This window comes from Eretmochelys imbricata, chromosome 6 (assembly GCF_965152235.1).
Source record: "Eretmochelys imbricata isolate rEreImb1 chromosome 6, rEreImb1.hap1, whole genome shotgun sequence".
NCBI classification, from domain to species: domain Eukaryota; kingdom Metazoa; phylum Chordata; order Testudines; family Cheloniidae; genus Eretmochelys; species Eretmochelys imbricata.
The window spans coordinates 47,862,871-48,439,586 of NC_135577.1; the positions used below are offsets into that span (position 1 = coordinate 47,862,871).

General features: G+C 41.1%; 2 protein-coding genes across 3 annotated transcripts; one reads left to right on the forward strand and one right to left on the reverse strand.

Moving 5' to 3' along the window:
• Positions 1-49,606: 49,606 nt before the first annotated feature.
• Positions 49,607-54,425, forward strand: DBX1 (developing brain homeobox 1). Its single transcript, XM_077820335.1, has 4 exons — positions 49,607-49,976; positions 50,580-50,681; positions 52,729-52,931; positions 54,048-54,425. Exons 1-4 carry the CDS (start codon positions 49,607-49,609, stop codon positions 54,423-54,425), a joined length of 1,053 nt encoding a protein of 350 aa, XP_077676461.1.
• A 33,335-nt stretch (positions 54,426-87,760) lies between these two features.
• NAV2 (neuron navigator 2) lies at positions 87,761-432,542 on the reverse strand. Of its 2 annotated transcripts, XM_077820143.1 has the most exons (39): positions 432,285-432,542; positions 317,748-317,865; positions 307,542-307,594; positions 278,382-278,454; positions 270,328-270,595; positions 263,543-263,700; positions 226,060-227,167; positions 222,302-222,414; positions 217,953-218,061; positions 215,738-216,127; positions 191,907-192,029; positions 151,522-151,660; positions 145,056-145,347; positions 143,238-143,940; positions 137,845-138,312; positions 137,043-137,108; positions 135,446-135,490; positions 131,666-131,826; positions 127,459-127,647; positions 125,133-125,185; positions 123,527-123,550; positions 123,329-123,403; positions 113,237-113,320; positions 112,292-112,403; positions 111,444-111,589; positions 109,320-109,328; positions 108,757-108,929; positions 105,213-105,366; positions 103,675-103,834; positions 103,084-103,184; positions 100,745-100,840; positions 100,171-100,339; positions 97,507-97,742; positions 96,338-96,492; positions 95,732-95,803; positions 95,271-95,467; positions 94,714-94,832; positions 89,091-89,294; positions 87,761-87,886 (listed from the first exon to the last, which is right to left on the reverse strand). In XM_077820143.1, the coding sequence occupies exons 1-39, from the start codon at positions 432,540-432,542 to the stop codon at positions 87,761-87,763; spliced, it is 7,299 nt and encodes a 2,432-aa protein (XP_077676269.1). The 2 variants fall into 2 exon arrangements, with proteins under 2 accessions (XP_077676269.1, XP_077676270.1); XM_077820144.1 differs by lacking the exon at positions 109,320-109,328.
• Between the last annotated feature and the right edge of the window lie 144,174 nt (positions 432,543-576,716).

Consider the following 576,716-nt stretch of genomic DNA (forward strand, 5'->3'; position numbering starts at 1 on the left):
TCTAAAGAAGTGGTATATTCTCTTTATAGTACCTGTACATTACAGAAACAAAAGACAGATGCAGCAAATGTATACATGATGAATGTATTAACTACCTGTAACATTTTATTCTTCATAACATACACATTTATAGCTTGGCAACATTATTATGAATAAAATAATAAATTGTCTGAATAGTTTATCTAGATTTTTTGAATAATGTTCTTTCACCACACTGCTAAAAATACTAAGAAGGAGCAAACAGTTAATAATTCAAAGACCGACAGGTAAATGTCTGTAGACTCTAAAAATTGCCATATAATTCAGTAACTCAGACTCATTTTAGAAGACCTAATATGACATGCATCTGACTCTGCTTTCATTTATGCCACTTTTACGCTGATACTCCTGATGAACACTAATCAGTAGAGAATCAGGTCCTTTTGTTCTAGTCTCAACTCTAGCAAAAAATGTTTTGGGACTGCTGTCTACCAGGGGACTTAGTAGCAGCCTCCTTCTTGCAAGCTAGTAGCCTGTGTGAGTGCCTCAGAAAAGCCATAGGCCAATCCTGCAGTCTTTACCCAGACAAAATTGTCACTTCAGTCAGTGGTATAAAGACTACAGGATTGAGCCCATAACTTATTAACTAAATGCTAAACCTAACACTATGACAAATCGTTTAATCCATAAAGTTGGTGGGTTATGGCATGTGAATGTAATCAGGTAGCACCTGCTAAATCAGCTAAAGGCAGGAACGACATTTATACAAATTTCCCTACCATACGAATGACATTGTTTATACAATTTTTTCTATTTGACATTCATAGCTGAGAATATGAAACCAATAGTTAGCAAAAGTACAACAATAGCAAGCTCTAAATAACGGTTTCTGAAGATCCTAATTTGTTTGGGGCCAGACTGTGGCCCCTTATGCCCCTGCTCCAGGTATTCGCTTGATGGCTAGAAGCGCAGCAGGGGAAGCAGGCTCCACAGAGGCCACTATGTCTTTCCCCTTACCCCTCATCTCTACCCCCTTCTATAGATTGCCAGGAGGGGAGTGAATGAACTAGAGACTTGTCTCCACCTCACCCAACATGCCAGCCAGTGTATCTACACCAGGGAACATACACGGCACCTGGTATAGACCCAGTGCAGTTTACTACCTCCCCAGACCAGAGGGGGATCCAGGAGGGAGACTGTGAATGTGTCACCATCATCACTGTGTCTGAGATCAACAACATTAAAGCAGGTACTTTATGGGCTTTCATTTTGACACAAGTCACACTCTTCCTCCCAGGCTGCTCCAGGTGCAGTGCAACAACATATTGCCCCTTTCTCTGGGCTCTTGGCATATACAGGGCTCAGATATGGGTATCTTGTTTCAAAAGATCAATCTTTTATGGGAAGGGACTATCAAATTCTTCCTACATAATGTTATATCACTATTTGTTTTTTCATATTGCTGAATTGCTGAAATCATTTTAAAAAGCAATACCGGAAAACATTGCCACCTAGAAATGCGTAGAGCCAAATTCTCAGCTGGTGTAAATCAGCATAGCTCCACTGAAATCAACAGAGCGATGACAATTTAGAACAGCTGAGGATCTAGCCCCTGGTGTGCTTTCTGAATTCCCAGAGGCTTATAAAATTGTATTAAATTTGCATTTCATCCTGTTAACACACATGAAAACTAGATAGAATGTCAGAATGCAAGCCAGCACCATGGCATTTAGAAAAAAGTTTATTAATATTATGTCAGTTTGTTTCTAAAGTTTAAGTAGCAATAATAAATAAAGCACAAGGAAATCTTGCTGTTGAACAAAGGACACTCCATATTTTGGCTGCCTTTTCACGCTTTCCCCATTCTTCTAGTGAAAACTTAAGCCATGAAATTTCTTTTTTGTTAACGCAAAGACATGGTAATGTCAAGCATTCATGACCATAAGCATGGAAAATTGATGAAATTACAGTGTGTTCAGGGAAATAATATGGTGATGAGAAAGAATCTTTTCTTGTGTCAGCATCCTGGTGGCAGCTTTTTAAACAGGTGAACATTTTCCCCCTCTGTGCAAAACATCTCTTGGTATGAATATGCCAAATAGATGCCTATGGAGAAAGGTCAAGGGGAAATAATCACCCAAATAATTAAGATATTTAGAAGCCATTTATTAAGTTTGTGTTTTTCACATGTCCTGTCATTGAGTGGTATGGTTGAGATATAGCTTTAAACTTGACATATGATGAATATAATATTTTTAAACCATTAATGTTCTTGGAATTGTGCAAATATAAAAGAAGATTCAATCCCTGCCCTCCATAAGTCAAAACTGCACCCTTAATATAAAATATAATATAATATAGTATATATCCATACACACATACACATTTGTAAACGGTAATGTAGTAATATATGCATTTAGGCCGAAATTCACACCCATTCAGCAGGCCAGTTCAAGGTCTATGTGACACTTTGGATTCACCTAAACCCTGCTTTGAGGGTTATGTAGGCCTGTAGTTGTGCGTAAGCCTTGTTCTGGCCTAATGCACAGGGGTAAATTTCATCTGTGTTTTGAACACCCTCATATGGTAGATCTAATGACTGTCCATTGTAGAACAAGAAATTGCCTATCCACAAGCCTTAATAGGAAACTGAATGTGTTTGTTGGCAGAGATGTAAAATGATAATAAAACACATGGGACTGTCACCAGCACACTTGTGTGCAAAGGTGTGGTGTGCAATAAAATGGGAATACTAGAGGTTTCTAAGCAGCAGAGCCAGAAGGAGAGGAAGTTTCTAAAAACTACATTAATACAAAACCACTTTTGGTTGGATGTATTCCTGGAGGTTTCATCACATGACATCATCTTTAATTAAAGATTAATCTTTAATTCCTGGAGACTCCAGGATAATCCCGTAGGGTTGGCAACCCTAAGATTTATGCAAAAAATCCTGCAATCCCCACCATGGCAAAACTCCCCTAGACTATAGTTCGCCCGGTATTGAGGGGTAAGAGACAATCCCTGCCCCAAAGAATTTACCATTTTGTGCAAAGAATAATGGTAACTTGTTTAGGCTATAGAAGCTGGAAATGAGACCTACCAAACTCATCTCATATAGGGTCCACCAAACATCAATCAAATGGGAACCGTTTTTACTCCCTGCTTAGCTGTGCAGGATTCACACTGTTGATCCACAGGTGAAAGGCTCTATTGCTTCTTAGCAATTGCCTGGGACATCCAGCCCTCCAGAAGTGCCTTCAACAATGAAGCTTGCTTTCTGGAAAGAGGTGCTGATTACAGTCAATTCTCTTCTTTGGACAACCAGGGACTTCCACTCTGAACACAGGCAAAATTTCCTCCAGGTTACTTTCAGACTCACTCTCTGCAATAAAATGCCACATTTAAAGGGACAGCTCCCAGAAATCAGTTATGGCTGTGAGACATGGACATTCAAACGATCAATAATAAACAAACAGCAATCCTTTAAATGACAGTTTTATATAAGAATTCTGAAAATTTCATGGATGGACCATTTAACCAATGGAAAAGGTATTGGAAATGATTGGAACGCTGAACACTAGTCAGAGATCTTAGAAAAAGAAAGGTTCAATTTTCAGGGAACATTTTAAGAGGTTCAGCAGGTGATGCATGTTTATGGGCATTGGAAAGAAAAGTTGAGACAGAAGAACACAAAGCAGAAAAAGATGATCTTGGATGGATGATGTGGTATCCTGGGAGGATCAAAAGGACTATTCATCTATAAAGAGATTAACAGAGTATCATACAGAGTGGGCTATCATGGTTGCAAACCTCCAGTAATGGAAATGCCACAGAAGAAGAAGGAGGACTGCCAAGCAAATATTTGCCTTTCAGTTTCATTTTCCATCTGCTTCTGTGGGAACTGCTTCCCATCAGTTCTCCAAATGGCTATTATATTCTTATTTAACATTTGTGTTACAGTAGCACCTAAAACATCAGGTTGGACCTATTGTGCTAGGCACTGTACAAACATTCTTATTTCTTAGCCCTGGTCTACACTACGGGTTTTAGCCACGTAAGGTCAATTTTAAGATGACTGTGTCTACACAATCAACCGCGTTCCATCGATCTAAAGGGCTCTTAAAATCGATTTCTAGTACTCCTCCCCAGCGAGGGGAGTAGCGCTAAAATTGACCTTGCTGGGTCGAATATGGGGTAGTACAGACACAATTCGACAGTATTGGCCTCCGGGAGCTATCCCAGAGTGCTCCAATGTGACTGCTCTGGATAGCACTTTCAATTCCGATGCACTAGCCAGGTACACAGTAAAAGCCCCGGGAAATTTTGAATTTCATTTCCTGTTTGATCAGCATGGTGTGATCAGCAGCACAGGTGACCATGCAGTCCCCTCAGAATCACAAACAAGGTCCAGCATGGACCAAAAGGGAGACACTGAATCTGATTGCTGTATCTGGAGACGAATCTGTGCAGGCCAAACTCCGAACTACTCTTAGCCCAGTTCTGCACATACTTCAGGATAATGCGTGAGGTGTTTACAATGCTCACAACAGTAGAGGTGAGGTGAGCAGGCTCCATGCTTGTCGTGGTATGGTATCTGCATGGGTAGCCCAGGAAAAAAGGCATGAAACAATTGTCTGCCATTGCTTTCACGGAGGGTGGGAAGGGTGACTGATGACATGTACCCAAAACCACCCGTGACAATGTTTTTGCCCCATCAGGCATTGGGAGCTTAACCCAGAATTTCAATAAGCAGCGGAGACTGCGAGAACTGTGGGATAGCTACCCACAGAGCACCACTCCGTAAGTCGATGCTAGCCAAGGTATTGAGGACACATGCCGCCGACTTAATGTGCTTAGTGGGGACATACACAATCGAGTGTATAAAATCGATTTCTAAGAATTTACTTCTATTAATTGACCTAATTTAGTAGTGTAGACATACCCTTAGATTGCAAAGGCACCTTGGGACAGGAACTGCATCTTATTCAGTGATACACCTCAAAAAATCATCAACTGTTGAATTAGCAGCAAATAGATTAAATATGTTCTTTGTTTTAATTTTTCATAGAAGCAATTGCTGTAATTACCACGTGATATTACACAATCACTGTACTGGCAACCCAAGCATTCGAAAAATCCATGAGGGAGGCTCCAAAACGTCATGAGGCTGACTAAAAAATAATTCGAGTTTTAAAAAAATAAGATATTTAAGTTGTTTTTATTTGCCTTGTAATTTCTAAGCTTTAAGGATACACCTCAAGTCAAGTTGTCAAGCTTTTCTTCACAATCATGAGGTTTGAAACTTACTGCTTTTAAAAAATGAACACTAAACTCATATATTCACATGACACCAGGAGCTGGGTCTTTAAGAAAAACACCACATATGAGACTTGGGATAAAATTGTGAGAGGTGGCAATATCACACTTGCGAACAGGTGCAGATGATCGGGCCCATTGGGTCTGATTCTACACTGTCTTTACACTTGGGCAATGTGGGTGCACTCCCTTTAAAGAGCTACACAAGGTTTGAGATGGGGGAGAAGTAGGCCACATAGGAAGAATTTGATTCCTCCCTCCAAACATACAAGAAGCCAAACACTAAGCCAATAGTTCTTGCCAATGACAGTCATAATTTATGCTTTAGCCTGCCTCCTCCCTTTAGAGCATATTGCAGAGGTTCTCAAACTGGGGGTTGGGACCCCCCAGGGGATCATGAGGTTATTGAGGGGGTTCACGAGCTGTCAGCTTCCATCCAAAACCCCACTTTGCCTCCAGCATTTATAATGGTGTTAAATATATAAAAAAGTGTTTTTAATTCATAAGGGGGGGTCACACTCAGAGGTTTGCTATGTGAAAGGGGTCACCAGTACAAAAGTTTGAGAATCACTGACATATTGGCTTTGTCTGTAATCATGCTCATGTTGCCCTCTTGTGGCTGATCTGTCAAAAGGACACAGGATGTACCACCAGTTTAAGGAAGTCTCCTTCAGCTCAAGTGATTAAAGATTGTATTTTTTGGAACTAAAGAACCAGCATTCTGGTTCTGAAGCTTCTGATGTATGTGTGGTTTCCTCTAGTAAGTTCCTATTGTCTGAAGAACAGGGAGAGGACAGCTCCTATCAATATCTTTATTCACCTAACCTTAAAGCTATAAGAGCATTAATGATTTAAAACCCCAAAGTGTACGCATTTACCCCTCTAATCACAGGAGCTTACGTTGTTTTAAACATCTTTTGGAGGATAACACATTTATTGTTACTACAGTAGTACCTAGAAGCCTCCACTGGGATTGATGCTCCATTCTGCTATTCATTGTGAGGTCCTATACATACACACAGTCAAGAGCAGTCATTGCTCCACAAAGCTTATGATCTAAATAGACAAAGCAAAGAAAGGGTGGAGAGTGGAAGAAGCAATGGGCAGGAGAAAAAGTATTTAAGTTGTAATCACAATTACACAAAGATTATATGTATGAAATATTACACATATTTGTCAATAACCATGAATAAAAAAGATATAACTCCTCCAAAAGATGTTTAGTAATTTAAGGCACTGAGGATTTGATAAGAAACAAGATTTAAGGGGTGGTCAAGGGGTGAATTAGAGAAGCTGTGCATAGATGTGACTCAACTGTCCTTCATTGCAAAGCCATATTTAACCCAATACACTCTGGAGTAAGATTTTTAAGATGAGAACTGTGGAACCATGAACAGAAGGTGTCAAAATAAATGTCGTAAGAAAATATATTTCATCCTCTCATCACTAAATACAAACTGGTTGTTAACTAACTGCCTTTGTTAGATGAAAGTCAGGGAGCAGAATTCTTTTGACTTCCCAAATACAGACATCTATTGACTGCATTAAAGAGCAGCTCTGCTAAATCGTACCACGCATGAGTACGACTCTGACATACATTCTATCCTGCAGAGTAAAGTGGTACATACATACATAAACCAATACAATACAGAGTGTCCCATATTTGCAGCCTGATCCGATGCCCAATAACTCAATAGAAAAGCTACTATTGACTTTAATGGCAATTGGTTTGAGCCTAATGTCCTCAGCAGATTGAGAGTCTCATAGCTAGAGGATTCCTTGTGAACCCACCTCTAACCATTTTCCGGTATGCCTCGTGGGGATTTGGTATCTCACCCCCATCTTAATACACAGGCACACACGCAAACCATAAACCTGACATTGTAAAATACTGTACATTAACATACTCAACATTTTGTTGTTTTATTCCCCTACTATGTTTCAATGGGAGGAATTAAGGGCTTCTCCCAGTGATTTCAGTGATATCAGACCCAAACCACCAAAATCCTAAACATTTATCAACCAAATCCTACTCTCAGCTATATCAGTGTAAGCTCATTGACTCAGATTTTCCTTTTATATACCAGTGAATGTCCACTGAAGTAAATTGAATTATTCCATGTTATCCTAGTGTAAACAAGAACAAAATCTGGCTTGTGGTTCTTTGTGGTGAGAGGAAGGATGGCCTATGGTAAGGCACTGACCTAGGACACAGGAGAGTTGGGTTCCATTTCTGGTTTTACCTGTATGGCCTGGAACAAGTCACTTAGTCTCCCCGTGCCTCAGTCTTCAACTGTAAAATGCAGATAATTCCCTATCTTACAGGGATATTGTGAGGGTGTACATTTTAATGTATGTAAAATATTCAGATACGACAATAATGAGTTCCACAGAACAGCCTATAAAAATCAGTGAAATAAATGGAATTCCACTCACATAAGAGCAAGCGGAAATTGATGCTACATGTTTAACAAAAAAGACTTGTGGAATTTCATTTGAAGGGTTTTAGTTATCATTATTTAAAATCGCACAGGACAGTGACCTTGCATGCCAGTGTAACTCGGAAAGATGGGGAAGTCCATAAGACGGTGGAATGGCTATTGAAAGAACAATAGGCTCTCTGTTTGCTTCAGGGGTTCGTTATTATAGGGAAAGTAGTAAAATAATATTACAAAATCAGAAACTAAACAGAAAGCTCCCCAATCCAGTCCTGTAGCCCTGAGTATATTTTAAAAGACATTCTTCCTCCACGGTCTCACAAGCATCCATGCTTTAGCCTTTCCCCTGAGCACCTGTGTAACGGGAGGAGGAAGATATGCTGGGATTATCACCTTGCTCACCAACAACCAGACAATGCTCCTGCACACTGTCACACCTACCAAGAGAAAATATGGCTAAGAAAACGGAACTAAAACTGTGCACATGCTCATTTATACACAGAACAAAGAGTGCCCTGAGATTATTGCTAAACCCAGTACTGCAATTTATATCTATCAAAACACTAGGTAAAGAGCATTTATATTTTGCTTCCATCTATATGTAATTCTGGGAAGAGAAAGGCAGGTTTGTTGGAACAGTTCCCTCTTCTAGAGCCCCTTTTAACAGCCAAGCAGGCATAGCCCAATATTGTCCATAGGCTCATATAAACACTATTTGTTTTGGAGAAGCCATCATCTTTCACAATTACACTCACAAAAATGATCTAGCAAAATATAGCTAGAAGCCAGCTAACTAGAGAGAGGCTCCAATGCTGAAGAGAGTTTGGTGTTTTCTGCAGGAGGGTAGAGGAAGATTCAGAACTGGAACTGTGCAAACTCTTCCAACTTTGTTTCAAAAGCAGTGTGAGAACTGGATCCCCCTGGTTTGCAGGCCCTGAAGTTCTAAAACATTCAAAGCTTGAACAAACTCATTGTCCTTGTCAGGGCTTGTCAGGTCTGTTCCCCTTTACATGGGTTCACTGGAAATGGAAGTAGGATTGACCTCACCTCTGATGCAACAACAGCACCCTGATCTCAGGGAAACAACTTTCCCCTTGCAATACTGAGCTATTACTATGTGAGTAAATAGGAGTCTTTCCCAGGGAAGGCTGAATGAAAGTTGAGTATGGCTTTCAGGATTTGGCCTTCAAAAATTCAGTATATTTTGATAACATTCCTAATACAGTGGATCATCCAAAAACACCACAGAGATTGTCAATCAGTGGTTAGAGAGAAAATATGCATTTCAAGGGTAGGTTTAAAGGAAAGTAACCCTGGGACTAAGGTTCCAGATACATGAGTCAACAGAAGAAAGAAGAAAACCCTAAACTGTGGATTGTCTTGCACTGCACAGACAACTGTATAGTATAAGTTCATGAAATTCGCTCCCTCCCTCAATGTGGAGGAAGATATGCACAGCTCTCCTTCACCTCCCCCCCATTATGAATTACACAAACTGGTTATAGAACAAAAAAAAACAAGTTTATTAACTACAAAAGGAAAGGTAGATTTTAAGTGATTATAAGAGATAGCAAACAGATAAAAGCAGTTTACTGGGCAAATAAAACAAACACGCACACTAAGCTAAAGAAACACACTAAAGAAACGGGCTACAAATAGTAATTCTTTACCCTAAATGTTGTTTTCAGCAGGCTGCAGAATTTCTTTGTGGATATACAGCTCTTGCTAGCAGTTTAAAACTTGAGATATATCCTTCACAGGCCAGACACCATTCCCAGCCTGGATTCAGCACTCCCCACTCCCTTCCCCTTTGTCTTTGTTTCTTAGATGTTTCCAGCAGTCATCCTGGGTGGGGAATTCAGTGACGAACAAACCTAGATTAACTCACTCCCCAGCCTTAAATAGGATTTGCATATGGTGGGAATCCTTTGTTTCCCAGTTTGACCCCCACCCCATGGAAAAATACTAGCAGTTCAAGATGGTGTTCAGAACCAAGTGACATGATCACATGGCCCTGCAGTGTCAAAGCAGCATCCAGGAAACTTCTCAGGAAGGAGGGATATTAGCATCTTCAAAGTTCTATTGTTCTCCCTAATGGCCCATCCAGGCTGATTGCATTCTGTCTGGTGAGTGTTCCAAAGGTCCAAACAGAGTTGCAATTGTTACATAGTTCAAAGTCCTAACTTTGGATACAAGAAATGATACATGCAGATAAATAGGATAATCACATTCAGTAAATCATAACCTTCCCAATGATATCTCAAATGACCCATCTAGCACAAAACATATCTTAGTTATGCCATATTCAGATCATAAGCATATCTCTATGAAGAATATTGGGCATAGTGCCACAGCATGACCCAGGTAATTATAAACCTGTCAGTCTGACATCAATCCCAGGCAAGATAATGGAGCAGCTGATACAGGTCTCGATTAACAAAGAGTTAAAGAAGGGTAATGTAATTAATGCCAACCCACATGGGTTTATGGAAAATAGATCCCATCAGGCTAATTTGATATCATTTTTGATGAGCGTACAAGTGTTGTTGATAAAGGTAATAGTGTTCACGTAGTAAACAGACTTCTGTAAAGCCTTTGACTTGGTGCTGAATGACATTTTGATTAAAAAACTAGACCAATACAAAATTAACATGGCATACATTAAGTGAATTAAAAACTGGCTAACTGATAGATCTCAAAATGTAATTGTAAATGGGGAATCATCACTGAGCAGGTATGTTTCTACTGGGGTCCCTCAAGGACAGGTTCTTAGCTCTACATTATTTATCAATGATCTGGAAGAAAACATAAAATCACTGATAAAAATTTGCAAATGACACCAAAATTTAGGGAATGGTAAATAATAAAGAGGACAATTCTGGTGCCCACAATTCAAGAAGGATGTTGATAAATTGGAGAGAGTTCAGAGAAGAGCCACAAGAATGATTAAAGGATTAGACAACATGCCTTATGCTAATGACTCTAGGAGCTTAATCTATTTATTTTAACAAAGAGAAGGTTAATGAGTGACTTGGTCCCAGTCTATAAGTACCTATATGGGGAACTAATGGGCTCTTCAGTCTAACAGACAAAAAGGTATAGTATGATCCAATGACTGGAAGTTGAAGCTAGACAAATTCTGAATGGAAATAAGGCATAAACTTTTAACAGTGAGGACAATTAACTGCTGGAACAATTTACTGGAGGGTTGTGATGGATTCTTCATCACTGTCAATTTTTAAATCAAGATAGGATGTTTTTCTAAAAGATATGCACTAAGAATTATTTTGGGGAAGATCTATTGCCTGTTTTATACAAGAAATTGGATTAGATTATTACAATGGTCCCTTATGAGCCTGGAATTTGTGACTCTATGACTTTACACAGTTCAAGCCTGTTTATTCAGGTCATCATCAAATACTATTTAAGGGAGCACTATCCAAATGTCACAAAACCATTACCATTCCTTAATTTGCATTTGGAAGTTTCCGACCTGCTATCATAATTAAAGGAACTTAATTCTGAAAGAGGGCTCTGCATAAATGGTATTTTGGGATTCCATATTTATCATTTGAACGATTTCATCTCTAATGTGCCTTCTAACTTCTAGCCCTAGCCAGCCATATAAACTGAGCTTGAAACTTGAAAACCAGTTGGGTCCTTTTCATCTCATGTATCAACATAAATGGTTTTGCAGGTCAAATTTTGCTCTTATTGACACCGGTGCAGTCTCAATGGCTTCAGATTATGCCACCAATGAAAGCAGTGCAAATTGGTTTGCTTCAGTGGGTTTGCACGGATGTAAATGAATGGACTACAGAGAACAATTCTGTTGATGCACAAAATAGTAGAACAAGAATAGTCAGCTCACTCTCACTTAGCAATGTTGGCTCTGCAGAGCTAACAAGAGTAAGAAACAACAGCACTTATTTTTGTTGCTAGAGCAGATAAAAGCCCAAAAAAACCCAAAACCCACCACACTCAGGGAACAGATTTATTGAATAAAAAGATATTACTGCAATTTGGGCTCTATCCAATGAGGTTCTAATCATACTCAAATCCCATTGATTTTAAGAGGAGCTTTGAGGTCTCAGCACCTCTGAAAATCAAGTCCAAATTCTCACTGGTGTTAAGATGCCTAATTCAATTGGGGCACACAGACCACTGCAAATCAGTATACACATGTGATAAGGCCCAGATCCTCAAAGGTATTTAGGCCCTGGGAATTAGGTGCCTAAATACTTTGAGGACCTGGGCTTTAGGCCAATATTTTCAGATGTGTTCAATTAATTTCCTGGGGTTTGTGCTTTGTGTGCCCCAGCTGCGTCAGGGACCTAAAAAACATTGGGAGCAAGAGGCCTGAATTTCTTTGAGGATCTGGACCTAAGTGACTATATCAGCATCACAGCAGAAGCCTGTGGAAGAGCTGGGGTTTTATATTGTATTCAGATCTCCTGAGTTCCCGCTCCTGAGCTTCCCGCACAGGACCACTCTCCCTCCTCTCATCCCCTCTACAATTCTGATGACCCACTAAACTGGTGTGAAATTGGATAGTTTTAATTTACAAATGATGGAGCAAAAGTTTTTATTGTTTTGAGGATATTTTCTCTCTCACATGAACGTGCCCACACACACACACTTTTCTATGGACATTGAGTAAAACTCAGTTGAGCCCACATACATTTGCATGGCTTTGGCCCATGTTCACTCAAAATCAAACACAATTTCACTGTATTTTTTTGATCCTGGTCCAAGATCTTGTAGCCTAATGTAAATGGAGGAAAGTTTTGCTGGTTTAAGGATTTCCTATGAAATTTTTGCACGTTTGTTCCAGGCCTTTAGTTAGCTGATCTGTTATTCAGATTTTTTATTTCGACTCGGACCCCAACCTGACTTACAGGCTGAACATCAAATGAATTAGCAATATAAATATAGTCACATTTCACACTGCAACTGTGGCTACTGCTTTTCTTTCGCCCCCTTTGCCATACTCAGTCCTTTGCCTTACTCAGCACAAATGTTGGATCATAAACAACCCCAAGTTGCAACTTTCAGTTCCACATTTTGAACCTTACAAAATTCAGGACTGTCTGAGCTGGAGATTTGGTTGAGGCTTATCTTTAGTTAAAAGTAGTAACAGACAGAGCAGATGGCTGTCCGAAGTGACCTTAATCATGATCAGATGTATTGGAGATATTAGTGCCATTTCTTGTCCTGGGCTCCATGTGTAGGAGCAATGGAAGGAATGGGTGGGGGTTAGACCAGGTCTACACTTAAAAGTTATATCAGCAAAGCTACATCAGTCAAGGGTGGGGTGGGGTGAGAAAAAAAAATACATCCCTGAGTGACATAGGTATGCTGACCTAGCCCCCCGCATAGATGCAGTTATGTCAATTGAAGAATGCTTCTGATGATGTACTGTCACTTGGGGAGGTGGTATTCCTTCATCAATGGAAGAACCTCTTCTGCCAGTGTAGGCTGCTTCCACACTACAGTGATTTAGCTATGCCAGTATAGTCTCTGTATTGTAGACATATCCTTAGTCTGGGTTACTTTTTTTTTTTTTAAATCACCTCCAACTTTAACTGGTTCACTATGATTCTTCTCCCCCTCTTTTCCCAGTGTCCTTCCTCCTTTTCTTCACAGTCCTTCCTGTGTCTTTCTAATGTGCTAGTCCATGATCACATGGGTGTCATTCAGATGGAGACAACATGATGCCGGTAGCTTCACTTACCTTTGCTTCTTTGTCCCATAATTTATACTTACCACAAAAATAAAACAAGCAAATGATATATATGTGTATTGCACAGTGTTGGCAAACCCCATCTTTTGTCAGTTTTACAAACAAAGGCAAGTATTCTTTATTTTTTGCATTTTTTAAACTGACAAAGAGGTGGATTTTGCCAATATTGTGCAATACACAAATCTTTTCACATCACTCTAGCTGACTGGCAGCTCTGAGTCTTTTGCAATACTACTTTGCCTTAAAAATTCAAGTCCCATCTGTTGTGTTTGCAATAGAGATATCATAGGACTTTTGGTAAGAGTAGTGGTTTTCCCTAGTATCCTTGGTTACAATTTCCCCACAGTTGTGGAGCATGATGTGGGTGTGCTCCATCCTAGGGTCAGCTGCATTTCCATGTTGTTATATGTATATATTTGAGGCAAGTGCTTTGGGATCAAAGATGCTTTGCAAATGTTTCACTACATTTGCATTATTTTTATCTAAATACTAAGATCTTTTCCAAATTGTGGAATCCATTTCCTTGAAATCTCACACTTGTATGGGTTCTTTCAGTCCTAAATTTCCCAAACTCCTTTTTCAGAGACAAAATTGATTTTATTACATAAGTGATGTAAAATATCTTCCCATGTGCATTTAATTGAAATGGAATAGACAAATTCAACTTTTTGCCCTCTCTAACAGAAATCATTTCATTTTGACCACCTGATGGGCCCTTGGGGTTAATTAGAAAATCCCCATCAAGAGCTCAGAGGCCAATATCAGCTGTCAAAATCCCACATTCCCCCTCTTTCAAGTGCAAAACAACCTGTGTCTGAAGATGTGCCAGAGAATAAAAGGGCACACCACCACCACTGTGGGCTCTGACTTAGACCTATTCATGGCCTTGCTACTATGAATACAGCAAAATCTCAAATGAAAGTTTTAATCTCCCCACTGCATTCAGCCCAAAGAGAAAAGGGCTTCCCTTTTAACAATTTCCCCCTTAAATCTTTTGTGTTGCTATGCTCCTGAAAAAGCAGAGATTTTGCTCTGACCCAGCAAGGGCTTTTTTACCATAGAAAGCACAGCACCTAAACCCTTTGTGCTGAAATAAGAGTAAAGGTCTGCTCAGACCAAAAGTAACTAATGTGAAAGGGCTTTGGAGGGTCTAAATACAAACTGAACAAGATCAGAGCTAAAAACGCAGGCATCTGATCTCAGCAACTTTTCCTTTCTGCTCTCTGCTGCTGCCAACTGTCTCTGGAGGTGCCCACTAAATACTAAAATGATGGGCGCATTAGAAATGCTTAGATAGCATGATGCTAGAAGTTACAGATAGAAAGCATTCATTAGATCATCAAGTCCATATCCATGGCAATGCTGTACAGAGATCAAACAGCAGATATTTATCAGACACATATATTTAGATATGTGCTATTAAAATTGTTGCAGTGTTGCCTTTGCTACTAAGTATCTTTCCCCTGGTATTTCCTTTACTTAGCAAAGGAACTCACTTAACTTAACATAGGAAATTCTGTACTATACAGACAAATGGTACATCTTGTGATCTCAGTAGTAAGGTGCACAGGCATTTGTAAAGATGCTAATGAAGAAGGTAGGGGCAGGCAGTTAGAGGGAGTGAGTTAGTATTAAAACATACACATCCACTACATGAATCTTTAGAAGTGCTGCCCGGTCTTTTTGATGGCTATTTCACTGCAAAACGCAGCTTCTCTCACAATCTCATTTAGAACAGCATGTCACTTTCCAAGTGCTCCCAACCCTCTGAAAGTACCATTCCAAGTCACCTTTTGTGCCCAGTCCCTCTTACTGATATGAAGGAGGCATGATTTTATGACTGAGAATGAGTCTTTCCCCTTGCCAAGACAGTGCTCACCCCCCTTCAAGTGATTATTGTTTTGTTTTTTTCCCCTCAGAGCAGTAACACCTACATTGTATGGGGGAAGACAGAGAGCATTCATACCCTTCAGAAAGCCATTCACTTAAAGGCAGCTGGAGAGGCTAAGTGTTCAGCTTGCCCTCTTCACTCTTGGATGAGTTTTGTGCAAAGCCAGGGCTTGGAGGCCTTTCCTTCACAGATCCAAGCAATTAATGAGAGAATGATGGAAAAAGGAAAGAAAAATGTCTCAGTGTTTTGTCTGCCTTCACAATGTGTCCATTTTTGTTTGTAATTAAATTATACCACTAAGGTCCCCCATGATAACAGGAAAACACCTATCTTTTGAGGATTTTTAAAAGGGCACAATGTTTATTTACATTTAATATTTGTGTGAGTTTTATATTATATATGAAAGTGCTAGTAAGTTTTTGGAAGTAGCACCTACTACTAATCCAACAGCAACTGGAATTAATACTGCTGGCAAGATGCTTAGTCAAACAAGACTTTATTGGTGTTTTAATTTAGTATTGCCCTAGTTCTGACAGGCCAGTCAATCGGTTCTTTTCAAAGGATGTTTTTGTGGAGCGGAGAGAGTTCAAAAGGTCCTAACGGAATGTTAATGACCTTTCTGCCGTAAGATTTGTGTGATACTGACCAGGATCAAATTCCAAAGAACCAGTGTGGCTGTTCACTTCTTAAAGTCTATGAGAGAGAGAGAGAGAGAGAGATGAACTAACACCCCTCACAGCTTCACTCATCTTTCTGTCTCCTCTTCATTTTAATGGTTCTTCCTTGTGATATCATTAGACTATTCAGTATTGCATAGACCACTTTTTATTATCCAGTTTTAATTTTATCTTCCATTTCAGTTAACAACATCATAGAAGAATATGTATTTTATATTGCGGCATCAGTGCTGGATTACCAAAATTATTGATTTTAAAAAACAAACAAACAAGCACTAAAATTAATGTACTGAATACTGTCACCAACACTAACTTTAAGATAACATTGCATAACTGTTTTTAGTGCTTTGTTTTAGAACAAGAGAAGGTGATTATGTTAGACACGGAGATACCTCAGTGATAAACCTGGTATAAATACTCTGATCAGATAAAATAGATGTTTGCACTAAATTACGATCAAGCTCTAGTCATCTTCTGCCGGGAAGCAAGGACAAATGCTTTTTGCTAGGAATAATCACTCTAAATTAATTTTTCATGATTTAAGAACACACAACACATTTGACTTGATGGCCAGCCAAGTGTGGACAGGATCAACCTCCTCGCTGCCCAACTGTGTAGTGGGTTTATGTCCCAGAGGGCAGTGAGCAGGGACCAATCCCTGTGTTCAGGGCAGTGCAAGGGATGTAATTATGATTCATAGATTCATAGATGCATAGATATTTAGGTCAGAAGGGACCATTATGATCATCTAGTCTGACCTCCTGCACAACGTAGGCCACAGAATTTTGTTTGTCCCCTGCATGGGAAGAGCAAAGGAGGACAGGCTCTTTGTTTTCTCACCCCCGAACCTTTGTGCAACCTTCTTATTAGCATTGAATTTGGCAATATGATTTTATATCATATTTTCATCTTCTCTCTCTAGAATATCCTGAGATTATTAGTCAACTAGAAAAAAAAGGAAAGGATATTCACTGGAATAGCTTCAATATACAATTTTTTTCAATGTATTATTTTCAATAGAGAAAAATGTTTTGAAAGCTATGCAAGTATGCATTATGAATCCATTTGGCTCAGTCTCCTGTCTGACTTCAACCAGTTTCCTAGTCAAACAACACAGATTAATTGTTAACTTAAAAAAAAAAAAGCCAAAACTGTAAAGTTTGTGCTTACTCTTAGGCTGTGGCTGGACTAGGACATAAAAAGTGCAAGGTTGGAACATGTTAGCTAACACACTAAGGTTTGAAAAGTCTAGCATCCTGAGGGCCGTTTCACATGTGCAAAAAACGGTAAAGTTAAAGCCTCGGCTCCCACAATTCTCCCATTCTCATGACATTGCCACCTTCACCAGCTCCATCTAAATCCCACCACCACCTGGAATATGGGATTGCAGGGGTCCCCTCCTCCCATGGGTCCTTTTCCTTCCCTACCTCATTTCTTCTTTCCTCTCCTTTTACCTTCTAATAAGAGTCTGACTTAGCCACATGTCTACAATAGCACAAAAGTGTATTTTAAAACACATTAGCTAACACATGTTAAAATCCTACTGTAGACAAGGTAGTTGTAGTTTTAACACATGTTGGTTTGAGGATTTTGAGATAAACCCTCCAAGCAGCCTAGGCTTTACCTCACATGCTAAAATTACAACTTGTCCTGTCTATGCTAGGATTTTAACACATTAGCTACCATATGTTAAACACCCCTTTCTTTCTAGTGAGGATCTGTGTACACTAGAGCTTTTCAATCAAATTCATGGCTTGCCAAGGATTTTGGCCTCTCAATTTAATGATAACCCATTATAATTGCAGGTTTTGCCAGCTAGTTTGCATATTTAGTGAATATGATGGAAGAAGCAATTCTGCTATGAGGATTAGCGGATAAAGAGCTTCAAAAGAAGTGAACACCATTCTGTGCTATAGTTATAAATGGTGACCCTCAGCTCTTATAGACCAGCTAACTGCACAAAACAAAGTGTCAGCTGCTTATGTGGGACTCATCCCTGAATCCATAGCTGTAGCATCCACACATGAGGAAGCACTACACCTAGCCTGGAAAGGGAAGGCCAGGATTGAGCAGGGGAGGGAGGTCGAGGAGGGGGAATGTGAATCATTTCCCCTAGAAACTTGTGGGGATTCCACAGAAACATTATTATACCTTGGATGGACCGCTTTGAGGGGAACCTTCCCATTTGCCTCCAGTCCTGTTATCCTCTTATTATAACTGGGCCTAAAAATTTACCATACTTGTGAGCTCCAAGTGAGTAAAAGTTCATAAAACTTCACAATAACCTATAATTTTTTTTTATTAATGGGAAAAAACGTACAAAAGAGAAACAGGAAGACTGAATTAGTCAAAACAAATAGGTCTACCATCATAATTTAAGTACTGTGTTGGGAACATTTCTGGTCTTTTACTGCTTTTGTTTACCAGGCATCAATTCATCAAAATTGATGTGTCAGAAATTAAGCCTAATTCAAAATAAATCCCCTTTTCGGGTCCTTAAATAGAGACTTTGATGGGGAAAAGCTGGATACCGCAATGCTGGAGGACTGAAAGACAAGAGATGAGGAGACAGCTTCACCATCATGACTGCCACCTCCGCTGTCTCCTGGGAACCCAGACCCACTTCTTCCTAATCCTGAGATGTGTCCTGACTGGACCAGGCCAGAAAGAAGAAGCCAGATGACATTGCGACCTCCACCAGCTCCAGCTAAATCCCATCCACCACCTGGTATGTGAGACTTCATGGGTTTCCCCATGTGTCCTTTTCCTTCTCTGTCTTATATCTTCTGTTTCCTCTCTCTCTCTCTCTCCCTTCTATCTAATAAGAGTATGGCTTAGCCAGCCAAGATTGTACATTTTGCAATGCTGCTGTAAGCCTGACTAGAAAGAGGCAGATAAAAGCAATGCTCTAAACAGCCCAATGTTGGTACAAGTTCACCAGGTATCGGAGCGGCTGATAAGACCGTATGCTGTGTTTTTTGCAGCAGTGAGGTTACAAGTGAAAGTCAACACCCAAGACAGCAGCTGCATTTTGTGTCTTTGCTGTTCTTTTCTCTCCTTTTTTGTATAGTTTTGTTTTGTTTTTTTAGGAAATGGGATTGGACTTTAACAACAACAGCAGCAATGACAGCTCCAGCCCACTTCATCTAACATCTTCTCTTTTTCCCAAATAAGACCATTATTACCATCTAAGACACTGTTAAACAAGGGCCTTTTTCCATCTAAAACTCTCTCCAGCTAAAGGGAAAGGGCATAAGGGATGCTGAAATGTTAATATTTTGTATTTAAAATGCTTTAACTGCTTTTTCTTTTCTGCATCTTGAATAAAAGGGTTCAAAGGATTTTTTTTAATGGTGCATTTGCCGTGGTACTAAGCAGGCTGAGGTCTCTGTACACTGAGCCCCAAACCTTGTTTAACCCTGTTTATTGATGGACAGTAACTGGGTTGTGTTAATGCCATTGGGCCCATATAGTCCATCTAAAATTAATATAACACCTCTTATTCACCACCCAGCTTTTCCTATGGAAGGGCAAAATCTGACCTAGAGTATGTTTTGTTCATTCCAAACACAATACAATGAGTTTATTTATATATCCAGTTTGGGTTAGGAAAGACAGAGAGAGAGAGAGAGAGAACCCTAAGGCCTTGTCTGTCCTAGAGGATGGCACCAGCATAGCTGCACCAATGCAAAGGCCTAGTGTAGGTGTGCTGCACTGGTGTAGACTACAACTGGCATCAATGCCAATTCCTTTGCTTTGAAACTTAGTTGAATGATTGATGATACATGCTCTCCGAGGTAAGCTGCACTGGTGAAGACAGCTTACCAGTGGTGCAGCTATGGTTGTCTGGGATGGAAAACAGAAAATAAGGTGATGAGTTTGGAAAGCTTATTAACCACACAATAGCATGTTGTTTCTTGGATCACTAGATTGTCCCCTCAGCCATTCTTTCTGAAGGAAGGCAGGGAAAATGTGAGAACAACCATGCCAGCTTTGTATCTTGGCCCTATCAGAGCCACACAAGATGGTGAAGGGAAGGCTATGGATCAGTCTTCATCCATGAAAAATAATGGCCTTAAATTGCAGTAAGGGTGATTTAGGTTAGACATTAGGAAAAACTTCCTGGCAGGGTAGTTAAGCACTGGAATAAATTGCCTAGGGAGGTTGTGGTTGTCACTGGAGGTTTTTAAGCACAGGATAGACAAACACCTGTCAGGGAGGATCTTGGTCCTGCCTCCATGCAGGGGACTGGAGTAGATGGCCTATCGAGGTCCCTTCCAGTTTGACATTTCTAGGATTTGGAAAAGGCATGGAGAGAGGATTACAGTGCAGTTTACAAGTAGTAACACTAATGATGCAAACAGGAGACATTTTATCCACTCAGAGCTCCCATATTATATGTTCCTTTGTGAACCCCAGCTTGAAATTGCTGGCAAAATTCCCAATTGGTGTGAATGAAGCAGAACCAGGCCCTTAAATTATAGATTTTTTTTTAAATATGACTGTTTTTCTAGTTGCCACATTGTTAATTTTGAATGGTTATTTTTCTAATTTGGACATTTTTGGTGCATGTGGAATATTTTACATCAAATTACATCAAGGAAACAGTACAAACTCCAGCATCTTCCAAAAAGATTCTCTGCCAAAGTCAAATTCTTTCCTGGAAATTGTAAGCTTCTCATTTTGTCATCTGATACCATGGTGATGAGTACAATATAAAAATGACATATCTAAACACATAGTTTGACAGGCAGTGCTGGGACATTTTCCTGTTTGTAAAATGGCTTATGTTTCCATGTGAACATTGCTGAGTGAGCAGGCACCCTGTCTTAGGAATGGTTTAATTTATACGCCCTGAGATTGAGGTCATATCGATATCATGCATGATCTCTATCAGCTTTACAGATTCCTTAACCTGAGAACGTTCAAGCTCATTGAGATCTATTCATACTTGGCAGATTGATATAGTAACTGACAATTCACTGCCATCCAAGTGTTTCTGAGAGCACAAAGCTCACATAAATATTGTTGAGCATATCCCATTGTGGAATAGTTGGTTATTTACTTCTGCCATTCAACTTTCTACAGCTCTCTGTGGAAGATCATTTCTTTCAGTGTCATATATCTGACTTACCCAGCAGACATGGCAAGCTTCTTGTTCCCTTTTTACCAGTAATGAACTGTGCTGGAAATGTCAAACACAGATTTGTTCATCCCCAACTAACAAAAAATGTGGAACCAAATAGAACATAAAAGAAGGGTTGATGGAGACCAGAAGCAGCCAGAGCTCAAACCCAGCTTTATAAATGTTACTGAAATAAGTTGCAGCATACTCAGTAAGGCTTCTGCATGTAAAAAAATAAATAAATAAAAGAGTCCCAGAAAGGCATATGGAAGCCTACCTGATTCTTCTTCCCTTTCTGCCTCAGAGGAATGGGCTGCCTGCTTACCCAATCTAAGCCCTTCCTGAAGATATCAGTGAATGAGCAGAATTATATGGAATGTAAACAGGATTTTCACGCAACTTTACTTCAAGGCCATTTTAGAATTGTCCAGCTGGCCTCCAGATTTGGGTTAACCACACTTCTCTTACTGTCATCCTCCATTGCTGGCAACTAGATGAACATCTGGGGCAGAAAAAAAAAAGTCACCAGAACCAAAAGGATTGGGGAGGTGAGGGCCAGTATGAAAAGTTACTCATCCCTCAAATCAAACCTGAGCCAAACATTTTTGAAAATTCAGAGTTTGCTTGAGGCACCCAAACAACATTACATCTTCGTTATGTGGGTCTTTTCAGAGGAATCCATCTAGCCACAAGCCCAATTCAGAAGGCATCTGCACACTTCCCCATACCTGCATCTGAGTGTTGATTGCTTTCTTTTTGGCCTGTTTTGCCGATATGCCGATTAGAACAGACCTTACGATCTCCCAAAACTACCGTTGTGCTGCCTTGCTGCAGTCAGGAAAGAAGTGCTTTCACACATCTCACATTTGCTGGCCTTCATCTGTCTGTGCAGCACAGACTTAGCTGAAAAAACCAGTGGGACTGGCTTTCCTTATATCAACAAGAAATATCAGGACAAACCTCAATTGTCTACCTTGCAATGGACTTCCGGAGTTAGGCTTAAGGTAAACAGGCATTAAACAAACTTGCCACTTGAGCATCATTCATACACCAGCCCCTTACTAGCACTTATTATTTTGATTCAAAGTATTACTACAATCTTGTGAGAGATTGTGTGGACGAGAAAGACGTTTTTTTCCTTCTACCCTTCCCTTCTTTACCATGATGACATTAAAAGCAAAATATCAGCTATTATCTGATTAACACGATTGCAACAGAACCTAACCCTGAGATTAACTCCAAGTAGTAAAACCCTGACAAATAGTTTCTTTAATTTTTATATAGCACAAAATGAAATCTGTGTTAGAAAAATCAGATTGGTTGATGATTCGATCTTTGTTTACTTGTAAAGTGTAAAAGAAAAAGGCATCCATTCAGACAGTGCTGGTTAAGAAAAATATTATAACAAGATGATTTTTTTTTAAACACATCAATGGTGCCTTTTGTATGAAGGCCTCAAAGCTCTTTTCAAACTTATTTCAGTCTCAGTACAAACCCATGGAGTTAATAAGTATATGGACAGTATGGCCACATTTGATAGATGAGACAGCTGAAAGTTAGAGAAGTGAAGCAACTTTTACATAAGTTCACTGAGCAAATCAGAGCCAGGAATAGAACCAGGAGTCCAGATGCCTGGTACTGTGTTCCATCCACTAGGCAATACTTCTTCCTGCTGTGTTCTAGCAAACAAGAACCAAGACCTTGTATTTGTACAGAAAAACTACTTGTGGCTAACACAAATAGGTCTGCTATCTAAGTCAGACAAGCACTGAGCTCCTATTTCATCTGGCTTCAACCTCCATCAAACAAAACAACCACACCTACATCAATCATTTGGTGTAAAAGAGATGGAGTAATTGGACTAGAATGTAGTCACAGAATTGAGGTCTTGTCTTCTGTTTGGAAAGCAGATGTCTTGGCTTTGCCTTGGTCTTGTTTATTCTTGATAAATACCAAAGCAAAGCAGCAGGGTCACTATTATCCTGTGACAACGTTCTGCTAATTAGGCATGTCATTTGCTTGTATGGCCTAACCTTCTGCAGGTCCCAAGCATTTCCCCCTCCGCAAGAATTTAACTACACAAATACCGCAAATGTAGGTGCTTTTTGATCACTACTCGGAAGAGTTTATTTTGTAGTTTCAAATTATCTATCAATAGCCACCTTAAAAAAACAACAACAACAAACAGTTGTGCTGTCAGCTGGGCATGAATGTAAAAGATCTGACATCATTTTTCTACAAGAATAGGGGCTCTCGGCCAAGATTTTCTCGTCTCCAGCTGCTACGTGGTGACTGTCATGATCTCCCCAGAGCTGGCTGCAACTAGAGGTGAAGCAGTGTGTATGTTTTGTACAGTGCTTTGGGAAAGGTGCTACCACCAGGTAAATATTTTTGCATTAAAATTAATTGGGTCAAAATCTGCTCTCAGTTACACACATGCAATCTCCCTGATGTCAAGTTTTCTGAAGGTGGCCCATTAACTATGAATGAGCAGAAGTTGGAAAGCAGGCACCAGGCTTAAAGGAGAAAGAACACACTTCCTCCTGAGGAATAAATCCAGTAGAATGAGATCCTCAATTACTGTACATTAGTAAAGTTTCACTGAAGACAGAGCTATGCCTATCAACACCAGCAGAGACTCTGGCCCCCTGTTGCAATCACAGGAAATACGTGGAAGTACCCAGCAACAAATAGTGAGGTACAAGTCCCAGTGAAACTGGAGCTTAGAAACACTGAAATAGATGAGGAGGCAGAAAGCTGAGGAGGGGAAGTATTACCTACAGGTGATCTGCAAAGGGAAAAAAATGTGCTTTCTGTGGCACAAAGGATGTCTGAAAGGTTCCTACAATCTTTTTTTTAATCTTAAACATCAGGAACATCACATTAGATCAGCTGTGGTATTGCTTGATGTCTCATTGGGGACCTCAGAGATGCCCATACCGAGATTTCTCAGCCCTTAAATGAAGGGAAGGGTTTGCATTAGCAAAACCAACAGAAGTCAAAGAATTTTAAACCGTCTCTATAAAAATTACTTTATCAGTCCATGGATGCTCTCTGATGGTGTAAAAGAGCCACAGAGCAGTCTGAAGTGCCCCCCACAGGGAATTCCCACACACCACAATGCCCTTCAGTCCCACCACCTACCAGGGAAAGGGGAAACATTGCAGAGAGCCAGACACCTCAATCCCTTCCAGCTTCATCACTTAACAGGACTTCAGTGCACAGTTAACTAGATGATCAGTGCCCAAGTGTTTACAGCCACAGTGCCATGCTCTACCTGAGTAACTGTGTCCCTTCTGGTGCTGCACTCACTCATGTGTGTTGCTAGAACTTCTTGGGGTATCTCCAGGATTTTTTATGCCACTGCAAGTTGAGCTGCTCTCAGAGGCTTTCCCAGTGAATTGTGTGAAAACTTGCCTGTCCTTCTGAGCACACAAGAGGAACTGTGGAAAGTTACTGGAGGACTATCAGCATTCAAGTGATTGAACCTAAGGCATTATTGTAAAGCGGGTGGATTACCAGCCAGAGCAAGGCTTCACTGTTATGTCTTCACTACAGAGTTAACCTGGCCTCTTAAATTAACTGTTTCCCTTAACCCCACTTCTGGCCACACATAAAACCCTCTCATGCAAGTTTGGTGGTGCTTTCAATTCTGGCCCATCCTGAGGTACAGGCTAGAGCAGTGATATTCAAACTGTGGGTCCTGAGCTCTTTGCAGCACATGATGTTAAAACGCTGTGTGATTATTAACCAGTCTGAGTTATTAAACAATCAGGATGTTTTTACTACGTTATTAACCAATTAAGATATCAATTTTCACTAAGTTATTAACTTATTTACTGTGAGAATAATATAGGCTCCTGACCACAGAGATCTGAGTATCACCGGGCTTAGAGCTTGCGTAAGCTTTCACTCAGACTGATAACCTCAGACTATAAACACTTGCATTCACACCAGTGAAGTGCAGGCTAAATCCCATGGCAATATAGCACCAGTGAAGATACAATAACTTAGGTAGGACTTTGCAGTGTGGCTGCTCACACCTGGACACCAATCACACAGTCTAGCTCTCCAGTGAGCACATACCCTGTGTGACTTACCCAAGTTCACACAAGATGTCTGTGGCTGAAAAGGGACTTGAGCCTGGGTATCCCAAGGCCCAGGCCTGTATCCTAACCACAAGACCATCCATCTTCCCTCACCTTGGTGATGTACAAGGATTTCACAAACAAACATCTGCCTATCTAGCATGCCTCAATAGACACATGCTTGAGTCCACCCCCAAAATTCTTGAGGGAAGATTTGTATTTTGCGCTTTACTACGACCTCATCCTACTCCCATGGAAGTCACTAGCAAAATTCCCTTTGACTTCGGTGAGAACAGGATTTGGTTCTTAGTTTTCCAGAGAACATCTGGGTTGTCCCTAATGCTACCATTTCTTGTGATTTTTAATCTGATGCCTCTCATCTAAATGGATTCCAGTGTACTTCATAAATGTGCTAGGTGTACATATTTGTATATTATTACTTTGCCCAACTGTGAAATACTGCTTCACCCCAGAAGTGGCTGCAACTGCTTTAATAATGCACAGCTACACTACATAACGCTTTAAGACAGGAAGTGAAGAAGCACACTGTTTCCAATTAAAAATACAGGGGAGATTTAGGTAGGGAGAATGTAATGTAAAGTTAATGCCTTTACCCTTGTGAAAGGTACCAGGGTTATTTTGGTTTGTTTTTGTTTAATGATCTCCAGTGACTTAATGATCTCCAGTGACAAGGGCCTCAGATTTAGGTCTCATCTGAAAGATCAATGTGAGAATGGTGCGACAGATAGATTAGGACTTACATTTTCAGTCATCTTGACTTTGCTTGGCCATGTTTCATCCACATCCATTCTGGCCAGACAGGCTGTAAAAAAAAAAAAAAAAAACCTCTCTCTCCTACAAGTTCCATTTCTCTATTGGAGGTGCTGCTACCCTCAGTGCATTTTCCAGTGTTTCTGGGACATGCGTGTGGCTGGCAGAGTCCTGCTTAGCAAGCAAGAGAAGACAGAGCATCCTCTTTTTCTTTATAACAAACTTCTCCATTTAAATACATGTGAATCCAAATTGAGTTTGGCTCTCGTGGTTCATCATGTCACCAGAAAACCTAGATGGAATTCAATATTTATTCTGCATACTTGGGCATTCCTTAGACTGCAGGTGAACTGAACGTTGTAACAGCAACAATATCATACCCCACATCTCTTACCATGGGAAGTAAAATTATTTAAACCAAATGCAGGCAAATAAATTTAAAAAAAAAACAAAAACAGACAGATAGTACATAATGTTCCTTCAGGAAAGCGTTAAACTTCTTGTGTGAACAAATCCAGCCCCTGAGTTTAGCACGTCGGGGTCTTGCGGGGGAGGAGGGGGCCGAGATGGCTTCAGGAGACCTATTGAGGTGCTTTTGCTTCCCTGACTTCTCATACACTGTTCTTTCAAATAAATTTAAAGCTTTTCTTGTCCAAATCCCTGCAAAAGTAACCACACTGCAGTGTTTCTACTATTATGCAAATAAATTAATCAGCCAATGCTCGAGTGAGAATTAATTTATATTTGAATCAAATGAGGCCTAGACTCTTTATAACTGAACCCCAGGCCAAGGCCTAGGCTAGGTAGCAACCTCATATTATTAATTTGACGAAATGTGAACTGACATAAATACCATGGCTAACTTTCAATCCGATTACTCCGTTACCTCACATCAATGCTCTCCCAGCCATCAGACTCTGGCGTCCCTCCTTTCACCAGCCCTGCTAACAACTGACAACTCCTCCCTGATAAACAAGCACCCACGCTGCCACCTCATACCCCCATCTTAACCCATCATCCCTGCTCAATGGGCCCTATTCGACAAGGTACTTTATTTTGTTTGTAGGAATCAAGGACTAAACAGTTCAAAAATACTGTTTTGCTGGGGCTGCAATTCAAAGCTGCCCTTTCAGAGCGACTGAGCACTTGAGTCATTAACAATAAATACCCCAAATACATGAGTATGTATGTGTGTGTATATATGAGAGAGAGAGAGAATTTAAAACAATCACCAAGGTCTATTTTCTTTTGTACGCTGATTAAAAAAAAAAAAAAAAGTAAAACAATGTTTTAGGCTACTATGACCAAAGGTCAACGTAAACTGAACCCACATTTTACACAGCACCCTCATACTAAACTCATGTTGACAACCACTTAATTCTTTCTATTGCACTTCACAGGAACTTGTTTTTTAAAAAGATCTCTTCTCCCCCCACCCCCTTTAAAACTGTAGGCATTTAAAATGTTTGTCTAAACAATCCGCCAGGTGTGAGGAAAGCAGGCAGCTCTGTCAGGGAACCTACACTTTGTAATTAGATTAGCAGAAAGAATTGAAAAGCTCTGATCCAAACATTTCCCCCTTCTATATTGTTTATTGTGCATAATTGATAACTAAGCTTCTCAAGCCATGGTTAAATTCTACTTAAAAATTTGAGCCCTGAGCACCATGGAATTTAAATGAAGAAGGAAAATAAAACAATGCTCCCATTACTTCGAAAGCTATAATTGCTTGGCTATCCCATTTAGACAAGGCATTATTTGAAAATATGAATCATAACACAAGCTGCGTGGTTGCACAAGCTGCACAAGACCTGCTGGAAACATAAACACTAGATATGTAACTCTTTTATGTCTGCATTAAAATATACCTCACAATAGACTGGCACAGCACTTCTAAAAACCAGTCCCTCTATTGTGACTAAGAACACCTGTAAGTATTATACAGGGTGTTAGAGATCAGTGTAACCCAAACTTCGCAATGTGCCTATTTCTCCTCATTTTTTCTGCTCCTGATATGGGAACCACTTCTGCTGTACGTGAACACAAACAAGGAGATTCGAGTTGCTTAATGTTTCTGTTGATTTTGGATCTGAGCCCATACATGAATGACACACACATGTAATTCCTAATTTAAAGTTTGGCTTATGGAATGCAGCATCTCTATTGCAGGGTGAGGGTCTTTTGGAGGCAGTAGGTAAATATATATATGCATAATTCAATTCACATGCTGCTGAATTATGTGCTCTTTTGGGCAGTGACTGAGTCTTCTTCTGTATGTGTGTGCACAGATAATGTCTAGCACATTGTGAATGCTGCCAGAGTACAAGTGTATGATAATAACAAACAGTCTGCATAGTAGCAAAGGTGTGTTGTTTAGTGGCTGGAACAAAAGAATGGCTCTGCACTGATTCACTCTGTCTGGACAAGTGGTTTAGTTTCCAAGTCTGCTCTCACTGAAATCGATGCCAAAACCCCGCATTAGCTTCAGTGAGGCAGAATTTGGCCCTTAACTGTAGCCCACATCATCCCCCAATAGAATCAGAGGAAGCCCTCCTTAAATTTCTACAGGGGAAAAGGGGCTGAGTTGCCCCCACAAGAGTGTCCCCCTCCACCCTGGCTGATCACTTATGACCTTTGCTGGTGCTGCCTGGAGCGTCTCAGGAGTCAGTGGGGCCAGGAGTAGTGGAAGACCACCCTCTGTAGTACCATCTCCCGCTCTGCACCCACCTTTCCTTTCACAAGTATCTCTAGGTGAGAGGCAATACATTTAATAGCTGTATTATCTCACTCTGGATCCCTAGCATGGCTGCTACTGAGCTGGGGAAACTCCCTACAAGAGGAACAGAGTAACAGCTGTGTTAGCCTGTATTCGCAAAAAGAAAAGGAGTACTTGTGGCACCTTAGAGACTAACCAATTTATTTGAGCATAAACTTTCATGAGCTACAGCTCACTTCATCGGATGCATACTGTGGAAAGTACAGAAGATCTTTTTATACACACAAACCATGAAAAAATGGGTGTTTACCACTACAAAAGGTTTTCTCTCCCCCCACCCCACTCTCCTGCTGATCTAAAGTGATCACTCTCCTTACAATGTGTATGATAATCAAGTTGGGCCTTCTCCCCGCCCCACACACACACAAACCCACTCTCCTGTTGGTAATAGCTTATCTAAAGTGTTCACTCTCCTTACAATGTGTATGATAATCAAGGTGGGCCATTTCCAGCACAAATCCAGGGTTTAACAAGAATGTCTGGGGGGGGAGGGTAGGAAAAAACAAGGGAAAATAGGTTACCTTGCATAATGACTTAGCCACTCCCACTCTCTATTCAAGCCTAAGGTAATAGTATCCAATTTGCAAATGAATTCCAATTCAACAGTCTCTCGCTGGAGTCTGGTTTTGAAGTTTTTCTGTTGTAATATCGCAACTTTCATGTCTCTAATCGCGTGACCAGAGAGATTGAAGTGTTCTCCGTCTGATTTATGAATGTTATAATTCTTGACATCTGATTTGTGTCCATTTATTCTTTTACGTAGAGACTGTCCAGTTTGACCAATGTACATGGCAGAGGGGCATTGCTGGCACATGATGGCATATATCACATTGGTGGATGTGCAGGTGAACGAGCCTCTGATAGTGTGGCTGATGTGATTAGGCCCTGTGATGGTGTCCCCTGAATAGATATGTGGGCACAGCTGGCAACAGGCTTTGTTGCAAGGATAGGTTCCTGGGTTAGTGGTTCTGTTGTGTGGTATGTGGTTGCTGGTGAGTATTTGCTTCATCTTGGGGGGCTGTCTGTAGGCGAGGACGGGCCTGTCTCCCAAGATTTGTGAGAGTGTTGGGTTTGTGCTGGAAATGGCCCACCTTGATTATCATACACATTGTAAGGAGAGAGTGATCACTTTAAATAAGCTATTACCAACAGGAGAGTGGGTTTGTGGAGGGGGGAGAAGAGAGGGGTGGGGAGAAAACCTGGATTTGTGCTGGAAATGGCCCAACTTGATTATCATACACATTGTAAGGAGAGAGTGATCACTTTAGATAAGCTATTACCAGCAGGAGAATGAGGTGGGGGGAGAGAAAACTTTTTGTAGTGGTAAACACCCATTTTTTCATGGTTTGTGTGTATAAAAAGATCTTCTGTACTTTCCACAGTATGCATCCGATGAAGTGAGCTGTAGCTCATGAAAGCTTATGCTCAAATAAATTGGTTAGTCTCTAAGGTGCCACAAGTACTCCTTTTCTTTTTTACAAGGGGAACCTTGGTTTTCTTCCTTCACAGGTTTTTCCACAGGATGGAGCAATCTAGCTTTTAGCTTTCCCTCCCCTCCCGCCATAAATAGGGTGTAATATTTTCATACCTCACAGGGATGCTGCAAAGCTTAATCAGTTGTTTGTGAAGTGCTTTTGAGATCCTGGGATAAGAAGTGCTACAGTATGTAAGTGCAGATCATTCTTACCCAGTCATTTGCAGAAATTTTCATTTTGGTGCAAGCCTGGTGATTGATTGAGAATGCATCGCTAGCAAAGATAAGATTCCTCCCAAGGTTTGTACAAATGTTTTAAACATGGCTCAGTAATAGTGAGGCTGCCTCTCAGCTTGATCCAGTTATCAGATACACACACTCCCCTTGGACTGGATTTCAATCCCAGTTACACCAGTTTGATCTGGAGTCACTCCAGTTTTACTGAAATTAGACTCTCGTCCCTTGTGTATGAATTAATTTTACTGGAAGACTTGCACCCTTGTTCCAGCTCCTTTACTTTTGGTAAAAGGGCCAGAGCAGCGTGAAGAAGTTCTATAAACTCCAGATCCTTCTGATGGAGAATTCCCCTGGATGCAGGAATTGAGGAAGACAGTCACAGGCTGTTTTCCAAAGACCCCCCAAACAAGTCCCAGAGGTGTACTGGGAGCAGGGTGTGAGTTTGAGTCAGGGCAGGGCCACAGCACATGGCACTGTGGAGATTCTGAGCAGCAGTGGGGACAGACTGCTGTAATTTAGGCAGCCCTGGAGTACGGTCTAATTTTATGCTAGGGAGCTACTTCAGCTCTTGGAGCGGCCTAAAACTGGGAGGATGTAAAGGTGGCTTAAAGCTACTTTAACCTCTGCTTCCCTCTGGACTGCTAGTTCTTTGCTGTCTATCTAGGCAGCTCAGAATCTCATTCCATGTGTCTAATTGCAATTGGCATTTCTGAATCTCTTCCCCACAGCCATCTTGATGTTAAAAGGTGACATGTTTGGATAACCAGGTCCCACACTACTTCAATAGTGATTTTTGCTACTGAAATATCATAGAAACATAGAACTGGAAGGGACCTTGAGAGATCATTTGGTCCAGTCCCAAAAAAGCCCTTAAGGAAAATCGCATAAATATTGATAACTTTAAGACAGTCAAGGACAGACCTGAATGGAGAGCAACAATCAATAATGGTTGTAAACACTTTAAGACAGATCAAAAAACAGATTGAAAAAAAGAACCAAGCACTATGCCAAGTCTTCAGCGTGATCTACACATTCCTATGTAACATCCATTTGCAATGTTGTGCCTCACAGATCAGACTATACAGCCACAAGAGAATACACAAAGTCATTGTTGCATATGAGGGAGAGCCAATTATTATTGGAAAAAAAATTTTTTTTAAAAGGTCAATTTTCAAATTGATTTGCTGATTCATAAGGCAAATGGTTTATAATCCTTTAGGCCATGGCCACAAACTGTATCACTTTTACAAGACTAGTGACCAGAAGCAAGTAGCGCAGAAATGTAAGGTAGAATCCTCAGCTGTGTAAAGCTCACTCTCCATGTAGCTGAGGGGGATGGAGGGAAAAAATGGCAGTAAAGCCATCTTTACAACTGTCTGAATCCTGGGGGCTGTATTCACTTGTGCTGTCTAGATTGATTCCTTAGGAACCATTCTGCCATCTGGAGATTAGTGAAGTGCATCATGCTCTGGCTCTTCCTCCTCCAGCTCCCATCACATGCACTTCCCAGTACAGAACCCCCCATCCTATAACTACTCAGACCCCATGTCAAGGTTCCTCCCCGACTCTGAACTCTAGGGTACAGATGTGGGGACCTGCATGAAAAAACCTCCTAAGCTTATCTTTACCAGCTTAGGTCAAAACTTCCCCAAGGTACAAAATATTCCACCCGTTGTCCTTGGACTGGCCGCTACCACCACCAAACTAATACTGGTTACTGGGGAAGAGCTGTTTGGACGCGTCTTTCCCCCCAAAATACTTCCCAAAACCCTGCACCCCACTTCCTGGACAAGGTTTGGTAAAAAGCCTCACCAATTTGCCTAGGTGACTACAGACCCAGACCCTTGGATCTTAAGAACAATGCACAATCCTCCCAACACTTGCACCCCCCCTTTCCTGGGAAATGTTGGATAAAAAGCCTCACCAGTTTGCATAGGTGACCACAAACCCAAACCCTTGGATCTGAGAACAATGAAAAAGCATTCAGTTTTTTTACAAGAAGACTTTTAATAAAAAATAGAAGTAAATAGAAATAAAGAAATCCCCCCTGTAAAATCAGGATGGTAGATATCTTACAGGGTAATTAGATTCAAAAACATAGAGAACCCCTCTAGGCAAAACCTTAAGTTACAAAAAAGATACACAGACAGAAATAGTTATTCTATTCAGCACAATTCTTTTCTCAGCCATTTAAAGAAATCATAATCTAACACATACCTAGCTAGATTACTTACTAAAAGTTCTAAGACTCCATTCCTGGTCTATCCCTGGCAAAGACCAGCATAAGACAGACACAGACCCTTTGTTTCTCTCCCTCCTCCCAGCTTTTGAAAGTATCTTGTCTCCTCATTGGTCATTTTGCTCAGGTGCCAGCGAGGTTACCTTTAGCTTCTTAACCCTTTACAGGTGAGAGGAGCTTTCCCCTGGCCAGGAGGGATTTCAAAGGGGTTTACCCTTCCCTTTATATTTATGACACCCCACATGTCCCCTGCACTGGGATGGAGTCGGGATGAGCTGCCTGGCTTTACGTCAGCCCAGGATTCCCTCACATCAAGGAAATCCTCATTATCTCCTTTAAGACTGCACCTGCCACTCTGGCAACTCAAAGGAACTTTTCTAGGAGCAAAAGATCTGACTAACTTAGAAAGATCTTTTCCATTTTGAAATGCAATTTATAGGACACATAAGTAGCTACCAGATTTCACAGAAACCATGTGCCCCGTTCCCTTCAGATTCGTTATGGAAACACTTCTGAAATGGACAAGCCATGAAGCAAAGGGTTGCCTAGTGGTCACTACTAGCAATCAGAGGACAGATCTGGGTTCATTTCCTTTCTCTGTCACTGACTCATTGTATGACTGTCATTTAACTTCTCTGTGTCTCCATCTGTACAACAGAGCTAATAATTATCGATTTTTGTAAAGCATTTTGTGGTCGTCGGATGAAAAACCATGGATAAAAATGCACAACAGTAGCAGTATTCTATGAAGTTTTATACCATACTTATTGTATCCTGTGACCTGTTTACTTCAGTCAGTTTGATCATTCCGGTCCCATTTCACATTTAACGTTTTAGCAGCTTGTATTGGTTTTGCTACTGGCACATTCTCATATATTTATATCAGGTGCATTTCTGCCATGAAGCCTGCCTGTCCTTATCAACATCAAGTTCTGTTGTTCTTAGATGTTATCTAAAACATGATTTATTACCAGAACTGCCAGAAATCTACCGTTCATACAAAAATAGAAATATGAAATAAGAAGCCACCGTAGTGGCATAGTTTGGGTTAAGATAATCCCTGTTGCAAAACAGTTATTTCTAAGTGCAAGAATGATCTAGGCCACAGAAAGTGATCAGTACTCGTGAAATATACAAGGGTTGGGGGATTGGTTGGTGGCTTTATTGGAGGAGTTTTAGTTAACAGATAAAACTTACATTTACTGAAATGTAAGTTATCTGTATCTAACAGAGAACAAAAAAGAAAAAAAACAAGCCTCAGAATTCAAGCAATGACCAGCACTGGAAGTGCTCAAATACCACAAGAGAGACTATTCTTGCAGTAGTTCTAGCTTATTCTGAAGCAGGAAGTATCAGAAATCTTAAAGAAAGCCAGTTCCAGACCGAAGAGGTTCTCCTAGTTCAGACACTGTAACCATCCAAATTTTTGGATGGTTTCCTAAACCAAACCCAAACCCCATTATTTTTATTTGTATTACCATAGAGCCTAGGAGACCTTGTCATGGACCAGGGCCCCATTATGCTAGATTTTCTCTTTGGTATCAAAATACCTACAACAAAGTGCTGGGCATGGACAAGTACACTCAGATTATTTTAGAACTTGACCTTGATCCATTGAAATCAAGAAGATTTTTGCCAGTGTCTTCAGTGTGAGCATTATCACGCCCTTAATGACCAAGCAGGGGTCTCAGGCTGTAGACATGGGAAGATTTGCATTCTTTACTAGAATATTATACAGTTTTCAACCTTCTCCTCTGTTCTTGGGAATTCCCATTTCTTGTTTCAGGAGTTTTCTTGCTCTTCATCTTGACTGTATAGGAGACAATCCCCTTATCTTCAATCAACCATGGGGATAGACAGTCAAAATGATGGAGCATGATGTGGTTTCCTATTCTTCTACATGTGACCTCAGCAATTTGGAAGCATAGTCATTTGGTAAAGAGGCACTTTCTATACACTGGATCAGCTCCACTGAGACAGAGAGGTGAACATAGCTGAACTGCTCAGTAATAGCGACCATAATGTAATTAAATTTAACATGCGTGTAGGGGAGTAAATACAAAAAGAAACCCACCACAGTCACATTTAACTTCAAAAAGTGGAACTACACAAAAATGAGGATGCTTGGTACATGGAAATTAAAAGGAATGGTCACAAAAGTTGAATGTGAAACTACATGGAAACTTTTTTAAAAAACACCAGCTATATGGTATACCCTAAATTTAAAAAAAACAACAACAACAAAACCCACACACAACAGTAAGAGAATCAAAAAAACGCCACCATGGCTAAACAACAAAGTAAAAAAGGAGGTAAGAGGCAAACAGGCATCCTTTAAAAATTGGAAGTCAAATCCTATTGAGGAACATAGAAAGGAGCATAAACTCTGTCAACTCAAGTGTAAAGTATAATTAGGCAGGCGCAAAAAGAATTGAATGAGCAACTAGCAAAAGACAAAATGTTGCTTTTCATTTTTGTGAAGTACATCAGAAGAGGAAGCCTGCCAAACAATCAGTGTGGCCCTGGACGATTAAGGTGCTAAAGAAGCACTCAAGGAAAATAAGGCCATTGGGAGAAGCTGAATGAATTTTTTGCAGCAGCCTTCACCACAGAGAATGTGAGGGAGATTCCCCACACTTGAGCCATTCTTTTTAGGTGACAAATCTGAGGCACTATCACAGATTGAGGTGTCAGAGTATATTTTGAGCAAATTAATACATTAAACAATAATAAGCCACCAGGACCAGATGGTATTCATACAAGCGTTACGAAGGAACTCAGATATGAAACTGCAGAACTACTAACTGTGCTACATAAGCAGCCTTTGTACTGGAGGGTACCTAATGTAACACCAATTTTTTTTTTTAAAGGCTCCAGAAGCGATCCTGGCAATTACAGGTCAGTAAACCTAACTTCAATACTAGGGATATTGGTTGAAACTGTAGTAAAGAACAGAATTATCAGACACACAGATTAACACAATCTGTTGAGGCAAAGTCAACACAGCTTTTGTAAAGAGAAATCATGCCTCACCAATCTATTAGAATTCTTTGAGCGGGAACAACAAATATGTGGACTAGGGTGACTGAGTAGATATAGTGTACTTGGACTTTCAGAAAGCCTTTCATGAGGCCCTACACCAAAGACTCTTAAGCAATGTAAGCAGTAAGAGGGAAGGTCCTCTCATGGATCAGAAACTGGTTAAAAGATAGGAAACAGGGTAGGAATAAATGATCAGTTTCAAGGTGGAGAGAGGTAAATATCAGGGTTCTCTCTCTGTCTTCCCCAATGATCTGTAAGGGGTGTTCAACATATTCATAAATAATCTAGAAAAAGGGGGTGAGGGATAGCTCAGTGGTTTGAGTGTTGGCCTGCTAAACCCAGAGTTGTGAGTTCAATCCTTGAGGGGACCATTTAGGGATCTGGGGCAAAAATTGGGGATTGGTCCTGCTTTGAGCAGGGGATTGGACTAGATGACCTTCTGAGGTCCCTTCCAACCATGATATTCTATGATTCTATGATCTATGAACAGTGCGGTAATGAAGTTTGCAGATGATACAAAATTACTCAAGATAGTTAAGTCCAAAGCTGACTGTGAAGAGTTAAAAAGGGATCTCATTAAACTGGGCAACAAAATAGTAGGTGAAATTTAATGTTGATAAATGCAAACTAATGCACATAGGAAAAAATAATCCCAACTATACATACAAAATGATGGGGTCTAAATTAGCTGTTTCCAAGCTCTCTTTCTTGAATGGTGTCATTGTGGAGAGTTCTCTGAAACCACCTGCTCAATGTGCAGTGGCAGTCAAAAAAGATAACAGAACATTAGGAACCATTAGGAAAGGGATAGATAATAAGACAGAAAATATCATAATGCCACTATATAAACCTATGTTATGCCCACACCTTGAAAATGATGCACAGTTATGGTTGCCCCATCTCAAAAAAGATTTTAGATTGGACAACATTCAAAGAAGGGCAAGAAAAATTATTAGGAGCTTCCATCTGAGAAGATATTATAAAGATTGGGACTCTTTAGTATAGAAAAGCAATGACTAAGGGAGAGGGATATGATAGAGGGCTATAAAAATCATGAATGGTATGGCAAAAGTGAGTCGGGAAATGTTATTTATCCCTTCACAACACAAAAAACAGGCATCACCCAATGAAATTAATAGGCAGCAGGTTTAAACCAAACATAAGGAATTACTTCTTCACACAACTCAGTGTCAACCTGTGGAACTTGTTGCCAGGTGATGTGAAGGTAAAAAGTATAACTGGGTTCAAAAAAGGAATTACCGGTAGATAAATTCATGGAGGATAGATCCATCAACAGCTACTAGCCAGGATGGTCAGAGACAACCCATACTCTGGGTGTCCCTGAACATGACTGCCAAAAGCCAGGACTGGATGACAGCGGATGGATCATTCCCTGCATTGCCCTGTTCTGTTCATTCCCTCTGAAGCATCTGGCACTAGCCTCTGTCAGAAGACAGGATACTGTACTACATGGACTATTGGTCTGACCTAGCATGGTCATTCTTATGTTCTTATTCTGATCTCAGTTTCTTCCCTTATATTGGAGTGAATTAACTCTACTGAAGTAACTGAGATCAGAATCTGAATAATGGGAAAAATTATACTTGTAACCAAAGCAAGGCCTAGAAGAACAAGATCCCACATTCCCTAATGTAAATACCTGCAAATTGAAGCTGTCCCTGCTTCTCTTTTGAGTTCTGTTCTGAAGATAATGTATCCTAAACAAAGTTGCTCTCAGGTGCAAAAAGGTTTCTAAAAGCCATTACATCAAATAACTCCAACTCAATAGGTTTCAGCTTGGGAAATCTGAAGAGGCATCCCGCTATGGAGGAATCTAAAGGCATTCACTCCCCACAATGCACAGTTATTTATGCACAGTTTCAGTGTTGTAAATTCCTTTCTCCTGCGAAGCACCTCAGACAGAAACAGAAATACAGTGCTGTGATTCTTTTATTTCCGATCATGCCCATATTTTCACTTTTCAGAGATGACTGTGAAGACACTAGGAAAAAAAGCATAACCACAGTGTCCCACTATCTCACACACACACAGATTTTAGCTTTGGTTGGGTTTGGAGAGTTGTGGGTTCACGCAGCTCGAAGGATCCGACCAAAATTCTGCTCCGATTCTCCAAATCCTGGCACTGGGGAACAATGCATCATAAGCTTCAAATCCTCATCTTCAATCAGATCATCCGGATAAATGATTTCCTGGTGTGCTAGTTAATGTTCTCTTAATGTGTTACTTAGCCTACGATGTTAAACAGTTAATGCCTTCAAAAACAGAGAGAGGTTCCTTATATTGAGGTGAGCTATGTCTACACTGACCATTTAAAGCGCAAAAAAATTCTTTTTGCCGTAAAACCGCGGGAGCATCTACGTTTGTTAATGACAGGTTTCAGAGTAACAGCTGTGTTAGTCTGTATTCGCAAAAAGAAAAGGAGTACTTGTGGCACCTTAGAGACTAACCAGTTTATTTGAGCATGAGCATGTATCTGATGAAGTGAGCTGTAGCTCACGAAAGCTCATGCTCAAATAAACTGGTTAGTCTCTAAGGTGCCACAAGTACTCCTTTTCTTTTTACATTTGTTAATGACTTTTTGCAGTAAAACTCAGAAGTTTCACCGCAAAAAGAAAACCACTTTCACAAGAGGCACACACAGTTCTTTCCGCTGTTCTTTTTGAGCTGTTGTGAAAGTGAAGACACGTTCTAACTGTATAATCACCTTTTGGCCTCCGGAGGATATCCCACAGTTCCAAAAGTGACCACTCTGGCCAGCATCTCCACTGCTGTGACACCAGGTAAAGGGATGTCCACCCCTCCCCCTGTAAACCCTGGGAAGTTTGAAACTCCATTTCCTGTTGCAAGTACTCATCTGCCCAGATGACCATGGCTGCTCCATGTAGCAAACAATCCCCTGCTTGGAGCAATGCTGAGCTACTGGACCTGATCAGCGTTTGGGGAAAGGAGGCTGTGCAGTGCCAGCTGCATTCCAGCCGTAGGATTTTCAATACCTACAAGCAGATTGCACGCAGCTTACAGGAGAAGGGGCATAACAGGGACACACTGCAGTGAAGGTGAAGGAGCTGAGGAACGCATACCACAAAGCGAAGGAGGTAAACCGTCAGTCTGGTGTTGCACCTCAAAGTGAGTTGGATGCAATCCTAAGTGGTGACCCCATCTCCATTGCAAAGAGTCCAGTGGATACCTCTTCACGTCCGGAGGCGGTGGATAGTGGCCCTAGCCAGGAGGAGGAGTCATAGATGAAGAGGAGGTGGCTGAGGAAGCTGTGGAACCCGTTGCTGCAAGCACTCAGGACCCCTTCTCTGCTCTGGAGGTGTCCAGCCAGTGTGAGCGGCCACTATCTGCTGAGGCAGAGGCAGGAGAGCAGAGCTCTGGTATGTTGCTTTGCTTTATCAATGCATAAAGCAGGTTGAGGGCACAGAAAAGTACTAAGGTGGCTGTGTTTGTGCGCTGGGTGCCCTCCCTTCATGCTAGCCCTTTTCAGAATGGGTGTTTGCAATAAACCGTCTAACCCTGCGTTCCCTCACCATTGCTGGGTTCTTGTGCACCATGGATGCTTGACTTTTGTCACCAAGACAGTGATTTCTTACCAGTGGTGTATTGCAATGTACACACACAGTGATTCCTGTAAGTATGTTTCACAGCAATGTGTTGCTTTTGTCTCCCCAGAAAAGACTGTGGAAGACCCACCCCCACACAACACTGAAGCAGACAGTCTGTGACATATAAGAAAGTGGCCAAGATGCACTGTGGCAGACATGTTTCCTGAGGTAATTCAGCACTCCCAAGCGGAGACGTATTATAAAAATAAATGGAGAGAAACCATGACAAAGTGGAAAGAGGGAGAGAACCAAGACCAAAAAGAGAATAATGCTTTCCATAGGGAAGCTACGGAAAGGCTAATCAATGTTCTGGAGCGTCAGACAGACATGTTGCATTCTCTCATTATGCTGCAGAGTGCCCTGATTTGTGTCCGCCCCCCATTGCGGCAAGTGCAGAATTCTTTCCGAGGCACTCCCCAAACTCCCACTGCACATTCTTTTAGGCTCGCTGCAAATTTTTCCATTCCTCGACAATCCACACCCACACATAGCTTGTCAAACAACAGCTGGAGGTATACGGAGTTGGGAGGTATACGGGTGTTCTCTGTTTTTAAAATAAAAGGACACATTTTTCAAAAAGAAGCAAGTTTTATTTGTGTGTTCACGTATCTGTACATGTCATCACAGCTACAAGTCAACTAGCACTTCATCTTCACTGAAATTACACACAGAACCACCATGTAGCACAGCACATGCTGTTAACACTTCCTTTCCCAAGCACAGCAGCAAAGTTTAATGATTTTCATTTGCAAACTTTTCCCTCAAGGCATCCTGGATCCTAACTGCCACACGTTGTGCCCCCCTAATAGCCCTGGTATCTGGGTGCTGAAACTCAGCAGCCAGGCATTCGGCCTCCACACTCCATGTATGAATAAACCTTTCGCCCTTTCTCTCACGAATGGCATGTAAAGTACAGCATGCTGCAATAACCATTGGAATATTTTCCTCACATTTCCAGTCTACTGTACAAACATCTCCAGTGTGCTTTCAAACAGCCAAAAGCACATTCGACAGCCATTCTGCACCTACTCAGCCTGTTGTTGAAATGTTCCTTACTCACATCCAGGTTTTCAGTGTATGGCTTCATGAGACATAGCATCAATGGGTAAGCTGGGTCTCCCAGGATCACAATGGGCATTTCTACTTTTCCGACGGTGATCCGCTTGTCTGGAAAGAAAGTCCCCGCTTGCAGCTTTCTGTACAGGCCAGTGTTTTTAAAGATATGTCCATCATGCACCTTTCCAGACCATCCAGCATTAAGAACAGTGAAACGCCCACGGTGATCCACTAGTGCCTGCAACACCATGGAGAAGTACCCCTTATGACTTATGTACTCTGTGCCAAGGTGGGCCAGGGCAACAATAAGGATGCGTGTACCATCTATCGCCCCACTACAGATAGGGAAGCCCATTTCTGCAAAGCCATCCAAAATGTCATGCACATTACCAAGAGTCACAGTCTTGCATAGTAGGACACGATTAATGGCCTTGCACACTTGAGTTACTACGGCACTAACGGTCAATCTCCCCACTCCAAACTGGCTCGCAACTGACCAGTAGCTGTCTGGAGTCGCCAGCTTCCACAATGTGATTGCCACACGCTTCTCTACAGTGATTGCAGCTCTCAGTCTGGTGTCCTGGAGACGCAGGGCTGGGGAAAGCTCTCCCCACTGTATTTTCCACTGCATGCATCGGATGAAGTGAGCTGTAGCTCACGAAAACTTATGCTCAGATACATTTGTTAGTCTCTAAGGTGCCACAAGTACTCCTGTTCTTTTTGCAGTTCCATGAAGGTGGCTCTTCGCATCCGAAAGTTTTGAAGCCACTGGTCGTCATCCCAGACATGCATAACGATATGATCCCACCATTCTGAGCTAGTTTCCCTAGCCCCAAAACACCGTTCCACAGTGCACAGCTCCTCAGTTAATGCCAAAAGCAATCGCATGTTGCCTATTTCAATTTCAGGCAGCTCATCAGGCATCTCTGACTGCAGCTCTCTTTGCAAGTTGAAGAACAGCTGCACTGCCAAGCGCGAAGTGCAAATGACAGCTAGCAGAGTAGTGGAGAGCAGTGCAGGATCCATTCCTGCTTGTGGATGTGGCGGGGAAAGCAGCCAAACAGCAGGGGGGTTGAAAAAAGCCGCCAAAGAAACAAGGAAGTAAAGGGGCTGCTGGGACATGAAGCAGTGCACCACGGGGCACTGAGCAGGGGACTCAAAATGCCTTCCGCTCGCCCGCCCCCCCCTTCCCACAAAAGGCCTATGGAGAGCGCTGCAGTACGGATAGCTGCCCTACAGCCCTGCTCTCATCGGCCATGGAAGTGCAGCTAGTGTGAACACTCTGACCCCTGAGGAATTGAGTGAGTACACAAACCAGCGCTTGGCTTTCACCGGTTCCCCCCTAGCACCGGTGAAACTTACGGCGCAATAACACTGCAAGTGTGGACATACCGGTAGTCTCTATCTTGCTTATGTCACATCCTGAAGCTGCCAGAGCTTTTCTTATAGCGGAGTTAAGATGGCTGCCAGCTACCCACGTGTAGAAAGATAACTATGTTTGAGTTACCAACTTGAAACTGAACCATTGAACTTCGTCTCAACATATTCTGTTTCCTCATCTTAAATTGGCCAGTGGTAATGCCTCTGACAGTGTAACCGCTGAACTCCAATTGATTTCTTTTTCTCTGGGCTTATTAAGATACAAAGAGAAGGGAGCTAAGAAAATTTCAGCATCCGAGAGGTTTAAAAAAAAAAAGGCAAAGTTTCTTGCAAGTGAAAAGTTACTCTATGGTTGAATTTCTTATTTTTCTCCCCTTGAAAACCTTTGGTAGTTGCTGGGAAAGATGTAGTGGGTTAAAAGTGGTAATTGACCATCTCCCGCCCAATCAAGACTTTCATGGACTTCTCAGTACTGTGCTTTTGGTGGGGAGAGGGTACGTTTTGAAGAAGATATCCCGATTCCCAGAACACCCAGTGCCACTCCACATTGATCCCAGCTGTACAACACCTCCGCCGAAATTAATGGTTGTACGCCAAGAATGATTTCGTGCTAAACACTTCTTCTCAGTGTGGAACAAAGCACTTCCCGATGGTATCGCTTTCCGGTTAAGAGCAGAGGATCTAATATACAGGTAAAGCCCGTTCATACATAGCCTATGGGTACACTCTACCATCTGCGCCCTGAAAGCCCCCTAAACGAGAGCTGATTTAACCACTGACTCACACAGTGTATGTGTGTTTCCTACAGCTAAAGGAGCAAATAAAACCCCTCCTTTGGCTTCTCTTCAGCCACCTTCCTGATCATCCACTAGCCCCAGCAGAATTACTTTCAGATGCCAAGGCTCTTTCCTCTTGGGCTGAAGACAAGTGTTTCAAACGAACTAGTGTTCTCAGCAATAGATAGAGCTCTCTTCTGCCGCTCCCCCTCCCCTCCAGCTACTGAATTTGGTAGTCCACTAACTAGCCATCCTTACTCGCCCTTTTCTGCTCACTCAGGTTTACGTCCCAAAGAAGGGAAATACTGGCTGGTATTAGTTGTAAAGGTCAAAGTCAAGGCTTCTGGAAGGGTCATGGTCTCACTTTTCTTTTTTCCTTTGGCAAGATGGGGGATGGAGGGGCGTGGGGGGCGGGGGTGTTTTAAGAAGTTTTAAGAAGACAGTCCCACTCTGGGTTAAAAGTGGCTGGTTCTGCCCTCCTTCCCATCTGCCAGGCTCTGCTTTCCATGTGCTCCTCCAGCAGCCCATGGGTTGAGATCAGCCTCTGGTCCCATTACAGGAACCATCTAAAGCGTGTAGAGGGAGACAGACAATGAACAGACTTCATCTGATCATTCCCGGGGCAAAAGTGGTCTATTTTCTAGACCGAAAGCACTCCCTCCACCCCCCGTCCCTTTGCTACCCTGAGCTCTGTCGCTAACCTCACCTTAGTCCACCTCTTTACCAAGGTAAATTAAGGACGGAAAAGCAACAGCTCGGCTTTGAGGCCGGCCGTGGCTTGAGACTGGAACTGAACTGCTGAAGGGGAACAAACGGGGCATCATCACTTCATATTTCTCACTTGATAACTGACCACATTTAGGAGTCCAAAGGAGGAGACACCCCAGGGTCGGGTGCCCTGGGTCACTCAGGGCCCCCTCACATCCTGGTCATCCCAACCTTTGCACTAGCGCCAGAGTTGCTGCTTGAAAATAAATGCCTTAAACGAAGGTGAAAGTTCATTACCCTGAGTCCCCAGGCTCTTTGCAGAGGAACCGAGGGAAACAGTCATTCCCCAGTTCTGAGCCTTTGCAGTCAGGACCAATACCCTCTCAATAAACCATCTGCAAAGGGACCTTTTTCTTTTGCGATGTAACCTGGCGAGTGGGGACGAAAACGTGGCTTTGGGGAACGAGACAGCCTTCTTCCTCAGGAAAAGTCCTGGTACTTTACTGGCAAACTATATCCCCCGCCCTAGAGATTGCAGCAGTGTGTCTGGAGAAGGGCTTTACAAGAAACTTGCCAGAAATGCAACTAACGGGCTGTGGGTTTGTTTGGGGGAGTTTTATCAGGGGAGGGGAGGGGAAGAGGAGGAATCCGATTTGTGAGAAAGGTTGGGGTCAAGTTTTTGTTTGTTTTTAGAAACTCCCTTAGGAAGATAAAATAAAATTTCACACACAAGCGTTAAACCCAGCAACAATCATCACCAAAAAAATTTAAAAACAAAAAACAAAAAACCACCACTAAAAAAAAAACAAACAAAAAAACGAGCATGAAGCTTTTTGCAGACCATCACTTTGCTCACTCTGCTTCTATTCTGTCCCTTCGCCCACTCTTTGCATGTATTGTCTATTTAGATTGTAAACTCTTGGGGCAGAAATCTTGACTCTTGTAGAATGGCTAGCAAGTTTACAGCCTCCAGGATTACTGGAATACAAATAATTAGCAATTCCTAAATTCCTGTGTCGTTTCAGCCGTAGATCCCACAATAAAATAAATGATAAAACAATAATAAGGCAAAGAGGAAAATCCCATATAGCAATTTGCAATCCTCCGAAATATTTCCCCTTTTATTGTTTTTTTAAATAAATAAACAAAACGAAGGAGAAAAGAGCAGAAAGACTGGAACACACTAGATAAAAAAAATTAAAGGGACAGGTGAGGAAAACAGATGAAAACGACAAAATAATCAAAAGTTGAAAGAAAAGCAAATTAAACAGGGTTGGAATGCATTAGTAAAGCGCAAGCAAGACATAAAGACAAAACTAAAGTTAATTACTTTTGACATGATCAGATCATATGGTTCCATTACAGATTGTGTGCACTCTGGGCCGGCTAGAATGAATGGTGGGTTAGAAGAAAGTAGCTCTCCCCTCTAGGTTTCTCTGCCAAGTCTGGGTTGTGCGCTCTATCCAAGATCCCCTCTTTCTTTACGCGGGGAGGGGGGGAACACAGTTAACCACCTGTCAGGGCTGAGGACACAATAAGGCAGCCCCCAAAAGAGCTTTTCATGCATGCGTAATATATTTGTTCAGCTATTCACTTAATGAAGCTGATAAATGTGATGCAAAACAATAGTCAAGTTAATCTATTTAGTAAAATGTTTTGAGACTTTCAAGCGATGTTAAGGAGGGCAGTGTGTTCGGAGACATTTTCATTTCAATACGCTCCTCTCTCCCCTCTTGGGGTGGGGGGAGGGTTCAGGCAACCTATGTGAATATAATTTCTTATAAATGTGTCTTTAATGGGTTTAATTCACCCTTGCCAGCTGTTTTTTAGCTATTTTGTAAGAGCAAAACAAACGTGCCAGGCTTGGAAAGCTAATTAAAATTAGTTTCGGTCACTGGGGCCAAGCTATATTTCCTGCAAACCATCTGCTTGATTGGCACAATAGAAGGATTTTCAAGAAAAGAGGGATCTAGAAAAGCTTTGAACGAACCAACAGTTACTGTTCCTTGTGTTGAATTCTAAAGGTGAACGCCTTAGGTGTCTTAATACAGCTTCGCACCAACAGCCCTGCATTTAAGCTCTCAACGAGGTGGATAAGCATCATTAAAAAGCTTGGAAACGCATTAAACTCGAGGGATAGAGCATCCACCTTCCCCTCCCCCAGGAAAAATAAAAGCCACATATATCTTTACTCTATAGATTTTCAGAACAACGAGTCAAAGTGGCCGTAGTATACAGAGCCCTTCCGCTCTCTGAATCCGCAGCAGGGAGGCTCCCGACAAACTGCTACCTGGCTCCCAGCTGCACTTGAGCGCTTTACAAAGAGCTTCAGGAGTTTATGTGCTTGCAAAAAAGTGTTTAGCAAATAAAGACCAATATATAGAATGGAGCAAACTGATGACTACCAGTCTGTCTCCTTTGATCGCTGCACATGTCAAATAGTGCATTAAAGTTGGTGATGGTTTATAAAGATATTCCACGATCATTTTCCTTTGTGATAGTTTACAGCTGAATATTAAGTTAAAGCGTTTGGGTTTGGGTCTGATTTTTTCTGCTTAATTAAAACAAATCAGAACTTTTCATTTGTTTATTATCTTGAAATTGTTCTACAAGCCCAAGGCGGGTACAAGACACAGTAACTGTATGAGTGAGACAGACGCAACCTCTAAAATACTGCTGGGCTCTCCATTTTCATGAAGAGACTTGCCCGCGATCCGTTCTGAAATTGATTCATGTTTCTGATTTGCAAGCTGAGCAGCTGTGCAAATATCTTGGCGGGCAATGCCAGTTGAGTAAAACGTTGCAGAGCTTTAAACAAAACCCTACCCCATCTCTCTTTTACAGGGACCTACAAAATCAACCAATCGATTATGAGGTTCTGTAGCATCAAATCCCTGGTTTTTAAAAGTTATTTCCTGCCTTTCGTTTCAGGCGTCGCTTATCCTTCTTCCAAAATGATTGAGACCTTGTAAATAGGACCGGCACGGAGTGACATTGTACAAATGATACTAAACGGGAGGAGATGATCTAACTGACACAAACAAAATTCTGTATATTAGGTGAAGCAGTGCGAAGTTCTGGTTCTCCCGGACAATTCCGTGCAGATTACCAGCAGGCTGGGAGTGAGACACACACAGACTTCAAAGTTTTTCCTCTCGATTATTTTTTTTTAAACTAAGAGGGGGCGACAAAGAACGTGAGTGACTTTTAAGAAATAAATTTGAAGATAACGACATTAAAATGAATGGCAGGAAGCACAAAACCACATGAGCATAGGTCAAACGGCATTAGTCACAGGTTTTATCTCCAGACATTAGAATTCCCTTCTCTTAAACGATCACTGCCTTTGAAAAGAAACTTCCAAAGGAGATCACTTAAAATAAGATCCTTTCGTCCGATTTCTTGGTTTCTTATGGTCTATCTTCCCTTTCAATAGATGTCTAGTCCCTTTTGCCTTGGTGCTTAAGGAATTCTTTATGAGTGTGCTAAGACATATCACAAGGAACTGGGTCCACGTGTGCCACAGCGTGCGTTTGACCCATCCTTCCAGAAGATGTCAGCCCCTTTTTTAAAAGCCAGAGAAATTAGCAGCAGTTGGTCTATAGTGAGGGAAAATGCCCCCGATGTATATGTAAAGAAAGGAGTAAATCTCAGTGGAACATAATGACTGTAAAAACTATAAAAAAGAAAAAGGAGGACTTGTGGCACCTGAGAGACTAAGGAATTTATCTGAGCATAAGCTTTCGTGAGCTACAGCTCACTGCATCCAATGAGGTGAGCTGTAGCTCACGAAAGCTTATGCTCAAATGAATTGGTTTGTCTCTATGGTGCCACAAGTCCTCCTTTTCTTTTTGCGGATACAGACTAACACCGCTACTACTCTGAAACCTATAAAAACTGTGTGTTCTCAGATCCGCCTGGGTTGCTCTTCTAGACACTCAAGTTCTGCTGGGAAATGCCGCGTTTGGGGGTGGGAAGTGGGGAGAATTCATTATTTATTGTTTGCAGCGTTCTATTCGATTGTTTTATTTGTTACTGTTCCACTTGCCTGAAAATAACACCTTGAGAGCAGCCAGGCATACAGCATGGTCTCGCCTTATCCGTAGGGAAATGCTATGGTAAGAAAAGTAAATGCAGAAAACAGAGCAGGATATGGTACCGGCCGACCAAGCCTCCCCACTGTGACTTGGAGTAGTGCATAAAACTATGCCAGTTCCCAAGTGCAGGTGTTTTGGAACTGGGCTTCATTTGAGCTTAGTTTGGTTCCTTTGTAGGTCTTGCTGGGTTCTTTCTTTCTTCCTTCCTTCTGCAAAACATTAACACTAATTTAAAAAATCGCAGAGTTCTTAAACTGTTCCTGAAGATCTTCTGAATCACCATATACTCTTACAAAGCGATAGGTTGTTGGAGCCTTGGAAATCGCATTGGGAAAACTTGTCAGCATCATATAGTTTCGATGGCCAATTCCGTCCTCTCTAATAAATAACTGTTTGATTTGAATTAAGGGAGAAGTTTAACAGACTTTCTTTCTTCCCTAATGTGATATAAATCGCAGATGCACTTTTATTGAATGGTTAAAGCATCGACATGGAGATAATCAACACAAAACACCCAGACAAAAACCATCGAGAGAAATAAAGCTGGTTAATAAGATTTTTGAGAAAGCTTTGTGTTAAAAAGTAAAAAGAGAAAACAGCTGAAGGTGACAGTTAGTTCATGGTTAATAGGATAAAGGCTGCATGGCTGAGGCTGCACACTTCTGCTTGCAAAGGTTCAGCAACACCAAAGAACTGAATAGGGTGCTTTTAAAACATTTAACACATCTGTTATATTATTTAACAGAGAAATCAGGTAAAGCCACTTTTCAATAGCCTCTTTCAGCAACCTACCCCAAAGAAAATCAACTACAATTTCATATATTTCCATATTCGCCATTAAAAGGGCTATCTGAAAGTCACTTTTTAAACTATTCCTTTAAAATATTATTTGTTGCCAGAGAAAAGTGGTGGGCTCTCTGTTTTGGAAGACATCATTAAATATACTTTCAGAGACTCAGATAAAAAAAGCTATTGAATATGAATTTTGGGGGACTTGAGAAGGATTCAAGCTATATTTTTAAAACTGCTGTTGACAAAAAAAATGGCACAAACTCAAAGGATACTTATGTTAGTAATATGGGTAAAGACTTCGGAATGTTTCACTCGCCTTCACTTTCAAATGATGTTTATTTCTACTATTTACAAAAAATAGATTGGATAAACCCTACCAGCCGATTTAAAATGTCAATTGTTTGTTTGTTGTGTTACTAGAGTTTTATAGGTCTTTTCTATTTTTAATGTTCATATTTCCGCAGTTCCTTATGAACTAAAAAAGTAAAATAACTATTACATTTAGTTTTATTTGCAAACCTGTTTGAACACAAAATTACTTATCCAATCATCGGCATAGTAACAAAAACAGATGTAATCCTTCAAATCAGTTCATATTCCAAATGTTTGTAGACTTGATTTCGTGGACAGAAAAGATTGTCTTACATTCGTACAGTATACTTTCAAACTTCACTGCACAGGATAGCACAGAAGACATTTTCAGAAAAAATCAGATCCAATATCAGGATCTTTTCATCAGCAGAGTTTAATTTTATGTTCACTAATTTGTATCTTCCTTTATTCAAAAATGGTGCTTTTTTGACAGCCTGTAGATAAGTTTGTATGAATATTTATTGATTTATTTCCTAAACTCGGCAGGGGAGCGGCAAATAAATTTAGTGCTTTCTTTAAATAATTCTTTTTCTATGAGGCAAGATGTCATTTGAAACTTTTAAATAGGCATTTAATTAGCTTGTGTGTGTTGCTTCTGAACAAAACCCTGCTGGGAGCTTTTGGAGAAATGTATTCCAAAGAGGCGGTCAATATGCAAAATTGATGACTACACTTTCTTTGTTGCAAGGCCATTGTGCATTGCTTGTTTATGAAGTCTAATCCAATCATAAATTGCACCCCTGGACCAATCAGAAAGCCCAGAGCTCTCGATGAATGAAGCTCAAGTGGAGAACTTTGTTGAACCCCTTTGTTCGAGCTGTCACTTTTGAAAGAGCTTTAGCAGGGCTGACCACTATAAAACCCATCATCCAGGAGGAAGGGCAAAGAGAACCCTGCCAGACTTATTAGTTGGATCTTTACTAAAGAGGTTTGGAAAGCAGGGGGGAAAAAAAAAACAAGCCAGGTTCCTTGGACCCTGAAAAGTATTTGCTCAGCCTCTGCGATGATGTTCCCAAGTCTCATAGCTCCTCCGGCTGTGTACCCGAGTCTCCTGCGGCCAACTCCTACTTTAACTTTGCCTCAATCTCTGCAGTCAGCCTTTTCTAGCCATTCTAGCTTCTTGGTGGAAGATTTGATCAGGATCAGCAGGCCTGCCAGTTACCTGCCTAGGAACGGCCCTCCGCCTAGCATGTCCCCTCCAGCCTCCGGAACCAACACAGCCAGGACAGACACGGTGACATCAGAGCTCGTCAGCTGCAACACCTCTAGCGCTAGGAGGGTCTGTTCCCCGCAGACTCCAGTCTCATCCAATAACGATTCCACTTTCCTGAAGTTTGGAGTCAACGCCATCCTCTCGTCCACTCCTAGAGCTGGTAAGCGGCCAACTTTTAGCGCCTCAATTTAGTGTTTCAGGGGGATTAGCGGGAGCTTATTCCTGTGCACTGTTTTCCAGTCTTGGGGGGAAGAGGGGGGAAGAGTTTCTTCCTATACATCACTGCCAGTGTTGAAGAAATGATCATCATCTGAGTGTTTGAGGAAAGGGGGGGAGGGAGGGAGAGACCTGCAATCCAGAGGCAGAGACCTTCTGCAGAGCATTGGTTGAAGAGTGATGGGAGGCCCTGGCTCTCCGTTCGTTCTGCCGCATTGCATCTTGAATCTTTGCAGAAATGATGAGGATCCCTCTAAATTTTGGAGAGCAGAGTGGTTTGTCGAGTCTGATAAACGATGCCAAAGTGCCTAATCTCTGCCTCGTTAGTATCCGTTCCCTGGGAAAAAGAAAACACACTCCCGGGAACAAGGTTATTTTTTAAACTATAACCAGGCAGATTAATTTGATCCGTCTGCATCTGCTTTAGGGAAGAAATATTGTATTGAGCTGCTACTTTATCATCTCCACTGCTCTCTTCCTGCTACTGGTGGAATCCTGTGAACGGTAAATATCCTTTTTTATTTGCTTTTATTTTTATTTTTGCCAGAAACCTCCCCTGCGTTGCTTCCGAGTGTCCCTCCAAAGACATTCTCCTTTCCATACTTTGAAGGATCCTTCCAGCCTTTTATCAGATCTTCTTATTTCCCAGGTAGGTCTTAAAGCCCCTCCTCTTCCCTCTCCTGACTCCTATCTCATCGCTCTCCTCCACTCCCATCCCCCTTACTTGTTCCAGGCATATCCCAGTAATATTTCTCCGTCCACCCTTGGGGGTTATGCTCTAGTTCAGAGGTTGGACGGAAAACAACATTCAAGAATCCGTCGCGCCAATTTGATGCCCTATTTAGCACAAGCAGTGACTGCTTGACATTTCGTACCAATTCCCCCCTGATCTACAAATTAGCCGGAATTGTCATGGTCCAAATTTGAGGCGGTTCCCTTCTCACAGAGAAGCTGCTGGCATCCTCTTCATGGCTGCGGTTTTCCCACAGAGTCAGTGCACTCTGCCGGTGATCCCCAACAAAAGTTTCAGCACCATGACCAATTTGGTCAGCTCCCTCTGGGCAGCCACACACAGACCTAGCGCTGACTTTACCATGCTGCTGATAGACATTTACCAGCCATGGGCTAATTTCCCATTAAGGGTCATTCAGTGTTCCAGTATTTTCACAAGACCACATGGAGCGTTCCCTTGTTTGGGGTATTCGGTGTGGCAAAAAAGCCACATACATACCCAAACCCCTGTCCGTTCGAAAATTTACAAATACGACCTGGGCAGGTAAACAAAACAAATCAAGACTACGATGAAAAGTCCATTAACCTTTTCATTGCCTACTTTGTGTCTTCAGTGTCATATTATTACTAAATATTATCCCCTTCTCTCAATAATAGTGAGATTGAAATGCAAATCTTATCCCCTTACAACCAGAGAGTATATTCATCATTTCGTTCTTGAGTCTCCAATTTCATATATTTATATATATTAACCAATAATGGCTATTCAAATGTAATGACATTTACACGAATTAAGAAAAATAAAAATCAAGAAGGCTCGGGGTATTGAGATCCGAGTCCTATAGCTGCAAAGAGTCAGGATTTGGGGCAACAATTAAAAAAATCTAATTAGACAAACAAGCTATTAATATTTTTTTTAAAAAAGAGGAAGAAAATAATCCAAGCTCTTCCATTCATGCTCCTGATAATGGAATTTGCTTCTTTTCTCCAGCATGTGAATGGCCTAACAAAAACAACTTGAGCTTTATAAATAGCTTTTCATGTCCATTTAATGAAAATGATTTGGGGAAGAGAAGACTGTGTCATCAGTATTCTCCCAAGGAGCTTGGCATGCAGTTGTGTTTAGTTTGAAAGTGTAAATCTCTTTTGTTCCAATAATATATGGCTTTAGCTGCTTGTCCTCAGTCTTTTTCTGTTAGTTCATTACTACACAATTACCATTCACGCTTCATTAGAATCTCTGTCTCTCTTTGGGATTTTTTTAAAGGCGAAACTGTGCCCTTTTTATCATACCAATACCATTGGGAACCAGTCAATGTGCTAATTAGCTGTTACTTTTCATGTCTTCGGATTGAATTCTTCAAGTTTTGTAAGGGGGGAGGGAAGATTAATATAAAAAAGATGAATACTGATTGATCAAAACTGCATCTAAAGAGGACTTTTTTGTTCAAACCAGAGAAGTCCCTCATTTTCATCTCAAGAATAATAAAGTGCCTGAAATGATAAAAGCTTCTGAAAAATCAAATACTTTGGGGGGGGGGCGGAAATCTTTATTATACCTCTATCTTAGTTGGTACGCCTCGCTTTGCCTTTTCAAGCTGCAAACCTTTGAAACACATAACAAAACAGCCCACTATTGATACATTTTACACGTTTCAGTTGATGTATCTAATCCTAGTTCTCACTTGTTGAAAGGGACAGTTATTTAAGCGGAAAGTTCCTTTCATTGCTTCAGGTTTATAGGTGCTGGTCCATTCAGTGGGATGTGTGTACAGAGTGAAAGGGGGGGGGGGCGGAAGAGTGAAAAAGACAGAAAGAAAGTTGAAAAAGAGAAGAAAAAACTGGAGAAAGTGCAAAGAAGTTAAAGGAAAGAAGGGGGGAGAAGCGAAGAAGTAGAAAGCGGGGGAAAGCGTGCTGTTTCTTGGCTAGCTCAGCTTAGTCTCTGCTCTTGTCTCTTTCCCCAGCGTCCTCCTCGGTGGTGCCTATCCCTGGCACTTTCTCCTGGCCCCTGGCTGCTAGAGGGAAGCCCCGCAGAGGGATGCTTCGCAGGGCAGTCTTCTCGGACGTGCAACGCAAAGCTCTGGAGAAAATGTTTCAGAAGCAGAAGTACATCAGCAAACCAGACAGGAAAAAGCTGGCAGCCAAACTGGGGCTCAAAGACTCGCAGGTAATTAAGAGCCCCCGGGTGTGCGCGCTTGCGTGGGGGGGGGGCGGCATTCATCCTGGGCGAGCTGGCATGGGGGCCCAAGGACCAGCCATGTGATCAGCATCACGCCCTCCAAGGGGAGAGCCTTTCGCAGGCCACTGGCGGGGATGTCTGTCACTGGCCCATTGGGACCAATCCTGCTAGCTGCTGGGCGCCACCTTAAGGGCACTTAGCACACGACTGTCCATCAGGATACACAGCTTGTCCTTGTGGACTCAGCAACTGTTGGTGGAGCCCCTAGAGAGACACACGGAGGGAGAAGAAATGTGGACCCCCCTGGGTGGGGAGTTACAGAGCGTACACAAAGAGGGATCGCCTCGCTAGCTGGGATGGGGTTTCCTTTCCCTATCCTTCCTCCCCTTCCCACGTGTCATCGCTTCGCCACCTTTATCCTCTCGAGCCTGGTGCACGCACACCGATGGAGCCTAGACAAGAGGCGGAAAGGGACAAGAGCCTTACTCCAAAGATCTTACAATTTAGGACCCGATCTTGCCAGCTCCTGGGCGCTCTCCGCTCCCACAGACCTCAGCAGGGCTGGCTGGGGCCCAGCGTCCTGCGGGGTGATAACACGAGGCGCTCCCCGCATCCAGCCTGCGCTCGGGCTAGCGCTGGACAGGGGAGAAGAGATCAAAGGCAGGGCGGATGAAGTAACTGCTAAGGCTGGAGTGGGAGGAGGCAGCGGCCTGGCAGGTGGAGCAGGGAGATCCGAAGGCTGTTCCAGATGGGGTGGGGGGGGGCATTCAAAGACAAGCAGAGAGCCCAGAGTGGGAGAAAGCGAAAGGGAGAGCAAGCCGAGGCATCGCTATCGGGAGTCAACAGAGCTGGGCTGCCCATCTACAGTCGGCTAGTGCCCACTGCGCGCTGGGCACCGTCCACACCCTCCCCCGAGGCTTCAGTGCCTGCCCTGGGGAGCTGATAGGAAATGAGAGTAGATCAGACTCCCCCTGGGCCGCGGCAAGCTCTCAGCAGCTGCGCATGGGAGCCGTGGTAGCCGCTGTAAGTCACGCGTGCCCCGCCGCCTACGCTACAATTCTCCGTAACCGGAGCCCGGGGCTTTGTGAATCCCTTTCCGTCCAGGTGAAGATCTGGTTCCAGAACAGAAGGATGAAGTGGAGGAACTCCAAAGAGAGAGAGCTCCTCTCCTCCGGGGGCTGCAGGGAACAAACCTTACCCACCAAGTTCAACCCTCACCCAGACCTCAGCGACGTGGGCAAGAAATGTTCAGAGGAGGAGGAGGAGGAGGAAGAAGTGTCCCCTCTGTGCCCAGCCAGCCCTCGGCACACCCTGGCCTACCACCAGTCCCCACAGCACCTACACTTGAGGGACAGACTGGACTCCCAGATGCCCCCCTCTCCATCCCACTCCAGCAGCCCCAGCAAACCTTCAGACTTCTCAGACTCGGAGGAAGAGGATGATGAGGGGGAAGAGGAAGAGGAGGAGATCACAGTCTCTTAGATCTCCTGCCTGCCCCCACCGCAACAGGGGACTTTGCAAAGATGTAAATCAAATAGAAATATAGACGTGCTATAAAATTGAAGAGGTGGTGTCCCTCCTGAATGTCTACATCGTTCTCACATGCAGGTTATTTACGGCATAGCCAGGTCTGTCTACACTTACACTCCTTTCCTTGTCTATTTGCTCCGCTTATCAGGCCTTGTATACATAGCATCCATTCCTCTCTCTCTTTGTATGTATGTTTAGCAACCCAACTTGTATGATGTTGCATTTTCCCTATTCAAGCCACAGACAAGATAATTGGAACACCCTATTTTGGAAGGCATGCTTGGTATATAGCAAGGGGGAAGTAATAAAATGGAGCGGGGACTGTGGTTTCTAGACACAATCATGGTAAACGCTGTAATCCTTTTATTAGATTTCAAGAGAACTCCTTGCTATTATTAAGTTATGGAAATGATGGAAGCTGTATGGTCTGATCCTGGAACCCTTGTTTTCATGAGTAGTCCTTACACATGTGAGTAATCCCTGTGGAACTATTCATGGACCAGACCCCCTCCTCTTAATCACTCCAAGTAGGTCAGTGGGACACATTTGGAGTATGTTGTTACTTAATTCAGAGAACCTAGACCCTCATAAGCAAGAACTAACTGGCATGAACAAGGGTTTCAAAACTGGGATCTATGTGTTTATATTTTAATTGGTGCAGCAATTAAAGCACTCTCTAAACCACTTTTGGTCCACACATCTGTGATCAATTTCTACATTGCTTCTAGAATAGGTTAAATGTGGATGGAGGATAATGGATATGCCTCTTTGATTTTTGACTGAACTTTGCTGTCTTTGCACAGCTTTTATGAACTGTACACTATTTTGTACACTTACGTTGTATGGATGTTTTATACCAAGGTTATTGTGAATGAGTATAAAGATGGACTGATAAGATTTCTCTCATTTTTTTCCCATGGTTTTTAAACTAAAAAAGTAGCTGTTTAACTGTGTAACTTATAAAAAAACACTTATTTTGTATTTTATGTGTACAGATTTTAAATATGTATATATAATAAATGGAATGAATGCCAAATAAAAAGTAGATTTCTGTGGTTGATCATGTCAGTCTGTTGTTTACAGGCTGCTGTAAAATTGTGTCTGGGAACAAAGGAATGTGTGAACAACAGGAGAATATCAGGACTGGAGATTATAGAACACCCATATCAGCACCTTAATTTAAAACTGCTACATTTCAATTGTGTTACTAAATGGATTTTAAAGGGTATGGGACCTGTCCTGAAACCCTTATTCCTAGGAGTAGCCCCTATCATCACAAATAATCTAACTACAGTGCCATGCATAAGCAAGAGTTTGCATCTTCTATACTAGTTGCCTCAATTATGATTCCTCTTTCCTCCAACTCCAACCCTCACCCAAACCAACATCAGAGGGCAAACCCTAGACCCCATGGGCCAGTCCTACATGGTGCTGAGCACCCTTAACTCCTGGACTGGGTCCCATATGGTCAGAATGTTTGCATGGGGAGGGAGGGAAAAAGAGAAGCTCCAGGTTTACAACAAGTTGTTATTCAAAATGTGAGAACACCACATCAAGTCTGTGACCCTTTTAGTAACTCAGTCTGGAACAAGCAGACAATTTAGAAGCTTTAAGCCCCATCCTGCCTACACAACTGTGTGGAGGGCTTACAACACAATGTTACCAGGGTCTGGCTCCAAGCTAGTAATACCACACCATCCTCAGATCAGTAATCCCAGCAGAGTTGGGGTAGGGCCTGTGCCTTTTATGTTTTATTTATAATTTTAACTGTTTCAACTTCATATTTGGGACTCAATGTTCCACTAAAGAGGAAGACTGAGGTCCATGATAACCATTCACAAGTATTTAAAACACCAAGAGCACAATACTTCTACCATTAAATCCAACAGCAAAACTCCCATTGACTCCAAAGAGAGCAGGATTAGGTTCCAAGAAAGGAGAATAATCTTTAGGATTTACAATTAGGAGTAAAGCAATAAAATTAAGCAAGGGAACAATTAGGCTGAATATCAGGAATGATGGGGAAATCCCTAACAACTGTGGAATAATCTCTTCGAGGAAATTATGGGAGCCCCATTGCTTGAGATATTTAAAATTGGAATGGAGATTATACTGCATGGATTAGCTCTGAATTGATTGTAGGGATGAATTAGATGACCTAATAGGTCTTTTTCATCCCTAATTTCTAGGATTCACTCACTGAGTAATTGTAAAGCTGATCTACAAAGAAAAAGGCATTGACAATTGCCGAAGCACTTATTTGGCATTGGGTGAAGGCTCTTTATTGGTATGTGCTTAAATCCTAAAAACACAGTTACACCCTATACATTGTCTCCTTTCTATTCCAATATTATCATTTTGTCAACAACTAAATTTGGGTCAGGATTAATTGGTGACCTGTCCACTGACAAGGAAAGAAAGTCTCTGAGAGCATTCTCTTTCCTTAGTCTCATCCTCTGATAATTTATTTAAATTAATGTTTTCTGACCAAAACTTATGACATAAGAGGACCATAATCATGGCCAAGAGTTTTAAGTAACTAGTGATTTTGGGTGTCCAACCAGAGATGCCTTAAAGGAGCCTGGTTTTCCTTAAAGTGTTCACATCCTCTGAAAATCAGGCCCCATTAAGGTGTCTAAAGCTGGGCAGCCAAAAATGGAGGTGCCCAAAAACACTAATTATTTTTAAAACTCTTGACTCAAGGCCCCTCTGAACAGGATGGTTGAAAATTAAGAATTGTACATTAACAGGAGTTTGTGTTTCATTTGAGTGTAGTATGAGTGGGAGAGGGTTTCTCCCTTTTTGGGGGAGCAGCTGGAAGAGACAAATTAGTCTAGGGTCAGTATACAATATCCCCCTCCTCTTCTGCTCCCTCCCTATTATCTGTGGGTACATTACATTATCTCCACTGAGCACAGTTGAACAGTTCAATTCATGTAACATAAAATGGACTTTCGTCAAGATTTCATCATATATCATTAATGAGATTAATTTGGATAGAGTTTTTTTAAAAAAAACACAAAATGCGTAATTAACCTTTGGAACTGATTGCTACGAGATCATATTAAAGTCAAAAGCTCAGTAGGCTTCTAAAAAGGATTAGGGATGAAATCCTGGCCTTATTAAAGTCAATGGCAAGCTCCCATGGACTTCAATGGGGCCAAGATTTCACCCTAGGTATATGTATAATGAGACCATCTGCAGTTACTTTAGTTATCATATGAACATGTGTTTAAAAAAAAATGAACTACAAACACTCATCAAGAAGTCAAGCTGTAACTGACAGGGATTAAGAAAAGACTTGTTGTATGGGCAGATTATTCCATTATTGTGCATTAAGAGGTTTCTTGCACCACTTTCAAAGAAAGGATCCCAGGCTAGATGGACCATTAGTCTGATCCAGTTTGGTGATACCCACAATACCACAAAGGGTGAAATAGGGTGACCAGATAACAAGTGTGAAAAATTGGGATGGGGGTGGAGGTGAGGGGTAATAGGCACCTATGTAAGACAGACTGCCCAAATATTGGGGCTATCCTTATAAAATCGGGACATCTGGTCACCCTACCAGCAAGAGACCCATACAGTACATCTGTCCTTGTGCTGGATTTCTGCAATGGGGCAAATTTCACCCAGATTCTTGTTTGCACAGACATAATGAGTGGGATTTCCAAAAGCACCTGACTTCAGAGCACAAGGCTCATTGAGTTTGCAGATCTTCATTGTTGCTCAACAGTATCTTACCACTAAACCAAGGTATTTTTCACTGCTTGAAATTAATTCAGACTTACAAGGTTTTGGTCTTTAAAAAGACCAGGGGTGGGTAAACTTTTTGGCCTGAGGGTCGCATCTGGGTATGGAAATCGTATGGCAGGCCATGAATGCCCGGTGAGGGAGGGGGACTCTATGGGGTGTAGCATGGTGGGGGGGCTCTATAAGGGATGTTACCGAGGTGGGGGGAGAGGGGTCTCATGGGGTGTGGTACTGTCCATGGGCTCTACAGGGGCAGTCCAGGGGACTCCTAAGGGCCCTGCTGGCAGTGACACCAGGGCGGCCATACCAGGCACCGCCATGGCACCCTAGCTGGGATGGGTGCGGCCCCTGGGTGGTTTCGCGGCTCTCGAGGGTGGGGCCATAGGAGTCTGGAAGGGGATTGGGCGTGCTGCTGCATGGGGGTAGGGGAGGGACTGCTGCATAGGGGTAGGCTTCCGATCCCAGAAACAGTGTGATGAAGTCATGCCTGCGCAGTGAGACTCTGCGTGCCGGAAGATGGTGCTCATCAAGGGAATTGTGAGTCAGGGCTGGGGAGTGCCAGGCAGGTGGGATGGGGCAAGCCCCTGACTCTACTCCCTGGTGGGAGCACCAAGCAGAGCAGGGCAAGCCCCCAACTCCACTCCCCAGCAGAAGCTCAAGGGCCAGATACAAACTATTTGATGGGCCGGAAGCAGCCCACGGGCCACAGTTTGCCCACCCCTGGGTTAGACAGATATTAAGGGTAATGACCAACTAGCTGAACACTAATTCAGACTAAGGCCAGATGAATATTGCAGTAATTTTTCGGTGCACAGTTGCTTGAATTTTTAGATTAATTTCATAAGAATTGTAATATGAATTGCTCATGGGGACAACAGAGCAGTTTCCTGGGGATGAGGGGAATGGTTTGATTTCCTCTTTCCCTATCCCAGCAGTCTTTGACAGAAATTAGCCACCCGACTTCACCCAGCTCCACTGTATCAGTGAAAGTCAAATAGGTGCATTGTTATAATTTCTGCTAAAATATTCAGCCGTGAAGATGATACCATTAATACTTAAATACTTAATTACTATTATTAATTAATACTTAAATACTTAATACTTAAAATGGGCATCAGACAGCCTTCTGCGATTAATGGAAGTTTTGCCATTGACCTCAGTGGAGCCAAGGTTTAACCTTTGCTTTGTAAGTCTCATCCAAATACATAGGGTATTACACAAAGATATTATTATTCACTTGCTACTTTAACAGGAAGCTGTGAAGGCAGATCAAAATATGTAATATATTAACTATATTTTTTGTGAATAAATGTATAACCTGGATCTCTACTGCACTGCCATATAGTATATGGTTTTTAAAACCAACCCAACTCCTCTTGGTGTTAATCAGAAGTGCAGGTCATTTTTTCTGTCAGATTATACACAAAATGGGCAAATGATTTCACTCCACTGAGACTGTTCTTATGTAAAATTTCTCTTGTCTATATTCTTTATTATTGTTCCTTGATCTTTTACCTACTTTGTGCTAGAAGAGAGGCAACTCTCTGGTATCAACTCTTTTGCATTCAAAAACAAAGAGGGGGAAAGAATCAGCAATTAGCTTTAATTAAAAGAAAACCACACTAGGGTGCAGATCACATGTGAAAGTTCAATGTGTATCTAATGATTTAAAAAAAAAAAAACAAGAAAGATGCATTCAAAGATTATTCCACAGATGACTTTTTTGCTTGGATCAGTGTTTGCACTCTCTGCTTAAATACCACCCTTGGCATTGAATCATGAATATTCATCTGAATCTGCTTTAAAAATGAACTTGAAAAAAATCAAACCAAATGCTAATGTTTTGCAAAGAAAGTTCAATCTAGATACTCAAAGAGTTAAATATCTTCACCTGAATGGGAGTTCAAGAGGTCTGAGGATTAATGTTCAAAGATGCTGATCCTATAGGACCTTAGTACCTAACTTAGCAAGACTACTTCAGAAGATCTGGGATTATGACCGGGGATATATCACTATACCAAGTTCTAAGCCTTGTAATTGAAAGCAAGGTCTCTTAATCTACCCTAATATGATAAACATCCAATGTAACAAAATGTATGCATGAGGAGTCCAGACATGGAGAATGAAACAGCAGCCAAGAAGGCTGCCTGAAGAAGAGCTCTGTGGGCCTGAAAGCTTTACCCTCTCACTAAACAGAAGTTGGACCAATAAAAGATATTACCTCACCTACCTGGGCTCACTTACTCTAGAGATTATTCATATATGCAAGTAAAACAGCACGTTAGCATCAGCCTCTGAGCCAGCACACTTAGCAGCAATTATTTTTGTTTCTAAAGATGAAGATGAAAATAGTAATCACCACAGCATGTCATTCATTTAGAAAGCTCTGTCCTTCTTTGTGACAGAAGAATGATTGTGAGTGAAGCACAATCCAAGAGGATTAGTCGTACTTGGAAAAGTCGCTTAACCACTCTGGGCTTCAGTTTACACATCTGCAAAATGTATATACAACTTACATGCCTTACCTCACAACAGTTTCAAAAAGTTTAACTAATACTTGTAAATGAATTTGAGATGTTTGTATTCCTTTGCATTTCTATAGAACCTTTCATCCAAAGATGCCATCTATTGAGAATCTTCCCATTCATTAAGTTTAACAACAAAAATTACAAAATATAAACCACTTGTCCTCATAAATGTAATTTCTATAAGTGCTGTTTATTATGCTGGAACTGGTTGTGACAATATAGTTAGGTAGAGGTTTAACAGGAATTTTACACTTTTTATTTCATAAAAAAATAGTAAAAATGGCAAAAATGGAAGAGCATCTGAATTTTGACTAATATTTGAAATTTTCATGGTGGTTTGATGACAAATGGGTCAATACAGAAAAAAATAACATTTCCAAAAATCATCACTTTCTGATATTTTTCAGGTTCCAAAGTAGCAGCCATGTTAGTCTGTATCCACAAAAAGAAAAGGAGGACTGGTGGCACCTTAGAGACTAACCAATCACCAAATTGTCTCACCTTTTTTCAATGCTTTTGCAAAACAAGGCATGAAACATGCTGGGCTCTGGTCTTTGCTCCACATGTGGCAAGTAATGCAATATCGGTTACTTATAGGCAGTGTTTGTCTGTCTCAAGACTGGCCACTTTTTCTTCTTAACTAAAAAGAAATGGGGCTAGACAAACCCACTGTATTCAGAAGTGATGATGTAACTTCTGCTGGGAAAACCTCTGGAGGGGGAGAGGGGTGAGAGATGTGTGCGCATGAAAGAAGGGGGGGAGATGATAATTATGTAGCGGTAGTATCTGAAACACCATATCATTGGGGCTTAGAGAGACAACCAGCCAGTTCTGCTGGGGAGACCGTCCAATTGATTTAAATCCACTAGTTAACCAAGCACATAACCCAGTGACAAAGCTCCCTGAAAAATATCTGTGACTGCAATTTGGGGAAATAATTGTCTCATGTCATTGTAGAGAAATACCTGGTCTGAATTTGGCTAGAATCATTGGCCTAAATTTTCAAACCTAAGTGCTTAATGCTAAGAGCCTAAATCTTTATTTTGATACATAAATGTGAGTGACCAGATTTTCAGAAGTGCTGACCACCCGCAAACCTGAGCAAAACCAATGGAAGCAGCAGGTGTTCAGCAGCTGTGAAACTGTTGTTGTCCTGTCTCAAACAGTGTTAAAATGAAAAAGGGGATTGTTGAGCATATCTAGAGAGTGTGTATCTTTCATTTCCACTAAGAAGCCCTCATTTTGCAGGGTGCAAAATGGAAACTTGCCTATCAAGATCCTCACATGAAGAATCCAAAATGTCCATCTTTATCTGTTCTGCGGCTGTAATCAAGATGTAATCCCTATGTCTGGTTTTGTTCGTAGGTCTCTTAGAAATACAATAGTGAAAAGTTGCTTCTCTGAACAATGACCACCCCAAAATGTGCTTGTCTGAAATGGGATGCTTTCTCCTGAATTATAATGAATACACCAAAAAGTCCACTTACCTCATTTCCATGAATTAATTCCAAAGAGAGGCTATGTGGTCCAGTGGGTTACTCACAATAGAAACATGAGGCTGGTAGAAGTGGAATGTTTGATTTCCTTTGATTTTTTTGCTAAGAAACATCTAGCTTTAAATATTGTACATTGGCTTGCGCCAAAAAAGTTATTAGTCTCTGATCCAGCCAACATAATTAAGAATCCTGACTCCACTCCAAATCTATATTTGCATTCATTAGTTCAAAATCCTAACTAGACAGAAGTGAAATAAGGAATAATTGATGGTCCCTGGAATTTGAAATCTAGATAAAGCTTATCAGGTAGGGTATGCTGGTTATAGACTAAAAGACTTACAACAACATAATTGACTGAACAACTTGATGCCTCCCTAAGAACTGATCCACTACAAACTTTTCTTCTTCCCTTCATATGTGACTTTACTGACTGAGGTCCCTGAGACTTCATTAGGAACTTCCATACATTCTGAATTGAATCTTAACATCTTCCTCATATGTTGCTGTGCCACCCATTCAATGCCTCAAAGTGACCTTTCAGCCTTCAGACTTTGAACCTACAGTTTGAAAATGGCACTAGGTCTTTCATTTACCATATTCCCCCTAAAGTAGATAGGTGAAGGAGTATTTAGGACCCACTAGATCACACTCACTACATGTTCTACAAACTCATCTCTTTCCCTTACATGCATCTACTAAGAGCTTATCTAGGTCAGGGAAATTCACATTGGTGTATGCCCCTAATGTAGACACGCTGCCTTGATGCAAAATGAGGCCTCCGATGATGTGACTTATCCAGTGCCATGGGTCTACTCTGGGGGTTTGCACCCACCAAACTCATCCCCTATAGAGGCTATCGAACATCCATTCAAGGACAATACATTTTAATTTCTACTGAGCAGGGCAGGATTCAAACCAGTGACCTGCAGATAACAGGTTCCATAGCTCACTAAGGTATGGTCACACTACAAGTGCTACAGCTACAGAGCTGCAGCTATGCTGCTGTAGCAGAAAAGGGGTGCAGTCATTCTCTGGGCATCAGAGAGAGAAAGGAGGAAATCCACGGGGAGTTTTAGAACCAAGATCCTTAGAACCAAGACATATACCGACCACCACCACCACCCTCAGGTGTCAGAGCCAACGGTATAGGCACGTAGTAAATGTTTGTAAACGGAAAACGAGATGTGGTAAATGTGGGAGAGGGCATTCCTACCAAAATTGTATTGAAGGAGTGGAGTTCAAATGTCATAACGGCAATGGTAAATACAGTTCAGCATATGGAGGGTTTACAGTGACAGGCTAAGGAGATACAAAAGGCAAAAGTTGTTAATATATCTTATGCAGAAGATGTAAAGAGGCTGTCAAAATATCAAGAGGAGAAAATCAGCACAGGGAAAGGGGAACTGTAGACATAGCCTTACTCTATTAAAATATGATAAATACTGTGAAAGGAAAAGGCGATTATATACCATCAGAGAAAAAAGAAAAGTTTATTGCATTTATGACATCAGTGATAAATTGCATATTTAGAATAGTGGAAAAAAATCAGAAAAAAATGAAAATTATAGCAAGCAGAAATATACTTGCATGTTAGCAATCTGTCAATAGGCCACATTGAATGAGGTTAATGGTGAAATATGACTAGAATGGGTATCAATCTCTTGCTGGAATGTCCACAATCTGATAGCACATGGTTAAGATCTAAAAGAAAATATCCTGGAAATGAAAACGAAACCAGATATCATATGTATCAAGGAAACATGGTAGGTTAAACAGCTTGCTTTTAAAATTTTTAAAAAGTGGTATGCCACAAAGAAGTGTTATCAACCCAACCTTGTTTAATGTGATGAAAAATGATCACCCAAATCAAATAAGAGCTATGGTAGATGTCACTCTATTCATAGATGATTGTGCTCTGTGGGTTTGGAGCAAGCATTTGAGGTGGCAGAAAAGAGAATCAATAAAGCATTATGAGACATGACTGGGGAAATGCATGGGGTTTCAAGTTTTCTACTGCCAAAGCCAAAGAACTGAAACAAAAGGTACAAAGTAATGTAAACTGTATCTTTATGGGGAACAAATGGACATATTAAAAAGTTTCAAATTCCTAGGGGTAATAGTGGATACTAAATTACTTTGGAAAGATCATATAAACCATGTTATGGGTAAATGTATACGAAAGATTAGCCTGTTTGTCTTGGTGGGACTAATTGCGGGTGAATAGCTAGTGGTGGTACACAGAGCCTTAACCAGAGCAGTTGTTAACTATGGCTGCCAAGTTTTTGAGTGAGCCTCAAAATCAGAACTTAAAAAATTAGGATTAATACAAGCCCAGGCACTATGAATTGCAGGCAGTGCCTATATGTACCCTACAGATAGTTTCTGATGAAATGCCAGTTACACTACAAATGAAACTGCTGGACCTCACTTTCTGGGCCAAAGTTAATGGGAACTATAAGATAAAGATACCAAACAAATGCATGAGGATTGTTGGGAATCCAATAGATAGGAGGACTATTGCATCCAGTGTTAGAACTGCATGTGCCATTTGAGTTAAAATGTGGCTGCAGAAGTAGAAACTCAAGGAAAAGCAAAACAATGTCAAACTTTTAGTCAGAGAAATTAATGAATGGAAAGTCACATGTCCAGACATGGATTTAGATGTATTTTATAAACTTTAGGGGAAAAAATAGACAGTAGATATTAAAAATGAAGTGTGTCAGTACATGATGAAAAGTGGACTTGGTCCCCCCCCCCATATATAAAGATATGTCCAAATCAGAAAAATCAGGAAGACTAGGGACAGCATATTGTGTACCAAAATCGGAATTAGTACATCTAAAAGAATATCCCATTGCATAGCTGTGATGACCTCTGAACTAGTAGCAATTATGCTAGCTTTAAATGGGGTCTGGAATGTACGCTCAGCAATAGCTGTCATTTTTTTGAATTCCATCTCAGGCCATATGGCCATAAATATGGTGTCTTGTATGTAGAAGTGACATAATCAATGAAATTATATTTCTAATAACAGAATTAGTACAGCTACAGATACACGTAGCAGTAGCTTGGATCCTAGCACAGGACCAACAGGGAACAAAATTGCAGACAAAGCAGCTGAAAACGTGATAAGAAATGGAAAGACTGACATAGAAATACCCTTGAGTAAACAGGAATTGGATTAATGAAAAAAAGAGGAAGGAGACTTTTTGAATTTTGCCCTAGAGTTGAGGATGACAACACATTTCAGGGCCTGGACAGGAAAAAAACAAGTTATTTTGTTTAGCGTACAAACTGGCCATTGTGGCTTAAACGAAAATCTTTTTCAAATAAAGAGACACAAAGATGGACTATGCGCACCTTGTGTGGTGAAAGAAACAACTGATCACCTTTACTGGTATATACAGGCTTTGATAAAGAAGGGGGAAAACTTTCTAAGGAATTCAAATGTCTTAAGGCAACAAAAGTTACATTATATTATTTAGTAAAAATAGTGTGTGGGGGGGGAGAATATAGGGCAGTATTTAAAGAGTATTGTTACTGTACCTAAAGGACCTAAGGAAATACTGTAGCTGTTTATCTGACTGACCAAAATCAAGTCCTAACTAGTAGAGAATTGTAGAGGCTCTAAGTAAATAGAACAAATCGACTTGACAATGGGATCACATGTGCCGTTGTCAAACAGGAGTAAGAGACAAAGCAGGAATTCTCTCCACAAAGAGATTTAATCCTGGGAAAGGTCTCCATCACTAGCATTTTATCTCTTTCTGATTCTAATGAATATTGATGAATCATCAATAGCTAAGAAATAAAGAAATCCTCCTCAGCAGTTGTTGGTGTCTTCCCGGTTAACCTGTATCATTTACTTAGGGGTAAGTGAACCCACCTCTGGCAGCCATTCCAAATAAAGGGCCCTTGGAGGGGGAAAGGATAATGAGAGACTGAAGGAAAGCTGTTCCACAAGAAGACACCTTCAGCTGTACATCTCCATATCCCTTCTACTGAATCACACACAAGAGCACAGCCCTGAAGGGTTTTTACCCACAGTACACACAGCAGAGGCAAAACTCATACTTCCAATGCGAATGGCTATGCTAGGGCATGTCTAAACTGCAGATGGGAGTGTGCATCTCAGCCCAGACAGACAAACGTGCTCTAGGTCTCTTCACGCTAGCACTGTGGACATTGCAGAACGGGCTAGCTGCCCAAGTACACGCCTGCCCCATCCCCTGGGTCCAAGCTCCGGGGGCTAGCCCAAGCGACTGCCTCAGCTGCAACAGCCACACTGTTATTTTTAGTGCATTAGCTCAAGCAGAGCTGGCCTGTGTCTGTCTACTCAGACTGGAAGACATGCTTCCAGCTGCAGTGTAGACATACCACCAGTGACAGCAATGGTGGATTTAGAGTTAGTGGGGGCCCTGTGCTCAGCTTCATTTTTGGGGAGCATTCTCTCTTATCTCCTCCCCACACACACACCCTGTTTTTCCATTCCTTTTTTCTCCATTCTCCTCCTGAGGCTCAGGGCTGGGGATGCAGGGTCTGGGAGGGACTTAGGGTGCAGGAGGAGACTCAGGATGTGGGTGCAGGGTCTGGGCAGGAGTTAGGGACTTAGGGTGCAGGAGGGGGTACAGGGCTGGGGCAGGCAGGGGGTGCAGAACATTTACCTCAGGCAGCTCCTGTTTGGTGCAGGTGGTTTTGCGCAGCACGGCACCGCCCCGATGGCTGTGATTCTGGGAGCTGTACCTGCCCCCCAGCAGGGCCGCCCAGAACACAGAGGCTGCAGGGCCCTGGGCTAAGGGGACCCCAGGCTGCAGCTCTAACGCCCCTTTCGGAATGCGGCCCTCAACCTGTGAACATGGGCAGAGGACTCAGGAGGAGCAGGGGCGGCCACGCAGCCAGAAAGAAACGGTGGTTTTCCCCTCGGCCGCCCTGTGGTCCTCCTGAGTCCTATGCCCGCTCCCGCCACCCCCGCTTCCCGCCTGCTCCCCTGAGGCTGCAGGTGAGCCTCCCTCCCTGCTCTCTGCTGCCCCCGCAGTGCAGCCCCGGCTGGTGCTGAGCTGCCTGAGTGCCCACCCCTGGGGCCCCCTGCTGTTGGGAAGCCTCGTGCCAGGGCACCCTGTGTTTATTGGTAAATCCGCCCCTGAGTGACAGTCCTCAGCTTCACACTGGCCTGCAAAGCCTCAAGGTTCTGCAGGATTGTGTCTAGTAAACTGGTTCATTGGCTTTGTCTAGTTTGAATAAAATCATCTCTATCAGAGTACTGTATCAATGGCAGACATCCTTGCTCAGCCTGTCGGTGTGGAGAAAGTGCCATTGTTATTAAAGTAATAAGGAACAGGAGACAGTAATATAAAATGGGAGAGAGGCCATTTTCCCTACCTGATCCAGGCCTGCTATAGTCTAGGATAAGACTAACTTTGCAACCTGTGTCTAATCAAATATACACTGTTCAGAGCAGGGCAAAATCCTCTCATCGGACAGAGTCACCCATCACTGCCTGTGACTCTCTGTCCACACACATACCAACAGGTATTTTTTCTCCCATTCCCTTGGATTTGGGTGTTATAAATCTGGTAGTAACAAATAGCCCTTTCCTTTACTCTCTGCTTGCTATACTCAGACTACGACAGGGCTTTTCCCCGTGGTATACCTGTGCCTCTCAAGGCTAACAGCAAAACAGACTACATGTATGAATGTAGCTGATGGGATAATCCACATTCCAGGTGACTGTGGTGGCATAACACCTTTTAGGAAACACATAACATGTCCCCACATGCTCCTTTAACCTATAACACCTAGAATGCATCTTCCCATTAATTCTTTTGTACCACTAACAGCTGAGGCTCATGCAATCAAGTAATCACTCAAACTTCAGGCAGGATAGAATACCACACGCACACACACAAAAATTTGGACAAGGGCGGCGGGGAGACATGACCAAATTAGTATTGCCTAGCTCTAACACCGCCAAAAGAAAATCCCTCTCCGCATCACTCAAAAGGTTATATGGATGTATATGAAACAGAGACTCGCAGGATGGGCCTCAGCTCCAACTCGGCTTAAATAAAAGAACCCTTAGCCCCCATAAAACACACACATGGAAAAAAATACATGGCCATCGGCATCACACAGTTGTACATGATGCAGCACTGCATGACAGTCGTGCAGGACTCAGTAACATGGAACCATAACAATACTAATAGCCTTAAACCAAATCAACCCTATAGGCATTAAGGCCCCCTCACAGCTCCTTCAGAGGTCACAGATATAACTACAGTCACACAGATCACAATACACAAAATGTCATATTTAGGATGGGGAATTGTAATTTAAATGTAGCTCCCTTAGACCTAGTGCTCAACAAAGGGTAACAGTCCCCCTTGCCGTTGGGCTCCTTGGGGTGTGTTTACACAACTATTCTAGAATAATTATTCTGCACCAGCTATTTTAGTACATTTCCAAGCATGCACAAGCCCTTAGAGGTGAGGCGTTTCAAGCGCCAATGCTTGTTCCTTCATGGTGAAAGGACACTGGAACAAAAAGGCCCATTGCTTACCTCAAACAAGAAGGAAGTTCTGTGGCTATGCCAGAGCCTGATACAAGCTGAGTTTGTGTTAGGGGTATGGTAGGGCTGGGAATTCTGGTTAGGCCTTCCCTTAGAAGAGAGGAAGGGCTTCTTGATTTGCTCTTTATATAGGGGAGACACAGCTAGAGACATTAGCCATCCCATGTTGCCCCTGGCCTGAAGCTTTCTAGTCCTGATGAGGAAATTTTAAAGTGCTGGGCCTTATAAATGCTTGGTCCTCTGATACAGAGCTCAGATTGCTAGTTACTGTCAATTCTGAGAGAGGAAGGGAGACTGTGGTTTCAGTGTCACACCATGTTTTGTTTTGATACCTAATGTCAATATTTGTATAAGCCTAAACTCTGGAACAAGGCAATCCTTTGTCTAACGCACAGGTGCAAACTAGGGCCCATGTTAAAACATTTAACCACTTGTCTAAGGGACACCACAGCTGGGATTGCTGTTATGTGTTAGTTATTCTATCTCAGCAGAAGGAATGGTGTTGACTTGAAACTCTTTTGTGGGGAAGATGTTGAACCTTGGGCAGCAAATTCCCTTTTCCCCTTTGACAGGAGGCAGGAGAAGAGAAGATCAGTCTGAAGGGGGGATGTTTTTGTTAAATATTTCACACTTGGTCTTGTTACCAGTGTTAATGTACACCACCATCATTAGGCTTCAGAGTTAACACTCAGCCCAACCAAATGAAGCTGCTCATACTTTCTCAGATCTATTATTTTGCTCTGTCTGTTGGCAGGCAGTATTACATCTGCTCACAGAAGCAGACATTCACACTGACAGGGGCTGGAGATGTACACTTTTTAAATGAAACCATAAACTAATTGGAAGGGTGGAAAAACCAAAGCACTTTAAGTCCTGGGAGACGAGATGGTTCAATTTCTGTGCCTGACACAACCTTCATCTCATCCAATGTTGGATGATGGGTTTAAAAGCAAAAAATAAAAAAAAATCCCCTTTTGCAGGGAGGTCAAAATGACACCCCCTTTTCCAGATTCTGTGGAATGTGGGGCCTCACTGCTGTAAATACCTCCTGTGGGCACAGGAGTGTTGGGAAGGATCATCTTATTGGCTACTGATCTGTGGGCTACACTGACCCAGGGAAGTGAACATTGCACCCCGTCCCCTGAGCCCATTAGTTGTATAGGTCATTGAGTGTGGGCTATGCTGCCATGTGGGTTTCTAGTGGTAGAGGGGAGTTTGAAAGTGCATCTGAGATGTGCAGGAGCTCTGCTGCTGGAGACTGCCTGGGGCTATGCTGAATTTCTTACCCTCCAACCACAGTGGTTTTGCCTCTGCAGTTGAATCAGCTGGAACTGGTGATTGCTTTTTGAGGGAATTTAAAGCTTGTATGCTGCCTTTGGTTTGTGCACTGCACCTTTAATGTCTATGGACCCAGGGCCATCCTTAACCATTCTGGGGCCCTATGCAGCCACACTGTGGGGGGCCCCAGGCCTCCACGGGGTGGGGGCTGGCTTGGGGGGCAGGGGAGAACCGCCCCCCAGCAGTCACCGGTGGCACGCCGAGTTGCTGCACTTCCCACCATTAGTGAGTGCAGGCTCGACCCTGGAGTAGTCCTCAGGGGAGTGGGGGCAGGGCTGGGGCAGAGCAGGGTGGGGGCTTTGGGGAAGGGGTGGAGTGGGGGTGGGGCTGGGGCAGAGTAGGGGTGGGGGCCATGGGGAAGAGGAGGGGCGGTGGCAGAGCAAGGGATGGAGCAACATGCAGCTGCCTAGAGAACCAGGAAATTTGGTGCCCCAAATTTTCTGGTGTCCTACGCAGCTGCATACTTTGTGTATGGGTAGAGATGGCCCTGTATGGCCATGTCTACACTGGTAGATTTCTGCATTGTAATTCCCATGGTGTACACACTGCCAAGCCACGCAGTGAGCAGAAACTGCCCAGTTGCAGTGCTGTAAAAAACCCCACCCCAATGAGAGGTGTACAGCTTTCTGCTCGGGGGGGTCCAGCACCACGATGCCAGTGTAGACACCCTGGTCAATTAAAGTGTCTGGGAGGTGTCCCACAATGCCTGTTCTCGCCTCTCTGGTCATTGGTTTGAACTCTACTGCCCTGCCCTCAGCTGACCAGCAGTCATCCCCACCCCTTAAATTCCTTGGGAATTTTGAAAGTCCCCTTCCTGTTTGCTCGGTGATGTGTGCAGTGATCTCAGCACATCTTTCCAGGAGATCCCCCACTTGGAGCAATGCCGAGCTGCTGGGCCTCATCAGTATTTGGGGAGAGGAAGCTGTCCAGTCCCAGCTGCACTACAGCCATAGGAATTATGATACCTACGGACAGATTTCATGATGCATGACAGAAAGGGGCCATGACCAAGACACATTGCAGTGTAAGGTCAAAGTGAAGGAGCTGCAGAACGCCTACCACAAGGTGCGGGAGGCAAACAGCTACTCCGGTTCTGCGCCCATGAGCTGCACATTCTACAAAGAGCTGGATGCGATACTCGGTGGCAACTTCACCTTCACTGCAAAGGTCACTGTGCATACTTCAGTGGCTCACCTGCCAGTTGAGAGTGGACCAAGCCAGGAGGAGGAAATCTTGAATGAGGATGTGGAGTTCGATGGGGACCCAAAGGCAGAGGACGACTTGGAAATCAGAGATGCATGCAGCCAGGAGCTCTTCTCTACCCCAGAGGAAGCTAGGCAGTCACAGCTGTCGGAGCTTGGTGAAGCGCAAACAGGAGAGGAGGCCGCTGGTAAGTGGCTTTGATTTTGGGAATCGCTGAAGTGAGTTGTTGGGGCCAGGAGGGTTGCAGAAAGCAGGCTTGTGTCTGTATGATGCAGGTACCACCACATGCCTAGTCTAAGCGGTGGAACAGGGTGTTCATTGACTCCCTCAGTTCACAGGAATCTGCATCAGAGATCTCCAGGAAATGCTCATGGAGATACTGGGCAATCTGCTGCCGCAGGTTATTTGACAGAGCTGCTTTGTTTCTTTCCCCATTAAGGGTAATTTTCCCATGCCACTCTGTTGTCACGGGGTGGGGTGGGGTGGGACCATTGCCGCACATAGGCGAGCCGCATAAGGGCCAGGGTGGAAGCCGCAGTCTTGAGAAGACCCTCCCTTGATTTCCTGCTCACCTTCAGCCATGAGATATCTTCCATAATGAACACAGGCTGTGGAAAATGTGGGGACAGTAATGATTATAAGACCCCCTCTACAGTGCTGGCTCTCCCCAAGAACCACGTGCCCAATGTACAGTACGGTCCTGGAACACTGATTTCTCCTGCAGTTACTCACCATTTTGGGGGTCTTGTGGATCATGTGTGCTTGCCTGGGGTCAGCCAGTTAGCGACAGGTATGTGAATAGTGGCTGTGTTTTAAATCACTGAATCAGTGGTCTGTGTGTTGCAGATGATACTGCTTCTGTAAAATGTTGCATTTTGGCTTCACAGATGTGACCTGGGGAGCCCAGCCTCCCTCTTTGTTATCACCAGCTGAATGGCTGCGCAGAATTAGAAAGCAGCCACAAGAACTAAAGGGGACTTTCTGCACGAGGTTATGATGCACTCCGCAGCCGGAAAACAAGAATTGAAGGAGTGGCAGGACACCGAGAAGAGGGACCGAAAGGAGAATGTGGCGCGCCAGAACGAAGCCACGGAGCAGCTCTTACACATTATGGAGCGCCAAGCAAACATGCTCCAGGAGCCACTAACACTGCAAACCGAGCAGCTCCGCACCCGCCCTCCCCGGCAGCTGCTGTCGCAAAACTCTTTCCCATGCGCCCCCCAGACACTGCCAACACACCTCTTATCAACCTCCTGGCTCCAGTCTGTACTCGCTGCATTCAACTCCTGCCCCGTCACAGTCCAGCCTTGCGGACTCCCAGTACCCACTGCACTCAACACCCGTCCCTCTGCAGTTTAGCCCTGCTGAAGTACAGTACCTGCTGCACTGTACTCCAAAGGAGAGGCTGGATATGATACCTGGACATACACAAATCTTTAACCATCCTGGGACCCCACCTACTGCTGGGACCCTCCCTTCCCCCTTCCCCCTCAGTGGTAATGTGTTTTTTGTTTGTCTCTCTCCTCCAGCTGTTGTTTTCTAATAAAATAATTGTTTTGGTTTGAAAGCAATCTTTATTCCTTTAATTGAAAGCAAACAGAACCCTGCAAAGCAACAGGTACTTTTCTTAAACCTTCATAGTGCATCATCTGCACCAATCTCAATCACCTAGCATTACAAGCATTGCGCTCCCGAGCACAGCAACAAATATTCGCGGCTTTCAGCTTTAAATTGCTGCCTCAAGGCATCCCTGATCCTTATGGCCCCATGCTGCGCCCCATTAATAGCCCTGGTCTCTGGCTGTTCAAACTCAGCATCCAGGCACTGAGCCTCAGCAGTCCAGCCCTGTGTGAAACTTTCACCCTTCCCTTCACAAATATTATGGAAGGTACAGCACACAGCTATAAGCATAGGAATAGTGTTATCAGGCATGTCCAGCTTCCCATATAGACAGTGCCAGGGGGCCTTTAAATGGACAAAAGCACACTCAACAGTCATTCTGCACTTTCTCAATCTGTTGTTGAACTGCTCCTTGCTGCTGTCAAGGTGCCCCATGTATGACTTCATAAGCCATGGTATTAAGGGGTAAGCAGGGTCTCCCAATATCACAATGGGCATTTTGACTTCCCCTACAGTGATCTTCTGGTCCGGGAAGAAAGTTCCTGCTTGCAGCTTCCTGAACAGGCCAGTGTTCTGAAAGATGCGTGCATCGTGCACCTTTCCGGACCAGCCTGCGTTAATGTCTGTGAAATGCTCTCCACAACTGCCTGGAGAACCATTGAGAAATACCCCTTCTGATTAATGTACTCGGTAGCTAGGTGGTCTGGTGCCAGAACTGGAATACGCTTGCTATCTATCGCCCCTCCACAGTTAGGGAAGCCCATTTGTGCAAAGCCATCCACAATGTCAGGTACTTTGCCAACAGTCACAGCAGGATGTGATTAATGGCCCTGCACACTTCCATCAACACGACTCCAATGGTCGACTTTCCCACTCCGAACTGGTTAGCGACCAATCGGTAGCAGTCTGGAGTAGACAGGTTCCACGGTGCAATCACCACAGACTTCTCCGATAGCAGGGCAGCTCTCATTCTCATGTTCTTGTGCCACAGGGCTGGGGCGAGCTCCTCACACAGTCCCATGAATGTGGCTTTCCTCATCCAAAGTTCTGCAGCCACTGCTCATCATCCCAAACGTGCATGACGATGGGATCCCACCACTCAGTGCTTATTTCCTGAGCCCCAAAGTGGCAGTCCACTGTGGTCAGCACCTCCGTGAATGCCACAAGCAAACTTGTGTTGTAGCTGCAATGCATGGCGAGATCAATGTCGAACTCCTCTTGCCTTTGTAGTTTAAGGAATAACTCCACTGCCACTCGTGACGTGTTAGTGAGAGTGAGCAGCATATTGGTCAACAGTGCGGGATCCATTCCTGGAGACTGAAGAGACAGAGCAGAGCGTGCAGTACACAAACTGTTGAAAGATGGTGCCAAATGCGGATGGAAGCCCAGGGATTGGTGGGATGTGAAGCAATGCACCACGGGGCATTGGGACAGGACCCAGGATGCCTCATGACACCCTCCGCCTTCCCACAATCCTTAGCGGCAGAAGAGGAAGAGATGCTCTGTAGGATAGCTGCCCAGAGTGCACCGCTCCGAATACTGCTGCAAGCGGCGCAAGTGTGAACGTGCTATTGCGCAGGCAGCTGACAGTGTGAACACACAACAGCGGTTTCCCTTCAGCGCTCTCTGAGTGGCGCTGTAACTGTCAGCGCTGTAACTCTGCCAGTGTAGACATACCCTAAAACTCTGCCTCTCTGCAGAGACAGTGAAGCAAAGTGGGTGAGGTAATAGCTTATATTGGACCAACTTCTGTTGGTAAGAGAGACAAACTTTCGAGCTACGCAGGGCTGAGACCTGAAGAAGAGCTCTGTGTGGCGCGAAAGCTTGTCTTTCTCAGCAGTAGAAGTTGGTCCAATAAAATATATTACCTCACCCACCTTGTCTCTGTAAGTTCCTGAGACCAACACAGCCAGAACTATGCTGCATGGAGAAACAGTGGTCATTTTGTTCAGAGAGTTTTTGCAGCCTGTAAGAGTGGCGCTAAACCCAAGGGGAGTGATTTTCCTCTGCCTTGCACTTGTGCAAAGTAGGTGTAAAATGCTACTACAGGAGTAACTGAGTTGAGAACTCTGATGTGGTAGCATTTTGCACAGGTGTAAAATAGTTTTCTATTGTTCTTTTCACTGCAGTTTGCCTTTGTTTAAAGTGAGTCTGCTAGACTGACAAGACATGTCTGTCTATGCAAACCTAACACTCAACACTTCTCCATTCCAGTGACCTTACATAAAAGCCAGAGTTTACTCAGCATAGTACAGAAACCAGAAAAAATAGTACACAGTGGGCCAGATCCTCAGCTGATGTAACTCAGCATAGCTTGTCTAAAGTCAGGGGACTGACATTGCTTTACACCAGAGCGAGAATCTGGCCCAAAGTGTTTAGGAGAATATAAATACTTATAAAAATCACAGTTAACCAGGTATAAAGGCTGAATTAACCATAGAGCTGTTGTTATGGATACTAGTACCTTGCATTTAATTAGTACAATGATCTCAGTGTGCTTTACAAATGATAGTCCTCATTGAAAGGTAGCTGGTATTATCCCCATTTTATAGGTGAGGCACAGAGCAAGGAAAGGTCTAAAGTCAGTTCCCCAGGTCACAATGAATCAGTGGTAGAACTAAAATCCTTGACTCCCAAGTTCCTGCATCTGCAAAATATGAAATAATGAATACCTAATCTTTGCTATGGATTTTGGCTTGTATGTCTTTGTTCTATCAAATTTTAATGAAAAACATATGCTCCTGCAAATTGTTGCCAAAGCAAAATATTTTCTCACCAAACAGAAAAAGTAAAATCTGCACCATCTCTGCTTTGCATGTGAAGCCATTTCATAGTCAGTGTCATTAGCAGATGTTAATGGCAATCTCAGAAATACATCCTCTTTTCTAACCTTGTCTTGCTTACATTTGGAATTGAGGGCTTCAGACAGAGATTTGGATTCAATTATTTTGTCTTTGCTGCCATCTGGTGGCAATGTTTTGGTAATTAACTGAAGGCATCCCTCCCTCACACTGAATGAAAAAAGACATTCTTTTGCAACAACAGTGGTTGTACCATTATTTGATTTCCCCCTCTGTCCCACCCACTTCCAAGGCATGCAGGGCTCCTGGAATAGTATGTTTGGTACATCAAACAAAAAAAAAAGAGCATTATTTTTACTGGTATTACAGTAGCGCCTACAAACCTGAACTAAGATCAGGGCCATATTGTGCGAGGCACTGTACAGACACATCAGCCTGGAGTTAGGTACCTAAATACCTTTCAAGTTCTCATACTAAGAGACAGTGCCTATCCAATGAACTTACAATCTAAGGCCCTCATCCTGGAAAAAAGTATGTGTGTGTACACGCTCCAAGTAGTCCCATTTACTCCAATGCATAAGTCTTTGCAGGATCAGAGCCCAAGTAGACAATACAATCAAAGTGGAGAAAGGAAGTAGTATTAGCCCCAGTTTACAGCCAGAGAACTGAGGTGAAGAGAGATTGTGATTCTTCTCTACAGGCAAAGATCTTGATGGGATGGAGTGCAAGACGGTTAATACTATGTATTATATACATAGTACTGTACTATACAAAGATTAACACCATTAACTAAGGGTTATACAGGGAAAAAGTGCTCAGCTAGACATAATGGCAAGGTTGCTGTCACATGAGCTGATTAATATAATGGGCATTGGCTAAGGTCAGTGCTGGTAAGTTCACTAAAGGCTGGTGTCTCCAGGAGAAGATCGGAGTCAAGGGCCTTGTGTCACTGCCTGCTCCGAGTCCTGCTCTGCTCCATTTCTCTTTGCGGGGGCCACAGGCCAAAAGAATTTCAATAACAGATACCAAGGTGTGAATGGTGTGAAGTCCTTGGGCTCAGGTCTGGCCTCAGCTACACAGGCACAACTGTCATTTATCTCAAAGCACTCTGGGCCTGATGCCGCTGTGTTACCCCGTGTAACGCCACTCTAAGTTCACTGAAGTCATGGAGTTGCAGACATTTAAACCCCGACTGGAGCGTCAGAGACAATGACCTCAATAGGAGCTACGCCTATCAGGGTAGAGAAAAACTGAGCCCTTTGTGTTAAAAACATTGAAGGCTCCCCTTACAGAATTGTACTGTGAGTACAATAAAACACACGGCACAGCACTGAGCATCACACTGATGTCCATAATGCAATATGTTCAGTTAGCAGGATGCATACGTAAACACACACGCTTCAGCTAATAAACCACAGCTGTTAACACCATATGCACAAAAGCATGTTTGTCACACCAGCATGAAACAGTGGGGCTTTACAGATAGCAGTAAGAGGAACAGTGGTGCCTGCTTTCACACCAGCCAGTCTGGTCCCCAGGCCTGTAGTTCTGTTCCACACACTTCAAAAACAGCACACTTCATCTGAAAGAGAAAAAAAAAATAGCCACTGTTGATTAACATCTCCTAGCAGGAACATTTTTTTAGAATGTGTAATCTTAAAAAAGAATAGCCTCTGATGAGCGAAAGCATCTCACTACCAATGGCCAAGATCACCAGACTTGACTAGCAAATGTCTGTGGCTTACTTGAGATCCCTTTAAGGAGCCTGATCTTCAGAAAGTGCTGAGCTCCCACCCTCTGAGAACCAGGCCCCTTTGAGAAATCTCCTGATAGGTCCTCAAAATCACAAGCCACTTGTGAAAGCCTTGGCCAAGAGTTGCAGGAGATCAGGTCAGGCTTTCAACAACCATAAAAAAAATGAGAGCATGTTCCTAATGCTGGGAAATGTATCTGTTCTGCTCCGCCCCCAAATGGTAGGGAGAACAGTATCATTACAGTAAGAGCTCTGGTGGGTGAGCAAGCACCTCCCCAGTGCAGTGTGTTTGCTGCAATCCCAGGTGCACTAGCTGTGCTGTTCCTGCCTTGGTGGTTTCCTTCTTGACAGCAGGCAGGGTGTTCAAATATGCCAGAGACACAGTGCCATAAAATGAAACTCGGGTGGGGGTGCTAGCTGGGAGCTGAAAGCAGGGGAGAAACTTTGCCAGCAGCTTTGATTGGCGTGGGACAGAAAGACCCCCAGAGCACTGCCACAAGCTCTGGCTGTTTTTCTTAGCTCCCTTCCTCCTCATACCTGAAACAGCTTTGCTGAGAGGAGGAGGAGCTGGAGCTGCAAGGGGAGGAGTTGAGCCTCTCTTCAGTGCAGTGCATTTGGCTGCCCCGCTTGGCTCCCTCTGATGGTGTGTGGGTTGGTGGGGGAAGGAAGGAGGCAGAGAGAGAGCTGAACTGGCTTCAGAAAGTAGTCTCCCGCCTGGCCAGCAAAGGGAAAGTACGGGCCTAGTGGCAGTAAGCTGCTTCTTCCCTCCCCAATGGACCCACTGTGTGTATTGAGAGCTGATGCCTTAGGGTATGTCTTCACTACCCACCGGATCAGTGGGCAGCGATCGATCCAGCGGGGATCAATTTATTGCATCTAGTCGCATGAATCGACCCCCGAGTGCTCTCCCGTCAATTCCCGTACTCCAGCTCGGTGAGTGGTGCAGGCAGAGTCGACAGGGGCGCGGCAGCAGTCGACTCACTGCAGTGAAGACACCACGATAAGTCGATCTAAGTACGTCGACTTCAGCTACGTTATTCACATAGCTGAAGTTGTGTAACTTAGATCGATTTCCCCCTCCCCCACTAGTGTAGACCAGGTCTTAGACAGTTCTCTCTTTTGCTCCCCTCCAAGGAGGGCTGAAAGTTGGGAGAGAAACACAGTGATGCTCCCCACAAACTGAAAGATGGGGGGGGTGGGGGATGTTTCCCCTCCACCCTTCATGCCCAGGTAAATAACACCCATGTAGAGAGGTTGATGTAGGAGTCATCAAGATAGAGGTGGTAATAAATGGTGGGTGAGGCTGTCTACAGAGAGCGAAGAGGATGGGACTAAGGTAGGAAACCTGGAAGCTACCAGCAGGAAGGAGCTGGAAGAGAGAGGCATTGTAGACTGTTGGAAGCAGAAGGAAGGAGGGAGACAGAGCAGCAGCTAAAGAGAACGTGGGGGTGAAGGGAAGATGTTTTGAGGATGCTACATGTAGACTTAGGAGAAAGGGTTCCAAAAAGAGTGGGGCTGAAGGTAAGGGTGAGGGCCGGGTGAGAAAGAAAGAAAAGGTTCGTGGTGCTGAGCACTTTGGTCCCAATCCCCCAAAGCACTCTTTGCAGGATTAGAGCCAGAGCGCTTAGCACCTTCCAGTACCATGCCCCAAATTTGCGTGTCCCGGAATCAAAACAGTCTGCAGAACAGGAAAAAAACAGCTGGCTAAAAAGAACCTTTTAGAAATAAAGTTGCTCCCGCCTCAGGAAAACACTGCCACAAACTGAAACACTCTGTTACTGGCTGCTCAGTGCTGGACCCGGACTAAAAGGAGATTAGTCCGTAAAAGGAAGCTTACTGGAACTGGTGAGGTTTTGTCTGTATTCAGTTTTATTAGACATAGACATGTGGGTTTTATTTTATTTTGCTTGGTAATTCACTTTGTTCTGTCTGTTACTACCTGGAACCACTTAAATCCTACTTTCTGTATTTAATAAAATCACTTTTTACTTATTAATTAACCCAGAGTATGTATTAATCCAAGGCAAACAGCTGTGCATATCTCTCTGCCAGTGTATAGAGGGCGAACAATTTATGAATTTATAAACTTTATACAGGGTAAAACGGATTTATTTGGGGTTTGGACCCCACTGGGAGTTGGGCATCTGAGTGTTAAAGACAGGAACACTTCTGTAAGCTGCTCTCAATTGAGCCTACAGCTGTTAGGGGACGTGGTTCAGACCTGGGTCTAGGTTTGCAGCAGGCTAGCGGGTCTGGCTCAAACCAGGCAGGGCGCTGAAGTCCTAAGCTGACTGGGCAGAAGTAGCACATCAGGTGGCAGCTCCCAGGGGGTTTCTGTGATCCAACCTATTGCACAATTCTCCCCTCTGCTTGATGTGGGGAAGAGACCTGAACTTAGGTCTCCCACGTTACAGAAGAGCCATTGCCACTAGGCTATGCGATAGTCTGCTACAGAGTTTTCCAAGGCCTGGTCTACACTAGAACTTGTTAAGCCAACTTGTTTTGCATGTGTCTGCATCTAAACTTGTCTGCTGCCACATAAGCACCATTTCATTGATGCAATTACAGCACCTCCCGGAATGATACAAGCCAAAATTGACCTACTTCTGGCAATGTGGAGCTAGTGTAGACAATGCATTACCTTTGTCGACCTTACCAGTCATCCAGCAGCTAGCTTGCAACAGTGGTCACTCTGGTCACAGTTTTTAACTTCACCGTTTGGGGGAGGCACTAATACTGGACACCTGACCCCCTCCCCACCCATGCCTTAAAAAAACACAGCATGGTTTTGAAATGCCTTTTCCTGGTTGTCCGCTTTGGTTAGCACACATATTAACCCACTTGTGCACTTCCATCCCTGCTGGCTCAGTGCAGACAGAGAGCTACACCTGATGCGCTCTTGCCTGGAGCAGAGGCCTGGAGCTCCTCGGCTTGGATGGGCAGGCGGGTGAGGGGAGAAGAGACAGTACAAGCCCAGCTAAGGAGCAGCCAAAAGAATAGAGCCATCTAAGTGCAGATTGTGCAGGGGATGTGCTAAGCCTGGGGCACAATAGGGGTGAGAATCCATCGCCGGTGACAGTGACAGAACTTCAGCAGGCAGATCATAAGGGCAGCAACTAATCTGTGGCTGCCCAGCACACCTGCTGCTTCTACAATGACCTGCATGCCACACTTGGCAGGGACTCCACCAGCACCCTCAATGTGACTGGGGACACTTTGGGTGTGGAAGCCCCTGCAGTACACAGTAAGGAGGAAGGAGACCTAAACCACAGGGCAAGCCAGGAGCTATTTCAAACTCTGCCAGAGTCAAGCCTGTCCCACCAGCTGCACACAGATGAGCCTGCTGATGAAGGAAAGGGCATGCAGGTAAGTGTACGGATGCATTATTTCTTATGAGCATGTTTGTTTCCCTTTTCAGTGCCCTTCTTCCCTATTTAAAAATTGCCCGCCCCCTTCCCTCCCATCTCTACCGGTGAGAGATGGCAGCAACTTTTGATGCCTCAATTTACTTTTAAACCAGCACTGGGCATACAATTCTACCCTTTGGCATGTATAGCAAGCAACTACTACATGGGCAAAAATAAATTCAAACAGTTGATGGTAGCAGTCCAAATTACACCATCTACATCAGCTCACTGCCCTGTGCTCTGACAGAGGTAGAAGAACGAGATAGCCGTGGTGTTTGCTTTGCCTTTCTTTGGCTTGTTGCGGGTGGCGGGCTGGGGACATGAGTCTCCCTATGTGGTGTTTAATTTCTTGAACATCCACGCTGAGGCTCTCATGGAAATACTGTGCCAACCTCTCCTGAATGTTTCTAGGGATGACGCCAGCATTTCTTCCCCCACCATAGTACCAATTTCCATACCACTCTCTGAAGGGTTTCACTGGCACCAGTGCAGTAAGCAGGCTGGCAGCCCTAGGGTGGCTTCGGGATGCCAGTAGCAGCTGTGTTCTCTGGGCATTTGCCATCCTTAGGCTCGAGATATCAGCCAAAATCACCACTGGCTGTGAAAATATTGGCACCATGCACTGCCATTTCCCTGTACTCAAATCCAGGGCTGCCCAGCATATAAAACTCCCATGCAATAGTCCTGACTCAGCATGGCTTGAGCTACAGAGTGGCGCTGTAATGAGAGGCTAAAATGACAATTAGCATTTTTTTATTAAAGATCATGATGGGACTGATGTAAGGCAGGTTTGAGCCTTAGCATCACTCCCTTTCTGTTATGATTGTAAATCTAACACTTTAGTTGTTGCTCTGCTCATCTGCCTCTGGCATGGTGGCCTTGAGCGGCATACCCTCTGCATCTGCTGAATGCCTGACATTGTCTAGATGAAGAAAGAAGCGGCCCAAGGAGGGTTTGGGCTGTGAGCTTCGCCAGTCTTCTACTGCTCCTGACCGTGACCTCAGGGACTGGAGGTGCTGAAGGGCTGAGAGCAGGACGAAGGATTAGGTCTGGAGTGATTGGCTGCTGGAGTAGAGGCAAAGGGACAGCGAAGTGCATTATGGCTTTGCTCAGGCAACAAACACAGATGACCATTATTGAGGCCAAAGACCCTGTCCACAACAGCCTTCCCATTCCATGGAAAACTCCATGGTCACTGCTCCCCATACTCCCCAGCATAACAGGTGGCATCATGGCATGAATGCCGGGGAGAACCATGATTACACCTGCACCACTGACCTGTGATAGCTGCAGGCTCAGCCAGCACACACAGTGCACTACTTGTGTTTAAACATGAATGAACCGTTGTAATGTGGATTTTTTTATTTGTAAGCATGTATACTTATTGTTGTAATTGGTTTTTATAAGGATAGGGCACACTCTTACAGTGCTGCTAAAATGTTTTTAACGTGTTGATTTGCACTTTATCTTTGTTTCCTGTTTGTTTGCACACAAAGTTTTAGTTTTTGAAACTCAGTGTATATTCATTAGTTTGCACCAAGCAGCCATGCCACATTACAAAAGTCCTATCTGGCCTTATCGCCCACCCATATTTAAGGTCTACCTGCATGAAGGCACACAAGTTCCCAACAGTACTACACTACTCTAGCTTACAGTTAAAATGGTCTTTTACGGCTCCACGGTTGGCTCTTCTAATAGCCTTTGTGCCTGACTGTTCGAAGTCAAAAGACAGCTGGTCCACCTCACCCCTCCACTCTGCTGGTAGCCTTTCCCCCCTTCACCTCACAGGTACTCTGGAGTACACAACAGGCAGCAGTACTAATAGGAATGTTTGCCTTGCTGAGAGCCAAGTAGTAATTAAACATCACCAGTGAGCTCTGAGATTACCAACGGGACGTTCATCAGGGAGCTTGCACCTACTCAGCTGGTAATTGAATCTTTCCTGGGCTCTGTCAGGGTGGTCAGTGTACGGTTTCATGAACCAGGGGAACAAGGTTCCTCCGGAATCGCTATCATTTCAACATCACCAGTGAGAATGCCGTGGTCGGGGAAAGATGGGGTGGTGCCAGAGTAAGGATGTTTGCCCCATCTAGCCTGACCACAGTTCGGGAACCCCATTGCTTCAGATCCAGCTACTACTTCCTGCGCAGCAGGATACACTTGGTGGCCTTGCACACTTGGATGCCAATGGCCCCCACTGTGGATTTTTCCAATTCCCCACTGGCCAACAGCAACGAGCCTGTGCAAGGTTCCATAGTATGCTCACCACTCGCTGTTACGCTGTCCATGCTGCTCTAATTCTGGTGTGTCTGGGCTGGGGCGAGCTTGGCCCACAGGTGCAGGAATGTGGGCTTTTGCATTCAAAAGTTCTGCAACCAATGTTTGTCATCCCAAAGCTGCATTACATTGCCACCCAACAGTCTGTGCTCATTTCTCAGGCCCAGAAGCTCCTATTCACAGCTGTGGAGCTGCTGTGTGAAGGCCAGCAACCCCGTGACACTTTTGTTCACTGTGTCCATCATCCGTGAGCAGCTCATCTTCCTCCTTGCACACTTGTTTGTAGTTGTACACACTGAAGTTCCAAAAAGGGGCATGTAGGAATTTTAAAAGAGGTCTGAACATTTATGGGATGGGAAGAGTGAGATTGTGGGAATTTGACTCCTCTTTCCCAGCAATTCCTGGATGACTTCTTGGTGTCCCTCAGTGCACTGTGAAAACGTTCCACGAAGCATGGCGCTGGATGGGGACGTGAGGAACACTGGTGTACCTACCCTATTTTCTATTGACACAAGCAGTTGTGGTGAGGACACACAGTGCCGACACGAGCACCCACGTGCCTGAGCAATATACAAAAGTTGGCAGCTCTAAGCTGATGTAACTTATGTTGACCCGACTGTAGTACAGACGCAGCTTCGGTCTTTCCTGTTCAATTTTTTATAAATAAAGTCAATGGAGCAGGGACTTGAACCTCTTACATCCTAGGTGAGTGGCCTAACCACCGTTCTATAGAGCTATTTCCTTGCTAGGTCCCTGGCACCGTGAATAGTCCTTGGGCCATGGTACAGTTTTTTGGAAAATTTCCCTTTGTAGACAAGCTCTTATGAAGCGTGTCATCTTACTATACTCTCAGAGAAATGGACTAAAAACTTCGTTTCCACTGCCTTGTTCTGTGGACACAGGGTCTTCAGTCTAGAGGGCTGTCAAGCCAGCATTCTTTCACAAGCACTAAAAATAAAAGTATTTTAAAGAACTAAAAAGCCCAAATGCCAGTATACTAAACAGATACACTTGACAAACATGGCACAAAATTGCAGCAAAACCACAAATATGAATAAATAAGTATCAATTTTATTGAATCATGAATAATTTAAGACTGGTACAATCATCAGCTTTATTTTCCATGACACTCGGGGCGGGGGCCATGATCTCAAACAGACCATTTGCAAATTCCAATCCTAAATGACAACTGAAAATTAAATAGGGAGGGGAACAGATGGCAAACATCATACCGTACACAAAATACTCAATTCCTAGTTTTCTCTTTAAAAATGGCTAGAAAAAATTCATCAAAATGCAGCACTTTTAATCAAATATTTACATTTCTATGTTACAGTGAAAAAATGTACATCTTATAGAACATATTTCATAAACTGTTCCACTGGAAACGACTAGATCAAAACAGCAACCTTCCATTTAATATCCACAAAGACTTTTCTTTTTCCTTGAAAGAATTGCCACATTTAGACAAGATTCAATACACATAATATCGAAGTTAAGCATCAACAATGAAATAGTTTTTTCTTCCAAAATGTACAAAAAAAAAAAGCTAGCCAAACGCACCCTCAGCTAAAACTGTCTCCATGTCTCAGTTATGGCCTGTACAATTCTTGGCAGTTCTGAAGGAAAAGAAATGGTTTAAGCTTCCAATTTATAACTCAACATGAATGTTGCATAGAATCTTGTATTTTTTTTTTTTTTAAACAAGCCAACTTTGTAGAAAAAAGGCAAAAAAATTGGAAGCATTTTGGACAAAGCCTTAAAAGAAGAACAAATTCATTAAAAAAAAAAGTTTTACTAAGCTATACTGAAATCATGATGAAGATAAGAAATGTGCATAACAGGTAACCCTGCTTCCCGAAGTTTCAGAAAGGACACTGAGTTTTGTGAAGATTAAAATGACTAACTTACTCAAAATCGCCTCTTTTACATTACCCCAAATGGTCGTCAATCAGAGAATAGCAGATGGATAGAGCCCCTTTCCTGCATCTGAGCACAGGATTCACAACAAAATATAATCTGACAATTTCAAATGTATTTGTAGGATTCAGTTAAAAGTTTGCTGAGAAATGCTGTGATGTTAATTCATCTTAGGCCTCTATCCCACAAACAGATCCACACAGGCACAAGGGCCTACTTGCATGGATTCAGTCTCAGGTTCAGGCATTCAGTCTCTACCCAGATTCACAGTAGTAGCTGGTAAAGTCAGTGCTGGGAAGCAGAATTGTCGGATTGCTGAGAAATGAATCATTGACTCCTCAGCACGCTCTGCATGTGATTCCATATGAGTGTAGCCCACTTTACAGTAAGAAGATCTGGTTTAATAAGGTTGATTGAGTAACCCTTTGCCTTTCATTTAAATGACATAATCTAAACTAGAATTCAGTAAGGTTAAAAGCAGTGACACCAGCTCAGGGGATTTTCTACTCGCCATCAATAAAATATTTTACTTACTCTTTTACAATTTCTTTTCTTTAAAAGATCATCAAGACTTAAAAGCTGTAATGGGAGCAGATTCACGACCAGCTCTCATTGGACAAAGACAAAAAAGTAACTACAGTCATGTCACAGATAGTAGAAAGTCATGAGGGATAATAAAACTATCCATTCAGACTGAGTCACAGAAGCATGAGCTTGCATCTGTTATATTATTTTAAACCCAGAAGGATTAACCAGCTCTTACAAAAAGTGTTTGTACTAAGTTTTCTACCTGTACACTGAAAAAACAGCAATCGCTTTTCTGTAGTTTAGAAGTGATGGCATTTTTCATCATAGAAAAGCTTTTATTTTTTTTCTTGCATTGAACAAACAGCTGTCCAATGACCTAGTAGCTGCAGATTGATATGAACCTGAAAAGTTCTCTCATTTCCCTCCTTTTGTCACGGTCACATTTAAACAAAATCTAATATTTCACACAAACAATATTCACAGCAATTTGTTATTATATTCCAAGAGATGACTTCTTTAGCCCTGTTTGTTCACTTACATAAACCCCCCAGTATACAGCACTAATGTAACGAATACAGTTAGTACAAAATAAGTAAGGCATCACTTTAAAATTCAGCACCGAAATAGAGCCGGAAAGGCTTGTACAGATCAGTGTTGAGGACTGTGGTTCTTGCTGAGTACAGCCTGAGACAGCTGATGTGTGGTGGTTTTAGTGAAAGTATTTGCTCCCAAGGAAAGGAAAGTGCAATTCTTAGTGAGGTGTTCTTACTCCCCAACCAAAGTACAAGCCTTAATACTGAAACTGTATTGTGTGCGTGTGGAGAGGAGGAGGAGAAATAGAGAACCAGGTTCACAGCTCAGCCATAACCCATGAGCAACTTTTAAACCTTAAAGAGATAGTACCCCCCTTTTTAAGACCTGGATAAGACAGTTTCGATGAACTGCAAAAATACAACTTTCTGCTATTTAAAAACCAAACGACTAAATGATTTTACCAGAGTAGCAGCGGACTGCCTGCAGAGCTGAGCTTTAATGAACCCCTTTTGCAGTTGTAATGGTCAGAGAGAGAAATCCCTGACAAAAAAGTCTAGAAAACAGCTATAAAATTCTAATACAAATGGTAAAAACTGAAGGCCTGACTATACCCTAACTGGGTGAAATTCACCCCTATCCATAGGGCGAACAGACAACCTATGCACCAGTGAAGTTCCACTTAAGCTATGGCATTTAAATGGGGCATAGGCCCTCTGCAGAGGAGTGAATTTTGCTCACTTACACCAGTGTAAATCAGGAGTAACTCTACTACAGTTAATGGAGTTTTACTGGTGTAAGTAAGAGGAGAATCAAGCCCTGAATATCAAAGGGGTACTTGGTCTTTAAAATTCTGTACGATAGTTTGTTACACAGTGTTTGAAAAAACCCTGATTTGTTTAGACTGTACATATATTTCTATTTATATATCTGTAAATCTCTATAAACACATGGTGAAATAGAGAAAAGCAAGCCAAGGTCTCAGACTGGCAAGGAGAGCAGCTTTTTTTATTTTATTTTAATATTTATTTTAAATTTCCCTGTCTTGCAGCTTTGCCTTTTATGGACCATTATTAGCAAGGCAAGCAATATATTATAGCACCAGAACTATCCGCAGCTGAGGTTAGTCTGCAAAGCTGATTAGTAGAAATCCAGCCCTCACCCAAATGTGTTTGGTCAGAAGCAACATAGGCGATAAACATCCCTCCCCTCTCCTTCTGGACAGTACATAGCACAATGCTGTTTGTTTCAAAGCTGTGAAGTGTTTTGTTTTTTTAAATGTCTTCAGTATCTTAGGCATGAGGGCTTACAGTAACTAAACAGAACAAAACAAAGACATAGTGCAGTTCTTATAATTGTAAAAAGAAAAACAGTACAAAAGTTGTTTGGGTTACCTGCACCCACATTCAAGACTGACTCAAATAAAGTGTCTTGTTCTTGCAGCTCTAATACTGAGACATCTGCCCAGTCCAGTACAGTAACAAGTTATCTTCATTAGTTTGTGATAAAGATTCTTTTAAGTAGGAGAGGGACAGTGGGAAACCGCCTGTTTTCTGTCTGCTGAAGATCACAACGTCGACTCCAAGGATGAGTCAAGGATGTCATCATGATGGCTGTTGCTATTGGAGTCGCTGTCGTAACTCTGGGGGCTCGAATAGTTGGCTGCCTCTTGCAGTCTCATTAGCATGTTCATCTAAGAAAGCACGGAAAAGGGTTAAGGGTTATTTGTCTGCTGAGACGAGAGAATCTTAATACTATAGAACAGTCAGATTTGCACTCACATCACTCATGTGAAACCAGGGCAAGAGAAGAGGGGAATATTTATTTTGGATACTAAATGTAAAACAATTCGCACAGCACAGTTGTTATTACACCTCTCCTATGAGGGACAAACTGAGATGCAGAGCGGCTAAATGACTTGCTATAGGTCACACACGGAGTCAGTGGAAGAGCTATGAAGATTCCACATCTCCTTATTCCCAGCCTCTTGCACTAACCAGTCTTAATATGTATTAACTAGAATTCTGTAGTTCTACAAACAGGTCAGAAAAAGAGATCTATTAAATTAGACAACGGATAATAACATCTCTGTGAATGTGTGCATACAATAATGGAAATGTAAGGTGATTCTTCAATATACCCAACTTATTTTGGAGGTGTACATGATTCCAAACAATAGTTTAAGAATAGCTGTAACATAAGCAATTATTGCAATAACTGTTTTCACCAGGAAGAAAGCTGCATGAACTAGTGTTACCATCACGCTCATATTAAAATGTGCATTAACAAGCAAATCCAAAGCTTAAACTATTGTATATATTGTGTACAATGTTTAAAATCTTGGTTTCCATACACTTGCATGGTATTTGCTGATTAATAAATGAGACACCAATTATGTAAGCTTCAATTTTCACATAGCAACTGAACCAGAAAAATAGCTCAATATCATAGTGACACAGCTATCCCATGGTCCTGGCCGGGCAGGTTAGGTCAAGAATTTCCACGCCATTATACAAATGTGTTCCATTAAATCATGCATTTGCATACTTTATATATACACAAACACCAGAAACAGGCAAAAGGCATCTAGTTTATTGTGCAAAGCTTTACATGAGGTGGACAAAGTTTCCTTCATATTTTTATAGCCATTTTAGCTACACTCTCACAACGAGGAGATCTGAGTATTCTCCTTCACTGTATCTGACAAAATTACATCTGACACACCGGTCTCCTGTGGCAGTGCATTCCACAGGCTGACTCTACTCTGTGGCAGGAAATATTTCCTTGTAATTCTAGAACATTTAACTTATTGTCACTTATTCTTTCATTCCTATTTATTTTTGCCCCCTAGCAAGTATATCCTAATTAGCTCTGGAGCTTTAGCTGGAAGAACTCACCAAAGGATCTCCTTCAGCATCACTCGGGGGAACTTGTTTGCTAGTTGAACCTTCCCGTGGCATTGAGTACCCATCAAATCCAACATCTTCAGGCCGCAGTTGCAGCAAGGGAGGCCACTCGTGGTGCTGTGGGGTGGCTGCCCAGGGATACGTGTCCATTACCCATTTGGCAGGATCCTCCCAGGGAGCTCTCCTTCCATACAACTAGAAAACAAGAGCAAATACATCTCTTAACATATGTCTGTAATATAATGGGTTCTACTACTTTAGTCCGTGCTTGTCTCATCAAAGTGAGCTCTTGTGTCATGGTTATCTCAATGTGGAGAACACTCTGAATGAAGGCTGGCCAAACAGGGTGTGATTTTCATCCTTATTACTCTGACTGTGAAGTTCTAGCTATGTAATGGTAACTGACTCAGAGGAGGCTGGCCATCTCCTTTGAGAGCACAAACCCTCTTAATCTGCCACCAACTGGGGAGAAAGGGAACCTGAGAACAAATAACCTTGCTTCAGAAGTTGAGTGCACCATCTCTCTGTTCCTATTTCTTTTGGACTAAATAAGCAAAATACAAAATCCAAGTCACTAGTGTACACATCCTATCTGCAGTAGGATACCAAATATTTGCTTTCAAAGTCATCAGGAAGTTGCAGTATGTTGCTAGAACATATAAGTATAACTGCTCGATGCCTTTAATCAGAAACTATGGCAACGAATGCCAAAGAAATACTTTTTGAAGTCAATGGACTTTTGGACTTTCTCTGTGCTCACGTGTGAGAGTGCCAGCAGAATCTGGCTCTGTATGATCAGCCTCGAAACACACACACCTCCAGAAAGGTGTTTTGATTTGAACAGAATGGTCAGGAAAACACAGCCAGTTATATAATTTGTTTTATTTTTAATTTATTTTTAAATAAACACTGCTCTTTGATCTATTCAGATCACTTAGTTTTCATTAGATGAAAACTCACTATTGAGCCACATGGGTTTCAAAAGCAGACGCCAAATGAAAAGAGATCTTCAAGTTTTCACTTCTGCTATAGGGTACTCTAGGCTGACTGCCCTTCAGGAACTGGATTTCAGTAGCTGCTCTTTGTCACTTGAGCTCAAAGGATTCAGGCTCCTCTTTATAGTGTACAGTGAACAGTGAAGCAATAAGACACAGTAGGAGGTCATGGATGTATTATAAGAACATCTGAATGCCTTTAATCCATGCGGTATAACTCAGTGCTAACCATCACCCCAAATCCCTTTATTGACATTAAGAATACTTTTTATGATGAAGACAAATGTGTTTCCACACATGGAGATACTGGTATTTTAGAAAGCTGAAAAGCAACTGAGCTGTGAGATTCTTTCCCAATTAATCCCTCATTTTAGATTATTCTCCAGACATCTGAACAAAGCCTCAACCCAAGAATGTTTACAATATAGAATGCAAAAGTCAGCCACAAAAAGGATATTTAGCCATGAACCCATTCTCCCTTACGCTCTTAGAAAGCTCAATTGAAGCTGAATTCCTGAAGTCCTGGCTCCTATACCCTCAGTCAGCATTCTCTCTCTCAGAATCTGTCCCCACTCAACACTGAGTTTTTAGATGTATTTTTCCAGAAAATAATTACAGTCTTGAACAGATTTCCTCACAACCAATTAAGACATAAATAAAATAAAATAAAATAAAATAAAATAAAATAGCATTTTGAGATGAATCTGTTGATTTTCATATCATAGTCCAGAAAGTAGCAATGATCAACAACCCCATATATTAAGCGCTCATAGGTAGAACTGGAGAGGAATGAATGAGGACAAAGACAGTTCCACACACTAACTTCAGTGCAGTGAATTCTGATTTACACTGAGATAAGTGAGGAGAAAAATCAAGACCACAGATTTTCCATTCATTTCTGGACAAACATACTCCTCTGACAATTTTGGAAACTAAAGACTTAAAAATATCTGAATGAGAAAGCCACTTCGTAACTGTCACGAAAGCTGTTCAATGACCAAACAGCTCCTTTTCCTTTAGCAGAAGTGGTGGGGATAAAGGGATTTGCCAACTCTTTCAGAGTTCAAGAATAGCTCAGTTTCCTCCAACTTCCCCCCACTTATCGATCATAGAGACTGCTATCCTTACTGGCCAAGTAGGGCTAGTTAGGGAAAACTCTGAAGCCTATCGGTGCTATTTCTTATACTGGCTATTACTGTCGATGGTACTGGTAGCAACAACTCCTCCCCTCCTAGTCCAGCATGTTATCTCCAGAACAATCCAAAAAGAATGGTCCCAACAAGTAGCCTGGTTAGAGAATCAAATCTAGTTCTCCTGGATGGCGATGGGGAGTGTTGGCACCAAATATGCACCAAGACAACTATGTTTGAATGCCACTAACTATGCGGAAGAAACAGTACAATGATTAAAATGAGCTTCCAATGAAACAAACATGCTACAGAGATTAATGAACTTAAAGGGAACATCATCAGAGAAATGTTTTCTCAAATTTTTGCTCATGTTTGTGATGTTGAATTACATCAGGAAGATTAATAGCCAAAGGTCCAGTTCTATTACTGATCCTGCAGACTGAAGACACATCACAAAAATAAACTACTCATGGAGTAAGGCACTACTCAGTCTGAGTAAGGGTAGCAGAATGATGCCCTGAATAAATACAGAAGGAAACACAACATAAACTCCACAGCAACATCAAATAACAGGAGACTTTGTTACAAAGATACATATATAGCAAACAGACTAATTCCTTCTTGGAAGATTCTGATTCCATCAAATTATATGAGACAAGTGGATTATTCCAATGGAGCCACCAAAGAGATTAAAGTTTATGTGCAATGGTGGTGTGTATAAATATATATTTATATATATATATAAATAAATATATGGCAGCAAAGTGCAGATTCAGAAATTATGCAATGATTAATTGCTTTAGATGTTAACATTTATTCCATTCTGAAATTATGCCCAAGTGATCAAATGAGTTGGCACAGTTGTCCAGTAGGTGGTGCCAGCCAGTCTTAAACCCACCTTTCCCTTCCCAAAAAGAAAATATTCTTCATAATCATTTAGTTAGGTTTCAATGTAAGTTGTGGTAAACTGAGTCTACTATTTAAATCTGTTCCCCCAACATATGGAGCATTCATCACAGCTGCTAAACTGCTAAGAAGTGGAGAGATTTGTAAACTCTACATAAAGCTCCTGGGAATTGAAAAAGACAAATGTTTCCATTAATTCCTAGTCCAGCTCTGAAAAATCATTATATAGTAAGTGCATTTCCTATTTAAGTAACTACCATATCTCCAGTGTGCTACCAAACCAGTGTATTAATAGTATTACTCTATGATCTGAAAGCAGCTGCTTTAAATGAAACAGGCAGAAGGCTGGAGGCAGTAAAGATGAGGGCATGTGCAAAACTGAATGATTTTAAGACAACACAAAGTGTTAGAAGGAGGGTAGGATGTGAAATTAGGATATGAGACTGGCTGCAAAAAAAAGGATTACAATAGTAGGGATGCTCAGAAGACAGAGATGATAAGATGACAAAGAAAATAATTCAAACACAACCAAAGTCAGGCAGACCTAGAGGCTGATCACCAACTAGATGGTGGGACATTGTATGCAAGGACATAACCAGGCTGGGCTTAATGGAGAAACAAGCCATAGATAGGAATGAATGGCAATGCTGTACTGCTCCCTGTGTCTGTGAATATGCTTTGGGATGAAAAGAAGAAAAACAAATCTCCAGCAAACTCAAGACAGGAACTAACATTTTCTTCCTGCAACCTTTGCAGATGCTCACTTTGCAAAGAAATTAGGAATGTTCCCCCTGTGCATATTAGAAGGTGGCGGTACCTAGCTAACATTCACAAGTGCCAAAGATAAAGCATAAAAGAATGTACCAGACTGGCAGGAAGCAGGCATTCTGGGACCTCCTATTTGCTTTAGCTATGGCCTATAACAATAACAGGAGGGAGAGAGAGATCTCACATTTTCACATCCCTGCTTTAGGGAACAGAGCCAAAAATCAAGATTCAGCAAGTCCATGGGAACAGTCGCTAAAAGGATCCACTTGGCCCACATGCCCTTCACCCATAATGCGTCTTTAAATGGCAATGAAAAATAAAGTATTCATTCAGTCCATGTCCAGCCCCATAAATCATAGTGCCTGGACTGAAATCAGGACTCCACTGTTCTTTTCAGATAGTGGTTCCATGTAACAAGATGTGTTCACAAAGGAGCATTCTCCACCCCGCATTCCTCAAATGTATTCTGAAATGGCCACAGCTGGAGAGGGACCACACCCACATGCTGGAGATCACTTGCCAGGATCATCTGGGATTCTCTTTTAATCATTTTTCTGCCACTGCAGAGGCTGTGGGCACTGGTGTACCTTGGTCCTTATAGCACATAATAGTCTAGTCTCCTGTAGGCTGTAATACTTTGTTCCTAGATGTAGGATCTTGGTGTACCAGAACACATGTTCAAATGAGCTCACCTTATCAAGCAATCCTGATCAGAGATATGAACATGGAAAACCTAAGGTTGCCATCCCTCCTGGTTTTAATGTGACTGTGCTGATTTTTAGTTTGAAAGTTGGGAGTGGCGGGGGAAGAGTACAGGGCCACTGACATATCCTAAAAATTTCCTCAGCCAGCATAACATCTATAAGTTGTTCCATGAAATTTAAATGCAAGGACTTTGATTATTTTTAATAAAAAGCTTGTTCTGTGGAACAATCACTGTCACTCACACACCCGTAAGACTTTACTACCATTAATTAGATAAATGCCATGACATCCATGTGAGGCAGGTATTTTATTATACCAACTTTGTGGATAGGGAATTGAAATACAAAGAGATCAAGTGCTTTTCCCAAGGCCACACAGCAAGTCAGTAGCAATCTTGAACTGAACATGTATCTCCTGACTCCAAACCCCCTGCTCTAGCCAGAGACATGCTGGCTCCGATAAAAACTAAAAGTGTCAGTACTATCCCAGCTTTCTAAAACTGATAGAGAACCTGAATTTTTAATCAAACGCTAAGTGCAGGCAGTTCAATAACTGCTAAAATTAGAGTTAATGAAGGTTGCTTTACAGACCCCGTAGGCACTACAAAGAAATTCAATCAATATTTCATCACCTGTAGTGAGAAAAAAATAGACAAAGTGCTTGAGAGAACGATCCTAACACTCGCTCAATGAATCTCTCCAAATGCTGCGTGGTTTCTCTGCTGACAGATAGCTAAAGGTTGTGAGTTCGTTGGCCATTGTAAACATATTGCAAATTCACATTTAGTTTTAAGAAGGAAAATTAGAGATAATACTGTAATGAATGCTTTCAAGTATGGCATTTTAGATGTGGGGTAACATTTTCAAAAGTGCTTAGAAAACCTAGGAGCCTAAGTCCCATTTTCAAAATGGTTTAGGCACTCAGAAACCTAATTGTCATTGAAACTCAAAAGGGATTTAAGTTCCTAATGCCTAAATCATTTCTGAAAATTTTATCCTTTAAGTTTCAAGTTGTTTCTCGAGGAAAGTGTTAATGTGGTTTGATTGCATCCAGTATCTCCTTACTATTTAGATGGAAACAGTATTTGGGTTTCACATCTGACTTCCTCACCTGTAGTCCTTCTCTGACTGCCTCCAAAAGATATGGGATAATAGAGTAGTTCCACAAGTCAGTAAACCAGACCCTAGAACCATCCACGTCTATTGGACAAGAGAGGAAGAGTCGTGGACCTAGAAGGGAAAATTAAAGTCACACCATGAACATGGGTTGCAGCAGTCAATTCAAAAGCAATATCAAACAACAACTCTAAGTTCTTTGGAGACTGTAACTTAAGAGCTGAGAAGAAATGTACAAATGTCAGCATCTGCTCTTTTTAAGATAATGTGAAAGTCCCTGAATTACCTTGATACTGTAATGCATTCAAGAAGGAACCAATTACAGAATTCACAATCAGAATTTTAAAATCTTCCTTTATGTCTACAACTTATTTATTATGAACCCTTGGTACAGTTTTGCTTGATAGTATGGTCAGTCTAAAAATGTGGCTTTTATAAATCATTTCCCCGCAATGGCTCTTTAATTCCAGTGGAGTATGCGGAACTGGAATATATCCTCTCAGGAACACCAGAGAATGCTTTGGTGCTAGAACGTGAATTCTCAGTTCTCACCAATAGTAACATCAGAGGAACTGTGAGCCTCCAAGAACTTGTTGAGATGCTGCCAGACCTTGGGAATCCAGTCAATGATTTTAACCAGTTCTGCATTTCTCATCCTGCCACTGATTTCTGTTTCAATTAATTTTCGTCTCAGGAAACGACCAAGAAAGCCCTTGACTGGCTCAGTGTGGTTAGCACATAGCACCCATCTAAAGCAGAAGAAGAGAAGAGTCAGAGATTTACCTGTTACTCTAGAGAGTAGTAATATGACTACTGGACTGCTGGGATGATTTAGTCGGTGTTGGACTAGATGACCTCCTGCGGTCTCTTCCAACCCTAATCTTCTATGATTTTATGACAGGTTAGATCCGGAATGGGTTTTGTTCATCCTATCTAACTGATATTCTCTTAAGATTCTCAGCTAACCAGTATAACCATAACCATCAGGTAATTTTGCAACTTACATACAGTACCTGAAATTGTGGTGTAGTTGAAGGTTAGGTGTTGAGGATGTGGCCTGGTTCATTGTGCCAATAATGTAAGGACTATGAGAAAACATTGAACAAATCAGTATTTGTAAACTCATTTCTAGGCAATAATTAAAACACATTTAATAAGTAACTTCAAATTAAGACCTCTACAACCTTAATATTCAGCTAGGTTTACTCTAGCCCCTACTCTGCCAGTGCAGTTTATCTGCAGGTACAAATAATTACACTCACATTTTTGTGCCTGCAATGAATTGTGGGTGCAAAACTAACACCTCAAAATATAGAGGCCTTCACTGAAAACTGGGTTATTAATATTTCAAGGGCTATTGTGTGTGATGAATACAATTTACCCAAATACTTTACTACATTTTTATTACATATATACACACACACACACACAATTTTTTTTTAACAGTCCTATGCAACTAGACTCTGCTGACGGAATCAGTTCTAGTCATCTCCGATCATAGTATCAAAAATAATCTGATAAATGTTGTCTAGAATTCATTTTATTGATCAGGGTTTAAGTCTGACTCTGTGGAAGGATCTCTTTCAGGGGTTTGATGTGTGGGTCTAATATCCCATTACCATTTATGGTACTTGCAGTTCAGAAGCCCATTGAAGATCTCGCCGAGGGAGCTAACATGATGCAAATTGTCCAGAATGACGACAAGAGGCATATCCACAGCATTATTTTCGCTATTACATTGGTCAGCAAGGTTAGACAAGTATTGGCGCAGTTCCTGCAAAGCATATGCAGAAAAGGAAGCTGGTTTTCATATTATTCCTTGGATACCCAGTTAACAGAGAAAAAAAATTTGCTATTTGGCTGTTGGATTCAATCCTAGAAATGCTCCTGATAACAAATATAATATAGCTTGCTTTGCTTTAGTCACAAGAGGTCATATTGTTCCAAGTGGAGTAATCATATGACTTCTACTTTTAACTTTTGTTTTAATCCAAATACTTTCGGGTGTTACAGACTCAAAGATGTACCAGGAGTCCTGTTTGGGAAGCCTATTTGGGAATTCCAAGGGGCAATGGTCTGCCTTTTTGCTAAAGCACCTTGTGCTACACTGTTCTAGCCATGCTGCCCAGAGCTCTGAGATGTTTTAAGAACTTCCTCATATCTCAGTATATTGGGTAAGCAGGTGAGAAAGTTGCAGAAGGAGCAGTGCACCTTAGCTGCCTATGCTTGCCATGTTTGATCACGTTCTTGCCATTGTGTTAATCTCTAACTACAAATGAGCCCGGCCATGATGCTCATTTGCGGAGGCAGAAGTTAGATGGCTTGGACGGTGGCATGAAAGAAGGAGGAGTTCAGTGCCACTGCCAAACATTTGGGTGAGATTGCTCTCATCATCTCTAACATGTGCATTAAACAGGATGCCCCAAACTATAACAGTTGCTAGTGACCACACTTTCCAGCACTTTGCTCCAAAGAACTCCCTACTCCACCTGAGGCCAGCACATACATAGCTTGGCAGGACAGCTTTGTTTTCTTACCTACAAACCTACAAACCAGAGGTATACACAGAAAAACGCTGCTGCTATTATATGTAGCCACATAGCTACTCGAGCTTTTAGGTTAATACAATGTAGAGGTGAATTATATTGTTACCTTTTTTTTCAAAGCGCCCACTAGTTCCCACTAAGGTTTGACATCACAGTAGCCTACCGATATTTACTTAAAGTTTAACAGCTGAGTCTGGCACATAGTAGTAGTGTTTCTATAAAGATACCTTCCATTTCCTCACCTTACTGGACTTATGATCCACGTTGAAGGTTGCAATAACTCCATCAGCCAGCTCTCTTCCCTCTTTAAGTACCATAAACTCAGACAGACGATTTGCTAGGTACGTTTTACCAGTGCCACTTGGCCCAGACAAGATAATCCGTCTATGTTCCATTAAGAGAGAGACATACCGCTGCAGTATAGGCTTTGGAATCAGCGACTCAAACACCAGACAGTCCAAACTGTTCTCACAGATGCCTGCATTTAGAAAATCATCGTCATTCAGGGGATCCACACTTTGCTAAAGTTGCTAAAAAAAAATTTTTTTTTAGCGCGTTTTTAAACTTCTCTCTCAGTAGCAAAAATATCATTTCCCATTGAGGAAAATGTATGTATTTCAACTGCCAAGGTTAGACTAAATTAGAGCTAAAGGGTAAAAGAAAGCACTGATCTAAAATAGAAAATGTGATTGTGTGTGACCCTGTGGCCAATTATACCAGGAAACAATCCAAAAGCTTCACTCAGAAGTTGCAGACTCCACCCACACCAATCATAAGCAGAACCTTCCTGACCCCAGATGAAGACTCCTTTTTACACTATATTATCTCTCATGGCAGAGAAGAGTCATGAATCAGTTATTTATATTGAATGCAAAGTGTCTTTACCGGGACCTCTCGAGCTCCCAGACTAGCCAACACAGGCTACGCTGTCTAAGTCCTGCCCTGGACAAATGGTCATAGATATAATTACTGGTTAAATTATATGCCCATGAGCCATCTCCATTCTTTGGATTTCCTCCACCAGGGAGCAGTGAAAGTTTATCTTGTCTATCAAGAACTGCTGGGTAAAGCCTGGCTTCCAGTTCTATTGTAGACAAATCTATTCACAGGCCATTTCACTGTCAAGTACAGTCACAGAAATAGATACATTTACCCAGAATTTAGCCATTTATTTTTGCTCTGCAAAACAAAACAAACCTATCTATCATCAAGTCCCCCTGCCTTCACCAAACATCCAAACCATTTGCAATTAAACTCCTTCTGTGTAGTATGATAGACACAGCTTCAGGCATAAAAATTTCCATACAGGAGCATTTGTGCAATGTCAGCAGTCACTTTAGGCAGAACTGGCTCAGGGCAAGCACACAAAGCTTAAAAATAAACTGAAGGAAGGGAATGTTAGCACATCAACGGCTGACAGAATCATTAGCACCTGACTGATTACTTACAAAATCAAACATTTCTATGCACAGCTCTATATCTGGAAGGCATAATGAATTACTGGCTTCCCACAAATTGATTAAAATAGAATTTTTAAAATAAAAACAGAAGTATATCATAAATGAGTCTACAAAGCACAAGTAAAGCTATTACAAGCTGAATATATAACTTATTTAGTATGACAAGTTCTCAAGCAACATTTTCATTCTTCTAAAATCCCCACAGTACAACTTGAATGTCTTGGTTCTTGGATAAACCTGAATAAATTGAAATGTTTCAGTATTTTTGTGATTATGTTTTTCCTCCTTTACAGCTAACATTAACACTAAGGGCTTGTCTATTCTGTGGGATGATATGCTTCACGGGCATGTGATTTCTAAAGTGCACCAATGTGTAAAACACAAAACTTCTTTATCAAATATGGTGGATTTTGTGTAGTTATGAGGTGAGAGAAGAAGCACACTGTTCCCTTAAAGTTTTGCATTTAATGCCACAGTGGAAAAAATGCATTTTTGTTGCACATATTAACAGTTTACTTTTGGATAAACACAATGAAAATGTGGTTCTCTTGCTTTCCTACAATAGCTTAAGTCAGTAGTCCTTTGCATGTAGTGTTTCAAACAGTACTATGTTCAAGCGTACTTCAGAACTTTTAGTGCACACCAGCGCTAAATTACAGAGGTGAGGCTGTGGTGGTAACTTAATGGTACTGCTGCTGTGTAGGGCCATGAAAGAAAAACTGATTTCATTCCTGCTCCCTCTTTTTCATAACAGCAAGCCTGTTCAGTCCTTTATATGGTAGGAAGAGAACATTTTCTGTTGCTCAACAGCACCTCTGGTTGATTAAATGAGCAGCACTGTCAGTCAATAAAGGAACTCCCATACGGTCCACCTCAGCTGGAAGGAAGTTGATTATAGCACAGATCTGAAGACAGGGAGGGGACAGAATGAGTTGCCAAAAGAAATATGACAGATTCCCCCTCCCCCACAAGCAAGTTAAAGAAAGAAGGAAGGAAAGAACAAACGCAACAGAGTTCAAACCATGAATCCTGGGATCTTTTCTTGGTTTTACCTGTAACCCAGTGAGGGACCTTTATTGAAGTCGATGGGCCCTGTGGGAGAATGGTGCTAATCAACAGGAGTAAGGGTATCAGAGTCTGGCCCAAGGTGCATTCCAAATCCAGGATGAAATCTGCTACAAGTGCAATTATTATTACTACTATTACAAGACTAAGAAGATACAGTGATACTGAATTTGGGTACAGGCCCAATGTCCTAAAACTCTTCAGCCTCTACTGCTTACATTAACAAATGTCACTAAAGAAGTAAGGTACAGGTGGGCTAAAGCGAGAGACAGGGAAAAAGAAATGTAATAAAACTTTTCCGATTCTCCGGGCTTCCTAAAACCATAGGCGTTATCAGATATAATTACTGAGAACTACAATGGCAGTATCAAGTATAATTACCTTTGATAGTAACTGAGATGGTGTTGTTTTCGCCAACCAGATAGCCACAGGGCAGCAGCTCAGGTGTCTCGGCACTATTTGTGCGTTTGATTTCTCCAATGTTGTATCCCAAAACACTGTCTGAATTCAGTCCTAGCTGACTCACTGGATCCACATGAATGATATATTCCTGGGGTGAAAAAATAACTTCTAAAATCTACTTGCCCTGAAGATTCTATGTCACAGTAACACCACACACCACCACCACTTATGTAATGTAGTGCTATACAAACGTTATCTAATTAATCCTCACAGCATCCCTGTGAAGTAGGATGGTAACTGTTATCTCTACTTTACAAACAGGAAGTTGAGGTAGAAAGAGGTTAATTGAATTGCCCAAAGTCACACAGCATGTCTCTCTGAGCCAAGATTAGAATTCAGTGCTCCCTGGAGCCAAGTTCACATTCAGACCAATATGCAAATCTGAGCCTCCATGGAGGTCCACAAGGTATTGTAGTTAGATGTACTGCTAACTATGAAAACATTTATTACTTAGTGGGAAGATTCAAATACACAGTAAATTGTCACTGTTTACCTTAAATAACCGTCTAACAACCCCGTCCAGTACATCCCATTTTGTCTTGCCACTGACTCCAATGCAGCCAATGAGGAAGAGGCGGGGCCTGGAATCCTAATGCATACAAACGTATTAATTTAAGTGAAAAGAAAGCTAATGATGTGAGACTGTCCAAAATAAATGGATTTGTTTAAAATCCCGGTTTGTCTCTACCACAGCTGGTCTCTACTTTATACCAACATATGGTAAATTTTGAAAACCATACAAAGATCCTCTCTCTATTCTACTGAATAGTCATTGCATTGTTAAATGCACAATTAAAATAATGGTTATTAATGTAGAGGGCACTTAAAATTCAATCCACCAGAAGTTTTAAATATCAGAAAATAGAGCTTAGCAAGAAGAAGAAAATTATAGCCATTATAATCAGAAACTGAGATTGTGGTACCACATTTATTTTCTCAATAACTTCCAGATCAAATATGCTTAATTTGCAAGTGAAAAAAGTTTTCCCCTCTCCATTTCGGAAAACTCCACCAGGGACCTGAAAATCAAGTTAGATTTTTTGTATCTCTTGGCAATAAACATTATACTAAGAGAATTTAGCTGATAATTTTGTTCATGATTGTCTAAGGGAAAACAGAAAGAACAGAAGCCAAAAACATTTTTTGCAACAACTGCATGGGATCTGCACTGCTAACAGAATTAAAAATAGTTGTTGTCATTAAAGACAACAGATATTATACTATGGGTCTTGGAGTCATAAGGATACCATTTCTATTTAATTACTTTTCTGACCACGAACACAGGTCTAGTCAAATAGAATTAAACAAATAATTTTTATAGTTAATTTGCTTATACAAATTGGATTCATTTCTCCACAGAATTTATTCAAGTACATTTGGCATGTAATGGAAAGCAGATCTGAGTGACACAAATTATTCCTCAAATAGGTGTTTATTAAGGAACAACTACACAATGACTTGGTTTGATTGGTGCTCTGTAAATGCAATTTAGCAGATTTACACAAGCACCACAAGTTTATTAAACGGACTGCAAGGCACAATAATTGAAATGTGTTTGTTGTTTAATCAGTTTAAAATTAACCAGGTGTGTTTGGAGGTCAGGGGATAAGGGTGTTTAAGCCTGGAATAGTTTCAAAATGTGACCCTGATTTAAATTTAGACAGTTTGGGCTGGAATGACAAACTTTGGGTCTCCGCAGACTGGATCCATTAGTTTTGCTGCGAAGCAGGCCACTCTTAATCATAGAATCATAGAATATCAGGGTCGGAAGGGACCTCAGGAGGTCATCTAGTCCAACCCCCTGCTCAAAGCAGGACCAATCCCCAATTAAAACATCCCAGCCAGGGCTTTGTCAAGCCTGACCTTAAAAACTTCTAAGGAAGGAGATTCTACCACCTCCCTAGGTAACGCATTCCAGTGTTTCACCACCCTCCTCGTGAAAAAATTTTTCCTAATATCCAACCTAAACCTCCCCCACTGCAACTTGAGACCATTACTCCTTGTCCTGTCCTCTTCTACCACTGAGAATCGTCTAGAACCATCCTCTCTGGAACCACCTCTCAGGTAGTTGAAAGCAGCTATCAAATCCCCCCTCATTCTTCTCTTCTGCAGACTAAACAATCCCAGTTCCCTCAGCCTCTCCTCATAAGTCATGTGTTCCAGACCCCTAATCATTTTTGTTGCCCTTCGCTGGACTCTCTCCAATTTTTCCACATCCTTCTTGTAGTGTGGGGCCCAAAACTGGACACAGTACTCCAGATGAGGCCTCACCAATGTCGAATAGAGGGGGACGATCACGTCCCTCGATCTGCTCGCTATGCCCCTACTTATACATCCCAAAATGCCATTGGCCTTCTTGGCAACAAGGGCACACTGCTGACTCATATCCAGCTTCTTGTCCACTGTCACCCCTAGGTCCTTTTCCGCAGAACTGCTGCCTAGCCATTCGGTCCCTAGTCTGTAGCGGTGCATTGGGTTCTTCCGTCCTAAGTGCAGGACCCTGCACTTATCCTTATTGAACCTCATCAGATTTCTTTTGGCTCAGTCCTCCAATTTGTCTAGGTCCCTCTGTATCCTATCCCTGCCCTCCAGCGTATCTACCACTCCTCCCAGTTTAGTATCATCTTTTTACTGCCTATCTCAACAGAATGATTTGAATGCTAAATTAGTATGAGAACTGGAGAACTACTAAAATAATTTTAAAATGTTTGCCAAAAAAAATGCAAAACAGATTCCAAGGAGTAAAGACATGAGTTCAGGATCAAGACTCAACCCTGTTACATTTCAAAGCTGAGGACAGGGTGTACAGGCCTAATATAGAATGAAACTCACCTCCTTCCATTTAATTTCATCCTGAAAGTTAACAACTATTTTAACATGCCTGCCTCCTTCCTTCCGGGCACAGCCATCACCGGGGTCATCTAACAGCATGTCTATGAATGGCAAATATCAACAGTCTCTTAGTTTTACAATGATAACAATGAAGAGCCTTACACCAATATTTTTGTTACACTGGGACAGGACACAGCTTAGTCCTCACATGCATAGAGGCATAACATGAGAATATTGTTACTGACATCCCTGCCAAATCTGCAGATGATTCTCAAAAAGGAAAAGTCACAGAAAATTACCACTGTCAGTTACCCCATATTTTCCTTCCTACAAAATATCATGTTGGCAAATGTACACAATTAAATGGCTCTGAACATGATTCTGTGTAGCTGAGGTCATAATTGGAAAGCTAGATTTTAGGGTGCAGCAGAACGATGACGACATTCTAATAGAAGGGTTTATCCCAGTGGCTGACACATATCCACACCATAACCATTAATAATCCTTACTCTTTTGTTTCTCATGGCTAACCAAAGTGAACGTTCCAACTACAGGATAAAACTTGCCCATTGCCTTTCACCGGATGCTCACCGAGGCTGGTAGACTCTGTGAGGCTCAGGCTGTGCTGAGACAGACCCATGGACTGTCTTGGCGAGGATGAAATGGAAACTTGAGACTGAGCCCTGCTACAGCTGCCGTGGTTTTCAGACTTCAACCGGTCATTTTCTGCTTTTAACTTCTCAATCTCGCTCTTGAAAAGAAAAGTGAGTAGACAAGAGGCACATGCTACCTCAATTCATTTATGAGTGGCTGCAAGTATACATTTCAAAAAACTACCTAAAATATCTAAAGAATAAATGCCAGGTGTTTAATAAGATGCACTTTTCAAAATCCCTTTGAAAAACCTGCATATTAAGAAATCTAAGGGGCACACACTTTGTAGTGACTGTAGGCCAAGTGCATGCGAACACCAGGGGCTCCTTGGGTTCCTCCCTTCTATCCCACAAGCTCCTGGTGCACAATTCTCCCATCCACCTATATTTCTGGGATTCCTTGAAATCTCTCTCCCTGCGAAGGATTATGTGTGCCTCGCCGTTTCCCCTCCTTTCATTCCTGGGTTCCCCATTCTCTCTTTTCAAGGCAGAGGCTCAGTGTATGTCCCAATTCCCCCATCCACCTGTACCAAGGTTCTTCAATATCCCCTTCCTGCCAGAGGTTCTCGTACCCCCTTTCACTCTATTGCAATTCTCCCGCATGCTGGGGGCTTTGTGTACACCCCTATATCCCCCCATGCTAGAGGCTCTGTCTGCATTCACCCCTCTACCATACCAGGATCCTGCAATCTCCCCCACACCAGGGATTCTGTGTGTCCCATTTCCCATTTCCCCCTACACCAGGGGCTGTGTGCCCCCCCCCCCATTCTAGGGGTCCTCCCCCTACTCCTCCCTCCAATTCCAGGGGTCCCAAAACCTCCTCACCATGTCAGGGTCTGTGTACATGTTCCCATTTTCCCTTGTCCCCTCCATTTCTCTCTAGCCCTACCACCCTAGTTGGCCAAGCTTGCAGAGGCCTTAAACTCAACTTAGAAATACTGTCCCTCATCTCCTTTTTTTGAAGTTTCAGTGTTCCCCCAAATCAACAGCATTCTGGCCACTGATGTCTAGAATATTCTCTGAAATGTTTGAATTGATTGGATGCAGCATTCAAACATTATTGTGTTACATACAGGCAGAAAGATAAATGCTGTTAAGTGTAGGGCTTTTAAAAGTTTGTCCAATGAAAATCCTTAACATTCTGATAAGAGTTTCCCAAGGCACACTACAAGTCACTTCACCACCCCCACTGACATGCAGTAACCCCTGGGTAGAGCATGGCAACTGTCTAAGTGACCACTGGTGGTGGATGAAGTGATTTCTTTAGATAAGTAGCTGTAAAATTGAAAGTGTAATGCCAGAGGCCTGGGTTGCCATGTCTACATTGGTGAGAAGAGCCCTGGGACCTTCAATCGCCATGAGGCATCACTGGACCTTGATTTTATACATCCTCTGAAATTATGTAGTGTGGTGGACTGTTAGTCCTTAACAGATAAAAGCAAATTTTAATTTTGGGGGGTTTTGTTCCATTCCTACCTGCATCCTGTTCATAGCCTCCCGAAGCTGGTCTAGCTGGTGGGCAGAGCTAAGGGCCTCCAGACGAATATCAGTCAGTTTCATCTCTTTGTCTCTCAGCTCGTTCCGTAACTGCATGACTGTTTCAGCTTCGCTGTCAGTACATTCAGAAATACTGGGAAAGGTTGTAAAACAGTCACTTAACCAGAGAGCTTGGGAGCATGACTTTCAAATGCTGTTTCAGAGTATTTAATTAATAACGCAAAAACAATTTTCCCTGATTCAGCAAGATGTGCTTGCTGGACAAAAATCCATTGCTGCTTACAGCACCAATGATGACATAGATAAAGTTCTATGTAGAAGTTTTTGCCCCACTTTTTCCTCAATTCTAAAATACTGATATAAAATTCTTGCAAAATTTCACCCCATTTTCTCTCTAGTTATCTATGTCTGGTTTATTATTCCTTGAGATTTTTCTCATCTAATTATCTGATATTAACATTAAATCTCCTCAGATGTTGCCCTTTTCTCCAATTCTTGAATACTGATTGATATAAAATCCTTGCAAATTTTGCTAATTTTCTCTCTAATTATCATATACGGATATAAAATACACTCAAATTTTACCGCTTTATATGTATCAACTATGGCTATAAAATCCCTCAAACTTTTCCCACTTTCCTCTAATTTATGACAATGGATCTCATATTTGTACCCTTTTCTTTTTAATCGTTGAACACTAATATCAAGTTTCAGATTTTACCATTTCTCATGTAATTACCAAGTACTGATTTGAAAAAATCCTCTCAGGTTTGGAGGCGTTCCCCATGTATTTTAAATGCTGGCCCCCCCTCTTTTGGAGTGAGCCTGTTGCCCTGAGTCATTCTCCACTGGAGGTACCGGGGGGTTAAATTCCCTCCCCCAGCTTCCCCTAATCAGGCCCATGGGCCCATCCAGCCCAGTATCTGTTGACCTTTATGTTGATAAACTGGAGAGGGTTCACAAGAATCATTCAAGGATTAGAAAACATGCCTTACAGTGAGACTCAAAAAGCTCAACCTATTTAGCTTAAGAAAGAGGTTAAGGGGGATGACTTGATTACAGTTTATAAATACCTATACAGAAAACAAATATTTAATAATGGACCCTTCAGTCTAGCAGAGAAAAGTATAAACAACCCAATGGCCGGAAGTGGAAGCTAGACAAATTCAGACTGGAAATATGGCATAAATTTTTAGCAGTGAAAGTAATCAACCATTGGAACAATTTACCAGGTGTCGTGGTGGATTCTGCATCACTGACTATTTTAAAATCAAGATTAAATTTATTTTTTAAAAGAGATGTGCTAGAAATTATTTTGGGGAAGTTGTATGGCCTGTGTTACACAGGAGGTCAGACTAGATGATCTAATGGTCCCTTCTGGCCTTGGAATCTATGACTATGAACCTATGACTCTGAAACATCAGAAACTAGCTTTACGAGCACAGGAATTATGCTTTGAGGGTAATAAAATTTGTACATGAAACGAAATTCTGGCCATTACCTATCCTTGGACAACATTAGTATTTCTTTCAAAGTAGTCATCATGCGGGAAATCTTTTAAATGCAAAAAATCCAAATAAATTAAGGAAGTACAGAGAGTAGCAGCAGTCACTTGGAGATTGATGAGTTTACAGAAAGATTTAAAGCTCAACAGGTGTGCACAGCTGGGCTTCCCTGAATGATTCTGGAGGGCTTTGGAACCCTACCTATTCAGACATGATAAATTCCTTCTTGCTTTAAACCACTCATGCTTAAAAGTTTATTTTAATGGCATTTTTGTTGTTCTCCCCCAAAACTCTGGGTGAACAGCCTTTCAGCACATACATTTTCTGGAAGATTGCCCTGCTGCCTCTTCATTCTGCTGGCCCCTCTCTTTCTCTGCCTGAGCCTTGTACTCAGTGTAAAGCGATTAAGCAGATTGAAGCTGATGTTCAGGTGCAGGAGTTTGTACATAGGAAGATCAGCACCAGAGCTGTATGCTTTCAGGGAGGTTTCAGTTTAAAATGTCTCTGCCTAAATCCCTAAGTAAATGAGCAAAGTTTTCCCTCCCATCAGAAAACAAATAAACCAAAACATGCACACCTCACTCATACTGGTGCCCTGCTTGAAGCCCTCCCCACAGATGAAGTATTTGACCTTTCCTCAATTCATCTCCAGCCCATTGGCTCTCCAGCTACTTGTCAAGACTAGCCATATTCACAGAGTATTTTGATTGATGACAGATATAATCAATTTCAACATTAAAAGCTGGCTTCAAGCTTTGACTATTCCATAGTATTATGGGCTGAGGTTGCTTGAAAGTGATGATATTGCAATTAAGAAGTAGAAGAACTGTGACCTTTACATGTGGTGGGGGGATTATTTCATGCTAGCTGCATCTTATTGCCATTGTTCTCTTGAATCATACCTCCTTACATAGAAACAAATGATGGGAAACTTGAAGTTTGGATACTATTCAAATGTATTTGATCTGAAATCAATATGAGACAGGATCTCTTACAATATTTTCAATGCTTCCTGATTTCAGCTAGGTGGCATCTCTATTTCTACTGATCCAAATCAAAGTGAAGAAGTTACTGATGTACTATAATTATAAAACAGCTTCATAAGGTTCTCTCAGCACTTTATAAACATTAATTTATCCTCAAAACACCTCTCTGAGGGAGGTACCATTAACCTCATTTTACAAATTGTCAAACTGAAGCAGAGAGAGATTATGTGGTTTGCCCAAGGTCACATAGGGAGTCAAATGACAGAGTGGAGAATTGGGCTTTTGGCATAAATGTTTGAAACAATTCTTATCGTTACTTGAACTAGTTCAACCACTTTGAAATTAAACACTTCTCTGACGTTTATAGTAACATGTGTTGTCTTTACTTAAAAGAAAATATGAAACCCCAGATGCCAACCTGTGCTGGAACAGCTGATAGCACAAGGAGAAGTTTCAATTAGTTCTGCAGTCCAAGATCACTTTGGTTACAACTACTTCCCTTACATGGTGAAAATATTGAACTATTCTTTAGAAGAGAGTTGATGTCTTTTGGCTTCACAGAGTATTATGGTTAAGATGCAGGATTGGGACTCGATATATGTTCCCAGCTCTGCCACAGACTTCCTGTGACTCCCCTGGCAAGTCATCTAATCTCTCCGTATTCCTGCTGTAAAACAGGGATAATAATACTACTACTTCCTTTCTTCCACCTTTGGTTTATCTTATTTACTTAGACTGTGAAATCTTCAGGGCAGACATTAGGTGAAATCTTGGCTTCATTGAAGTCAGTGGGAAAACACTGAGTTCGGAATTTCAACCAGAACTGTGTTTTGTGTGTATGTATGTCAAAATGGGGCTCCGATCTCATCTTGGGGTAATATCACTAAATAATATATGGCACTCCTCATTCCATTAGCTAATCCAGTCCTATTTCTCTGTCAATGCAGGACTGCTCCTTACAGTACATTTCCTGCGGTTACATTTCCAAACCACTCATTTTAAAAGATTTTAAAAAATAAAAATGCCACTTACAGAGAATTGGAATGAGAAGCTCTGAGCAACGGGGTAGAAACAGTTGAGCCGTTGTGTGGTAGCTTTGGTGATGAAGGTAAAGAAGAATCAGTCATCTCCTCAATATCTGAATGAGAAGATGCTGACTTGGGGGATTTCTTTTTACCAAATGCTTGCTTGAAGGAGCTGCGTAACTGAAACAACAAAACCATAACCGTAGAGACATCATAAAGAATGCAGCTAAGCAAAAAATTAGGTCACAAAGTACAAACTATAGCATGCAAACCTTTCCAACAAAATGGCAACAAATACTTCACATTAATCTTAGCCATTTTATAAGATTAATAAGGGAATCTAGAATAAGCTCTTGAAAGGGCTGGATGTTGATGCCTCCTGTTTTTAGGGTGTCTCCCTCACAACGAATACTGAATTCCATTTAGCACAAGAAACTTTGTAACAATGTTATTACAACTTGCAGTTATAAAGCAACATGGCTCAGACAAGGTTATTGATGCTGATGGGGTTAGTCATGTAAATGGATGGATTAGCTTTGTATTTTATAGTTTAAAGTAGGTCTTCCTTACCTCATTGACCTGCCAGAGGAAGCGCAAGCAAAAGGGAAGGGGAAAGGAAAAAAGACAAGTTTTAACAGAGAAAGCCAGTGACGGGGAAAGCTTTGGATTTCTCAGACAAACATGACCAATAAACAACAAACACACCAGAAATAATTTTAAACAGGAATCAGAGTACATGGAACTATATTATCTAAAAATGGGACCTTCAAACACATGGTCATTTCACATCACATGAGGGATGGCACACAGATCTGAATCTCAATACTGCCTGAATCTTATTTTCTCCATGGCTAGTAATCTCTTAACTGAGTTGCTGAGGCACTGGTACATCGTGTCTTCCTTCAAGGGATAAATATTTCATCAGGTTAAAATATTCAGCCTTCTCTACCTATCTGCAACTTGTAAGTCTTTTGAATGGGACTCCCACTTACAAAATGACTGAAAAATCAAGCATGATGATGACTAAACTGGTGGATCCCTGTGATCTCAGTTCATTACAAAAGTGTAACTCACATGTTTTATAGGTGAATAAGATTTTTTTAAATTGCACTAAGTTTTCAGTGGCAACATGTCTCTGAAGTACTTTTATTTTAGCCTGAAGGTAATGTTTCACTATGTAATTAGACGTTCTGAGTTTAGAAAAGATCTCACAAATATTTGTGAAATAAGCATTCTACATTCACTGGGTGCAACTTATATCCAGTTTATAAATAAAGAGTTAATTTTATATCCATTCTTCGTTCTGCTATAATGTGGTCCTTTGATGAAATCAAGATGCTATTTCCTCTGTTTACCCGAACTGCACTAAGACCCTATATATTCATCTTTTTCACAATAAATAAATGTCCCCTAATCCACACTAAGAATAGTGGAATGACAAATGAGATATATAGCTTGGTGCTAGAATGAAATCTTCTAGACCATGGAAACATAAAACAACTAATAAAATAGGACTGAAAAGATATGATGAGGTATTGATCATGACTGAGGAATTACTGATCATATAGGATTAATCTAGCTGATGTGAAAAAGACTCATTAACTGTTTACAAGGAGGAGAGAAAATAAAGTCCATCTTGCCAGCAGAGTACCCCAACAAGTAACACACAAGACAGTACTGTGAGGATTTGGAGAAGCTACTGCTTTCATTGAATCCAAGGTTTTGGACAATGCGGGGAGGGGAGAGAAAGTGTTATGATTAAAATATAGAAGTGAAACCATTGGGATAGAAAAGATACATTAAAATGAGAGTCTGTTCAAGTAAAATGTTGCAGTCTCATGGCACAAAGGGAGTTTCATACATAACCGTAACAGGATCACTGATAATTTCAGAATAAATGTTCACAAGAGCAAACTATAACATTTTGTAGCAACATATTTATAATTTCAGTGTGCTAAGGATCCAGGAACATTTACATTGAGTGGGAAGGAGGGTGTGGACTGCTTTACTGACTATATTACAAGAACTAAGTATTTTAGTCCAAACTAAAATAAAGCTAAAGTTACTACAGCAGCAATGGTCTAATTAAAAATGGAGTTTAATACTGTGTACCTTTCCTCCAGTGCATGGTACCTTGTATAGAACGCATGATGAGCAAATAAAGAGAAGTGGAAAGTGAAAAATGATTATTTTGAAACCTTTTGGAAGAAACTTCTATCACAAGAGAATTTTAAAAATGGATTTATTTGATTTAAAAATTTCATTCAGAACACAGCCCAAGTTAAAATGGAATGAATGGACTCAGAAGAGGAAAGCAATATGAGCTAAGAGGCTTAATCTTCCTTCATTGTGAATTTGTTTCATTTACTTGGATTTTTCTCTAATGTTTTACACTAATAGACTAGGCAATGTATGTCTCTTAGCCAGGATTAGTCTTTGAGAGCTATTGCAACTACAGGTTTTATGACTGGCCTTTTGGCTAGTGAACGTAAAATTCTTGGCTAGTGAACGTAGAGGGCCAGCACAAACATAGGCATCACTTAAGATTCACTTAGGTCTTCAAAATAGGGCTTAGGTGTAATTTAAGTGGTCCATAGTCCTTGTGTTGACCTGATGCACAAGGGAGAATTTCAACCTGGATGTTCATAGGACAATTTTATATCCGTTTCACACAGTCTCCTGAAGCACACTCACCCAGTTTTTTCTCTTCTTCTTCTTTGAATCACTCTCTACGTTGCTTCCCACACTGGAGTGACTAGTAGCACTGTTAATACTAGAGACACTATCTGAAGAGTGTTGCCTTCTGATTCGCAGGTCTGCAGGTTGGGCAGTCCCAGTACCTGAATGTTAACAGCGATATAGTCAAATTTACTGGAGACATTTCAATATCTCCACTGGTCACTCATCCTGGCAAAAATGCTTTAGGAATTAAGTGCATTTAGAATCACTTGCACAAAATGATGGCATTGCATAGTTCACAGCAATATTCCTTGTTTCTCTTGGCACAATTAATATTTCACATATGAGCCTGCAAACCTTTCCTCATGCAAATAGTCTCAATTTAAGTCAGTGAGACAAGTAATGTGAAGGAGACTTTGCAGGATCAGGCCCTTGCTTTGCACTGGAAATTAATTTTTTTTTTTTAAAGAATCAGGTAATTACTTAGAGATTTCACAGTATCCACAACTCTCAGAAGGAGGATTCTATTCCTTTATTGTGCTGCTGTGAGAATTCTGAAATGCTTACAGTGAATTTGAGCAATACAGCAACTACAGATAGCAAAGTTTTATTAAACTGTTTATTAGACAGCACAGGAGGGTCTGATAACAGTTTATTTAAATAGAAGGTACCAACAAAAATCATAGGGCTCTACTGAGATATAAATGTATACATCTCCATGTTACATCAAAGCAGAAGCAAATACAGTTGATGATATATACAAAGCCAGTCTCTGGGCAAGGTAAATTGCATCAGATATTACCAAGAGGACAAATGTCTCAGGAGTGCTACACTTCTGTTAAAAGTAGAGTTTGCCTCTTTACCTTTGCAAGTGAGTTCAGGTGTGTTAATTACTCCATTAATGGCAGCTTGGGCAGCAGCGTTCTGCTTTTTCAGTAGTTCAATGGTTCTCCTTAACTCATTCAGTTCGGAATCCTGAAATGAAAAAGAAACCAATGAGATGTCCATACATTTAGATTCCATGTAACTGTTCCCAGGCAGCCTTCTTTCAATCTGGGTTTAAGTACTTGGTGAATGGTCTGGGGTGCATGAGAAATGTGCTGAGGGTTGGTGTATACTGCACGATTGACTGGACCTTGAAAGCACTACTTTTTAGGGGTTCAGATATTGTCATTCCACAATGTGGAGAAATTATTGTGCATTAAAGTAGCACTAAACATTGGTGATTGTACATAGTGCAGTAATTTTTAATAGTGGTTTTACTGGATGTATGCATGTATGTGTTGGGAAGAAGACAAACTGTAATAAAAAGCAATAATTAGCCTCTCTTTTGTTCCAAGCAACTTACAGTCATTATCTAATCAGTCCTCAAAACACCCCTGTGAGGTAAGCAAGCAGAAAGGTTGTGATCTGCCCAAGGCTCCAAAGGGACTCACAGTGTCAGAGCTGAAATAGAACTTAGGAAAGATCCAGGTTCCCATTCTTGTGCTGTTATCCCACCAATCACATGCACATTTCTATTTTAAAATACAAATGAAAGGATTATCCTCTTTCACAAGACCATAAGAATGGCCATACTGGGTCAGATCAATGGTCCATCTAGCTCAGTATCCTGTCTTTGGACAGTGGCCAGCTCCAGATGCTTCCAAGTGAATGAATGGAACAGGGCAACTTACCGAGTTTGTAAGACAGGTTTCATAAAAACACCACTACTGTGAATTAATTTTTAAAAATCACTTGGTTCTCCTCCCCACTGGGATGTGTGCATCTACATGTACGCATACAGAACAAATGTTTCTCAAACTTGCCTTTTGTTCTGCTGTCATAGTCAGACTCTGTAGTCGAATGGTCATGTTTCCAAGGCTCTGCTCAAATGCTGCCACAAGGTGAGCCTGAAAATTAAATGACATTGTAGAATGAATACTGTTCTCTCCACCAAATAAAAGAGTGTGCTTATCTAAGTATTTAAAAAACGTTGTATGGCGTCTTCCAGTGTTTGTTAACTAGATACCACAAAGAGAAATAGAGAGGTTAGAGTAGGCTTGGCAAAATAAGAACACCTCTTGCCAAATCTGTTTACAACCAAAACTTCTAGGAGTGCCTTATGTGTGGGAGAGTCAGCAATGCCAGAAGGTAAAAATTTTGAAAATCCTCAAGCTTTGAGACATAAACCAACCTCTGATTACTGGAGGTTAGCAGGAACCCTTCCTGGGGTGCAGATTATCCCACAATTGCCAACTGCAGTGTTTCTTCCTCCGGAGCAGTTGATACTGATCATTGCTGGAGACAGGATACTAAACTAGAAGGATTATTAGACTGATCTGGCATGGCAGTACTTAGGTTTCCTAAAGACATATTGCTTACAGGAAAGACATTCTTTACAGTTCTCCCTGATTAATATTCTACATCAATTTTTCACTATGAGATCAGTGGACGGAGCAGGAATCTCAAACGGACAGATAGATCAGCAAATAATTGCAATCTGTTCTGGACTGGAGCTTTTATTTATTCTGAAAAGAAAATACAAAGAGGATAACAGAGTGAGAACTGTTCTAGAGTAAATGGGAATAAAATGCCTTTGAGAAACACTGAGTCTCATAATAGGTTCAGTCCATTTTATGTATTTTTCATAGTAGTTTAAAGCTGTTTGGATTTCATTCTAACTGGGAAACTTTTGTTCTGCTGCTTTGTTCAGCTGGAAGGAACTATTAGACCCAGTGTTGGAAATCTGAGAGACAACATCATTTAATTTTTTTGTTAGGAACATTTCAGGGACTAAATTTTGTCCTTTGAGTATTAAGGAATAATACAAAAGCATTGTATTGTACCACCACAATCTCTATATAGATTAATAATTTTCAGTACCTTTGCACTTCTTATCAGAAAACTTCAAAGCATTTTACAAACGGTAACCCTCATCCCAGGTAGTTAAGTATTACTATAGCCATTTCTCAGATGAGGAAACTGAGGCATAAAGAGGTTAAATGGTTTGTTCCAAGCCATAAAGCAAGTTTGTGACAGAGTGGGGAAGAGAACCCAGAAACCTTGACCCCCGCTATCCCATTAGATGACAACATCTTGCTTTATTCATGAATTCTTTTACAAAAAGATAAAGACGCCATGGTGGCCATGATATGGTGAATTATTTTTGTTTATGGGTGGAAAAGGGAGAGTGAAAGATTAAAATAGGAGGAATAAGAGGGGTGTGAGTATATGTGCAGAGGGAAATAATCTCCAGGTCTCTGTCAATGACGTGGAAGTGCCCCCTATTATTTAAACAATGGGATTAAATAATAAAGAAGTGGTTACATAAAAACTGTACATAACTGCAATGATGGAGCTCTAAAGGGCATATGATAATGCTCTGAAGGTGTAAACACCAATGCTGTCTCTATGAAATATCCCAAACTATATGTATTAATTCCGTGTCAGGTAAAATCAGAAACAGTAGCATCTTCCCTTTACTGAATTGCCATTAAAAATCAGCTGGGAAATCAGCCAGTAGAGTGATTCAAAAATACTAGATACTCCTCAAAACATTTTAAATACTTCAGTTTCAAGATTTTAAAATAAGACCAAAATTTGCAGGTTTCACATAAAGCAACAGTTTGCAACGATGATATAACTTGATTTTAGTACGGCTTTTGACACACGATATTCTCATATGCAAGCTAGGGAAAGGTGGTTTAGATTAAATTACTATAAAGTAGGTGCAGAACTGGTTGACAAACCATATTCAAATATTTGAAGAGTAGTTATCAATGGTTTACTATCAAATTGGGAGGATGTACCCAGTAGGGTCCTGCAGGTATCTGTCCTGGGTCTGGTACAACTCAATATTTTCATTAGTGACTTGGATAATGCAGTGGAGAGTCTGCATATAAAATGTGAAGATGACAGCAAGATGGGAGGGGTTGCTAGCACTTTGGAGGATGGGATTAGAATTCAAAATGACTGTGACAAATTGGAGAATTGGTCTGAAATAAATGAGATGAAATTCAATAAAGACAAGTGAAAACTATCACACTTAGGAAGGAAAAAATCAAATGCACAACTACAAAATGGGGAATAACTGGCTAAGCGGTAGTACTGCAGAAAAGGATCTGGGGGTTACAGTGGAATGAGAGTCAATAATATGATGCAGTTGCAAAAAAGACTAATACCACTGAGATATATTAGCAGGAGGATCATATGCAATACACGGGTCTGATAGTCTATCCATGTGTTCATCCTTTTTACAAAACTATAATAGATTTTGTATGCATTGCAAGGTATCATTTGAAAACTCAAATCTGCTGAACAGTATTGTCCTGGTAAAATATGTGTGGCAACATTGTACGTAGAGTAATAAAATTCTACTGTAGAAGACATGTTCCAAGTCTGAGGAAACAACTTCAAACCAGTTCCCCAGAGACAAAAGACAAACTGATGTCTCAGCCAGGTCTCAACACAATCATATGGACTATCACCTGACTAAGCGGTCGTTCTTTGGTAGGAAGAAAGGTGTGAGCGAGATATTTACATCTTGGCAATGGAACACCTGGGGGTTCCCTTGTAAACAGACTGGCTGTTGCTTGAACCCCAGCTGGAGATGATTCTCAAAGTGGAGGAAAAAGATATAAAAGTGAGCAACACCTCTCTCCCCTTATCTCTACTCACATCATCGTCAACATTTGAAAAAGAATAAAAGCATGACTGAACTGGGCGAGGAGTCTTGACTGGGGAGGAATCCAGCCAGACTGCTATAAACATACGGTGAGAGAAACCTTTTTGCTTTGAATTCGCTTAGCTTGATACATTAAGTATTAGTTATTTCTTTGTAACCAATTCTGACGTTTATGCCTCATTGCTTGTAATCACTTAAAATCTATCTTTCTGTAGTTAATAAACTTGTTTTATTGTTTTATCTACGCAAATGTGTTGGGATTGAAGTCTTTAGGAAGTTTCATTTGAGATAACAAGGTTTGTGCATATCATTTTCTATTAATGAATATAAGCTTATATAAGCTTGTATTGTCTAGGAAGGTACTGGGCAGTACAAGAGACGCACTTCTCAGGGAAAGTCTGGAACTTGGAATTTGCTGGTGTCATTCTTCAATATAATTCAAGAGTGGCTAGCTAACAGCACTCATATGACTCAGCTAGGAGTCATTTACATGCTAGAGGCTGTGTGTGTGTGTGTGCGTGAGTGTGTGTGTGAGAGACAGCAAGAGAGCGCGCGAGCGCAGGCCAGGAGTGGCTGCTCTCACAGCAAAGCAGTGTAAAAGGCAGTGTAAAAGGCACCCCAGGTTGGAGAATTGAAGGGACACAGCTGTCTATCAATCCAGATTATACCTGGGAATGTCACAATGGTAGGTAATAGTTCCACGTTACTCAGCTCTGGTGAGACCTCAGCTAAAGTATGGTTTCCAGTTTTGGGCCCTACACTTTAAGAAAGATGTTGACAAACTGGTGTGTGTCCAAAGAAGGGCAACAAAAATAAGATTTAGAAAACATGATGTAGGGGGAAGGGTTAAAAAAATTGGATATGTTTAGTCCTGAGAAGACTGAGGGGAGACCCGAAAACAGTCTTCAAATATGTTAAAGGCTGTTATTAAGAGCAACGGTGAAGGTAGGACAAGAAATAAGGAGCTTAAACTGCAGCAACAGAGATTTAGATTAGGTATTAGGAAAAACTTTCTAACTCTAAAACTAGTTAAATACTGGAATAGGCTTCCAAGGAAGGTAGTGGAATCCTCGTCAATGGAGGATTTTAAAAACAGGTTAGACAAACACCTGTCAGTGATGCATTAGGTATATATGATCCTGCCTCAGCACAGGGTAGATGACCTGTCAAGGTCTCTTGCAGACCTACATTTCTAGGATTCTGTGCCATGTTTTTCATAAATATTAAGTGCATAGATACAATAGTGACAATTACATGCTTTTGAAGGGGGAAGGCAATGATTGAGTTTGCTGGCAAAAGCTAGTGACCGCACATACAGCTGCTGCTGCCTTCTGCTTTACCAGCCATTATCTTCAAAAATTGTTAAAATATAGTTAGAGTTTCAATTTCTAAGACACAACAAAATTCCAAATGCATTTTTCACAGCTGCTTTTAAGTCAAGCTGCAAAAATGCTATCACAGATTGATGTGCTAATCTTACCTTAAAAGAAATACTCACCAAAGAGAGAGAGAGAGCGCTTTTGTCAAATTAATTATTTATTAATCTATTTATAAACTAACAGTGTAGGGGTTTGAAAAAACCTCTTAACCCAGAGAGGCTTGCAGACACTCAGCAAAGTAACAGGGCACTGTTGAATTTTACAAGCAAATAGTCTAAAGCAAAAGTCCATTACCAGGATTTTTCCATTTCTTACCAAGTCATCATTCTAACTATGTATAATATTAAAATAATTGTACAGAGCTTAATATTTTAGATCTCTATTAATATTTTACTAGAAAAATCTATGAAGTTAAATAAAAAACAATACATGGCTAAGTAACTAATTAACCAACTCACAGAAATGCTTAGTAACAATTATTAAACCTGAGTTGGATAATTATCCTCTCCTTAGATAGGATAGTCAATAATTCATCTGCAGAATTCATAATATAAGTGTCTTAAGAAAGCAAGATTGAACCTCACTAGCCTGCAGCTTGATTTTGGTAACAGAGGCTGAGATTGTTTTCCTACTGCCAAATAGGAAGAATATTGCCAGTCAGTTTAGGTCCAACGTGCCTTTTTTGCATAAAAGGATAATGGTTGAGGCCAGCCAGTGTGAAGGAGCTGCCAATTTACTAGAGAATTGCAGAGCTCACATTTTGCATTCAGCTAAAGAGTTCTTTAGAAAAGTTTAAGGCTGATGGAGATGCCATCGAAAGAAGGACCAGAAAAGCCATTGACTAAATATCATTCCAGATGTTCAGACCAGTTTTTCTTCATGTTTTCCTATTTTCATGGAATGCAACATTAAAAATATAGTTCAGCCTTGAAAATAAAATAACTGATGCTAATAGAAAAAGATGCAACATCCTTCAAATTTCTTCATTTTCAGGTCTTCATGCATGGGTCCATATGAAGTTCAATTGTTTTTCCCCTTCATTACTATTGACATCCACTATCATTTTGAAATGCGTATTTTCAGCTTCGAAAAGCAAGCAAGTAGAAGTGCAAAATCCTCTACTGTACAAATAAGGAATGAACTTTGAACAGTTTTCCTCAACTTTCTGTTAGAGGTATTCATGTAGCTAAAATAATTTTACTACTACTGTTTAAAGTTGCTGTAAATTTGCTAAATTGACTTGGAAACGTTTGCTATTCGATTAAATAATAATTCTGTAATATTCTGACTTTCTTGCACATCCACCAAGAAAACAAAGATTGGAGCTCAGTTTGCCTTGAGATCAGAGAGGTGCTGTGGTCCCTGAACTTAGATGGCTACAATGCAAATATGTGAATCTCCCCAATGTTTTGTACTGGAAATATAGGGTTTGAGAGCAGAGATAAGCCAGTATGAAGAGAACTGAACAGATACCAACATGTGGGTAATTGGAAGTTCTGTATTTCTGTAGAGTTTTTGCAGTTGTCTAGATGACACTTTTATAGACTCATAAATGCAAGTGCTGTTACAATGTATATAGATAGAATACTCAATGTACTATCACCACAGGAAATAATTATCTAGGATATTTTAAATGACTGGTGATCAGTGTGATAACCAACCTCCTTTAACAGCAAAGGAAATCCTGCTGCTCTAGAGTCATACATGATAATATTTGTTGTTAGTAGTCTGTTCGATGACTGCAACATATTATAATATAATAATATTATATATGGAGAAGAACGTGTATTTTCAGAAGTTGTACAAGTCTAAACTATAGGGACGGTGGGGTGGGGAGGACAAAAGTGCTAGCAGGAAGACTACAGCTGCTTTAAATTAGGGAAGACATGAAGGTTATCAGCCATATATCTGCAACTTGTAAATTCAACATTCACTTCCTATCTACCCCAGTTTTTTATGAAAGGGGAGTTTTCATCTCTTTGTCCAGATGATGTCTGGAGTTGGCAGCTGTAATCACTGAAAACCTATTCTCTGAGAGATACTTGTCCAGTCTCATTGCTTGAAGCTAAATGAAAAGAAATATTTCTGTTATACACTTCTACCCAGGAGTCTTCACAATGATACATAATCCACCTCGTTATAAATTGAAGGAGTTAGGTCTCACAGGATGGAGTTTCCATCTTAAATCAGTTTTAATTCTAACTCTGAACTGTGCAGGAGGCTTTTATTTTTAATAAATTGCAGTATTTAGCCCAAGGAAAGCAAAATCCTGAAATCTTAACGCTTTGCTCATTGTCCATTTTTCAGGACCCACTTCCTTTAATAACATGACATTTTCTTTTTAAATCTCTTTCTTGCCATACCCTACCCTACTTCTATACTATGTGTTATTTTTTGAGTTTCTGATTCAAACTTCCCTGAACTTAGGTGGTGTTCAGATCTATTTTTTTTTATTGGGGTCATTATAATGACAGGGGCCAGAGTAATGAAGTTTGGAATTTTAGACCTGTATCTGAATGGCCCCAAAGTTCTGATTTGAGCCTTCCTCTGATTCTTTTCATTAAAAAAACAAAACATCAGTGAGCAGTAGCAACAGAATATACCATCTATAACACACTAAATATTCTCACAATCTGCAAGAAAAAATAATCACATTTACTACACAGTCTCCATCCAGAAGAGAGAGACTGGAATAGTAAGAATTAACTTGATGAGACAGGAGAATCATTCTCCCAGTGCCATGCCAGAATAAGCAGAGTGTGAATTTAAAGTGGATTAACAATTCCCAATATAGTCCATCTGTGGATGTTCTTACTCTGGAATAAGAGTGCTTTATAACAAATTATCTTAATTTACTTAGATTAAGCTAATTTGGAATAAGGCACTCTTATTCCAGAATAAGTGTGTTCATGCAAAAAGTTAATCCTGAATATATCCCTGTGTAGACAAACCCTTAATATACATAATATTGAATACGTACTTGCCCACCCTTTGCCACGACAATTGATGATAATCAAAATAAACTAATGATATTTTATTCTCAGATCAAAAATAATTATATACACTGAGCAAGTACAAATTGTATATATATATTTTAAATCTGTCCACTAGAGAAAAGGTCATTCTCTCCTCTATGTATATACAGAATTGTAAAACCTTTCATGTAGCCATTCCAGACTGTTCTTCATCAACACATAGCAGACTTATCCCAAATAACTGTTCTCACACTCACAATGAAAACAAACATGAATAGTACAATAACATGAGGATATATGTGGCTGTCACTCCCCTCAGACCCTAAGAAAATAAACATGGCTGAGACTGTGAGAAAAATGGCTGAAAATAAAACAAGTTAAATACCCACTACATGTGCTGGAAAACTAAAATGTTTATTTTAAAAACACTGGACTGAATAATTTCTTTTGGGGTTGGGGGGGGGAGATGCTGTGTTCAGTAACAATGAGGAATATCATTTAAAATCTTTGAGAAAGTGAAAAAAATACCGTGAATGGGACTGCATGGGTCAAGGGATAAGTAAAGGGATACAGAGCCTTTCCATTTTCAGTTGCCCTTTTGAAACCATTTAAAGTGACCACAAGTTGTTACTATCTAGTAATTGTTCAGTGAGTAAGGTTGCCAAACCCTCCAGGATTGTCCTGGAGTCTCCAGGAATTAAATGTTAATCTTTAATTAAAGATTATGTCATGTGATGTAACCTCCAGGAATATGTCCAACCGAAACTGGCAACCCTATCAGTGGGCTATAGGAAATAGGTTGGTGGGCTTTGGTTTACTTTTTAGTGAGAGCAAGCCCTTTCCACAATATTATCACCGCAACAAACATCCATAATGGTAGTCTCAGCCAAGTGGCCATAGGAAATAAAGTACCCTGTTGCAGAAAGAGGTGGTCCACCCCAGGTTCAGGCTGGGGCACACTGGCAGGACAGTCTGGAGAAGGTTGTTCTGCCAGTGACCCAGCTGCACCTGTTTTGTGGATATACAAGGGACTTCAGTGCTCAGGGCTGTCAGGGCCTTAGCACATTACAGCAGTGCTAAATTCACTCTGGAGAAAATGAAATGGAAAAAAGAAATGTTGCTAATTTTATAAAAAGCAAATGGAGTGTCAACATGGAGGACAATCTGTTCAGACAATGGTACCCTTAGTACCAGGAAGAAATATTTTGAGGCTAGAAGTTTCTGGAAAGAGCAGTTCCTCCTCTTTGAAGGAGGAATAGCGGCAGGGATGCTGAATGGCTTCTTAATATAGACAAAGAAGGGAAGTAATTGCTGCCCTGGAGAGAACATTTCTTCTCTACAGTCTGAAGAGGTTACTCTTCCAAATCAGTAGGCAGAGCAGCCCCCTGAGTGCAAAATATAGCCTAACTTACATGAACAGTTGTGTAATTTGTTGTAAGGAGCAGAAACTAGAGTAATTCAAGAATAGTCTGTCAGCAAAAAAACAAACTTAAGAAAACTCTGTAAAAGAATTGGCCTACATTTAAGAAAGCAAAGCCCACTTTTCTGTAGACATTGCACATTAAGATGAGTTAAAAAAGATATTAGATACAAATGAGGTGGTTCAAATGAAATCATTTAATCTAGTCAGGTATTTGCATCTGCAGGGCAAAGTTAACAACTTTCATTTTTGGGTTTGTTTTGTTTTTTGCTCCTGGAATGTGGCAAAGTACTAAATGTAGCCTTAATTTTCTTTCCTTAACCTATATGTTAACCATTCAGCTGCCTTCCTGTTTCTATTTTTCAAGTTGTTTGAAGAAGTATGATGCCTGCAGCCAGAAGATTAGATTAAATCATGTATGGCCAACACACTGACATACATTAGCTCTAGTTCTGATTTCTACTTTGTGAAGGATAGTATCACTTAGGCCAAACTCATTCTTCATGTTGGTGTATTTGCTATTACCACCCATTCAAGAGGGAATGGCCGCGATTTCCTCTTTGGTCACTGTAAATTCTCACATCTACCCAGTCCCATAATCCTGGAATACAAATATGAAATGATTTTTAAATGGTCCCTAGTCATTTTTGTCTTATTTGCATTGGAATCACTTATTTCTCCAGTGAGCTTCAGGGTTTTTTTTAACCAGGATTTCAGCCACCTGTGATTACACAGTGTTGATTCAATGGGGATTAAAACCCTAATGTATCCTTGGTTTTCAGTCCTTTGTCCCAAACAGCGCGCAAAGATAGTTATTTCATGGCAGTGAATATTCCTCAAAGCAACCAAGTGAAAACACAGCATACTCTGACTGATTTGAATCAGATGCATTATGCTTCTTAGACCCTGCCATAAACTGGCTCTCAGGGCACCTTTTGTGTGTCAGTTTTGCCTACCCTTGCCATCAACCCACACTGTTGCATGGTTTGTATGCTATGGGAAAACATAATGCATTTAAATCAGGTTTCCCATTTCTCACTGGCACCCACTGTAATTCTCATGTCTCTTATGACCCCTTTGACACATGTATGTGAATGTAAGACCCACTTTTATGAAGAGGACTGAGTCTTCAAAGAATCTCTTTCAGCATTAACTAAACCTATGTACCTGCATGTTGTACATATACAAAAGGAACAGTCAAATCAGTATAACTGTATTTAATGTTTTTTTTAAAAAAATGATCAATTGAACACTAGGATAGAAGGCTTTTTCTTTTCAGAATGACATAAAATATATATATTTATTTTTAACACAAATGTGTGACCTGAATTGCTTATTACAGACTAGTGATCTTTTTGCTAATTAGGAAAGCTGGGATGGTGATTTGTGCACTATATAATTTAGGGTTTGTGCACTACATAATTTATCTATCAGCCTCCATTTTTCTGAATTGTACTCACATTGGCAGTCAACTGAGTTGTTAGAGCTGACACCTTCTCCTGGGATGCATCCAACTCCCTTCGTAGCTTGCGAATCTAAATATTGTATTTAAAAGATTAGTTTATTGTACTGTAATCTACAGAATTAGAGGAGTAAAACACTCATGCGAAGTGTCTAGATTGAAAGTTTATGTTTATAAAACCCATATTGCTCCTTACCTCTGACTGGCATTTTTCTTCAGGCTACAACAAAAAAAATCAGGAAAAAAACATATGAGGAACTTACAATAGTTCATTACTAGCATATGTCAAATTTTTTACAAGTAAAATTCAAAATAGGAGTTCTTATTTATTACTTATTGATTCAGCATACATAGGTGTTCGCAGGCAACTTTATTCACATTAATAATTCCACTGAGTACCACCATTAAAAACTTTGACATTATATCAATCTAAATCCATTATCTTAGTTCTGTATTTCTGAACATGTTTGGCTCTGTTTAGATGGAAATTAAATTTACTAGCAGTAATTCTGATACTCCAAAACTTTTAATATCCTAATTCCCCCCAAAGCCTATTCTATTCAGTGGTTAGAATAATACACTTTAAATAATCTTACATTTATATGCACCATTCATTGTGACCATAATTACTTTTGGAGGAGAAGGTGGAGGGCTTATTCACATAGTGAGCACTTACTTATGTAGTGGTATTGTTTTCAATGGGATTAATTATATGAATAAATGTTCATCAATTTGAGTAGGGGCTCTACAATCTAGTCATTTGTGAATTTTAATTTCATGTAATTGGATTACAGTCTAAGGTGATGTAGCTGTAGTTCCCTTTTTTATTTTTTAAACCAAAGGTAACAGGTTCTCTGTTTTAGGGCCCGATCCTACAACTCTTTCATGCAGCTAGTATCACTGACTTGAAAGGAACTACTTGCTTGAATAAAAACTGCAGGACCATGCCCTTAAAGATAACGTTATTAAGTATAGGTTTGTTTCAAATATGGATGCATGGTAGTTGTGTGGTTGTATCATACTTTCATACCAATTTGTAAGGTGATCCTCTATTAATACAATGACCGGATTCCACTGTTGTCCACTGTTTTTAAAAGACTGGAGTGTCAGTTCAGATATATTTTCCTTTAGTAACCTTTAATGTTACATATTCTGAAGCAAGATGCTTTTGTAAAAGTATTAGAAGAAAATAATATAATACACTTTCTAAAAAACACTATAATTATATTATTTGTCCCAAAATACCATTAAATCTTCTTTCAATGTCAGATTATTAAGAGACTATGCAATTAAGATTTTTAATACAAAAATTCTTGGCAAAATGAGAAGTAATGGCTCCTTTGCGATCATTAAATCCATTGCATTAAGACCTACTTAGAGAATTCTTAATTAGCAGATCACTAAACTATCAGACTGAAATGGCTTTATCTATTGAATCAATGTGGGTGGTGTTGGCAAAAAAGACCAGGACTATCCATTACGTCCTTTCTATCAAGACTTCCTTAGAATGGTTGTGGATTGCTGATTTAAGAGACTAACTCCTGCTTCTGGGCCATTAGGGTCTATCAGGCTAACATGAATATTGTGATAAACATCCATTAACACCTTTTTGGGAACATAAAAATAAATACCTTATGTTTACATGCAAAGAGCCATCCTCTTTACACAGAAAAAGCAATTAGCGCACTTGGTCCAATCAATTAATTTGTTTTACTAAAAAAAGTTATACAACTGCAAAATAATATTTAATACTACATTTCTCAGCAGGCTCCTGCTGAATGTTTACATTTCACGACACTCACCGTTGAATAAATAGATGATGTACTGGACACCAAGGAGAGAGAGGATCCATGCACTAAAGGAAAGATAAAATAAACAAATTGCATATCTGTTTGCAATACAGTAGGCACATAGTGGAATCATATACAGAGCATTCACTGCAGATTTTACACCTACTGAGAGCATATTTTCATAAGAATGCGAACAAAATTGCATCATCCATCATAAACTTTTTATTGTAAAACAAATCTTTGCAGATGTAAAGTTTGCAGATGTAAGTTGAAATTGCTACACAAAGGAAAGAGTTATATAAAATGCCTTCACACAGGAAAAAATCATTTGGCTCCTATAACTCAAATAATTTTTCATATAAAACAACAACATCCAATCCATTAGGCCTTCTGAGCGAGTGACTTGAAGCCAGTGGGAGATTATCAACTGTATCTGAGGAGAGAATTTGACCCCAGGATGGCCCTACTAAAAAAAGAATTCCATTTCAAATAGGCAGCAGCTATTCAGCACCTATGGGATAACACATTTTAACATGTTGACTGAGAACATATGTGCACTGGCTGTATTTCAATCTTCAGACTAAAGACCTCACAGAAAGCACAATCAGGCCCTTTCGAACCCACTCATTGCTTCTTCCTAACGCATAATTTGCACTGAAGCTGATGTATTTTTTGCCTGAGGAAGAATTTAGTAAGGAATGTTGAATGGGAATATCATTAGGACCTTAATTCTCCTTCTACACGTCTCATTCAGGTTAACAGACATAGTCCATACTGAGACACCCAAAGATTGGGACAAAAAGTAATAATAGAAACAAAATACAAGATTAGTGGCCAAATGCAGCTTGGTTACATGATTGTACTGTGGAATAATTAACCAGTATCATTGGAGTAACCCCACTATAAATCCAGAGTAGAATCTGATCCTAAGTAAAACCTACCAACCTACCAGTCTTTATCAACCCTTAAGAGTAAAATCGTGACCCCACTAAAAAAAAACCTCTCATTGTCTTCCATGGAGCCAGAATTTCACCATTAGGGATTGTGTGTGTGTCACCTCAGTGGCCTAATAATGTTGTCCTCTCCCACAGCAAAGCCTGTAGGCAGAAAGGGCAACCAGCCCAGGAAATAATTTATTTTGTAAAGGTTTTCAGAGGCTGTTTCCTTCAAGAGGGAAGGGCTTTGAGGATGCAGGGATGGTAGTGGGCAGATACCAAAGGACCTCTGCATGAACATAAACTCCATGCTACCACATCCCCACAGTAGCAACATAATGTATCCTGAAAAATGAAATTTAACCATAGAAAATGCCTAGAATTTAACTGTAACCTCTTAAAAGATTAACATGCTTGCATTTCAAGAAATTGCAATACTAATAGTAAGTTTTTCTCTTCCAACCTGTATATTAAGTTCCATCACTTTTGGTCCAATATGAATCTTGTTATGGCAAAATATTTTGCATAGTTCAATCTGCATGCATTCAATTTTTTCTTATACTCCTAAAAATTTTACACTTCTAATTACATACTTGTCATAAATCTTCTGTATCATAGTTCTGAATGTTAATATGAAATAAAGTAAACACATAACTAGTTGACACTGAAAGGTAGGTTTGTGGAAAGGGGAGAAAAAAGAAAATCATATTAGCCTATCTTTGATTTAGCTGTTTAAACTGAAACTCAAAATGTACCCAGAAGAAAAAACCATGTTTGAAATTCTTCCATTAAAATAGGCTATTATTTTGCCTCCACCAATCCCTCTAGTTAAATTTCCATCTTACACACGAGCTGGACAATATACCCATGTCTACAGAAATCAGCAAAGTTCTTAGTATCTGCTTAAGCAACAAGGAGTCTGGTGGCACCTTAAAGACTAACAGATTTATTTGGGCATAAGCTTTCGTGGGTAAAACAGCACTTGTGTTTTACCCACGAAAGCTTATGCCCAAATAAATCTGTTAGTCTTTAAGGTGCCACCAGACTCCTTGTTGTTTTTGTGGACACAGACTAACACGGCTACCCCCTGATACTTAGTAACTGCTTGTCTTTCTCTTCTTCTTACATTTTATGAGCTTGATCCAAAACTCAGTGAAATCAATGAGAGTCTTTCCATTAATGGTAAGGGGCTTTGGATACTGCCTTACATTCTTTTTCTCCTTCATTTTCAAAACTGGTACAACAAAATAACTTGACACTTAACAACATTCAATTTTAAATAATTTAATTGGTAGGATTATGGGCCTGATCCTATTCCTGTTTAAGTCAATGAAGCTTTTTCCATTGACTTCAGTGTAAATGGTTTCCAGTCCATTAGCAGTGCCTTCACAAGCTTGATTTACCTTCTTCAAAGCCATCACGGAATGACCCAGAGCGGCTCATAGTTCTACTCTTCTCATCTAGTGACATTGAGCTATTCCGGAAGCGCGTGTCACTGTAAGGATCATAAGGACCATCTGCATTGGAAAGGCTGTGCGTCCGTAGCATGGTTGGATTTGACAAGCTCATCTGGACCGCAGTAGTAGGGCTTGCTGAAAAGTAAGGAATATATAGTAGAACAGGAAATTCACATACCTATTTCTTGTGCAGTTACCGAAAAAAGACTGTTTTCTTATAATCAGATATAAATTTCTGCCTGCATATCTTCTTGGCTTAATTTCCTTCCTGCAATGCAGTGGATTCATACAAGAGCTATATAAACTAAGTTAAAAATAAAAAGGTCAGCTTCGGCACAGGCCTTTGAGTCTTTATGTTTACACTGGAAGTTCAGTCAAGTCAATATCACCACACAGGCAGGAACTAATTAATTCTAAATTCATTTGGAATAGTTCTCTCTCCAACTGGAGTAAAGAGCCCAAACTAATTTAAATGATCTTTTGCAGCGGTTCTCAAACTGGGGGTTGGGACGCCAAAGGGGGCCCCCTTTGAATTGGGTCACCAGGGCTGGCTTAGACTTGCTGGGGCCCAGGGCTGAATCCTGAGCTCCACTGCCCAGGGTTGAAGCCAAAGCCCTAGGGCGTCAGCCCTGAGTTGCAGGAATCAAGTTGCAGGTCCCCTGCCTAGGGCTGAAGCAGTAGGGCTTGGGCTTCAGTCTCCCCTTCTGGGGTCGTGAAGTAAGTTGTGTTGTCAGAAGGGGGTGGCGATGCAACGAAGTTGAGAACCCCTGATCTTTTTCATAAACAGCATAATCTGTGAAGTATTTGCTTCAAAGCCCTCAGAAAGACTGACATTCTCATGTGGATATAAGAGTAGCTACAAATTCAAAGAACTTTAGTTTCATAATAGTACTGCACTTTTCAACTGGTGTTTTCCAGAAAGGGATCTCAGTAAGTTACAACTGAGTGACATACATACTTGCATGCATACAGAACACATAGATCAAGGGTTTTATACAAATATTACCCCTGCCTCAAATATCCTGTGAGGACCAATGTTGTTTAGAATATGTAAGTTCTACATCCAGGACCACCTTTTTTCTGGATTTTGTGTGCGCGCGCATGCGCTAAATTATGTCTGGTTTTTATTATTATTCAGTCATTTTGCAGAGAAAAAAATTTGATAACATTCGCCAAACTTGCCACTCAGCAGTCTGATGTTCCATGAGGTTTGTTACTATTCACCTGTTCCTCTGACTGAGAAACAGTTGGTTAGGAGTCAAGTTGAAGATTGGACTGCTGAGTCCTAGCTCTCCCTGGTCTCTCGATTTCATATCTGGTATTATGTTCTCTTGGTATCTTGGGCTCATTTATCATCGGAGATATGGTTCATATTTCTCTTAAAAAAGGTCAGTTTCTTTTTTCTTTGAAAAAAGCTATAATTACACCTGTGTCCAAAAGGGTTTGGCCCTGCATGTCAGCACTTGCTACTGAAGTCAGTGGAAGTTTACTTCCCTTGCAGTGCATCTCTTGAGCCCAAAATGTCCTGACGGATAAAGCCCAAATCAATCACCTTCCTTGTCTATTGAGGATAAAGTTAACTATCATTTTGCTGGCTGAATTGCTGAAAAGCATCTCATAAACCATCATTGGGCTTGATTTGAAAGCAATACGTTGCAGCTTTTATGGCTAGCACACTAAACTAGCTGTATTCATTTTCCTCAAAGCAGTTCCTGGAACCTTGAAGAAATAATTGATTTACAACATCTTAATGAACTTCATTTCTGGTAGCTGCATTACTTATGAAATATGGTCATATAGTTGATCTTCATGTAAATTCCAAAGTAGCTAAAAGCCCCAACATTTTTACTTTGTGAGCCTGCAAAGACTGTCATATGGTTTTGCTTGACTCGTGATATAATTCCATGCACCTGATGCAGCTTGTTTGCTGTGAACACTTTAGGAAGTTACCCCCCCCTCTCTATTTATCTTGAATTTTGTTTTAGATGTTGATTTGACAAAAACTATTTTTGACTGGTTTATAGCTTGTTTCTTTCAGTGCATTCAAATTGTTGCTAGGACAGTTTTGCTTGAGCTCAAAATTGCACTGGAAATAAGTGACCAAGCAAATTTCTACAAATCACATAGTACACAAACTGTTCCATAAATACTAGGATGCAGATAGCTCACAGGTATAGGTTTAACTTTTGGGTTTTTTTGTGGGTTTTTTTTTCATATTTTGCTTTATCTTTCTAGCATACAGATTTTTAAAAATTAACACAAAAACTAAAAACTTAACTACGGATTATTGGAGATACAACCTTTGTTTAGAGTACATTAAGTATACATATGTCACCTCATAGGATTTATGTTTTCCACATCAAAATAAACTGCAAAGGTAACTAAGAAATATTTTAAACTGGTGCACCAGACATCAGATGTGTTTGTGATAACAGGATTTCTACAGACAACTGCCCACACACCACACTGAAAGCTTAACTCGTACAATAAATGGATACTTACACAGAAAAATAAACTGTTTTAAATAGTGTCAGGTAAGAGTTCCAGCAACAGTCCGTGCCTACAAAAACCAGTAACTGAGCAACCCTGACAATAAAAACTCTCATATGTTGTGTATATATATATATATATATATATCTTTAAAGACAATAAAATGTTATACATAATATATTTGTTTCTGATATAAAATATTTTGAAACCCCTCTGATTCAGATGTTCCAGCTTGAGTGCCTAAGTACTGATTTATGTATCTAAACTGGGCCCTAAATGAACAGGGAATTACTGTGCAGTTGCTTTTAAGTTGAAAGCAAGTCTATTACTGGATAGAATTTCAAGACTATGAGAACTTTAAATTACTTTGTTTCATATGCTAGTACATTTAATTAAAGCTAGCAGAATTTTATAGCTTCTTCTAAGCAACTTTAACATTTCTTCCATTTAAAAATGTATTTATTTTAATCCAAGTTACCAAATGAAGGGATGGTAAACTTTCCAACTTAAAATTCCACTGGCTTGTCTGTGATTGTGTTGGATAAAGCTTTGTCTGGTTTCATAATAAGCTGACTGAAAGTCTATACAATGATAAAAGATACTCAAATACTTAGATGATCGCATTTTTTAATGTGCCTGGAGTTTAAAGATGAAGTAGATCTAAGCATGTAGGGAAGTTTAGGTGAATAGCTTATGTAGGGCATTTGATTATACGCACAGCACCATTCTGAATAGGGTCAATTCAGATGTACCACTTTTGATCACACCACAGAACAGTGCTGACTGGTCAGCACCCAAAGGCCTATCTTATCACAGTCAAGATAAATATTTCCTGAATTGAAGCTAGATGGTAGCATGCTGTACCCAGAGCTAGGTAGGGCATTTGGGCCTGTGAGAAGAAATGTACATTGTTAAATTCACTACTTTCAAAATAAACAATATGTGTAACAGGGTGCACTCACCTCTTAAGCACTTCTTGCTCCTGCTTCAGTGGCTCAGCTCTTCAGCTGGCTCACAGTCAAAACGAAACCCTTCCAGGTGAGCAAAAAGTCCAACAAAACCTGTATATCTGCCCTGTCCGGTTCTGGGCAGCACCAGCTCTGGGCCCTTTAAATTCAGCCTTTCACCTGGGGTTCCCAATGAGCCTTGTCACCTTCTCAGGGTTTACACAACTTTAGTGGTGGCCAGTGGGGGAACCCAGGCTGGCCCACTATTCCGGGTTCCAACCCAGGAACCCTATAAACAACAGCCATGTACCTCTTACTGCAATACTCTGCTATTTCCCTGTGCCTCTTCCCACCTAGCTTCTTATCTTCACCCCAGACCTCAGGGTTAAAGTTCTCAGGTCCTGTCTTTCCCAGTTTAAGCAAATACAGCCAGAACCACACACTGGTTTCCCTCAAGCTGCTTTGACCAAAGAGGAGCACCCTTCCATGCCCCTCTGGTCCCAGCCAGGAACTGATCGGCTAAGGCCCTGCAACTCCTTTTATCTGAGTCTGCTGGGCTCTGACTGGCTGCTTCCATGAGGCCTCTCTAGGCAGCTTCACTGTTCCTTTCTTGAGGTGGGATGAAGTAGGACTGCGGGGCCTCCTGCAGGGAGCTGCAAAGGCCAGGCACACCCTGTCACATTATGTTACACTGATCATAACGCTTAATTACTCACCAAGCTGGGAGAAATTAAATCTAGTTCCAGAGGGTGATGTTATACTGGAGCCAGATGAAAATGGAGAATTGACAGCAGTGTCCTGAAGGCCTCCTGCCGAATGTGAACGTAGCCATTCTTTTGCATCCTCTTGACTACGAAGTTGGGATGAAGGGGTGTACCTGCAAAACCAGAAATTATTTCAAAACTTATCTTAAGACGTACTTGGAAGAAATATTATTTGGGAAAAAAATCTTCAGATAAAATTTAAGGACTAAGTGATATAAAAGATATATAATTCTGAATTAAGGCTCTTATCCCAACCCCAACTCATTCCACTGGAGTTCAAAAAGTGCATCTTTTTACTATGGATTCTGCAATGGGTAAGTACAAGGGAAGGAGCCTTAAGAGCTGATTTGGCAAACACATGTATGCTTACAGTCAAGCACATAAGTCAGTGTTTGCAGAATCAGTGACTTTACTTTGGAATTTCTTTGCTTGTTTTAGTTTATACCACAATTTTATCACTATTTTAACAGCTCAGTTCATCTTTGAAGTCCCTTGGCATGGCTCTTTGGCATACTATAATCAGATTCAGATCAATGGAGCCGCTAAAAGGTAGACCTTTAAACCATGTGTATTGCAATGATTCATATTAGGAGACATTAATACATAGGCCCCTGGAAATATATCACATTTGTTCAGAATTCGTAGTATTACATCATTATGAAGGAGACTGTGTTTACCCTTCTCTTCAGGCCAAGGACCGGGTTTAATCCTGGCTACACTGAAGTCAATAACAAAACTCTCAATGATATTAATCGGGCCAGGGTTTCTCCCCTGTTCTTATACCTGTGTTAGAAGTAACTAGTCCACTGTAAGTGCTATACAACTAATAATAATAATAATGAGAGATGTGAAATGATACAGATGTCACTTTGAAATACCGTATGAGAAGTATTTGCTTATTGTGACAAAGTTCCTCCTCTACCTTGGTGGGTTCTGCGCTTTTTGGAGGATTTGCTCACCTCAGAGTTTCATGGCAGCCCTCAGTTTGGCTGCTTCTGCTAGAGACTCAAACCTGCTGTTCAGTCAGTTAACCTCATCACTGGCCAGCATGGGGAAAATGGAGAACAATCTCCACAGTCTCTGTTGTCCCACATAGTGGGTCGGGAACAAGCCAGATCCCTTTCCAAATTAGACCTTCCCTTCTGGTGTTGCTCACAAACCAGGTCAACTCCTCCTGTGTGTGATCAGGAGTTGGGGAAGATGGGGGGAACCCGGGCCCGCCCTCTATACCGGGTTCCAGCCCAGGGCCCTGTGGATAGCAGCTGTCTACGTCTCCTGTAATGGCTGTGTAACAGCTACCACTACAACTCCCTGGGCTACTTCCCCATGGCCTCCCCCTAGCACCTTCTTTATCCTCACCACAGGATCTTCCTCCTGAAGCCTGATCATGCTTGTACTCCTCAGTCCTCCAGCAGCATGCCTTCTAACACCCTGCTCCTCGCACACACTCCACTAACTGATGGGAGGTCCTTTTTTAAACCAGGTGTCCTGATTAGCCTGCCTGCCATAATTGATTCTAGTATGTTCTTAATTGGCTCCAGGTGTCTTAATTAGCTTGCCTGTCTTAATTGGTTCTAGCAGGTTCCTGATTGCTCTAGCGCAGACCCTGCTCTGATCACTCAGGGAACAGAAAACTATTCATCCAGTGGCCAGTATATTTGCCTTCTACCAGACTCCTGTATCCTGGTCAACCTCCTCCTGGCCTTGGCTAAAGTGGCCATCTATAAAACCAGGGTGAGGAGGTTGGCCGATGGAGTCTCCTGCGACTGCGGGGCCTATTTCCGATCCTCTGTCCGTTCACGCCTCCGGGCAGAGTTCCTCTGGGCGGCGTCCACTGACTCCCTTGACGCTTTTGAGGAGCAGTGGGCGCTGTCCGGGGTTCTCTGCTCAGTGTCCCCATCCGGTTCCCTTCGTTTGACCCTTTGACCGCACTCCCGTCCCTGTTTTTCATTAGTTGTCCCCCGTAATTATTTGGCTTCCCAGGTCCTGTGGATCTGCCCCTTAGGCTGGGGGGGGATCCTTTAGCAGTGGGCGAGCCTCACCCGCCCACTTCCTGGATCCCAATAAGACCAGACTCCTGTACCCCACTGCTCTGGGTCTGTCACATAATATATAGATAGAATGTCATAAAATGTGCCAAACAGGTACAGATGACAACTGACAAGATACTTTCAACTTTTTTTTAAAAGCCAAAATGGCCAAACCTACATGAGGTCTAATTGCTTGTAAATAATAGCTATATTTGTTTTTACTCAAAGAGTATAACTTTTGTCCAAAAATAGCCCTAATGTTATTGTCCCTTTTATCTTAAAAATAGCACCCAATTAAGCTCAATGGAATTTTACTTATGGGTTTCTGTATCTCTGCTAAGATATGTCATCTGGTCTTAGAAAGTAAATATTTATGGGGAATTAATCTCTTTATAAAGAGGATTGGCTTCAAATTAAAAAAAATCAGTCAAACATAACTCATATTAATTTGGAGTTCTATTTAACATCTAATTTAGGCATACAGGTGATCAGATTGCATTAAATATAGTAAAATATTGTTTGCCAATTAAGAACAATGAACATTGTAAGAACTTGGCCAAGAGAGTTTTTTAAAAGTACATTCTTTTCTTATGCCTTAGCCTCAATCCTATAGTTATAGTCACTGATTTCGGACTACTTGCATCTTTAAAGTTATGCACATGCATACATCTTTGCAGGACTGGGGCCTTTAATAGTCACTTTATTTTAACACCTATTTAAAATTAAAATAATACAAAATTAATACCTACCTCTTCAGCCCTCAAATGTTTCAATCTTAAAAGATAGTGTTTATTAACTAGATGCGCATTTGACAGCCATAGACACATTTTACACAAAAATTTCATTCTGTGAAATGCTTTTAGCACCCAGCTCAGTGTGATAAAGCTGACACAAAGAACAATGTGTTTATAGTGCAGAATAAATTGCAGCTGCAATTTGAAGCCATTGGTTCAGTGAACCTAAAAGCAGCATAAAGCAAGTCTAAAGTTTAAATGTTTTAAACTGGCCAGATATTTTCCATGAAGTCTGTAACATCGACTTAAAGCATTTAATTTGTAGCCTTAAAGTTAATAATTTCACTAAAATTGCTTCTGTTTACTAAGGGAGGAAAAATGTTTCTCAGTGCTTTTTTTCTAGATTTCAATACTCCCTACATATCAATGGTGTTTCAGGAACAGACATTTACCAAATGTTTGTCAGGTTGTATTTTTTTCTATCATGCCAAAAATTGTCTCTCTAGAGATCCATTAAAAGTGTATTCTGAAGCAAACACACTTTTAAAATGCTTTTTTTCAATTTCATCCTAAGAAGTTCATTAAGATGTTGTAAATCAATTTTTTCTTAAATAAATCTTCAAGGTTCCAGGAACTGCATTGTGAAAATGGATACACCTAGTTTAGTGCACTAGCCATAAAAGCTGCAAATTATTGCTTTCAAATCAAGCCCAATGATGGTTTATGAGATGCTATTCAGCAATTCAGCCAGCAAAAGCCACAGTTCCTGCTCAAGCAGTGAAGCCACTGGATGAAGAAAAGAAACATGTTGGAAAAGGGCCTTCTTTGAGGTGTTTAAAAAGAAAGAAAGAAAGACTGCTGCCACCCCCTGCAAAAGCAGAGACCACCACGAACAGCCACAACAGAAACACAAAGCAAAGCTCCAAAACCACAACAAAAGCTGTTATACTATGTGGAAACACCAATACCTGAATCCCTTCTTAGGCAAAGTGTTCCTATCAAGATGTGGGTCGCTGTAGAAAAGTTAAAAGAAAAGAACTTCAGAGAAGAACAAAAGGGGAGGATTAAAAATCAGGACGAGGAGAAAAGTATTAACATCTGCATCACATTTTCAGAGGAAAAAGTGATGCACCCTATCTAAGTAAACATGCAACAACAAAAAAAAAAGCCTCCTAGGCATGTGTGGATCGTGTTATACATGCATTTGGTATCATGCTAATGAATTTCATCTGCTCACAATGGTGGCCTTGCTATTTCTCCTTTACATAGTGAACAAAAATGGCTCTTTAAAAAATAAAAGACCATGCTTCAAATGAATGCTTAAAAATATATATTTAAGCAGGTGTGCAGCCACCTACTTGTGAATACTGATAATATCTCAAAGTCAAAAGATGCCTTCATACCATTTCCTTCTGCCTTCATCACAGAGCAAATGCAATCAATTACGGTCACTTAGGCCATGTCTATGCAAACAGCACTGCAGCGGCCCAGCGGTAGTGATAAAGCTGCACCATTGCAACACGTGTGGTGAAAACACTCTGTGCTGATGGGAGAGGGCATAAAAAAGCCAACCTCTGCGAGCAGCAGAATCTATGTCAGCGGGAGAAGCTCTCCTGCCGACATAGCGCTGTGCACACCAGCACTTATGCCGACCTAATTTACGTTGCTCAGAGGGGTGGTTTATACGTAAGTTATGTCCGCATAAGCTGTAGTGTAGACACAGCCTTAGTTGCAATGTAAATATAGTGGCTGCTTTTTCAAATGGGCACAGAGTTTTCAGTGTTTCTGTATTTCAACTTAAATTCCATCTTCAGAGTGAAATCAATCTATTAGCATTTGCAAAAAGCAAATATTTAAAGTGTTGTATTTTCACTTAACTGGCAAATGGACAACTGGCTTTTCATTTTATGAGGAGGGTTTGTTTTTAACTGAAATAAATACCCTGTTTAAATACATTAATTTACTGTCAAGCCCTCTAGCTAATATCATTGTCAGTTCCTAGATGTAGGAGTGGCCATATCATAGCTGAGTGCAAAAGCAAGCTGGAGTCATTAACTTCATGTCCACCATCTCTCACCTTCCTGCATTCATTGTTACAAGAAAGGACACACACACAAGCCTGCAAGACACCTACGAATCAAACTGGAATAAAGGACTTACAACACTGAGTGTACTGAACAACACTTGAACTTCATGACAAAGGTGAAAAGCCTGAAACGCAGTGAAAAAAGCAGCATGCCATAGGAATGCTGAAATGCTAGTGAGAGTTCATCATGGTAGATATGAATTGCAGGATTTTAAAATTGCCTTTGTCAAAGAAACAAAAGAAACCAAACAAAAAAACCCAACAAAAACCCCACGAACTACATCTGTCAACTCTGTATGCCACCCCCAGATTTAATTAAGTCGACTCTCACTGGCATGTCTGTGTCACAATTTACATCTGAACAACAAACACAGCAGAGGTCTCAACTGAGCCCATCTCTCACAAGACACTTTGCTTTATAAATGTGGGCAACAAAACCCAGAGCCTTTGTGCATTCTACTGCCTTGAGACAGCATTACCTGTCCTGTCTCCTGGGTAAAGTATTTCTGCAGAATTTGGGACTAGCACCAGGGGAAGAGAGAGGGCTAGAAGAACAAGTCCAATGAGACAGAAAACAAGAGAAGGAATATTAGCATGAAAAATGGAGAGAAAGGGGAAGGAGTTAAAACAAAAAACTGTTAGAACATTTTTTTTTAGTAGTTGTTTTCTGTTACAAAGATGCAACAAAGTTTTAGTAATAAAGTCATACAATAAGGTAAGGCTAAATTCCAAGGTTTCAGACACTGCCTTCTACAGACAGTGCACTCTTGTTTGCTCTGAAAGAAATTTTCTGTTCTACTTCAGTTCATATACCAGACTAATCACCACTGTATCCAAGCACTTATTGTCCAGACCCTAATTGTGTGAAATATTATTAAAACAAACTCATTAATTTTAACCAGAAATACTTGGCTTCTCAAGACAAGATTAAAATGCTGGTATTGTACACCACTACTAGATCAGCTGATACAGAAAGATAAGAAGATATGTGAAATTCAAATAGGAGGTAGCACTGAGTAATTAAAAATGTCCCACAGCAGTGGCAAGTGCAAATGAAAGACTCTTCTGAACCCATCCCCACATCTAATGTAATTCAGAACTGAATTCCTTGGTTGAAATGGCTATTTTTGTATGTTGTGGTAGTATCATTCAATATTTACCTTGTAGGAATGGCAATCTGAATTGTAATCATGAAATGTTAGTTACAGTTGTCACATCACTGATTTTTAAGATATGAACATATACTACTTATTAATGGAGTCTAAATTTAAACCTACTCACCTCTCAGACAAAGTTGTCTTAACACTGTTGGTTCTGACAAAGGGAGTCAAAGAATCATCTTTAGAAGCTGCGATCAAGCCACTGGATGAGTTATGGCTCAGCCCACCTCCACTGCTGAGAGAGATATCAATGGATTCACAGCTGGTGTGAAGACTGCTGACAGACTGGTATCCAATGCCATCCTTGCTAACAGCGGAAGAGCTACTTGCGTTGGTACCCCAAGTTAAACTGTTGGAGGGAGCTGAATGGGCCGAACTGGGACTAGAGGCTAATGGAGACTGGTTCATGTCTGTGTTTTTACTGTAAAGAGGACTGCTGCCCCCACTGCTCAGTATACCGCTGCCAGAAGGAGAATCAAGGTTACCCGGCTGGTTCAAGGTAGCATGAGGATTGGAGATCACCACTGAATTTTTCATATTTTCAGCTGTTGTGATTGGAACTTGTTTACTTGGTTTTCCACCAAAAAGTCTGTGAAAAAAGTTCAGAGAATGTAACAAAAACTTCATGAAATGGAATGTAAAATGACTAAACGATACTTTATACATATATTATTTGTCCTTAGACACCTGAAAAACTATTACTGGAAAATTACATATTCAATTATAATGAGACCTCAGATGTTACATCTATAGGAAATGGTACAATGGTAACTATGATAATAGACTGAAAACCGGTGCTTCAGAAAAAGAATTTTTTGTTGCTAGCTAAATTGAAAAGAGAGAGAAAGATAGGCTCTGCTTTAAAGAAATTTCCTGCCTGTAAATTGTCTTTCTTAGATTCATATCGACAACCATGAATTGATGGGCTTCCTTTTCCCTTCCTTGCCATTAATAAAACCCAAAGAAAATTATTATGCCAATTTCAGACACATCTTAACTTTTCCTTCTATGAAACTTCAAACATAACTTCCTCAGAACTAAAATATATTAGCCATTTTATCTTCTGTTTCCTGAAGGAAATGGATTTTACCTGTGATAATACTGAATTGATGACTTTAAAGCATGGAATATTAGACTGGCCTTTGTTCAGATCAATAAATACAGATTACTCAAATCATATTTTGAAAGATAACACAGATTTCTGAGGAAAAGATTTTGACTTTTGCATTAATCACCGAGCGGCCCATACAAAAGTAAGTATCTGAAGAACTCCCCTACGAAAGTCAATGACACCTAGAAGGGAAAGTCTGATAATTTACCCCTAAAAACACTGCCCTGTCTAAATCATGCAAATAGCCTCTATTACCTTCAGAAGAGCTATTGGAGGAAAGTTTCAAAAGCACCTGAACTATTCAAGATATCCATTTTCAAAGGGCCTTAAGCACTTTGGAACCCGAGTCTCATTGAAAGTCAGTGGCACTTAGACTTCTAAGTGCCTACATCACTTTTGAAAATTGGATATATGCTCTTAAATCACTTAAGTGCTTTTGAAAATGTCACCCACTCAGAGCTGTGGTTGGGAGATTTCAAACAGCACTCTGCTAGGAACATAACAATATACCATCTTCTATTATCCCTAAACAACTTCCTTAAGGGAGTCCTAGATTTCTTCTTAGGAGCAAATATGATCACTACATAGTGGTGATTTAACAGAGGAGATCCCTGCAATTTATATAGCAAGCCCTGCTTCTAGAATGTACTATGAGGGTGTTTATCTCTTAATTTAGCTTAATTTGGTCTTAGTTTGCTGAGCGTACTTACAACAAGCATGCCATCAGACCAAGAAGGTGAAGAATGTCTTTGAGTAATGGAGATTTTTGAGGTCAAACTAATGCTAACTTTTCTCTGAACTTGGAGGCAATACCACAAAAGAAACTAGATAAGGAGGGAGATAAGGATATTTTCATAGTGCTACCGTAGTACAATGACAAATTCCTTTCTTCAAAACAGATTGTCACCACCTAGAATATAGTCAATATGTACGACTCCCAGCCCCACTGGGATGATCTTGTCGTATGGATAATGTCTCCTGGCATACTGATTCCCAAAACCTAATTAAATGAGGTAATTAAATAAATAAAAAAGAGTCGTGGAGCTGGACATCCAAGGAGGATGGGGTCTGAAGAATCTACCTTTTGAATGCAGAACCAGCCCAACTCAGCAAGTTGGCAGTGTCAGTCTAAAGGTTAACCTTGGAAGGAGACATCCTACAGACAATGAGAATATTTTTCCGCCTCTCCGAGTTTTGACAAGAAACAGGCATAACTAAGCTGACTATTGGGTTGTGTCCTTAGGGATGCATCAAGAGAAGAGTGAACACTAAGGCTCACAAACAAGTGGCATAAAAACATGCATTGTCTTCTATGTAATATAAATTGTTTTCACATGACAGAAAGTGATAGATGAGATATGCTTGAACAATTAAGACAGTGCTAGACTTTCATAAAATAATTTAATTATGGAATTTTACCCTTCACATGCGTGTAGAAAATATATTTGCTTTCAGATTCAAGGGGGGTAGTATTTAACATACAGAAGTAGCAGTCTTTACTGCTGTCTTTTTATAGTTATAGATGCTTATTTGCATGTCAAATCAGCATGGAATATTAATTAAACACAAAGAGTGCAACAACATTCTCAATATTACACAATGACAGAGCTAGTGCCCAGCAATACACACACTAGGCAAATTCCACTACAAGCGATTTAGCTCTGCCAGGGACACATTTATTTACATAGTCTGGTGACAACTGAAACACGAAATAGCTAACCGAGAAAGTGAAGGTTTAGACTGAACCTTAACCTCCTCCACAAAAATCTCTCTAAGACACTGACGTTCTCTCAGTGTCTATTCTTAAAAGTTGCATGTAGTTCAAACGTTATACCAACGACGGGTCTAGCAAAATGGTTTTCTGGTCATCAACAGAAATGTACGATTGACTTTGATTATTAATATATTTGAGGCAAGCAACATGGACATTTTTCATTTGCAGTATAATATCAGAACAACAAACAATCTTCTAGTTTTTTGTTTTAAAATAGTAATTGCTAGAAATTAATTTTTCAACAAGACATAACTTTTCTAACGATGTCCAGAAATAGGAGAATCACTAAACTACACAGGTCATGCTGAATTATACTTGCACAGGCTTTTCAAAGATGGCCATTCATTTCAAAAGAAATGAAGTATTCCTTCTGTGCCTAGCTGGAACCCAAACCACCATTACAGGAGTTACGCTTAAGTTGGCAAGTTGAACAGAATGTGACATCCTCACTTCATTTGAAGTAGGATGATGTCAGTGTCCTTGTACAGAGATGAAATTATGATGTCAAGACAACAATGAAATCCAGAACACTGCAACTCAAAAGAGACTATGTTACTTACGATGTCAAATTAAAGCGGAAAATAATGTTAATGCATACCTTTGCTACAGTCAAGACATTGATGCAAATGCTGCAGAAAAGCAAGGAAATTAACTCCCACTCACCCAAGTACTTGTGTTAAAAATAATGGGGAAGGGAAGGGAATATATAAGGTCAGAAAAAGCTAGGAAATAAATCATTACATGAAAGAAGATTTTTGTAAAAAATAAGAAAATTCAATGCGGCTGACATAGTACCTTTAATTAAGCTGTTCTGTACCTACATACTCGGGCACCTAAGGTAAAGAGTCTCCCCACGCAGGACAACGTTACATGTAACCGAGTGAGATACTGTATTGGGCCAAGTAAGTGAACAAATGTAAATATACTGGGTCACATTACATTCTCACACTAATGCAAATCTGGAGTAACTCCATTGACTTCAATGTGTAAATCTGGCCAAACTTTGGACTGGTTCGCTGTGTTCCTGCACAATGTGTAAGTACAATGGGGTGGAATTAGGGTGACCAGATCACAAGAGTGAAATATCAGGACACATTGGGTGAACGGGGTGGGGGGTGGGGGTGGGGGTGGGGGTGGGAGTGGAGAAGAGACAGACACAGGTGCACAGCCCCGACTGGAGCCAGAGGCACACTGGTCCACCGGGCCTTGTGCTACCAGCGTGCCCCTTCCTGTTGGGGGTGGGCCCATGCTGCGCCACACAGCTCCCCTGCCCAGCGCCCCCTGGATCCACTATGCCCAGAGCCCCCGCTACAACCCTTCCACCACAAATGCACAGTTCTGTGTGCACACACACTCCGCCCAGCGCTCCCCTGCCCACAGCCCCACCATAGTGCCCAGCACCCCACACAGAACCCCCCACTCGCTAGTTTCCCAATACACACAGATTTCCCCTCCCTCCCTCCCAGTGCCCTTCCCCACAGCCCCACCACCAGAACTACACAATGCCCCACACAGACCCCCACTGCCCTGACACACACACATCTCCCCCCCTTCCCAACACCCCAAAACACACAAACCTCCCCCACTGCCCAGTGCCTTCCACACCCTCACAGTCCAGCACCCCCCCACACCTCCCAGACACTCACCTTCACACCCTGCCCTCTTCTCTCGCCGTACTCACCAGCCCTGCTGGGAGGTCTCTGGCTCCTAGGGTGAGAGCAGCGAGGGAGGGGGTCTCCACTCTCCACGTGCTGTGCCTGCCACAAGTGCGAGCTCCGTGGCTCCCACTGGCTGGGAAAAGCGCCAATGGGTGCTGCCGGAGCTGTGGAGTGGGGCTTGCAGGCGCTGGCAGCACGCAGAGAGCCCCTTGCCCCCCGTCCCTCTCTGACCCTAAGAGCCAGAGGGACCTGCCAGGGGGCGAGGTGGGGAGCCTCAGCAGTGCTTACCTGGGGCAGCTTCCGTCCCGGGAAGCATCCGGCAGGCAGGTCCCTCTGGCTCCTAGTGTGGTGGGTCGGGTGGGGTGGGCGGGGGGCTCTCTGCCCGCTCCTGGCGCCTGCAAGCCCCGCTCCTGCAGCATGTTGCGCTCCTGCCGGCAGGCGGGCACCGGGAGCTGCCCCAGGAAGCGGTAAGCAGTGGTGCGGCGGCTGCGGTCTGGACAGTCCCGATATTGGAACAAAGGGCGTTCTGACCAATGTAAGGTCGGGACGCGGGACAAGTCCCCTAAAATCGGGACTGCCCCGATAAAATCGGGACATCTGGTCACCCTAGGTGGAATTAGTAGTTCTACAGGAGCCTATAACCTTGCTGTTGTGGGTTTATATTTCAGCCTTTATAATGTTTTCAAGTACTAACTTTATTCTGAATTAGCCACAACTGTGATCATTTTGGGGAGGGCTTAACAATCAATTTCAAATGTTTAAGTCTGCTACTGTCCTGTAATGCAATAAATATTTACAATATTACTAGTGCACATATTTACTAGCTGTGAAATTGAATTTCAGTACAAAGACCTCAGCCTAGCACACACATTAGTAAGAGCCCACAAAACTTAGCCAGTCCCTAGCCTGAACAGCCACAATTGTATAACTACAGTTAATGTACTTCCACAATGAACAAATTTTGTGCCTACCTGCGCAAAGTGGGGGAGGCCACGTCAGGGTACTTGGCTCCTTGCTGGTGAGTGCTTTGAGCTCCACTGGAAGTAGTCTGTGATGCAGGGTTCACTTTAACAGAATTACACGAAGCCACACTTTCGTTGTCAGACGATATCCCTTTCTCTTTATCTGTTTGGTTGACCAGACCTGGCAGAGAGCTTCCAAGGGATACCTTAGCTGGCTCTCTCATTTTTGGGACAGGCAACCCAGCTGACTTGCTGCTTATGTTGGAGTCTATGCTACTGGTACTAGATCTATTACCAGCTCCACTTCTGCTACTGGATTTACTGGGTCTGGGTAAACTACGATACTGAAGATTAGTGCGGGAACTAAGTGCTAAGTAGCCATCGTCCTGGTTTTGTGAGCCATCAACACTAGTTTTCCGACCAGTGGACCGACCAATGAGTCCAGATGATTTGGGGATTTTGCCCAGTGTGGCTGATCTGCTGGTGATAGTTGCGCCACTGGCAGTAATCATAGTCATGCCTCCAGCTGACCCACTCTGTTTCTTAAATCCAAATGTATTTGTATTAGCAGCAGCTGTTCTAGAGTTACTTGCCGGAGGCTTTTTGGATTCATCACCACTGCTGCGTCCTGCATCTGATGGAGAACGTTTAACATGTCCAGCTTTAGGAGAAAGTCTACCTTTTTCTGATACCTTGGCATCATCAGTTTTCCCTAAAAAACAGAAAAAGAAGTCTAATACTTAAATTGAAAATGCTAAGCAAATGGTAAACATCAAAGCATCATGAGATACAAAAATATGCAATTATGATCCAGTTTGTATTAAACTGCACTACTGAGAGTTATATATGCAGGCTTGCCAGGAGAGAGTATCTGGTGTGTTTGCCCTTGAGAATACAAAAAACAGTGAACAGATTGTTAAATAATAGTGACAGATAAATAAGATGTGTTTTTCCTTCATGACTACCATTAGTTGGATCCCTTTTTGTCAACAATAGCAACAACAAATAAGCTTCAGAAAAAAAGTGTATATAACTGGTGAAGGAGAGTATCTGGTGTGTTTGCCCTTGAGAATACAAAAAACAGTGAACAGATTGTTAAATAATAGTGACAGATAAATAAGATGTGTTTTTCCTTCATGACTACCATTAGTTGGATCCCTTTTTGTCAAACAATAGCAACAATAAATAAGCTTCAGAAAAAAAGTGTATATAACTGGTGAAGGCCACATTTTCAAAACAGACCTTGAAATTTCCATTCACAATAGGGTATACAACCGAGTGTGAGTAAAAGCGTAATTCATCTATTTGCATGCACAAATATTATTAATGCTCTTGCACAAATTTGCATGTACTAAGAGCTCTGATGAAGTCCATCTGAAAATTTGCTTTAACATAAATTAAGATGCAGTTGCTATGTTATCATTGAAAAAGCTTCTTTCACACAACTATCCTTAGCCACGTAAAGTCTAGATTCTGAGTTACTCTTAATCCAGGACTATGAAAATGGAGTTCCACTAATTACCATTACAAGAAACCAGAATATTGAACTGCGAACACTGTGTCCAATGAACAATCTAATTTAAGGGACATTCAAAACAGGCGAACAATACTCAAAGCATTTTAGTATAATAAGTATAATTTAAAATTCACTTTGAGCCATAAAACAGAAACACAGAGATTTAGTATATTGTATACACACACACACACACAATCTACGATTAAACATAGAACTAGTTAAAGTTCAGCTCCTGCCACAGGAAAGCAGTTAAGCACTTCATTTCTCCAATGTAAACTGTTGGCCTGCCTGTGTGTTAAATTTTTCCTCACCTGTTCCAGGTGTCTTCAGTGAGCCTGAGGTGGTTGAAGGTTTAGTTCTCGGTGTAGTAATGCCAATCTGAGCTGACATGCCCCGTCTCCAGGAACCAGTCTGTGAAATGACAGTGTTCTTCCTACCAGAAGTGCTTTTATCAGATTCATCAGACACATCGGAAGGATTTCGCCTCCATTTAGATCCAGACTCCATCTTTATGCCACTATCTGATCCTCCATCAGATTTCTTGACTTCATCACTGGACCACAGGGAATTCCGCTCGACCTGCAAATGCTTTTCTGCATCAGTCTAAGGGAAACAATAAATCATATCAGAATCTCCATTGTAAATGTCTTTTTGAAATCCCTCCTTTTTTTAGGGTTCAAAATCTAGAACCACCAAGCTGATTTAAAAATTCACTAATAATTTTTTATTACACTTAGACATTTTACTTTTGTTTGTTTGTTGAGCCTGCTTTTTGCCAGCGAAAACCCAAGATAAATGAATTCTACTAGCTGTGTTTGCTTTCTGATACACTGGGGAACAATCACTAAAAAGCCAAAACCAAAAACGAACCAACTATCCAACACACACCAAACACCTGATTAATAAACAATAAGGAAAATACTCAGTTCATTGCCATTTACCTCCTCCTTGAATTTTATATGAACCTTTTCACTGCAATGCATAAAAATCATTTTAAACACGTGCAGCTAGCTTTTCTTTGTTCTTGCTGTTTTCCTATCTCTCGTCTGGCAATTTGATCTCAAGAGCACAATGAGGTGGCTTTTGGCATAGACTGAAAGATGTGGAATGCTGTTAGTTTTAATCTAACCCATTAGAAAGACACCCAAGAACTGGAGAGAAATAAAACCCCATTATACCACTTTCAAACACATTAAAAACTGACTTAAATCCACAAAGCAAGTCAGTTCACAGTTTGCACTGAAAGTCCATCTCTTACTTTTTTATATTTTGCCAATCCTACTGCACATACCGTTTATAAAGTCAGATGCTTTATGGAGAATTTTGCAACTACCACACTCAAGGAAGGAATTTCCCTCTGACCAAACCACAGCCGAACTCCAGACAACCCTATCAATATCCCATTGTATTATCCTATATATTCCCAACCCCATACTCCTTTTCCTTTCCCTTTCCCATTACGAATGATTACTAAGAGATACATCTATTAAAACTTCTCTTACTGAATTAGGTTTCCCCTGCCAAACTTATTTTGTGATAAACAGTTGGAAGTTTGTAATATCACAACCAACTATAGAAGCTGACCACCACCCACACCTCGGAGAATGTGAACTCCAAGCAATAACTAAGGTTATTCTCTAATCACAGCACCTTCATGGAAGCAACTGTAAATCCACACTGGCTTGTGTCTCACTGAACTGAGTTGTGCAGGAGGAGGCTAACTAAGGCCTGTTTCTGCAACATGCTGAAAAGTGCTTTCATCCCATCGGCCTCAGGGGAGGTGATGGTGGTGAGAACCTTGTATTAGGCTTTCAAGCACTTAGAAAGATCTGGTCTTAACTACCCCAAGAGCTTTTTAAAAAAACACCGTCAGATACCTGGGTAATCAGCAAAGTGGCAAAAGGAAATACAGAAAAAAGTACATGACAATTTAACATGCTCTCTGGAAGATATTAGATTTTATTTTGAAACCTCCCATCGCCCTGAATCTATCTATGGTTTTATAATTTATTTTCTTTTATCATTATGTCACATCCCTAAGATTACATGAGTGAAGGGAAGAAACCTTAACCAGCTAATGAGACTCTTAGAACTTTATGACTACAATAGCAAACCCAGAGATTTGCTCAGTTTAAAAAGGTTCCATTTAAAGGTTCAGTTACCTTCCTTTCCAAATAATGGGGTCTTGATTTTAGATAAGTCTTCTTGACTCATCTGATAATTTACTGCTGCTGTTACCCTTGTGAAGGAACTGCTTTTTCTTGTGAACTATTTTAGTATTTAATCTACTGCCAGCAAAACTTCCAAGCTATTTTATTCATTCTCTCTCCCAATTCTTGTTGCAGTCTGAGTCCTTTTCATATATCTCCTAATTCTTACTTCCCATTGTTGTGGGAAGGGACGACCTCCATGAATTTTCTACATAAATTTAAACTTTTACCACATTTATAGTCTGTTTTTCAGAGGTGCTGAATTCTCACAGCTCCCACTGGCTTCAGTTGAAGTTGTGGGTGCTCAGTACATCTAAATATCAGTTCCTTAGTCTTGTATTTAGCACAATTAGATTTGTTTCTGTTTTCCCTTTCTTGTTTCTTTTGTTCAGATAATACTGCATATGCATTACTGACTACATCTACAGAGACTATCATGTGAGGGCCCTCCCCCTTTGGTATGTTGTATTGTTGGTCTGGGCTCCCAGTTTCACATACAGGAGCTCCACGATCTCTCTTTAATTATCTGAAATCCAAACCCTGCACTCCCTTAAACAGATGTTGTAAGACCACAACTATCTTAAAAGCTATGAACCTGTGACACGGGGACCAAAGCAGTAGGACCCCTGAGAACAGGTACGCCACATCCCTGTGTGCTGTGAAGATCTCTGTGCCAGGTCTTTGTGGCTCACCACATAGAAGAAGGCAAATATGGACAGGCAAAGACCATAATACATGAGTCTAAGCAAAGAATACAAGAGAGGGAGGAGCACAGTGGCCAATACATAACACTCCACTTTCATAGGCTGCAGCATTAATTCTGAGTCCACTCCCAAACTAAACATGATTCCCACAGTCAAAGCCCATTAACTTGCTCTATGTTGGTGAGATTAGGATTTGGCTTTTAAGAGATGAAATAAAGTCTTTTGTGAACAACAATTTGCATTTAACAGCACCTTTCATTTTAGGACAGCAGAACACTTTACAGAAATTCTTTAAAGAATTTAAATATTTTTGTGAGATAGTCTTATAATTCTCTCACACAGGCATTATAAAATGGGTAAACTGAGCAAGGAGCAGTTAAATTAGGTTACAGCAAGTAAATGGCAGAATTACAAATATAACCCATGTATCCTGGTGTGACCCAAGAAGCCATTAATACTAACAGGGAAGTGGGTTACAAGAACTCATTCTAGTTGACCAAAGAATGTCATGGGAGGTCTCAAATGAAAGCTCATGTTACACTGGTCACCAATATCATTGCCAAATGTATGTACAGATGTACTGAAAATATGTTCTTAAGAGTCTGTACCAAGGTATAGCCACCAGCAAAGGGGAAAAATCAGGTTTTCCTCCAGACAGGAGCTAAGAAATGTGTATCTTTCTGTTGGGATGTATATTAAGCATTGTAAGGTAACAAAATGGATGTCTATTTACATACAAAGTCAAATGTTAATGAAGAGAGATGAAATCAACAGGCAAGGAGCACACAAGAAAAAACAAGCCATGGGAGGTTATCCTGTATATGAGTGAAGACAAAGACGATCCTGCACCTAGGGAAGTAAACTGACATCACGTTTGCATTCATGAAAACAGGAGCTTCGCCAACCTTGGTTGAAAACACCAAAGATAACTTTGGGTGAGATAAACTTCTTTACTCAGTAACTTTACTTGTTACTTAAGTTTAGCCTCTAGAAAGCGTGTAATGATCTTGTTTAGATATATCCATTTGTTTCCAATATCCTTATTCACTATCACCTGAATCTCTAGTCTTTGATAATAAATTTATTCTTGTTTTCACTATAACTATATGTCAGTGCTCTAGTATTAAGCAAGAGCTGGTCCTAAGTGGCATGATACAAGCAGGTGTGTATACTGTTCCTTTAGGAACAGCGGACCTGGTATTTCTGTGGATAAGGGTCTGGACACTACAGGGAATACTTGGAGATGGCTCGGGGATTGGTGTGTGCCATTCACTAATCTGCAAAGAGGGAGCAGGGCCTGCGGGGGGTCTAGAAGGTAGTACTTATGTTGCCAGAGGTGAGTGGCTTCAGGGAGATGACTCACAGCAGGCACAGACAAGGCTGCCTGATGCTTAAGGACTGGTGCTGGTGAGGTGCCCAACAACCCTGGGCATCCCTGGGGAGCATTCCTACTCCAATCACTGGATTGTACTGCCTGTGCAAGTTTTGGGCCCTATTCTTCTACCATATGCTTGCATTCCCTTGGATGCTAGAATGGTTGTGGGAGAAAGGGAAGTAAGTTTGGTAGTACTATTCGATTGTGATCTCTTAGAAATACTTCCTAGAATCTGACCCACTAAAAGGCATGAGTCAAACTCAGTCACCTATTACAGACTAATATTTAGTCAATTGCCTTTATTTTCCTCGCTGTATTCTAATGTTCAGACATTTCTAATTTAACAATTGTGGGGGAACCCATAGTTTGCCTGTGTAACTGCTTTTGTAACATGCTTGAAGAAGTGCTTCAATGACCGTAACTCCTCTCTCCAATTCAGTGGAGGACTTGCATTAGCCATTTCAAACACACATGAAATCGCTGACACAACCAGAGGCTCACTCTACAAATCTTTCATGTTGGCTCAGATACGCACCTCATGGCCAGGTAACAAAGAGTCATACACTCTTGCAACACAGTACTTTAGGCAGTGCAACCCTTCACAGCAACTACACTTCTACATTAAAACAGCCATTAAATAAAGATTCAGATCCCAGTCCAACCTGCCCCCTCCCCCCTTAAAAAAATTGTAACCATATAGGGGTCCCTTTGCAACGCCACATGTGATATCAAATTAAGACACCTTGTGTCCCATTTGTGATAACAGAGACACCTTGGCTTCCTAAACTGTTTTAGAAAGAACAAAAATGGGTTTACAGTCCTGAACTTTTTATGAGAAAATTAGTATCAAAATGAAAAGAAAACCATTTATGTTATTGCACCCCTTAGTGATGACAATCTATTTTATGAATCCACTAGATATGTGGCGTCTGAGCACTAAGAGTTGTATGCATGATGCTTATGGATATGAAATTTACGGTCTTATGAAATATTGCCAAAAGTAGAAAGCCTGCAATAATGTGCAGCCCAGGAAGCTTAAGATAATACAATTCCTTAGCCAATGTGTGTTTACATTTCCGCTGAAAGTGTAATAAACTCTAAACTCTGGCAGTAACTTAGTTAAACTCTGTTCTTTAATAAATGGTATGGTATACTTTCTAGTGCTAAAGAAAAATCACATCTGTTACTTATAATGTTGTATGTACAGTGGGTCTATTAAAAAAATCAACACTTAATTGTCACCACACTGTGGTAACAGAGGTGTCGCAAATTTCACGTACAGAGAAAGACGGTGGTATCTTCCATACACCAGTGTGGTAACTGGTGATAAGCACTAATGATAACCATTGTACTGGGGTGTTTGCAGAGAGAATAATTACTAACTACCTTAGTGACCTATGGCCTGATTTACAAAGGTGCTGAACTCCTTCCGTAGCTTGATCCCGGCTGAAGTTGTTTAGGCCACTAGTGTTAATATTTTTCATTAAAATAAAGACTAAAAAGCAGGTAAGGTCCCACAGCACTTTACCAACTCTAAGCCTGTTCTCAATAGGTGCTGAGCACCTACAACCCTCAGTGAAATCAATGGGAGTTGTGGGTGCTCAGCCTTTCTGAACATCATACATACAGCATCACTTTTAGTGTGGAGGGCAGCAGCCAAAGTAGCACATAGCACAATTCAGAGCAGATGTGGGAAATAATATATCTGCCCTCTTTTAAAGCAGAAAAATATTATAATCGCTATGCAAACTCCTCCTAAAGTGACCTTCTTATAAGCGAATATCAGAAATCCTTATCTGATCATTATGTTTACATCAAGTACTCTCCAGAAAACATACTTGTTATGCACACATGGCACAATGTATTTTGATGCAAGGGAGCATGAAGGGTACTGTTGAAAAGATATAAAGGAGTCAAAGAGAAAAGGAACACTGAAAGATCAGACTTGCCTTCCAAAGTAGCAAGTCTGTAAAAAAAAACCAAAAAAACAACTGGGAAGTAAAATAATATTTTGAGAGGTTAAAAAAATGTACAGAAAAAAGTGATCAATTCTGCCACTCTTAATTTTTCTGAGTAGCAAGTAGCCCCACTGATTTCAGTGGGACCAGCTGTGCAGGTACGGTACTACTCAACATCAGTAAAGGGGGCAGGATTGAGCCCTTAAGGTTGAAAGTGCTGAGAGTAAAATATTAAACATTGATCAAGACAAATTCTGACAGCAGGAGTTTGTTATTTTATTTCTGGTCAGGTTTTCAACAATTTCAGAGTGAGTTGCTGAAAGGCTGTAAAGGAGCCAAATATCACAGTCTAGGGTTACTATTATAAGAAATATGCTGATGCATTTCATTCTTCATTTCAAGAAAACCCTGAACTGTTGAAAGGATGAAGTAATAGACAGGCTCATTCACTTTAAGGGACTGTAGCTGTTGCTTAGAGAAAATAACTCCACCAGTGCTGCTGTATGTCTAGAAGCAAACAGAAATTTTACCTGTGCATCTATGTTTTTACGGGAAGAGGCAGGTGTGTTGGCATAGGAGCTGATGGAGGAGCTGGTGTTAATGTCATCGGTGCTGAGGTTATCTATGGTGTCACTGATCCCACTGCTGACAGAGCTGCTGTCATCCCAGCTGTGGAAAGAACACATGCTTTATACCCAAGCAAGACAATACTAGAGCTGTTGAGGAATCAAAAGACATACAAGTGATAAAACAAAGTCTCAAGATGACAAATATTATTGATACAGATATATCCAAAATGCAACTTTTGACCGGTATCAGGCTGTGCTTCTTGGTGACCTACTTTCTATTGGATATCTTATTCAATACTATAGATCATCATTTTATGATCACCTATTCTGTATTAGCAACAACATCCTGCCACCAGGATCCTGGCTCAGCCCCAAGTTCGTATAGCAAAAAAAAGTTTAAACTAAACATCACTCCCTACCTCCTCAGTCCCAGAAGAGGAGAAGTGGTAGGCTTAAGAAGATACCTCTTGACAGATGAAGCAGGATTTTACCGACTCATCAGCAGGTACAGGAGCTCAAATTCAGTGGTGAAATTAATTTTTGAGCAAACTTCTGGACTCTGTCTTACTAACGGAACCTGGATAACAAACTATCATATTCCATCCCCAGCACCACCATCATCAGCACCTAGTTATATTGTGTGGTTGCCAAAGAGGACAAAGGGACAGAAATTTATTTAGAAATAGCCAGCTGGTTGTAGTTTTTAAAGCTTTAATCAAAGAATGCATTTGTTGTTTAACTAATGCATAACCCTGCTGACACTTACATTAATACTCCTGCCAGTTCGGTAAGGCAATAGGTTATTATTTAGGACTAGCTTTTCCAGCACGTTAGCTGCAGCTTTTTCCATCAAATATGAAAGACACAACTGGAAGTTTAGCACAAAAAATAACCACATATTTAAATCAATTGGAAGGTCACAACAGACAAAAGAAAAAAAATTCTAACATCAAGACAGACACTTCACCTTTAACGTGCACTTACAGTAAACTGCTGAAGTAAAGATTTACGAACTAGTATACAATGGCTTCTTTTCTAAGGATAATAAAACCCCATTTGAATAACTGTCCTACTGGCAACTCTCCAAAGATGCCTTTGGAGCCCTTGCAGCCTACTGATAAATACACATTTCAGAAAATGTAGAAACAAATATTTCATAGACAAAGTGTTAGCTGTAAAGAAGCCCAGGTATCTATGGCAGTGCTTCTCCAGCTATATTAGAATATGGTCCACAGATTTAGAGAAATCCAATCCCCTACTTTTCTTACAACATTTCCTGTCTGCTTTCATGGTCCTGTATTCCCTAAGATCAATGAGGGTTGCTGGACCATTGTTTAGAAATCACTCACAAACGGATACACAGGATACACAATGTATGTTTGTTTCTTTCTTTGTTTTTAATTGTATGATTATACATAAACCCAAAGACCAATGGGTTGTAGAGGTTAGAGTTGAGGAATGGGAGCCAGATTTTCATGTATTATATTCTCAGATCTGCCAATACCCTTTCGCAACCACTTCCATCATGTGCTTCACGTTCCCTATTTGTGTTTACAAAGATACCTACTCTAATGTGTTGCATGAAGTTTAAAAGAATGTCTTTTTAAAGTGATTTTTGCTCAGAGTATATAAAAGCAACATTTAAAATTACAAGAAAAAGGATTTGCAAACTCGGGCTGACTTGTCTACATGGGCACATTAAAAGTTCATCCAAATTAACTGAAGATATGCATTTAGAGTGAATTCGTTAAACCACAATAAATCCCTGTATGGAACCTCTCATTCAGAATTAAAGTGGCCTTAATTTTGGTTTAGTTTAATTGCTAAATTCACACTTCTTGTTAATTCAGATCAATTTTCCTGAGGGTCCCCATGCAGACAAGCCCCGCGTTTTGCAAACTCCACACATAATTTGAGAAGTTTGCAAGACCCTGAATCTTAAGTTCAAAAGGAAAACAGAAGTTCACATATTTGGTGTTACTATTGTTTAGAAGAAAAAGATTTTTTTCCCTCTAGGACTAGTTTAATCTGATTATATTTTGAAGGAGGAGCACTTAGTAATAGAAAAACAAAGATATAAGCTTTTTTAAATTAAATCTAAGAATCCTTGGAATATAACAAAATAAGCAAAAAGACCCGACAACAAGAGTTTTGTTGCAATTGCTGTTTTCTAGTATTCCTTGTAATATACCACAGCTCATTATGTATGACCACACAGCATTCTCGTACTCCAATAGGCCCTGATTCACAAGACACTTAAGCATGTACCTAATTTTAAACACCTGAGTAGCCCTATTGACATCAGTCAGTTCCCTTGACTTCAGTTAGCCTGTTTACATGCTTACTGTGAGGCATGTGGTTGCTGAATTGGAGACATAAGGCCTACAAATAAAGTCAGAAACATGCATGTGACTGTACTAGCTGTTGTGGCTTTAAACAGAGACTGCAAAGTGTTTGAGTTTAAATATTTGATCTACCTTAAATTTGTGGTACTAAGATGGAGAAGGTTAATCATTTAAACTTTATGTATTAAAAAATATACTACTTCATTACCAAATTAAAAAACAAAACAAAACAAAAAACCAGAATTGCAACATGTGGGGCCCAGAGCTAGAATATCTTGCATTTTGTCTGCTAATAGCTAAATTACACTATTCTTGGAGCAATGCTGATGACATCAGTAAATGATATTGATGCACAAGCAAAACTATTTTGACAGGATAAGATGCGACATAAGCTAAAATCAGCCAGGTCAATTTCAGCTTTACTCCAAAGTACTTCAGAGTGGGGGGAAATCAGTCTTCAACAAAAAGGGAAAGAATTAGATGGGCAGGAAAAAGAAACCTTGTACCATTTAAAAGACAGTTTTTTAAAAAAGGCTATACAAGCAATTACTTCGCACCGTACCTTCAAGCAAGACAGATCCTTGACTTTATTTTAATACAGGGGCTCTCAAACGGGGGTTGGGACCCCTCAGGGGGTTGTGAGGTTATTACAGGGGGATCGTGAGCTGTCAGCCTCCACCCCAAACCCTGCTTTGCCTCCAGCATTTATAATGGTGTTAAATATATAAACAAGTGCTTTTAATTTATAAGGGGGGTTGCACTCAGAGGCTTGTTATGTGAAAGGGGTCACCAGTACAATAGCTTGAGAACCACTGTTTTAATATAACTGTTGTACTCTGGACTCTGTAGATAAGATCATCATGGAAGTAGTTTTATCTGTTACTTGGCTAAATCTTTCAAAAATAAAATCTGTACAACATACATCTCAGTACAAACAGTAGGAGAATTCATTTGATCCAATTAAAATACATGCATATTTTAACCTCTTTCTTCAATCCAGCATATGTAAAGTTATTCATCCAGTATTCTAAAGAAATAATAATATGGTGAGTAGTACACATTATAATATATCCTACATTTTGCATTAAATATGTTATATAATATATCCTATCATATACACAGGGTCATAAAAAACGTAGAGCTCTAAAAAAGTATCAGTTGAATCACTGTGTACACCCCCCTGCAAAGGCAGGGTGTAGTCTCCTCATAGAGGACCTAATCAGTTACCAAACTGATAAATGTCCATTTCACATTGTTTCTTTAAAAGATGCCCAAAACCCACATAAATTAGTTCACATTATTACCTTGCGTCCGTGTCTTGATGGTTAAAGTCAAAAGAGAGGAAGCAGAAAGGGAAATCTAACAGCCCTCACAACTACAACATTCCTGGCTCTCTGAGCCATGATAACTTCTTTGTAATTTAGCTGGTGCAATTAATAATTTCTGATGTCAGCAAAAGTCAACTCAGCCATAACGCAAAGCTGGAGCCTTTGGGCTTTCCTTCATCCATTTGATCAATCAACTGAAACTCTACTTGGGTTACTCAAAATTACATGAATTCTTAGAAGTATATTTATTTCAACCTCTTGCTCCATGTGCATGGAAGTAGTACAACGATGTTCTCAAAGGATATCAGCACAATTGAAAACGTCAGATTGTAAATGCGATCAAGATATAGTCTGAGATTTCAGATATTGTAACATCTGAAGAGATAAGAGACATCCAAAGGGTGTAACAAGACCCTTGAGAGGCTTGGAGCTCTCAGAACTCTCAAGAGACACAGGGCCATCAAGTTTAAGGGACCACTAGATCATCTAGTCTGACCTCCTGTACATCACAGGCCACCAACACCATCCAACATACTTGTATTAATTTAGATGGAGTAAATGGGCCAAAGATGTTAACATAACACCCACACACGAAACCCAATAACTGAAATAAGAAAAAAAGCACTACAAACCACAGAAGACTAGATTATTATGTGCCATGGGCAGAGAATAGGAAGGACTGACTTGCACCAGTGCTCAAGGACCCCGCAATGACAGGAAAATAATTAATGAGATAAATCCAGATAATCCTGGTAAATGATCCACACCCACGCGCTGCAGAGGAAGGCAAAATATGCCCACTGTCACTGCCAAACTGACCTGGGGGAAAATTCTTTCCGAACCCCATACGTGGAGATCAGTTAGACTCTGAACCATTGAATCAATGGGAGTTTGGGTGCTAAGTTATCGGTCCGGATCAGGACTACACCATGCACTGAGGAACAGACTCTATTATACCACTAATAATTATTTTTGGCTGATGTTATATTTGAACATAATCTGTTTTCTGATGCTCTGAATTGAAAATAAAGTTTAACAATGAAAGCTGGGATATGTAAGAACCTGAATAGCCTAGTATCAACATATCAACTTGAATATTTTCATGTCTACTTTTGAAGTACGGGGGATGGCTCCTGTCTGGCATCCAATTGTCAGCCTAATGCTCTCATACCTTACCCTGTTCCACTGTGTGGCTCAGCACTTCATATACAAGAAGCTGACCCAAATGATGAATTAATTAAGGGTCCTTGGGTTTTCACCCTCCCACAGTTACTGTTTCTCTCACCCACATACACTGCTGCTCCTTCGAAAGCTGCCTTCATGCTCTCTGCCAGCACAGGAATACCATCTCTTCCATAGCAGCAATTGCTCCTAAGAGGTGCTTTAGAGCAGTGGTTCTCAACCAGGGGTCCGGAGTCCCTAGGGGGTTGTGAGCAGGTTTCAGGGGGTCCGCCAAGCAGGGCCAGGGTTAGACTCATTGGGGCCCAGGTCAGAAAGCTGAAGCCCCACCAAATGAGGCTGAGCCCTGTGCCCTGAGCAACTTAGCTTCGCGGGGGGCGCTGTAGTATGGGGTCCCAGGCAATAGCCCTGCTTGCTACTCCCTAATGTCGGCCCTGGCTTTTATATGCGGCAAGTCAGTTGTTGTGGCACAGGTAGGCCGTGGAGTTTTTATAGCATGTTGGGGAGGGCCTCAGAAAGAAAAAAGTTGAGGGCCCCTGCTTTGGAGCAGTGGTTTTCAAACTTTTTTTCTGGCAACCCAGTTGAAGAAAATTGTTGATGTCCGCGATCCAAAGGAGCTGGAAATGCGGGGTTTGGGGTGTGGGAGGGACTCAGGGCTGGGGCAGAGGGTTGGGTCGGGAATGAGGGGTTCAGAGTGTGGGAGGAGGCTCTGGGAAGTGGGTGGGGGTACAGGAGGGGGTCAGAGCTCTGGGGTGGGGCCGGGGATGAGAGGTTTGGGGTGCAAGAGGAGGCTCCAGGTTTGGGGGGCTGGCTCAAGGCTGTGGCAGTGGGTTGGGGTGCAGGAGGGGATCAGGGCTCTGGGCTGGGGGTGCAGGATCTGGGGTGGGGCCGGGGATGAGGGGTTTGCAGTGTGGGAAGGGTTCCAGGTTTGGAGGGGCTCAGGACTGGGGCAGGGAATTGCGGTGTGGGGTTGGGGCGTGGGCTTACCTCTGGCAGCTCCCGGTCAGCAGTGCAGCGGGAATGCAGAGTCAGGGTTCCTGCCTATCCTGGCACTGTGGACCATGCTGCGCCCTGGAAGCGGCCAGCAGCAGGTCCAGCTACTAGGTGGAGGTCCAGCTAAGCAGTTCCGTGCAGCTCTCACCCGTAGGCACTGTCCCCCCAGCTCCCATTGGCCAGGTTCTGCCCAATGGGAGTGTAGAGCTGGTGCTTGGGGTGGGGGCAGCGATCCAGGCCCTTCCTGTTCTGCGTCGTGACCCACGGTTTGAAAACCACCGCTTTAGAGTAGTGTGGGATGCACTCTCTCCCTTCCCCCACTCTTCTCACTCCAAAGTGACTAAGAACATTAGTAGTTAAGCACTGGAATAAATTACCTGGGGAGGTTGTGGAATCTCTGTCAGTTTAAAAATGGGTTAGACAAATACCAGTCAGGGACGGTCTATATATTAGTTAGTCCTGCCTCAGTGAAGGGGACTGGACTAGACAACCTATCAAGGTCCTTTCCAATCCTACACTTCTATAATTCTAAGATTATTCCTGCGGGTTTCCCACATAAATCACTAGGCTAACTACTCAAAGCAGCTTTTTGGTTTGCAGTCAGGACTGCAAACCCATTTAATGGTTAGGTTCCAGCTTGTTGCAGTTGTATGTTTTTTAAAACAATCTATCAGCATATTCCCATTTAACAATATTCTTGTCCATAGAGTTGTCTGCTTTTGTCTATTTGGAAGGTGCATAAGTATCACCACACAATCCTCAGGACAACCTATCACCACAGACGTCATTCATATTAGCATATTATAAATATGCTACTATGAAGAGGGGGGAGGGATAGCTCAGTGGTTTGAGCATTGGCCTGCTAAACCCAGGGTTGTGAGTTTAATCCTTGAGAGAGCCATTTATGGATCTGGGGCAAAAATTGGGGATTGGTCCTGTTTTGAGCAGGGGGTTGGACTAGATGACCTCCTGAGGTCCCTTCCTACCCTGATATTCTATGATGATCAATTAAATCATTACTAACTAGTGCCATTGTCAAAGTTTGAACTTTGCCCTTATGCTGATGTGTGTATTTTATAACTTCTCTCTGGAGCTTCAAAATCAAAAACAAAATTAGAATGAACAGCTCAAAAGGATCGTTTGTCAAAAAGGGGAAGCAGAGCCTTGGGGCATCTACAGTATTTCAGCTGGAAACATGGCAATTACCCTTTTCCACTTAAAGCTTTAACTGTTTATTTGCTGATTGAGAAAGAAAAACTTCATAGTACAAAATTAAAAAACAAACAAATAAAAACTTTAAAACTCATCAAATCTTCCAAGAAGAAAGCCTCATAATAAAGCAATACTTAAATTTCCATTAAAAAGAAAAGGAATACTTGTGGCACCTTAAAGACTAACAAATTCGTTAGTCTCTGAGGTGCCACAAGTACTCCTTTTCTTTTTGCGGATACAGATTAACATGGTTGCTACTCTGAAACATTAAATTTCCATTGTTTCCTTTGGGATCCACCATGAAACTGACATGATTGTATCCGGAATTCAAGAAAACATATAAAATCACTTGCATGCTTTCCCCCCAAAAATGTTTTATTATCAGTATGCCAAATAAATGTTTGCAAAAGAGTGGATGAAGAAAGCATCTATTTGAAAAAGCAACCGTGAATTTAATGAAAATATTTTATGTGCATATGAATCATCTACAATATTCTTCAGTAAGTCCCCTTTGTCACAATTCTGTATGTTTACCTAAATTTTACAATGAAACAGTTCAGAGCCAACCAAATTTGGAGTTTAGAGACACCAATGTTACATTGGAACAGTTCTGAAAAGTGAGAATGCCAAAACATTTAGAAAAAGCAAACCATGAAGGATCTGACCATCATATAGCAAGTTTCCAGCTGGTCTTGTTGAGACAGAATCTAATCCTTTTAATGACATCCCATATCACGCTGTATAGTTAGACTTTCAGAAATCTTGCCAAAGCTGCTCAAACCATTTTAGTTTTTAGGGAACACTCAGTTTTTATTCAATAAAACATTCCATTTCATTAAATTTTATTTAACATTCATTTTAACTAAGATATGATTTCAGGCATATTTTTGAAGGCTATATTAGAAAAAGAATAGTAATCAGCAGGCGATAATATTTAGTCCAGCAAAAGACATTTATAAGATTTATAAAAGTTATAGGTGCCCTCTTCATATTTACTCTGCCCCCTTTCTTAGTCCCTAATCAAAATTCTTCTATCAGCAGTGACATAGTATTCTCTCTCTCTTTCCTGCTCTTTTAAAACTTGAACAAGACCAGCCACTGACAGACTTTCTGTGTGCACAATCAAGCACACACCAAATAGGGGATTTTTATCCCATCCGAGCTTGTCCCATGGAATGAAGATTCTCAGAAAGAAAAAAAAACCACTATGTCAGTTTCTACAGAAACTAATAATCTCTCCTTGAAAAGCAGAAATTTAAAGTGTGATATCATCATGCTTTACCTGACCATATTTTGAGTCAAAGAATCATCAGCTAGTCACTATATATAACCACTAAGCACTGCAGCCAGACTGCTGTATTAAGTTGCAAACATTTGACTGGTGGAACTTGTTTTTTGGCCATTGTTCAACACAATTGTGCCTGTGAACCTACACTGCCTCAAGGGGTTGGAGATAAATCAGTTAGTGCGTCTGACCCAAATGTAGGATTAGCCCTAACCCACAGCAAAGTGAAAAGAATCCTGTAAAAAGTTTTTAGTCAGCTATTAACTCTTGTTTGCTGGAGTTGCACTTCATCATTCATATTTTGTAGATCTTCTTATATAAGTAATTGCACAGTCCCCTTTACTGTAGTTTCTGAGCACCTATGAAGTGTATATATAAGGGACTGATCCTGAAATTAGAGCACAGGAAGGGGTCCCTGAGCCTCTGAATCTGCCTGCATAGTCAATTGCAGGATCAGGGCCTTAATTTAGCCAACAGTAGAATGCCTAGGGTCTGGATCTCACCCCAGGTTCTTGCAACTCCATTGACTCCCCTGGACTTACTCCTGATTTACCCTATTGGAAGTTGGCAGGAGAATCAGAACTCTTGTACCATTGCTGAGATCAAGGTTAAGCTCTACTGTTAGTGATAATAATCCCTATAAAAATGTTGTACTGTACTTTTGTTTTAGTAACAGATAAGTCCTTTGTTTTCCGAACAGTAAAAGCAACAAATCAAGGCTGCAAATCAATCAAGCTTATTTACACCCGAATGCGCACACATATATGTATGCTCACACACATACAAACCGAAGAGATAAACTCTGATTCAGTGTACAGTTTGTGTAAATGGGTGGTGAACTGAGGAAACCCACAGAGCTGAAAGAGGTGGCTTTGTGGGCTGTAGTGGCCCCTGCAATTGTTGCGTTCCCTAAGCCACTGCACAAACTCTCTGCATTCTTCCCCTTTATAACTGATCTGTAGTATTTTTACTGTATTCAGGCTCTTCCACATCCAAAGAGAGAGTGCAGGATTTTCCCCATGGACATATATGGCAGTTCTGCATGTGGATCACAATTGGGATTTGCCCTTTCTTTTTTCATTAAATGTTCTCCACCTCTCTCCAACTGGAAGAAATCAACAGTGTGAACACTCACAGCTAAACATGCAGAGCACATCTACATTGACTGGAGCAGAGAGGCTGGGCTAAGAAACATGCTCCAGGATGACTGATCAGAGCAATTCCCACCGTGCTGAGAATTACCTGAGCAGAACGTCAGACTATTTGTGAATTTCAGAATCTCTGGGTCTTTCTGTAGTTGTCCATCGATTTTGCCCCTGGCAAAGATTTTACACTTCTCCAGATCCAAAAGCTGACTCCTCCAGGATCACAGTGCCCTCTTACATTGTACTAGGACATTAGCTCAATAATGTCTCAAAGAAGAGAGTCATTGAAATACCAACAGCATTTCCTGACACAATGCCTTCTGAATACCTAGATCTTCTCTGGTCGTCTCCCATCCAAGTACGAGCTCCGGACCTTATTTAGCCCGTCAAATCTTATAGGATCACATCAGAAGGAGATACAGTTGTGGAAATTCTGCTTCACAGATCAAGCAATGATTGTACATTTGAGATCCACATTTCGGATACAATATAAAAATATTGTCCATAATGCAAAGGCATATGGAATAAGACTTAGTGAGCTGGATTCTTATAGTTTTGATGTAAATCAACCATTAAAATGTGGTAAGAAAGGTATGAACTACAGTAAAGAAACGAAAATATCCTGAAATGCAACAAGTATTCAGATTCCACAGTGATAAAAACTTAGATGGATAGAATAGCCAGCATAGTGGGAAAAGCTCTGAGCATTATCATCCCACGTTGGTGTTTCTGCTTATGCTTAAATAGGACAACCTATATGCACATGTGTGGCAAATGGCATGAACTCACTGACAAGGCCATCGCAAAAGATGGATGGACATTCCATACACTCACATAACTCAAACCTACCTGTAAGTGGCATAATAGAATGCAACCTCTTCTTTCCCTGTCACCCCGTTTTTCCTCTCCTGCCTTTATGCAGTATTGCAATGACAGCACAGGGGGCATGGATCAACATTCATGTCGCACTGCCCGTCAGTACCTGGGCTAGGGAAGCTAATAATCCAACCAATGGACCAAATTTGGTGATGAATCCTGGTCACATGCCACCTGAGTTAGTTGCACATATGTTGAGAAGAATGACAGCATTATACAAAAGTTCTCCAATCTCTTCAGGTCTGCCCATTGCTATACGCCTCAACCAGGATTCAGCATAGGAAACTGCAGAGAGACAGTGCAGAACTCCTGTGTGCCAAGAACTGAAGTAACTGCCAATCACTGAAGCTCTCCTTCATTATTTATAATGGACCATAAAAGTGCTTTATAAAATAATTAAGGTACAGCTCCTGCCCCAAACTGCATACAGTCAAACACAGCTTTTTCACATTTGGAACATACAATGCTGATGAAAGGCAGCTGAACACACAGACACAGGGATAATGTATGCACGCTTGCACTGTACTCCCACAGTAAAAAGAGGGCAGAGACTAAATTTGGCCTTGCTAAAACATTAGAATTTGCCAACATATGTTCTGAATAAAATCAAACTTGGAAATAAAAGTAGTTAATTTGATCACTGGGAGCAGGACTGTCCCCAAAGAAGCCAATCACTGAAGAAAGAATGACTTACCATGGCACAATTTAAAAGAACAAACACACACACAAACACACAATCAATCAATAGAATCCATTTTACTACTTAATTACACAGACACACTGTGCTGAAGATGTCAGTATCAGCTCAGTAAGCAGCTGGTTTTCTGGTGGAACTGCAACATTTTAAGTAGCATCAATAAGTCTTAGGCTTGTTTCAAAGAAATTGCAAATGTAAAGGATCTTACTCTTTAACTCAGAGAAGTACTTCCATGGAAGCCAGTGACACTTTGCACATGAGTAAGAACTACATGCATGAAAAAAAGACTGCAGATCAAACCTTAAAATGTCAAAGAGCAGACTGCACTCACAATGGCGTGACAACAGCCCCAAAAGCTATTGTTACACAGTGCCTACAGTGAGAGCACTCACTCTTGTAAAAGCAGGTTCCTACTTTTGCACAAAAAGCAACCTGACAGTGCAAGAATATTACAAAGCCCCTAACATAGCTTCCTGAGAGGGATGAAAGGTCTGTAACTCTAATGGGAAAGATACTGATTTCTAAACCGAGTTACTTATAATGAAATAATTTAACAACAATTTAACAACAACTTCATGGTAACAGTTAGTCAATAAATATATTTGTAACTGGCTGAGGCATAGATGAAAAAAATATACTAACAATCTGTCAATTCTTGAATATTAAATTCCCTGTTATTTTATGAAAATATACCTAAACAATAAAATCCTGATTTAATTTATTGTTCTGCACTTAAAATGGAATACAGAGTGAAGTGAGAAAGAAACAAAGTTCTAAGATTTACTGCATAATTCATCGCATATTCTGCTTCCAATGTTGCTCCCAGTGTAAAAACTGACTCCGTTTAAACAAAGTTCTTACACAGAGTTCGTGCTTTTGAAAGTATAGAAAACTTCCTACCTTGTAATACTCCTAGGCCAAAGCATTTCTCCACTTTGCTGCCCATGACGAGTTCCAGAGAAAGGGCTTAGATTGATTTTACACGTTGATACCTTCATCAGGCTACCATTAAAAACTCTGCTAAAGAAACCAGCTTTCAATTTAAATATATGAAGAGATATTTTAAGAAGCTGAGCAAGGTTGTTTTTCAGCAGAGCACTCAACAGTTAGCAGCTCTTAAAGACACTAAAAGTAAGGGCTAGTTAGAAGGTGATCATCAAACTTCCCTGGAAAGAAATCTGATCCCTCAACTAAATTAACCTCTGAAGTGCTGAAGGAGTGAGAGGTCAAGACTTTCTGCTGGTACTAGGTCATCTGTGAAAAGTTGTAATGTGGTGGCAGTGAAGGGGCCAGTTTATGCAGACCTTTAGATCAGATATCATAAGGTACAGAGTAAAAGCCCAAGTCAGAATACCTGTAACTTTGTATTTTCTACTAGCTAGGCAGCATAGTTTGATCACAACTGCAACCCCTTAATCTGAAAAACACATTTCCTAATCTATTTTGATTTAAATAATGTTGAAAAATTAGACTAACGTTTTTCCTTTTTAACATTTTCACAGAAGACTCTGATAACACTGTAGGATCAAGACAACGCCTATTCGTGCGTGTAACTCAATACAGAGAGGACAAGAAAGACAATAATAGTAACACAAAGTTACACAGAACAGCTAAGGGCTTGATCCAAAGCCCAGTGAAGTAAGTGAAAAGACTCCCTTTGGCTGCATTGAGTGTTGGTTAGATCAGACCATAAGTGTACAATTTGGAGGCTTTCCAGTTTTTGTTGCTGTTTGAAATAACTCACATGGACATGATATGTTAATAAATGCTATCTGTTCTGGATCTACGCAACACAGCAAGTTATGAGGAATGATTAACTTGGTAATTTTTCTAAGGGTAATCAATGCCTGTATAATTAATGTGGTTCAGGACATACAATAAATAAAGTCCATTACGGTACAGCATATTTTCCAAGGAGTTCAAGCTCTCACCAGGAAAGAACATCACACTTGTGAAGTGTGTTCAGTTTTTGGGGAGAGAACTTCCCTTGAAAAATGGGGAGCCTGGGAGGAACTATTGGTGGGGCTGGTAGAACTGCCTATTATTAAGGTTGCCTGACACTTCACATTATAAGTTTCTGTTTTCAGTTGCTTATAAACTCTGCCAAACTTTTAACTGTTTGAGCTGAAATTTTCTATGTTGTATTTCTGCCTCAGATTGAACTTTTTGGGAAATTTCAGCAAAATGATGTAGTCATTTCAGAAAACAAGGCTGGGAAAAATACATTGTTTTGCCCATGTTAAAAAATTCTTGATACTGTGATGGAGGTGGACTGTGGCTGGGACTTGGAGGGATGAGACTGGAAATGTTTGGGCAAGGAGACTGGGACTGGATTAGTAGGGAGATTGGGGAGCTGGGGTAAAGGCAAGCTAGGACTGGTTGGGTGAGGACACTGGGATTGGTAACTGATGGGGAGTGGAGCCTGGAAGTGGTTGGGCCAGGAGATTGGGGCTGGAGCCGGAGAGGGAAACACGGAACAGACTGGGAGTAAGAATCAGTGGGCAGGGACAGGGAAATGGGGGCAGTGAGGAGGGAAAGAGATCTGACAAGGAGCTGGTGGGTAGGGGGAGAACTGAGATCTGCTAGGCAAAAAGACTGGGACTATGAGCCAAGGAAGACTGAGATGGGATGGGGAGACTGGGAGTCATAGAGGGAAGAGAGAGATTGGATGAGAAACCAGGAGGGGGGAACTTGAACTGACTGAACAAGTAGACTTGAGCTGGGGGCAACTAAGTCTGAAAAAATATTATGTGATTGAGCAATTAAATACTGAATCATAATACATAAAGGGGTGAATCAAGGTTGAACCCATAATGATGTTCTTTTAACATAGTTTTTTGTGTTGTATAAAAATGACATTTCCTGTAGTTTACACTGTTACTGCCCACCATCAAGCTCACTGACTCTCAGCTTTATAGGAACAGACACACTCATTCATTTTTGCAAGACAACTTATTCATCAGGCTAAAAACTAGTGTTAGATTTCTAATCTATCTAGGTTAGATCTCAAATATTCAGGTTACTGATGAGAGAGTGTGTTGTGGAAGCAAGATGGGCAGACTTTCACATGAAGGGGTCAGGGAGAGGCAATACTGGCTGTATCCTTAGTTTCATCTCTAGAAAAACACCAATCATTCATCTAAAAGCCAAAGAGAACAGAAGGAAAGAACAGAAGTCAGAAGAAGTCTACCATAGTGGAGTATTAACCCTTTAGAGACTAGATATTCTACAGCATATAAATATATATCTTTTTTGCATTATGACACCTTTTTGGTTGAAAGGTTTAAAATGCAAATGTTCAAAAGGTTCTAAAATACAGGCTCTAGGAGATAAATTCTCCTGCCAAAACCTCCAAATAAGTGAGTCAAAGCCCAAACTTCCCTTTCTATTCTGGAGCCTATATTTTAGTGGGTACCATGTTACTATAGTAACACAGAAGACTGGTTATTTAGAGGATGGCGGATGTGACAATTTGCTATTTAGAACAAATACAAATAATCAAAGAAACTCGGAAAAGCATCATTTAACATAAACGTTTGTGTTTTAGCAAGAAAAGAGAGGCTGTTAATGTAATTTCTTTCTGCAGCTAGACCATTATCTGTATTAAACTAGATTAGTGATGAATAAAAGATAGGAGCACCACTCTTATGCTTTTTAATGTGTCTCCAACTTGGAGCATAGTCACCCACTCTTTCACTGCATATTTGTATAATGACAAGGCTAGAAGCCTCATTAGCTTGTTGAGTGTTACGTGGGAGAGATATTAATGTAGTTGCAGCACGTAGTACTTTAAACAAAATATGCATTATCCAGAACCCATAAAAAGAGAGAAGACAATGATGTGCTATTCATACCCTGCTCCTGCCTCTGTTGATGCCGGTGGTAGCAGTCCTTGATGAACAATTTGTGTGTCATCTATTAGTTTGATCATACAAAAGTTATTATGCTGGATAACCAATCTGAAATAGCTCATTTTTCTTTTATAAGCTATAATACAATAACATTAATTTCTAGTTACCTGCCTACATAGGAAAGCCCTATGGGATTTTATAGAAAATTAGAGCATTTCTTTAGGTTTTCAGATCCATCCCATACAATTTTGTATTAAATTTTATCCCTGCTACAGCATTTTACACGATAGCTTAAAAAAAACCCTATCTGTCTATTAAATTCAATGGGCCCGATTCTCCACCCACAACACCAGTTTTACACTGACATGTCATCACTGGAGCCCCTCTGTCATAGAACTGTTATAACAGAGTACAGAAAGAGTCCTTAAACACTTTTAAAGTAATTCCTATTGAATTTATATAAAGCACTTTGAAATTCTTTAAGACTTTTCTTTTTAATCAGAGTAGTAAAGGAAGGATTAGATTCCATTTTATTTTGAAAACCTATGTACCAGGACTGAATCAAACATGATTTTTCTAATAGTGATCAAAGCACTTAAAATGGGGATTTAGAATGGAAGTCCTGACACAACCTTTATCAGAGTGTTACAACTATATAATACGCTATGATGTATTCTTAGTGTAATTACCACGGGAACAACAACGATGTCAGTCTGCTATTCAATACCCACACCGCATTTTAAAAAGTCTATGCTCAGGGGAAATAATGGAGTTCTGCATGACATAGTGTTGTTCCTTTCAGTGTCAAATCAAATCTGAAACTACAGCCAAGCAAATAAAAAGAACAACAATATGGCATCCGATCTGCTAATTCTCTAAATCCAAATTAAAGCAAGATCATAGTTTTAAGGAATGATGCCATTCACCATACCCAAAGCTGCAGCCTCAGTCTTTATTTCCTTAATAATTCCTATTTTGTAACCATGAAGTGAGAGGGATTTTGCAGCATACGCCCATGGTACTGAAGATGCACAGAGGGACATTTCAGGACTGGTTTTACACTTAGTAATAATCATAGTTTAAAGTGTCAGGAAGTTTAGGAGATTAGTGTGTTATGAAAGCAGTTTATGAAGGTGTTTTTGTTAGAACTTTCAAATAGCAATCTGGTGAGATAAGCTACGAGCAGCTTTACATTAAGCTCTGTTACAGCAGTTAAAGTTCGAGAGAGAAGTAAAGAGACCCCAGATATTAATTTACCTAAAGAGCAGCTGCTTAGAAAACACTGCAATGTGTCATACATACCTAGGGTAATAAAATCACAGAACGATAAAAGAGCAACCAGTTTCGGGGCACATTTTCTTCTTTATGCATGTGTGTAACTTCCATTAACATTAATTGGAGTTATGTCCATGCATTGAAAGGAGATAAAACAGTATGTGACTTAATACATGCGTATAAAAAGTAAATCTTTGTTTTACGTCTCTTTTGAAAAGTGCCAGATTCTAAGACTACAATTATATGATCACATTCTATTCAAGTGAGGTTAAAAATGCATAAGCCTATCCCATTTCAAACCCTGCCTTAGAGAGCAATGTAACACTTGAAAATTGATTTTTATTTTGTTATACCACTTCCCTCTACATTTTTCTCCAATTATTCAAGTTGTACCACTTAGAGTAGGGTTTGAGGATTACAGTGGAAGTAAAAAGCATGGCAGGATCCCACAATGCATTTAAAAGAGACTGCAAAGACACCCTTGTTATGGATTGTTACTGTATGCCATTTAGTGTGTGCAGTGTAGTTTTAGCTGTGTCAGTTCCAGGATAGTAGAGAGACAAGGTGGGTGAGGTAATCTCTTTTGTTGGACCCACTCTGTTGGTGAGAGAGGCAAGTTTTCGAGCCACATCGAGCTCATCTTCAGGGCTGGGAAAGATACTCCAAGGATCACAGCATCCTCTTTTTTGTCCTAGGACAAAAGTTTGTCTCACCAACAAAAGTCGGTTCAATGAAAGATATTACCTCACCTACCTCGTGTCTCTAATTTAGTGTCTGCAGTATTTCATCTCAGAAGAGCTGCATTTCAGAATTTGGTAGAGTGATCTCTTTTAATAATCCACATATCAATTTGTTAATTTTTTAAAAGGATGTTAAGCATCAGAGGGGTAGCCGTGTTAGGCTGGACCTGTAAAAGCAGCAAAGGCATCTGACGAAGTGGGTATTCACCCATGAAAGCTTATGCTCCAATACATCTGTTAGTCTATAAGGTGCCACAGGACTCTTTGCTGCTTTTAAAAGGATGTTGACACCCCTTCGGATGAGAGATGTTTTAAATATTTACAACACACAAAATATTCTGAGGAGACTTGCATGTACTCCTATTGCTCTTCTGTACTTTCCCTCTGTTAATCTAGTAGAATTTAGAACAAAAATCAATTTTTAAAAGTAAAGTAAAAATTATTATTAATAATTTTTCAGTGCTGTCACTGTGCTCGTATTTATTATATGAGAAAAATAAATGTAGCAAGGTTTCTGTACCTATTACGACGATTGTTGATCAGATTAAAAATGGTACAGTATTTCTGCACTTATCAATAGGAAATAAACTATCCATTTAACTAATGAAATAAGCATATTTTAAATTTACTCTTTCCTATCCTCATTTACTATTTTAGAATGTGTGAAACAGAAGCAAATTTCAAACCAGAAACTGAAATGGTAAATAAGACTGCCTGATCCTCTGCTCTTCACTGAAGTAAAGCAGGAGTCAAATCAGTGGAATCACACCACCATAAAGTTGGTGTAAGTGACAGGAGAATCAGACCAGATATTTCTAATGAAATCTGAGGTGAAGCAGAACCAGCGTGGTTCCACTGTACAAGAATGGGGGAGAAGATATAGAGAGCACATTTGCTGTGGTCTTGCAGTGGTTGCCATGAGAGCTTCTTGCATGTGTTCAGGTAAAGGAGCTTGGGAGCCAGGTGGGGTACATCTAAGCAATAACGATCCTCTGTTTCTTTCACACACCACTGGATGGAAGGGGCACTAGAGCCACAGAACCTATTCACGGTACAGGTTATAGATTGGGGGCAGGATTCTTCCTGCTTTGGCCCTGTAGAGTTCTCTGGCAACCAATCCATTGATTTAGGCTGCATACTGGCTTGCTATGAGGATTTAATATAATTAAAGATTAACAAAATAATGTAGGGGCTCTGTTCTGAATATTGTAAACTTTACACTTGCAGAAAATAAAAAAGAGTCACTGATACGTTGTAGTACGCTGATGCACATATGACATGTAGGAACTGGCCAGGCATGTCTTTAGGGAAAGATTTCAAATGTAGCAAGAAAGGTACAAAGCCTCCAGCAATGTGATCTATTTCACAATATGTCATGTAAGAACCACTCAAACTCTAAATCCCTTAGTCCTATTTTATCAGATTTCTTGGAGATGCTTCCACTAAAGCAGCAAACATATACCATTGTCAATGGTGCTATCCAATGCTTTCAAGCAAGAAGCGGAGTATGTTCTCTTAAAGGCACAATGAAGATCTATTGTAAATTCTCAAAGACAGGATTTTTGGTGTGTAAGAGCCCTGAATGTTGGGATTTCTATAGCAAAGGAGTCCTGTAGTGAAACCCTGGTCCTGTTTTAAGTCAACAGCAAAACTCCCATTGACTTCAAGGGACCAGGATTTCAGACAGACAAATCATGTATGTTTGGAATAAGATCAGGTGCTTTGACAATGCCTTAGGGGGATACTGTAAGAGACATTCAGTCTCTAAATCCTGGGAATTTCCTTTTACTAATCAAACTGTTTGTTCAAGACAACAAATAACTCCAGCAATAGGACATATATACCTGATGGAGAAGAAAAGCCTGCTTGTGCGGAGTATGTGGGAGAAATTGGTTAACGTCACTTTATCTTTACTTAAAGGTTGACCCTGCAATGCTGCCGAAGTTGGTGTCACTTAAGTGCTGGGTACACATTCACTGATGCACTTTTCAAATGAACAAGGGTGGCAGAATCTGGTCTCATGTGTAAATGGTTACTTTCTGTACGGAATGAGGAAAGGGGAAGGCAGGAAAGGTCTTATCCAAACTAAAGCAGTTGAGCAAACATGTAATTTTCACTTATTCCTGTAGTTTAACTTAAGTAAACCCCAGGTGACCACTGAATCCAATGATACTGCTTACACAAATCAAGGGAATAAGATTTGTCCGAAAGTCTTAAACATTATCAAATGTCAAGCACCTTGAGGCAGGGACCTTGTCTGCTTATATATACACAGCTAGACACTTTGTGTGTGTGTGTGTGTGTGCGCGTGCATGCAGGTGTATAAAGTGTCTTGCATGTATATGGCATATAAATAAAAATAATATTAAATGTCACTTAAATAAAACAATAAATAATAAGAAGAAGAATTGTGAAAGACAAATGGTCACTTAGGAAATAGAGTCTACATAAAAAGGCCAAAAATTTTAATAATCCCCTCAAATGTAAACAATCGATCCAAGAAAGGAGAAAAAGAATTAAATCGGTATAGAATCATAGAATATTAGGTTTGGAAGAGACCTCAGGAGGTCATCTAGTCCAATCCGGACCAACACCTGCTAAATCATCCTAGCCAGGGCTTTGTCAAGCCGGGCCTTAAAAACCTCTAAGGATGGAGTTTCCACCACCTCCCTAGGTAACCCATTCCAGTGCTTCACCACCCTCCTAGTGAAATAGTGTTTCTCAATATCCAACCTAGACCTCCCCAACTGTAACTTGAGACCATTGCTTCTTGTTCTGTCAACTGCCACCACTGAGAACAGCCTCGCTCCATCCTCTGAGGAACCCCCTTTCAGGTAGTTGAAGGCTGCTATTAAATCTCCCCCTCACTCTTCTCTTCTGTATACTAAATAACCCCAGTTCACTCAGCCTCTCCTTGTAAGTCATGTGCTCCAGTCCCCTAATCATTTTCATTGCCCTCTGCTGGACTCTCTCCAATTTGTCCACATCCCTTCTGTAGTGGGGGGACCAAAACTGGGCGCAATACTCCAGGTGTGGCCTCACCAGTGCCGAACAGAGGGGAATAATCACTTCCCTCAATCTGCTGGCAATGCTCCTACTAATATAGCTCAATATGCTGTTGGCCTTCTTGGCAACAAGGGCACACTGCTGACTCATATCCAGCTTCTCATCCACTGTAATCCACGGGTCCTTTTCTGCAGAACTGTTGCTTAGCCAGTCGGTCCCCAGCCTATAGCGGTGCATGGGATTCTTCCTTTCTAAGTGCAGGACTCTGCACTTGTCCTTGTTGAACCTAATCAGGATTTCTTTTGGCCCAATCCTCCAATTTGTCTAGGTCACTTTGGACCCTATCCCTACCTCCAGCGTATCTACCTCTCCCCCCAGCTTAGTGTCATCTGCAAACTTGCTGAGGGTGCAATTAATCCCATCAGCCAGATCATTAATAAAGATGTTGAACAAAACTGGCCCCAGGACCGACCCCTGGGGCACTCTGCTTGATACTGGCTGCCAGCTAGACATGGAGCCATTGATCACTTACCCATTGAGCCCGACAATCTATCCACCTTTCTATCCACCTTATAGTCCATTCATCCAATCCATACTTTAACTTGCTGGCAAGAATTCTGTGGGAGACCATACCAAAAGCTTTGCTAAAGTCAAGATATATCACATCCACCACTTTCCCCATACAGTGCCAGTTATCTCATCATAGAAGGTAATCAGGTTGGTCAGGCATGACTTGCCCTTGGTGAATCCATGTTGACTGTTCCTGATCACCCTCCTCTCCTCCCAGTGCTTCAAAATGGATTCCTTGAGGACCTGCTCCATAATATTGTCAGGGACTGAAGTGAGGCTGATCCTTCTGTAGTTCCTCGGGTTCTCTTTCTTCCCTTTTTAAAATATGGGCACTATATTTGCTCATATCATTCACCTTGTTTTTTTAGTACAGTTTTCTACTTTCCTTCTTCCAAATCATACAAGTTAATTTGTCTTTCCAAAAGATACGCTCTTTTTTTTTTACCAGTATCTCATAGCTGTAAAGAATATATCATTGTGAATGATAGATTTCAATTTAAGTTTCCTTGACTAAAGAGAAACATTCTATTCTTCTGGTTTAAACTGCTGAACAGAACATTATTTTATTTCTCTAATGCTATGAGATATCCTTGTCTTCAGCAGCTTTTAAGATTTTAGCTTGATTCCCGAAATACAAAAGGGTTATAAAAACAGTGAAATTTGAAGTGTTATTCTCTTATCAGGAGTCTGAAGAAAGGATTTGGGATGGATATGGTAGCTTATCTGTATATATGATTTATAAGCTTGTTTTCAGTTTCCGGGACTAGTAATATAATTTCTGTATCAGTAAATGACAGAAGCAAAATATACAAATAAGGTTATAAAAATCCAGAAGTCTAGTAGTAATGCTCTGCATTGCCAGGGAGGGGAAGATAAATTTGAATCCTAGTCTCTTGCTGCATAAACAGTTAGGAGCTGCAGGACAATGTCAAGAGGATACATTCAGCCAATCTGACATACCTAACCGCTAGGGAATACTTAGGTGCTGAAGCTGTCAATAAATAGCACTATCTGAGTCAGTGCTACATCAGTGCTGCTTGAAGCGTGCTGTGCTCTTGAATATGCCATCTTTCACATGAGATACAAAAGGCCTTAACCATTGGTGGTCATTAAAAACGTCATGGCACTTTTCGTATGAGCAGAGGTGCTAACTATGTCCTGATTAAATCCTAGCTCAGATACTGTCATAATTACAATCTGCCCACTTAAATTCCACCTGCCTTTTCAATCAGACCCTTCTCTGTTTTTCGTACTTGGGTAGCATTCTTGTTAACAAGCTAATGCATTGCACCACAGAGGTAACCTCAATTAATAAAGTATAAGTATTAAATCAAGCTAACATCAAATAAGACTGATGTTGAATGTTTTGGATTTTAACTGTTTAGCAAAGGGCTCTATATCCCAGTGGAAATCCTCCTTCTCAGGCAGTCTAGACACCGCAAAACAAAAGATTTTTTTCCCAAAAATGTATTATGGTGAAAGGACACACACACAAACTTTCATCCTTTAACACAATTGATCTCCATATACAAATCCACAACCACATACATTTCAAAAACTCATCTGTGTTCTGTAAACAAAACAAAATAATCCATTTTACCTGCACAGGAGATGAATGAGCTGGAGTGTGCATCTGAGCCAAAAGCAGGTTTCTTCTTCAGATTATCTTGTAAAATCTTTTCATCAAGAATTTTCGCATCCTTTCCCTTGTGGATTGTTTCTCTCTCTCTCTCTCTCACTGTTACCTGCCTATCAAATCTACTCTCTTTCCATTTCCAAGTTCTTGAGCAGAATATTAATGAAACTAAGTCAAGATTTCAGATTCCTTTCTTTTCTCACCCATACCATTTTCACTCATGTCTCGGCAAGAACAGCCTGGAGTTTCCTTTCAATCTACAATTTTCCACAATAAAAAGAATTTATTCAAAATCTGATATGTATTATCTGCCTACAAACACTGACTTTAACTGGTGAACGCATTTAAACAAAAGCCTTTTCTAATTCTGCATTGTAATGTCTGACCTTTAGTAACGAACATGGACTCGACGTTCCTGTCCTTTTTGAGTTATAAACTCTTAATGAATCAATAAGAGAACTCTAAGCTCTCCAAATAAAGCTTAGAATTTAAAATAATATTTGAAAAGTGTGACTGATCAGACATATGCCATAAGTGAAGCTCCTTTATTATCCCATAAACATCTGGTGTAAATCGGCACTTCCACATATGAACTCCTGACTGTTACAAAGAGAACTAGTCTGTAATAATGCTCCCAGTCAAGGCCTTCAGATCATTTGAGGATATTAATGGCCCTTTCTCATCATAGTACTGCAGTGAAACTGTTTAGGTAGCTAACATATCAGCTTCAAGGAGTTTGACTGGAAGAAACCTCAGCCTGTAGAAGTGTAATGATCAAAAGGCTAACATTTTCAACTTTTATGGTCAGTAAGATGAAAACGTATGTTCCAGCACTTACTCATGACTATCCACGTAGGGGGCAAACTCACTCCCCTTCTCTGCAGGTGCAGACGGCCTCCAGGGGCAGAACTGGCTGTGTTTCATTCTGCAAAGGATGATTGGGTGATTTTGCACTGATGTTGTACACTTCCTTTGCAGCATGGCACTTAGTTCTGTGGTAACTGCCTGTACAGCAGCACATGAGCTGGGTTCAAAGATCCACAGATATGTGAATCTTGCCAACTTCCCTCCCTTCACAGACAATAATAATTCACTAGGATCTGTGGGGTGTACTGCAGCCTATGGATGCAATTGTGACCACCACTTCTTGGCCTAGGGGTAAGGCGTGAAGACACCTTCCCACAGACTGTGCAATGCAGCGGAGGCCTGGGCAAATCCTGTTCACTCCTTTCACTCATGGGTGAAGACTACCACAGATACAGTGGACCAGTGCCATTCCACTGCAGAAGGAAGCAGGATTTGGGGAGCTAAGAATCAGCAACAGGAACTGCAAAGTCTAATTGTGATGCGAGTGGGTTGGCATAACAATGGTCTTCACTTAAGTTCCTACCCATGTATTGAGTGCTCAGCTACTACAGTGATTGGCACAGTCTAAAAACCCATATACAACAAAACTGGGATGTGTGGGCTGAAGCAAGGATAGAGATTTTGCAGCTACTTGGATCATCCATGAGCTATTCCCTCCAGGCAGTTCACTGAGGAAGACTAGCTCAAGATTGCATTTGTGGCTATGGAGTAGCTTCACTAGTGCTTCATATCCTCAAAAGTAGAGGCTGTCCTCTTTCATTCTTCCTGAGGCTCTCTCCAGTACACAGCTTCATTACTCTGGCTGTACACTTCCTCCTTAGCAATGATTAACAATGTGGACTTTTTTTCCCAGAAGAGAGCACTGTTTTAAAAAACGGAGATACCATCATGCAATCAACAGGTTAAACAACTCTTCAGTTATTTTATGGAGAACATATATTGCAAAGGAATGTGTAGACAAAAAGGACAAGGTAGTATCTGGCAAGCTATTGTATTTAACAACTTTATTTTCTCTGTAACAGAATTACTTTGGAGATTCTGATTTTTTACAGAATTACTTACCCCAAATCTCTGTGCCCTGGAGGGTTATAATCGTTACCCGATACCTGAAAAGCTAATCTGATAATGAGTTGTAAATTATATTCTTTCAGTTGCCTATAAAGTAAATATTTCCATTATATACCTTATGAACTATGTTAAATATTTAGTCTGGAGTGCCAGATGACAAATCTCAGATCTTTCCCCAAGATACTGTTTTTTTAAAAAAATTCCTTATAATCATTCTTTCCTCTGACTAATGAGCTGCAGAACTGAGGCTCAGAAAGCAGAGGTCAGTGGAGTCAAAATACTATAGTCAGGGTAACCTATACTCCCAAACACTGATAAATATTTAGACACCCAAGCTGATGTGAAAGTCACCCATGCTATTCTCAAACAAGGAAAGAACACTGTAGAGGAGATCTGTGTGCAAGTTTCTGCTAATAACCTATATCTATTCAATCAATTAATTAATTAATGGAGCACCAAATCAGTTTTCAGGCAAGCAGGAAAATCAGGCCAGGTACTTTCAATCTATGGGCCAATTCCTACTTGGCTTACTCAGTGAAGTTAACGCTACTGCTTGCGTGAGAAAGGTGAGCAGGAATTGGCCTTCAATAAGACACAATAAAATGAAAAATGATTTCCATAAGATTTCATAAGATTTCCATAAGATGCAACAGAAGGCAGAGGGAGATAACAAAACTAGGAGAAAAGGAAGCTGCTCGTGGCAGAGATCTATTACTAGGTATTACATTAATTTATTATATTTCAGATTCAGGCTTTCATGGCTGTTTTAATTATTTTTGGTTTTGTATAATCTTTTAAATTGTTTTAGTTTCATTATAATTAGGTGCAACAGTGGAAGCAGTCAGTACCAGAGGTGAGATGTGTCATGGTCTTGTTCCATAAACTTTTGTGATGTACTTTTTTTTTTGTCATCAATGGGCTCCTGTCTGACAATGCTAGAATCCATACATTACCTGTGCTTTCACAAACTAAAAATATGCAATAATCATGAATATCTGGTGCTATTTTATAAATAAAAATGCTAAAGCAAGAACATTGGTAAGGAGAAAGACTAGCAGCAACATTGGTTATGTGCACAGTCTAATTAATATACCTATAATCTGAAGGCAAACCACGTTACTGAACACACTGGCCATTAACATAACAAGTGCTTTTTATTTACTGAGATGCAACTCAATCAGACATCCTACAGAGGTCTAACCTCCTTTCCTTAAATAAAAGATGGTGCTTTTTCTTTTCCTACTCATTCTTTTCTTGATGATTAACTGCACAGAACACTGGGAGCCTCCCTTCAGTGCCTTTGTTTAAAGTGAGAATCTTGTGTATTTAATTGCCCTGAAGCATCTGATCCTGTTCAATGCCCAGTGGACTCACTCCCATGGTACAGTATCCCACACCACCATTAAACTGCAGACTGCTTAAAAGTAACTCATTCAGATAATATATGCGCGATTGCCTAGATTATATTTCTCTCTTTATTTCCAAACTGATATAAAGATACAAACAGTTGCATTTTTTCTTTAACATAATAAAATAATCACATTAATAACAACAATAAGAGCTCAGCTATGCAAGATCATAAACCCTTTAAGTCCTGCTACCCTTCTCATCTAAGATTGTACCCCAATAAACGTAATCATTTAATTACTCCAACAATGAATTTCTGCAGATAAATTCATTTTATTAACTAGTTTTGAACAAAGCTCTCTTTTTGGCTCAGTTTTGTTAGCCATCTGCTTCCAGAAATATTCCATATCATGGATTTCTTGGGTGATGTCTCTGCCCTCCACATTTTGCAGAAGACTGAGGTCCTGTCTGTTCTGCAAGATGCTTAAAGATTCTGTTGCATTTTCATAAGAGTCGAGGTTTGCTCAGCTGTCTCTTATCCAATATTTCCCTCTCCTGTCTCACCCCTGTTGAGCTTTGGGCATGTTTGTTGTCTGTGGATACGTCTAGAGATAGCTAGCTATAATGCAGCAGTGAAGAAATTGTTGTATTAGAGGCAAGGCTGGTTACGCTGTTATTAAGATTTACCAACGCTACCCATTATAAGACCATGTTGTTAGTTGCTTATAACTTCGTCAAACATTAACAGTTTGGTCTGAAATTTTCCCTCCCAGATGTTTGCCTTAGGCTGAACTTTTTTTGGAGGGGGCGGGAAATCAGACCCCAGAGTCTCAAGTTCAGCACACAGAAATGAGGAACACATAATTAGTGTCATCCTGTGAAAAGTCTGGATGAAGTGACTTGCCAAGCATCACACAGGAACTCTGTGGCAGAGGCAGGTATAGAACCCAGTTCTCCAGAGCAGCATTCAACTTTCTTAACCATGAGACCCTCATTTCTCTCCCTGCAATCCCCTGCCTTATTCACTATAGACCTTCCAACTTCTGCAACAAATGAAGCAGGGGTCTAACAAACTAGAGACCCCTTCACTACACAACCCTGATTCATCCCTAAAGCAGGTCCATTCTGTGCAATGAATGTTAGGCAGGGGACCTGTGGAAAAGTATATATGATCACATAATTAAAGACTGTATCATAATGCACACGTACAAGGGAGCCAAGTTAAGGCTGTCATAGGAGCCGAATTAAGGTTGACCTTTGTTCTGGCATCTCCTTACTCTGGAGTGCTCAACTTTGCAACCTTAGCTTTTCTTGGGTAATATGTATATAGGGCCAACTTCAGCCCTACATGGGTATTTTTAAATAGGAGACTGGAAACTTTAGGAGCCTGTTTCCCAGTTACACTAAGGCCCCTTTACACTACATGGGACTTAATGTAGTAATTTACCCCCACTTTAAGGTCCTCACACTGTCAAAGCCTTTTGTCCCCTCTTGCCCTTCAAAGGGGTTTGGAAATAAACCCCCCAGAACATGGGGGCCTAGGGTTGCCAGGTGTTCGGTTTTTGACTGGAAGTCCAACAGTTAAGAGTCCAGTTGGTCATCCGCAGTACCTGGCTCCGCACAGCTCCCAGGAAACTGCCAGCATCTCCCTCTGGCTCCAAGGCGGAGGGGCAGCCACAGGGGCTCTGTGCACTGTCCCTGCCCCGAGAGCCGGCTCCTCAGCTCCCATTGACTGGGAACCATGGCCAATGGGAGCTGTGGGGGCGGCGCCTGCAGACAGTGGCAGTGCGCGGAGCCACCTGACAGCGCCTCTGCCTAGGAGCCAGAGGGAGATATTGCCACTTCTGGGAACTGCCTGAGGTGAGTGCTGCCCGGAGCCCTCACCCTCAACCTCCTCCCATGCCCCAACCCCGAGTCCCCTCCCATACCCAAACTCGCTCCTACAGCCTGCACCCCCTCTCGCACCCCAACCACCTACCCCAACCCTGAGACCCCTCCTGCACTCTGAACCCCTCTGCCCCTGCCTGGAGCTTCCTCCTGCACCCCTAACCCCTCATCCCCAGCCCCACCCTAGAGCCCGCACCCCTAGCCAGAGCCTGCACCCCCTCTTACACCCCAAACTCCTGCCCCAGCCTGGTGAAAATGAGTGAGTGAGCGAGGGTAGGGGAGAGTGAGTGACAGAGGGTGGGGGTATGGAATGGGCAGGCCTCAGAGAAGGGATGGGGCAAGAGCATGGCCTCAGGGAAGTTGGTGGAGGAAGGGTGTTCAGTTTTCTGCAACTAGAAAGTTGGCAACCCTATGGAGGCTCTGTATCTCCACAGTGCTTTCTCTTTTCTCTGTTCTATCTGAAAAGTAGCAGAACACAGCCACACTACTGATACTAACTGCAATGGATTAAGAAGTGAGATTTCATGCTGTGGTTGGGGAACTGTCATAAATGAATGCCAACAAAGCCAACATTAACTCAGTAAATCGCTGCAGGATTACAGTGGTTGGTCAATGTGTTGGAGAGTAAACATCTGTTCAGCCCTCTCCCCGCTTTCTACCCATGGAGACCCATCTTTGTGGTCACTGGAAAAGGGGGAAGTGGTCTGGAATCCTTTAGAAGGAAAGGTGCTTCAGAATTAAACTGTTTCCTATGAAATTTAAAAGCAATTTTCATAGACAGTTCCACTGCTGTTAGGTCTTGTCAAGGGCGTTATACAGCATACTGAGATCATTCCAGACACCAACACATGGGTGCAAGCTCTGATTTCTTGCAGCCTATTTTTAGACATCTTCTACACAAGCTCACTAGACAGATGAATGTGTCAACAGATCTATGTTACTATAGTTGCAACTGATTGATAATATTTTACACGTCAACACTGCCAAGGGATTCCACCAGCTATTGGAGAAGTTCTGGCATGAAGTGAACTGCATAAAGGACTACAAAAGGATGTGCATCATCTTCAGATCAATCAAAAATAATGGAAGATGGCACCGTACTAAATTATTTCAGGTAGTACCCGTTTATCTATTCCACTGGGTGGTTTAATGGATAATTATCCACCTTGCATTGTACTCAGGAATTGTGCTCACGACTAGCAAAATACTTTAACCTGTCAAATGCAAAGTAATGTGTTTTAATAATAGCTTCATATTAATATTGAACTCCCTGGAGTTAGATCTGGAAAACATGTCCTAGGTCATCCAGTCCACCTTCCTGTCAATGTGCAATTCTTCTGTAATGTTTTGCCCAGTTCAGATTTAAAAATTCCAAGGACTAGATCTGCCACCTCTCCCACTTTAAGAGACTATTTCACAGTTCATTACGTGTCAGGGAGTTTTCCCTTATGTTCAGTGTAAATGTTCCCTGCCTTAATCTGATTCCATTACTCCTATGTGAAACAACACTAAATTATGATGTGCTAGTATCCTTTAAATATCTGTCGACAGCTATGTCCTCCCTCCCACCTTCCCACCCATCCTTGCTTAGCCCAGTAATAAGTTATAAATTATGTTTGGCTCTCTTAATTGCAATCCTTCCTATAATGTGATCATTTCTGAAAATGCATGCAATGCCACAAATGTTCTTTACCCTTTATAGCGGCAGGTCAATTCCCAGCATGAAGTGGGTCTCTATCCCAAAAGGCTAAAATCTATAGATCCAATCAGTGACTGATATTAGTCCACAAGAGAACAAAATATACAAAGTGGGGTATGACCATTAAATTCAAACATCTGTTTAACAGAGAAGGTTTGAATAACTTCATGAAAGTAGAGGCAGAGGGATCTTAGCAATTGCTAGGGGGGGCTAGTGCTCAAATCAGGCTGCAGAGACAACGGTGTGGAGATGGAAGGAAAATGGGACAGTGAAGCAGCCAGCTTGGATAGAATGGAGGTAGTAGTAGTGATGTGGGAGGGGATGAAAGAGTTGTTTTAAGCAACCAGGGCAGGGCCAGGGAGAGAGGATGGATGACACATGGTAAGATTCATGGGAAAGAAAAGTTTAGGACCCTCATGTTGAACTGACTGTAAACAATGCAGAAGCAGACCATGTAGCATGGTAAAGAACAGAAATGGGGCAGGGAGTGGGGGAGAGGGAAAAATCAAGGAACAGTCAGCAGTTATTGGAGAAACTCAACTAAGAGGAGCTCTGAGCTACAGAGAAGATATCAGAGTTCACTGTCTAAATTTTGGGGCTATGGGCAAAACCCAACGCTCCTCCACAATAGTAAAGAATGCCGACTATTACAGTTTGCCACTAATCCTAAGGCACCACTATGTAGCTAGTGATATTAAAAAAAAACACAGCAAAACTTAGAGCTGGCACATTAGGTGTCATGAGATATCACATACGGGTAATCTAAAAAACCAGCAATTGTATACCTATTGTAGTCAGACACAGAACAGTACGATGCTCACCGCTACTCCAATTTGAAGACAGGAGTAGTATCTGAACTTCACCCAGCATGAGGATGTTAATATCTATTTGTTTGTGATGGTTACTCATTTATGATTTTCCCTCCTCCTTTTCCTCTCCTTTTTCTATGTTTTCATCTCTGACTATTCTACAAAAAATATACAGTCCTGATCCCTCATTCCTTACACATCCAAAACAGCTTTTCAACTTCAGATTTGAGTGCACATGGAATCTAGTATTGGGCCTGCATTTTATTATCTCTGAAAATAAAAAACTTAACAAAAAACAAGTGAAACCCAGAACTGTTTAAATGCAAATCAGATAGCACCTACCAAGTATCAATAGTTCCAAACAAATGCAAAGCACAGCCGGGAATGTTACTATGAACATTCCTGGTTGCAAATTTCATGACAAGAATAAATCACTTATGCTAGAACATGAATTGCGGGGAGTGTGGGGGGAGATATCCGTTTGGAAAATTCAAAGGAATTTCTCATTTCCTCTAAAAACAGACTGATTAATTAGTTGATGCAAATGAAAAGTAAACTCAAACTACAGAATAATTAGTGAAGATGCAATTTAAAGTTAAAATTAGATTAAGAAGATAAAAAATTACTTGAGGCAGATGAGAGCGTGCAGCAACACAGCAGTATCAGCTGAATTGAGCCCTTGTCAGTTAAGGACTGAAAAGTTAAGCAGCTAAAATTCTTTAAACTCAGACCTGGGGCTTTGCTCAGATACTATTCAAAGGTTAGAGTTCCAATGTCCAGTGTGACCCTCTGGCTACTTATTGACCATTCATACCCTGATATACTTGAGTGTGGCCTCCCACAATGAGAGAGTTCCCTGAAGCTCTTTGGGGTTTATACCCGTTTTACAATAATATAACTCCATTTACTTCAAAGGAGTTATCCTCAAGTTACACAGCTGTAAGCTAAATCAGAATCAAGTGCTTTATTTTTTACTGAAAAACTGAATAGAATAAGCTGCTACTAATAAAAAATAAGTTACACGGTCTTACAGCAGCTGCCTTGACAACGATTTTCCAGTATATAGTGTGCAATTAATTATAATTGTCTAATGTATACTTCTTGTTGTGGTTGTTTGTGAAATATGTAAATATACAGGGATTGACTTCACTGGTATATAACCCTTATAGTTTCTCTTGGACATTTAGTGTCCTAATTCCTAAGACAATTCTTATTCACTGAATTGAAGCAAGCAAGTTTTGGTGTAAATCTACTAAAAATTGAGCAAGTCTGCTGAAGACAACTCAAGATAAGGAGATAAAAGAGCCAAAAGAAGCACAGCAAGGAAGATGAGAGACAAGCTTATCATGGGTATGGACTGCCTGTTTTTTTATATAACCTCCAAAGCAGTAAAATTATTGCAGAAGTAAAATCACTGTGTAAAATGCTAATCTCCTGGCTATGGAGATTAAATCTGTTTATTAACAAATCACATGGAATCACATACAAACTGAAGATATCTGCGGTATACAAGCACATATAATTGTCATCCCATACTAGTGTAATATACAACTGTGGACAATTCCACTGAAAGGCCTAATGCACTGTCCAAGTGAGGTAAATTAGAAACCATAATGGTACATTTTCCAAGTGCTGGATGGGCTTCATGCCATGCCGCTCCCATTGATTATCAACAGGAGTCACATGGGTCATTATATCACAGTAAGTGAAATGAGCTGGCAGTCTTTATCCATTTTCTAATGGAAAGGTGTCCCCATTGCAAAAAAAAAACACCAACTAAATGGCTTTCTTGGTCACCTCAGCAGGGAAGCCAATCATTGAATGGGCATGGAAACTACATTACTTCCTCACCCCTAGACATTTTTCTAGGTCAGCAGTGGCACATATTTGCAGAACAGCGTGGGAAAGCTTGCACCACTATCACCCAAGTTATACCTGACAATGGCTAAAGTCTTCAGTCTCCTGGAGCCTTTCTTGAGCACTGAGGCTTTTTGGTTTTGGTTTTTTTTTTTAAGTAAAAAGTCCTTTGCACTGTGTAACGTCCAACTACCAAAAATACAACACAGGCCATAGGAGTTGTGATTGTAGTGTTCACCTTTTTAAAAATGATTCATTTCAGACTGCACACAGAACGAAAAAGAACCCACCCTCAGCCCCAACTCGCTTTACATTTGCTCAATAGCCACACCAAAACCTTCAAGCTGGTCAAGTAGTACAAACATCTGAATCTGCTTTTGGAGTTTGAAAACTGTCATTAGTTTTATCTATCCAATCTCCAAATCCTAAACTCAGAGGTTACTAGAGTAGGTCAATCTTGAGACTATGTTGACATTGTTGCTATTAGACATGAAAAACTAAATAACAGGGTCTGCACTGTGTCAGCGAACATTGCACATTCTTTGGTTTGTCATGCAAAGCACGAAGTCCCTGATACAGTTTAAAATGGCCTTTGTGTCAGCAAAACTTGTTTACTCGTGGAATACAAGCTTAATGCCCAAAGCATTTTTAAAAGAAATTGCATGTAACAGAGAAGGCAATGCTAGTTCCAGGCAATGGCACTGGAAATACAAAATATCACTGGCTTCACATAGCCTCTAAATTGCATATACATCACTGTAGTTACATACACATACATGTGCTTACACACAAAGAAAAACACTTTAGGAAAATTTAGGCCCACGTGTAGGAAAATAAGATTAGTCATACTGGATCAGACTAGTGGTTAACATGGTTTTATAGTCTGCTTCCACTGGAAGCAAATACCCAATACTTTGAAAAAGTGAGATGTCCCTCCTAATGTACACAGGTAAGATCTGTGGTGTTTTACACCCACTTTCATAAGTGTAAAATGAAAACACCAAGTATAAGGCAATGGAGAATCAGGCCCAAAAGTGCTATCCATGAGGGTGGACTGCATAGACCAGGAGTAAAGAAAGGTATAATTCTCAGGGGTGCAGATCCACTCCATGTCTTTAGTATCTACCTCTGTGATGAAGCCAGTTCACGTGAGTTTTAAACTATGGAGACCAATCTAGCCTGGAAAGACTAGCCTGGAAAGAGGTGAGCATCTGGAGAGAGCATCTGGCAGGAGTAGCTTGTTAAACTGCTGAGTACTGTAGCTCTGCAGTGGCAGAAAGGAGAGGAGTTGTTCTCTAGTATCATCTGTGCCCAGGAGACTCCTGAACCAGATACGGGTGAGGGAAGAAGAACAACTTGCTAATTATCTGCTTGTCCTGTTTGGATGAGGTCTGTGCTTGTGCCCAGGACTTTAACCAGTATCTATTTTTGTTTGTTTTGTCCATTTGATCTAGGCACAAGGAAGCTGCCCTGTGTTTATTTTCTCATTTGGACCTATGGCCAAGGGTGCCTACCCTATGACTGTCCTATTTTCCTTGGACTGAGAGGAGAATGTCTTTTCTTCTGTCAGGGCCTGTTACCCCAAAGCCCCCAGAGCTGGCATCTACTCTTTTGCCTTCTGCTTTTATTTGTTGTTTAATATAGTAATTGTATTATTTAGCCCCAAGAAGCATTTTGGTTTACAGCTTGTAAAAAAGATACTATACAAAATAAAGGTTTCAGAGTAGCAGCCGGGTTAGTCTGTATCTGCAAAAAGAAAAGGAGGACTTGTGGCGCCTTAGAGACTAACAAATTTATTTGAGCAGTCTCTAAGGCGCCACAAGTCCTCCTTTTCTTTATACAAAATCAAGGTATATTGTATTGTTACAACTTGAAATTCTAATCAGCTGATCTTTGTTACAAAATTCCAAGGCCAAAAGCTTCAAAGAAACTTGTTTCTTTGTTGCTGTGGTATCTGATTTTTCAAGATAAACATGGTATCTTTCAAAGGCTGAGGGATGATTATCGACATGCACCAAAGTACATCTTACATCTTTGGAGTGGCGTTTCTTCTTGAGCTTACTGATAAAATCCAAGCAGACTATGAGGCTGAGTGGTAGATCTGGTGGGATTGAACATTTGAGTAATCCTTTGGTTTCACTATTAAGCAACTGTATATATAGTTATATCATATAGTTTGCCTGACTTAGTGCACAGATGTTAATATATATTTATTCTTTGATGGATTTGAAATCCCTTTCACTATTTTTTGTGAAAATATGTTTTACCTACTATATTGGATACCTGTCTGAAGGTATCCTGCTCCACATTGCTGTCCCACAACCAAATGCACTTGCAATTTTTAGGGCTTTAAGCAGGTGAAGGGTTGTGGGTAGGAAAGTGGAATCCAGGAGGTAAATGACAACTTTGTAATGGCAACAACTGTAGTATCTTAACTCCTATGGCTGCTACTACTAGCTGGAAGAGCAGCTGCACTTTTGCTGTGGGATGAAGTCTCTGGTTAACTCAGATCTCTCCAGTCTAACAAAAATTAGGAAATGCTGATGTGAACTACAAGACTTTGGATGCAATTTCACAATTTCAGATAAGAAAGGCACTGAAACAGCCTGCCTCTGAGCAAAAGGGATTAACATGTGAGCACATGGAGAAGCCATTGAAGGGGAGAGAGACTGTCACGAGTATTCTAGAGTTAAAAATATACTGAAATAGTTTTCTTACACATTAACCTTGAAAGCTGTTCTGTATCTGCTTGTGCACTCAGACTCTAAGAATCAAGGTGCTGACAACCTAAAGGTTAAAATGTAACAAGTCATGCTTTAACATTTTAGGATAAAGCCTGTCTTAAATTCCAGACACGTTTTCAATAGGTGTTTTGCACTTCAGTAACAGACAGCAATATAATGCTGCCCTTCTTAAAGTAGCATAATTATATAAAACTGAATCCAAGATGAAAGGAGTATGACTGTTGTGGTGCATAACAGGGTTTTTTGATTCACCATTGCTCTGAAAATAATTCATCACCCTGTTTGCCGCGATCTACAGAGACACCTTACTGTAACAATAAGTGTACTATTTCAGTTCATTGTGGTATGCAGTGTAGCTGTAGAGATGTCATTCCCAGGATATTACAGAGACAAGGTAGATGAGGTAGTATCTTTTATTAGAACAACTTCTGTTGATGAAAGAGACCAGTTTCTAGCAGCACAGAGCTCTTCTGTGGCTCAAAAGCTTGTCTCTCTCACCAACAGAAGTTGTTCCAATAAAAGATATTTCCTCACACACCTTGTCTCTCTTATTTTAGCTAAGGAAGATACCATGACAGTTTCCACTAAAATGCTGCTATTTACAAGTAATTAACAGTATGGGACTTGTGGTGGAATTGTGTTGATTGCAAATGGTAAATGACAACATTTTCATGATGAACATTTTCAATAGTACAGTTTAAAGCCAATTTAATAAAGGTCACAACCTACCATCAATTCACATGCAGTTCCATGGGATGAATAATGACAGGACATAGTGCCTTAGAGTCTAAACAGTACTGGGGCTACAGTAAGCTATTTGCAATCTATAACTTGCTGTCGGGGTCAGTGGGCTGGCAATTATGTTATTTTCTTCCTCTGCACTCCACAGTCATAGACATCTATTCCTTGGTTATGGCTGTCTGAATTCCACTACTTGCCCTGTCCTCTGCCACTGTCTTTTGACATTGTCAAAAGGTCTCTAGTTTTTCATTCTGTTGTGTGCGTCAATTAGCTCAAATCTTTATCTTGCAACAATTTTTGTTAATTATTTGTGTTACCCCAGCACCTAGGAGCCCTAGTTATGGACCAGGACCCCATTGTGAAAGGCACTGTAAAAATACAGAACCAGTGACATCTATAGTTTTAATCACTGATACCTACAGGTGGTTGCAAATTTGAAGTTTCTATTTCAAGTTTTACTATGGAGTTGGAGCAGATGGGGAAAAGTCCCTAGGCTTAATTCCCCTCTTACACTGCTGTAAATTAGGATTAACTCCATGGAAGTAGATAATGTTACACAGGTATAAGTGAGAGGAATTAAGATGGTATTAGTGAAACAAAATTAATGTTGCTGAATTATACACATTTATCCAAAAGATTCCCTAGTGGTGACTGCATTAAAAATATTGGGTTTCTCTCCATTGACCGACTTTCATATTAACATCACTACATTTGTGGTTTGTATTTCTCTGATTTTATTCTGCTCTGGTTCAGTTTAACTCTCAATTCCTGTATTTTACAGTGTATCTCCTCTCTTAGGTCCATTCCCATGTCTATAATCATCATAAGATTATCTGAGACTCTTGTCTATGCTGTGAAATGCTATTGAGTTGCAGGAAATAGTTACATCATGGCACACTTCTGTGACATAGTTAAACTCAATCTGCTCCCACAGTACCGCAGAAATGTAGTTTCAATAATTGTGTTCCTGGACTGTGCTACAACCTTGGCCATTGCAAACGTGAAGCATGATTCAAAAACACAGTTAAAACACAGTTTGGTCCCATTTATCCTGGAAGATTGAACCACTTTTTAGACTGCAGCCCACAACACAGTAGCTTTTATTGTGTAGTGGAGGGGATGTAATTTAAATTGAGGTGAAATTTCTCTCCCCAGCAGAGCTGAAAGGACGCATTCAAGAGGACAAGGTGTGAAGAACCTTGGAAGGGTCCAAGAATCCCTTTAGCTGTTTTACTTTTCATATTAAAATATTTCTAATTTTTCCAATCTCAATCTAAAGTATAAAAGTGAAATAATCCAAGTAAATCATACTCAAAAATAGTTTCATAAGCACTCGTTCATTAAGGCTTTAAAAAAAGACAGATTTATTGATATTTGCTTATCATATTTAATAGTAGCTTTAAAGTTATTCTCGATAAAGTCACATTCACTAATATAGTCTTCTGAGCTATTCGGGAAGATACAGTAATTTAGCTAGATGTCGGTCTCAAATTATCTACACAGAAAGAAACAAGGAATGTTTGTACGCAGTTATATTAAACTTTTTTCTCAACTCAGATATCCATATTCTGCACTCTAGTAATTGGAAGCTTTGAGCATGAATCTAATGTAGCCTTAGATCAAGCAGCTCTGTCTGACAGTGTGAAACAAACTTATGCAACCAGCTGGTAAACACCAAACCATAAATATGGAAGAGATGAAACCATAGGTGGTTAATTTACAAACTTAAAAAAAACAAACAAATACTCAATAAAAAGGCATTGAAATTGCTGTTTATTCCACACACACAAATTTTCTTCAAGTGAGTAAATAAACTCAGCTGCATTGTGTGATGATTCCATTAACCTTGCAATCAAGCATTAAATTAAACTGCCTAATTCAGATTTCCTCTCCTGCTGCAGGGGGAAATGTACCTTGTGAGGGCTATGTTTTATGCTAATAGAGCTAATGTACAAAATCTTCTCTACTAGCCATCTACAATTCATGAGATAACACAAGTAAGTAAAACAAGTAAGCAAACTGCAAAAACTCCTTTGGGAATTCTTTAACTAAATAACCGTTTAGGTGTGATTTGCTATATTTTCATACTGGGTTCTCTCATGGTATTCAGTTTACAGCTATTTATGGTGAGCTAAATTTAATCTTCATACATATTTTCTAGGTAGACTACTTGAGCAACACTGCATGATCATTAACCTCTGTTCATAGATGGAGTAGACTCTTTAACCCTTTGTTGTATCATTTTATTAGATTACCCTTCATTGCAGTAAAAGTTCAGTTGAGAAATGGATTAAAATTTAGGATTTGTCTACAGAAAACATTACTACATCACACGCCAGGGTGTGAATCTGCAGTGCTCCAGGTTGCCTCACAGTAACATCCCATGTGGACGCTGCTACAGAACGCTGAAAGTGCAGTAATGTGCTTTGACAAACACCCATTTCAAACAGCAACATGTCAAAGTGCACTATGGAACTTCCAGTGTGCTGTGCAGTGTCCACATGGGACATTACTGAGCAGCAAGCTAGTGCCCTGTCACATTGTGACAAGCCCTTGGTTTTAATCCCATGTTTTAAATCAGAGGTGGGCAAACTACGGCCCGTGGGATCGTCCTGCCCGGCCCCTGAGCTCCCGGCTGGGGAGGCTCGCCCCGGCCCCTGCCCTGCTGGTCCCTCTCCCTCGCAGCCTCAGCGTGCTGCGTTGCCAGTGCTCTGGCCCACCGCTCCTGCTGGGCAGCGCGGTGGCGTGGCTGGCTCCAGCACACTAAGGGGGTGGGGAACGGGGCGGGGGGTCTCGGGGGCAGTCAGGGGACAGGGAGCAGGAGCGGTTGGATGGGACGGAGGTTCTGGGGGGGTAGTCAGGGAACAGGGAACAGGGGAGGTTGGATAGGGGATGAGGTCCCGGGGGGGGGCGGTCAGGGGGCAGTTAGGGGCGGAGGCCTGGGAGGGGGCGGTCAGGGGACAAGGAGAAGGGGGTTTGGATGGGTCGGGTGTTCTGAGGGGAGCAGTCAGAGGGTGGGAAGTGGGAGGGGGCAGATAGGGGGTGGGATCCAGGCTGTTTGGGGAGACACAGCATTCCCTACCCGGCCTTCCACAGAGCTTTGCAACCCTGAGGTGGCCCTCAAGACAAAAAGTTTGCCCACCCCTGTTTTAAATGCTCAAGGAGCTTTTTTCAAACCACAGACTCAAATTTTTCAAGATACATAGGCGTTGCTGAGCTTAATGTTGCAACACTTAACTGATTTAGAAGTCTTAATCTCATTTTTAGAAGCGATTTAGATATGTAGGACCCTAACTCCCATCAGCTGTCCATGGGATTTTAGATCCTAAGTGCCTAAATCCCTTTTGATATTGTAGGCTCCTAGATACATTAGGCATTGCAACACTGAGCACAGCAACACCAAAATACCTTTAAACTCTGGGTCTTAGCCTCTAGCAGAATGCACTGAACTTCTGTTTAAGACAGATAGGCAAATACAACTACTATATTCTAATTAGAAAGGATTTAATCAAACTATTCGTAATAAAGCCACAGCATATGGGACTAAGTGTAATCTATCGAGTGCTCATGACCCTGTTTTGCTCCTGAATCAGCAACAAGAATCCAACCTCCAGTACTTGTATGGTTTCTTCTTCCAACTTAAGTTATAAGATTCATTTTCATAATAACCCTCCTTCTCTCCCCCATTCTCCTTAGTTTCTAATTATGAGGATGATGAAAGCTCTTTCACCAAATGTGTTCTTTGGTTTCTCTGTAACAAGTTGCTACTAGCAAGTAATTGCCTTTTCTTTTGCAATGTGACATGATTCCTCTAACTGGAATTTATTTAAAGCTGAAATAAAAAGCTCTTGTAAGAAATAAGAAAACCACACACAGGCAGGCTGGATTTCAGGCAAGTGACTTAGCACATAGAACTCAGGAAGATTTTCAGACCAAATGAAAGTATGACAGATGCTGTAAACACTAAAGGGGGAGGGAATCAACAGCTCCCTAAAAAGTTTTTAGTATTTTTGAAAATATTATTATTTATTTGTATTGTAGGAGTGCCTAGGAGCCCTAGAGTCATGGGCAAAGACTCCATTGTGCTAACAGTCTTCAGCTTCCTTGTCAGTTCCCAAGCCTTATGTCATTCACAAACAACCCTATCTGACCAATTAGAAGTGGTGTTAAGTAGAAATGGGTCTAAGCTTCAAAATTCAGCACAAGATATGAACTCCTGAAAAATATAGGCATGTTCTGGCCCTAAAGCAGTGACTGCTTACAGAGAACTAAACTGAATTTCTTCACAGTGTTTAGGTGTTTGAATTCAACCTTTTTGTTCTGCTCCTTTTCTAGTATTAAAGAAGCATCAAAAGAAATCCATTTCTGCTCTCCTCAAAAACCACACCTAGATTCTCCTATACTTATATACCCTTATTAATCTAGTTGTCACCAACCAGAAGATCTCAACCACAGCAAATGAAGTCTATTACAGTATGTTCCAGGAAACGTTTACCGTTAGCAGTGAAAAAAACATTTGCTAATTTCAAAATCTGGTTAAAAAGTGAAGCTCAATATCCACATATACTACTTAGGGGCACTTTATGGAAGCAATGAGGCAAACTCACAGGCCATGCATGGGCCCTTCTGCAGATGTTCTCAGTGCAAAGGCTAGGTTCAAGCAATAGATCAACTGCTTATCACATCACAACCCTAGCTATGTACATGTCACATATCTTCTCCAGAAGTTTCCTTTTTGATCAACCTCCCTAGATTCTCTTTTCTCCAGTTAATCATGTTCCTTTTAATAACCTGACAAAGCCCTTATACCAGACTTTGGGCTTGATTCTCCTCATTGAAGTTAATGAAGTGAAAGTGAGAAGAGAATTGTGCCTTTCTTTTTCAAGTCTAATGTATTAAACGTAGAATTTTTTAAATATGCTTTTGTTCTTTCCAGCTCAGAAAAACCCACTTGAGAAACCCACATTACAATCAGAGGACAATATTTTAAAGGGTTTACGCTGTGTCTCTTCCCTTTTCCTAACGCATTAAGTGGTACACAGCATTAGAGATCCTTACAACCACATAGTCAACCACTGAAATCCCACTACACAGCTATTTACCTGAATTTCAACATGCATTAGCAGCTGCAAATTATGACACTGTAAAAAGGCACAATCTAAACATTCATTTGCTTGACACAAGCATACCTGTCAGCATCTCCTAGTCCCAGTGAGGTGTTACGCTGCAGTGTCTCCCGCACTGCAGCCATCCCATCTGGTAGCCGATTCAGTCTTCGAGTGTACAGGCCCAAACCACCATCAGTCATGTACCTTTAAAAAACAAAATAAGATATCAAGATATCAAAGGTTCAGTAAAACAATCTGTAAGCACTTCCACGCTTTTAGTGGTGTTTGTATATCCATTTTATACCTAGTACTCAGATACGGAGCAAGCTTTGCTCTCAGTTACTCCAGAGTCATTTTGTTGAGTTCCGGCCCAGAACTCAGCCCTCCCCATTCTCTTTTCCACCCCAGGGCAAAATGAGACCAATATGAAGAAGGAGGAATACAATTTTCATTAAGAACGCACATGCATCATTCCTAAATGACTTACGATTTGAGCTCTCTTTCCTCATTCCCCAGCTATTTTGTGTTATTTAAAACGTTGGGGGTGAAATCCTGGAGACACTGAAGTTATTCACAAAACTCCCACTGATGTCAGTAGAGTCAGGATTTCACCCAAGGTCGTATCTGCTGTACACTTACATTAAAGATCCCATAGCACTCTGTGTGAAAAAGGGGATTTGCCCCACTGGCCAAAAGTGGCTGCTCTCCTACTTTTGTGCACTGTGCTGTCTGTAACTATGCTCTTCAACCGGAGAGGTGGCTGCATTTCAGTGTTGTTGTTATTATTAAATATTTATGAAGGACTGTGTGTGTATATGGAACTTTACAAATGAATAAGACAACATCCTTGTCCTGAAGTGGTCAAAACTAAACAGAGATCTGTCTGAAATGTATTATGTTGGACAATTAAATAACATGAAATAAGTCTGTATTTTGTGGACTTCTGCATGGCCAACAATGCAAACAGAAATCCTTTTGCATCTAGCTTTGTCATAAGAATGACTATCCCGGGTCAGACCAAAGGTCCATCTAGCTCAGTATCCTGTCCTCCAAGGGTGAACAATGCCAGGTGCCCCAGCGTGAATGAAGAGAACACAGAAAGGATTTCAAGTGATCCATTCCCTGTTGATTATTCCCAGCTTCTGGCAAACAGAGGCTAGGGACACCATCCCTGTTCATCCTGGCTAATAGCCACTGATTGACCTATCCTCCCTGAATTTATCTAGTTGTTTTTTGAACCCTGTTATAATCTTGGCCTTCACAACATCCTCTGGCAAAGAGTTCCACAGGTTGACTGTGCGTTGTGTGAAGAAATACTTCCTTTAGTTTGTTTTAAACCATCTGCCTATTAATTTCATTTGGTGACCTCTAGTTCTTGCGTTATGAGAAGGAGTAGATAATACTTCCTTATTTACTTTCTCCACCCTCGACATGATGGGGGAAGCAATCCAACTTAATTTTCATTGCCCAATTGTTTTCTAGATCACTGCAGAGAATCTAATGTAGGAAACTTGCTATGCAACTAGGAACAGGTATGTATAGTATAAGTACTGAAAGCAACCCTTCTGCTTTATACTGGAGGTTTATAGGAACATTCTAGAGATCCCTGATTCAGCGCAGGCATGAAAATACCAGCCTGACTTGTGATTTTATCCTAAAATGACAACTGCTGAAATTGGAACCTGCTGTACTATAGGGTGAGGTTCAATGCAGTAGATTTATTTGCAATCTGCTGTGGAAATGATGGCCGGGTGAGGATGAACCTCACCACCTCTTCTTTCAATAATCTAGCTATGGTCTTAACGGGACATGAGTGTTCTCACTGGGGTTGGCCCAGGGCAGTATGAAGTCGAGATAGCAAGAGTACCTTCTCTTTTGGAATTCCTGCCCCCTGGAACAGCATTCCTGTTGACAGAACCCCCTAACTAACATGCCCCGTGTAGGTGTATTTTGTACACATACAGCCTATACAATTGTATATATATGCTGGTAAAAGATATAATTATATAGCAGGACAAATGAACAAAAACATCATATACTCTGTATTTAAATAGCATGAGAATATAAAACTTAAACATATTCACTGAGATTTTTATACTCATGATCTCATTACTTTAATTGTGTTTTTTAACATTCTCATCTATGCTATAAGAGGGCAAAAAATTCATTTGTAAGTTAGTGATCTGCAAAGCTAGTTTCTAGATAAACAATTCAAAGTATCTATATAGTCCTGGGGTATAAAGAACAACAGGACTTAAAACCTCAGGACATAGATACTCTGAATGTTTATCTAGAAACCAGCTTTACAGATCAATAACTTACAGAACGAATTTATTGCCTCATAGTAACATAGTTAAAAGACATTTCTACCTTAAAAAAGGAAAGCATTACTTCTTAATAGCTTAAAAAAAGTAAATGAATGGAGTTGCTGACAGTGAGTGCAACACATCTTTATATACGCAGTTTGAGAAATGAAGAACTGAAACACATCTCAGATGACATCCGATCCCAAATGTTGTGTTGTTTTTTTAAATACCCTCAATATATTTTTCATTATTGATATGATGAATCATGATCTGAGACTGTTTTTAAAATTTAAGTCAAATATCAATATTTTTTAAACTTCTCACTGAATTCAATGAGTGTAACAGTTATGCTCCAAAGCAAGTAAAGCATGTCCCCAAGAAACACAAACATTGTGTAATATTTGCACTAAATCAATGCGAGATATTTTAACAATGTTCTGTTTAATTGGTAAATTTTAAAAAATGCAATAATCTCATACCCAATCTTCTAAAAAATCCCCAACAATACCAAAACAACACGGCATGGCACATTAATACAAAGATTTAAGATAATACATAGATCAATTTCTTTTCTTCTGGAATAACTCTTCAACTAACAGTGGTATAAATAATACAAATACATTAAACAATTGAACTAGATTTTTAAAATTGTCTGGAAAATAATATGCAAAGAAGTTCATAAAGTCCAAAGAAAACAGAATATTTTTGTTCTTGCTTTATATCTGTACGTATTTATGCAACAATTTAATAACGCTATAATCAAATAAATATGCGACAACTACAGTGGTAGAGTTGATATCTTTGGCATGCAGTTCAACATACCTTATTGACTTGTAAATTGAAATGGCTATATTCTCTCAATTCTTTTGTCACTCTTAAGGAAGTAGTGGTACAACACCAAAATTATATATATATAGGATCTCTTCCTCTGTTTTAAAAGTACCAAAGCCAGTTACTGATTTGTCTTACTAGGGCATATTTTTGCTCACAAGAAGAAAGAACAGTCAATCCAGCCTTAAACTCGTAATATGTCCATGGATTAGAGGGAAAAAATCATGATGCAGAGAGCACTGGCTCCATCTTCTCACTTTTGTATCATTTCTGTCACAATGTCTCTGGTAACAAACCTAGCTGACTGTGCAGCCAGACTCAATTACTACAATTACATGACACAGGAAGGTTAAAAAAAAAAAAAAGAAAAACCCTGCACTAGATGTGATTTAGCTATATAGGTCTGTACTGGGCCTGTTCAAGAACAACAGAAGAGTCCCCGTGGGGAGTTTTACAAAGACGTTGCTAAGCTAGTAAAACTAGGGACAAGGTTATTTTCAGTTCTCCAATGTCTACAGAGACAAGATACAATGCTTTTCTCCAAATTTAATAAACAAGTAGGCTTATAAGAATTATAACTGTTCCTCCGGAACTGCTATAGCATAGCTTACATCAGGTCTTCCATTCTGTTGGTCAGAAACTCATAAAATCCTTAAAATGGAAGAGCAAATTTTGTTGTGAGCCAATCACAGAAGAAAAACAAAAGATAGAAAAAAGATACCATTCTCATTATTTAAACCCATATCATTAAATGTGCATATTACTGGTATGTTGCAAAAACTCATACCTGCATATGCAAATCAGCTAATTGCAACTACTCGTTTACACATTCAGTGACCGATTTGCATCTCAAATGCAGAAACATTATTGTGAGTGTACCTGTTACACACTTTGAAAATGTAGCATGTAGGTTTACATTTATCATCATCATCCTCATCTGGCATATAACTAATCCTTTTAAATAAAATAAACTAATTTCCAAGATTATTTTTTTAAAGTTAAAATAGATGTGATACTAGTTGAAAATTATGATACTGTGTATACACACTACGTACACTAATTAATCTTAATATGAAGAATCTGGGTGAAACCTGGGTCAATGGAAAAACTCCTCTTGATTTCAATGAGGCCAGGAGTTCACCCTCTGTATATATGTGCAGCAATCAGATACATTCAAATAACTCTGTACTTGTGCCAGCTGGAACAAACAATAGCTTTTCATGGACAGATTTTCAGAGGCGCTGAGCATCCATACACCCAATATAAGTCAATGGAACTGCAGGTGCTCAACACCTTTGATAAGGATGTGTGCAGGTTTTATTACTGATTTTTTTTTAAAGGAAAACTAAAATGTGCTAAAAAGAAAATATGTGAACTCAAATCCTATAACAGTTACAAGTTATGTAGTCTCACCACGCTCTATAAAAAAAATGGCACCATGGGATTGTTTTCTTAAATATTAGATAGACAGGAGTTTTAGTTAACATTGTCAAATAGGTAGCACAGCTTGTAGAATTAAAAGTTTTACAGCTGGAGTGCTATTATACATAAATTCTATCAAAGAATGTGGGTGCCCCACCCCCAGTTAGGGGGAAATTTGGTCGGACTAAAAGGAGTGATGCCCTAACGCCAAACTGGGGCCAAATGGGGGAGCTGCAGAGGGCCCCATCTAGTATATTGTGCATGGAGGAATGGGGAAGTGGGTTTTTCTGTCTCCTATGGGTTGGCTGCGGGGGAGGGGAAACAGAGGCGCCAACTGGCTATGAGACCCCCTTTCCCTAATATAAAGATATTAGGGAAATTAAGAAAAAAGGCAGGCATACAGAAGTGTTCTTATGAAGCACAAATATCATTAAGAGCCTAATTCTGCAAACACTTACTACTGGCCATAACTGCTTCCTATTATAATTTAGGGGCCAATCCTACACCTTATTATTAAGTACCTGTCTACCTCTGTTAAGCATTGGTCATGCCATCACTGGTCACTTAAAACAGGTTGGACTGTATGTTGGGCTGTACAGATGAATGGCTCTTAAACAAATTCACAACACTCTGTCCATGGGGGTGGAATATAGGCTCTCATACTCTTGCCTTCACAAGAAAGAAATTGTGAAGCAGGGCAAGAAGAAATTGAATGCCTATGCTACCACTAACGTTTATCTAGTCATGTCCTGATACATCACAATTCACTACTTTTAAGCACCTGTAATAGCAGCTGGGATTTGTGTTAGCCAGTGTCAAGGGGTTGTATTTAATAACCTTATAATATATTGTGATATGCCTATTTAGTGTTTTTAGTGATGAGGAAGAACATTAAGCCTTATCCACTATGCTGACTAAGGGAATCTAGCAGATGTACCTCCAAAGCAGAAATGCAGGATGCTAGAATAGCCTAAGGGAGGATTTTCTCTCTCATGTGTATTTTGGTCTTCATGTTCCCCGTAGAACTCCTGATAAGCAACTACATAAATATGTTCCTCTTTGACGCTGTGAAGGTTGACCTACCCTCTAGTTCAGTGCCGTGTGTGTCCCAAATCATCAGCTATTGGTGTGTGGCAATGGGTTCTTACACCTAAGAAGATGTTCTTTCCTCTTCACCCAGCCTGAGACTAACCACAACTCGTCCACGATACTCGCTGTGTCCATTAGCCCAGGGAAAGTTTCCTTATTCCCTTGTGATAGAGTGTCTCCAGTACGCTTACCCATAGTTCTTCTGGTATTCTTTAATTTCTTTACTTGTCTTTACAAGACAATATATTAATTGCCTTATTAGACTACTGCATCACTAGCACATTCAATGTCAAACACTCTTTAAATATCTTAAAAATGGCAGCTGAACAAAAGTTCAAATGACATAGTTCAGGAACTTTTCTGGCATTTCAGTAATAACAACCAGAGGTCTCCAAACACTGTCACTTTTTATGCAGATGTGTAAATTGCAGTTCCTCAGGAGAATTTGACAGCCATGCTTTAACAAGGTTAACAACAGGCAATGGAGAGAGTGCCTTTACTAGACTTAACTAAGAGAAGACTTTTAACGACTGGACAATGAAGCACTGATAATAAGGAGCTAATCCACATACCTTCTGTGGATTATCCCTCAGGACTCATCTCAGTATTTTTACTTCTCAACAACAAGGAAAAACAATTAATTTTCCACACTTTGTGCCTCTCCACACTTGTGCACAGGTGTTGTTTACACAAGTGTCCTTAATAGTGTATTAAAAGTGCATGGCACAAATGGAAACAAAACAATTCATAGTACTTTCTAGGCAAAAGAAAAAAAGTGCCCCGCTCTCCTCTGTTTCAACTGTTTTTCAGTTCCCTTGGCAATTTAGATCTTTGATTTGCTCTCTTGGTTTGCCAACTACACCCCTGTAGGTGTCCCTGAAACTTTGTATGGTGTAGTGTATCCTTCCAAGTTCAATATTTTTAGGATGTTTCTGATGCCTAAGTGATTTTTTTCCCCTTCCCTAAGTGCACATACAGAAAAAAGGATCAAGTTATACCACAGATCAACCAAAGTCTTACTTAGCAGGCCAAGTCACTTGACTTTTGTATGCACTCTGTACTTGCCCATGTATACAGAGCACCAACAACATGCTTATGGCTACACATCTGACAGCTCCCAAACTTATTCAACTTTGCTGCTAAATTTCAAAACGGATAGCCAGGAGAGCAGAATTCTCAAATTGTGAGTATATACAGCCTAAGGGATAGTCTAGGCTTCAACATACACTCTTGACATTCCAAGAACTTTTTTGCCTCAGTAATAAAATTAAATTCATCATCTCAAATAAATCAAACTCCAAACAGGATAGTGAATCCAAAAGATAGGTCATATCGAAGTTTCCAATCAGGCAATACAAACATTTACTCTTCTAGGCTTCACTTACAGTGTCATGGGTATTACTACTTGCTAAGTGTCAGTGTGCAACAGCCAGTCAATGTGGTTAGTTAGACAAGAACAAAGTACATTAAAGCTTTGATGTGTGTAAACAGCACATCTCTACTACTGCTTACAAAGTATGATAAATGTGATCAAAATATGCTTGTTGATGAAACCAGGAAATTGTCTTAAAATATGACTAAACTGAAGATCATTACTGCTGCTCGACTGACTGAAGGACCACTGCTAACCAGAAACTTTTCAGTTTAGTATAATTTTGGTTTGCCTTTTTTGTTCTGACAATATTCTGGTATTGGATCATATGCTTGTCTCTCACTTTTTGCCAAATTCTTGTCACCAATCAATCTTTCCTGACCACCATCATCCTGCCACTGCCAACTATCAGCACAGCATTTTATCTTTCTCGCCAAAGGCTGGAACATGCACCCGGCCCACAAAGCCTGCCTTTAAATTAAAAAATAAAGAAATAAATAACCAGCCAAGCAAGGTCAGCTTGGGTTTTGTCTCTGGTTTAAATTCCAAGTTTTGATTCACATACATTTCAAAATTCAGCGAAGGCATTCAGGACTGGGCTCAGGTCCTGAGCTTTTTCAGCACGGTCCTGTTGTCACAAGGCCAAAATACTCAACTTGTAATCCAAATATTTCCTTTCAGGTTCACATCAGCTCATACCCAGTGTGCACTGCACTTTACATCTAATTAGATTGCGCAATACAGATGAACTTTGGTGGGTGCGGGGAAACAAGCCCTGAGTATGGAATAACCCCTCTGCCCCCAGCCATGCCTTGCATTCTCCGGAATAGCAATCATTGTTTGGGGTTGCGAAGAAGGAGATAGCCATCTAAGAGATAGGTGAGAAAGGCAATTTCTTTTAATAAAATCTCATGAGTGAATTTCACAGCTTAGTTTGAGAAACCAGGTAAATGCAATATACTTATATCATTAGCATGGAAGCAGCAGCTCCCCCATGGAGGGCTCATTCTCCATGCCAATTTAATCTTGACCCTTTCTGCTGGGAAAGGCACGAACATGGGGAGGTGGTTTCTGTGAAATGCATACTTCTCCAGGATACTTCTCCACTGGGAATAGAACTGGGACACATTTCCCATACACCATTGAACAGCCTTCACATGGTAACAATTTTTGGTCACTTCAGCTGAGGTCTAAAAATATTTCTGCTTGCCTGGTCTCCTGGGTTCACACTTTATTATAAAGTCCACAGCTGTGCTGGTGATATTCTACAGTAAAGAGATCTTCCCTTTGCTAGAAGAATGGGTATCAAGCACATAATCACCTGTAAGAGATTTGGTGCTTACTGTTGTACTAGATTAGAACTCAGATATGAGTCATATGTTCTGTATGCTTTATAGTCACAGTTGCCTATTTAGGGTCCAATCCTGCACAACCAGAGTTAGTGGCAGTTTTGATAATTGTCACACTAACAGTAGTACTGGGCCTTTATTAAAATGAGTCCACTTGTCCCTATTTCTGCAGGCCTCTCTTGGGGTCAGAGGATCTTAAAAAAATTAAAATGCACATGCTTGTCCTGGTTCAAAATCCTGTTCCCGTACTGGACATTAGGCAATCATTTCAGACACTGATACAGCCTCCCTTTGCCAATTCTGCTTTAAATTGTAAGCTGCACAGGGAAGGAGTTTGCCCTGTATTCATCTTTGAAGCACTATTCAAACCTAAGCCATTATAATATAAATGATAAGATTAAATACACTGACCCACTATCCAGCTCTCCCTTTTAATGGTATCAGGAAAACCAGCTACTTTTGAAGAAAAACATATACAAAAAAATCAGGGCAGTGCTGTTTCTTCAAAAACAGGGAAAAGACAATTAGAAAGACACAAGTAGTTGCATTTCAAATTGCATTAATATCCAATTCTTCAATGCAGACAATCTAAATTGTAAATTATGTGGAGTTGTAATCCTTTGGTTTAGTGTATGTGATTGCATCTCCCTCTTGTGGCTGGTCCTACAGCCTTCTCCTTTCTTACAGCTAAATGAGGTGTCCTTTAGCTCAAATGGTAAACCTGTATTTTTGGTGCAGAAAGCCCTCAGTTCAATTCCTGCTCTGGTGTCTACATGTGTATGTAGATAGGGGTTTATTACAGATCCAAAAAAGAAAAGGAAGGAAGGTGGAGGCTAATTGCCTTTCATTTTCTTCTTGCACCAAGCAGCAGCCCACAATAGCAAATGTCATTTGATGTTATAGATCTCAGTTCATGAAAGTGACCCAGAGGTGACCCACCATGAATCACAATTGAGCTCTTTTCTGTTCTTTTTGCCCATTCTGTTTTTCCGTTCTGGTGTGGCTTCATTCACGTTTGCAGCTGATTATCACTTTCCACTTCCCTTCACCTTTTCAACACTTAAACACTACAGTGGATAGCTCTCTCAGTCCTTATAGGGTGGTGGGGAAGAAGCCCAGTTGTGGGGGAGCTGCAAGGGTGGAGTGAGCTGGATTTGGGAAGGTGACACAGGATGCAGGAGTGTGAGAGGAAGGATTCCCCACTGTTTGCAGTAAAGTGGGTGATCTAAAAATCTAAGAATCAGGGTTGTTATACACAGCCTAGCCAAAATATCACACTGAGATCCCAGCAGCATCACCTCTTCCCTTCATTCTTTCACAACAGTGATGTGCCATCAGAATCCATACACAAAAATTTCACCTCAGTTGGCGATAAATGTGACACTCCCTGGTTAAAATACTGTTCCTTATACATTCCAGCCTGACCCTGGGAACAAAACAAACAACTATTCCATTCTCTCGCCTCCTTATATAAATCCATCAATACAACTCCTTCATTGGCTGATGAGAGCAACCATGGCATTTGTTGGAGGTGGGGGACTCTAGACTCTTCAACTCCCAACTGTGGCTAAGTAAGCAGGCATTGGCATGGAGAGCAGCTGTTCAGGGCTCCCATTCAGCACAGCAACACACTGTCTCTCTCTCTCTTCTGGATGCTGCTGAGTAGCCGTCTGAGAAGAGGAGCCTGGAAATTAGATGATGTGCTCCTAGAAGTGCTGGTGGGAGACAGGAGAGGAGTTCCCCGGCAGCCTCATTCAGGCAGCTGCCATACCATAGCCACCTATGGCATGACAGCTGCCTGAGGCCTGGTCTTCACTATAATTCTTCTGTCAACCTAGCTACTGCCTCTTGGGGAGGTGAGTTACTTAAACCAATGAGAGAAATGCTCCCGTAGGCGAAGGTAGTGTCTACAGTGAAGCAGTACAGCTGCACTGCTGTAGTGTTTAAAGTGTAGAAGTAGCCTGCATAAGTAGCAGCCTGCTCTGTCCCAGCTGTAGAGAAGGCAAAGCAACCTGTGGCATTCTTGGACAGGACTATGAACCAAGCTCCCCGCCACCGCCCCTTCCTGAAGTGTAACTCTTTCCCACCTGACAAATTTTGTGCAGCTCCATATGTGACTTTTCTCAATTCTGAGAACAAACTAATTGATTTTTCCCTGCCCCCAGGAACCTGCTGGGCAGGTAGGAAACTATTTCCCAAACCAGCCAAAATCAAATGAGGCTTGGGAAGGGAGCTGAAGGCCCTGGTTTATGGGCTTGCTAGCACAGCCAAAGGTCCTGGCAAAGCCATTGGGTTCCAGAATATTGGAGGGAGTTGGTATGGGCAAGTCTCAAAGAGGAATTGCTGAGGGGCTGGAGGTTCCTGGGAGAGTTGGTGTGGGTGGGTGTTGGAGAAACCCTGAGACTCTGTTTTATGGCATAGTGCCAATCTGAGGGTAACTGGGAGAGATCAAGACATCCTCCCCCTTGCTCTCCCCACTCCTTCACTCTGACCAGGGACCAGAGAGAGAAGAAGCAGAAAGCCCACATGGGTGTTGGAAGCCAGGTGCCACAGTGTTATCCAGTGAGCTTCTTCCCCCTCTCCCATAATGATAAGGGATTTTCTGGCTGTCACTGGCTAAAACATTCCTACTCCTGACTATTGTGCAGTCGAGTAACTCCAACTAAGTTATTTAAGGGTCTGGATCCTGCAAACATTTATGACTTGGTGTAGTACTTCTTAAAATGTGTAGTCCCATTGATTTCTAAGGATAGGTCTATACTGCAAAAAACCAAAAAACAAAAAACCTGCATCACCACACCGAGCGTCAGAGCCCAGGTCACTTGACGTGGGCTCATGGGACTTGAGTTGCAGGGCTAACAATGGCAGTGTAGACATTCAGGCTTGGGCTGGAGCCTAGACTCTGAAACCCAGCAAGGAGGTCTCAGAACCCAGTCTGCAGCCCTAGCAGGAACGTTTACACTGCTATTTTTAGCCCTGCAGCCCAAGCTCTGCAAGCCCAAGTCAATTGACCCAGGTTGTGAAACTTACTGCTTAGATGCATCCGATGAAGTGCGCTGTAGCTCACAAAAGCTTATGCTTAAATAAATTGGTTAGTCTCTAAGGTGCCACAAGTCCTCCTTTTCTTTTTGTGGATACAGACTAACACGGCTGTTACTCTGAAACCTGTCTTAGTGCTGCAGGTTTTCCTTTGCAGAGTCGTCGTATCCTAAGGCTCTATTGTTGGTAAGCACTATGCCTTCAAGCCTCTGGGACTGAGCCCTAGCATTGCAGGAAAAGCTCTGTGATATCCAATTGTATCACGTGTGAAGCAGTTTGTCATAACTGATTAAAACCTGTGCTGCTATTCACAAGAGACAGAATTAATGCTGAGTGTGAAACATTAACTTTGACAATTGCTGACTTGCGTGCTTAAATGGGTAATATTAACACTCTCAGAATGGCTTTTTTATGTAATATTTGATTTATTTTCTTTTTCCGCATGGCTCTCAGGACGTGATTTACTTTATATTTGAATATTACCTTATTTTTGTCTTTTCATTTTTACAGCATGGGGACAGCCGCAATTCCTAACATCCAAAGCTGGATATCTCGACAGTTCTCTGAGGAGTCAGAAGTCAGAATTTCCTAACGCCATTTCATAAAGGTTACTGATAGCGGGCTGAGTTGTTCTGAGTCTACTTAGAATTTCTTGGGCTAGCACAGGTAAAAATAAAGAAATCAATTAACTACCTACCCTCACAGTATTTACTGTGCGACAGTATTAAAAGGATCAAAATGTAAGAAACCTGTTCCAGCAAGCCAGAAAGAAGTTCGAACAAATAGCACATTCAGAGAAAGAGAAAATATAAAATAAACTAAATTCTAATGATTTTTTGTCATGTTGGAGTATTGCAGCCATATATGGTATCTGTAGTTTTCAACTTCATTCATTATTCATACTTAGATCAAGTCCTATCATGCATGCTAAACTGCAGTGCCTAATGAAATGACCAAACCACTGAAATTAATTTGAATCAATCAAGGTACAGAGCATGGATAGGAGAACTGTTACAAAGTTCATATTGCACTGAATGGGCCATAACATTGCAATTTGGTCCATGCTTCAGAATTTGGGCCTTGATCCATATCTGTATTTTAAACACTCCAAAGATGAGGAGTGTTTGGATGCAGGACTTTGATGGCTTATACTCCATCTTCTTATCATCATTATTCATTATTTGTTGAGTGGCAGCAGTGGGCTCAGCTCTGTAAAAGACCCAAAGAAGGACATGATCCCATCCCTGAGTACTTTCATAGTTTACATAGGGCACAACTACACTTGTGAGTTACAGCGCAATAAAGGAGCTCCGGGTGCACTAGCTCACTACCCATTCACACTGGCAAGGCACGTAGAGCACTCTGACTCCCTGGCTACAGCGCGGCTGGTACTCCACCTCAGCAAGTGGAATAATGTTTGCTGCACCCCCGCTGGAGTGCCATGGTGCCAGTGTGAACGAGATGTTGCATTACTGCACTCTGATCAGCCTCCGGAAACGTCCCATAATCCCCTTAAGTCAAGTGGCCACTCTTGTCATTGATTTTGAATCGCTGCAGAAATGCGGATATGCCCTTTGAAAGCTCCATTTCTGACAGCCGGCAGCTTATCTGCTCCGAGACGAAGCAAGCCATTAGTGTGGAATGCTGTGTGTGAGAGAGAGACGTGGGGGGGTGAGGGGTCTGCTGCTGTCTGAACTTATAAGACAGCATGCTGACATGCTCTGAGCCCCCCACAAACCATCTCTCTCTCCCCCCACATACACAAAACACACTCCCTTGTCACACTCCACCCCACCCCATCCCCTTTTGAAAAGCACGTTGCAGTCACTTGCATGCTGGGATAGCTGCCCATAATGCACCGCTCCCAATGCTGTTGCAAGTACCACAAATGTGGCCACGCCAGTGTGCTTGAAGCTGTCAGTGTGGACAGACTGCAGCGCTTTCCCTACTGCGCTCTCCGAAGGCTGGTTTAACTCAAAGTGCACTATATCTGCAAGTGTAGCCATGCCCTTAGATATGGCACAAACCAGAACCAAAATGTTCGGTGTGCCCCAGAGGACAATTCCACCTTAGGGCCCCCAAAGTCAAAGGAAAGACTAATATTGATTTCAGGGGCATTTGGATTGGCCCTTTAGAGCATAGGCTTTTGGTTATTAAATTTACTGGAAGAGTGATGGGATTTTTGCTATGGCCAATTCAGCACTGATGGGTTTTTTCAGACAAAGTGAATTTTAAGGCTTAGGGCTTGACATAGCATGGTATATGCCAAGGCCTAGGTCAGTATAACAGTGTTGCTCGGGGTATGGAAAATAGTAAGTAAGTAGTAATACCGACATAAATTTGTAATGTAGACCAGGGCTTAGTATTCTAATTCAGGGAGTCATTTGAACCAGCATGTACACATACTGAGATGTAGAAAGCAAAAGGTTCAGAGTTGCAGAATGGATACACAACAAAAAGTTTGAATGTAGATCTTCTTAAATCATACAGTCCTGGAATAGGCTTCTCATGCTAAATGGCAATACCTATGCTTTTAGTGCCATCAGAAAATGAGAATTACACAGCTACATAAACAGTGAAAAATACTGAGGAAAAAGAGACAAATGAACTTCAAATAATGTGCAAGTCAAATAGGTTCTTATTTTAATCTTCACCAACTCACCTCTCCTTACTTCTTGTTAGCCACTCATTATCTGTAGCAGCAATCATTTTTACTGAGAATAGCTAAGAAAGCAACCATTATTAGCAAGAACTTTTTTCTTAGGTTGTGAAATATATAAGCCCTTCTTTTCCTTCTCCCAGAAATGTGCTCACCTTGACCCTAATGAAGGACTGACAAACCGCGTGCAAATGGAAAATAAATTCAGAATCTAAGATGCCTTCCAGACAATAACTAGATAGGCAATGAGAGCATATTGTAATATCAATCAATCGAGGCATCAGAGCTCTCCTGCTGGTAATAGCTCACCTTAAGTGATCACTCTCATTACAGTGTGTATGGTAACACTCATTGTTTCATGTTCTCTATGTATATAAATCTCCTCACTGTATTTTCCACTGAATGCATCCGATGAAGTGGGCTGTAGCTCACAAAAGCTTATGCTCAAATAAATTTGTTAGTCTCTATGGTGCCACAAGTACTCCTTTTCTTTTTGTGAATACAGACTAACACAGCTGCTACTTTGAAACCTGTCATTATGCAAGGCACTGAATTTAGCCATATGGAGTGGAAATCTACCAACTTCATGAAAAACTCATACAGATACAGACAGACATCATCTTCCTTTCCAAATGCAAACAGATGGACATCATACCAAAAGGACTGAAGGTAAAAAATCCATTACAATCTATGTATCACACAGACTATGCTGACAGCTTGTGCCACATGCTCTCAAAGAAACTGCAGAACCACCTGATCAACATCCTCTACAGCAAACAGGGAAAGATTAAGAATGAGCTCTCAAAACTGGATACTCTCATAAGAAAACAACCTTCCACATAAACTTCCTCATGGCTGGACTTTACAAAAACTAGACAAGCCATTTACAACACACACTTTGCTTCTCTATAAAAGAAAAAGGACACTAAACTATCTAAACTACTACATGCCACAAGGGGCCACAACAGTGGTTCCCTTAACCCACCCAGCAATATTGTTAATCTATCCAACTATACTCTTAGCCCAGCAGAAGAATCTGTCCTATCTCGGGGCCTCTCCTTCTGCCCCTCCACCCCCAAGAACATGATACAGTTCTGTGGTGACCTAGAATCCTATTTTCGACGTCTCCGACTCAAGGAATATTTCTAACACACCTCTGAACAACATACTAACCCACAGAGACCTTCCTACCAAGATTACAAAAAGAAGGATTCTGGGTGGACTCCTCCTGAAGGTTGAAACAACTGACTGGCCTTCTACATAGAGTGCTTTCGACGACGTGCACGTGCTGAAATTGTGGAAAAGCAGCATCATTTGCCCCATAACCTCAGCCGTGCAGAACACAATGCCATCCACAGCCTCAGAAACAACTCTGACATCATAATCAAAAAGGCTGACAAAGAAGGTGCTGTCGTCATCATGAATAGGTCGGAACATGAACAAGAGGCTGCTAGGAAGCTCTCCAACACCACTTTCTACAAGCCATTACCCTCTGATCCCACTGAGGGTTATCAAAAGAAACTACACCATCTGCTCAAGAAACTCCCTGAAAAAGCACAAGAACAAATCCGCAGAGACACACCACTGGAACCCCGACCTGGGGTATTCTATCTGCTACCCAAGATCCATAAATCTGGAAATCCTGGACGCCCCATCACCTCAGGCATTGGCATCCTGACAGCAGGATTGTCTGGCTATGTAGACTCCCTCCTCAGGCCCTACGCTACCAGCACTCCCAGCTATCTTTGAGACACCACTGACTTCCTGAGGAAACTACAATCCATCGGTGATCTTCCTGAAAACACCATCCTGGCCACTATGGATGTAGAAGCCTTCTACACCAACATTCCACACAAAGATGGACTACAAGCCGTCAGGAACAGTATCCCCGATAACGTAACGGCAAACCTGGTGGCTGAACTTTGTGACTTTGTCCTCACCCATAACTATTTCACATTTGGGGACAATGTACACCTTCAAATCAGTGGCACTGCCATGGGTACCCGCATGGCCCCACAGTATGCCAACATTTTTATGGCTGACTTAGAACAACGCTTCCTCAGCTCTCATCCCCTAATGCCCCTACTCTACTTGCGCTACATTGATGACATCTTCATCATCTGGACCCATGGAAAAGAAGCCCTTGAGGAATTTCACCATGATTTCAACAATTTCCATCCCACCATCAACCTCAGCCTGGACCAGTCCACGCAAGAGATCCATTTCCTGGACACTATGGTGCTAATAAGCGATGGTCACATAAACACCACCCTGCCAGAAACCTACTGACCGCTATACTTACCGACTAGCCTCCAGCTTTCATCCAGACCACACCACACGATCCATTGTCTACAGCCAAGCTCTACAATACAACCACATTTGCTCCAACCCCTCAGACAGAGATAAACACCTATAAGATCTCTATCAAGCATTCTTACAACTACAATACCCACCTGCTGAAGTGAAGAAACAGATTGACAGAGCCAGAAGAGTACCCAGAAGCTACCTACTACAGGACAGGCCCAACAAAGAAAATAACAGAACACCACTAGCCATCACCTTCAGCCCCCAACTAAAACCTCTCCAACGCATCATCAAGGATCTACAACCTATCCTGAAGGACGACCCATCACTCTCACAGATCTTGGGACACAGGCCAGTCCTTGCTTACAGACAGCTCCCCAAACTGAAGCAAATACTCACCAGCAACCACATACCACACAACAGAACCACTAACCCCGGAACCTATCCTTGCAACAAAGCCCGTTGCCAACTGTGTCCACATATCTATTCAGGAGACACCATCATAGGGCCTAATCACATCAGAGGCTCATTCACCTGCACATCTACCAATGTGATATATGCCATCATGTGCCAGCAATGCCCCTCCGTCATGTACATTGGTCAAACTGGACAGTCTCTACGTAAAAGAATAAATGGACACAAATCAGACATCAAGAATTATAACATTCAAAAACCATTCAGAGAACACTTCAATCTCTTTGGTCACTCGATTACAGACCTAAAAGTGGCAATTCTTCAACAAAAAACTTTCCAAAACAGACTCCACGGAGAGACTGCTGAATTGGAATTAATTTGCAAACTGGATACAATTAACTTAGGCTTGAATAAAGACTGGGAGTGGATGTGTCATTACACAAAGTAAAACTATTACCCCATGTTTATCTTCCCCCACCCCCGCTCTTCCTCAGACGTTCTTGTCAACTGCTGGAAATGGCCCATCTTGATTATCACTACAAAATCTCCCCCCCGCCCGCCCCGCTCTCCTGCTGGTAATAGCTCACTTTAAGTGATCACTCTCATTACAGTGTGTATGGTAACACCCATTGTTTCATGTTCTCCTTGTATATAAATCTCCCCACTGTATTTTCCATTGAATGCATCTGATGAAGTGGGCTGTAGCTCACGAAAGCTTATGCTCAAATAAATTTGTTAGTCTCTAAGGTGCCACAAGTACTCCTTTTCTTTTTATAAAAATCTTGTTCTTGTTAGGCAACACATAAGGAAATCCATCCTCTCACTCACTTCTCTAGTAAGGCACTCTTATCTGCTGTACTATAGGCACAGGGTATTAAAATTCAGCTTTGATAAAACTCTGCTTCAGTGATTGCTTTGGCCTATGTAGTTTATGTGGATACATCTCTTCCAAGGACCCGGCACAAGATAGATAATCTGCCAGCTAAAATGTCATTCCCAATTCCGCATCTGTGGCCCTGTTTAATTCTGGTGACAGCAGGCCACGAGAAAGCCTGAATTCCCAAACTGCTCCTACCTGCTCTCCCTTTGAATCTCCCTCCACTTCAGCTCTACATCCTCACTTTACAATCCTTGTAGGAAGATTATTAGAGACCACAAAGCCTCAAATAAACAAAGAGGGATCACCCCCCAATACGTGTGCGCATGTGTACAAACACACAAATAAATTCATACATACATAAATGGAAGGAAAATGAACATCCTAGCAAAAGGGAGATTGGGGTAAATTGCCCTTTCTTGACAATTAAACCAAAATCAAGGGGAGGATGGGGGTGTCACAACCAGGACTCGGACGGCTAGAGCAGGAGTCAGAGTCAGGCCAAAGCTCAGAGCCAGAATTTAAGTCAAGGATCAGGGCTGGAGTGAGAATCAGGAGTCGAGCCAAGGGTCAGAGCCAGAGACCAGGGCAGGGATGAGGAACAAGATGAGAAGGCAAGAACCAGCAACAGGCAGGGAAGTAGGAATCAGGGACAAGTCAGGAAAGCAGAGCTCAGGAGTCAGGCAAGAAGGCAGGGGCCTATGTATCAGCCAGACAGAATTCACTCAGATGCACAGACAACTTCCGGTGTCTCCTTCTGGCTTAAATAGTGCAGCCGGACCAATTGGTGGGACTGGGTGCTTGTACAATCAGGACTTTCCTGGGCAGTGCCACATCACTCACCAGTCACTAGCAAACTGCCAGATGGTGGCTGGGATGCCAATGCTGCTCGCAGATCTGGGTTCAAGACTTGTGGATCCTCACATCAGGTCACAAGCCCTTTCCAGTTAATAGCACTCTTCAGCTCTGGGAGAAGTTAAAAGTCTCCCTAAAATTACTGCTTTGGTTTTGAAGTAGATAGGTTACATGATTCCAAGCCCACTGAGGGGGAACGAATTATTTCACATCAAGGCCTGTAAAAGCCTGGAGCTACACAGCCAATAGGAGTTAATAACCGAGGAGTGTGATACAGAATCTTGTTTGCTCCCCGCTTCAGGAAAATTCAAGTTCTCCACTGCTGCTTTGTTTTGTCAACTTTTTGGTTTCCAGGAGAAGTCAATTTCTCACCTGGATGGGTCAGCCTGCTGCAGATCCAGCACCTGTGGTCTTCCTAGGTTAGCAAAGGTTTGGGAGACCACAGATATTTTTCTGCTGGATCAGGCCATAAGGAATGGCACTCTTTCTAACCTTATGAAATCAATACTAATTTCTGCCAGAACCCTTCTTGACCAGAACTGGAAGGCAGGAAAAATGGAACTTCCCATGACCTGGTGCATTTAAAAGAAAGCCTCAGGAACCAAGGGCTAAAATGATTTATTTTGGCTGTAACAAATATTTTGGCTTCCTTTCCTATCAGTTTGCCAATAAAAACACAGATCCAAGGTTTTTCAAACTACAGCATTGCAGCAATTTTGAAAATGACAAAGTGAAATGTATACCAACTAATAAAGGGCTATTCATGCTATAAATGCCTTTTTGTGCTGTTTTCCACATTCTGTAGCATAACTTAGGAAAATATTGGGCTTATTTGTCCTCCAGTTTATCTTAAAGAGCCATTGTGCAGCAAACCACATCAGTGCTGTCTTTATAAGCAAGCTCTCTCACTTCTAAATCCTATATTACCCTTGTCCCACTGAGATACACTGCTATCCCATTTTCTGTTGTTGTGAATAACTCACATCAGGGAAGATGACTCATGACACTGAGGTTACAAAACAATCTTTTCTTACCGAAGACAGCAATCCAGCATTATTAGGTGTCAGTAGGGTTCACTGAGGGTAACACCCTCGCCTCAAAGACAGAAGGTTCAAGTCCCCCAGTTGGTCCTGGGATCATATCCAATGCTGTAATTTCAATGCAGTATTGGAGGATTGCCTCCCTTCTGATGAAACCTTCCCATGCGATTATATTCTAAAGAGTGTCTCCAAAGTCAGCGTTCTGTGGTACTGCATTGTCTCTGTGACTGCTCAAACTTCAAATGTGCACACATTTATAAGTAAATATGGTAGGGTTTTTTCCCCCAACTGCTCAAACCTCAAACTTGATAAATTATCTCAAAGTGAACCTGGTCTTTCTGGCTCTGACATCACCAATAATAAAGATTCTGCCATTGCAAATACTCACCAACAACCACATACCACACAACAGAACCACTAACCCAGGAACTTATCCTTGCAACAAAGCCCGTTGCCAATTGTGCCCACGTATCTATTCAGGGGACACCATCACAGGGCCTAATAACATCAGCCACACTATCAGAGGCTCGTTCACCTGCACATCCACCAATGTGATATATGCCATCATGTGCCAGCAATGCCCCTCTGCCATGTACATTGGTCAAACTGGACAGTCTCTACGTAAAAGAATAAATGGACACAAATCAGATGTCAAGAATTATAACATTCATAAACCAGTCGGAGAACACTTCAATCTCTCTGGTCACGCAATCACAGGCATGAAGGTCGCTATCTTAAAACAAAAAAACTTCAAATCCAGACTCCAGCGAGAAACTGCTGAATTGGAATTCATTTGCAAATTGGATACTATTAATTTAGGCTTAAATAGAGACTGGGAGTGGCTAAGTCATTATGCAAGGTAGCCTATTTCCTCTTGTTTTTTCCTACCCCCCCCACCCCGATGTTCTGGTTTAACTTGGATCTAAACTTGGAGAGTGGTCAGTTTGGATGAGCTATTACCAGCAGGAGAGTGAGTTTGTGTGTGTATGGGGGTGGGTTTTTGGAGGGGGGTGAGGGAGTGAGAGAACCTGGATTTGTGCAGGAAATGGCCCAATTTGATTATCATGCACATTGTGTAAAGAGTTGTCACTTTGGATGGGCTATCACCAGCAGGAGAGTGAATTTGTGTGGGGGGGTGGAGGGTGAGAAAACCTGGATTTGTGCTGGAAATGGCCTAACCTGATGATCACTTTAGATAAGCTATTACCAGCAGGACAGTGGGGTGGGAGGAGGTATTGTTTCATATTCTCTGTGTATATATAAAGTCTGCTGCAGTTTCCACGGTATGCATCCGATGAAGTGAGCTGTAGCTCACGAAAGCTCATGCTCAAATAAATTGGTTAGTCTCTAAGGTGCCACAAGTACTCCTTTTCTTTTTTCATTAAAATAATGATACGTGGCCCAGAAAAGAGTCCAGTTCACTCTCCCATACCTATTTTGGCTCTGCAGTGCTCACATAAATAAAAACATATTTTAGTCAGCAAGGGCAGCATACATGATTCACTACATTAAGGACACATATACGTTAGAAAGGAAAATGCCATTTATATACAGCCATGCTTCTGATCCTATGCTTGAAACTGAGGTTCTTTCTATCAGTCTTTGGTTGGCTGTCCGAGTGAAAGGCAATGATCCCATAGTCCTTTTGAAAAATTGTAGCAGATAAGAGTCCAGTCTCACAGTCTGTCTCCCTAATATCCATACAACAGGTGAGCTCTTACTGAGTACTTAATGGCTGCTCTACTGGCCTATGCAGCCATGCTACCACTGGTACTTATTATGTTGAGATACCTGAAATGAGAGAAATGCTTGGTAAATTTTAATCTATTGTATTATTTTATGTGTATTGCATTGTGAGCTCCATTCTAGATTGTTATTCAATATTTTAAAGGCTAGTGTTATATTTTTGAATTTCAGCAGGTTCACTACTATATAGTGCAGGGTGACCAGTTAGTACAAAGTAACAAATGATATGTGGAGATCTCTACAGTCACTAGTGTCTCCGGAAATGCACATCCAGGACCGTAAACAACCCCCCCGCCTTTTTTTTCCTTTCATAAATACATCCTTGTTTGTAAGATGAACTTTTAGAATGTGAGGTATTGAAGCTGGAAATATCAGCTTATGATTCTGCTGAGGACAATTTTTAGTTCAGATAAAAGAAATGAACTTCCTGAGCAAAACATTAGATGGAGCCACACACAGTAGCCTTATACTCATGGTCCAGAACACATGCCAGCTCCCTGCAGACAGGCTCATTTATATTGTGAAAAAGGTGTAAAGACAGAGAAAACCATGACAGCTCTCTGCAGACAGGCTCATTTATATTGTGAAAAAGGTATAAAGACAGAGAAAACCACAGTTCTACCAAGGTCATTCTTTTTCACTGGACAGGCCTACCCTACTGTTCAGCAGGCATAACCTGAGAGAATAGATGTTTTTGCCTTAAACTTGTTACTGTCCACTCCTATCATAATCCATGACTTGCTACACATGAGATGTTCAGAGGGCCAGCACTAGACCCATGCACCAATTAAATTCTCAAAATAGGGCCCAAGTAGGACTAAGGCGGCGACGTCGGTCTTCCCGCTACACAGGGGTATTTTACCATATGAGAATAAACTTCTCTCAGTTATATAGCTAAAACCAGCCCTTCCCTTCAAATTACATTCACTGTCTAGAACCCACACAGATCTTGCACTAGGGTCTTTTATAATGACCCCAGCAATAGCCAAAATCATTTTCTTCCTCTTCTCGTCAATTTTACAAATCCAGTTTGGGGTGAAGGTTGTTTGTCTTGAGGAAAGAGTGGTAACTTTTAGCACAATAAACACTTCAAAACAAAGGTATAAGCTGCTTTATTTTGTGTAAACATGGGTGATTTTAGGGTCTTTGTATACTAGCAACTAAAAGTTCCTTACATAAAATAGAGAATTTACTACTTCTCCAAATAGCTTTCCCATTGGATTCTTTAGTATATGATCCCTAAAGGAAAAAAGAAAATGTAAGTAAAACTTCCAAACTCTCTGATAGAACAGAGTGAATTGGAGGTTTCCAGGGTCCTCTGTGGTTAAATTTGCTGAATCTTGTTTCATAATAATGGTTGCATATTGGCAAACAAACAGCTGGATTCTAGCTTTCTGTTTCAGTAAGAGGCTCCAAATCTTGTGACAAAGCCATTGCTACTATAAACAATACTAAACTGTTAAAGATTTTAAAAAAGGATGTAATGTTGCCAAAAAAGGAAAAGACTAGGTATAGAAAAATTATCATGTTCACATCGATGATCATGAGTTTTATAACATAAATCAAATGGTGATGTATTTACATAAAAATGAGTTTCCCAGCCAAAGAAATGCTAAAATATTGACATAAAATCTTGCAAAGTTTAAAAATTGTCCATCATTTAGAATTTCTGCATTTTCATCAACAACTTGTTCCTTAAGTTGCATCTTGCATACTAATTTTTTCCCCATCCACTGAAATATAAAAAACACATCCCTTTGGTGATCTGAAAACACATGGATGTTCTACTGCAAGTTCAGAGAAATCACTGGGATCCACAGACAGCAAATACTTTCAGTTGCAATGTAAAAAATGCCACAATTTCACCATCTTGTGGGGACACTGAATACTGCAGCAAACATCTGACAACCATTGACCCTAATTCAGGAAAGCATTTAAGCAGTCCATGAGTATGTTCTTTTTCAGGAACACACTAAAACCTGCTTAACTTTAATCATGTGCCAAAATCCCACTGACTTCAAGAAGAATTAAGCACACGATTAAATGATTTGCTGTATACGAATGCTTTCCTGAAAATGGCGCCAGAGAGAAGAACCTGTGCTACTTGCACACTTTGCGACGTTTACTAGAAATATGTGACTAATTCACTTAAAATACAAATCCTTTCTTTTTCCTCACCTTACATTTTGCTTACAACTCAAATGGAAATTTTGTCGAAGTTTGAAAAAAGTTGGGATTTTACCCCCCACCATTTTCAAACACGTCTAACAATTTGAGATTCTGTCCAGACCTTAGGTGCCAAGATTCCGTGGGAAAGGCTCTTCCTATAAGAGTTCTAGGTCAGGCTGGCAGATTCAAGAGATTCAGAACTAATCACAGAAACTTCTGATTTAAGTGTGAAAGGAAGATAGAGATAGCATGAGTAAGACTCTAGCCACCACTCATTCAAGTATGGCTGAGAGCTTGCTCTCCATATTCCCATTAAAAATGGGCACAATCCCTTTGCTACCTTTAAGTAGCCATTTAAATGGATCAATTTAAAGCAACAGTATAAAACTGAAAAATGCACAGTTCCATTATGCACGAAGAGCCAAATTACTTTTACTTACCCACTCGTAATGTCATCAGTCCTTATATTCTTGCCCAGAACATCGCCATCACTCATATAGCCTGTGGCATCCATGCTGATGCTTTCAAGATCTATTTCATCACCGCCCTTCTCTGAGATGTCCATGTGACAAACGTTACTACCACGGGATGCTAGCTGTCTCCTCAAAGGTGCTGAATACATATAACGCCCAGACTCAGCGTTGATGAAGCGGCTGGCATTGGCTCTTGGAGGATACCCATTTCCCATTGATGGAGCATCACCTGCCTGAAGGCGGGGGCTGGACTGCCCAAGTCTCCACGATAAAGGTGTTGGTCTTCCAGTCAAGCTGAGAATACTGCGACCGCTTATTTCAGTAGTGACATTGGTGTCAAACGTGGTCTCCAATGTGCTTAAAAAAACCCAATTGATTTAGTCTTCACTGACATGGTATAGAACCATTAGATTTCAGGTCATGCTACTGCATACATCATAAAAGAATGCAACTTCCAAATAGCGGCAAAGGTATAAACTGCAGTTGACACACTTAACAGCATTTGCCTAAAACAAATCTCTTCATGTATTTTACACACCTTAACAACACTACTTTAAAAATAAAGGGTCTCCCTAGCCAGGCCATCAGTGTTGTGTTGGGGAAGGGAGCAGAAAAAGAGGGGGTTATTTATTTACTTATTCGTATGTTTATTCATTTTTGGCGTGGGTTCTTCCCAGTATCCAAGCACAACTTTTCCTTTTTCAGTCAAACCTAACCCACAGTTGATGTTGTCACCATTCCAGGCAGGAGGCTTAAGCTGATAAAAAGACCACTTTTGATTTTGAGCAGATATTTTTATGATTCCTTCTCTCCTTTCTAGCTGCATTAACAAAATAACCTATCCGTTTGGAGATGCTCAAGATAGCTAACAATCTTTCTGTCTCTCTCAATGAAGATTTAAGGGGAAAAATAGTTATATAAAGATTAGGCTAATTTCATATGTTTTTCCAAACTTAAGGATTTTGTATCTATTTACACAGTACTTTGATTTTCAATTTCACCTCATGACCACTAAATACATTTTCTAAGGCTCAAATGTACACTATATTCTTCATGCCTATATAGGCGAGTATATTGCTTCCCTTCAATGACAAATGCTAATATAGGCTGTCTGTTTTCTCCTCCTCCTCGAGAGCTGCAGTTTCCCTCTCCCAAACCAACCCCGATTTCCTTTCAGGCTGAATATACATACTGTTACCCTCAGTTATACTGGACTCTGGCTAAAATGGACTAAATGGGCTCAGGCTACTCACAGCATGACAAATCCTGTGGAACCATGAGCAGGCCTTAGTATCCTGTGGCTACAGTAATTAAATCATAATGAGCTGTCACTTTAATCGAGACTTTAAAAGGAGGATAGATGCACTGGGAGTTCATCTGTGGAGGTACTGGCACTGGCTTAGCCAAACTACAAACCTTCATCTGCTGAGCTCATTTAGGGCTTCATCCTATGAAGGGTTCAGCATCGTTAGTCAACTGAAATTGAGGGAGCTGAGCACCTCACAGGATCAGGCCCTTCATGCGGCCAAACATCATATTCTCCTAAGCCTCTTGTTGAACATTTAAAACAACAGCTCATAGAACGTTCAAATGTAATCACAGCTTTTGCTTATCTTGAGCATATTTTAAATATTACTGGAGATTTCTAAATACTGCTTTACTAAAAAAATTGTACATACGCATCACTAATAATATTATAAAGCTTTGTTTGTCCAAAGACCAGTTAGGAATCCAAGTTATGCACTTTATCAAGTAGGTCAAACACAGTTCACCTGCTTGTTTAAACAGCATATTATAGATCTGGGGAGGGAAATGCATTAAAGTCACCCATAACTAAACCAAAGTAACATTTTAAATGGTAACCTTTGCATAATTTTATTCAAACACCACCTAATGTAGTTAACAAGCATTGCTCTTTCCATGACTATTTTTCTATATCCAACCATCCTGTTCCCTGCACCACCACCACTTACTCTTCATAAATCTTGATAAATACTAAACAAGGATCAGAAGCTGTGCTTTCAATAAAAGAAAAAAGAACAATAAATGCTTAGCCAACTTAATTTCCTCCATCGTCAGTGTTAATCATTTTTTCAGGGGCACAACCCAGCCAGAGTTGGGACAGGTAATATAAGAACACAGTTATTTCACTGTTCAATAAAGAAGCAATTCATGCCACTACCTGTGAGAGACCTGGGTTCCCCTTAAGCTGGACATGGTCTCCTCTAAGTTCTGTCGAAGATCAGCAATGTTCTTGACGGTTCTCAATCGTCGAGTTTCTGGATCCTCCCCTATGAAACAACAGAACTTTAGAAGGAAAGAACTAGCCCACATTAATTAGCAATAGCAAAGACATGCATTATCATCTCTTCACGGCTCTGAGTCAAGCACAAATCCCTGCCTTTACATTATTTAATATCCCACACTAAATATGATGTAGGATTTCATTCACTGCTGCAAGGAGCTTTCCATTGCCTTGGCCAGACTGAGGAATAGCGCTGCATTGTTAACTTCATTTCATGGGCTTTCTTTGAACCATAAAGTAATCAAATATTTTTGTATTGGACTTTACTCAAACCTCCCAGGTACAATTTTGCTTAATAGCCAGAATGGTTAGAGCATATGGCAGTCCACTCCATCCCTCCCATACTGGCATGATGAACACGTACTTGATGAAGACTGTTCTTTGCAAGGTTATCATCTCAGTAGATATCCTTTTCTCATTTTAAATAAATCAAATTCATTATTAGAAAGCTGCTGTTTTGGGAACAAACTAAACCATGTCTATTAATTGCTCCACAGATGAATGATGTACCAGGTATTCCAGCAAATGCAGCCTGCCCAGCTTCATCCTGATATTTAATTCGTGTAAATGAGCTTTACAGAGGAGGTATGGTCACCAGAATGCATTATGATACAGAGGAAGTTTTGTTCTGTTTTTTTCGTAGGAACTCAAATTAATTTCCCTTGCAGGCTGTAACAAATTCAGGTCAGCATGATTCATGTTCCAGTAGTGAATTAACGTACAACAGTATAGAAACCTTCCAAATTAGACCTGCAATAGTCAAGAACACATTGATATGTTACTTGAATCCTCAAGGCCATAACCACTATTTTTTGGCTTTGCATAAGAATTCTTTGCCATTTTTGTTTCCCTAAGGAAATTCTTAAGGAATTCCCCAGGATGGTCCATTCGAAAACAGCATATTCCCTGTTTTTGGACCAGAAAAGGAATCTACTTCCATTTTATAAAACCTCCTAGTGGCCTCAGTGGAATTTATTTTGCTTACTTGTCCTCTGAAATTGATTCATAACCACTTCACTGCTAGCTCAGATATATTTTATCTACTTAAAAGCTCCGTAGGTGTTAAAAAGAAGTGACTTATGATTGTTAATGGTACCAAGGTGCTTGCTGTCAGCATGGAGCATAACCGAACTAGAAAACCTCCACACAGGATATAGAAGAAAAAAAAAAAACCCTGCTAATTAGCTAGGATCATTTCACAGAAGGCAATGAGCTCATTCAAAAGGTTTACAACAGACAGCTAAATAGCAAAATGCTTCATAACCGAAATTTAGCTATTTTTGATAATAGTGCAGTCTTAATACTCTTGCATGTTCTTGAAGTGAAGCCTTCTTCCCTAAAAGCTCCCATGAAACTGAGTTGAACTAATCCACCAAATGGTTAGTTCAGATGAGAATCTACACATTAAAATTAAAATTTCTGATTTAAGTAAAGACTGAAAACAGCCTCCAAACAGTTGCTGCTCTTTAAGAAAGCTTCTCTCAACCCTTGAAGTAAATTTAGTGCTTGTGCAAGGTGCCAAATTGCTAGCTCTGGAGGATGAAGACCTCCAAGGCATCAGTGCAAATGTCCTATGCTGCTCCACCAATCTGCCTCAGCTCTGACTTGTAGGGATCATCTCTAGGGAAAAGAAAGTAATTTCATGTTCATCCAGCCCTTGGCCTTTCTGAGATAGACAAGAAGGGGCCAATTATTGTCCATGTTAGTGATGTTTTTCCATGATGTGGATGCTCTCTGGGAACCAGATTGATGCCAATAATGCATTTCACATAGGCCACCTAACCATCAGATAGTTACAGCTTCATTACTACTGACCTGACAAGACTGGAAATAGAAACTTAATAGAGCTCAATTCTCTAAGCCATAGAGTCTCTGGGATGTAAACATTTTTATACACTCATTAGTCTGCAAATTATCGCAACACTAAAGAACATTTAAAAATAATATTTCTAGGACTATGGCTGATATCTGCTCTTTCCACAGATTATTTCTTTTGTAACTATGAAGGCAAGTTCTAGATAAGCTATTAAGAGCACAGACAAGAGGCTTAGATGAGGTAAAAGCAATTAAAGTTGTTTGCTTTGAGACTCACAAAACTAAATTGTGACAATGTTTTTCCAAAGAGAAAGTCATATTCAGACACCAGTTTTAAGCTCTTTAGAAGACATTATATTGACTTTCAGTGAAAATATCCAATTAGACTACACTTAAGACGTTAATCAACTTCTTTACAAGATTCTTTTCTTCATGAATTTTCTGTATATATTGCCTGTGAACTGTTTACTTCCATTTCTCTCTCTCTCTCTCTATATATATATATATATATACACTCTTCCCTCTCCACATACACATGTAACTCATTAGCATCAATTTTGTTACATGCATGAATGAACAAAACAAGAGACATAAAAGACTTATTTATTTCTTAAAATTTTCCTCTCTTTTGGAGTTGAGGAACTGTTTTGTCTGTTCTCCATTAATGCTCCTTGATTGAATACCACTATCTGTTGACTTTGGCTTTAAACAATTTCCTCTTTGGATCCATACTGTTTGATATAGAGATTGTCCTGCTGTTGTGTACTGTTGGATCTTAAACTAACAGGCATAATAAAATAATAATATTTGAAATTAAATATTATCTTCCATTAAGAGCTCTGAAAACCCTCTGTAAACTAGATACTATTACCATTTTACAAATGGGTAAAATGAGATATATATTTCATTTTACCCATTTGTAAAATGGAAATAATATACAGAGTTTGGGAGGACTGCCTAAGATAACACACGGATTAAGAAGCACTATTGAGAAAACTCAGGAAGCCCAATGCTTGTTCCCCCTATTCTAACCAACAATGCACTGCCTCCTATATTTATGTATCACTGCAGGAATGTTCACAAGGACTATGTCCCTAATGCCATTTGTTTGTCTGTTTAATATTTCATGCATTTACATATAAATTATATATGCAGATATGTGCATACGTGCACTCCTGCTGCTCTCCTGTTCCCCAATGACTCTTCCTCTTGGTTCTGTGGCCAGCATGCATGCATGCATGCAGGTATAAACGTGGCAAAGGCAGAATATATAATGAAATTAATATGAAATTGAAATATGAAATTAATCCAATTGTGAAGCTTTATAGCCACATGACTTCCCAAGCAGAAGGATCAGTTCCAAAGCTAACATTAGACTGGAGAATGCACAAAATAACTAGATAAAGAATTCTACAGTGATACCTCAATTGTGAGACATGTTAAAGACATACTTAATTTATAAACAAAGACACACAGTTCTCTAAAAACAGAAAGAAGGATGGAGGGTGGAGACACATCAAAGATTTACAAGCACAACTCACATTTGTACTGCAATGTTGTTGCTAAAAGTCACTTGGTGAACATGTATTGTTAATTATCAGCTATTCCTGGCAGTGGCAGGAATTTTAGAATACACACAACACATGAAATTACTTTACAACCCTTAGCATCTTAATCCCAATCAATTTCAGCACACTTCTTATTCAACAGACACAGTAAATTAAAATTGGTTTTATATTTCTCATTGCAGCAATGGGAGTGTTCCCATTAATTTAGTCATCAAATTGATGAATGCTGTAGAGAGATGATTTTATGATGAATGAGAAATTGCCAAAACTCCAAACTTTCAAAACAAGAAATAGCTTGTTAACCTATTGTTTTAAATCTGGGAAATGCAAACATGAGTTGAAGCTAAAGTACACTACTTCTCAAATTATTCAGACAGAATGTGACAATGTTGGGATTTCCCAAAGTTATAAACTAATGCAAAATGCCAAAGGAATGAGCTTTATCTAATCCACAGTCTCTGAAGTCTGATATATTAAAAAATGGAAAACATATCAGGTACATGGTTCCTTAGGGGTTCTTGAGGAATATTTTAGTCTAATCTGGCAAGATGCTGAATGTCTGCTGCAAGGTGCTAAAGCAAGATATTAATTACCCTCAATTCCCAATGATTTCAATGCTCAGTATCTTGTAGAACTAAACCCCTGGTGTCCAAAATCTGATCTTTACCCAGTTTCTGTTTCTGAAGGACCAAATATTAGAACTCTTCAAAAACAAGGCATTAGGAATAACCACATATGTTAAATTGCCCCCTAAAGAGAGGAGAAGCAAACTTCATTTAGCCCAGTCTCATTTATTATATACAATTCACACAATTAGTTACCTAGACATCTTCCAGGACCTACCTGAAAGGTCTTCGAGACCAGGCTGTCCAGTTTTAGTGTAAAGAGCAGTATCCATGCTCACCCCTCCCGTGCCGGACTCAGCTGTTACATTCCCTTCATTGTCTGTCTGTGATCTTAAAGGCAACACAAATAGAGATATGCAGTCACTCACCACCAAAAATATATCACGTGTAACATTGATAAAACTGCACCCGCCATCATCCACTGTGTCCTTTTCTCTAGAATACACTAGCAGACTGACTTTACATAATTCATTAGTCCCATGTTGAGCTATGTCCTAGAAACGGAAACAGGCACTGAACTGTAAAAAAAAAAAAAATGAAATATTCATAGTCAAATTGTAGACTTCATAGACCCCCAGACACTAAGACATTTCAGATTTTCAGCAGCACACACTGGGCTGAAACCCTGATCTTCCTTAGCAATAGAGTTTATAAGTGACAGTTCTTCACACCTGTGCAGAATTCCGTCTGTTAACTAGCAATGCCACCAGCTCTTTTTTTAAAAGAAACAAATAGTTAAAATAAAACAATAACAATTGACTGCAAGAAGAACTTTGGACATGGGATTATTCAGTGGAAGGTGATTTTCTAAGAATCTGCTTTTCAGTTATGTATTAGTATAAATCTGTGATCACTTCATTTTACTGGTTACACTGTGTTTTGGATCAGAGGACCACAGCAGTTAGCAGTTAGAAGTGCAGCCTCCTTTAAGTGCAAGAAAGAGTTCCTAGATAGGAGGACACAGAAGGTATGTTACTGATACTGCTCTTGATCTCAGCTAAAAGACCATGTGGAAACATACAGGAGGGTATAATAATTTCTGTTTGCAGTTTAAAAAAAACAGGAGGAGAAGTATATTTACAACAGATTATCTGCTGCTCAGCTCCTTGTGTAGGGGTTGTGAACAGGGGGAGGGGATGGCTAGATTGTTCCTGCTCTCCGGTGATTCCCAAATAGTGAACTGCCCCCTTACAGCTATCGCCTACTGAGATAGTTTAGAACAAACCTGAGGCCTCTCTTGTAACATCTCAGTGTAGCAGTCTATCCGCTTCTAGTGCTGGCTGGGCCACAGATACAGGTTGATGAGCCTAACATAGACTTAGCTAACAGAGCTGGATCTTTGAATTCATGCAGTAGAGACCCATGCATTAACATCCCGATGTGCCAGATTCAAACCCTGCTGCTGACATCCCACCCTGGAGGGCAGGACCCCAAGATCAAGAAGATACACTAGCTCCTTTGGGAGTCCCCTACAGCTGTGTCTAGCACATACTGGCTCTTTGGGGCAGAGACCATCATTTTGTTCTGCATCTGTACAGCTCCTAGCAGAGTGAGGTCTGGGTCCATGGCTGGGGCTCCTAGGCACTATGGTAATATGAATAAATAACAATAACAGTCTAAGGCAGAGTTTAAAGTTTGGAACATAAACTTTAAAATGATGCTACACATTATATTCTTCAGGTCTTCAAAATAGTTACACACTATTAGTGATTTAATCCCTTTTTATTAAGCATGGATTTACTTTTCCTCTTCATTTTTCAAGAAAACAAGATGATACATTTTGACCTTTCACTTTGACTTCTGGCTGGGCAAGTAAATATGATATTTTTTTCAAGTCTGCAGCAGTTTTTCTGGCAGAGTTGTACAGTTTGTTTTGCATTCTTTTGAAAGGTCAAATAAATATTACCTTGAGACTACCGATCTGTTATTAGAGTTATAAAAATTGTACGGTTAGCAGCTCAGCTGCTTTCATGCTTCAGATGATACTGGTACTGAAAACACTGAATGGAGATCAGCTCCAAGTCAGTCATTACCCTGGATTTTATTTTAGCTTTTTCATCAGGACATTATAGTCATAAACAGACACCAATCCAATGCCTAACTCACCCTTGCATGTTCATGGGGGTACGAAATGTCACAATTGAGAGCTGATCATGGATACTGGGAGAGTATTTGAGAGGCCAGCTCAAAATGTTTTTTAATTTTGTGCCCATTTTTTCAAAACTGTGTGTGTATATATACATAATGAGTACTACTTGGCCTTTTGGCTATTATGCAAATCAGTTTAACGTCTGTTATGTCCTGTGTTGCGGGACAGGCTCAAACACAGAGGTCTTTTCAATCTTTATCTACAGCATTATAATGCTAAGAACTGCACTGGCACGCTCCAGCTCAAAACAGAGAGCTGTACCCCTAATGGGCTTGTAAACAAACAGCGGGCTTGGTCCAGCTCGCCATCAGGCAAACCTAAGATGCTGCACTGGTGAAGATTTGAAAATAGTAGGTTTTGGAGCAGGGTGAATCCAGAAATTTTAATATGTATTTTAATAGTGGCACCAAGAAGAATGAAATATTAATATGTATTTTAATCAGGTTAATCACTCACAGGTGGCTCTAGATATCCTGATTTTATAGGGACAGTCCCAATATTTGGGGCTTTTCATAGAATATCAGGGTTGGAAGGGACCTCAGGAGGTCATCTAGTCCAACCCCCTACTCAAAGCAGGACCAATCCCCATTTTTTAACCCAATCCCTAAATGACCCCTCAAGGATTGAACTCACAACCCTGGGTTTAGCAGGCCAATGCTCAAACCACTGAGCTATCCCTCCCCCCTATATTTTGCTTATATAGGTGTCTATTACCCCCCCACCCCCGTCCTGATTTTTCACACTTGCTATCTGGTCAGCCTAGCTGGCTCATTTTCATGCGCTGGTACAGCAGAAAGCTTGCACAGCTTTTTACAAATATCCTGTACAATGCAGAAAAACAGTATTGGCCTGACTGTGCCCAGCAATGGGCAGGTGCCCAAGGGGAGGGGGCAGAAGGCACAAGGATTCCACTTTATGTTCCCATATAGGGGCCAAGCATACTATCAATCCTTTTGCTTCCCCGAGTGCAAGGACTGTTCCATGCACCTTTGCTACAGATCTATGGATGAAGCAAGGCTGTGGCCCAGCTCCCCTGAGTCAACACCTACCAATAGAGCAAAACCCACTCATGGGGAAATGAATGCTTGACCCTAACCAAGGATCGAGCTGCAGCCATGCTCTTCCTTCACTCCTAGGCCTCATCTCCACTACGGACATTTTCTAAACATATCTCAGCATTGCAAACACTGAGCTAGCTTCACTACTGGTAGCAACATCACGAGCACCGGTGTAGAGGGGCCACCAACTCCTGCAACCATCTTTAACACGATGACATATAAAGGCCAGTCTAATCAACACAATGTTAAAAATGACCAAAGCAGCAGCTGGACTATCTACACGAGGGCACCGAACAGGGCACAAACTCCAGCGGAGCTGAACTGGTGTCTCCAACAGTTGGACGTTTTAGACAGAGCCTTGCAGACATCATACCCGCCAAAGGCACAACGCCTATAGAAGCTCCCAGTGCTACACTGCAACTCCACTCTACCCACCACAGGCTCAGACTGCCGCAGCTGAACCATACATCTAAAGTAAAACATTACATCTAAAGCACACACGCTGTATACGTACTATTAATACGTCAGTATCATGAAGTCAGCGTTAAGCAAACACGGTATCTGAGGCAGCAATCATTTACTTATTAACTGTTGGGAACTATAACTATCTCAGCGATGACTGTTGGGTTTTAACAGTAACCTGATAAATTATGTCACTTTTTAAAAAGAACTGTCAGCACCAATGCAACTGCTGTACAATTTTTCTCCCCCTGCCTCCAAGGAACCATATCATAAGTAGATAAAAATTTCAGGTTCAAAACACCCTACCTGTACATGAAAGGAGCTACTGTGGCAGTGTTCGGGTGGTTGTATTGCTGTTGTGGATGAGGTAGCTGAACACTCACAGTATTGCTTCCGGTAGTCTGTGTGGTACTCACTAGCCCATTGACAGCTTGGGTGCTGCTGCTACTGTTAAGAGCAGACACCCCTCCTATCCCTTTTCCTTCTGAGGAGGCTAAACTTGAAGTGGAACTGGAATTCCTGCTGTCTAGTTGGGTCTTCTGATGAGAGAGCCCTGAGCCAGGTTTCCCACTGCGGCTTCTCTCACCTTCCTTTGCAGAAGTTGGGGCACTTGAGGATTTCCCTGTGGTGTTTTTCATTCCTGGTTTTGGTATGCCACTGTGCGAAGGGGCAGAGGCCTCCTTCTTGGCACTATTCAGCTTTCCTCCTTTAGGGATAAAGCTTGCAATCTTGGAGGACTTTTTTGGCATCTCTGTTGTAGCTGGTGCTGTCTGTTCTTCTTTTGGCTCCTCTTTCATCTCCTGCTTCTCCGTTACGGATATCCTTTTTGCAATGTCTTTGCTTTTATCCTTTTCCTTCTCTTTCTGCTTCTCTTTCTCATTGCCTTTTGGGGAACTTTTCTTATTAGTCAGTGCCCGGCTAAAAGTTCTTTGTGCAATGCCCTTCAGTGCAATTTTTGGGCTACTGGATGTTGGTCCTGGGTTGTTCATATTTCGATTTACAGCATCTATCTCTTCACTTTCCTCAAAGCTGGGAAGTGCCTCTAGTCTTTCACAGCTAGCGTCCCGAGACCCTGAGCACTCAAGGGATGTTCCTCCTGCTTTGGAGCCTCCTTTGCTATTGAAGAGTTTTAATTTCTCAAGCATGGATTTTTGACCATTGGGAGTTGCTTTGACCATTTCTGAAGGTGGTTTTGGAGACTCTGGAATTGGCTGCTTTACAGATAACATGGAAGACGTGGCTGTGTGCTTCGCACTAAGGGACTTGCTGCGCCAGGGTTTAATGGCAGAGCTGGGCTGGGGTATGGCTGATGAGTTATTGCAACTAACAGCATTTGTACTGCTGCTGCTTTGAACTGAAGATGGTACATTTTCATTCATTCCCGTGGACTGGGAGGCTGTACTGTCTGCTGGCTCTGGGAAAAAGAAACAAAAACAGTAGTACCTGGTATTAAAACAGCTCTGACTAATGCAATTCCTTTCCACGGTAAAAGGGCTGGTGTTTTAGACTACTACTATTAGGAAAGAAAGAGAGATTTCTCATTGTATTACAATACAAGTTGTATTACAAACTATAGCAGTGTCACTAAACAAAATAAGACTTCTGATTTTTTTCTCCCCTCAGTAAAGTAGCAAACTCTCACTATGGCAATTTAAATGTATTCATAGTTTTACAAACACACCTAAATGAAGGTTTCAGAGTGACAGCCGTGTTAGTCTGTATTCGCAAAAAGAAAAGGAGTACTTGTGGCACCTTAGAGACTAACCAATTTATTTGAGCATAAGCTTTCGTGAGCTACAGCTCACTTCATCGGATGCATACTGTGGAAAGTGTAGAAGGTCTTTTTATACACACACAAAGCATGAAAAAATACCTCCTCCCACCCCACCCTCCTGCTGGTAATAGCTTATCTAAAGTGATCACTCTCCTTACAATGTGTATGATAATCAAGTTGGGCCATTTCCAGCATAAATCCAGGTTTTCTCACCCCCTCCCCCCCCCCCACAAACCCACTCTCCTGCTGGTAATAGCTTATCTAAAGTGACCACTCTCCTTACAATGTGTATGATAATCAAGGTGGGCCATTTCCAGCACAAATCCAGGGTTTAACAAGAACGTCTGGGGCGGGGGGGGGTAGGAAAAAACAAGGGGAAATAGGTTACCTTGCATAATAACTTAGCCACTCCCAGTCTCTATTCAAGCCTAAGTTAATTGTATCCAATTTGCAAATGAATTCCAATTCAACAGTTTCTCGCTGGAGTCTGGATTTTAAGTATTTTTGTTGTAATATAGCAACTTTCATGTCTCTAATTGCGTGACCAGAGAGATTGAAGTGTTCTCCGACTGGTTTATGAATGTTATAATTCTTGACATCTGATTTGTGTCCATTTATTCTTTTATGTAGAGACTGTCCAGTTTGACCAATGTACATAAATGAAGTTAAACATGCAAAAGGCAGATGTGTTTGAGAGACTCCTGTACATCTACACTGCATCTTCATTAGCAATTACATTTGCATTATTATCTGACCAAGCCTTTCCCTCTGCTTTTAGAAAAATCCTTACTGTTCAAGTTCATTTCTTAGAAAAACCTCAAGTGTATTTAAAAAGAAAAACTGCATGGAAAAAACAAAATAAAAAAAACAACAACCGTGAAGTTATTTCCAGTTAATGGTGGTTTCAAATTCTGATATCCATTAAAACCAGAGGCAATCCCATTCTGCAAAAATAAAACCAATTGTGTCCTTATTCATGGAGTGAACCTAAGTGACATTTTTATCTAATAACTACATCCAACTGTAAGAAGAGCTTGTGTCAGTAACTGCAAATCCTTCTTCAGAGCATGAATCTCTTGTTTATTTAGTTTTTTTTAATGTTACTTGCTTTTCTTAAATAATAAGTTCAAGAGAGCTTGAAAATCACACTGGCTTACTCACCTATCAGTGGCCACTTCTCCTCTTCTGAAGTGTTTCTTTGCAAAGTTTCCCTTCTGGAGACTTTACTCTCTCAATTATCTCAAATATGTTTTCTGTTAAACGGCTCATGTTTCCAATTAACTTTTGTCATCCCTAACTGTTCGGCTGCCCAGCAGCCTGCTGGGGATTAACGGCTTTTACCTATATTTCCCTGCCCTCTAGCAATAAAGTAAACTGAATATAGAGCTGCTTTTTTTAATTTAAAAATAAACAGCAGTTGAGAACGTACGTTTTCAGCAGCAGGAGCAGCACTGTGAATTCAGTTCTGTAAATCATGAACCGCTGCAACCACACAGGGGCTGTTTTACTTCACTTTCAGCTGCTCACTGAAGATATAGCTTTGTTAACCTCACTCGTATGATCCAAACCAGACCTCCCGAAGATTTAAAGCACATACATCTTTATGACTTAGTGTAGATCTGTGTTTCTAGGAGTGTTGGAGATCCCTTTATAATATACTCAGAGTCATTTCACATTGTTATGTATCAAATGGAATAACAGAAATTAATGGTACTTTTCTTTAAAGAACTTAAATGGGAAGATTTCCAGTGCTCTGTTATTAACTATCAACTACTAGAGTGGCTGGTCTTTCTAGCCCTTTCTTCTGGAAAGCGTTTCTCAGGTAGATGGAGAGAGGCAACAGTTACCTCAGTATACAGGGCCACCTAGGGCTTGATTCTGAACGCATTTACCACAGGTTTAACTAGAGCCACTCTATTGACTTCAATACAGTTACTCCTGATTTACTCCAGTGTGGGAGCAGAATCAAGTCCCAAGTGTCCCACATCCTATTCTGCCAGGTGGTGCTTGAGTGCCACTCTCTCTGCCTGAGCTCAGCACTCCAGGCTCAATCATATGGATTAGGGAGTGTGGAGCAAATGCATTGGATGGTGTAGGAGTCACAGGGGGAGCAATGCCACTGCTTTTCACTCCATGTTTCTGGCAGTAACTTGGTTCTCTTTGCTGCCACTTCCCCCACCCATAGCAAGGAGGAAGCAGGGTAAGGATTGTGCCTGAATCACCGTGCCTCTAAGGCTACATTTACACAACACACCACTGGCAGCGGTGCGTAGCATACATGTAGCTAACTCCTCAATGGAAAGCATACCACGTCCACACTGCGGTGCGTAGCTAAACGTCAGCAAAAAGCTCTGGCAGGAAAGTAGGGGGAAAAGCTGTAGCAGCTCCTTGCTGCCAGAGCCTTTCAGTACTGCCAGAGTTGCTCCAGCAGCAGAGAGCTGCCAGAGCCTTCCCTGTAGCAGATAAAGGCTCGTGCTGCGAGGAGGCAGCAGGACACTACCCTGGTACAAATAGCAGTGTAGACAGAGAGACAGGACTGGGGCGAGTAGAGAGCCACATAGGGTAATGTATTCGGGTACATACACATACTCTTCATGTGTGTCTAATCTACTCACCTAAGCCATGCTTCACCATCTACATTATTTATACCCATATTAGGTGGACCCGTATGTGTATGTACACTACATACTGCCGAAAGAAGGGTGCATTGTAGATGCGCCCTAAGGGTATGTCTACACTGCAATTAGACAGCGGTGGCTGGCCTGTCCCAGCTGACTTGGGCTTGGGCTAAGGACTTGGGCTAATTGCGGTGTAGATGTTGAGGCTCAGGCTGCAGCCTGAGTTCCAGGACCCTCTCCCATCACAGCCTCTACACCACAATTAAACAGCCCCCTAGCCCAAGCCCTGCAAGCCCGAGTCAACTGGCATGGGCCAGCCATGGTTTTTTTAATTGCAGTGTAGACATACCCTAAGGGTTACTCTTGGGGTGGTACAGCTTCTGAACTATACCTTGCTGAGGGCTGTCCCTAAAGTAACAATCTAGCCCAATGGGACCATGGAGTAAGATGCAGCTCAGCATGTGTAAAGAACCTGGCTCTTTGAAAATATTGATGAACACTCCAGCTTTTTTTTTTTTCACAACTAAACCTGTGAACATTAGAAATTGTGTGTGTGTGTGTGGGGGGAACGGGGGAGGGACAGCTGTTAAAAAAATTAAGAAAAAAGTAAAACTTTTTTATGGCATGAAAGCTGCCATTTTTCTGCTACAAGGCAGAAAGTAAAAAGTTAGGGAAAGAAACTAATTCAGCATTCAAATAAAAGGAAAAGATACTGGATTTAGACCACCAATTTTAGGTAGGCGTCAATAAATTATTTTTAAAGATAGGTCAGTTAACTCTACATTTGTTTGAAAATACTGTAGCTTTTAATCACTTTGTTAAGTGATTTCAAATGAGGATACTAAAAAATGGCATCTAAGAAATGGTCTGTCTCTAATCTATGTACATTTTCCCTGCTTCTTTAGCCAAGTACTGAGATTAGATTACTCCACCAGACCATGCTTTATCTGACTCTTCCTGCAACCTTACCTCCGGACTATATCTCACCAATACTCTGGAGGAGTGGCCTTGTATATTCAGGGAGACTCCTAAGGTATTATCCCCATTTAACAAAGGGAAAACTTTGTTACAGAAATTAAGTGACTTGGAAAAGGCTACAAAGGGAACAGTATCAGAGCTAGGGTTAGAACTCAGGAGTTCCTGGTTCTCAGTTCCCCTCTTTCAATTTCTCCCTTTTCCTCTCTACTCAATCCCAACTCCTCCCAGCCCAACCTTCTCTCTCACACATACAGTAGCCACCAGTCCCTCACCACACACACTTAAATGTGGGACCCAATTCTCTTCTCATTTATACACATGTAAAACTAGTGTAACTCCAGTAACTTCAGATGAGTTACTCCTGATCTATGCCGGTGTCAATGAAATTAGAATTAGTCCCTGTTGTGAAACATTGGAGTATTGTAATAGATTTTGGGGCGGGAGGGGGGGGGGAGGGTTGGAATAATCTATGAACCAGTATAATGCTATTATTAGTTTCTGTATCTGATACTTTCCAGGGAAAACCATTTGATGTCCATGAACGTCTGACTTTGCATCTCTGCTTTTATTAAAAGATGTGCAAAACCTCATGAAGCCAGATAGCCAAATTAAAACTGTTCTGTGGGGGAAAAAATTGCTTCAACATAAGAAAATTCCAATCATCTAGAATTATCTGTTCCTTTGTTACAACCAGCTTGCCAAATGTTTTTATTCCTACTACAACCAACAACTTATATTGGTAAAAGAATTGGGTTCTGCTCCAAAAGTGTGTATTAAAATGTTCTTTTTCCTAAAAAAAAAAAAAGCAGATACCCCAGCATAGCAGATACACTAGTATGAAGGGAAAGGTTAATTCAAAAGAGCATAGACCTGATGAAAAATTGAGTGAGTTTTATGCTCAGTTTATTAATTCCCTTGTGTTCCTTTGTGGGGGAGATATTTTCTTTCCTCGGCAGCCTACATTAACTAAATTGACAATAAAAGAAATGTGTCCTAAATCAAAAGACAGCATAGGGTAAATAATCATTTCTCTCCTCATTTCAAAGACAATATGTTGGCCTGAAGTCCATTTTATTCCCAATGTTTCTGTTAAAAAGATGTTGGTGGTCTAGTACCAATGCCAATATACGCTGTAATATGGGTAAATCAGATTTCATCTGCTCTTGTAAAACCTTAACTGCATCTGCAGACCTATCAATTTGTGATGAGAAAAGAAAATCTAGAGTCTTATGATTTAAATTAGCCACTTAAATCTTTGAGAGCACATATTATAATAAGGTATAGAGAAAATATATGCTCTTTCCTACGACTTGTCAAGCTAAATCTCAACAAGTGCATTCTCATTTGTTTCAACTGAAAACCGTCTGAAACGCAGTCTCTAGAAGCAGCAAAAAGCAGCACTTACACAGATGATGTTCTCAACGTTCTCAGTAAAAAGGTCAAGATCTTTACAGTATCTTTCCATTAAAGCAAATAAAGGTATGTCCCTTGATTTCAGAGCTATGGGGAACAAACAAAATGTTCTCATGAAAAGACAAATCCTTAGTCCAGTGCATAGCTTAAGTAACCAGGTTACATTCTGTGTAATAGATCCAGAGAAGAGAGAAATCCACACTCCAAGTCCAGGTTAGAAAGTGGTAGTAGACCTGTTCTGTGGCCATTATTGTAGTCTCAGAATGGCAGAAGGCTGTTGTGTTGCTCCATTCCCAGGGTAGAGGAATGACTGGTGTATCTTGATTCCTCCCCCGTCCAGCCACCAAATCATCCTCTTTCCAGGCAGTACCAAATGAGTACAGCAAAGGCAGCTTCAGACCTCTGCTGTATTAGTGATTCATCATGCTCGGCAAACAATGCTTAGGGGTTATTGTGGCTTACATATTTCTATCAGGAGTCTACTGTAAAAGTAGAATTTTTCCACAAGCCTAAGTAATGAGACCACGTACAGAGGAATCTGCTTAATGAGCTAGCTCTGCACATGGCCTTTGTCAAAATTAGCCAACTTTATGATTAACAAAAAAAGGTACCATTTCAATAGTAATGCTGCTGCCTATGGAGCTGTAGTGAGCTGGACTGGGCAGGCCCTCTGGCACTATCTGCACTGGAATAGTGACTAAGCCTGTGTCAGCGGCAGGGGCAACAGCAACCACATGAGGTGCACCATCATTTTTTTTTTTTCTTTAAAAGCAGAGATTCCCAGAAAGGGAAATGCTCTGTGATCCCATAGTGAAGTGTACAACAAACATCTCATTTAACTGAAAAGAAATACACTTCACTGAACTGGATAGAATCGTTTGCTTCCACTTTAACCCACTGGATTTCTATCAAGATGTTTCCCCCTTTAGAAGGGATTTAATTTACTGTAATATGAAACAAAAGTCACATTTATTCCTTGAAATCTGGAGCATTATTTTCGCCCAACAGGAGGTAAGCTCTATTTGGTAAACTTCAATTGCTGTGTTGGATACTCAGCACTTCTGAAAACCAGACCCCAAGATGTGTGGAAATGTCATTCAGGAAATTTTCACATTTCCGCAAAGTCCTCTTTTGTTCACATTGAGCTGCAGTATTTGAAACAACAGTTCAGTTGTTTGTGGGTTTATTTAATTAAGATTCAGCAGTTTCTGAGAGTGGAGGGGGGGAAGAAGCTGGAGCCCAGACTACACTTTTCTCTCATTGTCTTGACATAACTGACTAAGACACTTGAATTCCTTGTTGTTTTTGTTTAGTTACAGTAAAACTCAAAAGACTCTCCACATGACTGGCTAAGAACAAGGCCAGAGGGACCTTTATCATCCGGATACAAGTTATGCCATTATGAAATAATGAAACAAGTGGACTGCTTTTGAAACCGGTGAGTTTTTAATTTAAACCTAAACAAATACCATCCCTGTTCATTGTTCTTAAAGATTTCTCTCATTTGTAAAAATAAATCCCTGAAGGCCTGGGGTGACAGAGCCATCAAAAGGCATTAATAGGCTGCAGACAAGGGGCTGTAACTGCACCCCCTCACTTGGATGATATACATAATTGAATATTCAGTGTTCCAATCTGGGCCCACTTTAACTGCAGTCAGAACACTGATATAGAAATGGCAGGCACTAGGAAAAATTTAGACTGATAAAACTGAGCACGCACTCAGACATCAAACTAGACAATATTTGTTACTGAATGACTTACTCTGCCAATCAGTGAAGTTGTGTAACATGCAACAGTAACAATAAAGTGATAGTAACATTGGTAGGGTTGTCAATTTTGGTTTGGATGTATTTCTGGAGGTTTCATCACGTGACATAATCTGTAATTAAAGATTAATCTTTAATTCCTGGAGACTCCAGAACAATCCTTGAGGTTGACAACCCTAAATATTGGTATGCCTAGTTTCTCTCTCTTGTTCTCTGCCTGTGGAACACAAACTTTAATCTCCTGAGGACTAAAATGCTTTAGTTAAACTGCAGTCTTTGGGCTTATTTGCATGAGATGTAATGGTCTGCAACAGGCAGGAGATCAGACTAGATCAGGAGTGGGCAAACTACGGCCTGCAGGCCGAATCCAGCCCATCAGTGCTTTGGATCCAGCCCGCAGGATTGCCACCCCTGTGGCAGCATGGGCCCTGTGCCACTACTGAAAGCAGCCGGCACCAAGTCCCTGCGGCCCCTGGGGGAGGGAAGGCAGAGAGCTCTGTGCGCTGCCCTCACCTGCAGGCACTTTCCCCTGCAGCTCCCATTGCTCACCCTGCTGCCACCCCGGAGCCGCTCCAGGTAAGCGGCGCTGGGCTGGAGCCCGCACCCCGAACTTCTCCTGCACCCCAGCCGCACCCCTGCCCTGAGCCCCTAAACCCCTTGCCCTGAGTCCCCTTGTACACCACGCACTCACTCCCTCCCGCACCCCAACCCCCTGCCCCAGCCCTACATTCATGGCCCTGCATGCAATTTCCCCACCCAGATGTGGAACCTCAGGCCAAAAAGTTTGCCCACCCCTGGGCTAGATGATCTGATGGACTAATATGCCTTAAACTCTCTCTAGATATAAGACATCAACACATTCTAAAAGACTGAATTTACATTTTAAGTGAGTGAGTCTATCTGAAATCTGTATCTGTACAAATACTTGGCTAATGTTTGTGTTCATACCAATGCACACTCACAAACACAAAATCTGTTAATCTTGGCTACCAAAAATGGCCAGTGCTCACAGGCGTGGTCTTTTCTGCTGCACCTGCTGTAGTTTTATGAGCAACTCCCTCTTATAGGCCAGGATTTCTTCCATCTCTGCTTTCTGACCAATGAGACTGCCTTTCCCTCCCTGCCCTAGTTGGTTTATACAAGGTCTGGTAGCTGGAGTGGAGAAAAAAGTCTGCAAGCACAGAAGAGTTTCAGCATGGACATTTTATGTACTTTCAGGTACTTCACCACATAAAGGTCCAGACTGTGCCTCAAAGCCACAGCCTGCGCTGGAGGGAAGGATGAAGCACACCGTAAGCAACAGCCCTGAGGAGGAATTTTACTGAGGGAGCCAGATTTCCTGCTGGGGTGTGAGTACGGCAGTGGCAGATCTGCCACTCCAGGAGACAGTGCAGCATGCACTCTGCTCTCCCTCCGCAGCTTTGTAAACTGATGTGAAGAAAGGGTGGGGCCATGGCGTCATTCTCATCCTGCCCCTCCCAGGGAGGTTATGATACTAGCAAGTATGCATTTTTCGGCTACACTATAGCTGGCCCCTATACAGGAACTGAATGTTGGGGAAGACAGTTATACAGGCTCAGCAAAGAGCCCAAAGACTGAATGGACCATGCAGACTGAACTACCTTCTTGCCTTAGAGATGTCCCTTCCAGGTGAGGGTGGAAACACACTGGCATGTGTGCAGCAGTGTTGGAAGCTAGCATTACTGCTGTGTCTGTCCTGTGGTTGAGTAGTGGACTTCAGTTTTTGTGGCTGCCCATCTGAATCAATTCACTCAGCAATAAATAAATGCAAATTTATATTAAAAAAATTAAAAACTGGAAATGTGTAATAATTGTTGCAGCACTGATCGAACAACCAGGACATTCTGGGCCAGATCTTCAGCTGGTATAAATCAGCGTAGTTCCATTGTCATCAAGGTTCTCAAGATTAGGTTTAAGCTTCACTATGGGGTTTGGATTTATTTTCCTGCTGAACTGTGCAAACTAAGGACACCAATTAAGTTTCCTGGCTTTTGCCGGCTGTTTCAAAACGTTATTTAAATATAGTTTTATTTTGTTTTTAATATTTCTAAAGTTTATACCAACTATGGCAAAGTTTCTGTCTTGTATAAGTCTATTTCAGTGGTTATTGAAACTTCAGACTCTTTCTGTTTAGGTAAAAAGATCTGGGCATATTTTGAAATGCCAAATTCAGCCAGTTAAACAGTTGTAAGATTAAACACGGTCATGATTTACTTCACAATTGTATCTTGTCCTGTAACTGTATTGTACTGCTCAATTTACTCTGCAATGTCTTTAAGCTTCCCCATGGACATATACACAATGTAAACATACTGTCAAGATTAACTGAGATGGGCCAAGTGTCCTCTAAAAAGATGTTTAATGAATAAGAAATAAATAGTAGGATAGTGGCTAGTAAAAACTGCGTAATGTGGATTTATTAAAGTGCAACAAAAATCATAACACAAAATTAAAATTACAACAATCAATAAATAAATTTAAAAGAAGAATTCACAATGAAAAGTTGTAGAGTAAGATTCTAGGCTAACGAAGGAATTTGAAGCTTAATTGAGAATTAGAAACGTATATACACTGTAGTCAAAACTGCTTTCCAGGCTCCTTAAGTAGCGTTTTAATGCTTCACCACTATTACATTAGATTTGCTCTAATTAGGAGCCTCAAAATAAGAAGTAGAATATAGGGATTTCCTAGTACAGCAAGTAAGATTTAACAGACAGAATTAAGAATGGTATGAGGTGCATTTTCATTACAAAAATACAGCTGCTCTGGCCAGTTCTCCTGCTACACCCGAAAGATAGAAAAGGAGTACTTGTGGCACCTTAGAGACTCACCAATTTATTTGAGCATGAGCTTTTGTGAGCTACAGCTCACTTCATCGGATCCATACCGTGGAAACTGCAGTAGACATTATATACACACAGAGACCATGAAACAATACCCCACCCCACCCCACTGTCCTGCTGGTAATAGTTTATCTAAAGTGATCATCAAGTTGGGCCATTTCCAGCAAAAATCCAGGTTTTCTCACCCTCCGCCCCCCCCGCCCCCCACAAACTCACTCTCCTGCTGGTAATAGCCCATCCAAAGTGACCACTCTCTTCACAATGTGTATGATAATCAAGGTGGGTCATTTCCAGCACAAATCCAGGTTCTCTCACTCCCTCACCCCCCTCCAAAAACCACACACACAAACTCACTCTCCTGCTGGTAATAGCTTATCAAAAGTGACCACTCTCCCTACAATGTGCATGATAATCAAGGTGGGCCATTTCCAGCACAAATCCAGGTTTTCTCACCCTCCGCCCCCCCCCCCCACACACAAACTCACTCTCCTGCTGGTAATAGCCCATCCAAAGTGACCACTCTCTTCACAATGTGTTATTGTGTTATTGTGAAGAGAGTGGTCACTTTGGATGGGCTATTACCAGCAGGAGAGTGAGTTTGTGTGGGGGGGGGGGGCGGAGGGTGAGAAAACCTGGATTTGTGCTGGAAATGGCCCAACTTAACGATCACTTTAGATAAGCTATTACCAGCAGGAGAGTGAGTTTGTGGGGGGGGGCGGAGGGTGAGAAAACCTGGATTTGTGCTGGAAATGGCCCAACTTAATGATCACTTTAGATAAGCTATTACCAGCAGGAGAGTGAGTTTGTGTGGGGGGGGGGCGGAGGGTGAGAAAACCTGGATTTGTGCTGGAAATGGCCCAACTTAACGATCACTTTAGATAAGCTATTACCAGCAGGAGAGTGAGTTTGTGGGGGGGGGGGCGGAGGGTGAGAAAACCTGGATTTGTGCTGGAAATGGCCCAACTTAATGATCACTTTAGATAAGCTATTACCAGCAGGAGAGTGAGTTTGTGTGTGTATGAGGGTGTGGGGGGGGTGAGAAAACCTGGATTTGTGCTGGAAATGGCCCACCTTGATTATCATGCACATTGTAGGGAGAGTGGTCACTTTTGATAAGCTATTACCAGCAGGAGAGTGAGTTTGTGTGTGTGGTTTTTGGAGGGGGGTGAGGAAGTGAGAGAACCTGGATTTGTGCTGGAAATGACCCACCTTGATTATCATACACATTGTGAAGAGAGTGGTCACTTTGGATGGGCTATTACCAGCAGGAGAGTGAGTTTGGGGGGGGGGGGGGGGCGGAGGGTGAGAAAACCTGGATTTGTGCTGGAAATGGCCCAACTTGATGATCACTTTAGATAAGCTATTACCAGCAGGACAGTGGGGTGGGGTGGGGTATTGTTTCATGGTCTCTGTGTGTATATAATGTCTACTGCAGTTTCCACGGTATGCATCCGATGAAGTGAGCTGTAGCTCACGAAAGCTCATGCTCAAATAAACTGGTTAGTCTCTAAGGTGCCACAAGTACTCCTTTTCTTTTTGCAAAGACAGACTAACATGGCTGTTACTCTGAAACCAAAAGATAGAGAAGCTCAGGTGAAGCTGCTGCCAGCTGGTCACCTTCAGGTCACTACTTAACATTGTAAAGGCCCTTGTCAATATCCATGTTACTTCTACCTGCTGGAACTGAGCAGAGCAGTAAAACCACTGGCAACTGAGTGAAACTGCTTGATGTCAAACTACTTTCTAAAGTTTGGCAGGAGAATGCAAGGGACTAAATCAGGGTTTTTTAACAGCTGAGGGGGTGCTATCCCTCAGGACTGTATAAATCAATGCCATTAGTATAGCACTAATATAGGTATTTGCTGAGGCAACTCATCAGCCTTGGGAGATAACCTTATGACAGGAGTCAGTGAACTCTCCTTACTGTTTTTGATCTGGGAATATATGCTGCAAAGCTGTGGTGATTTTATCAAAATCTTGCAACAGAATTCTTACCGTTTTCTGAGGAGAAATTTTACTCTTTGTGCAGACCAAAATGGCAGCACCACATGTGTCCTAGGTAGCGGATACAGAAGTGTACAGCAATTTGCTACATTTTGGGGGATCCATGATTGCTGTGAGAGTGTGAGACTCTTATGTACATAAAGCTATTTCTAAACAACTGTTAAGCGCTACCAACTCAACTTTTACTAACCCAATCCAATCTATTCTGTTCCTTTTTGTAAAGGGAATGCAGGCTTGTAAACAGAGACACAAGAATGTGAGCCATTGCTGCTATTAAAGATGCTGTGCACATGGAAGGGTGATCCCATAGACACTAAGGAGTATGTTTCCCAAGAGAAGCCTTGGTACTTCAGCTCTTTGACTGTAATTAAAACCAACAGAAATCAAACTACTAAATCCACCCATGAAAAATACTATGAAATTTGCCCCTAAAATTACAGGAATAAATTGTATTTAAAAACCAACTCCTACAACATTCATTGGTAACTGTTTGTAACACACAAACCCATATGTGCCAAATCCTGTGGACCTTGTAATGCAGCCCTCACTCAGGCAAATTCTTACTAAAGTCCATGAGAGTTCTGCCTGAAGAATGACAAAGTAAAAACTGAGAGCTAGATCATGACTAGCATCCATTCAGGGGAGTAATGGCTTTCCTTGCAACACAGCTGCATAAGACCAACCTGGATCTTGGGTCAGGATACAGGGTGAAGGTGGGCAGGGGCTGTGGGAGTAGGCTTGGGGGAGATGGACAGCAGATGAAGCCACACCCAGACTCCCATGCACTGGCTAGTGCAGCTGGCTGGATGCAAGATGGAGAGAAAGTTGCAACTGGTAAAAGGCTAACACAGCATCCTCCCTCTCCTCTGTGGAAAAGAGGCATTCCAGAGAAATTTTGATTCAGAGGGGTGTTTCTGGGGCATAATTCCTTTCAATCTAGTCTTGTGTAATGGTCATAGAATATGGCCTATGCCTTTAAACAAAGGCCAATAACTACATGAACCCAAGCAAATTCTATTATGTAAATGCAAAGGATCAAACAAGTAACACCAGAAATAAATAGGTTTCAGAGTAACAGCCGTGTTAGTCTGTATTCGCAAAAAGAAAAGGAGTACTTGTGGCACCTTAGAGACTAACCAATTTATTTGAGCATGAGCTTTCGTGAGCTACAGCTCACTTCATCGGATGCATACCGTGGAAACTGCAGCAGACTTTATATATACACAGAGAATATGAAACAATACCTCCTCCCACCCCACTCTCCTGCTGGTAATAGCTTATCTAAAGTATTAATCATCAGGTTAGGCCATTTCCAGCACAAATCCAGGTTTTCTCATCCTCCACCCCCCCACACAAATTCACTCTCCTGCTGGTGATAGCCCATCCAAAGTGACAACTCTTTACACAATGTGCATGATAATCAAATTGGGCCATTTCCTGCACAAATCCAGGTTCTCTCACTCCCTCACCCCCCTCCAAAAACCCACCCCCATACACACACAAACTCACTCTCCTGCTGGTAATAGCTCATCCAAACTGACCACTCTCCAAGTTTAGATCCAAGTTAAACCAGAACACCTGGTGGGGGGGTAGGAAAAAACAAGAGGAAATAGGCTACCTTGCATAATGACTTAGCCACTCCCAGTCTCTATTTAAGCCTAAATTAATAGTATCCAATTTGCAAATGAATTCCAATTCAGCAGTTTCTCGCTGGAGTCTGGATTTGAAGTTTTTTTGTTTTAAGATAGCGACCTTCATGTCTGTGATTGCGTGACCAGAGAGATTGAAGTGTTCTCCGACTGGTTTATGAATGTTATAATTCTTGACATCTGATTTGTGTCCATTTATTCTTTTACGTAGAGACTGTCCAGTTTGACCAATGTACATGGCAGAGGGGCATTGCTGGCACATGATGGCATATATCACATTGGTGGATGTGCAGGTGAACGAGCCTCTGATAGTGTGGCTGATGTTATTAGGCCCTGTGATGGTGTCCCCTGAATAGATATGTGGGCACAATTTGCAACGGGCCTAATAACATCAGCCACACTATCAGAGGCTCGTTCACCTGCACATCCACCAATGTGATATATGCCATCATGTGCCAGCAATGCCCCTCTGCCATGTACATTGGTCAAACTGGACAGTCTCTACGTAAAAGAATAAATGGACACAAATCAGATGTCAAGAATTATAACATTCATAAACCAGTCGGAGACCACTTCAATCTCTCTGGTCACGCAATCACAGGCATGAAGGTCGCTATCTTAAAACAAAAAAACTTCAAATCCAGACTCCAGCGAGAAACTGCTGAATTGGAATTCATTTGCAAATTGGATACTATTAATTTAGGCTTAAATAGAGACTGGGAGTGGCTAAGTCATTATGCAAGGTAGCCTATTTCCTCTTGTTTTTTCCTACCCCCCACCCCCCGAAGTTCTGGTTTAACTTGAATTTAAACTTGGAGAGTGGTCAGTTTGGATGAGCTATTACCAGCAGGAGAGTGAGTTTGTGTGTGTATGGGGGTGGGTTTTTGGAGGGGGGTGAGGGAGTGAGAGAACCTGGATTTGTGCAGGAAATGGCCTAACTTGATTATCATGCACATTGTGTAAAGAGTTGTCACTTTGGATGGGCTATCACCAGCAGGAGAGTGAATTTGTGTGGGGGGGTGGAGGGTGAGAAAACCTGGATTTGTGCTGGAAATGGCCTAACCTGATGATCACTTTAGATAAGCTATTACCAGCAGGAGAGTGGGGTGGGAGGAGGTATTGTTTCATATTCTCTGTGTATATATAAAGTCTGCTGCAGTTTCCACGGTATGCATCCGATGAAGTGAGCTGTAGCTCACGAAAGCTCATGCTCAAATAAATTGGTTAGTCTCTAAGGTGCCACAAGTACTCCTTTTCTTTTTTCAGAAATAAATATGTTCTGAAGATTTTACACCTCTTTTAGTTAAATTTAAAAAATCACTGGCTTCCCAGAAGAAATCTCCAGCATCAGACAAACAGATCATTCAAATCAGAACACATACACACACAAACATGTTTTCGGTCAAGACATGTCGGTCATATTATACTGAGGATCAAATTGCACCTTACAAACATTTATCAAATGCCAGGTTTCAGAGTAGCAGCCATGCTAGTCTGTATTCACAAAAAGAAAAGGAGTACTTGTGGCACCTTAGAGACTAACCAATTTATTTGAGCATAAGCTTTCGTGAGCTACAGCTCACTTCATCAGATGCATAAAGTGGAAAATAGAGTGAGGAGATTTATAGACACACAGACCATGAAAAAATGGGTGTTTATCATACACATTGTAAGGAGAGTGATCACTTAAGATGAGCTATTACCAGTAGGAGAGTGGGATGGGAGGAGAGAAAACTATTTCCCCTTGTTTATTCCTCCCCACCCACTGTTCCTCAGACGTTCTTGTTAACTCCTGGAAATGTGCTGGAAATGGCCCACCTTGAGTATCACTTCAAAAGGTTTTCTCTCCCCCCACCCCACTCTCCTGCTGGTAATAGCTCATCTTAAGTGATCACTCTCCTTACAATGTGTATGATAAACACCCATTTTTTCATGGTCTGTGTGTATATAAATCTCCTCACTGTATTTTCCAGTTTATGCATCCAATGAAGTGAGCTGTAGCTCACGAAAGCTTATGCTCAAATAAATTGGTTAGTCTCTAAGGTGCCACAAGTACTCCTTTTCTATTTATCATCTCCTTTCAACATAAATTATCGTGCAGAAAACAGGTTAGGATTATTCACCACTTCTGGTTTCTGTTAACACACACAGCACAACTGAAGAAAAATGCCAGTAATTTTGCATCCGTATCACTGAAATTATGGATTTATCAAGACCAGTCATTTAAACTGCTTTGATCAACAATTTGATTTGCAGAGGTAGATCATCAGTCAGAAGCAACTTTTTGTAACTCTTTCACACTTGATTTGAAACAATTATTCTAAAATAGTTTTTGGTTTTTTTTACGAAAAGGTAGAAATTTGTGTGTGTTTTCTATGCACGATATAGAGTTTATTTTTAAAAGCATTTTTGTATTAAACAGTATACCTGTGGCCTGAGATTTTTTTTGCATTAGAGCATTTTTTTTTAATTGTAAACAATATCAGTTTCCAATATAAATGTAACCTCCGCTGTTTAACCTGAGACACAACTTCTTTGTTAAGTTACTAACTACACTGAATTAAGTAGCACACATTTGTGGATTGTAAGCACATTTGCTTTTGGCTGTACTCAGTCCAATGCATAAAAACAATGCAAATTGTTATTTAGCACCTGCCCTGCATTCAGCACCTCAAAAAAAAAAAAAAAATGTTGTAACACAGTGAAACTGCTAAAATTTGTGAAGCTCCAGGTCTGGAGATATTCCCATTTTATTGCAGCTAAAACATTTTCATTACAAAGCAAACTCAAAAGTATAGCCAATTTACAACTTAGTTTTTAACCTCATGTACTTATGCTTTCCTTTTAAAATCTCTACCCACTACTGCAGTCGTTAGCATTAATTAGCATGTGCAAAAGGGTGCTCATTCAACCTCTAAACATAAACATTAGGTTCATATGAATTTTACAAAGAAAGAAAAAGCTCAAAAATGCAAACAGCAAAGACTAATGAACATGGATGTTGGATTTGAGAAAAAATACTTCAACTTACTGCTATTTGTTGCATGAACCATATGTTTCATTCTATAAAAGTTCTTTCCAGTTTTCTTCTTGCTCATGCTGTGTTGATTGATAATGAGGATGATCTTCTTTTCACCTCAAGATCCTCTATTTAATTTTCAGTCTCTAGTGAACTGTTCCCTAGGTTAGAGGGACTTTCCCACTCCACCTCTCCCCCCACCCTCACTCAATTGCCTCACAGACTTGGACTGGATGCTACCGAATTTGGCACAGTTAAAAATCAATTTCAGTGATGATCTGGCAGTTTGTTAAAAAAGGGTCACTGACTTTTCAGGATCAATTAAAGTATATCAGAGTTCTCATTTAGAAATCACAGTAACATACTGTATGTAAGGGTCATTTGTTGAGATATCAGGCTTTTCAATTTCACATTTCTATATGAATATAACAACATACCTATTTACAACAGTAAGTTATGCTCATTGACTTAGCAGAAGAATATTTTGGGGATAGTGAATTGCAACAAATATAAGTTAACTTGAACTACTTGTACAAAGTAACTCTCCTAAATTTCATATTCTTGAAAATCTTGGGATTATTCAGTATAGATGAGCCAAACAAGTTCATCAGGTTGGTAAATGCAATGATCTCAAAATGCAAACATCTGATTAAGACCTATAAAATCAACCAACAGTGGAATGATTTTTGTGACATGAAACAGGATAAGAATTTTAAAGGTGATTTTTTTTTGTTTATTTTTTTTTTTAAAAAAGAAGAAGCTACATTGTGGTGCTGTGAATAGCTTTCCTTTATTACACTGATTAGGAGACAGTTTCTGAACGTCAGAGTAACTGACAAACAGTCCTGATGAGTCTCTAAAAAATCTGGTTTACTCAGGACAAACGTGATGATAGAATATTTTCTGCATTACTTAAACTAACCAAACAAAAAGTCTAAAAATATATGTTCTATATAGCATGCCACACTTAAAGGACCAAATCCAGAGGTCCTACTTTGATTTTAACTTTGTCCAAACTCAGCCACACTACCACTATCAACTGCCTGGGAAATTACCAGAATTAGCAAAAACAGTAAGCAGGACTTCCAGATTAGGCCTAAAGAGATTAATTTAGCACTATCTGCTTTTGATACATATTCTTTTTCTCCTCTTGTTTATATGCTTGTTTCTTTAATATGGAACAGCCCACAGCTAGGTGGCAAGTTGATATTAAGAAAGGTAAACTACATTTATTTAAACGTTTTTAAGCAGGGAAATAATAATTGATATATACAATTTTTGGAAATGCTCTGAAAGCTTGGCAAATACCATATTGGTACATTCACCAACAGTGAAACTACAGTCTATGACCTGTATTTCATCTGAAAACTACAGTCTATGACCTCTTTCAGAGTAACAGCCGTGTTAGTCTGTATCCGCGAAAAGAAAAGGAGTACTTGTGGCACCTTAGAGACTAACCAATTTATTTGAGCATAAGCTTTCATGAGCTACAGCTCACTTCATCGGATGCATACTGTGGCTATGTGTCTGTGACCTGTATTTCATCTGATAAAAAAAGCACAGGTGGGTTTGATTTTTTTTTAAATCTGTCATATTACTTATGGTTTAACAGAGTTATATTCATTGATATAATGTAACCTCAACCATCAAGTTTAAAAGAAAACATTTTTGGGAGCGAGGAGCTGAATCCTTGAAAAGGCTGACCGTATATCCTATTTTTTGCTTGCCCTGAGTCAAGTTGGCCAAATGTCACAAAATTTGAATCTGCCACCCTAACTGTCTTATGCTGGGAAATTAGGAGTGCTGCTACCTACGCAGAAGGAAGAATCCTTCAACGTCACAATCATAATCCTGAACAGAACGCTAATATATATGTGGAGAATAAATATGAGGACACACTTTTCATAACAGATTTTATTGCAATATTACTTGACTTACATGGTCAAGTCACATATACCACTGGGGAAAAAAAGATATCTTGGTTTTTTGGTTCTATTATTTGTTATTATGAGTTTGGAAAATGTGGTTGAGGCAGTACAGAACATGAAGTAGATCAGGTCCTTTCCACCATGAGCTTGCAATCTTAGAAGACAAAATATTTGGTGATTCTGCACTTGCTGGCAAGGAGACCTTTGCGAATCCAAGTATTTAACAAATATTTTATATGTAAGATATGTGCAGCTATGGGAGAGGGCTTAGTTCTACATTTTCACAGCTTTTAAGGGCAGAAGAGACCATTATGATTGTCTAGTCTGACCTCCTGCATAATACAAACCATAAAATCTTACCCAGTAATTTTTGCATCAAGCATCATTTGAACTATAGCATATCTTCTAGAAAGATACCCAGCCTTGATATAAAGACCTGAATAAAGACCTCATTGTTACAAATTTGCACCTTATTTCTATCTAAATTTGTCTAGTTTCAGCTTCCAAAACGTTAGATATTGTTGTGCCTTTTCTGATAGTTTAAATAGCCCTCTACCATCAAAAATCCCTTAGGTACTTGTAGAGTGTGATCAAGTCACCTTTTAACCTTCTCTTGGACAAACAAAATAGTCTGAACTTCTTAAATCTCTCACTATAAAGGCACCTTTTCCAGATCATTAATCATTCTTGTAGCTTCTTTCTGAATCCTTTTCCAATTTGTCAATCTCTCTCTCTCTTTTTTTTAAACTAGTTTGGCTTCAAATTTAGAATTTTCTGTTGTTGAGACTACAGGCCAATTGGGTAAAACAAACAAACAAACAAAAAAAACCCAGATTTGCCATGCAGACATTTTTTTCCCCTTTTTTGTCCCTACGTCACTAAAATTTGGGGATTACCTGGTAAATGAATAGTGGAAAACAAGAACCTTTGGTGCCTTGCCTGTTGCTGATGTCTAATTCAATTAATCAGAATTACACACACACACTGTACAGTCATTCACTGGATTTATGGATTTTATGCCCCCTGTATTCTGTGTTACAAATTCTCTTGCTCTTAATAATAGAAGTATAAATAAAAATGAGTGTTTTCCATTTTGGAGGACCTTAGTTATCAAATCAAGAATGCATTTTAGCCTCTGAAATTTGGCTCAAGGGTAATACATCTCTGACCATTTACCTGTACCTGCTAATAATTAGGTATGTGCAAATAATGTGCTTGGCAAACAAACATACTATGGGAACTATCTGATTAGCAGACTGAAGGTCACTTTTCCTTAGCGTGTTTTTGCTAAATGACTATCAGGCCATTTTATAAAACACAGACAAGGTTGATGCAATATGAGCAAAAGAAAGCTGCATTTCTAAATACCTAGAAATTGTAAAATGTCTTTTAAAATGTTCTATTATTCTCTTCATACTTTATCTTTTGTTTTCTTTTTATAAGGGAGACACTGTTTAGAGATTTTTAAAGTGTGGTAATTTCACATCTGTCAAAACCTAAAGTTAAAAACATAGACAAAATCCTGATCCTCTCTATTGCAGAAGCAAAGGTGAATCTAGTCCCTTACTGCTGCAAATTCTCGCTCCACAGAATCTGATCTATCCTGAACACTCCTAGGTATGAAATCTGTCTCTGTCTGTCTGTCTCTATCTGTGAATCATCTGCAGAACAGCCAGATTTAGTCTGTTTCCTAAAAACTACTTTAGTTTATATAAATATATAGTAAACATATGCCAAGAAACTGAGCATCTTTTTAAAAATATGGTTTCTTCCAAGTGATATATGCTGAATGGAAGCTTTGGAGACTAAACTACTATCTCCACAGAAGAGGTACAACATAAGCAGTAAGAGCAAGAGCTTTCCGCACAAATATGCCTTAGTCACACATAGGATAACTCCCATTCATGGAGCTGAAATGGTAGTTTAGTCACTGTAGTTATTCACAAAAAGAAAAGGAGTACTTGTGGCACCTTAGAGACTAACAAATTTATTTGAGCATAAGCTTTCGTGAGCTGAAAGTGAGCTGTAGCTCACGAAAGCTTATGCTCAAATAAATTTGTTAGTCTCTAAGGTGCCACAAGTACTCCTTTTCTTTTTGTGGATACAGACTAACATGGCTGCTACTCTGAAACCTGTAGTTATTCAGTCTTTGGGCCTCTTTCATGAGATTCCTAACAGGGGTGCCAGGATTAAGTGTGACAGTGTTTGCAATTAAACGGTGAATTCATTATGCTTTTACAATACTTTGAAGATATGAAATAATAAGTATTATCATCATTATTTTCTGATTTGGACACCTGTCCACTAGGAACCGAGCACTAATTGAGTTTCCTTCTTTACAGTCTGAAAAATATAAATCTTCTTTGGCCTTGAGAGTGGAGAGGTAAACTGCCTAGACTTTACTTTAACAGCATTTATTTTTTACTTTCATTTTACCTTACATTTATATTGAAAGAAAATCTAGAGGACAGTTTTTTCCCCACAGACTTCTACTGCCCTCTGCAGGATTATTTTTTTAAAAAAGCAATATTTATAAAGAAAGCTGGAAAGGACCTACCGGGGCTTAAGCAATTAGGTACCGGGGCTCAAGCAATATTTTTACATTCATAAATGATGCAGTAAGTCCAGAGGTGCTGGGGCTATGAAATGCTGAGCCTAGAGGCTCAGCCCTGGCAAGAACTGTCACAAATTAAGCATTGGGGCTAGTCCACTTACAGTATTACCCAGGACTTCATGGAAGATAGCTGGAACACAAAGACATCACTGTTTACTACATCTTTACATTATGTTTAGTATAATTTTCAGTTGTGGAGGGCAGGGAAACAGAGCAGTCACATACAGGATTGCTGTCATATGCTTTGAGGGCTTGATCCTGCAAGATTCAAAACCCTCTTCTGAAGTGCTCAGTGATCCCTGAAATGCAATGAAGTCAGCGGGAGAATGAGGGCACTCGGCACCTCGTAAAAGTGCCCAGCATCTTGCAGTATTGAGCTCCTGGTGCATTGCTTGCAACATTCCAAATGCTGAATGGCTGTGTGAACCCCGAGGCTGTATGAAGGAGAGAACCTGACATAACAGGCCCATTACTCAATTCATATGTACTTATAAATTTCAGTGTTGTTTCTGGCCAGGGGCTAATTCTGCTCCTCCAGTACAAAGGAGAAAGAAAATATTTCTCCATTGCACATTGCCTATGCAAATTAGATTTCAGATTAAGGTAATTGTTTATTTGTTTAGAGATCACATCAGTGAAACAGCCACAGGGAATAGGACTATGAGAGAACTCCAAGATATCCACTCCCCAATGATTCACAGAATAGGCATATGAATGCAAGACTCCTACATTTGTTTGGACTACTTAGAAGTGTCTTGGATAATTAAGATGAGTTCAACAGTGACATTGTACAGTGGCAGATGTTATTTGTGCTGTAGTTTACTCACAGTTTTACTTGTAAACGGACATAAAAATAAACCAGAGAGGAGAATGTTTATATATACATGGATTAAATGACAACTGACAATTCAGATGTGAATTACAAGGCTGTAATTACATGAGAGGCTCCGGTGACATCAGAAATCACAAGCTTAAATGGTTCATCATTTCTTCACAACCCCAAGTTGTAATTAGAGCCCTGTTCCTTTTTTATTATTATTAAAAGAGCCTTTAACAACACAAGAAGAGTAATAATTTACATCAAATTGCACTGCCCAGAATGCTATTGCTATTATAAATGGCTAATCATCATGAAAATGAATGAAACATCTCAGCACAGAAGGGTATATTATCATAGTGCTGCGGGGTAAATTTGTGCATTGAATTTCCATTAATATGAATGGTTTCAGAGTAGCAGCCGTGTTAGTCTGTATCCGCAAAAAGAAAAAGAGCACTTGTGGCACCTTAGAGACTAACAGATTTATTTGAGCATAATAAATAAATTTGTTAGTCTCTAAGATGCCACAAGTCCTCCTTTTCTTTTTTACTAATATGAATGGAGTTCTGGACATAAATCTCCACATTCAGACTGCAGAATTGACACCCCCTTCCAAGGCCTTTGATACGTATAATATGTACATACAGGGATAGGGGGATTAGGTGGGGAGGCTACAATAAAGCTTTATTGCTGTAAATTTTGGGAAGGTTCTAATAAAAACTTTGAAGGCCTGAACACCAGACATCACACATTTTCTTATACCACAGATACTATGGCCTATAATTTGCTTTATTCTGTTCCCTTCTTGTTTTCAGAGTTGCAGTACAGAGTCAACTAATACAGTAAAAACAACAAGGGGTCCAGTGGCACCTTAAAGACTAAAAGATTTATTTGGGCATAAGCTTTTGTAGGTAAAAACCCCACTTCTTCAGATCCATGAATCTGAAGAAGTGGGTTTTTTGCCCACGAAAGCTTTTGCCCAAATAAATCTGTTAGTCTTTAACGTGTCACTGGACTCCTTGTTGTTTTTGTGGATACAGACTAACACGGCTACGCCTCTGATAACTAATACAATATACTGAAATGTGTACCATGGTTTGTGAAGTATGGGAGATTACAGGCCTGATGACAGGAAGTTCTGATTCCACAATTCAGTAGGCGGTTAATAAAAGTTTCAGGTGCTCAGCATGCTTCAAGTGATGCCTTTTTGACTATGGCCAAATTTTCATTAGTAGCCACTCATTTTGGTTCCCTCCATTTTTGGATGTCCTACCTGAGACATGTTGGGTCCGATTTTCAAAAGTGCTGTGCATCCAAAAGTCCAGCTGAAGTCAATAGGAGCCACAAGTGTTCAGCACCTCTGAATATTCTCAAAAAGAAAAGGAGGACGGACTTGTGGCACCTTCGAGATTAACAAATTTATTTGAGCATAAGCTTTCGTGAGCTACAGCTCACTTCATCGGATGCATTCAGTGGAAAATACAGTGGGGAGATTTTTATACACAGAGAACATGAAACATTGGGTGTTACCATACACACTATAACGAGTGTTACAGCAGTTGACAAGAATGTCTGACGAATGTCAGCCCCCAACTAAAACCTCTCCAACGCATCATCAAGGATCTATAACCTATCCGGAAGGACGACCCATCACTCTCACAGATCTTGGGACACAGGCCAGTCCTTGCTTACAGACAGCTCCCCAACCTGAAGCAAATACTCACCAGCAACCACACACAATAGAACCACTAACCCAGGAACCTATCCTTGCACCAAAGCCCATTGCCAACTGTGTCCACATATCTATTCATGATAGGGCCTAATCACATCAGCCATACTATCAGAGGCTCGTTCACCCGCAAATCTACCAATGTGATATATGCCATCATGTGCCAGCAATGCCCCTCTGCCATGTACATTGGCCAAACTGGACAGTCTCTACGTAAAAGAATAAATGGACATATATCAGACTTCAAGAATTATAACATTCAAAAACCAGTCGGAGAACGCTTCAATCTCTTTGGTCACTCGATTACAGAACGAAAAGTGGCAATTCTTCAACAAAAAAACTTCAAAAATAGACTCCAATGAGAGACTGCTGAATTGGAATTAATTTGCAAACTGGTTACAATTAACTTAGGCTTGAATAAAGACTGGGAGTGGATGTGTCATTACTCTGCTGTTCCTCAAACGTTCTTGTCAACTGCTGGAAATGGCCCACCTTGATTATCACTACAAAAGCCCCGCCCACTCTCCTGCTGGTAATAGCTCACCTTACCTGATCACTCTCCTTACAGTGTGTATGGTAACATCCATTGTTTCATGATCTCTGTGTATATAAATCTCCCCACTGTATTTTCCACTGAATGCATCCGATGAAGTGAGCTGTAGCTCACGAAAGCTTATGCTCAAATAAATTTGTTAGTCTCGAAGGTGCCACAAGTCCTCCTTTTCTTTTTGTGGATACAGACTAACACGGCTGCTACTCCGAAATCTGAATATTCTGGTCATCTGTATCTCAAATTAGGAATTCAAAACTTGGAGCACCCAAGCTCAGTGGCCACTTTGAAAACTTGGCTGCATAGCTATTTTACATTTTTGGGGAACAGGATACATATTATATATAAATGAAAGAAAATGAAAAAAAATCGAATGGAGCAATGAATTATAAACAAAACACCTAATAAAGTCTGCTTTCTTTTAATTTCCTTTACAAATGTAGGATTACTGTTTGGAAATATTAAATTGAATATTGTGGCTGCTGAAGAGGTTATACTGGGGGTCTGTCAATAGAGATAAAATGAGTGCATCTCTTTTCTTTCTCATTTTTACTGGTGTTTAACAGGTTACGCCAAACTGGCCAATCTTTGTACTGAACTGACCTATAAACTTCAGGTAGAGTCTGGTTTCACTTTTATATGCAGTGAAGTACTGCCAAAGACTTTGCTCTAGCTTTCTTCTTGTGACAGCAGTGGTATTTGAAAATGAAGATTAAAAACACAACAGTTGTATACTTGTTTCACACCCTATGGGACAGCAGGGTGATGAGAGATAACACCTATATTTAAGTCCTTATCATCACCTTAGTTTCTTTTCTTGCAAGCTGTTCAGACTTTAAATGAAACGAGACAGGAGCTAATGGATTATTTTTTATCTGTTTTGCCAGTGAAAGTCACATTCTCTTCCATGTCTTGCAAACTGGAGTTTATTAAACCTAATGTTAAGAAGTAATCAGGGGCAATGTCAAGTTACACAATGGATAAATGAAGAGAAAAGGATCATGAGCCAGTTCGTAGACCACAGCACAAGGTGTGGAGAGATTCTATTCCTGTTTTTGTCACAAATGTCTTGGGTTCCCATCCCTGCACTCCAGTTTTCTCACAGAAAAAGGAATGATCATGACATTTACCTATCTTACTGAAGTTGCGTGTGAATTATTTCATTAACGTCAGTAAAGGACAGAACAGGCTAGATTGTATTTTTAGACACAACCCTGAGCAAGGGGTGATACGTAAACTGCCAAAATTAGCCCTGGTAGGCATTGTGCCTCTGAGAAACCCTTCTGATGAACAGCTACCTCCTTGCTCCTTCCTTGTTCCAAAGGGAGGAAGGATGGAAGTAATTGTCTCATGCTGGTTCAGTTGTATGGACAGTGCACTGTGTTTGGGCGGGTATGTGTGAGAGGCAGAAGCACATGGAGCCAAGGCTCTAATCATGCCCCACCCACTTTCTCCAGGATGGGAAGTAGCAGGTGTACATTGACTGCTTCATTTTGCATGTCCAGATTCAAGTCTGATCAGCCTGCATAAGGATGCTGCAGAGTCCAAGTCACAATCTACTTCAATGTTTGTAGAGATCCTCTGGTGAAATTAATGCAAGGAAGTTCTATGGTCTGTGTTATGTAGGTGCATGTGTTATGCATGAGGTCAGACAAGATGATCACAATGTTCCTTTCTGGCCCTATATTCTATGTCGGATTCTAACCAAGTACAAAGTACTATCAACATTAATGGGGAAAACACACTGATGATACAGCCAGTCACTATATGTATTCCTTTGCTAAGGCTGGGTGGATAGGTGATAGTGATATATGTGTAATTTAAGAACCTATGCTTTTTGTGACACAGTATAACATTATTGGATATTGGATAAAGCCATTCCCTAAGTCTTTTAAAAAACATTTGTATAATTTTATTGATTAATGGAATCTCGCCTCAAAATTTAGGGTTATTTATTTTTTCAGTAGCCAGCTACTCCTCTATGCTCCATTTACTGTCCTTTTCATTTCAGTTCTATTCTGCTTCAGTTAATTCACTTTCATTGCCACAAGACACAGACAATTGACTAACAAGACAATTTACATCTGGGGGGAAAAGACCATAGATTACTAAAAGGTACAATTTGCAAACATACTTAATAATAAACAATATAAATGCATTACTCTGAAGGCTATTTATACCATAAAGTCATCACGTGTCCCAAAAGTCCCTCCAAGCCTGGGACCTCTTAAGGCAGACTTCCCTTTCTCCCTTCCCCATTCCACAAACACTTAATGAAGTAGGGAGCGTATTGTAAAATATTAACAAGCCCTAATCTCCCATCCCTTGTGTCCAAGAGAAATATACCTGTTGTGCTCTTGAACTTGCCAGCTTTATTCATTATTTCAACAAAGGACAGTAGATAGAACAGCAGGTGTAGTTCAAGGGTTAAAACTTTACAAGCATTAGCTGAACTATAACTGTGAAATGACGAAGGTGAATTGATAGTCTAAAACTGAAAACCAAGAGTTCTTGCACTACTGTCCAAAACATTACTTGTTACTAGGATATATGATGATATATGCAGAGATAATAAAATTTATCTATATTACACCTTTATTATCAGTCACTTTTAGGCAGAGGGTGCTCGGAACATGTACTCCTCTTGTCATAAATATAAAGGGAAGGGTAAACACCTTTAAAATCCCCCCTGGCCAGAGGAAAAACCCTTTCACCTGTAAAGGGTTAAGAAGCTAGGATAACCTCGCTGGCACCAGATCAAAATGACCAATGAGGAAACAAGATACTTTCAAAGCTGGAGGGGGGGAGAAACAAAGGTTCTCTCTGTCTGTAGTTTTTGCCCAGACCAGAGCAGGAATGCAGGTTAGAAGTCCTGTAAAGGGCTAATAAGCAATCTAGTTAGATATGCATTAGATTCTGTTTTGTTTAAATGGCTGATAAAATAAGTTGTGCTGAATGGAATGTATATTTCTGTTTTTGTGTCTTTTTGTAACTTAAGGTTTTGCCTAGAGGGATTCTCTATGTTTTGAATCTGAGTACCCTGTAAGGTATTTACCATCCTGATTTTACAGAGGTGATTCTTTTACTTTTTCTTCAATTAAAATTCTTCTTTTAAGAACCTGGTTGCGTTTTCATTGTTCTTAAGAGCCAAGGGTTTGGGTCTGTGTTCACCTATGCAAATTGGTGAGGATTTTTATCAAGCCTTCCCCAGGAAAGGGGGTGTATGGTTTGGGGAGGATTTTGGGGGGAAAGACATTTCCAAGCAGGCTCTTTCCCTGTTATATATTTGTTAGACGCTTGGTGGTGGAAGCAATAAAGTCCAAGGGCAAAAGGTAAAATAGTTTGTACCTTGGGGAAGTTTTAACCTAAGCTGGTAAAAATAAGCTTAGGGAGTTTTCATGCAGGTCTCTACATCTGTACCCTAGAGTTCAGAGTGGGAAAGGAACCTTGACACCTCTTAACTTCCCTACCCCTTAAACAGATAATCTATCTAGTACAGTGGGATCTACTTCGCATGAGATATTAAAATGGATTGGAAGATAAATGACTTTATTTCAAAATGACAGGTAAATTCTGTTTTTCCAACCCCTATATAGTTTATTAAATACTCAAATTCTTATCAAAACCAAAATTCTGTCATGAACCCTGATTTTATGAAGACTTCACATGTCTCCAGAACTTCACTTGAGTTCAGTTTTACTATACTGTCCAATTGGGTCCACATGTGGAAAATATGGAACTATGAAACCAACTGGCTTCACCAAATTCTTGGATTAATTGCAAATAGTTATAAGATTACCAGACACGTTGCACTGTTATAATATTAAAACAATTAAAACATCCTGATCCATACACTGTATATAAAATTTTCTCGAAAGAAAACAGCCAAATGTTTGTAACTCAGATTGTCAGGGTTAATGTCACCTATAGAAAAGACAGCTAAATCATTAAGTAAAGAATAATTTGCCCTCTAAAAGACCTGAAAATTGATTTACCAAGATATAATACTGTACACTTTTTGACATATAAGCATTTTCTATGGTAAATACAAAGTCTTTTTTCATATAGCTCCTGATGAGACGGTTCTGCGTGCCTCCTTTACAGTGCTAAGCACACCCCATTGACATCAAGAGTTGAGGTTTGGACCCTACTGCAACTGCATTTGGGATAATATTGTTAAGATCAGTGAAGCTCGGTCAAAGGACTTGATGGTGGGTGGAAATGGGAAAAAATACTCTTTAATGAAAAGAAACAAGTCAGCATGAAGAACCACAGGCATGTTGGACCAGGGCTCTAGTCACCTCCTACACAAAATTCTCACTAATGTTAATGGAAGTTATGCATACATAACCAAGAGAAGACTAGAACCCATGGGGGCAGGAGGTAGAAATGTTTTGATATTAAAATCATTGAACTATAATGCTGTTCTAAGTGTATTGGTGCAGTGACTTTATTAGGGACGCCAGTTTAGCTGTCCCACTGAGCCACAGGTTTGATTACATCAGACTAGAGTGACCTTGCAAATAAATTGCTCAATCCTCACAGGCTACATACCTCTTTAAAACACCATAGATGCACATTCCATTATAGAGCTCTGAGATGCAAACTCAAGCTAATGAATACTGTCAAATTACTAACATAGCGAGGGAACACAGTTTCAGTAAATGTCATTCAGCTGAGCATTGTCAGAGAGAGGACCTTGAGCCTGGCATTTCGGAGGAGCCGCCACACATATAAGCCGTCTTTGCAACATCCATAAAGCTAGGGTATGTTCCATCTTAAAAAACGACACTAAATGACCCTTGAAATTAAATTTAAATCATGCACAGTTGGCACCTTAGTTATAAAAGGGGTGAGGAAGCTAAATGGAGCTATTTATCACATGAAGACGCGAAGGAAGCCTCCACTGGCCATGTTCCATTCCTGTCACAGTACTCATCAAAAATACCTTACTTGCTGATTCATTTTCTGTTCCCCCTTGTCCGGGACTGATGCAGCCTTCCAAGCAACAAAAGGGGAAAGGCATGTTTCATAAGTGACAAGGAACCGGTGTCTACTGAACCTACTTTTTATGTGTGCGCTCAAGACGGCAGGTCACAAAACTACCTTTATTGCAAGAGGATTTGCGTCAATTACATTGAAGCAGGAGTATAGCGTTCCTGGCTAAAGCCAGCTGGTTTTCAAATAGTAAATGTCATGCATTTACAACACACAAGGTCTTAATTTATCTTCCCCTTGAAAGGCTTCTTCGTGGTGCAGAGGGGGTCTTTTCAGAGCCAGCAACACCAGTGCCACTTAGAGCTGAATGCATGGTGAGAGCTCCTGCCCTAGAACTCAGCTGCCGCCCTAGACTCCATGGTACTATGAAATATCAGCACAGTGAACAACTAAGGAGTTAAAAACAAAATTAAGGCTCTGTTTATAATGTACATGTTTTATTAACCTGTAAATTTTGAACATGGTTCGATTTTAACAATTATGACATCATATACCATGCCAGTGCTACAATACCAATACTTTACCAAGGGACTCTTACCCAAATGCCCCCCAACCTTGATAGCTCGAGAAGGGTAGGCACGTGGGCGCACAGTTGCAAAGAGGACGGGCAATTTGTTTTCTCAAAGAATGCTATCGCCTAACCATAATCAAAAGAGAAAGGAAAGCCACTTGAGGTTTTATTCTCATTTACCCCATGACCCCTTTACACACTCAGAGCAGTGTAAAGAGGCCATAAAGTGGTGGTAAATTACATTTACATGAACTTTAAGGCACTTTACAATGCTGGAGCAGTATACAGGGGCCTCAGTGTAAATTGGAATCAGGCCCTTGGGAAAGAAAACCAGTGGGGCAGATTCTGTGCAGTATCTCCTGAGAAAGATAGAACAGAAGGTGTGGGCCTGGTGGAGGGTAGGCAAAGGCAGCTTTATGCCATCTTTGTGTAGTCCGCATGCTGCCTGCACTGGGACTGGTGCAGTCCCTTAAAACATAGTAGTGCAACCCTGGAGGTTTACCTGGGCTGCTATAGGTTGCTCCATAGGTAGAACACAATACTATGAGCTTGCTCCCATCCCCATCTTCTCTGGAATGCCCACTGTAACAGGGGGAGGAGCAGAAATGGGACACTTATGCTGGCTCTATTCTTTTCCTGCACTGGGGAAATTCTCACCAACCCATATAGTCTCCCCATTTATGCTGCCAATGCTAAGTATAGATTCAGAGTGTGGGGCCAGTAGATGAAGTGAGTGTGAAAGGAAGGTTAATACTTCATTCCTTGTATTTCTTGTAACTATACTGAATATCCCTTGTAGGGAACCCAGGGTATTATCCTGGGACACCATAAAAATATATGGTTCTTGGTCAAATTTGGTTAATTCCAAAGGTAAAAATTTGTTTTTTGGAATTTCTGAGTCCTAGGGAACCCGGGATATGTAATCTCTGGAAGAGCTGATTTAACAGTATCCAAAGAGAGAATGGCTCAAAGAGGTACGTCTTCCCTTCAGAACCAAGAATGCTATCTTCAGCCCACATGTCTCTGCTAGAAAAGGCAGACCTCTAGATCTGACCTTCATTCATCCATCTGTTTTGAGAGCTCCTTGGGTGTCTCTTTCTTTTTATATATATATACACAAGGTCTAGCACAATGGGACCCAAATTTGATTGTGGCTTCTTGTGCCTTTTCCATTACAAATAAATTATGATAATATAAATATAAATATAATAAATATAAGCTCACATATGGAGGACTCATTTGGAACAGCTCAACATTTTCCTTCTTCCACTATCAGAATTTAATAAATCATAAATAAATTATATGTCTATAGTGCCTTGTAGCTAAGGATTTCAACATCTATTAGGCAGTCTCTACCCTGAGCAGCTTACAATCTAAATAGACAAGACAGACACAGAGTAGGGGAAGGAGAACAACACACAAGAAGCATAAAGTGTTGTGGTGGCAAACATCATGTTAGTTCCATATTTTTTATTTTATTTTATTTTGGTGGGTTTAGTCAGAAGGGGATAAGCTAAATGGGAAGAAAAGTGAACAGAGGGGATGGTGAAGGGAAGAGGTTAAGGGGACAGGTCGGGGAGAAAAGGGCAGGAGCGTATGTATGAAAGAAAGCTGAACTGAAGAAACTGTGAGGGAGGGAATGAACCCCTGTGAGACAGTGAAGTATTATCATCCCCATTTTATGAACAGGGAAACTGAAACATAGGAAGATTAGAGAGACAAGGTGGGTGAGGTAATAGTTTTTATTGGACCAACTTCTGTAGCTACCCTACATACAACACAGGAAGGTTAACAGCCGTATTCTGAAAAGAGGCCCGGGTTTTGGATGCCCAACTTGAAGTGCTGTGCAGCATTGGCTCTAGGCTGACTAAGGTAACAAAAGTCCAACTCAGCCTACAACATAAAATTGTTTATAAAAATTAGCAGAAGTTGGAGACAAATAGACAGGTACAAACTGGATTGTTTAAGTTAAAAAAAAATCTAGTAAAGCGTCTGCAAGGCTCCTGGTAAAATCAGGGTTATCATGACAACAAGATAAAAAAAAACACCTCTAGAAACGTGAGAAATGTTTATAGCTGAAAGCACCAAAATGTGCTTCGATTGGTTAATTTTAATGTGATGAGGTTGCTACAACTTCTTGGGCACTGTTTATCTGTGGGTCACCGATGGGAGCAGAGGGACACACGAACTGGAGGGAGCAAACTTTACAAGTATGACTACCACCCCCTCCATCTCTGGGGACCCTGAGATCCAACAGGACACTGTTGGGCCTTTGTTGTCCTCATCCTGAAAAACACCTTAACCAGACCGAGCCAGAGACTGGAAACCAAATGGCATTACCACCTCCACCAGCTACAGCTAAATAATGAACGGAACCTGAAACTTGGGCTCCCTCCCTCCTGTGTTATTCTCATTTCTCACCTAATTTCTTCTCCGTCCTGTCTTTCTCTTGCTGCCTTCTGTATAATAAGAGTCTGACTAAGTCAGCCAAGACAACTTTACCTTAGCAAAATGACTGTGAGCCTGAAACCAAAAAGACAGCTAAAAGCAACATCATAAACAGCCTAATGCCAGGCCTCAGAGTGGCTGATAAGTCCATGTGCTTGGCCTGTGTTTTTCCAGCAGCAAAGTTGTAAGTGAAAATCAGCACCAAAGATCAGAATCTGCATTTTCTATCTTTCTTTTCTCTACTCTTTTGTGTGCATGTCTTGTTTTGTCTTAAAGTAAGCAGGATTGGACTCCAAGAAGGGCAGTTGCTCCTAACCATCTCAACTAAACTTTGTTTTTCCTGCTCAAGAGGACAGTTAATACCATCTAAAAGACTGTCAAATGGGAGATTTCCCTATCAAAGAATTTATACAGCTAAAGGGAATAAGGAATACTGTTAAAATGAAAGCCTTACTTAATACTTTACACTTCAAATGCTTTAACTGTTTGTTTTTCTTCTTCTATGTCTTTAATAAAAGGTTACAAAGACTTTTAATGGTGGCTGGTACAATGGGAGTAAGCCAACGATCAACTGACATGAAACTCTGGACCACCTTTAACTGTTTAATGTTGTGACAGCAAACAAGAATTTTATTCCCTTGGTGGGCCTGAGACATCCCCTTATTGAGGCACCCCAAAATTGAGGCACCCAAACAGTGACCACTTAGAAATTATGTCTTCTAATGATGACCAGCCCAAGGCACAGAGAATCACCGGCACAGCTACAGATCAAAACCATGGCCCCAATTCTGCCCTTGATTACTGGGGTCTAACTCCTATATAATGGTATGTTACACTTTAGCAGCATAGCTATGGAGCTGCAGCTGTGCCACTATATTGTAGATGCTCCCTACATAGATGGAGGGGATTTTTCTGTCAGTTTAATAAGCCACCTATCTGAGAGGCAGTAGCTAGGTTGACAGAATTCTTCCATCAGCCTAGATGCATCTACAGTGTGGGTTAAATCAACCAAACTACATTGCACAGCTCTGAGAAATGTAGCTAGGCTGACCTAAGTTTTAGGTGTAGACCAGGCCTCAGGGAGGTCAGAATTGTTCCCATAAGTCCTTAGTCCCAGAACAGTTAACTTGCTGTCTGCTCTTATTAGATGAACCTGAGCAAGTAGGATCTTGGATGGCACAATTAGTAGCAGTAAGATGATCTCTTGATAGTACTGATGTTGCAGTGTTCTGTAAAGAATTAGTTACAATGTAGGAAATTGAGTGTTTTCTGACTGAACAAACAATTGATAAATAATTTATTTCCGTGAATGCAAAGAAAATAGTAAATCTAAAAATACCACAACTCCCTCCTTCCCAAGCTTATAAACATTCTAAAACAGTGAAGCTCATTCAGCTCCAGAGTTCACGGGAGGAAGCAGAGCTGTAGATTGTATCAACATGGACCTCTGATCTCCCCCTTGTAAAAGGCTTCAGGGATCGAGATGAAAATAAAACTGACACAGTGGGAAGATAAATAGCAGGAAGACTAGTGAAGAACCAAAAAGGAGAGATGGAATTGCAGCAGCAGGAGAGAAAAAAATCAATACCTTAAAGAACAGGAAAGAACATTTTTCTTTCCTACTGTGTCAAGTTCCTCCTCTGTCTTGGTGGGTCCTGTGCTTATTGGCAGATTTGCTCGCCTCAGAGGTTCACGGCAATCCTCAGTTTGGCTCCTTTCATGGCTCAAATCTGCCGTTCACTCAGTTAGCCTCATCACTGGCCAACAAAGGAAGAGAAACAATCCCCGCAGTCTCTGCTGATCCACCTAGTGGATCGGGGAACAGGCCAGAGACCTTCCCCTCTGGTGGAACCCACAGTCCAGGTCAACTCCTCCGGTATCAAGTAGGGAGTTGGGGGGATGGAGGGAACCCGGGCCCACCCTCTACTCCGGGTTCCAGCCCAGGGCCCTGTGGATTGTAGCTGTCTACAGTGGCTCCTGTAACAGCTGCGTGACAGCTACAACTCCCTGGGCTACTTCCCCATGGCCTCCTCCCAACACCTTCTTTATTCTCACCACAGGACCTTCCTCCTGATAATGCTTGTGCTTCTCAGTCTTCCAGTAGTACGACTTCTCACTCTCAGCTTCTTGCACCTCTTGCTCCCAGCTCCTCGCACTCATACCACAAACTGAAGTGAGCTCCTTTTTAAACCCAGGTGCCCTGATTAGCCAGTCTTAATTGATTCTGGCAGCTTCCTGATTGGCTGCAGGTGTTCTAATCAGCCTGTCTGCCTTAATTGTTTCAAGAAAACTCCAGATTGTTCTGGAACCTTCCCTGTTACCTTACCCAGGGAAAAGGGACCTACTTAACCTGGGGCTAATATATCTGCCTTCGATGAGCAGATTGTTACAGTTTCATGTACTGCTATCTATCGGAGAAGTTCTTCTTTGTGCAATCTATCCTTAATAGTAGGTGAGGGGGAAGAAGAGAAGTTACAACTGTTAAAAAACTGTGTGTTGTAGGGAACATTCAGTGGTTCCTAATTGTACAATTTTGTTTGAAATGAAATAGTGTTTTTTTTAGCCATCATGGTTGTAGAAATAAATATACAAAAACATGAAAAAAAACCTTCTCTGTTACCTTACACAGGGAAAAGGGACCTACTTAACCTGGGGCTAATATATCTGCCTTCTATAACTCTCCTGTTGCCATCTGGCCTTACCCTGTCACACTACCTAAAACTGCAGTATTAATCTATAAAGCAACAGTTGTATCATACAGTCGTTAACTAAAAGGCACACTTATTTACAGTTCCTCAGTATGAGGAATATATTTAAATTCATGCTGAAACATAATGCCTGGTGTGAATCACTACGGTCATATTTACAACTAAACTGTTATGTTATCAAGTTTAAGTTTAACACCACTGAGAGAGCCTCCTTGCATTTTGGCTGAAAAAATGAGTTTGAAGTCTGTTTTTTCTCTATTATGTATACAAGCTCAGAAGGTAATACAATGGGATATCAAGCATGAGTGCTTGTTATGTGTTGTGATAGCTTAGGGATGCCTGTCAACAAGAAAAATAAAGGAGTGGTGACTGGAATTATTTTGAAAGATAATTTATCCAGAAAAAAAAAGATAACAAAGCACTGTAGGAGGCTAGGAACAATGAAGACGTACAGCAAAGTCAAAAAAACCTGCTAACAGAAATCCTCATCTATGCAGCATGCACTGAAGAGGGCCTGATCCAGAGCTCACTGAAGTCAATATAAAGATTCCCATTGACTTTAATTGGTTTTATCTCAGGCCTGAAGACAAGTTTGCAAGCATGGAACCATAGAGGGCCCTAGGAAAGAGAGAGGCACATCTCTAGCAGTGGGACTGTTTTAAAAGGAAAAACAAATAGATTTTGGGGAGGGAAGGTCTCAAACGCAGGTACCTACTCTGACTCTTACTCAGGTTTTCCCTAGTCTGGCTTTAAAAATGCCTGTGCATACATGAGATTGCCACTTAATCATTCAAGTGTATTTCCTTCTGGCACATTTTTTTTTGGTCATCTCTTTTTGTTAAATAACTACCAGCCACATCCCAATGACTATCTATTTCCACTGAAGTTGACAGCAGAAGACACTACCAACTTTAGTGGGAAAAGGATCTCAGACACAGTTTTTATTAACAGGTTTCAGAGTAGCAGCTGTGTTAGTCTGTAGCTGCAAAAAAAAAAAGGAGGACTTGTGGCACCTTAGAGACTAACAAATTTATTTGAGCATAAGCTTTCGTGGGCTACAGCCCACTTCATCGGATGCATGCAGTGGAAAATACAGTAGGACGATTTTACATACGCAGAGAACATGAAACAATGGGTGTTACCATGCACACTGTAACGAGAGTGATCAGTTAAGGAGTCCTTACTAGAGGGACTGTTGCTGGTTTCAGTGGAAGTGTGCTACAGAAGGACTGAGTGAAAGCTATGCAAGGGCCCTAGGATCTGACCCTATATTTACAACAGACCACATATCAAAGAAATGTTTTCACCTTTTCTGGAGCTCCAGTCATACTTCATTTCCACTGAACAAAACCAAAGCAAAGCAGATCTGAGGAAGTAAAAAAGATTCATGGCACCTACCTTTTTCATTGCTATTTGATGGAGGTGGTGGTGGATTAACAGGTTTGGATTTGTCGTAGTTGTTAAAGCTCTGGCTGCGCCGGTTGTTGGCACTGATAGACCCACGAGTTTTGGTTTCGCTGCCTGCAGCAGATACCCTTGTGGTGGGACCTGGAAGTCTGTTAAGAAAAATAAAAAAACAGGATAAAGTACTCATAAGAAAAACCATGACAATTTGGAAGAGGAAAAGACAACTGAAAACCATGCGTAATCCAAGAACAAAGAGCGCAAGGCAAGAGAATTTTGTGGGTTTTGTAAGGAATTTAACCAAGCCACCACAAAACATCCTGGATAAAAATATACATAACTGTGACTACAGTTGTAGTTTGAATCGCTTTACATCAGGAAAACTCCTTCAGCTGGATATTGTACTATTCTAAGATGTGATTTTCAGATTTAAAACATTCAGAACCCAATTCTGCCATCCTTATTTAAGTTGATTAGTACTGAACTTGGCAAGTAGTCTGATTGCTTTCAATGGGACTACTAGCAGTACTACACAATCTAAGTTAAGGTGGCAGAATCAGGTCCTCAATCATTTTTCTTCAGTGCTATAGCCCTTGGTCTCATTCTCCTCTCCCTTATGCCAGTGTAAACAAGAAGCAACTCCAGTGAATTCAATGGATTTATGCTGCTGTAAAAGTGGTGTAAGAAATTTGGCCTTATGTTCCTAAACTCGATTGCTGAAATGCATTATACACAGGACTACATCCAATTCAAAAACAGACAATGGGACAAAATGTGTCTGTTGCTTAACAACTGGCATTTCTCTGTAGGGAGCACATTACATTTGTGCTCTGGGAACTGATCTGGCTACCAACTGATTTTCACTGGAAGGTTAATATTGCTTATTTTTGAATCTACAAAACCTTCTAAGGTTTGAGTTCTGGCTGCCTCAGAGACCACCACTCTCCCCATGTAGTAGCACAGCAGTGGGATCAACTCAGGAGCTTGAGGAACTGAACAGCCCCCGGGTTAAACTGCAGGATGCTGATAGTCATGTTTTGTCAACGAAGGGTCCTCATTGGAACACATTTCCCTTTTGATCCAGAAGAGCCCAGGCTGCAAGCTTTATCTGCTTTATCAGGCTTTTTCTGGGGAGAGGAGATTGGGGTTTTAGAGTAGATGATGGGAATGATTTCTTCTATTTTGTGATTTTTTGGGGTAGCTGGTATTTTTAAAAAAAGCCCAATGGAGTTAGATGACCAACTCCCAGTGAATCTGAACAAGATAAGGGCTTTTCATTCCTTCAGATGAGGCACCCTTGAAAATCATAGTCTTAATATATGTATAGCACACTTTTATGAATCTAAATAAATGAAATACAAGAAAAACAAAATATGAAATAATGCCCTCAAAGTACATACCTGTAGAGAGTTGTTGAGACTTTTGAGTACCTTGGAAAGTAGTGTGACACCTTCATTTTTGAGGCTAAAAGCCAGAATCCGCTCACATCATGTATGGTAGCAACATTGAAAGACATGAGCTACTCTCAACCTTTATTATTTTCAGCATAAGTAAAAAAAATGTTTCTATAAAATCATGGTGACCTAAACGAAGTGTATCACCAATGAGCCTAATCCTGAAGCCCTTACTATCAGAGTGTAGTAAAACTTTACTCAGGGAATACTGCCATGGGGGGATGCAATGTGCAAAATCATTGTTACATCTGTAGCACCATTAGTGCTGGAAAGTCGGGAGAGGGGCTTTAGAACTGCTTTCCAAATCAACCAACTCTTCAGAGATTAGTGAAGGGAAAATGAAAAAATAAAAAAGGGAAAATCATAAATGTTAACAGATGCATGCACATGCTTCCAAAGCTCAGAGGAGGACAAAATATATGGGCACCACTAAAAACAAAAATATTGTATTTATAAATTCACATTACCACAGCCTCTGGCACATAACATTGTGGGTTTTGAGGTTTACTTTGTTGTATCCCAGACAACAGCCTTAAGTTCTCAACTGGTTATGAAGAACCTCAGCCAGTTTCAACACTAGGGGATGCTAGAAAATTATATATGGCATTGATCAAAGACAAATTAAACTTAGAACACCCTGGAATACTTTATCTATTGAAAAGAAGGCTACAAATGAAGAGGTGGTGGGGAGAAAAGATGGGAAACATGAATGCTTAGGGCTCTCGGTCCCATTTTTGATGTTTTCCTTGAAGTTGGCAGGGCAAGAGAGCTCATGCAGAGCCCATACTATTTAATAGGTGTTGAATCCAATCTTTTGCAGGCAGGGAGAGCCTTCAGGCTACATCACTTGACAGTCTGTTCTAAAGAAAGACTCCACATTGTTATCTAGTATGTTCTAATAATAGAGCTACTGGACTATTTTAGAATTCGTTCCCTACTCTTTTCTTTTTTTTTTTTTCTGGTAGGATTGGTGGATGAGAAAAGAATTATTCTTCCTAAACGGTCCTCAATAGTGGTGTAAAGATTTGGACCAAAATGCATTGCTCAGAAAAGCCAGCATTCCAGAACCTCAACAGCACAGTATGCTGAAGGGGGCAGCCCAGACACATTGACCAGCAGAGGAGAGCACAGGTTTTCAATTCAGTCATTATTGTAATTGCTAGTTATATAAATATGTATAAAATAGAAAATACACGTAAGAATAAAACACTTACGAAGAAGATATATTGTCAAAGCACTTATCCTTCGATCAGATTCCTGATGTGTGTTTATCAGATTAGTTTTGTTTTAAGCACATATCTTTTTACTTGCCCAGGACACTTTGAAAGTGTATATAGCTACTTTGGCTATGGCAACACTACAGCTGTAAGCTCTGTAGCCATAGCCTTTGTAGGGAAAAATCTAGTTTCAGGATGGACCTCCTGGCTTCTTGTTATCAGAGATTAGGTACAAAGTTAAGAGAACACTCTTGGTTATTGCTCTTCAACACCTTTAGCTAGGCAATATGTGAACTAACTCAGACTGTAACCATGCCTGAGTGTGAACCTGATGGGTCTCAGGTGTCAAGGTAGTGTTAGGAAGGAAACAGAGTAGAGAGAATCAACAAGGCTTAAAAGATTATTCAGAATATGGGTTCTAGCGCAAAGCATCTTCCTGATGCCTAGACCTTCCCTTCACCAAATAAAAGACAAGATTTGGGGGATATGCATCCAAATTATAGGACAGGAGTAATGTGGTTACATTTCCACATTATAGAAAGGGGTACAATTTACTGGTTAGTGCACAAAATGAGTAAAAATGTCAAATACACTACACTAGTTAATGCAGAACTACAGTGGAATTCCTAATTAAGTACATATGACAGCATAATAATACCAAGAGTAATATTAATCACAAGAAAGTCCATGATTAATACCAAAGGTATTAATAACGATTAGAGCAGCCTTTTTAAGTGCTGCTGTGAGGTGCTCATAGGGGTTGGCATGCAAGTCAAGCTGTGATTAAGGACAAAATGGACAGAAATACCTATTACTCATTTTCAGGGAGATTAGATGAATCTCAGGGAGATTAGATTAGATGCTACAGGGCACTAGGGAGTCCAGGAACAGTGATGAGATATATATCTACCCTGTTGTTTTGTCTCATCTGACACACTTAAGTTCCACCTTTTATTACCTAAGAGAAAACTAGCCCTGACATTAGTAATTTCAACAGTGCAGAAATGAAAAGAATAACTGGTACAGAAATTGTGTGAACCTTCCCTTTTCAAAATGAAAAGCTCAGAAGAATGACCAAGGTCCATTATTTTCTTGCCAACATAGAATCATAGGACTGGAAGGGACCTCAAAAGGTCATCTAGTCCAGTCCTCTGCACTCATGGCAGGACTAAGTATTATCTAGGCCATTCCTGAGAGTGTTTGTCTAACCTGCTCTTAAAAATCTCCAATGTTGGAGACTCCACAACCCCCCTAGGCAATTTATTCCAGAGCTTAACCACCCTGACAGTTAGGAAGTTTCTCCTAATGTCCAACCTAAACCTCCCTTGCTGCAATTTTAGCCCATTGCTTCTTCTCCTAACCTCAGAGATTAAGAAAAACAATTTTTCTCCTTCCTCCTTGTAACAACCTTTTACGTACTTGAAAACTGTTATGTCTCCTCTCAGTCTTCTCTTTTCCAGACTGAACAAACCCAATTTTTTCAATCTTCCCTCAGAGGCCATGTTTTCTAGACCTTTAATCATTTTTGTTGCTCTTCTCTGGACTCTCTCCAATTTGTCCACATCCTTCCTGAAACGTGGCACTCAGCACTGGACACAATACTCCAGTTGTGGCCTAATCAGTATGGGGTAGAGCAAAAGAATTACTTCTCGTGTCTTGTTTACAACACTCCTGCTAATACATCCCAGAATGATGTTTGCTTTTTTTTGCAACAGCGTTACACTGTTGACTTCGCAACACTCTTTCCTAGACAGTCATTTCCCATTTTGTATGTGTGCAACTGATTGTTCCTTCATAAGTGGAGTACTTTGCATTTGTCCTTATTGAATTTCATCCTATTTACTTCAGACCATTTCTCCAGTTTGTCCAGATCATTTTGAATTTTAATCCCGTCCTCCAAATCATTTGTAACCCCTCCCAGCTCAGTATCGTTCGCAAACTTTATAAGTGTACTCTTTATGCCATTATCTAAATCATTGATGAAGATATTGAATAGAACCGGACCCAGAACTGATTCCTGCGGGACTCCACTCGTTACGTCCTTCCAGCATGATTGTGAACCTGAGTGACTCTACCCTCTCTCCTACTTAAAAAAAGAAAAGTTGACCAAATATACACAGTATTAGAGAGTACACAAGGGAATGCTCTCTAATCCTGCATATATTTTAGCTATTCTAAATGCTTGGCTACAAACCATCAGATAAATAATTTAAAGATGAACCCTAAACATGCAGTTGGAAATCTTGCAAGGAGGGTTAACCATGCTTCACAGAAGAGGAAGAAGTGCTAACCTAGAAGTCTTTTTCTGACCGAGAGTGAATCGGATGATTTTGCTTTGAGATGAGTCCCTGGGTGATGCACTGTACAACAGGAAAGAAAAAGCGGAAGAAAAAGAGTGAGCAAAGAAGAAACATTCACAAAACGCTACTGAGCTGAGCCAATGACTTTAGAAAAGGGAGTTTTTCCCATATGTTTCACATGACAAAGAGCTTCTCCCCCAGCATAACTCCTCAGACTTGATTCATTTTCTATAATGCGTGTTAGATTCATATACAGAAGTGAGATGCAGCACTAGCCTAGAATGATCTGGTTTGTATGTTACTGCAAAGTCAAGTTTCATTATTCATTTCTTTCGAACTTTTTATTCTATACAATGCTCTGAAGAAACTGAACGAACTGGTAACATTAATGCATGCTGCAGTTAATTCACAACTCTCCCAATACACAAATCCTCGAGTTAGATGTTTTGGTTTTGGCTGATTTTTTTTAAATTACTTTGATTTTAATTCAATTCATAGACTACTTTGCAGGCACCAGACCAATGTTCAAGTGTTGAGAAAGGAATACTGAAACAAGTTCCTGTTGCTCAACTTCATTTTACATTAATTGTTCTGCACTGAAGCTTATGACGATTTTATATGGCTGTTAAGAAAAATGGCTATGTTCAATTACAGAAAAAAAATCCCTGCTTTGTTGAATAAAAAGAAAGCCAGTTTATGCTGAAAGGCCAAAAATGGAACAAGCTTTGACAATTGTCCCACTTGGCCAGACTCATCTTAAGGATTTATACCTCTGGTGGTATGTTTGGTATTTGGAAACCAGCCTTGCTGTAGCACTCAATTTAAAATTACAAACTGATCTGCAGTGTTACACTGAAAACAAATCAGTGCCCATATATTTAGAATAGGAGATAAAAGAGATGTACAAGTATGTCTTCAGTGGTGCTAAATCCTGCTCACTTTACTCCCGTCTGGAGTTCCATTGCCCTCACAGGGGTATGCAGTCAATAGACAGAAGTATACCAAATAGGTACAGCATGGGCACTGTCTCCACTATTCTGCATGAAATCTAACTTGGAAGGACCATCTCTGAGTATCAGAGGATAGGTCAATCCTCACAGTGCATTCAACGCCTGGTCTCTCTTCTGGGATTGCCAACAAAAAAGGTGCCAGTTGTAATGTGGACATTTGTCTAAAGACAACCAGAGTGAGACTCATTTCATATAAGCCATGAAACAGCTATCAGACGGGTAGTGACTTTTGGACAACAAACTTAGGCTGGATTTGAAGCAAAAATAATGGTGAAGGTATTCCTCAATGGAGATTTCTTTCCTTTTCACCTGAATGCTTCAGCAAGGATCTTAAAATAAAAAAATTATAAGACACAAATCACCATGCTTAGTGGAATCCCTGTGAAGCTCCGTTTAATATAAAGTCCAGACTTAATCTTGATAGTGTCCTCTAGGCCACCATCCTTGGTTTTGTGTAAATGACTGTGGTGTTGCCTGACAAGTATACCTAATTAAATGCTTTGCTAGCATAAAACAAAGGAAATAAAGCCACCACACTTAAAAGAACAACAACTAAATCCTGCTTACTCATGTAGCAGGCATTTTAAACCTGTATAAATGAATATTGCTGACACAGACAGAATTTCACTATTACTTCTAGTTCGACTTTAAGGGGTGTGAAATTGATTGCTATGCAGCTTTCATCTTCTGATAAGCTGAGATGCTAAATACCTTCTGTTCTAAGGAGAAACTACTATAGAGGCTGTTTTAGTTTCTGAAATGCCTTAAAACAGAAAAAAAATGGAGAAAACATCCCACCTTGACTGCATTTCTGGTTGTGCTTTTAATTGATGATGTGTAGCTTGCTGGGGCTGTTGGCACTGTGTTTGGGGTGAAGCCGGCATCTGTTGCTGTTGCACCCCGACTGGACACGGGGATGGAGGCCCTGCTTGCTGGGAAACTGTTGGAGGTTGCTGGGATGGATGGTGCTGCGGATGTTGTTTCTGTGGCTGCTGCTGCTGCTGCTTATACCGAGACAAGCTGAAGAAAAGTCCTAGAATGGCCTTTAGATTCCCATTCCTGATTTCTGTAAGGCAATTTTTTAAAAGTCACTTGTCAACTACCAGTTTAGGTTTTTTTTACAGTAGAATGGCTTATTTCAGCATTCACGCTGTTCATAATACTGCCTGAATTTAATTCCTTTAGGATATGACAGACTCCCTGCAAAACTAATTGGTATCACAGTTGATTAACATTGGGCATCAACCAGAAAGTAAATTAGTTATTTCTCCCCTACAGTGATTGCAGTGAATGTATTAGAAATGAAAGACATGTTGCGTGCTGGTGCATTTTAATAAAGAATTCCTTTAAGCCAAAATTAAGACGCAAAAATCAAATGCAATGTAGCAACATCATGCAGCAAATGATTAGCTGTATGTTCTAGTCCCCAATGTGCATGATGGGGAGAAACCACAGTCATACAGAATTGCATTGTTTTCATTATGTCAGTCTAATTTATTTCACTTATGAAAATCTAATATACTCGAATTAAGAAATAGAATTAGTGCGTATATTAGTGGCTATTCTTAAACTAGATAATTACTAGTCTGATCTTTTCACAAGGCAATAAGGGCCTGGTATACACAGTACATCTGAAGAAATTAGCACTGAATTTGTAAATATTTAAGTTCCTAATTGTCACATGTCCTATCTTGCATATTTTATAACACACACACACACACACACACACACACACACACACACACACACACAGAACAAGGGTCCTGTGGGAAAAACCTAGTATGTGATTATGTATCATAATGCATATGCACAAGGGGCTGAATTAAGGTTGCACAGACAACTTTAAAACAGGTATTTCCTAACTTTTGAGTGCTCCACTTTGCTCTCTTAATGTGTTTTTAATGAGGGGTTCGGAGTGCAGGAGGGGGCTCTGGGCTGGGGCAGGAGGTTGGGGTGCAGGGAGGTGAGGGTTCTGGCTGGGGGTGCAGGCTCTGGGGTGGGGCTGGGATGAGGAGTTTGGGGTGCAGGAGGGGGCTCCAGGCTGGGGTGGGGCCGAGGGGTTCAGAATGTGGGAGGGGGGCTCCGGACTGAGGCAGGGGATTAGGGCCTGGGAGGGGGTGTGGGCTCTGACCTGATGGTGTAGCTCTGGGATGGGTCCAGAAATGAGGAGTTCAGGGTGAGGGACGGGACTCTGTGGGAGCGGGGCCACTCCTCACCCAAGCTGCAATTGCAGGGAAAGTCCTTCTTAGCCCAAATGTAGACAGAATCTTGTGGAAATATAGCTGCTAAAATCTAAGAAGTCTCTGCTGAGCATGTGCAAACAGCAATTTTTAAAGGCTTATAACTTGACCAAATTTGGGCAGGTTTTCACAGGAACAGCAGAAGACATACCTTACCAAATATCAAGTTCCTGCTTCACAGCATGGGGGCACTAAAAGTTGCCGGAATTTTTTAACATTGTTTCAATAAATCTTTTTTCCTAACCTCATTCTCAGAAATAGTTGAACTGTTTTGGCAAAATATTTCAAAATAATTCAGCATGAAGCAGACAGACACTCAGGAAGGAAAAATTCAGCCCAAATGGTTAAAGTTTAGCAAGTGATAAGCAACTGAAAACAGGACCTTATAATAGGAGATGTCAGGCAACCTTAATAATAAGAGGTGCTATCAGCCCCACCTATAATGTATAATTTGATATTTGTGAGTGCATGCCCATCTGCTGAGTTTATCAAAAGATAAACCTGGTTTTAACATTTTCTTAGAAACACAGAAAATAAGAACCCACACAAAAATATACCCTTAAAACAATGAAAAGCAAAACAAGAAACAAAAAAAACCTCTTCTATATTTTGACAATATTTTCACATTGTCTATAATTTGCCTAAGCAAAATGTATCATCTAAACAGGATACAACAAAAATTATACCCACAGACTTTGGACTCAATGCTGTTTCCCTGAAGTAAAAGAAAAACTTCCATTAACTGCATAGGGAGCAGGTTATGGCCCTTTAAGAATAAGCAAAATATTTCAAACAGGCCTTTTAGAAGCACTTCTGGTTCTCTTATCTCGAAAGATGGACTGAGGTAATTCACCTGGCAGTTTGCCACTGGACTTTGTACACAGAGAGTACTTCAGCCTCACTTTGTTTTGCCAGTGAGTACAGTCTGAATTACTTCCTGTTCAAACTCCCCTTCTCTGTTGTGTGTCAGTTTAAACACACATACTGAATTATGAGAGCACGAGCATGTAACCCAATCATTTTCATTTTGGCCGCACACAAAAAAGAAGGGTTCTTTATTTATATTTTAAGTTTTAAACAAATATTGCCAGATGTTCTGGTTTCAGGGAAAGGCAGGGTTTTAAAAAGAACCCTCCCAATCTGTTGATTGGACATTTCCATGCAGTGACGTTTCTGCTGCTGTTTGTTGCTCCTACTGCCTTGACTTCCAATTTTGAAAAGCTGCCCAAGCTACTCTCTTTCTTGACATAAAAGTATGCAAGACTCAGTGGCAAGGCAACAGGGAAATCCACAGAAAACAAGGAAGTAAATAGATAGGATAGGAATAATGTTAGTTTCTGGGACAATTAGCAATGAAATGTCAGGACTATACTGAGCAGTTAAGAGTTAAAAAGTTACTACATGTGGAATCTAGAAGTTTGAAGCCAAGAAAGAATGGAAGGAGAAAAAATACCGATTGAAGTTTTCTGCCCAATGCCCTAAAGCATCTAGCACTATGAGAATAAAATGAACAGATTTACAATGATCAGAATAGGCTAGCCAGGTGGTTTAGCAAGAGCACTTTGTAGCACTACACAATGGACCAGAATTCAGGTGCACAGATTGATTCTGAACTCTAGGGCTGACAGAGGGTGGGCCTCTTGCAGAGGCAACACATGCAGCTCCTTGGGATGGGAGAGTGATGCTCACATCACTTTTAGGAACCTTTCTCTGGCCGACACCAAGAGTCTTTGAGGGCAGCTACATCCCTTCTCAGCTGGAGAGAAGGTGAGGCTGAGATAGGCTGTTAAAGAAAACAAAAGGGGACCCTGCCAAAAACAAAGGGTCAATATAACTGCATATAATATATGTCTGGGAGACCAAACATTTCATGGGTGGACGCTCTTCAGAACCTATCCAGAAAGCCAGCTGCTACCACTTTCCTTTTAGTGGTGCTGTGCGTGTTCTAGAAAAGATTAATCCCACCCAGGGAATAACGTTAGAAGGTAGCCAAGACTGATGTGACAACCCTATATGCAGAAAGTCCACTTGGATTAGGAGAATTAGCCATAGGGAAAGGAGGAAAATTGTTTAATTTACCAAGAAGAGGTGGGAAACAGCACTGACAGATTTCCAATAAATTCAAACCCACTCTGCAAAAACACAGACTCTGCTTAGAACTCTGTCAATCAAAGAGAAAGAAAAAATTGCTTGCAAGGTACAAGCTGCAGTTGAGCTGAAAGTAATTTAGCTACAGAAGCATGAATTTCAGTACAGATGGGAAAAAATATAGACATGGCCAAAATTAGATAGTGGCTGTTCTGAAGACTAGTAAAATGCTTCCTTTTATCACTTTATGGCTTCACAATTTGCTCAGCTGTTCTCTATCCAGCTAATCTATTAATTCACAGGTGGTGCAACTGCTATCTACAAAGAAAGTATTAGTTCCTACTGCACATACACAGCATCTGTACCCTGCAAAGCCTTGGCAATTAGAAACACTATTTGGAAAGTGGTGAGAATAAGTAGAGAGCTGGAATTCCAACAGGCCAGAAACTGGGTCTGCATCAGTCCAGGGAACAGCACGGGCATGCATACAAAGCTCAAACTGATGAGTAACAAGAGGGAAAATGGCAGTGGAAATAGGAGACAAGAGCTCCTCCACATCTCCACAGAAACTTCCCCTTGTTAAACATGTACTAGTAGCTGAGGTCTTAGTTTGTAAGCTCTTTGGTGCAGGGACTGTCTCTTTGTCCTGTATTTGTACGTTCCTTCCACAACAGGGTCCTAGTCCATGGCTGGGGCTCCTAAGGTAATAGAATTATTAAAAGTGTGCATACACTGGAGCCCACTTATTTAAGTGAAGCTTTACTTTACTGAGGAGTACAGATTACACTTCCAGTCATAGTGAACCTCCTCCTTATATTAAAGGTATAGAAAAAAAAATGGATTCACTCTAGAGCACTCCAGAGGAGGCTTCAGTTTATATTTCCATTCTGAACTGATTATAAACTCGTACTTCCTCCTGGCTTTGCAAAGGGAGTAAATAAAATTATTTGCATTTGACCCACTGGATCTTAGCAACACTTTACTAGCTTGTTTGGTTATGGCATTGTTTAACCGGGTTCAATGTTCTTATTTGTTTTTTATGAGATGCCTGCTTCCTATCACGGTTAACATGCATCTCCCAGAGTAAGGTTTAAATTAAATGTTGCTTTCAAGCCCAAAAATTTCAATCTTCAATATGTTCTTTTTAGCAGTAGTAATATTTAGTCCCTTACATGGAACAGTAAGACAGGTAATTCATTCCACTACTATTGTGGTAGCAATTAGTGGCATCCCCATGGCTACCATCGAGTTTGCGCTATTGTATCCATTGGAGACTGACTTGTGTCACTGTGAATGGTATATAAATACTAAATTAGTAGAAGCCATCAGAACAGGATACCCTGGGGCTCTGCTGAGAGTGGCTCGTGATCTGGTGGGAGAGCCTATGGACCTCTAAGGTTAGCTGAGTAAAGAATTTTACTCAAGACACTTTTCTCATCACCTCAGCTGGTTTGTCTGGGATTTTGCAACATATTGACAAAGTTACATGAGGTGAAACGTGCATGGGAATGTCTCTCTCTCATCTGGGTTGAAAAGGAAAGTTTATTGTACAGAAGCAGCCAGGTTCGCCTTTTCTGTTTTATCATCATATACTGACATGCAGGTCCCCTTTTAGAGGTTTTAGGCTGAATCCCACTCACTTCACTCAATTGAGTAGCCCCACTGATTACAAGGGGACTATCCGGTGAAAATGGGAGACATGATTTGGCTCATCATCTTAAAGCTTCTCCTAGGAGGGGAAGAAGACTTCTGTTCCCTCTGTCTGAATCCAATTTAGGGCAGTCGGTAGGAAAGGATTGTTACACTGAGCCAACTGTTCTCATATCATCAGAATACTACTGCATGTATTAATGGTCAGCTGACTTGCTTTCTGCATATTAGCATTATCAAGATGAATAAAATTATTATTTTTTTAAACACACAACATTTTAAAGTGGTAGTTAAATCCTCATGTATTACAATGAGGGAGAACGTCACCTTGTTATCCCCAGACAATAAGTCCTGGGTGCAAATGAAATGAAGGTGACTGGGAGGGAGATAAGGGGCCTTTAAGATCTTTTCTGAATCTCAAAAGAGCAGGTTTAGTTTGAAGCAGGAATTGCACTAGCTCTCTCCTCCCTATAATATGGCATATTTTAATATGCTGTAGTGGCAAGGTGCATTTGGTGAACATTGCAAATGTTGCTGGCCACTTACGCTTAGCAACTGGGTGATGCTATATCTTTATTAAGTTACTTGAATATACTTTACAGTCAGAAAACCTATGTACACAACAGTTTTCTCATATATTTCATCACCTGTGGATTATCTGGGGTATATTTTAATAACATCGCCTATTTTCAATAGGGGATGGTTTGTTTCATTTAAGACTTGAAGGTACAGGTCACCATCCAACCAGGTCAAAAAAGAGTTTTAAGCGCACAGCCAGAGCCTAGTAATATGTGAAGTGCTGTGAAAAGAAACTTCAGTGGAAAATCCTGAAACTCAAGCAAATGACATTAAATATGACTTTACACTTAGAGGAAGCAATTATTTCAGGTAATTATCACCCCACTGAAAATCCACTTTGGGGAGAAACAAATGTGGAACTAGTAGTTTGTGAGTACCAAACTCATCATAAAAATACTTCTATTTAAACCACGTTTATGATCTTCCTTCTGAACAAACTGGCTGTCCTCTTAGACCCTTAGACTGCAGTAAGGCATCTGTGTTTTGCAGATAATAATCTACTTCTCCTAAAGGGGAATTCTTTCTCACACACACTTAATTCAAAGTTCGTGTCTCATATTATGAATGTACGCAACAACACAGTATAACCCCAAAAGGGAGGAATGCTAATGTTCCAATTGTTTAGAAATTAAAAGAAATGCATCTTGTTTCTAAACTTTCTCACTCGGTTCTGTGGGTAGCAGGAATTTTGTAGTCACTGCTCGTCCATTGAGTACTGTACTTCAAGCATAAATATAATCAGTTAGTCTTCCACTAAGAGCATGAGACAGCTAGAAACCGAATAGAATTATCCTTTTGGCATGAAGAGTTGGGAATCCCCCAGCGCTATGCACACTAATGCTTACAGCCAGCCAGCAGATTTTGGTTGTTGGCAACCAGGCGGGCAAAGCCAAGAGAGAAAAGCTTTTCTGTTCCAGCCGAGAGGGCCTGCAGCTCTTCTCTTTAAGAACTGTCAATCACATGATCAGACAGGCTATCAAATTCACCTTGCTTTTTCAGCAGTCACATGAGCGGAGAGGGAGAAATCATAGCTTTCAGTACATAGGTAACTAAGTTATTCATACACATGCAAAAACTTTGCAAAGTAACCAGCTCTCCAAACTCAAGCTTGCAAGCAAACTTATTTGAGAAGTTAAACCAAGAAAGTCATCTCACCTGAACTTGCAAATCAGATTACTTGTTCTTGGAAATACTGAGGTAGGTGTAACCTAATACATTCACAGTCTGACTCTGCTTACTCTGGTTGTTGGCACCTGCTTGCTTTTTCAAACATACTTAAGTGAAAGTAAAGGTGAAACCTGATGTACCAGACGCTGGTACTACAGTCTGTGCAGTGGGTGGTTATTAATATAATGTGGTTGGGGACGGATGGTCTCGACGGGTGGACTGATTAAGTGGGGGGGCACTTATTTTTGTTTTGCTTTGTAACATTTGAATTTATTTCATTGTTACATGCGCTTACAGAGGCACATGTAAAAATGTACATACTAAAGAAAAATAAATAGTACAGCAAAACAGAAGTTTCTTTTTAAAAAATGTAACTAGACACTTTTCAATAGACATCCAACACAAAACAATAAAACATTTCGTTTCAGGACAGAACTACTAAAACATTTGTTTAAAAAAATTGGCCAAAGCATTTCTAGTTTCGTAAAATATCAAGTCATGAGGTGTTAACAGTCCACTTTTCACTTTAAAATTAAAACTTTAATGATTAATTGCATCATTGCTAAAGAATCAATGTGGTAAAAATATAGGTCCTGATCCTACATTCATTTACACACATGCATAACTTTATTTTTCAACCACAGTGGGACTACTGTACTTGTAAAATTATGCATGTGAGCAGATGTTTGCATGACAGGATTACAGATGTATTTTTCTGTAGTTATTTAATTCTGTACTTTTTTCACATACTGCTATTTCAGATATAGTTTGCTTTTGTCACAACCATAAATACATAGGATTTGGTTTTTCACTGTGTCATTTCTAGAACTCAGCTGCGAGGTTAGTTTCTTTGATGTATGTGTTTTGTTTTGTTTTAAAAGAAGTGAATGAATCTAATGCCCTTCCATTGTTTATTTTTAAAGTGAAAGAGTTAACAGCATTGAGTCCAGCATGTATTTTACTTACCTTTCCTACAGTGGATGCGGAAAAGAGAAGAAAACACAACAGCACAAGTCCTATTCAATCTCCAGTGATCCTGGTTGTATTTTTTTTTAAAATTGGAGGAAAAAAATCCTAAATTGAAAGTCTCTCATTAGAAGATAAATTTGGAATGACAGATTGACTCACCCTCTGCTGATAGACCCTGTATGTTTATTCCCTTGGCAGCCAAGAAACTCAGACATGCATCTATGTTTTCAATCTAAACAAGAAGAAAGGAGACAAAGGAATACACGTTGTAGTAAATGTTTACCTTAATCTACAGTCACATTTTATTGCACACAACCTTTGTATCACAGAAAAAGCCCCTTTGTTCATTGCAGTGGAAAAAAGGTTCTTAATATTGGAACCATAACAACATGGAAACTCCAAAGTTATTAGACAATCAACACTGTGTTGGTCAGGGCTCCTCTTCAGTTTGTACTTGCATGGAGCAAGTTACTTAATACTCTAGCCATGCAGGTCCAAGAAAGATGATCATTGCATCTCAGTAGAGGGCCAAATATAACATGCTAGGATTTTTGTCCTATGATAACAAACATGATACTGAAAATAAACATGGTGCCAAATTTGCCTGAGGAGAAGAGAGATTACCACTTGCTCTTAAGCAGACAGCTGGCAGAAATTTCCAGTCATGGAGGCAGTAAAATGTAAGAATGGTAACTAGAAACCTCAGTTGGAATCTAAAAAATGTTTACTCACAAAATTCCCTGGATTTTCTGGATTTTAGAAATTACATACTGAAACAGGCTGCAGTTACTCACAGTGGACCAAATTCTGCCTCTTCGGGGGTGCAATGAGCTGGTGCAATTGTGTTGAGTTGGAGGGGGCAGGATTTCAGTTGGCCTGACAGGATATGCACATCCAGCTCTCTAGGGATCCCCTGCAAATTGTTTGGGAGCCATGATTATTTGCTAGGGTTCCCAATTTTGGTTGGCCCTGTTTCTGGAGGTTTCATCACATGACATAATGTATAATTAAAGATTAACCTTTGATTCGAGAGAGACTCGAGAACCCTATTTTGCCTATATTCACTACCCCACTGTAGAGTGCTACAACTGCAAAAGTTACTTCACTAGACTGAAGTAGCCTCAGTGAAGCAGCCCCATATCCATCCCATGGCCTGAGGGAACAGGATTCATCCTCCCTTTCCTTCTATGGAAATCACCACCTTCCAGTCGTACTACTGAGGCAGGGCACCAGGGAGAAAGTGTGCATCAGAACATTTACAGAGTTGGTATATGGTGGGATTTTCAAAGGTGCTGAGTTGTCCTGACTCCGCTCTCATTACTCAAGGATGAAATTTACATTGACTACAGTGAGAACAGAGTTATGCCAATGACCAGTTCTCTTGAAAATCTCACTGTGTGGGTATGTCTGCACAGTGGCCAAGAAGCCACTCTTGGTCAATTTTCAGAAGGATCCGTTACCCCCCAGGAATGAGGATCAACAGAATCCTCCTCAGAGCCCTTGAGGAGCCCTCATTTTTTCACCTTTCTCTTTTTTTTTTTGGAAGTCCCAAGCTGCAATGACCCATCCTCTCTTCATGAGGTGAGGCCTGATGTGGTTTGCCTGGGAGCTGAAACATTGGTCTTTGTGTTACTAAAGGAAGAGAGGTTTCAGAGTAACAGCCGTGTTAGTCTGTATTCGCAAAAAGAAAAGGAGTACTTGTGGCACCTTAGAGACTAACCAATTTATTTGAGCATGAGCTTTCGTGAGCTACAGCTCACTTCATCGGATGCATACTGTGGAAACTGCAGAAGACATTATATACACAGAGACCATGAAACAATGCCTCCTCCCACCCCACTCTCCTGCTGGTAATAGCTTATCTAAAGTGATCATCAAGTTGGGCCATTTCCAGCACAAATCCAGGTTTTCTCACCCTCCGCCCCCCCCCCCCCCAAACTCACTCTCCTGCTGGTAATAGCCCATCCAAAGTGACCACCCTCTTTAAAATGTGTATGATAATCAAGGTGGGCCATTTCCAGCACAAATCCAGGTTTTCTCACCCCCCCCACCCCCCTCCAAAAACCACACACACAAACTCACTCTCCTGCTGGTAATAGACATTGAGGAGAGTGGTCACTTTGGATAAGCTATTACCAGCAGGAGAATGAGTTTATGTGTGTGGTTTTTGGAGGGGGATGGGGGGTGAGAAAACCTGGATTTGTGCTGGAAATGGCCCAACTTGATGATCACTTTAGATAAGCTATTACCAGCAGGACAGTGGGGTGGGAAGAGGTATTGTTTCATGGTCTCTGTGTATATAATGACTTCTGCAGTTTCCACAGTATGCATCCGATGAAGTGAGCTGTAGCTCACAAAAGCTCATGCTCAAATAAATTGGTTAGTCTCTAAGGTGCCACAAGTACTCCTTTTCTTAAAGGAAGAGACACATACATATAATGTGCTCCCCTTCCTGGAAGCCCTGAACAACATATCCTACCAATATGCAAAAGTCCAAGCTTGAGTAAGCAAATTCTAATCCATCAGGGCTCCTTGCAGACCTCTGTATGAACAACCAAAGTCGTCACTGGGCATTCCATGTGCAGATCCATTGTAGGATCAGACTCCCAAATATGTTTCCAGATCATAAAAGCCCTCTATTATTATTATGGTTATTATTAGGAGTGCGGTAGCACATGGGGGCCCAATTAAAGTGCTGCACAAACAGTAATAAGACAATCCCTGCCCTTGAAAGCTCATGACATAGGTTTACGATAAGACGCAAAAGGTAGATGAAATGGACAAATAGGGGTGGGAAGACAAATCCGTAGTAAAATGAGAATGTTTCCTGTCTAGCAATTAACAGGAATTACAGCAAAGATAAGTCATACAGAGGGATCTGTATAACCCTTTTACACACAGAAGACCTTGAAATAGAATACTGGGCTTTTTTCACATTTGGCATGGTGTCAGAAATCAGTAACAGAGAAGGAACTGGACTCCTTCAATTTGGAGCCAGTACAAGAAATCAAGAAGCAATCAGTAGCCCAGTAAACAATAAAACAGTTAATACGTAACACATCTAGGCCTATCCATGTTCAAAGCAAATTGCAAACATTAGTTAGTTAATCCTTACAATACCCCAAGGAAGTATTATTACCTCCACTTTACAGGTAATCAAACTAAGACAGAGGCCTCTCTCTGCAGTTTTAACTACCCTTACACGCCTGATACCACACACTTACCCCTTCTTGCTCTTTTAGGAGCTGTGCAGCCAATGGTGGATCAGAGAACAACATGGAGGTCCTGTTCTCTTACATCTTCAGCTTCAGCCTTGAAAACTGCAGAAATGAAGTTCATAGATCCTAGGGACTCTGTGGGATTCCAAGACCTCACTCCCTCAATCTGGCTTATAGCCCATGTCCTTTCAGGTAACAACGAAGACTACACTGTGAAGTTAGTGTGACAGAATTTCCAGTGTAGGGTGCCCCCAACTGTATTTTTTTCCAATGACTTTTTTTTTTAAATGATTTCCCTTAATCAGGAGAGCCACATAATCAGGATTCGCAAAAAGAAAAGGAGCACTTGTGGCACCTTAGAGACTAACCAATTTATTTGAGCATGAGCTTTCGTGAGCTACAGCTCACTTCATCAGATGCATACCGTGGAAACTGCAGCAGACTTTATATATACACAGAGAATATGAAACAATACCTCCTCCCACCCCACTGTCCTGCTGGTAATAGCTTATCTAAAGTAATCTTCAGGTTAGGCCATTTCCAGCACAAATCCAGGTTTTCTCACCCTCCACCCCCCCACACAAATTCACTCTCCTGCTGGCGGGGGGGGGGGGGGGAGGTGGAGGGTGAGAAAACCTGGATTTGTGCTGGAAATGGCCTAACCTGAAGATTACTTTAGATAAGCTATTACCAGCAGGACAGTGGGGTGGGAGGAGGTATTGTTTCATATTCTCTGTGTATATATAAAGTCTGCTGCAGTTTCCACGGTATGCATCTGATGAAGTGAGCTGTAGCTCACGAAAGCTCATGCTCAAATAAATTGGTTAGTCTCTAAGGTGCCACAAGTACTCCTTTTCTTTTTGCGAATACAGACTAACACGGCCAGACCTGTGCCAGGCAAGCAACAATCTTTGATCTCTCTTTTTCCAGCTCTAGAGCTCTGGTGAGTTCCTTCTTCCTCCCCTTACTAGCAGGGGTCATTGCATCTTTTGCCTCAGTGGTAGCATAGTGGAAAATACATGCATGCCCTCTACCATGGGCTCCCAGCTCTGTCAACCCTAAATAATTGGACTATCTCTCCTCCCCGCCCCCACCTGCCCTGGAGCCAAAAGATGCCCTGCTTCTCCTTTCCAGAGACTCATTCTATACTTGTTGACTGTCTTCTGGGCTCAAACATCTTCTCTTTTGAGACAAGGTTATCACAGCCCTCACTCCTGGGACTGTGCTTTACTATCATAGAATATCACGGTTGGAAGGGACTTCAGGAGGTCATCTAGTCCAACCCTCTGCTCAAAGCAGGACCAATCCCCTACTATGGCAGGCTTCACCCAACCCCCAGCTTCTCTTTGAAACTGGATATCCAATGCCGTCCTTTCTGGGACTGTGCTGTAATCCTCTTCTTCCCCTGAGACAGCCCTCCTTCTTCTGGCTAGGCTAGAGTCCTCACTGACCTCCCCAGCTCACCCTCACCAGGGTTCTGGTACTGCTTCAGGGTGCCTCCTTCCAAGTCTCTCAAGACTTCAGGCTTTCCCTCCCCCCCACCCCCATCACTGAACTCCACAAAGTGTTTTTACCTGGTGAGCATTATACTCCCCTGACTAAAACATCTGGCCCCCATTCCCGGTTTAACTGCTGATGCTCCCTTTGAACATTTATCTTATGGGCACATGCCCATAAGGGGTGAGCTGGCCAGGGCCCACTGGCACTACCTTAAAGAGGGCAGACCGCCTTGTTACCATTTTATTCTTGCTCCAGAGGCTGTAAAAAGAGCTTAACATGACATAAGCAAACTCCCAATCTTGTAAAAGGAATGAATGGGAAATGATCCATACAGATGTTGCCATTCTCGGTGCAATTGTAGTATGAAGAGAAAATGAGGTAAATAATAATTATATAGGATACAGATGAATGAGGTATATTACATGAACTGCACAATAAGATGGAACACAATAAGATGGATTAGAGTCAAGAAATAGTAAGAAACTAAATACTCTAAGACAGGGAAATAGCCGAGTTCAACAGAGAAGGAAGACGGAAAATAGAAAAGGCTAATTACAGAACTTTGCAGAAGCCAGCCTTTATGTCAGGAGATAAAATATGATAATAAGATTCTATACAGTTGGAAGGGAAGGAGTTGGAAAATACAACAGAGGCAAAGATATAGCAAGGATGCCTAACTGATATTATTTATATCCTACCATTAGGTTTCTGGTGATTAAAAAATAAGAAGGGTACATGGCAGTATGATATGAATAGTTAAGATGATTTTAGTATATGGAAATAGAGGTCAGTATAAAGGAAGGGAAAGATTTAAGAAATCAGAAGGAAAATGTAACACAGTATGGAGGGTAAAATGACAAAGTTATAGTTGGTAGGGACTTAAATTAGTTCCCATGTGAGGATTATTTGGTATAAAATGAGTCTGTGATCTCAGTTCAGGTCCAACGTAGATGTGTTTAGATTACATTGGCTCCTGTTTGCAATCTCGAGAGGTACCAGCTACTGAATAGGCCTCCAGATACTCTTACTCCTCGAGAAGGTGAGGAAGGAGGCCACCCTAGTGGGGCTGCATGAGGGAAGCTGGCTCTGCAACTGTCTGTATTTTTACGTATTGTAAAAAATTGGAAGAAAGGGGACACATTTCAAATAACGTCTAATATAGGAACAGTGTGATTCTTTGTGGAAGACACCCTGGGTGAAGGAGCCAACGCGTGGTTTATCACACCATGCTATGAACTAGGCAAAGGTACCACCCTCCCCCCCCCCCAAAAAAAAGCATGAGGATTATTTAAATAGGAAAGTCTCTAGCAGCTGTGATAAGGTCAGGCTGGATGGCTGCAAGAGGGTAGGTAGTAATGTTTCTTCTCAGTCAGGTTTTCTTCAGTGGTTCCCTCTGGAAGGCACGGCATATGTGCCCACCTCTTACAAGAGTCGCACTGGACCATCATGTCATTATTTATTTATTTATTTATTTATTTTGCAAGTCACGTAATTGCAGTATAAGCAGTAGTCCTCTTCACTCTCTGACTCTTTCATTAAAAGAATTGTTATTTTTCTTCTAAATGTAGTTAGAGCCTCTTGTGTGGTTCCTACAGTACTGATGTCTTTATACTGTAAATATGTTTCTTTAGGATTAGTGGTCCACAGTTGTGCCCATCACTTTGTGGAAGGCAGATATGTTAGCCCTAGAATGTTAAAGGCCCTTTTTCCTACGAACTGAGAAGAGGTTACCCCAGGTTAATTAGAGACACCTGAATCCAATTAAGGGCTGCCTGAGACCTTTTAAAACCCCTCCTCCAGTGAGAGAGAGAGAGAAAAAGAGAGCGAGAGCCACCAACCCACCAGCTGTTACCAGGCTAGTGGCAGCAGGGAAGTAGCTTCTCCAGGAAGAGAGGCTATGTTCCTTCCCATAGGGGAAGCAGAAAAGCCCGCGTGCTGGCTAGGGGAGGACTGACATCCCAGGACAATCAACAGGATGACACCCCATCCCAGCGACGAGGCAGGGAAAGGTATCACCCTTTGTTTGGGTCTATGGGACTATTTCCCTTTTTGAGTGGGGAAGGAGCACCCTTTAGGCTTACCCTCAGGCCTACCCTGAAGACACAACCAAGGGAACATCAAAGGGGGAAGCCAAACCCTTCCTGAGTGGGACTGATTACCCCAAGCTCACCATCGCCAGAGGGGAGAAACGCTAAGGCTGGTGAGAGAAAAGAGGTGCCTTGCCACACCGTATAAACATTTCATGAATTTTGGATATAAAAAGTATTAAAGACAAGACTCTGAACAATCTCTATGGTCCCAATATTAACACATTGTAAAAACTAATTCTTAAATGTTTATGTATCACATTTTTCCTCAATAAAATAGTTTGGGTTCACAATATTTGATGTAGCATCAAAACATTGTAATAATTACAAAAGTACTGGATATTAAGGAACATCTGTTCTGTATCTGAGGCTATGTCTACACTAAAGAGCTTACAGCGGCACAGCTGTACCGATGCAGCTGCGCTGCTGTAAGATCTCTTGTGTATCCACCCAATGCCAACGGGAGAGAACTCTCCTGTCAACATAATTAATTCACCCCCAATGAGCGGTGGTAGCTATGTTGGGCAGGAGAAGCTCTGCCGCCGACATAGCGCTGCGCACACTAATGCTTATGCCGGTCCAATTTATTTCGTCCTGGGGGGTGGAATATTCACACCCCTGAGTGACATAAATTTTGCGAACATAAGCAGTAGCATAGACACAGCCATAGAGACAGAGCCAATCTCTTTTGTGGCAATTGTTATGGCATTTTTCTAGGAATACTAATGTAGCTAGGACTATGAACTCCATGCAAATGATCTATGCAAAACAGTTGTTGCTTCATGCAGCCATCTAGTTTTGCACCTACAGTAATGGAGGTGCAAAGGATTCTGAAGTGGCATGTAACAAGATCACATAGGTGTAAATATCTAGGGTGGAACTAAAGTTCCTGAGTAGATCACAACTGAGCACCAGCGCGTACACTGATAGAAATCTAATGACACTGCATTGCATCGACTCTCAGCAGAGCATGTGTCGCTGTCCCCTTAAAATTATACTGTTTCGATGACTGCTTGTTGTTGAACTCGGAGGGACCTTTCTGGGCCAAGCCCATATATTGTTTAAGCCTTTAAAGCAGACATAAGGTTGTTGATTTGCCAAAAGGGAGTGTGTATTTTCTTTTTCACTGTGAGCCATGACTGGCTTTTGGCAGGCAGCTCTGATTTCTCAGTTGCTCTGCCTTCTGCCGCAGGCAACATCTAACACAGCAGAGGAAAAGGAGAAATTGGAGGTTTCTGAAGCTGGGTAGGCACAGAGGGGAGGGATGGGTGATAAATGGGAGTACAGTCATCCACTGTGATGATCAACATGTGATTTGAATTACTTGCTATTTGAAAAGAACAGCTACAGTCAGATCAAATGTCCAAAAAAAGAAAAGTGACATCCCCCCCACCACCTCCCTCACTCCCCAAAGGAGCCGTAAGTGTTGCTCTTTAGAACACTATACACAAATCCTTTTTTATGAGAAGATGTAGCATATTAAGTGTCCGTGGCATGGTCAGCTGTACAATACCAATTCCACAACATGCAGGACACTTATTTGTTCTGACATTTCCTAAAACTAAACACAAATTAGAGGACAGTTGATTCTAACCCTGAAAGGTCTTGCCCCTATACAGGAAGTCTCGATTCTAAAACTCCACTGGCAACAGGCAGTGTAATAAAGAAACTCCACAGTCATCAGATAACACATTGTCATAAAGAGTTATAAATATGAACTTGGGAAAATGTAGGAGCTCAGGCAAACTATAAAGGTTTGGAGGGTGGGTAGGATGGAGAGCTGGGTTGGCGGTTCTACTTCCCTATATTTAATTAAGGTTTCTCTTTATAAAAACTGATTAATCCTTGTTGCTTAGTTGTTCCGATTGCTGCACATGGTAATTTAGTTAACATGTGAACTCCTTTCTGCATGAAGTTAATTTACTTTAATTGCTCTGGTGATCATCTTTTCCCAAATTCAAACTAAGCTTCTTCTGTCACTTGAGAGGGAAAATAAATATTGTTTGTCATGAATTCCCCTTTCTTCTAAATTAAGTGAGGAGAGAAATCTCTTTTTATCCATAATGATGTGAAAGCCAGAGATTCTGTTCAGAATAACTTTGGAGAATAACCTTAATAACCCTTAACCACACATGCTGCTATTTGCACTGCAAAGCAGCTGGAAAGCCGGTTTAACCAGCTACCTGAGTACTCCTTATACCTAAGGGACTCTCTGGGTGGTGTAGGGGCATGACTGCAAGAGAACAGGTAGAGGTTGGAGAATCTTGCGTCCTAGTGATCAGTAGCTACCAGAATGGACCCATGGGGCAGTGGACAGCCATGAGCAACTTAGATCAGCCATCCAGCTGCTTTAGGCACTGGACAGGTGCCAAGGTCGGGGGGGGGGGGGGGGGGGAGGGATATGCAGAACTGACCCAAAGTATCTTTGCACCAAATACCACTCTGACATGACCCAGGATATGGCCTGTGGCCTAGTATGTTTGGCACTACCCTAATTTGCATTTAAATACAATTTGTATTGTAAATATTTTTCCCTTTACAATGGGAGCTAATTCACGTATCGCTCATTTTTGGGTCAGACTCACAGAATTTCTTTTTCAGGGTCCTTATCCTCTGTATCATTTATCCTTCTAGTCTTAGGAGTCAATTCTAAACTGAAATCTTAATCTGTGAAGCCTGCTCTCCCAAAGAGGAACAAGCTGTGCATTTGAGGGGCTACAATCAGTCTCTCCTCCACAAGGTGGTAATAAATATTACTATACAAACTATAGCTCTTTTCATCCACTGATCTTACAGTGCTTTACAAATGTAGGCAAGCATCATCCTTCCTTTCCCCCTTCCTTCCACCTCCTGATTTTTACAGATACAGTAACTGAGGCATGGAGAACTTCCTTGAAGTTCTGTATAAGGGACAGGAATAATAAGGTTTTCCGATTCCCATTTCTGCTCATACCCACTACTGCTTTCCCAGATATATGGCCCAGGACTATTCTTGTATGCTGAAATATACTTTAGAATAGCTCTGCACTTCTAACAAGTATGAACACAAACAGCCACAGACGATTTTGTGCTTGTAACTTAATGTCAATCTCAATTTCTACTCTTGTCTGTGTTAGAAAAAGAAAGCTGCCTGCTCGGTATAGGCAGAACAAGGCAAATGGTATGAAAAATACCCCAGTAAACACGTGAATAAAGACCCATCTCTGGGCACAGATATATGTTGAACATGGACTACATTTGACAGAAGCTTAGACATGGAAACAGTCCACAGCTAGAGCATACACACAGCTTTGCCCAGTAAAAAACAACATGGTAAGTTGTAAATTGTGCTGCCCTTGTGATATGCTGAGATACAGCACTTTTTCCCTAAACAAACGTCAGACTCAGACTCTTACTATAGGTTTTCTCCCTCAGAAACTCTACCCTCAATTTTTCACAGCACTAGGAATTTGGCTTTTATGGAATGTCTCTACACTAGAATTATTCTTTATTTCAAACTAAGTTCTAATGCCTTCAATCTCAGTATTTGGAACAGTAAAAGGTTTTCAGTCTTGACTATAAAACTTTCATGAATGTTAATTTCTGAAGCATTTTTAAAAAGCTCAGTGCCCTCTCATGATACACAATGAGAGAACACAGAACGAAGGCCCCAATCTGCACACTGAATTATATCCCCAAACCTGTTTGTTCTGGTAAAACACACTTCAAGGCCACAGTGTTATGTTTGACAGTTTACTTCATTACATAAAAAAGCAATTAAAAGACAAAACAACCAAAAAAGTTTCATTACACTGGCAATTCTTAAAATCCTGTCAGTTTTGTTTCAGACAAAGTTACTCTATATTTGCATTATTCCTTAAAAACTTTCCTATACGTTGTATAGGAAATGGCAAGGAAAAATGGAAAATACTGCTTGCTGTCAAAGGATATAAATGATATAAATAATATTACCTTGCTCAAAATGCACCTCTTATCTGTATAAATGCTAATATATTTTCATTTTTGCAACAAACGTAAGGTTGCTATCAGTCCAAATTTAGACAGGCCAATGAATATTTTGATGGGGATGTCCCCAAAACCTAAGTTTACAGGATGTTAACAGCAAAAGAGCTTGGTGCTGATAGAACATTTTCACAGTGTAAAGGCAGGATGATTGATGCTGGGTCTGTATTTAGAAGGTACAGAGTCCGAAGACACAAACTGTGTGCTGCTCACATGGTTCTTATGTAAACCACAAAATACGTGGCTGGCACCAAATCCCCATCAATATTTGATTTTTTTCTTTCCACAAACATATCTGCAGCTGCCAAATAGCACTAGAAATGTATTCAATAAGCACCATGGAGAAAGCTCTGATTCATGATGTCTAAGTTTCCATTCCCTTCAAAGGGCATTCTTGTATTCAGAATGATTTTGGGCAACCCAAGCCAGGATGTCTTTTCTGTTTAAAACTGCTAAAATATGATTCTGTATGTGCATGGGGAGGGGGAAGGAGTAAGGGTAGGGGGAAAAAAATCCTTCTCTTTCATCTATACATTCAGCTCTCAAAGGTCTCCAGCCCAAGCCTGGACGACTAGACCGGAATTAAGCAGCCTTTTAGCCCAAGCCCTGCAAGCCTGATTAAACTGACATGGGCCAGCTGTGGGAGTTTAATTGTAGTGTACACATACGCTAAAGGCCCAATCCTGCAACAGAAAGATGATGAGTATCTTCAACATTGAGTAGGTCTGATCATGAGAAGTGCTATATACTCACAGGTTCAATGTTTAAGAGGTCAAAGTAGTGCACTAGGTTATTATGCTTATCCTTTGAACTCTTGACTCTGATGATAAAATGATGAGGATGATTTGTTAAACACAGACACGTACCAACAAAGTTCCTGCCCAGAGCTGGTCTCAACCTAGCGAATAGTGAATGTTTGCTCATAACACAAACTTTGCACAAATGGCAGAGAGTCTCTGCTTAGGTGTGACTCAGGACAGGAATAGCAAGCTGGAGGTCAAGACTAAGATGCCATAACAAAGCTGTATGGCTCTAGCTAGTCCTATCAATGTCTCATTTTTGAGCGTTAAATATTCAACCCCAAAATAGGAGAAATGTCTCAGGAAATACCCAAAGCATGTGATTCATCTGTTGTCAGTCTCTATCAGACATTGCAGCAAAGCATGATTTATAGCCAATCAGAAAAAAGTGGCCCTTTCTTAAACAAAGAATGGCTACTTCTCCCCAGTAATTGTGGTTCTTTGAGATGTGTAGTCCACATGGATTCTGAATCTGGTGAGTATGTGTCCTGTGCAAATGAGGTCAGATACTTTTGGCTAGCAATGTCCATTGGATCCTTGCACCTTGCCACCCAAGAGCATAAATGGCAGAGTGGACCCGACCATCCCTCAGTTCCTTCGCCAGTTCAGAATCCTGTATCTATAGGACTTTGTAAAAGCAGAAAAAAATGGATTTTGGAATCCACATGGACAACACATCCTGAAGAATCACAGGTACTGTCACATAAGTAACCATTCTTCTTCAAGTGATTGGCCTCATGGATCCCAGTTCTGGTGACTATCAAGCAGTAATCTCATAGGTAGAAAGTGGATGATAGGAATCCTATGTAAACAAGGATTGTAGGACAGCTGTACCAAAGAGAGCATCTGATCCTGAAGCCACAGTTAAGTAGTAGTGCTGGGTGACAATGTGGACTGATCCCTGTGAAGCTGTCCAGCAAATTTATGAAAAAGCCCACAGAAGCTGCCTGAACCGTGATGGGATGGTCGCAAACCTGCATGGATAGATCTAACCTGGCTATCTCATAACAGGATCTAATACAGTGAGATACCCATTTAGACAACCTTTAAATGGAAGTGGCTTGAGCCTTAATCCTATCCGCAAAGGCTACGAACAGCCTGGAGGAGCTCCTGAGGGAACTTGTCTTCTCCAGCTAGTATGAAATAGCCCTGGCCACATTAAAGGACTGCAATTTGGCTTTCCTCTGGTTTGAGTGGTTTGGGGAAGAAACTGGGAGGTGAACCAAATGATTTAAATGCAAATCAGAAAAAATCATAGGCAGGAACTTGAGGTCCGGCCTAAGAGTCACCCTATCTTATGGAACTCTGCATAAGGGGAACCAGCCATAAGGGCCTGAATTCCCCAAACTGATGTTATGGCTACTAAAAAGGCAGTCTTAGGTAAAAAGAGAAGGTTGCTAGGTGCTCAAAGGGAGGTTCCATTAAGCCAGATAACACTGTGGAGGTCCAGGAAGGGGGTGGCTCCCAGAATAAGGAAAAACATGCATGAGAACTTTTAGGAATCTAGCAACTGTAGGATGGGAAAATATGATACGACCCTCAATAGGAGGAGGATATGCTGCTATTGCTGCTAAATGTATTCTTAGGGAGCTGATGGATAGTCTTAAATATTTTGGGGTTAGCAGATAGTTCAGAATAGCAAAACAGGTGCTTCCCAGGGACACAGGTGACACTGTACTTCCCAAATAGAAACTATCTTGCATTTTGCTGCTTAACAGTACAAGACAGTCTAGCAGAGGCTTTTCTGCTATGTACCGAGATGTCTGGACGTCAGCTGAACAACTTCTTTCGTGGCAGCTATCTAACCTGCAGCCAGACTGTCAGATGTAATGATACTGGATCCAGGTGTATGTTCAAACATCTGTTTTACTAAATGATATATGGTAGAGCAGGTAGTGTGATCAGAGTCTGTCAGGACAGAGGTTCACCTGCTCTGAGTACCAGAACTGTATGGGGCTACCATGATCACTGAGACTGAGTCTTGTCTGAGTTTCCTCAAGATTCTCAATATTAATAGGATTGGTGGGTAGGCCTACATGAGCCACAGTGCCCATGAGATGAGAAAGGCATGTGACAGCGAACCTGGAATCAACCCCCCAGCCCTTGAGCGCTCCAGCAGAAAGACCCTGAAGCAGACCTTCCTAACTTTGTGTCTTCTTGGAGAAGGAACAATTGAACACATCAGGAATGTGTCCCTTTACCCAGACAAAACAGGCACTTAAAGTGCCCATCATTCACCTGATAGCAGCCTTCAAGAGGGGCAAATTTTAAATCCTGGGGACTGTTGTGACAACTGGTCTGCAACTTTTGCCTGCTTGAAAATTAACCATGAAAATAGGTCAAGCTATTTTCAAAAAAGAATGTTATAAACAGGTGCAAGAAAACCAGACAGAGACTGAATTAGTCCAAACAAAAAGGGCCTACTGACAGGGGTCAAGGACTATGTAGAGATTGGACTTAACGTTCCCTATACCAAGTTTGGCGTTACAGAAATGGATTTAATTGAATGAAATAACAAGGGGATGAACTACACCACCCATTCTCCTCTCCCGCCTTTTGGGGTCCTTAAAAGGAGATTTTGAAAAAGCAGCATGGCTTTCCAGCTCAGCTTATCACATCTTGTCTCAACTTCCTCGATCCCAAGCAGAAACAGCAGACCAAACCGCAAGGTATTCTTCCCGCAAGGAAGGCCAGCAGGCCTTGCTCTTGTTTACGGAATTTTATTTTCACCTGAGAGTCCTGAAAGTCATCATACCCTCATGACTTCCAATTCTCAGCCCATAAGTGGTGACACTCAATTGTCAGCACTACAGAGGCACATAAGGTCCCATTCTGTCATCCTCCCCCTTTGTGTTACTTTCAGCTCCACTGTTATTTTTCCTCCTAACCCCTCTCTCACTCCAGCTTTTCAACAGATTCTGAAATCAACTGCACTACACGCATTACCACATCCAGCCCTGCCTTGTCTGAGGAGAAAGGACCCAAATCAGATGATGTCCTTGACTGTAATGTGAGCTTGGGTCCAAGCAACAGGTACTGTGGCCAACTTGCCAGCCTAAAAATCCATTCATTACTGACCAGCCATCCAGTGTTCCAAGAACATCAAAAAAGGACATATTTCCCCCACCAGTTCTATCCTGTATTTCCTTCACCTTGTGCCTGTCTATTAAAAACAGGAGACATGAATGTACTTTAGCCAGCAAGACAGAGTGAAATTAACCCTTTCCTTTTCATCAAAGAAAAGCGTGTTAGTGAAAAAAAGAGACTGACATTTTGCCTCCAAAAGAAGAGAGACGTTAATAGGCTTTTATTAAGTTTGTTTTGCATAATTACTCAGTTTCAGTTTCAATATCAATGCTTGTTTTGATTTCTTGTTCTTTCTTGAATTTGATCAATGCATGAATGCTTTTGGATGTATTCCAAGCAGCCAAGTAAACTGCCGTCGCTGTAGAAAAAAACCCAAACCTTTCTATCACTGTTTTCATGTTGAACAATTAAAGTGTTTATAAATATGTTTCACTCTTCTGACCCTTCAAATCAATACAACAGGACTCAGCCATAGCAGCTTGGGTCCCAGTATCAGGGATATCCCCAAATCTATTATAAGTTTGCCTTTTTTTTTTTTTTTTTTTGGCTAGTGGGAATGATACAAACAACTAAAATTATACTAACTATAGAAATCATGAGTTAGTAACCACTAACTAGCCAAACAAGAGATTGCACAGTGCACTGAGTAAGGGGACACCGCAGAGGTTCCATCTCGCTGCAATAGATGGTAAGAAGGAACTGAGGGTCAATTGGGCCTGCTCTGCCCTTTATATACTTAGGTGGAGGTGAAGAGGGGGCGTCAGGATTTCCCAGGCACCAGTGTGGCCCCAACGGACATTGTGGCCAAAAAGAATCTGTTCTATGGTGCATGTGTACCAGAAAAAGAATCCATAAGAACAATCACTGTAAGAACCACCAACCTTTAGGGTACATATAAAAAAAAATTCAAACTGGAATTAAGAGCTTAAATGCCTGCAGAAGGCATGGAAATACATGGTACTGGTTACTGTACACAGTGTTTTTCATCCCCATCCAGGAACTCAAGTACTGAAGGATTCGATATATCAGTCTGTAACCTGAATGTGTAAAATTAATTCTGAAATCAATCAAACCCTGAAACAAAGAACTATAATAACCACATGAAACATTTCCACTGGCTTTAGAATTCGTTCCTCTAAATAAAACATTTTCTGTCCGTAAGTTGCTTTGGGCTACTTTCTTTATATAAATAAATTGCTTATTTCATTTTCAAAATTAAAATAGCATGTATGGATTAACTTCAAACAAGGAAAGAACATCATGGGGTAAAATGATGTAGCACCATGTTCTTCGATATTAATGGGCTAGATCAAGCATTTAGGCTCAACCCAGTGCAGGGGGCAGTTTGTAGCTACCCACTCCAGCAACAGCTCTGGTAAGAATACACCTCTCTGAAGAACACAGCTCTTCTCTTCCATGGTAGCAAGAGAGAAGGAGTGTACTGTGAGAGCCCATTACCAGACACAGCATTGCCTCCCCATCATGGCTGGTAAACATGTATGTTTGGGGGTGGTAAGGAGGGTGGAGTCCATGGCTCTACCTACTCTGTGCCTGCTTACTTGCTGGGGTGGTAGAAGAGGGAACATTTGGGGTGTACAGTCCCTGCTCTCTTTCCTGTGCCTGGACCCAGCAACCAGGTGCTACACAGTCTCACTGGGGAGTGTGAGATCTTACTCCTCCTCACTCGCCATTATAGCTGCATAAGCCAGGACGAAGGCACAGTTTAGCCCAAAATAAGCAAGTTAGATTTGGGATTTATAAAAATAATTCCAGTCAAAAACCAGAGAATAAACTGTCCTGGACATATATCACAGCAGCTTTAGAGTAAGACTATTTAATTACTTAAAATAACCAAATTAAACATACTTACACAAGGAAAGTGCATCAGCAGAAGCCTGAAATCAAAGATCTACAAACAGATACTCCAACAGAGGTGAAAGCTAATTTCTCTGGACTGGATAATCCTTTGTCAAAAGTGTGACTCACTTTGGATATTTGAGTGTGAAGAGCTTAGTACTAGGTATTCTATAAATAGAGATATATTCAAATAGAGACAGAAGCCCAGGTGGCAAAAGAAACAGTTGTATAAACAGCTTCATCTATTAAATCACAAACCTGACACAGAATCTTTGTCACATTCTGGTTTAGTGTGAGGAGTTTCATGACGTATCTCACTGTACATTTTTTCTTATGGATAAAGAAAACAGGGTTTCTGTTCAGAAAGTAAAGCCACTATGTGGAATTCAGAAAGCAGAAGCTGAACTATGTAAACATGAGCAGGTATCTCTTGTTGTCAACATATGCTTTAAACCTACATTACTCAGACCCATCCCATTTAGAAAATCTACAAAGATTTCCCCATAGCTGGGGCTCAGAAAGGGAATGAATTAATTCATCCTATAAGGGGAGATAAATTTATAGCTACAATTTATTTCCCGTCTAATTGATTCCCCAGCCCCTTGCTTTTAATCTTTTCTTCTGTGCAAGGAAGCTTTAAAAAGGCCTTTATCATAAAGGTCAAGTGAAAATAATGTTGAGGACCAAAGACAAGTAATGTATCGTGAAGAATCTTTCCTTAATTCACTCTGCACAATTCAGCCTGAGCACAATTTCCACTCCTGAGATCAAATTCAACCTTGGTGCAAGCAAGTGAAACCACACTGAACTTAATAGTGTCTGTTGTGCCTACAAGGGTCTCAGTAATAGGTAATTTTACATAACAGATATGCTATAATATGTAGGCACAATAAGATGAGTTAAGGACGGCCTCATCTCTGATGTCCTTTTTGGTTTATGTCAAAATCCTAGTATGATGTTAAACCTTGAATTGTTATAATATATTAATTCTCTTTTACGCTTCTGGTTGCATTAAATAATCAAATTTTAAAATAAACTAAGCAGTCACAGAATAAAATCATATCCATCAAAATGTGAGTCACTTTTACTGGGGAAAAAAGTCCCATCTATAGCACATCAAAGCTATCACCAGGAGTGTGACACATGTTAAGCACATATTTGCTTATTCCTGGGTGGAAGACCATTCCAAAAAGTCCCCTTTCAATATAGCAAGACACAGAAACTCATGCACACTGCAGCTATGCTTTTATTTCCCTTAAAGGACAAAAGGCAAGAGAAAGCATCCTGTGCACTTTCCAAGTGAGGACCCGGAGGGCTCTATTTTTTTTAGGCCCCTACTGTGACCAACAGAGACTGAGGCTACCTTAAAAAAAATGCAGTGTTAGACATTCCCATACTCAATATTTAGCCAAGTGTCTCAGCATGCAGTTGAAGGAGTTAAGCTAGTGGCTGCCATAGTAAGTCTGGCATTGATCCAGATAATGCTTTTTCCTTCAGACTAACAGACAGCTGTGCTGAAAAATACCACGCTAAAGTCAAAAGATGTCCATTTGTTACTATAGGAACACCAAACAGATGTAATATTTAAACACAAACTTACTGAGTCACAAAGTCAAGGTAATAATAATAATGCCTAACGAAAACCAAGTCACAAAAGTTCCCTGCATCAGATTTCTCAGGACAACCTTCAAAAAGAATTATTGAAAATACACATCTTTATTTAACCATCGAACTATGATTCCAAGAAATCCAGTGCCTGGAAGTTATGGAGAAAAAATGTTTGTGATGCTTTTGATCTCTTCTGCACTGCTGTGTCTCTGAATTAAAAACACATTTCTAGGCAGCAAAACTCTGCATTGGGAAGGGAGTGCTCTAGTGACTAGACCCCCACAAAGTGAGAGGTTCTTGGGAGGGGCACCCTCAGAAGATTTATTGCGACCAGTCACGCTCATCTAGACAACAGTGGAATAAAAGTGTTCGGAGGACCAGGCTCCAGTGACTGCTGATTATCCAAAAATAAAGACAGTGTGGGGGACAACTAGGCAGCTTGGTGGAATTTCTCTGTAGGATGTTAGAGCTTGAGTGCAATTTCCACTCCTGAAACCAGATTCAACCTTGGCGCAACCAAGTGCAACTACTCTGAAGACAATGGAGTTACACCAAGGCTGAATTTGGCTTTGAGTGACATGTGACAGCATCATCAGCATCAGATAGGAAATGCCAAACAGCATTTAAAAGTGACCCCTGCAGTTAACTGACAAATTCGAAGGTGTGTCCTCTGCAATCTCCCTATGCTGGGTGGAGGGTAACTGTAGTGCTAACAGTGAGAAACTGCAGAGGTGAAATTTTCAGGTCTCTAAATAACAAAAATGACTTGAGATACAAACTGGAAGGCAGGGCCCTAAGTCTCTGTTTTTGATACCTATAAAGCAGCAATTAAATACCTGGGGGTTAGTGAAGAAGGTAACTGCCCACTTAGTGATGTTACACACATAAAGTCAGATCCTCATCTCATGTAAATGGCTGCAGATTCAATTATTTCAATAATGTACACTTATATTCACCATATATACACCTGACATATAAATCATATTACACCTGTTCCAAGATTCCACTGGTTTCCAATTTGTTTTGGGATGCAAATGAAGAACAATTCTTTTAATTGTTACATCTCTTTATGGTTTGTGTCCTGGTGGCAACCCCCCTTTTGTTATTGATCCTGGCAGCTGAGGACCATTGACTCTTGAATTTACTTTCTCCCTTAACTTTAGAATCATAGAATCATAGAATATCAGGGTTGGAAAGGACCTCAGGAGGTCATCTAGTCCAACCCCCTGCTCAAAGCAGGACCAATCCCCAATTAAATCATCCCAGCCAGGGCTTTGTCAAGCCTGACCTTAAAAACTTCTAAGGAAGGAGATTCTACCACCTCCCTAGGTAACGCATTCCAGTGTTTCACCACCCCCCTAGTGAAAAAGTTTTTCCTAATATCCAACCTAAACCTCCCCCACTGCAACTTGAGACCATTACTCCTTGTCCTGTCCTCTTCTACCACTGAGAATTATCTAGAACCATCCTCTCTGGAACCACCTCTCAGGTAGTTGAAAGCAGCTATCAAATCCCCCCTCATTCTTCTCTTCTGCAGACTAAACAATCCCAGTTCCCTCAGCCTCTCCTCATAAGTCATGTGTTCCAGACCCCTAATCATTTTTGTTGCCCTTCACGGGACTCTCTCCAATTTATCCACATCCTTCTTGTAGTGTGGGGCCCAAAACTGGACACAGTACTCCAGATGAGGCCTCACCAATGTCGAATAGAGGGGGACGATCACGTCCCTCGATCTGCTCGCTATGCCCCTACTTATACATCCCAAAATGCCATTGGCCTTCTTGGCAACAAGGGCACACTGCTGACTCATATCCAGCTTCTCGTCCACTGTCACCCCTAGGTCCTTTTCCGCAGAACTGCTGCCTAGCCATTCGGTCCCTAGTCTGTAGCGGTGCATTGGGTTCTTCCGTCCTAAGTGCAGGACCCTGCACTTATCCTTATTGAACCTCATCAGATTTCTTTTGGCCCAATCCTCCAATTTGTCTAGGTCCCTCTGTATCCTATCCCTGCCCTCCAGCGTATCTACCACTCCTCCTAGTTTAGTATCATCTGCAAATTTGCTAAGTGTGCAATCCACACCACCCTCCAGATCATTTATGAAGATATTGAACAAAACGGGCCCCAAGACCGACCCCTGGGGCACTCCACTTGACACCGGCTGCCAACTAGACATGGAGCCATTGATCACTACCCGTTGAGCCCAACAATCTAGCCAACTTTCTACCCACCTTATAGTGCATTCATCCAGCCCATACTTCTTTAACTTGGTGACAAGAATACTGTGGGAGACCGTGTCAAAAGCTTTGCTAAAGTCAAGAAACAATACATCCACTGCTTTCCCTTCATCCACAGAACCAGTAATCTCATCATAGAAGGCAATTAGATTAGTCAGGCATGACCTTCCCTTGGTGAATCGATGCTGACTGTTCCTTATCACTTTCCTCTCATGTAAGTGCTTCAGGATTGATTCTTTGAGGACTTGCTCCATGATTTTTCCGGGGACTGAGGTGAGGCTGACTGGCCTGTAGTTCCCAGGATCCTCCTTCTTCCCTTTTTTTAAAGATTGGCACTACATTAGCCTTTTTCCAGTCATCTGGGACTTCTCCCGTTCGCCACGAGTTTTCAAAGATAATGGCCAATGGCTCTGCAATCACAGCCGCCAATTCCTTTAGCACTCTCGGATGCAACTTTACTGACCCTCAGGCAATTTGTAAGGTGTTTTTATTTTATTTTTTAGGGAAAAGGAGGGTTTCCCCTGTGACAAGGCATCCCTGCCTGGGGCACCCACATGCAACAGGCCACACCATGACAGGTATGTCTGCCTCCATTTCCCCTTTCTTCCTCCCATGAAAGGAACACAGTCTTTCTCAATGTCCAGTTCAAAAGTCTGCCGGGGAAAATATATTTATTCTTGTACATGTCCAACAGCCCACAGAACCCTCATGATAAAACCATTCTCCCAAAATGTAACAGGTTCACAACAATTTTCCATGCCCACTCCTGGGATATCATTTCCAGCTCACGCACCAGAGAGTCATTAACCGTCTGTCCCCTTACTCTTTCTCCCCTTGTTCCAGGGCCCCAGTATCCAGACCAGCCACCTGAGAGCTACCAGATTCACTTTCTTCCCCTATGACTCATCTCCCAGAGCCCCAAGTCAGGTCTCCTGAGTGAGAATCCCTGCAGTGTTCCACTCATCCAAGCCTCCCTGTCTGAGACCTGGTCTACACTACGCGCCAGATTGGCAGGCAGTGATCAATCCAGCGGGGGTCAATTTATCGTGTCTAGTCTAGACGCAATAAATTGACCCCCGAGCGCTTTCCGTCGACTCAACCGCTGCGGGAGGCGCAGGTGGAGATGATGGGGGAGCAGTAGCAGTCAACTCACCGTAGTGAAGACACTGCAGTGAGTAGGTCTAAGTACGTCGACTTCAGTTACGTTATTCATGTAGCTGAAGTTGCGTAATCCCCCTCCCAGTGTAGACCTGGCAAAGTTAGGTCTGCTTAATAATGTATGTGTCTACACTGCCGAGTCCCTTCTGCCAACTTAAAGGGTTTGTAAAGTCAACTTCTGTACTCCACCTCCGTGAGAGGCACAGGGCTCAGTCGACATCCACGTGTCGACATGGGGATAATGTTGACACTGTGCTGTGTAATTCGAATGAATTGGCCTACAGGAGGTGTCCCACAGTGCTCTGCTGTGACTGCTCTGGATGGCACTTTCAACTCCACTGCACTTCAGCCAGGTACACAGGAAACAACCGCCCCCCTGTTAAAGAACTTCTGAATTTTCATTTCCTGTTCGATCGGTGTGGATAGCTCGTCAGCACAGCTGACAATGGATGCTCAAGGCCGCAAACGCGCTCCAGCATGGAGCACATAGGAGGTAGTGGATCTTATTGCTGTGTGGGGAGAAGAGTCTGTGCAGGCAGAGCTCCGACCAGGAGAAGAAATGCTGACATCTATGCCAAAAATTGCACACAGCATGGGGGAGAAGGACTACACCAGAAACACACAGCAGTGCCGCATGAAAATAAAGGAACTTCAGCAAGAGTACCAGAAGACAAGAGAGGCGAACAGTCACTCTGGTTCTCAGCCACAGACACGCTGCTTCTATGAGGAGCTGCATGCAATTCTAGGTGGCAACCCTACCACTACCCCAAAACGCTCCGTGGATATCTCCCAGGAGCCCCAGGTGACCTTGGGCAACAACGAGGAGGACATTGTTGCTGAGGAAAAGGAGGAGGAGGAGAATGCGTGGCAGGCAAGCGGAGGATCCATTCTCCCTGACAGCCAAGAACTTTTTTTTAAATTCTGGAGCCCATCCCCTCACAGGACCAATTGTCAGCAGAGCGTTATGCCGGCAAAGGCACCTCTGGTGAGTACACATTTTCAATCAATCTGCAGGGGTTACATGCTATTATTTTTAATGTTGAATTGATGTCTATTGATTACCCTGACAACTTGGATCACAGCAGACCCCACAGTAGGTTTACCCACTCCAAGTTGATGCCCCACTGACTGGTAGCAGACTCGCGTTGCAAGCTTCCACACAGCTATCGCCACTTGCTTCTCAGCTGTTAGAGCAGTTACCATTTTAGTATTGCTGCGCTGGGGAAAGTTCTTTGCACAGTTCCATGAAAGTGGCCTTGCGCATTCGAAAGTTCTGCAGCCACTGCTCGTCATCCCATAGCTGTATAACTATGCGGTCCCGCTAGTCAGTGCTTATTTCCTGGGCCCAGAAGCGGTGCTCCACCATGTCAAGGTGATGCGCAACTGTCACCAGCATCTGCGAATTGCTCCACTTCACGGCTTCCAGCAGGGCTGCTTGGGTAGCATCACATTGTTCCGTGCGGCGGCTCCTGCTTCAGCTGAGCAACTACTGCAGGATAAGGCATGAGGTGTTTGCAATGCTCAAAACAACAGTGTACAGCTGAGCGGTGTCCATGCTTGCCGTGCTATGACGTCTGCGCAGGGAAAAAAGGCACAAAAAAGGCTTGGATTGTTTGCCGTTGATTTCAGGGAGAGGGGAAGGGAGGAAAGTGCATCATGGGAGGCTAATGCCATGTTCCCATAACCAGCCGCGCAAATGTTTTGGTCCTATGAGGCCCTGGAAGCCCAACCCAACATTCCACTCTGCTCCGTGCACTGTGGGATAGCAGCGCTCTGTGAGTTGATACAAGCCCTGCTCTGTGAGGATGCGCTTCGCCGACACAATGTGCATAGTGGGGACATGCAGAATCAACTTAAATCGGAGACTCAATGTCAATTTAAATAAAATCGACCTAAGTTTGCATCTGAAGAAGTGGGGATTTTACCCACGAAAGCTTATGCTCAAATAAATCTGTTAGTCTTTAAGGTGCCACTGGACTCCTTGTTGTTTTTGTGGATACAGACTAACACGGCTACCCCCTGATGCTAATTTTGTAGTGTAGACATACCCTGAGAGTCCTATCTCAGCTCAGATAACATCCCTCCAGGACTGAGCCTTTGTTCTCGGCTCAGCTTCCCACAGCCCTCCACTCAGGCCTACTGCAAGAAGGCATCTCACACATTATTTAGCAGTTCACTTTGAAGTACAAATTAGACAGCTCATCTCCATATAAATCTATATCTTTCAGAGCTGTTATGCTACTGCACCAAATCTGTGCTGCACTAAAACCAAGATATTTTACAACAAACCTTTGTAGTCACCTATATAGTGAAAGGTTACTTTAACCAACTACCCACCCAAAGTGAGGGTTTACACCTACTTTAATGTGGGAGAGTTCAGCCCCCAAGATCAACTACAGTAGAGAGAAGTATTTAATAGAATGGAAACCGTATGGTGCACAATAGAGTCTACACAGTACTCTTTCTACAACCATTACTTTTAGTAGCCAACCAAAAAATACACACACTACAATCTGGTAAAGTGAGATCATTACAAAATGCATAATATTTGCGTTACTCACACCAGGCCTTGCATAAAAACCAAAAGTGTTATCCTCATCACCACCACCACCAATGGTCATCGTCCTGGCATCTCCCACATACCAAGGCATGCAGGCCACAACACCTTTTATAATGTGTTATGCTGATGCCCGCTGGTGTCCATACACATCTTTGAAGGTTTTAACTCCTTTTCCTTATTTGAATTTCCATGCCCCTCTACTTTTGGAGTGCCCTGTTTTTCATAGGCTAACTCATTAGTTCCCCTTATACTCATTAACATTTCCACCACCTTATCACCATATTAATAGGCAGTTACCTTAAGAAAGTCTCCAACATTTCACCTTGGCTACATTTCACCTTGGTGTCTACTGATCTCTCTCAAGACATTATCCAAACTCAGCAATTATTTCAGAACATCAGCATATCACAAACACAGAAAAAAAGCTACGCAGGTTTATTATTAACTTGCTTATGTTAACTTATCCTGTGTCCGATGGCCTAATTTTGCTAAGCTAAATATTTTACAGGCCTGAGTTTTGTACACCCTGTGTTATAACGTTATTTAATATTGATGTTTCACCTCTATATCCTAAATATACCTGATATCTTTTATATTTGGCTACGTCTTCCTCTTCCCATTGCTGAATTAGGTTTTCCTTGCAAGTTAAAGTCAACATATTGATAATATGGGCCTGATCATTACTCAATGAGTCGTGCCAATGATGTTAATAAGTGTTGCAGGCTCTGGCCCATACTGGACGAAAACAGACTAACTCTGCACAATCTATAGCCAAATAAACAATAAAAGACTGAACTCCCTCCTTTTACCCATGCAACATGATAGGATATCTGCATCACAGATATTTCAGAGTATTACAAGCCAACTTGTTACAGGTCAATGCATAGAGGGGAGAGTGCACTCCCTCCTTGTTGTCGTGATCTCTTTTGCATAGACAGATACACAAGAGTGGTCACCATTAAAAATGAAGAATCAACATATGACCACAGATACCTCATGGTTACCACAGCTATTTCCTATTCTGAGTAAATGGGAAAAGTGTAGTCTCTCTGCCCAGGCTACATTGCTTCCTGTGTCTCCAATATCTCCTCTGGGATGTCCCTATGCTTCCTCAGACTTAGCATGGATCAATCAAACCCTCTCATCATTCTCTCTACACTTTCCCTCTTCCTCGCTATTAACAGCTCCTTTCTCCTCCCACTCCTTCAAACTCATATGACACTGGGGTTGTCTTTGGTTATCCATGCTCTTGCCAAATATTGTCACTATACTACTTCCTCTTTAACATTTCTAACATCTGTCCCTTCCTGTCCATCCACACTGCCAAAATCTTGGTTCACACTCTGGTTCTCTCTGATCTCAACCTCTGTTAACACCCCTTCTTAGGCCTCTTGGTCTCTTACCTTGTGCCTCTTTATTTTAACTGTTGGATAAATGATCTTCCTTTCCCACTTCTCTGACCATATCAGCCTCCTTCTTAAATCCCTTTACAGCTCCTCATCTCTTTAAAACTCCTCATCCTGATGTTGAAGGCACAGCACAGCTCTGCCCCAGCCTATATATCAACACCTTCTTTCTCCCGACTTCCTACTCTGATGCTCCACTTATCTCCCCCTACTTCAGGCTTTTTATCATCTGCTGCCTATGCCTGCAACATCCTCATTCTCCCGCTACACCAAACAGCCTTTACCTTCAAATCCCTATTTTAAAAAAAAATCTCTTCCTTTACATAGCTCTCCACCACTGACCTCTACTCCTGTGTTATTGTGCTTCTTTTCTTTTCTCTGTCTTATTCTCCAGTTTAATACTCAGATCTTTCAAGCTTCAGACGAATATACACTTTGAATGTTCTTTATGTCTTGTAACCATCGTCTCTATCTTCACTCTTTCTTATGTGTTGTCGTAATTTCCTATGTTTATGTAACAGAGGACCCCATCCACCAATCTAATCAGGGTGGGTGGATGCCTGTGCCCACATGGAGCCCCACAAGCCCTACACACAGACTTCATTGAGGTTTGGGACTAGTGTTAGTATCCACAGGGACCAGATGGCAGGATCAAGGCCTCAGCTATTCAGGGTAAAGAGCTTTATCTCTGTTTTCTCTTTAGTGACATGGAGATGGAAGGCCCTAGATAAATATGAAACAGAATAAGATGATTTCAGATATCGCTGTGCACTGAAGTTTGCAAATGCTGGGTTTTTTTAATGGAGACCACTGTACATTAGATATGCTCACATCTAGAAAGCAGAATCTGTATAATGACATCACTGTGTCACAGAAGAACTTCATTCTATCAGCAGAACTGCTATTTATACATCACAATTCACTGAAATAACCTGTGCCTTTCATTGTACTTTACTCTGAAGGAAGTTTCACTATGTCAATATTCAAAGATTGTAAGCATCATTAAATACTCAGCATCTGTTCCCTAAGGAACTAAGGTACAGTGACTTCCTATAAGTACAACAGATGGTACTATGGTATCGTAAACTCTGCAGAGTGGCGGATATTGAGTCTTTAATGTCAGCCATTGGACAGTGAAAAAATAGATCAATATAAGATACGAAAACAGTTGTCTAGCTTCTGTAATGCAATAGTATTAAGAGAAGGGCATCCCTTGCCATGCTTCACTGGCCCATGTTTGTTTGCAATAGTTTTTTCTACAACCTGCACACAAACAGGAAATAGATTTTTTTTCTTTTGTTCTTCAAGAATGCAGCCATTTTCTGCCATGTTTCATTCTACGCAGAAAAACTACAATTGTAGGGATGGTCTCTGAATTTATATATATGCTCAATTTACCATAAATTGTCTTCATGTCAGTTGGAACTAATCACTGTCAATTGCAGGCCTTTGTTGTTCTATTTAAACAAATATACATTACATAAATACATATGATCCAGAAAAATCAGTTCTTATATAGTGGACAGTTATGAAAAGGCATTTAATAGTATTTATAAAGTCGTACAGTTTCATAGTAAACTGTGCTGTATTTCTATTTGAGAGGCAGAGATGAAAGCTTCTGTCATGTGCCTTTTCCAACTATCGAACTTTAACATCCAATTGTTAGAAGCTGCAATGTAGTTATACACAGCTGTGACTGAACAATCAGGTAAAAAACTAGGGCAAAACTGTGTGTCCTGGTGTGAGTGGGAGGGCTGGGAGGACACAAGGAACTTTCTCCCCCATGACGCCACCTGCACAAGGGCCAGGCACAATAAGAGTCCCTGTGCTTTGGGGAGGGCAGGGACTGCTCCCTCTTAGTGTCATCAGAGGTGGAAATTACCCAAATGGGATGAGTGGAGATGAAGCCCAATCAAGTGCATCAAGGGATGCAGACTGCACCATCCAAATTAACAGTGTTGATCTTAGAGAAAGGTTGTGCCCACTGACCCAAGGCAAAAGATTACAAACATTACACCCTCTGGTTTATAACGTATTATATTCTTAGAGCACAGACACTGATAAACATTGGCCTTTACTGTTCAATCATGGATAACCCCATGGATATGCACATCAATGCAAGGGACAGCCATGATGATCTTGTGTTTCCATTGGTAAAGAACTGGAGTGTCCCGCACTGACTATGGTGCTAAGCATCCTAAACGGAGTGGGACAGGGTAGACAGCCCTGCCCCAGTCCATCCTTCTGCACACACCAGCACAGGGTCAGTACCTTGGAGCAGGAAGTGAAGCAAGAATACCCCCTTTTCACATGTTACACAGCTCCTGCTCTAGCACGCACGCTGACAACCATTATGTCCAAACCTGGCTTATGCAACAACCCTTGGTGTCGGCTCTGGCTGCAAACACCAGAACAGATACTTTAGTTCTTAGAGAAAAAGTGAGTTAATCTAACTTTCAGTTACAATGTAATGGATTTTTTTAATGTATTTTGGTATCGCCTGTAGCTCATGAATGAAATTCAGTTCTTACAATACACTTGTGAAACATTAAATTACATTGATCTTGAAAGTTTCCTCAATTATTTATACTCTAGACAGCTGCTGTGGCTACAGCAAGAATAGCAGCCAATCTCTACCAAGGAGTAAAAGTAGCAAAGATAAATCTGTAAAGATGTTTTTCTTTTTAAGGAGTGGTTGCTCTGTGGATAAAAAGAGGATAACCTCAAAGACCGGGGGGAGGGAGATGGAATAGTAAAACACAAAGCAGTTTCAGGCTCTGGGATGGAAAACTGCTGCCAAACCCTTAACCCTTCAATGGGTTCCATCACCAGATAGAAACAAATTGAACACACAGCGAAAAAATTTAAGAGCTAAAACCACACACAAAAAATGGTATAGAAGTTATACTAAAATAATCCTAAATTCAGTATCCAGCTGTAATTTGTACATATTTTAGATTTAATGTCATCACATTGATTCTGTATAAAAATACAGAGGAACAAAGGCATCTGTTTAAAATATCATAAATTAAATAATTTCCTTCTTACAGTACATTTTAAATAATCTTATTACTGCCAATATTCTCAAATATCTTGTCTAGAATATTAACTGCACTGTCCCTAATAGCAAACATACTCATCATGTACTGTATACTTTGAGTTCTGCTACTGTATCTTTTGGTGCTTGTTTTCAAAGATTAAATACAAACCAGATAAGTGAGAACATTTTACAGATAAAAACCCATCACTGAATCAAAAAAGACAACAGACAATTTAACTTTTTCATTACAACTTCCAAAGACACATTTGCAAATTCTTTTCTATTTTGGCATAACCACTGTTAATATATGAAAAAATTCTGTCTTTTGGGAAGGACCTAAAATATCGAGATGATCTTAATAGAGCCTAAGAGATCGTAGTCCTTTAGCCTTGAAATTCTTAATTTTATTTGGAGCAACCTTGACAAAAAGCCAGTTGCACATCTACTTTCCTGCTTCTGTAAAAACTGTTTTCAAATAAAAGCACAGTATTTACATTTTGTATATTCTTATTTATACAGAGTATCACAAAAACATTAAAATATCACAGAAAGAAAAGTTATGTACCTTGTGCTAATAGATTCAGATCCCATCTTCTCCTTTTGACTTCAATAGGATGAGAAATGGATCATTAGTTCTAATAACAGTCCAGATTTCCCCCTCTATTATATTGGTGCAAGCATTTCACAACACTCAGTTAAATTAACTGTCATACCTATTATGAATTGAGTAACACACACATGCACTGCTGCTTTGCCACTTACCATTTGAGATCTGTTCTTTGGACAGCCATTGATGTCTTCAATCTTTTCATTTGCTGAGAAACAAATACAAAAAGTAATGCAAAAAGTGTAGTGAGGACACTTGTACCAGTTATTTCCAGAGCACTTGTTGCTAGCTAAATCAAGTGGCCTAAGATTGTAGTTGTCCAATCAAAGCAAACGTGTGAAACATTGAGACCCATGCAGTGGCTGGATTTTTCTCATGGGTCATTCCTCCAGAGACAGCTGGAGCACGGTCATCATCATTTCAAAAGGAGACAACTGGGCTGACATTTCTTAAAGTGACAGGTAACTCCTTATGCAACCAAATGCTTAAAAACTGGGTACTGCACTGCATCACTGGTGTGTGTGCATGCACGTAGGTGCACACACACGTGTGTAGATGGGTGTGCACAGGGATCATTCATTTCATAAAGTGTATGTGCATATCATAGATTCATAGATTTGATGACCAGAAGGGACCACTGTGGTCATCTAATCTGAGGTAGCGACAGCTATCTAATACAGGCCGTAGGACTTCCCTGAATTAACTGAGTCCAAAAACTCTCTATATTAGAGTATATATTTTAGAAAAACATTCAATATTGATTTTAAATTTCCATTAATGGGGAATCCACCACAACACATGGTATGTTGTTCCAGTGGTTAATTACCTTCACTGTTAAAAAATTAGACCTTACTTCTAGTCTGAAGTTGTCTAGCTTCATGTTCCAGCCATTGGATCTTGCTATACCTTTGCCAGCCAGATTGAAGAGCCCTCTATCATCAAATTTCTATTCCCCATGTAGGCGCTGACTGTGATCAAGTCACCCCTTAACCTTCTTTTTTTATAAACTAATAGACTGAGCTCCTGGCATCTACCATTATAAGGCATATTCTCCAATCCTTTACCCATTCTCTTTCTTTTCTGACCCTCTCCAATTTAGGAATAACCTTTTTGAAGTGTGGACACCAGAAATTGACACAATATTCCCGTAGCAGTTGACCAATGCCAAATACAAAGATAATATATGTTCCCTTTGTTCCTACTCCATATTCTTCTGTTTATACATACAAGGATCACATTAGCTCTTTAGGCCTCTATCTTCCTGCAAGCTCATGTTCAGCTAATTGTCCACCATGACACCTCCCCACCCCCCAAGTCTTTCTCCAAATCACTGCCTCCCAGGATATAATTACCCATCTTGCAAGTATGGCTGCATTCTTTTCTTCTAGATTTACATATTTACCAGATTGAAATGCAAGTTGTTTGCTTGTGCCCAGTTTAGTTAGCGATTCAGATCGCTCTGTATCAGGGACCTGTCCTCTTTATTGACCACTCCCCCACTCTTTTGGTCATCTGCAAATTTTGTCAATGATGATTTTATGTTTTCTTCCAAGACAAGTGTTAAACAGCGTAGGGCCAAGAATCAATCTGTGCGAAACCCCACTAGAAACCCACTTGATGATGATCCCCCATTTACAATTATATTTTGAGACTTGTCAGTTTTTAATCCATTTAATGTGTGCCATGTGGACTTTGTATCATTCTAGTTTCTTAATCAAAATGTTATGTGGTACCAAGTCAAATGCCTTACTGAAGTCTGTTGTATCAACACTGTTACCTTTATCAACCAAATTTATCATCTCATAAAAATGATACTGAGTTAGTTCGATGAGATCTATTTTCCATAAACCCATGTTATTAGCATTAATTATATTACCCTTTTAAAATTTTTTAATAATAGAGTCCGGTATCAGCTGTTCCATTATTTTGTTTGGTATTGATATCTGGCTGACAGGCCTATAATTACCCAGGTAATCCTGTTTATATTTTTGCAGATTTTGTACATTAGCTTTCTCACAGTCCTCTGGAACTTCCCCAGTGTTCCAAGATTTATTGAAAAAGTAATATAAGCAGTTCAGAGAGCTCCTCAGCCAGCTCTTCTAAAACCCTTGTGTGCAAATTATTCAGATCCACTGATTTGATGATGTCTAACTTTAGTAGCTACCGTTTAACATCCTCCTGAATTACTGTTGAAATGGAAAGTATTTCATCATCATCATCTATCAATATATCAACTGTAGTGTTTTTAGAAAAGGAGTACTTGTGGCACCTTAGAGACTAACAAATTTATTTGAGCATAAGCTTTCGTGAGCTACAGCTCACTTCATCGGATGCATTCAGTGATGAAGTGAGCTGTAGCTCACGAAAGCTTATGCTCAAATAAATTTGTTAGTCTCTAAGGTGCCACAAGTACTCCTTTTCTTTTTGCGAATACAGACTGACACGGCTGCTACTCTGAAACTTGTAGTGTTTTTGTTTTTTGGGGTGGTTGTTTTTTGTTGCTTTGGGTTTTTTTTTGTTTCCTCCAAACACAGAATAGAAATATTTACTGATGACTGTAGTAGGAAGAGAGCCTGAGACATAAGCCCTTGTATCAGAGACCTGCTATGAGGCAGAACCTGCTCACAGAATCTAGCAAGAACAGTGCTTATATTGCAGAAATACACATTCCTAAAAAGTGCTAAGCACAGAGTACTCACACAAACACATCGTGATATCAAGTGGTACCAGAACATCCTGATATCAAGGATGGTACAAAAACATTCCCCAAGGATAACAGAAACACACTGACCCCTCCTAAAAGATAAGTTCAGAATGACAGTACATAACTTGTTTATATCAGGGTATAAAAATGTATCTCAGAGGGAGTATCTTTCACCAGCTTAGGGGGCAGCGGAAAGTCCTGCCACTGACTGAGCTGCATCCATTGTCAGGGGCATACATGTCTTAGTAGCCTCACGGAGTCTGCCAGGTGCTATTACCGTGCTTCCTCAACAATAAACCTGGCTGGATGCCTTCGTACCTTAACAGATCTTGTGGTCATTGGGTGGTTCACTCGAGGTTGCTGTGCCAACTGTCTGTGCAGAGCTGGGACAGCACACAGGGAAAACACACACACGCAGCCAAACATTTGACTACAATGACTTCAGCCTTTTTGCATTATTATTGACAATTCTACCATTTGGACACCATTGCTAGGACTCATTTTGTTCCCAATATGCTTAAAATACTCCTTATTGTCCTTTACTCTGCTGGCCATCGACATCGCCTAGTGTCCTTTTGCTTCCCTTATCAATTTTCTACAATTTCTAGTTTGTAATTTATATTCATTGCTATCAACATCCCACTTTTCCAATTTGTTATAGATTGTTGTGTTTTTAAAAAAATTTTATAGCTTCATTCACTTCTCCACTAAGCCAGACAGGTTTTTTAACCAGTGTAGCTTTCTCCCAGTTGTGGCTCTGTGCTTTCTTTGGGCATCTAAGAAAACATTCTTAAATAGTTTTTAATTTGATTCACATTTTTCTGTTTAAATTCTCTCTCAGCTCATTTGTCGCATAATTCTCTTCTGCTTTGTGCATTTGGCACCTTTAAAGCACAGGCGTATATATTGCTGATTTGGTATCATGGGACAGGTATCAATACAATATAAACTAGAAGAAATAATTGGAGTTGGTGGTCACATATCTTCTGTGAGGAAATCTTTGGGCTATAGAACAAAAGAACTAGATTATGCTCAGAGTTTTCCCATAAACAGGGTCCTGTGTACTCTGTAGCAGAATGGGACCAAATTCCCTACCAACAACCCCTAAACTCTGTGGCAGCAACTTCTGTAAGTCACAGAAACATAATGTATTCCGTTCCCCTCCATCCACAAGCACACACAACTATAGATCATAGCTGAAGATACTCACTGGCCCAAAATTTGTCAATGGTTATTTTCAAGGATAGTTTTTCCACCACCACCATTCTCTCCTGCTTTACTCTCTGGCCTCAACTCCCATAGCATTGTCCACACCACCCAGTGGCTCCAGGTGGCTAGGGATAGCAGGTGGAAGAGACAGCTGCTAGAAGAGATGGCAGAGGAGCATACTGGCAGCTTGCTCAGCAGTAGTTGCAGTCGCCTTTGGTGGTAGCCTGGCTGAACTTTAACCCGTACCTTTCTGCTTGCCTAGAGAACAGCGGAATGTGGCTCTCTGCAGACTCATGCAGATGACACTGCATCACTTACAGAATTCACAATTTTGAGCTTCTCTCTGCAACCATAAGAGCTTGAAACAATTTCAGATTCTGGAGCACAGTTCTCAGCAGGAAGTAAACTCCATCACAAATTCTGCAACCTCAGAATCCAGACTACATGGGTCTTTCCCGTTAACCCTTATTTACTGCAGTGCCATCAAGCTTTCATTTTCTTCCTAGGCTCTTCCCTGCACAGAATGGGTCTCTGTACCATTAGCTTGGCCTAAAATTATTCTAAAACCAACATTGTACACTATGGGCTTATAGCAGTACAGCTCCAAGGCTGGAGAGATATTTCACCATTTTCCCCCATGGCACTTTACCCATATATAGTCAGATTACTTTGCTTTTATGAGAGTGAAATGAATTTCACCTTGAGATTTTTAAATGTTTCCAGACTTTTGCCACTTTTGATGCATACACTTGAGGATGTTTGATGGCTTCTCTCTTCCCCTTTATTAAGCTAGACATAGCAAAAGCAGCTTAACTCAGTGATAAAAGTAGTATGAACAGAAATAGTCATTTTTTCATAGATAGAATCTGAATCAAAGGAGAGAGAAGGGAACTTAAAGGAAGGTCTCGTTTTATTTCTTCTGTGGCACATACATTATAATACTGTGAGACAGGTTATTAGAGTCAAAAGTATATGGAAACATGAGGGGGAAAGAGGGTCTCTCTACCACAAAGTGTTGTAAAGTGTTCTTTAAATCTGTTGGTCAGGCAGCTGCTGGTGTCCCAGATATAGATATGCATTCCCTGCAAAAATAAAAATCCTCAACAAATGACACTCAATAAACTACATGAAAAGTTATGATAGGAATGATTCTAAACTGCCTTGGACCATACAGAGCAGAACATGGGTGGATATAGAGAACCTTTTATACAAAAAGTAACCCAGCACACTGTACAATGAGTTAAGTTCTTTGTTACAAAGAGCTTTGTTACAAAGCTATTAAGCATTAATCTATGCCTCAGCCACATCTTTGGATCTTAAAACAATTCTTCCTGTTTTTCCTCTTAAAAGGATGTTGGCCAATACAGTTCATAAAGTGCTAAAACTTTTACCTGGACAGCTATCCAGACTCGAGCAGAAGAAATCTTTGTTTAATGTCTCAGTCACAGGATAAATTGTGATTCTGTCATTTCCTGACTGTATATGAGCCCAGATGCAGATTTGGAACATAAACCCACAACCTTCTGGCCCAAAGGTGAGAGTAATAAAGGCTTTTCTACACATAAAAAGTTATTCCAGAATAAAAGAGGTTGTGTATTTGGATACATCTATTCTGGAATAGGGGAGTTGTTTTCGAGTTTAATTTGACATATGTCCAGGTGAAAATTCCTGAATAGCCATTCCTAAATAACTCCAGGAACAGACTAGCCCTTAGTAAGCAACAGTGTTAACTGAGGGATCACTAACGTGACAGAGGCAGCAGTCTGGCAAAAGAGGACATTACTGTCCATTATTTATGAAGATTACCATGCTTGGAAAATAGTATTGCAATTGCTTTCAATCAAGAAAACTAAGATACCAAGAACTCTGTGCTATTAAATAAATGGCTTTCTAAAAGTAGACTGAGTGTCTGATGCTGCTCCCATTAAAGTTAATGATAAAGTTCCCATTGACTTCAATGGGAGCAGACCCCGAATACTTAGATCTCTATAGAAGATCAAGAGAATGTACTACAAAATGTACAAAGTGAAAGTATATTATAGAAAATGACGATACAAGGCCAACAAGAGTAAGTGACCCATCTTTGTAAGTGTAGAGCATACTTTTGTCAATCGAAGTGCTCCACTTAGTGAGTATGGTAGTAGAAATCTGTCATCTTAACATAGACTTTCAATCATGGAAACAAAAGAGATTTATAAGTAGTGCAGGGTAGTGTGAGGATATAACACAGAATCTTTCAAGCTAGCTACCGTTTTAGCAAACAACTTAATCCTTTCCAGTGCCTAAATGAAAGGACTTGAATTTCTGTTCCATCAGTCCTTACATTTGTAACTTTTGGAATATCATATTACATTCTTCTTAAAAAAATGCTAGATTCGATAAACAGAAGAAATTGACAGTCCACAGGAAAACTCTCTCTCTTTTCCCTTGGTGCTTTTCCCAGGTGTGTAGTGTTAAGAGTCTCCTAAAGCTCCTCCCCTATCACAGGTGAATCATAATTATCCTGGAACACCTATGTTCAGTAAATTGATCCATTTTTAAATAGTTCAGTGGTGGTTATATCTAATTTTTTAAAAAATGGTTGGCCAAGAGACAAGGAGGGGAAAGCGCCTTTTGGTTATGTTGGCAGCTCCACTGATCTCTCAGTAAAAACTTCAAACAAAATAAAAGCCAAAAGTTTGATTGCCAGTTCCGGTTTTTTAAGTTCAGTTTCTCAGGTGTGATTCTTTGCCATTTAGACTTGATATCACTTTGTATTTGTGTGTGTGTGTAGACATGCATTCAGTATGTTGGTTTATTCACAATGTCAAAATCATCAGTGCCAATGTACATCTTAACTCTGTGCTCCCAAACCAGTGCAACACTACTGTATATATTCCACCTTTCAGAGTACCAGTACCACTATCTGGCCAAGTGAAGAAAGGCCTACCACTCTATGCAATGGCATTTCACTGTTTGTAAGTCCTGGCCCCAAAAGACATGTTCCCTGACCCAAAGTGTTTACAATCTGACATCCAGGTTCTGCAAACAGTAACACATGGGAGCAGTCCCATTGACTGCAGTGGGATTATGCATATACATGAAGTTACACAGATGTGTAAATCTTTGCAACCTTTGAACCAAAATAACCTAGCATTTTGTCAATAAAGTTCCCAGTTGACTTGAGAATATTATGACAAACTGTCACTGTGCAACACACAAAATAATTTCAGCACACTATTGCTGGTAGTTAAATCTGAAGATTACATATCTATGCTCTTAGGTGTCAAATTTATCCCTATCAAGTTTCAAATATTTTTAGAATTGCCCATTGTTTCAAAATATGGATGCTAAGTTATAATAAAAAGTGAATGAAAGTTACCAAGTTATAAATTCCTAAATCAGATTTCTTTTCTTTCCAGAAATATACATCTGGTTTTGAATGACAGAAACGTACACAGAACGAGGGACCTTGTAAACCTTGATAATAATTCACTCTGATGGCCCTGATGTGTGGTGACAGTTGACTGTCTCCGGGGTGTTCAACATGCAAAGAGATAATCTCACTAATAGGATGTTTCTTGGAATGTAGTGGGGACAACTTCTTGTTTCAGATGGTGGAGGAAGTAACTGGGGGGCAGATATTTTAGTCTTGATTTGACTAATGGGGGGGAGAAAGGGGAAAAATTGGTAGTGAATCTGAAGGTTGAAAGCTATTTGGATGAAAGTGATCATGAAATGATAGATTTCACAATTCTAAGGAAAGGAAGGAGTGAGCGGAGCAGAAAAAGGATAGTAGACTTTAAAAAAGAAGACTTTAACCAACTTGGAGAATTGTAGGAAAAGGTGCCACAGGAAGAAAATCTAAGCCTGTTAAGGAGAGCTGGTAGTTTAGCAAACTCTCTCAACAAGAAGAATACACAGCTCAGATTTTATAACGTCTTAAAAGGCACTTCTGCCGTTTCCCCTTCCTTATGAAGTTTAACAAAGGCTTCACATTTTTTTAGGATTTGTTCTGCTTGTTTTTCCTTAGAAATATCAGACATGTCAAGCTTGTTTTTCTCTTGTTTTGCTGGAGGATTCATTGTAGATCATGAGCTGTCTGAACCCTTACCCAAAAGGGCAGAGGCGTTATATCCTTAACAACAACAGCTTCTCTCAGCTATTTAGGCATTTGAGCTAAACTGATGTTAAAAAAAACAGAGTTTGAAGCGGAATAAAAATTACATCTCTTCTTAATTAATCATGTTTAACTACATGGCATCTCTGATGGCATAATCCTACCAGTTCTCTAATCATCTACAGGATTTCCTAGGGGAAAAAAGAGAAGACAAGACCTGTATTTCTAATGTTTAAAACAAAAAAAGGCAGAAAAGAGAATTCAGAAGAGAACAGAAAACCTTTCAAAAGCTCTTCTTCTTTCTTCATAAAAAGGCACAAACATATTTCCCTTTGCAGATCACCGTTAGCACTGAAGCAGCAATTTAAGTCTTGAATACAAAACTCATGCAGTGACCAAAAGGAATGTTCATAATCAACAAATTCACTTGAAAAGATTTTGTTAACCTGGGATAATCTCTAAATACACCACCAATGCCCATAAAAGAACAGAGATGTCTCTGTGGTACTGCTGCTTTCTCGTACCCCACCACCACACATAACAGAGAGCACTGCATGCAGAAGGGAAAAAGAAATTACCATTCAGAAGCTTTCATAGTACAAATCCTTATTTATGAGGACAGGTCATGGTTTTATAGCTGCAGTTGAAGCTGTTTCCATGTGTGGAAGTTACCACTTCTAATGTGACAATGAGATGCAGCTTGCCTAAGGCCAGTACATAAGGGATGCAAATGAATATTTTCCTTTCAGTGCCAATTTGGGGGATTAAAGTGGAATTTGTGTGTTTAAACATGGATTTTCTTTTGTTTGGAAAAAATCTAAGAAAAAGAAAATCCTTCACCTTAGGTATTAACCTTTCACAGCTGTGTCTTAAAACTCTAAATCCAAATACTAAAGCAGCAATGAGAAAAAGAAGAAAAATGCAAAGATGAATTAAATCAAGCATTTTAGTAAACAATAACTCTTCTGAATTTTTTCACAGGAATATATTTTAAACATATGGGAGCATTCACACATGGAAATATGCATGCAAGTATTTGATACGCTGTTTTTGGTAGTGTTCTGATATGCATGTTTCTACTCCAGGATTTTCTGCAGCATTGTTACATATATGTAACTGTATGTATGTAGGGATAGATTTTAAAAAAGCACAAAAGGCAGGTAAGTGCCCAACTCCCATTGAAAGTCAACTGGAGATGAGTGCCTTCCTCCGCCTTATGCTTCTGAAAATCTCCCCATTAAAATATTTGTGTTGGTATACACCGTTACATAGATATTGGATGGAGTTTTGTTATACACAGGTACATAAGTAATTCATGTGAAATTTTTATACATATGTATACATGGATAGTTTTCAGAGTGCTATGCTCAGACAGCAATGAATATGTTGTTTGTTCAGTATGTATGGGCCAGATCTTCATCTGGTAAAAATCAATTTAGCTCAGTTAGAGTCAATAGAAACTATGGCAATTTATGTCAGCTGAATATCTGACCCATACATTCATAAACTTAACTCAGGGCTCTAATTCTTTTGCACAGCATTTGTAACAGAAATAACTGGTCAAGCTTTGGTGTCTAGTTACTTCACTACTGTCTTCTACGTTTGCATCTCAAGTCTGTCAGTCTTGTTGTCAACAACAGTCATTCTAATTCCTATTAATGGACTTCCTGATTCTGTCATTCTCCATAGCTCCATAGTTTTGTGATAGCCTAAACACCAGATGGATGAGTCTCTAAAGGAACTAATGAAGAACCCAGAACAGGGGGAATGTGGAGCCCTGCACAGGGCCCAATCTGAACCTTCAACTCCCATTGACATCAGTTCCTTTAGCGCCTGGGGCCATCCTGACAATAAATGAACTTCCTTATTTTAAAACAGATTGTTAAGGGTTTCTTTTCTTCCATATACTAATCATGTCCTTCCCTAATCCAAACTGCACACTGGGATTTTTCCGATCCAACTAGAAGTGGCAGGTTTAATATAACACACCATTGTATTGGTGAATTATTTCCAGACCAGTCTAAAAAAGCGAACAGGAACAAAGATAACAAAAAGATAACAAGCAAGGCTACAAGTCACCTAACAGAAAAAAGATCATCAGCTGCTTTTTCCCTTCAGCTATCCTGGGTGATAATGCTGTGTCAGGAGATCTTATCAAGAACGTCAAATATTTTTCTGCAATCCCTTAACATAAGGCTTTATCAAATTAATTATCAAAGCCTGTGAGGCAGAATTATCATCTTAATTCCATATAGTTTCTATTTATTTTCCCCATATTTATGTGAAAAAACAAGCTGTGGCTCTGACAAAGTAGGCGAGTACATGGCAGGAAAAGAGAAATTCACTCACCTACAACCTGGATGATTTCAGCCAGTAAGACTCCATCAGTCACATCTTGCTGTAGGTCCTTGATCAATCGTTTGTGACCAGATTTTGCTAGATAGTGATTAGCCCAATCCGTGTAAATCTATTAGGAGGAAAAGAAATACATAAAAACTAAATTGTAGGTATTTGATCAGACTTAAAAATGAGAATCCCATCTCTTAGTCCATGCATAACAACCTCTCACATTTTCAGACCTTGGACAGAAGATCCCTGCTTTGTGAGCTGTTTGAAACAATTTAGCACCATTACAATTCAAGGCATTGTGCAGATCAAGTATTCTGCTTACTATGGGGTATGGCTTTTTTCTATTGAAAAAACTGACATCACAGCTCAGGAAAAAACTAAAGCAGTGGTTCTCAAACTTTTGTACTGGTGACCCCTTTCACATAGCAAGCCTCTGAGTGTGACCCCCCCTTATAAATGAAAAACATTTTAAAATAGATTTAATACAAATATAAATGCTGGAGGCAAAGTGGAGTTTGGGGTGCACTGACAGCTCATGACCGCCCATGTATTAACCGTGCGACCCCCTACTTTGAGAACCCCTGAACTATAGCATGCTTCTATACATGCTATGGCATGAATGGAGTATCAGACATGGAACTAAATATTTTGCAGCACTGACAAGGTTATGGAATTGGTTTCTATTTTCAAACTCAGGATTTTGTGTTTTCCCTCTGCCATTCCTTTTCTGTTATTGAGAAACCTTAAAGATTCATTTCTAAGGAAAATTTCTACGGATGAAGTTCCTTTTAAATGTTAACTAATAAGCCCTGATGCATGAGATTTAACGGCTCTAATAAGTCCTAGTGCATGGGATCTACTAGGTCCATTAAACTGATTTTAAATTCCCTTACAGATTTGTAATTACAGTTACTTCCTTTAAAATAAATCTCTATCTGAAATCCAAGCAAATATTAATCAAGCAATTAAACCACAAGACTTTAAATATATTTTTATATATGGGCCAAGTTTTGCTAATCACACACTACATCACTTTTAACAACAGTAAATACAGTATTCAAGATACATAACTTATTTGTCAAACACATAACCTTTCCAGAGTGTGTTATCAAAAAGAAGAAAAACCTATTAAGGAACTTCCATTGATGAGCCCAATATTGTTCCCTGTTCCCATATAGGACAAAATTAAAGGGGAAAAGCACCCTCTATGATCTATCTCAGCTCAAAACAAATAAAGTCAAAAAATCTAGACATCTCAACTTTGTCCTTTGGTTGGTGGTTTTTTGGTTTGTTTGTTTGTTTGTTTTTTATAAAGGTACCCAAGTCAACCTTAAATTCCAACTTTACTCTCAAGGGTATCCAGCCTATTAAAAGACACAGTTATCCTATTTCAGCGAAGGTGTATAGCGTCAAAAACGAAAGAGTTCCAATACTGCTAGTTCAACGCACCCATGCCTTACATATGTTCTGTGAGAGATTCTATCTCCCTCTTTATTCTCTCAGCAGTAGTCAAAGAATGCAGCCCAGTGCCTAGAGTTTTGTAAAGGAGGCCCATGATTCTTTTACAGTTCTTTGGAGCGGGAGGAGTCCAGACACTTGTGGAACCAACTCCTGTACCAGATGAGGAGGAGTAGCCACCACCTTTCTCTTTTGGACCTGTTAGTTTTAAAGTCCCTGAAAATGCTAGGGTGAAACTTTGATATCTCAAAATGAACCCTGAGGACTCCTGGGTAAAGTAAATGAATTTATGAACTCACAAAGACTACAGAGTGGATGGATCATTACAAAACCTATTTTCCCCATACTAATTTCCCCCTACTGTTACTCACACCTTCTTGTCAACTGTTTGAAATGGGCCACCCTCATTACCACTACAAAAGTGATTTTTCCTCCCTTGGTATTCTACTGTTAATTGAATTGTCTCATTAGACTGACCCCCCGCTTGGTAAGGTAACTCCCATCTTTTCATGTACTATGTATATATACCTGCTACTGTATTTTCCACTCCATGCATCTGATGAAGTGGGTTCTAGCCCACGAAAGCTTATGCCCAAATAAATTTGTTAGTCTCTAAGGTGCCACAAGGACTTCTTGTTGTTTTTACAGTCAGGTAACATCTTAAATAGTAAACCCAAGAGGACCAAAAACCCTGAGCTGAATCTTATATAAACTAGGGCATGTGCCTGACCGCCAAAACTAAATGATTCTCAGGGTATATCTACGCTACCATATGTTGCAAATATTTATGTTGCTCAGGGATTTGAAAAAAAACCCAACAACCGAGTGATGTAAGTTTCACTGGCAGTATGCAGGACGCTATGTCGGCTGGAGAGCTTCTCCTTCTGACATAGCTACAGCTGCCGTCGGCACAGAGCAGCTTCATGAACAATCTTACAGCAGCGCAGCTGAATTGATACAAGCTGTGCTGCAATAAGCTCACTAGTGTAAAACATGGCCTAAATGACAGTAATGCTAAGCAATGGCAGAGCTTTTAGAGATCTGTGTGGGCCACACAAGCAGATCTCCTCACTTCTGCCAGTTTTACACAAATATAAGTGAGAATCAGGATCATTACCTCCATATTTGGAGATTGGCAGGGTAGAAATAATTTCTACCTGCTTTTAAAACAAAGTCTGTCTTTCGTATAAATTTAAGGATGATCAAACAGATAATATCAAGCTAACAGATAGAGTACTCTATACACATAGCTGCTAGACTCACAGCCAGGTAATCTGGGACATCTGTATTAATGTTGCACAGTTGGTTATCTATTTATGGTACAATTCAATTTAATTTCAGAATCTTCATAAACAAACCACAGTTTACAATGTTCATCCCCACTATTAATTTAGTTCCTTCTTCCTGAAACATTGTACTAATGGTTGGCATTGGTAGCTCAGGAAGTATTCATTCTCGGAGAGATAACTGTACCAGCTGTTACTATACTACATTAAAACAGGGTCAAAAGAGAACCAGACCTCTAAAGTCTGTTTGTTCTCATTCCAAACAAGGAAACATGAGAGACTTATTTTTTTTTAAAGAGTCATGTTAAAAAATATCTGTAAAGGCCCCGTTTCTATATTAAGATCAGTTCTTTCTTTAGAAGCACAGCACTCAAACACTTTTTGGGACAGTTTCTGGCCCTCAGCTTGGCGCTTACATGCTAATGCCAATGGTGTATGGGTTCAGGCCCCGTGACACTCACAAGTTCACTGAGTGCACGGAAATCAGGAAAATATCCCCAAATCATGATTTTTTTCAATTTTCTTATAAAAAAGTAAAATGTGTTTAATAAAGTATTTCAGACAAAATAATCACTGTACAAACTGTACAGCTCAGCTGTTTCACGCCTGTGTGCTCTATCCTTCCGCACGTGTGGCATAAGAGCACCGTGTGCATGCAGAAGAAGAGAGTGCTGTGTGCACATGCAGCAGAGAGTGCTGTTAATCCCTAAACGCAATCTAGGGTGGAAACAGGCTGACTCAGGTGGTTGGGGTATAGAAGGGGGTAAGGGCTCCGGGGTGGGTCCAGAAATGAGGAGTTCAGGGTGCAGGAGAAGGCTTCGAGCTGAGGCAGTGGGGGTTGGGATGCAGGAGGGGGTGAAGGCTCTGGCTAGAGGTGCAGGCTCTGGTGTGAGGCTGGGGTTGAGGAGCTTGGGGTGCAGGAGGCAGCTCCAGGCTGGGAGGTGGAGTTGAGGGGTTTGGAGTGTGTGTGTGTGTGTGCGAGAGAGCTTTGGCGTGAAGCTGGGAATGAGGAGTTTCGGGTGTCGGAGGGGGCTCCGGGCTGGGACCGAAGGGTTCGGTGGGCAGGAGGGGGATCAGGGCGGTTAGGGGTCAGGGCTCTGGGGTGCAGGAGTGTGCTCTGGGCTGGGATAGAGGGGTTCTGGGCTGGGGCTAAGGGTGTGGGGGCAGGGGTGCAGTCTCCGGGCAGCGCTTACCTCAAGAGGCTCCCGGAGGCAGTGGCATTTCCCCCCTCCAGCTCCTACGTGGAGGAATGGCCTGGCGGCTCTGTGCACTGCTCCGTCTGCAGGCACTGCCACCGTAGCAGCCATTGGCTGCGGTTTCTGGCCAATGGGAGCTGGGGTGGTGGTACCTGCAGGCAAGAGCAGCGCGCGTCATGGAGCCTCCCCCTCCCGCCCCAGGAGCCGAACTTGCTGGCCACTTCTGGGTTGCAGCCTGCCTTAGCCCCACAGACTGGGAGCCGCCAGAGGTAAGCCCGCACCCCAACCCCAGTCCTGAGCCCCCCCAAACCCGGAGCCCCCTCCTGCACTCCAAGCCCCTAATCCCTGGTCCCAGCCCAAAGCCTGTATCCCCTCCTGCACCCCAACCCCCAGCCCTCCCAAACCCAGAGCGTCCTCCTGCACCCCAGAGACTGTACCCCCAGCCCAGAGCCCTCACTCCCCCTGCACCCCAACCCTTGCCCCAGCCCAGGCTCCCTCCCACCCCCTGAACGCCTCACCCCTTCCTGCACCCCAACCCCCTACCTCAACCTGTAGCCCCCTCCCACATTCCAAATCCCTCGCCCCCACCCCCCAGCCCTGCACCCCAAACCTCTCATCCCCAGCCCCACCCCAGAGCCCACACCCTCAGATGGAGCCCTCACCTCCTCCTGAATCCTGAACACCTTATTTCTGGTCCTACCCTGGAGCCCGCACCCCCATTTAGAGCCCTCACCTCCTCCCAACCCAATGCCCCAACCCAGTGAGAGTGAGGGTGGGGGAGAACAAGCCACTGAGGGAGGGGGAATTTAGTGAGTGGGGAGTGGGCAGGGTTAGGGGGTTCATTTTGGGGCCATTAGAAAGTTGACAACCCTAAATCAGCTGAGAAGTGAACACTTACCTAAAGCTGCCGCATGGACAAGCAGCAGATCGTGTAACTGGTGAAGCCTCCTTGGTCACTGACATATTGACTGATGCCAAGATAAGTATGTGTAACATATTTTATTTGTTTAGAAAGACCTAAATGGTGACAATGCATCTGACTTGGAAATGAAAGCTGTCCTCACTGATACAGTTTACTTTCAGGCTGTTAATTACAACAGCTGTGCTATTGTGAAGTGTTTGAATACCTGTAGGGTGGATATTGATAATATCAATGCATTAATTTTTTCCTCAAAAGCTTACCATCAAGTGTTTAAGAGATTACTGGCTAGCCGTTCAGTTCACCTGCAGTTCTCACATATTTTTGCTACTGACGTCCGGAAGACCAATTGGTGAGGCAAACCCACAGCCAAACCAGGGACTGCTCACTCAATAGATGCTCCTCCAACAGAGCTGTGCAGAGTCACCAATAAGGCACTAACTTACTCTTCCCACAGAGCCTGCAGTGACGCAGCCTATCCAGAAGCAAAGTCTGGGTTAGATGACCCTCCGGCTTAGGTATTTCCCCAACCCCATGGGCTGCAGATCAGTCTGTGCAACAGCACTATCCATCCTGGAACCCTTCTGCTGCCTCACAGTATCAAACTCTCAAAACTCCCAGCCTGCTCTTGATCCTGTTCCTTCCCCAGCCTTACCAGAGACTGTACCAGTCTTGTCCTTGCCCTACCCTGTTACTGACCTGCTCCAGGTTGCCTCCACTTCCTGACCCTCTCTAGATCCTTGGACTCTGACCATGCGGGCTTTGACCCCTGTCATGCACCTGGACTCTGGCTACAGTACTGACTTGGCTTGTCCTTGGGCTCTGACCACTCTGCTTTGACCTCTGCTCCAACCACTAGGCCTGATTAGCAGAAGGCAGCGCCTGACCATTTCCCTGACATTGACAAGCCACCAGCAACAGTCAAAAAGCTTTTTAAACATTGTCCAAGCAGAAAATAGCATTTTAAAGAGTATCTGCAAATCATAGTCCAAGCTGGGGGATCAAATCTTTATGTGAAATTGCCCTCTTAGGTGAGATGGGGAAGCTGATATGCTGCTATTGAATACCATTCATACTACATTACTTTTTACTCAAGTTTTGTGGAGGAGGAAATTAAAATTACACCAAACACAGAAGCTGAAGGAGTTGAAATATCTGCTGGACAATTCAGAAATTTTACAGATACAGCTCAACTTCATCGTGAGGTATGACAAAGACTTTGTTAATTTAATCAAATTGTTTGAAAGACATGAGATTCATGTTCATCACGCTTAAAATAAAAAACAAATAAAGTTGACTTAATTAACACTTATCAAGCATATAAATGTGAGTAACAGCAGGGATTCAAAACCAATCTATTAAAACTTTTATTGAAATTGCAGATAAGTTTTCAAACTATTATCTCCCTGATATGAGTGAAAGAAAACCCTGTTTCACTGAGCCAGCACTCTGGTTCCTTAAAAGCGGTATGGTGTTTGATCCCATTCAAGCATGTACATTAAACTTGGATGCCTTCCCACTGGATTCCATAACTCGTTTCAACAGAAGCTGGAAAACTGAATTAGAAGGCTACTGGTTTTATGCAAAGGAATGCAGCAGTGACCTTTCACTAACTGCTTTTCGAAAGTTTGCAGAACCACACTTTCCCAACATTGCAAAACTGGCCAAGTGATATTTGTCTGTTGTCCCTGACTCTGTGGATGCCAAGCGTAGTGTTTTGGCGTATGGGCAGTTCTTACTGCGCAAAGGCAACCCATAAAAGAGAAACAAGTAAACCAACTAATGATACTCAAACTTTTTAATTAAAAACTGTAAACAGAAATAGCTGAACATTTAGTGGAATACATATGTTTGTGTTTACTAACAATTTTAGTTGTAAAATTGATTAAATGTAATTGTGAAATTAATTCTGTGCATATTCCTCGAAACTGATTTAGTTTTAAAATTAATTTCATGGATAATCTATGAAATTGAATACTCATTTTACCCTGTTGTGAATTTTCTTTTTAAAAAAATTGCAATTTACACAGGGCCTTATGTATAGGGTCTCCCAGGAGCCCAGGGGAAAATTACTATGTGCAGGAGGAACTGCATAGGTCCAGTGTATGCAGCCCTATGCTGCCCTCCCTCACAGCCTCTAATGTAAGGGGGTACTGGGGGGGAAGGAGGGGTGACCATACTGTTCATGTCTATGACTATGGGCTATGGAGCATCCCATTGACAGCTACAGGGAAGCTGCTGTAAGTTAGAGCTAGTATAATAGGATTCTGCTAGCCCCCAGTGTAGGCAAAACATGGTCATGTACAAAAGGGGTTCATAACCACCTTTACTTCCTCTCCTACTGGACAACGTCTCTCAGGAGGTGAAGGGCAGAATCTACATATAGTGGGTTGGATTCTCATCTTTTATCAATGTAAATTACTGAAGTTACTAGAATTATACTGGTATAAAACCAGTGTCAAGTGAGAGCAGAATCAGGCCTACTAATTTCAGAAGTACCTTCAGAATCAAACTGCAGGTACAAGGCTTATGTCTTCCTTCTCCATGAGAATTCCAAATCAACCCCAAAGTCTAACACTAACTGTTCCTTCTTCCCTGCCTGATGAATCCTGAAAAAAGAGTAAGCACAACCTAGACTCCCTGTTGCTGTTGCCAATCTGATGTCAATGCAGAAAGGTAAGGTGCAGCTATTTTGATCAGAACTGGCACTGCCTGAAGGGTGACTACCAGTCTCATTAATAATATTTACACTTCTTACTATTTTTCTCTTGGAATAAAACAACACGTGCTTATTTTTATTTTCAGGTGTCAATTCTGCAAAACAATGTTGATTGTGTTGACCATAACACTCATGAACTGAAATATATTTCATGGCTTTCCCTCATTTGTCCTCCACTTCCACCTTTACAAGTTATATTAAATGGGATGTGCATTTCCTATTAGGCCAGCATTATTGTGAACTTTGAAAGAAAAACAGGTTGAAACGTTTCAGTGACAAACATCTCAGTGAAACAAATGCTGCCTACTGACTATAGGAGTGACTTTGCTGTTGGAAAAAAAAAAACAAAAAACCCAAAACAGCAAACCAGAAATTGTATTTCCTAGATGCCTTCAGAGGAAAACATTTTAACAACAGTGTGATGGGGTGTGAGCAGGGTAATGTGGGTCATAAGGTGCAAATTCACCTTATTCACCTGGAGGGGAACCAAGGTTGGATAAGACCTAATGGTAGATGAAGCCGAACTGGGGGAGGAGCTGAGATAGGATTTTACTCCTCTCATAACACAAGAGCTAGGGGCCACCAAATGAAATTAATAGGCAGCAGGTTTAAAACAAACAAAAGGAAGTATTTTTTCATACAACGCACAGTCAACTGGTGGAACTCCTTGCCAGAGGATGTTGTGAAGGCCAAGATTATAAGAGCATTCAAAAAAGAACTAGATAAATTAATGGAGGATAGGTCCATCAATGGCTATTAGCCAGGATGGGCAGGGATGGTGTCCCTAGCCACTGTTTGCCAGAAGCTGGGAATGGGCAACAGGGGATGGATCACTTGATGATGACCTGTTCTGTTCATTCCCTCTGGGGCACCTGGCATTGACCACTGTTGGAAGACAGGATACTGGGCTAGATGGAACTTTGGTCTGACCCAGTATGGCTGTTTTTTTGTTCTTCTAAACCAAGAAGTGAGAGCCGGAAAAGACTGCAGGGAGGGGGTCTGAAGTCACTCCTCAGAGGGGGAAGGGAGTTGACTAGGGAAAAGGAGGAGATCCTGGGGAACAGTAAGCCCCAGGGTCCTGCCTTGGACTGGGCAGTCTGGTAAGAGACCAAGAAGGGTGAGGTAGCCATGGGGAGCAGAGGAATCTCTGGTGGTAATCCCAGAGATAGGCAAGGAGATTGAGATATGGAGTAGGAAGGAGCCCAAAGAAACAGCAACAGGGTCTTAGACTAGGCAGATCTTCATTGCTAGCTGTAGGATCCCCTGGGCTAGAATCCCAGAAGTTCCCCGACCAGCCACTGGCGAAATGGCACAAGGACCTAAAGTCTTGGAACAGGAGACCATCTGAGACAGTGTCCATACAGCTTTTCTGGTGGGACTTTGTTACCCCAGAAGGTGGGGACTGTACAGTGGCCTGGCTGGAGGCCCGAGTCACAAACAGGGAGCATCCCAAGATGCTCCCAACAGAGAGAGAGAGGGGCCAAGGTGTGAGCAATTTATAGAAGGGAGCACCAGACAGGGCAAGAGCTAATACCCGGACCTAGCCACAAAGAAGTACCCCTTCACAAACAAAAAGACATTTTAAAATGTGTAAGGACTTTAAAGAACTAAGATTGATTCTACCATTGAATTCTGCTGCTGCTGTGAATAAGACAGAATTGCACAGCACAAAAATATACCTAATTGTAACGAAACAACTGAAATTTGCATTACAAACTAAGGAGACTACGGCTTGAAGTATATTAAATAAAGCATCCTTGTATAATGAATAGAATCCTAAACCTGAACTTTGCACTGACCTCTTTTTAATTTACAAAACACTGGAAGGTTTTAGCTAGAAATCCACATATTTACACCTGGTACTTGTGTTAGAATCTGCATTAGTATTTTCTGCATTAACAATATAATCTTAATTTCAGCACCTCTGGGATTTGTATTTAAAAGGAAGACTGGTAGAGGTAAATAATGTACCCTTTTTGATCTGTGTTCTGGACAGAGCTATTTCCGGCTGAGGGGAAATTCCACATTTCTTGGGGGGGAAGTCTGGCAGGGAGACTGGGAGGTGAGATGGCAGGAAGCCAAGCATTTTTCTATCCAAAGTTCATCAAAATGGCCAAGTTTCTGAAGAACACTGAGATTTCTATGGATCATCATTTTCTGACCAGCTCTAATTCTGGGATCTGTTCTCCCCTGGATGTCTGCTGGGAGGGAGTGGGAGCATTGAAATGTGAGTGATGAGGGAATAGTATCTTTACCTGCTACTTCATGCTATGCACAAATCAGAAATGGAGCAAACATTGGCAACTCATTAGCTTATGCTTACTACATCCCATGTTTTCATTGAACTTGGTGGGCCTGATTCACGATGCCAGTGTGTGTGAAAATTAGAAAACTGAAAGAAAATGGGAAGAGGAGCAGGTTCTATTAATACAGTTTTCACATAGTTTCCATTTGCTGGTGCAACACACTGGCTAGTATAAATGCACAGTTGTGTCAGAAACACCACATGATGCTTTATCATCTCTGAAGACAATTCATTCAACTTTCACCTGTAAAATCACATCATCATATGCAGTTAGGATCCCACATGTTCAATATTACCTTCCAGTGATGGGCAAACAAGAGAAAGACACCAAACACCATACACCAAACACCATATGCATCAGTCAACAGAGCACTTTTCCTTAACCGGCCTTTCTACTTTCTTGTAATCTACATACTTGATTCATTTACTGCATGTTAAGCTAGCTCATTCAGCAAGAGTATTCCAGAGAAAAGAAGATGACAAGATATACAAGGGAGGAGGCGGAAACATTGCCGATTAGAAAGGATGAAACATCATCTGGAAAGAATGGACAAACACTCTTGCTTTGTGTTATAAACCAACCACCAAGTGATGGAGGTTATTGTCAGGATGGAGTTGGGTGAAACCTCACTGATAGCCTCCTTCCTTCAGGATAAATTTAAGAAGCAACTAAGCTCCTTTTTGGAGTAAAATAGCTGAAACTATAAGACCCATCACTCAAAACACAGACCATTTGCAAGGCCAATCAGAAGCTGAGCTATGTGGGTAGATTGGTTTCACTAGGGGGCTGAATACCTCTACAGGTTGTTTGGTGGAAGTGGGGATGAGGGGGGGTGTTGTGGGCAGAAGTAGCAAGACAGAGCAAGAAGCAGCCAGAAACAAAAAAGAGAAGACTACAGGAAAGCCATGGAGTTGGAAGAGAAGTACTGCCAATGTGGCCCTGAGAAAAAGCTTTTAGACAAAGAGCTGGTTGGAAACTGAGCTGGTGCTAGCCCATTGGGGCCCCTAAGCAGAAATATTTTGGTGCCTCCCCTTCCCCAATACTAAAACAGGCAAGTTCTTATAACCAAAAGAGAAAGTGTGGGGGGGGGCACTTTGAGCTGCTCTGTGCTCTAAGCAATTGCTTAGGCTGCTTATACCTAGCACCAGTGCTGGTTAGAAAGGCAAGCTGGGAACTCTGAAATAAGGCAACTGCTTCCTGTTCGATTCCTACTGTGTTCATGGAAACATTTTGGGTACATTCTTTTTAAATAAACAGGATCACATCAAGAAATACTTGACTCCATCATTAATACCTCTTCCTAACATATATAACCTACAAGACCCCAAATATTGGTAAGCTGCTCAGGTCAAAAGGGGAAATGTGATACCTATCCCTTATGGGCAGGTTATTCCCTAACTGTCCACTGAGAAGTTTCTTGTATCGTTATCATAAATATATGGTGCTTGCCACTGTCAGAGACAGGATGCTAGACTAGATGGGCTATTAGTCTGATTTGGTATGAATATTCCTATATAATCCCCTTCATCCATTCCTTACCCTGATAACTTAAAAAAATCCTTGAAGACTTGCTCTTATAAACTTATTTCCCCTCTCACACTTAATATGCCAATAAATCTTCACTACTATTCTGCTCCAAAAGAGTCTCCGATACCTAAACCTCTTTACAAAACAACACTGCACAGCAAAGCTGAATAACTATATAGCGAAAAAAGCAAAGCAAACAGATGAAACAAAGCAATTCATGCAGATACATAATACATACCTGAGTAGGTGAATAATCAGGAGATTAAAATAGGCACAGTGTGGAGAATTCACATGCATAACTGTATGAGAACACTGATACACAACACAATGGAACCTGATTGTTAGCATTCCCACTGTCTGGCATGCACAGAATATTCTTTTCTGTTTTATTATTAAAAATGGAAAAATAACAATACAAAATCAAACTTATGGTGTTCTTGGACCGTCATTTGAGATTCAGCAAAAACTAGACTGGACAAAGCACTAAATAATACTCGTACAGTAACAATCCTACATCAACAAAGGAACAGACCAAATGGTTTAACAGGTCATTTTTATCTCTCCCCACTATGATTTTCATAGCTTTAATCGTATCCCACAATGAGATACACAAAACTGGCCTCCTGTCCTGTCATGTTTACACCACTTTGGGGCTCTCACTTTTTCATGCCAGGGAGAGAAGCATATTATGCAAAAGAAGTAAACAACTGCTATTCTGTACACTGAAATCCATTTTTATGATTGCTTGTAGAATTACAAAAAATGCTGCTTTACCTTTTATTTAAAACTTCATGTCAAAGAAATACAAACCATCAATAATGCATGCCAGTGGGGCAAGAATGCTTCAAAGGGGAATTTAAATGAGATGAGTATTGTTTTAATCAACCAGCTGAACTAATAAAGCTTCTTGTGAAAAATACAGATCTACTTTTAAAAAAAATCTAACTGAACCACTCATTTGCTACAACAAAAGTTATTCCATTATATGCAGACCTCCTGCAATTGTTTTTTTTTTGTTGTTGTTTTTGTTTTTTTAACTGGAAGGAGTATAGAATTCTGTGCTTTTTAGGACTCTTGTGAATGCAACATTACCAAGGTCATGGATCATTTTTCACAATTCCTCACTCTACATTCACTGCTTGCTCTCATATCATAAATTAGGCTCATTGAGTAAACCTCCCAGAGTACATTTAAAAGCTGCTTGTTGCCAATCTTTGTACCTTAATGCACAAACATGATTCCTAATGCTTCTTTTCCTTTTCCCGTAAACAAGCAGAAAACCTGTACAATGGTTGCTAATTTTGAGATGCATGAAAAATATTTTAAACCACACAATGGTTTCAAATGTTCAAAAACAGTCAAATAATTGGGAAAAACAGCAATAAAAGAGAGCTAGGAATACACTGCTAAGAAAATTTCAATAACATATGCTCAGATTTGTAAGTGAATTAATTGTTCACATACATTTGTTAATTCAGTTGTTCCAGCATAAATGTTTGCAGAAAACAAATTTGATGTGTGAATATTTGCAGTGGAACTACTTGCACACTCATCCAATTAGAAAACAGAAATGCCATATGACTTATCCATCCATTTACAACTAATAAACAAAGCACAAAAGGCAAATATTAAATACCTGCAGAGATCTAGTCAGGAACACTATATAGAGATTAGTTTTTTTAAAAATTGAAAACAAATTAATTTACTACTTCAAAATCGAATACATCTGAGAAAACCACAATCTGACCAGGGCTATTCTGCAAGGAAGTAAAATAATTAAAATTCTTAAATTAATCAGATAAATTATTTGTTGTGAATTGTACATTCAATTCTAAGTAGGCAATTTATTTCCCTTTCAGTCCCCCCAATAAATCAAAAAGTAAGTTACTGGATAATGACATACTGCTTTTTTATATAAATCAGCATGTTCTTGTAAAATGGGTCAGTAATGTGTGCATAGTATAAACAACATTGCGGACAGTTTCCTTATTTTATTCAAAAACATATAGCAGTGAGCAAGCTCTGCGGCCAAGGCATGCCTTTGTGCCTGAGATCAGTCAGGTACAGCATCAGTTTAATCTCAGAACTTGCTCTTGCTGGGGAATGGATTCAGAGTCATAGTAGTTCTCTCCACCCCACCATCTCTAACTTCAATGATCCTAGGATTCCACTTATATGGAAACAAAGCAAAGAAAACTGTGAATGGTATCTTTTCTTTTCTTTCAGTTCACTGGGTTTGAATTAGGGGTGTGTCAGATAAACATTGACTTTGGAAATATTCAACGTGTTGCGGTTCATAGCCAAAATACCATGCGTGAGACGAACAAGGTTTTGAGAAATAACCTTCTAAAGTCAACAAATACATGACATTGTCTGTCAAGAGAAAGGAACAAAGAATGAATAAGTAATTGTACTTTTTAAAATTGGAAGCTTTTCTTCTTTTCTTTGATGAATTGTGAAAATATGCCAGGAACTTCTAGGCTTCACAATGCTTTCCAAAATGACCGTTCTTGTGAAACTGCTTGACTGTCATAACCATAAACACTAGTTTACCTCCTTTTGGCAAACCTGTAATAATTAATTGACTGCATGTCATTGTTTGACTGAATGTCTCCTTTGCAGTCTATGCAGTATGGGGAAGTTTATGCACAGTTCCCCAACAAACTTACCCCCATCATTTCATGATTTTCTCTCTTCTGTTTTATCAGCCTGAGATAAACACATTCATAACAACTTGCTCTAGCATTAGTTTAAACAAGCTGCAGAGAATCTCTATAGACAAAAAAGGAGTCCTCAAAGAATCAGCTAGGAGACTATTGGGCTGTTCTGTTTCATGAGGTCAGAAGATAACTTCATACATGTAGATCCAAATGACACCACCTTCTACCCTTGGAGAATGTGGATATCACTTCTGAGGTGATACTCAAAACACTTACACCATGTCCACATGTTGAATCCTGTCACAAGGTGGCTGGTCCTTTCAAGCAGCCCGGGATCAGGTCCGAAGGTACCTGGTCCTCAGAAAAACAGCCAGCAAGCAGCTTGGTGAGAGACCTACAGGCAGGTTTACCTTATCCTAGGTCAGGGCAAAGGACCTGTTTTATCTGTTTGCTTTGTGATGGATTGTTGTGGCTTTGATAAATGAACCCATCTCTGAAGAACGGGACTGAAATTCTGCTGCTATTGAGAGCTTTCTTTGGTGAACTGGCCAGTGAGTTGGCACGCTGGTTGACAGTTCCACTCTACTGTACTAACTAGTAAAAATACATGTTTGTTTATAGCCCTTATCCTAAAGGTAAAGGTCTAGAGAGAGAATTTCAAAAAACAGAGTAAATTTTGAAAATAGCAGGATGGTCCTTCTCTGTATTGCCATCACATTGATGCCATATATAACTGTAGCATGTCATTCCTAGCCCGGCAAGAATCAAGTGCTTTGGAAGCCATATAATCAACTCTTGGGGAAAGGATTCATATTGCTCTCAGCTGATTCCTTTCGGATGCTACTTAGAAGAGCAATGATAAGCTCCATAAAGAGATGTGTTTCACTTTTCTTGGCACCAGGAGGAGGGCAGCAATGATGCATTGCCAGAGCGGTTGCTCACATGTGGCACAGAGAGGAGCAAATGGGTCAGAAAATGGGTATATCCTGGAAGATGCAAATTAAGCCCCTTTTAACGATGGAAGAACTAACAGTAAGAGCTTGGTTTGGAATGCTTTGCTTAGATTTTCTAGTTGAGACCAGCTACATTTGACGTGACCTTTTTTAGTTAGCTTTAAAACCACTTAATTTGAATACAATGGTTCAAAGCTGGTGTCCCAGTTTCACTTTGTTAGAGTGCCATTTGAGAAGCTGCCATCTGTAACTCTATACACTGATATAACTCCATTGTGCCAAAAGGCAGGAGCTGTTTGCACTGCCAATGGAAATGTTCCAATAAAGCAATCTGGAGGGCTACACTTTCCCACCACCACAAGCAGTTGAAATAGGGACCAGAAAGTTGCTCTCCCAAAGAATAATGGGGACATTTATTCCATTTCATCAAACGGATCAGGAGATAGGCTAGGGTGACCAGACGTCCCCATTTTATCGGGACAGTCCCCATTTTAGGGGACTTGTCCCGCATCCCGACCTTACATCGGTTGGGACGTCCTTTGTCCCGATATCGGGACCGTCCGGACTGCAGCCGCGGCGCCGTCGCTCACCGCTTCCTGGGCAGCTCCCAGTGCCCGCCCACTGGCAGGAGCACCACGTGCTGCAGGGGCGGGGCTTGCAGATGCCGGAAGCGGGCAGAGAGCCCTCCGCTCACCCCACCCGACCCGCGACCCTAGGAGCCAGAGGGACCTGCCTGCTGGATGCTTCCTGGGTTGGAAGCCACGCCATGTAATCACCGCTGGGACTCCCCACCTCGCCCCCTGGCAGGTCCCTCTGGCTCTTAGGGTCGGAGCGGGGCGGGGGGCAAGGGGCTCTCTGCGCACTGCCAATGCCTGCAAGCCCCACTCCACAGCTCCGGCAGCACCCATTGGCACTTTTCCCATCCAATGGGAGCCACGGAGCTCATGCTTGTGGTGGGCACAGCACGCTGGTGAGTACGGCCAGGGAAGGGGGCAGGGGGTGAAGGTGAGTGTCTGGGAGGTATGTGGAGGGTGCTGGGCTGTGAGGGTGTGGAGAGCGCTGGGCAGTGGGGGAGGTTTGTGTGTTTTGGGGTGCTGGGAAGGGGGGGAGATGTGTGTGTGTCAGGGCACTGGGGGTCTGTGTGGGGCATTGTGTAGTTCTGGTGGTGGGGCTGTGGGGAAGGGCACTGGGAGGGAGGAAGGGAAAATCTGTGTGTATTGGGAAACTAGCGAGTGGGGGGTTCTGTGTGGGGTGCTGGGCACTATGGTGGGGCTGTGGGCAGGGGAGCGCTGGGCGGGGTGTGTGTGTGCACAGCACTGTGCATTTGTGGTGGAAGGGTTGTAGGGGGGCTCTGGGCATAGTGGATCCAGGGGGCGCTGGGCAGGGGAGCTGTGTGACGCAGCATGGGCCCACTCCCAACAGGAAGGGGCACTCTGGTAGCACAGGGCCCGGCAGACCAGTGTGCCTCTGGCTCCAGTCAGGGCTGTGCACCTGTGTCTGTCTCTTCTCCACCCCCCCGCCCTCCCACTCGCCCAATGTGATCTCATATTTCACTCTCATGATCTGCTCACCCTAGGATAGGCAGGCAGGAAATAGTAAATGCGGGGAGAATTTCTATCCATGTGTCTCCTCCTAGACCTTAGTACCACAGCATAGCATTTACAACAGATGTCTCCCTTAATTGAGACAGTAGCCCAGAATAGGAAGATGGAGTTTTATTAACTAGCTACAGGTTCATAACTGCTTGTAGGTATTTTTAAAATGTGTGAATAATTAGAGCGATGGGATTTAGATTTGTTCTCTGACTTATTTATTGTAGAAGAAAAGGCTTTCCTCCTCAGATCATTTTAATTTTCACTAACAATTTCTAGTTAAAATAAATGTTCAATTTCCTATTTGAACTTCTCCCACCCTCTCCTTGTCAGTTACTAACTCATCAGACATTTGCTGCCTCTGAATGTTTCCTTTGGAGAGGTTACTATGAATCAGGCTCTCATGAGTATGACTCAAGGAGACACCACAGTAACAGCTGAACACTTTTTTCTTTTTTTTTCAAGCAGCAAATACCATAATTAGAATTGAGCAACGGGTTTTTCATTATTGGCTGACAGGGTTAGTCACACCAAACATCCCCACAAAAACATGCATTACAATGCCATGCCTATCTCACTGATAAACAAACCATAAAGGGCTATTGAGATTCACAATATTCCTAAAATTAGACACAGTGCATTGAGCTGATCCTCATGGGAATATTTGTATTTATTGTGTGTTATGTGTAAAGCAAAATCCCATCAAATGCTCATTGAATATGCTACGTACACAGGCACACATAGCCATAGATTATGTATTTCTGACTCGGATAACATTAACTGCAGTCTCCTACCAACCCTCATTACCATACAGTAAATGATCAAATCTTATGTTCAAAGAATTTTAAAATTAAAAAGTCTAGGAATAAACGAGTTAACCCTAAAGGTTTAGCCAAAAGAACTGCCCCATGAAAATGTCATCTAGTTTCAAAGCACTTTAAAGACAAGGGCCAACGTTATCAACTGCTGGTGCCGTTTCAATGCAGCACAGGGCTAGATCCACAAAGGGGATTAACAGAATATGGGGTGCACATTCCTGCCTATTAAAGAAATAGCCCTATCTGGTCCTTTTTTGTGAAAGAGATGTGGAAGGTAGGGTTTTAAGTGGAGATAAAATAAAGCATCATTGGGGTTTAGTACAAGTCCAGTGTGATTAGTGACGTCTCACATTGCTGACAGAGGCAGGGAACAGGGGCAGATGGTAAGTGATTAAGTCAGCACAGATCCAGGAAGCCCCAACTGGCTGTTTTTGCCTAAGGCTAGATCTATCTTGCTATTGTTCAAGAGAAGTTGGAAACATCATGAATTGAAGATCTCAGTCTCTCTGGGGACGAACCATCCTTACAGCGTCCTGCTGGGAGGGAATCAGTAGTCCAACATGAGAAAAATAGCGGGAGACTTCAAATAAGAGTAGATGACCAGTCCAACTCAGTGGGAGAGGAGACACCCCTTTTGCATATGGGAGGGATGGAAGGAAGTGAATGCGAGTTTTGGAACGGAAAATATATTTCCACAATCCACCGAAAATATTGGTGTAATAGGTGCTGAAATAGCAAATAAAATGCAAAATTTTACTTTTCAAAAATTCATGACTTTCTACACAACATCATGTAGACTAAGGGCCTGATCCTGCATACTCACATGTACAGAAGTAATTTTACCTATTGAATTCAGCAGAACTAACTCATGTGATTTAACTTACTCACCTGCGTTTATCAGGTCCCAAATAATTAGAAATTAGATGAGCTATCCCAATGGGTGTTACATTCTATTAGGCATTCATATGTGTCACATACATGCAGCATTCTTTGAAAGTTAGATGTACACTGGGCAATTTAAACAAACACCACCACAGCTATTTATTTAAATCCCTTTTTACTCCCAACTGGGAGAGCTATTCTCATACATGTGAGTTGCATTTGAACTCAGTGGGATGACACACAGTGCATACAAGTGAAGCATGTGTGTAAAATTTAGCATGTTTGCAAGTCTTTCCAGGATTGGAGCATTAGGCTGTCAACACTTCAGGGGAGGGACTGCTTTGTGTTTTGTACAGGCTCCCCTGTTCATTAGTGACTGCTTCCATAGTGATGAATATTTAACTATATACAATATAATAAAGGGGTACAGGGGGAAAAACATTTTTTACTTCTACCCCGTATCACTAACTTTCTGAATTCCTGTTATTGATAGAAATTGGCTATATACAGCAGCCTTCACGTTACATCAACAAAGTGACATTGTCAGAACAGCAGCCCACCTATTATGTGAAATGACACTAACAATTGCATCGGTATTTGCAAAACCCTGTTCTCAATACACCTCCCCTTTATTCAGATTTTCCACATACAAATCCCTTTCAAGCTGTAGCCACATGCCACACCAAGGCAAGCAGGTGGCCCTTTTTCCTTATACTCACTCTTACACAACATTGCTAATCGTGAATTGAAGTGAGACAGCATTAAAGCCCGCAGACATTCCCTTCTGCATCCAAAAGTAAAAGGGAACAGATTTAGATAGTTGAATTGATCAAAGTAACTTCTCCCAACCCCTTGAAATCTTAGGATCTTCCTTGGCCACAATGAAGAAACTGATCTGATGAACTTTCTGTCCACAAAATTTAATTGTCCTTTGAACGAGAACAGCAACAAGCTTACTGAAGAACTTTTCAACCATCTCTAACAAGCCATCAATAACATTATACCATAATGTTTTCCAATGCCACAACTTTAATATAGATATAAATGGGGCTTTAATCCCTAAAACCATATCTGTTTAGCAAATAGATAAAGGGCCTATATAAAAAGTTTAAAATTCTTACTAAAAAAAACCCAACAACCAATCATCACAGAAAACCTTAGGAAATCTCTAACAACAGAACAGAGGGAGAAAAGATTTCTGAAGCTCTTTACAGCACCATTGTCATTGACAAGGAGCCAAGATCTGCTTACTGTTTTATAATGATCACAGGAAAATTTACTTCTCCCACGAGCAGGGACACGAAAGTTCATATTGGTGTATTTCACATGAATGCAGAAATGCCACAATCCAACTTGTTCTTCCTTCTCAGGGGGGTCTACAGTTAAATGATGACATCCACTGGCATGTGAAGATTGGATGGTTAATTTTAGCTGAAGCACACACTGTGGTCAGATTTTCTTACACAGTTAATGTCTTACTGTGTTAGCAATTCCCGCCCCTGCTGCAGCTCTTCTACTCCCACTCCTCCCCGAATCCCAGCAAATTTGCTTCCCTTTGTCACCTCCTCTTCCTGTTCAATGTATCTCATCCTAAAGTTCAAACAGTGCATATATATTTGTGTTTACACTGGACACCTTCTTTAACGATCGCACATCTACAGCTTGACATAAGCTATTTGCAACCAAAAAGAAGACACTTGGTTACAGAAAAATTTCTCTCTTGAGTTCAACCAAACAGGCACAAAGAAAGGATTATTAGAAAGGGCATATGGGGTTGCATAACCATTACATAATTACAAAAAACTTTTACTAATGATAGTTCCTAACCAAAATCCCTGATCTAAATGCCCCCCCTCCGCCCCATTTTGTGGATATTCAGTCTGAATGCAGATCCAGATTCAAACTTTGCAAATGGTTTATAATAGGCCAAGTAAAAACTCAGATCTATCCACCCCAAACCATTGGCGCATTCACATTCTAGATCTGGATCTGAGAGTCCATCTCTAGTGCAAGATAAATATTTAGGGCTAGACTGTGCTTGGCCCTTGTGCAGATGCCTGAGGACTCGTCCGCTCTCTCTTTCACACCAGGTTTCAGGTACATACAGCAGGAACTACTCCCTCATAAGTACCCCTTAGAGAGCCAGCTCTACCCTTATGGGGAGGGGTGGTGACAATATTATGCCCCAATCCATGGTCAGCAGAACTCGTCAGATGCACAGAGGAGAACATACATAGGGTGACCAGATAGCAAGTGTAAAAAATTGGGATGGGGGTGGGGGGTAATAGGTGCCTATAATAGGTGCCAAAATCGGGACTGTCCGTATAAAATTGGGACATCTGGTCATCCTAACCATACAGTACCCTATGAAAGGATGTTTCAGTCTGTCAACTTTCCCTTTGTGCTATGTTGCTGCTGGAGACATCTGAGACAGAGGCCTCCTTGAGCTCTGAACTGGGGGTGGGGTAGTTTTGCAGTGTCCGTATCAAAGGCCTTCAATTTAAAGGTGCAATCTGTCCTTTAATATGCCTGTGCCTTCTGCTCCTGACTTCAGATCACATTATTAAATATTTGTATTGCAGTAACTCAGAGGTCCCAACTGGGGATTAGAGTCCAATTCCACTAGGCACTGGACACACCACAAAAAGAGAGTCTCTGTCGCTACAGTCTTAGCTGGAATAGCTCCTGCTAGCTTTACCTGTCATGTGTGGTACAATATTTAGGTCATCTTTCAATAGATTCATTTAATCATTTAACACTTTTAATTAAGATTAACAACTGGGCACTAATTTTTGCTCTGGCTGAAATGCAGATCAGAGAAGTCCTACAATCCTCAGACTGCCTATCATTCTTCAGTAATGCCCTGGTTGGGCCATATCTCTGGTATTTTTTTTTTAATTGCCCTCTTGTAAACTATTTTGCTTGAATTTTGTATTTTAAATAATGCTGAAGCAGTTGATGGGGTGAGAAGCAGGAATAATTTCACCTCTGCTTCCCTTGCAAGCCTAAGGACAGCAGCCTGACAGTTTAACAGTTTATTCTTCAAAAGAACACTTTTCCCAGTATAAAATCTGATTGTCTCTTTTAACTGCTTCATGAAACAAAACTAATTTTGTAGCAACAGTGTCTCCAAAGCAACTCCCCCTTCCAGTACGGCCCACTCATAGCTAACGGTTTTTAAGGGAATAGAGATTTCTTGCACTTTGAAGTGGACCTAATGTACTGCAACTGTCAAAGAAATGAATTAGCTGCCTTACTCACATAGTGCTAGGTGCCATGCCTCTGTGGTGACTGGAGAACAACTTGACTAAGCTATGAGCAGTAGTTCCAGTATTCCACTGATAGACATCAGGATGTGTAAGAGAGAGGGGTTAGGGGGTTAAGTGAGAGTTTCTGAAAAATAACCCTTTAAAGAGGACAGAGGAAAGATCAGCTTTAGAAGTTAAAGACTCAACTGCAGGTGTTTTTGAAATATCTGGGGTCAAAATACTTGAGTTGGCAGGAAGTAAAAACGTAATGAAATGTGTCATCGTCTGGTCACTGTCAGCACTTAAATCTCCTGACCATTTCTAAATCTGATGGCCTTCTGCTTCCTGATTCAGAAACGCAGTGAGGAAAGCACCAGCGAATGTTACTGGCAGCTGGCACAATCATTTAATTGATCTTTCCCACCTATGGCACCTCATGCTTACAGCTCCACATGATTTCAATATCACTGTTATTGGGGGGACACAGGATCATAAAGACAAATAGGAGATGAGTGAGATCCTTCACAAGTGATAGTGCTTCATTATCTCTTTGAACCATAAAGACAAATTTAGATTTTAATAGGCATTGTTGCCCGAAGGACTCAGGAGACCTAGGTTTTATTTCAGCTCTGCTGCTAGCCTGTTGGGTGACCTTAGCCAAGTCACTTCACCTCTCTGTGCCTCAGTTTCCCATCTGTAAAAGGGTGATAATGATTCTTATCTCTTTTGAGATCTACTGATGAAGAGCTAGTCATATAAATAATAATAATATCTATGTTAAGGGGAGCTCTGCCTGTAAAACTAGGCGATATGCTCCCCATTACCATAGCATCCATTCTCCCAATGCCCGTGAGATAAGTATTATTCCCATTTTACACATGGGAAACTGAGGCACAGATTAAATGACTTGCATAAGGTCACATGGGAAGTCTGAGGCATGGCTGGGAACCAAACTTAGATTTCCTGAGTTGCAGTGCTGGAACTTAAGCACAAAGCTATTCTTCCTATCCCCTTCTCTTTGTACTGCTGGTTTAAGTTCTTAAAGGATTGTTCCAATAAGAATTTTACAAGAACATAAAGGAACAAAGGAAAAACTGTAACTCAAAATGTCGATTAATGTGTCCATGTCTCAGAAGTAAATTATCTCATCCACTTCACCTCCCAGTTGTGCATAGAATGAGGACAGCTAACTAAGCTCATCCAAAATGTGATGACAGAACCAGTACAAAGACCTTTCATAATCATTAGCATGAGAAATAGTGCAAGGGGGAAAAGGAAAATCATAGAAGCATAAAATATCAGGGATGGAAGGGACCTCAGGAGGTCATCTAGTCCAACCCCCTGCTCAAAGCAGGATCGATCCCCATACTTCACGTTGACTATTTCCAGTCATTTCCTTGAGGAGGAGGAGGAATCTCTATGAATCCCCTCTCCAATACATTCCCTGCCTTTACACCCACCATCTTGGAGACCCAATCCACATCCCTCTTCTGGCCAAGAATGACAGGCTAGGAGTCCCTTCCCAAGTCCAGAATTGGTGCTCTCTAAACCAGAGGAGTGACAGCAGTAGGCCTGTGTCTGCATTCACAATCCCAAACAGCCAGCCAGAGAGCCTCCCTATCAACAGGATGTCTGATTCTTGAGCCAAGAGACAATGAATACTGCCTCATCTCCCTCACTCTACGTACTGCATTTTGGCTCAGACTTTGTATGATAGGCAATCACCAGTGGCTTTAGAGATGGGCACAAAGGTCTCCACAGCTTGAAGAGGCATCAGGCAGGATGCAGCCAAAAGGGCACTGTCATGGATAAAAAGCAAGTGGGGTCTGTAGTCAGCTAACCCTCAACCTGGGCTTGGCCATAGTCTCTGAGTTTCTTGCCCCGGAGGTGCTCTCCAGGTCTCAGCACAGGTGGCTAGCTGGGAGCAGCTCTCCAGGGCTCCTGGCTCGTATCAGGCTTGTAGTGTCAGTCTGTCCCCAAACAAGAGTAGGGGGTGGGAAGGAAAGCCTCTGTCTCAGGCTGGGCTCCCCTGGCTACTGGAGCTCATTAGCAGCCTCGCAAAGTTGGGGACGAACCAGAGATAATAGCCTGCCAGACCTAAGAGCAACATATCTGTCTTCTCATCTGAGTATGGGGCAGGATCAAGGATTCTGATTAGGAATTATCATTAGTAAAAGCACCGGTTTCACAAGCCCTCCTCCTACCTGATACCCTAAATAAGTCATTTCTATCATGCCCAGCTTACACTTGGCAGGGTTAGCTGTGAGGCCAGCCTCCTGTAGGGATCTCAGTACCACCCTTAAGCAATGTAAGTGGTCTTCCCACATATGGCTATAGACTAGAATGTCAATGTAAGCCACAGCATATTGCTAGCGGGATCAGTCAATTCAATTAATAAGGTATTAGAAAGCTGCTGTCGCCTCTTGCATGCCAAAAGGCATAGTTTTAAAATGGAAATTGTCAAGGGGGTCGAAAACACTGTCTTCTCCTGGAGGATGGAGACAGGAGTCAGGGGGAATCTACAAATAGCCATTAGTAAGTTCAAATATGTTGAGATGTCACACCAGGCTTAATCACTCTAACAGCTCGTCTGTCCTCGGCATTGGGTAAGCGTCAAATTTTGTGATGGAACTATCATTAGTAAAAGCACCCTGTGGGCAGATGATGTATTGGGTCATACCCTCGAGCATGTTTGCATCTTACTCCTCCCAACCGTCTCACAACACATTCAAGATTCCCCTGGGCTGGCATCTGTAGAGCAGTTCAAAGGGTGAGAACCCTGAGGAGGCTTGGAGTACCTCTCACATGGGAAATAGCAGCAGCGGGAGGAGTTGGTGCCAGTGCCCAGGCTCGGTCCCAACAAACCATTTCAATATCTCTTTCAATAGCTTGTTAAATCTTTCCACATGGCTGTCTGTTTGCGGATGGTACACTGATGGTCTCAAGGCCTCGGTTTTGAGGCCAGAGCATAGCTCATGCATCACCTGAGAGGTGAAGTTGGATTGAATGTTTTTCTAAAACATATGCACTAGGAATTATTTTGGGGGAAATTCTATGGCCTGTATTATACAGGAGGTCAGACTAGATGATCATAATGGTCCCTTCTGGCCTTAGAATCTATAAATCTGATCCTAAATGTTTTGTTAATGAGATCTTACCTACATGAAGTCCTGAAGATTGAAAATGCTATCAGCTATGTATCAATAGGTGGCAGCATTTCTACTCTATTACACCATTTACTACATCATGGTGTGCACTAGAAATTAGGCTGCAGCTTGATGCTTTCTGCATATCTGATGTTCCCTGGGACTTGCCATGTTTTACATTAAAGAACAAGGTTGTTGCCATAAATCACTTCTGTTAGACAGTTAACAGAATCTCATAAGTTTAAAAAAAAAGTGCCAAATTAATTTCCACAAACATAATAAACCTAATGTAATCAGTTTGTGGTCAGCCATCTGTTTCACAGATGTAAATCTAACTGAATCTTCTATTGACTGATAATTTTCTAAATTAAATTGCCTATTGTGACGCTGCTTTTAGCACAGTTTCCCTTCCTTCCACTTGAAGTTTTTGAAAATGTTGTCTGGATAATGGTAGACTTGCTAAATGCATTATGTGGTTAGGATACAATCAGTAAGTGTTAACACAGCACACTTGGCATGAGATCAATAGAAAATGTCCACAGAGAAGGACAGTGAAGATGATTAGAAGTACAGTGGGACACAGAAAATAAGAATTTGGATCATTACAAGGACTTTGAAATTATGAAGGGCATAGTGAAACTGATCAATCTTCCTTTCCACCATGGTCTATAGTGCAAAAACAGAGAGTCAATTAGGTTAAATGTATTTGTAAATTTAGGACAAATTAAAGGAAATACCACTTCACACAGGGCACAGTTAGCCTCCATAATTAACCATGGGCTGGATTTTGTAAAGAGATGGATAATTTATATCCTTAATTTATCTTTGTAGATACACAAGCTAAAATCTAGGTTATCAACTCTCAGTCTTCAGCATGAAGAATCAGCCTCTACTGGGTATAAGGAAAAATTCAGCCCTCCACTCTGTAATCAGTATAGTGCCTTATTGAAGAGGGGGTTTACTTTCCTCAGAAGCATCAGACTTTGGACACTGCTGGAGGCAGAATACTAAACCCAGTGGACCATTGGTCTAATCTAGTATGGGAAATCCTATGCTCTTAATTAGAAAGGGTTGCTAGAGTGACACTAGACTACTCTTTCATTGAGCTGGTGATTAAAATTGATGATGTTGGGGTTTAGCTCAAAAATCTGACACAAACCATCTATTGGCCTAAAAAAGAAAAAAAAAATCCATCCAAATAAAAATTTCTGCAAGTCATAGATTTGCAGAAACAATATCAAAATGCCGATAAAGAGAATAAGTACAGCTAAAATCCCCACAAGTGCCGGGGGCCCAAGAATGGCACATTGGGTCCTTGAGAGCTGCCACGATGGCACTACGTAAGGGTCTTCTGCAAGCCTTTTGGACTTGCATAAAATTGACCCTAAGCGAGCAACACCATTTTTGCATTCACCGTTGGCTTGCTATTGAGATTTCATACATAAATATATATGGAATGGTCTGGAACAAAGGTCATGAGGAAAATCAGGTGTATTTTTTTCTCAGCGCATAGAATTATACAAGTCCCATAAAAAACCACACTACACAAAGTTTTAAAACAATATGGTTAGTTAAGACCTGACTTAATATCCTAGTTCCGTATGATTTCTGCTATTGGATAGATTACTTTTACGACTAAGAATACTGCATCTAAAATCTATTTTTTTTACTGTTCTTCAGCTAACAGTGTATTTTATTCCACAGGAAACTAGCACATGTAATCTACAGAAAATGAGTCCCTTTAACTCCAGATCACATGTGCATCTTTAATGAGGCGGTCCCATCAGTAGTAAATGATAGCATGCATTTGCAGGCTTTGTTACTGCAACAATTCTGTCTTAGAGTTTGTTCTTCTCCATATAGGACTTATGCAAGCACTTCACAATTCTCCACAGGGACCTTCACATTTAGATACCAAATGGTAATATGCTGTTCAGTCATGTGCTTAATTATGCACACATGGTATAGGTGAAAGCACATCTGGACATGAAACTGAATGTGTACATGGGGAAACACGGAAATGGGAGCACTGTCTTATTTGCAGAAACAATCAGAGCAATTTACCAGTAATCACTCAAAATGGCAAAGAAGAAAGACTGACTTGTTCATGTTGACACAATGCTTAAGGACATCAGCCATTGTTTGAGCTTGGAGCAGGGATTGGAGGAGAGAGGGAAAGGCAGACCAAGGACATATTTTAAAGAAATTTCCTGAAAAGGGAATTCAAAGTTCCACTTAAAATTTAAAAGAATATACTGAGTGCAGTCATATACAGGATCAAATTATTCCCTGCTTGTACCATGCAATTCCATTGCTTTCAGTGAAATATAAGAATTTGGCCTGATCGACATAATTTTGCTCTAATTTTTGTTCAAAAATTAGCTACAAAACTGCAGAATTTAGAGATGAAAAAGAGCTATTAGATCATCTAGTCTGTTTCCCTACCAATGTAAGACTGTACCGTATCACATTATTTTCTCCAGTGGTTTGTCCCGGAAATCTTACTTGCTCAATTTAAAAACTTTGGAAATAGGCCAACAAGGAAAAGTTACTATAGACACTCTACCAGTATTGTCAAGGCTCTGGATTACTTGAGATTTTGAAGGAAAAGGAATAGGGGTGGGGGAAATGGCTGGTTTGGGGTCAGTTTTTCAACTGGGAGTTAAGAGTGATACTGGGAACCTTAATGGAATTGTATTGAATAGATTCAATCAGAGGCAAATGGTAATAGAAGAGGACATCGGATTTCTGTAAATGGTTTGGAAATTCTATTGTAGAACACGTGGTTTTGCAGGGCTGTGTTTGAGCACTGAACACCAGTACCTGGATGACCTCTCAGGGATTTGTTCCAATAAAGGTTTAATCTTTGCAGTCTCTTAATACCCTGAAAATTGACTGATGCTTTATTCTTAATTCAACAAATAATTTCCCCTGCCAATGCAATGTGCTTCCTGCAGGTTATTCTGGGAGCTGTAGTTGTTGGATTCCGAAGAAGAGGAATAATATTGTAGTAGTATCAGAGGGGTAGCCATGTTAGTCTGGATCTGTAAAAGCGGCAAAGAGTCCTGTGGCACTTTATAGACTAACCGACGTACTGGAGCATAAGCTTTCGTGGGTGAATACCCACTTCGTCGGGTGCATTCATCGGGGTTGGGAAAGCTGACCAAACAAGAGAGGGATTTGGAGAGGGTGGTGGAGCAGAGATCAAAACACCTTTATGTGGTCCAAAAAGTATTGTATCAATCTTCTTCCCAGCTTTCCTAAACAGGCTATGTTTCCATGATGACCATCTGAAAGCACCCATCCCATTCTGCCTATGCTGTAGCGGTTATTTACTTAAACTGAGGACTTCAGTTTTCAGCACTCAGATACCTCAGTGATGGGCACAATACAAGGATCTACAATGCCTAGCACAATGTGCTCTTGGTCCATGACTGGGGCTTCAAGGCCTGACAGTAATACAAATAATAAATAATAATAGCAACTAGTGCTCTCAAACAAGCAACTTTCACCTGTATTAAATATAAATTAGGAACTTAGATTTAAGCTCGGAGTCAGTCCTTCACCATCCCTGATGTGATTAGTAATTGCAAGGTGTCTTTAAACAGAGGATGACTTCAGACTCGGGCCCACCCAATTTACCCTGACACTTCTAGAAATTCAGAAATTATGGAAATCATCTTGGCCATTTCAGATTAATGGGAGTTACATGCATGCATTAAGGAGAGTGTATACCCCATTAGCGTTGCTGTAACACCTTGGCCAATGAAAATAAAGATGAAGAAAAACTTCTCTCAGTGAACTGTATGAGAGCTGTTACAATTGTCAGCTGTTCTGCTCCGCAGGATAAATTTGTATTTAGAGTGTGAGCTGTGGAAAAAAATAAATACTAATGGAAATTAGTTTCAGATAATCAACTGTAGCCACAGTATCAGGTAAGAAACTGAATGGTTGTTTTCAAAGAGAGACTGGAAGTAACTAGAGCACAATGCCAACCACTTTCAAATTTTAGTTTTTAAAGTAAGGAGCTGGGTAGGGTAGAATGGAAGCATCTGAACTCAATAACCTATTTTTATTGATTTTCTTTTATATGACAACATTTCAAAAAAGACAGCTGAGGGTTTTATTATTTTATAAATTACAACACAAAGACCCTTGTGTGCCAGATTTTAGCCCATGGCAAACTTTTATGACCATGAAAAAAAACAGGCTTAATCATGGAAATGCTACCACAACCCAAAGTCTTAAGAGTTCTGCCTCAATATCATCTCTGCTTGAAACCCAAAGCAGCAGAAGTGGCTTGTATAGTTTCTGCCCCACATGTGTTGAAACGATTTAGAAAAGGACCTGCTTTTGCAATTAAATACAGCAACTCTGGAAGCTACTGAAGTGTAACATGTTATTAGTCATAAATGAAGATGAAAGAATGACCTCCTCACCTGGTGAAACTTTCCTATCCCTGAGAAGAAATGGGGAACTGTCTCAACATGATTTTCTTTCTGACCCTGAATTACAATGCACTCCAGCTTGTAACTGTGACAAACTGTGCCATGCAAAACAATCTCACCTGGAGGGCGCCTATTGTGTCAAATGTGAGCATAAGCACATGCGCAACCTTGGCAGTATATGGCAAGAGTAATAGTTCTGAAGAGGTTGTCACAAATGCTTTTAAGTGCCAGGGGCGGGGGTGGGGGGGGGCAGAGTTTGTACAAGTGCCACACTGCTTTTTGTAGGGGAATTCTGTTCCCTATGCCTATTAATGTTTGTAAAAGGAACCGTTCCTTTTACTACAGCACAATGTCTGAGAACAACCAAAGTAGTGCTGCCCAAAGATCTTCAAATATAATACACTGGTCATTCTCTTGGGTTTGGCTAAGGGAACCTTAAATGACGCTGATGTTCTAAATGAAATTAATACATAAAATAGAGTTGTTGTGTATGGCATGGCTATTTCATGGTGTCTCCGAAGTAACACTATTTCAAACTCTTACACATGTGCCAGTGAGTACCACTTTAGTTACAGTCCATTACAGGGTCCATACCTGTTTGGGGAAGGATATAGCTGAGCTCATCCTCTAGTGGAAGATTCTATTATACTAAGGGTCTTAAGTGCAAGCAAATGCAATATTTAGATGTGATAGAGTAAGCTAAGGGCCCTTATGCCCAGCCAAATATGCCATGTTTTGATTTTATTACAAGAGAGTGCCTTGAACAATTTGCTTGTGTAGAAAGTGAGTTAACCATTTTACATGATGCAAGGCACAATCAAATCCTGTTATAACATACTTGGGGCACTATCATATTAGAACACAGTACCTCCACCACACTAATTTTGGTTTTGTAAATGAGTGCTTAAATGGTGGTTGTATTGCAGCCAATTTAACTGAGTTTTGCTGCTATGAGACAAACTCTTTAAGGTCTCCTGTTCTCCTAAAATCTGCAGTTGCTAATAGGAATTATACACCCTTAAGAGCAGAAACAGTTGTGTCATAAAAACAAGAGCATGTAGGACCCTGTGTTACTTTAACATAGTTATTTGTGTGTCAGTACAGATTATACAGAATTGCAGCTGTGCTCATACGTGAATCTGGAAGAACTGTCAAGGTCAGCTACTTAAACGATCTGATGTATGCTATTTAATATGACTTCTGGCAATGCTGAAATTAGTATTAGTTTAATAACTGTTCTATTCTATATTGAGTAGAGTAAATGCACTTGGAGGGGTAATAAAATTGAGGATCAAGTGGATCTTTTCCATTTCTAACTACTATGACTTCATGATCTGGAACTTTACAAATGAAAACATTAAATCACATTTGAAGACAGATAAGGCCTACTGTAATGGGGTGTTCACCCCACACTGGCCTATAAGGGGTTAATGAGGTTGAGGAAAGGCCAATTAACCAGATAGGCCACAGCTGAGGGGAATTAGCTGGCCTAAGTAACCCCTGAATAATGATAGAACCCAGCTGGGAAGGAACAGTCGGGGCTAGGATAAAGCCGGGAAGCTGGCAGTAGAATGGGGTTGCAGTAAGGGAGGGGGTAGCCACACTCTAACCAGTAGAAAAAGAAAGAAGGGAAACTTGGTGGACAGGGTACAGGAAAAGGCTCAGGGAAAAAAACAGCAAGGTTTAAGATGATGCAGACCTTGGCTGCTGCTAAGAGGTGGCACAGTTTGGGCAGTGACGGGAAGACTCCCATCTTGGAGGAAGAAACTTTGATACCCTCAAAGGGAGAAAACACACAGTGACCTGGAGGGAGGGCCAAGTCACAAACACACTGCACCCTGAGTTGCAGAGAGAAAGAGTGGTGACAGGGCGCTTGAACGAGTGGCAGAATGGGGTATTGGACCTGGAAGGGGCTAATGCCCAGAGCAGTTAGGAGGAGGCGCCCTAGTGGTGAATGAACTCTGTGACAATTATTTAGATATTTGGTCATGTAAAAATACCCAAAACTGGTCACCTGAAGGGATCAAACACAGTACTCCTACTTTTAACAGCATGGGATTCTACAGTTGCAGTTATAAGGACATGGTCTCTTAGCTCGAAGGCAGGAGCAGACTCATAAACCTCTTTATGTGGACTAGCCATTAGAAGGAGACAGCCACACTATTGGTTTGAGCTACACAATCCCCCTGGGCAAAGAAAAATTACAGTAATATGAGCACCTTAGTTCTGTTCATATTAGATCAGTCTCATTGCAGTATCAGTCAGTACTAGAGAGGCACAACATTACTGTAAGAAAGAATAATACTATTGCAAAACTGGCTAGCCTGAGGTATAGTTAGTAAAACTGAGTTGTCTTAGGTGACATATCACTGATCAAAGATGGAATTATTTCAAAACCAAGCTGTCTTCAATGTTACAATTATGATCAGAGAAAAAAAAATTTATTGTGCAAAATCTGACAGAGAATAAAGTTTATCTTAGTGTGCACTAAGCTTTCATCTCTAACGTCATTAAATGGCTGGCTTACCCATTTTCATTGCAAAAGTTTGGAATTCTGTTTCCAACAAGTTATTAATCATAGCAACCATAACTAGAGAAAATACAAAGGGAAGCTGCTAGATTCTGCTCTTTGGGTCCAACTGAGACCTGGTAGAAGCAGGTACAACCCTACAAGCTACACTATGCCAATTTCATTCAGATTTGGACCCAAAACAAAATCCAGATCTAGTCTGGATAAAAGCTTGATACTCAGAATGGATGGGACAAACCCAAATATCCTGACATTTGAGAAAGTTCAGATTTTGATTCCTACTAAGGAAAATAGGAAGGAGCATAAACTTGGCAAGTCCTAAGTATAAAAGTATAATTAGGCAGGCCAAAAAGAAAAAATTTAAAGAGCAACTAGTCAAAGACTCAAAACACATAGCAAATTTTTTTTTAAGTATATCAGAAGTTAGAAGCTTGTCAAACAATCAGTGGGGCCACTGGATGATCAAGGTGCTAAAGGAGCACTCGAGAAAGATAAGACCATTACAGAGAAGCTAAATGAGTTCTTTGCATCAGTCTGCATCACCACTGCAGAGGATGTAAGGAAGAATCCCACACCTGAGCCATTCTTTTTAGGTGACAAATCTGAGGAACTTCCCCAGATTGAGATGTCAATAGAGGAGATTTTGGAACAAACTGATAAATTAAACAGTAATAAGTCCCCAGGACCAAATGGTATTCACCCAAGAGTTCTGAAGGAACTTAAATATGAAACTGCATAACTACTAAGCATGGTATGCAACCTATCATGTAAATCAGCTTCTGTACCAGATTACTAGAGGATAGCTAATCTGACATAAATTTTTAAAAAAGGCTCTCCTTTTTTTAAAGGCAATTCTGGCAACTACAGGCCTCTAAGCATAACTTCAGTAACAAGAAAATTGATTGAAACTACAGTAATGGAACAGAATTATCAGACAAATGGATGAACATGATATTTGTTGGAGAAGAGTTGGTAAAGGAAATCATGCTTCATTAGAACTCTTTGAGGGGGTCAACAAACATGTGGACAAGGGTGATTCAGTGGATATCGCGTACTTGGACTTTCAGAAAGCCTTTGACAAGGTCCCTCACCAAAGGCTCTTAAGAAAAGTAGGCAGTCAAGGGATATAAAGGATGGTCCTCTCATGGATCAGTAATTGGTTAAAAGACAGAAGAAAAAGGATAGGAACAAATGGACAGTTTTCAGAATGGAGAGAGGTAAATAGTGGTGTTCCCCAGGGATCTGTACTGAGACCAGTACTGTTCAACATATTCATAAATGATCTGGAAAAGGGGATCAACATTTACAGGTGATACAAAATTACTCAAGATAATAGTCATCTTTGGACTTAACTAAGAGTTGCAAAGGGGTCTCACAAAACTGTGAGAGACTGGGCAACAAAATGGCAGATGAAATTCAATGTTGATAAATGCAAAGTAATGCCCATTGGAAAACATAATCCTAACTATACGTACAATGTGATTGGGTCTAAATTAGCTTTTACCACTCAGCAGAGAGACCTTGGAGTCATCGTGGCTAGTTCTCTGAAAACATCTGTTCAATGTGCAGCGGCTGTCAAAAAAAGCTAGCAGAATGTTAGGTACCGTTAGGAAAGGGATCGATAAGACAGTAAATATCATAATGTCACCATATAAATCTATGGTACGCCAACACCTTGAATACTGTGTGCAGTTCTGGTCATCCCATCTCAAAAAAGATAAGTTAGAATTGCAAAAGGTACAGAGAAGGTCAACAAAAACAATTAAGGGTCTGAAACAACTTCCATATGAGGAAAGATTTAAAAGACTGGGACTTTTCAGCTTGGAAGAGAGATGACTAAGAGGGGACATAAAATTGTGACTGATAGGGAGAAAGTGAATAAGGAAGTGTTATTTACTCCTTCACATGACACAAGAACCAGGGGTGACCCAATGAAATTAATAGGCAGCAGGTTTAAAACAAACAAAAGGAAGTACTTCTTCACACAACACATGGTCAACCGGTAGAAGTCGTTGCCAGGGGTTGTTGTGAAGGCCAAAAGGATAACAGGGTTCAAAAAAGAACTAGATAAGTTCACGGAGGATAGATCCATCAATGGCTATTAGCCATGATGGTCAGAGATGTAACCGCATGCTCTGGCTGTCCCTAGCCTCTGACTGCCAGAAGCTGGGAGTGGATGACAGAAGATGGATCACTCAGTGATTGCCAGCTCTACTCATTCCCTCTAAAGCACCTGGCATTGACCATTGTCAGAAGACAGGACAATGGGCTAGATGGACCATTGGTCTGACCCATTATAGCCATTCTTAAGTTGATTTTGCAGTCTCAAATTCAGGAGATTTTGGATCCAGTGTTTTGGTTCATCTCATATAAAGTGATAAGAAGTTTAGGTCTTGATTTAGGATTTTGGATGTGTCCTGTCTGACCATATTTAGTAATAATAAAAACAGTGGTTTAAAGGAGACTTTTATGAAGATGACAAAGGTTCCAATGGAAAGCCTCTAATTCTCCAGTGCTTTTTCAACTTGATTAGTACTCAGTGGGCATACTTGCATGAATCAGGCGCATGGTAAGCATGTACGTGGCTTAGAGGAAAGTGATTTGGAGAGAGAAATCCCCTCGGCTCTATTCCTGGTTCTCCTGCTGACTCTCTATGTGACCGTGAACAAGTCACCAGAACCCAGAACTGCAGCGTGCTGAGAGCTCTCTGGAAAATTCTCTGCATCCTCAAACGGAATTAAAGGGGCTTAGTGCTTTCCAGGGCCACTCCAAACCTTTGGAATTAAGCCCTTAACCACTGTAGGCCAAACCATGACCAGAGATATGTGCCTGCAAAAGGGAGCAAGGAAGTATCAACGTCTTCTTAATCCTCTATATGAAATAATCTCATTGAAGGTTCCGGTGTGGGGAGGAGGCTGTTCTACTCACTCCCATGCATGTGGGCAAGGAGAGGGCTGAGCCTGGACTCCACCCTACCAATGCACACATAGGTGAGCTAGAAATAAGCTTTGACAGGTAAAGGTCAGGTAAATCTTATTGCTACCTTGGAACAAGGGAAATCCAGGAACCAGTCTGTAATTCTCTGGGTCATAATCTGGTCCCTGTTCTACTTTTGGGTGCAACACAACTGTGCAATGCTCCTCACTCATAGCTTCATGGTAACTCCACAGTTCAACCTTCTGTATCACATTTTACCCATCTATAAAGTGGGTATAACCAGTGCTTGCCTGTCTCACAAGGAGTTTATGAAGTTTAATACATTTATGCTTGTAAAACGGGAATTAAAGGCAAATTAAATGATTTGCAAGCCTCTGATGGAAGATGTGAGATTATTATGAGTACAGTAATTTTCAGAAAGAAACAGATTTTTACAAGGTGATATAATTTTATTCAGCACATGTGCTTTGCTTTTGTATTGTTATACTGTTGAATTCTTTTACTTCAATATAATTATTAGTTAGAAAAAAATCAACTGAAGTACTCTGAACATCTTTAAACAGACAAATGAGTTTTTCTGTGTAGGATTTTTAACACTTGAATCTACATACACGAAGCAGGTGCCTTTAAATTTTATCTTTTATAAACATGGATGTGATAATGCTCAAGTAAAGAAAGGGGCTTGGGAATGCTCCAGGGACACCTGCTTCTATCTTTGGCAGCTGACGTTTTATTTTCCCAACTCTTTGCAGATGGCAAAAGGACCTGCCTCCTCCTTATGAGAGGATTAAACACAATTAGCATCAGTTGTCTCGAGGTCAATAAGACTGCTATCTTGAAAACAGTAAACCTGTAATTTTTTCATTAATGAAAAATAACTCTCTTCTTCCTCTTTTTAGCAAAGAATCCCTGAGCCCCCAAAATGTATTGCTCAATGCTTCTTGCTCATCTTGAGACTTTCTTGCTTTCCAATCAGCCAATTAATTGGAGATCACTTGCCAGCAAAAAAAGCTTCTTGAGGAAATGTCAGCAAACGTTAAATTAACCAGTTTAAAATTGGCAGTGAACAGCTGGCACCCAACAGAACCCCACCCATGACCTCATTCACATCGCTGCTAAACATAAGTAGTCAGTCCCCACTAGCTCCACCTCCAAAATGAACCAACTTATTCTCTAAAGAAGCTTAAAGTGATGCGAAGGAAATATCTGCTGCTACTATTCAGTTTTAATGATATCAAAAGATTAGCTTCAAGAAGTGAAAGTCAGCTTAGTATTTAAAACTATTTTAAGGGCTACTTCAGAACGTCTTTTTTTTTTTTTGCAATAGCAATTTATGGTGCTATTTCTGCTGTTCATTTTGCAGTAGATTTATGTCAAGTTATTTTCCCTTCTACTGAAACTGACAGCAAATACATTTCCAGTACACACACATCCATACTGTGTGTATGTACCTGTATATTAGAAATATAACTCTCTCTCTTTCTCTCTCTCTCTCACACACACACACTTACTCAGGGCCCCCTCCAGCTCCCACACACTTACAGCCCAGGCTCATGTCACAGCGTATTAGCCTCCATTATCCTCATTCTCAATCTCTCTGCAGTAGTTTGTTCACAGCATGAAAGAAAACAATCACAGAGAGGAATGCCTCACTCACTCATGCTCCCATGAAGCCAATGGGAGCATTGCAAGTGACTTCAGTAGAAACAGGATTTGGTCCTGGACGTGGGGATTCCAAAGCATGAAAATACTGTAGTGCAGCAGATGCTTTCAAGAATGTAAAAAGCTTGATATTGGCATTTCTCTACAGCTCACCACTGGCACTTCAGTGCAGTAGCTGTTAAGCAGTTAACTGCAGGTTATCTGGGGATGGCGGAGGCAGGGGTGTGGGGGCTGGGCTCCGGGATACACACTGACTCTCTCCCAACAAAAGAAAAAGAAAAGCAGGCAATGTCTTGATGAATCTTACAAAACAGGGTGTTGTTGTTTTTTAGAGAAAGGTGCATCTAAATAAGAGCACCATAAACTGCAAAAGGTGGCAGATGTATCTGCTCTTTCATAAGGTCTATTTTGAAAACAGCAGCTACTTTCAGCATCAAAATGTAATATACATGCGGAGGCATTGCAGACCGTTTGGGTCAAAGAAGTTAGTCATTGCGAACATGTGAAGGCTTTGAAATAACTAACCAACCATTATTGGGCCAGTTTCATTACACAACTCTATTGACTTTTCCTGAATTATTTTTAATTTGAACTGGTAAAAGAGGCCAATGAGGCCCAAAGTATTTCTACTAGGATTTGTTCATCAATGTCATCCATCCACCCAATAACATGCATCAGATCTTCCATGACAGCTATTTTTTTTCTTCCTTTTCACATTTTGGATTAAACCCTCCATTTGTGCTTCTATAGTTAAATATCAGGGACCATAACTGCCCACAACAGCTTCAGTGATATCTCCAGAGCCGTCGTATTTCCATTAGAGGATTTTTATTAAAAGCACAGGCCAACATTTTGGGAGGCAGCATGGTCAAGTGTAGAGAAAACCGGCGTTGGAGTATGGAGATCTGAGGTCTAGTCCCATCTCTGCCACTGATCTACTAGGCTTAGATAAAATGCTTCATTTCTCTGGGCCTCTTTGGGACAGAGGCAGTCATTTACTACCTGTTTGTACAACACCAAGCACAATGGGACTGTGATCCCAGCGAGGCCATTAGATGATAGATACTGTAATATAAGTAATAAAACATTTCAAACATTGGTGACTAAAGTTAGACTCCAAAATTCATACATAGACACCTAATAAAAAAGTACCATGATGGCTTCTACAGCTCCCACTGAAGTGCATTTAGAAACCTAAATTTAGGCACTGAGGTTCGAAAATTTTGACCATCAGCCTTCTCCAGCATTGACTCCAGCGGGAATCCTCTCTTTACCTTAGATTGTTTCTGCATATTTTGGTCTATAAATAAAGATTTATTTTTCAAGATCTTGAAAACAAAACAAAATAAAGTAATGGTGCCTATCAAATGCCAATTATTCAAAATGTGAAACACAGAGGATGAAATTAACTCACCTCTTTATAACTATGTATTATATGGCTCTTCTCCAAATAGGCAGGGATTCCGCATACTACAACATGTGCAGCATGACAGGGTGTAGGAAGGATGGGGGAACCCATTGGTCAGTTTAAACTAGATCCTTTGTGTTATTTTAACATAGCTTTCTACTGCTGAAAAAATACTACTGTAAATATCTACATGATGCACAGCAGCTGCTTAGTTAGAAGTCTTTCCTTATTCTGATAGGACATGCACTTCCTCTATCAAAACCAGGTCAGGTTTTCTCACCTTTGTACTAATCACTCTGAACGATTATTTACAAAAAGTTATTTACCCTTTGGTAACAAGAGTAGGATTGTTCTAATAAAACCTAAAAATTGTATAGATGGAGTTCTAGGTCTGCAGTACATTTGTCATGTATTCTGAGTAAAAGAGTGTAGCATTACAGAAACAAAAGACACATTACAGGAAATGAACATGCCAGTATCCTCAGAGGGGCACTCTTGGCACTCCAAATATAACTTCTGAGGAATAGGGGGAAACCTTCATGGGTAGACTCTCATCTTAATGATCATAACCACCGCCAAGGGAACGTATCAGTAAATCTTTAGTATTTGGATCTGCTGCCATTCAAACAGATTGAGAGCGATTACTGATACATTTCAGAGTAGCAGCCGTGTTAGTCTGTATCCGCAAAAAGAAAAGGAGGACTTGTGGCACCTTAGAGTCGAACCAATTTATTTGAGCATGAGCCTTCGTGAGCTACAGCTCACTTCATCGGATGCATTCCGTGGAAAACTGATACATTAAATACTTAGCAACAGTAGCTATGCCAGTGCGCTCCACAATGATTCTTAACACACACACACACACAGAGACAGCTCTGGTCAGGCAATTTACAAGAAAAACATTGTCTTTTTTCAACAATTTATGTCATTCTTTCCCACAGCCTCACCCTTCTATGAAAACTTCGTTTGATTTATTTCTTCACCACCTCTGTGCATTTACTTCCAACTGTACTTCCAAAAAGCACCTCCGCAGATGCACATCTCATCACATAAGTGATACCTTTCTCGGTCAGTAACTTTCTTCAGTTCACTTTCAAGCCTCTGTTCTCCACCATCACCATACTTACAAAGTAGGATTAACTGAGGCTTGTATATTGCATACTTAAAATCTCAAATTACGACAGATTACTGATTACCCTGGGATTTTCAAAGGAATCTAGGAGAATTAGGTATCCAACTCCAATGAAAAGTCAGTGGGATCTGGGGAACTAACATAGATCCCTTTATCAGAGAGGTAGCCATGTTAGTCTGTATCCACAAAAACAACAAGGAGTCCGGTGGCACCTTAAAAACTAACAGATTTATTTGGGCATAAGCTTTCATGGGTAAAAAACCCACTTCTTCAGATCCCTTTGAAAATCCAACTTTTAAGAATTCCCATTCAGTACAACATTTACAATGAAAAATGGACAGATTCCTGTAATATCTTTGGTGCCTTTTATACCAAGATGGGCTTCTCTTGTTCAAATTGCATCTTCCAGATATTCTCTCTAATTTATATGTCATGGCACCAAATCCTGGATCAAAAACCCATGAGCCATGGCCAAATACATACAAACGTTGCAGTCATCAGCTGTTTAGACTCAGGCTGGAGCTCAGGGCTCTGAAGCCCACCTCCCCTTCTCAGGATTCAGAACCTGAGCTCCAGCCTGAACCCAAACATCAGCTGTTTTTAGCACTGTAGCACAAGCCCAAGTCTGTAGACCTGGGCTTTAAGACTTGCTGTTAAAACACATTGTAGATGTACCCAGTGAACTCTGAACTTAAGCACAGAAATCATAGGCCTCCGAGACAAAAGGAGAACTCCTTATAGCTATGAGCAAGGGAAGGCTGTTATAATTGTTGAGGCCAGCCAATACATGGAGACATGACCATATGCACTAAACAAGTATATTACACAAACATCCCTGAACTTCGGACAAGTAGGGAACTGCACTTTGCTGCTGAACTTTTTCTCTATAGAGGGCTAAAACCAAAGCCGTATATCTGCATGCTCTACAGATTTGGAAGAGTTTGGCTTAGAATCCAAACTTTGGATCTTGGAAACATCTCTATAACTTCAGTTATAGTCCAATTTCAATGTTGAGTAAATTATTAATTTTTGGTATTAGGATATGACCCAAAAAATTCCTTTAGGCCACTAATATAGAAGGGAAAAAGCTTCAGAAACAACAGATATTCTTTCCCTTTCCTTAATAAAAAGTAATAGCTAAGTCAGCTGGCAAAAATAGATCTATCAAGCCATAACTCTCCAAACTGCATAACCCCTTATCCCCTGAGTCAATTCTTCTATTGCAGTTTTAGAGTTAAGCACTTAAAATCTCTTCCAGAACTAAATGTTACTTCCAAATAAGCATATTTTCTTTGCGGTATGCTCCACATTAGCCCAGAAGGTACATTGAGATAAGAGAATTAAAGGGAAATATTTAATAGAAGGGGAAGTCTTGTGTAAACCAGAAAAGATATCCTATACATAGCGATAAACCTTCTGAAACTGTCTTCACAGGGAGAATTCTTAATTACCTCACAATTTCACATGAACACAACTGTGACTTTTTAAAAACCAATATTCCATCCAACTTCACAGCTAGTGAAATTCTGCGGAACCGAGACTCCAGGCCAGGTTGTGTAACTTATGGATTGTCTATACAAACACTTAGTTCATAGCAAGCTGAGGTGTAAATCTACCCCACTGTAGCATGAGGCAAGTTCCCTAGTGCACTTAGATCTACTTCTACTAGGGAATTTTAGTGCACAACACCAACCTCCATACACACAGATACTTAGCAGACAGTAGGCTAGTCTTACACTTGAGTTTTACACACTTCTATAGACAAACACAATCTGGTTCCTGTGGCGGCGGTACAATGCCACGCTGCACAAGCAGGAGGCTCCTCTCCACCAACCAGCAGGAAAGAATGTGAAAGTTGCACTGTCCCTTTGGCTGATACAGCATTCTCCCCTCAAAAAGCCTGTCTAGCTCCAGCGGCAACGTGGAGATGAAATGAAGCGAGGGCCCAGCTCCTCTCTGTACATCCTGACCCGAGGAGACAATTTGTACCCTCAAGGAAATTAGAAAGGCACAAGTCTTGCACCCTTTTCAGTTCAGGGTCTTTTCCTGCACATGGTCCTTGCACAGGGTGAGCAAGGGCAGAAGGAAAGGTTCCTTGAGTCTTCCTCTCACTGCACACAGATGCAGAGCCACACACAAACAGGCATGTCTTTGCTGTTCATTGCTCTCCCAATCAGTATACTTAAAGTAAAGGCCAGATTCTGATCTCATTTTCACTAGTGGAAATCCAGATTAATTAGACTGAAGTCAATAGAATTACTTTGCATTTACAGTGGTGCTACTGAAATTAGAGTCTGGCCCTAGGTCTTTGACTAATAAACTGCATCTCTGTCTATATGGAAATGAACTTTAAGCAAGGGCAAACACACTTCTGCATCATTCGCACAATGTGCTGCTAAGCATATTACCTACAATGCAAGAAGATTATGAGAGGGAAAAAATTCCATGCCCTGAACAAGAAGCACCTAGACAACTCCTGGGGTCACAGGATGACGGTACAGAGAACAGAGGTGAACAACAAAGCTAAATCCCCTCCCTTGAATTCTGCCTAACCACACAAGAGTCTCACATAACCTAATCCAATTTGAGGGGAGCACTAAGAAGGAGGTACTCCTCACTTAGCTATAAGTGAAGTACTTAGCTCAAAATAAACTATTTAAAGAAAAGTATGACCAGGGTGCAGCTGTTTACATCTGATTGCTGTTAAAAAAATAAAATAAAATGCCACTGTCTGCAATGCTTTTGTTAAGAATCGCTGCTGCCATTAAAGTAACCGTTTAAATGAATTTACACAACTCCTTGGTAAATATCAAACTTTTAACATGGGTCAGACCCAGGCTCTTTAGCTACTTACTTGCTGAAATGCAGCCACTTTCTTTACTTCAGCAGTTGCTTGCAGACTCAAACAGATTAGACAACCAAAGCAGGAAAGGTTATCTGATGCCGGTTATATCCAATTACATTTGTCATCATTCTTTTACTGATGTAATGGTAAAGATTAACTTATAAAGGAGCAGGATCCTTCTCAGGTTTCACAGTTGTACGCATACACTACAAGGCTGGTCACTGCTCCAAAAAAAGGATCATTAAACCTTGTAGCAAGAGAAAGGATCACGTGTTATTGACAACAACCTTTAACAATCGGCATAAAAACAATACGTCATCTCTACACAAAGCACACAGTAATGAAGGAGACCGATCCTTGTTTTGGTCACGTTAAAAAGAAGAAGTTGGCAAGAGGCATGTAGTCTGTTAATTTTTTTCATCTAAAAATTCGGAAGTAGCAGGTTTTAGATTATATGTTAATTTTATTTTCCTACGTTGATTACAACACAGTAACAACATCAGTATGATTTGAATGGTTCTTTCAGTGTTTAGTGGCTCAAGAACTGGAGAATCACCACTGTTTAACTAAGGTGGGCTATAATGCACAACTAGTGATCAGCCCAGTGGTCTGGCATCTGCATAAATGGGCTACCATAGGAAGAATCTGAGTGAGAAATTCAATCTTTTCTCCTAGACTGGCAGTACTCCAGAGAGTGAGCACATAGTCCATCAGGCAGAAAGATACGTCCTGTTACTCTCTAGCTGCTTCTCTGGTTGCTTCAAGGGTAGCACAGATGTGCTCTAGAATGACTGGCATGCAGCCCCCCATGATCAGTTAGGGGATTGTTACCATGGCATGATGGCCTTAAAGTCAGGACTGACTTGCCAAAAATGGCAACATTTCTGAGAACACAATTAAGATTTAGCAATTTTCCTAGCAACAAAAGCAAGTCCTTGGGTTCAGGATGACAAGTAGATTTGAACAGATATTCTTCTCCAGTTCTTTGTCCTCTTCCTCTCCGCACACCACCTTTATTTTTGTTGGTCACATGAGAAGATTTCTAAAAGAAGTAAAACTAGGACTTTTTAAGATGCCCGGAAAGAAGTCTGGAAGATCTAAGGAATCAATGTGCCTCTGCCTCATGCTTCTATCAGCTGGGAACCAATCCAAAAAAACAAACAAAAAAGCATTGAATCCATTTTAAAAAAATCAAGATATTCAAAGTGAGTCTGGAGGACTTTATGGAGATCAGACACAAACACCTCCAAGACTTTGTTCCCTTTACTTGTTTAACATTAACAAATAATGTATTTGCTTTGTGTGCTTGCCTTTCTGTGAAAGGCATCTGCTTGGATTCTTGCGTTAAATGAATAAACATGGTGCCTAAAATTAAACCTTGGCTATCAAAAAAGATATGGTTCAAACATGGCACTATGTGTGGTTTGTGTTATCCTCAACTAAATAATTATCTGTTGTCATATAGCATAGGTTTTTGAAATTTCCAGAAACAACTGGACACTTGAAATACTCAAGTTCCTCAATAGATCAAAATAGATCAAATCATAAGGTTTTAGAAAAAAGTCCAAATTGCTCCAAAAAAAATGAGCTGTATAGTATTGATTGAACACAAAGTTACAGCAATTTATAATATACTGTAGAACACTGTATTCCAGGAATACACTGGTTAGGAATTATACTGTACCCTGTGGAAGGTGGAAAGTGCTAATCTGAGCATGAAGAATAACATGCTTGTACTGTCTCAAATAGAGTATTCTGCTCAACCTACTGTGGGATTTAAAGACATCTTCCTGTTACAGAAAGAAAGAAGGACATGGTCTCGAGTTCATGCCACCTTGTCTTAGGGCACGTCTTCACTAGCAACGTTAAAGCACTGCTGCTGCTGGTCGTGGCACCAGCGCTGGGAGGGAATCTCTCGCGGCGCTGCAGAAAACCCATCCCCACGAGGGGAGTAGCTCCCAGCGCTGGTGCACCGTCTACACCGCCACTTTACAGCGCTGAAACTTGCAGCGCTCAGGGGGGTGTTTTTTCACACCCCACGAGCGAGAAAGTTGCAGCGCTGTAAAGTGGCAGTGTAGACAAGGCCTTACTAAATAAAGGTCTCTTGTGAAGGCCTGGGGACAGATCCTGGAGCTATATCAAGTTACATCAGCTGAGTTACCACAAGTCCTCCTTTTCTTTTTGTGAATACAGACTAACACGGCTGCTACTCTGAAACCTACCACATCTGTCGTCACTCTCATGTGCTCTGAGGTTATTGGTAGAGCTGGTTGAAATATTCCAAACAAAAACCTTTTCACTGAAAATTGGTCTTTTTTAGGAAAACAAAACTTTTCACAAAAAACTACATTTTTGTTTAAATTTTTCATTTTCAGGATTTTTGAAAATCAAAAATGTTAATGAAAACATTACTAAAATATTTTGTTTACCAACAACCTGGTTTCAATAAACAATTTTTTAAATAACTATTTTTATAAAGACTTCACAGTATTTTAATATAAAAAATGGGCTTGCTTCAAAATGTTGATTTTGGTGTGTGTAATTCCCTGCCCCCCCCCCTTTTTTTTTCCAACTAGCTCTAGTCATTGGAAGGATAAGAGGCTGGCTGGAGGAGGATTACCACGAAAACATCTTTTTTTAATTCATCCCTATTTTAAAATCCTATTTCTAAAGCACCTTTGACACATTTCTAGCTGGTTTGCATTTGTCTTTGAAAAGGACTGCTACTGCACATGTTGTTTGGAGAGTACTGAAGGGCAAACTCTGCACTGACTTACAGGTATGTGTTATAATAAGGTACTGTAATTATCCCACAGAAAAACAAAGCTGGAAAATAAAATGTTATATCAGTAGCATGACAATGTCTCTTTGCAGCTGTCTATAGAGTATTTTGTAAAACGTGAATACTCTCCTCTGTCTCTCTGTTTTTCTGTTACTAATTAAAACTTTAAGAACCCTTTTCTACTCCCAAAGAAATAGCAAGACAAATATTTAAATAAGCTAATCAGAGATGCACCTTTATAAGCCCTGCCAGCTCCCTTAAAACACCACAAAATTCTCTTTAAACTAAGTTATCTTTACCTGAATAAGTTTCAGAGTAGCAGCCGTGTTAGTCTGTATTCCCAAAAAGAAAAGGAGGACTTGTGGCACCTTAGAGACTAACAAATTTATTTGAGCATAAGCTCCAGCTCACCTCATCGGATGCTCACAAAAGCTTACGCTCAAATAAATTTGTTAGTCTCTAAGGTGCCACAAGTACTCCTGTTCTTTTTACCTGAATAAGTAACTGACATGCACTCTCAGTGTCATATTTCCTTTTGTTTTTTGACAAAAATAGTAAGGGATACACACAAAGTAACCATAAGCAGGTCACTTTTGTATTCTATAGCTGTATGTAACAGGTCCTATACTACTAAAAAAAAAATGTTTCAGGGGAGATTTTCAAAAGCACAGGGAGAAGTCAGGAACTCAATTACCACAGACTTTCAATGGGAGTTAGGTGCTTAATTGGCCTTTGAGCTCCTACAGCAATTTACAGCACTTTGAGCTCCTACAGCAATTGCCCTTTCAGCTCCTACCAAAGATCTTTACAAACAATAATCGAATGAGCCTCACAACATCTTCTATTATTATTGCCCTTTTATGTGTGGGGACACTAATATACACCTCAAGTGGTTTTGCCCAATGTCGCACAGGAAGTCTGTGGCAGAACTGGGAATAGAATCCAGACCTCCTGATTCTCAAAGCTATGCTTTCAGCTTCAAGATGATCCTTCTTCTCGTGCTTACATATGCTTTGGCTATTTTACACTGGACCTTAATATCACATCTGAACTACCACTGTAACCCTCTGCCACTTATTCTGAATACTAGGAAAGACAACACATTATTTCCCAAACACATTTTGATAATTATTTATTCACTATACCAATTTAGAAGTGCAACAAAACAAAATATAAGGAAATCTGCCAGAAGGACAATTATCAGCACTGAAAATCTAACAGCTGAAAAGAAGGAGATTTGAAACCATATTTTTGTAGTAGCAGCAGCTTAAGGGAAGCCACCTGTCTAATCCTTTTGGTCTTGTCTCCCAACTCCCAAACAGCAGACCTATAGAAGTCTATGTTTCGTGGCAGTGTTGGATAAGGGGATTCTAGACGTGAAGTGGGAAGCTTGGTATGTTCATTTGCATGTCAATACCAAGAACGCATTTCCAGTTCACAGCTCGCTGAGAGTCCTGGGAACAAACAGAAAGGTTTGGTCATGCTTGTGTGGGCACCGAGTTCTACACTAGAAGTGCAGTTTGCATGGGAAAATGGTGGCTGGACTTCCTTACTTCTGCCATACCTTTATCTATATGACACACTATTAATACTTCCTCCATGCATATTCATGATCAATTGAAGCAATAATTCCATTTCATATGAAAACATAGGCACACACTGCTGGTTATCATTGAGATAAAAGGCTAGACTTTTTTTTGTTGTTTGTTTACAAGGCATGGAAAGAAATTTAGTCTTTGTGCCTTTTTAAGTCTAGAATTTCACCTAAACATTTTTTCCTGAAAGGATTATCTGCATGTATGTAAGCTGATAGCTGATGATTACATGTTCTTACGGCATCGCCAAAGAAACATGGCTTTTCTAGGCAGGCATCAAATTAATACTAGTTACTGCTTCGGACATTTACTTTCAGTATTTTCTTCTTGAAATAATACAGTTTATTTTAATAACAAATTACAGTTAATTATTCATATGCAAGTAAACCTTGGAAAGACACTGCGGATGACAGTACCATGCAGCACGACACAATCATTCCTCATACACTAAGTAGGCTTCAGATAATGAACTGTGGGCTCCAACCAAGAGGAAAAGGGAAAAAAGAACCTCAACCTGAACAATCTTTCCAACAGAAAGAAAATAAATTCAGCAAAGAGAAATTATGAGTGGGCTGATTTAAATCACAGCTATTGAAATCACTTATTTTAATAATGATTTAAAACAGAAAGCCGAAAACCTTGGTACCCAGTAAAATAAGGTTGATTTCCAACTAAATGTAATTATTACATTAAATTTGGCACTACTTTGGCTAACTAGACAGATAAATAAATGTGTATAGAATAAAGTGTAAGTCATCAGATAGCTAATTTATATTTATTCAGATTCTTAATTTTCACATTTTATTTATGATGCATTTTTTATTTATGACATTTTTTACTTTTGATTTGTGTCAAGCTCTACTTGGATGGAAACTAAAATTGAATTACTGCACAAAAGAGCATTTTATTTATTTATTATTATTAATTAAATAATAATAAATAAATATCCACTTAAATTTGCTCGATAAATAAGAAAAAATGCATCAAAACATGTTTTACTTTTAAAACTGATTTATTAAACTGTAATTAGTTAATTCAGTTTCTGGTCACCATATCCTTCAAGGTTTTAGAATTAGTAGATCTGATCCACTTACATCTAGTTTTTATTCATAGACTGGAAGAGGAAAACCCGCTTTCCTGCTTTTTTTTTTCCAACTCCCATTTGGTTTCTTAACTATTAACGAACTAGTTATTCAGCTAGTTCAGTTTAATAAACTGAATAGAAGAAAATATTCTCTATGCAACTGCAGAAGAGCTTACTGCGGTCAAAACCTGGTTTAGCACTTCAACAAACTGGTTCCAGATTCTTAGCCACTGACTTCCTCAGTTCAGTGGTTTGAGTTTCTTTAAAACTTAGAAACAAACATTTTCTGATTAATATATTTAAATTAATTTAAATGATTTTAATGGATTATAGTAAATTTAGACCTTAACATAGATTTTCATAATTTTAAATTTAATTTTAAGCAGGTTTATTTTTTTAAAATAAACCAATATTTAATTTAAATGAAAAACATATTCAAATAAAAAACTGATTTAAATTTTTAAAATCCATTGTTTTTAATTATTGATTTTTATCCATCTCAGTTGTGTCCTTTTAAATTTTTTATGATGTATAAAGAAGTTTGTTCCTTTCTAAAAATATTTATGTCTTGTTTAGGGTTGCCAGGCATCTGGATTTTCACCGGAAAACCCGGTCGAAAAGGGACCCTGGTGGCACCAGTCAGTACAGCTGACCGGGCTGTTAAAAGTCCGTTGGCGGTGCAGTGAGGCTAAGGCAGGCTCCCTGCCTGCCCTGGCTCCACGCAGCTCCCGAAAGTGACTGGCATGTCCCTGCAGCCCCTAGGCACAGGTATGATCAGGGAAGCTCCGCACGCTGTCCCCACCCCAAGCGCTGCCACTGGCTGGGAACTGCGGCAAATGGGAGCTGCGGGGGCAGCGCCTGTTGGCACAGGCAGCACACACCACGCAGAGCTGCCTGGCCATGACTCCACCTAGGGGCCGGATATGACAGCCGCTTCTCGGAGCAGTGCAGAGCCAGAGCAGGCACAGAGCCGTCTAAGCCCCACTGAGCTGCCTGCAGTGAATGCCATCCGGCCAGAGCCTGCACCCCAACCTCCTCCCCAGGTCGGAATCCCCTCCTGCACCCCAACCCCCTGTCCCAGCCCTGAGCCCCCTCTCAGAGCCCATACCCTGCACCCCAACCCGCACCCCAGCCCAGCCCCCTTCTGCACCCTGAACCCCTCATTTCTGGTCCCACCCTGGAGCCCACACCCCAACTGGAGCCCTCACCCCCTCCCGCATCCCAACCCCTGGCCCCAGCCCAATGAAAGTGTGAGGGTGGGGGAGAGCGAACAACAGAGGAAGGGTGCTGGAGTGCGTGGCTTCAGAGAAGGGGCAGGGTCTCTGGAAAGGGGGTGGGGCAAGGGTGTTTGGTTTTGTGCAATTAGAAAGTTGGTAACCCTAGTCCTAGTTATTTTTATATTAGAAATTCAGGTCTTACCTATCCTGTTTTTCCTGGAAGACTATATGGACAACTGGAAAACTAGTATGATTATGACATCACATAAGGCAAGGAAGTGAAACATGGTAGAGAAAGTGATTGTTATTCACGCTCTTTAAAACTCATTGGGCCTATTCTTCACTGCCTTGCACCTTATAAAGTAGTCATCTCTCCTTGTGCATCACAGGACCACTTCTCAGTTATGATACAACTTCTCTGCACCACTCAATGGCACAAAGGGGTCAGAAAGCCAATGAATCTAGCCATCTGGAAGCAGCTCCTGCAAAGAACTGTTGTAATGGCTCCTGCATCACCCCTTGTAGTCCTTGGGGTAAGACAACGATCAGGGAAAACAGAGGAAGTTGTAATGCCACTCTGCTCCAGCTGTTCCTAGCTCCCTCCTGGAGCTGTAGGTAGATGGGTGTAAGAGCAGCCCCCAAATTGCTCTCATTTATGCTAGGTCCCAAATCAAGCTGACACAAAGGAAATGTTTTGGTCCCTCCCTCATAGTTAATGAGTTCAAGGTAGCAATGTAGAATGCTGTTATGATAGCATTTTATGTACACTATGTACTCATTGAAATGACTTTACAGGCTGCAAAGCAATGGAGAATGAATCCTGATATTCCTTATATTTCTAAGGTTGAAAGGAAAAAAAAGAAAGAACCATCCCCTCCGCACTTAAGAAACAACACAAAACAAATCACCTTCAGGCCTTCTTTATACATCACAAATATATTTCTTAAAAAGACATAAAACCATTCTTTTCTTTGCAGGCCACCTTCAACTTGACATGGAGGTGAATTTCACCAAAAATGTGGAATCCAAAAAATTACATGCTGTACAAGCACCTACACTTAATCTACTGAACATAACTAGAGAATGGTGTTACACCATTACAAGAACAATGATTCCGCCCCCCCCCCCCCCCCGATTACTACTATTTCACTAGCCAATAAACCTACAACAAAATCAGTACGGCATAAACGCTCTGAGGATTCCTGCCAAGGACAAATACATTCTAAAATACTAAGCCACGCAGTAAATCATCTAATTGCAAAACCTGCATATACATTAGGTACAACACAATGGAGGATCCATTTCCATACACTTCCAGTTCTGTGCTCTGCTTAATATGTTGTAAGAAAGGTGGTACCAGCATATGGAACCCTGACAGAGGGGGAGAGGAGTAGGAAACAAGAAAGAATCTCAGTCCCAATAAAAACATGATAAACACAGGCAGTTAGAAACAGCTGTCATAAAAGCTGCAGTTTTCATGGAAATTTTAAAGCCACTCACCAACACGTGAACCAAACAAGATCCATGAGCCAACCCATAAAAATGGGAGGACTAACCTTGCTGGGGTGATGCTGCTGGCAGCCAGATGATTGATAATTAGAAAGTGGGACTATTTGCATCCTCCACTCATGCTTCAGCTGGAGGGAGCCAAACCTGGGACTCAATTCTGTGAGGTACTGAACACCCTCAGCTCTCAGTGAAGTCAAGGAGGATGGGTGGATTGGCGAACAGCTGAAATGTATATGCCAATCAATGTGACTGAGGAAAGAACAAACTCTCTCTGCTGTGTGGCACTCTTACTGTAATTTGCCTTTAAAAAGATTTGAGTAAAAAGAACCAATTTTTGATATAACGTAATAGTTAAGCTACTATTCATTTGAGAAAGTGCTACCCTATTGGTTTGTTTTCAGCATTATTTCTTTCCTGTACCTGATGTTCTATTTCTGGCTCTGCCACTTATCAGCTGTACAACCTTAAGCAAGTCACTTCACCTCTGTTTCCTGCTTTGTCTGACAGATCCATCTGAGACTTCATCTGGCATCACTGAAATCAGTGGGAACTTTGCCATTGGCTTCAGTGGGGGTAGGCCCTTCATTTGCAAGCTTTTACCGGGTGTATGTACAACACCTAACTCAACAGGACTCTGATTTCAGTCAAGGCCTCTAGCCTACTGTAATACAAACAATAAACAATGAAAAATCATCATTTACTGCTATCAGTTTTAAAGATATATTAAAATGTAATTATTATTAAGTAGGCTGTATAAAAAATGAACTTTATTATTGAAGTCCTATTACTGACTATGTATTTGCTTATTTTCAATAGGATAACCAAAATTAGCTCATCCTGAACAGTGCTCACCCTCTTTTTACATAATCCTCACTGAGATAAACAACAAGCAAAGTGATGGAAAAAAGGAAAGAGAAAATAGTGACAGTCATATTCTACAGGGTTTCCCTAGGTGCACCCTCTGCCATTGATAATGACAATAAAGATTTTAAAATATTCTGTCTATGGTTTCCTCTAGTTATATTGCTGTGGGTTGTCAGATGTTGCTACAGTCTACCCCAGCACAGCCGGCATTCCAATAGCAGATTAAGGAATCACTATGTCTTTTTCATCTACACAGTAGTCGTAAGGATGTTGCAAGGCTTAATTAATGTTTGTAAAGTGCTCTGAGATCCTTGGATGAAAGATGCTCAAGAATCACCGAATACTGCAACAAATCTGTATCAAACTATGAATGTTATAGATGTCACTGTGCTATTCTTCACGGCCGTAGAATGAACAGAAAAAGCACAGTCCTCTACTACTTGAGCAAAGGGAGAATCTCCATGAGTGGACAGCACTATAGGGCCTATGGCATGCCCCTGAGCCGTTCTCACTTGGTCCAGTAAGTTTTCATTCTGTTCTATGACTTTATATTTTAACATTCTTACCTATGAAAGCAATTCTGCTTTGTATTTTAAGTTTATTGTTTTGTTTGAATTGGGTGTTCTTTTGACACCCTACATGTGTATTTGTTTGGGTTTGGTTTTTGTTTACAAATCTGCCTTTGATCCAGTTTATCACTAAAGACCAGACTGGGTTTATTAGGCTCAGTAGAGACACACAAAGCCCAAAGGTTGCTCAGAAACAATCTCTTCCAGACCCTAAGGCACAATCCCTCCCAGAATTCCCTGGCAATTGGGGGAATAATGTGAACACTGCACTATCTGACCCTGCCTCCTTCCAACCCTCTGCAAGTTTGCATCACCCACCCACTCACCTTCCCCTCCCCACCACACTAGGAAGGAACAATCCCTGCATTCCCCTGTGCAACTGTGTCTGGTGTATGTGGAGGGAGGAGAAACATTATAACACCATCTAAAGTAGCACGAGGTCAAATCAATATTTTTTCAGACTGTTGTTCAACCTTACCCTATTTTTCACGATCTGTTTGAGATGGTTTGTCGTGAAAGCAGAGAGGTTGCTTTCATGACATTTCTCTGAGTCTTTCATGACTGAGTATATGTTCCTATTTTCCCTTCTCAGTTTAAGTCTGATTTTCCCTAGTTGATTTAAACTGCTCCATTCTCCCCAGGCTGAGATATGTAGGTGCTGACCAAAACCCATTCTATTTGCCAAGCCCATTCAAAAAGCGGCTTAGAAGTCCATGTGTGCAATACACACAGATACACCTGTGAATCTAATTCTCTCTACTTCGGAAGACAGCTTTCTCTGTCCCATGGAGTTCAGCAAACATTTTCCATGTATAAAGACTAAAGGGTCAGGCCCATCACAAATCCTTGGTACGGATGATAAACTTAAAAAAAAATCTTCAAAATAAAATCTGCACAGAACTGTAATTTTCGTCGTTTAAAGTAATAAGCTAACAGATGGGGCTTGCACTAGCCTCTCTTCTGAGCATACCAGGCAGCAGTTTGAACCAGGCTTGGGCAACCCCCACGCTCAAGTGGCACATTTTCCTTACCAGCTCAAAAATTCAATATTCTAGGAGGTACTCATGCATGCAGCATCTGACACTATCTGATCTCACGCACACAGCCGTTTCTCTATCAAGAACAATCTTCCTTAGCTGACATCTCTTCATCAAACAGGAAAACATTTTAGACCAGAGAGTTTTAAACGACAGCTCAATACATTATACATTTCTGTCAACACAAGGCCAGATGCTGTAAGGGGCTGAGCACCCTCAGCCCCACCGAGTTCAGAAAACGTTTTCCACGTATGAAGACTAAAGGATTAGGCCCATCACAAATCCTTGATACTGATTATAAACTTCTAAGGAAAAATCTTTAAAATAAAATCTGCATAGAACTGTAATTTTTGTTGCTTAAAGTAATAAGCTAGTAGAACAGAGAACAGCATTTAAACTCTCTCGCAGTGTCACTGCCTCAATATTCTATTCAACTAATAGCTTTAAAAAACATGGTAAAGTGCAATTGCATTAAGTTTTGACCACAGTTTAAGTCTTGGTATGGACAGTAATTTGAAAAGAGAGGCAGATGCGTGGGTTTCCTAATCTTATTTATGCTGCAGGAAGGATGAATCCACACACTTTCTGGTTACAAGAAACTGTGGTTTATTTTATTGTTCTGGGAAGAATAATGGGGAGATATAAACAAACTGATCAACAAACCCAGGACCTAAAATTGCTCCTCTCTGGAAAATTACTCCCGAAAGACTGAAAGAGAAAGAAAACTTCTCCCCCAACTACACTTCCCCCCACCCCAAAGGAAGAGAAAAGGACCATATACTCAGTCTACATTTCTATTTTTACTTTTAAATAAACTTAATTACCACAGAGATCAAACATACACAGAAATCTACAGCAGTACAAAAAGATGAACTAATAACTAACAGATTTGTCCGGAACTGGTCCCTCCTGCAACACACCAGACTACGGGAAGAAGCCTCACTTCAGCATCAGCTGTTGTAAAACAATCTATTTCACCTTACTAAGATTGCTATGTCACTTGGACAAAAACTCCTGTTTTCCTCCAGTGATCAACACTCAGGAAATAATACCATCCAAATAGATTACAGAACAACTCTCCACATAAACTGAAATTTTACTTCTTAATCAATCCATGTGTGCGTGCTCTGAAATTCTTGCACGTGAAATTCTTACCAGTTTCATGGTCATGTTATTCTGTTCCCAGCGCCACAGCATCACACTCATTTTCCTTACAGAGCACCAACCAAGCACCTGCCAGAGGAGCCTCGACCAGGGAATGCTACAAATCCATCTCATGCGTGTCTCCAGTTCCTTATAATCCAGGTGTTACAGTAAGCTTTTCTCCCCTTTTGCTTAAGGCAAGTCATTTTCATGTTGTTGTTCTGGAGAGTTAGATTTCTTGTGGATAGAGGGAAACCAGAAACATTATGCACAGGCTACTCTCTCTGCCTTTCCCCCCACCCCCCTCTCAGCCAAATCAAACAACTCCTGAAAGGAGCTCTGAGAAGGCAGCTGGAGCTGCAGGAGTGAAAGCAGGACAAGGAAGTCTCCCCTCCCCCGGCAACCACAAGCACTTCACAGATTGGGCATTCCTGGTTCAATGGGCCGTTCATCATTTCAGAAAAGAATTGCATTTAACCCCTTCAGGGATGGGTTTTATTTTGGCCCTGCAAACTGGATGAGGCATTCAAATTAGGTTATTTAAAAAAAGAGGGGCAGGGAGATAAATATGGACCATTTCTTTCCCTTTTGATTAACTTTAATAACTCCTTAAAGAAACATTTTTGGAACAAAAGCAGTTCCAGGTGATATGTATTAGAAAACATAAAAAGGAATGGAGCAATCTATGGAGGAACCCACTCTCTTCATTAGGTCCTGAGGAACTGAGTTACAAAGTGCTTCTCCATTTACCCGGACTGACGAAGAGACTGATTCTTGAAGCTGGTTCTTTTTATTTCTAGTTAGTGCAACTAGAGAATCTTATACAGCTTCTACTTGGATTTTCTTTTTTTCCCACTTGCTAGATTACATGGGGCCAGATTGTCCCCTCCCTGAGTAAAAGCCAAAGAAAATAGATTTTTTTTAACAACATGTGGTTAAACTGTGGAACTCATTGACCCAGGAGTCATTGAGGCTAAGAACTTGATATTCATACGAATATTAAGAATATTCAGAGTTGTTATAATCAACAATAATAATTTTGGAAGCAAAATTAAACCCCATGTTCAGGTCCTTAAGCCAATCTCTATTAGATATCAGGAGAAACCTATGTGGAAGACATATTATCCCATCTGGCTACTGTGAGGTTTTTACACCCTCCTCTGAAGCCATGTCTCTATGAGCCATGTCTCTATGAGCCAGTGTCAGAGACAGGATACTGGACTAGATGGACCTTGAATCTGATCCAATATGGCAATTCCTGTGAAATCTCTTCAAGGATTTCCCTCTCTCCTTCCTCCCCACCACCCGGCTGCCATCTCGACTGGGCAGGTGATTTTGCCCCCTAAATGGAAAAAAGCATATTACTTTCACCCAAATATGGAGGATCCCAATGGCTCTATAGAAGATGAGGGCAACTCAAGCAAAGACCCTATACCCCTACACCAACTGTAACCCCACGTGCATCCTCACCTGCCTCCTTGGCATCACAGCTCTTTTGCTCTCAGCAGCCCCCAGGAGCACTGCAGGGTGTACAAAGAAAAGGTAACAGCATGGAAATGCCTTACCTGTACAAGAAACTGGAGGGTGAACAATAGATACCTCGGCCCTGCCCCTGGGCCACCCAATTCCCTCCCTCTCTCTCAGTACAAGCCTTGCTCATGTAATAGGGATTTTGCAGGGTCAGGGTGGAAGAAACAGTGTTACAAGGACATCTGAGACCCTTTTCATATGGATAAGGGGGGTACAAACAGGTCTATGTTTCCCATGTCCTATTGTACACCTTGGACCATGAACCTTCCTTAGCATTATAAGAGTTACTCACTCTGAACATAATCTGAACTCCTATAAGTAACTTCCCAGGGAAAATGTATAATCCTTAGATAGAAAGTATGCTTTCTAGAGCTCAAGAACTGTCCGCTTTAGCATTAAACAGAGTGGGATACCATTCAACAAGAGGAAGTCCTACCTCTTTCTCAGAACACAATTTACACCCACAAAACTTACGTCTCTCCGTTTGCACCCGAAAAACTCAACTGCAGGCACAAATTGGACTACTTGTGCCTCTATCAGCCAAAACTGGTGCTTACTCCAGGTGGTCAAAGGAGTACACGCTCAAATCTGTGCCCTCTGTTCAACTGCAGATATACAAATGGGGCAACTAAGTGAGGCTGCTTAGTTGAAAACCATCTTGTGACTTTACTGCTTTCATCAAATTTAGCATGCAACCATCAAGAGGATGCTGCTGCTGCTAAAATATTTCCAAAATCAATAAAGGAACATTTACAATATAATTTTGTATGTGCACCTAAATTTTTGAGAGGAAAAGAATCATTTCTCACCTAACTGACCAAGTCTTCTCTCCAGTGACTATGCCTCCACATATTTCTCTGCCTTTACCTTCATTCTTTAACTCTGTACTGTATTATATTACTCTGGAAAATAAAACATTTTTTGATTGCCTGTGTATGAAAAACTGCTAAAAAAGGGCCCAACCATTTCTCATCCCTTAAACAAAAAAAGTTTACCTGTACTTTTTTTTGGTAGACTTAATAGCTACACATAGAGAAAGAGATGCACAGATGTACAGAGACTTAAATTCTTTCAGTAAGTTATATTTGAACATTAGAAGTAAAATTTTAGACCTTTCTTGAGAATAAAAGCCTCTTTTTCCTTCGCTTTGCGACAACATGGACCAAAGCACTTGCAGCACAGGAAAATCTTCCTCATCAGCCTTCTACATAAGTGAGTACGCTGCTGAAAGGTCACTCATACAACAGTCAAAATCAGAGGGGGTCACGGACTATTGGAAGGTTTGAAAATAAGATGTATGGTTTTAAGGAGGGTCAAGGGCAGATACAATAACCTTCTGACAAGCCCATGAATGAATGAATACACTCCTAGAAAGAAGCTTGGATGTGAAGCCAAAGAGACTTATAAAAGAATTATGTAAGACTATCTCACCAGTTCTCACATGAACAGCCAGTGCCTTCCATTCATTCCCTTAACAGAGTTTAATTTGTCCCTTCCATGCTGCTGACACAAGGAAAACACCAAAAAGGCCTTCCTGTCAGTATATTAGCTGCTGGCTAGATCTCATGGCTGGAGATTCCATATTGTGCTTCCAGGAAGCACAAAAGGTTCAGCACAGGAAAAGCGAGGGGGCAAAAAAGTGACTTTAAGACACCTTTGTGCTCTCAGGATTCTGCTCTATTCTGAGAGCCAAATCAACCCACAGCATAAATTAGCAGAGCTGCCTAGAGATGCTCTCATTCAGAGCATCCTCCCAAGAGCTACTCTGCATTTGGAGCAGCTCAGAATCTCTCCTCCCACTCTCAATTTGCTCCCTGTGCCGGAGAATGTGGGGGGGAAAGGGGCACAATGCAGACCTCAATAAGAGACTCTACACTGGGCCTCCACTGGAGAATTTTTCCCTCAGCCCCTGGTGCACAATTGTAGCCCCATATATATGCTGCAGCAGTGAATAGGGGCCAGAATCTGTCCTATGTCCAGAAGATGGATGGATAGGGATTTAAGTGGCAGACTTTCAGCACAATGATGTGTGTAACTACAAGATGTATGTAACATACTCAACTATGCTGAATGAGGGCTAGGGAAGTTCTCAGTTTGTCTGTCTGAAATATTATTCAGATGGTGTGATGCTCCCAAGGTTGGAGTGCAAATTCTATCTGTACCATCCCCATTCCCTTTTAATAACAACACATGAACCTAATATCCTGCATACAAATGCATTTTGCTGTTAGACATTTATTTAACAAACTGGCGTGAACTCAAGCCATAATTTGGGCTGAAGAATTCTTACCCACAGGATCCTGATAGGGTTGCCAGGTGTAACACGTATTTATTTGTTCTATCAAAAAGTATGACGTGGGAGTTACCTTTCATCCTCCCACCTCTCCATCAGATTCTCCTGACAAAGTGAAAGAGATTCAATTTGAGCTGAAGTTGGTAAAATCCCTGGAGCCCTGACCTCAAAGGGGCCTTTTACATACAGCTCTCAATTTAAAAGAAAAAGAAGGCAGGATACATGCTTGCATCTGATTTCTCTAAAAATAATGCACAAGAGGGTTCCCAAAAGCTTTATTATGAACTTTGACTGTTTGCAAATGATGACGCAGCAAAATATTAGCTCCTTCCACTCCCCACAATGCAATCTTCCTACAAGGACATTGTTTACACCTCTAATGGGCATCTAAATATCCTTATTAATGTGCTAAACAATATTGTTGTTATTTGCTTGTGGGTCTTCAGTGATATGAAGTATGTTTGACTCCAGCATACACAGCACCCTAAAGAGATATAATTCTAGATTCCATCGCTCTTTGAACAAAATTGTAGGGAAAACAGGAGGAAACAGATGTTGGAAACATTATTAATGAATTCAGTGCATACAATCATTGCCAGTACAGCAGTTACTACAAGGAAAGCTCAGGGAAATCCGTTAACTAATAATCCATTGTTTGGCTAAGGAAAAATATGTATGATAACTGCTTGTTCTTTGACCACTGCATATAATTCTCCAGTACTGAATGTGTCATAATTACTTTTGCTTTTTATCACATATCACTATCTCATTTATGATTACTGCTTGACAAACAGAACATTTAGTTATTTCTCTTTGTTGCGATCCTTTATGTAAATTTTAGAGCTGGTCAATATTTTTTTTTAATTAAAAGGGGGTTTGGGTCCAAAAAATATTTTTTTTCTGAATTGAGAGGTGAATTGGGCGGTGGGGGTGGGGGCAAAATATTGTCAACATTATAAAAAAAATCCACTGTATTTGCAGAAAATGGTGTGGCTTTTTCAATTTTTATTTAAATATTTTGGTCAAAATTTGTATCAGAATTACTGAAAACAGTACCAGAGTGATGATCAAAATTTTTCACTTCAACTGGGCATGGGCGTGGTAAATAAAGTTGTCAATAACTATTTAGATAACTTTTGGATAAAAATCTCCCCGCCTAAAAAATCCAGTTTCTAAAAAAAATTATTCTGATTTGAATACTGTGAAAGAAAATCAGTGCAAATTTTTTATTTTTTTTGTACAAAAATCCTGGAATGTAATCCTTCAAAGATGCTGTATTAAGTTTGCTATCTGACCGTAAACTAAGAAAACAAATCCAGTTCTGATTTTAGAATGAAACTCCATTAGTTAACTATGGGCTTCTCTACACTACCGCTTAAGTCGATGTAACTTACATCACTCAGGAGTGTGAAAAAGCCACTCCCCTGAGCGATGCAAGTGCTGTCCACACCACCACTAAGTCGGTGGGAGACGCTTTCCCGCCGACATAGCTTCCGCCTCTCGCTGACTAAGTAATTATGCCAACGGAAGAGCGCTCTCCCATCGGCATGGCGTGGCGCATCTCACCAGACACATTACAGCAGCGAAGCTGCATCGGTGCAGCTGTGCCAACGTAGTGCCGTAGCGTCGGCTAGCTCTATGGAACTGTTGCTTGAAAAATCTTGCACGTGTTCCTAGTTCCATCAATTTCAGAAAGGTGAAAGGGCGTGAAAGATTTTCCTCAGGCTAATAAAAGAAGTGCAGAAGCAAGCCTTGTGTAGATCATCCGCTGTACAATGAGGCCCCATAGTTAAGCCTGAGTTTCTTGCTTTTGCAAGATGACAGGAGACTATAACCTTCCTTGTATAAGTGGTTTTAGCTAGGAGAATAGGTATACGTGCAATTAGAATCACTTGAAGCTTACAGCAGAAAAGCATTTCTACAACTGGCTCTATCAGAGAGAGGAGGTTTGGGGAGAGTAGCTGTGCTTTACCCTAATCGAACAGCAAAAGAAGGCATCATTGATGTAATTACCTGGGAGGGAACAAGGCCAGAGTGCACTATCTGCCAGCACAAGTTAGAGCTGCAGTCCCCAATATTGGCAAGGACGTAAATGTAGCATAAAGCCATCTTTACTCCCAACCCCAAATGCTAGCCCTGAATGCCCCATCAATACATCAGCATGTTAATAAGCAAGCATTTCTTTACATTTCCAGTGACATCGTGAATTACACCAATAAAGTAATGTCACTGAAAGACAAAATAAATGAAACCGTGTATATCCATTCATTAGATAGAGCCGCCATATTTAATAAGGCTAACCAGTCTTGGAAACCAGAGAACTTCTGTGAACCTCAAGTGAGAGTTGTGGGGAGACTGGCAGTAGGAAGGAGCCCTTTCAAATGTTCTTTCCCTTCAGCACCCCTTTCCTCCCAACCCCATTACACTTTCTTCTGTGTACCACCTAAGGCCTGAGACAGCATTTATCTGACCTCCAGGATTTTCCCATCAGGATTTTTCACGTAGGGTATATGAACCATCTTATCTACTGATTAAGCATGAGACACTCTTTTTGTCTGTGCTATCACTAATGTAAATAAGTCGCAGTAGTGATCAGGATACTACATCCCCCAACCGGCAAGATACATGTGCAAGTCCATTTTTTCCCCACACTGCTGCTTCAATGTTTTAATATTGAAGGGAAAGCTGAATCCTCAGACACCAAAGATGCACGTTGTTCCTAAGCAGGCACAATTTAAAGAAATTGTCAAAGTCATTCCTTAATTACAGTAATAAGCCATGTTCTACTACAGCCAAAGAAAAACTAGAGGAAATGTAAAACTGCGTAATGTTTTTCCTCCGTTTCAGACAGATTACACCATAACATGACACAGCTATAGAAACTTATATTCAATGCAAATATTAACAAGAATACTCTCATAATAAATAAGAAATTATGTTAAAGTTGCACTGAATTAAATGACAGCCAAGGAATCTGACTTATGGAGAATGTTCTGGGGCTCTGCTGCCAAATTGCTATATATAGGAATGAACGGTATCTAGTAGATAGAAAGCAGAGGATCTTTGAGTCAGGACTCCTGGGTTCTATTCCCAGCTCTGCCACTGCCATGCTGTGTGATCTGGAGTAAGTCATTTAAATACACTGTTCCTTGGTTTTCCAACCTTTAAAATAGATATAATAAACTACCTCTCTCACAGGGGTTTTGTGAGCCTTAATGAATTTCTGTTAGCTGTAAATCACTTCCTGCACTGAAATTGAGGAGCAGCTGTGAACTGCAAAGGAATTGTGCCTGTGGAGCGCACAGCCCTTCTGTGAGAGATGCAGTAGTCTGTGCTCCATAGCCCTTCCAAACCAGTTTACAGCTGCAATGTGTGCACTCCATCTTCACACCCCAGTCATAGAATCATAGAATCATAGAATATCAGGGTTGGAAGGGACCCCAGAAGGTCATCTAGTCCAACCCCCTGCTCGAAGCAGGACCAATTCCCAGTTAAATCATCCCAGCCAGGGCTTTGGTTAAATCATCCCAGCCAGGGCATCCCAGTCCTGCTGCAGTGGCCAGTGTGAAAGAAAGGACAAGGTCATGGTTCATTTCTCCCCCTTTGGGGATTCCAGTTCCAAGTCAGCACTAAACTCCCTAGTCCTTGCGTGCCAGAGACCTGATCCTGAAAGATCCTGAGCACCCTCAGCTCTCACAGAATTCAACAAGACTTGGGGGCACGCAGCACATTGCAGAATCCAGTCCCAAAAGCAACCAGTGGTTTGTCCCTGGCCCCTCTGCTGAATCACCTTGAGCATTTCCTCAGGATCAGGATCAATCTTGGCCTTTAGCAATGCCATTTGGACAAAATGGACTTTAATCACAGAACTGTGTTTACTGAGAAAATATGAAAACAATAACGATACAGTTCTGTACTCAACTTATATTTAGTGGAAAGGAAAGGGAACCTATTAATGGGGAATCTAATTGCTATCAAAGCATGACTTGCTTCATTTTTTCTGCCATGGATGAAGAAAACAGAAGCCAGTCATTTAGCGATTGTAATGAAATCTCTGCTTTCCCTCCCAGATCAATAGGGCCAGAGGCACAGATTAAGGAGCTATCCTTGAGCATATTGAGGACCCTTGCCCAGACACACAGAGACCTACCATCTGTTTTACCCATTTCATAATGTGGAACTCTATATACCGTAAACTATAAAGTGCTGTGGTGTACAAAAGGTTACTCAGTAATTGATACCTTTCTTTCAGCCTTATGTTTTCTCCAAAAGATAAAACACAGTGATATCACGCTGAGGCAAATTCTACTTTCCAAAAATTAAAAACTATGCTTGGCATTGGGACATTTTGTACTGATGAAGCACACATTCAAAGAAAATGGACAAATACTCTTACTACATTTGAAACCACGCTATGGATTCAAAATGCTTTAACATCTCCTGGGCAGTATTGTCTATGTCCTATGTCACCCAAAACTATGAGTACTTGACACAAAATAACAAACAATAATTTAAAAAGAACTGATCAGCACTCCTTAAGGATGTGCACAATATTTCTGAAAAGTAAATAAACCACAAACCATTAACAAAATTGCTCCGTAATAACAAAGGACTCCCTCAGCTATGCCTCCAGAATCTCACACTAAACCAAGTCCCTGTCCCAGAAAAGCTTGGAACAACACATGGATCTTATAATACATGTAGAAACTAGCGCTGGTTGAAAACCAGAATGACATTTTTTTAAAAAATCAAAATTTGAAACTTTGACAAAATATATAATTGAAATTTCAAATATTGAATTTTTTGACCAGCTCTACATGGAGTTCTTCATACCAGGTCTCTGCCAGAGCAGAGAGAGGGTACTGCATGCTCAAAACATCCTCTCTGCACAGCCCTATAATTTAAACCTGGGTGCTACTAAATTAAGTGCACCTGTCAATTGCAACCACTGTGAAATCACTGGAAGCGATAGGCAGGCAGGGGTCTAACCATCTTCTAGAACTTTAAATTCTGATTTTTTTGGTATGTTAAAATAATCAGGTCTATATTCTGCCCTGACTTGCATCCCCTTATTAACTACAGGGTAGCAGTGGGAGTTAAGTCCAGGCAGAAATGTTTTAGTCAATTTAATAGTGGTTTAGGGTGCCAGAAATTACAGCTGTGAAGCCCTCTGTTTGGGCCTGATCCAATCCCCATTGATGTTAATGGAAATATTCCCACTGGTTGCAACAGAGCTGGATCGGTTTATGAACAGAATATACACTTTAAGTGTCCGGGTACCATCAATCTCCCCTGAGACTGGAACTCTGATATGAAACAGGAAAAGATTTCCACAATGTCCTATCCATGCTTGCTCCTTGGCTTGATAATGACCAAAGCAGTATCTGTTGCTGTAATGGATTTACAGGCATATCCATTTATTTTTGGTTGTTTATTAGAGCATTATCTTTGAAATATTTCAGTGTTCCCTTGCCCTCCTCATTATGCAGCACTGAGTCATCAGCTTTACTCGAGCTTATCTCTCAATGATCCCTGGGATGACATCAGCAGCCTGAGAGTTGGACAGTTCCATGCACTTCAAAGACCTGTTTTGCTGCCTAGCCCTCCCATGTTCAAATATAGATTAGTCAGAGCTGCTGATAACCTGACAGCACTGCCTTCATTGTATTCACAGTTTCCCCAGCCTGTAAAGCACAGATGAGATCTCTGCAGAGATGCATTTCAGACATCAGCCACAATCAGCTCACACATGGGACTAAGTGCTGAGGTTTAAGCAGAAGTCAATATCTGACTGTAATTCATTTAATGAAAACACACTTTGCTGCTTACTCTAGATAGTCTTCTCTCTTATTTGTGGCCTTTAAAAGGACATGGATTCTGTAGCCATACCAGAAAGTATTTGAAAATAAAATGTACATGGGCATTCTGTACCTAAGTGAGGTTTTCATCTGATCTGAAGAAACCAGATTACAGTCTGTCATAAATATAAAGGGAAGGGTAATCACCTTTAAAATCCCTCCTGGCCAGAGGAAAAATCCTTTCACCTGTAAAGGGTCAAGAAGCTAGGATAACCTCGCTGGCACCTGACCAAAATGACCAATGAGGAGACAAGATACTTTCAAAAGCTGGGAGGAGGGAGAAAAACAAAGGGTCTGTGTCTGTCTGTGTGATGCTTTTGCCGGGGACAGAACAGGAATGGAGTCTTAGAACTTAGTAAGTAATCTAGCTAGATATGCATTAGATTATGATTTCTTTAAATGGCTGAGAAAATTAAGCTGAGCTGAATAGAATGACTATTCCTGTCTGTGTGTCTTTTTTGTAACTTAAGGTTTTGCCTAGAGGGATTCTCTATGTTTTGAATATAATTACCCTGTAAGGTATTTACCATCCTGATTTTACAGAGGTGATTCTTTTTACTGTTTCTTCTATTAAAAAGTTTCTTTTCAAGAACTGAATGCTTTTTTCATTGTTCTAAGATCCAAGGGTTTGGGTTGGTGGTCACCTATGCAAATTGGTGAGGATTTTTACCAAATCTTCCCCAGGAAGTGGGGTGCAAGGGTTGGAAGGATTTTGGGGGGAAAGACGTTTTCAAGCAACGTTTTCCCAATAAACCCAGATAAATGTTTGGTGGTGGCAGTGGAAGTCCAAGGGCAAAGGGTAAAATAGTTTGTCCCTTGGGAAAGTTTTAACCTAAGCTGGTAAAAGTAAGCTTAGGAGGTTTTCATGCAGGTCCCCACATCTGTACCTTAGAGTTCAGAGTAGGGAAGGAACCTTGACACAGTCAGAAACTGGGAAGGATTCCTTACAGAGTATAACTTTTATTGTAACTTGTAACAGGACAGTAAGTGAGAGATAAAGTCTAAACTTGGAAATTATTTGGTAGGCTCAGATAAAATAGAAATGAAGGGCTATAATGTGCATATATTGGTGCATTGAAAGATGAATGCACTAATTCTCTATCTTTATATTCATCTTTGTATATAAAAATAACACTCTGTCATGAATTGTTAACAGCATGAAATGAAGTGAATCCAATATTAGTTTCAAGGAATGCTGTGTATATCTCAGCTTGCTACCTTTTTCCATAGAGCAAACACACACCTACAATCAGAAACACCTTTTATTTTACATTAAAAGAACAAGGAAGAAGAAAAGCAGGGTCTTTCTGAGAGAGCACAGTGTGTGTGTCTCCTTTGATGGTCTGCCATGAACTGAGAACAAAATGGCTGCTGAAATCTGAACATAGTGAGAATGCTTTAAGAAAAGGAGTACTTGTGGCACCTTAGAGACTAACAAACTTATTTGAGCATAAGCTTTCATGAGCTACAGCTCACTTCTTTGGATGCCTCTAAAGTGCCCCAAGCACTCCTTTTCTTTTTGTGGATACAGACTAACACGGCTGCTACTTTGAAACCTGAGAATGCTTTGAAATTTAAAGGTACAGCGCACAGAAAGAAAAAGGCCCTATTGTTTCATAGTTGCATACATAATACAGTGCATTTTTACAGAACGATTCTGCTAGATGCTACTTTCAATCATGTGTTTGAAACTGGTGTGGTGTAGGATCCCTTCTTAGAAATGGGTTATTCCAAATCACCTGCCTTGGCATGGAAAATCCATGTATAATTTCAGTACTGCTAACACAAAGCATTCAAAAATCATTAGTCAGAACCCCAGAATCAGGATATTTAAGAAAAATACATTTGGGTTGGGGTTTTTTTGCCTTCTAGTTTTCAACTTCAAGGTGTACATGTGTCATAATTTCAATTTTTTCCTCTACAACCTTGAGAGCTAAGATCATAGTTTTATTGTAAATGAAAATTGGAGTTCTCATTTAGTCACATGACTCCAGGATCTGGGGCTTTAAGAAAACAACCAAATATTGTAAAACTCATGATAAAACTGAGAGCTGGCTACACTACAACTTTTGGGGAGCCAGGAAGTCAGTCAAGCATCATTGCAACATCTTTAACAGAATGAACAAAAGAACTACATTGACATTAAATGGAAGGGTTACTTGGGGTATAATAAAACAAATTCAAGATATCTAACAAAGGAGTTCCCACTCCATCAATAACAAAGTATCCACAACAGCCCCTCCAAACTTGGCCCTTCACCTCAGATTCAGGCATCTCCTTACCTTTGGGCAGCAGCCAGTTCTTGCATGCAATGCAGTCCAAGCTCCCAACAGCTGCATACACATGCTGCTCTCTGGCCCTGTCTCCAGCCTAAAAATTCAGGCTCCGGGATGTCCATATCCCTGCATCCACAGCACGCCTCCACTGTACTGTCTCTTCTAGAGCAGCATTCCCATCCTCCAATAGAAGGAAAGCTTGAAGTAGGAATGGGATTTCCTACCTGCTCTCTAGCTGACAAGGGCTCTGGTGAGGTGGAGAAGCTAGCTGCCCCTCTTACTCAGCCCTTAATCATCAGTACTCCAGGGTTGGGACTGACTTTCACATTGTTGCTAATGACCCATGGAAAACTACACTGGCTTCAGTTGTTTGCAACACTGCATCTCTCAGATAAACACAAACACAAAGATTCTCAGTGCTCACTACTGGCAAACTTAGATTTATAGAGTACCTTCTGTGATGATTTGGGGAATATGTACAATTTATGAATCCCGGTTAACGCTATGAAATTGTTTTTATGAAACTGCTGTATTTTATTACCTCTACCTATATGTCAATTGCACCGTTGCTGACAAGGGCTGTGTCACCTCCCCCCCCCACCCCCCCCCGACCAGCTACAATTGTGGGGTGGAGGGTTGTTAGAACTCAGTGACCAACTATTCAGGTGGACGCATCTTGAGACAATGAGTTAACCGAACCCTAGAAGAATTAGTTTTGTCCGACCTCTCTACATTGTGTTGGCAAAGGAGAGAGAATGTAAAATTCCCAAATATAGAACAAAAACTCCAAGTTGTTGATGCTAAAAAAAACCAGTCTGGGTGGGATGGGGAAGCCTCTCAGAGAAATACAGGAAGTCTTGGGCAGGAGAGGAGAAGAGAAGGGATGCTTTCATAGCAGGGGAGGCCCGATTTACATTCAGGACCAAACAAGGTCAAATTAAATTGACCTGGGGGGAGAAACAGAGAGAGGCTCCATGATTGAGAAGACAAGAAATGTACTGTAGAAGGACCACACTGGATGGCCCCTAAGGACTCTTACTCTAGCCCAAAGAATGCTCTGACATAGTGAGGAGAACAGAGGCAGGGAAATGTGTGTAGGGCCAGTGGTGAGCTGGAGCCGGTTCATACTAACCAGTTGTTAAATTTAGAAGCCAGTTTAGAACCGGTTGTTAAAGGGTTGGGCAAACTCCAGCCCGCGGGCCACATCCTGTCCGGCCTGCCTGAGCTCCCAGCTGGGGAGGCTCCGCACTTCGGCAGCGGGTCCTTCACTCGCTCCGGGTCTTCAGTGGCTCTTCGGTGGCGGGTCCCTCAGAACCGGTTCTTCAGATTTTGGCAGCTCATCACTGCATAGGGCTCATTATTTTTGCACAGAACTTTGTATTTCGCATGTGACTAAGTATAGAGCAATGGTGGTTTAGAATCCTGTGCAAAGTGCGTGTTATGTATTACACCTATCGCATGCCCTTGAAGAATTAATCTGTCACCCCAGAGTACCCTCACAGTTGGAGTTCTGGGAGGGGTGTGTTTAAGCTACTGGGAAAGTCTGAAGGGTCAACTCTAGTCTCTAGGGCTAAGGTAGTTGGTTAAGGATGGGGTGCTAGATAGAGGATCTGCACCTTCAGAGTGTGCAGAGTCTTGAAACGGGAGAGTCTGTTCAGATTCAAGAGGCTTAAAGTACATGGGATCCAGCGGTTGATTCCCTCACAGCAGTCTGGTGAGCATCCAAGAAGTGGGGTGGGGAAGAACTCAACAAGATCTGTGTCACCTTCTATGTAAGACATAGAATTTCTTACAGGTAAAGAGAATACAAGCCCTGGATAAGTTAAAACAATTTGAACATAAACTTTCAACAACCATAAAGAAAAATATTCCAGACAGCTTGGAACAGAAATGAAAAGTACATCATCAAAAGATACCACGGTAAGAGAAATAGCCTGAGGAGGTCTCTCCTTGCAGAGCACAGATTGCTAGATGATGCATACACTTTATAAAACAACAAAATGCCAGTAATAAAACTGAGGAAACTCAGTGGTACAAAATTAAGATGAATGGCTTTGAAAATGTATGTGTTGCAGCATGTGCAGCAGTATTGCTTAAATCTCAGAGAAGATGGAGAGCCTAGAATCATTTTTTTCACTAGCACCGGAGAGACAGGGAGTGAGATTATGTTTCAGATAGCTTGGAGGAGATTGACTGATGCATGATTTAGGAAGAACGTCCCAGATTATGCTGAAGCTATTACAGGCTCATGTTTTTGTTCCTGTTAATAAATCTGACTGCAAAATACAGTTAACCCAATTCAGCTATTTCCATTCAGTGTCTCCATGTTTTGCTAAACATGATTGTTATTTTTTCCATTTCCTCCTTACTCTTTTCCACGCATTACTGCCTGTATTATTTTCCCCTTTACCTTTTTACCTTCCAGCTCTTTTCTCTCACGAACTGAAAGTCTCACTTTTCTTCATTGCATTTTTTATAGCCAAAATGAGAGAGAGAGAGAGAGAGACAGAGAAGAGGGGGATCAGGGGTTGGTACATGCTACATGTTTTTCCTCAGTACCCTCAATCCGTCAACTTGGATTCTTTTCTTCCGGTGCAGCTCAGTTGGGGTGGTGGTGTTTTTTTACCACCACAGTCTGCATTTCATCTGGAATTTAAACAAAATGGAACTAAATTCATTCACTTTGGTGTTTATGCATGGAATCTCTCTCTTTCCTGCTTTCCACACCTTTCTTTCTCAGGATTATTGAGGGTAATTCCATGCCCTCTGCTTTCAATTTTTGTCTCTAATCTTGCCATCTGTACACACTGCTGTACCCTCAATCACCCCAAATAAAATACAGGGTGATAGCTGAAGTCTTAAGCAGAGTTTTAGCAGATTAGACTCAACCAAAGCTACTCTTTGACTGTTCCCTCTTTGAGGTGGTGGAGTGTGTGTATGTGGAGACTTGGGGAAGAGAGATGGAAGCGGATCAGCTACTACTACTGACAAACACAGAAATGAGGGTGATCAAATTCATCACCAAAGTGCGTTGGGATTCATTCAGTACAAAAAGTGCTATATAAATCCAAATTCTGTTTTATGATGCAGGATATGCATATCTGCATCCTGATACAATATTATTGCTCTAAAGGGGTGAATGAATGATTAGTTGCCATGGTAGGGAGCCCCAGAATGCCTGTTAGAACAGAGCTCTGAGTCACTAGATTTCAGAGTAGCAGCCGTGTTAGTCTGAATCCGTAAAAAGAAAAGGAGTACTTGTGGCACCTTAGAGACAAACAAATTTATTTGAGCATAAGCTTTCATGAGCGGGGCCGACGGACAGAACCCCAGACTGGCAGCGCGGATGGCAGACGAAACCCCAGACTGGTAGCACGCTGAGCTGCTCAGCCCGCTGCTGGTCTGGGGTTCTGTCCGCCGGCCCCTGCCAGCCAGGGTCCCAGCCGTCAGCCCTGCTCAGCCTGCTGCCAGCCCGGGGTTCAGTCCATCCAGGCCAGCAGTGGGTTGAGCGGGGCCGGCGGACGGGACCCTGGCTGGGAGCAGAGTGCCACTAAAAATCAGCATGCGTGCCGCGGGTTGCCAACCCCTGGTCTAGACTAAAGTTTGTGGTCCTATTGTAACTTGAGTTAATTAAATGCCATTTTACTTTAACTATCCAATATATTTGTAAATGCTAATCGAGACACCCCCAATCGTTTCCTCCTTTCGACATCTCCAGCTCAAGGAATATTTCCAACACACCACTGAACAGCACACTAACCCACAGAAAGCTTCCTACCAACACTACAAAAAGAAGGATTAAGCGTGGACTCCTCCTGATGGTCGAAACAACAGACTGGACTTCTACATAGAGTGCTTCCGCTGAGGTGCACGGGCTGAAATTGTGGAAAAGTGGCATCACTTGCCCCATAACCTCAGCCGTGCAGAACACAACGCCATCCACAGCCTCAGAAACAACTCTGACATTATAATCAAAAAGGCTGACAAAAGAGGTTCTGTAGTCATCATGAATAGGTCAGAATATGAACGAGAGGCTGCTAGACAACTCTCTGACACCACGTTCTACAGGCCATTACCCTCTGATCCCACTGAGGATTACCAAAAGAAACTACACCATCTGCTCAAGAAACTGCCTGAAGAAGCACAGGAACAAATCTACACTGACACACCCCTAGAGCCCCGACCAGGAGTATTCTATCTGCTACACAAAATCCATAAACCTGGGAATCCCAGATGCCCCATCATCTCAGGCATTGGCATCCTGACAGTAGGATTGTCTGGCTATGTAGACTCTCTCCTCAGGCCCTATGCTACCAGGACTTCCAGCTATCTTCAAGACACTGACTTCCTGAGGAAACTACAGTCTTCCAGAAAACACCATCTCAGGCACTATGGATGTAGAAGCTCTCTACATGAACATTCCACACAAAGATGGACTACAAGCCATCAGGAATAGCATCCCCGATACTATCACAGCAAACCTGGTGGCTGAACTTTGTGACTTTGTCCTCACCCACAACTATTTCAGATTTGGGAACAATTATGCATTCAAGTCAGCGGGACTGCTATGGGTACGCTCAAGGCCAGGCCCAGCTCCAGGCACCAGTGAAACAAGGAGGTGCCTGGGGTGGCAAATGTAAGGGGCAGCAGGATGTCGTTCTCTGGGGTGGCAATCCGCCCTCGGCGGTGGAGGGAATTCGGCGGCCGCTCCGTCAGAGCACGTTTCACGCTTGGCGGCAATTCGGCAGTGGGGACGCGACTCTTCTTCAGTCGCCGGCAGCAATTCGGCGACCGCACCATCACTCCGCCTCCGTGTTCGGTGACAAGGTTTTTTGTTTTGGTTTTTTTGCCACTTGGAGCGGCAAAAATGCTGGAGCCGGCCCTGCTCATGGCCCCACATTATGCCAACATTTTTATGGCTGACTTAAAACAACATTTCCTCAGCTCTCGTCCCCTAATGCCCCTACTCTACTTGTGCTACATTGATGACATCATCATCATCTGGACCCATGGGAAGGAGGCCCTTGAGGAATTCTACCAGGATTTCAACAACTTCCACCCCACCGTCAACCTCAGCCTGGACCAGTTCACACAAGAGGTCCACTTCCTAGACACTACAGTGCTAATAAGCTATGGTCACATAAACACACCACCCTATACCAGAAACCTACTGACCGCTATACTTACCGACATGCCTCCAGCTTTCATCCAGACCACATCACACGGTCCATTGTCTACAGCCAACCACTAAGATATAACCATATTTGCTCCGATCCCTCAGACAGAGACAAACACCTACAGGATCTCTATCAAGTGTTCTTAAAACTACAATACCCACCTGGTGAAATGAAGAAACAGATTGATAGAGCCAGAAGGGTACCCAGAAGTCAACTACTACAAGACAGGCACAACAAAAAAAGGTAACAGAACGCCACTAGCCATTACCTGCAGCCCCCAACTAAAACCTCTCCAGTGCATCATCAAGGATCTACAACCTATCCTGAAGGATGATCCCTCACTCTCACAGACCTTGGGAGACAGGCCAGTCCTCGCTTACAGACAGCCCCCCAACCTGAAGCAAATACTCACCAGCAATTACATACCACACAACAAAAACACCAACCCAGCCAGGAACCAAACCCTGCAACAAACCCCAGTGCCAACTCTGTCCACATATCTATTCAAGGAACACCATCATAGGACCTAACCACATCAGCCACACCATCAGGGGCTTGTTCACCTGCACATCTACCAACTTGATATATGCCATCATGTGCCAGCAATGCCCCTCTGCCATGTACATTGGTCAAACCGGACAGTCTCTACGTAAAAGAATAAATGGACACAAATCTGACATCAAGAATTATAACATTCAAAAACCAGTAGGAGAACACGTCAATCTCCCTGGTCACTCAATAACAGACCTAAAAGTGGCAATTCTTCAGCAAAAAGACACTTCAAAAACAGACTCCAACATGAAACTACAGAACTGGAATTAATTTGCAAACTGGATACCATCAAATTAGGACTGAATAAAGACTGAGAGTGGTTGGGTCATTACAAAACCTAAGCTTAATTTCACCATACTAATTTCGCCCTACTGTTACTCACACCTTCTTGTAGACTGTTTGAAATGGGCTACTCTCATTAACAATACAAAAGTTATTTTTCCTCCCTTGGTACCCTACTGTTAATTGAATTGTCTTGTTAGACTGACTTCACACTTGGTAAGGCAACTCCCATCTTTTCATGTATTTATACCTGCTCTTGTATTTTCCACTACATAGAATCATAGAATATCAGGGTTGGAAGGGACCCCTGAAGGTCATCTAGTCCAACCCCCTGCTCGAAGCAGGACCAATTCCCAGTTAAATCATCCCAGCCAGGGCTTTGTCAAGCCTGACCTTAAAAACCTCTAAGGAAGGAGATTCTACCACCTCCCTAGGTAACGCATTCCAGTGTTTCACCACCCTCTTAGTGAAAAAGTTTTTCCTAATATCCAATCTAAACCTCCCCCACTGCAACTTGAGACCATTACTCCTCGTTCTGTCATCTGCTACCATTGAGAACAGTCTAGAGCCATCCTCTTTGGAACCCCCTTTCAGGTAGTTGAAAGCAGCTATCAAATCCCCCCTCATTCTTCTCTTCTGCAGACTAAACAATCCCAGCTCCCGCAGCCTCTCCTCATAAGTCATGTGTTCTAGACCTCTAATCATCTTTGTTGCCCTTCGCTGGACTCTCTCCAATTTATCCACATCCTTCTTGTAGTGTGGGGCCCAAAACTGGACACAGTACTCCAGATGAGGCCTCACCAATGTCGAATAGAGGGGAACGATCACGTCCCTCGATCTGCTCGCTATGCCCCTACTTATACATCCCAAAATGCCATTGGCCTTCTTGGCAACAAGGGCACACTGCTGACTCATATCCAGCTTCTCGTCCACTGTCACCCCTAGGTCCTTTTCCGCAGAACTGCTGCCTAGCCATTCGGTCCCTAGTCTGTAGCGGTGCATTGGGTTCTTCCGTCCTAAGTGCAGGACCCTGCACTTATCCTTATTGAACCTCATCAGATTTCTTTTGGCCCAATCCTCCAATTTGTCTAGGTCCTTCTGTATCCTATCCCTCCCCTCCAGCGTATCTACCACTCCTCCCAGTTTAGTATCATCTGCAAATTTGCTGAGAGTGCAATCCACACCATCCTCCAGATCATTTATGAAGATATTGAACAAAACCGGCCCCAGGACCGACCCTTGGGGCACTCCACTTGATACCGGCTGCCAACTAGACATGGAGCCATTGATCACTACCCGTTGAGCCCGACAATCTAGCCAGCTTTCTACCCACCTTATAGTGCATTCATCCAGCCCATACTTCCTTAACTTGCTGACAAGAATACTGTGGGAGACCATGTCAAAAGCTTTGCTAAAGTCAAGAAACAATACATCCACTGCTTTCCCTTCATCCACAGAACCAGTAATCTCATCATAAAAGGCGATTAGATTAGTCAGGCATGACCTTCCCTTGGTGAATCCATGCTGGCTGTTCCTGATCACTTTCCTCTCATGCAAGTACTTCAAGATTGATTCTTTGAGGACCTGCTCCATGATTTTTCCAGGGACTGAGGTGAGGCTGACTGGCCTGTAGTTCCCAGGATCCTCCTTCTTCCCTTTTTTAAAGATTGGCACTACATTAGCCTTTTTCCAGTCATCCGGGACTTCCCCGGTTCGCCACGAATTTTCAAAGATAATGGCCAATGGCTCTGCAATCACAGCCGCCAATTCCTTCAGCACTCTCGGATGCAACTCATCCGGCCCCATGGACTTGTGCACGTCCAGCTTTTCTAAATAGTCCCTAACCACCTCTATCTCCACAGAGGGCTGGCCATCTCTTCCCCATGTTGTGATGCCCAGCGCAGCAGTCTGGGAGCTGACCTTGTTAGTGAAAACAGAGGCAAAAAAAGCATAGAGTACATTAGCTTTTTCCACATCCTCTGTCACTAGGTTGCCTCCCTCATTCAGTAAGGGGCCCACACCTTCCTTGGCTTTCTTCTTGTTGCCAACATACCTGAAAAAACCCTTCTTGTTACTCTTGACATCTCTCGCTAGCTGCAGCTCCAGGTGCGATTTGGCCCTCCTGATTTCATTCCTACATGCCCGAGCAATATTTTTATACTCTTCCCTGGTCATATGTCCAACCTTCCACTTCTCGTAAGCTTCTTTTTTATGTTTAAGATCCGCTAGGATTTCACCATTAAGCCAAGCTGGTCGCCTGCCATATTTACTATTCTTTCGACTCATTGGGATGGTTTGTCCCTGTAACCTCAACAGGGATTCCTTGAAATACAGCCAGCTCTCCTGGACTCCTTTCCCCTTCAAGTTAGTCCCCCAGGGAATCCTGGCCAACCGTTCCCTGAGGGAGTCGAAGTCTGCTTTCCTGAAGTCCAGGGTCCGTATCCTGCTGCTTACCTTTCTTCCCTGCGTCAGGATCCTGAACTCAACCAACTCATGGTCACTGCCTCCCAGATTCCCATCCACTTTTGCTTCCCCCACTAATTCTACCCGGTTTGTGAGCAGCAGGTCAAGAAAAGCGCCCCCCCTAGTTGGCTCCTCTAGCACTTGCGCCAGGAAATTGTCCCCTACGCTTTCCAAAAACTTCCTGGATTGTCTATGCACCCGATGCATGTCTATGCATGTCTATGCGCCCGATACATGCATCCGATGAACTGATGAAGTGGGTTCTAGCCCACGAAAGCTTATGCCCAAATAAATTTGTTAGTCTCTAAGGTGCCACAAGGACTCCTCGTTGTTTTTGCTGATACAGACTAACACGGCTACCACTCTGAAACCTGTCCTCCAACAGAAACATTTGTGGTTTGCCCTGGGGCTTAGCCTGGTCATATATAACTTACTCTCCTTTCTGCTCTCAGCTGCTGAATCACATTCAGAGATGGCAAAATATACATTAAACACTTCCTTAACATTATATTTTGTAGTACACAGTTGCAGTTGTTGCTACAGTGATGTGTGATTGCCAAGTGGAGAAGAAGCGGGTGCCACCATCATGAATGGGAGGGGAGGTAGTTCATGTGATTGCAAATGGTAGGGGAAGTGTCTAGGGTGACCAGATAGCAAGTATGAAAAATCAGAACAGAGTGCAGGGGTTAATAGGTGCCTATATAAGAAAAAGCCCCAAATATTGGGACTGTCCCTATAAAATCAGGACATCTGGTCACCCTAGAAGTGTTCAGGAAACAATCTATTAAGTTCTAGTCAGTACTAGGTAATAGTTCAAAAATTCCCTGATCCACATTCATAATAGTTTGAGGAACCCAGAGAAAAACAGAAATTCAGGCTTAAACTTGGATGCTATGCATATATATAACATTTTTCATTAATTATTACAATTATATATAACCAGGAGTTTATTCACTGGGTAATTTCAAGGACACCCCAAAGGGAGTACCTGGAGTGAATGATGCTTTGGGTTTGGTTTAATTTTGTATTCACTTAAGTCACCAAGCTGACTCTCAGGTAAATAGTGCTAGTAATATTTTTCCTAATCGTGCCCTTCATGTTTCTTGGGTAAGTATTACTAATGTCTTCTTTGCCTAATTAGCTATTTACCCAAGATATGATAAAGGTTCCCGATCTCCCCAGCACTTACCTTAAAATAAGCATTAAAAATTACAATTGACAAAGAAATATACTTAAAACATATTGAGTCTGACTCTCCCTTGCCTTGCACTTGCTACAAAGTGAGTGCAAAATGTACACACCATTTGGACTGGATAGATATTTTTACACTCACTTTGCACAGCTAATGACTCCAAAAGTGCAAGACAGCAGAGAACCAGATCTGTATAATTGTATACATTTAAGGCTTTGCAAAAAATTTCCATTCTCTATTATGTGCAGACACTCTGATGCCACACTGATAGGCATGGCATAAGAAACAGATAGATAAGAACAAAATAGGTACTGCAGCAGTTATATAGATCTTGGATATGAAAGACCCTCCCATAAGGAACAGGCCCTAGTAATTCTCACATGCAACTCAGCAGGTATAAGGACAGAGTGTTAAATCATGCTTTGAGTGTCCTGCATTGTATTGCGCTGTAACTGTGGTACTAATTTTATATTTTTTGTATATCAAAAGTTAGATAAATAAGAAAACCCCAGAATTTTGTCAAAAACAAGTCTCGTATGTTACTAAGATATTCATGTGAAAACAACAGACAGAAAAGACAAGCCTCTGAAAGTTTATACAGGCCAAATTTGTCTAAGCACAACATGCTCCCTTTTGGGTCAATCAAGGGGTTGGCAAAGCAACAAAGGCAAAGCCCATGACTCCAACCACCAAAGATGACCTATGGTTTTAGTGATCTTCAAAACAGAGATGTCTGTCCAACTGATGGACTGAAGCAATACACTGAATTTTTTTTCAAAGTTTTCCAGCTGGCAGGGATTCATTTGCCTTATGATTGGAATCTTTTGCCTTTACAAAAGAGTAAACACAGATGCACGGACTCCCTATGGAAACCACAACAAAAGAAGCTGATGTTCCCTACTTCTCAAGGTGCCTGGTTTTTCTGCTTGAGGTGAAATGGTATGCAATGAGCTCAGTAAGAGGAACTTACAGAAAACAAAAAACAACCCCACATAATCAGTATTTTAAATTCACATCAGGAGCTGGATTTGTTGTGATTAATAGGTCAATCTTTCAATAGTTTAGCTCAGCATATTAATCACTAACACAAAATTCTTTGATGGGGTTCTCATCCATTTTTAGACCTGCAACCCTAAACTTCTTTCTCTTCTGACTCCCATATCCCAGTATGCCCTGTGTGGCATGTATAAGACTCTTATAAGTTGTTTTAACATACTAACTAAATAAAAATTTTAAAATACTGTAATACATAGAGCAAACTCCTGCTGGTCTTACTCACATGAGTTGTCCCTCTGAAGTCAGTGACCTAATTCTGATATCACTAATATCACTTTAACATCAGTGTAACTCCATTGATGTTAGTGGAGTTACTCATCCTATACCCTTCTTTTGGCAAGATCAGGAGAACAGTATTGTCAACACCAAATGTTCAAAACTCATGAGTCAGCCTCACAAAAAAATCATGATATTGACTAAAATCATGAGATTATCTGAAACCTGTAAAAATAATAGATTTGTTCTAGGACTGTTGATTAATTGCAATTAATTCACGCAATTAACGAAAAAATTAATAGTCATTAATTGCAGTTTTAATTGCACTGTTAAACAATAGAATGACAATTGAAATTTATTAAATATTTGTGGATATTTTTCTACATTTTCAAATATATTTATTTCAATTACAACCCAGAATACAAAGTGTGCAGTGCTCACTTTATTATTTTTATTATAAATATTTGCACTGTAAAAGTGATAAAAGAAATAGTATTTTTCAATTCACCTCATACAAGTACCATAATGCAATCTCTTTATCGTGAAAGTGCAACATACAAATGTCGATTTTTTTTGTTACGTAACTGCACTCAAAAACAAAACAAACAATGTAAAACTTTAGAGCCTACAAGTCATAGAATCGTTAGAATATCAGGGTTGGAAGGGACCTCAGGAGGTCATCTAGTGCAACCCCCTGCTCAAAGCAGGACCAATCCCCAATTTTTGCCCCAAATCCCAAATGGCTCCCTCAAGGATTGAACCCTGGGTTTAGCAGGCCAATTCTCAAACCATTGAGCTATCTGTCTCCCGTCGTCCACTCAGTTCTATTTCTTGTTCAGCCCATTGCTAAGACAAACAAGTTTATTTGCATTTACGGGAGATAATGCTGACCACTTCTTATTTACAATGTCACCAGATAGTGAGAACAGGCATTCGCATGGGACTTGTGTAGCCGGCATTGCAAGGTGTTTACATGCCAGATATGCTAAACATTCATATGCCCCCTCATGCTTCGGTCACCATTCCAGAGGACATGCTTCCATACAGATGACGCTCATTAAAAATATAATGTGTTATTACATTTTTGACTGAACTCCTTGAGGGAGAATACTATGTCTCCTGCTCTGTTTTACCTGCATTCTGCCATATATTTTATGTTATAGCAGTCTAGGACGATGACCCAGGACATGTTGTTCGTTTAACACTTTCACTGCAGATTTGACAAAACGCAAAGAAGGTACCAATGTGAGATTTCTAAAGATAGCTACAGCACGCAACCCAAGGTTTAAGAATCTGAAGTGCCTTCCAAAATCTGAGAGGGACGAGGTGTGGAGCATGCTTTCAGAAGTCTTAAAAGAGCAATGCTCCGATGTGGAAACTACAGAACCCAAACCACCGAAAAAGAAAATCAACCTTCTGCTAGTGCCATCTGACTCAGATGATGAAAGTAAAAATGCGCCAATCTGCACTGATTTGGACCGTTATCGAGCAGAACCCCTTATCAGCATGGACGCATGTCTTCTGGAATGGTGGTTGAAGCGTGAAGGGACATCATGGAGTATGAATCTTTAGCACATCTGGCATGTAAATATCTTGTTCTCAGTGTTCTCACTTTCAGGTGACATTGTAAACCAGAAGTGGGCAGCATTATCTCCTGCAAATGTAAACAAACTTGTTTGTCTGAGTGACTGGCTGAACAAGAAGTAGGACTGAGTGGACTTGTAGGCTCTAAAGTTTTACATTGTTTTGGTTTTGATCACAGGGGTTTTTTTGGACATAATTTGTAAGCTCAACTTTCATGATAAAGAGATTGCACTACAGTACTTGTATGAGGTGAATTGAAAAATACTCTTTCTTTTGTTTTTTACAGCACAAATATTTGTAATCAAAAATAAAGTGAACACTGTACACTTTATGTTCTGTGTTGTAATTGAAATCAATATACTTGAAAATGTAGAAAACATCCAAAAATATTTAAATAAATGGTATTCTATTATGGTTTAACAGTGCGATTAATTGCAAATCATTTTTTTAATTGCGCAATTAATTGCAATTAATTTTTTTAATCACTTGACAGCCCAAATTTGTTCTTTTAATTTGCCTTCTGCTTTTTGAGCATTTTGGATTCACCTGGGTCATATTTTGAAGCTTTCTCCACACTGCCACGAGGGCTAGAAACTTACCTTTTCTTTAAGAACAAAGGCTGAAATCATCACATATCCACATGACTCCAGCAGCTGGGGCTTTAAGGAAAACAATAATTATCATGAGACTCATGAAAAAATCATGAGAGCTGGCAACACTGAAATAAGCCCTGATACTGCTCCAGGGCCCAGTTCTGCTCCCATTCTACTCACTGGCAAAATACCCACTAATTTGGATGTGCAAAGGATAAAGTCAGAAGAGTAGGAGGATTTAGGCCATAATTCAATTTTTTTTGTAAGTTCTCCAGGCTACATCTATTGTCCAAGTCAGCATTTATGTTCTGTGACAATACATTTAAAAATGTCATCTTTAGAAACTCAATAAAACAAATAATTAACACAATCTCCTGGGAAAGGTCCTGATTTCTACATTCCCCATTCAAGAAAAATAATGACAGCAGCTGTCTACAGCTGTTATCTTCCCAACGAGAAGGGCTGGAAAGGTATTTTCCTTTCAGTGAAAGGTTTATTTCAATGGGGAATGTCATGGCATCCAGAATACAGCTTTATGCTGTACTGTGGGTTTGTGACGCTGAGGCTGCTTATGGTGATGACGGTAAGAACTGCGCTCTCTCTCTCTCACACATACGGCAGTAAGAACTGCTAATAAGGGTAACTTTTTATGAACTTAAGAGTCAGACTGGAGTTCATAAGAAAGGGCCTTGGACCAAAGGGCAAAAGGTTAAGAGAAAAAACCCTGACTCCTACAACAGCCATTCAGTTTTCCCGGTTTTCTTCTTCTGTTTCCTCTAACTTATCCACTCATTTTATACGGGAAAAAAGGTCCTGAAACACACACATGGCTGCAATGTAATTAAAGGGCAAATCCTTCCTGTCACACTGTAATATCGAGGTCCCTACATTCAGAAACTGATGGAGTTCTCTTGCATGGGAGGCTGTGAAAGGGGTGCAAACTATGAATCTGACTTCACTAAAGCATCCTGTTTGGCCATATGCAAGGAATTGGGGCAGGGTGACAGTGCTGGAGCTATGGACATGCCCTGGCCATCAACCACCAAAGAGCAGGGAGGTAGATAGTGGTGAGGTGGGATAGCAGCGTCAGGACTCTATAGCAGCCACAGTGTGGTATGAAGACGATCAACAGCCTGAAGGAAATATTTCTTCCTCACTGTCAGCTGCGTGTGCAGCGCACTGGAACGCTGACCAACATTTTCAAATTAATTTCAGGGAGATTTGGGGTGGAAGACCCCGCACGCCTACATTCACCCCACAGTGGCAACTCCTGTTCTCTGGGGCTAGCCTGGCTCCCAACTCCAGTCCACTGACTCTTGCCACAACATTCACTACTGAAAAACAGGCCACTGTAGGCTTTTTTACTAAGCATATGAATCTTCAGAAACTTTATTGCCAATGTACAAGGTGGGATCTTTAATCTGAATATGGCTGTTATAGTAAATCTGTACTTTGTAAAAATAATTATACCCTAGATGCAATTCTTTCCCCCACCCTCCCCCATATAAAACTAAAGTTTTAGCAAATGAAATCTATATATTTTAATTTTTTTAATCCTTCACTGTTACTCTAATTCTACTTTTACAAACATGTAAGGTGGAAAGCACTGTCCATATTAACTTTCATTGCAAGTGCCCAGCTTTTTGGGTGTGGAGGGGGAGCACTACAAAAACTGGCTCTTTTCTAAGTGTGTCACAGCATTGTTTGAAAGCTTAGAGGGGAAGTTCGAGCAGGGGGAAATCCCCCAAACCTGTTACAACAACTGTGGCACATATTAGTCTAGTCTCCTGTGGGCTGCAATACTTTGGACTAATTTCAACTGTTGGGTTTAGTGTGTGGGTGCAGGATGGTGTTGATGGCTTGTGATGACTAGATGATATGGTGGTCCCTTCTAGTCAAAGTCTTTAACTCTGACACTATAAGGGTCAATATAAATCTCTGGAATCTACTGGCTTGCAGCTTTTCACAAGATTCTGCTATATTCCATGGACTCCATGTGAGAAGAGGCTGTCTTCCTGTCTCTATTAGATTGCCTTCCTTGTGGAAAGGATTGCAGTTTTACTCAATTTGGCAGGAAAGCTTTGTCAAAGGGTGAACACAATGGTAATCGTCTCAGTGTTAACTACCAAGATCCCCATCTTCAAAATAGCCACACAGTCTGAAATGGTCATTAACTTCAAAGTGTGCCTGTTCAAATGCTAAGTACTAAGCTTAATTCTCAAGCCTGGGAAGAACTGAAATACACCCAATTCACTCTAAAACTTCAGGGACAGGCTATTTTATATTTTAAAACAGATTATCTGTTCAATCTCCTTTGATTTCTCCATTTGCTTTGTGAATACAGAGTACTAAGGTGCTACCTCTTTGGGCTAAGTTTTGTGCGTTAGAACTTTGCTAAATATTAGAGATGGAGGGACTTAGAAATTATTATTTGGACCTTTCCAAAGTATAGAATTCTTGGGAGGTTGAAGATGATGGGCAGTGAAGAGGTAAGAGGACATTTAAAAGAATGAATATGGGAAATATACATTGTTCTCCAAAAACAGTGCATAAGGTTCTGAAAAACCTGCAGAAGTTCTCCAGAGGGGATTCAGTTAAATAAAAAAGCTGTCTCAAAACCCCACTAAATGCAACACCAAAAAGCAGCCAGTGCAGACTGAGAACATAGCTAGAAGATGCTATGCTGAGAAGATGAAGCTAAACAGCAACAAGTGCAGAGAAGATACAGCAAGTCTTCTGAGTGTGCAGACAGAAGCCCACAGCCTTTTCTCCACCGAGGAAAAGGCACAAGAGGGCAGAGGACTTACCAACAAAAGGCAATAGGAATTCTGCTCCACTTGGGGACAGGCATGATGGAGGTGCAGAACCGGCATGGGACAAAAATCTTTCAAATTCCAGGACGGTGAAGTTTGGGGCACGAAGGTGGACTGTGTAGCCAACACCAAGTAGATCACTAACACTATTTGCCTGAGATTTATATACTTCAGCTCCATTTACCAGTGCAAACAGTCATAATGCACCATAAAATGCTCTCAGTGAGGGATGCCAATTTTTGAAATTCGCTGTTTGGGACCACTGTGATTTTCCATCACCATGTCGGGGCATAGCACCGCTATACTTACAGAAGTTATGTCAACTCCAAAGATATTTTAGGACTGCTATCTGAGGACACATGCAAATTGGAATGGGTGACAACCTTAGAGGAACAATTCTAAACTAGACAGAGGCAACTTCAGTCCAGCTCAAGTGAGAAAAAGGTTTTAGCAACACACATGGAAGTCAGAATTGTAACTCACCCATCTGCACTGCAGAGATACCGCTCCTCACTTCCAGCAGGTGAAGAAATAACTAGTTTCCAAAATTATCCTGCTTGTGAGAAGTGAGAGTTAAAACCAATATGGACCAGATTGACACGGGAATCACAGGTCCAGAATCATTACTATTATTGCACTTCAGTAAAGAATTAGTAAAAATTGAACACTATACATGTGTACATAAGATCATCCCATTAATATGTGTCTCTTGAGGCAGTCTAGCGTTGTTTTATTTATCCTATGAATCACAAGTGCCAACTTTTATTTTTCCCTGGATGCTCCGCCCCACTCTGCCCCCTCTCCTGAGGCCCTGCCCTCACTCCACCTCTTCCTGCCCTACTCCGTGCGCTCCCCCAAGACTCCAACCTTGCTCCACCTCTTCCCAATCCACCCCCTCCCAAAAGGCCCCCAGCCCACCCGCTGCTCTCCACCCTCCCTCTAGCACCTCTAGCCAGCTGCCGAACAGCTGATTGGCAGCCCCATGGAACAGCTGATTGGTGGCCCCACCAAATAGTTGTGGCTGGTAGGTGCTGAGCAGCCCCTATGTTTTTTCTGTGGGTGCTTGAGCCCCAGAGCACCCATGGAGTTGCCTATGCTATGAATATCTAATCCAGGAGCAGGAGTTTTCCACAAACTCTCACTCCCATATCTGATCCACCAACACACAGAGAAAATTTCTGACAGGACATAACACAATTTCCTCAAACCCACAGATATGTGGAAAACATTCTTCAAAATTACACTTGAAAGATTTTTGCGAACCTTGTGTTTTGATTCATAAAACTCACAGTGCTAAGGGGTGAGGGAGGAGGGCTAGGAAAAGAATAACACATCTGCCTAGGGACTGCTTCCAAAAAATATATTCCAGGCACTACTTTGGAAGTGCACCACCATACTTTCCTTACAGATGCAGAGTTTTCCTGTACAATACAAAGTTAAGGCTCTCTTTGGTTAAGTTGAAACATGCAGATAAGATTACATGAGCTGGAGATCGAAGCTTTGCCATCATGCTAACTGCAGTCTTCATATGAAACATTTAGGTCAGATATTGTTCCCTTAAGAAGATTACATTGGATAGTTTGAAACTTAAGGAGCAAGTACAATAAAAAGTATGCTTATGTAAGTTTATTCCAATCTACTTTTATTTATGACTGACAGCTCAGTTAAATACCTCATCCTAGGCTTTCAGTATTCGTGATTCACAGAATTAGATCATCAGGAGAGTTCTTATTTTGTTTCATCAGTGCCTTTATTCCACTGCCTGCCATTTAGCTTTAATAATAATCCATCTGAGAAGCTACATACTCTCATACAGCCTATAATAGGAAGCTAAAAATGCACATTGCATGCCAGCTCTAACGGATATATCTGTTCCCCCACCTTTTGACTGTTGTAGCCAGAGGGAGCAGAACACATGGACTGAATGAGAGAACAGAGTATGTGAGCAGAGCTTGGATTTAACAATACCGTTTGTTGAGGCTCCTGGATAACAGAACAAAGGCAGTTGTTACTGTAAGCATTTCAGAGAGCTTGTATAGTCTTTGGGGCACAATCCTGCAAACATTTTATTCACACAAATAGCTTCTAGTCACGAGAGTAGCCATTTGCAGGATCACATCCCCTGTCTTCTGGAATATTTGTCTGGATAGAGAAAGTTTACACAGCTTGTGCCGAGAAGTATTCCATGGGAAAGAAAACCTATTCAGCCCCTTCCACTCACTTGCCAACTCTCTCCATTGCTTCTACCCTCACTTCCTTCTGGTGCACTAGCAATGCCCCATAAAAGACAAGGAAGTGTTCATTACAAGCAACATTTCTGCTGAGAGAAATTTGTATCAAATTTAATATGTTTGCTTTGGTCCATTATAATTACGTGTTACAATCTGGGCCCACTGTAAACAGCATGTGTTGTATTATCACGACCCAATTAATTTTCAGGTACTGCAGGGAACAGGCAAACCTGGGCTGGAAGAAAAGAGACTACAGATGAGAATTACTGTTGGCTTCCATTATAGGAAATGTTACTAATTCAAGTAGTACGTACACACACGTGGACAGAGTGGCTGCTCTGTTTCCTAATGCTGTGGTTGTTTTTTGGTGAAACTGTGACTACTGCTTAACTACAAAGGGCAGAAAGTTAAGGAGTAACTATGCCATCTAGTCAAAACAGCCTCTTACACTGAATAATATATTGTGAACCTTGTTCAGAACAACAAAATAAAAATAACATTTAACATTTGTGGAGGAAGTGAATTCTAATGTGAAGCATTCTATGCAGAAACATTTCAGGTCCTACAAAATCAGGTGTTTAGCATGTTAAGGAACAGGGAAATTGGAGAAAGACTAATTAACAAAAATAAGGAAGAAATTTAATCAAAGGGTGATTACTGCCATAAGTGGTCCCAAGCAATTGTCTCATGGTAGTCATGTGTTGACTCCCACTATGTATCTCTGTTCTTCTGTGTACTCAGATTTTGCTCAGCCACTAGAAACCAGTGTCCTGCTCAGGTGCCAAAAATGTTTCAAACTGTTATGCTTGTTCCACTGACACCATCCTTGAGGCGTCATAGGATCTGTCACCTCCTTTGAAACATCTCTGGGCCATCTTTGAGGAAGATCATTTTTGATGGACTGAATGTGGGTAATGGTATAACAATAAAGGCAATATTATTTTCCATTAAAATGGAGCCCTTCATTCTCAAGGATCAAAAAATGCTGTACAAACTCTGGGCTAAATTCCTGGAAAAACCCTGTTGACTTCAATGGAATTACTACACCAACATACACTTGACCATATATGCCTCACTATTGAATCAGAGGGTAAAGACTGGCAGCTAACTAGACCACAGTGCAACAGAAGGAAGGAGAAATTTTGACCAAACCCCTACAAAAATTGCACAGGGAACTTTAATGTCAATACAGAACAAAGAGCACCTTAGTGTTTAAGGTGCTGTCTTTAGAAGCCCCACACATAGTAACCTACATTGTACTTCACTGAAAAGGTTACCGCAGAACATGCATGCAGTTTGTAGGACCTGACAACCTATAGGTTAGACTGCAGAGTAGATTTTTATAACTTTACAGTTTATCTACATTCTTCTACTAAATATACTGCAATAAATTTTTGTCTAAATTAAAAGGATAACTAAGAGGCAATTAATGTTAAGTACAAAAACTCATAATTTGATAATCATCCACTAACTTAATTAAGATCAGACACTAATCACTTATGAAAATCAAATTTGCTCTGCTAATGGTACTGAACCACACTACTCTGAAGTGAGTCAGGAGATATATGTTAAGTTTGCTTCCACATGCCACCAAAATACGGTTTGTTGTCAGCTTCCAAGGCTGGCTGACATCAAGTTATAATACATTACATCATATGACAGTTTTCATGCATTACATTAGAAAGGGCACCTTTCGATCTCAGACATACGGTATTCATTTTTCTGTTTTCACACAAAACAGCAAGTACTTGTGGTCTAATGGTATTTTGCAATTAGAAGATTAGGTATTTGATGAAGCAAATAATTACCAGTATTAAAGCAGATAAAACAATATCAGTTAACAGTAGAATTTTCAAAAGCACTCAGTGTTGTCCTCACTTTGTTCCCACTGACTTCAAGGGGAAGTTAGTGCTTTTGAAACTCCCATCCTCAATGTAAACAAGCAGACAACTCCAGCCTGTGCCCATTATATAGCAATGTCTCAAGTTATGGGACAGCAATGAGTTCTATCTCAGAGTTCACATGCTATGTACCTGAGTCCTATGGGGATATTTTTTCCACTTTACATTTGCAATTATAATATCAACAGCTGTGAAATAATTGATTGGAATGAGTGCAGGTTATTTTCTCAAGCCAAGAATCATGGAGCTACACTCCATCTCCTCCAAATTCAGGAGGAAACCTCCTCCAGTTTCCTACAGGAACAAGAGTGCCCTACTTCACACAGGAGTACTGGATGATATGCAGAAAGAAAAAAGTGTCTGATATTTAGATCGCCTACTGTGAAACTTTTGAGAAACAATGCTTAATATGCAGAATTTTCCCCAAAAAGTCTTCTTGAGCTACATCCAAAAAGTAAGAAGGCAATCCATAGATGTATTTTGCAAACACTAACTAATAGGTGATAGACTTTCAGGTCACAGATATTATACTGGGAACTAAAGGGCTAAAAGCAACAGCTGGGCAGCCCTGTTCAGTTCTTTATCTGGAACTGAACAAATGTACCTGAGGTACATCGTGGGAACACAGAAGTTGCCATACTATACACCAATGGTCCATCTAGACTCATGTCCCATCTCCAGCAGTGACTAGTACCAGTTTCACCACAGGAACCACCATAATAAAACCACCATAAATATGAAATTTTGCAATAATAAACACAAAGGGGATTTTTCCCCCTAACCTCAGAGTGCTGTGGATTTGTTCGAAAGCAACCATTGGTAGAGGTGCATCTTAGGGACAAACTATATACAGTCTTAACCTAGAACCGAAATTCAGCTGCCAAAATCTTCAGTCAGTCTCGCTGCCCATTATAAGAGGACTCCTTGAATTACCAGGATCAACTGGCATAATTCTAACACTAGTTGGCCTACATAGAATCATAGAATCATAGAATATCAGGGTTGGAAGGGACCTCAGGAGGTCATCTAGTCCAACCCCCTGCTCAAAGCAGGACCAATCCCCAATTAAATCATCCCAGCCAGGGCTTTGTCAAGCCTGACCTTAAAAACTTCTAAGGAAGGAGATTCTACCACCTCCCTAGGTAATGCATTCCAGTGTTTCACCACCCTCCTAGTGAAAAAGCTTTTCCTAATATCCAACCTAAACCTCCCCACTGCAACTTGAGACCATTACTCCTTGTCCTGTCCTCTTCTACCACTGAGAATAGTCTAGAACCACCTCTCAGGTAGTTGAAAGCAGCTATCAAACCCCCCCTCATTCTTCTCTTCTGCAGACTAAACAATCCCAGTTCCCTCAGCCTCTCCTCATAAGTCATGTGTTCCAGACCCCTAATCATTTTTGTTGCCCTTCGCTGGACTCTCTCCAATTTATCCACATCCTTCTTGTAGTGTGGGGCCCAAAACTGGACACAGTACTGCAGATGAGGCCTCACCAATATCAAATAGAGGGGGACGATCACATCCCTCGATCTGCTCGCTATGCCCCTACTTATACATCCCAAAATGCCATTGGCCTTCTTGGCAACAAGGGCACACTGCTGACTCATATCCAGCTTCTTGTCCACTGTAACCCCTAGGTCCTTTTCCGCAGAACTGCTGCCTAGCCGTTCGGTCCCTAGTCTGTAGCTGTGCATTGGGTTCTTCCGTCCTAAGTGCAGGACCCTGCACTTATCCTTATTGAACCTCATCAGATTTCTTTTGGCCCAATCCTCCAATTTGTCTAGGTCCCTCTGTATCCTATCCCTGCCCTCCAGCGTATCTACCACTCCTCCCAGTTTAGTATCATCCGCAAATTTGCTGAGAGCGCAATCCACACCAGTGTTATGAAGATATTGAACAAAACCGGCCCCAGGACCGACCCCTGGGGCACTCCACTTGACACCGGCTGCCAACTAGACAGCCCATACTTCTTTAACTTGCTGACAAGAATACTGTGGGAGACCGTGTCAAAAGCTTTGCTAAAGTCAAGAAACAATACATCCACTGCTTTCCCTTCATCCACAGAACCAGTAATCTCATCATAGAAGGCGATGAGGCGATGAGGTACATGAGGTGCTTCTCCCAAATTCACACTGATAGAATGGAACTACTCCCCATCCAACCTAGTAAAATCTCATTCAGCTTCAAAGGACATTAGTAATTTGAGCCTGGGATGGAGGGGGGAACAGAGGCCCTTGGAGGGTTCACTAATTCTTGGAGATTGTCAGTGCTGTCCCCACAAGACAGGAAGCCCATTAAGTATCAGCTTTTCAGCCACAATGGCAAAGTGACAAGGATCTCTTGGCTTCAACTTTGTAATTAGAATTTAGTAACTAGACAGGTCAGAAATGGGTATAGCACCGAGGATCTTTTCCTTTCATGTACAGTTCCTTTCTTGTGCAAAGTGTTACAACAGCTGCAGTTGTCAAAGAGAGAAATGGCCAGTATCAAAAGGGGAAAGAGCAGATCTCTGCCAAGAAGACTGTTAAAAGAGGGGCAAAATGTTTTTTTTACTGATAGACAGTATCTAGAAAGAACTAAGGACATTGCCCTTGGGTAGAGACGAAGTTTACTTCCACTGGAAAAAAAAAAATTTAAGCCAGCCTCTTTGTCCAGGTATGTGCCAGATCTCTATCAAGTTCATGCTAGTTCCTTTCAATACTTTAAAAGGCTAAAAAACAGCTGATTACACATTAACACACGTGAGTCAGTTCTTCCACATCCCAGCCAGTTTTCCCAGACTTGCTGTTCCTTTGAATCTGAAATTACTTTAAAAAAGATTGACAGGTTGTCTGTAGATATTATCAGCACCCAGCCTAAACCCACAGGATTAAATATAATGGAAGTGTTTGCCTATTAAAGGAACACATTTATATACCCCCCAAACTGATGCTTGTAATTGGTGTCAAGTATCTATCCACTCTGGTGCAACTACACTGTGAACATTAAAGTAAAACTGATCGATCATAATGGCTCATGTGGCTTTCCTTAAAGCCACCAGGTGGCAATAGCAGCCCAGTTAACCAGTGCAGAAGCAGTGAACTCTAGGAAGTATTTATTCTTACCCCATATCCTTCTAAAATAAGGCTCAATTCAATTTGCTAGCAGTTAAACTCTATGTCAGTCTAATTAAGTATAAAAAAGGAAACCACATGACCATAGTTATTGTACTTGGGATTCCAAAGATCTAACCACTTCTGGGCAATAATGAGAATCTTTGAATATAAAGTCCGATTTGGCTAATATCACCGTATCCTGGACTATGTTCAGAATGTTCAGCAATAGTGTGCACATTGTATCAGCCCGTTATCAGATGCAGCTTACTCCTCTTCCAAACAGATCCCTCTCTATGGGCACCAGTGCAAGGGTGGGGGAACATGGCCCTGCATCATCCCACTCTCTTTCAGGGCACCAGCTGATCCTCTGATGGTAACAGCTGTACACAGGAAGCTATTAGCTCTGCATAACAACATTATCAAACCCGCTAATTTATAGACAATGCCACAAAATCTTATATGCCGATAGATGCTCACTATATATATATCTCACTATACACACTATATATATATAGCTCACTATACACACCCTGCTTGTATATAGTGTTCTGGTAACACCTGGGAAGGCAGAGAGGGAACAGTCCAAGAGCTACCAAACTGTGGCCTTCAAGTGGGCTGTGCAAGGGTTATTAAAAAGGCAAATTTGAATGCTTTAGAAGGTATCAGAATGACAGTAACAATGAATCTTACCAGCACAGGGACCAACAATGCACACTCTACCCATAATGCCCTCACCCTGGTCTGGATGAGCCAATTCATCGGGTTGGTCCAGTTCAGACACATTCAGTTGAATTCCAAGATGGATGCCAGTTAGTGCCAGTTGTGGTGGTGTTTCTTTAATAAGATATTAGTCCCAATCTACTGGACTGAGACCACCATCACATTTCACACATGCCACTGAATAGATGGCACAGATCACACAGGCCACCATCAGAGCATAACGTTTCCAGTCCCTACTGATCTGAAATAGGGACAGTGATGTAATGACTTGTCATTTCACATTTTACTACAATTCTATTTTTGAAAAAGATTTAAAAAACAAAAAATTAGTATTTCATTTTGAGTCAAACAAAACGCTTTGTTTGACTCCAAACAATTTCTTTTTTCAATTTTTGATACAACCAGTGAACCAAAAAACTCAGTGATTCACACAGTTCTGACCACCAGGACCAGGCAGCTCTCTGCAGCGTGGGGCAACCTCTAGGGGCACTGTGCCAAAGGGAAAGAGGAGCTAGGGCTAAGTACTTGGCAGAGCCAGTCTCCACCTGCCTGAAACCTTCCTCCATCACATATCCCTGCTATGCCCTGAAAACTGGCTGTTGCTGAGTCCCACTGGGAAGCAACAGGGGGCAAATAAGCTCCCATATATTAGACAGTTGTTGAAGTTGATCAGACCTGGGAGAGTGCCAAAAATGGCTGAAGAGTTCAACTAGCTGGGAAGAAGGCAGTGTGTGGGGGCGGAAATAAGGCAGATGCAGAGCAGGAGACTTCGGGGGCAATTCTGATGCTTTGGGAAGGGCGCATTGCAATGGAGGGGAGGCAGAGACTAAGGAAGGAAGCATTACTGTAAGCAGAAAAAAGTAAGGGGGTGGTGGTGGAAGAGGAGTTGTGAACCAAGTTTTCTTGGCTCCTGTCCGTCATCAGAATCCCAAGGCTAAGTACATTCATCCTTGGAAGTCTACACTACAATTTATGGGGGTACAATTTATGTCATTCAGGGATATGCATAAGCCATCCCTCTAAGCAAGAGTTACATTGACCTAAGCGCCAATGTGGACTGCGCTATGTTGGTGGGAGAGCTTCTCCCACCGACATAGCTACCACCACTCACGGGGGCTGGAGTAATTAAGTCGACGGGAGAGCTCTCTCCGATCATCTTAGAGCATCTGCACTAGCCATGTTGCAGCTGCACCACTGTAAGCTCTGTAGTGCAGCCATAGTCCCTGGTGCTAAGGGTGGTAGGCAAAACCCATCATGATCTTTTGTTGAAGGAATAGTTCTGTGGCTGAAAGTTACACACCACAACTATTTGACCCAACTTGGTTGGGTTTTTAATACCAATTCCAGTATTGTGTGTAATTTTGTTTATAAAGCTACTTTATGATCTAGACTGCAAGATGCATGCCAGCTGATGTTTCTTATTTGTTATAAAAATATTTACTTTACAATCAGCTATATGGCTGCATAATTAATGCTCTGTCCTTGTTAAACCCACTGGCATAGGGAGGAGGAGTAATATCTTCAAAACTTTGCATGAACCTGTAGCTGTGCATCTCCCTCTCAATGATCACAATTGATATCTCCTTCAGAAAAACTAGCCCAGATTCTTAGCTAAGCTACACTCAGTGCGGGACGTGTGTGTGTGTGTGTTAGTTAATAGGGGCTCTATACCGCAACTTTGCAGCTCCCTAGTTTGTAGACCAGTTTGGTCTTCATTGTTTGAGCTCCAACTTGTACCCACTTGCCTATGACCTCAAAGGACAGTTCTAACAGCTATGGATTGCTGGAACACAGTGGTTCTCCAGCCATAATCCCTCTGCCAGGAGCCATAGAGCAACTGAACTGTCTATAAACAAGGGTAACTGCTTACGCAAAGGAAATCTCCAAGTAGGTCAGCACAAATCAGCCAAAATATAGAAGAGAGACAGCACCCTAAGCACATTCTATCTACCTATAGCCTTTTTATATCTATAACCATCCATTCTTTTCTTTTACATTTTTCATTTCAGGAAAGTGAAAAACAGAATGGTTACTAATCTTTCATAACTGTTATTCTTTAAGATGCGTTGCTCATGTCCATTCCACATTAGGTATGTGCACACCATGGGCACCACTGCTGTGGATTTTCCCCTCAGTGGTATCTGTTGGGCCAGCCTGCTGGGCTATGCGCTTATGCACCGGTATAAGGGGCCCCACTGGCCACGCACACCCTCAGGTCCTTCTTACCAGTTAACTCTGACACATGGGGGGAAGGGTGTGAGTCACAGAATGGACATGAGCAATGTATCTCAAAAAACAACAGTTACGAAAGGTTAGTAACTTTTTTCTTCAAGCGCTTGCTTATGTCCATTCCATGTTCGGTGAATCACAAGCAGTACCCCAGGAGGTGGGCTCATAGTTCATGGACATGCTGATTGCAACACTGCTCTTCTGAAACTGGTGTCGTCTAGGGCCTGTTGCGTGATGGCATAGTGGGAAGCAAAGGTATGCACCAACAACCAGGTTGCAGCTCTGCAGATGTCCTGGATTGGGTCCTGCACGAGAAATGCTGCTGACGAAACCTGAGTTCTTCTGGAATGAGTGGTTAAGATGGCCAGAAGCAGGATATTCACCTGCTCATAGAAAGTCTGAATATAGGCGGTTATCCAGAATGACATCCTCCAGGCTGACACAGGAAGCCCTTTGATCCTTTCCACTATTGCTGCAAAGAATTGCGTGGAATTGCAGAAGGGTTTAGTCCATCTCAATATAAAAAGGAAGGAGAAGCCTGAAGTCCAAGGAGTGAAGCCACCATTCCTCAGAGTTCCTGTGAGGTTTCAGGAAGAAGACTGGTAAGAAAATGGCTTGGTTGTTATGGAATTGTGACACCACCTATGGAAGGAAGGCCAGATGGGGGTCGCAGTTGGACCTTGTCCTTAAAGAACACCGTGTAAGGTGGTTCTGACGCAAGGCCTTGATTTCCAAGACCCTTCTGCCAGAGATGATCACCACCAGGAAGGTGACCTTCCAAGAGAGAAGTAGCAGAGGGCATGATGGTAGCAGCTCAAAGGGGGGACCTGTGAGTCTTGACAGAACCAGGTTTAAGTCCCATGTGCGGGGCGGTTGGTTCACAGACCTGAGGATAGAGCCTATCCATCCCCTTGAAAAAATGTACTGTCATCTTGTGGGAGAACACTTGACCTGCCATTCACTGGAGGGTGGAAGGCTGAGATGGCTGCTAAGTGCATCTGAATAGACAAGATGACCAGGCCCTATTGCTTTAAGTGGAGCAAATAGTCCAAGATAGAATGAGGGGAGATGGAGATGGACAGAGAACATATTCAGAAGCCCAAAAAGTTAAATGCTTCTACTTGGACAAGTTGGTAACCCTGGTGGAAGGCTTTCTACTGCCTAGCATGATCTGCCAAACCTGTTCCGAGCAGGCCTGTTCTTCAGGGTTCAGCCATGCGACATCCATGCAGTTAGGTTCAGGGAGGAGAGGTTCAGGTGAAGCAACTGGCCGTGGTCTTGTGAAATCAGGTGCAGACAGAGTGGGAGTGAGAGTGGGGTTGTCATCGAGAGATCCAGGAGCGTGCCAAACCAATGCTGGCACAGCCCCTCCGGAGCGATCAGAATAACTTTTGCCTTTTCCCATTTGATTTTTAGGAGGCCCTTGTGAACCAAGGGGATCGGGGGAAAGGTATAAAGAAGGAGATCCAGCCACGGGAGCAGGAAAGCATCAGAGATGGAGCCTGGGCTGTGTCTGTGCAGCGAACAAAACTAATGGCATTTCCTGTTCTGCCTCGTAGTGAACAGGTCCACTTGAGGAGGCCCACACCTTTGGAAGATGGATCTGGTGACCTCTGGGTGAAGGAACCACTCCTGGGGAGAGAAAAAGGATTTGTTGAGGTGATCCTCCAGTACATTCCAAGTTCATGGGAGATGTGATGCCTCAAGATGAATGGAATGCTTCACGCAGAAGTCCCACAGATGGATGGTCTTCTGACACAAGGTCAAAGATCGAGCTCCTCCCTACTTGTTGATGTAAAACATGGATGCAGTATTGTCTGTCAGGACCTGCACCACTTCACCTGAAATCTGGGGAAGGAACACTTGGCATGATAAGCGTACCACACTGAGCTCCCTGATGTTTATGAGTAGGGAGAGTTCTTCTTGGGCCCAGAGACCCTGAGTCCTGAGATTGTTGAGGTGGGCTCCCCACCCGAGATGTGACGTGTCTGAGACTAAGGCTACTGATGGTTGAGGGGTAACAAAGGGAATCCCCATCATTAACAATCTCAGGTCTTTCCACTAGTCCAGGGAGTCAAGGACCAGTGGAAGGACCGTGAGCACTGAGTCCAAGTGGTGTCTGCTCAGAGAGTAAACTGATGCTCGACATATCTCGAGGGGCCTGAGAGGCAGCCTTGCGTGCTGACTGAACCACGTAAGTAGATGCCGCCATGTGCCCCAGTATCTTGAGGCAAACCTGAGCTGTTGTGATTGTGTGGGCCATGACCTTGGATATGAAGTCTGACAAAATCTGGAACTGGGCTTCTGGCAGGAAGGTCCTGGCTTGGGTGGAGTTGAGCATTGCCCCAATAAATTCTGTTCTCTGAACTGGAACTAGAGTTGACTTCTGCTTATTTATCAGCAGGCCCAGTGCTCGGAAGGTGGCTCGGACTGTGCTGATGCTATTCTGTACTTAAGCCTGTGACTGACCTTTGATCAGCCAGTCACTGAGGTACAGATAAACTTGTATGCCTCGCCGTCTGAGGAAGTCTGCTATGATTGTCATACATGTAATGAAAACTGAAGGGGCTGCAATAGGCCAAAAGGAAGCATGGTGAATTGGTAAAGGCATTGACCCACTATAAACCTGAGAAATCTTCTCTGGCCATGGAAGATAGAAATGCAAAAGTATGCATCCTTTAAGTCCAGGGCGGCATGCCAGTCTGCTGGATCCAGGGAGGGAATGATGGAGGCCAGGAAGACCATTCAGAACCTTAGCTTTTTGAGATATCTGTTGATGTGATGCAGATCCAAAATGGACTGAAGGCCCCCCTTTGGTCTTTGGGATTAAGAAATACTGGAAGTAAAACCCCTTCCATCCCAAGTCTTGAGGAACCTCCTCCACAGTCCCCATACGTAGGAGGGATTGCACCTTCTGGATAAGGAGTTGCTCATAAGAAGGGTCCCTGAAGAGGGACAGGGATGGGAGAGAAGGGTGGATAAAAACTGAAGGGTATATCTATCTGACTGTCACTGTACTCAGGACCCAATGGTCTGATGTTCTGAACTATCATGCTGGGCTGAAGAGCGATAGATGGTCCAAAAATAAAAGGGGCAGTGGATAAATAAAAGAGGCAGTGATTGGTACAGTGCCCTCAGGTGCACCTTCCAAAGGCCTGCTTGGGCACACCAGAGTATCTCTGAGATGCCCACTGGGAAGCTGAGATGGACAGGAGTGGCTGGCGCCATTTATAACCTCTCCTTTTTCTTTTGTAGGGCTTAAGCATGTGGCTCTAGAGGGTGCCATAGCCAGCCCGATGGATACCATTGAGGGAAAAATCTCCAGCAATGGTGCATGCCGTGTACACACCTAACATGGAATGGACATGAGCAAGCTCTGGAAGAAGAACAATAGGCTCAGCTACTGCTAGACATTATGTAGGTAGACCCTGTACAAGTCTTTATCGCAGAATGCTGAAAATGGTCTTCAGCCATGATCTATAATGCTGGAATACTTGATAAATGGCATAGTTCACCATCACTACTGCCAGTCCTGGCCCTTTTCTGAAAAGGGCCCGCCACTTGTGTCTGTGTGGGTTTTTGTAAGCAGCTAGACTATATCCTAATATTTATGAATAAAGCAGTAATATTTCACATTTACTGTAGAGAGCATTCTTCATTCATAAGGTTCCCTAAGCAAGTCTCCTGGAATGCACCTCTCTTTGATATGGAGGGCGTCAGCCAACTGGCACACAGAAGACTGCAGAAGAGTGGGACGAAAATAATGTTTGACCAAATATGACGAGCCAAACTCCTACTCTTACCAAAAGTGCCATGGTTCTTAGTAGACAGGACCCTACTTTTTGAGCTGTATTTTGAAAAACCCACATGCAGCAGATGGCACAACAATGCAACGTATTTCTTCAGGTGGATGAAGGATTGAACATGTGGTAACCTGGATTCTAACCTGTTGTTTAGACCCTTAACCATTCTGTCCATGACAAGAATAATCATTTTAATGGAACTCACCACATCCAGTCAGGATGTATTATTTCCATATGTTATCTGATTGGTTAATATTTATTTAGACCTTAGTATTACTGATTGAGAAGGTAAACAGACTACTAATGACTAGTCACATGACTGCTTTTAGCCAACCACAAACCATGATTTTCTTCTTGTACCAATTTTGTAACACCAGCTACCTACCGCACAGGGTGGTGGCTTGTTTTCATTAATGAACCTTTGTGAAGCACCTGGAGATCATCAAATGCACGGTGCCAAAAAAATGTATAGCATTATTAAAGGAATACTAGGATGCTGCTACTAAAATACTTCATTTTTACTATGCTGCGCAGTTATATTTTTTGTAACCATTCAACATATGCTGTACCAATGTTTGACAGTCCTTCATTTATCATTATCACTGTGCTTTCCACATAACAGTTTATTAGAATAACACTTTCACCCACTGACTCCAATTGAGATACGTATGTTATTCAACTTAAGATTTACATCCATAAACATTGGAAATTCAGCTTAGGTCTGACAGACAAGCTGAAAATTGATTTTAATCACAAGACTAACTGAGGTATTATTTTTTCTCTTCTTGTTCCCTACCTCCATAAATGCAGAAAATGAGTACGAACTGTAGCAGAACACAAGTCAAATACTCCCCCCGCCCCGCCCAAAGGTATATGCTCCAGAGGACTATGCATTCGAGTGGTGGTTGTCAAGTTCTGCAAAACTAAACCTGACCCGAAGAAACCGGATTGATTTTTTTTTTAACTTTAACAATTTCTCTGGTATTCAGTCTCAAGCACAGCATTGCAGGCTACTCACAGCAGCCACAAATTTGTTTGTGTTCTTACTCAACTGTCAGCCTTTTCAATGGAAATCATACATGGCAGAATACCTCTTGAACCTGCACACAAAAAGCTCACATAATTGGGGTTTCACTCAGTGTTCAATCGGTTAAAATTGGCAAAAGCTAAACACAAAGTCAACCTGCAGCATACAGAAAGATATACAGTAGCACCAGTTTTTTAGAAATGAAGCTATTTTTAAACCACTGTAGCAGTGGGAGCTGCATAAATTAACATAATTTCAGCCTTCACAAACTGTTTCCAGTATTCGCTGTTACTTTGTATAAATTAATTGTCTACTTATATGTTTCCCTTAATGTGGTCAACCAAAAAATTCATGTGGCAATTTTTGAGCCTTCCCAACCCCCTCCACAGGCCTCCCCATCTTCCACAATTTCAAAGATCTGCTTTTTTCATCCCAGCCCTTCTCTCCGCTTCAGAATGATGTTATCAAAGGTTTGGATTTCATGGCAAATTTCAGAAGATCTTCATGTGTAACTGGTGGTTTTGTGGGTTGATAACTGCAAGACATCCTGCTATTTTCCCCTATAATGATATTCTCCTTGTTGGCAGATGGCATCAAAGTGGTGTGCAGATGGTAACCCCCAGCCCACAAGCTTCTCATTACTGTTTGAAATTGCATGTCCAGATCCCTGGATTCTTATCTTTTCTTCAAATTGTTTTTAGCATTAAAGGACGCATTGTTGTTCTCAGGAGATAAGGCCAAAAATAATAGTATCTGTTCTGTTTAAAGCTGGAAACTTTTTCCCCCATACAGCAGAGAAGTGATTATATACCTTGTATCTCCATGCACTTTATTAAAAATCCATAAATTGTTGGTGGAACAGGATTTTAAAACAAATCCCCTTTGTTTTGATTCAAATATTATCTTAAGGCAGAACTGATGCTATGGAGACAGCATACCACACTGGGGAATGAAGCCTTGAGAGACATGCATCCATCGATCATACTTATATAGCCCCCATTACCACAGTATCTGAGCACCTTGCAAGCTTTAATGTATTTACCCTCGTACCACCCCTGAGAGGTAGGGATGTTACAGGTGGGGAACTGTGGCACTGAGAGATCAAGTGACTTGCCCAAGATCACACGGGATGTCTGTGGTGGAACAGGGGATTCAGCCAGGATCTCCTGAGTCTCAGGCTAGTGCCTTAACCCATTGGATCATCCCTCCTCTCTAAACCTCAGCAACCTGAAATTCGTAAAAACACAAGATGAGCGTGTCATCAGCACGACTCTTAGTACACTTACTGTGAAGCAGCTTGGATGGCAGGTATGGTTGGATTGGTTTGTCTGACCTCCTGGACAAAAACCAGAAACCAAGATGTAATTTGTTGCTAAAAATGGTGAGTTAAAAATTTCTGGTGGACAACAGAAATAAAAAGCTAAGAGCTGGAGATCAAAAAGCTAAGACTGGATCCCTGGAAATTTTATATTTATGAGGTCTTTCACAAAATAAATTAAACTTATTTTCTCGACATAAAATAATGTTATTGACAGAACATAAACATCCCAGTGGTACGGTGAGTTAATGCACTTACTAGTCTGTCACATCTCTCAGACTTTATAGATGGAAAGGACCTATGACGTCTATCTCCTTTCTAGAAACCTAGGATCAAATCTGCCATAGGACAAAAGTGTAATGAGTTTTCAGTGGTCTCCCGGTGCCTAACATAGATTTATCCAAATAATAAAACCACCAAACAATTCCACCTAATCTATAGCATTACCTACTCGAATGTTTCACCAAATAGTTTTTATCTGTTTAAAGGACAGGTAAACTCTGCTTACATGTGCTTACTGCCTCTGGAATAACTTTGTGATTTCCTTTCTAAATCTCCAAAATCTTTTGTTTTCTACATCAGAAAATTTGCAAAGTTTTAAGGGAGCTGCATTGGAAATGCATTGCCTGTGACACTAAATAATCTGATGGTACGGAAAAAGGCCATAATTTCATTAAATACAGCCTCACATCTTCCACAGCACACATGCACATTAATGACCATCAGATAATTTACTCCTGCATGCGCAAGGTAAGACTAAATGACAGACTGTCTCATCCACAAAGGGCAATTTATCTTGACTTCATTCATGAAGGAAGATCATAGCAAGTCATCTTCCTAGACGTTTCATTCTCAGGACAAAAAAAAGACAACCAGTCTTTGTTCAAGAGAATTCGCCTTTCTGGTGCTGAGACACGTTTTTCACAATGATGCACTAAAATCAGCATTGACATAATTATGCAGATCTTCTAACACAAAGGTTTAAGTGGGTAATAAAAATGCCTACAGTTCAGATCCAGTATAGGATGGCTTGCTTACTTAAAAAGAACACAAAGAATGCTGTTTCTGCCCTATCTTGAATGAAGTTTATTTGGATTTAATGAGGCTCTTTTAACTGAAAACTTAAAATCTTGTTCCCTGAAGAAACTCCGCTGCATGCCTCATTCATTGTGCAACATAATAAAAGACTTCACTAGAAAGAGAAAGCTTCACTGTAGCTGCCTTGGCTAAGCTTTGGCCTCAGTTGCAGAAAAATCTTAAGAAGATGTGTTCAAGGGATATCTTGAATTCTGTTGCACACACGTGGGCCAGCTGCTGAAAGAAAGATGAGAGAATTCTGAAATAAAATATAACCAGTTCTAGGGCGCTTCACATATAATGAGAATATGTTTGTCACAGTCATCTCCTCCCAAGCAGAATCTGGCTGTGACAAGATCTGTTTCAAAGAGGGTGGGTATTAAAAGATTACGTTGCCACCATACTCTCATTGAGTTTTTGTTAATTATTTAGGGCAGAGTAGAAATTTCCTCAGCTCTGCATGCCATCATAATGTTCCACTACTGGCTGCAGAATGCCATGAGCCATGGAATTACTCACCATCCGCCTTGAAATTTAACTGTTGGATCCAGAGTATATACAGTAATCCATGTAATCCAGGACTGTACACCTGTCCTCCTTCCCACTAATCTGACCATCCTTAATTATGTCATGTCTTAATTTAGGGTCTGAACCTGCAAGGTCAATAGGAATTGAATGATGCTCAGGACCTTACACGAGATATTCACCATCTTGCAGTCTCAACCCTTTAGACTAAGATTTTTGAAGCAGGGACCTCGCTGTAAAGCACAATGCACAACTGTGGCATGGTGTAAATAATAATCTCTTCAAATTCTCTAGGCAACTGTGGAGAGAGTGGACAAATAGTTAAAAAATAATGAAGAGTGCCACCTCAGGGAATACAATCTTGCCGAGTATTGTGAAGTCTTCTCCTGAAGGAGTTAAGTGTACACCTGCAGCTCTAAATTAACAACACTCTTACAATGATGTGAGGCACTGACCAAACCACATCTACCACCTCAGCCACTGTTGAAAAAGGAGGCAGGAGGACAACTGCAGTTGGGCAGAAGTATTGCAACAACATTTACAATTCTGATTTAAAGGGCACTTCCTTCATCCCACCCCCACTACTGCTATTTTGGCTGAAATCGGGGGGGATGGGGACACTGGGGAGAGGGGGTTGCTTTTGAAAATGGATTCATGCAAGTTGCTAAGAACCAGGGCAAAATTATTTAAAATAAAATTATTACTCACAGGGACACTGAACTTTCAAACTTGTCCCTCCTTAATGCTTTGGAATAAATATAAATTGGATCAGTCACTCAGCCAGCCCTTATATGATGACACAGCAACACTGGGCTGGCAGAAGTTGGTGTTGTCATAATGATGGTGCCCAATATCAACGGCTATTTCTCTGCAGCCTTTTGTGCTTCAACTGCAAATTATAGTGTTTTTTCTGCTTTCATTCCACAGTTCAGTGTAAATTCTTCCTCTGCGGAATCCCACAGAACCCAGGAGGCAGGAGTGAGGGTTAAATCTTATATGGTCCACATTGTTGTGGCCAACAGATTAAGCTTCATCCCAAACCTCAAACTATACAATAGAGTGGCTGATTTGCCAAGATATATTTTGGGCCTTCGTAGATTTACTTTTTTATTTCAGATTCTTTTGAACCTGGTTTAAGAGTCTAAGGCGGCCACAAACTTACTTCACCAGGTGAATTTGAGAGCACTTATGTTAAAAACAAAAAATAGCTGATCTAGCTAACTTGACTGATTGAAAAACCAAGTCACAGCACCACAAACTGGGGCTCTCAGAGGTCATGTATAAGGGTAGAATAACATTCACTGATAGTTATAGTAAGTACAATGCAACCTCCCACTGATGAACCAGAGGGAAAAGATCTCTCTTGGTACTTACATACTCCATCACTTTAGTATCTGAGAGTCTGACAGACATTAATGATTTACCCTCAAACACTCCTGGGAGATAATTCTTCCCTATTATCTGCATTTTCCAGATGTGGAAACAGACACAAAGTAGGTGACTTCTCCAAGGTCACATGGGACGTCTGCATAAGAGCAGGGAAATGAATCCAGATCTCCATTGCCCCAGTCCAATGTCTCCCAAAAGAACACAGCAAATCTAACCATTCAAAATAGACTCATTAACAGGAAATGGACAGTGAGGAAGAAACAGAATGGAGAGCAAGTAAGAGGCATTGTGCTGAGTGGCCTTCATTCTCCCTACCCACTACCAACTTTTCTTCAGTATAAAGGAAGTCTCCTTCACTATTCCCCACCTTTTCACTCCAGTGGTCAATTAGGAAAAGCTGCTATTGCTCAAACATTTCATTCAGGTTTTCTTTCTTTGAACCTCTTATATAACCTTAGCTGTAAGAGTGTGATAAGAACAGGAAGACCCAGATTCCAGCCCCCTCAGGCAAGTTGGATCATTCTCTCTCTCGTTTTCCTACTTTTAACTTTGGAGAAGGGAGACCCTCTTCCTTCTTCAGTTTGGAAACTTCAGAGACATCCCTCGTTTTAGAATGTCACCGCCTTCTTGGAAGAGACACTGGGGTTGCACGACTGAAAATCTGTAGGCAGGCCAGCAGATGGTGCTGACAAGTAATGCAGCTGGCCAATCTTCCCCTGCACACCTCAGCTGGAATGACTAAGCACATGACAATGTGCCAAGTTCTCCTGGTCACAGATCAGAAAGAATCCAAGCTGCTGCTGCAGCAGCAATGATCTGTGGCTATAGCTCTACTGCAGCGTAACGCTCCGTCTATAGCAAGTATTCTTGCACTGACAATCTGTCTAGACTCAGTGCGAGGGGATGTGCTCAAAGGTGCACTCCCACAAAACAGAATGTCTGTCTTTTTATACAAAGATACTGTAGGCATTGGTCAAACTAATGAGCTTGTTTCCATATCCTTTCAGTTTTGCATTTCCTTCCCATCACTTAACTGTTCTGAAAAGCAGTCACAGGGAGAGTCTGTCTCTTCTCCTGAGTGCAAGAAAGATTCCTGTCTGTGGGAAGATTGTAAAAAGGTCTGCTCTATGGCAATCAAGAGCAGAGTCTCTCAGTACTACTGCAAAAAGAAAAGGAGTAGCAATCCTTCTCTTTTTGGGGATACAGACTAACACAGCTGCTACTCTGAAACCTGTCAGTACCACACGTCTCATTGGTTTGGGGTCAAATGGTTGAATCTCCAAAGATCACTATGCCATGCAGTTAAAAGCCATACAGTCGAAGGGCCAAAAAGCTAACACCTCCTAGAAAGCCAACAGAACATAAAGTCTGCCCTGTTTCAGAGAAGAGAGAGGAGAGTTTGTATCGGATTGCTTGGAAATGAGATCCTAGGCAACAGCTCCTTTTCCCTCTAAAAAAAGCAAAAAGTGGTTTGGTTTTGTAAATTAAAGCAAGTTCATTAGAATTCCCCTGCTAGCCCGTTGCTTAGCAATAGGATGCTAACTCTCCACTCTGTTCTCTGAATTAAAGGAAACATACCTTTTTCCCAGATTTTTAACAGTCAGTTTTTTGGCAGGGTTTGTTTTTTTAGACTGGACAGTATGTCCAAGACACTGGAGCCGGTGCATTCCAAAGCAGTTTGGAGAGGAGTAAAGTGGCAAAGGTGAAAATAGGAGGATAAATACATCTTCACTTTTGTTCAAAGTAATCAATCCCAGCAAAGTCACAGAAGAACCCAGTATGTGTAAACCCATCCTGAAAACCTGAGTAATCCTTGATTAGCCCTCAAGCAAAACAAACAAACCCACCGCTAATATATTCCCTCAACTGGCCTCAAATGGTGAAGTGATTGCTTGATTTCATCGTAAGTGTGTTGTCTTTAAAACTAGTTTTGAAATCAGACTAAGATGTTTACATGATCTTCTTGAGTAAGGATGACTTTATGCCTTGATCAAATTTGTCTCAATGGACTGCTCCACTGACAATTAAGCTAGCCAGCTGCAATCAAAATTGTGCACTGATCTTTTCAGTTTGTAAATATGTTCCCTAAATCTGTTCTGAACTTCTTCACTGGGGGGGCACACAGTTAAAGCACCATTTGTAATAAAGTTTCTGTAAGAAAATGTAACTTTGCATCTCATTACAGTTCTAATAGTAATTTCTAGTAATACACATGGCTATGAAGTCTCAATACCAATGAACAGGTCATCAATTTCCAAATGTCCCTTGCTTTGGGGGTACACAAGGGAAATTTGGCTTAGAAGTCTACTTTTGCCATCATATGCTATTAATCAGTCTAGTTCAGCAGTTCTCAAACTGTGGATCAGGACCCCAAAGTGGGTTGCAACCCTGTTTTAATGGGATCGCCATAGCTGGCATTAGACTTGCTGTGGCCTGGGTCAAAGCCTGAGCTGCACTACCCTGGATGATGGGGCTCAAGCTACAGGCCCCCTGCCCAGGGCTGAAGCCCTTGGGCTTCGGCTTTGGCTCCCCAGCCAGGGCGGCAAGGCTCAGGTGGGCTCAGGTTTTGGTCCCCCTTCCTGGGGTCGTGTGGTAATTTTTGTTGTCAGAAGGGGGTTGCAGTGTAATGAAGTTTGAGAACCCCGATCTAGTTCAACAACATGGATCCCAAAGTTAATCAGTGCTGTCTTACCAAAAAGTTCATTATAATCAGTGAGAACTAGTAGATGGTGTATAGAATAAAACACAAGGCAATTTCTGACCACTACTTTATCTAAGTGGAAAACTAAATGTCTCCATTGAAAGACTCCCCTCTTCTCTTGTACAGCAAAAAAAGCATTTTCAGTTAAGATACCACTGTCATCCTTCTCACCGCCCCGAAATACCTCTCAGTCTGAGGAAAAGCACATAAAGAAGAATTGAAGACACGCAGATTATATACTACATGGATTCTGAAGGAACTAAACACCACAAACTTATCTTCTCCCACTTCCTCTTGCCCCCAAAACAGGGAAATTATGTCCTCAGCTGTGCATGATAGGAAAGTTTCTCCTTACCCAATTCTGAAAATGTAATTACTGCAAAGTTACAACACTTGGTCAACTATTAGGAGAAAAAGAGGGTGGATATGGGAAGACCAGGAGGGTTCCCCTTGTACCCTTCCCTCCTCCAAACACCAAGTAACCCACAAAGGCCAAGCAACGTGAACAACTGCTTCCAACGCCATGCAGCAGTTTTAGGTACCTCCCTGACTGTTTATACCCACCGTCATAGAGATACTTTCTGTCTGAATATGCCTGGCCAGACTCCTGTAGTGAAGCAAAGCGAGTCACACTGTTCTGGACTTGACTGTGTTGATTGCCATTGGATCTACACTTTAGGCCCCGATTCTCTTGAGCCTCCAAGGTACTCCTCACTGTCAAAATTGCATCTGCCGTATCACTATTCAGTGGGTGGGTTGGGGTGTCAAGTGAAACATCTCTAACACTATCCCTATTCCCTCCTTGCTTCTGAAGGAAGGACTAATTGGATTGAGTAGTCTTGGGACTGGAAGGACTACTGATTCCAAATTGAGGACTGAGGGATTTATGAACCCATTGCACTAAGTCTCATGATTCACATCATTGGCTATGTTTCCTCCTAAGCATTATTACCATATTAAGACCCACTAGGTTCTATAAAGCTGAAATGTAGTCCCCAATGTAGTCTTTTTAGTCTGACAGTTACCCTGCCTATTTGAATATTAAAGTAAACTCACAAGCAAACCAACTCCTGGGAAGGAGTCATTGAGTTCTTTTTCGAGCTGATAGCTTATCCATGTGCCTTCTGCCATGCCTAGGCTCTATCTACTGCCAAACTGCTATTCAGTACTTACACAGTACCACATGTGTGTATGGCACTTGTCAAAACACATAACCAAACAAAGTCCCTGATGTATGCTGCTTACAGTATAAAAGGCTGGATGTGATACAAAGTACAAGACAGGAAGATAGGAGCAGATGGAGTCATAGCAGTGAAGGACTAATGAAAAGAAGGGTACATAAGGACAGATTTGAAGAGGGAGAGAGAGGTTGCTTGACACTCAGGAATAAGGAGGCTACTCTAGCCATATGGGGGGAAGAGAAAAAAGACAAAGTGGAGAATGGGAGAAGGGGTCAAAGGATCATTCAAGACAATGGACTGGACACAGCGTAGAATATAAGAGGAGGTCTAGGAGGAAACGAAGACTTATGAGATCTGATGAGATCACAATCCAAAACGGTACCAACACAGAGACAAAACTAGTAAAGGCAGTTTAATAAGGTATCAATATTTTTGAGATCTGAAAACTAGATTTTTTCCTCTCATTTATTGTTTTCCCACATGCTGCTTCCAGTTCTAAAATAAGCCAAGTACAAGATGAAAAATAATCCATGGTTAACACCTAAAAATACTGTCAAGGGGGAAAAAATAGGACGGTGTAACCATTGCAAGAACTGGGATCTAAGGCTGATTTAAATATAAAACAACCTGTTTTATCAATTTGTTTTAATGTTTTATTTATTATGTTTTAGCAATTATTTCCATGCCCGTTCTTTGCATAACTATAGAAACTTCAAATGTTTCCACAAACTATTTCACAAAGAACAATTTTCAGATAAAATTAGACGCTTGCAAATAAGTGACAAGTGTTTGACTGAATGCCAGTACTTGGTGAATGGAAAACCAGCAGCTCTCGGTTACAAAATGTACCAACAGTTCATGACTAATAATACACATGGAGCCTGGCAATTTATATGCTTCAAATATAAAATTTTCTAAAAATAATATTTTACCAGTGTATTTTTAGCCAGGTAAACATCTCTTGGGAACAAATCTGAGTCACACTGTGTTTCTGCAGTTCGCCCCAATTTAAACTCAATTTAAAAACCAAATTCTACTCTCTCTTACCAGAGTATCAATCCAGAGTACCTCCACTAAACTCACTGATATAAATGAAAGCAGAGCAAGGCCTTCAGGACATTGACTTCATGGGGAGTGTCCCTTGATTTACACCAGCGTTCCAGGCCAGAATTTGGCCCAAAATCTGGAATAGGCAGAAACTGAAATGATGAATGGAAAAAGTCATGTATCATTCAAGGCCCATCAGTCAGACTATTCAAAACTGGATCTTCTTAAGGTCTCTCAAAGTACTGATTTTGTGTTACAGGCTCATGAAAATTAATAAGAAATTAATTATTGATATAAAAAATAATGTTGTCCCCTTTGGTAGGAAAAGGTGAAAGGGATCTATCGGCAAAGACTATTACAAATCTATAGTGACAAAAATGAGACATTATCTCACCTCTGACTTAACAATCTTGGAACCAAGATTATGGCGTGGACAATGATTCTCAAAGCACTGATCACTGGAAAGCCGATATGGGTAAAAGCAACCCCAGGTTTACAAAACATCCTCCCTCAGGTTTTGGTTTTCCAAAGCAAAAAATAGGTGTGGTTTGGATTTGGGTCCCATTTAACTAAATCCCTCTTCACCCCCTCAACAAAACTGGGGGGAGGTAATGAATATTTGTACTCTTGTCCCTCTGTACACAGAGATCACCAAAAATGGGGTGGCTGGGGTTTTGCAAACTTCTATTGGAAAGAATGTTTTCTGGCTCACTCCATCTCTTTTACGTGCCTGTTACCTTGGTATCCAGGTGGAAAACAGACAAAGGTCCAGGCCCTACTTATCCAACCCTTCCCTCCTCTCCCCCCCATTTGGTGACAGTAAGATTTCAGGTAAATAGTTCCAATTTTCCAGAAAATGCATCTGGAGGTGTTAGTCTTTAATATTTACAGGTGCAGTCTTAGAGGTTTCTGACAGTGGGAATGAACAGAAATCTGGCTATCCCTTCTCCTACAGCCTCCTTTCCCCTCCCTGCATCTACAGCAGGGGTGGTCAAACTTTTTGGCCCAAGGGCCACATCTGGGTATGGAAATTGTCTGTCTGGAAATTGTCATGAATACTCACGAAATTGGGGGTTGGGGTGTGGGAGGGGGTGATGGCTCCAGCTGGGGATGAGGGGTTGGGGGTGCAGCAGGGTGCTCCGGGCTTGGACTGAGGGGTTCAGAGGGTGGGAGGGGGATCAGGGCTCGGGCAGGAGTTTGGGGCATGGGAGGGGATCAAGGGCACAGGCTCTGAGCGGAGCTTACCTCAAGCAGCTCCCGGAAGCAGCAGCATGTTTCCTCTCCAGCTCCTACACAGAGGCGCGGCCAGGTGGCTCTGTGCACTGCCCTGTCCGCAGGCACTGACCCTGCTGATCCCATTGGCCATGGTTCCCAGCCAATGGGAGCTGCAGGGGTGGCACATGGAGTGGGGGCAGCGTGCGGAGCCCCGTCTGCCTCTACGCGTAGGAGCCAGAGGGAGGACATGCCACTGCTTCTGGGAGCCGCACGAAACCACGGCAAGCCCCCAACCCCATTCCATGGCTGGAGCGCAGGGAGTGGAGCAATCCCCAGACCCCACTCCTTGGCAGGAGCTCGAGGGCAGGATTAAAACCTCTTAAGGACCAGATGCGGCCCCTGGGCTGTAGTTTGCCCACCCCGATCTACAGTTCCACCATTGTGATATCTTTTACATTTCAGATTGTTAATTTTTTCACAACAGCATTTTGAATCAGGGCAGAGAAAATTACTTTATGACAGTCTCCATCATCTGGGGTGGCATGGTTTTATTTTGCTAAGAATACTCATGGAGGGTGAAGTGCTAGTCAGGCCAATCTTCTGGCACACTCAGAATGCTTGTTCTCTCTCAATTTCACCATCTCTGCTCTCTCACTCTGTATATACATTAAAGGATGGTATCTCTCTCTGAGTACTACCAGACTAGATGGACCAGCTAATAGTGAAATGGAATTAAACCCATAAAGAGTTAAAAAGGTTTGGGGCACATGTGGAGAAATAGCTGATGTGTTTCAGTGCACATGAGCCTAAATCAGAAAGTTTGGAGTCTAAAAGAATTAAAGAAAACAAAAAACATACATTAAAAGGGTGATGTTCTGTAGAACACAGAATGAGCAAAAAATGCAGGCATGCCAGAAAGGAAATCCCTAAAGCTGTCAGAGAAATATCCCACTGCAGCTTGAAAGAAAAACAGAATACTGAGATGTAAAAACAGGGGAACAGAGTAACAAGAAAGAAGAAATTATTCTCCACAATGAACTCATTACTGGTTAGAGCACGGCTGGACTGTGGTGTCCAGTTTGGGCACTGTTATAGAGAAAGAACAAGAGGGTTAAAGTGTGAGCCATAACAATTATTTGAAAAATTAGGAGTAATAAAAGTGGGGCTGTACTCACTGAAGAGATTTAGTTTCATGGGAAAACAGAAGTTTCAAGGGCTGAAGCCTGAAGGGCACAGTGAGAATATACAGGGAGAATATGATAAGCAAATACCAGAAAGGAAAATAATAGTCCAGTGGTCAGGGTGCTACACAGAGACTCTAAAGGGCTGGATTCAATTATCTGGTCTGCCACAGCCTTCCTGTGTGACTTTGGCAAGTCATTTGGTCTCTCTTTGCCTCAGTTCTCCATTTATACAATGGGAATAATAGTACTACACTGCCTCACAGGAATGTTGTGAGGATAAATACATTAAAGATTGCAAGATGCTCTGAAACTACAGTAATAAAGGACACAGAAGTATCATACATAGCTAGAAAGTGGAAAATAGGAAGAATATTTCGCTTAAAGGAAGGATTTTCAAAAACAGTCACATAGGCCTAACTCTTCTCTCAGTACAGTCAAAGGTAAAATTCCCATTGACTTCAATGGAAGCAGAGTCAGGTCAACACTGAGGACTTTCGAAAATCCCACCCTGGATGTTTTCGCATGGAGGGCAGTGAATTTCTGGAAGACTGTATTTATGGTGACCAGGTGCTAATTTACTGGCATGCTGAAGGAGTGCCCCAATTATCCTGTAATCAGAAGGATAGTCATGATGAGTGCCTGCTTGTTCACCTATAATGGACTAGATAGAGAACTAACCGTGAGTGAAAACTGAATTGGACACTGAGAACAAGTGGCGCTTCATGGTCTTAACGAAAAAAAAGCCCCAAAAGAACCCCATGAGTTTACACTGTAAATCTTTCATCTTTAGTACAAATGCTTGAGGAACATGACAGCTCTTTATACTCTCTTTAGTGATCACTATAAAACAAATCATGAATACTTTTTTCTTTTTTTTTTGGTTTCTATGTGGTAATAATTCCTGGCACTCATTAATATGCAGCTATTAAAGTGCTATCAAAACTGCTATCATAAACACAATTATAGGGCACACAGTTTGGCTGGGGGATAGCTGACGACTTCTGTTTGAATTTCTTGGTGACAGGTGTTAGTGGGAATCCCTCAAAAAGAAAGTTACAATTATAATGTTGACAAGTTTTTTGTTACAGACATTGTCTGTGATTGAGGGAAAGTACTTAAGCACATGCTTAATTTTAATCATATAGGGAGTCCCACTGAAATCTATGCTCCTCCAAGTTAAGCATGGGTTTAAGTATTGGCTGGATTGGGGCCACTGTTATTTCTTGGGGATTTTTCCTCCACCACTGGTTGCAAATTCCCTAACAAAAGTTTGAAAATATTATTTCTTTCCTATCATTTTTTCTCCATTTTATCCATGATAAAAAGTTTCCTACTAAGTTTGTCTCCTTTATGTCTGTGTTACTAGTATTACTGGTTATAATTCTCAAGATAGCTCTGGCGATATCTGAGGCCCAATTCTACAATCAAGTACCTGCTGGCAACTTTAGCTAGTGTCAGTGGGACCTGTATGTGCACAGCTGAGGTCACAATTGGGCCTAGGCTCTGTTTACTTCTCCCCCTCCTATAAGATGGCTCTGCAGTGCCGCGCTGAAAACAGGACTACGTTAACCCGAACTAGGTACCATTTAGCTTGCGCTCCCAGGGTCTACACAGAGCTGTTACAGTGCAGCATGCTAGTGCACACTATAGTTTACACCCCCATAGTCCAGGCGCAGTGTAGATATGCTCTGTGTTTCCACTGAGCCACTACAGAGCCATCCTGCAGAAAGAGCAAATCCTAGGGGTATGATAGCTGCTGCTCTTGTGTGTGTAGGGGAGTTTAATTTCTCAGCAACATGTTTTTTCATCTCTCCGCCTATCGAGTTTTACAGTCAGTGAGAAAATGATTTGGAGCTATAAAGTGTCTTTGATAAAATTAATAAAAACATAATAATAAACAATGTCTGAACTATGAATGTTCTCAGATACTAGCAGATAACCACTCTCTGTGTTCTCCCCACAGAGTTAAGAGCAAGAAGCTAGAGACTATTACACAATAGCAAAAAAAATGCACTAATTAAATCCATAATTGTCTTTTATGGTTAAAGCAAGATTCCTAATTTTAACATAATAGAGCAAGGTTGCAACTGGTTGTATTCTTGAGGCAATATTATCTTCTTGATGGTCTCATTATTGAATCCCTAAAACACTCTTCTCCCCAGAAGAATTGTAGTCAACAGTGATTTTTGTCTTAAGAAATGAGTAAAAATTTAATAATTCCTCAAAGTGCAAATGGCTTTTTACAAAATAACTAGTGAATCCCATTTAGTAAAGGACAGATCCCTATCTTGTTATCTGTTAGATGGAAGTTTCTGTGGAAACAAAGTTAAATATTTCCAAAACAATGCTCTCTAAATATGGGTATAATTTATTGGTAGGTATGTCAGACAATACAAGTATTACTTCAAGAGGAGGTAGCCATTGTTCACCATACAGGGAATTAAACACAAAAGAATGAATGGAAAGCACAAATCAGTGAAAATACAATAGCAATGACATTATAGTGATTCATCAATTTAAGGTTTCAGTCTAGCACTGGTAATGAACTTGAAGCTGAGCATTTTGGATCTTTCTTTAGAAAGTGCCTCTAAAATGGACTAAAATTGCTTTTATAAAAATTACACAGATTGTAACTACTACATTTCACTTATATGGTACTAATTAAGACACAAAATATGCCTGAAATATAGGTGCTTTCCCCATTTTACAGATGAGGGAGAAAGACAAAGTCAAAATAATCAGAAGTGGCCACTGATTTTCAGTGTTCCCATCTTGAGATGAGTTGGGATTGATTTTCAGAATTTGTGTGACCCCGAAACTCCACTTAATGTCAGTGGAAGCAATGACTGCACAGGTCCTCTGAAAATCAAGTTCAAACTATCTAAGGTTAAGCACTCAAAAATGGAGGCATCCATTATTATTTACATTCAAGTGACTTGACACACATGGAAACCAGCCTGGACTAGAACCCAGTTGTTCTGACTCCTAATTTCCTGCTTTAAACACTAAACAGGGCTCCTTCCCCACAATAAATCACAAAGCCAAGTGCAGGGAAAGAGGCATAACCATCCTCCAATAGGAGCTCAGATACTACGATAAAGGCATAAATTCCTCGACACAGAGAAACTGGTGAGAATTTATGCATCACTAATGTGCACCTGTTTCCTTACTGTAAAACCTATACAGGAGGAAGGCTGGACATAGCAGCCATTAACATATGTACCTCATTCCAGACCCCTTGACCACATCCCAATATGCCCTGTCCCGGCTCCTCCAGTGCAGCACCTGCAAAGCAACACTGTGCAGTGTTTCAAAGGTGCCGGAAGTGGGATAGTCAGTCTCCTCCCAATGCTTCCTCTGCCTGCTGGGAGTGTGTTACATGCATATTTACACAGCCAGCCAAAATTCTGCCCAATGAAAATTGCAACAACACAGTAAAAACATTTACAAAACAGGACATGATGAAAGACTCAGCAGACAGGCCCAACCAGCTCACTTTTCCGCCATGATTGAGACAAGATCTAAGAACACTCTTATGGCTGCCACTCCCCGGGCTACTTCACACTACAGGTTGCCACAAGGTGACAATTAAAAGAGTCTGATTTTTGCAGCCCTTCAGAGCTACTGCTGGCCAGATCGGAGAGTAGGCTTGGTTAGAAGCTGCCCATCCCAGGCCACAAGAAAGGTGTCATCATGGCAGTCAGGGAGGGTAGCAAATTGTAGAGCGAACAGGAGGGCACATGGCACCAGGCCTAGGACTTGTGACTACCGAAACTATCGTCAAATTAAAAACAAAGAGTATTTCAGCTAGGCCAGAGGCTCAGCAGTCATGTTCCAAAGTACCATACGGGATCTAAGATGTCAAGTTACAGGTGCCCAACACTAAAACAGCCATGGACAAGGGCTTGGGATTGAGGTGCACTGGCAAAGCCCCTGGCTAGAGGTCACTGACCAAATTTGCTAGAAAGGAGTGCCAGCCTAGAACTCCAGACCTGGGTTCAATTCCCTGTTCTGCCATGGACTACCTTTGTCACCTTGAGCATATCACTTAGTCTCTCGCTCTGTCTCAGCTCCCCATCTATAAACACTTCCCTGCCTCACAGGTATGTTGTGAGGCTAATTACATCAAAGATGATGAGGTGCTCAGATACTCTGGTAGTGGGGGCTATATGAGTACCTAAGATAGAAATATTGCTGTGGAAATGGCTATTCACTCCTTAGAAGTAGGCTCTGGGAACCTCCTAGAGATATTTAGTCCTGGGTGAACTGTACTAGAATCAATCTGTGTAGGACTATTAGACTCGACATCCTCTATAATACTTAGTCCTGCCATGAGTGCAGGGGACTGGACTAGATGACCTCTTGAAGTCCCTTCCAGCCCTATGATTCTATACCTGGATGCAGCTGCAGGCTTTTTAGGAGGAAAATACTGTTGCCATCTGACAAGAGACACCCTCATAGCGGGGAAGGGGGAAGAGAACAGTAGCTCTGATATAATCGGTGTGGAAAAAACTCATTAGGTGTAGATCAATGTCCCGAGTCAGTATCTTGGGTGGGAACAGCCGTGCATAATACCCACATGGGCATGGAGGTAATTAGGGTGGTAACAATAAACAGAGCATAAGAGAAACATGATTTAATTGGGGATTGGTCCTGCTTTAAGCAGGGGGTTGGACTAGATGACCTCCTGAGGTCCCTTCCAACCCTGATATTCTATGATTCTATGATTCTATGATTACCAGAGCTTAAACCAGTTAACATAACACCAAAAATACGTAATCATACAGTCTGGACCAATCCTAAGAGGTACTAGTCACCTGCTGAGATTTGGACCCAAATAAGTCATTGGGCATTGCTAACAAATCAGGATTTCTCCCACAGGTTGTGGCAAGAAATTATCCCAAACTCAATAAGTAACTCTTACATTTTATGGCCAAAATCTTGCCCTGCTTGACAATTCAGTATCATGATATACAAACGTGTGCTTCACAACTATATATGGGTTAAAATACATACTATCCTCCCAAAACTCCACAACTCTAGTAGTCTCTTTATGCCTAAATTACTATTTAAAATGAGACAATACCTATGAATAAGAAACATTTATGCAGCAATCAAAACTTAAATACAGAACCAAGGCATGTCTTAGCGAGAAAGCGAGCAGCATATGCAGAGATTTTGCTGACATTTTGGAATTTGAAGGGAAAACTCAAGAATTAGAAGAAATAACATTTGTTCCTCTCTTAAGAGCATGATGTGATGCAAAGGTCAGTCTGTCTGCTGCCACCTCCCTGACACCACTCGCATGTCTCCCTTTTCTGCTTTCAGTCCCTCAGGAACTGGTACAGTCACATTAGTCTGGCCCGACTAGCCCGATACGTCACCTGTCTGCCAGAAAAATGCAGCAAATCCTAAAATGCAGAGCAGGAGGCCAAATGCACCCAATCAGCAGTCATGCTATCACTAAGAGAAGAGGTTGTGAGGCCACAGCGTGCAATCCCTAGGTGGCACAGATGACCGAGTATTCGGGGGGAAAGAGGGGAAAGCTAAGATTCTTTCAAAAATACTCCATTTCCAGTGTATCACCCACTTCTCCCAGGTTCAAATGCCTGCAGAGGAGGTTCATGATATGGACGGCTGGTTTCAAAATACACCACCCGGCTACATAGCAACCTCTATATAATGTTAATCAGTTCAGTTTGCTGCAGCAGACCATCTGCTTTGCTCACACCATAGTACTCTAACATACTGCTATGTGCTTACACTGCTATCAAGCACACTGGGGCATCAGCATTACAGAGGCAATCTGATCCATGCTGAAATAAACTAGGATGTGCACTAGCAAAAATAAAACAAGTGGTGGAACGTACATTTCTTCTCTCACCATGGAAATCAACATATTTAAAGAACCACCCAGATGCACATTTAAGAGCAATCTAAATACTGCACATTAAAAATGAAGTGCTGTCTCTAGACTGCATATACATGTCATCAAAGACGGAAAATTCCATTTAGCATGAATTTCCTAGGTAGTCAGTTGCATTCAAGGGTACAATCTGACTGATAATATATTCTCTGTACATTGCAGTTGAATACAGAACATGTCAACCTGCCCATCATCTCACACAATCATAAATACAAAACACACAACTAACCAATACTCCATACACCCCCATATACAAAATACACCCACCACAACTAGAAGCCCTGCCACCATCAGAGACCAGCACAAACACAGAACACACCCAACCGGTCAACACCCCTGTAAATACAAATCACATACCCCATAACCAACATCCCTTCCACCTCCAACAAACCCCACAAATACTAACCCTGCAAACAACCAACACACAAGCAAACACAAATACACAGCATAGCACACCTAACAACCAACACCCCGCCACCACCCCAACTAAAAAACCAAGATCACCCCCTGCAACCACATGGCACCACCAAAAATAGAAACACCCCCACCACACACCACCTCCACTACACACACACACACACACCCCTCCCAAAACACCACACTTTTCTAACCTGTGTGTCAAATCCATTTTCTAGAGAGCTACTCTTCCTGGGGGGGAAGCCATCCCCTGCATTCTCATGTCCATGAGGTGATTTGAGGGGGATCTGGCTGGAATATGATGCCTTGGTCACCTCCACCTTGTTCCCAAACTTCAGGTAACAGGGTTGCGGGATGGTCCTGGCCGTCGGGACATGCAGGATGGGAGCAGCGCTGTGTACGGGTTTAGGTAGTCCCGATTTCATTTTGGAGGCCACCAGGATGGCTGGCATTTTCTCTTTCTGCTTTCCTAACACGTTTCTGTCAGCAACAGCAACAGTAGTAGCAGCAGCAGTCAGCGAGAGTGAAAAGGCAGGTTCAGGAAGCTGCAGCCCTGCTTAGGAATCTCCAAAAACTGCTTAGTAAATAACAGAATGAAGGAAACAGACACTTTTAAGCCTAAATTATCTCAGTGTCTTGTGAGCCTTCCACCTGTTTCCTCTGATTTTATTTTAATTCTCAACCACTGTCCTCCTTCCACTCCTCTTCTGTTGCTACTGCTATTTAACTTGTTCTTCCCTTTCGATTGCTGACTCCTATAATTTTCTTTCTTGGAAACGGGAGACTTTTACTTCATTATCTTGTCACTGCATCTCCAAAGTGAGGCAGCCTTTTGGAATAGAAAAAGAACCTGCTGCAGCATATGCCTTCTGTGTATGTGTGTGTGATAGAGAGAGAGAGAGAGCGCGAGAGCAAGCAAGCAGGATTTCCAGCTTAAGATGTCTTTCTTCAGTCTTAGCCAAGAAGCAGATGTAGCTCAGTGTGTTAATGACTGATGCCCTTGGATACGAGCCTTAGAGAATCAAGCTTCTTAGTCTTAATATCTGTGAACAGGACAATGATGCTAGAGCAGAAGGAGAAACGCCCATTAAGGACATGTAAATAAAAAAAATGCCAGTGGCAACAAAATTTCCCAGCTCTTCCAGTGATGATCGTGAAACACGGAGTAAAAATTCAGCTGTCAAACAGGAGGGACAGCAGCCACCACCTCATTTTAAACATCGGCACTGACACAGGTTTCAGCACTACTGCTAATATATCGTGTGTGTTAGAGGCAGCCTGCTGTGCCTACCCCAAAGAAGGCTACAGAGATTAGCTGGAGTAGGGGAAGGTTGCAATCTGACAGTACAGTGAAACAGTGCGGCCCTCTGATTGGTCCTCCCAACTCAAATCAGAAACAAAATATCTCTGCAAAAGAGGAGTGGCTTCAACTCCTGTGACTGGCAGGGAACTGTGTGACTGTGCTCAAGTACAAAGCAGGATCTGTAGCAGCTCTGCAGCAGCACTCACAGCTGAGCTGTGCTAATGTTAAGGATGCATTTGAGTTTCCTACCCATATTTTTTTTAAAAAGCATTTTCAAATAAAAACACATGGGACTGAATCATCACTCAATTTTTACTCACTCCTTATTCAGGAAAACTCCCTCTGAAAGTGTAAAGGAGTTTGTCTGAATAAGGGCTTACAAATTTAAGCTGTTAGCAGTACTTTGCACATGTATAGCACCTTGCATTTAAGGATCTTCTGGAGGTCTCCTGTTCAGTTCCTAGCGAGTTAGCCAAGATGGTGACCACCACACCAACAGTTGACAAAGGTTGTAAGGGATGATTAGTCCCATTTTACAGCAAGATACTGGAAGAGCTAAGTGACTTGCTCCAGGTCACATAGTGGGTAAGTGGCATAGTTAAAAATAAAACCCATCTCCTGTTCTAACCACTATCCACAATACTTCCCACCTAACATTTGTATGTAAAACAATCCGTACCGACTGCCTCATTGAACAGATAACCTAAGCTCAGATCATATTAAACCATGGAGTATTTTTGCAAGAGGTTTCATATCAAGTAGGTTATTTATAGACAAATACAAAGCCTGGACACTTTATCACTGCAAACTCCTGCGTCTCCTGCTTAGCACTTGCTACTGACTCCATAATTAAAGTGAGTTCTGCAATGCTTCTATAATTTTGCACAAAGTCAACATGTTAAACATTTATTTTGATTTTGGCATCTCTACCCTCAAATACACTGGCTTTGTGGGATGCTTTGCATTAACTCTCAGTGGGTAATTTTTTTTTTATCAGTAAATGTATTTTCCCTCTAGTCTTGTTATCCACAAATCTCAGATTACAAACTCATCTCTGTTCTTCCAACACATTGAGATAGGCCTTCCAATGTTTTCTAGCTTCTGGCTAGAAATTATTGTGAAAAAAAATTCAAAGCATAAAACTTGACAACCAATGTCAGATTTACCAGATTAAAGGACTGGTAGTTGTGGGAGCTAAAATTTATTTAATGCTACAATACTTTATGCATCGTTTCAGTGCTGAAAATCTTTCTAGCTAAAACAAAAAGAAGCAGAGATTGAAAAGAAAAAGAAACAAAAAACCTCTGCAGAAGATCCAGGTCCAAATGCAAGGCTAATTTTAGTTTTGTTGCAATATTCATAAACAATTGAAGAAGCAGAAAAGGTAATTTATATCTTTATTTTTTGTCTTTTGCTTATGAGTTTGATTAGGTTCAGCGCACCTTCCCCCCAGTTTCATAGGATTCTGCCAGTTTTTGGGGATCTGTCTGCATCCTGAAAAGCTAACTACCTAGCTTGCAGATACAAACAAATACGCAAAATTAATTTGAGTAAAGAAAAACAAATCCTTTTAGTGCTAATTTTATAATGGCTATTGAATGTCATGTTTTTCAAAGATGATAGATTGAATTTCCTAGAATGGCCATGCTCATTGACAAAAACAGGTCAAGTTTCCACAGAATACTCCCTACTGTCTCTATCTTTACCTACTGGAATAACTCTAGAATCCAATCCAGGCCTTCTGCTGAATGCCAGTTGTTTTGGTGGTCTAATGATGTGGACACCTGTCCACCATGATCTAACCTGATTTCAACATAGGCAAGTAAACAGCCAACAAATGGAAATAACTTGGTCTCTGATTTGTTTATGGGTCACATATGGACTGGGGACCTAAAAGTAGAAACTTCTATTATTAATCCCTTGCAATCTAGGTCCCCTTTGTGTGTGTGTATTCTGTTGTAACTATTTTACCAGTTCCAAATAATGCAACCCTATGTCACTGAGATACAGTGTCCTGCTGGCAAGACACATCATCATGTCACAAAATGATGTCATAACATTTTAACACATCACTTTACACACTACATTTGCAAAGGTGGAGAACCTGAGGTTTGATCCCCCAGCCTTGAACCATCTTTGGAGATTATTAGTTATTTTCAGTTGTTCCTTAAGGCATTTTCAAATGTGCCTATTTACAACAGAAAGTCAATGGGAGTTGGGCATCTAACTCAGCCTCCTTAGAAAGACAATTTAGACTGGGACTTTCAATCACCCAATTTCAATACCTTGGTTAATTTCCAATACTAAAGAAAGAATAAACTATGATTAAAAGGTGATATTTCAGCTGAAATCATCCAAATCAAAACCCACGAAACTTATCTTCCCTGGAGATTGTCATATGTGTCAGACTGACCCCTACCCATGCACACAAAGGGAAAAGGTGAAAGTGCAAGAAACCTTTTAACTCAATTCTCTTGTGCAGGGCTCCCATTCCACCTTTGTCTAGGCCCTCCTTCCCCTGCACAACACCCTTCTTAGACCCCTCTTTCATTCCTACAGCCCTGTTCAGACAGTGATCATGGTCATCACCTGTCTGTGAAGGTCCTTTGGGACCAAAAAACTGAACCAAATGAACCAAAAACTAGGCAGTAAGTCAAAGTGCAGCTTCCCAAGAAGGAGGGGAGTTAGGGAATGGAATGTCTGCCATGAACAGAGAATCATGGATGCCCCCCAGCTGCTGTGTGGTGTACTGAAGCAGTCCTCTAGGCAGCACTAGCCAGGAAGGGGATGATCAGGGCTTCTGGGAGCCCAAGAAGGTCTGCCACAAACTTAAATACCTTCCCTTCATAGCAAGAAGCCTCAGAGAGGCTAGCTGCAGAGAATCTGTTCCTAAACACATGTAGTGTTTGTTTAATCTCTCTCGTTCCAGTGAGGTATGTACTGAATTTGGAGAAGCACCTAGACTCTGAGGCCACAGGTCTTGAACTTGGAATTGCCAGACTTTCTAACTTTTGTGATTTTGGACAAACCTATGGTATACTCATAAGGGCTTCCCTTCTTTCTGCCCCTCCGATACTCTATTTGGAGTTTGGAAAGAGCATCGTTTGGTATCCAAAATCTCTGTGTGGACTATGTCAGTTCCTGTACTTTCTGTCTGCCTCCTGTGTGCTTCCTTTTATAGAATAAGAAATTATTAAATTTCTTTTAAAAAGCAACAAGCATAGCAATTTTCCTGTAGTTTAAGCTTAACTTAATTTCACCTCTAGTGGCAACAATGGTGCTAGGATTACCTTAAAATAAATTATAATAATTAATTTTATGACCAAACTGCCTCTTCTATGTATTTAAGGTGCAGGAATGTTTTCTGTAGTAAGGAAAAAAGTGTTATAATGGTTAAAACCTAACTCCCATATCATGAGGGGGTCACACTGAGCAGTTCCTCCACCACCTGCGGACATGAGGAGTATGTTTTACCAGATGACTCATGACAAGAACAAAAATAATCTGTGGAGGGGGACTCTGTATGACGCCATAAATTAAATTGACGATGGGATATGGGTCAAACTTAATGCTGCTTTTGCAGTATAAATGTATGCTTCCTGTGTCAAAACTAATTGCCCGGACTTTGGCTTTTATTCATGCATTTCTAATTTTATGAATAACGCTCTTAATTAAAGTTGGTTCAGAAATTAGGGGTGTGGGGTGATTTTCAGAAGAAATTCAAATATTGAAAATATTTAGCTGAAAAATGAAATATTTCAATTTGGAAAAGTTGCCACGATGCCTGATGGGACCTGTCATTTGGGTGCCTCATGCTCTCATTCATAGAATCATAGAATATCAGGGTTGGAAGGGACCTCAGGAGGTCATCTAGTCCAACCCCCTGCTCAAAGCGGGATCAAATCCCCAATTTTTGCCCCAGATCCCTAAATGGCCCCTCAAGGATTGAACTCACACCCTGGGCTTAGCAGGCCAATGCTCAAACCACTGAGCTATCCCTCCCCCTCATTCTTCTCTAGAGGTTGAGTTCTCTGATTGCACTACATCTCCCATGATGCATGATGGTCTCCTCTCTTGCAGAGGGGAGGTGTTCTTGGCCATGTTATCTCCACAGATGACAATGAGGACACGAGGCAACTGAGCTACAAATCCCATGAGGCACCGCAGCTGCATTTCCAAATCAAAATAGCATGGCTTTTGGCTGAAATATTTTGGTTTTCAGACATCTGATTATTTGACATAAATAAATATATTTTCTGTGGAAAGAGAGACATTTTTAGTGAAAAATTTCACTTATCTGAAAACCCAATCTTCCAGTGAAAAACAGTTGAGATGAAAATATTTTGACTAGCCCTACTCTTAATGTACAATATGTTTGCAAAAACAAACCAGTGAACAGAAAAAAAAAATCAAGTTTCCCACAGCGGATCCAGCGGGACCCTAAGAAACTGAAAGAGATGTTATTTCCATCAGACTATGCAAAATTAATGTTTTGGGGCTCCCTCTGCTGGTGGTGCAGTATAGATTAACCAAGAATCACTGTCCTCAGACTTGAGTGGAAAGCAAACACTGATGCTGGTGCACCAGGATGTTTCACAGAAACAACAAGTGGGGTTTTTACCCACGAAAGCTTATGCTCAAATAAATCTGTTAGTCTTTAAGGTGCCACTGGACTCCTTGTTGTTTTTGTGGATACAGATTAACACGGCTACCCCCTGATACTTTACAGGATGTTTCAGGCACAACAAGAAGCTTTATGATATGCAGTTTGTTAAACACAAACAGCTGTGCTGATTTCAGCTCCATCCAAAACATGAGGGCGGCGGAGAATGACAATCAAACTCTGACAAACATAAATGGACACAATGTGCAGGGATTATATGTTCTTCCTTATAGGACATTTAGAAACAGTAGGTCTGATTCTTCTCTCACTAGGGAAAATTCTCATCTTCTATGAAGGCAACAGAGTTACACCAGTGTAGGTGAAAGGGGAATCGGAAAAAGTAAAAACAACAATAAATAACTAATAAAATAATAATAATAATGATGCATTGGCTAAGTGTGCTGATAATTCAGCAGCAATGACTGAGCTTCAGTCATTCACCAGATTAAAGATACCATTATCAATATTTTCTTTTTCCTTGAAGCATTTATGGAACTCTCTAAAATCTCAGCCTAATAACTTAAGTCTGTGTAAAACTACCTAAAATGTCATCATCTCCCGCCAGTATTGTTCCCGCAAAGGCTCTCTTTTCAAAATTTACAGTTGTCAGAAGACTAGTTTTCCTGTAGACAAAGTCATCCCTGGCATAATTCCATTAACTTCAGTTGAGTTCTGCCAGGGACGATTTTTGGCATTGCAGGTATTTTAAATAGTTAAATCAATCTTTTGTCATATTATTTAAAAACCAAGGGCCTAATACCACAAATCATACTCATGAAAGAAGTCCAGACTCATGTAAATAAGAATTGCTTCTATGAATAAGGGTTGCAGGATCAAGCCCCAATTTTTTTGCTATAATACTGAGGGAGAGAGCATGGCCCAGTGGTTAGAAAATAGGCATGTACATGAATTATCTGATCTGGCATCCCTATGTCTTGCACCAGGGAAATCAGTCTTTGCATGGGTGTTTTCTGTATAGTACTTAGGGGAAATTAGAAGACCATGGATCTATTCCCAGCTCTGTCATTGAAGCTTTGCCTACACTACAGAATTTTGGTCCTGTCATCACCTTTGTAAACCCTTGGAACATTTTTGACACCTACCAGGCTGATTCTCCACCGCCTTGCACTTTGTGCAGTCATTCACAACTGTGCAAAATGACTGCCAAGTGGGTATGAACAAATAAATCATAATGGTGGCATTTTACATCATCTTTGTACAAGTGTAAATCACTACACAAGGTGCAAAGCAGGCCTACCATGTCTGCACACAAAACTTCTTGCAACAGCACAAGAAACACTGTAAAGGTATTGGCACCACCATTGCTCTGAGGAATACTCCTGACTATATATATATACTTGATATAATGTATCCTATATCAAGCCATTCTGCACCTGGTAGTGCCAGTGAGGACAGTAACAGCAGGTATTGCAGTTGCATCCAAGCAACTGCTCCAGCCAACCCAGTCAACAATACCCCTGAAATTTCCCTAATGGATTTATCTGGTCACTTTTTGATCTCTGTAGTCAGTAGAAATCCTGGAAGTACTTTACTTGTGCATGATGAGCTGCACAAATACTAGTTACAATGCCAAGCACCTTTTGACCAACAGCCACTTCTATGATTTCACTGTCTTCCAGTCATTTTTGGACCCATGATCATGTCTTCTCAGAAGATATCCCACAATCATGTTCCTAACAGGCTCCAGATAGACACACAGGCACTCAACTAGACTCTGAGTTTGACCTTAAGGAAGTTAATTTCCCTATATGTAAAATAAGGTAATAGCACTTACCTCACAGGGGAGCTGTGAAGCTTTATTCATTATTGCTTATACAGTGCTTTGCGATCTGCAACACCACAGGGATGTGAAGCATTATTATAGTGACTCCATATTCTAACATCATCCAGAATAACTATTTCAATACACCGCTTTAGAATGATCCTTGCAAATCTCATCTTCCCAAAAGATACACGTCTGGGCATTCTTGTCCTATGCACAGATGTGCTCTTCTTTCCCCCTTCTTCCCCCTCCATTCACAGCACTGGTTTAAATGTTATTTTATGTCTAATATGACTTTGCCTCTAGCCTCCTCTGCTTGGGAAAGCTAAGAAAACATTGGTAACTAGGCTCACACTAACACACACATCACAGAAAGAAAGTGACAGTGAGCCAAATATCAAACTATCCTTAACCCTAAGAACCCTCAAGATTAAGTCAAATCTGAGAGACAGGAGCTGAAAAACATGGATGCTCTCTCTTATCCTCCCTGTACTCCCTTTGTTGTTCTTCTTACCTCCACAGATCTCCCTGAGAAATGTTGGAAGAGAACCCCACCTCATGGGTTGATAGTCTCATTGCCAAACTGTTTCCCTGACAGTTTCTCTCAAAACTTGCCTTCTTCTGCTTATGTGCACCAAATCCAGCTGCTTTGTTGCCCGAGAGAGCAGTCAGGGCCTAGTGCTGGAGACATCTGGAAGACAGCCTAGGAAAAGGAGATCATAACCTGGTAGAGATAGGCAGCACTCATTTATACCAATCTAGCCCAAGAGCCAGAAACCCTCCCACATTAGCAACCCTAGAAGTTTCCAATAAATCCCATCAAAATGGCCAGTCCTTAAAGTATAAGGACTCAGATATACCCTGTTTCTTAAAGATCAAAGCATCACTGACACCATACAAGGAAAAAAATGGAGAGAAATTCTCAGCTAGCATAAATCAGCGTAGCTCCACTGATGCCAACTTGAGAATCTGGCCCTAAAAATGTTATAATTTATCAAAATCCCATTAAACTCTCAAGCACTGATTCTCTATTTCCTTTCCCAGAATTGCTGATTATCAAGGAATTTTTGTTAAATAGAAGTTCTCTTGTCCATTCAGACAGTTCCTGCCCAATCCATTCAACGATGCACAGCCCAGTGCTTGAACCATCACAAATGCTTCCTGTTATACTTGCCAACTGGCAGCCAGATACTCGAGCACAATTAGCAGAGTCCCCCACATCCTGAACCTGCCAAGTATACATCCTTCATGTTCCATAGCCAAGACGCAAATCCTGGACCTCCTTGATCAGTAGATAACAGCTCTTCCATAGGAGCCCCCAAAAAGGAAAGCCTCTCCTAGCACAGCCACTGGAGGCTACACTCAGCTGGAATTTGCTTGCTGCACATCATCCCGTTCCATGGTGATGAACTGTGATTTTACAAACACTGGATCAGTGAATGCTGAATGAAGCAGGAAAGTGAAGCAGGCTATTTAGAGAGAAATGTGTAGAAAGACTCTCTCAAATATCTGGATAATCAGCAATGATGGAAAAGGAAACAGAGAGCTTTATGGGGTTTACGCAAAAGATATTGTTAGGACATTTGCCTGAGTGTTTCCAGAGCTCCTTTAAATAACACTGGATGTTGCTGTAACTTTTACAGAAAATGAAAATGCAACTTCAAAAGACACAGGTCACGTAATTCCTGGACCCATTGAAGTAAATGAGAGTTTTGCCATTGATTTCAATGGGGCCATGATTTCACTTAGGAACGTCAGTGGATTTACTCTGAATGTACATGCATCAGATAAGCCTCTAGCTCACTGTCTCAGATGAATGTGATGGCATAGCCAGCCTGTAAAACAATTTTTGCCACCCTCTCCGCAAATGTTACCAACCCTATCCATCGTGATTATACTCCTGTGCCTGGTAGGGATTTCAGAGAGGGTCAAAGAGATGGTTCTGGGACACACCCTCATGTAACTGACGCATTTTACATGAAAATGCTTTGCTTGTACCTTTCAACGCTTGTGTCATAAATATAAAGGGAACGGTAACCACTTTTCTGTATACAGAACTATAAAATCCCTCCTGGCCAGAGGTAAAACCCTTTCACCTGTAAAGGGTTAAGAAGCTAAGACAACCTCACTGGCACCTGACCTAAAATGCCCAGTGAGGGGACAAGATACTTTCAAATCTGGAGGGGCGGGGAACAAAGGGTTGGTCTGTCTGTGTGATGCTTTTGCTGGGAACAGATCAGGAATGCAGCCTTACAACTCCTGTTAAGTTAGTAAGTAATCTAGCTAGAAATGCGTTAGATTTCCTTTTGTTTAATGGCTGGTAAAATAGCTGTGGTGAATGGAATGTATATTCCTGTTTTTGTGTCTTTTTGTAACTTAAGGTTTTGCCTAGAAGGATTCTCTATATTTTGAATCTGATTACCCTGTAAGGTATTTACCATCCTGATTTTACAGAGGTGAATCTTTTACTTTTTTTTTAATTAAAAAAAGATTTAATTAAAATTCTTCTTTTAAGATCCTGATTGCTTTTTCATTGTTCTTAAGATCCAAGAGTTGGGGTCTGCGTTCACCTATGCAAATTGGTGAGGATTTTTATCAAGCCTTCCCCAGGAAAGGGGGTGTAGGATTTGGGGGGATATTCTGTGAGGAAGACATCTCCAAGTGGGCTCTTTCCCTGTTCTCTGTTTAACATGCTTGGTGGTGGCAGCATAGGGTTCAAGGACAAGGCAAAGTCTGTACCTTGAGGAAGTTTTAACCTAAGATGGTAAGAATAAGTTTAGGGGTCTTTCATGCAGGTCCCCACATCTGTACCCTAGAGTTCAGAGTGGGGAAGGAACCTTGACAACTTGTAATTGATTTACATTGGTTTAAGTTTTCAGGATCTCTTTGCAAAGAAAAGGGTTAGAAATCTTTTTTCAAAGAAAGCTGGGTTGTATTCTTTTCTTCTTTCTTTCCCCAGTTCCACTTCCCTCAAATCAGAGTGTTCACAGCTGTGGGCACTGCAGGACCCAATGGCCAGTTACTTTCTGGATCTGAAGAATTGCTTTTTGTGCTTACTTATCTTTTACCTTTTCTATTTCCCACTTGTGAATTGACAGCTGATACCCCCGAACCCCACCCATTTTATAATTAAATTAAAAATGTCAAAACTAAGCACTCACAACCAAAGTCAATGTTATTGGGTAGTGTCTGCACAAATATTTTGCTGCATCTCAAACCAAAGGATGAGATGATGGTTGACTTGTTTCCTCAACAGCTATGTTTTTTAAAAATTTAATCACAGTTTTGAATGAGGGTGGCATATTATTCTACTCTGAGCCTTTTTGTCAATCTATATTTTGCCCATGATGCTATGCTGAATTCATGGTGCTCAACATTTGGCTGCACAGACCTAGTGGATTACATTTGATCTTAAGCATCCCATCACATGCCAACCGTAGCATTTAAAACCCACTCCTGTGATATGTCTGAGATGGAATATCCACAAGAGCTATCAATGCCAAAAAATCTCACAAATTTGGTATATTATAATTTCCCCAAAGGAGATCTGACTAAAACCTAGTGTGTGTAAACAAACAGTGAAATGACACACACCACTGAAAGGTCCAATTTTCTGTAGATACATTTCCTCCTGCAGTATCTGTAGGTGCACATTAGTTGTAGAAGACACACTTACACTTGCACTGGACACCAACTCCTCTTATCCAGAAAAGAGGGATCCTAATTTGACTGGGGGGGCATCCTAGTGGCAAAAGTTCCAGTATTTTTTAAGATTGATTTGGAGTCAGAAAAAGCTTTTTTTCAGTCCATTGAGCATCTAAATTAAGCTGCCTTCACACTGGTCCACAACGAAAAGTACAGACCATGCATTACTGACTGGAATGGAATACTAGATCAATCATTTTCTCTCTTCAATTGGTTCCTGACATAACGCAAGACGACTTGTTAGAGGTCAAGACTAATTGTAGTCTCTGCTCCACTCATGTCCAGGTTAGTACGTTGTGTTGGAATTCACCCATGTCCACACCCTACACACAATTGTAAAACTTTGTACAAGGTATGCCTTGTGAGGTGGTATTTGAAAACTCATAACTTGCTGATCAGTAATATGGTAAAGTGAATATAGCAACATTATAAGTAAAGTTATGAACATAAGCTAAAATCATGACTGAAGTACATTTTCCAGATAAGTCTGAGGAGTGGTTAAACCAGTTTCTCAAAGACAAAGGGAAAGCTGATGTTCCAGTCAGTTGTCAACCAAGCTAATGGGCCATTACTTATCAAGTGGCCAGTCTTTGGCAATGAAAGGGGGTAGGGACAACGAGACCTGCATCTTAGCAAGCAGCAGCATGGCATCTCCTTATTCCAGCAGACTGCATGTCTCCTGATTCTCAACTGGAAATGCTTTTCAAAGAGGGACTAAAAACTATAAAAAGAAAAGGCAAGCACCTCAAGACACACCCTCTTTCTCCCTACCCATCTCATTCTCGGCACCTGAGAAGACAAAGGAAACAGGTATTGGACTCTGGGGTGGAGTCCTGCCCTGAAGAGTTTGGTCAGTAATGCTGCTGGAAGCCTGTGGTGAGAAACTTTGCTTGAACCTAATATAGTTTGGTAAGTTAGGCACTAGAAAACGTTTTATCTTTATTTTTCTTGAAACCATTTCTGACTTATGGCTCATTGCTTGTACTCACTTTAAATCTGTCTCTTTGTAGTTTAATACATTTGTTTCATTGTTTTATCTGATCCAATGTGTTTAACTTAAAGTGTCTGGGTAACTCTAAACTATTAAGCTGTTGTGTATTTCCTTAAAGGAATAATGGATGACTGTCCAGGAGAGGGCTGGCAGTACAGAACATAAATTTCTGGAGGGAAATCCAGGAATGGGAATATATTTGGGTAACCCTGCCGCATAATCAAGGCTGGTGAGAGCCAAGGTGTGACTAGCAAGCTGCAGTTACACAAACAGATCTGGATGTGACCTGCATGTTGGAGGCTATTTCTGAGGAATCCAGGTTAGAGGCAGGCTACAGAAGCAAGACATTGCAAGGCACCCCAGGTTACAGGACACAGGACACTAGTCTGGGGTGCCCTGATATGTCACTTACAACCCAAAAAGGGATGTACTATTGAAGCTACAAGAGCTGAATTTCAAAATTTCTTTTATCTGCTAAGAATTACTTTGACATAAATTCCTCCCCTCTCGAAAACAGATGGGTATTTAACTCAGTCTGAAATCTAATTGGCAAAACACAAAACCTACTGTTAACAATGTTCCACAATGATGTTTCTATCTATCTAGCAATTATACCAAATTCATCACTGAAGTATCTTTGCTATCTGATTGGATCACTAATACTGCTTTGAATCCCTTGCTTCCAGAGGAGCTTGATCTGAACCAGAACCATCTATATATCTCTTTTTTAACAACAGAAAAGGGTTACGTAGTTGGAATCCACTGAAAAAGCAGTCAGTCAGAAACATATTAATAACCAGATGGAAGGGTGCAAGAGACGCTCTGTGAGAATGTACCAGTGTTATGGGTCTAAAATATGCTATTCCAGTGGCATCAATAAATTAGGGTGTGAAATATATATAGGTCATTTAAAAATTAATCTTTAAAGATATGTTATCTTGCATCAGTCATAGCACTCCTATAGGATTTGGACTGGAGGTTAAATTCTCCTCTTAATATGTGACTTGGGTGATATTAATGAAAATTTCCCTCACTGTAACTAAAACAAGAGTCGGGCCTAGTAATCTTCTCGTGCTAACTGCAATTACGGCCTTACATGGCCGCACATGGGGAAACAAGGACAGGATAAGAGAAGAATGGAAGATGTGCTGTGATCGGCGCAATCTATGTGAGGGCTGAAGGACTAGTTGATCAAGGCGGTGAACTGCAATTACAAAATGTTTGTGTGAACAGGGATGATCATAGAATGTCAGGGTTGGAAGGGACCTCAGGAGGTCCCTGATTTAATGGTCTGAACACAGGACAGGGAGACAAACTCCTGACTTTGAATTCTAGCTCTGAAACAGACTCCAGCAATCACCTCACTCAAGTTACTTAACCTCTCTCTGCTTGACTTTCCCCATCTGTAGAGCTGGTATACATGGCACACTAACCTATCTCATGGGCTTGTTGTAAGGATTAATGTTTGTACAGTAATTTAAAAATGAAGTATTAAGAATTATTATTATTAAAACTGAAATAATAATATTTACTTTGGGGAGTAGCAGAGTTTCCTACCTTACATGCAACATTCTCTACAGACTGGCCTGCCAACCATTTGCCTTAGAATTCCTAACCAGAACAGAAATGTTGTACATAGGGGTGTCGTCCTGCATAAATCCTTCTGAATATTTAGGCTCTGGGTCTGCAATAAAAGCTAATGTCCAGCTCAATCCAAATCAGTTGCGTTTGCTTAATTCCCAACATTCTCCTCCCCCACCCCATTTCTGTTTGGTGTTTTCTTTTCATCTTCAGAGAGCTACATCCACTTCTAAATTTTCCCTCCTAATTCCAATACTGTGTTATGAAAAAAAAATCTCTTCTGGACAGCATCCTTGCTGAAACAATGAGAAAATAAGTATGGTGGAGCATGTGTGTCTGTGCTGTAAACTTAATAAAAATGAGACTGATGTTCAATTAGGCCTAAGAAAACCAGACCAGGATTTCTATATAAACTGGAAAAGGTTGGAGGCTATTCAAAACACAGCATCGCAACATCATTTCAGATTTCTCTTACATTGTGCTGAACAGGCATTTTGGATTCAAAAGAGTAATTAGCATACTATATAAAAATTAGAGCATGGCAAATACGCAAGCTTTAACCTTGGATTAGAAAGGTCATTGAGAATTCAGCACTATAAGCTCACTAGCACTGGCTACTCAAACATGGGAGGTTATGTGGTGTGGTGTCTATAACACTGAAGTGTTACTGATAGGAAACTTGCAGCCCAGCTGGTAATATTTAGTTAAAGGAGTTCCAGGTTATTACTAGTGTAGTGCTGGTACACTTTTATTAAAGTACACTATTATTAAAGCTTCCCATTATAAGACCCTGTCTTCAGCAGCTAATAATTCTGCCAAACTTTAACGCTGTTTTGCCATTAAAAAAAAATGTGGTTACCTTTTCCTTGCGAAGTTCTAACATCTCTCATACTTGGGAGCAGGGAAGTGAAACTTGGAAGGCAGGTGGCCTTTGTGGAAGGGATGTGCTTTTTTTGCCATTCCTGTGAATATCTGCCCAAATCTGGCCAAGTTATAAGCCTTTGAAAAAATCAGATTTCACACACACACACTCAAGTAAAGACTTCTTAGAGTCTAGCAGCTAAAATCTTCAAAGATTCCATCCTCACTGAGCATGCTCCACCCCCTCACGGCTCCTGCACATGAGCCACCCTAAGAGAACTAAGCATGTTCCTGCCCAGTGCTACAGAAGAGAAGCTGGACTTTCCCTGCAATTGCTCCTCCTCGTGGCTCTGGGCTGGGTTGGGGTCTGGACACTGGAGCTGATAGCAGGAAGTCTCTCTCTTGTGTGCTCTCAATGACCTCCCCTGCTGGTCGCCTGACTCAAATCCAAAAGGGACAAGACCCGGACCCGGAAGGAGGGAAAGAAGTAGATGGGACAGAGCTGGGGGAGACTGGGAATGGAGGTGGGAGTGGGAAAAGAGAAATTACGACTGGGAATTGGTGGCTATGGACTGTACTGCGAGACGGGAGAGGGACCTTAGGACTGGTTGGGCAAAGAGATTGTGACTGGGATCTGAAGCCTGAGGAGACTGGGAGTGGGCAGACAATGGGAATAACATTAGGACAAGACCCCAGATGTGTGAAGAGTCTGGACTGTGACAGGGATAGGTTGGAGGGGACAGGGCAGAAGAGATCAATCTTTGGGGAAACAGACAGAAGAGTTTGTGCTCCCTAGAGCACACTTCCTTCTAGAGCCTGGGATGGAACCTAAGATTTCTAGTCTCACCATTCCTCTGCTGTCAGCAAATATCTGTGAAAACCACTGGCAAAGTGTGTGTCTCATGCCCCTCCAGTGCAGGTTCACATAGAGGACGACAACCTACTACTGTTATCAATTAGCTCAAGTGGCAGAGGAGTATGTATTCTACAGGTTCCAATCCTGATGATGAATCAGGCAAGTGTAACTATGATGCCACATAATGGAATTTTGGTTTTTCATTAAAAAAAAACTAGGCAATTACAAATATATGTATATGTGTTCAAATAACATTAAGATTCCAAAGTCGAGCACTCAAAAGTTAGGAAATGCCAGAATTAATTCAGCCCCCTTGACTGTATGACACAGTCTGTAATGACATGAACACATGCTGTTTTCCATGGGACCAGTACCTCACTCAGTGTCCAGAATGGACGATGCTCAGTTAACAAACAGCTACTCAATATTTTGTTTTATTCTCATTGTTCAATGTGTGGCCCAATGCCCTATTTTACTGCATGTTATTCAAACGCTGCTCTGAATACAGAATTATTCATTTCCTCATAGGCTTTTCTATGGCATACATCACTATGAGTGCTTCACAACGTTGTGAACTACTATCCCCATTTTACAGATGACCAGCTGAGGCAGAGAGAGATTAAGCTAAAAGGTATCCATTAATTTTGAGCATCCTATTTGAGACACCTAGGACCTGATTTTTCAAAGTACTTAGCCGTATGTGGACTTCATATGTTCAAAAAACAGCTCCCATTGACTTCACTTACAGCTGTGAGAAGCCAGCACTTCTGCAAATCAGACCTCAGGGTCTCAGACTGAGCACCCAGAAAATGAGGTATTCTCTATTAGTGAACACCTGTGAAAAGTTTGGTTTAAGTGTCTTGCCCAGAATCATGCAGGAACTCTGTGGCAGAAGCAGGGATAAACTCATTCTCCAGGGCAGCACTGAATTGTGTTAGCCATGAGACAGACCCTCCTTCTCTTTCTGCATTCCCCGCCTGCCTCATTAACTAAACACCCTTCAATATTTGCAACAAATGAGGCAGGGATCTTACACACAACAGCTTCCTTTGATTCACAATCCTGATTCATCTTCAGAGCAGGTCCATCCTGTGCTCTTAATCAGGCAGGTGTCCTATGGAAAAATTAGTATATGATCATGTAATTAAAGACTGTAGCATAATGCACACTCACAAGGGAGCTGAATTAAGGTAGCACTGGCAACCTTAATTCTGGCATTGCTTAACTTTTGCATGTTGACTTTGCAACCTTAATGTTCTGCTAATCTAGTTTTGGTATATAACTTAATATAGTGTTCCAAAGCATGCTAAGTGCCTCACTGTACAAAGAGAAAGACAGACCTTGCCCCAGAGTGCTTACAAAGCAGGGCCAGATGCTCAGTTTTCATTGAAATCAATGGAAGTACACGGATTTACAGCAGCTGAGGATCTAGGCCATCCCATTTATACAGACACAACCAGAGAACAAGAAACAATGGGGAGGGAGACAGATGTAGAAAGATTAAGATTTCATGCACATTTTGAAAGTTTTGCTGGGTCCATGACAATCTACTATACACAAACACTAACAAAGACACAGCTGCCCTTTAGACTTCTCTTCTGTCTAAAAATGCCAGTAAGTAGCTGGAGCTCCCACCCCTGCGCTAAAGAAAGTACACACATGCATGCACACGCATGCACGCAAACACACAATAGAGTCCAAACTTTTTACTTCCTGGGGCTGGGATTTAATTATTAACTTCAGTAACAAAATCAAAATATAAAACTTATTTTAATCTTTCTCCACAAGCGTGGCCGTACTTAACATTTTCTCTGTAGAATCGATGAAGTGAGCTGTAGCTCACGAAAGCTTATGCTCAAATAAATTGGTTAGTCTCTTAAGATGCCACAAGTACTCCTTTTCTTTTTGCGAATACAGACTAACACGGCTGCTACTCTGAAATCTGTAGAACCTGTTTGTCTGAGGGTTCTTCATCCTCCTACCTGAAGCCAAGGGAGGGGGTGGGCTTCAGAGCCTGAATGTCTACGCAGTTATTTTTAGCGCCGTAGCAGGAGCGCCGCAAGACCCCAGCTCTGAGACTCACTGCCGTGGGCTGCTGCTTGCGGTGTAGATGTACCAGATATGTCACGATAGTGTGGGGAAGCTGTGCTGCTATTGATTCTGTTCAGTGCCTAAGTTAGAGGCCTTATTCTCTGGGGTTGGTCAATCTGGCAATTTTCATCAGCCTAAATTCACTGTAGTAAAAAAGAATGTTTAAAAAATATCACCTCTCCGTTGGCAAGATTTTTTTTAAAACAGCTACTATTTTTAATTTGATCCACAAAAAACAGCGTATTAGTAACTTCCTGATCTATACAGCAGACATTGACCCTCCAGGCTGGCCCATAAACAAAGGTGTTTTGACAAACCAGGGAGAACTATGCAAACTGATGATGTAGTAGCTAAACAAAACAACCATGTTAATTTAATCTCTGTACAAAGCACAGCAGGGGAGAGGTTGGAAGTGGGGCAGGGAATTAAAGTTTGCCACGTGGAAAAAGACAAAATCATTAGGGAAAAAATATGGTCAGGCTTCTGGGAGGGAACTGTAGCCACTGAAGAGTAAAAACAAAAATATAAAGCTATAAAAACAAACATTAACAGCGGTCTCTTTTCATGTGGAAATCTGCACTGATTGGATGCTTTCTGTTTAAAGCACAACTGAGTCACAGACAAATAAGATGAAAATTAGGGAGGGTCATGGAGGTAATGCTGATGAGGGCAGGAAAAAACATGACAATTTATAGTTTATTTTTCTTTTAACCCTCGGTGTTTTGAGTCCCTGCCCCAAATTTAGGATAGTGGAAAAGTTCAAGTTTCAAATGTCACTAGATAACCCTCCCAGTTGCCTGACCCGAAACAGCATAATAAATAGATCCTCTTTCCCCTTAGACATTTCAACAGGTATAAATCAAGAGCAAAAAGGGCAGCAGTTTCAAATACAGTCTGAAGCTGTGAATGTGCTAGGACCTGTGCTAGGAGCAGATAACTGAGAAAAAAAAATTAATCCCTCTATATAATGATGTGAAAGCAGATCCAGTAGCTAAGGACATTGGTTGATTAGTGAAAACAGCCCTGAGATGCAAAGAGCCAGGATATTAATACAATCTTTCATCCCCATACAAAATAACTAATGGAGTCACATACAGAAAGAATCACCATAAAGCAAGGCTGGAAACTGTCCCAGAAGTCTTACATTTCAGCTCCATCACAGTTTAGAATTCATGATACACAGGGGTCTGAACATAGCACCGAGCAATTTTGTTAGAATATAATCAAGACAATTAGTGCTCTCAGGTCCAATCTGAAAACTCACTCAATGAAATCTAGTAAAGCAGCAGTAAAAGCCCCTGTACTAAGGGTGTTAAGAATATTGCTCCATAATATGTCAATATGAAATGATCCCTTTGTGCCAAGAGGCCAACAAGAGAGCCCGCTTGAGGACAACAAGGAGTCCAGTGGCACTTGAGGACGAACATTATCTTACACACTATAAATACATGAAAATAAGATTAGAGACCGCGGTTGTGACAGCAGTTTGCTTTCCCTGTCAATACCGCCCTAGCACCATGGCTAGGTTGTTAGCACAGTACAGACTAAGAAGGAAGAATGACAACTACTAAACTTCCTCCAACAGGTGTTGCTTGCACATCCAAGTATTTCCTCTCCCTCACCTGGTTTAGTTTCTGAAATCTGACGCAAAGTAACGGATTTCTTTCTATCCAAGCTGTTTGTGAGTTGATGCAGAACAGTGCAATTCGTATAACATTTAATACATATTCTTGAAACTTAACAAATAATAAATCATAACAAATATCAGTGGTAACACTAATTCAAAGCCAAATTTCCAAAGTCTCTCCTCTAGTAATGGTGACTGGTCCGTGCATTTGAGCAACTCTTTCCTGTAACACATACTACTCGTCTCTACTTTTCTCCAAATACTAAGCACTTCATAGCAGAATTATATATCTGCCTTTACCACTCCCATTTATTTTAGTGGGAGCTATACACCCTGTAGGAGGGGAAAACTGACCCCTTTACATTTCGTGGAGGATTTTACACTATTTTTCTTACCTTGATATGTCCAATGGTAGTTTTTCTTTTCATTTTATACATAAACTCTTATCTCAGCCATGAGTGGAGGTGGAAGACTTCTGTCAGCTAAATAGTAATGGTCATATCATATGGAAGGTACTCTCAGATCATAAAACAACACACAAACAAAAGGTCCAGTTATTTCAGTGATAGTGAAGAATATCAGAACAGTATTGTTGAACAGCCTAAAATACACTGTGTGCACCTTTGAGGCAGGGAAAAAGTCACAAAGGGAAAGAAGGAGCAAATATTCCCATCAGAATGAGTCAACAGACTATACCAGCTTCCAAGAGTCACAGATGAGCTCAGCTAAGTAGGATTTTTTTTTAAAGAGTGGGAGAAGCAGGGAAAGAGAGCAGTATGAATGACCCCCAGATTTGGGGTCTACTATGGGGTCTACAGAAAACCTGTTGTACAGTTTTGCATTTCTATCTGTGCTTTTACACAAGGTGCTCAAAACACTCTACATATTTTGAGTAGCCTCTACAATGATGATTTATACCCATTCTGAAAGATGTATTAAATAAGGTACAGAGAAGGGTTACATTGTGGGGTGATGCTGGGGTGACAAGATGACTTTCACCTTTTGCCCCCACTATGAAAAGACAGGCCTCAGTTGCAGTCCTTGTACTACTCAGGAGATCACAGAGGCTGCACCTCAAAGGGCGTATGAAGTTTGAAGAGCAGCCACAGCCACCAGCACAGAGCATTGTTCTGCAGAAGGCTGTCCCATCACATGAAGCCATGTGGATTAATGCACTACTGGAAGGTGCACAGACACTATGATGATGAACACGGTATAAGGTCCTAGGTAGGATAGAACCGGATAGAATCCTAAGGGATGTGCTCCCTGTCAGGGAGATAAGGGAGAGACTGCACTGCCCGGAAGCACAACCTCCTTGGGAACTCCCTTCGCCTCGGCTCAGCTCCGTAACTCTCATGATGTGTCCTAATCACACAGTCTATCCTCAAATGACTTGGCCAAGTTCATCCAGTGAGCCAGTAGGAAATCGGAAACCGAACCCAGGATTCCTGCCTTCCAGTCACCTTCTCTAACTGCCAAATTACACTCCTGGTAATATATTTTACCGGACCAGCTGTGGCTAGTTGTAAGGACAAGCTTTCAAGCTTCACAGAGCTCTTCTTCTGGTCTGGAGAAGAAACTAGAGTGTCCGAGCTAAATACAAGGTGGGACAGATTGTTAAGCATAAGGGGTTCACACAGGATGCAGGAGACCACAAGATGTGGATAGTTGGGCAATGAGTCGGAGGGGATTTCTGAGTGTTGTTCTTTGTCTTGTAGATATTTCAGGGAGGCCACTGTCTACAAGATGATAAACAATGCTCAGAAATCCACCCCAAATGCATCGCCAAACTCATCCATAACAACTTTACATTTAACACAAAAACTTCGCCCAAATTGTGGGAACAGCCATGGGTACATGGATGGCTCCCCAATATGCCAAACTCTTCATGGACCACCTAGATGAAAAATTTCTGGAAAAATACACCACAAAATCAGTGATGCTTGAGATACACTGATGGTATTTTCATCCTCTGGACAGACAACCTAAACTCCCTCAGATTTCCACCACAACTTCAATCACCATCACCCATGCATCAAACTCTCTAGTATACTCCCACACCAGTATCAAGTTCCATGATGAGCTTCAACAATGGAACTCTAAACACAACTACATACAAGAAACCCACCCAATCACTACATTTACCTCCACAGATCCAGTAACCACCCCAAAACCACAAAAACATCTATTCTTTATAGCCAGGCACTCAGATACCATAGAATATGCTCCAAACAGAAAGTCTAGGATATGAACCTTAATGCACTTAAAACTGCCTTCACCAAAAGACACTATACTAAAGAAACAGATCACATCATGGAACGGGCCACCCAAATACCCCAAGAGAACCTGCTTCAACACAGAAAAAAGAAAAACCCGCCACTGTTCATATACCTCTACTTCTCACGTACTACCCCACATCGGGTATCACCAAACTATACAACCTGTACTTGATGGGGACCACATCTTCAGACAAATCTTTCCTGAACCCACTCTTCTGGCTTCACCAAGCTCATCAGAAGCAAGCTCCCTGTAGGCCAGAACACACCAAAAGTGACACCAAACCCTGCCAGATCAACAGATGCAAAACCTGCAAACATATCTCCACTGCTACGATGATCAATACCCCCCATAACACACCTTTCAAGATCCATGGGTACGACAAATGCCTATCACAACATGTTCATCAAATGCCCCAACAACATCTACGTGAGTGAAACCAGACAGTTACTACACTCTCATGAACTTGCACAGAAAAATGATAAAAGACAAAAAAACACCACCTTACTTGTTCGGTGAACACTTTTCGCAAAGCTATCATCTATATCTGACCTCTCAGTCTTCATCCCCAAAGGAAACCTGCACAACACCTTTAAAAGATTAGCTTAATTACTGCTTCCTGGAGCAGCTAATCCTAGAACCCTGATGAGGATAGGCAATTTTTGATTTAGTCCTGGGTGAAGCACAGGATCTGGTCCAAGAGGGTGAGTATAGCTAAACTGCTCTGTAATAGCAACCATAATATATTTAAATTTAACATTCTCGGGGGGAGATACCAAAGAAATCCACCAGAGTAGCATTTAACTTCAAAAAAGGAAACTACACAAAAAGGAGGAAGCTAGTTAAATGGAAATTAAAAGGAATAGTCACAAGAGCAAAATGCCTGAAAGCTGCATGGAAATTATTTAAAAACACTATAATAAAGGCTCAAACTAAATGTATACTCCCAAATAAAAAAAAATAGTAAGAGGACCAAAAAAATAATGCCCCCATGCTTAAACAGCAAAGTAAAAGAGGCAGTTACAGGCAAACAGGCATCCTTTAAAGACTGGAAGTTAAATCCTTCTGAGGAAAATAGAAAGGAGCATTAACTCTGGCAAATCAAGTGTAAAAGTATAATTAGGTAGGCCAAAAAAGAATTTCAGGAGCAACTAGCAAAAGACAAAAACTAACAACAATTTTTTTTAAGAATGTTAGAAGCAGGAAGCCTGCCAAACAATCACTAGATGATCAAGGTACTAAAAGGAGCACTCAAAGATGACAAGCTGTGGCACAGAAGGTAAATGAATTCTTTGCGTCAATCTTCACTGCAAAGGACGTGAGGGAAATTCCCTCACCTGAGCCATTCTCTTCAGTGACAAATCTGAGGAACTACCCTAGATTGAGGCATCAATAAAGGAGGTTTTGGAACAAATTAATAAATTAAACACCCAAGAGTTCTGAGGAAACTCAAATATCAAACTACACAACCGTTAACTGTGGTATGTTACTATCACTTACATCAGCCTCTATACCAGATAACTGGAGAATAGCTAATGTGACAGTGAAAAAAGCCTCCAGAGGCAATCCTGGCAATTACAGGCAAGTAAGCCTAACTTCAGTAACAGGCAAACTGGTTGAAACTATAGTAAAGAACAGAATTATCAGAACCCTAGATGAACACAATATTTTGGGGGAAGAGTCAACGGCATTGGTAAAGGAAAATCTTGCCTCGCCACTCTATTAGACTTCGGGTATCAACAATCATCTAGACAAGGGTGATCTCACTGATATAATGCACTTCAATTTTCAGAAGGCCTTTGAAAAGGCCCATCTCCAAAGGTTCTTAAAGTAGGTAGTGATGGGATAAGAGGGAAGGTCCTCTCATGGCTCAGTAACTGGTTAAAAGATAAGAACAAAGGACAGAAATAAATGGTCAGGTTTCACAGTGGAAAGAGATAAATAGCAGGATCTGTCCTGGGACCTGTGCTGTTCCACATATTCATAAAATGAGCTAGAAACTGGGGTAAACAGTGAAGTGGCAAAGTTTGCAGATGACACAAAATTACTCAAGATACTTAAGTCCAAAACTGACTGAAGAGTTAGTAACAAAGGGATCTCACTAAACTGGGAGACTGGGCAACAAAATAGCAGATGAAATGCAATGTTGACAAGTGCAAAGTAATGCACATTGGAAAAGATAATCCCAACTATACATACAAAATGATGAGGTCCAAATTAGCTGTTGTTACCACTCAAGAAAGAGATCTTGGAGTCATCATGAATAGTTTTCTGAGAACATCTGCTCAATGTGCAGCAGCAGTCAAAAAAGTTAACAGAATGTTAGAAACCATTATTAAAGAGAACAGATAAAAAGAAAATATCATAACTACAACATAAAAATCCATATGCCCACACCTTGAACACTGCATGTAGTTCTGGTCACCCCCTCTCAAAAAAGCTATATTAGAATTGGAAAAAGTACAGAGAAGGGCAAAAAATATTATTAGAGGGATGGAACAGCTTCCATATGAGGAGAGTTTTAAAAGAACGGAACTGTTCATTTTAGAAAAGAGATGACTAAGAGGGGATATGATAGAGGTCTATAAAATCATGAGTGGTGTGGAGAAAGTGAATAAGGAAGTGTTATTTACTGCTTCATGTAACACAAGAACCAGGGGTCATCTGATTAAATGAATAGGCAGCAGGTTTAAAAACAAACAAAAGGAAGTACTTCTTCACACAACACACAGTCAACCTATGGATCTTATTGCTGGGGATATTATGAAGGCCAAAAGTATAACTGGGTTCAAAAATGAAATAGAATGTTAATGGAGGATGGATCCATCAAGGCTATTAGCCAAGATGGTCAGAGACGCAACCCCCTGCTCTGGGTGTCACTAAACCTTTGACTGACGGAAACTGGGACTGGATGACAGGGGAATGGACCACTCAATAAATGCCCTGTTCTGTTCACTGCCTCTGAAGCATCTAGCTCTGGCCACTGTCAGAAGACATTATACTGGACTAGGTGGACCATTGGTCTGACCCATTATGGCCATTCTTATGTTCTTGTGACTGGAAACTTAAACTAATAACTCTGCTGGACACTAAAAAATATGAACTTAACAGAGACATTGATTATGGCCCCTTACAATAACTAGTAATACACCTTGCTGCCTACTACCCACCTTCATTATCCTATGACTGCAGATTGCCTACTTCATTTTAAGTGGTCTCCTACAACATGTGTGAACTGCTTATATTTAACAATCTGTCCCATCTTGTCTTTAGCTTGGACACTAGTTTTCTTCTCCAAACTTGAAGAAGAGCTCTCTGAAGCTCAAAAACTTGTCCATTCCACCAACAGAAGTTGGTTCAATAAAAGGTATTACCTCACCCACCTTGTCTCTCTGATATCCTGGGACCAATATGGCTAGAACAACACTGCAAATAAGATTACACTCCTGTCCCCCATTACTGGAAAAAAATGTGTGTATGTTTCCAAAAAAGACAGCAACACTGAGAAAAATTCCCATTCCTGAACTGGGTCACCTGACCATGTCAAAAATGTCGACCCTCGGTTTGTTCTGACAGCCGTGTTTTTGCAAATAGTGCTTTTCCTTGCTCCTGTGAGCTTGGCAGGGAGTTGAAACAGAAATGGAAACAATCCATGAACTGCAATTGCCTGCCTGCTCACATGAATGAGGAGGGCAAGGAGAGGAGCATGACGGAGCCATGGAAAAGCACAGGTAACAATCACAGGCAAACCAGTACTCAGAGTTTGCTACTGGCAGGGCATCCAGCTCCAATGCTGGGATTTTCACAGAGTTGCTGCCCACAATTTCGGGAGTGTCCTTGAAGTTCCAGTAATTCAGGGCAGGGAAGGTGCAGCGGACTGATTGTAAACCAAATTAATTTTGATACCAATTAAATTTTGGGACCTGTCAACCATGATAGTTTCTTATCAAGAAACTAGTTGCAAGGTACAACATCAAGACCAACCCCCAAGTTATGTGAGACCTATCTTGGGGTTTTCTACCCCAATTCTGCTGCAGGGGGGAAAGCGTGTGGGGTCTGACAGCACAACATTCTCTTCCTTTCTGCTCCTGCTGAGGGAGGAGAACAGATAAGGAGACTGAAGAAGCACACAGAGCTGATCTGTGAGTTGCAGTGCTTGTGCTATAGACAGTGCCCAAAACAGTGGGGCCTTAAATAGCTGCTTGATTTGGAAGCCTGCATTAAATGCCTATAATGACTGTACTGGTGGCTGAACAGCAGCTCAGTAAGCTCCAAGCAGCAGCTGGGTGCCACAGACATGAAAGCACAGTGCTGTTTATTCAGTTGCAAGTGCTGTAAGTGAAAGGAAGGAAACAAAAAGACACCAACACAGCCATTTCCCAGCTATCATTGGGCTGGAGGGTGGGCAGAACATTTTTGAAGAGTAAATCACCATATTTAGCAACTATATAGAATTTTCCTTTCAAAGCCCTTAGCAAAAGCTAGCCTCATCACGCCCTGTGAGACATAACAGGTCAGTTTTATTATCCCCATTTTACAAGGGAAAGAGAGGCTGAGAGAATTTAAGTGACTTTCCCAAGGTCACAGAATGTGTCCGTATTAGAGCTGGGATTAGAGACTAGCTATTGCTGAATCCAGCCCTGTGCTCAGAACGTGAGTTTCTCAGACACACCTATAGCTCAGGTTTTTTCTGTTTACTGTAGGTGAGTGACTGATAGGTTCAATGGCCTCAGTATTTCAGAATTATAAGTATTAGTTTGTGTTAAAGAAGGTCAAATTTTCCCATCAAAAAAATTAAAACAACAAACCTTCTGAAAGTTCTTCCAACTAACCCTTTAAGGGGCTATTGGAAAGATGTTCCCCATCTGGCTCTGAAGGGCCCCAGCATTCTCCTCATTGTTACTTCCCACTCAAAGTTCTACCTATCTAAGGGCTCCCATTCAGAGTCCATCAGCACCATTCCTACTTCAGTTAGATGGTACAAGTAACTCTCTCCCCTAGTCCCTGGGAATGCTCCCTTAAAAGCACTTCCATTTTGGACCAAAATCTCAGGCTCATGTGGTTACACAGACCATCGACTATAGGGTTAACCAGGCTGAACCCAACATAGAATCTTTACCCATCTCATTAATGTCTCTTTGAATTTGTTTTCCCCACAGAGCTACACTGACCAGGACAGAAGAAGATAGTTATTTATGGGTAGGGGAGACCCGGATACAAAACTCCAGATCAGAAAAGCCCCAGATATTGGAGAAGACTGGATTCGGACATACATTTTGCAGCTCAGGCCCCTCTCAATTTGTTGGCACATCTAAAACCTGAATAAAATTGAGCTGTAGTTTTATGGAGCTCTCAGCTCACTGAGATGGGTCATTCAAATAGCTGAATCACTAGCAAAATTACCCAAATGCTTGGTAGAGTCACTGTCCCAGAAGCCTGAAAATGTCCTTGTCTCCAAGATGCTTCATTTTCAGTGGCAAGGTTATGCTTGTGCAGAGCTGGCATTAAAGCTTTTGGCACCCAAGAGAGACTAGATTATAGGTTGCGTGCACTCAGAGAGTTTTAAGAGTTTTGTGGGTGGAGAGGATCATCAAACAAAATAATAGGTTTAATCAGACATCAAAGAAGAGAGATCAATGGAAACCCACCCTTTTTCTTCCTTCTGTTAACTGTAAGCATCAACAATTAGGGGCTTGGATAGCTGTCATTACATAGTTAAAAGCATAGGCAGTGTTAATAGTTGTATTAAATTTGAAAGCAACAAGGCCTGACTTTGGGTAAGGGCAAGGGTAGAGGAGCAAATCTTCAACACATATTCCTCATTCACTTTGGTACCTCTTATTCTGGCTCTGTGCTCATGCTTATCTGATGCTACAGCTAGGTATCAGTGACAGAGTCAGGGATTGATTGATTTTTGCCATGTATCTTATTTGTGCACGGCATTCCTAACAGTCTGTTGTATTCTTAATGGCACAGGCCCCATGGCTACAAAACCACTGGAGCTGCAATTCTAGAAGAGAATCTTGTCTCCAAAAAAAAAAAATGACCAGCTCCACTGGTCAACATCTCTCCAAATGAATGCAGTGTTGCCAAATAGCCATTTTATCACACGTCTCATGATATGGGAACTTCTCTTAAGGCCACAGCTTGTGGAATCCTGTGATTAGGTGAGAATCTCAGCCTTCTTTTTTGGGGAGAGCTGGGGGGTGAGGGGCAGAGTCCTCATGAACACAGAGAAAAACCTGAAAATGTGACCTGAGTGCATGCAAAAGACTCCAAAACAAAAGGGCAAATAAAAAGAACCCAAAAAAATCTATTATTTTTTAAAATATCATGATTTTGAAGACAATGTCATAATTTGGGGAGAATGACTGGTAATTTTTGAACACCTGGGGTTGGCAGCACTGCAGATCTGTGACACGCCTCTGTCAGCCTTTTCTATCACAGTTACAGGTCTACCCCACCCCCAGTCCCACCGCTTTTCTCATTTAATCCCCCATTAAATCTCTCATCCTGATCCCATACTATCACTGTAGGTTCCCACCTGATGCATATTCTTTTACTTTACTATCGAAGTAGGGAGAGGCTGTAGCTCTTTTTTAAAACTATATGATCATTAGGAAATAGACTTGAGAATACAGGCCAATATTTGTCACCAAAACCATGATAGTCTTTAAAAAAAATTGCTGAAGGGCACCAGACACAGTGAACGAGGCAGAGTTGCTATGACACCCCTGGCTGCACAGTCAGCCTCATCTTTCCTTTACTTTGTTTCTCATTACTAAAAAAATGGGATAATGTTATGTCTGAAATCCTATTTTAAAAATTTCATAGGAATACAAATGACACCTATTTAAAATCTATCACCTTTCATGCAGTTTGTTTACTTTATGCATTTCACCCAGCTTGGCCCAAAGGAAACAGACTCGTAAGTTTCACTTCCTGGTTCTTGTGCAGGAGTAAAGCGATTCACTTAGGTTACAAATGCTGCAAGGAAATGTCTAAATACAAAGAATAGTTTTCTTAAGCTTCAGTGCAAACAAGGAAAACATTTTTATCACTGGGTTTTGAAGACAAGAAAAACGTTTGTTTGGGGTTTTTTTGTTTGTTTTTACTCAAACCCTATATTTTGGGACCAAACAAAACCTGTTTTCTGCATTGTAATTCAGCTTGTACTAAGGACTGAGTTGATTTTATGTCTTATTAAGGCAGCTATCTCACTAGGATGCTCTGATCCCTAATGCATGCCCTGGCTGAATTATTGTGATTACTTTTTTGCAAGACTCCCCAACTCTGCTACCTGACTGCAATGCAGAAATAAATGTGTCACCAGAGTACTTGCCAGAATCAGGAGCTCAGAGCGCATTATTCCAGTGCTAAGAGAAACTGTCTGGCTTCCAGCAGAGCAGCAAAGGATTGTTTTTAAACAAAATGAAGGGAGTTACTATACCACCATAAAAGGCCATGTTTGAGGCCCTGGCTGGATTCCTGAGTCCAGTTTCGTATAAGTTCTGGAGAAAAATCCATAAAGAAGCTACAGACTGACCAAAGTATGGAGGGTCTTAGCTATGATGACTGGATGAAGAGCTTAAGCGTATACAGTTTGAAGATGAGAAGGCTACAGGGGGGATCTTCTTGTACTATATAAGTACCTTAAGGGGGATCACAAGGATTTAGGGTTGGATAAATTTGAACTAAGCAGCAACACGAAACGTGGACACTTCTAGAAATTAAAATTAAAGTACTTCGTTTTAATCTAAACATAGGGGCTATTTTCCCTTAAGAAGCTAATCAATGCACCACATGGAATTCTTGGCCTGAGGAAACAATGGCAGAATCCAAATGACCAAGATTCAAGAAAATAAAAATGGATGCTTACTTGTATACCAGTGATATCCCCAGGGATAAATTGGATTAGATGATTAACCATGGTGATCCTTGCTTGCATGCACAGAGTTGAACTGATCACTACATTTAGAGAGTCAGGAAGGAATTTCTTCCCTCCCAGCGTATTACAGGGATTGGGGGTGGGGGAAGGTGGAGAATGAAGTGGGTGCATCTCACCTGATCCATTAAACCAGATTCCTGTCTTGTGTTCCTGAGGCCATGTCTGCACTACGAACTTTGACCAATGCCAGTTATGTCAGTATAAAGCCACCACAGTTAGTAATAATGCTTGTGTGTATGTATACATAGCTCCTTGTGTTGGTACTGGGCATACTCACCAGGAGGGCTTGTGTTGATGCACAATGCAGTGCATCATGGATAGGTATCCCAGTGTGCAACCCATTACCATCCAGTGTATTGTCTTTTGGGAAGTTTTGGCAATACATGATGGGGTAGAAACAAGTCACACAGTGGTGACTGGAAGCAAGGAGCAACTTCCCAGCATGCAGCTGTCTCCACCCATAATTTTTGTGCCTTTAATAAAATTTCCACAAACCCACATGGACTTCCTTGCTGTCTGCCGTCTGACAGAAGCATGGAGCCTGCACTGCTCTGCACTATTGTCATAAGCATTGCAAGCATAGGACACATGATCCTCCAGTATTTGCAGACTAAGAACCAATGAATCAGTGGGGAACAAGACAATTTCTTAGAAGACAGATTGCTATGAGACATAGTGAGAACCAATTCAAGGTTGCTGGTGGCATTCACAGAGCATCTGTAGATGGTGGAATGCTGCTTCTGAGCCCCCAAAGTGAGCACTGACTGGTGGGACTGCATTGTAATGGAAGGTTGGGATGATGAGCAGTGGGTGCAGAACTTTCAGATGTGCAAGGCCACATTCCTGGATCTGTGTGCTGAGCTCACCCCAGCCCTCCGGTGCAGGGACGCCGAAATGAGAGCTGCACTGACAGTGGAGAAGCAAGTGGCTGTGATCGTTCTGTGGAAATTTGCAATGCCAGATTGCTACTGGTCAGTGTTGGAAAATCCACTGTGGGAGTCATTGTCATGTAAGTGTGCAGGACCATTAATCATCTCCTGCTACACAGGACTGACACTCTTGGAAATGTGCAGGACACAGTGGATAGATGTGCAGCAGTGGGGTTCCTGAACTGCGGTGGAGCAAAAGACAGAGTACTCTACTTTTCTATGGTTAGCAAGAATTGGTGGATCATCAGGGATGCTTCACCGACATCAGTGTTGGCTGGTCAGGGAAGATATATGATGCTCACATCTTTAAGAACACAGGCCTGCTCAGAAAGCTACAAGCAACCCCTGTTGGGTGAACTACCACTGGCAGCGTTGAAATGTCAATAGTGATCCTGGCGGACCCAGCATATCTCTTGCTTCCATGGCTCATAAAGCCATACACCAGCCACCTCGACAGCACCAAGGAAAGATTCAGCTATTGGCTCAGCAGGTGTAGAATGACAGCTGAATGTGCTTTTCATAGATTGAAGGGATGCCAGCATTGTTTACTCACAGGATTGAATCTCAGTGAAAAAACATCCCAATGGTTGTAGCTGCCTGCTGTGTCCTGCAAAATATCTGTGAAGCGAAGGGGGAAAGGTTGCTGCTGGGGTGGAGGTCGAGCAGCTGTCAGCTGAGTTTGAACAGCCAGACACAAGGGCTATTAGAAGAGCTCAATGCAGAGCTATATGGATCAGGGAGACATTGAAAGAGTGATCCACAGTAATGTGTTGGGGTGTACTGTGCTCTACCTGGCCCTGCTGTTTTGGGGACTGTTAGGAATTGTGTGATGCTTGGTATACATCTAGGAATATAACACTATCAGTGCACCTATTAATTTTACACTGCTTGCTGTACATTTATAATTATTATACTGTGTTTGTCACTGATCCTATGAGTTGTGTCACTCTGTACAGTAACAAGTAAATGGATGCTTTCAGTACTGCTAGGCATTCTGCAGCATATGTTGTGAACGAATAAAGATGAATTATTTTCCAAATAATATAATTTTATTTAGTAACAATATCAGTGCAAAGAAAACTCAGTTCAGTTTAAAAGTAAATACATGAAAAACTTAATAAATTAACTTAACAAGGGGAAAGAACATTCATGTCCATTTCACCTACACATACAATAACTGTGGCTTTCATATATCACTGTATATGAAGTTGTAGTTGTTCTTAATGTTCCCTGGGTTGGAATGGTAGGGAGAGGGATGCAATCCTCTTCTTTCTCCTCCTTATCTGGCTCAGGTGTTCCACAGGTATGGAAGGGGACACCCCTCCCCGCCAGGCTGTAAGAGCAGCAGCTGTGGATAAACACAGAGGTACCATTGTCAGTACGGTCACAATGGAAAGTGGAAGTTAAGATTCAGCATTACCTTCCCTAGCTCCCCTAAAGTTTTAAACAAGATGTGCTTATTAGGGTTGCCAACTTTGGTTGGACATATTCCTGGAGGTTTCATCAGATGACATAATCTTTAATTAAAAATTAATCTTTAATTCCTGGAGACTCCAGGACAATCATGGAGGGTTGGCAACCCTAATGCTTATTGACACTTCTACTTCGGAGTGCTTGTGCATGGTTATGGCCCACCGGGGTCAGGGAAATGAGGAAGGAATTGCTCAGTTGCATAAAACTATGAGTACAGGGCAATGGCACTAAATAATGGCTCCACTTTCCACAGGCAGTGGTGAGTTTAGCTGATATCTCATACCGGAGGGTAACGGAGGCAGAGAGAGAGCACAGCTGCTGCTGGCATCCCGAAGCTTTCCAGGCCTGCATGCTGTTAGCCTGTCTACTGCAGTGGTGCCTGCTGAAGTTATCGCTGACTGGTGTGGGAAAGTGTCCTACTGTGGAGGAAGAAATAAGGCTGCCATCCCCAGAAACCTTTGGAAAAGGATTGCAGAGTAGGTCCATGAAAGCTTCATCGAATTCTCTCAGGAGAATTCAAGGGACACCCCTATGTACATAAACTGCTCCACATGATCCTCTCCCACTTAACTCTACAGGGGAATAAGAAGCAGATAACACTACCTCTCTTTGTTGTACTCCTATCTCTTCTGATATGAATAAATTAATGAAAAGCCAATTGCTTTGTCCTGTTAAGTTGGGGGCATCACCAATATATCATTGTAATGAGAAATACAATTATACACTTACCCGAGGTTCCGTCCCCTGCATCAGGCTCACCCATGCTCAACTGCCAGGACTGACTGAATTGCAGTGGAGTCTCAAACAGGTCCTAGCTCGCAGCATAGCTGGACCTCCTGGTCACATTCCCCATCCTCCTCCTTATTCTCCTCCACTTCCTCGTTGTCCTCACTGTGCATGCCAGAGACCTCTGGCTTGGGCTGCTCAGTGGTGTGTGTATGGGAGAGGGAGGTATTTCCGCCAAATATGGCAAGCAGCTTTTTGTAAAAGCTGCAGGTCTGTGGCTCAGCACATGATTGTCTGGTCACCTCCCTGGCCTTCTAATATGCCTGCCGCAGTTCCTTCACTTTCATGTGGCACTTCTGCTGGTCCCTATCATACCACTTCTCCTGCATCCCCCAAGCAATCTTCTCATAGATGTTGACATTTGTGTGTGTGGTTCAGAGCTGTGCCTGCACGGCCTCTTCTCTCCATAGGTCCAGGAGATTCAGTATCTCCTGTCTATACCAAGCCAGAGTGAGTCTGGAGTGTGTAGCCAGCCTGGTTATCTGGGCAGTTGCACAGAACAATGGAGAGCTGCTAGGTTTGTTCACCAAGCTGGACAATCACGAAAAGGCATTTCAAAAATCCATGGGGCTTTAAAGGTTGGGTGGGGGCGCACCTTAAGGTCTTTGTGACCCTGGGTAGTGGAGTTCACAATTGTGACCAAAGCGATCAGTGTTGGGCATTGTGAGACAGCTGCTGGAAGACTGTTCGTGTTAACATAAGTAACAGAGTGTCTACACTCATTCTGCATTGACCTCAGTACATTGACCATGGCTTAACATCAGTCGGGAAAGCGGTGTACCTGGGTGCTTACGTCGGTGGGAGACAAATTTAAGTGTAGATACTTGCACAACTAGGTTGATGCAAGGCGGCTTACATCAACCTAACTTTGTAGTATAGAACATGCTTCGGGCGAAGATGACTCCTATGACCAAAAGAACTTTTTTGGGGGGGTGAGGAGAGGGACAGAGAGAACAGAATTTGTTTTAAACATACCTTGCACGCTCTGGTTATTTCAAACATTTTCCAAAGCAACAAGCTAAGCAGTGGTTAGGCCGCAGACTGTGTAGGCAAACGGGTCTGCCTCAGTAGAAAAAATGTTGTTAATATATAGAGGACATGATACAGTAAAGCTTGGTCCACACTGAAAAGTTATATCAGTGTACCATACAAACATAGACTAACAGCCCACTGCCCTGAAAAATTACAATCTAAATACACATGGCAGACAAAGGATGCCAGGAGGGAAAAGAATAGAACCATTACACTACTGAATGATCACAGAATTTTTATGCTCCAAACTGAGGGGTGTGTCTTCAACTCACTGCCCTGGTATTTTTCTCATTTGATCCATTTATGTAGCAATCAGCTAATGTACATAATACCATGATCTCATACCTCAAACTCATCAGGCTGCTACGATGTTTGCAAAGTGCTTTGAGCACTGAAAATGCCATATAAATGCCAAATACAAATATTAGTATCAGATAGCAGTGAAAATCATCATTTAATTCAAAAAGGGAGAAAAAATACCATAGGATGCAATTATGGTCCTTCCATTGGGATAATCCAACTCTCCCTAAGTGTCCCTGCTATGCACATGAATCTTTCATCTTTTCCAAACACCAAAAAACATATGTTGCCTAAAAGAATGTTGTTATGAAGGGAGTCTGGAATGATTTAGAAAACACCTATAAAAACCTGCAAGGAAACATTCTTGATTAGCCAGGAGATCCCAGAGCGTGTCTGATGATATGTAACAATATAAAGTGATGATAAGTGCTATGCAAAGGGCTCCATTTTGAAAGAACTTCCCTTTTGTCAATGTGAAGATTTTGCACTTGCATCCATGTGCATAGGCAATTATCACAATCACATGTGCGAAAAGTCAACTGGATGCCGTTTCCTAATTTGAATGTGCAAGAGCTGTAACTGCTTAAACCAATGAGTGCACCACAGATGGGAGGTCCTTTAAAACATGGTCCAGAAAGTCATGACAAAAATTAACCTTTAACTCTATTTATTGCAGCATAGTCACTGTTCTATCCTTACCAGATTATTGCAAAGCTGCACACATTTTTCAGTTCCCCTGCAAATGTAGAATTCTGTACCCTTAAGATAAAAGGGCCATATGAAAACTAACCTCCTGTTTCAGCTTCTCTTTAGAATTGAAAAAAAAAAATTTAAATCGCAACACAGATAATATAAGAATGGCATATAAATGAGAAGATTAGGCAGCAAAGAAGAAATCTGTAAATTGCTAACCTAAGAAGAAAGCTTTCTGCCTTTTATTTTTTAATACAGCTCCCTGAATATACAGCAGCTACAGCTGCTGCAAAGGATCCTAAACTAAAAGTACACATTAGGGCATCTAACTGTAAGCTGTGTATAAAACCTTTTAAAATGACGCCTGAAATTAAAATTCAGAGGAGTCAACATCAATGAGAGTTGGGCGCCTAACTGCCCTGTGTGCCTTATGAACACCTCCCACTCAGCTTACTATTCCTTTTGAATGGCTCTATCAGCGCCTTGGTGTTTGCTACCAGTGAACTCAAACAACAAGCAACTTCTATTAATCTACCAAAGAAGATAGAAGTTCACAAAAAGATTGTGTTTGTGAGGGGGCATTTTTTAAAATTTTATTTTAAAAGTATGTACAGATTTATTTGAAAATTAGGATGCAAACCCTAATGGCAAGCTACACCTCAAAGTTTCTCTTGTCCTTTCCCTCTATGTATAATCCATGTGTATATATGTACTATATTGTAACATAGGGGTCAGGATTTTCCACGGGACATCAAAAATGGAAAAAAGGAAGCATACAGGGGATATAAAAAGCCCCTGAACAACAGTGATCCAAGGGAAAGAGCCCGTGCCAAGTCTACCTGAATTTCAAACTACTCTTAGAGACTAGACCCGCTATTCCAAAAGGACATTTAGTAATGACCTTCAGGATCTCTGTTTAATTGGCAGCCTTGTAAATATTCTTAACACAGATTTTTTGAACACTAGAGCTCCAGCCTGCATTGTTAAATAAATCTTTGAACCAATAATTTTTCCTCCCACAAACTATAATAGGCTCAAAATATTGCACAACATCTAAAGGAAAAACTTACTGGATATCTTCCTAAAGAGAAACTTTTGCCAGGGGGCAGAAAGTCTGTCTCCGATATTTATTTTGATTCGTCGCTTTCCACTAGTTTCCTCCATCCTTTGAAACCAATGTTCTTTCCAGAACCGGCCCAGCTCAACTGTGGGAATTTAGGAGTCCATTACCAGAAGCGCAACCACATTTAAAAAAGGTACAGAGGTGGATCAGTGGGAAAGTATGAAACCTGCAGCCATCCCTAAGAGTCCTCAATAAAATAAATTAACTTAAATATCCCCATTCATCCCCTTTCATGGTTATGGGAATGGCATAGAATCATAGGCCTGGAAGGGACCTCGAGAGGTCATCTAGTCCAGTCCCCTGCACTCACGGCAGGACTAAGTATTACCTAGACCATTCCTGACAGGAGTTTGTCCAACCTGCTCTTAAAAATCTCCAATGATGGAGATTCCACAACCTCCATAGACAATTTTTCCAGGGCTTACCCACCCTGACAGTTAGGAAGTTTTTCCTAATGTCTAACCTAAACCTCCCTTGCTGCAATTTAAGCCCATTTCTTCTTGTCCTATCCTCAGAGGTTAAGAAAAACAATTTTTCTTCCTCCTCCCTGTAACAACGTCTTACATTCTTTTACATTTACGGTTATCATGTCCCGTCCCCCATCTTCTCTTTTCCAGACTAAACAAATCCAATTTTTTCAATCTCCCCTCAAAGGTCATATTTTCTAAACCTTTAATCATTTTTGTTGCTCTTCTCTAGACTCTCTCCAATTTGTCCACATCCTTCCTGAAATGTGGTGCCCAGAACTAGACAACAATACTCCAGTTGAGGCCTAATCAGCGTGGAGTAGAGCAGAAGAATTACTTCTCGCGTCTTGCTTACAACATTCCTGCTAATACATCCCAGAATGATGTTCACTGTTTTTGCAACAAAATTACATTGTTGACTCATATGTAGCTTGTGGTCCACTATGACCCCCAGATCCCTTTCCGCAGTACTCTTTCCTAGGCAGTCATTTCCCATTTTGTATGTGTGCAACTGATTGTTCCTTCCTAAGTGGAGTACTTTGCATTTGTCCTTATTTAATTCCCTCCTGTTTACTTCAAACCATTTCTCCAGTTTTGTCCAGATCATTGTGAATTTTAATTCTATTCTCCAAAGCACTTGCAATCCCTCCCAGTTTGGTATCATCCACAAACGTTATAAGTGTACGCTCTATGCCATTATCTAAATCATTGATGAAGATACAGTATTGAACAGAACCAGACCCAGAACTGATCCCTGCGGGACCCCCACTTGTTATGCCCCTCCAGCATGACTGTGAACCACAGATAACTACTCTTTGGGAAAGGTTTTCCAACCAGCTTTGCACCCACCTTATAGTAGCTCCATCTATAGTTGCATTTCCATAGTTTGTTTATGAGAAGGTCAGGTGAGACAGTAGCAAAAGCTTTACTAAAGTTTGCCTGTGAGATCCTGAGTCCCCTAGTATGGTTTAATGTCTGGTTTCTAAAGACTCTCACACAGAATGGAAGCTTTTTCTCAAAACTGTTACTTAGAAGCACCAACCTAATTTGGTTATACGGTCACATGATGCACATTCTTCCCCTTATTCACTGCGCGCAATATCCACAGTTACTAAACTAGGGTTTCATTCAAAGTTGTTATATTAAGCCAAAAACAGAAGCCCAGAAAAGTGAAGTGAGTTGTCCAATGTCAGTGGCAGAGCCAGGAATAAAAACCAAGTCTTCTGAGTCCCACTCCAGTGTATTCAGTAGAGTACACTGACTCTCCAAAACGTACATATTTTCTGAGGTGGGTAGGACTTTTGAAAATCCATAGCACTGGTCTAACTCTACTCCCAATGAAACTAAAGGAAGCTTTTCCCTGGACTTGAATGAGAGCAGAGTTAGACCAATACTAAGTGCTTTTGAAAATCCCATCTATAATGTGTGAGAACCAAGGTCAGTATACACAAACAAGCTGTTAAGGGCCAAAATCCTGAGGTCCTTACTGAAGCAAAACTACCATTGACAAGTTCAGTGGTTCTCAACCAGTTGTCAGCCTGACTATGAAGAGGATTTCCACTCCTGGGTAGCTGCAGGGGGACTTGGCTGCACCATATTAAATAATGTACAGTTTCCTGTTCATGTCAGGTCTTTCAGTAGGTGAAACACAATCTCTTCCTGCACTCCTCTGGGATAGAGCGGCTCCACCTCTCCTTACCTGAGCCAACTGCTAAATGAATCCTTATTCTGTTTCAGGATTTGGCCCAAAGGACTTAATCCCTTGGTCATTCAGTGACTTCAGTGAACATTAGGACTGAGTTATTTAATCATCCACAACTAAATCAAGACTTCCCTTTCCAGTAAATCAGCCTTCTATGGGACACTTTATCAGATTTATATCATCAGTGAAATTACACAGGGCTGTCTTTCCGCTATATCCTTCATAAAAAGAGAGAGAATAATGTCTGCTGTGTTTGAAGGAATGCCAGGAAAGGCCCTTTAGAACAAAACCTTTGTTTACAGAGTTCCAGACGATGAAGAACGGCAGAGAGAGGCAAGTTCAGTGGTTCTCAACCAGTTGTCAGCCTGGCTATGAAGAGGACAGATCAAAACAAGGGGTAGTTCAAAATGAAATATTTAAACAATGCTTTCTCATGTGACTTGGTGCAAATAAGACTTTTCATCATCATCATCATCATCATCCCCATTTTATGATATTGCCATATACGTATATAGATGATTAAAGCTAAGACAAATATTTATTAGTTCTTAATCCACATACCTCTTTGCTGGGCACAGTTGATAGCCTGCAGTCACACAACTTCTAGCTGCAACATTATCAACTCTCACAAAGTAAGAAGCATAGGGCTAAATCATGGGAAACTTACAGTGAAACCTTAATGCTGCAGAAGAAATTATTTAGAATAAGTAATATACATAAGGAGGTCTTGAGGAGATGTCTGAGGTGGTAAAAGTCCTACCACAACAATTCAATAGGCCCTACGTAAAAACCACAGATTCTATTTTCATTCCATATTGGGTGTGTAATATTACTGCATATTTGAATGATTCCATTGTTTTTCTTATACTGTTTTGTACCTGTAAAACCAGAAGGGTAGAAAATAGGAATTTACAAAATTTGTGAGCCACCCACAATCAAGAGAGCAAGGCCCTAAGATGTTTGAAGGGGAAGTCAGCTCTCCCACTGGTTCTAATGTCCGAGAGGGAGACAAGGCCAACCTGAAAATTTTAGAGCTTGCATGAGATGTACAGCCCACAAAGGAGCAGCATTTACGTCTGCTTGCTTTGGCTGTGATTAAGGCCAACTTTGACCCCATATCATGGACACAGTTTCTGGTCAAGAAGTTCTCCATGGGATCACAGTGAAGACCATAATACTCTATAGGAATTGGCTGGTGAGCAATATAAGGCACTTTCTCCTTGCTAAGGGTGAGCATTGGACTCAAGTCTGGTGGCAATACCACTCGGCCTCCACTCCACCTATATATTTACAGGTTTTCTTGGTTACATTGGTAGTGTACACAGTGCAGTATCCCATGTCTTTGAGACTAGATGGCTTGGGACTGGTAATGGGAAACTTTCACAATCAGGTCACCATTTAAATCCCAGTCTAGACTGGTAGTGAAAGAAAGTCATCACATAATAATAGCTACTGAGTGGCCCCTGTGAAATGACTTAGTGGATCATAGAGCCTAGTTCCTAGTGGACAAGTGTCCCATCTCACAAAGCTGCCACCATGAATGGCGCTATTTGTTGGCAGTCTCAGCAGAATTGTCAAGAGTTGAATGGCTCCGGAGCCTGAACTACCCTCTGGGCCCCCTCTAAATTGGGGATGAGGTCTATTAGCAAGGTACTGTTGCTATCCAGGCTATATACAAGACCCCAGTCTCCAGGGCTGTCAAGTCTGGTAATTTTCACAAGCATTAAATTTGGTAATTAAATAATAAACAATAATAATTAATAAGAAGAAAACAACTTCACAGATCTGACTGCAAAATGTAATTATACTCCATATGCATCCAACAAGTCTACCACCTTCAATTACCTTTTTGGATACTGCAGTATACTCCTGACATTCTCGAATTCAAATAAAAACAGTTATTCAGGAAGGCTGCTCAGACTATAATGTACTGAAAACATCTGAGAAAACAGGCACTCTATTAGTCAGTTAAACTGTAAATCCTCTGACTCATCTGAGGAGTAACCACACCACTGGGCACAGCGCCCTTTAATTTTTATAAAATGCAAAGAACTTGTAATGCTGCATTATGGAAAAGCATCTGGCATTTGATGATCAAAGGCATTAGTGTTTAAATGACTAACAGCCAGCACCGAGTCTTCTGACAAGTAAGTAATAAAAGAGACATCATGTCGGGCTCTGTAATACTCAGTGGGCTTCTGGGATCTCACCAAGTCTCAACTCTGAGCAGCACCTTTCCCCTTTTAGGGATCTGTCTCCACTTAAGCAGTTTGCTTTCAGCTTCTTTTCATTTAGGGACTGATTTTACTCCTAAAGGTCAACACATTAAACACTGTGAGGTGCTCAGACACTATGGTAATGGTTATCATATATTAAGTACCATAGGCAGGCTGATGATAAGATTAGGCCACAAGAAGGCATGTGGCAAATCCTGGTCCCTCCTTTGCATTCCCACAGGACTTCCACCTGCAACAGAACCAGTGCAGTTCCACAGCATTGGGGCAGTCAGGATTCAAGGAGCCGACACAGAATCCACTCCCCTAATTGGGAGTCCACCTCCCTAGGGGCTCCATGTGTGTTTGCACAGCCAGGTTGGGGGGTGGGGCAGAGGCAGGCTGGGCAAAGGTATATTCAGGGATATGTGACTCCACCAGCCTTTGCCCCCTGTTGAGCAAGGGCTTAACAGCTACAACTCTTTCACTCCCACACGGGATTCCTCTGTGCCAAATCCAGCTACTCAGGACCAATGCAGAATAGTGGGGAGGATTTGGCCAGGAGCCACCAATATCTCTATGTTGTAGTGATTTCTGCAAATTTCTTTTATATAAGTCAAAGCCTTTTCTGTGAAACTGCATTGTAACTAGAGATGGTTTCAGAGCGAGAGGGGACATAGGTGACATACTCTAAAAAATGGACCAACAAGGGCCTAAGAGATGTACATTATTATTGAAAATGCAAAAAGTACTGGACAATGCCCAACAATTAGTGATGAATCAGTGCTCTGGACATGTGCATTTTTACTATAGCTAATCTCCCATTTTGAACAAGTTGCTATAATCCTCTGAGAACTAAGGCTGGACAGTAATTCAGCACATTTTGGTAGCACTAGGCTGTCTGCTGCTACCAGCCATACTGGAAATCAATGTGATGAGCAGCAACTTTTCAGGACTAATCATGTCAGGCAGACAGGGGCAAACTCTTCTTTCAAACATCTGACACATGAATGGATGAGAAAAATCAGGAGTTTTACTGGAGACCCCGCAACCCAAATCACAGCAGTCTGCTTTGTTCAAAGCAGATGATCTAGGACACAGTAGTACAGTAGCTTAACTGTTTCCAGGGAGAGAAAATACAATTTCCCAGATTTTGTCTGGGGAGCTGTCAGGATTTGGGTAGCCAATGCAGACACCCTTCCCTGGACCCTTGGATTCCTGTATATCACCTTCATTTTCATTCTGAAAAACGGGTGGGGCTAGGGAGAGACAGAGCTAGGAATAGTCACACAAATTCTGATTGCCGGTCCTTGGTTCTAATCACATGACCACACTGGAAGGATCTGTGTTAGAATTTTCACCATCACAGTTTCAAGCTGTTTTCCATTCCCACTGGTTAGCCCAAAACAATCCCTACCCCCTTACCACCAGTAGTATTTACTATTTGTACTGGGCTCACACCTAGGAACCCCTATTCTGGATCAGGGCCCCACTATGCTAGGCAGTTTACTAACAGAACAAAAAAGACCATCCTGGACCCCACAGAGATTACAATCTAAGCGCAAGACAAGAGACCACAGATAGAAACAGACAGGCAATGGGGAGCCACAGGTGATCATGGGCCAATACTGGTCAGCATGACCAGCAAAAATGATGCTTCGGAGTCATTAGCTCACACTCGAAGCAGGAAAACAACTAGTATGTTCTTTTCATGGGATGGATAACTCCCACTGTAGGCACAAATATTGTCTAATAATTTGGGGTTATCAAACAGCTCTAATTTAACCAGAGATGAGCATTAGTAACTTCAACACAACTCCAGGCAACAGAGAGAATAAAGTAAAATATATCATTGCCACTTAAATTTAAAACCAGACTCCGCTAAAGAAAGAAAATCTGGTCCCTACTTCACAATCATCTCTGTGCTGGGTTCACATAAAGTACAACTATTGACTATATTAATTGGCACACAGCTGCTCTAATCACGGTCAGTAATAAGGAAAGAATGGCATGTGACCTGTGCTTCTGATGATGGATTGCAATGAACACTAACTGAAAGGGAAGGGAAGAAATGCTTATGCATTCCATCCCCACAAAAGGAGTCTATAGGCATCTTTTTATGCAAAGTGAATGGCATATATAGGTGTTTAAAGCAGCAAAACCATACACATGATTTTGGAGGCAAATCTATTCGTTGCTAAAAGTAGCCCATATAAAAATACATTTGCCTAATTAGCTCTGTATGCATAAAAGGATGGATGAAACTGTCTCTGGAGAACCAATGACATGAAAATCGATAAAATAGAACATTAAAATTATTGCCATGAACTTTCAATCTTTGCTATATATTTTTACAATGGTGTTTGCCTATGTCTGACCCCAATACATCACTTAAAAAGCACGATTGTCAAGGAATGAAACTATCTCCTTTCACCAATCATAAGTCAATATGTAAGTTATTCCTCACTCACCACTCATTTTCAGGAATATAATGGCAGACAAAGAACTTGATTCACAACCTTGCAAGTATATGCAAGGAAAATTTTTATTTTAGTTTTATTTATATTTTTACTACTTGCCCTATGGGAACACTTGTCTGTCCTCAGACACACACCTAAAATTATCTGAGTCTGTACTTCCATAAGCTATTGCTCAGTTTCAAAGAAGCTGGCATGCTAACTTCAAGCACTGATTGACCCCTTCCATGTTTCTGTCATGGGTTTGAAGCCAGGCTCTGCTGGGTATAGCTAGAGATCGGATGAGGATGTGCTGAGTTTCTTGTTCTCAGTGGAGGGCTTGCCGACACGGCAAAGTTGCATAGATATAGTTTACATTTTTCAGCAGAAATTGCCTTGAGTCTAGGCACAAATCATCTTATACCAATTTGTTTTACACTTAAAATAAAATTACTAAATTGCTTTGGAACCAACTTCATTTTTTTTCAACAGGAGTTATACTGGTGTAAGGTCCACGTGGATGTTTCACCTTTCTGATAATACTACCCCACGAGTCATGTAGTCCTCCCACTACTACCACTCTGCATCAGTTCACACCTGAAGTGGTCTTCTCTCAGGTTTCCTGTATGCACCCTACTGCTATGAATTTTTGAAGTCATCTGGACCAGGTGTCCCCGCTCTCTTTAAATTTTGCTGGCACACACCCACAGGCACCCTATTTGCGACTTGAGCTCATTACAAGTACAAATTATGAAAGCTAACATGTTCCTGAAAATCTCCCAGACTGCATAGACACTTGTTGCAGTACTTGGCACCCTGGGATACCCACCCAGAATATAATGCACCTATGCCAAAACAGTGCTGTGCAGACACAGTGCTTCACGTGAGGTATCTTAAACAAGTGCATGTACAGCAGTGTGGACTCACACTATCAGTTTAGCTATATTGATGTCATTCGATTACTGTAAAATTTTAAAGCAGACTGGTTTCACCCCCCAAGGGGACTAGTTCACTAGTAACTCCTTTTGCACGCTACATATGTAAAATGCAGCCATTTTTGAAGTGAATTCAGTAGCTGTGTAACAGTTTTCAAAAACAATATTCTGCAGTTCAGAACACTAAGGGAAGAGAAATGCCATAATCATTGGAAACTGCAGAAGATTTTTAGGTAAGCAAAATGTAATTATCCACACTGAAATGTAGCCAAGATAGCATTAGATCCCTGTTCTTATATAAAGTGCCATAATCTTTAATGATCACAAACCACCACCAGCTTCATTTTATCTAACAGATGGCATCTCTAGCAACAGGGACCTTTACACTAAAGTTGGGGCACTGGTTCCATTCCCATTCAAAGGAAAAGGGGTATTTGTTAAATCACCTACATCACTAGCTGTAGCTACTGGATATTCCTTGGTGGCCTCCATCCATATACAAAGCAGTTCCGAGTCTGTTCAGCTTGCTAAATCTGACAAGATCAAAGCCCAGAGTGGTATGGCTGCAGGCATCATTTGAAGTTGGGCTATTAAAAATTGAAACCTTCTACTCTGTTTATTCACAGTGGCACATTTCAACTTTAAAATGGATACACTGTTCTGAGTGTGCTGTGTTTATTCCATGAAATCCTCACTGACTTAAGTCGAGAACCATGTGCTTTTTGTTTTATAAAGTAGTGGATTTGTATGGTGATAGCTGACTCTACATAATGATCATCCTAACATTCAGCTGAGATATCCTGGGAAGATATACAATAGGTGGAATTCACAGGCTTTACTGAATTTTTCACACAAATACTAAAGTAGAATGGATGAATACATGAAGAGAACTGAATCAGAGATTTGGTTTGTTGTATGTGTTCTACTAGAAGGTATATTCAATCGCCCAGGAGTAAAAGTAAGAAGATAAGCTTCACTCATTATCCTTGCTCTGCATGATTGGCTGACAGCAGAGTGAATCTTAGGCTTTATCCACACTGCCACTTTCAGCACTAAAACTTTAGTCATTCAGTGTGAAAAAATACCCCCCTGAGCGACAACAAAAGTTTTAGCGTTGAAAAGCACCAGTATAGACAGCACTTTATCTCCCAGCGATAAAGCTACCACCCCTCATTCGGGGTGATTATTTTTTTTTTAATCATGGGGAGAGCTCTCCCCTCGGTGATAAAGCGTGACTACACTGCCCATGTCACAGTGCTGTAACGTGGGCAGTGCAGACATACCCTTAGAATCCTGATCTCTGAAGTATGGTGGAGAGATCTTCTACAAAGTTTCTCTTTTCTGTCAGCCCATCAGTACTGTGCAATGAAAAAATAATTTGCTAGTATATTATAGTCTCTGACATTTAACTACTTCAAGGAATAAGGTAGATCACCTAAGTAGCTGAGTACGCATGCATACACATAAAAACAATTAAATATTATAGGTACCAGAGAGAGAGAGAGAGAGAGAGAGAGAGAGAGAGAGAAAGTGTGTGTCTTGTTTAAAGCAGCCTTGCTAATAACAGTTTGCTCTTATTTCAGGTTTTTGTCCCTTAGTTCAGTCTCCAAAATGTTGCCTGGCACACTCCAATGACTATGAGAGATTGGTCCTGGTATTTAGGAGCTAATTGGCATTATTTGGATACAGATAACTTTAAAATGGCTATAATAGGATAAGAGAGGGAACTCACATGGGCAACAAATTTTTGGCAGCAGAGGAGAAAAGGTAACAGAGGCCCTTCCTCAATTTATTTTTACTAGGCCTGTCACATAGGTCACATGATTCAAGCACTAATTGACTGGAATGTTCTTGTGAAACTTGGAAATCTCACTCTAACCAATAACCCTGTGAACACCTAACCCACATCTTTTCGATATCTATCTATTCCATACCCAATCTGGCACCTATGTTCCTCAATATACAGGTGTCAAATATTTTATGACTACTCTTAAGAAACAACTGAATTCCTGAAGAAGGTTAATAGTCAGGCCAATCAGGACATTTCTTTTTACTTGGCTCACACACCACTTATTACTATATATAGAGGCAGCTGCTTTTACCAGCATATAAACTTAAGAATGGTTAAATTCTTAAGAATGGTTAAAGATTCAGTGAAATTGCAGCAGATTTAGATCTCTACTCCACACACAGTGGAGTAGGAATGCTTGAAAAGCATGTTAAGAAATATATGTACATTTTCACTCCAACTTACACTTAAAGTGGATGACTAGTTTAGCAAATGAGTAAAAGGATAATACCCTTCAAAAGAGTTGCTGATTCCAGAGGCAAGGCCATTTGCTCATTTTACGAGTGGCATCATTCTCTGCTTTGTGGGAGTTTATTCCCTGCTGGGACCTTACCGTAAGAGTTTCACTTGTGATGCTCATGATGTTGGAGCATTTTTCTTAATAATGATGAGAAAGAAGATTTTCTGAAACTACTTCAGCAAAGGGGGAAAGTAAAGTAGATTCATTTCACTGTGGAATCAGCCTCACTGGTTTAGGCAAAAACTAATTGACACCTGATATACTGTAGCTTGAATATCTTTAACATTCAGGAATCATTCCCTAATTTAAAAAAGGAATCTCCAAACATTCTGTACTATAAAGAGATATTTTTAGGGTGTAAAGAAAGAAAAGTCTGAGGTCTGGTGTACTCCTATTGTCGCTGTTTCTCAGTCTGTACACTGCAAACAGTATTACATTTTCTGAAAGTCCAGTGGCAATTCAGGGGTACATTATACATCCAGTGCTAAAAGCATAGCATCCTCCCTTATGGCTTTTGCTTCCGAGCCACTGTACCACCCAGAGATACAGCAATGTGCTAACCTGCTACCATTTCAAAGGTGAACCTACATTGGTAGCAGAAGGTTTTAAACAGATGGTGTGTGTATATAGACAACTGGTATACAAGTCAGCTGGGGCAACCTGACAGATATGGCCATTACAGTATGGGAAGCCCCAGTCTTAAGAAAAGGTTAACAGATTTTTCTTTTCAAGGAACTTGTTAGGATTGACATGTTTGACTGTATTATTTAAAGCTCAATTATACCTTGATCACTGAGCCATGAAGGATACAGTTTAAATGTGACCTGTCAAAACCTTCTCTGAAGCAAATAATCAAATACATCATCATTGGCTGCCAGAGAAATGAGAAACCTGATTTGTCTAACAAGGTCAAGAAACAAAGATTGATTCTGTTAATTCAATGACATTAAAAACAACTCTAATGTTACATAAGAATACATTATTTTACCTTGTTATTTATATTAATATTTTATTATTCGATATTAGCTTCCATAACCAGCAGATTTTTGTTTCAGCTAAAACAATTGTAAGTTAATAATTTCTGCTGTATAATCAATATATTCTATTTTGCATTTTCCAATATAGTTATTGAGTAGGAAAAGCATGTAAGGCAAAGAATAGAATTTTGCCTTCAAATTATCATCACAGAAACTCAGCAACATATTGTTTTCAGCAGTAAAGCTTTTAGCTGCATTACAGACACCCTAGAAAACAAACATGAGCAGCAGTTATTCTCTCGATAGTTGGGCCCAGATTTTTAAAGGTATTTAGGCACCTAAAAATGCAGACACATGCCTACTGGGATTTTCAAAAGGTGACTAACTCCAACTGATTTCACTGAAATATTTTTTGAAAATCCTACTTGATGCCTATCTGCATCTTTAGGCATCTAAATATCTTTAAAAATCTGGCCTTTGATGCCCAAGTGGAGGTCAAGAACTGTGGCTTAAGCACCAACCTTTAGCGACAATCATAGCTAATTTTGAAGGGATTATCACCGTGCATGATGAACAAAGCAGATTTGTTTACTATTTGGCATTTCAGTTTACTCACTATTACTGGAAATACAATCAATAGAGCACAGTCATCCCTAACTATTACAGAAGGGGTGCATCCTGTCCAATAGGAATTTAAAGTAACTGCTCTATAAACAGAACTCTCCACTGTATCACATTAGGCAGTATATCCTGTATCACAGAGGATTCTGGCTCCTTACTGCCTTTCACTGCATAGTCAGGTGACATTTCACAGGACAGAGAGTAGCCAGGAGGTGAGGGAAGGAGGAGACCTTCCTCCAATAGCTCTGCGCCCTTTGCTCCCTTTCCTTCCAAGGAGCAGAGAGAGGCCTATGAGAAGGAGACCAACTGCCTGGAAGGAGACAATAATAGATTTTCAATAGGAAGGGAACAGGTGGGGCTCACACATTTTTCACAGGAGAAAATGGGGAAGAAGGGGGCAGAAAGAGCGCAACAGATGAGGGATGCCTTTCCTCCTGCTTCCATTATAGTCCTCCTCCCCACTCCTGTCCCGTGAAAATAGTATGGACCCAGCTGCACCGTCCCCCTCTCGTAAATGGCTTCCCCTTTTCTTGTGCACCACATTCAAGTGTCTCATTCTCACAGTGACGAACACGAAGCCGCTCTGTAATAATTTGTTAATACTGTGTGTTGGCCTGGTGTTTTCTGAATAAATATTTTGGTTTAAAATGCTTCTAGATGAGGGTCTGTGTGATGGGGTAGGCAGAAAAGAGGAGGAGATGGATCAAGCTGATCACATATCAGATTCCACTTAAGAGATATTAAGAGCCAAAGCCACAACTATTTATTCTGACAATTCTGGCTCAGTCTCCTGCCAGCCTGCCAAACTGGTTTCACCAGGAAAGGCATAAAATCCACAAACGCAGTAATAAGTATTCCCTCAGAAACAAAGAAAACCTGTAGCATTTAGACGCACACTCTCTTGGAGGTGCAAGGGGAGAACCAGAATGAAAGACGGTCAGACACATGAACCCATGGGGTGACTGAAGAAGAAGATAGCCTACTTAGGTTGCCATTATGGGACGTTAGGCACACATGAGGTCTGCTTCTTGTTTTAAAATTCTTTCTCCTCGAATGCTTTGTTCCAATTGCTAATAAACATACTTCGGCTTGAAGAAGGCTGTTGGTCACTGTATCATTGGTCACAGGTTCCCAAAGGGAAGAAAAACAGATGTTGAGACCACATAGGGCCTTCAGGATGATAGTGGTTGGTATAAAAAGGGTAGTGCTACCAGGTCATCATCTAAGAATCTAGAGATTCCACCCTGAGATAGTTAATGGGAAGAAGCCAAGGACATGACATAGGTGCACTCAGAGAAACCAGAAATGGGACAGAGGTGCAGCTAGCCCTATAGCTGTAACATTCATCATCAGGTTTCCGCATAACTCCTTCACTGCCAGCTGGCAGTGACATCTCTGCTGTCATGTCTCTCCTCATCCTCTTTCATCTTCCTCCAGTCCACACTCATTTCAAAACACCCTCCTGAAGAACCTTGTTGTTAGAGCTGGTCAGAAAACAATTTCCATTCTGCAGGAATTCCAGCATTTTGAAATGTGTTTGTCCTGAATTGGAAAAGTTGAAATTTTTACATTTATCATAGAATGGAAATTCCAAAGTATCTGATTTATAAACATATAAATGTTTCATTTCAATAATATCAAAATGTTAAAATATATTATAAAGGCTATAAAATATTAAATATTTGAACTGATATTTTAATACAGTATAAAAGTTGGGAAAAATAAAAGGAATGATAAAATCAAAACAGAAGTTTTCAGCATTATTGAAACATAATGTTCTGACACTAAATCTGTTTTGAGCCCAACCAAAACAACAGTAACAAAAGTGGCAAAGGACAGTGAAAAATATCTATTTGAAAAACGAATTTTACATCTAACAACAGTTTTGACCAGTCCTTTCATTAGTATTATGTTAGCATGTAAAAGCCCCAACAAAGATTGGAGCCCCATTGTGCTCGTTGTTGTATATACACAGAGTAAGAGACATTCCCTGCCCCAAAGAGCTTACAGTTTAAACAGACAGATAAAGGATAGAGAAAAGGAAGTATCCTCTCCATTTCACCAATGGGGAATTGAAGCACAGACAGATTAAGAGATTCACTCAAAGTCTGTGGCAGAGCCATTGTAAAGAGTTCAGCATCTGCAAACATTCTTGTGAACAAAAACCACTCATACCAAGCAATGTTGGCAAAAAACAAATTAACCACCACTAACACCTCCCCTCAAATACCAGCAAAAGGAATTCGTAGTTTTTAAATGGCCAGTACCTTCTAGACATATTCACTGGCTCTTCTTCAGGGTCCATCTACATTGCAATCAGAGGTACGACTGCAGCCTGGGCAAGCACACCTGTGCTAGCTGTAATCTAGCTAGCGTGGGTGAAAACAGCAGTGAAGTTGCAGTGGCACAGGTTTCAGCATTGGCTGTACAGGTCTGCCCAGAACCCTGCTACCTACTTGTGTTGCTTGTCCACGCTGGGCTCTGCACTGCCACATCTTCCTGCTAGTTTTAGCTGTGCAAACTAGATTAAAGTTAGGTACGCCCACCTTGCAATTGCAGTGTCAAAACTCCCTAACTTCATTGGTAGTGAGACAATTCTTGGAGAAGCTCCCCTATTTCCATGGTTGGCACCAACCCACATTGCGTGCTGAGAAAAAGCTTTCCTATACAAAGCACATTTTTCAAATGGTCATGAACACCCAGACTGATTTAAAGTGAGCCCCCTGCCTTTCAGACGCACTGATCTTTACTAGATGAATACAGAAATATACTATGAATGATAAACTAAGGCTGACAGTCAGTCAGGCTCCTCCTGTACCCAGCTGCATAAGCTTTCAGATTCAATATTAGTTCCAGTGCACAAATTTATCCACAGGGCTCGTCACTCTGTTTGAAAATAAAATCGTAGCATTGTGTTCTTTGCTTTGAGGTTTGCTTTGTATTGTTTGTTACAGTGGGACTCTCAACCTTAGTAAAGTATTCCTGAGATCAGTTAAAGATGCAACAACACAGACTGGACAGGAGGGCTAGTGGCAGTAAAACATACTGCCATTCCAGGGATCCGAGATCTCATTTCCTTGGTTCTGTGGCAATAGCACTATGGAGGCAGCCTGGAATACTCGGGTGGGAATATTTCATTTTGTTCACGTGCCACCATCCGTATGCCCCACGGCCAGCTGACGCACTCTGCAATGAGTGGTGCCTTACCCCCCTCCGGCTGAAAGTGATAGGTGAAGATCGTGAGGTGGGAGGACAGTGGGCTGGCAGCTATGCCATGCATCAAGACAAAGAGAACATCCATGTAATTCTGGTTTCCTTACTTGCTGTAGAAAAACTCAGTTATTCTGAAGAATATTCAGACAAAAGAAATCCATAAACATCTAAGAGGTTTAATACAAACAATGTAATGACTCCTTGAATAAGCCACCCTGCTGAGATGCCAGTGACATAAATCCAGCTACTAGGAAACAAGTTATACTTGCCATTCACTTCAACAGAAGAAGCAGGAGGCAGAAACACACACTTCAAATACAGCCTCACAGTGGGGCTCAAAAGTAACCGTATGATAATTGTTAATTATCCCTTTCACAGAGAACAACAATTATTTATTTTTAAATACAGAATGCATGATTTTCCAAACAACATTAAGTGACACAAAGCAGCAATCTCTAGCTTATGGTCCTTTGTCCAAAGGCCTTCTCCTGGAATCTAGCCCTAACAACATTATCATCAATAATATTTAATGTAGCCTATGTTGGCTTGTTGTACTGTTCTGTGTAAAGAAAACAGATTCCATTCTCCTGTGCTGCAGCGGAGATTATGTATCAAGTGTACTCTTTTATTATTTGCTCATCTCTATATAAGTTAACCATTTTGGTACTTAATTGTTTGCAACCTGAAGGCTGAATCTTTATTAACCTTTCCTCATTGGTTACCTTATTTTTCCCTTCCACTAACATATTCTGTGAAAGAAGCTTATAATAATACCATTAAAACAATTTTATTTGGAATTTGCAAGATTGTGTGAAAATAAATTATCAAATTATACCTATTTATTGGGCTATGAAGTACCTTTAAAAGCTTCATCGCATTCTATCAATACCTACAGGGACACAGTTGTTCTATAAATGTAACTGGACTGATCAATGTTAACTTCTCTTATTAAACTACAAAAATTCTATTCTGTTTAAGAAATTTCTGCATACAGCAGACTCTGAAATGTGTTAATCAATACATAGAAGCTTAAAGCAGACATTGCCATAAATTATACAAAGCCATTTATTTATATAATTTTATACTGTGTAGATGATACAAGTAACTATAATAATTTTAGTGGATATTCTGTTTTTAGATCTCTTCTTCCTAGTACAGCTGGGTTGATATAATTTAATTCTTCATCCTAGTGGTTGGCAACCTGCAATTAGTTTTAGAGATCGACAATCATCTTTGTTAAAGGCAAATTTGGCTTCTGTGGATTTGTTTTCCATGTTACTTAACAGCATAAATACTGTATGAATCTGCAAACCTACATCTTGCTGGTTGACCATCTTTATTTGCTGATCTAATGCTTTCATACACACAAGCTGCAGGCTGACCTACTGTGAAAATCAGCCTGGGTCTAATTTAGCATACTTTGAAAGAGAAACCTACTCACACAGCAAAACTGCTGGCTTGAAATATACAGATGGGCAGCTGGACACATGCTAAACCAGCATTTCTGATGTGATAAGGATATGTTAACATTTGCAGATGTAAAGCCAAACAAAGACATCATTTGTTGAGCTGCTAGCAGAAATTAAAGGGGAAGGTGAGGAAGAGATGAGCAACCCCAATCTAAAGAACTGAACAGCAACAAACATTACAACATTACAAAAACACAAGGGTAGAAGAGAGATTCCGTGGAAGAAGTCTAAGAAACACAAAGAAAATAAAGGTAGCAGAAAAAATATATTAGTTTTGTGTTTCAAAGTCACTGCTCTGAGCGCTTTGCTCTCGCACCATATCTCACACGCAGCATAAGGAGTTAGTGCTGCTCAGCACTCATCTTACCTCCCAAAGCATAACAGAAAACACTGACTCTGGGCACACAGCACGTGCAGGAGAGTTGCAACACAGCAAGGACGATATGCAGCATATATCTTTGCAACTTTGCAAAGACAAGACATCATATACACCCACATTCCTCTCTCCGCTCTGATACTTAACTTCTGCTCTACTACCTGAGTTTCCTACTTGATCACTCTCTCTTATAGAGAGCCAGATTACTCTCCACTAGATCTTTATATTGCTCCAAATGCTCCACTCTCAAGGATGCCTGCACATTTTAAAACAATGGATTGTAACCACCTTGAATCCCTAACACATTTACAAAAACATTGGTACTATAAACCTGGAGCAAAATCTTAGCTCCACTGAAGACATTGCTACGGACAGGTGGTGATGAGGTGCCTCACAACCCAGGGCACCCCTAAGGAGTGTCACTGCATTACACCCTGGTTAATTTATCTTTTGTGTTAACCACCAACTCTTGGACAGCTTTACGGTTCACTAAGCAAACAGCAGCTTCTCCTGCAAACCATACCATGTCAGGCTATGATTCTGTCAGATCTTAAAAGAAGCAGTGCCCAGCTGAAATGTTACTTGGCTGGGAGATCTCTGTGGGAAGCCTACGTGCTGCAGGAAGTGATGGTGGTGGCTTAGTGAGTGAGTTGGCACTAATCTATTGTCTTCACATATAGATGACCTTTGAAGGGGATGCAAAAATGATATCCTAACCACTAGGCGCTTCTCATTTGCCATTTTCTGTGAGAGCATGAGAAAACTCCAAGTCAGGTAATGTACATAAATACTGCGGGCAGTTTGAATTTGTTCTTCACATCCTCTTACATCATGTAGTATTGTTTTATGCCTTGAAGACAACTGCTAGATTCTACCACAGAGGTGGCTGCACTTCAGCGGTGGGTGAAAAGATTCCCTCTTACCTACCTCACAGTGGATGTTGTGAACACTTTCCTTTGGTGCTGTAGAAGCACAGTGTATTATTATTTGCATCACTATTAAACTGACTCATGGCATTACAGTCTCAACCTGCCTGCAGTTTTACAGAGTGACTGGCAAGGCAAGGTAGGGCGTATGGGGAAACACTTTATTTTATGTGCTTGGGATGACATCAGTTCTTACACAGAAAATGCACATGTAACTCATACTAGAAGTAAGTGGGTCTTTATTCTCCTCTAGTGGCTGGCCCAAGTAAGATGCGAATGATTCTGCTACACCTGACAACTTGGTGCTTTGGAAAACCCCATCTTTCGTTCTTTCATTCAAGTGGTAGAAGCGCATGCTTTTAGCTCTCCAGGTTCCATGTTCAAACCTGGATGACAGCTAAAATGGGGTCAGTTATACACAGACATGTAAGTTTTCAAATATTAGCTCTAAAATGCCATTATCTATAACTTTTCAAGCTGGATATAAGGTACATTATATTCCGTAGGGGATGGGGTGGTTTAATAGTTATAGCAGAATGTGTCAAACAACAAATACTCAGCTCTGCTACAGATTTCCTGTATTTCCTTGGACAAGTCACTTAGCATTTCTTTGCCTCTGTTTCCCCATCTGTAAATTGAACAGGATAATAATTATTTATTATTTGTATTATCATTGCATCTGGGAGCCCCAATCACAGACCAGGACCCAATTTTAATAGGTGCCGTACAAACACAGAACAAAAATATAGTCCCTGCTCCAAAGAACTTCCAATCTAAGGATGCTTACCTCCCTCACAGGGGAGTAGTAAGGATTCATGTTCCAGGAGTACTTCCCCCACACTACCCCCAATCTGTTCTGTGAAGTGGAACTATGACAAAAGACAAGATGCTATGGAAAAAGATATGAGAAGATGATATGGGGCACGCGTCACACTGGTCATGACAAACCATGAGTCGTTCAGGCCTCCAAAGGTCTCTGTGAAAATGGTATGACTTCTAAACGCATCTCCCTCATTAGCAATCCCTGCTCCATGTAAGTTATGGACTAACCTCAACACAATTAGCAAATAAGATATCTGGAGCAAAAACCTGACCCCAATGAAATCAATAAAAGGTTTGCCAGTGACTTCAATGCGGCTAAGATTTCACCCCAAACCTCTGCAAAACTTTACTGGGTTGCGTATGTGATGTGTATCAGAGGCTACGTTTTGTCTAAGACAGGATTTACCTACCACTGAGATTCTGCCAACTAACATTAATGAAGTAGTTGTGTCTCTGGAAGTGTTGAAGAAACGTTAGATAAACGGCGGGAGTAAGGAGTGTAGGGTCCTTCCTGCTTGATTTGGGGGACTGACTTCAAAAATCCAAGAGGTGCATTCCATTTGACTAACACGAGCACGACCACTTTAATTAAGGAGCTAGAACTCTGTATCTTAGAAGACCATAAAACACCAAAGGCCATATCTTGGCTGTCATGATTATTCAAGAGGTGGGATAGAAGGTCCTGGGTCTCTTTCCTCCTCCTTGGTGCATTTGTTTATTGGGAACCAAGCTCCCTCTGCTTGCCCCTTGAGTGCAAGACATGGGGGGGTGGGGATTACAAGAACAGCTACACAGCTTTGAGGTACAGTGGGGGCATGGCCAAAGCCTTTCCCTCTGTTGCATCAGTGGGCATTCTAGGGAAGTGCATACTGAATCTCCAGACAGGACCTGTAAGAGTCTCTTAAGCAGAGTCCCTAGAATTGTCTGCTTGAAGCAGTCCACAAGCCAAATGCAGCTGCCAGTCAGGTCCTGCACCTCTCTGGCAACACTTTGCTTACTTTAAAAGCCAAGGCAGAGTCCTAAGCAATAATAAAATGATACCACTGGTTTGGTATTGTTATGATAGCTAACAACCCATGCCATACCCTTACCAGACCTCAGTGTTTAAGGCATCTGTGTAACCCAAAACCACTATCGGCCATTTAGCACTACTTATCATGAATTAGGATTAGTCAATTATTCTCAGCTATGCGAAAGATAATGATGAATTTTCAAAGTGGTGCATGATGATTTAGCCATGTAAATTTAGATAACAGCTATACAAGCTGGGCAACTCAAATTCTCTCAGTGATTTGTGTAGGCAAAACTGAAGGTATTCTAGAATTCACAATTGAGTCCCCAAATTGAGTCACTGCTCTTCAGTTCTCTTTCTCTTAAAACTTATAAGGCAGCATGGAACAAAGAGCCATACTATTATATATATTTTTCAATTTTAAAGAAAAGACAAAATTAAAACAGACTTCTAAAATTCTTCAGTCCCTGTTTACTTGTGATCAGGAAGGCCATTTGTTAAGCATTAACATTGCTGCGTAAATCAATATTCTCTGGAGTTTATAATGTGTATTTTCTTTAAATACCCCAGTTCCACTGACACAGTATGCTGGGTAACCGAACAAAAATACCATGCAAGAGGAAAGCATGCGGTCCACTTTGGAACATTTTCTTTCTAAACACTTTTTGTTTAAGTTAAAAGAACTCAATCATATAAACTAAACATAGCTAAGAACCACCATAAATATACAAAGAACTGGGTAGAAATAAAGCATGTAACATGTCCACCCAACAGCTCTGATGTAAGGAATATTTTGATTTTAGACTCATAAGAATGCCATGCTCATAAAAGTTACCATGTAGGACTTATAGTTCAATAGCTACATGGGCATGGAGAATTTGAATTAAGCCTATGCAAACTTCCCTCAGAATCAGAGGTAAGCAGACTCAGCAGGGTTGAGCTGGGGAGAGGCTGTGAAGTACAAATAAGTACTGGAGATGGAGAATACTCTAATTTTCCAATAGCAAGAAATCTTTTGAAGATCTTCATAGATCTTGGACACAAAGCAGCTCCTCGTGAAACCTCAAAAAAGATAAATAAAAGTTAAAAGTAATCTGGAGAATTTGGAACAGCATTCAACTCCCAGTGAAGCAGTTGTATTGGCTTAACATTCCCCTTAATTTATTGAGTTAAGTGATCAGAATCTAAGTACAGTGAAATAGTACATCAAACCTCATGCTATGAGAACTGTTAAAGGAATCTATGACTTAAAACACAAGGTGAAGGTGACTATATACATATAAAGTAGATGCTATTTGCTAATCAGTAAGGCTGTGAACATTTGGGTAGACATTTTGGTACCTAAGACATATAGCATGCCAACAAGAATGGCTGTGCTTTACAAAGTACAGTATAGACATCAGCTGGTATGCTAGTACACGCATAAAGGTGTTTAGTCGTAAGACATAATAGCAAAAAACAGCTTAAAGCTCCATACAAAACATTCAGAAAAGGAAGTGTTTGCCACAAGGGGAAAGGAGATAGTCCATGGGAAAAATTATTTGCCAACAGACAGTATGAATTAAAAGCAAATGAAACAAACGCATGTAACTAGAAAAATTTAACACTCCCATAACTGATACAAATGATGGACCTTTGGGAATGCCTTACTGACTGAGGTGATTGTTATTACTAATAACTTGAACTACAGACACCTCTCTGGAAGCACTAAAGTATCACTGAATGAGACCCTAATTTGGGAATGAACTTCAGCACATGCTTGCGGCCCATTGACTTCAGGTGACCTAAGTTAAGTATGTACTTGCCTGAACAGGGATGCTTTGCAGACCGGGATGTAAACGAGTAAGCTCAAGCAGTTTGATTCAAGTACTTCAGTGTCACTTTTGGTGTACTTTTCCTAATGCCCTGAAACCCACCTTAAAACTTTAACAAAAACAGAGTTTCTAACATCATCACAATGGAAAAGAAGCTCTCAATGGATGTGCTTTCCCTCTCTGTCAGGAGTGGCACCAGGCACAGTCTTGAGGTGTGAAACTTGATAAACTGTGGGTGCAAGATGTACCGCTCCTCATAAGAGACACAGAAGTGCATCCATTTAAAATTATACTATGGGGTTTATACTGATAGGGAGAGAACATTTTCTCATTGTTACAGAAAAGACTGGAATTCTAGACTCCTAGGTTCTACACGTGTCTCTGCCATTGATTTGCTGTGCTATATAACAAAAGTCAATGTATACAGCTCTACAGCACCACCCAGGCAATGATCTCAAAACATTAATTTACCATTACAACACACTTGTGCTATTGGGTAGAGCTCACTTCACCCACCACTAGATTGACCATATTTCCCAAAGTGGAAACGAGACACTGTTCACGGCTGGCCCAAGGGATTCCCCTTCCCAGCCCTCCCCTGAGTGGGTCTGGCCTGAGGGTCACCCCATCCACTCTGCCCCCCCGAGCGGGGCTGGCCTGAGGGAGCCCCAGCATAGTGCTACTGCTTGCCCAAGCCCCCCCAAATGTTCCTTCACACCCCCCTAGGGGGGCACACCCGACTTTTTTGGGGGGCAAAACTGGGCATTGGTCCCATTTGCTCTTGCCAACTGACGATTAATGCCCAGTTTTGCCCCCACCCCAAAAGGGGGACAGTCTCAGCCAAAATGGGATGTATGGTCACCCTACCCACCACACATACATAGCCACCTCTAAGATGAAGCCTGGAGTGGTTGTTTAACAACACACAGCAACACAATGCAACAGTTGAGGACAGAATATGACAGGGGAGCTGGAACTTCAACCCGAACTGGATTTTGCTCAGACTCTCAAAAATGCAATGAGACATGTATTGACAACAAATGGTCAAGACCAAGTGTCAAGGTTCCTCCCCCACTCTGAACTCTAGGGTACAGATGTGGGGACCTGCATGAAAACCTCCTAAGCTTACTTTTACCAGCTTAGGTTAAAACTTCCCCAAGGTACAAATTAATTTTATCCTTTGTCCTTGGAATATCCACTGCCACCACCAAACTCTAACTGGGTTTACTGGGAAACGTAGTTTGGACACGTCTTTCCCCCCAAAATCCTCCCAACCCTTGCACCCCACTTCCTGGGAAAGGTTTGGTAAAAATCCTCACCAATTTGAATAGGTGACTACAGACCCAAACCCTTGGATCTGAGAACAATGAAAAAGCATTCAGTTTTCTTACAAGAAGACTTTTAATAGAAATAGAAGTAAATAGAAGTAAAGGAATCACCTCTATAAAATCAGGATGGTAGATACCTTACAGGGTAATTAAATTCAAAACACAGAGAATCCCTCTAGGCAAAACCTTAAGTTACAAAAAAAAACACACAGACAGAAATAGTCATTCTATTCAGCACAATTCTTTTCTCAGCCATTTAAAGAAATCATAATCTAATGCATACCTAGCTAGATTACTTATTAAAGTTCTAAGACTCCATTCCTGGTCTATCCCCGGCAAAAGCAGCATACCAACAGACCCACAGACCCTTTGCTTCTCTCCCTCCTCCCAGCTTTTGAAAGTATCTCGTCTCCTCATTGGTCATTTTGGTCAGGTGCCAGCGAGGTTACCTTTAGCTTCTTAACCCTTTATAGGTGAGAGGATTTTTCCTCTGGCCAGGAGGGATCTTAAAGGGGTTTACCCTTCCCTTTATATTTATGACACCAAGATTTTTACATCCCATCCAAAAGATGGCAACTGCAGCAGTACTGTGTTCCATTAACCAGCACTCAAGGAATACCACTTATCGTACCATCCACAGTAATAAGGTGCTCCTTAGAGGTCTCCCATTTAAAAACTGATGTTACTTAGCATGTGAGATTTGACATGATCATAGCAAAAGGTGCTGTGAGTACAGGACACTTAATTGCACCTCAATTAACTCTCACAGGGTGATATTTGCTCACAGATTCCAATGCCAGAAGGGACCATTGTGATGATCTAGTCTGACTTGTATAACACAGGCCAGAGAACTTCCCAAAAATAATTCCTAAAGCATATCTTTTAGAATAACATCCAATCTTGATTAAAAAATTGCGAGCAATGGAGAATCCACCATAACCCTGAATACATTGTTCCAACAAGCTTGTGATCAATATTCGTACTTTCCATAATAACTCAAGGAGATTCACTTGTCTGAGGCCATGAAGAGAAAAACAATAGCTTTTGAAAAGCATCTACAAGCAGATGACAGCAATGAATCTACACAACCTCCCATGTAGATCTATGTTGTCATTTTTCCATGCAATGTCAGCAGCATGACTGTAAAAACAAGCAAAGTGAAAATCTACAATGAACTATGTGGACTTGCTAGAAATCGCCAGTCTCCTGTGATTACTGTTGTTATTGCTAGGAAGATGGGGCAAACCTAGGGCAAAACACTATACACACAGCTTTGCATATCTTCATCTGCCTGGTAGAGAAGATCTGAATTGGAGAGAACTTGCTGGATTCACAACTCCAACCTGCATCTTCCTAGCTATCATCCCAAACTAGACATGTCTTACAGTTTCTGCAATTAAAAATTAAAATATTTTGGTCCAAATGTTCCATGCAACTTACTTTCTTAGTTCACCTAGAGATGCTTTTGACCTTCAAGGATGAACATCAAAGTCTTCTTTTCTTCTACACCTCTTTTTACCCACTACTTAATGAAGCATGTCTAGGCACCTGCATGCTTATTCACAAACACTGAATGGCTGCTTTGAGACTTTTGAAGGTAGTATTCTGTAAGCGTGACTGACTTAAACCTTCCAGCAGCATATTGGTATGCAAAGGATACAGCTGTGGCACTTACAGCAGAGATGAATAACAGCTCAAGTCTCTTAAAATGTATCTTCACATGATACCCTTGACAAATTAAACCTCTCTTCTATAGGATTCATTGCACAGAGGACATCTCCTTCCAATAATGACCCATCCTCTGTACATATACACACGGATTAAAGTACAGAGTGGTGATCTTATTTAAGTAACCAACTTATTGCAAAGCAAACTAATTTCAGGAGAAGTTTAAATGATGCTCATAAATTACCATACCGGCTTAGATTAAACACATAGATAACTTTAGTACTAGCCATCTGGATCAGACAGGTTTTTTTTTTAAATGTCTACTACAGGACAAGAATTGATTAAATGAGAGGTTACAGCAGAGTAGTACTTACTAAGAATTATACCATCCGCACAGCGTTCATCATATGGCAGTTGAAAGCAGTCCAAAGGTGACCACCTCCTTGACAAATTATTAACAATCCACAATTCCCAGAGGCCTTAATGGGCAACCCTATGTTAGCTGTGAGACCAACTTGGCGTTATGATTCTCCAGGATATTCCTTGCAAGGAAATGCCCTTTAGACACTAACAAGTTTTTACCAGATACCAAAGGAAGACAAAGGCCCTGATCCTGCAATGACTCCACACAGGCACAACCCCACTGACTTCAGAATGGAATTAAACGTAACATCGTTTTGAACTGTAAGTTATTATTTTTGCATTGGTGTAAACCCCTGGTGTGGGCGTTCTGTCATCTTTAGCTTTTTCTATATGCTTTGGCATTAACAATCTGAAAAAGAAAGTCTTTGTCTTTGATCCTCTGGTTCTTAGAACGGAGCATGATTTGCAGCCTGGGCACAGGAGTCCAGTGGTTATTGGAGGATTAGGATCTTAGATATTTTAAAATAACGCATTATCTGTGGGAAGTAACTAACTTGAAATATTATAGCCCCAGGTCCCAGACTGATGGTAATGGAGGGGGAAAATCCCTATCCACAGCACAGACAGGTGTAACACCCCTCCCTCCCCCGGCACCCGGTAGTTGTCATATCTAATGATAAGAAAGGAGTCTTCATACCCATTTTTGCCCCTCTGCAGAGATTGTTTAGTGCTAATATCATTGCTATGTGTGCAGCGTCAACACTCTGCCACTAGAAACCAGACAGAAATTGCCAGCTCATTTTATAGAGGCCACTGAAGAGCCATTACACTATTCAAAAAAAAAAACAACTTTTTAATCACTACTGACCCAGACTGGGCTTAAACCAGTGACCTAGAAGTGAAAAGCTCCAGATCCCATTACCAATTCCCTGATCCATTCAGCTCTAACCAGCACTTGCCTTTTGCAACTTTTCTCTTGAGTGTTTAGAATGTCCATATATGGGCACCACATATATGTCCTAGTAGAAAAAATTTCTCTATTTATGCCACATTCAAATTTAAAAGTTGTGTTGTCACAAAATGCTTGAGGAATGTTGGACCCTGAACCAATTGGTTTATCTTTAGTTTCTCCACTCCAGGCTTAAGACAAAACAAGGTTTATGTACATCTGAGCATACATTTGTTTAAACAAATGAAGCTAGAACCTAGCACACACCGGGAGATCCACTCCTCTTATCTTTCTCTACAGCTCACTAAAACACAGAAGTTCTGTAGCTATAGACAACTGAAAATCAAACCACATTCTTATAAAGTAGCATTTAAAGACAGAGTGTGCATTTACTGGTATGTGTAATTAGCAGGTGATCACAGTAACACACACACATAGATCACTTTCAGAAATCATAACAACACACAAAATGAGGAGCCTTTGCTGTGACCTTTGGATAATTCCAGTGTTCTAATAAAAGTAGATGATGCACAGAAAAGCCAGCACTATAAGGAAACCTCAAGTTATGTTAAGCAGGAAATAAATTTTTCAGATAGCAGCCAATCCTGCAGCCTCCATCAGGCACAAGATCAAGCTCTCATCATAGTAAGTGTTGGCTACCTTACAAAACACTCACTAAGGCTGTTCGAAGTTGAACACATGTTCTGTAGTAATTGTGACAGAAGTAAGGATTAAAAATAAGACAATTCTTAGACTGATTTATGACTCATTTTGTACATCATTTTACAGCACTGAAAAGCTTCAGTCATCGTTCCTTACCAAGGAATTTGAGATTTGACGCATAAATGAATATTCCCATATTGAAAGACCTCCAAGTGAACAAATGCATCTTAGAGAAGCACAAAGCTGCAAATCATGAATCAGAGGGTCAAGGATAAAGACTTCTTTTTCAGTTTCTTAATGCCGAAGCTCACGGAAAAGGCTAAAGATGACAGAACACCCACACAAGTAGTTTACACCAAGGCAAAAATAATGAACTACAGTTCAAAACGACTTTACATTCAGTTCTAGTCTCTTGACCATAGATAAAAGAGCTAACCACACACCCACCCCCTTCAAGTTTTCTTAATGAAAAGAAGCAAAGGAATTAAAATTTAAACACAGATGGTTTGATATATTTTTTTACTTAATGTTACACAGTGACTCAACAAAACTACCTTTTCATTTTCCCCTGCTGTTATCTCACAGTAGGCAGCAAACATTAATAATTAGTTTATGTGCACTGATAGCACTGTAATCATTTTGCGCACTATCTCCTGTACCAGCATTTCCAAATCCATCTGCATGCAGCTGTCTTCTCTCCTTAAATACCTCATGTAAATACTTTGCAATTCATTGTGACGCTTGGATGCACATAACTATTTTATTTTTAAATAAGGGGCTGAATAAAGACAATGAAATTCTGCACAGATATGCAGTTAAGAACAATACTCGCATTTGGAAACTGAGCACATAAACATACAGTGCAGGTAACAAAGAAAAGCAGAAAGTGATCATTTATTAACAAGCCCAAGACAAAGTGATTCTAGACGCTTTTTCTTTTGTCAGATTGCACTGGATTAAGTGGTTTAAAGTAACCTTGTTGGTGCAATTATGTTTCTATAATACGTTAAAAATATACAAAGGGCTTGGCCATGACAGCTCCATTTAATCAGCACCGTTGAGAGGATTCAGTTAAAAAAAACAAACCTTGAGAAATCATCGTTTTGACTCAATCACCATATGCCTGTCTTTTGTTCTCAGGTATCCCAGGGTCCTTTACAAATTGATATACAAACTACATGCAGGGATCCCTTCATTCCACAAAGAAACGCAGCAGCCTGTGGGGTGAAATGTGCATCACCATGCAATTTAAGATATATTGATTTTAGTGACAAGTGATTTTGGTACTTCAATTTTGGGGAGGCCCAACTTGAAACATCTTAAAGGAACTTGATTTTCAGAAGGTGAGTGCTCAGCACGGTCGGAAATTTGACTCAAGTGTACATGTGCCATTTTAAAAAAAAATACTTGTCAAGTGATTGTGTGTTAGGTGCATTTAGAAGCCAAAAATTAAATGCGGGATGGGGTGGCGTTTAAAATAAGCATTTTTAACCAGAGCTGAAATTTGCCCAGGACAATCAGGCCTGTTATTCACAGTCTTGCAGAAAGTGCCCTGGGTATCTTTAACAGTTATAAGTGATCAGGAAATTGGTATTGGGTAAAATTTTCAAAATCACCCAAGTAATTTGGAAGCCTAAAGTTCCATTTTGAAAAGCTACTTAGGCACCTAAGACCTACTGGATTTCATTGAGATTTAGATTCCTAAGTCTCTTTTGAAAATGGGATTCAGGCTTCTAAGTCACTTAGGGTATGTCTACATGGCAGTAGAAGGTGCGACTGCAGCATGTGTAGGCACACCTCTAGCTAGCTCAGGTACCCGTAGCAGTGCAGCTGTGGCAACATGAGCGAGCAGCCTGAGTATGTACCCAGGGTCACAGGCAGGCTTGCGCAGCCTACACTGAAGCCCATGCTGCAGCAGTTTCACTGTTACTGGCACCCTGCTAGTCAGATTAGAGTTAGCTCAAGTATGACACTTGAAAACTTTACATCCTTTGTGCCTTACCACCAGAGCAGCACGTCCTCCAGCAGAGCACCAACCCCAAACACCAATGGAATAATTCTGACTTGGAGGGAAGGACATGAGCTAGTAAATTGCCAGCACAATTTTCTGCATCTAGGCCTTCCGCTCAAAGCCTAAACTAGCCCAAACCTGATCTGCATGAGATCTGACAGAAGAGTAACACAATGTGATGGCACATAAAAATTATACCAATTAGTCTTTCTGTGTAAGTTACTCCATGAGGGAAGGGAAAAAGGCAAGAGGGACAGAAATGCAGATGAGACACTTAAGCTTGGCAAGGAATATTTCATCAGTATTATTACCTTGCTTTTAGTACCTTGAGGTTATCTGAAGACTGAGATAAATAGCCCCAGAACAGCATATTTAATTAACTATGTATCTAAAATGCATAAACCTACTCATTTCCCCTACAGCAAAAACAAATACTTTCTTCCACACCAATTAAAGAGCTAACCAGGCCCATTTCAGATAAATGGATTTTTTTTAAGTGGATTCTAGTTTAACCTTAACAAATAAATACCCTTTAGTAAGGAAGATTTGCAAGACAGGTTTTAAACGCTGCCAAAGGTCAGTCTGCTGGCCAATCTTTTCACAGAGTCCCAGAATCATTAAAAGCAAAATACCATGGCTGCTTCTATAACATCAAAACATTCTGAACATTCCAGCCCTTACACTTTGCTACACAAATCTGCCTGTCTATCCAAGGTATTTTTATGGTGCCTATCACCTTAGTACCTATGGTCTAAACAACTGTCTAAAATTTTCTAGATTATTGCAGGTCAAAATAAGTTAACTCCCCCCCCCCCTTTTCTTTCCCTCCTTTCCCCCTGCTTCCTTGAGCTTTTCATCTGTTGGACCATTAAGTTCCAGCTTCCTTAGCTTAAAGAGACAAGTGTGCTCAAAGAGAAGCAGGGACCGTTCTATGTACATTTGAATAGACGATAATGTCTCCTCATTCATTTAAGGTCACAGTCTGCACATTTGTTATTGTAGGCAACCGTCGATCCACTGGATCATACGTGTAAGGGGTCTAGTCACGTGCCTGATGAATCAGCTTATGGCTGACAAGCCCAATTCGAGAGCAACACAACTTGCTACAAGTTTCACAGATCCATGTGTCGTCTGAGTTGGAATCCAAGATTACAGTACACTGTTTTCTTCTTTCTCACTTTGCTTCCATCCTCTGGATCAAAGCCACTTCATGTTGAGCTGCACCCAGTGTCAGATATTTCCTCCAGATTGGACAGGATTCTGCACGCTCCTCCCAGCTTTCTACATTGATGTTGAACGACTTCATATAATTTTTTACACAAATCGTGGTACCACCTAAAGAGTGACTCCACTTTCTATAGCCATCACGAATCTCGCTGTACAAGGGATTCGGTCTCCTCCCATTTTTCTGACATGACCAAGCCATTGCAACCTCCGCCTCTTACTAGTGGTTTTTAAATGTGCCAGTCCTGAGCACTCTAGCACCTCTGTATTTGGTACTTTGTCTTCCCACTTTATTTTCAGGATCTTGCACAGGCATTTCACATGGAAGTTGTTCAGTCTTCTGATGTGCCTAGCATACGTAGTCCACGTTTCAGAACCCTGATGACAGCACACAAGTCTTGTAGATTTGCATCTTCGCCTTAGTCAATAGCGTGCCGTTATTCCATGCACATTTCTGTAACAGCCCAAAATTCTTGGCTGCTTTTCCGATTCTGTTAGTTCAATCTGAAGGTCAAGATTCCTGCTGATCATAAAACCCCAAGTAGCAAAAGCTATCAATGACGCCAAGCAATTTACCTTCCAGAACGTCAGGCATTGGTTCTTCCCAGGCCGGCTCCAGGCGCTAGCATTCCAAGCAGATGCTTGGGGCGGCAGTTAGAAAGGGACGGCAGTGTTTCCGCGGCGGCGCCAATTTGCTGGCAGCTTCTCTGTCCCGCTGGCCACGGCGGCAGCTTCTCCCTTCTGCCATCTGCGGTGGCAGTTTTTTTCACTGCTTGGGGTGGCAAAAACTGTAGGGCCAGCCCTGGTTCTTCCACCCCCGAGAACATGATCGCAGTCTTCTTGAAACTAATTGTCAACACAAAGCTCTTGCATGACGCAGAAAAACTGCCCAAGAGCTTTTGCAGAGAAGATTCACTGTGGGCAACCAAGACCACATCATCTGCAATCTGGAAATCTCTCAGAACTACCCTTCACCTTGCTTTTCACTTGCAACCTTGCGATGTTGCATAAGCCTCCATCTAGTCTGGTTTGGAGATAAATGCCACCACTCCTGTCCGTAACTGTGTGAAGAAGCAGGAATGAATAGTAGATGTTAAAAAGCACAGGGGCTATGACACCCTAGTGTTGATATCAAAGACATCTGATTCTTTGTTTTCAGACACTACAGTTGCCTCCATACCTTGATGTAATGAGCGAATGATGTTCATTTAGAATGATGTACATTTAGAATGTAATCATATTCTTGCTGTTTTTAAAGTAAGGAAGACTGTGGTCCATGACAACCTTTGTCTTCAGTATGCCATGCTGAAAAACTATCTATATCCAAGTGGTTTTACTGACAAATCACATGGTAATGCTCTGATGAATTTTCAGACCAACCATCTGGGTAGTTATAGGGGAAAAGTGCCACCTAGTGGTTAGAATAGGGATCCAAGACTCCTGGGTTCCATGACGGCTCACTTGCTATACATTGAGAAAATCAGTTTCCCTTCCATATAATGGGGATAATAATATTTACATATCTCATAGGAATACGAATGGCTTAATCCATTAACATATGTGAAGTGCTGTACTGCTATAGAACTTCAGGCAGCTCAGAGACAAAATGCTACAGAAATGCAAAATTTTAGTGTCCCCTCTGGGCAGGCTGGAGTTACTTTTTAAAAGGAACGTGAAGCTCCAAGATCTGGTAAAATGTCTCTTCCTCCTGCATTCTTTAGTCAAATGCCACCTCTGCTAGAGAGCATGTGCAAAGATCCATTTCTTAGCAGGATAACTGAGGAACACAGTTTAAATGGTTTGCCAACAGTTAAACTTGCGGCTGAGATGAGCACAGAACCTGTTTATCATTGTTTATCTACAATGCCCCTTATAGAAGCTAGCTCCAATCTCTGTGCTTAGGACACCTGTACCATGGGGATAATACTGCTAACCTATCTGAGTAAAGGGCCCAGCCAGAGAGCTACCAGGAAAGTGCAGAAGTATTAGCTACATGTTTTTAGATGGGCTAACTAAGGCACAGAAAAATTGAGTGCCATGGCAGTGTGGTACAGCAACCCAATGGTTTCAATACTGGCTATAGAACCAAGTAAGTTGTGTTCTGAGGTTGGGTCTAACACTTACCTGCCACATTTTGTAAGACATGCATTAACTGAAGAGGGCCCCAGAGCAGCCTTTACTAGCCTTTCTTTATATGAGATAAGAATATTTCCTTTACCATGTTGGCAAAGTAGATCTTATGTTGTCCTTATCTACTGCTTTCCTGACCTTTAAGTGCTTTGGTTTTGTAAATGATGTGCTAAGGAATTATATTGTCGTCACTTAGCAACTGAACTTTCTTTTTTAACAATGTTTTTATTTTTGGCTTTATCATCATCCTCATCAATCACAGCTCCAGGGAAAGTGAAGAAGATGGCCTTCCCATCTGCAGATCAGTTTGGATTCCCCTCTGAATCCTGAATTGAAGCGAATACTTTGCAAAGGTTGGCAGTGAACAGTCCCCATAATATTTGGGTTACACAAATCCTGGGTTCAGGACACAGACCTCCTCCTTTCTCTGACTTCGAAAACATAACCCATCACCCCAGAGAATTAGCTCCCAGGATTATTCAGGCCACCCGTCATTGCAAAAATAAGGATATAGTTTAAAGACTCTGAACTATGTTTCAAGTCAGAATGTGGGATGCGAACCCTTTTGGCTTTGCTGGCTTTGTTTGTGAAAACTTCATCTGCTCCCTAACATCAAAAACGCTCCTACCCTATTTGTTAGTTGCTGCTTAAAGGCTATTATGACCTGTTAGAAGTCTCCAAAGCCTATCCCTACAACTAGGCAGCAGCAAAGAGCATTGTACCTATGCACAGTTCAAATGAAGAATCTATTTGAACCAGAAACTGTTAACAGGGGCAACCGGTTTCTTTTGAATAGATGGGTTTATGGACCATGTGGATTAGCTGAGAGAGTTCAATTTCTGTTTTTATTTTACTAGGCATATTTTTGTATGCAATTACATGGGCATATCTTCAGTTATCTGTCACTGACTGATACAATGAATGCTCTGTTATTTGTTATACTGTCTTGGCCTCAAATGAGATCTCATTTCTTGTGTTGCTAACTATATTTAAAATTCAATAAATTATTGTCAATTAAAAGAAAAACTAAGTTTTGGAAAGAGCAGCATAACCCTATTTGGCCTACATAGCAACATATAAACAAACAAAAAGAAAAAGGAGTACTTGTGGCACCTTAGAGACGAACAAATTTATTTGAGCATAAGCTTTCGTGAGCTACAGCTCACTTCATCCGATGTAGTGAGCTGTTGCTCATGAAAGCTTATGCTCAAATAAATTTGTTCGTCTCTAAGATGCCACAAGTACTCCTTTTCTTTTTGCGGATACAGACTAACATGGCTGCTACTCCGAAACCTACAAACAAACAAGGAAATGTATGAGGTGCTAAATTGTCCTGCCTATCCTGGAAAGCACGGCTGTATTATTGGGATTGTCATGGACGGAGAAGTCAACACAAGTAATCCAATAGGTTCCTGGCCAGCTAACTAATCACTGTCACTGATCTTAAAGTCAAGCCACTTGGTTTCCCTATTACTTATCCTGAAGGGCAACAGCAATTGATTGGCTGGCTGGCTCAGAGACAGATTCTGTACATGAGTAAAGCTGCCAAACACCAAGCCATTTTCCTTTATCCCACCTTTGAGCAAGCTTGCCTACCCTAGAGTGGAACAGTGTTAGTTAGGAATACGGAAGTCCATTTATTCATGTCTGAATGCTGGTGACATCATAGTAGAATATTCTGAAGCCTTCTTGATCCATCTTTACCTTCAGGCACGCAGCAGATGACCTCCCAACTGATCTGTCGTATACCATGTATCCATTTCCTTGCTGATCACACCATACTACAATGCCTTGCCCCCCTCCCCATTCCTTATATGATAACTTTGTCGAGGTTATTTCCATCTCTATGCTGTTGTGCCCAAAGTATATAAGTTTGCACTTGTTGATTTCCAAAAGCAGTCCACTTCTCTCTAATAATATTTCTAATAGGAGCTTTTATTTTCTTTTACACCCAGGAGATACAAGAATCTTTATCAGCACCACATCTCAAAGTCTTCAATTTTCCTCTTGTTAGCAGCATTAGTTTCCCAGGATTCACATCCATGAGTTGCTATGGAAATGGACAAAATTAAGCTTTTCACAAGTCAAATTTTTGTACATTTCAAGATGCTATCGTTTTTCTACATTTTAGTATGGTAGGTCATGGCTGAGCAAGCCATCCCTAATCATTTCTCTGAAGCAGCCTCCTTGATTGGGTTGCATGATCCCAGATAATTTACTGCGTCTACTACCTCTACACTTTGACCACTGTCCATGACGTTGGATTGTATCCTGTTGTGATGGGGTGTACCAACCCCGCACAGGACCAACAGGGACAGACCAATCACTGTGGGCCCAGGAGGCCACGCCCCCTTTCCCCTGCTGTGCATACTCCAGATGTAAGAGCCAGATAAAAGTAAGCAGCCCAGCTCAGTCAGGGCTGGCTGAGGAGGAGGAGGGACGTGTACTGTAGGCTTCTGCAGAGATACTGAAGACACTCCAGGTAGTAGAGCCCGTGGACCCAAAGTATGCTGCAGATGACTCTCCAACTGTGGAGACAGATGGGGATGCCAAGCTGCCGCCAGCCAAGGAAATGCCTGGGATGTAACTTGTGGTAGGAAGTGGCCCACGGGATGTAGTAGAAGCCGATGCCTAAACCTTTAATGGGGAAATCCCTGACTTCATAGGGCCCTGGGTCAGACCCCAGTGGAGCGGGCAGGGCCGGATTCCCCTACCACACCCCACGGGCCACTAGGTGTGGCTGCTGTTTGCTCTTGGCCCCATCCCAGAGGCTCAGGGAGCACAGACTGTTTGTCCTGCCCCACCCATGGGCTATAGACTGATTGTTGTTCTGCCCTGCCTAGAGGGCCAGAACCCCAATTGCTCCTGCCTGCCCCAGCCCAGAGGCTTAGGGGCCATAGATTGTTTGTTTGCTCAGCCCCACCCAGGGGGTCTGGAGCTCACCTTGCTGCAATTACCTGATCTAACAGGGAATCCCGACGCTTGGGTGACAGAGTATATCGACCTCACACTGGGACAACAGAGGCGGCCTGGCTCCACAAACAGGGCCCCCCGTCACACCTGCTATTATTGATCATGTCCACATACATCCATATTGTTTTCACTACATTCAGGTCTAGTCCATATCCCTCATTAACTGTTTTTACAGACTCCAATATTCTTTGCATGGCACTGATGGTCACAGCAAAGAGAATCATATGAACATATCTCAGATCTTTTAGAAGGTGCCTGCCACTGGAAATCCCAGCTCCTTCCACTTCATTAAAACCTTCCCATGCTTGTCTGACAATAAATTGTGGTCATGTTGAAAAGAACTGGGGACATAATGCACCCTTGTCTCGCATCCTGCCCAGTGGAAAAAACAATCACTGGCACCCACTGCTATATGTACCATGATCTGTTGTTGACAGCAGAGGCTTGTTATGAGTTCAGTGAGATGCTCTGGAATCCCCACACATGCCAATATACTCTAAATATAGTCATAGGGTAGGATGCTTTGGAGAAGTCAACAAAACACCTAATCTATATGTACGGTATGTTTGTATTATTTACCATGTTTGCACTATATTACTGTGTTACATTGTAGTTAATTTATTATTTGTTGTACTAAACCACAGTATGGTTTTTTTTGTTTTTATATCAGGAATGTGAATTCACTGTGTGGATGTCAGTAGTTCTCTCCTTTGGTTCTACTTGTTGGTATGAAACTTTTTTGCAACTTGTGTTATTTTGAAAAAGGCAGTAGCCATGAAGGAGAGTTAAATTATTAGCCATAATTTAACTTGAAATTGGAGAGGTGCCTCCCAACCTGGTTCTGGATCTCAAACCTCAAGGGTTTGAAAAAAACCTCCAGTTAACTTAGTAGCTACTCCAATACTTTCCACAAGAGTACACAATTATCTAGTTTAAATGGCCAGACTCAGGGAGGATGACAGCCAAATAGTCCTGGGACCATATTAGCAGTCTTGGGACTATCAGGTTTCTGCAACTGTGACTCTCCATTGCATAAGATCTGTTGGCTTTTGCTTATTTTGTAACCCGATCTGTTTCTATAAATTTGCAGCCTGTTAGTTATTTCCTTCTAATCGTGTCCTGTGTGTAGGCCTGAGATTTAACTCACCTCATACGAAACCAGCCTTGGGTGAAACTCAGGGATTTGACCACTAAAATTAAGGCAAAAAATGCTCCACTGCTGCTAAGGTGCCCCAACCTCAGAAATGCCCCCAACAAGAGTTATAACACCATGGGCTGTAAAGTAGAGACACCCAGGAGCCGGGAAGTTTAGGGAGGAAAGACCCCAAGAATTGGTAAGATAGATAAGAGAAGCTCTGATCAGTGAATTTATGCTGATCATCTGCACAAACAAAGGACATAAATAAGTTACAATTTAGGCATGAGAGATAAAATGTAAAAAGAGTTGAGCAGGAAGGAGAAAACATAGGTGCCAGTATGTGGTTGGTCACATTTTACCAATGTTACCTAGGGGTACTGAATAATGTGATGGGTTTAGAGAAGTTAAAGGAGGTAGCTAGTTTTACCTATATAACGTAACAAATAAACAATGCTCTTTGGGAACCATCTCCGGACTGGAATTTAACATCAAGCTGACCGTGACATGCAGAGGCATCGCCGGAACCCCCAGATGAGAAGATCCTGACTGGCCATAAGGTGAATTTTGTCTGCATATTGGGAGTGGCGAGCATAAGAGATTTGCTTGGTATATGTATTCTGTGTTGCTAATAAATAGATGTTTAGAGCACAGCCGTGTAAGGCTCTCTCACTGGGACAAGGTTCTGCAGACCCGTAAAGCCCGGAGCCCCAAAGGAAAGGACGAGTACTTACATTGACCAGGTTTCTTCCTGAGTCCCGTGGGTAAGGATAGGTGCCTTACACCTTGAGCCCTCAGAAGGGAAAGGGTGGGGGTGTCTAAATTGATTGGGTCACACTTTGAGCCCTTGGTAGGCGGGGTGCCCTAGATTTTTTTTGCAGGCAATGTCTTCCTTTACACATACTTGCAGTAAAAGATTACAGGTGTGCACAGGCATCATTTGAATTCAGTAAAACAATAAGCTAAGAGGCAAGATTGCTGTGCAACTTGCGTGCAGATGGATACAGCATAAATAATGTAAACATTTTTCAACATTGTGGTGTATTGAGAAGATTCTGTTTCATTAGATGTCTTGCAGCACATATGGACTTCTGTGTTTGGGTGAGCCCACCATAACACATGTATTCTAAAACCTAGGCACAACCAGAAAATAAAAAATGCAATGGCAGCCTTAATCAAATGTGTTTTGCTACCAGTCTAAATATCTGGCAGTTGGGGACTATTTTTCTTCAGGTTTAACTGTGTCCATGAGTGCCAAAATGGGTAATTATCTGTACTTTGTGCATTCCATCTGGACTGCCTGCAAAATTTGGAGGTCAACTGAAAATTGGAACCTACATATTTATTTTTTCTTTATAAGAAAGTCTTTCAAGATGCACCTTCACTCCCAGCCAAGAGAGCTGAATATTACTCATGTTAGTCAAACCAATTCTTTGATGATCAGAGGGCACTCCTAACAGGAAGACCACTGTTTTCCCTTCCTACTACAAGCCTGGGGCCATGATTCAACAAACCACTTAAGCATGTGCTTATCTTTAAGCAAGTGCATATATCAGATTGAAATCAATGGGACTTAAAGCCCATGTTTAAGTGCTGTGCTGAAGCAAGACCCCAGCATGCAGACTTCATATTATTCACAGATGCTGCTGATCTGGCAATTAAAGGAAAACTTAGCTATGCCTTGGCTATGCCTTGCTTTTCCATGACACCAGTAGGTCAATATTTCAGCAGTAGCATGCAATATTGTCTTAAACCGGACCAGAATAGTCTGAATAGAAAGGTACCACAGAGTACTTGTAAACTATTGTAAGATATCACCACTGTTGTAGGTTGGTGTAAATCATTCTAAAGAACAATATATTCCTGGGTGGTTAAGAACTGCAAATGGCTTATTACTAGTATTACAGTAACACTTAGGAACCTTAGTCATGGACCCCATTGTGCTAGGTACCATACAAAAATAAAAGAAAAAGATGGCCCCTGCCAAATCCCAAAGAGCTTATAATTAAGGACTCTCTGTGTCTGACTCTAGGTGGTTAATCTTCCTTATTTCAAGATTCCCTAACAGATTTCTGTATGCAGAACTGGGCAACAGCCCATTAGTTGCCAGCGTAAAAACATAAATCCTACAACATGCCTGGAATTCAGCCTTCAAAATAACAGCAATGTTTGTGAATTTAAAAATATATATTACTGCAACTATTCCAAGCTTTCCTATTATTATTTCCCATTCTGACGACGCTTCCCTTATTTTGCATTTATTTTGGAATTAAATCACAGCCTTCCTGGTAAAGCTACAGAGGAGCAAGCTGACTTGGGTTACTGCAGTATGACAATAAAGAAGGATGTATTTACATGCTGCTACATTTATTGCTTTACCTCTGATGGATTCAAATTAGCTTGGGAGCAATCTTGTGCCAAAAAAGTTGGTTTAGCTTCTCCACTTCTGTATTCATTGCCATTTGACATACGGGATCCTGAACAACTGCCAGTTATAGTTCTCAAAAAAGGAACATACTGTTCACTGGCACTTGACTAGATGAGTAAAATCCCAGGGGTTCTTAAAAAGGTACTCCAGGTACAGAACAGTTTCCCACAGTAAACCCCAGAGAGGGGCTCAAACAAGAACATTTAGCTCAGGACCTGGTCATCTAAAAAATTCAAGCAGTTTTCGATGCAGGTTGTTGGGTTCAGTCCATTAGAAAAAATAAGCCCACCTGCAAAAGTCAGATCCGAATCTGGAATGGACCTTCTGCAAAATGTTTGCTTTTCCAGATATGCAGTTTTGATTTAAACCTATCTCTGATGATCTTTCTAAAGAGAATCTGATCATCTGCCCCCAAACCAAAGGGATTCTGCCTAATTTGAATCAATACCTTAATTGCAAGTTTTTAAAAAGTCCATGTAACACACACAATAAAATCAAATTTCAAACTATTAAAATTACTCTGACCTCTTAAAAACCAAACAGTGTCATTTTCCCCTTGTGGAGGGTAGAGTGTTACTTTTTATAGTAATTACATCCATTCCCCTTGCTGGCACAGGGCCTCCAATCTCTCCTGCTCCGAAGAGTCTAAAAGTGCAAGGTCTTTTAATTCAGCAAATATTGAACTTCAAGAAAGTCTCGTCTCTTCAGCAAAAGTTCTGATTCACCGAAGCAATAGAAAACAATCTCATTAAGAGATTGAATCGGCTGAGTGCCCAGTCAGCACCTTAAACCTGCAGCAGCCAATCACTTTAACGGATTATTTTATAGCAAGGACAATCCAGCAATGCAGGACTAGGTCACACTGCAAATTCTCTCCTTGTCAACATACAGCAATCTGGTGCTCAAGGATTCTAGTATTGCTTTGAGAGACACCAAGTTTTGTACTAGTCATTTCATTTCTCAGAGGAACCTGCTGTCCCTCGGCCTGCAGAATGAAAAGTTCCCCAGTGGACACATGAAAAGAAACTCTTTAACAAGCTAACAAATAGAAATTCTAAGGAACAGCTCTGAACATCTACAATTGAGTATATATACACAGTGTATGTGTGTCTTGGAACTGATTTGTAAATGTTTCCACTGTGTATTGCTTGTAAAATTTCATAGCCTGGAAAGGTGCCCTGGGTGCTACGTCATTGTGTGAGCTGCCAGAGAAAGAAGCGGGTTAATAAAACAAACGTTAGGAGGAGAACACAATGTGAGAGGCAAAGTTTGAGCAAAGAGGCCTTTTTCAGACTAGGGGAGAAAGAGAGGGAGGAGTTATATTCTTAAATGTCATGCTCAAAAGGAAAAAAAAGATATAAAGAGAGGCAGGCAGCTCTCCAAACCATTTAATGCATTCACCGGAACTCTGAAATCACCTTATGACTGTCATTGAGGGAAAGCCAACAATGAAAGACACTGGCAGCACCACACTAATTCAAATGCTGAAAGCACAGCTTGTGTTTCAGTGAAATGCCCCAGCCCTGCACTCAAAGGAGATGCTCACAATGCAATTAGGATCTATTTTTAAAAGTTATAAGTCCATTTAATTAAAATAATTAACATAAAAGGACTGAAGCCTCCAGGGTTCTGAAATGGTAGACTAAGGCTAACTGTACTAATCACGCTGTCACAAATCACTATTTTTTTTTTTCATTCCTGTCCTTTTAAGCATTTTGAAAATGTATTGAGAATGCAGATGGTATTGCATGTGCCTGTTGGGAGAGGTAGTTCATTGTAATTTATCTTCATTCTTGACAGGCTAACAACTGGAAGGAGGCTAGGGGACATCTCATTAGACTCTCATTAGCGGGGGGACCTCCAAAATCACAATGTAGGACATGGGAGTGGCGTGGTCTCCTCTCCAAATAATTTTTAAAACAATTTTCTTCTGGCTGTGCATTTTGAATGGTTTCTCCAGCAAAAGGGGACGGACAGTCACAGAGGCAATAAAACCACATTTTCCACTGGTCACAAATCTGACAAAACACATCTTTTCCCCCTCAGTTCAGCTATGCATGACAATTTTGACGAATAGCTCCATTATGCCTACCCTTATACCTATGGATCAAGTAGTTACTAATGTAAGGGAAGATTATGTCAAATGGATTGGAGGTACAGGAATGGCACTGTTCCCTAAACTATCGATGTACTCCTGTCCATTACAATGCACAGCAAGTTTGTCCACAGTGAATGGATTCATCCTTTTTCTCCCACTGAGAGAACCCCTCTGTTAAAAGTCTATGTTTGTGCTCTGTTAGATACTGATACGTTTACAACATATAAATCTGTTCATGGACAATAAACACAGTTACACAAGTTCATCTTGTGATAACCATACTGCGCCAAATCCCTTCAACTCAGTGGAGTTACACCAGGAACCAGCGTGGCCCCTTGTACTCAGCCCTATCAAAACATCTCTCCCTATTTACATAGGTAGCATATTTCACTCCACTTTTGTCTTGCATTGAATGCAGACATCTAAACAGAGAATTACACACAAATAATTAAATGCAAACAGAGGCACTTTGCAACCAGTTGTAAAAACAAAATTATTTAAGACACAGTGAATCTCCATAATGTTTACAGCCCAATGTGTGCCCAGTAGACCAGCTCAGCCTAAGATCAGCAATGGGCTTCAGGACTATCTATCATTTAGCATAAAGTCATTGAGAACTGATGCTTCAAATACATTAAGAACACCACCTTCTCAATGACCCTCAAATGCAGCAGCTCAGGCTATTATTACAAAACATAAAGGGAGGAACAGTGGCTCATTCAAGACCGGCTCCCTTAAGCTGTAGAGGGCTAAATTCTCCTCTCAGTTAAGCTGGTGTAACACTGTAACTAAGGAGAACTTAATATTGTGAGTTTTGTTCTTTAAGGTGTGTTTCTTTTCTTGTGTATTATTGTTCTGGACAGTGGGTCTAAACACCAGGTTTAAAAAGCGTAGATTATTTCTCTTCAGTCATTCAAATCTGGCAAGGTCCACTCTACCCACATCATTTAATCATGTTCCACACAATTTCTGTGGTGGTGTGTCTTTCAGATGAGACCTTAAAAACCAAGGGCCTGTGCACTCTGTATGAACGGCAAAGATCCCACAGCTCCTTTCACAATAGCTCGAGTTTTCCCAAATGGCCTTGTCTGCCTCTTCTCCCCACTGTTACAGGATGTGATGCACTCTTCCTGGGGGACCTTGTTGCTGCTCTCCGAGACCAGAGAAAATTCCCATGTACATTCAGAGCAAAAGCCTGATATTCTCACTCAGTCCTTATTGCGGGAAACAGCCATTGACTTCAAAGGGACTTTGCCTGAGTAAGGACTAAATAAGATTCAGATCTCCAGATTAGGCCCATAGGTTGCATGGTGCTTTTGAGAACTTTTACAGCGAAAGGCCTTATATACATGCCAGACTATTTTTAAGCATGGGAGGAGGGCCCAGTAGTTTGAATCTGCCAACATGATATTTAGGCTTATCGCAGAAATGTAGGTAAGTGAATGATGGGTATTTTGAGAGCTCTTAGTCCAATTTATGCTCAATTCAAGAAGCATTTTTGCATTTACCTTTATTCATACCACTTTTGTGCTTGTAATTGCAAAGTCATGCAAACAGACAAACATGCTCCCAAGCCACAAAGGACTACAGTGTGGGAAAATAAGCATGGGGCCAAATACTCGGAGTTGGCATGACATGGTAATCAGCCTTGTAGAGGGACAGGTAGTACAGAGCCTGCCAAGCACACTCTTCCAGGTTGGATTATTTATCAGTTCTTGTCCTCCTTTTGTGTAAGCAGTCTGCATCCACCCCTAAATAGAGGCACCTCCCTCATGAGAAAACAACTCTTATGGCTCTCTTAAGGGACACAATGTTTTGCTTTAAAGCTCCAGAGTCATTTTTTAAGAAAACATGTCAGTTCAAATAAAGCTTCACTCAGCTTTCTGACACTTACGTCCCCCACACAGAGATGTACATAAGAACCAGCCCTTCTGGCAACGCAGGCACAGTGACCTAAGCTTGTTGAGATCTGACTAGATGCCATCAAAAAAGGGTAAGCTTGCAGAATACCATAGCACTGAACATAAACACTGGCCTTTGTACTGCAGTAAGAAACAAAGCATCACATTTTATAAATGTTTTCTAGGCTTTTCATAGGAAGATGCCAATGGCAGAGAGGCAAGACCATGTTCTATTCACAGTTACTATCTAAGTCACACCACTGAAAGTGCAATCCCTCCCAAATTCCATGACATGAATGAGAGCAGCATTTATATTCTTTGTCTAACTCCTGCTTTTACTGATGTAGTCAGCATGAGGGTTTTAAGTTCTTAGAGGTTGAAGTTCAGTGTGGGAAACTGACATTTATTACTGTGTGCCATCAAAATTCCCCCTGCCAACCTACCCCTTTCCAGAATAACATTTCTCCTGGAATTTTGAAAGTGACAGCCCTTTGGGGCTGTATGTTGCTAGAGAAGAGGGAGGCCCCAATTGTGAACATGAGGGCCTGGAAGGCTGGGAGAGAAAAGCTAGGACATTATATAATGGGGGGGGGAGGGGGGAGCAGCAAGTGACAACCTACATGTACACCTATCTGTACATTGGTTCATGAGGAGTAAACCCTCACTCCAGCAACCAGCCTGAGAGGGGGGGCAAAAGCAGAAGTAGGAAATCTGTCTATCTTACCTGACCACCACACAATCTTTAAAGCATTTATCCTCAACAACCCTGTGAGGTAGGGAAGTTATCTTCATTTTACAAATGGGGAACTGAGAAAGAGATAAATGACTTATCTAGGGTTACATCGGAAGACTGAAGGAGAGCGGGGGAATTAAACCTAGGTCTCGCAAGTCCCAGGCTAAAATCCTAACCAACAGACAATCTTTCCTATCCTCCAGCACCACTGTTCCCCTAACCTAGTCCTTCCCTGCTCTCCACCTGCGGCCTCCTCAAACACTATCTCACAGAGAAGCCAGAATTCTCACCTCAATGCTGTGCAAGGTTTTCATGCTGGCCTGGTCCAAAGCCCACTGCAGCTAATGGGTTTTTCTATGGACTTCATTGGATTTTGGATCAGGCCCTGAATTTGCAATGCATGTGGCTATGCGTGCAACTTGGAAGGTCAGACAGTGACTGCAATAACTGCATTGTGCTGTGTTTTGGTTGGGGAGGGGAGGGGGATAATGGTATTTTTTTTAGTCTTTCATAAGGTAATTACAGATTCCATGTTCTTACTTTCATTTTTAAGCACCTTTGTCAGCCAAGCTATGTTTTGCTAAAATATTGACTTATCCAAACAAATTTCGGGTATTTTGACATGGTTGGTTGAATACAAATTTTTATTTATTAAGTTTTTCCCCCCCTCTTGCAGTTATACTGGTACATTTGTAAAATAAAACTTCCATGTTGATAGTACTATACATACCTAGGTACAATAGTGATTTGCACCTTACAAACTGATAGAAACTTTGCATATTTGACGCAAGGTGAACAAAGGGCTTTGCTACATAAAACTTATGTACAATTATTGCACTGGCTGAAGCAGGTACCTGGATGCAGAGATGGGAGCTAAGAATGTCAGAGTCATGGAGTGTAAGACCAGAAGAGACCAACAGATCATCTAGTCTGACCTCCTGTATAACACAGGCCACCAGCACCACTCAGCACCCACACACTAAACCCAAGGAACTAAAGTAGACCACAGTATTACAGCTCATATGTGACTATGGTCACATAGGAAAGGCCACAGGCAGAGAACAGGAGGGACTGAGGTGCACCAGTGCCAGAGGCCCCTGCAATGGCAGAGAAATGTTAAGTGAGATATACCCAGATAATCCTGATAAGTGATGTGCACCCACACATTGCAGAGGAAGGCAAAAAAGATCACCCCAAGATCACTGCCAATCTGACTTAGGGAAAATTCTTTCCCAACGCCATAGATTGGGGTGGCCAATCTGAGCCTGAGAAGGAGCCAGAATTTACCAATGTACATTGCCAAAGAGCCATAGTAATACATCAGCAACCCCCCCATCAGCTCCCCCATCCCGCTCCCAGCACCTCCCACCCACCAGCAGCCCTGCCGATCAGTGCCTCCCCCTCCCTCCCATGTACTTCCCAATCAGCTGTTTTGTGGCATGCAGGAGGCTCTGGGGAGCAGGGGGAGGAGCGGGGGCACTGCAGGCTGAGGGGAAGGGGTGGGAAAGGGTGGAGTGGGGGCAGGGACTGTGGCAGAGCCAGGGGTTGAGGAGTGAGCACCCCACAGCACATTGGAAAGTTGGTGCCTGGAGCTCCAGCCCCGGAGTCGGTGCCTATGCAAGGAGCTGCATATTAACTTCTGAAGAGCCGCATGTGGCTCTGGAGCCACAGGTTGGCCACCCCTGCCATACATGGCAATCAATCAAATGCTAAGCATGTTAGCAGGAAGCAGCTAGACAGGCACCTGCAAGAGAGAATGCTTGGTACCATCTCAGAGTCCAGGCCTTTCCAATGTTCCATCTCTAGCTATGGCCATCCCTAATGCTACAGAGGAAAGAATTTTTTTCAAATATCCTTCCAGAGTACATGGAGAGGCCCCTGCCAGTGGCCAGCTGAAGCCCTGAAGCATGAGCTTTTAGGAACATAAGACAAACTAGAAGTGAGCCTGAGGGCTGCTGAGCCCTGCTGCCTACCATCACAAGCAACCCCATCATACAATCATAAATGTGTCCAACTCAATCTTAAAACTAATTAACTTGCTTGCCCCTTTTGATTTTGTGTTAAAGGTGATCTGCACATTTTACATATAAAGGGAGGAGGGCTGTGCGATTTTTATTTTATGTTTATTTTATTTGTTTCTTTGTGATGTATAAAGAAAAGAATCTGAAATGTTTTTTGGTCGGTTGGTTGGTTGGTTTTTAAAAGATGTGGAGGGGAGGTTTCCCCCTCTTTTATTTCTTGTTTACTTTGTAAATATCAGGAATGTCAAGTCTAATATTGTTTTTTCTAGGGCACGTGCTGGAGGTCCTAGATGGGGATTATGAGTGAGCCTCCTCAGTATCTCATTGAAGAGCTAGGGCAGGGTTGAATGTTTAGCAAAGAGTTTTTCCCCACCTGTTGATGCAGCCATTTGTGTTAAATGATGGTTAGCAAAAACAGCCAAAGACCCAAAAGTGTTTGAGACAGACAAGGGAAGGTGAAGTAATATCTTTTATTGGACCAATGTCTGTTGGTGAGAGAGACTTGGAATGGACATGGCTACAATGCCACTACATACAAAAGTGGTTTAAACAGTCTGATTTTTAAAAAATCACAGCTCCTCTCAATTCATCAAATTTTAGTCACTTTTTGCAATAAACTGGGACTTAACACACACCTCACATATACTTGGTATGCTGTACCACGAAATCAGTGAACATTACAATGGTATTTTAGAAGCAGCAGTTGTGTAATTAATGTAAAATGACACCTGTCTGCATGATTCATATCAGAGCACATTACACGGTATAAAACAACACAGTGAAAAATACAGCTTTTGACAACACTTAGCAGTTAGTCCGATATCCTGTTTCTTTGAATAAAAGATTTAATGTAATGAGTCTAACCTGAGCATTCAGCTATTGGCAAACACAGGATCCTGCTAAACCAACAATTGAATGATGACTAGGCTGAGTCCCAGTAATTTAAGGAGCCCAGCTTTCCCCCTAAACACCCTGCCTGTGCTCAGAGATCAGTCTCCGTGAAAATGGCCCATTCCAGCTGCTGAATTCTAATACTGAAAAATGTACCGTTTCTAAAAGATGGTTGGAAAAAAATGTACTCAGAATAGCTTCAATGCTTAATTTGTAATCAAAGAGGTGTTGGGGCTCAAGCAATTTTTTTACTTTGATGCGGCAAGCCCAGAGATGTCGGGGCTATGAACTGCCAAGCCTAGAGGTACCAGGGCTCAGCCCTGGCAACTCCCGGCACAATTTATGTACTGAGTAGTTTTCAATGGTTTGTTGTCAAAATGGGAGAACATATCTCATCAAGTCTGACAGTCATGTGTCCTGGGTTGGGTATTATTCAATATTTGCATATGACTTGGATAATGGGATGGAAAGTATGCTTCTAAACTTTGTGAATACCAGCAAGCTGGGAGGGGTTGCTATCACTTTGGAGGACAGGATTAGAATTTGAAAGAACTATGACAAATTGAAGAATGAGTCTGAAATCAACCAGATGAAATTCAGCAAAGCATATAGTACTGTTCTTAGGAAAAAATCAACTGCACATCAAATGCACAGTACAAATGGGGAATAACTGTCTAGATAATACTGCAGTACAGTATCTGAGAGTTATAGTGGATCAAAACTGAATATGAGCCAACAATATAATGCAGTTGCTATAAAGGCAAACATCATTCTGGGATATATTATCAGAAGTGTCATATGAAGATACAGAAGATAATTGTCCTGCTCTACTCAGCACTAGTCAGGCCTCAACTGGAGTACTGAGTCCAGTTTTGGGTGCCACACTTTAGGAAAAATGTAGACAAATTAGAGAGAGTCCAAAGGAGAGCAACAAAAATGATAACGGTATAGAAAACCTGACTAGTGAGGAAAGTTTAAAAAACCTAGGTATGTTTAGTCAAGAAACAGAAAACTGAGGAGGGACCTGATAACAGTCTTCAGCTATAGTAAGGGCTGTTCTAAATAGGACGGTGATCAATTGTTCTCCATGTTCACTGAAGGTAAGACAAGAACTAATGAGCTTAATCTGCAGCAAGGGAGATTTAGGTTACATATTAGAAAAAACTTTCTAACTATAAGGCTCTCTGCAATAGGCTTCCAAGGGAGGTTGTGGAATCTTTGCCATTGGAGGTTTTTATGAACAGGTTGGACAAACACCTGTCAGGGATAGCCTAAGTATACTTGGTCCTACCTCAGCACAGGGTGATGGACTCATGGACCTCTTGAGGTCCCTTCCAGACCTTCATTTTTGTGATTTCTATGACTACAGTGACCGGAATAAGGATATGTTTAAATTACTCACGTGTGCCTTTTCTATTCTATGAAAATCACATACTTGCCAAGATCTGTAAGATGTTCAACTGGGATATGCACCCATGCAGCACCCTGTATCATTAGGGAGAGTGTGAATAAAAGTCTGTCAACCTGTTAGTAAAACCGCAATTTTTGAAGAAGGGAACGTGCACAATCAGGTAAGAGACTAGGGCGCCACAAGAAAATTAGGAGTCTCACACCTGGATCAGGAAGATTAGTGAAGATCAGCCCAATTTGCCCTGACTGAACAGAGTGGAACTAGGAACATTACATTGAACGAGAGTTTTCTTATCCAGAAAAATAAATTCCCCTGACAAGGAGGCCGTATAAAAGGTTTAGGTAATTGTTGGTCAGTATGTGGCCTGAGAACAACTTCCAGACCTCTACATTGTAATCCACAAGGGTGACTACGTTAAGAAAAATTTATTTTGATCAATTGAAAATGTGTTCCCTGCTCCACCTGTGATTTTAAAAGGGAAGTGCTTGAATCAGCCCCATTTTTATGGGGAGGAGGTAGGAGCTGGGAGCTACTGAGCAGCTGCAACCGAGAAGGGATAGCAACTACTCACAGTGTAGAAACCCCAAAGAGAAGAGGACAGAAGCTCAAGTGCAGTGGTTCTCAAACTTTTGTACTTGTAATCCCTTTCACACAGAAAGCCTCTGAGTGCACCTCCCCCCCCTTATACATTAAAAACACTTTTTAATATATTTAACACCATTATAAATGCTGGAGGAGAAGCGGGGTTTGGGGTGGAGGCTGACAACTCACGACCCCATCCATGTAATAACCTCATGACCCCCTGAGGGGTCCCGACCCCCAGTTTGAGAATCTCTGGTCAAGTGGTTCTGCCTGAGCCTAGGGTAGTATCTAGAAAAGGATGATTCCTTCTCTCTTATACAGCTACTGAAGGCAGCCCAGGACAACAGAAAAGAGGGAAAGCAATCAGATATGGCTCCCTGATTCTCTGCCTCAGGCTCCCAGCAGCAGAGCAGGTGAGTATCTCTGGAGTTGTTCTAAGTTGCGTGAGCTAGCAATAGTTCCTAAAGAACCATCCACCAGCTGGGAATAACCAGTGCCAAAGCACTCTAGCAAGTCCCGCACATTATCTATGGTCCAGGGAAATGCAGGAGTTGGCATGTGGACTCTGCACCCCTTTGGTACTAGCAGATACTGGCAGAATCCCCAGCAGATGGCAAGTGTTCCCCTTACATAGATGGGGACAAGAGGTAGGCAAGCCAAACCTGAGTGACACTGTGACCCTGTGCACCTGGTCCACTCAGTTTGGGGGCCCTCTCAAAAAGGGTGCTCAGGGCAAACTTTTGCCACCCAACCCTCAGCCCTGAATGAGGGAAATGTTCTGTTTCAACTGGAACAGGGGGTTTTGGAAGTAAAAGCAAATCAGTCCCACAAAATCTTCCTCACCCTGGGCCTGAACTGTTCCCACTGAAGTCAAGGACACGACGAATAGAAGCAGGATCAGAAATCAGAATCCTGATCAAACAGCTGGGTGGAAACGGTGAATCATGTTTGTTGTAGTTTGAGTGGATATTTGTTTTCTTTTTGTAAAATGATGTAGTGATTTAAATTATGCTCAAGACTAAGCTTTTCCAGATACAGTAAAAAAATCCCAGGTTTTTTCCATTTACTTCTTTCTTCCCTTTTATATATAAATAAATAAAATGTACTGCAGATTTCTTTTTACTGTCTTGTTTTTAGATTTTGAAGTAGTGCAAAATGAAACCTGCTGCTGTGAAAACCTATGATTACGAAAGCTGTAATCATTTTTCACTATCTGGTTTCTTTTCAAAGTCTACTTCATTCTTTTGTTCCCCAGGAACTATATTCACATTGGAGCAACCACCCTCATTCCATGAATTAATTACTGATTACGAGAATGGAATCGGGAGGGGGGGGGCACAAAATAGTGAGGAGAGAAAAGAAACCAACAATATATCAGCCCAACCTGCACCTTAATGTGATATTTGAAAAAGCAGCTTACAAATATCTACTACATAGAGTGCAGGTCAAAGTATTTACCAGATCCTTTAAAGGGCCAAACCTTGTAAAGAATTGCTCAGTTTGAGGTAAGTAATGACATCAAAATCTATTTTTATTTAAGCATAAATGGGAGGAAAATCACAGCAGAGAGAGAAAAAACTATAGCAACTGCTTATCAAGGATGTATTGGAAAGTGTCCCAGAAAGGCATATATTATTTAGTAATGGTGAAATGTACCACTGCACAGTGGACCTACGGTCCAGCACAAGGCCTCTTCATGAATAAAGTTCTATTTAGGTCCTAAGGTGCCAAGGAAGGCCATTAGGCATTAAACTTCCTAAGTGTGCTTAAATAGAGGTATGTAGATATATACCTACCAACATTTGTGCCTGTGATTGTGACCACAGTTATTTGTGGGTTGAAAATGGGAGGCTGGTTTCCAAAGTCAAATTCAATATCTCAACTATAAATATAACCTAATAAAATTACATTTGGCAAGGTGTCTTGCGATACCTCAGCTATGTAGCTGAATATCTATTACCCACATGTATTTTACATTACAGTCTGTTTGTCTGAACACTCATGTCCATACCCCAACCCCACTGCCTGGTGGGGAGGGTCCATCTGGAGGGATAAGAGATTATAAGAAAAGTGTTCTGTTTCTGTGGGTGCCACCTCGCCCTGCTGTGTCAACCTGGCATGGAAGGAGGTGTCAGAGAGGTGCATTATGTTCCCTTCAGCCCCTAGGTGAGGTTAGTCATAGAAAAAAATAATGTAGCACTAATGCTGTCTGTACAAAATAGGCTTATCAGGCCAGAATCCTACAATGAGGCTTGCAAAACAACCACAAACTATACATCAAACACTCCCTTATATGGTAATTTCTTGACTGAGGATAAAGGTGGGTGTCTGATTTGGTATAAAACAAAAGCCCATAAAAAGGAATTATACCACTCTCGTGGTTTTTGTATGCTAGTCCAGACACAGAGTCAAGACAAGGTGGGTGAGGTAAAATCTTCTGTTGGAACAACTTCTGTTGGTGAGCGAGACCAGTTTTTAAGCCACACAGAACTCTTCTTCAGGTCTGGGAAACAGGTTTCAGTCTGGTAGCTGTGTTAGTCTGTATCAGCAAAAAAAAAAAAAAAAGAGGAATACTTGTGGCACCTTAGAGACTAACAAGTTTATTTGAGCATAAGCTTTTGTGGGCTAAAACCCACTTCATCAGATGCATGCAGTGGAAAATACAGTAGGAAGATATATATACACACAGAGAACATGGAAAAAATGGGTGTTGCCATACCAACTGTAACAAGACTAATCAATTAAGGTGAGCTATTATCAGCAGGAGAAAAAAAACTTTTGTAGTGATAATCAGGACATCAAGAATTATAATATTCAAAAAACAGTTGGAGAATACTTCAACCTCCCTGGTCACTCAGTTTCAGACATAAAAGTCGCAATTCTCCAACAAAAAAAAAAAACTTCAAAAACAGACTCCAATGAGAAACTGCAGAATTGGAATTAATTTGCAAACTGGACACCATTAAATTAGGCTTGAATAAAGACTGGGAGTGGATGGGTCATTAAACAAAGTAAAAGCTATTTCCCCATGCTAATGTTTTCCCCTGCTGTTACTCACACCTTCTCGTCAACTGTTTGAAATGGGCCACCCTCATTACCACTACAAAAGTTTTTTTTCCGCCTGCTGATAATAGCCCACCTTAATTGATTAGTCTCGTTTCAGTTGGGATGGCAACACCCATTTTTTCCATGTTCTCTGTGTGTATATATATCTTCCTACTGTATTTTCCACTGCATGTATCCGATGAAGTGGGTTTTAGCCCACGAAAGCTTATGCCCAAATAAATTTGTTAGTCTCTAAGGTGCCACAAGTACTCCTCGGGTTTTTTTAGGTCTGGGAAAGGATCTTCCAGTGTCACAGCAAATTGCAAGGTGGAACAGCTGATTAAGCACAGGTAGTTAGCACATACTGTAAGGAACCATTCAAGGTAGAGTGGCAGTCATAGGACAAAGAGAGAGGGTTAGTGGGACACAGCAACTCAAAGTGGCACCAGACCCTGCCAGAACAACAGATGCAAAACCTGAAGACACATCTCTGCTGCTACAATGATCAACACCCCCCACAACACACCTTTCAAGATGCATGGATCCTACACATTCCATATCACAACATGTGGTGTACCTCATCCAGTGCACTAACTATCCCAATAACAACTGTGTGGGTGAAACCAGACGATCACTACACTCTCAAATGAAGAAAAGGAGTACTTGTGGCACCTTAGAGACTAACAAATTTATCTGAGCATAAGCTTTCGTGAGCTACAGCCCACTTCATCGGATGCACACAGGGAAATGAGCTCACACAGGGAAACGATAAAAGACAAAAGCATCCTATCACCTATGGGTAAACACTTCACAGAGTGATCACTCTATACCTGACCTATCAGTCCTCTCCTCAAAGGAAACATGCACAACACTTTCAAAAGAGGAGCCTGGGAACTTAAATTTGTTACTCTGCTACATACTAAAAACCACAGACTGAACAGACACACTGGGTTTGTGGCTTATTACAACAATCTGTAACCCCCTTTTTTGTCCTGTGACTCCAGAGGTGTTACCGGGCCACTCTTCCTTGAACAGTCCCTTATAATATGTGCTAACTACTTATGCTTAACAATCTGTTACACCTTGCATTTTGCTATCACACTGGCAGTTCCTTTCCCAGACCTGAAGAAAAGCTCTGTGTGGCTCATAAGCTTCTCTCTCTTGCCAAGGGGAGTTGGTCCAATAAAAGATATCACTTTACCCACCTTGTCTCTTTAGTATCCTACAGCCACACTGTATATAACATAGTTCAGACACTTGACATTTCCCAAAATAGTACAGAATTATCTGGGGGAAAATTGTGCAACTTTCCTACCAAAAAGAAAAGGAGTACTTATGGCACCTTAGAGACTAACCAATTTATTTGAGCATGAGCTTGTGAGCTACAGCTCACGAAAGCTCATGCTCAAATAAATTGGTTAGTCTCTAAGGTGCCATAAGTACTCCTTTTCTTTTTGCGAATACAGACTAACACGGCTGTTACTCTGTTTCCTACCAAAGACTGCCTCAGACAGAGTTCCCATGTCCAATCCACAGTTTTTGTCAAATGTGTCTAGATGTCCTATGATTTTCATATAGATGTTTAGCAGTGAAGATCTGAGAACTCTTGCCCAGGAAAAGGCTAGACTTCTAGATAAATGTGTGAAGGGACAGGATATTCTCAATGAAAGTTCTTTGACTCTGGAACTTACTCTCCAATGTAGTACAAAGGAGCCTTAATTTGTTGGCCTTCAGCACATAGTGCAAACCCTGTGTTAAAGGGGAAGGAAGAGTTTGGGAGAGCCTCAGATTTTGTGGACTGAGTGCTTCAGTGTACACATTGTGTCAACTTTGTCCTTTCTGCACGTGTGCCTATATACATATATACGGAGGAGTTGATGACAGTTGTGTAGTAATAAAAAATAAACATCGGTGACCAAAGAAACTAGGGACTCTGAAATATGAAGACAAAATTATACAGGGAAATTATGTCCTTCACAACGTCTCCATTTGCTGACAAGAAGATATTCAAATATCAGGATTAGAATAAAACTATGCACATTTAATATTGTATGTATATAACACCTGAGAATTTGGTTCTGTGTGAAGCACAGATGTAGAATATTCATACACAGGACCAAATTCTCAGACAAGGTGTACACACACACACACACACACACACGCACGCACAGGGACATCACAGATGGTCTTTGTATCATAAGAGCTTAATTGGGGATAAACACTTGCTGTTTAGTAATTCTTGAAACTGGAACTTGCTCACGATCCTTAGTTTCAGCCATGAATATTTTACAACAGTAAAATGTGAGGACAAACTGTTCACGTCACTAGTAATGTCTCTGTAGTTTGTTTTAAGTGGCAACATTACTACATGTCCTAGGTTATTGTAATGCCTCAGAGCACTTCCTCTGACAGGAAAGGTTATATGCCCTGAATACTATGATTAGCCAACAGATAGGCTTCTTACTGAATTGCGAGAATCCTTGTGGAATTGCCAAGCATGCCATGCAGAGTCCTCAGTTTCTCCATCATTAAATCCAATCAGTTATGTGAGTAACCCTTGTGACATATTCTTCACAGTGATATTATGATATGATTAGGACATAATTATGATGCATTTTGTACAAGGTAAGTCATGTGAGGTGTCATTGAAAAAGTTATGATTTGCTGAATATGATTATCCTATCTGTATGCATGTATCATTTTTTATGTGCAGTTATAAATACTGACTATATAACTGTACCTCAAATGTAGTTACACCTGGGTAACGCCCACTAGACAAGATGCTTTCAGTCTAGATAGCTGGTTGGGAAGGGCCTATTCAGGGCAATGAGCCATTAGAAAGAACAATAAGCCTTAGGAAAACCTTATCTCCCACCTGGTGAGCCTTCCTGAGAACGCTCCGAACAGTCTGTAAGGAATGGCTGCTATGACTCTATAAGGACATGTGACCAGGCCACATGATGCTGGACTCCAATTTGGGACGTTAGTGTTTTTCCACAGACTGGTCTGGGAATCAAGCTTTGGAACAAAGGGTTCCCACCATATGCAAAAGCTAAATGAGGTAGGGAGTGACATAATCTGGCTTCTTCCCTCCCAAGACGACTCCTGGAAACACCTGAGGAACAAAGACTGAACTGGGGGAAGTGCTGGACCCAGGCTAAAGGGATTTCTAGCCTGTGAATGAAACACCTGGGGATTCCAAGATATAAACACTTGCCCCGTAAGTATCTGCCAATTCATTTCCAATCAGTTTAATATATTAAGCTTAGTTTGCATTTCTTGTTTATTTGCTATGTAATCTGCTTTGATCTGTTTGCTATCACGTAGAATCATTTAAAATCTATCTTTTGTAGTTCATAAACTTGTTTTTGCTTTATCTAAACCAGTGAGCTGGAGCGAAGTGTATGGGAATCACAGCTCAAGAGGCATATTCCTGTCCACATTGGAGGGGGTGAACTTTATGAGCTTACCTTGTGTAGTTCCCGGTGCAGCACAAGATGGTATAATTTTGCGTTTATACTCCAGAGTGGCTACATGCCTGGGAAGCTGGGAATTGCCTTGGGTGTAGCCTTCCTATGTAGGGCTGGTCAGAGAGCCTGCATGTAACTGCAGCTGGGTGTGTCCCTACCTGTATGAATGCTGGTGAAAGTGCAGGCTGGAGGGCTTTGCAGATTGTCACAGCAGTACAGTGTTAGAGGGAGCCAAGACTGGTGGGTCGGGGGCTCAGTAGTACCCCAGTTCCAGGTGGCACCCTGGGTGGAACCCATCACAACCCTAATGTAACAAAGCTTATAAGACAATGACTTGTAAATGTATGTGTCAAATCACAGGGTTTTTTTTGTGTGGCAGGGAATTGCACCCTGATGCTTATACATCAGTACTTTTCAAATTTATTTGTAAAAAATATAGCATTAAATGAAGCTTTTACAAGCCGATGTATTATTGTGACATGACATATCAAGGAGACAGACATGTTTCCGAATTTCAATACAACATACAGTTAACGCAAACATAAATTGTAAAAACAGTATGCCACTAACTGCTCTCATCTATTGTGCTGTTCTGGAAGCGATAACTGTAAAATACAAATACCGCACAAGGATGCCAAACACAGAGACTGATAAAAGCACATTTTTTATTGGCTACCTTTTATAATAGCAATTTCAATTAATCCAGTTATTTTCTGCCAGATTTCCATTATACATCAAGCAGCTGACACAAACTTAAACAATTGTGGTGTGAATGAAAATGCTATTATGCTGTGCTTGTAGACAGCTTATAAGTAACAAGTCTAAGTGAAGGAGAAGGCAGCTTCCTTGGAGACGGTCACATAGGGTGGTGGCTTATTCACACCCCTGAGAGACGTAAGTTACACCGACAAAAGTGATAGTGTAGGCATAGCCACATTCAGATGTTCACAAGATAATAAAGCTTTCCCTTTCATCTGTCAGTAGCACCCAGCCAACTGGTGGGCATTACCACTCTGTGGAAGATGTATGAGCAGATGCAGGGAGTCTTAACTTGCTGATTGGAATACTTAGTCATTCTGGCAGACAGAGGTGATGGCATACAGCGTAAAACTGTTTTCAGAACCTCTGTGTGGTTACTAGTGTTGAGAAACACTTGCTATTCACACTGTAAAAACGAACTTACTCGGTGTCTTAATCACTGAGCCTGTGACAGAATGGAGAAGCCAGAAAAAGCACAACCATCCTCTTTCAGGGTACAGAGCAGTCTGACCCTGCTCTCCTGCCAGATTTTAGTCCCATGAGTAAAAACTGCATCTCCATTTCTTGTAACAGTTGCTGTTATTACTGGAACTGATAATCATAAACATGGAAATTACCCTGACTCTCCTCTATCCCGCCCGTTGAACTTCCCTGAACTTGATATGATTAGACTAAGGCTTCAGACTAAAAATACTGACAAAAAGGATGAACAGGTCTAAACAAGAGGTGAAAAGGATTATCATGGAAGAACACCCTTTTCCTCTGAGGTGACTCTTACTTGAGGTGCTCAGATATTATGGTGACAAATGCAGTATAAAAAATGAGAGATAGCTAACTGCTGCATGAACAGTATTAAACAGCGTACGTTTGTTTGTTCTTTTTTCTTTCCTTTCATTATATCCTGGGTTCTTCTCGTACACTATATGTTATAGTTTAATGTAATACTTTATCATATTTTAGCAATGTGCTTAGTTAAAAAACAAAGAACATAAATCAGCAATTGTAGGATGTTAACGCTTTGTTTGTTTGTTTCTTTGCTGTAATAAGTTGAGGACTGAGATCGTTCCTTCAGGAGACTGGAAATCCTTAACGAGACTTATAAACAAACAACAAAAGAATCCTTCTCTGGGCCAGTACAAACAAGCAGCAAGAATGAGAGCTTCCTCAAAAAGCTCTTTGAGTAGTACATAATATCTTGATAGTGCTACTCTAGTCAACATGTACTAGTATAGCATTTGGAAAGAGAAATCTATCAAAGCTATTTTTAACTGCACCTGGCCAAAATACTGAAAATAAAGAGAGAGAGAAGTTGCTTCCATTGCTAAGTGGCCATTTCATTATTTCCCGAGAATTTAATTTGGTCGTAAGTCTTCATCAGCACAACCCCTCTATAATAGATTTCAAACCTTTATCAGCAAAGCCACCCCTTGACCACAGAGAAATTGAATCAAAGGGATGTGAATGCATTATATGTGGGTGCTGCATCAGTGCATCAGGAAAACAACTTCCCCATTAGGTGAGTCAGCATGATGACTTAACAAGATGAGGTCTACAATGTATCAATAGATTGGAAGCAGCACCCAGGCCATTAGGGTACTGAAAACAATAAAGCCTCCAGGTTAGAACATTTCCTGGTTTGTGTGTGTTTTTTTTTTTTTTTTAAAGAATTGAAGGTTGCCATAATGAAAACTCAAGCTTTGATTTATAGCTTGGAAAAATCATAGTGTTAAATTGAATGTTATACCCCCAGGTCAGTGCCTTCATTTTTTTAAACAATTTTTTTAAAAAAAATAATGTTGAATATTGCTTATGGCTTGGAAACATTCACATCCTGAGATAATGTGTTCTCTATTTGTAACATGTATATGCCTGATATGCTGGGGCCCCAATCCCTTTTTAAGGCTTGTAGGCATTGCCACAATACAAATATTTAATAATCATAAACTAAAAATAAAAAACTTCCATTGAGATCAGCCTGTTGTTAAGTACTTCTCAGAATTAGGTCTCCAAACCCACAATTATTTTATGCATTCTCCTATTAACTGCCCAATTCTCTAATTGGAAAGCAGAAAAGGACTGTTTTTAATATAATCAAAGACAACTGTATTTAACAGGTGAAATGAAGCTTGCAGTATTTTGGGATCACAAAAATTCAACATTTCTGTTCCTCCAGTGTTACAGTATAGTATTTGGAAATAACTAAATGGAATTAAGATGTCCTTCACAGATGGTTTAAACATTACTATTCTTTTGCAGTGATTCCTGTATTATCTTATTGTTCCATGAAGCTGTAATCCATAAAATACTATGCAATGTTCCCATGCTCTCACGCAACAAATTGCATTAAAAAAAAAACAGAAGGGAGAAGAGAAACCATTGTATAAATTTGAGCACATGCTGTTTTCACAAGCAATGCTACATCTATCAAATTAGATGGTAAGATTTCAAAGGTGAACTTTTTGCAGTAATCAAGGAAAAAGAGGTAATGAAATTTTGATGGCAGTTTCCATTGTTTTCTACATCAATTGCAAACTCTCAATTCTTCTCCCTCTCATGATTTCTCTCTCTCTTTTCCCTCTTCTTCTCTGTTTAGTGGCATAAAAGGAAGGATATTTCCCTTATAAATTCTAGGGCTTCACATGGAACACTGCCAGGTTTATGGAAGCTGAGGAATCAACATACTTCCAAAGTTGAACAAAACTAGAGGAAAAAGGGAAGAACTAACTCAAAGATGTGACTAACATTTGTAACAAGGTCCCTTGACCAGTGGGCCAGTACTCTGAGGAGGCATTCTCTCTCTCAGGGGCTTGTCTGGCTCATTCTTGCACACATGTTTAGAATGGGATTGACATATGTGGGTCAGGAAGGAATTTTCCTCAAGGTCAGACTGGAAGTGACCTTGGGGGTTTCTGCCTTGTGCTGCAGAGTGTGAGTGCCAGGGTTAGCTGGGGATATCTCACTTAATCAGTTTCCTGCTATTGCCGGGTCTCGGGCATTGGTGCACCTCAGTCCCTCCTATTCTCTGCCTGGGACACATAACAGTCTAGTCGCTTGTGGGCTATAATATTATGGTGTAATTTTGGTTGTTAGATTTAGAGTGTGGGAACTGTGGGGTGTTGGTGGCCCATGATATACAGTAGGTCAGATTAGATGATCTGGTGGCCTTTTCTTGCCTTAAATTCTATGACTGTAACCTTTTTCCTAGTATGAACCACATCGTAATACAGAGATGGTCTCATGGTGACACTTCAACTTGTGATTGTGACACATCTTTGTGGCAAATACATACAGGGAATATAGGCCATCAGTGGGACTACTCATGTGCATAAATACTTTGCTGGATCAGGGCCAGAGTGTTCAACACCTTACAGAATGAAACCCAGTATAACCAGTCAGATCTCCAATAAGTGCTTGCTGGGCCACCTGTGGTCCATGGACCACAACTTGTAATGATTGGTTTAACCTGTTCTCTAAGATTTCTTAAATCACAGAATGAAACTGATATATGATACATGTCTCACTGCTTTTGCACACTGGGGGACACCCTGCACACATGAACTGTACTTGAACAATGGATTATATGCATATCCATTTTTAAAAAGCATACAAGAGACACCTGTAATGCATTTGGCCAATTATGGAATGCTATACTGTGGGTGTCAGTGAAAGCAAAGAGGGATTTCTTTTCTTATTCCATCCAGAAGGCAAGGTATAAGCCAAGGTTCAGCCAGAAAGAGGTAAAACATTTATCCTGATGGAAATCATTACTTCCCTGCACATGAAGAAGCAGATAAATCATCAGTCTGGAATATCACAGATGAAAGGATCTGAGGTGACATGAACAGTTTTAATGATGTTACTTGGTCTATATATAAATATTCACTGGAGCAGGGACTGGAACCTGGGTCTCCCAGATGGGGGTCCTAGAAATATGGTTTAGTGTATAAAATGCTCACGAGAGCCCACAAAATATCCTGGCAATTTCAATAACATTTTAAAGTCAAAAGTGTAATGGAGAGGTATGTTTATAAAAGATGATGATTTGGAGATGATCCCTCATAAGAGAGTTGTGAGTGTGGGAATTTGATGTGCCCTAGAGCAGGCGGCGGGTGGGGGAGGAAGGGAAAGGGGGACACCGCATTGCTGTGTGCGGCAGTTCACCACAGTAGTTTTACAGTTTGTTTTATTAAAGATTTATTCCTCTCTCATTCACTGCTTTGTTATTTAATGAACCCCAAGAGCCTTATAGGTAGAACTAGCCAGGAAGCAGATTTTCCATTTAGAGGAAAATTCTGTGAGTCTGAACTTCTTTTCTATTCCAAAATGGACCAAAAACCAAAAAAATTCAAAATTTCCCATAGAATGAATGGAGAAAAAATCATTTAATTTTGATAAAATTGAAATGCTTTGATCCAACTGACATTTTAAATGTTTAAAATATAAGGTCACTATTCATTTTGAAATTTCTTTTGAAATGAAAAATCAAAACATTATGTTCCAAAAATTTCGAAACAGATTACAATTATTAAAACAAGCCATCTCAATTTTTTCTAAATGGATTTTTCATTGAAATTGACACATTTCTGCAAAATCTTTCACTTCTGACAAATCAGCATTTTCCAACAGAAATATGTTCCATCAGAAAATTGGTAACCAGCTCTACAAAAGAGCAGCATCTGTAGTTTTTTCTGAACCAAAAAGAAACAAATTGGGAGTTATCAAAAACCTGTACTGCAGGGAGTAATTAAAGGATAGCTGGCACCACTGTCAACCTTAGCCTGCAATCAGTGACTGCTCATATATCCCTTTCTGAGATTATAAGGGCTTCTTTATAGTTCCTGCAACAGATATTTGTCGTGCTTGAGATTTCTGTTTAAGTCACTCATGCATAATTCAAGACAGCACAGAACTAAAACTATAGAAGTGAGACAATGCACTAGTGTTTCCTTAGTATAAAAAATGACTCAAAATTCATATGCTATTTCAACTTAGCATCAGTTAAAAAAATCTTCACAGGAAATTCCTCTCTATCCTGAGTGCAGAGTTATTAAGTTACACAACGAAGGAAAGACTCTGGTCAACTGAATTAATTCATAAAATTCCACTTTGGAATGAAATAATAAGTTAATAAAATTATGCCCAATGTCATCTTTATTATTTTTATTGGGAAACAAATAGTTTCTAAAAATAAATTTGCTGTAAGTCATCTACTAGAAAAGGATAAAAATCAAAAGATGTGCCCCTATCCTTTAAATTTCTTTCCAAAGACAAAATATGGTATATTGAAAAGAAGTTGCTCAAACTCAGAAAAACAACATTTAGTACACATTTAGTAGGAATTCATTTTCTGGGAATAGATTAGTTTTAAATTTAAAAACAGCAAGAAAAATCTCAGCCTCCGAAAAAAGTCCTTCACCTCCAAGTTTATTATATCTTAAAAAAATTTCGTCACAAAGTGAAACACTTGCAGCTACAAACAAAACTATATGGATTTGCTTGGATGCCATGATAAGTACTGCAAAAATAAAGCCATCACTGTGTGAATATTGATACCTTTTTCATTTGCCTGCTTACAATTACAGCTTCATCAACTCATAATTAACTATGGGCTTGATGTAGAAGGTACAGCTTTGGTGTAGAAGGTACAGCTCCACTGACTTTGCTGGAAAATTGAATACATAACATGTACTTGTACATATACACACAAACTGATATTTTCTAAGAAATTTCAATTAATGAATCCTGACTAAAGAAATTGTGTCATGATGGGCCATACTCAGAGGTGAATCCCTGGGTATCTACAGTAACAATGCAACGTGCTCCTTCTTCAAACCCTAAGCATGTAAATGACATCAAATTAGACATCCGTAGACTTACACCCTCTTGCTTATACGTAACTGTTTGCTTTTTTCATATAAAAACTGAAATTGGCCCACTGAGTCAAACTGAATCTGAGGGAGGCTAAACTGATGCATTATGCACACAGACAGATTGCAAAGAGAAGAGTATGGCAGGATAACAGCTAATAAGGTGCATAAAGGAGCAAGCAAAGTTAGCCAACTCCTTCTTATGGACTTGAATCTCCTGTCACCTACATCAGTGTGTTAGCTCTACTGAAGTCAATGGAGTTACACCAGGGTAAAGCTGGTGTGAGTGATGAGAATCAAGCCATTCCTCTAGCATGCTGACACTTAAATCACCAGTTTACACTCCCTTACTCTCCGTTAGATTAGGGTGACCAGATGTCCCAATTTTATAGGGACAGTCCCGATATTCAGGGCTTTTTTCTTATATAAGCACCTATTACCCCTCATCCCCTGCCCTGACTTTCACACTTTCTATCTGGTCACCCTACGTTAGATGCCCTCACTCTCATATACTGATATGTCACTTGTTTCTCCTTGCAAATCACTCCTGAATGTGACCATGTATGTCATTGTATGTTCTTAGCCACATCTGTCTCAGGCCTCCTATTTTCTGCCTGGCACACTGTGCAATGTTGGGCCATGTACTGACTGTATATACACTTCCCCATACCTTTAATTTTTATCTTACACTTCAATTTGCCAAAAAAATTTTTTTTTTAATTAATTACTATTTCTTTTGGCTGAAACTAACACCTGCAACTAAACAAAGCAAAGCAGAGGTTCACAACTTGTACAACTTCTGTGCCACACTGTAGCCGCCAAAGAGGCTGTGGCAAATGTCAGTGTCTATTGCAGTGCTGAACACTGCCAGAGTAGTGGGGTCATACGTGACTATGCTTGATGCTCGCCACATGCTCCTTGAATTCATTAATGGAGAGGTATTTCTAAGCTAAAGGGAGAGCAAGTGAGTTAAAGCCTCCTTAGCTTTTTCCTCTATAGTGATTAGTGATCACAGGGAATTCCACTTGACCTCAGAGGATCATTTATGGGCATTTCATTGGGGCCTATAGCTAAGTGTTTCAGGTCCTCCTAGTGAAGGTACACAAAGAATAAAGAGCATAGTATTACCCACTAATGCAGCCCTCTCCTTATATGAAGGTGTGGAAAGTCTTATGCTTCGGAGGTGAAGGTCTCTGGCTCTATCCCCCAAAACAATCTAAATTGTTAGAGACTATCAAATATTTCAGAATATCTCAGGTGGAATATTCTGGAAATGTGCCTATATATGGTACGGCTGGTGACTACATGGATGTGCTCTGTACAAATGGAGGCCTTTTTAAAAACAAACTTGCACTGCAGGTCAAGGAAGGAAGGAAAAGTGTGTATTATACTTCTTTTAAAATAAGACATTCTTTCCCTCCCCCCACCCCAATGTAATTTTCACCGATTCTTTTAAAGCTTGTTCTGTTTCCATTTCCTGGTATGCACAGCACAGCACTGACAGCAACACTCCACTCACCAGAAGCTCTAAATCTGTCAGTCTTTCCCAAAGCTCAGCCATGCCGAAGGACCACGAAAAATATCTAGGGTACAGACAAGCACACCAAGCAACCCACTTTACTCCTTCAATTCTTATATTGTGTATGCTGTCACTACACATGCCACTTCATCCTCCTCTCTATGCACGCAGATTACTTCCATTAATGGTCAAAGCATTTTTTTATTAAGTGCTGATTGATTAACTTTAATAAGAGTAACTTGTACTCATCGTGGGAAGGACAGAACCCAAAGCTTTTAAAAACTAGAGCAAGGTCTTCTCAGGCTATTGTAAGGAGACTCTGCTAGATCTATAGAGATTTAGGCACCTAACTGCTACTTTAAGTGCCTAGGTCCAAACTTTACATACTCAACCCTGCACCCCTCCCCATCCCCCGGTTAGCTGCTGCCTAACCCTGTAGATGCCTACATTTCTGCCAGCGGACATGTACAAAACCACATAAGTCCTGACTGCATTGAGCAGTACATCCCTGTGTGGATGCACAATTTATATCCAGGGATGCAGATATCCACAGATATAAAGCAGATATCTGCAGATTTGCAGGACTCTAGTGACAACAAGTGAGATCAGCAGAGACACCAGCGACCGGGCCAGGAACAGTAGCAGCAAAAGCAGCAGCAGCATGTCAGACTGCCGCTCACATGAGCTATCATGCAGTTTGGACAGCTCTTCCGGCATGGCTGTACTGCCCCCAGCCCTGCCCACTGGGGCAGGCACCAGGGTCACCAGCAGCTGTCCCTGATCACGCTAGTGTGTGCAAGCAGCTCACATGCTCCCAGACAGGAGACACACACTGCCTTATTTGGAGCAATGATCTCAGGTCTCCCAGCTCCCAGGTGAGTGCCATGATCAGTGAGCTATAGTAGTGGTTCTCAACTTATTTACCATTGTGGGCTGCATCTGCAGCTCTCTGTGTGTTATGTGGGCCACATTCACGTAATATATATACTACTTGTCTGGCCCTGAGGATGTCACATGGGCCACAGCTGTGTGCTGATTGGGCCCCAATTGGCCCATGGGCCGCAGGTTGAGAACCACTGGGTTATAAAGTATTATAAGGTGAGTCTCTCTCAGTAGTGCCTGCTGAAACTGTTCCACTTTGTATGAAATACTTAAATATTTACTGGGCCAGACAGAGAGTGAGTGACTCTATAAGCTAATGATCAGGACCTTTACCTTGGAGACCCAGGTTCCAGTCCCTGCTCCAATGAATGTTTAAATATTTTATACAAAGTGCAACAATTTCAACAGGAGAGACACCCACCCCATAGCCCAGTGGTTATGGCCAACTTGGGAGATGGGAGACCTGGATTCAGGCAGAATGGGAATTTGAAACTGGCTTTCCCACATCCTCAAATCATTTTCTATTGGGTTTAAAGAAGGAAGCAGCATCACAACCTCTTTCTTTTTCTTTGTGAGAAAGGGCTGACCTGACTTAGCTGCCCAACTCCTGGAGAGGATACACAGCAGTGAATCCCAAGTAGAGCTAGGAGTCTCCCTCCAGCCTAGCGTTACACTGGTGATCAGACACAAACAAGGAAGCAGAGCTGAGAACTGAAGGCCCAATCTGTTCAACTGTGAAATCTTATTGTGTGACATTTCCTGACATTTGAGTGATTAACCTTGTTATTACCTTAATGCTCTCGATTTAGCATTTTGCATGACTTTAAAAAAAAAAAGTCAGGATTTTTTAAAACCATTCAATCACAACCGGAGCAACCTAAATTTGTTTTACCTTCCGCCAGACCACTTAGGTCCTAATAAGTTTCACAGTTCACTTTGAAAACAGAATCAAAATTATTGCGAGTTTGGCTTTTCATTACACCTGATTCATTACACTAAACTGAGGCAAAAGATACCCAACAAAAGTATCACAGTTTAAGAACTACAGAAATCAATTTACAAAATCAACAACCAATAGAATTTAAAGAAAGCAGGGTGTAAAAGTTGATAGCCTGTAATAGACTTAATGACCTTGATTTTGAGATCTTTGGCTATTAGTAATGCTAAATAGCATATATAAGCTTACATAGTGGCATAAACCACTTCCTCTGTGGCGGCATTTCTTTGAGTTTCTGTTACAAGAAAAGGTCTTGATCCACAAAAATGTTTCAAGAGCATCCACTTCCCCACTGGTAATGGGATTTCATGTTATTAACAAATGAACTGAAGAGTTCTGTTAAAACCTCAGCCTTTAAGTGGAAGTTGAGAGACCAGTCCTGCCACCATTAGTCATGCCAGTAGTCCCATTAAAACCTATTGGCACCCTTCATGTGAGTAATGATTGCAAGTCTAGGTGCTAGAACTAATGACTACATTGTACAAAGCTGTTCTTTGTTGACAGAGCAATTCTTACACATTCTGAATTCAGAGCAGTCACAAACATTCAGAATGATTTTTAGACATGAAATGATATAAAGTTGATGTTTTAATCAATTGCTGCGCTTTCACATTTTGGGAGAATACTCAACAAATTGTCTGACGGTGAGAAAAAAGGAATTGCACATAGTACCAGTGGAAAAGACCAGCTTAATCACCTCTGCATTTTTACCCTATCAGTTGGCTGAAAGAGTAATCCAACAGTAGCTATGAAGAGTTCCCAGTCAAATTGGCAGGATGTGTCGGGGCGGAGGGGGAGTCTTGGAGGGATCAGTCCTGGATTCAATATTTTCACTAATGACTTGGATAATGGAGTGGAGAGTATGCTTATAAAATCTGTGGATGACACCAAGCTGGGAGGGGTTGGAATTCAAAATGACCTTGACAAATTGGAGAACTGGTCTGAAATCAACAAGATGAAATTCTATAAAGACAAATGTAAAGTACTACACTTAGGCAGTCAAAAGTCAAATGCACAACTACAAAATGGGGAATAACTGGCTGGGTGGTAGTTTTGCTGAAAAGGATCTGACGGTTATAATGGATCACAAATTGAATATGAGCAAAAATGTGATGAAGTTGCTAAACATGTTAATATTCTGGGGTGTATTAACAGGAGTGTCAACGATAAGATATAGGAGATAATTGTCCAATTCTACTAGGCACTGGTGAGGCCTCAGCTGCAGTACTGTGTTCAGTTCTGGGCATTACATTTTTAAAAAGTTGTGAACAAATTGGAAAGAATCCAGAGGAGAGCAACAAAAATGATAAAAGGTTTAGAAAACCCGACCTTTGAGGAAAGGTTAAAAAAAACCCAAAGCCCTTGGCATGTTTAGTCATGAGAAAAAAAGACTAGGGTGGGGCTGTTAACAGTATTCAAATATGTCAAGTAAACAGTTATAAAGAGGGCAACGATCAACTGTTCTCCACGTCCACTGAAGGAGGACAAGACATTATTGGCTTAATCTGCAAAAGGAGAGATTTAATTAGATAGTAGGAAAAATGTTCTAACTATAAGGATAGTTAATAAGCTTCTGAAGGAGAGTGTGGAATCCCAGTCTTCGGAGGTTTTAAGAACAGGTTAGACAAAACACCGGTAAGGGATGATTCAGGTATACTTAGTCTTGCCTCAGTGCACGGGGATGGACTAGAAGACCTCTTGAACTCCCTTCCAGCCCCATATTTCTATGATTCTGAGACTCCCATACACTTCTTCCCTAATCTAGTCTCAAACATCTGCTGTGAGGGTTGTGATGAAATGCATGTATTTACAGCCTACAGACTATTGTAGTAATCTTTGTACAAAATATGCCTTGTATCATTTAAAAACTAACAACTTGCTGGTCAATAATATCATAGTGAAATGTATGTAGCAACTTTATATGTAAAGCTATGAAATTAAGGTAAAACAATGACTGAAACGTGTTTACCAGACAAGTGTGGGGAGTGGGTAAACCTGTTTTTCAAAGACAAAGGACAAGTTGACATCTCTAGCTAGGAGTCATCAAAGCTGATGGGCCATCACTTATAAAGTGGCCATTCTTTGGCAAGGAAAGGGGGCAGAACAAACAGATCTGCATCTTAGCATGAAACCTCTCCCCTACCCAACTCAGTGTCTCCTTTCTCTCAGCTGGAAAGAATTTTGCCTATGGTCACTCTCAGGAAAATGCACTTCAAAGAGTGACTGAACTATAAAGGTGAGGGTCAAAAACACCCCGAGTTCTCTTTCTGTATTCATCTCTCTTTTTTCATCTAAGACAACAAAAAAGATGACAGTTATTGGACTCTGGTCTGAGAGTTTGGTCAGCATTGTCCTGAAACATGTGATAAGGGACTTCACCTTAACCAAGTCTAGTTTGTTAAGTTTAGAACGTGTTTTACCTTTACTTTTCTTGTAACCATTTCTGACTTGAATACTTTATTACGTGTGTTGATTTAAAATCTCTCTTTTTCTAAGTGAATAAACTTGTTTTATTCTTTAATCAAAAGTAATCCAGTGTTGAGAATTGTTTGGGTAACTCCATTTAAACTAGCAGACTGTTGTGTGTTGATCCCCTTAGAGGGGCAACAGATCTAATATATCTGAGCTATCAAGGAGAGGGCTGGATAGCATAAGACACACATTTTTGGGGGGAAATCCAGAAGTGGGAGGGTGATGGGGTCACCCTGCCAGTAGTAACCAAGGCTGCTTGAAGCCAGAGTGCTGACAGGCTGCTGGGGTCAGAGTTGCTGAATCTCTCAGGGCATGACCTGCCTGCTGTTTGGCTGTTTGTGAAGAGTGCAGGTTGGGAGCTATAGCGGCAAAGCATTGAAAGGCACTCCAGGGAGCAGAGCAGGGATGACAGCCCTTCACTGGTCTGGACTGCACCCCATAATGTCATAATGGTAGAACACCCTCCCCCCAAGTCTAACTCTTTACCAGTAATCTCTTACATTAACCAGGGCAACCTAGTTCCAGTAAGTGTCAATTTAAACAAACTCAAAATCTAATAATGAAATGAATGACCACACTGAACATTTCTGGTGCTAATGTGTTGCAAGAACATCTAGAGGTAATGGGCCAAATTCAGAAATGCAAGTGCAAATGGGTGCAGCTCAAACTTAGACACTGTCAAGGGTGAACATCAAAATTAGGATTCAGTGAGGCAAAATAAGGTCTTGATCCTGCAAAAATTAGGGTCTAAAATAGGTGTTAGTGAAAGTGGGACTGGAATGTGACTACAACTTAGGGATGCTTTACAACCCAGCTCGCACAGCCAAACATGAAACCAGTTCACTCACATAGCAGATGGCAATTCTGACAGGCTGGCACCTAAACCCAAAGGAGCCCAAAGAGAAGAGGAAAAGCAACCTTCGCAGCTGTTCAGGCCACCACACAAAGAAAGGTAACATGAAGAGACTTGTTCAAGGCCCTGCTGAAAGCCTCCTGTTAGTCAGAGTGTGCTGCCAGGAGCAGTAAGGATGTCATTGTCTGCAGTGTTATGGGTATGAATTAAAAGAACAGTATAGCTGCTTTGGCAACAATACTTATATAGTCACTTTCAGCAGCTTATTGCCAGGGGAACTTTGGCCTTTGAAACACCCTCTTTCTGACTGACCATGCTGCCTATTCCAGTAAGGCTCATCCTTTCCAGCCCCTAGATAACTAAGGCTAGGTCTACACTATGGCTTATGTCGGCATAAAACTTATGTCACTCAAGGGTTTGACTACGCTGGAAGTTGGAGTGGGCCTTAGTGAAGATAGACTCCTTTTGCACAGTAGATCAGCTACAAATTGGTGCAACTTGAGTGCACTGTATAAGAACCTTCACAGGGAGAAAATACTGGGTACTAAAAGGCTCTTTCGTCTAGCAGAGAATAAGAACTTCAATGGCTGGAAGTTAAAGCCAGACAAATTCAAATGAAAAATAAGGCACATTTTTAATAATAAGGGTGATTAACCTTCGGAACAAACTACCAAGGTAAATGGTGGATTCTCCAACTCTTGAAATCTTGAAGACTGGATGCCATCCTGGAAGATATGTTTTAGTTAAACACAAGTTATTGGGCTCAATACAAGAGTAACGGAGATAAATCAAGTGGCCTGTATTATACAGGAGGTCAGACTAGATGATCCAGTGGTCACTTCTGGCCTCAAAATCTATTACTTTGACACTTTTAAAAAGTAATTTACATCCCAATATGTAACTTCAAATAAGTTTATCTCAGAACATATAAGATCACCAAACTGTTGGAAAATGAAAAAAATGGTATACTGCAGCTAAAGAAGGTGTCAAAGGTTTTACTGTACAATCTCCCTGATGAACATAGTTTTAAAATATAATTTCAAACAATGTGATCGCAATTCTTGATGGTACAACTAATATCAACATCCTTTTGAATAAGTGTCATTTTCATATAATACCAAAGATAAGACAACTGTATAACAACAATGAGAAATACTGTAACTGTTAGGTCCCAAGCTACAACCATTTGAGCAATTAAGAGTTTAAAAGTGGGATTAATGATGAAACTAAGATGAAAAAAACAAATACGCAGATTCACTGTAGTTTTGCTAATTAATTTGACTCTTACAGCTCTTTAGCTTGAAGTCTTTTCACCATGTGGAAATGAGTGGCCATGCTTTGAAGCAGAATGCATTTCTGGTTGGAGTTTTACAAAAGTAATAACTCAGTATAGTAACATTTAACACCCAATCTCAGATAGAAAAATTGTGTGTCTTGCACAGCATATGCACCAGACTACATCACAAGATACCTAGATATTTGAAATTACAAACAGATTCTTTGGAAGAGAGAGACTGTGAATACTGCTGTCAGTCACCTGAAATAAATCCCTCTGAGACTGGAAAAATGAAAGATTAAGGGGCAGTTCCGCAGATGTGGCTGAGGAGCACTCAGTGCGGCTGGGTGTGGGGGAGGATTAAAGGTCCACGCAAAGGTGGCTCAAAACCACCTGTGTGTTTCCCCCAATCTTGGGTTGTTCAAGCGCCAGCGTGAATTACAGGCTCTGTGATATCCACAGAGGCCCCATGGAGGGAAAATTACTCAATGGCCAGTTCAAACTGGGTTTAAAGCTGCTTTGCACTGCTGAAGAGGTGTAAGAGGCCCTAAGATACCAATCAGTATACCAGCCCACGAGTCTTTCCCCATTCTTATCTCTGAAAAATCCACTACCTTTCTGCAACACCTTCTCTTATCAGACTGATTCACCTACTATATGATGAAGTCAGTTTCCTACTTACCCAGACTTTTAAAATAGTCCTTTTATCCCCCTCTAAAGCAATCTCTATGATTGCAGTACCTTATCTTTTGGTCAGGAGGTCACTGCAGCTACAAGCCTTAGAGAAATGCCAAGTACTATCTAGCAGGCACTGCTTTATCTGATTTCAGCCTTTCCCCTACTAAAGATTCATTTTCACAACACAGTCGATGATTGTTTCTGGACTCAGTAATTATCATAGCAAAAGAGTACAATTAAATGCTAACAAAAGCTCATTAAAAATGAGACATTCTAGATGGTTCGGTCAGTTAAGAATTATTATCTATATGGCTCGAGTTTTTAAATTAGGATCAGCTAGAAGCAGATTAGCGAATCGGGAAGTAAGCAAGAATTATAACATTCAATCTGAATTTACTGGCTTAAATCAAGCCAATGCTTCATACTGTGAATGGATCCTTGGGAAAGCAGCAAGAAGTTCAAGGATCACACAATTCATGTATATTTTTAGCAAAACTAAATTCACCACAATCATCGCAATTGCCTGAATTTGTAGTTTCTTTCAGACATGAAAGGAAACAGATTGCTGTGTAAATCAAACAACAAACAAACATCTGCAGGCTAGCAGCATTTTCTTCCTCAAGAGGCTTCAAGCAAAGGTGCACCACATTTTAGAGCTCCCATAGGTTGCATTTGGCCTTCAGGTTGAGTTTTGGGCACTTTATTCTGATGAAAACCCAGAAGGGAAAGACTATCCAGCTAATCCCAAGTATTTGGGCAGACTAGATCATCAAAATGGTCCCTTCTTACCTTGAAACCTACCGGTCTATTTGGCACTCTTAAATATGTCACTTTTTTCAGAGCTGAACTCTTCTCTTAAGTCAGTTCCCCACACCCATTCTTAGACATAGTCCATTGTATCATTGTACAAAACCAGCATGTTTGGCAATTTCCAAATATTTTAGCAACAGTATAATGGAAGTAACAAAGACCAAGCCTTACTATCTAGGCCACAGATTAATCTTCTGATCCTCTGCACTTTACAACCACTAATATACTCAAATTCAGGTAGTATTTTTCTTTTCAGACAGTGAAACAGATTAAGTAAATTTCTTTGTTTCTTTTAGTCCTCCAGCATGAGAATAATGGATTTGATTTACAAAAAGTAGTTACAAGTATATTGATTTCCCTGCTGTTTGGATGTGTTAGAGGAGGACATCTGAATGTAAAAATTGCTCAAACTGTTTGACATTGAATTCAGTTCTATGCTCATGTGATATGGTATCTGGGATGCTTTGGTCTCTCTTTATAGTAGCCCATCATGAAAGACTCGCTGTTATACTGAAGATTCTCACGTGGGCCCACGGACATTCATGCGACCTGCTTGAAGTCTAAAGAGGATCCCTGAACCCTTTGCTTCTTTTCTTTGGGAAAGGAAATTAATCCGTTGAGGCCTGCTTTTCAGTTTCTCTTGCCCAGGAGGTATAACCTGGTATGCCTAATCCCTGCCACCTTTCTCTGAAAATCTGGTATTGGCTACTGCTAGAGACAAAATACTGGACTAAAAGGGCTATCATCTTGATACATTAGCCTATTCTGATCCCATAATGGATTTTCTTTCAAATCTTTTATTTACTACCTTTGCTGTAACATTTATTTAAGGCTAGATTCTGCCACCCTTACTCACCATGACCAATACTTTACTTTTAAATCAATTGGACTATTGAAGAAATGTGGTATTACTGACAGAGAGTGATGGTGGCAGAATTTGGTCCACAATCCACATAACAGAATTCAATAATGTAAAGCATCGCTGTTCCACAACATTAAAAGACCACTGAAACACAGCAAAAAGCTATAAACCATACATTGAGAGGAAAGGTCCTCAATTTGGATTTTAAAATGATGATTGAGTCTGGCAGGCAGATCTCTTTGGGAAGAGAATCCCATTAGAGGTCAGATAAACGTGCCAACATTTCTAATTTAAATTTGCAAATGAAAGAGATGCTGTTTGGGGGTGGGCAGGCATATTTAAAGTACAGTTTCCAAAATGCTGTTGCAAATAGTTTTCAAACCACCGTTAGGATCTGTAATATCTGTGGCAAAACCTATTTAGTTAGATGTAATGATAATTAAACTAATCTAACTCTAGTGTTTTTGAAAAAGGGTGTGTTCCTTTAGGGCACCGCATGAAAACAAATACAACATGTTGTGCTGCCGAGTTTTCCAAAGCTGCTGCTGGGGTTTTTTTGTTTTATTTTTTAAGAACATATTCCGCGTCCCCACCCCGCAGACACCAGACAGAGCCAAACTCTTATTGGCATCGTTGTATACCGATGTCAATGGAAGCTTTGTCTCCATCACAACTGCAAGTTCAAGTTCTCGAATTCATCTGTCAAGATGAACCCAAGTCATGAAGTTCAGATGCAGAACCGGATCTGGATCAGAACTTTGCCAAAGATTCAGGAAGTTCAGGTCCAGAGAGCTCAGAATAGCTCCATTATACAGAGAGGCCCAAGCTGTGGAGTTCAGCTCTCTCTCTCTCTCTCTCTCTCTCTCTCTGAGAGCAGACTTCAGCAAAGTTCTATAGACCTCAGAGCCAAGGTTCCATCCCATCCCCAGTTCATACAAAGCTCTGGAATCAAAATTCCAAACAGACTCCTATGTGCTGGTGATGTTTATGCATATTAAAAATTGATATTTTGAAAAAGACTAATTTTTCCATCAACAGGCCAATTCTTTTCAATATCAATTATATCAATAGCATTTCTATAAATGGTGTTAATCTTAAGAACTGTATTTTTGTCTGGGGATTTTTTTGTGCACTTTTGGGTCCATTTATTTCATGAGAATTCAAAGGAGTCTGAATATCAGTTATGGCCCATGTCAAATCCTAATGGCATCATACACTTCTTCATAGATCTATAATACTCTGCACATGTGATTAATAAATTATAATGAGCTGCTATTGGAGCTAGAGTCTATATTTTAAGTTCCAAAAGCAGGAGCCACGAGAGGGAAACTAAAGCCAAAGGGGCAACTTCACTAACACAAGCCAGCTGGGTCTTTGTTTTACTTAAGCTGTACTTGCTTACATAAGAGAAAGATCAATAGAAAAGGACAGGGACTTGACCCTAGCCCACCTGCTAAGATTTTCTGAATAGCACATGATGGGATAAAATGCCCCTCCCTTAGTACCCGTACTCACAATTATCTATTAGAAACTGCCAATTATAATAGAGCAGTATTTTGCAAAACATGATCCATCAAAGCCGCTACTGTGTTGTAAGTGAAAATGTCAGGACAATATTAAGGCTTGTATATTTAACATAATGCACTGCAAGCAGCAGAATTCTAAAAACTAAAGAGGAAGGTAATGAGGCAAATGGCAGTAAAGCTGGATTCCAGACCGTTCCATCGAAGTATCATCTTGAATTTACCATCATCCTCTTTTTTTAAAAGCCAGGATTAACAACACATGCATTTACACTTAGAGGAATTTAACACCGTTTCAACACCAAAAACCAAGTTTAAAAATCAAGCAGAGGTAAAAATGAAGAAACAGAATAGTGTGGGCACCAGAATCTGATATGATCAGACAAAAATGAGATTTTAACCCTTAACTTTTTATGCCAGGAGAGAGAGACAATGCAATAAGGCATGACTAGGGAGGAAGCATAAATAACAGACACACAAAATGAAAAGAGTGTAGCACTGAAGTTCACGGAGCAGTGCAAGTTGGCACTGGGATAATAGCAAGCTCCAAAGCGGCAGAGACAGAGTGCATCAGCAACACTAAACAGCTCCCTACTGACATTTGGATAGGTGGAAGACACGGCATCTATCAAAGCAGCAGCCTGTTGTAAGTTAGGAGAAGAAATGGGCTGAAGAGTTCAGAAAAATTCAAAGAATGCTGAACACTAACTAGGAGGAGAAGCAGTGCATTTTGCGTCACATACAGTGCTTTCTAAAATGCGAGTGCCACTATGTTTTGCTACTGAACCAAGAAATTCCCCTGGGAGTAATATTCTTTTGGGGATTATATTTTTTTTAAAAAGGTTTTCCAAATCCTGTGTTAAGTGTGGTGGTAGACCTTTCAATTGAATCAGGTTCTCCCAAAAAGAAGTCATTCTGAATCATTTTTGTCCCATTTGCAATGGGCCCTCTATGTTTGACTGGACATGGAAACAATCCCAAATGTTCAAAAATATGCATCCAGCCCCCAAATACCATGAGATTATGTTAATACATAGGCTCTTTTATTAGCCTAAAGCTTTTGGGTCAAAACTCCTTTCTTCCTGTCAATCTTTTCTCTGCAACCATGAGGGTTAGAAAATTTACTTTTTTCTTTAAATGAAAGCTGAGATTCTGATGCAATAAGCAAGGCTTTAAGAAAATAGCAAGAGAGGCTGATACTGTAAGATGGAACTTTTCCCTCAGTAGGTTTCTTAGTTTGAATATGGCCCAGTTTTATAGAACCAGTTGGTCGTCTCATTCCATCTCCTAGTGGATAGATGCCCTGTGATTTATAAAAAAAAAAAGAAAAAAGAAAGATCAGACTCAGAGGCCCAGCATTGAATGGGCATAGCAAATGACCTACTGTACACTAATGTACTATCTAGAGAGGGTCCCTCTGTAGCAAGGTTGAGGTACACTAGCAGAGCATTGGATGGGAAGCTGACAGAGCCACCGCTCTTACGTACCTACTGTATGGACAGATCTTCAGTCCCTAGTGCTACAAATCTGGCGTTATTCATCAGCACTGAATTTGGGGGTCTAAAATGAAATCCTTGCTCACCCTCTGGGCCAGAAACCAGGGTGGAGAAATAAATAAATAAATCAAAGAGTCAACATTAATTTTGTATTTTAAGATCAGCTGCATAAAAATGGTTGAGGAGCAGTAGTGGCTCGCAGAATGGACTATAGTACTAAGTAACAGTGATTATATCAACATCCTAAGTCAGAAAGTCACATAAGTTAATAAATATTTATAAAATTTACCTTCTAATAATCTAAGCGAGCTTCTTTGAAGTGGTCAATTTAGAAACTGCTCCTACACCCTCCTCCCCCACAAATGAGTGTTATATATAAAATATACACTCATTAAATCAATATTTGCTCTGTTAAAACTTAATTTATTGAACTAGTATATAGGCCAGGACAAGGGTCACACACATTTTATAGCACAATCTTGCTAAACAAGACTAAGGGGATCAATAATTCCAGTGACGCGTGGGAGTTATTGAGGTAACTCCCTCCCCACACACTCCCATTAAAGGTAATGGGAGTTATGCTCATAAATCCCTTATGTCTAAGTGAGAAAGCAGAACTTTCTCTTCCCTGAACTCCCTTGGAATAATCTCAACAAGGGGATGTGTGAAAATTACTATTTTTCTCATGCATGGGATGGCATAGAGAAACACTGATCTGGTTCCACCGAAAAGACTAAGTTAAACCGTACATTTAATATAACGAATTATATTATGCACGGTTAAAGTGGCATATAAAGTCCCACTTGCTACAGGAGCGCCAGATCTATAGTCACTATAGTTTCCATATTCATTCCCCATTTTCTTTTTCCACTTTTTTGTGACCGGACCCCCCCGCTATTGGTTTTATTTGTTAAATCATATTTACAGACTTGATATTTTAATCATGGTTCTATGTTGTGTAGTCCCCCCTACCAAGTGATTGAGGGGGGGGCACTCTCCATAAAAGAAACCTCTGAAAAATAAAACAAAGGCTGATATCAAAGCTATTTTGGCACCCTGGAACTATTAGCTTTGTCATTTTTGACTTTATAAATATCTTTCGCTTTCTTAAAGGTTGTAATTTTAAAATTAAAATTAGCATCATCATGCAGATGTGGGAACTGTTCTCTACAAAGCAGCCAAAAAGAAAAACACTGCTATTGCTCTGGCTCACACCTCCCACACATGCAGCACCTATTGTACCCTAATGTGCATTCCAGGTCCCAGCAGTATGCTCCAACGGCAATGCCAGGGAACTATTTACTGAAGGAAATAACTATGATAAGAGGATAAAAATAGTCTGAAATGATGGAAAGCATTTTGTTGGTAGATATGTTGAAAAGAAAGGAAATGAAGCTGTTAAAAAGATAGAACATGGAGCAACACATAGAGGGCCGGAAATATTCATTTGGTTACAGCAGGAGATCTGGCAAAGAAAATGCATTTTTTCTTTCTGTGCTACACAGGCATTGCCATATACATTCAAGGCTGGTAGAGCTCCAAAGGAACCTGGTCTCCACTTGGCAGTGGGCCCATTGCTGTGAGCTGCCCTTAAGTATTTGCTTCTCTTCCAGTGCCTATTTGCCTCTCTTCCAGTGCCAGGAAGGTCAAAATAAACAAGACATGCAGCTTTCTTTGAGATGCACAGTAAACAAACCCATTCACACACCAGAGTCTCTCCCCACTACTCATGATCTTCGATTTCTTTACTAAATCTCATGCACTGAATAAGTCAACAGTTTAATGACAAGAATATTAAAAGCCTGTAGGTTATTTTTGTTGGAACCCTATTGTGATGCTGGCAGACCAGGTGCCAGCTCATGCCAAGGCCCCAGGCCACACTGAACACTTACAATTGCACAGCTGGAAACCAGTCTTGCTTACCTGTGTGTTAGCATCATCAAAATAGATGTTAGATGTTAAGTTGATAAGAATGTGTTTAGACTTTATAAAATGCTAGTAGGATGCTGCATGTATTAATCTCATTTATAACCTCTATAGCCTATGGTATAAAGTTATATTGAGTATTTGCACTATAAACCTCTGTAATTGTGTAACTCAACAAACAGGAAAAAGAAACATTGATTGAGGTCAAGTGCTCACTCTGAATACAAGAATGGCCCATTGGAAGCAACTGAGGTATTGTGTAGCATCAAAGGACAGAGACCCTGTTAACTGCATTTCTAACTCCCTCCAGGTATGAGAAATTTATGTATGAGCTCATCCCATCAATTTTGGACTCTGGGGTGGAGGGGATAAAAATCCCTGATGGAGAAACTGGGGCTCTTTTATCCTGTCTGGATTCCAAGGGCAAGGATTCCTAAATGTAAGCGTAGAGATCCCCATGCTGCTTGGCATGGGTTAGCCCTAAAAGACATTCAATGCTGACAGATTACTACATTTGTCACCTGTTGAAACCATAGCCTGAACTCACTTGTGTGTATTTGCTGCCTGCTTTAACCTATAAATAACTCATTTCTTTTTCCTAATTAATAAACCTTTAGTTTATTACAGGATTGGCTACCAGCATTCTTTCTGGTGTGAGATCTAAGGTACAAATTAATCTGGGATAAGCGACTGGTCTCTTCAGAATGGAAGCAAACTGAATATTTTGTGATCTTTGGTGTAAGTGACCATTTATCAATAAGTACAGCTTGCCTGAGAGGCCAGATGTCTAAGGGGATGGTCTGTGACTCCATTATAAGACTAATGTAGTACTCTGGGAGTTCACCTTTGTTACTGGGTTAGTAAAATGTCATTATAGAACATACCACCAGTTTGAGGTTGGCACTCTTGGTCATGGACCACTCCAAATAGTGTGACACCTACATTTACATCATCCCTCCTTAAAAGAAATCAAGGGGAGCAACAGATGTTCAACCCCTTTGGAAACCAAGCCACTTATTTTGGTGACTAAACAAGGATTTAGGTACCTAACTTTTAGGCACCCAAGTTGGCCTAAGTACCTGCACAGATCTTCTGCCATCTGAAAATCTCATATGTAATCTGAATTTTCTTTCATCCTTTCTGACAAGGGCCTGATCTTTCTAGGTCAACAGGAATTGAGCATGTTTAGCATCCTCCATGAGCAGCCCCAAGTCCCGTTCAATGATGCAGGAGAGAAAGATCTATGGATGCTGGAGTACTTTTAATTTAGCATTGTTTTACACCATGGTGGTTTGCATGTGTCATAAATATAAAGGGAAGGGTAAACCCCTTTAAAATCCCTCCTGGCCAGAGGAAAAATCCTCTCACCTGTAAAGGGTTAAGAAGCTAAAGGTAACCTCGCTGGCACCTGAGCAAAATGACCAATGAGGAGACAAGATACTTTCAAAAGCTGGGAGGAGGGAGAGAAACAAAGGGTCTCTGTCTGTCTATAGGCTGTTTTTGTCGGGGATAGACCAGGAATGGAGTTTTAGAACTTCTAGTAAGTAATCTAGCTAGGTATGTGTTAGATTATGATTTCTTTAAATGGCTGAGAAAAGAATTGTGCTGAATAGAATAACTATTTCTATCTGTGTATCTTTTTTGTAACTTAAGGTTTTGCCTAGAGGGATTCTCTATGTTTTGAATCTAATTACCCTGTAAGGTATCTACCATCCTGATTTTACAGAGAGGATTTCTTTACTTCTATTTACTCCTATTTCTATTAAAAGTCTTCTTGCAAGTGTTGGGAGGATTGTTCATTGTTCTTAAGATCCAAGGGTCTGGGTCTGTAGTTACCTAGGCAAATTGGTGAGGCTTTTTACCAAACCTTGTCCAGAAAGTGGGGTACAAGGTTTTGGGAAGTATTTTAGGGGGAAAGACGTTTCCAAACAGCTCTTCCCCAGTAACCAGTATTTGTTTGGTGGTGGTAGCGGCCAATCCAAGGACAAAGGGTGGAATATTTTGTACCTTGGGGAAGTTTTTGACCTAAACTGGTAAAGATAAGCTTAGGAGGTTTTCATGCAGGTCCCCACATCTGTACCCTAGCGTTCAGAGTGGGGAAGGAACCTTGACAGCATGCTTGCCTAGTTGTAATGATTTAAAACACAAGAGTATTGGAAGACGAGCTAGTCCTGTTCAGATTACTTCTTTGTTTGCCAAATACTGTCCATTTATAGATGTAATATAGAGTGTCTTTCGAACAGGACAACTAATTTGTTGCTGCAGCTGAACTTGGAAATGGAAGTTGCACAAAAAGAAGTAGTGCAAACTGGAATACTTATATTGTGTGCTCTCTGTTTTCCACCTGCTGGGTTGTTTGGCCATCTTTCTGCCATTGTTCTGGATTGAACATGATAAGCAACAACCACCTATTGTTTTCCCTCTGACTTCAAAAATGGTTAATAGTTTATCAATGTCAAATCTAATCTCATCAATAAACAACAATGTGCATTTAAACTAAGATCTGCAAAGAAGTCCTATTTTGGCACTGCTGCAAGCAGAAAGAGAGAGGCAATTAACCTCCGCTACTTACAGAGAATTACATAGAAAAATGACACTAAAACATGACTAATCTGAAAAATGCAGGGAAATACATACTAAAGGATGCAACTCTGTCCATCACTCAGCCCTTTATCTTTAGCTCCTGGAGGAATCTCACACAATTGGGTGTTCTTCTGTACTAGAGGTGCAGCAGTACAGACGAAGGATTGAAAAGGAAATCACCACCATGAATTAGAGTTTTCTTGGTTGTACCCGCTTAAGTTAGTCCATTCAAATAACTTTAAGGTCTGGGTTTCATATTTGTTTAGTAATTCCCGAAGTTCTAATGACATTGGTATCAAGACACTTGCCAATGAATGCATTAGAACTGCACAAAAGGTGCTTCCATGTGTGTTGGGTAGGAAGGGAAAACTGAGTCCCCTTCCTTTGAAACTTCATCAGCACCACTCTTTTCTGGAGTGATAAGATATCTAAGAGGCTATCATGAAGCATGATCAATGTTGCTCATGAAAGTAATACAATATGGCCCCAGGTATAACAGTTCTCACTTGGCCAATTTTCACCTTCCTTCCGTCAGTCCCTCATTTTTCCCATTGGCTTCCCTCCTGTCACCCTGTAACTCAGAAAACCTCTCTCTGTTATGTGGTCACAACTTCATCTACAGCATGTTAATGGTGCATTTAGCATTAAAATTGGTTGTATTGCATTGGCCAGTCAGGAACCATTCTGGAGATTTGCTGCTAATCCCTTAAATGGGCTTCTTGGAATTCATGAACATTCAATGTTTTTTGTCCCTCACTTCATTCCAAGCTGACACTGTCTCCATCAATGAAGTGGTGAGAAATATTGTAAACTTTATCCTTTGTGTGTGGTCAAACCTAGACAGTCACTCAGAGGAGACTTTGCAATGGACCCATTTAGGCTTGATGTTGTAACTGAAGCTCTTTATCTGTGGGAGTGACCCACTGGGAATGGAGTGGATAATAATTCCAAGTAGCAAATCTTTCCAGCATGCAAGTACACAGATGTACTGTGACCTCCTTGGTGCCAACTGGCAGACGGCGTAAACCACATAGTGGTTTACAGGGATCCCCAGGATCTGATGTCTACATAAGAGCATGCCAAAGAGTGGCAGCCAGTAACACACTGGTTATCCTAATCATTGCAAGATCTATGTACAGATAATATTTAAGGAGTTATGAATCCATACTGAAAACTACATTCTTAAGATATGGGAGTTAAGAGAGGTTGCCAGAAAGCGATAAACAGGTTCTGTTCAGGAAGGGAGTAATAGACACACATATCTGGCTGGTCATTTTACATTGTAAGACACACAGAACACCTATTTCCATTCCTAAGCCTGATGCTAATAAAGAAATTGTGAATTAATGAGAAAAGATCTGCAGTTAAAAAACAAAAAAACCAGCAAGGGACCATCCTGTTTAGAGTAAAGAATGGATTTGGAGGGTATATCTGGAGGTCCTGGAGTACTCCCAGGATCATTCCCCGAGGAGATTAACTGTCAGCATGTTCTGTCTTATAAAAGGAGGTTTCACAGACAACGTGGCTGGAAAATGCTGCCAAAATTTTGGGTAAGCTAAATTCATTAGAAGACAGCATCTTGTTAATTAAGTCTAGGATCTAGAAGGTGTGTCATGATTTTATTTTACGTATAATCATTTGTTTCCAATACTTTAGCTTGCTACTTCTTGAATCTCTATACTTCGTTAAATAACTATATTTTAGTGAAAACAAATAAAAGTTTCAGTACTGAGCGTTAAGCAGAGCACTGATCTGAAAAACAAAAACAAACAAGCAAACAAAAAAACAGATGCATACTGTTCCTTTGTAAGCAGTAAGAAGAAAAGGAGTACTTGTGGCACCTTAGAGACTAACAAATTTATTTGAGCATAAGCTTTCATGAGCTCATGCTCAAAGGGCTCAATGGTTTGAGTGTATGTATCGGTAACCTGTAGAGAGAATAGGGCCTGCATAGGCCTGGAGGGCAGTGCATCTGTTGCCAATGGCCATTGGAGTTGGCGAGCTGACCCATCAGGTACAGACAAGGCTTCCGCATGCTAACAGCAGGTAGTAGCAAGGTGACTTGCAAACATAGGTACCCCCAGGAAGCATGATGTACATCCAGTGTCACACCAGGGCTTATTTCTTTATCTGCATACATACCAGCTGCAGAACCTGAGAAGTCAAAACATTAACAAGCCAACCTGAGTACATCTGTGTAATGTAAAGGTTATTTTGATTCTCCAGTCTGCAAGGAATGTGCTGATGCCTTTATATGTGCCACAATAGTGGAGCTTTTAAAATATACTGATATATAGGCTTGTGATTAAAGCCCTTCAACTTTAAATGCCCATTTGTACAAATTCACTTAGTGAGCTAAGCCTCTATGTTTGTCCAAAACATTTCCTAGGCAGATTTAAATGTGCAAAATGCATCATCTACTGACTCTGCATTTTATCCACCAAGGAACTCCAAGATCAGCACCACTATGATCACTTAAGATATGTAACATAGGTTCACTGTTCACGTAGATGGTCACTTAGGTCCTGATTCAGGAACGTATCGCTATTCAGGAAAGCACTTAAACACATGTCTAAGTTGTGCCATTAAAGTCAAACACAAGCTGAAGGGCTTTCCTGAACGTGGGCCATCAGGGCCAAATGTCAAGATGACATTTAAGTCAATGGTAAGTTTCCTATTGATTTTAATGGCACAACTTATACATGTGTTTAAGTGCTTTCCTGCGTAAAGCCTTTAAGGCACACAGAATATGCCTACACTGCAATGCAGCACCCCCAGCTGGCCTGAGTTAACTGACTCGGGCTCAGGGGCTATAAATTACAGTGTAGACATTCCATTTTGGGTGGGCGCCCAAGCTCTGGTATCCTACCCCCTCACAGGGTCCCAAGTCCCAGATTTCAGCCCAAACCAGAACATCTACATGGCAATTTTATAGCCCGGCAGCCAGAGTCAGCTGCCACAGCCCAGCTGAGGGACTTTTATTGCAGTGTAGACATACCCGTAGACACTATGGTGACATAAGTCTTTCAAAAATACCATATATAGCTCTTCCATAGCATGCAATATTGGTAGGTGTTTTTGTTTTATTAAGAATAATACTGAATTTTCATTATAAGACAACAGGAGCTAAGGGCATGTAATAGTTTGCAGGGCAGATCTCATAGATGTTTGTGCCATCACCAAGGAAGGCTTCACAAGCCCATCAGGAAAGTCCATGCTTAACTGCACAAATCACACACCCTGAACCCATGCTTAAGCACACACACCATGTCCCTTGAGTCCTAAGCCCTGTGCTACAATGTCACAGAGAACAGCTCTGAAGAGTTTACCCTGCAGGTTTTGAGGAAGCCAGAAGCAGGGCGCAAATAATTGTTCTTTGTGATTCCCAACCTGGTCTTCGATTGTCACATGAATGCAGAATGGCCAGATCTTGGCCTTTTAGATGTAGCACCGAAAGCATTTGACATAAAAATGTAACAGAGAATGAACCATCCCAGATACCCTTAAGCCTCCAGCTCAAGAAGGTGAGAGCTTCCTGAGGATACACAACATTGACTTGGAACAACATATAACAGGAATAGAGAAGAGTCCACAGTCAGAGATACCGTGTTTGGAGGGGGTGATATTTTCATTTTTATTTTAAAATATGAATAAACTGAGAAGGAAATATTGGAATATAATCTAGACAGAAATATTTATACAGCAATTATAAATATTACAGAAACAGCATTCCATTGTGCTGTCTTCAGCCTCCCCTTCAAACCAAAAGCACTTCAAGTTTGTATAGATTGAGTGGTCACAACTCTGTAAGCACAGAGTACTCTGTAAGCAGTACTATTTATAATAATTTTTTTGGAATCCTTGAAAAAAACGATTAAGCTAATTTTAGGAAACAAATTGCTGCAGCTACATGAAGGCTCCATGGAATTTTATACAACGGATTAGCATCACCTTCAGGATGCCTTTATTAGTGTTATTATTTTAATTTAAATAATGACTTAAGATACTATCACCAGTGATTTCCTGATACCTTCTGCTGCAGCTGACAAGATCAATAACTCCTAATTATAAATGGCAAGGAATAAATGGATTGCGCCACCATAACCTGTAAACTGTATTTACCACCCATCGTTTGTTCATTTGGCAATACTGAGATACGGTGCATTTATAAGTAGGAGTTAAACTCTGCAGTTTGGTGCTAAGTGTGTGATAATATCTCCTGTAGCAGGAGGGAAATGAAGCCGTGTTCCATTTATCTACTGCCGCCACCACTAAAACACTTTGTCTATTGTCTGGCATGATGTACTGTATAGAGAGAGACTATCCAGATGAAAAAGAGCTGCTTTACTAAGCAAACGTTTATATTGTATAAACATTTCCATATAAAGAAAATTTTATGTTATATAATTTTCAAAGTCTTATTCTAAATTAAGATTATCCTTAACCACTAAGAATGTCACTGTAATGACACAGCTCAGTTCAGTACAAAACAATATGACCATAGTACAGAAACCAGATAATGCAAATAACTTGTTTGCTAAACAGCCATTAAAAAAAAAATCCTAAAATTCAAGTTTATATATTTGGGATTATTTGCAGGCTATTAATGCCAGTTTTGACACTTAACATAAAAGAAGCCTGCCCCTGCAAATGCTTATTTGGGGATAAAGTCTTTATTCATGTGTATAAGGAGGCCTCGGGGTCAATACAAGCATCAGGCCAATAGTGCCTTATGCGCTCTGAGCTGATGGATTGTTTTAGAAAAGGATCAAATAAAATGCAAATTTGCCTTTCCCAACAGCGATGTGGTATCTACTTAGATAAATGTGAAGATGTTCTTAAAATCATTATGGCTTTCCCTCCTTTGTCCCTTCTTCCTTCCCCCCTAAATTATGGCTTATATTTTAAAAATATAAAACAGTGATACTTGGTGATATTTTTGTGCTTTTCTTTGTGTTCAGTAGGAGCTGGGGGCCATTTCTTCTTTAATATCAGAATCCAAATTAGATTAAGGCTCGTGGAGGTAATAATGGAAGCAACAGATTCCCTTCCTACTCCTTTCATGGTTAAGTAAAGTTTGTTCCTTTTTTATTTTCTAAGTATGGTTCGGCGCCTCAAGCATGCTTGTTAGGATGGAAAAAGCGTGCAAATCCCAGACCTAGGACCCTGCCAAAAGTCTCTTTAGACAGTCAAGGCAGCCAGAAGTATGCTGAGAGCTTGCCAGAGCCATATTGGGTGACTAAAATTAAATAAACAGTTAATAAAAAGATTTCAAGTCAACCAAAATGAATACAAACTTATTGACTAACTGTTTTATCTGCTTTATAAAAAACTCTCTGAGATACAAATTGAGGCCCTGCAATGATTAGAGCACCACAAGTTATACTAAACATAGGAAATGTATACAGAAAAGTATTTGCTATTATCTCTCTCAATGAGAGGCGGCTTTCATTTGAACAGATCATTGACTCATCTCTGAAAGTCAGCCTCCCCCTTTAAAACGTAAACTTGCTCTGCCCCCTGTTGTCAGCAAATTACAAATTATACCCTGCAGCAACAGGCAAATGGCAGGATCCGAGTGACTAAAATATCAATGTATATTTATAACAAAGAGGTCGCACAGACGTGTTTCAGGATGTTTATTTGCATGTTAAAGAATGTTCCTGCATTATTATTTGCAGGGAGACAGACATGCCGAAACAGTTTGTTTTCCCTACTCAGTGTCTATGATTCCATGAAAATAGAAAGGATATGACACCATATTTATATATTCATATACAACAGCTTTTAAAAGTTCTCAACGCTGTAGGTATTAAAATCAATTGCTGCAGAAAGCCAACACATCAGCTGTGTGCATGAATAAAAGGAAAATGTAATAAAAGTTCAGAAGTCTCTGAATTTATATACTCAACTGGGTAACAGGGAAGGTTAGCAGCACAGCGTGTTCACCCATTAGCCTCCTACCTACAGAGTTTCAATGCCCGTTTTGTTCAGTTGCAAGTGACGTGAGCATAACAATCTCAGCCTGGTTTGTGGTAGGTTTTTGTCCATACCACAAAATCATCCAATTCATTTGGCACAGCTAGCCTCTGATGAAGAGATGAGAACAACAAATCAGGACTGAGAAGCTGATAGCATACCTCCTGGGGAAAATCTTTCCCTTCCCCTGGAGGACACAGGTGAAATCCTGGCCCTATTGAAGTCAATGGGAGTTTTGCCATTGGCTTTAATGGAGTCAGAATTTCATCTACAGACTCTTAAAGCTGCAAGAACAAAAGTACTCCCCTCATCACACAATGGAAAGATGAGAATAGCTCACACAGGGGGCCACGTCACATCCATAAGTAACATTCTGTAGCAGTTCCTTTGCATCACAGGAGTGGGAGGAAGTAGAGGGTAAAGCCAACAAAGGCCTCACATTGAAGGTGGCAGGGGGCACAGCATAGCAATCACCTAGGCTGGGCTTCAGTAGTGGTCACAGAGTGAGAAGCAGGGATTTTTGTGGGGAGTAGAGAGGTCTTCAGAAGGAAACTCCACTTCTGCATATCTCCAATGGTTGCCAGGTGGGGAGCATCATTCTTATACCTTAGGAGGTTCTGGGTAGGGAGATGGAAGCTAGCACAGCAATATGGCATTTCTCTGCCTCTGCACAAGACCCAACATATGAAGACTATTTCTCTTGCTCACCCCAGCTGCTTCCAATTGCTGCCAGAGTCCAAGGCAATAAAGAATCCACTTTCCCAAGCCACCTTCCTCTATTCTGTAGACTAGTTCCAGAGCTGCAGGTGAATTGGGTTGCCAGACCTGACATGCCTTTCTGGAGAACCTATTTAAAATCATGCTTAGCCCCTTGACTGACTAAACTTTGCTACTGAGCACTCAAACTGGACTAGATGAGTCCATTATAATTCACAGATAAGTCTCATCCTTTCTAATGTCCTGCTACAGAGGAGCATAAACTATTAGGACAGATTGCCAACATTTTTTGTTAAAAACCATTTGACCAAAAAAATAAATAAATAGCCACCTCAACACTCTCCAACAAAAAAAAAAGTTTCTTTAATTTTTTTTACCCCCTCCCCTTTCTCTCCCCATTTTTCCTTTTTAGTTCATCTTTCTTATTTCACAAGAGAGGAGAAAGGGGGATAAAATGGGGGGGGGGAGACAGTTTTAATTTAACACAAACATTTTGTAGAAACTTCTGAAAAAAATTCAAAGCTATTTGTGAAAAATTAACATTTTTCAACCAGGTCTAATTAGGAGACGTTTTGGACTCTGGTGGAGATGAGTATTTTTAGTGTGATCTAATTAACTAACTCCTTGTCCAATTCACTTGAATTTTGGTAGAAAAAAATAAATCAATCTAAGCCCCAAACCATCTTCAATGTGGAAAGCTGATATTCCTTAGAGGGAGCCAAACATCAGAATTCTCATGGAAACTCAGCTGCAATATAATTATAGAATAGTAGCCACTATTCCAGAATAGTAAAATGACTATTGTTATTTTACATTCACACTGAACAATTATGTAATTGGAGGGCCTCATTGTTGTCCCACAAATAACTTCAACAGAACCTAATTCAGCCTTTTCATTATGGATTGCTTTGTAATCCTAAATTTTAACAATTTATTTTGCTACAGATTCTTTCTGAATCCAAATGACCTATTTATCAGCTTGAATCCTTCAAATTTGCTAGCATGCTACTGTTTGAACTAAGCCCTGCCAGAGAATAGTCACAGTTCTGGTTTGTTATAGCAATGTTTAAATTTAACAGATGTGGCTCCTAACTGCCCTTACATCTCCATTACAATTTCTAATTGAAGAACAGAACTATTTAAAGGCATCTACACAGCGACATCTGTTTAACTGACAGCTGGCTATGCTGGGCTGTGTTATTATTCTGAAATAATTAGTGGCAATTATTGTGAATCTCTGCAATTAAAAAAAGTTCACATTTAAAAAGTGACTATGACAAATTACTACATTTTAGTTTCCAAAATGATGCAACGAGGAAAGCAGTCTTGCTCTATACAGCAGTGAAACTTGACCTTACAACTGCTCTATCAGACCCTGCCTTTTTGGGGAAGGTGGCTAGGGTAAGATCCATGGAACATCTAGTTTGGTGACATAATGGATGAACACATCTATGTACTCATTTGGCTTGTGGCCTAACTAAGTTTATGAAGTCCCCTGGCCCTATGTGCACTGGAATAATTTTTTATAAAAGCAAAACCCACAAATCAAGTTAATTGGCAATATCTATAGAAACAAGGTCCAGGGCTGTATGAGGAATGAGAGTGAATTAGCATTTTAGCTGGGCACAGCAATTAAAAGCAGCTTAAACCAATGGATAATCAGAGAGTCACAGGTTGGAAAGTCACCAAATTCAAATCTGATGGAGATCATATTTAATAGAAAGGGAACCTGACCTTTGTTAGTGAAAATAATGTACAATACTCAAAGGGGCTGATTCCTTGCTATACAATGCTGTATTTTAATCGTCCAACAGGATTCTAAGTTCTTAGGCTAAAATGGCAGATTTCTAGAAATTTCATAGACAGACCAATAAAATAAGTTTATAAATAAATAGTAACAGTCATAATTACATAGTCCTTTATTTTAGGTTCAAAGTGCTGTACATTAACAATCATTTCTTGGTATATTTCTTTGCTATTTGTGACAGGCACAAAATTTTATTTCACAGGTCACCACGTCTGGTTTTTCAGGAAGGAGAGGCAGTTGGTGGGCTGGGGAGAAGGGCTAAAGGAGGCAGCTGGAGCTCAGCCTTTCTGAAAATCAGTTCACATATTAAGGTGCCTAAATATAGACATTGGTCTCTAACTTTAGGTACTCATGTTTGAAAATTTACCTTAAATGCCTCGTCCAAGTGTCTAAAATGAGAATTCACAGAATCCAGGAATCCTAATCTTCCTGTTGCCTTATCCAAGTACTAAATGACACTACACCACCAGCATGGTTTGTTTTAGCTCCTGTTTCTGTGGAAGAATGGCCAAGAGGCACTCATACAAATGTGGGCTCTCCTTACCCATTCTCTCATACTCCTCTTACCTGTAGCCAATCTCCGTGAGGATGTGAAATTCCATTCCCTCGTGAGCCATCATTTAATGCCAGTTTGTTTAGCCATCCACTGATGCACAGGTAGGGTAACATCCTGGCCTCACTTAAGTCAATGGCAAAACACCCATGAACTACAATGGAGTGAGAAATTCACCCAAAAAAGGCAAAATTCTGCTCTTGGATTCATTCCCACTATCCATCTCTTCCAGTCTGCAATTGACTGTAACATAAAACTCAGCAATGTCAGGGAGACTAGTATGCAATACCAAACTGCTCTGCAGATGCAGCCAAAGCTGTCCTCACACTTCATGTTAAGGCTTAATTTATTCTGAAGTCAAAAGGGCAAACAGTTTCTTCAAGAATGCAAAGCTACTAATGCAAGTCAGAATCCATGGCAGCCACTAGAGGAGCTTCTCCATAATGATACGAGCTTCCCCTTTCTTCAAGAAACCAAGAGCTCTATCTTCTCTCCACATCTCAAATCACTGCATCTCTCTCCTCTCCCTAAAGTCCTGATCAGTCCACATTAGTTAAATTCTGACCTTATCCTCAACATGAGCGTGCCACAATTCACTTCCATCCAAGCCACCAGGGCTGCAGATGTGCTCAGTTTAGAGCCAGTGAAGCCACCACAGAGGTAACAATCATGTTGAAGTATGATTTTCCTAAGAGCTTAGTAGAAATCTCAGCCTTCTGTAAAGCCTGTTTAAAGAGCTAACACAAAAAGGGCTAATGAACCCAAATCATCCCTTCCGGAGTATTAATGCAGAAGCTGCAGTAATGGCTAAGCTTTATGGATAATTAAACATGCATGGGGACATATAAAGGATTTAATCTTCAAGCATCTGTAGTACTTTAATTCATGAACACTAAGGGGGAGTCTGATCTCCTCCATACACACACAACCCCCCATTTGCAATGGTGGGAGATTTGCACACATATGGAAGGGAGACTATGCATCCAAGGGTAATATAGAGTATTAAGGCAAAAATAATGTCGAAGCATTGAAAATCCTTTGTCATTTCTTCCCATTGCTTTGGAAATACATAGCAAAATGGTCAACTAACTTTTGTGCATCTTTGGGGAAAGTACACTCTAATAGCACAAATTAATTCAGAAACAAAAACTGTCTAAACTACAGTTATACTTCAAGTGTAAGGCAGGATTATCTCTAAGCACCCATCCCCCAAACTCTTGAGAATGCAATGCTTACCAAATATATTCACTTGCTCATGATGAAAAATATACCATGTACAGTAATAAAACATTTACACTAGCACATCCTTCCCGGGATAAGATTGTTTAGCCAGAATGGAGGGCTTAGTGGTGAGTCATCTAGAATAAAATACTTCCTGGTTCTACAGGTTTAAATCTTGGCATGGCCAATTTGCTCTTCATCTTTCCAACTCAGATAAATTGAATTCCACAAACAGTTTACTATGTGTATGTGTTGGGGGGGGGGGGTTATTATTATTTATAGGAGCAGGGGTTTGCCCTGCTGGCCTAGGCCATAGTTTCATTTCTTCCCTTGGCTGCCACTCTTCTCTCCCAGAGGTGATTGTATATCAGTATTCTCTGTGTACACTATGGCTCCAGTGCCAAAAATGCTTAAGTATGTGCATAACTATGCAGACATGAGCTGTCCCATGAAACGCAACAGGATTACTTATATCTGCAAAGTTATGTATGTACTTAAGTTTTTGCAGGATGTTGTATATATTTACATACACCGGCCTTCCATTAGGGGAGGAGATTCATGCATTGGCCATGGCCCGTGTCAAATTGTATGCTCAGAATGTTTCTTCTTTGCTAGAATCTGTAAGACAACAAATACTGACAGTTGCCTTCTGATGACAAGACTATAGATAACAAGATACAAAAAAATATGACCACATCAGGGAAATTCTCAATGCTCTCTTCCTCCATTCATCCCCTCCCCTCTACCAAACTGATGGTTTTTTTTAAAAATGGGGGCCTGATCCGGTATTTGGATGTATTCAATTCTCTTGTGTGTATTGATTTTTTGCTGCTGTAATCTGAAGTTGACTGAGCACATACCTTGTTTATCTCTATTGTGTTAGCAGAAAACATCTGTACAAAGTGAAAAATACATACATAAAAATTGCTTTTCTAACCACCACCAAATTTCCTTCAGGAGAGGAAACTGACAATGTATGAATATAATTCAGTAGCGTTCGATGTTGTATCCCATTAATTCTCCTCCCAGTAAACTAACATCAGAGGGCTCATATCCCTCAGTTCATTTGCCAGTAAAACAGGATATAGAAAGGATGGGTGGAAATTCTGGTCATAACTTTAGCCTACTATTTGCATCAGAAAAGTTAAAAAATGTTCTATCCATAATTCAAATAAAAAATTTAAGCCTCCAATAGTTCTTTCCCTTGCTTTCTTGTGCAGTTGACTCTTCCCAGATAAAATGAAAAGTTACCCAACTGTGGCTGATACCCTTAATACACATTAGTATTCTCTTATAAACTGGTTCTAAGGAGCCTCTTCTGAGCATCATGGGAGAGAGGGAGGTGTTATGAAGGAGGGGGATTTAGAGGATATCCCAAATTACATGCAATCCTTACCTTTACTTGCAAAGCATTTAAATTGCCATAAAGTCTGCATTATGAATTGGCCCCTGGGAACGGCATCTGGCAGTAAAACATTCACAGAAGTCCCTGCCTGGATTATCTCTTTCAGACATATGAATACAGGATATAAATGAGAACACGTAAAGAAAACCAAAAAGAGAGAGAGCATGTTTTGCTGCTGTTATTACTGAATCCCATTAGGTGGCAACACGCCTTCATACACAGTTTGTAGGGAGAGGGAGTTTAGAGGAAAAAGCAGGAAAAGGAAATAATTTTTTGATTATTGAAATGTTTGTCATAACATATACTAGTCCTATGATTGGTTGAATACATGTGGATTATATTGTATCACACACATCCCAAATACTAATGTTCTTGAGACTTGCATTAACATGTTGTTACAGCTACCCCAAAAACAAAAAGAAATGTAATTTCAAAGCTAAAAGGTTTGTATATAAGATTATTCCAAACAGCCATTTTGGTTTCCCTCCTCTTACATGGAACTGGTCATTTAGGTCTTGAGCCTCTTAATGCTTAGGCACATGCTTAACTGCCACGAGTAGTTTCACTGATTTCAAGGAGACTCGTAGTCGTAAGCGTTTACAGGATTAGGGCCTTAAAGCACGGAAGAGGATCTAAGCAGCAGGCTCTGGCTTCAATCTAGACTGGCTTCTTACACAGGGCCTCATGTTTACTTGGAAAGCGCTGTTCCAGCTGAGCTGTGGTTTCGATGAACCTATAGGCTGTAGCGAAGAGTCTAAAAACTGGAGCAGCTTAACATGTTTTGAACCAAGATTTTCTCCAACAAAAAATGGCATTTGCCTTACATGAAATTTGCACAAAAGAACTTGACTGTTTTGAAATGTTTTAGTTTTCAGATAATTTTTGCAACATTTTTCATCAAAATACATATCAAATCTTTGGTCAAAAACATTAGCAAAAATAGTAGCAAAAATGTTACTAAAAACCAGCATTTTGGTATAGGAAAATGTTGATAATTTTGATAGCATTTTCAAAAGCAGTTTAAAAGGCAGGAGATTCAGCAAGGAGTAAAATGTATGTCAGAAAAATATTCTCACTAGTTTAGATCAGCAATCACACAAACAAGAGTATGTAAGGAAATAAGGAAGTAATCAAAGGATGGCTAAGAGCTCTCCCATATAGGCAGTCAGAAGCAAGGAGGAGGGATGGGAGCATCCTCACTAAAGGAAGCGTGCCTGATGACAGTTCTCTAGCAACCCTTCAGACCAATGAGCGTCAATTGCAGTGAACTGTTTCAATAACTTGGCCAGGAGGCCACAGAAGAAAATGCTGCTGACATCCACACAGATGTCCAAAGGAGCAACGATACCCTGCTACCCCCTGTATGGCCATAGAACCCTGACTGGGTAGAAGGTCTTCCGTGGGATCATGGGGAAGATGGGTGGGGGACAGATTATGTCATGGAACTAATCCTCCTTCCCTTCCATGCCCTCCTTTACCTCAGAAGGTTCAACTACTGGGGTGAAATCCTGGCTGCACTGAAGTCAATGCAGCTTTACCACTGAATTCAATGGAGTACTTTTCTAGAACCCTACTGCAAGCACCAGGTAGAATGGCCTGACAGTTCCAGGAGATGTGAGCATTCACCTACTTCTTCTCAAACCTTATAAGGTTCAAGAATACAAAACTCTAATATACCTGGAAATAATTACTTGAACCTTATGGTTCTTATTTCTGTTAAGTCAGGAACAGACTCGTACAGACACTGTCAGCTTAAATGTTCCTCTTTTTAAAGGAACACAAAATCTGAAATCTTGCCTTAAAAACAGAGGTGTTGTCCCAAAATGTCAGGATCCAGATGAAAAGACTGCCAGGACTGTCAAATTTCAAGTGACAAGCTCAATTAATTATAGGAAGGAAAAACAAACAAACAGGATAGACAGTGCTCTCCAGATGGAACTTTTAACAGGGTGATGCAACTCCCAATTCACAGATCATCTGCGATCACCTGAAAAGACCAATTCAAGAAAAGCTTTTGAAACAGCAGCTTGAAATCCAAGAAGCTGGCAGGTACCCTTTGGAAGCCTCTCACTTTGTGCACAGCTCTAAAACATCTCAAGTTGCCTGGATCAAGGTGCAAACAAACTGAAAAACGACAAAAAACTCTGTCCATCCAGGCTTCTTACTGCTGGGTGAAAGGACTGGGAGTGTATCTTGCACTTGTGAGTCACAGTAATTGTTCTTGTTGACTTGTGACCACTAACCTAATCCAGTTGTTAGGCTAGCTTAATTCATATACTGGGTGTACTTTTTTTTTAGTAGTTATGATTAAAGCCAATACATCTGAAATTCAAGTAGGAGAATATGCATAAAAGTATATTAACATTAAGATAGGCTTGGCAATAAACTAAGGCCTAATAAGGCCTGTCTTGTAGTTATGTTAGCACAAGTATTTGACCTACTGTAATAAGATTTAGCAATAATTTCTTTGTACTAGATAAGTTAAATGCAAAAGAACAAACCTAATGGAATTTTGGGGGTGGGGGATTGGATACATGTTCTATTGAGGCTAACCACATTGAGGTGTTGGGCATATTGACAAATATATCACTGCAAATAGCTATCTCAACAATCAGAACCCCAATTATGGATCCTCAGAAAGCCACATATGGACAGGGGTCTAAAACCTAATGAAATACATACAAGGATATATAGGTGTATGAAAAGAAGGGGTATAAAAACCGATGTATGAATATTCATGAATCAGATCATGGGAATGACGGTGGTAGCTCAGACGTCATTTCCACTTCTGACGGTCTCACTGACTATTTACTTCTGTCATTGTTTCATCAACCTTCATAATGTTGTATGTCAACTCTAGGGATTGCTTTATTCTTTGTATCATTTACTGTGCATTATTGTTTGCATTTGGATTGGCTTAGATCTTAAGGAAACTTTTCACATTTCTATGAGAGTGTATGTCTCCAATCTCAAACAATAAATGTTTCGTATGTAGCCGCTCGAGTAAAAGAACTTGTGCGATCTGCACTCTAATTTGATCCAAAGCTACATTCTCAATATAAAATAAAATCACTACCCATAGCAGCCAAATTTGGGAAGCTGGGAAGCACAGAGCAATGGCATCCCACAATGCTTGGCAGAATGCAGGATATGAATTCAAATCTCATTGTTCTTTGCAATACAAAGAACTAGTCCAGGAGTCAGCAACCTGCAGCACGCGTGCCAAAGGCAGCACGCACGCAGATTTTTTACTGGCACGCTGCTGCCAGCCGGGGTCCCGGCCGTAGCCCCTGCTCAGCCTGCTGCTGGCCTGGATGAACGGAACAGCAGGCTGTCAGTGGGCTGAGCGGGGCCCCGGCTGGCAGAAGCCAGCGGACAAAACCCCAGACTGGCGGCGGGCTGAGTGGCTCAGCCCGCCATCGGTCTAGGGTTCTGCCCACTGGTGTAGTGTATTAAATTTCTCCCCATAGGAATGCGCTGCTTGCAGAGCACCAGGACTGGCAGCCGTAAGTAGCACACCATAAGTAGCACATTCCTACGGGGAGAAATGTAATACCCCACACCAGGGAGCCTCCCCAAACAGCCACTTCCCACCCCCTGACTTCCCCGCCCCCCCGCTCCTTGTCCCCTGACCACCCTCTCCCGGGACCCCCTGCCCCCTGACTGCCCCCCTCAGAACCCTCCACCCATCCAACCCCCCCATACTCCTTGTCTCCTGACCGTCCCCTCCCAGGACCCCACTCCCCCATCCAGCCCCCTGGGACCTCACCCCCCCATCCAAGCCCCCCTGCTCCCTGTCCCCTGACTCCCCCGACCCCTATCCACACCCCTGACCCCTGACAGGCCCCCCGGGACTCCCACGCCTATCCAACCACCCCTGTTTCCTGTCCCCTTGCCATGCCGCTCAGAGCATCAGGACTGGCAGCCGTAAGTAGTACACCATAAGTAGCACATTCCTAAGGGGAGCAGTTTAATACACTACACCCAGTCCCGCTCAGCCTGCTGATGGTCTGGAGTTCTTAAAATATGTTCTCTCACCCCTAATCAAAAATTACACTACAATTATCTTAAAAACTTGAAAACTTAAAAACTTTGTATATTACAGTAATCATTAAAAAATGTATACTGTTAATAAATACATAGGTTTGATGAAACAAAGTAGTTGTACTTATGTGCCTGTGCTTAATTTGTGTTTTCGATGATTCACCTTCAAAAAAAAATATCGCATGTCTCGCACCCTCAGAAAGGGCATCTTGCACCCCCACGGGGTGCATGTAAGCCAGGTTAAGAACCACTGCACTAAACTGATAAGATCTGCATTTTAATTTAATTTTAAATGAAGCTTCTTAAACATTTTTAAAACCTTGTTTACTTTACATACAACAATAGTTTAGTTACATAATATAGACTTATAGAGAAAGACCTTCTAAAAACTTTAATGGGTATTACTGGCACATGAAACCTTAAATTAGAGTGAATAAATGAAGACTCGGCACACCACTTCTGAAAGGTTGCCGACCCCTGCTCTTGTTATAGTGTGCATGGTAACACCCATTGTTTCATGTTCTCTGTGTATACAAAATCCACCTACTGTATTTTCCACTGCATGCATCCGATGAAGTGAGCTGTAGCTCACGAAAGCTTATGCTCAAATAAATTGGTTAGTCTCTAAGGTGCCACAAGTACTCCTTTTCTTTTTGCGGATACAGACTAACATGGCTGCTACTCTGAAACTATAAACTTAGGTGCTTGAAAACTAACTAGCAAAGACACAATCTTTATCTTTAAAAAACTAGCCCCAACCCGACTAAGTCCCCATCTGAAACTCTCTATTACATAATGCACTAGTACCCTCCTGCCCACTGTCCCAAATTTGACCTTCTCATTAAAAGAGACCAAGCAGGACTGTATTTTCTTTCTTTTCTTGGTGGTATACCCATGAACGCCCCATACAACAGATCATTTCCAAATTTAAGGCCTTCCCAAGACATTTAAGTCTGCTGTTTCCTAGACAGCTGTTGTGACTTGGTTCATTGCCAGTAAGCCTCAAACTACGAATAGGAAAGCAGAGCACTTTATTGTTGCTGTGATGGTGACAGTAACTAAGAGCCTAACTGTGGCTACTTTGTGTCACACCCAAGGAGAGGCTGATTTGTGTCCTGAACAGGAGATGCAGGTAGATCCCACAACAGCTGCACCTGATTAGCAATATACATGGGTCAAGAGATTTTCCCCTCCCTTCTTTGGATTTTCTGCCACAGTACAGGCTCAAACTTTGCATTCTCCCACAGTCAGATGAAAGAGAACAGACAGCTGAACCACCATTCAGATATGTGGGAGAGATGTAACAAGGAACTAACACAGAATGTGCTTGATTAAACAACTTCAAAAGAGCAGAGAAGATGTAACTCCTTTGTTGAGTGTACTGGATGGGGTCCTCATCAGGGTTGGAATTATTGCAGGGTTGATAATTCAAGAAGGAGCCTCCCCGCTACAACTCTTCACGGAGGTCACACTAAATGAAAGCAGGGCCTCCTTTTGTCCTGGAAGCTGAATTCTAGAGCTGGCATCCGATTAATGTTTGTAAAAGGCTGAGATTCTGGAAACAAATCTTAGGGGGGAAAAGGAACACTCACTACACAATAGTAACATGCACTTCTGCAGTGAGCAGAGAAAGCACAGGAGATATACTTTTGGCAATCTTATAGCTTTGCAGTGTGTTCTCCACTGCCACCTGCTGGTTCCATAAGGCTTACCTTTACTGACTGGACAGGTAACAGAAAGTACAGTAGAATACGGAGATATATCTTCTACTAAAGAAAAAATACTTATTTTTTATTTTTATAAAAATATAAGTACTATGTAACTACAGTGCGTTTCCTTGGCAGGAACTTTCAGTCTTGTCTCTACCTCTGAAACAAACTATAATTAGAATAAATTGAAGGAAAAGTTTCAGAGTAGCAGCAGTGTTAGTCTGTATTCGCAAAAAGAAAAGGAGTACTTGTGGCACCTTAGAGACTAATCAATTTATTTGAGCATAAGCTTTCGTGAGCTACAGCTCACTTGGAAAAGTGACATACATCTTTGTCTACTGGGGCAAGGACACTGATTTTTTCCACTGTGTCCACCAGAGAAGGAGACAAAGAATAACAATGTGTTGGGGGCAGGGGGGAGGGTTCTACTGCCCCCTTTTTTTTTATAATAAAGACAGAAAAAAACATTTCTTCCCTCCATGCCCCCCCTTTTCTGGTCTAAAGCATCTGTCAGTCTTAACCCTGTAGATTGGGCTTGTACAGGGTTCCAGACAGACACCTGCACTTCTGACATGTTCCACTCAGACCATTCCATGTAAAAGCATGATTCGCAGCGAGTTAAACTTTTTCCTCAGAGAGTAGCACAGAACTGGTGGAAGGAACTCCTGGACTCACTAATGCAGTCACTTTAGAGGTACACACAGGAAAAACTTCCATTGTCACTACCCAATACTGTATCTATTCTGTGGAGCTTCTAGCTATAAGGTCCCACTCTTACAACTTAATGGGGGGGTGTTTATGTAGGCAAAGGGATTCAACTTTGCGGATGCAAATGCAGAGTCAGGGTCTGTATTTGCACATAAAGTGTGCATACACTTTTTCCTAAATGGAAGGTGGAGGGTGTCATGAATCACTAGTTTCAAAAAAAGAACAGGAGTACTTTTGGCACCTTAGAGGCTAACAAATTTATTTGAGCATAAGCTTTCTTGAGCTACAGCTCACTTCATTGGATACATTCAGTGAAGTGACTGAATGCATCCGATGAAGTGAGCTATAGCTCACGAAAGCTTATGCTCAAATAAATTGGTTAGTCTCTAAGGTGCCACAAGTACGCTTTTTCTTTTTGCGAATACAGACTAACACGACTGCTACTCTGAAACCTGTCATAGTTTCAAAAAGTTACAAGAAGATTTCTTATCAAGAATGCTTTAACCGGAAGCATTAAATACTAGAGAATACTATTCAGAAAGGATATGAGAGAAAGTAATTATCCATGAAGTAAAGCTCTTATTTCTGCTTGTCTTTGGTCACAGTCTTACATATAGTAACATAAATCATAAAAACGTAAGAACATAAGAACGGCCATATTGGGTCAGACCAATGGTTCATCTAGCCCTGTCTCTGACAGTGGCTAGTGAAAGATGCTTCAGAGGCATTGAACAGAACAAGGCTATCTGAAGGGATCCATCCATTCATCCAGTCCAAGCTTCCGGTAGTTGGAGGTTTAGTGACACCCAGGGCATGGGGTTGTGCCAACTGATCATTTGGCTAATAGTCACTAATGAACCTATCCTCCATGAACTTATCTAATTTGTTTTTAACCCAGTAATACTTCTGGCCCTCATAACATCCCCTGGCAATGAATTCAACATGTTGATTGTGCGTTGTGTGAAGAAGTACTACCTATGTTTGTTTTCAACCTACTGCCTATTAATTTCATCGGGTAAGCCTTAGTTCTTGTGTTATGAGAATAGGTAAATAACACTTCCCTATGCACTTTCTCCATGCCATTCATGATTTGACAGATCTCTATCATAGTCTCACTTTAGCTGTCTCTTTTCTAAGCTAAGCAGTCTCAGTCTTTTTAATCTCGCCTCATACAGAAGCTGTTACTTACTCAATCTTTTTTTTTGCCCTTCTTTTTACCTTTTCCAATCTAATACATCTTTTGTGAGAGGAGGTGACCAAAACTGCATGGCATATTCAAGTTGTGGGTGTACCAAGGATTTATATTTCGGCAGTAAAATATTTTCTGTTTTATTATCTATTCCTTTCCTAATGGTCCCTGAGAAGAGGTTATTCACCTTGTGCAGTAACTGCAGTTATTTGAGATGTGTCCATCCCTCTATAGGTGCACCAATTCAGGTGTGCATGGGCCTCAAGTCCTTGATCTGAGATTTTTCTGCTAACAGTGCCTGTATGGCCTGGGCATATGCCCTGTGCCTCCTCATGCCAGACACCAAGACTATATAGGGAGGTGCGGGCAAACTGCTCTCCATTCCTTCTCTACCCAAATGCCTGCCTCTACTGAGAACAGTCCAAAGCGAAGGGGAAAGGAAGGATGGGTAGTGGAGCACCGATAGGGGGACACATCTTGAAGAAATGCAGTTAGTGCACAAGGTGAGTAACCTCTTCTTCAAGTGGCATCTCTATGGGTGCTCCACTTCAGTTGGCTTCCAAGCAGTTTCCACAGAGGGAGGAGGGAGTTTCAGAACTGAAGATAACACTGCAGTACCCAGAGCCACATCATATCTGACAGCATAGATTAAAAAGCATAGTGCTTCAAAAAACGTATGTACTGAAGCCCACGTAACAGTTCTACATCTCTGAGACACCAGTGCATTCCAATGCTGTGGATGTTGATTGTGATCTGGTATGATGTGCTATCACCCTTTTAGGAGGATGAATGTCTGCAATCTCGCAACAATTGACAATACAGATATCTTTCTCAATAGTCTGAACAGAAATTATGGCTCCCTTGGATTTACCCATGAAGGAGATGAATGGCCTGGGTGACCTTTGAAATTGCTTGGTCTTATCCAAGTAGAAGGCCAGAGCCATTCTAACATCCAGAATAGGAAAACAGGACTCCTCCACAGAGTTATGTGGCTTCAGGAAAAATAATGGTAGATGAATGGAATGGTTAAGGTGGAACTCCGAGAGAACCTTAGATAAGAATTTAGGATTTGAGCATAAAGAAATCTTATCCTTGAAAAACACCATAAAGGGCAGATCTGCCACCAAGGCACCAATCTCCCCAACTCTAAGGGCTGATGTGATGACGACTAAAAGGGCTGCCTTCATAGATAAATGGAGTAGAGAACAGGTTGCCACAGGTTTACATGGATGTTTCATAAGGTAATTGAGTACTAGGTTCAGGTCCCAGATCAGAGAGGGATCTCTAGTCTGGGGATAGGAATTCTCCAATAGACAATACAGAATGAGAAAATATGAAAAAAACCCTCTATCGTCAGATGAAAGGCTGATACTGTGGCCCAATGGATCTTAACTGAGCAAACTGATAATCCTGATTTCTTCAGATCCAGCAAATAAACCAGGGTGATTGAAAGAGACACAGATCCAGGCAAGAAGTGGCAACGACAGTACCAATGGGAGAATTTCTTCCATTTCTGTAGGTAAGTAGTATGGGTTAACTTCTTTCTACTACTCAGTAACACCTGTTGCACTTCCTCAGAGCAGGAAGAGTCTAACACTGAGAACCATTAAGGAACCACACCCAAAGTAAGAGAACCCCCTATACTGGGGTGAAGCACGGAACTTGCATCTTATGAGAGGACATTATGAGTAGTCAGGAGCTTGAGTGATAGATGGATGCACAAATGAAGCAAATAAGGGCACCCAGCTTGACCAGGTTGGTACCATAAAGGATAACTCCAGCCCTGTCCTGTCTGATTCTGTTCATCACACTCAGTATCAGTGGTGTTGGAGAAAATGCATAGTCCAGAGCCTTCTTCCAGGACAGAAGAAAGCCTTCTTCCAGGACATCCCCCAAACAGTGATGGCACAGCCTTCCCTTGAGCAGAAAAGAGGACACTTCTCGTTCCTAGAGGTGACAAAGACCTATCCCTGGCAGACCCCACCTTTGGAATCTGTTGTGAAGGACTTGAGGGTCTAGCTCCCATTCATAGGCCTGTAAGAAGTGACTGCTGAGAACATCAGCTGTGGTGCTCTGAATGCCTGGGAGGTAGCCAGCTGAAATTTGGATGTGATGAGCTATGAACCAGTTCCACAGCTTCATGGCTTCAATGCACAGCAAGGGGGATCTTGTCCTCCCTGTTTGACACAGAACATGCAAGACATGTTGTCCACCATGACTGACTGATTTGCCCCAATGAGAGGCAGGAAATGGAAGCAGGCATTCCTGACAGCCCTGAGCTCCAATAGATTGTAAGGACATCCCTGTAAAGAAGATACAGTTTATAGGGGCTTCTTTTGGACTCATCGACAGCCAGAGCCTAATTTCCCTTAGACAGGTTCATAACTGCCAGTACCAGAGGAGGAGTCCTTTGACTCAATGGTACCATGCTGAGAGGTCAAGGCTTTGGAGATGGTAGGGGACTTGGACTTTTTCGGAGCAGTCGCCTTCCAATGAGAGTCCATACTCCTCTTTTTGAGAGCCCTCTCAAAAGACCTCCTCTTCTTACAGGAAGCCTGAGTCCAAGTGGAAGGTCCTGGATCTGTCCAGAGACAGATGTATAGGAAGGGTCTCCTGACCTCACTTAAATGCTGGTCAAAATGAGCACTCCATCATTAACAGTCTGAGTTTATTCCCCCTGTTCTTCCTTGTCCTCACCTTGAGGGTGAGGCAGAAATTGCATTTCTGACAGATGTGGGACTCCCCCAAACAATAGACACACAGAGTGGGTGACACAGACACAGCCTCTCATCAGGAGAAGCAGTGTTTGAAGCCTGGTGAGCCCTGCCAAGAAGAAAAGGCTCCCCAACAAAAAAGAGGAATAAAACCCCTCTATTCACTCACTAAGACTTACTAACTATAACTACTACTAACAACTAATTATACTAACAAAACCTAAACAGATAGAAGACCACAAAATAGCTGAGGCACACTCAAAGAGGCACACTACAGTGCCATCTCAGGCTGAAGGGGTAGCAAAGAAAATGAGGTCTGTTCACCTGCACATCCCTATATAGCCTTGGGGTCCGGCACAAGAAGACACAACGTGCATGTATGGGCCAAACAGGCACTGCTCGCACAAAAAAAAAAAAGTCTGATCAAGGGCTCAAGAGGCACGTGTGCACTTCAAGTGGAGCATCCTTAGGGACACTACTTGAAGAACGATGTTAGCTTTTTTGATGGCTGCTGCACATTGAGTGGATGTTTTTAGAGAACTCTCCACACTAGTTGGGATTTCACCCCCGCCCCCCCCAAATCAGATGGCTGGCCATGGATACAAATCAGATGCAATATTTTTGACTTTTGTTTTTAGTTCCAAAAGAGCAATATGGGACAGCAACAACAACAAAATGTTTAGTTTTCAGAGTAACAGCCGTGTTAGTATGTTTAGTAAATGTTTAGTAGCAGCTGCTGGGATTTCATAAAAGTGTCATTTAAAAGATCTATTGCAGCTCATTTCTGTGAGATACACTGTAGGCTGTAAGATTCAACCGAACAACATCACCACAAACAGAGACCGGTTATAACTGATTTTAGTGAGAAGCAGGTGGCTACTGCTCATGAACCTTCAATCACCCAAAACCTGCCGCTGGGACTCCTATATAGCTCACGGTTTTGATATTTCACAGTTAGGGTTCCGTTCTGCAAGGCGCTGAGGCACTTCGGCCCCAACTTACCAAAGCATTTAAGCAAATGCTTAACTTTCAACTTGTGAGTACTTCCATGTTTTGATGGACTGGGCCCCGAGTAGTCAGCACCTTGCAGGATTGAGCCCTGGGTTAATTTCTGGGGTTTATATTATTTTACAGGTTTAGATTGTTTATCAATGTTAAATTAACACCAAATGCTTTCGCAAAAGGCTGAGAAGTACAATAAATGGATGTGGATGTTTTTAGTTATTTCATTGTAAAGTTAAATGGGGCAGGCATTAGTAAACGAACAATTAACACAGGTTCCTAAGTTTGTCCCTGCTGTCACAGAGACTAAGATGGCAGACACTTTGCCTCTCTCTTTGAGCTATTGTACTTGACGGAGAATATATGGGTTATGCTATTATAAATGGGACAGGTTTCATTGAACTTGATCTATTCTTCTGTTGCTAGGCCATATTTTAAGGTTATAGAATAAAGCTGGCATAGTCCTACTTCAAATTGGTACAAATGGTTCTGGACACGCAATATTGATTATCACTCCCACTAGCAGCCCCCGCTTCTCTCTTTAGACTAGGAGTGATCATCCCCTTCCTAGATTTTCAAATCATTTAATTTTAAATGATCATTGCTGGTCATATTTGTCTGTCTTATCCTAAAGGAAAGTAGTCAATTTCCCTATCACAGGACTGTCCTACTGCTGACTCCAAAGATCATTAATGGTTTTAGGATTCCACCATGGAAATCGTGTGGTTAGCTGCATGGATCATCTATTGAGCTATTTCTTGGTTCTGACGTTAAAAGCTGGCTTCTAGATGCTGGTTCATTAATGAGCTCAGATATGTGGCACAGACTGGCCAGAAAATGATAGATATACCTATTTTCCAAAGCCCTGAGGTACCATCAACCATCACTGCAGGGACTCCAGTCTCCCACAAACACTAGCACTGAGATGGGTGTTATAGATTACAATATCTATAGGAAAGGGGAAGTCTAACAGCACAGTGGTGTAACCTACACATGGTTCTTTTTCTGAAAATGAATATTTTCTACCCAAATTCTGGACCAGGATTCCTCTTTTAGCTACTTCCTAAATTTCTCTCTTTAGATGCAATGGCTCTAACCAGATCCACAAGCTGCATACAAAATTGAACACAAACGACTTCCCAAGCGAACAACTCTCTGAGAGCAAAAGATCTGCATAGTGGCTATCCATTCTTTGAGGCTAAAAGGAGAAATAGTGTTACTGAATGTTTTTGGACTGCATAAATTTGTGTAGATTTTTCATTATTTTCAATGTATCATCATCATCTACGACCTTTCATTCTAAAGAATTCCAGAGCACTTTACAAACTCACCACCCAATGATGCTTTCACTGACCTTTTCAACTCATATACAATTTAACCCATATTTTTGAGGAGAGAATCAGTAACAGAAGAAATATAAAAAGATAGAGAAAGAAAAACAACATGGAAACATGACAGAAGAATAAATTATTAGGCTATTGACCGGACAAGATGATGCAGATTTGGCATTAGAACCTTTGTAACAAAGCAATAAAATGGTGAGGTGGGGCTTAAACACGTGAGATAATATTAAAGAACAGAAAAAAGGAAACAATTATTTTGGATCCTTAATTTGTCCTACCCTAAAGCCCTGTACTCAAAAATGAAACCATCTGAAGCCATTTTAATGGGTTTCAAACAACTTTGCAAAATTCTGATTGAACACTGCCCAGAGTGAATAGTTTCATTTGCTTGTTTGATGAGTCTGTAAAATAGAAATTTTTAAATGTAATTATCACCATGGTAAAGCACAGGAGAGCAGACTTGAGCCTAGGCTGGTAGATTTTCAGGGTAGTTTTGCAACATTGGTTTAAAGTTAGGTATGCAATTCACTAGCAAGTCATTAACTGAGCTTTCCCTTTAGCAATTTCCTTACACCTGTGGGCATTTCCTGCAAAACCCAGTAGAGGGCAGTTTATGCTTTTCTAAGCCATTCATGAGAAAATCAGTGTGAGGAACAATACTAGCCTCCTTTTAACAGTACTGTTCTCTGTGATTCGCATAGAAAATGCCCCTGCCAAACAGATAACTGGAATACACACCTAGACATTTCTAAGCTTTAAGCAATTTCTCTAGCCAGAGTTTTGTTGCTTTGGAACTAAGCTAATGATTATATCTTCCTTTCTATGGCCAAATACCCATTTAGTAATACATTTTAGTTATTTTTACATGGTAAATTGGTGGTACTCATGAGCCCATCATCGGGCCTGAGATTAACAGAAGACCAGGGTTACAGCTGCTGTTACCCACATGATTTAGCTCTCATTTCTTCACTTGGGATAAGCAGACAATGTATACAAAGGTCATCAAGTCCTTCTGTTCAGTAAGATTGGAAGGAGGAAAAAAACCGACCCAAAACAAAACCATCACAATCCCCTAAAAAGCACCATAGTGAAGGCCAACCAAAGCTTGGCATTAATACATTTGTCATTAATACATTAATGTCATTTTTTGGTCCCAGAACTAGAGTTTTTTTTAAAATGAGATATCCCACGAAAAGGCTCCTTCAACACATGGCAGTTTTGATTGCATGTTTTATTGGGAAAGATATATTCCAGTTAGAGAGATGAAGAAAGTGTAGGAGAGATGAGAATCAATATTGAAAAAGCATGAGGTGTGTTGCTCCTCTCTCAGCTGCTTCTGTTGTGTTAGACATGCCTGTCCAGGGAGGCATCCACAGACCTCTGCAATTCATGCTGAGAAGACATGAGAAAACCAAACACCCCAATCCCTCAACAATATGGGCCTCTTCATCCAATTTATAAGGCTTGGCTGAACTATATTTTCCTCTCTGTTCTGGATGGTACCCTCCTCAAGCTAGTGAGCATTGACCCCACTGTTTACACACAGCTCTAAACATGCTTACGACCATGACCATCGTTGAAATAATTGTCAATGAGTATATGATAGAGATAACAGGATAGATTTTTGTTTATCAATTCATTCAACAAAGAAAGATCTTTTGGTCTGAGATTTCCATTCTGGATCTCCTTCAGGAGCCATTCTCCCAGAAGGGCAGACAATGCTACAAGGAGACAACCCCTCCTTTGAATTAGTACTTCCTTGGGGTTTGTAGGGTGAATCCCATTTCTACTCTGACACCCTCCCCCAAAAGGAAGCATTTGTACAAAACTCCACAAAGTTCAGCTCACAGAGTTCCCAGTCTCCTTCCTATGGATTTTTACTACAAAAGGATAAAATAGAGCCCTAAATGTATATGGCACCATTGAAATGCAGCCACTGCTGGGGTGGAGAGAGGCTCTCAGCCCAACAGACATGGATCTGGAAAAAAATTTCTAATGTCTCCAGTGCATAATCCTGTTCTTGCAAAACATGCCAGGAGATCTTTAATATCCATGGTGAACAAACAGAACCTTATTTTTAACATCTCTGAGAACACCTTAGAATAATCTGCTGTAAGGATCTATGGTACTCAAATATACCTTGTAAGGCTGAAGGGCTAAGTCAAGCCTCCTGGCATTTGCAGCTACTGTTTCACGGAGTATAAATAATTCAAACCTGAGGTTTAACCCTCTTCGCCACCACTTACCCCTGGCTATTTTGCTTCTTCTCATACACTATAGCCAAATAAGCATGTGACTAGTGATTCTATGTTATCTCCTACAAGAATGGTTAGAAAGTAAATTCCTCTATTTATATTATTGTTGCCCCAGGGAATTGCACATTGAACCATGCTGCTTTGGGAGTGACAATCCTCTAACATTCTGACAGTTTATGCACTTGAGTTGTTACAGCTCACCAAAAAGAAAAAGAAAAAAAGTATAATCTCGTAAAATCTGTAACACTGAATAATTCAGGAAGCACGTTCATCCATACTCTCAAAAAATCTGAAGAGTGCTTGGTAGTTTGTTGCAGCTGCATTTGATGCATATGCAGGATTCCTCAAGGGTTTTGCAGCAAATGAGGAAGCTGAAAATTTTGCCAACGGTTGTGTATATGTCTTTTGGGTGGAAAGAGATCCGCCTCCGGATTACCTCACCAGTATTCATAAATCCTGTATATGATGTTATCTACCAACAAAATAAATTACACAGCCAGTTGAACAGTATACAAACATAATTAAGTGTGCTGTGCATTTTCCTATTCCTTTCCAATTTGCTAACCCAGTAAACAGGCATTCCAAATAATACCTTGATCAATTTTCTGGGAACTGAATCAGAGAAGGTAGAAGAAAAACCCTGAATTTTCAATGACTATCAACTGTGAACTCTCAGTGCCACGCACTCCTCTCCTACGTTCAACCCATCTGTTTTATTTCTTGTTTTGCTGGTGGAAAGCACCCTTTCGTCCTGCCCTCGGGCAAAAAATCAACTTGGGCAAATCCTGAGATCACTTAGCTGTGCATCCCTACCATCTGTACTCTTTGCATCAACTGCCTAAGGCTCCCCAACTTCCCCTGTGTGCATCATCCTCTAAAGCTAACTCCACCCACTCAGTCTGACCATGTGGGTTCCATTTAGCAGCTTCATTAATAATTTACCAGATGAATACAAGAGACAAACCCTCTCCCCACTTGCTTTTTCAGACAAAGAAAAGGGTCTAATAATACTACATTGAGTCTAAACAGATTTTGCTGGGGTTGTGAGATGAGAAAAACACTGAGATTTTGAATGCAGGGAAGCTGCAGTGTGAATCTAAGTAGCAAAGGGTATGAATAATCAAATACAAAATTAGTGGAAGATAGAACTGTTTAATTGGCACTAAACATCACGGGAATCAAGACTAGCAATCAAATATGGATCAGACGTATATTTAGGAGTATAGCTTGTCACAAGCTGTCAGTATAAACTAAATTTAAAATATATATTTTGGTGAAGCAGATTACTGGAATATAATTTACTGCTCTGAATGCCTTAATGCTTGGAATTTGAAATGTGAAAGATTCTCACACAGCCTATTGCTTTTGTGGTTGCTATTTTAACAAGATATCTACTTATCTTATTTTTTTGTAACCAATTGGTGTTCATTAATTCCTATTTTCACTGATTTCTAATTTTTGGAAAATAAAACAAGAATACATGGACTGAACTATACATCTATGGAGGAAATCAGCAATTATTTTTATTTATTTTATTTGGTTAGTTAGAAAACAGTATTGTTATAGTTCACTGTCAGAGGTGAGAGACCAAAGTGAGAGGGTAAGAGAGACCTACCTCAGTCGCCATTAGAAATTAAGCAGACAATATGAATGTTGTAATTCTTGATAACATGGTTTGGAGCTTGCTACTGGCTATGACCTGCAGTTCTTATCAGATCTAGGAGTAGGTGGGTCAGTATTTGAATGGGATCTGGAAAGACCTGAAGGTATTGTTTCCGATGAAGCAGATGGAATGCTTCCCACTAAACCAGTAGCAAATGAATATCCCAGAATAGTGATAGAAAGCGCTGTCTTGCTGGAAGTCCCATCTTTTGTAAAATATGCAATTGATAATTATACATCCATTTGAAGCCACTCTTTACCACAGTATCTCGTGTTCATTACATACATTTAGAAACAATAATATATTCCTCAAATGAGAGGACTCTCTGACCTCTTCACCCATGCAGTTTTAAACCTCTGATTAAGAGGAGTCAACTCCAGGTTACATACCTCCTAAATCATGCTCTTGGGTATGACTACCAACTGGCACTTCCATAAGAAAAGGTTTGCGGTGAAAGAGGAGTCCTGCATAGCACTCCTACAACCCCAAGACAGATGCTCAGCCTGATGTTCAGTGGTAGTACATGCCAGAGACAAGGGCACTTCACTGAGAAAGACCTGTTCCCAGCAAGTTGGAACTTAGCATCCCTGTTGAATACAGCTGCTTTGGTGGGATGGCAGGAAGAGGAGGTCTTTCAGGTCCTTGACTATTTAAGGCAGCAAAGAGATTAATCAGATTAATCGAAAAGAGAGCTGATACTAGATAAGAAGCTATCTTGTGTGGAATCAGGATGTTATGCTCCTGACAATGTGCTCCAATTAGTGGAACAGCCACTGTATGTTGAACCAGTTTCCACATGGCCTTCAAGGTCAGCCTGAGGAAGTGTGTGTTGGAATAACCTAGGCTCAATGTAATCAAAGCATGGAGCTGGGTCTCAATTAGTTGAGGTCACTGCCATGCAACTATTTTTGCACTTTTTGTTAACTCTGCTATCTTGTCTAATCCAAGTAATTTGGGTAACTGCATACAGCCTACATCAGTCCATCTTTCAATTGATATGCCTGTTCACTTCCTCTCATAAAAAAGATGTACAGCACTGTGTGTATTGCTAAACAACTTATGTATACCACCACAAGGGCAAACAGTAACCACACAGACCATTGTAAATTAGACAGTGGCTGTTATTCCATAACTGTTACTCCCAGAGTATGCAGTATTGTTGTAACCACATCAGTCCCAGGATATTAGAGAGACAAGATGAGTGAGACTAAAAATCACGATCATAATAAAGACACTGAATTTATGGATTACAACGATCTGTAACCCATTAACCCCCCTTTTCGTCCTATGGCCGTACAAGGATGTTAATGGGCCACTTCACCTTGAATGGTTCCTTACAATATGTGCTAATCACTTATGCTAAACTATCTGTTCAATCTTGTTTTTCGCTGTGACATTCAGTACCTTTCCCAGGCCTGAACAAGAGTTCTGTGTAGCTCAAAAGTCTGACTCTCCC

Bases quoted from the DNA above. Each gene is read 5' to 3' on its own strand.
- NAV2 (XM_077820143.1), bottom strand. From the start codon at position 432,542: ATGCCAGCCATCCTGGTGGCCTCCAAAATGAAATCGGGACTACCTAAA. The intron at 96,493-97,506 runs GTGAGGAAATGG...TATGCTTTGCAG, and splicing joins TGGATCATAAGTCCAGTAAG to GAACTGCGCCAATACTTGTC. The intron at 95,804-96,337 runs GTAATGGGATAT...GTTTTCTCATAG, and splicing joins AACTGCAAGTACCATAAATG to TCCTTACATTATTGGCACAA.
- DBX1 (XM_077820335.1), top strand. From the start codon at position 49,607: ATGATGTTCCCAAGTCTCATAGCTCCTCCGGCTGTGTACCCGAGTCTC. The intron at 49,977-50,579 runs GTAAGCGGCCAA...TATTTTTGCCAG, and splicing joins CTCGTCCACTCCTAGAGCTG to AAACCTCCCCTGCGTTGCTT. The intron at 52,932-54,047 runs GTAATTAAGAGC...CTTTCCGTCCAG, and splicing joins TGGGGCTCAAAGACTCGCAG to GTGAAGATCTGGTTCCAGAA.